At 40.9% G+C, this 576,716-nt stretch overlaps 3 protein-coding genes across 6 annotated transcripts; 2 read left to right on the top strand and 1 right to left on the bottom strand.

The window, feature by feature from the left end:
• Positions 1-18,140: 18,140 nt before the first annotated feature.
• On the bottom strand, positions 18,141-156,353 carry CPVL (carboxypeptidase vitellogenic like). Its single transcript, XM_073239996.1, is given in 16 exon segments — positions 18,141-18,586; positions 48,699-48,784; positions 48,787-48,880; positions 79,266-79,439; positions 80,997-81,095; positions 84,943-85,074; positions 85,629-85,751; positions 100,771-100,837; positions 105,710-105,789; positions 107,588-107,646; positions 108,054-108,058; positions 108,636-108,736; positions 123,510-123,628; positions 138,620-138,808; positions 155,475-155,941; positions 156,328-156,353. Coding segments are annotated over 16 exon segments (1,926 nt in total). The 3' UTR covers positions 18,141-18,481.
• Positions 156,354-194,308: 37,955 nt separating this feature from the next.
• On the top strand, positions 194,309-465,831 carry CHN2 (chimerin 2). 3 transcript variants are annotated; one of them, XM_017647280.3, is made up of 13 exons: positions 194,309-194,852; positions 334,724-334,762; positions 343,784-343,839; positions 366,499-366,530; positions 370,432-370,545; positions 372,317-372,602; positions 437,002-437,079; positions 449,779-449,863; positions 453,357-453,530; positions 456,987-457,064; positions 459,430-459,567; positions 461,152-461,257; positions 464,030-465,831. In XM_017647280.3, exons 1-13 carry the CDS (start codon positions 194,804-194,806, stop codon positions 464,199-464,201), a joined length of 1,407 nt encoding a protein of 468 aa, XP_017502769.1. In that variant the 5' UTR covers positions 194,309-194,803; the 3' UTR covers positions 464,202-465,831. The 3 variants fall into 3 exon arrangements, with proteins under 3 accessions (XP_017502769.1, XP_017502763.2, XP_017502777.2); XM_017647274.3 differs by lacking the exon at positions 194,309-194,852 and adding an exon at positions 281,676-281,775; XM_017647288.3 differs by lacking the exons at positions 194,309-194,852; positions 437,002-437,079 and adding an exon at positions 281,757-281,775.
• A 26,422-nt stretch (positions 465,832-492,253) lies between these two features.
• Positions 492,254-496,632, top strand: PRR15 (proline rich 15). 2 transcript variants are annotated; one of them, XM_036990583.2, is made up of 2 exons: positions 492,254-493,284; positions 495,473-496,632. In XM_036990583.2, exon 2 carries the CDS (start codon positions 495,613-495,615, stop codon positions 496,000-496,002), a length of 390 nt encoding a protein of 129 aa, XP_036846478.1. In that variant the 5' UTR covers positions 492,254-493,284; positions 495,473-495,612; the 3' UTR covers positions 496,003-496,632. The 2 variants fall into 2 exon arrangements, with proteins under 2 accessions (XP_036846478.1, XP_036846479.1); XM_036990584.2 differs by lacking the exon at positions 492,254-493,284 and adding an exon at positions 493,634-493,764.
• The last annotated feature ends 80,084 nt before the right edge of the window (positions 496,633-576,716 follow it).

Below are 576,716 nucleotides of genomic sequence, written 5' to 3'. Positions count from 1 at the left end.
ATATCTTTAAGGTTGGGAAATGAGAGGATTATAGTATCTGATGCTATCATGTGGCATAAGAGCTCGTTTTCAGAAGATTTGATTACACTAAGTATGTTTAATACATAAAAACTGAGAAAGGAATGCAGTCTGACTTGATGTTTCAGAAGGCAGTTGGAGGTCTTGTCATCCATCAAGATCATCAGTGCAGTCTGCATGTGAATGTGGGTCACGAAAGTACCAAGTAAGAGATTCCAAGCTGACAGACACCAAAGATGATGAATTTCCACGTTCCCTTTCCAAAAGTACCTAATGGGTATAGTTATTTATTTTTAAGCACTATTAATTTGAGAATGATTACGTTTAAAATCCCCTCTTAATTCAGTATAGGTACATTTTTCAGCTCCAACCTCAGGGGTAATTTCTGCTTCTGGAAGTTGGTTTTCTCTTTCTCATTTTCCTTTCCATTCCTACTTGGTAACTTTTTAATTGTTACTGATATGGTTAAATAGTTTGCTTAATTGTATCAAAATGACTTTTTGGTTTAGTTCATAGCATCCTTATATTCTGTCCAATAAACTGAAAATTAAAGGAAAAGATGCTAATCTATATTAAATACACATAGCTACAAAATCACCTTTAAATGAAGGGAGTCTCGATGATGTTTAGTATTTAAATCCCACTTCTCAAATGCTGAGGGTCGACAGTCATCTAATTAGTGATGCAATACAACCCAACAGGTTTTTTATTGGATGCCTATTATGTGCCAAACAGAAATATACTTTGAAACAAAAATCCTTCACATTGGGTATACTTAATGAGAATTATATTCCAGTATTGCAAATTGTCGAACAAAGGCCTTGCTGATTCAGTAAAAATCAATTTAAAAGGATTTTTTTCCCCAGTACCTTCCAAAACACCTAGAAGAAAATAGCACTTCTCTCTTAAATGTTACCTAAGAATATTTCCTTTGCATTAATTATGCACACAGAATTGTCAAATTTACTTTTTTCTTTTTGACAATGAATTTTTTATCTTTTTATTAATTTTTAATGAAAAATAGTAAATACACTTCTTTAATTCAAACACTGGAAATAAAGGACTATCTAATGGAAAGTTAAGTCCCATCTCTTGGAAATGTTCTATGTATGTATAAATATATGTTCTGTATATAACTGTATGTATCTTCTTATTCCCTGATTTTTTTTTTAACAGGTAGAAGCATACCATATACTCTTCTGTACCTTGATATTTTTCACCTAAGTAATTTTGGAGACTTTTCCAGGACAGAACAGGTAGATCAACCTTGTTTTCAATGCTACATAATATTCCAGGTATAGATTGAACTATCCACTGTGAATGGACATTTAAGTTTTTTCTAGGCTTTTGACATTATACACAGGGTTCTAATAAACAACATGTAGGTAGGTCTTTGTACATAGATGCTAGTATATCTGCAGATTAGAATCTTGGAGGTAAAAATGCTGTGTCCAAGAATATGTGCATCTCTGATTTTGATAATACATAATGCCAAATTTCCCTTCAGACAGCCTGAACCAGTGTACAGCACCGCCAGCAGGTTTGGGAGGGCTTGTTTGCCTAATGAGTTGCCCACACGTCCCATATGCCCTCCTCCAGGGTGCCTGCAGCAGGAAGCAGAGTATTTTAGCACACAGGGTTCTTTGATGATGGCTAATTGTTCATGGTGGTCCTAGGACCAAAATGGATGGGCAATCTGCTAAAAATTGCTTGATTTATGTAATTGGAAAACTTCTAGGTCTAATGAACTGAAACCTGAGCTGTTCAATGGAGGGTCATAGCCTGTCATCCAAGCCCCAGACCTGATTCAGTTCAAAGACACGGAAATCCTCAGATCACCAATTCTCAAACTGTGCCTAAGGAGTAGCAGCAGCCCCTGATATTGTTAGAAGTACAGATTTTCCGGCCCTTTCCCAGCCCTGCTGACACAAACAGTCTGGAGGTGGGGCCAGCAGACTTCATTTTAGCAAGCACTTCAGCTCTAGTGTGAGAACTCTAACCTTAGGTGAAGGAGGAGAGGCTGGAAAGTCTCGAGCAGGGACTCTGTAACACTGCCAAATATCTAGTAGAAATCTTCCTAAGTCTTTCCCCAAAGACCTGCAGCCACTCACTGTGCACTGGGGAAAAGCAAATACCCAGGTCTTTAGGGATTTCTGAACACTGGTTCTGAAGCATCGGTAATCTCCAGAGGCCCCAGATGCTTTGGGACTACTGGAGTCAGGGAGTCACTTGTGATAACAAGGTGATACATGAAAATTCTGGCCTGTGGCTGTCTCCCAGGGCTCCACTGGGCCATTCACTCACCCTGGTTGTCTTTCTGCTCCCAAATAAAGTTGTCATAGATACCTTCAACAACCAGAAGGACCCCCATATTAACTGCCTAGCCTGGATAGTGAGCCAAATTACAGCAGGCATGGCCATGCAGAAGCTTCCTAGCATTTTGCCTTCCTACATAAAGATTAACTGGAAGCAATACCATAGCCCTGGGGGAATCACAAGATAAGTATTTCCATCCAACATTTGAACAGTACAGCTGTTATTCTACTGTATCCTCATTTATCTTATCTGTTTGGCATTTGCAGCAATAAGATGGTTATTGGAGGATAATGGTGGGTTCCCGTAGAATGATTCAGGTACTAGACCAGACGTGGTCTCCTACTGGGTAATCCAGCAGAACTCCTGGCACTTTGTATGCAGCTGTGGATCTGGCAGGTGCTTTTTTCTTCAATACCAAATTAGCAAAGATCACCAGAAGGAACTTGCTTTCCACAACCAGAATCAGCAAAACACCCTCACTGCCTTACCACAGGCCTGTGGTGACTCTTCTGCTCTTTGACAAGATCTGGTCTGCAGGGCATTGATCATCTCAATATCCCCCAGAACATCATGCTGATAATTATGTTATTGACATGGTAAGCAGGAAGTAGCACATGCCCTATATGCCTTAATAAGACACATGGATGCCACAGGGCAGGGGAGATGAAAGTTAATGGAATAATATTGCAACCTGCCAGACTACTAAAAACTGACCTTTCAGAAATGAAGGTTCAAGTCATCCTTGAATCCCAAACTGAGGTGTTGGTTAAAGTCAAGGGAACATGGAATAGACATGGGAGAAGCTCATTATCAATTATTATTCAACTTTCAAATTCAACTATCAAAATCATTATTAATCAACTAGTTTTGTTACCAGTTACAAAAATAAGAACTGCAGCAGCTGTGCATCTCTTCTCTGCTTATATAACATTGATTTTGTCCATAGTTAACTTTACAATGTAGCTCTTACATTACAGAATATCCAAGGTCTGGTGGGACTGAAAGAGAAGGGAAATTCACCAGGGGTGAGTTCAGTGGCTGAAGTGGCCTCTTCACAGTGGCCTTCTTGGGGTTCCCCCTTTAGGGCAGACAGTGAGCCAGCATTCATGTCCCTGAGGAGCAGAGCTGTATTCTGTTGGGTGGAAGTGTCAACTTGTTGCAGAATGGGTAGAGGGGAATGTGCTGATCTGAGGAACAAAAGGGTTAATGTACCACATGTGTCTCCTGACTGTTGGGTTCAAATTCATCCTACTAGTTTCTCTCCATCCTTTTCCCGAGACTCACTCATTCAGCTGATTTCGTATTAGGTTCCTCCAGTGGGAGGCACTGGCAGTAGGTTCCAGTGTGGGAGGAGGAGATGAGACATTTCCCCGGCTGAGGGCTGAGCAGCTGGCTTGACCCCAGCCTGGGGTGGTCGCGGCAACATCAACAGGGAATATCCATTCACAGGATTGAGCCAGGGACAGGGGCAGCTGCCTTGTCTTTAGGTACAAGCCCCCTTTTTTCCTTCCTCCTCAGCCCTGCCAGCAGTTTTTTAACCAGTTCCCTAAATTGCCTCCTTCTCTGCTTGAAACATACAGTGGTTTCTACTTTCCCGTTTGGACACGGAGTGATACAGAGATCTTTCTGTATCAGCATAAAGTGAGCTCCCTCATTCTCTAGTTTAAAAAGAGAAAAAAAGGAATGCATCATATTTATATAAGAAGACCCAAATAGTGGATATTTAAGTCCTCAATCTTCTCTTTTAATCAGTAAGAACAATAAGGACACATCAATTTTAGGAAAGAATTGTCAAGGCATATATTTGACACTATGTCTTCCCCCATTTGGAATTAAACTTACCAAAGCTCTTATGTAGGGGTCTGAATGACTGAAATGGAGTTAAACTAGACTTTGGAATCCAGAATGTGTCTGTCTGCAGCTAGTTATTTATTGCTTAATAAGTATTTAAAATATTGTCCATGTATATGTCCTAGCCTTCTCTCTTCCAAAAGATTTGCAAGCACCTTGAGGCTTGATATTATGTCACCTTTTGAATATGTAAGTGTGGTTATGTATATGGGGGTGGAGGGTGGGAGGGTTGGGGGGTGGTTAATGTCATCTGAATGAGTGATCTGACTGCCAGTCTAGGAGGAGTCCTACATTCCTTCATGTGAATAGAGCTCAGATTTTCTCTTGAGAGAGAAGCCAATGACAGAGCCAACAGTGCCACATGGGGGAGTGGCTCAAATCAAGGTTCAGCTAATTATATTATTGGTCTTATTCCAAGTCCTTTTCATGGAGGCGGTGCTATTTCCCCTTAATCACAAAATATTTTAAGTGATTTGTGGACAGCACTCTTACTGAGCCTGTGCAGCTGGTCGGCCGGGTCCACCTTGGGCTGGAGGCCTGCCCGGGCCGGCACAATGCCTGGCCCCATGAGGCTGCCTCGGCCCCCAATCTCAGCCATCTGATGCACTACTTCCTCTGGACTGCAGAGTGAAGTCCTCTTCGGCTCTTTGCTAACACCATCCCACAACTCTGCTTTCTGATTTTATCTTCTCTAATTAATTAAACAGCGCTTTGCTATCTTCTCATTGTAGGTATTCTGGTAACCTACTTTCAGCTCCTAGACTCCTTTGAATTTTCTAAAATGAGAAAGGTTGGGTCCTGTTTACAGTTGCCATGCCAACTCCCAATGAGCCTTTTTCTTAGGAGGATTTTCTTTGGCTGTTCTATGCTGTCACAGCAACTTCAAGGGTGACAGGAATCCTCAAACATTTCCAAGTATCTTGGCCAATCAGGATATGGGGCTGCATTCCTAAAATGAATATCCAACCTTGTTCCAGGAGGTTTCCACTTTCATAATCCTCACCCTAATCCCTTTAAAGCACGAATCCCTGGCAAATCTGAGCTGCTATGGTACAAAAAATTCTAATTAAGGGCAAAAGCCAAAGCAGCTTTTTGGTGGTAATGCTGTTATACTGTCAACCTCATTTGTCAGCCAAATTAACACAATCCATTCCTAATAACCCAGCTAGTGCTGGTAAGAAATCAATAGCCAAATCCATTTAAATCTCAAGAGCTTAAATGCTGTTAAATCACATTTCCTGTTTGTGGGCTGAATCCTAGAGGATATGCATGGATTATATTTCCGAAGAGTTGAAGAAATGAGAAGGCATGACAAGGAAAACTTTTTTACTTTTTGTATTTCACTAATAGTCACTTCCAATACAGTTAGCAAAGTAGTTTATATCAAGCGTTTAACACATTAAACAGCAGTTATCTAAGATAAATGGTATACATTGATTTGTTCATTTGCTCGATAGCCACATCCACAGGTTAAGTCCACAACTGGATCATCCACCCATTTCAGGGTAATTGATTTTAAAACTATTGAAACAGGAGGAACATAGAAATGCCCCCCAGCCCCTGCAATCCTCAGTGGCACATTGGGGATCTCTAAAAGCATATGCTTTTCTTTCTGCTGGAATTCCCAAAGCAAGTTGTGAAGTGGAAGAAGGCACTATTAGAAGCTTGAGGTCTGACATCATCACAAAGTCCTTTTACCTCTTGCTGGTAACATGTCCCCTATGCTCAGGTTCAAAGAAAACTCTTAGGTCTCCATCCGAATTTCCATCAGAGGATTCAGTGCTGCCTCTCATTCCAGCCCAGTTTTACTGTTGGGAGCACCCCTAGCTTTCTCTTTATCTGTCAGCACACTGGCAACAGACTTTTCTTTCTGGGAAAAGGTTGTACAGCTGTCTAGGTTTCAGTTTATAATTTCCTTATCAGTAAGAGAGACTTTTAAAAAGTTGCTTAAGAATCACTGCACAGCTTTACCTGGGATTTGGACAACAGTTGTTGGAGCTCTATTGAATCAGCTGAAAAGCAGAGGTTGAAATTTTGTATTTTCTCAAATCCTCAAACCACTGGCTCAATTAGCTAAGGATGGTGAAGAATAAAACAATACAGAGTATTTTCAAAATTACACATTCACTTTTGCTTTGTTTACCTCAAAATGAAGGGGACTGAGGAAATTTTAGCTTAGTGTATCTAATTTGAAGTACATCCTTTTTACCAGAGTCCTGAATCCTCTTCTCAGGCATATTGTAAAGGCAACAGTCTGTTCTTGCTGGCAGGGCTTAGCTTGTAGCTGACAGAAGAGTACTGCTATGACACAGAATAGAAGTTTTACTTGCAATGGCAGAAGAGATTGACTTTCTAAATACCTCGTGGTAGTTTGCAACTTTAAAGTATACGAGATAAAAATCTATTTTAAGAGCCTCACTGCTTCCTAAGAGTGAAACTAGGTCAGAATTTTTCTTCTTAACTCCAAGATAGATAAATGCATCTGTTTGACACAAAATACCACAACATTCAAAAGATGGTCAAAACTTTCAGTTTCCCACTAGAGAATACCTTAGGCATTCAACAATAAATATTAATGAACACTTATGAAGAGCCAGGTACTTTACTAGGAGCTGTGAATACTGGATCGAACACACTAGACAAAAGTCCCTGTCTTTGTAGAGCTCATGTAGCTTCTCTTAAGGGCTTCTGGATTGAGTCAAAACATGAACAAAACACTCATATGAACAAACTAATAATGTTTTTCAGTAAATGGGTGAAGTCACAAAAGTGATCAAAGCTATAAATAAAAAAATACGACACAAAGAACTTCTGTGACATTCTTTTTCCTTTACGCAGCACCAAGGTCCCTGAATTTCTTCACTGTTGTGCTGATTGCAATGAAAGAACATTTAGATTCATTTGTCCTATGGAAAGCGTTGTTCTCTGGAAACCATCTTACCCAAGAAAAAAATATCTTTTCTGGGGAGATTCAGACATGGAGCTGTAAATGATTCTGGCAGGATGAGAGCTGAAGGGAGAGGATGCCAGCAATTGGAAAATGGCTTTGCTGCCAGGGGCTACATACAATGGCATTAGAAGCCACGTGATAGAATTAGATTGAGTATACTTGTAGGTCTGGTTAAGCTCAAAGCCTCTAATGACCCACCAATGTACTGCCTGTAGGACGGCCATCGAGGCAGCCGAATGCACCTTTTATCATCTCTGGCATGGGAGTGTTATTCTGAAATTCAGAGTTTGGGGAGAGTGTCGAGGAATCAGGACTGTGCTGCTGGCTGCTTTGCTGCACCGCATCCCCCTTACTCCTCAGGCTCCACCCAGCCCCCGTGCAAAGCCTTTTCATTTAGAAACTTCCAACCTAGAACATCGCTGTTACTACAGGGAATGAGGAAAGAATAAGCAAGAGGAGGACATGGAGGAAGAAAGAAAATACCTGTCTGCTTTGCATGCAAGTGATTTGAAGGTTTTGGACCTTGCTGGCTAAGGCACAGCAGCTTCTGTCCTTCGACTGCGCGCACCGACCCCCCCCACCCCTCCACCCCCAGTCTGGGCACCTGGGCTCCCTCCTCCGTCTGGCTTTAATCATTTCTGCCAAACTCAGGGTGGTATTTTGGTGGCAGTGGGTTTTCTTTCTTAAATTCCCCATTTATTTTGTCCTGCTGTGCTTTGTTTTCCTTTAAGTAATGCGAATCTTGAATAAATTCTTGTTGCTCATGGGCAAAAGCAGCTCTGACAATCAGCCCAAAATACCTTCTGGCTGTAATACTGTTGGTTCACCTGTGAAACCTCACATTTACTCCAAAAACACACTGGAGCCTTCCCTTTTGGCCATGAACATGCCCTTCTATTTCTCTGGGGACTAAGAAGCCACCTCAGTAGGGGCTCCACAGCTTTATCAGAAAGAGCCAATCCTACAAGTGCATGGAAGGACAGGAGGCCACATCAAAGCACTTAGGCTCACTGCCTGATTTCTATTAAGTCCTTTCTGACTTTTTTTTAACCCAGGCATACATTTGTTTTTATAATTGAAGAGTTTATAATTCTGGACATTGGAAATAAATACAGTTCATGTTTTCTAATTTACGATTGTGCTCTTAGGTGGTTTTACTTGATTTGAGCTGTGTTTCATTATGCTGCAAAATGGCCCGGCTCCTTTAAGAAGCCACAAGTTGTAGATGCTGAATCGAACTGAATCACTCACCCAGAGTGAATTAGGAACAACTGAGGGCAACCACTATCAGTAAATGCTGAGACCCCAGAGGAACAAAATGCCTCTCTAGGGAATGTTCCAGTGCCTCAAGCCCAAATAGAGAGGGGAAAATTTCATAGGCACCATCTTGCTAAATACTGACAAACCCCTGTGTGCTGTGAAGCAAGGACATTCACTGTGTTAGACAGCAGACTTAGACTCCTGCAGCCAGAGGCCACAGGCCAGCATGTTGTTAACCTGTATTATAGGGAAGGAACTCCGTTGGGAGACTCGGAAGTGAGAGTGAAAACAAAGTCAAGAAAGCAAAGTCAGTTTTACTGCACCCTGTAATAGAGTAACAGAGTGGGCCTGCCTAGGGTGAGACAGGCAGGCTAGTAGAGAGCATGATCACACAGCTGCAGTCCTGTCCTGGTCACCTGGCGATAGGACCTTGCAAGCCCAAATCAGAGATCTCAGTAGCCCCTCCCTACTTGTTGCAAGTAGGACAGAGAGAGTGAAGCCTTATGCTTAGGTTTAGAAAATAGAATGAAAAGCAAAGTAACAAAGACTTACTTCCAGCTTACCACTGGAAGAGTGCAGAGATATAACACAGTAAGATGAACAGTAAGAAGTCTTTATTTAAGGCAAAAAGTACACACTTGAAGAAAGGGGAGTATGGGCAATCAGGTTTGGAGTTTTATAGGGCCTTTTGGGTAGGGGTCAGCATAAGGCATGATGCATACAGGTGATTCATAATTCCTTTGAAGTTTTGTCTTAAGAATAGGGTTATTTAGGTGGCTGTTGGTACGGATCCCAGCCTTCTTTATTCATACAGATTCATTTACACTTTGGAGGTCTATTGCCTGTTCTGGTTACAAAGTTACTTAATTGATTAAGGGGCTGGAAGAAGAGGAAGAACAGCATATAGGTTAAGTCAAAGAATAAGCCGGGCCTTTCTTACAGGGTAAGTAGATTTTACAGTGGCATGACCCTTGTCCCATTTCCCTGCCCTACCTCATGAGTAGGGCATGAGGTAGGGCAGGGAAATCAAGGACAGAGAAGGCCTTGACAACCTTTGGCCTTGGAGGCCTGACCTAATTAGTACAATGGAGACATGGGCTAGGCTCTGATGTTTTCCTTTATCCGGGGAATTGTTTTTCATCTGGGGAATATCCGGATGTTCCAAGTCATTCCTGGCCTTTGAAACTTCAACTAATTAACTAATTAACTCTGTGAAGTCCTTTCTGATTCTCTACTTTTATCTGGCTAATTCTTTGAGTCCCTTTTAGTGGGCTTTCCTGACTTGATTCTCTCTCCACTCTGTTCTGGTCTGTCTTTCTGCTTGTCAGTCCACAGGGTTTGGTGGCCCATGGACTGCCCTCCTCGGCTCCCCTGGGGCTTTGCCTCAAAGCCCTTCACCCCACCTCTCTGGGGTCTTGCCCCAACATGGCCCCTGCCAGGAAACAGAGCCTGCAGAATTTTTCCTGCCCTGCAACTTGGGGAGTTTCCTTCTAGTTTAGTGTTTCTCATCTGTATTTTTAAGCCACTAAGCTTTTCTCAAACACTATCCTCCCCTTGGGCTCTGGCTTTTAGAAAACAAAAGCCAGAATCCTTCTGCTTCTCATCCTGCCACTTACCTCCCTGAAGCAAAGGGATGCAGGGTCTGCTACTTTCTCAAATGGAGAATGGAAAGGCAAACGTCAAACAACTCTGACACCAGGCAGAAATGTGTGTGACAGGAATGAGACAGACAATGTGGAGAAGAAAGTGATTCTATCGAGGGAGGGGTGGGAAGAGAGAAACCGAGGCAAGAGGATGGCTTAATGCTTCTGGCACTGTCGGGTGAGCCTTGAGGCCTGGGCAGTATTTCATTGCATAGAGTGCGACCGATAGAAAGAGAGACTTGATCAGGGAGAAAATAAAGATGGTGTATAACCGAGGGCAGATAATCTCATCCGACTGGATATGTTTGGGTAGTAAAAAAAGCAGGCCCCAAAATGGAGGTTGGAGTTAGTTTGCAACAGACCTTCAAAGCCAGGGCATTTTGACATTAACTTGCAAGCGCTTGGCAGCCTTTAGGTCATAGAGTGAGTAGACTGGAGTTGTGCATTAGAAAGCGAAGTGCGAGCACCGTCTAGAGGGGTTACTGGTCGGGGCTGTGATGGGGAGGCTGGAAGCAGGGAGAACTCTCCTGTGCACTAGTCTAGAGACACGAAGGGAAAGGAGAAGGGAGATGCAAATGATGTGGAAACAGAGCAAACAGGATTTGAGTACCTGCTGAATATGAGAGAAAGACAAGAGAAGGATGAGTGAGCCAGAATGGGGGTGTTCTCTGCAGACCAGGGAAAACCAAGAGGAGCTGCTGGTTTGGGGGGAAGATGGTCAGACTGATGCTGAGCCTGAGTTTCCATCAGGAGCGCTGGGGCTGCGGCACAGAGAGCGGAGGAGAGGGCCTGACCCCGCGATAGGAGGGCGATGTGGTGGTGCTGCGGCTGCGGCTGCGGCAGGATGCTGGGAGGTGGGGGCCCTGCGTCAGGCTGCTGGCTGGTCTCTGTGAAGTAGGAGGCAAGGCCTCTTGCTGAGAGTAAAGGAGCCGTCCTGGGTCATGCTGGAACTTGAGAGTTTGAAACAGCTGCCCTGGTGATGATCAGAGAGCCGGTTTCTGAGGACCTAGAGAGCACACCTGTGCCACCTCAGGTTTTCCCTCCAGGAAATACAGAATCCTTCTTTGACGGTTTTAGGAAATGTGTCCAGGCAGACATGAGAAGAACTAACCTTTATGCCGTATAGTTTGAGCCCTATGTTAATGTATCATTCTGTTTTCTGCTAGACAAATCTCTCTTCCTTACACACTGTTACGCCATTCATTAGGAATTTGTTCCTTAGAAATTTATTAAGATGCCAGAATCCCTCAACATAATAAACATGGAATTGTGACAGCTATTCATTGCCAACATTCCCAGCTCCCATACTGTCTTTCCCGGTGTTGAACTTAAGTCCCCAGAAAAGCTTATCCTCACCTGCTCTGTATTCCTAATGCCAAGTTGTTTTCTTTACTTGATGGCCCCATGTAAATGGAGAGAAATAGCTCACCACAAAGCCCAGTTGCACTTGTGGCTTCCGGGCCACTGTGGCATCTATGACTGGGGAAAGGGGGAGCCTCAAATCCATCTCCCTCTCTGGGGTGGGCACAGCACACTCTGGGGTTCAGGACCCTTCTCTCTTTACCTGCTTTTGGTCTTTTCCAAGGTTTCCCTCACCCCCCTTGTCTCTCTGGAGCTGATCTCTTTTGTTGGACAGTACCTCTATGGGAAATTCAGGGGTGTTTGCAGTGAGAAGCTGGAGAATTCTCAGCGTTACCAGTACTGTCATCACTAAAACACAATAGCATGGGAATAATTGACACCATTATTTTTAAACCATCCTATTTCAGATTTCATAACCGGGCATATCTTACTAACACAGTTATTGAATTATTTTTATTGTCTTTGTAATGTCTCCACATTGAAAATGAGACTATCAACTTTTTGTACCCTCCAGAAAAAAATTTCCACTGAAATGTTAGAAATGACAGGAAATTTGGAACTGGGTTCAAGATCGTATATTTCCTGGGCTGGTGCAGCTATCTCACCTCTGGCTACTCATCAGAGGAAGAAAACGATCTAGAAGCAAAGCTATGTGGAACTCAATTTACTTATGAGGACAAAGGAGAATTCTATTTCTTATTACATAAGAAACCAGAACTCTTAAAGACTTGTTCTTAGGTTTTGGCCTAGGAAGTACCATGACTTCTCTGGGGCAGCAGGGGCTCATCAGAGGAGCTGGGTCTTAGTGGGGACCCCGTTTGCTTTGTCCCTCACAGCCCTACCCAGGGAAGTACATGCTGGTGAAACCTCACCATGGACAAGCCACCGCATCTGACTAAACAAATCCTTCTCCACTCTTCCCCTAACCCTGTCCAAGATCAGCTTCAATTTTCCAGTGCAGTATCACTCCAAGCCTTTTTTTCAATAGAATCAGTATATTTTTTCACGTTTGTTTATTTTTGCCCCAAAGCCTTTGGCATTTCCCTCCAGTGAGTCATACAATGGGACTAGGTCATTTTGACCTCCTTACAGGATGTTTCTCTTCCCAGGAGAGATGGGAAATTGGTAAATGATGGCTTGTCCCAATATGTTACTGTATAGCGTGTGGAGATTTTAATAAAGAAATGACATTTCACATGCCACCAAAGCCCTTTGATGGAACTTATAGGGAAGATGCCTTCTAGATCTTTCCCCAACTTTACAGAGACAAGCTGCTGAGTATCCAGGCCCATTTTCTTCTAGTAATAACACCCTGTTTTTTTTTTTTTGGTGAGGAGAATTAATTGTTTCCCCACATTGAGTACAATCTTAGTGGTACTGAGTTCAAGGTAGCCCACCATCTCCTAGCCTGGGATGAGTTATCAGTGATCACCTTTAGGTATGATGTGGGACTTGGATGGGTATGCAGGATGTTTTTATTTAACTTTTGCAGTGAACAGTTTGAAAATTAAAGACTTACAAAAAAGATTCATCTTTACCCAAAAGGTCTAGGTAGATGCCACAAATTTTCCTGTTAAATCCATTTGAACAGCAACCACAGGCCTGGTCTCTTCTAGGAAGTGCACAGACCCTGGGGGGATGCAGACAGCCTCACACCACACTCCTGAAATTGCCAAAAATCCTTTAAAATGATCGAACAGATGTCTTTCCTTGGGGTTGAGCGGATGTACATTGCAGCAGCCTGCTTTCAATTCCTAGGCTCAGTGTCTTAGGGGCAACAAAATCAATCACTTTCAGGTTTGTTTTCTGAATGTTTTTTAAATCTTCAGGATTATAATTGCAGTAACCATTACAGTTTGCAAGAAAAAGTAAACACATCTGTGCAGATAGCTGCATTTCAGCCCAGGATACAAGCTTCCTGTGTGATGGTAAAGTTGATCATCCTCCACTGGTCATCTCTGTAGCCAGTGTCATTGCCCAGAGGGCAGCCCTGCCAGGGCTCGGCATGAGGAATGAAATTGTTTCTGATCTTAAACCAAAGGTTTAAAATAGCCATAAAGACCAACACAGCCGTGGCCCATATGTCATCAGCAGTAAACGTGGGGGGTCTTGTCATTCACAAGAAGAAAGGAAGAGAACACTGGACTTCCTAAAAGTATATCAGGGCTCAAGTCAGGAAGTGTGCCACAGGATCTGTCCATAGTTTCTGGCCTTATTGCTCATGGTTTTGGTGGCACGAGAAAGTACAACTGAAGAACTTCACATAAATAAATAACTGAAACTTAGTATTTTCCAGAGAATCACAACTCAAATTTAAATTACTTCCACTTGGGTGGAGCAGATACTGCATCTAAAAGTCCACAAGAATCGGGTTTACGCAACTTGCAAAATAAAGTTTTTAATGATGGTACCCAGCCTTACCCCAAATGAGGTCACTGATATTTACCCATTGATGTCATTAGGTGAGAAAGAGGCAGTGTACTTCCACCGGGGAAGGAGTTTGGTGTTTAAGGAGAGACACTCGGGTTTGAATTGGGACTGGCTCTGCCACTGCTGTAGAAACTCAGGCAAGTCTCTTTGTATCCGTGGAGTTCCCTGCCCTGACAGGTGAAACAGGAAAACCATCCACCTGGTAGTGTCTTTGTGAACATCTGGTGCATCTTAGGGGCTTAAAAAGGATAGCTGTTACTGTTACCTCTGATGTCACAGAATGTATCTACAGCTTAAATGAACCCTGAGGGAAGGCCTGTTCCGCCATGTGGGAACAGTCTCTCCAGAGGTCAAGGTGGGTTTTCCATACCTGCTCCCAGGGCCTCGCAATACACAAACCCACCACAACAGAGGTGCTTTTCTGTCTCTTTACAATTGCAACCCAAAGGCCAAATCAACTCACTGCAACCCCTCCCCTGACTCCCAGCACAGGGCAACAATGGCCCGCAGCAAGCCTCTCTCTGCTTTCTGCCTATTAGGGTGCCGGGGGAAGCAGGACATTGCTCCTAATTCCAAACTGCAGAATTCTAAATTTCTCTGGTCTCGTCCAACATGTGGCTAGTGTTCCTCTTTTGCCTCCTCTAACCCCTCCTTTTCTCGAATTTTCAGCACCCTCACCTCTCAGTTGTCAGCCTGCCCAGGGAACCCCTACATTTATCTGGCATTCTGCTGAGCAGATTTGGCCCATTAGGGCCTATCCAGGGCTCTGCTTCCCCTGCAAAATGACCCAAAGAGCAATATTTTCTCTGAAATTCTGGGACAAGGTTTATATATATATGTATCATAAGCACAAAACCATGTAAAAATCAAAATGTGCTTCAAAAATTAAGTTTCCCACCCACCCATGCCCAGCAACACCCTGGCTTCCTCTCCTGCTGTTACAAGTTTATTTATCTTTGCAGAGGCGCTTGCTCTTCACAAAACTTCTGTGTGTCTCCCTCCCTCCCTCCCTTCCTTATAAATGAAAACATACTTTATTATTAGTTACCATTTTTAACTTAGCAAAATCAGTACAGAGTTTAAGTCCACTGTCAAATTTAGACTTTTTCTGTCCTTTCAAACAGCACTCTCCAAACCTTTACTATGTCACCCCATCACTAAAAAATCACTGAGCACATACCAAAAATATATACAATTATTCATTCATTTATATAGTCATGCCACTACTGTACTAATAACAATTTACATTATGAAATATTAAAGTAGAAACTTCCAAATGATAAAATGAAGATGAAATTTTAAATTCTGTTTTAAAAAGTTTGATTTGAGTTTTAGTAGCACAAAATATTTTTGCTTTCTAAAATACTGGTGTTAATAGTTATAATAGGATCAATGTGTTGAATATGCTTTGTCACATTTGATAAATCTTGGGTTATCCTTTTGTGATATAGTGATTCAAACATCTAGCTATATGTTCAGTTTATTTTGACATTTAGTTTCAAAGTTCATCAGCACTGAAAAAGATGCCTTATGGAGATATAGATACAAATGGAAGAAATACCTCATTAGATGAACTTTCTTAAATCCCCAAACTCATTTTTCAATCCCATCTAACTTCTACGCAAAAATGTTTGTTGAAATTTTCCCTGATTTAAGGGTGTTTTTTTTTTTTTGTAATGTACTCACACTAAATCGAAACATTTCCAAACGTGTTTTCAAAGTGCTCTTGCCATAGATTGAATTTCTTTGGAAAAGAAATTACTTTCTCCCTAATTGTTAAAGTATCACTTCCACCTTGAAAGGACAGATTGTATGATTGCTTTGTTAAAAGTATCTGCTGTATGACATATTCATGGCCACTTGCCAGAACCGAAAATGACAGCTCGCCTGCAACCCTGGCCTTTTTGTCAAAGAACGAATGCATGACTCATTCTTAGGTTCTACAACTCCTTTAAATACACTTCCATGAGATAACTAGTGTGGTACAAGAGACCTACCTGGCCATTCTCTATGGCATGGCAAAGTGTTATAAAGATCCTACTATTTGAAGGCTTTGTTTTTTAAAATGAATCACACTGATTAACATTCCTATCGGCGTGTAAATCACAATTGTTGGCAATATGCTGGATCCAAAATCATAAAAACATGCCTCACCTCTCCTCATTGCAACTCCCTCTCAGCAGTTGTATGAGACATCTATCTCATGTCTGGGCCAAGGGAGGCACTTGAATGGATCACCTTAAGTATCCCATGGAGGGAGTGTACCTACTTGAAGATTTTCTGCACAGAGGATTTTCTTCATCTAAATCAAAAAACTTCTTTTTCTTCTGTGAACTACCCTGCCCTCCCTTCTTTTAAAGTAAAATACGTGCCAGATCCAGTCTCCATAGGACTGTGCCCTCGAGGGAGCTGGCTAGTTTTGCTTTGGGAAGGCCTGGCACACTGCTCCCTGCAATACCCCCTCAGTGTTCTAGAAGTGCCTGTGGCAGGATGGTGATAAAGTTAACACCTACAACTATAATGTATTGAATTGTTATTGTGTTGGTCCCTGTTTAAAGTGTTCTATTAATATAGCCAATTCTCTTTGCTGTAGTTATTTTCTATAACATTTCCCCAGATGCTACACTAGTGAATTTTGAATCATTGCTCCTAGGGGAAATAATAGAATTTGGTTCCTACTAGCCTCTGGTCCTAATATTTTTGTTGACCAATCAATACGTAACCTTGTTTTATATGTGCTGTTTAAGGAAACACATAAAATTTAATATCTATTGTGGTTTCATTAACTTTGAACTCATGGTCAACAGCACTATAACTCATGCCCCAATGATGAGTATCTAATAGATGGATTTTCTCTGTAAGGCACATCACAGCCCTCTTGCACTTAGGAACACTAGACAGCACTTTGGCACTACACCTAGCAGCCCTTTCAAACAGCAAAATCACTAATAAAAAGCAAAAAATATAACAAATATGGTACTAAATAGACTGCAAAAAGGACACTTGTTTACAGTGGGAAAGCTGGAAAAAGAAGGCAGAATGTTGCTTCCTTTGACCTCAGCTGAGAATGTGCACATTGGGTGACTCACATGTTTTGTCATTGCATATGTTCATGAACTACCACAAAAATAAGCAAGTATTGATTTGGGGATTACAAATAAATTTTGGTGAGTAGGAGATATAAATATGGAACCATGAATAATGAAGACTGACCATATCATCTCATGGTACACTTGTGAACAGGTACTACTACTGTGAACTGGAAGCAACCTCAGAAATCTCTTCTGACCACCTTGTTTGAGATTTTGGGGGTTTAGTACAGTGAGTGACTTACCCAAAAACATCCAGGGCCTGTGTGACCCACATGGAACCAAATCCCAGGTCTCTCAGCCACAACTGGTGTCCTTTCCACTACATATTTATAGGATCAAAACAACCATTTTAATTTGCAGGTGGGGCTATATGCAAAACTTTTTGCACACTGCCCCCAGTTTATCCTGTATGATAATTAAAATCTGCTTTTGATCAGAATGTTTGATTTGCTGACTTGTAGTATTTGGGCACAATGAACAATATAAGAAATGAGGACCACAAACCTGAATGAAATCAGGCACAAAATGAAAAATTAAAGAACTGAATAAAATATTTGAAGCAAGAAAAGGCTGCAGCTTTTTAAATTTAGTTCTCCAGTGATCCAAGTCATAGGTGGGTTATATGGGAGGGAAATGATGTGGAAGAGGCCAAATGTGCTGTAGAATTTCAGGTGTGAGCTGTACAATTTCAGAGATGACATGTAATTGGGAAAGATGTGCCAAGATATGGTATTTTAGGTGGAAAATTACTAACATATGCATTATTTCAAATTTTTTTGTTAGTCTTAAGAATTATACAAAACTAGGTCATTCTTCATTTGGCTAAAAGAGGTACAGAATTTAAAACCCCAATTAAAAATGGCTCAAAACTAATGTGGTCTGTAGGCTGTTTGATAAATGTGTGTATACTTCAAATGAACCAACAAACTAAAAAAACAGCAATGACAAAGAAAGAAAAGGCTAAGATTCAGTATGTTCAGAATAAGAGCCTCTGCTTCTCATCATCTGGTATATTATTACTTATATATATGAGATTTCAATTTCAAAGAATTTTAAGCTACCTTTCTTGCTAGGACTTCCTACATTCCAGTCTCTTCCCCACCACTAGTATTATCACTTCACCTGTTCCTTTGGAGGGATAGTATTTACCAGACACTACCACATGCATGGATGACAAACTCTTCTGTGTTTACAGGGCAAGATGTCTTTACAACTTTATTCGTTTATTGCCCTTTTCACATACTCTTTAAAATTCCCATTCAAGATCCCAACCTCTCATTTATCCGTTTCTATCAAATCTCAGAATCCATCCATTCTTTCCATCCTTTAAGTTAAATGATGTAATTCTTGCTCACACACAGCATTTTCTTATAGTTTATTTTGTAAAAAGCTATCTCTCCCCCAAAATAGAACCTCATTTGTTTTAAGGATAATTTTATTGATGAGGGATGTTTAGCACATATAAAAAGAAAATTTCTAATTAATATAATATTCCCTGTTTTGAAAATTTTCAAAGACTAAAACTCCTGACATTCTCTTTTAGGGAAGTAGCTTATCCATCAATAAGGATCCCATCCTCTCTCAAAAATGAATCAATTAATCATGTCAAAAGATCTCAGAGGCTGGTCAGAGGGTAAAATGTGTCCTCCACCTTGAATAATTACCTTAAAGAAGAAAAGAAAAATAGAAATTTAGAGAAATCAATATTCTACATAAGTGGAAAATTTTAATTCATATTATTCTTCAAGCATACATGAAATACAGAACATATTCTATCAATTCACGCCTTTGGACCTGCTGCCTTGCTTTTAATAACTTTACTAATAGGTACCTTAAGGTAGGAAAGTTTTTAAATTGAGTTAATTGACTTTACACAAAGTTGTGTTCATCTTTCACATGTGTAAAACTTGAAAATTGTCTTTTTCCTCCAGGGAGACAGTGTTGCTCCCCCACACTGTGCTGTAATTCTTGCCTGGGTAGGCCCCTGGCAGGGAGGACCTGCTCCAGCCAGCTCCGCCTGCACCTGGGTGGAGGAAGCTACCCAAGGCCACCCTGCAGTCAGCGGGCCCACTCGGCCCTCACACCGAGCTATACCTTCTGTCCTAGTCTTTACCATTAATAAAGGGTATATTTTCATTCTCCAAAAAATTAAAACAATAACAACAAATGAGAAATCCTTGACACCTGAAATTTTTAAAGGCCATTTTTTGTTTTTAGCATGGAGTTAGAACATTCTTTCTTCCCAACATTTTATTATGAAAACATTTCAAACATACAGAAAGTTTGAAAGAATTTCATACACTCACCATTTAGATTCTCTCATTAACACCAGCTTTACTCATTTTCTTATGAATCCCACTCTGTGCATCTATAAATCCATATTATCTTTTTAACACATTTCAGAGTAAAATAGGGATATCAGTATACTCTTCCCCCACCCCATTTTATGGAAAATTAACATACAGTGAAATGCGCTAGTCTAGGTACAGACTTAAGGAGTTTGGATAACAGTGGACACCTGTGTCGCCTACTAGGCTGCATAAAGCATTCCTAAAGCATCTATAATTGAGGCAAGTCCACACTAGGGCCTACATCCTTGTGCTAGTCGCCACACTGATAAAAAGGGGACTGGTCTCTGCACTCGGAAAGCCTCTGGTTTCAGCAAATACCCCAAGTGGAGGACATGAGGCTGTCCTGACTCAATACCAGGAGGGGTAGAATGTGTGTTGGGAGGCCACAGGCAGGAAAGACCCTGGCCTAGAGATGTCCTATGGCACATGTGGAGAATGGACAGGAGTTAGTATAGATGAAGTGAGTGAACACATGCAGTAACAGGACCCCATTCACTAACTTCCAGCTGCTGAGTCACAATCAGCAATTAAAGACCACTCTGATAAGGCTCTGAATTAGAGGCTGGGCTTGTTTATCTGCCTCAATCTGAAGGGAGCTGAGGCAGAAAAAAATATAAATATATTTGAAGAGCGCATTTATTATATTAAAATCCCCCCACCCTGACCCCCAACAACACCCAGCATCTTACAGCCTTACTGTGAGCTAACTGGAATCAACATTAGTAGGTTCATTTTACTTTGCAGCTCACAGCTGTACAAGCTGTGCACTGCACAACTGCAGAGGGCACCATTCAAATCAGCTTCAGGATGACTGAGCTGTATGGAGCTGTTAGGTAGCTTGTCCAAGTCACAATAGTAAGTAGGAGAACTAGCTAGAACCCTGGATTCTGATGCAAACACCAGTGGTTTTAATCAAATCATAGTGTTTGCACAATACTTCTTTACATTTGAACCAAGCTTTACAGCTTAGTCACAGCACATTTGACCCATCTCTCAACAGCCCTCTGAGGTAGGTGAGGGCAGTAGACCACCATTACAGGTGTGAAATTGTACTTAACCCTCACATGCAATTGCAAACACCTGCTTTATGCTACACTCCATCAATGGTGCTGCAATGACAGTAGAGTCTATCTACCATTTATGTTCAAGCTCACATCTAGAAACTCCACACATTCCACTTTTTGTCACAAACTGAAAGTAAACATATCTGTGACAAAGCCACAGCATGTGACTCTAGAGGAAAACTGCTGCTGCCCCCACAATCCCAGGCTAGAATTCTCTTCTTGTAGATTCCCATCCTTGGCAGAATCTCCAGCTTGTCAAATCTCCAGCCTTGGCAGAAATCTGATGAGTGAGAGTTGGGCCACTTCAGCTCAGCTGAGGACACTTAACAAAGTCATTTGTGACAAAATCCAGCTGCTTCAACTGGAATTGAGTTTGGCAGCAATGGTCCAGAACATCAATAAACTGAATACTCAAGAGCTAAAGGTCATCCTGCCTCCAGGACCAGAGCTGCAGCAAATAGTAGCTTTAGTACTTTATGGCCTAAGCTTGGGAGTCAGAGTGTGGGGACATGAATCAGGCAGAGCAAGCTGTGTGACCTTGGGAAATCAGCTTAACCTCTCTGAGCCTCAGAATCCTTAACAATAGAGAAAGAAGTATTGCCTCTTGAGACAGTTGAGAGTTGTATGAGCAATTAATGGAACAATGTCCACAGAACACCTAGCACAGTGCCTAGCCTGAGATGGTACTCAATAAATATTAGCCATTGTCATTATTCTTCCAATATTTATCCCTATTTGAAATCCAGGATCCAAATGTTTGTATCAACCTAACTACTCTAGAACATCATGTTCCTACGTCAGCAGCAAAATATCTTGGTTTAGGGGAGTTGTTTAAAATAGTGGTTCTGAATGTGCAATTCAATACTTGAGCTTGTGAAAACAGACTTGTCAGTTTTGAAGGTCTGGGATAGGGCTTAAAATTTTTTCAATTCTAGTAATTCCAATGTAACGTGGATGCTGTTATTGCAAAGACTGCTCTTTGAGAACCACTGCTTATAACAACTTTTTCTATTTTGTGAGAAGCCGGCAATTATTTACATCAAGTGAGAATACTAATAGGAATTTGTTTAACACCTACTCATGGCCTCAACTTAGTGTATTTCTTCCTGATTATCCACTCTCCTGGTATTTACACACACACAGTCACTCATATACCCATACTTATTTTCTATGTCCATGATAATCAAGTGGTGAGGAAGAGAGGATGGGGCTGAGTGTTATAATTCTTATTCTCAGTGACCCTCATGACCTCCTGTCCAGTTCTGAGCTGCCACATGTAATGACCAAATGACATCATAAATGGTGTCATTAAGATTGGAAAGAAAAGTTAATTTAGGAACAACGTCTTTCACATGCCACAAAATTCTCTAAGTATGTACTCTAACAGATTCCTATAGAGTGTTTTACCTGTGTTAACCTCCAAAATAAATTTATGAATGCTGAAAAATAAACCACTCTTGTTGTTTGTAGCCAAGCCACTCACCACTCACAAATCAAGGACACAAACTACTCCACCGTTTTTAGAAGTGTGCAACAAAATGTGACAGGGCTGTGATTACATATTTAAATGTGACACAATTAATCACAAGGCTCCCTGGCTAGAAATGGTCTCACCACCAGAAACTGTATATTTTGGGTGTTTCCACACCAGGGCTGAAACCTCTAAACTTATGTGTTCCAGATGTTCTTGGGGGTCACAAATGTGTCAAGAATTTTAAAAGGGTTATACAAATGCTTTAAAGCTTCATTCCAATTTATTTTTTAGTAAATGATACCATTCTTTCTGGAATTAGAAACATGGACCTGGCAGTAAAGGTTTCCCAGTTGTGCCTTTTAAGGTGACATAATCCAGAGGGCAATTTACAGTGGGAGTACTGATGGAGATGTGTCACAGAGTCTTCAGGAGGGTCTAGGAGGAGGGGATCACTGGACAGACAACGGCGTAGGGGGAGGATGCACAAAGGCAGCCATGCCTGCAAGAGCAGAAGAGCATGAGGCTGCATGGCACGCATAGTGACCTGTACGTGGTTCCCTTTGTGAAGAGTTAGAGGGAAACAGAAGGGAGAGTTGAACAGAAAATACTGGAGTAATGTGTGATACCCCATACCATACGCTGCTGGGATTTGTGTGTGTGTGTGGTACAATACACATAACATAAAATTACCATTCTAACCATTTTAAAGGTGAACAGCAGCATTTAGTATATTTACAATGTTGTGCATGCATCACCACTTCCTAGGTGGAGACTGTTCTCTTCATCCCGAAAGGAAACCCATCACCCCAAAGAAATAACCTCAAAGTGATCAGTGCTCACTTCCCATTCTCCTCTCCTCACCAGCCCCTGGCAGTCACAACTCTGCTTTCTGTTGCTATGAATTTACCTCTTCTGGATATATCCTAGAGGGTTTTAAGCGGGGTAGTGATTTGCATTATAGAAAGATGACTTATTGTATTATGGGGGAGAGCTGATATGGAAGAAAGTGATACTGTGGCAAGAAGGTAAAACAGGAGACCAGCTTTTCAGGTGAGAGATGATGTAGGCTCATAGGGGAGATCACAAGAAGGGAAAGGAGAGATGGGCTGTGCGGGTGGAACCAGTAAAATCAGAGATCAATCAGAGGTGAAGGTCAAGTGATTGTACCCCCCTCCCAACACACACAAACATCCCCATTTCACGCTTCTGACATGCATCTTTGCAAGGGTTTGTGCTTTTAACCAAGAAAGAAGAAAACAGGCCAATGGGAGAAGCAGGCTGGGAGGTGGGTGATACAGGATGGATTTATAGTTCTTGTTTTGCATGACAGAATCGAGCAGACACTGAAAAGAAGCTTGCTTGTTCTGGTGTTTGATTTATATTAACATTCTTTTATTATTTCTCTTCCATTCCACATTAATAAAATCTTACCTTTTAGCTGTTGGACACTAACCAAGTCTAAATAAAGTAAATATGCACTCAAATAAATAAAAAATACACTAAAAAGAAAAGGTACCTGGAAATGAGAATTAAAAACAAGCCAAAACTATTATGATTAGCATGTATAGTGCGTGGGGGACACGGGGAGGGCTGTACCACACAGAGAAGACAAGTAGTGATTTTACAGCATCTTACTACGCAGATGGACAGTGACTGTGAAGGGGGGAACCTTGTAAACATAATGTTCTTTCTGTAATTGTAGATTAATGATACCAAAAAAAAAAAAAAACAAGCCAAAACTTGTTGTTAGCAGCCACCTCAGAACATAGAATGAGGTAAGCCATTTAAAAAAAACAAAGCAGAGGTCAAGGCTGAGAACTGCTCCTACAGTATTTAGGATACTGTAGTATCCTAATACAAGATGCAGTATCTCAGTATGTCCCTGAGAAATACTCAGGGAAAACTCCCTGAGATTTAGCACTGTACACAATTAATAAGCAAGTGATTATTGAGTAGGAGGGGAAAGGGCTTTAAGTGATCTAAATACCACAATGGCACACATTCCTAGAGTAGTCACCACACAGCATTGGTGCGAGTTTACAGTTCCCAGGGGGCTCCCTAGATACACCATCTTACCTAATCATAATTTAGGATTTCCACATTTGCCCATAATACAATAGCATTTACCTAACCAACCCCATTCCATAAGAACAACAATAAAAGCTGAACTAAAAAGGAAAGCAACCAGGACTGGAGAGGCCAAGATCATGTAGAAAAGAGAACTGCAGAGCAGTGAGCCTGACATTCCATGCTGCTTTTCTCTTTGGGAAACTCACCCATTTCTAAGCTTCTCCGACCCAGAAGCCAAGCAAAAAGTCACAGATAAAAAGATGAAAAGCTAAGTAGAATTTATGGTGCTTGGAGACCAAAAATAGGAACAAAGAAAACCCCCAAAGAAACAAAAGACAAAATTTGGAATTTCAGGCTTGTCAAGGAGGCACGGCTCTGGTATATACCACAGGGTTTCTGATGGACCCGTGAAAGACAAGGTCCTAGAAGTAAAGAAAACCAGAAACAGGAGAGCCCGCACCACACCTGAAATGCAATGCCAAGTCCTCTCAACCCCAGACTTCAGCAACTTGATCTGCTCCTACTCTCTCTGCCTTCCAGAAAAAATTAATTCCTTTTTGGAGGAAGATTACATCATTTTTTTTTTCAAACATTCTGTCCAACATCCAATAAAATTTAGCAGGCCAAAATGCCAACAGACAAGATGAAATGACTAAAAACCAGGGGAAAAGAGCAGACAACAGAAAGTGACTACAGAGATCCAGATATGGAGTTATTGGGTATAGATTTTTTAATAACTGTGAACTTTTAAGAAATTATGGAAAACACAGAAAAGAGAAAAGACATGAGATGACATTTAACTTATGTTTAACTGGAGTCCTAGACTAAAATGATAAGGGAGGAATATACAAAAGAAATAACGGAATTTAGAAATACAGACTAAAAAGTTTCCAAAAGTGACAAAAGTCATCAAGTCAGGTCTGAGAAGCTCTATGGACTGAAGTAGGAAAAATACACGGAAAACTAACCACATCTAAGCATTTCATAATATACCACTAACACTGAAGACAAAGAGAAAATCTTACTGTCAGAGAAAAAGAAATGGCTTTAAAGAAGGAAGCTAATGAACAGAAACAATGGGAGCTAGAAGACACAAATACTAAAGTTCTGAAAGAAAATAACTGTAACCTAGATATCTACATAAATGACTTCATAAAGAGGTTTTCAAGGAACCAAAAAACCAAAAAAGTTACTGCCAACAGACCTGCAGTAAAGGCAATATTAAAAGGTCACCGTTCTTGGGAAAGAAGGAAAATTATCCCTAATGGAGACATGAAAATATGAAGGAGAATGTACCCATGTAGGCAACTGAGAATATACCCATGTAGGTAAAAATAAATGAATATCAATAATAATAATGTGTTGTGGAGTTTGAACCATGCAGAATTTGAAAAAAAATAAGACAACTGTTGCACAAAAGGTGGCATAAACTGAGTTAAAATGTCAAACTTGCGTATCTGGAAAATGAAAATTGTACCAATTCAAAGTCAACTTTCTTAAGTCAGGATATATCCTCTTATCTCTAGGTAAGCACTGAAAGAATAGATAATAAAATAATGCATTATTAACAAGCTATTAATGGTTTTTAAAAAGGCATTATAACTCCAAAAGAATAGATGTGATGAAAGGATGAGAATAAATGGAAGAGACATTTCTGGGTAACATGAAAAACAGACTTGTGACTATCAGGAAACGTGTAAGTTAGTAAAAATCTGGTGATCAAGTAATATACCCCTTCTTTTTAGAGAGGTACAAAATGAATGCCTGAGAGGTGAAGGCCCGTCAATCAAATCTCTTAGCTTCATCTCATCAAATCAGTTAGATATTTCAATGTGCTTTGAATGTGTCTAATTTCAAAAAAATGGGAAAGTCATGAAAATTTTCTCTAATTCAACCACAAGAATCTCTATTATTTCAGCTATACTGATATGAATAAAGTGAGAGCCTTTTCTTTCCTTGATCATTACAGTCAGTGGAAACCTAAAAGCACGGTACAGTGTACTAGGAAGATTCAGCATGGTGGTTAAAGGCATGAACACACGATTGAACAGATCTGGACGTGAACCCAGCTCTGTAGCTTTGGCACAGTAACTTAACTGATTCTATTTTCTCATCTCTAAAATGAAGATAAGAATTAGGGTGACCAGTTGTCCCAGTTTGCCCTGGACAGAGGGGTTTCTGGTAACATAGGACTTCATATGCTGAAATTGAAGACGTGCCAGGCAATTTAGGATGGTTTGTCACTCCAAGTTTGTAGCCGATTAGAAAAGATAATTTACACGTCACATGGCACTTAGTTCACAAATATGAGTTAAGCTTGCACCATGTGCCGAATACACAAACAATAAGCACTCAAGCAATGGTCATCCTACTACTGTTATCTGAATTCTGATGACCAAAGGATGGTTTTTTCCCTTTAAGAGTGAAGAAAGGGTAGAAGTTACAATAATAAATATTCAATTTATTACTATACTTTTTCAGAAAGGATTATAATATATTCTTCAGGAAGGAGAATAGTTCTCTCCCAGGCATCTCTTATTTCCATGCTCTGAGGCCTTCTTCCCACTGGGAGAGGCCCCATTTAAAGTAAGAAAGCAGTTTGAATATGAGATCAAACCTCTATAGATATACTCAACTGTCTAGAGTGAATTTTATCCTTTATGCCTGTCAATGCCATGATCCATCCCATTCTTTCCCTCCATCCTCTTTCACCACATGCAATGGCAAACATCCTCTTCTCCCCACACAGAAATGTCAAGCAAGACCTTACTTGTCTGAGCAGAATGGCAAAAAACTGTTCTGCCTTTTTTCCCTTTTAAGAACCCACTTTACAACACAGCGTTTGATGCAATTAAAAAGTAATAGAAACTTGATGTCCTCCACGTTTTTATATTTGAAATTCACAAGAGGATGAGAAGCAAAATCCAGTTCATTAATTACCCATACTCAAAATCTAGACTTGTGATCTACATTTGTGGTTTTCTTTGGGAAGAGAGGATGAGAGTGGGGGAGGAGAGGGCAGAGGTTAGAGGAGCAAACACCGCCTGCTGGGAGTGCTGTGAGGACTTAGATCCTGACTCACTGTCTCCTGGGTAACATGGAAACAAGAGCCTGCCAACCTGCTAAAGTCTTACCTCCTGCAAATAGCACAGGATGGTGCTGGCAGTGGCTGGAGCTTTTGCACTGGTTCAGGAGAGCTAATTGCACCCATTGCCACCCAACTCCAGTCAGTGACATTGTGTTGGCAACTTGAAGTCAGCCATGGTGGGAGTCTTTACACCATGGAAACTGGCAAACCCTGTAGATCGGGGTCTCTCTTCCCTCCCAAGTGACCTTATACTCAGACCACTGGTTCTCTGACATGTTGGCTGTCCCTCAGAAAAATGAAATGTTTGGGCATTCTTCTTCTTTCCCAAAATAAATCAAAGAAACTTCTTTCAGATGGGTACATTTTAAGGTCCAAAACTTCTCTAAAGAAGGAGGAGCCAAGATGGCGGCATGAGTAGGGCAGCAGAAATCTCCTCCCAAAATCATATATTTTTGAAAATACAACAAATACAACTACTCCTAAAAGAAAGACCAGAAGAGACAGTACAAAAGCCAGGCTACATCTACAGCTGCAAGAACTCAGCATCTCATGAAGAGGTGATCTTTGACTGGACCAGATCAAAGCTGAGGCAGAGAGAGATACAAGCCGCAACCCAGTGGGACCCAAGAACTCCCCCCACCCCAGCTCACTGGTGGGAGGAAAAGAATTGGAGTGGGGAGGGAGTGGAAACACAGGACTGCTAATTAACCAGCCCTTGTAATGTGCACCGGGAGCACAGACACACATTGTATGGTGTGCTGGAGATTAGAGAAACGGAAAAGTAAAATCTGCGAGCGGGTCCACACAGCCGGCTCCCCTGGGACAAAAGAAAGGCGAGTGCTTTTTGAAAGTCTTAAAGAGACAGGGGCTTAACAGCTGGATGGAATTGTCCCAGCACACTCAGCCCAGCAGGCTGGGAATCCTGAGGAACTTCAGGCACCCTAACCCCCTGGGTGGCAATGCAGCTCTGAAGCCCCTCACAGTGATAAGCAGCCTGCCATTCATTGCCCTGGCTGACTCTGCCCCAGTGGCAGAGCAGCCAGAGAGTGGCCCCACCCACAGCAACTGCCCAGAGTCTCCTTCCAGCCACCCAGGCTAGACTCAGAGGCTGCTGCACACAGCTGCCCAGCACAGACAGAGGAAGCCAGGGCAAAGCACAAAGGGGCACCGTTCTCGCAGGAGAACACGCCTGGCATGCCTGCCACTCCCTGCAGAGCACTGGGCTACCCTGAGGGTGCCCCGCCCATGACAGTTTAGGGGATTAACCCGGACACTGATCCTGGTGTGTGGGTAACCAGCACAGGCAGCGGAGAAGGGCAAGGCAATCAGCAAGCAGGAAGGCACTTTCTTCTCCCAGCTGACACATGCGCCACCTGCCTACAAACACCTCTATCACCGTGAAAATGCAGAAGAATTTGGTCCAGTCAAGAAGCACCCAGACAACCCCTGAGAGAGGGCCTGGGGAGATAGATATAACCAATATTCCTGAAAAATAATTCAAAATAAAGGTCACAGCCATCCTGACGGACCTGCAGAGAAATATGCAAGAGCTAAGGGATGAAGTCAGGAGGGAGATTACAGAAATGAAACAATCTCTGGAAGGATTTAAGAGCAGACTGGATGAGGTGCAAGAGACTGTTAATGGAATAGAAATCAGAGAACAGGAATACAGAGAAGCTGAGGCAGAGAGAGGTAAAAGGATCTCCAGGAATAAAACAATATTAAGAGAACTGTGTGACCAATCCAAATGGAACAATATTCGCATTATAGGGGTACAAGAAGAAGAAGAGAGAGAGAAAGAGATAGAAAGTGCCTTTGAAGAAATAATTGTTGAAAACTTCCCCAAGCTGGGGAAGGAAATAGTCTCTCAGACCATGGAAGCCCACAGATTTCCCAACACAAGGGACACAAGGAGGACAACACCAAGACATTTAATAATTAAAATGGCAAAAGATCAAGGACAAGAACATAGTATTAAAGGCATCCAGAGAGAGAAAAAAGATCACCTACAAAGGAAAAACCCATCAGGCTATTATCAGACTTCTCAACAGAAACCTTACAGGCCAGAAGTGAATGGCATGATATGCTTAATGCAATGAAACAGAAGGGCCTGGAACCAAGAATACTGTATCCAGCACAATTATCATTTAAATTTGGAGGGATTAAACAATTCCTAGACAAGCAGAAGTTGAGGGAATTTGCCTCCCACAACCACTTCTACAGGGTATTTTAAAGGGACTGCTTTAGATGGAAGCACTCTTAAGGCTAAATAGATGTCACCAGAGAAAATAAAACCACACCAAAGGAAGCAGACCAACCAAATACTAACTAAAGGCAAAAAATAAAATCAACTATTCACAAAAGCAGTCAAAGGAAAGACAAGAGTACAGAATAAAACACCGAACATATAAAGAATGGAGGAGGAGGAATAAGAAGGGAGAGAAATAAAGAATCATCAGACTGTGTTAATAATAGCTTAATAAGTGAGTTAAGTTAGATGGTTAGATAGCAAAGAAGTTACCCTTGAACCTTTGGTAACCACGAATCTAAAGCCTGCAATGGCAATAAGTACATATCTTTCAATAATCACCCTAAATGTAAATGGACTGAATGCACCAATCAAAAGACACAGAGTAATAGAATGGATAAAAAAGCAAGACCCATCTATATGCTGCATACAAGAGACTCACCTCAAACCCAAAGACATACACAGACTAAAAGTCAAGGGATGGAAAAAGATATTTCATGCAAACAATAGGGAGAAAAAAGCAGGTGTTGTAGTATTAGTATCAGATAAAATAAACTTCAAAACAATGGAAGTAACAAGAGATAAAGAAGGACATTACATAAAGATAAAGGGGTCAGTCCAACAAGAGGATATAACCATTATAAATATCTATGCACCCAACACAGGTGCACCAACATAAGTGAAACAAATACTAACAGAATTAGAGGAGGAAATAGAATGCAATGCATTCATTCTAGGAGACTTCAACACACCACTCACTCCAAAGGACAAATCCACCAGGCAGAAAATAAGTAAGGACACAGAGGCACTGAACAACACACTAGAAAAGATGGACCTAAGAGACATCTACAGAACTCTACACCCAAAAGCAGCAGGATACACATTCTTATCAAGTGCACATGGCACATTTTCCTGAATAGACCACATACTAGGCCACAAAAAGAGTCTCAGTAAATTCAAAAAGATTGAAATTCTACCAACCAACTTCTCAGACCACAAAGGTATGAAACTAGAAATTAATTGTACAAAGAAAACAAAAAGGCTCACAAACACATGGAGGCTTAACAACATGCTCCTAAATAATCAGTGGATCAATGACCAAATTAAAATGGAGATCCAGCAATATATGGAAACAAATGACAACAACAACACAAAGACCCAACTTCTGTGGGACGCAGCAAAAGCAGTCTTAAGAGGAAAGTATATAGCAATCCAGGCATATTTAAAGAAGGAAGAACAATCCCAAATGAATAGTCTAATGTCACAATTATCGAAATTGGAAAAAGAGGAACAAATGAGGCCTAAGGTCAGCAGACGGAGGGACATAATAAAGATCAGAGAAGAAATAAATAAAACTGAGAAGAATAAAACAATAGAAAAAAATCAATGAAACCAAGAGCTGGTTCTTTGAGAAAATAAACAAAATAGATAAGCTCCTAGCCAGACTTATTAAGAGAAAAAGAGAATCTACACACATAAACAGAATCAGAAGTGAGAAAGGAAAAATCACAATGGACCCACATAAATACAAAGAATTATTAGAGAATACTATGAAAATCTATATGCTAACAAGCTGGAAAAACTAGAAGAAATGGACAACTTCCTAGAAAAATGCAACCTTCCAAGACTGACCAAGGAAGAAACACAAAATCTAAACAGACCAATTACCAGAAATGAAATTGAATCAGTAATCAAAAAACTACCCAAGATCAAAACCCCTGGGCCAGATGGATTCACCACTGAATTTTATCAGACATATAGAGAAGACATAATACACATTGTCCTAAAGTTTTCCAAAAATTAGAAGAGGAGGGAATACTTCCAAACTCATCTATGAAGCCAACATCACTCTAATAACAAAACCAGCAAAGACCGCACCAAAAAAGAAAACTACAGACCAATATCCCTGATGAACGTAGATGCAAAAATACTCAACAAAATATTAGCAAACCGAATTAAAAAATACATCAAGAGGATCATACTTCATCTCAGGGATGTAAGGATGGTAAAACATTAGAAAATGCATCAACATCATCCACCACATAAACAAAAAGAGGGACAAAAACCACATGATCATCTCCATAGACGCTGGAAAAGCATTCGACAAAATTCAACACCCATTCATGATAAAAATTCTCAACAAAATGGGTATAGAGGGCAAACACCTCAACATAATAAAGGCCATATATGACAAACCCACAGCCAACATCATACTTAACAGCGAGAAGCTGAAAGCTTTTCCTCTGAGATCGGGAACAAGACAGGGATGCCCACTCTCCCCACTGTTATTCAACATAGTACTGGAGGTCCTAGCCATGGCAATCAGACAAAACAAAGAAATACAAGGCATCCGGATTGGTAAAGATGAAGTCAAACTGTCCCTGTTTGCAGATGACATGATATTGTACATAAAAAACCCTGAAGACTCCACTCCAAAACTACTAGAACTAATATCAGAATTCAGCAAAGTTGCAGGATACAAAGTTAATACACAGAAATCTGTTGCTTTCCTATACACTAACGATGAACTAACAGAAAGAAAATTCAGGGAAACAATCCCATTCACAGTTGCATCAAAAAGAATAAAATACCTAGGAATAAACCTAACCAAGGAAGTGAAAGACCTCTACCCTGAAAACTATAAGACACTCTTAAGAGAAATTAAAGAGGACACTAACAAATGGAAACTCATTCCATGCTCTTGGCTAGGAAGAATTAATATTGTCAAAATGGCCATCATGCCTAAAGCAATCTATAGATTCAATGCAGTTCCTATCAAAATACCAACAGCATTCTTCAATGAACTGGAACAAATAGTTTTAAAATTCATATGGAATCACAAAAGACTGAATAACCAAAGCAATCCTGAAAAGGAAGAATAAAGCAGGGGGCATCTTGCTTCCCAACTTCAAGCTCTACAACAAAGCCACAGTAATCAAGACAATTTGGTACTGGCACAAGAACAGACTCATAGACCAATGGAAGAGAATAGAGAGTCCAAATATTAACCCACAAATATATGGCCAATTAATATACGATAAAGGAGCCATGGACATACAATGGTGAAATGACAGCCTCTTCAACAGCTGGTGTTGGCAAAACTGGACAGCTACATGTAAGAGAATGAAACTGGATTGTTGTCTAACCCCATACACAAAAGTAAATTAGAAATGGATCGAAGACCTGAATGTGAGTCATGAAACCATAAAACTCTTAGAAAAAAACATAGGCAAAAATCTTTTGGACATAAACATGAGCAACTTCTTCATGAACATATCTCTCTGGGCAAGGGAAACAAAAGCAAAAATGAACAAGTGGGACTATATCAAGCTAAAAACCTTCTGTAGAGCAAAGGACACCATCCATAGAACAAAAAGGTACCCTACAGTATGGGAGAATATATTCATAAATAACAGATCTGATAAAGTGTTGACATCCAAAATATATAAAGAACTCATGCACCTCAGCAAACCAAAAGCAAATAATCCAATTAAAAAATGGGCAGAGGAGCTAAACAGACAGTTCTTCAAAGAAGAAATTCAGATGACCAACAGACACATGAAAAGATGCTCCACATTGCTAGTCATCAGAGAAATGCAAATTAAAACCACAATGAGATATCACCTCACACCAGTAAGGATCACTACTATCCAAAATACAAAGAACAACAAATGTTGGTAAGGTTGTGGAGAAAGGGGAACGAACCCTCCTACACTGCTGGTGGAAATGTAAATTAGTTCAACCATTGTGGAAAGCAGTATGGAGGTTCCTCAAAAAACTAAAAATAGAAATACCATTTGACCCAGGAATTCCACTCCTAGGAATTTACCCTAAGAATGCAGCAGCCCAGTTTGAAAAAGACATATGCACCCCTATGTTTATCACAGCACTATTTACAATAGCCAAGAAACGGAAGCAACCTAAGTGTCCATCAGTAAATGAATGGATAAAGAAGATGTGGTACATATACACAATGGAATTTTATTCAGCCATAAGAAGAAAACAAATCCTACCATTTGCAACAACGTGGTTGGAGCTTCAGGGTATTAGACTTAGTGAAATAATCCAGGCAGAAAAAGACAAGTATCAAATGATTTCACTTATATGTGGAGTATAACAACAAAGAAAAAAACTGAAGGAACAAAACAGCAGCAGACTCACAGAACCCAAGAATGGACTAACAGTTACCAAAGGGAAAGGGACTGGGAAGGATGAGTGGGAAAGGAGGGATAAGGGGAAATAAAGGGGCAATACTATTAGCAGACATAATGTAGGAGGGGGGGTACAGGGAGGGCTGTGCAACACAGAGAAAACAAGTAATGATTCTATAATTCTATAGCATCTTACTACGCTGATGGACAGTGACTGTAATGGGGTATGTCGGGGAGACTTGACGATGGGGAGAGTCTAGTAAACACAATGTTCCACATGTAATTGTAGATTAATGATACCAAAATAAAAAAATAATAATAAAATAAATTAAAAAGTAAGGTGAAAAAAAAAACTTCTCTGAAACCTTGACTCCAAAAATCAGATGGGCCAGGTTTCAAATCTTTGCAGAAAGATGACATGGTCCTGTTGCTTTCTTCCATTCCCGCCTACCCCCACTGAGTTCTGGTATAATTGGCAATAATAGTTTCAAGACCTTACCACCACATTCACAGGACCCTTCTGTTTATATCAAAGCCCTGAAGACACTTCAAAGCTGGTATGTTTGGGACAACTCCTGACCAGGGAGGGTATCTAGATTCAACTGTGCTCCTGACCCACAGTTATGGGGACCCCAGGCCTACAAATATCCCCAGGTTTCAGGAATTTAGGATACAAAACATGCCAAACATACAACATTTCCATGAGGTCATTTGTTGAAATAAAGCAAGACATAGTTTTACTAACAACCCAAAGACTGTTAAGGCAAAAACGGTGCCCATAGTCCAGTTAACAATGTGACAATATCTTAATTTGATTTTGTTCCTTCACACCACCCCTCTCTCTACCCCACTACACCCCACCTTGTTTATTTTTTGGCCTGTTTAACACTTCCCCAGGCAATTTTGTGAATCTGGTTACACTTCAAACAACAAAAAGTTACTGTTTAAAAAGCAAACCCCAATTCCCTCTTTGTTCCTCAAATATCATTAATTTTTAAAATCCATTCTCCATGTGTAGATAATACTTTAAATGTTAGTCTTCTTAGTATTTATTTACTTTCCATAATGAAGTGGTTCTCTGTTAAATTTCAATGGATTATTAAAAACCACTCAACAGCTAAGAGAAAATTATGCATCATTGCCTAGCTGTTATACCTCAGTAAATAGATCTGCTATCCAATTTATATTTTAAATAATACAATAAATTAGCTCCCTGAGTATTAACTAAGTGCATATTTGGGTAGCTTAATTTAGCAGCATTCTTTTTATGCTAATCAGTCCTCTCTAATGAAATAGAACCACATGAACTAAGAGGACTCTTGGCAAATAATCAGAGGAAAATTGGGAGTTGCTATTGTTTATTTCCTTTGTTTTCAGGAAGCAAGCTGTGTGTGTGTGTTTTTTTAAGAAACAATAAAAAATACGAAAAATTCCATTTTTTTTTAAAGGAGAGGATACTCTAGTCAGCCACTGAGATAATGAAACTCTACAGCTCCTTCCATAAATTTGCTTCCCATAATATTTCTCCTTTTTTGTACCATGTAACACAGAAAGGAAACAGTCTGCTACTGCTATAAACAATGCATCCTTTAGTTTGAAGGGAATTGTTTGAAACTATTGATTATCTCAGCACATCCAGTCTATTTCCTAGGAGACTTTTAGATGTGTACAAGGGTGAGCAACCATAGAACTCCTAGAGAATTGAAGTTTTCAAACACACACACATATTTACACACAAGATGGACATGATGTAGCGGACTATCTGATTTTACTTCACTGAACGTTAACTGAGTACCAGGAACTGTACCAAAGGGTTTGGTACAGAGATAAATGAAACATCATTCCTTTTCTCAAGAAGCTCCATGTCAATTAGGGGGTAGGCACTGAGAGAGTTAAATGAACCCCCAGGAAGGTACATGCAATAGCAGATGTACTTTGAAAGAAGGAGATGCAGAGAAGGAGGCATTCTGGGAGAAGAGTTTCCTAGAAGTGATGCTGAAGCCAAGCTTTGAAAGGCAAATGGGGGTTTTCCAGGCAGTCAGAGGATTGGAAGGGCCTTGCAAGGGAAGGGAGGGAATCTCATGGGAATTGCTGGCTGACAAACAGCAAAGTATGTTTGGGGAATTAAAAGGTATTTTGTTTTTTCAGAATTCTAATTGACATGGAGGGAGAGTGAGAGTCCAGTTTGGGGAAGGAAGCAGAGGCCTCATCGAACACCTTTATTCTACATAAAGTACCATCTGTATTCTGCAGGTAGCTGGGAGTCAGCGAGAGAATTTAAACAAGGGCAGAACTGGATCAGGCTTGTATTTTGGAAAAAGCACAGAGTAGACTGCAGAGGAGGGAGGCTAATTAAGACCAGCTAAAAAGTTTAAACAACTTAAAACATGTATTCAGAGTGTTCTTGAATAGCATCTTTTAAAGCTTTTGCCTTTTCTTAAAATCCCACAAGGCAAGAACTGTTTCATTTTAGAACTTACATAGGGTAGCCATAGTTTTTTTTTGTAATGTCCCCAAAATGCTGTATGTTTTTATTGGTTTATATAAAGTCAGTGTTTTTCTTTTTAAGTAGTGCTTTGTGGTTTCTGTGTCAAGCACTAGGAAATGAATAAAATCAGGCTGGTGAGAAGGATACCCTAAAGCAGATGTCAGAAATGCCAGCCACAGAACTGGGTGAATAATATTTACCAATTACTATTCCTCTGAATTTTCTGGTAAGACAGCAAAGCAACAACTGGTCAATTCACTTTGCTTTTTGTTCTTTAAATTGAGAAATGATAGAAGTGAGGGGCCTTTTGCTATGCTGTGAAAAGATTCATGCTCTTCTTCCAGTGGGCTAGGGCTTGCTTGCAAATCAAGGCATAAGTTGAAATCTGTCTATTTTGTTCATTGCTTCTTCTACTGAACTGGTGTTGGTGAGCTGAAATGGAAAGATGCTGAAAGAATAAAGTTTTGACATTTTTTAGCTGGATATTTTATCCTCAGCACAGGACATCCAGAAAGAAGAATGCACCTGTACAACCAGTGCAAGATAGGACTTGGATATGACATGCCCACTCCACCCTTTCACTGTGTGTGGATGCTACAGTCTTTAAGTTGGGTGATAGCCAGAGAAGACAAAAAAGATGGTGAGAGAAAAAGAAACCCATGCATGTCAGACTGGGGAAAAGACATTCAGTCCTCATTCAATTTAATAAGTCCAGGGGAAAGATGACTAGAGACAAGTCCAAGAGTTGGCTAGATAGAGGAATAAGCAGAACTCTTGTACATTATTGGAAAGAAAACAATCAGTCTGGAAGACAGCTTGGCATTACCTGAGGAAACTGAAGATGCTCAAACCCTGTGAACTCATTGATTTCACTCTAGGACTTATTCCTAGAAATACTCTTGCACACAGGTACAAGGAGATGTGCACAAGAATGTTCACAGCAGCAATACCTGTAGTAACAAAAAGACAGAACCAACCCAAATGTTCATCAGCAGGTAGAATGGATAAATGATATAAGCATCCAATGGAATACTATGCAGCAAAGAAAAAGAATGAACCACAGCTGAACTTTGCCAACATGGATGAATTCCACACGTATTGAATAATGAAAGTATGTTATTGCAAAATAAAACATTAAAAGTAAAAACTTGTTTATGGAGATACAGATCTGTAGTAAAACTAATAATTTAAGAAAAAGAAGAAGGATGATAAGAAAAAATAAGGACGATTTACCTACAGGGGCAAGGAGGGAGAGGGATGGGACTGGGAGGACAAGCTTCCAGTAACATTGCATTCTTAAACTGGTTGGTAAGTTTATTAACAAGGGTGTTCATTTATCATTGTTTGTTTTATCTTGTACAAGTATTATGCATTCTTTGGTTATTATTTAATTTTTAATTCAGAAAAAAAACATGTACTGATGCTGCCAAACTCACAAAAATGAATCCTTCAGAAATTTAACATGCTCTCTGTTGTGCTTTTTATTTCTGCCCAACACAAAGATTATAAGATGGGCCATACATCTAAAAACAGTAAATGGAGAGGATATGGAGAAGCAATCAAACAGAAACAAAAGCAAAAGTGGTACGTCTCCCTCTGGTATGTAGTTTTAAGAAGACAAAGCTGGTGCCAGAATCTAAACCTTGGGATTCTGGTTGCTGTATAAAAAAATAAATATTAGGAACAAAAATAAACACCCACATCTCCATGCTGGACAGCAGAAGAGCAAGAAGTTGCCAAATATTTGGGGGTTTTGTTTTGCTAGATTGTTTTTTCTTCTCCAAATCTAAACTCCTGTTGTCCTCTTTTCCCGATTCCATATGTTAGAAACTCAGTACAAATGGAAAAAAAAAAAAGACAAAAACAAAAAGGTCTGGATACTTCATTTATTGTCAACAGTGATGTTTCAGATTATTGTTAAACTAAAAGAGACTCCATGTGTCGGAAACATCTCATTACTCAATTGAGCTGCTTCTATTTTCTGTCATGAGACTGCCATGTAGCAAAATGTGGAAGCCCTCCTCAGCCCCCTCTACATCTACCTCTCATGAAAGTTTACTTGTTATAGTGAGGTTAAAAGTGGCTACAACTGCATTAGTTCCAGGCCTGCCTCATAAATAATAATTAGCCCACTTCATTATCTGAGCTTTTAAAACACAGTATCTATTGAGGACTCTCTTAGGTAGGGGGAGAGCTTCCGACCCTGTGAAAACAGATCAGTGCTAGGAGAAGTCAATAAAGGCAGTAGGCATAAATATTTATTACATGCTTACTAATGCCAGGTAGAGTGTCAAGTAATGTATAAGCATGATCTCAATTAATCCAATAATCTTTCCATGAGAGAGGTAGGTATTAATACTGTCCCCACTTCACAGGAAGCTCTTGGATAGGGTAAGTAACTAGCCCAGGGTTACACAGACAGTAAGCGGTAGAGCAGGAGCTCATCCAGATCTACAGTGTCCAGTCTTTTTATATTCTGTCGTTGTTTGAGTATGGTGATAATAGAAGTAAGGTAGAATTTCCAAGGTAGTAAACTAGAAAGAAAATTCAAGTCTACTTCAAGGATAAGCACATAACCTCTCAATCTGGGTCACTAAAGGTGGTCTGTGGTTTGGGTTGAAGAGGGTCTATAAATTATCTCCAGCAATTCAAACAATCTAATGCATGGGTCCATTTTGATGCCATGGACCCCTGTAAGCTGTCTAGTGCAGCCTATGGACACTTGTTAGAATGTTTTTATTTTTAATTATTTTTAATTAAAAAATTTTTTAAATTGAAATACTGTTGATATGCAATATTATATTCATTTCAGATGTACATCTAGTGATTCCACAATTATATACATTACTAAATGCTCACCATGATAAGTGTAGTTATCATGTGTCAACATACAAAGAAATTATAATATTACTGACTATATTCCCTATATTTTTGCTCTTTATTGGTGACAGAGTCAGAGGTACTGCTAAGGCAGCTGTGGTTTGTCGCCTATGTTCATAATGGGAGGAAATACTAGATTTCACAATTCATAATGGAAGGAAATGCTGTTTCAGTTAGAGGTTAGTGAGAATAACAACACCCTTTTCTCCCCTGTAAGTTCACTGACCCCTTGAATCCTAACCACAGACCCTTACTCCAAATTAAGAATGCTTATTAAATAACCTAACAGTCACCTAATGGAAATGCTGAATTTAATCCTGATAAGCCTTCCATCTAAATCATTGCATTTTTATTTTTGTTTTGACCTGGAGTTAACTGTATCAATCCATTATAATATTTGATCAATAATTAATATTCAGAAACAAATTCCCTGTGACTGGTAGAGAACACCTTTGCTGAGAACCACTCTGCATGATGTTTACCCTGCTTGGTCTAGTTGTATCTCTGTTGAAAGTAGCAAAGACACACTACTACCTAATGACTGCACATGAGGTCCACATCATTTCAGGACAGCACCAAACTGTTGGGAAAAGGAAGCTAATGTTTTGAATAAATAAAATAGTTTTCTATGAGTCTAAATTACCAATGGTCTATCAGTGTTTTGAGAGAACAAAGACTACTTGTAAACCTACAATGCACTACAATGAACTCTAAAATTTAGCTTAAGGTTTTGACTGAGGATTTCAGAGAACAAGAGCAACACCAGTGGGTACAGTTGACTAGAGGATATTTTTCTAAATGTGATGCTTCAGATCAATGGCTAGTTTGTTAAGAGTAAAACTATGTTCTCAGGTTTCTGGCTGGCCCATAAGAAAGTAGAATAGGTCAGGATTTAGACATCAGAATGGAAATTTATCTAAACATGAGTCACTGGGGATCCTGCAGATTTCAGAATCAATGAAGGGACAAAAAAACATTCACAGTTTAGGGTTCTCCCAAACTGGCTGCATATTAGAATTTCCTAACAAGGTTACATATTGATGCTCAGGTCCTATCCCAGACCAATAAAATCAGAATATCTGGAGAGAGGGCCTTAGAATCTATATTTGCAAGGGATGAGTGAGACACACTTAGGAAAATGTAGTGGATTATCAAACAATAGTCTTAAATTCTTTGCCATTCTTGCCATTAAAAAGAATCTGGCTTTGCTCTGTGATACGCTTTGACCAACAAAATGCAATGGAAATAATATTCTGTCACTTTTGAACCCTGGCCTTAGGTGAACTAGCATCTTCTGCTTCCCAATTTGGGAGACCGGCTGCCAGGCTGTGAAGCGCAGGCCAGGACACTGCCTGTTTAAGGTTATGTGGAGAAAGCACTGGAGGAGAGGAGGCCACCTGGATGTCCCAGCTTTAGTCAACCACCTAGCTGAATGCAGTTCCATGGTTGCCTCAGCCTACCACATGTATGTCAGAAGAACCACCCACCTGAGCTTATTCCACTCAAATGGTGAGAAATATGGCTTAAACTGTTGTTAAGTCACTAAGTTTTTGGAGTGATTTGTTATTCCATAATAAATAACTGAAAAAAGGGAAATGTTCACTGACAATTATTAATTTTTTTCTCAAAAGCTCTCTTGTTCCTATTTTGTAATCTTGATATGACTTGAAAAGCGAGGTTAGGTCCATCTTTCTAATGCAGATAGGAGAAATAATTACACTGAGAGGTTATGCAAAAACTTTCTTGACACAAAGAAAGAAAGACCAATGTCCCACGCAGTCTTAGGTGTATCGCCAGCTTCTGCTGTGATCCTTCCCCTCTCCACTAACCCTGAGAGCTTGCAACTACATTCCCCAGGTGGCTTTGTGGCAGACATAGAGATGCACCATCAGACATCTCTTCAAAAATGGGCTTGCTGCCCAGCTGCAGGGAGCCCAGTCTGCAGGCAGCCTCCAGCGGTCATTTCCATCAACATCAGCCGCAGCTGCAGAGAGCAACCTTTCCCCAGGTGATGCCCTTCCTGGGGCAGTCCACGTTTGGTCACTGAGAGAGGTAAGGCCTGTTCATTTTGGCTGATGTTGGACACTCTGATGGAAATAGTCTCTTCAGAGCTCCCTGCCAAGCTGGACAGTGTTTATCAGGCCTGTATCACAGTTTGATTTCCTCCTCTGCCATCTGCATCCTCCCCAACTCTCTGATGGGTGTTGATCCCTAACAAACATCTTGAACCCAAAACTTGGCCTCAATGCCTTCTTCTGGAGAACCCAATCTGTGACTGCCAGGAAAGTCTCCGATGATAGTGTGTCTTATTGGGTTGAGGAGTGTATGGTTTGATTGCTGTGTTCTGGTTTTCTGCCCACAGGCCCATAAGTAGACAGAAGAACTTTCCCCAGGTCTAGAAGGTAGAGACAGTGATTCACGATGTCCATGAATCAGGGCATCACTCCTTGCAGAAAGTGACAGAGCTGGGAGAGAGATGAAGACTCTATTTAACAATTTCTGTATCAAAGCCAAAACATTTTCCCAGGGAGTTAGCTACATTTGGTAATCATTATCTCAAATCTGTTTAACAGTTACTTTCTTCCATTAAATATTGTTTTAACTTCTCATCCCCTCTCAAGTAGTCCAAATGTGAAAGTCACATTTATTACTCTTTTCTTACTCTAATTTTGTCAGTGCAACCAAGGAACCAATGACTTGCTGAAGACTTTTCTGGAACTGTTAGTTCCTTCAGAAATAGTTCATAATGCCCCCTAAACTGTTCAAAATTCTAGAAAGAGAGAGAGAGAGAGAGAGAGAGAGAGAGAGAGAGAGAGAGAGAGAGGGAGAGGGAGAGAGAGAGGGAGGGAGGAAGGGAGGAAGGGAAGGAAGAAAAGGGAAAGAAAGAATTGTCACTAGGAAGTCCAGGAGAGGCAGGTGGCCAGCTCTCTGTCATTCCCTCTCTGGATTATCTGTGGAAATATTCAAATCCTGGCTTGACCTTCCCTTCGGCTCAAAGGACTGTGGTTATTCTTTTCTCCAATTTTTGTTGTGTGTAGTCAAAGAAACCAAATAAAGTTGACATCAGTTTCAGGAAAGCATGATCAGGAAGCTGTGGTTGTTGACCGCGTTCCGCATGCGCACCGTGCTCTTCCACCCTCCTCCTTCTGGTGTGCGCTCTGCTTTCCCTTTAAGACACAAACTGTTTTGTATGGACTGGGCATGCCGCCCACACTGGCCACCACCACCAGGCCACTCCCACCTTTGTGACCACCACCACATATACACCCCAGAGGCAGACAGGTAGTCTAGGTCTGGCCAACTGGCACATTCCATCCCTTGCCACCCCACTGCCCTCTGGGGCACTGTGGTGCAGGGGAAAGATCGAGATTTGGGTTGTCCGATCTCAGGTGATACTACTATTTGAAGCCTTAAGCAAGGTTCTCAGGTGGAACTTCTGTTTCCTCATTTATAAGTTAGTAAATATAATCATATAATTTACAGGGGAGCTACTAGTATTCCATAAAATTGTGGATAAAAAAACTATGTGGCAGACCACAGGCCTGAGGGTATGAAATGCTCAAGAATTGGAAGCCATCACCGGCATCTCCTTTGACTTTCCTGACACCCCTGTGAAATAACTCAGAGTTTTTAAACCAGGAACCAGCTGACAGCTTATAAGTGGCAAAGCCGAAACCCGCACCACATTTGTCTGACTCCACAGTCTCCTCCTTCCTCTCACTACCCAGGACTGCCTCTCATGGGTCATGACTCTCCAGAACAGTCAAGTTTTAGGGGTGGTGGGTGATTGAAAAAACAAACCTTCAATGGTCCCCCACTGCTTAAACAGTGGAACATTCACCCCTTTGCCTATCATCAAGGCCCCCTGCTCCCTGTCCAGTTTCTCTCCCAGTTTTTATTCTCCCGGCTCTAGACTAGAAACCAGACTGTGCACACTGCCTGTGCCTCGCCCTGTTATGCATTTACTCTGAGGCTCTGTTCACCATGTTTTCTCTGCTCATTTTAACCAATTTCAGCATCTGGTCATTTATTATTATCAGAAGTTCCCAGATAAAGCCATACTTTTCCTTAACATTGGATGAACCTGGCCTCACCACCTACTGAGCTTTAGTATCTTTAAAAAATCTCTGACACTCCATCTATAGGAGGTAGGCACATGCATGTGACTTCAGAGCTAAGACTAGATGTGAAATACATTATTTCTTAGTCTGGCTTAGTTATGGCAGTAACGGTTGCAGGCTCCAATTTTAACTGTACCAATCCATCATTCCAGAGATGGGTACACTTGTGCAGTAGAAAAACCACTGGGCTGGAAGCCAGGAGGTATCTAATCTCAGCTCAGACATGAAATGAGTAGGAGACTTGGGGCAGTCACTTAACCTCTGGGCTTCAGCGTCTCCACCTGGAAAACGAGAGCTAAAGTTTTTCCAGCTGTAAAATGCTACCTAGCTGAAATAATCCATCCTAAAATTATTGAATAACCTGAATTGATATTGATAATGAAAACATAAAATAAAAATAACAATGACTCAAACTATAATCATGAGAAGTAGATTTGTTGGAAATTACACAAAACTCATGATAACAAGAACTTACCCTCAGTAAGACTGGATAAGAATGAAAATGACCAGTGACATGGAAAATAATTAGTCTCAATAAGAATATTTTCAGGAAATAAAGGTAGAAAAAATGAAATTACTTCAGTGGTTTCTTCAGAAAATGGAGCTTAGTGAAGTTTATTCTAGAAAAATGTTCTTAAAAGAAATTCATCAGGGTTGTTATTATTCTGATCAAAAAACTTTATATTTCTAAATGTGGAGTCAAAACTTCCTGGGGATTGAAATAATAATTCAGTGATGTAAGAACAAAATGTCTTGCATTTCAAAAGCAGTGACAACATGAACACAGCTCATGAACAGCAACTGGGATGTTTGGAGAAGGGCAGAGAAAGACCCCAAGAGGGGCAGCAGGGGGGCCGACAGTGATTGCAATGGAGAAAGAGGATTAGACCTTTGACCTACACTATAACGTGACTAAGTGTGTACACACACATACACATATTTACATGTGTACATGCACACACACATATATAATATATATGCACACACACACACTGAATACTATTTTATATTGTTATGAACTGAGACCCTCTGAGCATTAAGGAAAAAATAGATATTTCAGACCCTTCTTAGAAGATATCTCAGAGATAACTCAGTCCAAACCTTGCATTTTTCAGATGAACAAACTGCTGCTCAGAAAAGGCTGCTGCCCTAGATGACAGACTAGAAGGTGCAGTTTGGAAAATGGTGCAGATACCAAAGGCTTCCTGCCTTCTAGGCCAGAACCAACAAAGCAGCAAAGGGCATTCATTCTTCACCTGTCTCTGAAGCTGGCTGAAGCTGCCTTTGATTTTCCCAGGCATTGCTTGATCGAGGTGGGAACAGGTGGGGAAGATTGCTCCCTCGCCCAGTACCCTGCTGCTCCTCTGGGAGAGCTGTCATTCCTTTGAATGGACGTTTTAAGTAACCATCAGGATTTGGTTTCGATTTTTAAGCTAAGAGCTGTGGAGTCTGGCAGACAGTGAGGTTTCCTTTTGGCAGCCACATACACGTGCTTCTGTTTTGTGTGTCTGATGCTGAAAAGCAAGTCCATGGCTAAGGTCCATTTTTTTCATTATCAGACGCTTAACATTTGTACAGGATTCTGAATCCCAGCCTCACAGAGGATGGCTTGTTAATACTGGAGCTCTTTGCCCTCCTTCACTCCCCCTCATCTCCACCCACTGCCCCCAGTCCTACACTGAGGCATAAGGGGGCAGGAGTTCCTCCAACATTCTTAAACCCCCTATAGAAAATGCAGACCTTTGCAGAGTGGTAAAGCACTCCCTATCACAAACATATGTAGGCCTTGCTTCTTTTGTTACCCTTTTTTTGGTGGCCAGAGGAGTGCCATTTCATCTCTAAATGTGTTTTGCATTCACGGAAGGGTCAGTGGGCTCAGTGTGGCATTTGTCACAAGGTTCTGAGTGGCGGCCCATCCCTTTTCCCACCTCTGTGACACAGGCTGCCCTGCAGCCACGATCTGGCCTCCCAAGCTGGGTGTCCTATGCACACTGCAGAGCAGGACATGCAATGCCAGGCACTGGAGTGTTGCACAAGGCTGGTCCCAGGACATAAAATAACAGGTGGCAGGGACAGCCATCAAAGGATTAGGAGGACACACTGAGTGTGCCTGGTGGGATTCTCATTGTAAAGCAGGGCAGCAGAGAACAAGGGACATACCCATCGCTCCTGGGAAGCTCAACATTCCTGTTTGCCCTTAATGGCCTGAATATTAATATTTCAACTTTCCCAAGGGTCCGTTTTCAATCAAATATTTTCCCTGATCTTGACTTTACTTATAATTTTCCTTTTGTTATGTATATTCTTATAGTGATCCAAGGTCATAATAACAATAATAATAATAGCAAACATTTGTTAAGAGTCAGGTACTGCTCTAAGCTTATTAGCTGGTTGAATCCCCTCAACACGCTGATGAGGATACCATAGACTGTTGTTCTCAAACAACAGAAATTATTTTTTACAGTTCTGGAACTGAGAAGTCCAAGACCAAGGTGCTGGCTGATCTGGTTTCTGGGGGGAGCTCTTCCTGTCTTGCAGAAGGCTGCCTTCATGTGGGTCTTTCACATGGCAGGGAGAGCAAGCAAGCTCTCTGGGGTCTTTTTTTATCAGGATGCTAATACCACAGAATCAGGACTCTGTCCTTACAACTTCATTTAACTGTAGTTATTTCTTTACAGGTCCTATCCCCAAATACAGTCACATCATACAGTAGGCTTCAAAGTATGAATTTGGAGGACACACAATTCAGTTCATAGCAAGTAGGTATTGTTACTATCCCTATTTTTAGGAGATGAAATTGGGGCATAGAGAGGTAAGACATTTACCCAAGGTCATTGAAATATTAAATAGATGATTCAGAATGCAAGTCATGGTTTTCCTGATTCAAATACTCAGGTCTCTAACCACTACATTATGTTGTTTCTATGTGTTATAGATATATGCATGTATAGAAATACACACACGTGCAAACATACACATGCATATGTAACCAAATATTGTACACAGTTCAATTCAGTAACAATTCTCATTCCTCCACTAGTCAGTCATTGAGATAAAAAGTTCTCCCAACAGAAAAGATGTTGACAACAAAGAAATTTTTTCCTTGTGGGAGACAAGATCCTACCCTAAGGGGTTGTGTGTTGAGGATCATGACACCAAAGAGGATAGCATGAATATACTCAGAATTTGACCTGGAAGGGATCCTGAACCAGAATAAGAAGTCAGGGCTTCTAGTTCAGAGCTCTATCTACTGGCTGAGGTTTAATGAAGTTCCAGAAAACAGACAGATATACATACACATATACACATACATACATGATGTGATTAGATCTCTGGATCCAAAGTCTACCCTGACTCACAACGTCCCACATGATGTGGCCACAGCCAGTGCTCCAGCTTTATCTGGGCTTCCCTTTTCCTCATCACAGCCAACACCCTCCAGCCCGCCTTCCTTTCCTCAGATCTTTACAGCTTGTTTCTGCTTCTTGGTGCTTACTATAAAATAAGTAAGTCGTGGGGATGAAAATTAGAGCATAGGGAATATAGTCAATAATTTGAAGCATCTTTGTACGATGACAGAGGGTAATTATGCCTCTGCAGTAAGCATCTCATAATGTAGATTGTATTTAATGTATATAACTAAAATTACTATGTTGTACACCTAAAACCAATGTAATACTATATATCAACTATACTTCAATAAAAAAGGTAATAAAGAATTAGAATGAAAAAATAAACTGTGGTATGTATTATATATGCAGTTATATATAATTGTATATACAATTATATACTTAATATAATTATGCATTATATATGTTTGTATATAATAATTTTGTGATATATTACATATTATAATACATGAGAATACTACACAGCAATGAAAACTAACTAATAACTACCATATGCAAGAGAATAAATAAATCTCATGAACCTGAAGTTCAGCAAAAATGCCACACAGTAAAGCGGACATACTGAATGTGCTCAGTTATAAAAATTCAAAAACTAGCAAAAATAATCTAGGATATTAGAAGTCAAGACAGAGAAAGAGGGGAAGGAGTGACTACAAGGTGCGGCATCAGTCTTATTCTATTTCTTCATCTAGGTGGCACTTACATGGTATGTTCACTTAGTGAAAATTCACTTACCTGTGCATTTGTGATTTGCGAATTTTTCTATATTATGTTATAACTCAATACATACATTTACTTTTAAAAAGTAGAAATAATCTTACATTACACTGTTAAAATTATGTAAAAACTTGTACCTGTGCACATAGGAATCAATTAAAATGCATTTTCAGATGTTGAAATTGATTTTCCCCATTCTCTTTTAAAAAATATTTGAATTGCTACATAACTTGCATAATTTAAAAACATAAACAAACACCAAAAATTAAGTCCAGATTATCTTCTGCAATTAGAGAGCCTCCAGTTGTCCAGGAATTCCAATATTTTGGAATCAATCTTCAGAATTCACTATTTGTGGCTCCCACATGAACACCAAATTCAAGATTGCTTGTGCTCCAGTTTACATAAGCAGAAAGGGGCTGAAACAACACTTCCCATCTTCTCTCCAGATCCTCTCTGTGTGTAAGCAGACACTTCTTTATGTCCTTTCCAGTCTGATTTTCAGACCATATATATATATTATATAATATTTTCAGACCATATATAATATTATATATATATATACTGCCAGAATTGTTTCTGCTCTGAGTCATTTAGTCACTCTAGTTCTTTAGTAAAATTTATCTCAACTTAGAAACTACAATGTTTTAATTTTTCCAACATAGAGTTTCCCCTCACTTGAGCCCCAAAATATGTCTTTCAACTGTTTCTTTTGTCCAAGGTGGTTAACACAAGCAATATTTGATTTCTTACGTGTTATTAAATGGTTAGAATTGGTCGGGTGGGGAAGGCAAGGGCACCTTTTTACAGTAGAATGCTCATAATTTCTTCTTGATCTGTCATTACTCCTAACATAAGTAAGTAACGCATATTGTAATCCAGTGACCCCTTATGAAATAAATTGTGAACTCCCATTTACTATGCTAAAACAGAGAACTTTTAAAAGGTAAAATGCCTCTGAGATTAACTTCTATTTGGAGCATGGACTGGCCTAATGGAAAACTCAAGCATTTTAACAGCTCAAATTCCAACACTCAGAGGTACAGAATTGAGGTCCTAACGGTTCTGCAAATAAAAAATTGGAGGAAAAAATCAAGTCCAGAAGATTTAAATGTATCCTCTTGACTAACTAAGCAAAAGTGTACCAAGGGACTTCCTTAATTTCTCCAAAACTTCCTGGAGATTAACAGTGCAATCATCATGTAATTATCAAAGAAGTCCTGTTTGTCCTTGTGGAGCCAAGTCCTATAAACTGGAGGCTCAGTGGGCAGCCTTGGCCAGGAGTAATGCCTGAAAGTGGAGGTCACACTAGGGGCATCAGATAGATTTTGTGCTGGGGCTCCATGTATAATATACACATGTGATCACAGATTTGCCAGAATTGCACTGAATCTTCCACATGAAATTTGTTCAAGCTCCCTTTTGTTCCCAAATAGACTAATTCTCTTAATAATGATTCACCTTTTGGGATGCCTTTTTGATTGTCACCTTACCTCTTGAACAATACCTAAACTTTTGTCCTGTTTTACATCAAATCCTATGTACTTTAATGTGAACTCAGACCACTCTTGTCTGTGGAAAGCAGGGCTGCAGAAGACCCATCTTGGCTGCTCTGTGACTGCATCAAGATCAGCCATGCCTCATTGGTATTTAGGCTTTACTTTCAATCCCACAATCCCACTCCCACAACCCACATTCACCAAGTATTTCCCACCTGACAGAAATTATTCACTTGCCACACATAACCAGCCACATCATCATTGGATTTAAAGATCTTCCAAACTTTCCTTTTTGCCTTCTGTGTTCCTGGGATCCTTTCCAGTTCACAGCCATCAAGGAGTGCTCTGTCAGGGGAGCTGCCACGATGATGTCCAGTTGGCCATTGTAGATCAGAATCTGAAATGAAATCAAGCCATGGGCAAAAGCAGAATTCAGCAGGTGTAGCCAGTGAATCCATCTAGGTATAGACAGTGCACTTGTAAGAGAAAAGGTAACATGAGGTTCTCTGATACAGTGCTCAGAGAGGTCAGCCCAGAAGATCGGAGGGGACAGTTTTCTTTCAGTTATCTGCTAATACCAACAATCTGACTCAAGCCTTGTCTTAACCATTGCATTCTGCATTCTTCTGAAAGTTTAATTCCTCATAGGCATCTGTATAGGGCTGCTCTCAGTTGCAAAAGCATTTGTGTGTATTATCCAGTGATATTGCTCATCTCTATGGCCATGTTAAAGAAGAAGATTGTGGTTACATTTTAGTGTAACTGAGGAATACTGAACCCAAGGATTTTCATGAAGCCTGCATTTCATTAACTTTCCTTTCAGGCTCTGCAATAGGTGACAAACTCGGGGGGGTTGCTAGTCCATATTGCTCTCTGCTCCCACAAGGATTTCACATTGATTTTACAGTGGCAACTACAATTTTTTGAGGCAGAAAAACAGATGCAGATTTGTTTCTTTCTGTGGTCAACTATGTCTGCCGTGCCACTTCCAAGACCTTCTTTTCTTAAGTATGATGGCCACTTGCCAGCAGTAAGAAATGTCCTTTCTTCTTAGAACACATTTTTTTTTTGCCAAGTTGATGGATATTATAAAAGAAATGATGGTGAGGCAACTTTCATCTTTTCTCCCCCAAATAAGTTCAATTTGCTTGGAAATGATTTCAGGTAATACCCAATGCTGCTGAAGCTGTGAAACTCATGGAGATAGTGTAAAATGGTACTATTCTTCAGGAAATTAGTGATTCATTTTTAACGAAGAGATTGTAAAATGGTGAGACACTGTCCCAGTAAACCTAGTTTGTGGAATTAAGTCTATGAAAATAAGCCCAAAGAAATTAAGAAATCACATAACTATAGTCATTGAATCCTATTATAATGGAAAACTTGAACCCAATCTAAAAGTTCCATAATTAATGAGAGGTTAAATAAACAATGACACAGAAATTCTATGGGATAGTGCAAAGCCATTTAAAATGTTTGGCTGAACCATGGAGAAAAGTATAAAATGCTTATCATATAATGTTAAGTATGAAAACTTAAGTTGGATATGTATCACAGTTATGAATGTATAAAATAGACATATGTAAGTGGAATGAAAACTCTAAAAATTGAATACAGTTGATTAATTTGGGTGATAAGAATCTGAGTAATTTCCTTCTTTGTTTTCTACTGTTCTTAGCCTATTTTTATGCAACTAATGTGGTATTAATTCTCATAAGGTATTGCCACTAGACCCCTAACAAAGAGGTTTTCCCTAACTCCATGCCACTTTCATCTACTTGGAAGCTCTGGTTTGGCTCAAGTGAAGACCTTTGGTTGAATCTTCAAATTGGATATAAAATGTTTCACTGCATATGTTTCCGTCTCTGTCTTCCTGGTGTAGGCTTCTTAAAAGGCTTACACTTAATTAAAAAGCCCAAGATTTTTACACACTCCAAATCCTCAAGCAGCAGTGGGCCAGGATTCAGCCTAAGATGAAAGAGCCCAGGGCCTCTGTGGCAGGATCACGGGGTCTTTCATGTTACTCAGTCACCGTCACCACCTCCAATATCCTAAGCAGAAACCCAAAGGGAAAAATCCTGATCGATTTAAAGCCTCTTTAAAAAAACTCAGCTATAATAATAAAAATTCTCATTGTTTATAGAAAGAAATTGCCTCTAAGACCTTGAGTGCTTATGGCCCATACAAAACTCCGAGGCTGTTTTGCCAACAGTATGGAAACAATTACATATGATCTGTACCAGTGAACAAGACTTAAATACTTCACCATTCTAGGAAGGCCTGATTATAGCTGATTAGTGAAGATAATCATCTCTAAAGTAATTCCTTTTTGGGAACTCAACAAAAGGAAGCTGATTAACTAGCAAATACATAAGTCTATCTGGCCATTTCCTCCCATGACCACTAAATGAAGCTTGCATCTTTCTGAGTATCTCTCATAGCTACCTTACTATCATCAGTATATTTTGAAATCAATTCGAATTTTTCATCTTTCAGGGGTGAAAATCCACAGATCACAGCAAAAACAGGCTTATTCGTACAGGATTTGAGTACATGTCTGTTGAATTGAAATGAAGCCCACCCCTAGCTGTTTCCCTTGTTATTCAAGAGCCGTCATAAGCAAGAACACTAACTCTCTGGAATGAGGCAGGGAAGGGCTGAAGTGCCTGTGATGTGCAAACCTACTTTTGGAGGCAGATGGAAGCCCTTTCCTTGAAAAGTGAAGAAAACATTTTTTAACCTCTAAAGGGCACCCAAATGCAACCCAAAAAAGAAATCAGACTAATGATCAAGCCAAGTCATTTTCAGAGCTGGCATTTAAGGCTGTAAGCATTAAATGTAAGAATTTCAGGCTTTTATTTTTATCTAAATGTCACATTTACTCTTGTCACCTCAGCAGGACTATCCCAGTTGCCTCTGGTGCTGGGTGAGTGGGCGAGATATCCTCGGATCCAGTGACAGCGAGCTGAGAAGCCAGGTGGATATAGGAGTGGGTGGGCCTGAAGCCCAAAGGCACATGTTGGCTCCCACATCCTGACAGAGAAGTTCCAGGACAATACCTAAGTCCTGACAGGCTGGCAGATTATGAAGGATCTGCACACATTTGCCACTCTTCTTCCTGGTAAGGGACCAACTGCCCCCATTTGCCCTAGACAGAGGAGTTTCTCAGGATGCAGGACTTTCAAGCTAAAACTGGGCCAGTCTGGGGCAAACCTCCCTCTGAGGCTTGTTGGTAGTTTAAGCAACAAGAGCTAAAGGCAGACAGGAAACAGAAGTGAATGCAGCTCTTAGCTACACTTGCCTTGTTAGTAGTGACTTCAACAAAACAAGGTACAAGGACCAGACTGCTTGGAGTTTGTTTCTAGGGACACACCAGACAGTGCCCTGAATACTTGGGTGCCTCACTGTCCTTTCCGGTCAGCTGTGAGGCCTCCGTTAAACAGCAAGGGCATCCCTATTAGGGAATTTACTTTTCTTTTACTTCTTAGAGACCTGACTGGCTAGCTCATTGAAATTGATAGTTATGGGAAGAAATGGGAAAATACTTACTAAAAAATCAATGTAAAACAGTCCTCTATAATTACTACCTTTTAAAAAGGTGCTTCAAACTTGGAAAAAGAATACATCCAAACTCTAGCATTTAAGGTGGTCAAAGTATGAATGATTTGTTTTAATTTGAGTATTTCTAGCGGTTTTTTTTGGATAAATAGGTCATTGCTTTTATAATGAAAAAATAAAGTAAAAATAAAAATAACATTAGGAGGCTGGGAACCTCTGTTTGGCAAAAGATGGGTCTTTATTGAAGAATAATTTGTGCTAACTCAAAAACTGCCAGCTTTCAAGTTTTCTTAACAACTAGGTAAAAATATAACTTTAGTTTGTTTATAGGTGATCTTAAAAACTCACTCCAGAATTGAAGCATTTACAAGAAATAGCTTTAGATGATTTGGATGACTAGCATCTTTTATTATTTCTTTTGATGAAAGGCAGAGATGAGAAAAGCATTTTTATTATGTTCTTTACTTTTCAAAGTGCTTTCATGTATATATGGCTTTATTCTCATCCACTTCATGATGTTGGGACAAGAAGTATTACAACACCTGCCTCCATTTGACCGTTAAGGAAATTGTGACACAGCAAGGTGCCAGAGTGTGTCCTGGATCCCAGACTTCCAAGCTTCTACCTGGAAACTTAAGAAAGGAGCTAAATTCCTTCAACCCATAATCATTTGTTGACTCCCCACAAGTAAATGTTTAGTGCCATCAAAACCTCTGGAAACAGTTGGCCGAGCATGAGACATAGTTCCCTTCTCCAGTTCAGAAACAGTCTGGGTCTGTTTGTCCAGCTCCAGTGGCATCTCTCAGTCATTCCTCACTTTGGCTCTATGGACAAGGGTGTGCGCAAGGGTGTCATCCGGCTGGTGATAGATGCCTCACTGCGGTCATAGGGAGTGGCCTTCATTGAGCAGCTGTGGAATGGCTTGGGCACCTTGGGAATGGGGGCTCTGAGCACTCACTTCCATCCATAGCCCTTGCATGGCACCTGCACCCCAAATGCTTTATCAGCTCTTGCAGGCTACAGTCAGTTGCACTCTTTAAGGTCTGTCTGTATGTCTGTAATGTTGTCCAGTGATCATCTGCTGTTTGGATTTGCTCAGGAGAGAGGAGAGATCCACCTCCTCTCTCCTGATAACAGTGCTCCCTTCCCCTCCATGGACACGGCCCCAGCGGAGGCTACCAATCCCAGTGTCCTGTCTCCTCTGTGCAAGAGGTGAGCATATGACCTAAACGAGGGCACCCAAATACTCTTTCTCTAGAATTCGAGTTGTGGGCAGAGTTTGACTACACGGTTTCTCTGATGAGTCTACCCATTAGTTTTGCTATCTGGATCCCCATAATTTTCCCTGGTCTTTATCTTTCCTCACTCCAGTTCTTCAGTTTTTCCATAAACTCTGTGACCTACCATGTCTTCCAATCAATTGCTTTCATGTTTCAAGTAACCAGAGTTGTTTCTGTTGCTAAAAGCATGAAATCCAAAATTATATGCCCTCAGACCAGTGCCATGCACAGTCCAGCACATGGTACCCAGGAGCTCAGGACCCATGGCTTAACCTCCATGAGCTTTGGTTCTCTTTTCTGGACATGAAGATGCTAAGACCTATATCTCATTGTAGTGAGAATAAATGAGATAATCTGCACAGAGTTCCTAGCATAAGGCCTGACACAAATCGGGAGCTCAGTGTCAGTTCCTCCTCTTTCAGGTGGGTTGATTATGTGATAATGTCTAGAAAGACTCAGCAAAACACTTCTTCTACAATAACCCTTCAGGATTTGTGGAAGTTCTTTTCATGTCAAATGCTTGGTTGCTGATCTCACTCTTTCAGACAAAGGCCTGCAGTAGGAGGAAATCCAGCCAGGATAAACCTGAACTCTATGTATTCAAATGCTTGAAATAACATGCCTTTCACTAGCAATTTACACACACTGGGCATGGTAGCTCAGCAGTCTTTCCTTGGTAATCAGAGCCACAAATTAATAAATTATTCCTGTAAAGGAAATTTTAATTTTGAACCATAGGTTTCAACATTACAAGGAATTTCTCCATACTTAAATTCTAGAAAAGTATGGCAAAGAATATAGCATTTAAAAGGACATTTTTGAATAATAACAGAACTCTCTCATTCTCATGTTACAGAAACTGTGCTAAACATTTTCTCTCCCTGATTTCACAATACCCCCAGAAGGCAGGTGGTTTTTAAATTACATTTTTAAGAACAAGGAGACAAAGGTGCAGGTTGATAAGCCAACTGGTGCCAGAGATTCAAGTTCAGATCTGCCTGAGTCCAAAGAGTGTGCTTTGAACCCCTCTTCCCACACTGCCTCACTGCCTCGGTTACTACCCCAAAAAAGAACGCATTGTAATTCTACATGTGTAATTCCACATACAAGGAGCAAATGTAAAGGCAAGTATGACTCTTTGGAAAGAAGGATACATGTTTATAGTGAGGAGCACAGGCTGTCTGGTTGGGTTTGAATCCTAGCTCTGCCACTTACTGGGAAGATTGTTTCCATTATGTTACTCGGCCTGTCTAGAGCTCAGCTTCCTCATCTGTAAAATGCATAGAAGAGAAACATACGTGGAGAGTCACTGGAAGAATCACATAACATACTGCATGTAAAGAAAGCTCTCTGCATGCTAGGCACATAGTAAACTTTCAGCTCAACACAGCTATCCAATAACTCCACAATTTCCAAATGAGATGTTACCTATGACTTACGATTGTGAGTTAAGGCTGTAAGAGAATTCTAACACAACTCCACTAGGTCATCAATTTGACAAAACAAACAGCAGGAGCTTGCAAGAGTAGTGTGACATTTGCGGACAGAAGCCTTAAGGTCCATTGCTGCAGGCCTGTGCTTACTGAATGACCTTGGATATGTCTCCTCACTCTGAGCTTTCATTTTCTCCTCTCTGAAGTGAAATATCTATATCCTAAAGATGTTAGGAGGACCCAATGGGATATGAGATGTAAATATGTCCTGTAACCTGTTTTTGTTACTCTTTATCAAGAATAATTTGAAACATTAATGTCTACAGTGGAGTGTACAGGTTTGAAACTGGCTGCTTGAGCCTGGATTCAGCTGGCAAATAAATTAAATATTCATTTAGTCTACATGATATTGTTGTGATGGTTGTTTTTTGCAATTAGATACCAGCATTTAGATTTTGGGAGACCTGACCAGGCTGCCCCTGTATGTCCACTTGGCCACAAGGAGCTGACACTGTGCGGTAACTGTCCCCCTTAGACCCAGCCCCACCCGAGGTGCAAGGGCAACTGTCATTTAGTCAATGCTTATGCTATTGTTTATCTTAGAAGAGAAAAATATTTCTCTGTATCCATGTCTTTGTCATGGGTGAAAAAGAAAGATCAATAGGTCTTAATCCAACTCTGTTTATTTTACTTCCTTCCTGGATCCACAGGCAGCTGAGTCTCACTTCAGAGAAGGGCAAGGAAAGGGAAGCAACCTTTTGTGTGAGTCAGAGAAAAGAGTGCATGTTCATTTATATATATGGAGTGTGCTTTGTTTGTTTGTTTTATCTGCTCACATAACCTCACTACCCATCCTACAGTGAATATGGAGAGCCGGAGGACCGGGGCACCCAGGGAACAGATAGAAAAAGGTGTAACCTCTGCCACTCGAATGTCCAGAATTTTTTTTTAACTTTTCAAAACAACAAGCAATCATAAAAGGAAAGGCAAGTTTACTCTTTTATCCTCCAAATTTTCCCTAAAAGAGGTGTCAACAAAAGTCAGTTTCAATTAAATCTTTCTAAAAATCTAGTCATTTTAACATTTCCAACCATAAACTTTCCAGGTTCTAGATATATCCAAATTGATATATCCAAATTTCCCCCATGGATTTAACTCTCTCAGTAAGAAAACCTTTCCCTAGCAAAGACCTAATGAGCAGAGTGAAGAGATGATGATTAACCCTTATTTTACATAGTGTGTGCCTCTGAAAGATAAATATTTTCCCAGAAGATATAAAGCAAACAACTGTGTTAGCCAAGTAGACCAGGTCACCTGCAGGCTCCATCGAAAAGATCCTGTGCCCCTGCAACTCTGACCCTGACTTCAGTAAGTCAGGGGGCACCATGTGATGCTTGGAGGGGAAAGAAAGACACTGGAGCTTTTACTGGTGCCTGCACAATAATACTTGAAAGAAGGGATTTGGGGCAGAAATGTATATAAACACACATTTTGACATATTTTCATTGTTGCTAGTACAAAAGCCTAAGACTAAAAGTAAATCACGTGAGGCCACTTACTGATCTAAAAAGTTAACATCTTTAAAAATCCAAACTGAAACACACATGTTCCTGACAGAGAACACAAAGCTTTGCTTCTCTATTTCCCTGATTACTCCCTCACTTATTAGGAAAATTACTGAAATGGCATAGAAGGAGGCTCTGGTCTCTTGGCACAACAGGAAAGCAAACTGTGCTTTTCTGAGAAGGCTGGGTTTCTGTTGTTGCATTTTTAGATGAAAGATTTATGCTTATATTTTGGCCCATTTACAATCCAGCATAATACTTTGCAGACAAAGTTATGCTCTTTTCCCAATGATCTAGTGACCTTAATCTCTAACATTTTGTGGTTTCCTGTTTGGGGAAACGATTGAACAGCAGTCTAAGCTATTTCAGGCTGTGCAGCATTCCCAGTTGGCCACTATCTGTCTTACTTTTGAATGTTCTGTTCACTAATAAAAAAATTTTTTTTCTTTTTAAAAGACGCTCTCCCTACAGATGCTAAATCAATGAAACTCCTACAAAGCAGCCCTCCACACTTCCTCTTCTGGCTGCCTTACTTATCATTCTTCTATTACAAACTCCAACATTGCAGGGAGTTCCTCCTGCCTAAAGCAGTTAGCATGACCCACCAGTGCCTTTCTCCTGAACTGAAGAGAATTAATTTCACAAACATCCAGCTCAGCACAGGGTAATTCCCAAGGGTTTCCCAAATGCTCAGATGCAAATGAAAAACTGAATTTTAGTCGTGGAGTGTAACGGTCAAGCAGTGTTCCTAATGGGAGGTGGAGCTGCTGCCCCCGTCACCAACCATGACCTGGCCCCAGCCACCCATGGCTTGCACTTTTGGCTGCACTTCTTCCCAGAGACTTTGCAGGGATGTCGGGTGTAATGCTCAGGGACCCAAGTCCCCGGGGTCTGTCTGGAGAAGGGAGTGGTAGGAAAAATACATAACCACTGAATGCAACAGTAGTCACTTCTGCAACCAAGTTGTTCTCCAAAAGGGACATATTTTGCTTCCAAGTTTAAGGAAAAGGGAGGACAAAGAAAGAGGGGAAATGAACTTAGAATAAATACCCCCATGTGCCTGCCATTCCCCTACCAGCTGGTTTTGCCAAGATGAGTAAAGAAAGATGAGAGTAAAGCAACAAGTTTGAATGAATGTCCAGAGATTATACAAATAATGTCTTTCAGCCAAAGAAAATTATTCCTGCTTTCTTGCAAGTTAACTCTAAATAATTTAGTTGCTTTTAGAGGGGAACAAGAAGCAAAGCCAACTTGAAAAGGAACCAGCAAGCCATCCCAGCAACCCAGGGATCTTTGGGAAAAAACAAAATGTTTAGCTACCTAGAACAACAATAATGACCCAGAATAATATCTTTTTCCTTCAGTTAGAATAGAAAAATTCTGGGGGGCCACTCTAGGGGGTCCTTCGGTCTGCTTTTGGTTTTGTAGTCTGCTCTCATAGCCCTTTCCTGATCCCTTCACTTCTTAAGAGTCTCCTCTGACTGTTGTCAATAACTGGGTTAATGTGCAAGTGCAAGTGCTCCAGACACAGGCTCACCCACCCCCAGACAGGCCCCTCCAGAAAGGAATGTCCTCCCTGCTTGTCAGAACATCAGCTTCAAGGTCACACCAAGGGTAATCTCCAAAGACTGCCACATGCTTGCCATGGTTATTACCCTGCTAAATGGTGCACCAAGGAGCCAATTTCTTTCTCTTTCCACCTTGTTAAATGGACTTAATTAACAAGTATACATTTGTACACACCCAACCAACAAGAAATAGTCCTATGAGGCAAACAAAAATTGCTGCAATTTGTAATAGTTATTCCTATAGCTATTGACCCCCACAAAATACAGTAGGCATTAGCCACATTTGGCTAGTAAGCACATGAAATGTGGCTAGTCCAAACTGAGATATGCTGTAAGCCTCAGATATACTAGATTGTGAATTTAGTACAAGGAGAGAATTTAAACAATCTCAACAATTTTTTTAGTATTAATTGTATGTTGATATGACAACATATACCAGCTTAAGGAAAATGTTATTGAAATTAATATCACCTATTTCTCTTTATATTTTTAATGTGCCTCAAAAATTTTAAATTATTTATATATGTGGCTTACATTATATTTCTATTGGACAGCAGCCTTATGCCTTGGGTTTGATATAAGCTACAAAGAGAATTGGTACCTTTGTCAACCACTGCCATATGACAGACTTAACTTACAAGGACAGCCACTCTTAGAAGAGCAATTTGCAGTTCATGAAGCTGGATTAAGGAAACTGAAAACATTTCATGTGGAGGAGTGTAAGGTGTTCCTACAGCCTCAATTACAGGCCTATCTCCTTTTATTGTGCTTTGCTTTATTGCATTTTTTTTTACAAATTGTTAGGTTTGTGCAACCCTGCATTGAACAAGTCTACCAGCCCCATTTTTCCAACAGCATTTGCTTACTTCATGTCTCTGTGTCACATTTTACTAATTCTTGCAACACTTCAAACTTATATTATTATTATAATGATGACCTGTGATCATCTATCCTTGGTGTTACTATTGTAATTATTTTGGTGAGTTACAAACTGTGCCCATAGAAGATGGCAAACTTCATAAATGTGGTGTATGATCTGACTACTCCATTGACCAGCTGTTCCCCCATCTCTCCCCTTCTCCTTGGGACTCTCTGTTCCCTGAGACACAGCAATACTGAAATTAGTCCAATTAATAACCCTATAATGGCCTCTAAGTATTTGAGTGAAAGAAAGGGTCACACATCTCTCACTTTACATCAAAATCTATGAATGATTAAGCTTAGTGGGGAAGATAGGCCACAAGGTAGGTCTCTTGCACCAGTTAGCCAAGGTGTAAATGAAAAGGAAAAGTTATTGAAGTAAATTAAAAGTGCTGATCCAGTGAACCCATGAATGATAGGAAAGTGAAATAGCCTTATTGCTGGTATGGAGAAGGTTTTAGTGGTCTAGACAGAAGATCAAACCAGCCAGAGCATTCCCTTAAGCCAAAGCCTAATTCAGAGCAAGACTCTAACTCTCTTCAACTCTGTGAAGGCTGAGAAAGCCAAGAAAGTTAGGGAAGAAAAGTTTGAAGCTAGCAGTGGTTGGTTTATGAGGGTTAAGGAAAGAAGCCATCTTCACAACATAAAAGTACAAGGTGAAGCAGTAACTGCTGATATAAAAGCTGCAGCAACTTATCCAGATCTAGCTAAGAACATTAATGAAGGTGTTTAAAGAACAGGTTTTCATATAGATGAAACAGCCCTCTATTGGAAGACACATCATTTGGGTTTTCATAGCTGGAGAGAAGTCAATGCCTAGCTTCAAAGCTTCAAAGGATGGGCTGGCATCTCTTATTAGGGGCCAATGTAGCTGGTGACCTTAAGTTGAGCCAATACTCATTTACCATTCCAAAATTCCTAGAGCCCTTAAGAATTATGCTAAATCTACTCTGCCTGTCCTGAGTAGACCAACAAAGTCTGGATAATAGCACATCTGTTTACAACATGGTTTACTTTACATTTTAGGCTCACTGTTGAGACCTACAGCAGAGAGAAAAAAGATTCCTTTCAAATACTACTGCTCTTGACAATACATCTGATCACCCAAGAGCTCTGATGGGGATGTACAAGATTAATGTTGTTTTCATGCCTGCTAACACAAAATCCATTCTGCAGCCCATGGATCAAGGAGCAATTTTGACTTTCAAGTCAAGAAATACATTTGGTAAGGCTTTAGCTGTCCTAAATAGCAATTATTTTGTTGGATCATGGCAAAGTAAGTCGAAAACTTTCTGGAAAGGATTTGCCATTCTAGATGCCATTCAGGACATTCATGATTCATAGAGAGAGGTTAAGGTATCAACATTAACAGTTTGGAAGAAGTTGATTATAACCCTTGTGGATGACTTTTGAGGAGTTTAAGACTTCAGTGGAGGAAGTACCACTGATGTGGTGGAAATAGTGAGAGAACTAGATTTAGAAGAGGAGCCTGAAGATGTGACTGAATTGCTGCAATCTCATGGTAAAACTTAAATGAGTGAGGAGTTGCTTCAATGGATGAGCAGAGAAAATGGTTTCTTGAGATGGAATCTACTTCAGGTGAAGATGCTATGAAGATTGTTGAAATTAGCACAAGGATTTAGAATATTACATAAATTTAGTACATCAGGCAGCAGGAGGGTTTAGAGGATTGATTCTAATTTTGAGAGAAGTTTTATTGTGTGTAGAACGCTATGAAACAGTATCACATGCTATAGAGAAATTGTTTGTGAAAGGAAGAGTCAGTCAATGTTCTCAGCTTCATTGTCTTATTTTAAGAAATATCCAAAGCCATCCCAAACTTCAGCAACCACCACCCTGATCAGTCAGCAGCCATCACTGTAAGGCAAAACCCTCAATCCACAAAACGATCATGACTCACTGAAAGCTCAGATGATGTTTAGCATTTCTTGGCAAAAAAGTATTTTTTAATTAATGTATGTGCATTGCTTTCTCACACAGAATGCCTTTGCACACTTAGTAGACTATGATATAGTGGAAACGTAACTGTTATGTTTACTGGGAAATGAGAAATTCACTTGACTCATTTTATCGTGCTATCACTTTATTGAGGAGGTCTGGAACAGCACCCACAGTATCTTCAGGGTCTGCCTGCACCACAGAAATACATAGGAGCTGTAGGAAAACCTCTTGCCATTAAATCTCCTTGCCAGAAACCTGCTCCCTGACATTAGCACCATCATTCAAGTTAAAAAAATAATAGCATTGCCATAAAATTGAGTGGATTCACCAAGGATTTTGAGGGAAAAAACAGTAAAGCTGAGTCTCTGCCATATGCAGTGTTACTGCTGCCCTACCATCCCTTCTGCCCAGGCAGGATGGGGAAATGACCCAGAGGGCCAGCAGAGAGCAGAGTGGCCTTCTTACACAAGAGATGCTGGAAACCTGCACAAGGCATCAACTTAGAGGTGCTTGGAAGCTCCCAAAGGAATAGGCACAGTGGAAAGGGAGGCCCTAGAGTGTCCAGTGAGTAGAGCATTGAGCAAAATGTAGTCCACTTTGGATTCTGGCTGGCCTTTGAGATGTGTTGACCCATTGGCATCCACTTCTGTAATAGCTTGCATTCCAGCTTGAGAAATCTCTATTTATCTGTGAATGAGGGTTACTTTGCCTTTCTCTTAGGAGAGGACTGAAAATGACAGTAAGTAGGCACGTACCCAAAGAGCTAGGAAAGCCATGTTTACAAGTCTGATTCTACCTGCTGTTATCAGTCCCCAGGGGAGTAGCAAAGTTAGAGGTTTCCACTAGGCTGATGTCTTCAGGAAAGAAGGCAAGTATCTGGTTGTAAAGCTATTTTTCCTTACCAAATTGAAAAAAAAAAAAGAAGTCTGATCAACGCTCTGTGCTCTTTATGTTTTCATCTACACGGGAAAACCTGGTGTCAGTCAGGTGCAAGATTTTGTCCCCCATACTGTCAATAGTGATACTTATCAAAGCCACCCCATTAGCTTGCAATTAGTTGTTTTGGTGCTTTTTTCCTTCCCAAAACACAAATCCCCCTTGTTTGGTAAAGTAAAGAATGCTTTTACCTTTTCTTTCCAGAGAATGTCAAATAGGCTCAAAAGCATTGTGCAAATCACTGTAACAAATAAGGGGCCTGTCAGGAGGTTGAAGAAAGAAACATGAATATTCAGTGTGAAAAGAGCAGAAGGAGACAAGAAAATCAAGACAGAGGAGGTTAGGGCTCCTGCTCAAAGCTTTTTTTTTCTTTCAGAAAACTTGGTTGCAGGTTCTGGCTTTTATTCAGCCACATATCATTCAGCACAGGGTTCCCTTCTGGATGCAATGTTGACTGTCACCCAATGCAGCCAGGCAAGTCCAGTGAAGAAAAGCCCATAGGAAGAGCCCAAGACGTTGCAACTGTGGCTTCCTAAGGCAGTGGGAAGTGTGTGAATGCTCATCTTCCTTTTGGACTAATAGACCAGGGCCAACTGCCACTAAATTCAGGCATCCATACTCTGATGCAAGAAGAAACTGCAGTGGAAAGAGCACCAGACTTGCAGTCAGACCCTGTAGCAAAGGACTCAAATGATGATGACAATGATTAGAAAAACCAAAACCAAAACCAAACACTGGCTTGGCATTGTCTCTATCACATCTGATATGTGACTAACACACAGACCACATAAGCGCCACAGTACCAATCCATCTATCAAACATTAGAAAAGCTTAATTTTTATATTTCTTTTTTTAAAATAAAAATGTAAAGCTTTACTATTTTCCTCCCACACTCCAAGGGTCCCACACTTCCACAGTCCAGTCTTTTGAACATTTGTGTCACTGTTTTGCATCTCCTGTTACACCACAGTGCGAGGGATAAAGACTGAGAAGCTCCTGCAGCAGGGGGCATTTACTGTTCAAGAAATATTCCTTAATACATCCAGAAAGGAATACTCCCCACCACTCTTTCCTTATTTATCTTTCCAAAGTCAAGTCAAGGATGCAATGGCTTGTGCTTCAGGACAGTTGAATTTCAGAGCAATGGATTTAAACATGCATTGCTTAGCTAACTGATTTTGGTGTTGCCACTTATCTTTCTCCTCATACCACCCTCATGCTGCCACATTTGGGGGAGTCCAGATTAAATTCTATTGTTGCCATCAATCACAAATGTACCTTCTAATGTTTTGAGCATGAGGTACCTTCAAACAAGAAAATAAGGCCCTTGTAAAATAATGATGATGCTCACCAAGCACAGCAAATTAAAACAAGCCAGTTCATAAAGCAGAATATATTAGCCAATGGCTTAAAGGACTAAATAAGAGAAAATAAAAATACACACTGGCTCTCATTTGAACATTTCATCCCAACATAAATTTAAAGGACAAACAAGGTGACAAAAGCACACAAGTGTGGGTGAAATCAAAGTCTGTTCCATGATTTATGAGCATCCTCTTTTCAATTTATTCACTGAAATTCTTAAATATATAAGAAGCCAAGGAATAGGCTTCATTTTTTAAAAATGATGTTACTCTTGCACTTGGATAACTGAAGCAGATAAAATGAATTCACAAGGAACTCTATAGTATGAATTGGTATTCAGATGTATACTACATTTATTTGCCTGTAAAGTGGCAGTTGCTTATCTATAGGCTATGACTGCAGAAAACAGATGTCCCAGGATTAGCTTCTCTCCTCAGTTATGCTTCAGTGGGAGCTCCTGCCTCCTCCTGGAGTTTTTTTCATAGAATGGCTCTAGCATTCCCTTCATCCTTCAAAGTGTTTGGAGGGAAAGTGATCGCCTCAGCTTAGAGTCAGCAGTGCCAGCCTTTTCCCATCATGGTTTGATGGAAGCTTAGAATCCAAGTAAGCAGTTGAAGAATTAGACCCATTTAAGTGTTAAATTTTTCTTGGTATTTTAGACACTTATCACGTCTAGTTTCCTGGACACTATTACCATTGACATTTTGCCATCAGAAGATGTTATTAAGGAAAATGTCACAAGCAATTAAAATGACTGTTAAAATAAGTTAGATTTACTAGAAATATTTACCTTTCAAACTTCTAAATCACATCCATTAATCAAGAACTTCCCATTTCTAAATGAAGATCTTTTTGATAGCCTAGGATAAGTAAATAAAACTCAAACGACCACGGTGTTAAGATTTCAGTCTGGTGGTGAAGCTGGGGAACATTAAGATCCTGAATTCTGAAGATGCAATTAGTTGAAATTTAATGAGCTGCAGAATGATAAGTGACAGGGAAATGTAACTTTATACTTACAATTTCCTGACTAGATGAACTTTTATACACAGCAAACTAAGCTCTACCCCAGGGCAATTTAACGTTTAAAAAGCACAAGCAAGTGAAAGTAATAATAGGCATTTGGAGACGGTACCTCCTAAAACTGCAGTGGCCTCCAGATAACTTAGCCACAGCAGTGACCTTAAATCCAAGGACAAAGTCTTGCTTTGGATCCAAATGGCCTCTATGTATGGATGTATGGAGCTGTAGCTCATATTTGTTGAAGTAATGGTTTTACACAGGAAATACATTACACACACACACACACACACACACACACACACACACACACACATACACACACTCACATTCTCTCTTATGTACACTTAAGTCTTTGAAAATATAGCTGGTATATTTTTCAGAAGGCAAAAATGATAATGAGACAGAGAAAGGGAAGTTGAAAACATATTCAGAATCTTTAACAAGAACCATTACAAGAGCATAACTCTGTATCAGAGAGGACTAAGGATCAGGGGACCTCTATAAAGAGTTGGGATTCAAAGCCAATAGCTCTTATGGATATGGGCTGCATTTCTTAGATCCTAGAGATGCGCTGTCCATCCCCTACACATTTTATTATTTTCAAAAATCAGGATACATGTTACATCAATCAATGTATGAGCATGTTTGTTGTTTTTTTAAAAAGCTGCTTAAAGGAGAGGGGTACATGATATACATACACAATATACATCACTCACAGAGTGGTGAATTATTTGCACTTAATAAAATTGAATATAAGTTTATTGTGAAAGCAGTTTATGGTATAAATGAATAAACCATTTCTCTTTCTGCCATCCTGCCCTTCTTTCCTTCCTCTCCCCTCCCTTCCTTCCAAGTTTATTGCACACTACTATGTGCTAGTTGCTGTGCTAGGCAATTAAATCCAAACCTTTGGTGGAATGGGCCATGACTAGGTATGTTTTAAAAGCTCTAATGAACATGAGCAATGTGGACCACAGCTGAAGTGGAAGGGCAGTTTCAGCATGGGAGAAAAAGGGAAAATTAAAGTAAGCAAAATGTATTAAGCAAAACCTACTCTCTGTCAAAATTTTTATCATTTCCTTTGTTCCCATGACAATTCTTTCATGATTAAAGCTTATTGGATGCCTATTATGTGCCAGGCACTGTACTAGGCCCTGAGTATGAAATGGTGAACACAAATGCCCTTACAAAGCTTACTGTCTATGAGATAGATGGAATTTTACAGATGAGGAAGTAAACAGGAAGATTCAAATTCCAGGCAGCTTGGTTTCTGGCTCTGAACACACTTGAACACTACTGTCAGGGAGGTAAATTTGCTGTTCACCAATGGGAATATACAGCCAGGTAGAAAAAGATCATTTTAACTACCTGCTATTTTGGGTTATGTAATCAATATCTACCAGTGAGGAAAATTGATGGACTTCTCTGTGAAAGTACATCAGAGTCTTTGCCTCCACCATAATGCCTCATAATTCTCTGTAGTATGCTCAGGGACTTGAAAGGCATGGCCAAACTAAGCTCATGGTCTGTGAAACCTCTGCAAAGCACCAATCACAGTCGGCCTCCTTCAAATTTACTATTACACTGCACCTATGAAAAACAGAATTGTAACATAACTACAGGTTAGAAAACATACTAATAACAAGACATCCACAAATGCATCAGCCACCTTAAGAGCTAGTATGTTATGAGTATCACTGAAACTATGCAGTGTTTCTGGGACTACCCTGTCCCAGTCCTCCATCAACTCCCCCACAGAGAGAACTACTATCTTGGAGATTAGGTTTAGAATTTCCTTGCTTTTGAAAAAAGTTTAACACATTTGCATATACCTTAAAATAATGTTATTTATTTCTACTTGTTTTCATGCTTTATTCAGTATGCATTCTCATGTAACATGCTTTTTTCACTCAACACTATCTTTCTAAGAGTCTATGTTGTTGTATCTACCTATAGTTTATTAATATCTATTAATGACAAGTAAGAGCTAAAACTAGAAAACTCAAAAGAAAATCTAGGACATCTTTGTTACCTTGAGTTAGGCAATGATTTCTTAGATATGACACTGAAAGCATAAATGACAAAAGTAAATACAAACAAGACTTCATCAAAATTTAAAACTTTTGAACTTCAGTTGATACCATGAAGAAAATGAAGAAATAGCCCACAGAATGAGAAAATGTATTGAAATCATATATTTGATGAAAGACTTACATTCCAAATACATAAAGAACTCTCAAACTCAACAATAAAAAGACAAATAATTGAACTAATAAATGGGTAAAGGACTTAAATAGACATTTCTTGAAAGAAGACACAAAAATGAACAATGAAAAAAGCACATGGAAAGATGTCAAACATCATTAGTCATTTGAGAATACCAATCAAAACCACTATGTTACAGCAGTGCACACTCAATAGGCTGGCTAGAATCAATATGCCAGACAATAGTAAGTGTTGACAAGGATGTGGAGAAAGTGTAACTCTCATCCATTGTTGGTGGAACTGTAATATGGAGCAGCTGCTTTAGAAAACAATTTGGCAATTCTTCAAAATGTTAAATATAGAGTTACCACATGATCCAGCAATTCTACTCCTAGGTATTTATTTACCCAAGGTAACTAAAAACATATGTCCACCCAAAAATTTGCACATGAATGTTTACAGCAGCATTATTCAAAATAGCCAAAAAATGAAACAGCTGATGAGTGGGTAAATAAAAAGTGCTATATCCATACAATGGAATATTATGTGGCAATAAAAGAATGAAGTACTGACACATGCTACTTGGATGAACCCATGCTAAGTGGAAGAAGCCAGTCACAAAAGGCCACATATTATATGATTCCATTTATATATACAATATACAAAAGAGGCAAATCCATAAAAAGTGTAGATTAGTAGTTGCCAGGAGTTGGAAGGAGGGAGAAATTAAGAGTTACTGCAAAAGAATAAGGGATTTTTGAGGACATGACAAAAGTGTTCTGAAATTAACTAGTGGTGATGATTGCAAAAATTTGTCAATTTCCTAAAAACCATGGACTTTAAGATCTTAAATCAGTGAATTTTGTAGCATATGAGTTATATTGTCAATAAAGCTGTTAAATAGTACAAAGAATTCTGTGTACCCTTTATGTAGCTTTCAAAATATTAACATCTTATGTAAGTACCATGCAATCATCAAAACCAGAAAATTAATATTGATATAATCTATTCTACAAATTTCATTAAAAATTTTCAATATCCTTTACTAATAACTTTTATCTGATTCTGGATCTGAAAAAAAGGTTACACATTACATATATTTTGCTGTCAAATCTCCTTAGTACCTGTCTTTTAATTTTTTATTTTTTTTGTCTTTCATGACCTTTTGACAAGTACTGGCCAGTTATTTTGGGGATATCTCCAATTTGAGTTTGTCTGGTATTTCCTCATGATCAAATTCATGTTATACATTTTTGGCAAGATTATCACATTAGTGTTGTGTCATTCTCAGTACAACAAATCAGGAGAGGCACATAAGGTTGATTCATCCCATTACTGGTGATGTTAACTTAGATCATTTGGTTCCTATAATGCCAGGTTTCTTCACTGTGAACTTACTTTTTCCTCTTCATCATAAATATTTTGAAGGTGGATTCTTTGAGACTATAGAAATATCCTCACCATACTTTCACTCACTAATATTCATATTCATTGACGATTCTTGCCTGCCTGGAACAACTATTACGGTTTATTTGTCAAATAACAATTTTATATTCTATTATTCCTTATACATTAATTGGAATTCCCCCATTTAGTTTTAAATGTATTTTCTTCCATTATGAACTCTGATTTGAGAAAGAATGTGTGTTACATTTTACAAAACAGAATAATGCTTACTATTGTAGGCTTTCGGTAGATTTTTATCAGGTCAAAAAAGCCCCATACTATCTTTGGTAGGCTCCCATGGATATCCTGGACCAGTCCCTGAAACGTGTGAATGTTACCTTACATAATAAAAACACACACATGCATACATACTTTGTAGATGTAATTAAGTTAAGCATCTTGAGATGGGCAGATGATCCTGGATTACCTAGAGGGTCCCTAATGCAATCACATATATTCTTAGAAGAGGAAAGCAGAGGATATTTAACCCAAGAAGAAGAGAAGACAACGTGACCACAGCGACAGAGATGGGAATGACACGGCCACAAGCCAAGGAGCGTCAAGAGCAACCGGAAGCAGGGAGCGACGAGGAATCATGGAACCTCCAGAGATGGTGACCCTGCTGACTCCTCAGTGTCAGCTCAGTAAGCATGACTTTGTATTTCTAATCTCGAGAACTGTGAGAAAATACATTTCTGCAGTTTATGTCATCAAGTTGGTGGTAAATTCTTGTCCCAGCCATCGGAAACTAAGAGAGATACTATTCCTAGTTTGCTAAAAACTTAATCCTAAATGGGTTTTAATTTTATCAAATCTTCTTTCTTTTATCTATTAAGATGAAAAAAATTTTTTTTTCTTTTTAACATTTAGCGGTACATTTCTTACAACCAACTGATGAACCTACATTGGCTGACACATCATTATCACTCAAAGTGCATAGCTTACATTAGGGTTCACTCTTGGTTTTGCAGTCAGTGGGCTTTGACGAGTATGTAATGACATGCATTCACCATTGTAGTATGCAAATGTCCTAAAAATCCTCTGTGCTCTACCTATTCACCCCTCCCTCCTCCCTAACCCCTGGCAACCAGTGAATTTTTTACTGTCTCTATAGTTTTGCCTTTTCAAGAACATCATATAGCTGAAAACATACAATACATGGCTTTTGAGACTGGCTTCTTTCTCTTAAATTTCCTCCATGTCTTTTCATGGCTTAATAACTCTTTTCTTTTTAGTGCTGAATAATATTCCATGGTCTGTACTAGAGTTTATTTATCCACTCACCTACTTAAGGACATCTTGGTTGCTCCCAAGTTTTGGCTATTATGAATAAAGCTCCCATAAACATCTATGTGAAGGTTTTTGTGTAGACATAAGTTTTCAGTTCATTTGGGTAAATACCAAGGTGTGTGATTACTGGACCACATGGTAGGAATTGTTAGTTATGTTTTTAAAAACTGCCACACTGTCTTCCACAGTGGCTGCACCACTTTGCATTCTTACCAGCAATAAATAAAAGTTTCTGTTGCTCCACATCCTCACCAGTATTAGGCGTTGTCAGTGTTTTGGATTTTGGCTATTCTAACAGGTACACAGTAATATCTCATTGCTGTTTAAATTTGCAATTCCCTAATGATACATGATATTGAACATCTTTGTATATGCTTACCTGCCATCTGAATAACTTCTTGAGTAAGATTAAGGTCTTAAGGCTTAGATCCATTAAGGTCTTTGGCCATTTTTTAATCAGGTTGTTCATTTTCTTATTGTAAAAAATCACCATTCAGGTTTTCTTATCCTGGCACTGGTTCTGTGGCACTTTCTACTCATGGGTTTGTGCTCAGATTAGCTGTGATTCTCTGTATCTGCCTGTCTATTTCTCCAGTTTATGGAGAAGTGGTTTTCCCTGTGATCTCACTTCTCTTGCAGATCTAAGAAGAATTGATTTTTCTGTTTGTTTTCTTTTTACTTGTTAGGATGGAGTGGTAACTTCAAAGCTCCTTACATACCAGATAGAAAAACAAAAGTCTGTCAAATCTTTTCCATTTTTGTGTTTTCCAAGGTGTCTTCTTTAACCTTTGTATATAGCAGACGCTTAGGGACTTTTGTTAAAATTTCTTGAACATTCTTAGTAATAGCTTATGTTTTCAAGTACTTTAATCACTTGTCACTATTCTAGGTGGTTTTCATGCACAATCTATTTAAACCTCACAAGAACTCACCCATAAGTACTATTATTATTCCAGTTTTACAGATGAGAAAGCTGAGCACAGAGAGCTGAAGTATCCTGCCACAAAGGAACACAGCCTATGAATGGTGGAACTGGAATCCAAATTCAAAACATCTGACTTGAGAATTCATGCTTATAACCACCAGGCACTATGACCCAGTTGACTCCTGAAAATCTTGTAATACCATGACCTAATTTAATCATAAAGAATTCCAACAATCCAACAGGTTATTTCTTCTCCTAGTTATTTTGTAAACTGCTAATATGATATTTCAGTTTACCACCCAAACATTTGAAATTACTAAAAAGAGAATGACTTTGCATATGCATCCCCTAATAGGTCTTTACAAGAAAAGGATTATATTCCACATAATCTACACAGAAACTGTTGTACTCAGGACTTCTGTTCATTCCCAGACACTGATGAAGGTCTTCCTTAGAGATGCTCTACCTTGGCTAAAATGCATCTAGTACTGGAAAAAGACTTCCATGTTCTTATGAACAGAAACATGCGCATTATTTTCTATGACAAATTAGCACTGAATCTTATGTAAATATAACTTTGAGGGCACTAATGTTTTAAGCCAGCTGATGTTGTTCTGATTCCATTGCATATACATTGAGGTTCACCACTATTAACCAACAAGCCAAAGATAATCACTGCCCTGTGGGCTATGCCAGCTTTGGCAATGAATGTGCAGTCTGTTTTAGCGGCAGCCACTTTTGGATCTGCACTCAAATTGACTGCACACTTGATCTCTTTTTTTTTTTTATACGATGTGGTTTATCTGTACCACTAATCTGTTCTCTTTTTCTGTCAACTGATTCAGAGTTTGAAAGTTTAGAAAATATTCTGATTTCACTTGAATTCATACTGGTAGGTTTAGGATACATGGAAACAGAGACAGATGTTTAAATAACAAATGCAAGACCAGCTTTAATCAATTATTCTTCTTTTTCAATCAAATGGGCACTCTAAGTGATTAGCCAATATCAGGAGAATTTGTTTCATGAGGTGAGCTGTCTGTCCCACCCTATCCTCACTTGGCTGAGAAAGGACTCATATTCTAGTTAAACATATATAGTGAGAAGACGTATTTCCCAAGGGCACAAAAAATGTACATGAGAGGTTCCTTATCTGCTCTCCACTAAAAAAAAATTCACTTTGCATTTTTAAATTTATAACACATGGTTTATGTCCTGAAAATGCAAATGCTAAGCTCTTTTTGGTTTAACAAGTCTGTGGATAATAAATATCTAAGGGGTTGTAGACAAGTTTATTAGATATTTTTTGATGCAGTGTTAATTTATAGACCTGATTTTTCATTCATTTGTTTGTTACTGAGATTTGCTCCAGGCTGTTGCTAGAACTGACAGCCCATGATGGCAGTACAGTGTGCTGGGTACAGTACAGGGCCAGAGTGGTGGAGACAACATGGTCTAAGAACTCAGCAAAAAGGACACCAGCAGTGCTTCATGAAGATGCTCAGGGAAGGCTCTAAGCAGGCAAGCTCTAAGGGCCATGACATTTTCCCAACTGAACCAACACATGGATGGTTGGAATGCTGGCCTCATCTAGTTGGACCCTTTCTTTCCTAGAAAGTAAGTATATCAAGTTCTGCAGATTTATAAAATGACTTTGTAGGCTCTGTATGCTACTGGCCTTAGATCATTTCCAAAAGGAGTTGTATGTCTAAGGGACTCAAACTGTGTACCAGAGGCAGGAAAACAGGGCAGGGCCTTCTAGGTCTGGTATATTCCAAAGCACAATTTAGTAAGTGTGCCTTTGGTCAGGTACTCTCCGGACAGTACTGAAGGTTGTACACTGAATGATCTCAAGGGACAATATTCCTAATGTAGACATTGTAGAAATGGTAGTAAAATGTCTGGTCCAAATAAAAGCAGTATATTAGGACAATTTATTGACAGATGGAAATAAAGTATCTTGAGGAGTGGTTGCCTTTTTTCTAATTCATACAAAGGTGTGTTGGTTACTGGCTGCCTTGTTTTTTGTTCAGCCCAAAGATTACCTTTGCTTCTGCCAGGAAATAGGGAGGAAGTGGATCACCTCAAGTAGAGGTCTACTCATCATCAGCGCACTCCTCCTGCAGAACTGCCCTGCAGACAGTGCTCAGGACAGAGGAGAAGCCCTGGAGGGTCAGAGGAGGAGGTGAGAAGACTAGGAGCAGGGAATATGTCCCAGGATGACTTCCCCTGCATCACTTGCTCTCGGTCCTCCCTTTATAGAGAGTTCTAGGGTCTATGGCTCCTTTTCCCAAACCTTCAGGGCTTCCTTTCCATACCTCCACTACCCTTTAGTACCTTCAGTGGCAAATCAGGTGGAACGTTTCAGATAACATAGTGTCTGACTTTTTACACTTAAAACAGGGACTCTTTCTCATTCATCATTTCAACCTGACAGCCTAACACAGTGTCCAACCTAAAGCAGATACTGAACAAATTGTCATTGAGCAACATGGATGAATACAATTATTAGGCAAAATGTTTTTCTGGAATAACCAGTTGATTTCCTTTATCCCTGTCTTTGTTGGGATTAATATTATGGAGGAAACAATAAGGGAAAATAAGTTTACAGAAGGCCAATTATCTTCTCAGCTCTGTTATACTTCTTTTCTGGAGAAATGATGAGAGGTGGCATGTTCCAAAGAGAATTTCATTTTAGAGAACTATCAGGGGAAAGTGATTTAATTAGAATAGAAAAAAACAAAACTTTTAGTTCAAAAAAATCAAACAATAAAGGAGTTATTATAAATATTTGTAAAATATCATACAAGTAAAAAATGCAGGATCACGGGAAGATGGCAGCATGAGTAGTTCAGAGGAAATCTCCTCCCCAAAACATATATATTTACGAAAATACAATAAATACAACTATTCCTAAAAGAGACACCAGTGGATGCAGTACAACAGCCAGGATACATCTACATCTGTAAGAACTCAACATCACATGAATGGGGTAAGATACAAGCCACGGCCAGGCGGGACCCGAACGCTCCCCCACCCCAGAACCCGGTAGGAAGAAAGGAGTTGAAACGGGACAGAGTGAAAGCCCAGGACTGCTAAACAACCAGCTCTAGAAATCCGCACCCAGAGCGCAGACACAAGGTGCACAGGGTGCTGGATATTAGAGAAACAGAAAAGCAAAACCTGTGAGCAGGTCCCCGCAACCAGCACCCCCAAGACAAAAGAAAAGCAAGTGCTTTCTGCAAGTCTTAAAGAGACAGGGACCCCATCGCTGGATGAAGTCGTCCCAGCACACTTAGCCAGCAACTGGGAATCCTGGGGAACCTTAGGCGCCCTAAACCCTGGGGAGGCAGCACAGCTCTGAAGCCCCTCACAGCACTAGGCAGCCTGCCAGTCATTCCTCCAACTGGTGTGGACTCCGACACACCAGCCCAGTAGTGGGAGAGTGGCAGCGCATGCCAGGGGCGGCAGCGCCAGAAGGGACCGTGAGCAGATCACATGCGCCAATAGCACCAGAGGGGACTAGGAGAGGCTTGTGTGAGCCCGCAGCAGCAGAGACCAAACAGCCCGGGTGCGGCTTGCGTGCACCGGTGGCAGTGGAGCCAGAGGAGCCTGGTAGAGGCCCGTGTGGGAGAGCCACGCACGCACCTGCAGTGGAGCCAGAGGGAGCAGGTACGCTCCCAGCAGCTGACCAGAATCCCAGCCCAATGCACACCCACCCGGGCCAGACCCAAAGGCTGCTGCTGGCACACAGCTGCATGGCAGGGGGGCTGCTATCATGGAGGAGCGCACCTGGCATGCCTGTCACTCCCCGCAGGGCTCCGCGCTGCTCTGATGGAAACCCTGCCCACAGCAGCTTAGGGGACTAAGCTGGTGGCTGCTCCAGGAGTGCGGGTAACCGACACAGGCAGCGGAGAAGGGCAAGGCATCCATCAAGCAGGAAAGGACTTTCTTCTTCCAGCTGACATACTCACAACCTGCCTACAGCAACCACTATCACCATGAAAAGGCAAAAAAATTTAGTCCAGTCCAAGATAGTTCAGACAACACCTGAGAGAGGATCTGCAGAGACAGACCTAACCAGTCTGCCTGAAAAATAATTCAAAATAAAAATCATAAACATGCTGACAGAGCTGCAGAGAAATATGCAAGAGCTAAGGGATGAAGTCTGGAGGGATATTACAGATGTCCGGAGGGAGATTACAGAAGTGAAACAAACTCTGGAAGGATTTATAAACAGAATGGATAAGATGCAAGAGGCCATTGATGGAATAGAAACCAGAGAACAGGAACGCATAGAAGCTGACGCAGAGAGAGATAAAAGGATCTCCAGGAATGAAACAATATTAAGAGAACAGTGTGACCAATCCAAAAGGAACAATATCCGTATTATAGGGGTACCAGAAGAAGAAGAGAGAGAAAAAGAAATAGAAAGTGTCTTGAAGAAATAATTGCTGAGAACTTCCCCAAACTGGGGGAGGAAATAGTTGCTCAGACTACAGAGTACAGAGTACAGACTACAGTGTACAGAGGCACACAGAACTCCCGAGAGAAGGAAACCAAAGAGGAAAACACCAAGGCACATAATAATTAAAATGGCAAAGATCAAGGACAAGGACAGAGTATTAAAGGCAGCCAGAGAGAGAAAAAAGGTCACCTACAAAGGAAAATCCATCAGGCTATCATCAGACTTCTCAACAGAAACCTTACACGCCAGAAGAGAATGGCATGATATATTTAATGCAATAAAACAGAAGGGCCTTGAACCAAGGATACTGTATCCAGCACTATTATCATTTAAATATGAAGGAGGGATTAAACAATTCCCAGACAAGCAAAAGTTGAGGGAATTTGCCTCCCACAAACCACCTCTATAGGGTATCTTAGAGGGACTGCTCTAGACAGGAGCACTCCTAAAAAGAGCACAGAACACAATACCCAACATACAAATAATGGAGGAGGAGGAATAAGAAAGGAGACAAATAATCATCAGACTGTGTTTATAATAGCTCAATAAGCGAGTTAAGTTAGACAGTAAGGTAGTAAACAAGCTAACCTTGAACCTTTGGTAACCACGAATCTAAAGCCTGCAATGGCAATAAGTACATATCTTTCAATAATCACCCTGAATGTAAATGGACTGAATGTACCAATCAAAAGACACAGAGTAATAGAATGGATAAAAAAGCAAGATCCATCTATATGCTGCTTACAATAGACTCACCTCAGACCCAAAGACATGCACAGATTAAAAGTCAAGGGATGGAAACAGATATTTCATGCAAACAACAGAGAGAAAAAAGCAGGGGTTGCAATACTAGTATCGGACAAAATAGACTTCAAAACAAAGAAAGTAACAAGAGATAAAGGACATTACATAATGATAAAGGGCTCAGTCCAGCAAGAGGATATAACCATTATAAACATATATGTACCCAATACAGGAGCACCAATATATGTGAAACAAATATTAACAGAATTAAAGGAGGAAATAGAATGCAATGCATTCATTTCGGGAGACTTAAACACACCACTCACTCCAAAGGACAGATCCATCTGACAGAAAATAAGTAAGGACACAGAGGCACTGAACAACACACTAGAACAGATGGACCTAATAGACATTTATAGAACTCTACATCCAAAAGCAGCAGGATACACATTCTTCTCAAGTGCACATGGAACATTCTCCAGAATAGACCACATACTAAGCCACACAAAGGGCCTCAGTAAATTCAAAAAGATTGAAATCCTACCAACCAACTTTTCAGACCACAAAAGTATAAAAATAGAAACAAATTGTACAAAGAAAACAAAAAGGCTCACAAACACATGAAGGCTTAACAACATGCTCCTAAATAATCAATGGATCAATGACCAAATTAAAATGGAGATCCAGCAATATATGGAAACAAATGACAACAACAACACAAAGACCCAACGTCTGTGGGACGCAGCAAAAGCAGTCTTAAGAGGAAAGTATATAGCAATCCAGGCATATTTAAAGAAGGAAGAACAATCCCAAATGAATAGTCCAATGTCACAATTATCGAAATTGGAAAAAGAAAAACAAATGAGGCCTAAGGTCAGCAGACAGAGGGAAATAATAAAGATCAGAGAAGAAATAAATAAAATTGAGAGGAATAAAACAATAGAAAAAAATCAATGAAACTAAGAGCTGGTTCTTCAAGAAAATAAACAAAATAGATAAGCCTCTAGCTAGACTTATTAAGAGAAAAAGAGAGTCAACACACATCAACAGAATCAGAAACAAGAAAGGAAAAATCACAACGGACCCCACAGAAATACAAAGAATTATTAGAGAATACTATGAAAACCTATATGCTAACAAGCTGGAAAACCTAAGAGAAATGGACAACTTCCTAGAAAAATGCAGCCTCCCAAGACTGACCAAGGAAGAAACACAAAATCTAAACAGACTAATTACCAGCAATGAAATTGAATCAGTAATCATAAAACTACCCAAGAACAAAACCCCCAGGCCAGATGGATTTGCCTTGGAATTTTATCAGACATACAGAGAAGACATAATAACCATTCCCCTTCAAGTTTTCCAAAAAATAGAAGAGGAGGGAATAATCCCAAACTCATTCTATGAAGCCAACATCACCCTAATACCAAAACCAGGCAAAGACCCCACCAAAAAAGAAAATTACAGACCAATATCCCTGATGAATGTAGATGCAAAAATACTCAACAAAATATTAGCAAACCGAATTCAAAAAAACAAGTGGGATTCATCCCAGGGATGCAAGGATGGTACAACATTCGAAAATCCATCAACATCATCCACCACATCAACAAAAAGAAAGACAAAAACCACATGATCATCTCCATAGATGCTGAAAAAGCATTCGACAAAATTCAACATCCATTCATGATAAAAACTCTGAACAAAATGGGCATAGAGGGCAAGTACCTCAACATGATAAAGGCAATATATGATAAACCCACAGCTAACATCATACTTAACAGTGAGAAGCTGAAAGCTTTTCCTCTGAGTTCAGGAACAAGGCAGGGATGCCCACTCTCCCCACTGTTATTCAACGTGGTACTGGAGGTCCTAGCCATGGCAATCAGACAAAACCAAGAAATACAAGGAATCCAGATTGGTAAAGAAGAAGTCAAACTGTCACTATTTGCAGATGACACTATATTGTACATAAAAAACCCTAAAGACTCCACTGTAAAACTACTAGAACTAATATCGGAATTCAGCAAAGTTGTAGGATACAAAATTAACACACAAAAATCTGTAGCTTTCCTATACACTAATAATGAACTAATAGAAAGAGAAATCAGGAAAACAATTCCATTCACCATTGCATCAAAAAGAATAAAATACCTAGGAATAAACCTAACCAAGGAAGTGAAAGACCTGTACCCTGAAAACTACAAGATACTCTTAAGAGAAATTAAGGAGGTCACTAACAAATGGAAACTCATCCCATGCTCATGGCTAGGAAGAATTGATATCATCAAAACGGCCATCCTGCCCAAAGCAATATACAGATTCAATGCAATCCCTATCCAATTACCAACAGCATTCTTCAATGAACTGGAACAAATAGTTCAAAAATTCATATGGAACCACCAAAGATCCCGAATAGCCGAAGCAATCCTGAGAAGGAAGAATAAAGTGAGGGGATCTCGCTCCCCAACTTCAAGCTCTACTACAAAGCCACAGTAATCAAGACAATTTGGTACTGGCACAAGAACAGAGCCACAGACCAGTGGAACAGATTAGAGACTCCAGACATTAACCCAAACATATATGGCCAATTAATATATGATAAAGGAGCCATGGACATACAATGGGGAAATGACAGTCTCTTCAACAGATGGTGTTGGCAAAACTGGACAGCTACATGTAAGAGAATGAAACTGGATCACTGTCTAACCCCATACACAAAAGTAAATTTGAAAGACCTGAATGTAAGTCAGGAAACCATAAAACTCTTAGAAAAAAACATAGGCAAAAATCTCATGGACATAAACATGAGTGACTTCTTCATGAACATATCTCCCCAGGCAAGGGAAACAAAGGCAAAGATGAACAAGTGGGACTATATCAAGCTGAAAAGCTTCTGTAAAGCAAAGAACACCATCAATAGAACAAAAAGGTATCCTACACTATGGGAGAATATATTCATAATTGACAGATCCAATAAAGGATTGACATCCAAAATATATAAAGAGCTCACACACCTCAACAAACAAAAAGCAAATAATCCAATTAAAAAATGGGCAGAGGAGCTGAAAAGACAGTTCTCTAAAGAAGAAATCCAGATGGCCAACAGGCACATGAAGAGATGCTCCACATCACTAATCATCAGAGAAATGCAAATTAAAACCACAATGAGATATCACCTCACACCAGTAAGGATTGCCATCATCGAAAAGACAAACAACAACAAATGTTGGCGAGGTTGTGGAGAAAGGGTAACACTCCTACACTGCTGGTGGGAATGTAAATTAGTTCAATCACTGTGGAAAGCAGTACGGAGGTTCCTCAGAATGCTCAAAATAGAAATACCATTTGACCCAGGAATTCCACTTCTAGGAATTTACCCTAAGAATGCAGCACTCCAGTTTGAAAAAGACAGATGCACCCCTATGTTTATCGCTGCACTATTTACAATAGCAACCCAAATGTCCATCAGTAGATGAATGGATAAAGAAGATGTGGTACATATGCACAATGGAATATTATTCAGCCATAAGAAGAAAACAAATCCTACCATTCGCAACAACATGGATGAAGCTAGAGGGTATTATGCTCAGTGAAATAAGCCAGGTGGAGAAAGACAAGTACCAAATGATTTCACTCATATGTGGAGTATAAGAACAAAGGAAAACTGAAGGAACAAAACAACAGCAGAATCACAGAACCCAAGAATGGGCTAACAGTTACCAAAGGGAAAAGGACTGGGGAGGATGGGTGGGAAGGGAGGGATAAGGGCGGGGAAAAAGAAAGAGGGCATTACGATTAGCATGTATAGTGCGTGGGGGGCATGGGGAAGGCTGTGCAACACAGAGAAGACAAGTAGTGACTTTACAGCATCTTACTATGCAGATGGACAGTGACTGTGAAGAGGTATGTGGGGGGGACTTGGTGAAGGGGGGAGCCTAGTAAACATAATATTCTTCATGTAATTGTAGATTAATGATACCAAAATTTTAAAAAATGCTAGGAGACAAATTACAAATAAAAGAAAGACACCTCTGTTCTGGGTAATCTGAAAAGTTCCTAAACTGGACAGTAACTGAAATAACTCCCTTACCTTGTAAGTGTTCATAATTTCAGTTAACCGTGGCTTAACTGACTTTACTGTGTCTTCCCGCATGTTCTTTTCAACTTCGGATCCATCATTAAAAGTCCGGTTTCCCATATGGGTGGCTTGTCTCACTTGTGGGAGGGACAAATACTTCACATAGTAACTTTGGTCTGCAGGTTCCTGGCAGAAGGGAGCATCAGAAAGGCATTAGGGAACATCACTGGATGTATTCCTAACTGTATGTTCCTAACATCATCAGGAACAGCATGCCGGGAAACACTTCAAATTCCCCATAATACATACCACAATGAATGAGATGAGACATGACTATTAACTTGTCCCCACCCTGGAATTTTTAACTTGGGGGTTTGTTTTGAGATACTTTAAATATTACTAACAACAAATCTGGATGACCTGATACTCTTGGAGCCAATACTGAACTTGCAAACACTGGATTTTCCTTTTTGGAAACGAATCTTTTGCAATCTGTAACTCCAATTAACAACTCCATTCAAGGCAAAGAGAGAAAAAACAGATGAGTGAGATCAGCCAAACCTACTTGCTCCTTGTTGAAGATTGCATGGAAACAAGGACAAATTGGGGGCCAAGGTGGTAGCATTAAAAACTGAGGCTTTATTTTCCATGTTTTGCTGTTTATTAAACCACAAACAAAAAGCAATCAGCTAACCATAATTGAAGGGCAAAATATATCAAGTGTAAAAAATAGGTGATACTTTATAAAGGATGTGAGATCAAAAAATAAAGTTGTCCAGGCGCCTTATTTTTTAAAAATTTATACTGCATGAAAGTCTCTGTAAATATTCATTATACTAACAGAAAAAAGGAGGTGATGTTTTTAAAAAGTTACAAAAGGATAAAAAAAGTTAGCATTTAGATCAATAATTTTGTGCATCATTGAAAATTTTTCTGTGAAGACATTACTTTGTAAAGAAAAAAATGAGGTCACAAATTTTGTTTCTCTCTTGCCTACCCTTTGTTCTTGTCTTAGAATCTAAATCCAAAAGCCCAGGGTTGGCAAATTCCATTGAAAGTAATTTTATATTTTATTTACAAATAGTTCACAATTAAGGCAATTTTAAGAGCAGAATGCATTGTCATATGCACTAGCAGAGATCATTCAAACCCAAATCCCCCACTTCGGCTCCCTTTGTCTTATTTGTTCAATTCTACACAAAAGACATCAATTTTGGCCTGCTTTTTCAAAAGAAACTACTTGAATACTTTGAGAAATATTCCAGAGGGCTTTACGTAAGGGCCATACTAACCACATAAAACATCTTAAGTTAAAAGGAAGACAAAGAAAATATTTTCATAAAGGCTTTGGCAGTTTTGATTTTCCAAGCTTTCTTCAGTACAAACCAAATAATCTGGGCATTTTCAAGAAACTCGCTAAAGGCCTGGTATTCTGGGACCTATCACCTGAACTGCAATTTTGACCTCTATCCTTGACAAAAGAACTTCTGTATAACAAGCTCTACTGGGGGAAGTTGTGTTAATCTGAGATTGTTTTGAGTTATCTAGAATATTATACATTCTCAATGGTCAGGTTAGAATGTATACAACATTGGTGGAGAAAAAAATCCTAATAATGCAATACCATTTGGACATATTTATCTAGTGTAAAGTCAGCTATAATATTTGTCAAATAGAAAGAAGTTTGGTTTTGCCGAAAGTTTTAAGCAAACACTATTATGGTTTTTTAAATGATGTCCTTACCACACACTGTAAAATATTATAGTAATTAGTACGTCCTGTAACCTTCTGGAAGTAAGAGGGGTTGTTTATTAAGTCACCATCTAGTAGTTTATCCAGTACCTAGGTCAGGAGTTGGGGGGAGGAAAAGAAGGAAAACATCAGAGTGGGTAAAAATATACAGTCATTTGTCATTTCATTTATTCAATAACTTTCTCATTCCTGCACTTTCATTCAACAGCCAATTTTTGCACATCTCTGTGCTAGATGCTGCCCTAGCTGCACTGGGGAAACAGCAGTGAACAAGACGGACCAAAAGTCCTTCCTTGTGGAATTACATTCTAGAAGGGAACAGTAACTAAGCATGAACAGGTAAAGTATGCAGTATTTAAAAGAGGGCTAAGAGCCAAGGGGAAAACTGAATAGAAGGACTAGGAAGTGTCATGAGTGCACATGGGCAGGTGTGTGCAGAAATGCAAGGGGCATTGCAGAGAGGAAACAGGTCTCACTGAGAAGGTGGCATTTGAGTAAAGACCTGTGAGAAGGGAGGAAGCAAGCCATGCAGACATATAGGAAAAGGATATTCCAGCAGAGGAAGCAGTGAGCTCACAGCTCCTGTGTGCAGGAGTGAGCATTGCAGGAGGACTTGCCATCATGTGGATTGTTGACCACTCACCCACAGTACAAGGCGAGAGGACAGAGGATGTGGACATAGGTGCAGGTGCTTGGATCTGGTGGAAGTTATCTTTGGACCTTTGACTTGAAAAACCCAGTCATCTGCTGAGAGTGAGAGCAGTCAGCATGCTTGTGTGCATTTCTCTGGCCATGTGCTGCTGCAAGGAGGCAGGTATGGCATGATAGAGAGGTGCCTCTGGCCAGGACTGTGGTTTGGCCAAATGAGTTGGAGGAAGGGTTGAAAGGAGCATAGGTTGGGAATGCATATAATGACTAAGCTTGGGTTTAAGTAGGGTGATTAGATAAATTAAACCTTAAGAGGGTTAGGGAACACCAAGAGATAGTAGGATCAATGGCTGAAAGACATGGGGTTGCAGGACTGTCATTCAAGCTGGCACATTTGTAGAACTGAGCTGGCAGGATGGGAAGTGGTGGATAGAGGAACATGTCTGAATCTGGGATTGTGGAGTGATGGCCATTTTTTTTCCTTGCTAAAGGGAATGAGCAGCTGAAGAAAAGAGGAGAACAAGATCACTAAAGAGAGAGAAAGAGGAGACTAAGTAAAACCAAGGGACCAAAATACTAAAGGGTCATCAGTGTGGATGCTGCCATCGCCAGAAATGCTGGAAAGTGACAGTGAGGCAGGAGCTCAAAGGTGCAGAGGATGAGAAGGAGCAGCCTGGGTTGGCAGACAGCTACAAGAAGCAGTGAGTGCTGTCATGTGGGAACATGAGATTCAAAGCTCAGTGCTTTAGGATGAAGGACACATTACCTGGAAATAGCTGTGAAGAGCAAGGAGAACACTTACTCTACCTATGAACTGAGTGATACAAATCAAGGAAGGGAAGAAACAGCCCACACTGGAGAGGGCTGCAGGGGAAGCAGCATCAGGGGAGCAGGTGGTTTGGGGTAGAGCAAGAATATGGAGAGAGCAGTCTAGGAGAGATCGAGAACAGTGGGAGATTTTGGGATGAGGACACTGAGATGTAAGGGTCTCTTGTTAAAAGGATCTTAAGAAATGAATTCAGCACATTTTCAAAACCATCCATCAAGTATGCATTTAAGTCTCTTACGAGGTAAGATAGTAGCCTCCTAATATTTCAGGTGAGGAAACTGACCCTCACCAAGGCTAAGGCACTTGCTAAGGACACCTCCCTAAAAACGTCAGAGGTGAGAGTCGAACCCGAGCCATGCCTTGGCAGCCTGCACACTCACTCACACACACACCAGCTCCCCAACATGCTGACCACAGTGCTTCCTGGTCTTCAGTTTTTTCTGGCCAGGCTTTCACACTTAATATAAAATTTCATGATTTTATTAGGTTAGTTTTCTTTGTCAAACATGAAGCAACCTAACTTATCCAAGTTACTATGGGCATGTGATTAGGGACCAAGTATCAAAGAACCATCACTGTGGAAGGTGTGTGTGTGTGTGTGTGTTTGTGTAATAAGTATGATTTAGCAGTGTGACAGTTGCTCAGGGCCAGTGTGTCTGGCTATGCAGACTGTGCACTCCATGGGGATACCTGGCTGAGGGATGAGAATGGGCAGAGAACCAGTCAGAATTCTGCTTGTCAAGCTGGATAACCTGGCAGAGGGCTGAGTTTGGAGAACTGGCCATCTTTATCCTCACACAATGGACACAGCTACTTGTGAAGCCCTGAGTGCGCAGGACCACGTCAGTACAGTGAGCTGTCTTTTTCGAATCTTTCTACCCAGAGGGGACACTGTAGGCTATCAGTAGTCTTGAATGCAGGATTTTTGGAATTCATCTTTAGAAATTATCTTCAACACCAATGGGAATATAAGTTCAGCCTTTAAGAATGGATTTTATTTCAGAAAGAGTCAAAAATCATTTGCTGTCAAACAGTTGCCCTAATCCTGTGGGCACTCAGGTGGCTGCATCCTTACCACAGACAGCTTTCTGCTTCCTTTCTCCCTGTGGACTTGTCAGATGGTCCTGCTCCTGACATTGCTTAGTCCCCGTATGCTTCTTAAAAAACACATCAAATGTCTCACATGCAGACTGGTGTCATGTGATGTAAAATGTGATATGAATTCTGGATTCTGAAGATGTAGTCCTGTTGGCCCTTTCTGCCTACCACAGCAGATAGCATAAAACCAGTCTTGAATATGCTGTCATTGCAAGCTGAAGAATGATCCCCACATGTCCCCGGCAAGATCCCTCTTCCCTCACATTTGCAATTGCACAAAAAATTCTGAATCCACACTCTGTAGCCACATCATGTGTCCTGACACAGAGAAAGGGGAGACTGTTCACATCCTGCGGAGTGGCTCAGGACTCATCAGGATCCATAGCAAGGGCCGTCACTAACTTGGGGATTTCAGGTAGTGTGCTGGCACCCTACTTGTTGAATGGAGCATGACTTTCTGTCACCTCCCCCCTGCAAGTTCATATGTCTCCTCTCTTGATCAAAATTGTCTGACCTGCAGTGACTACAAGACTATCAACATCAAGCCCCAGACTTAATAACAATAGTGCCTTTACATAAACTATTACAAGATGTGCTCCAATAACAAAATGATTAAAGTCCTCAAAATTCAATCCTTCCTCATTTACTAATGTGTGAAACATGATGGCTCTACCACAAAGGTGGCAGAAGCCCCAGTAAGGAAGATGATTTACATGTGACCTTTGACTGCATTGGCAAAAACAAAAGCAAACCAAACCCAGCTTCCTGTAGCCTGGTATTTACTATAGTCTTACATTTTAAATAACAACAAAGAAAGGATAAAGAAGATAACCCCATTGTTCAGTTCTCAAATAATTCAATTTTAGGATAACAGTGTGATAATACTTAAAAACACCAATGGCTCTTTGTAAAAGTTTCAAATTACTACACTTCTTCTTAGTTTCTGACACACAGGAACATGTGGCATTTGTTACACACTGGTCACTTCTCCAGCTGAAGCCCTGGGTGTGGATATTACCCCTTTGAAGGGTTTCGAGCATATGTTGAAGCATATGCATCCACTTTCTCGGTTGCCTGTCTTCTGATTTCCTTATGATAGGGTAGGCACAGCATTTGAAGAAATCAAAACAGTTAATGAAAAACACAGTTAGTTAAACACCCCGAGGTGATTGCCAGTTTAAAATACAGCTGAAGTAAATTCAAAGAAACCTGGACAGTCCTTTCCTTCATTACGAACCCACTCATCTCGCCTCCTGATCTTGGGCAGCATTAACAGATACACCTTCTCTAACAATAACAAAAGCCCGGGCACAGCTAGGCCCTCCTCAGATGGTGCTCATTTCTCCAGGGCCCTGAACTCACTTCAAAGGCTTGAAGTCACTTCTCCTCCTGGATGTATTTCACGCACGCATCGCCCTGCTTCTGGAAGTACTTTCACTGCTTCTCATCCAACAAGCCAGTCCGGTACAGGAATGCTGCATAGCCTTCTGTGAGCTGAGGAGGAAGACAAGCATACATGCCACACGGAGAGAAAGGGAGAAGTTAGGGAAGCCTGTTTGCTTGGTGATACAACCCTTTGAAATTTGTCTATCTTGTGGAATTAGTCGAGCAAGGTGATTATTTACACACACACACCACATGTGACACACAAATACACATCACACACAAAAACATACAACATACAAGACATACCACACAACACACACAGACGCACAGCATATACACAAAAGAGACATGCAATGCATGCATAAACCACACACACACATAAAACATACACACAACACATATAACACACAACATACAAACATAAAAAATACACACAACCCCCCCAATACACACACCCCTACAGTTGTTCTCACAGCAATTTAGGCTAACACAGTAAGTTAACACCTTAAAACATTTGGTAAAAATTAGAAAATTTAATCATTGGAAAGTCAACTGGGCAACAGTATTTCCCTTTATTAAGTTAGGAAAGAGGAGCCTCCATTTGGGTAAAGGGTATTTGATCTCCTTAAAAGGCAAAGTGGAAAGAAAAAGGAGACACCTACTGATTCAGGATCAGAATACGCATCTCCAATAGCAATTCCTTTTAGGCTGATCTTCATCGACATCACGGGGTTGAGTACGCGGATATAGTGAGCAATGGCTGGCACATATTTTCCTGCATAAGACTGAGAAGGTAGATGTTAAAACCACCACAAATTGATGCTAATAAAATTGTGTTTAGGCTAATTAAAATATCACTAGGACAGCAGTATTTCCCTATGAGACATACCAACTATTTCCGAACCTCACATGGTAAATTCCAAAATAGCAAAGAGCTCTGTCTCTCACTTTCATCATCAAGTAACATGAAAGTCATAGCTGAGGTACACAAAAAATAATAATTCCCTTCCAAAATAAAATAACATGGGCCAGTGAACACAAATTCCATTAAAAGCTTTAAGAGAGACAAAAAAAAGCTCAAGGCCAAAATTAAGATTCCAAAATCTGCATGATATACAAATTTTGAAATCACCATGTATTAAAGGAAGAAGAAAAAGAAAATAATATTTATTGGGCACTAAAAGTCACTTAGACTTATCCTTGTTTTCAACCTTTTCCAGTGCAGGGTTCTTTTTCAATTTCAAAATATTTTGTGAACACAAACATAATAATTCTGCCTTTAGATTATGCTGAGAAAAGCTACTATTGGTTCAATAATATTTAAAAACCAGTTTTGTATTTTTTCCATTAAAAGGTTTCCTCCTGTCATGTTCACTGACATGTCTATTGTTAAACTTCACATGTTCAAAATGAAGCTCCAATCCCCATGCCCTCTTGGCAGCCTTGCTTTTGATTAATGTTAATTCTGTTCTTCTAACTGCTTAGGCCAAAAACACTGATGCCATTATTTCTCTTTCTCTCCCACCCCACAGAAGCCCATCAGTGAATCCTACCAAGCTAGGTTGCTGAATCCAGTGTCTTCCCGCATCCCCAACCTCATCGCCTTGCTTCAGGGGCCGTCACTGTTACCTGGACTAAGGCGGTGGCCTAACTGGCCCCTGCTTTTGCCCTTACCTCATCCAGTCTATGTTCAGGACAGTGGTATGTGAAAACAGAAATCAGACCATGCCATTCCTCTGTTTAAACCCTGTAAGAACTTCTCATCTCCCTCAGTGTAAGTGCTTTTTCTGGGGCATAAGGATTGATAGGACCTAGTCACTTCACTGACATTGCTCCTACTGCCATCTCACTCGTTCCTCCCTAGCCCCTCCTGAACCACAGTCATAACTGCGATCCATAGGGCTCCTGTCACCAGGTCCTCTGCATGAGCTGTTCCCACCCCCTGGAATGCTCTTTCCCCCAGACAGCCATAAGGTTGACTCCTTCACTTCCTTAAGTGAGGCTGTCCCAGGGGTGCCTTCCCAAGCCATCCTATCTAAAATTTTAACACCCCTTTTTTTCCTCTCTCCATTTTCATCTTAACCCTCATCACTCTCCTATACACTTTTACTTATTTATCTTGTGTATTGTTCTTCCCCCACCCCACTAGAACAGAAGATCCATGAACACAGACAGGGATGCCTGTCTGTCTGTTTTGTTTATTAGTATATCCCCTGTGCCTGAGGCTGTTTATTTGTTAATGCTCAACCAATTGTTGTTGAATGAATCTTGAATTAACCTAAATGTATTTGAAAAACAGCAATGCATATATATTCAAAATAGATTAGAGGCACTATGTGGGTACATATGAGTCTACAGACCGTACACAGTATTTCCAAGGCTCTCCAGAGGTTTGTAGTTCAAAGACTGAGAACCCCTGAAAACTTTCATTTATTCCATACCATAATCATATGCTGGAGATATCATTAAGCCAATTGCCGTATGAAGACATTAGGGCTCAGAGAGGCTAAGTGGTAGAGTCAGAATTAAACCTGGTCTAAACTCTTTCCAAGTCATGATAAAAGAATGTAACATGTAATTTATATAAGGGCTCCACAGTACAGCTCTCTTGTGCAATAGTTATTTAGACACAATACTGAATCAAAGCAGTTTACCCATTCATACTCAGGACCCCATTTTATCTTCCTTGTGGTAATATAAAGATGTTTTTACATGTTTGAAATTGGCTTATTGCATCAATGTGCTGTGTTCTCTTGTTAAAGACATTAACTAAACATTTATTGAATAAAATTTCTGTAAAATGACCAAAAGAAAACTTCCTTGAGTAACATTTCACTGGTAAAGGCATATTGTACAGCCTTCATTTAATGATGCTTTATTGGGCAATTAACTTTTGTCAAAGGCATTATGGTGGATACTTGAGGAAACACAAGAAAATGAATAAAGCACAAAACTTGCAAAGTTCACAATTTCTTTTGAACACACATAATGGAAAACTTGGCTCAAGTATGGTAAAACAAAGTTTGCTATTTCATGGATTATTATTCCCACAATGTGCACATTGCCCAGCATATAGCAGGTACATAAAAATATATTGGTGAATGAAAGATTTATCTGATTTTACTCCTAAACATTTTTCTCTATTGGAAATTAGTGCAAACACTAAAAAGCCTATCTTCCAGTGATATTATCACTCAAGCCATTGTGTTGTAAAGTCTGGCAATAAAACACCTCTCTTGACTCTTTCTGAGAAGGGAGGCTATGTACTTTAAATTGCTGTATAGATAGTGATGACAAATTAAGGCTAAGAGAGCCACAATTTTATGGCACCTTCCCCCTTGTGACCATCATGTGTATCTGGGATATATCCAGGCAGAAAATTAAGGAACACCCGCTCAATTTCTGACCATCTACTATGAATCTGTGAGCAGGGCATTTCACCTACATTAATTTGAGTCAACTTAAAGTGAACATTATCTTCCTATATTTTAAAAAGGGTCTGAATATTTCAATCACATGACTAGCTGGAATTCTAGCTGGTGAGATTGACTGACTCCATACCTCTCATTTCTCATGTCAAATAACAGTTCAGTCAATGGTCCTGGCATGAACTATGACTCTCTGGTACCCTAAGCTGGGGCCTAACCTTGGGTTTTTCTTCAGTAAAGGCTTGCTGAGCTGACCATTTATGAAAACAGAGTGAGATGCATAGTTCTGTAACCATGTTCAAAACATACTCCTCCATGTTTAGCCCACATCTGCTTATCTAACAATGATTATGTTTCTCTCTTTTTTTTTTTTTGCTTTCTAATAATTATCACACACTTCCTTGCCCCATGTCAGTGTGATAGATCCTTCACTGAATTTTCATTAATCATTCCATTGGTTGACGGACTCAGGCTGTCACTCAGTAGACAATTATAGGATTAATTTATGGTAAACAGACACCAAAACTTTATAATGAAATTTCAGTTTATTTTTGCTCTTCTTGACATATTTTTTTTTTGCAAGATCAGATGTGTTTATTCTTCCTGAATCATTTATTTCTCAATCAAATGATTCTCTGACCACCACAAGTGCTTTAAAACGCAACTAGACAATAAATCAAGTATATCTTATTTTACCCATTTTCCCTTTCCTGGATGTATTTTAAATAGACTAAAGCCCCATATTATGAGGAGAGAATTTAGGTGTATCTATCTGATGGATTAGAAATGAACTATATGGCCCCTTCAGACTTATAATTGTGATCCTGTAATTTTATGGGCTCAGCTCCTTTTGTTCTGAGTTCTGCTGGTAACAACAACGAAAGAAACAATCACCACAACTATCTGCCCTGTGGTTGCTCTGATCTCTTGCTGGTGTTCACCAATGTGGGTAGCAGCTGGCCAAGGAAGCGCCTCAAGTCTGTGAATGAACGGTAACTATCATCAGATCAGACCCGGGCCTCATAAAAGCTCGGAACAGCATCAAAGCCATTATAAAAGTAAAGAGGAAAAGCATGACCAGAAACTATCTCAACACATATTTTTTTTAGATTTCAGCAATGACCTTCACATGAGGAGCTCAGTCAGATAAACATATTTATCTGACACAATAACTCAAACTAGATCAGCAATCAACACACCAGGAGGTTAGCTGGGCCTTATTATTCCTTCCCAATATTTAAAGAAGCTTCAAGCTGCAATTTCCAGCAATGTTCTTGTACAGTTCATTTTTCCCATGGTGGCCATATTTTGAGCTCACCTCTGACATGAAGGCCCAGAGATATGAGGGTGTGTTTGTATATGCTTGTATTTTCTGGAGCTTAAAAGAGGCAATAAACCTCCAGTTTTCCTTTTACATCAGAAGGATTTAAGTATTCAGCTCTCAATCTTTTATATCCCCCATGAGAGGAGAAGGTCTCAACATCACAGTTCAATAGTGGTTTTGAATCTCGGTCTGTAATCTTTGAGTTCTTAAATGATGTTTGGAACAGCCTAATGGAAATCATGTTAACAGCATATTGTACTTGTAAAAATAGTCTAGAGAGAATGTAATGCTTGGTTAATTATCCAGATGTGTAAAAGCACAATGAAATTGGACTTAAAGAAACTTGTAATTGTGTATTCTGTCTGGATCTCTCCCTTCTTACATGTTTCAACAACATTCATAGCAGACTTACTGTACCCTTGCCACCCGGTTAGTTTCAAGGGAAGAAAAAAGATTTCATATCTAAAATCAAGCTTCAATCAGTTCCTCCAGAAGAAAAAAAATTGTGTCAGAAAATAATACTATAATGGAAACAATGTCTTCCAACAGAAATTTCACATATGTTAGCAGTTATTATTGTTTAAGCTACTCTCTACATGTCTTTCAAAGTTTGGTTTAAAAAAAAAAGATGCAATTATATTCATTCTCTGCCTCGTTTCTAGGTATACATTTTATGGTAAAATATACAGAACCTTTACTGGTGATAATGAGCAATGATCTTTGAAATGAGACACACCTGAACCTGGACACAAAGTGTCACTAGTTCCTAATCTCTGCCTGGCAAGTAGAAAAAGGAGTGACTGTTAGCCTCAGCAACGGGATGCTGAGGATGGTCAAGGTCATTCTGCACCCCTTCTCTGGTCTTCACCCACTCCAGATGGAATGACAGTCTCCTTGAAGAACTCACTTTGGAGCTGGTAAGAACTCCGTGTCCCTGAAAGGAACCAAGGTGGGCTGCTCTTCTGAGTCATACCAAGGCTATGTCCTCTAGCTGGCCCCATCACAGACCATGGTAGAGACACCCTCATTTATGGAGGCAACTAGAGGAAATCAGGGGATATACTTTGAAGAGAATTTTATACACATATCGAAAAACTATAAAACCTGGTGAAAAGTCTAAGTTTAATGGAACATCACACAGTGCAGCAGCCAAGGGGACAGAATTAAACTGGGCGAACTTGACTTCATCTGGCCACAGGACAGAATCTTACTTTACTTTGGCTCCATTATTTAAGGAAAGATGGGGTGTGGCCCTAAAATGGCCAGTTCAGAAAATTAATGAATGGGGAAAGCTGGGACTTCAGTACTATAGTCATCTCTACAACTTCCTAGACATTTCTAGACCATATGTCATTTAATTTCAAGACCACACTGCTGCAGTTATAAAAAAAAAGGCTTCTAAAAAGAATATGACTTTAACTGAACATCTATTTTTCTTGAATACAAGCTTAAAAAGAAACACAATCTATAGGCATAGACATATAAGACTAACATTTTGATCTGTATCTAACTTTTAGTGACATAAACTTATGCAAAGGTATGTGCTTCCTTTCAATGACATTTTCTTATTTTGTACTAAGAGGGTGCTTCCTTAAAAAAAAAGAACAAAGAAAGAAAGAAACTCAGTACAGCCACTAGGGAAAACACTATGGAGATCCTAAAAAATTGAAGATTAAACTACCATGTAATCCAACAATTCTACTTCTGGGAATATATCCAAATAAAAACACTAACTAAAAAAATATCTGCACCCCCATATTTGTTGCAGCATTATTTACAATAGGCAAGACATAGAAACAATCTAAGTGTTCACTGATGGATGAATTGATAAAGAAAAAGAAGTTTTGGTGTATATATATATGTGTGTGTGTGTGTGTGTGTGTGTGTGTATTTTTATATTTGTATATATTTATATATGTGTATATATACTAGAATATTATTCAGCCATAAAAAATAAGGAACCCCTACCATTTGTAACCACATGCTGGACCTTAAAGGTATGCTAAGTGATATAAGTCAGACAGAGAAAGACAAATATTATGATGTCACCTGTGGAATCAAAAACAAACAAACCAAACTCATCAAAAGAGATCAGCCTTGTGGTTACAGGGGAGGAGGGTGGGTGGAGAGGGAATTGGAGGAAGGTGATCAAAAGGTACAAACTTCCAGTTATGAGGTGAATAGGTAGTGGGGATGTGCTGTGCAACACTGTGACTATCGCTGACACTGCTGTGTGATACGTAGGAAGGTGGTTATGTGAGTAAAGCCTTAGAGCTCTCATCACCAGGGGAAAATTTTCCTTTTTTTCTTGCTTTTCTTTTTATTGTATCTACATGAGTAGACGGCTGTTAGCTGAGCCGTTGTGGTGATCATTTCACACTATATTAAAACAAACCATCATGCTGTACGTCTTAAATGTATACAGCGACATATGTCAACTATTTCTCAATATAACTGGAGGAGAAATTCCACTAGTGACAAGCATAGGTAAAAAAGATGCCTTCTCCTTTCCCCTAACACCGACCTCAACTCCAATTTTAGAGAAACCTAGCTTGAAGCCAGGTGACTCAACCAGGTGAATAAATCCTTTTGTTTAAAGAGACTACAATTAATTTGACTTTTAAATAAAGAGTGTTAGCATGCTGGGTCACAATCAACAAACTGGGTCCTTTGTATGCTCATGGCAGATAGAATTCAGAAGGTTGAAGCTGTACAGTAGATTTAACTTAGCATTTCCTGTCTCCAACCTAGATGTCTCATCTAATCAGGTGCAGTTTGTGTCACCTTGCTGCTTGGTCCAGCATGGTAGCTCACTTCAGAGAGCGTATAACAGACTTTCAATTTGCTCATATTCTTTGCCATGCAAACTGAAGAATCAGTAAGCATGTATTGATTTGACTTAGATATGCTATCCAAGAGCCCAAGGCCCAATCTGAAAACACTTGCATAAGCGCCTGTTCAATTCTTCTGGTAGCAGCTTAAACCTTGAGTTTTCTAATATTAAATTCATTAAATAGTCACAAATCCGTTTTCAATTCTTGAAGAAAACATTGACAAGTCAGATGAACATAACTGAAAATAGACATTTGTCATAAACTCAAGGGTTAAAGCAGCTTGAATGTTATCTAATAAAATTCAGCAAGTTCCAAGCCTTGAGAAATAATTGCATTCCAAGGACTTCAAGCCTTTATATTACTTGAAACTTCCATTTACTCCATAAAACTTTATGATCAAAGCCAAGTCTTTATGATTAAAACTTAGTCTTGGCCAGAAAGACAGAAACATCCAAGAAACTCAGGAATGTCTTTTCTGTTTGAATAAGGTTGATGACCCTTAGAGATTCTGCACAAAATATGGAACGGATGTTTGACTCCCTTTTGTGGACAATGAATCTGTTCTGTGAGAAGAGGCAGGTCTTGGAGACAATGCAGTTTTGAGGAGAGAGCAGCCAGGTTCCAGACAGCAGTTCCACAAGTGCAGATACAGTCCTTAGCTAGTTCCTTGACTACCACCTTTGGGCTCTGAAAGTCCAGCTGCTTAGTTTCCAGTCCTGGCTAGGTGACCTTGGTAAGGCCTCCTAACCTCACTAATCCTTAGTCATGTCATCTGGGCAATGGGGGTGATAGTGCCAGCTTTTTAAGGCAGCTATGAGAATTAAACAAGGTAATGTATAATCAGTGCTTAACAGTGCCTGTCAATGATCCATCTTGATAAATATTCTCAAATAAGATCTACAAATAAAGCAAGGGAACTGGGTACTTGAAATCCCCTGCCTAGTTACAAAAGTCAATGTTCAGAAGCCTGGGCTCATAGGATAATGGTGTAGGCTTTCAGAAAGTGAGGATAGGCCTACTGCTAGGATAGTTTCCCTACCCCATGTTAGATGTTACTCCTCTAATTGTGTATCATTACTTGAAATTCCCCTAACAAGTATCTTTCTATGTCTTAGACTCTGTCCTCTAGTCAAATACAAGTATGTTGGCAGTATGTTTAATTTGTCAGATTCTTTCTAATGGGCAGTAAGCTGGGAAGTCAGGAACAGAGGAGAGATCAGAACAACCAGGATGGGAACAGAGGCAGCATGGAAAAACAGGAACTAAGCACAACCATATAGCCAAGAAAAGGAAAGGTGAGGATGGGAGGGAGTGGAAAAGAGAGTTCCCAGGCCTGGGACACGTTGCAGGGAGAGATGGGCCATGGAGAGGAAAAAAAGCTGAGGAGGACTATTAGTAATATTTTTATTTTATCTAGCAGCAGATGTGCATGAAGCCACCCTACAGCGTTCATGAAACACTGTGCTTAGTATTGTATGAAACAAATTAAGCAAACACAGCTCTGGCTTCCTGGGAGCCTGCCACCCAAGCCCAGTGGACCATGATGATTTCAGTAATGGCTGTCAGAATCTGTGATCCCAGCAGGACTTCACTCATGCAGATGAAGATAAAGTGTCCTATTGAGCTCACTTATCTTTAAATAGTCTCCAAATTTTGCCTTTATTCAGCTCTCAAGTTAACCACTGTTGCAAAACTGCTTCTAAGGAAAGGAAGGCCTTGCTGCTAGTCAAGGAGAGAGGCCCTGTTGTACCTATGTGCCCTGTCATTTCAGAGGCCCTCCCATACCTTGCCACAAGCCCCACAAGCCCCAAATCTTTCCCAGGAGTGGACAAAATGCCACCTACTCAGGGAACATGGAGGGACCTCCTTCTTCCCGTCTTCCCGCTTTCCAGGGAGGGCCATTTTGCTTGAAGTTCTCTCTGGACCTACGTATGCTCACGAGGATTCTAAAGTGTGTCTATACCTCAAGAACAAGAGCAATCTCACTAATAGTTACTGGCTCAGAAAGGCTGACACTTAAAAAGAAAGTTAATTATGTGAATTAAACGCAGCTTGTTTCGCTTTTTGAAGTACATTTTTTTCATGCCTTGAGGAGGGTGATTTACAGACACATTTGTCTCTCTTTAGAGAAAATTAATTCCAGTTGGTGTTCTGGGCGGACATGGAAAGAGGAAAGAAAGGAGACAAAGCGGTCCTTCCTTGTCCATCGCACAGACTGCAGGCCCACGTGCGTGGCTGTCGGCTAGCCGTGGCCCACACAGCAGTGGTGAGGAGCCTGGGGTTGGTCCCCACACCTGCTGCTGCTGTCCAGACTAATACCAGCTTCTAAGATCCACCCTCATCTTTTAGATGAAGCAAACTACTACTTTTAAAGATTATTTCAAAATACAAGAGACAATGTCACATCCCTAAACAAGGGAGCAGTCAGTCTACATGCATTAGGCCATATGCTTTGGAGCCATAAAATGTTAACCCAGCTTTTCACCATGAATGGTAATAACAGTCATCCTGTGTTGCTCACTCACCATAGCCAGTAACTCCAATCAATATTTGAGGAGGATTATCTAATTAAACACTCAAAACAACCCTAGGCAATAGGCACAGTTATTACTTCCAGACCCACTTACACCAAAGTCAGGGTGCTAAACAGCTGCTTCAGACCCTTTGAGCATTAGGCTACCCTCATTCGTAGCACACAAATGTGAAGGATATTAAGGGTTCATACATGTGCCCTGAAAAGCAGAAAACCATTTTTGAGTTTATGCATTTATTTTTCAAAGATGATTCTACAAATTGAACAGTGTTATTTGTTTGGTCGTCTTAAGAGAAAAAGGAAATTAAGAGTTCACAAGAGAAAGGATTTCCCTTCATTAAAAAATCTATTATGATTTTTTTGGGCGGGGGAGGGGATGGTGGAAACAGTGAGGGTGGGTTGGTATTACGTTAAAATTGCAATGGTATACAGGTGCTTTATGGTCACATCTAGGTAACTACAGTTGAACACACAAAAAAACAAAATATCCCTAGAGGTGGTCAAATTTAAAATCCATCCACTCTGATTGTAAGATGAAAAGCAGATTTCGAACTTAGTTGGAGTCATCCAGAGATAGGCAAAGCCATCAATGAATCTCAGGTCCCCTAATTATTAATCCAGAACTCCCTGCATTTCTCCAATCTGCTTCCTATCCTTAAAACAGAAGAGCAGATGGAACAAACTAGACTGGAGAAACAGTATTCTACTAATAATAAGCCATCAAGGCATTATTATTTAGTGCTCTCCCTGTAGAAAGGGATAGACACCCAGATTTAAGGTGGCCTGTATGGAACTTAACGAAGACAATGTTGCCTGGCAACAGCATTTTTATCCCAGGTCCTGCCCTCATTCACATCTTCCTTCGTCACTTGGAAGGCACAGGTTTCCTTACAGGTATTCATCCTGGCAGCAAAGAATGTAAAAAGAAAATTGTCCTTTCCTACACACAGGTGGATATTATATGCATAAAACCACCAGGCAGACATGAGATAGACAAGTTAAATTTTTCATCCAGAATTTGGCAGCTTTGCTGAAAGTTCAATATCATTGTTAACAACATTGCCACATTATTTGCAAGTCAAGGAATTACACACTAAGCAGACCCCTCTTCTGTTGGAGGTAGAGACTGAGCATTTTCCAAAGTTGCTACCAAAACAATGGGAGTGTCGCTTCCCACCCCTTGGCCCAACCCACCTCTGAAGTGGGTTAAAAGACAAGGAACAGCAGGGAACTGTCAGTAGAGATCGTAAAAATTTCTGACTGGATAATTGGCGTTAAAAAGATTTAAGTGCAACGTGCTAAACAGTCAGCATATCCTTTCCAAACAGTTTAGAAAGAAGAAAGCAGGCATAAGAGAAGGAAGTTCTAGTTTTGTGGTTCCCTTGGAAACACTAATTTTTACTTTAACCCTTTTATCTGTGGTTTGTGCTTGCCTGACATCCTTCTAATCCTTCTTCTGGTATCGTCACTTGGATCTTCCTCTGGAGACCCACTCATCTCCTACTCCTGGGCCTTATGGTTCTGAGGGTAAGGTGCACACTATGATCCTTCCCTTCCCCACCTCAGGCACCATTATGGCCCATCTGCATAGTCCATCTCCCTGACCCCAGTTATTAGTTCTAGAATGGGCATGGGATCATATGAGATTCAAGAATATGGATGGAATCACCAGTAAAGAGAATCGAGCTAGTAGGCTCTACCCAGAGCTCTGGAGTGGATGGGCAAGGGCATGGGTGAAAAGAACTTAGCTAAGAATGAAACCAATTAGATGAAAGTTAAATGAATATATAGATCAAGAGGGAATGAGAGACTAAACCCAGAAGATAGTGTTGGATCACCCAGATCCAGCCATGCCTGATGCCAAACAATTGATCTCATTTTACTTACGCTGCTTTGAATAGGGTTTCTGTCACTTGCAAGCCAGAGCCTTGACTAATATACCCTTATTCAATCTTCAAAATCCAGTTCAGTTGTTGCCTCCTCTGGCCTTTCCTGAAAATCCATATTGAGAGGTAGCTATTTGCACTCTCTTTGTACTATTTGTCTTTATAGCTACTTTTCATTCTGTATTATACTTATTGTTAGATTTGCAGATTTAGGGTAGAGTCAATGTCTTTTTAATCATTGAATTTCCAATACTTCACCAGTGACTCTGATAGAAGACACTCAATAATGCATTGAATTAAATAGAATGTGATTCTAACTACTCTCTCATTGAACGCACTCTTCAATGACTTGCCATTACATTTAAAATAAAGTCCAAACCCTACCATGGGCAACAGGATCTGCCTGCTTCTCCCATCTCAGCAACTTACTACAGTGGCTCCACGCTTCTCTGTGCTGTCCTCACCTCAGAATCAATTTTTTTTTCTTAGTTTCAAGGATACAGCACAGTGCACAGTGGTTCAACATTTACCCAGATTATGAAATATTCACCCCAACTAGTGCAGTTACTATTTGTCAACATAGAAAGATATTACAGAACCATTGGCTATATTCTCCATGCTGTACTACCATGCCCATGACCAACTTATATTATGATTCACACTTTTTGTGCCCCTTTACCCACCTCACCATTCCCACCCACCCACCCCAATCCCTCCCCCATGGTAATCAGCATTCACTTCTCAGTGTCTATGAGTCTATTGCTATTTTGCTCACTTTGTTTTGTTTTGTTTTCAGATTCCACAAATAAGTGAAAGCATATGGCAATTGTCTTTCTCTGCCTGGCTTATGTCACTTAGCATAATACCTAGGTCCATCCATGTTGTTGCAAATGGTAGGATTTCTTTTTTTTTTTTTTTTGGCTGAATAATGTTTCATTGTGTATATGTACCACCTCTTTTTTATGCATTCATGTATTGATGGACACTTTGGTTGCCTCCATATCTTGGCTATTGTAAATAATGTGTCAATAAACATAGGGATGCATACACTTTTGAATCATGGATTTTGTTTTCTTTGGGTAAAGACAAAGAAGTAGAATTACTGAGTTATATGGTATTTCCATTTTTAGTTTTTTGAGAAATCTCCATATTACTTTCCACAGTGGCTGCACCAATTTATATTCCCACCAACACAATAGGAAGGTTCCCTTTTCTCCACATTCTTGTCCAAACTTGTTATTTCTTGTATTTTGGATAGTGCCCATTCTAACTGGGATGAGGTTGTATCTCATTGTAGTTTTTATTTGCATTTCCAATTAGCAATGTGGTATATCTTTTCATGTGCCTGTTGGCCATCTGTATTTCTTCTTTGGAAAAATGTCTGTCTTTTAAAAAGTGTCCATTTTTTTAATCAAGTTTTTTTGTTGTTGTTGAGATATATGAGTTCTTTATATATTTTGGATGTTAAAACCTTATCAGATAAATTGTTTATGAATATATTCTCCCACACTGTAGAATGCCTTTGTATTCTGTGATAGTGCCCTCTGCTGTACAGAAGCTTTCTAGTTTGATACAGTCCCACTTACTCATTTTTTATTTTATTTCCCTTTCCCACAGAGATGTGCCCAGAAAAAATTGCTCATGCTTATGTTCAAGAGATTTTTGCCTGTTTTCTTCTAAGAGTTTTATGGTTTCATGTCTTATATTTAGGTATTTAATCCACTTTGAGTTTGCTTTTCTGTATGAAGTTAGACAGTAATCCAATTTCATTCTCTTGCATGTAGCTGTCTGGTTTTCCCAAAACTAATTATTGAAGAGACTGTCTTTTCCCCATTGTATATTCATGGCTCCTGTATTTTAATTGACCATACATGTGTGGGTTTATATCTGGGCTCTCTATTCTGTTCCATTGATCTATGGGTCTGTTCTTGTGCCAGTACCATACTGCTTTGATTAATGTAGCTTTATAGTATAGCTTGAACTCAGGGAGCATAATGCCCCAGCTTTGTTCTTCTCTTTCAGTATGCTTTGGCTATTCAGGGTCAGAATCTTTGTATTTGCTGTTCCTTCTTCTAGGAAAGCTCTTCTCCCAAACACTGTAACTATTGCTCCACTACATCACTCAGGGCTCTTCTCAATCTCTCCTTAACAGAGAGGTTTTCTCTGGCAATTTTATGCAAAATAGCACCTCCATCACTCTTCAAACCTCACCCTGCTTTATCCTTTTCATAATACTTACCTTGCCTGACTCCATAGAAATATTTATATCTTTCCTTATCATGTCTTCACCTCTAGAATGTACCAAGGCAAGGAATTTTTCTGTTTTGTTCATTGTATTCCTAGCACCTAGGAATTTTTGTGTTCTCAAAATAATGGCTGTAATATATTTTCTAAATAACCTTAGTTTAAATGGATGAGAAAAAGTGAACCCTAAAGTTGAAATCAACATATGGAAGTAAACCTAACTGCATATTAAATTGTAACATAATCACCCTGGCAAGAAAATAGAATTGATTCTTACAACTTTTAAACTTTTAAATTGTAGGACTGAGCAAATGAGTAAATACACTAATGCTGTTGGGAACCCTGGCCCTCAATGGCAGAAAGGGGGGTATACAAATATGGAATGGGAAGGGAAGAAGAACCTTGTGATGCTGAATTAGAATTATGTATCAGTGTGAAGTCATTTTGTTTTGTAGCTAAGCCTATAGACAAAGTCTAAAAGAAATGGCATCCCAGTAGTATTGAGCACACTTAGTACTCCAGTCTTGGTCTTTAAATACCACTCCCCATTAAAAGGAACCAGGGATCCTTGAAGAAATTACCAATTCCAGGGCTAGGGCAGGGAAAGTAGAAGATAATGGTATAACATATATTTGGACCCAAAAGCCAGGCAATGCTCAAAGACTAATGAAGACCTGTAAAAAGGTCACAGGAGCCAGACTGAAGGGGCTCCCATTGACCAAATATGGAACCACATGAGCATCAAAACAATAATCATATCAGTAAATTTTAACCCAGGAAACAGAAAAACAACCCATGAATCCACTAATGTTTTTAAAAGTAAAAAGGAAAGAAGAGGAGGAAGGAAAGATCTTCTTTATCAAAGAATACCATATGGTATCTATCAGAAGATAGAACAGAAAAATCTATTCTATAGTCTCCCAGTATAATAATTGATTCAGACAGGAATCATCAATGGCTGCTAAAATTATTCGGTGACAGATTCAGGGGAAAGAGATGTTCACATGATCTTTGATTATTTATTAATTTAAAAAGGAAAAAGGTACCTTTTCAATGAGATCTGACAGATACCACTTTGACCAAGTGACCAAGTTTTACATTGCTGGTAATGGGACAAATGGACATGATGTGCCTCTTGATGGGATACAATAGAAAGTACACAACATCATCTACATAGTGTTCTTGCCAAGATGTTGTCACTGAACCTAAGCACTGGGGAAAGAGTCAGATAAATGCAGAGTGGGACATTCTACAGAGGGCCTGGCCTTAACACATCATCACCATGAATGATAACAACAACAAAACAACAACAAAAAAGGCAGGGGACTGAGACAGGACAACCATTTATGACCTACAGATCTTTATTGAGCCCTGAATTTTAAAAAAAATTATGTTATGGAGGACATTTGAGGGATATCAGAGAATTCTGAATATGGGCTCAATTAATATTAGTGTGTGTGTGTGCATATGTGTAATGAATGAGCAAACAAGTGTCATCCTATAGTTTAGTACTCATAATATTAGAAGTACACATGAAAGCATGACTTCAACTTACCTCCCCAGTGGCATAAAAGTCATTTTCTTTATATTCAAGAAACAACTGGAAAAACTGAACTAGTGCACTGCAAAAAGAATAAAAATCACATGGAATTCAAATAGCTTCATGCTACTGCTACCAGTTCCAAGCCTGACAACAGGTTTCAAATCTGAAATAAGATACCATTATGCTATGAGCTCCTGTAGGCATAGTTTTCAAAGTCTCATGTACATGACATTCCATACTCTGTGGATGGTTAGAAAATACTTGTGGGCTTACTTTGTGATACTAAGTAGTTGAGACAAGTGGACATCAACCCGCTGGGCAGATTTCCAAATCTCTGGGTTACCATCATGGATCATGTAGCTGTTGAGCAGACCCTTGAGCAAAGTGCTACAGGCTTCCACCTAATTTAGCAATTCTTGGAAGCAGTTCTACAAACCTATGACCCCATTAACCCAGGTTTGTGGTGAGATAATGAGAACCTTAGTTGCTTACCAACCTCTCCCTGTGGGGAACCCTGAACATTTCTAATGGGGATCCCAGAATTTCAGTTCTTTAATAACCAAAGAACAAAAGAGCTGTACAATTACTGTAGTCTAAAGGGAAACCACCAAATGCCCACAGATATGGAAGTAAATATACAGTGGCTCCTAGACTTGAAAAGAATCACATTTACTAAAGAATGCCAACAGCTGCTTCAGTGAGTTATACTGAAATAGATTTAAACAGACTCAATAAATTATCTCATAATAAGCAAGAAAAGAGTGGATTATTGAATGACGCTCTGCTTGACCAAAATCTTTCAAAGTGGAAACAAAAACTTGTGAAACTCAGAAACTCTGACTGAGTGTTTTAACCCAGATCATAATGCCTGAGAAGCTAGGCAGGGTTTTTTTTCCAGCTTCCTGCTGAGGGACTAAAAGCTATGAACCATCTAGTGAAGATGAAAGGCAAGGAGGCCATGGAAACCAGTAGGAGAAGAAAGTTCAAGGGTTACACAGAGGCAAAATTGGGTCATTACAATCACCACAATCCTGGCTATACTTAATTATCAAAGGCTCAATAGAAATCCACCATTAAACACTACTGCAGAGGTTTGGTGTATTTCTCTATTTATTATTTATAGTAACAAAAATCTTTGTAGCAGCTAAATTTGGGAAGCTGCATTACATAGCTTCCATGTTTGTACTGGCAATAAGCTGGCTTTAGAGCAGAGATAAAAATAGGAGTTTATTCTCCACCCTTCCCACTCCAACCTTCAGGCTAAAAACTACTTCTCTTTCTCCCTTACTGCTAGTTGAAATAGCAATAGACATTTTAATATAGTAAATCTCAATTAAGCCATATGCTTTAGCTTAAAGCCTATTTCCTTGGAGAATTTGTTAGAGAGTTGTTAAGGGTGGCCAGACTCAGCAAATAAATATGCAAGACATCCAATTAAGTTTCAATTGAAGATAAACAAGTAATGTTTTAATATAAGTATGTCCTAAATATTGCCTGGGACATACTTAGATTAAAAAAGTATTCATTTTTTTATCTGAAACTGAAATTTAACTGAGCATTCTATATTTTATCTGGCAATCTTAGTGAAAGGAGATCATCTCCCAGGTTGCTTCTAACTTGAAAATGCCAGGATTCTCTAGCTTAATTTTCCAAGGCAAGGTCTCAAGTAAGGAAGTTATAGAGATTTATTTTTATAGTAAGATCAGAGTAAAAATTCAACTAATAATAGTAAGCCCTCAGTCTTTCAAGGTCTTGGGAGTGAAGAATGAAAAAGGTAAATTTAGTAACTTAGATTTATGGGCCATTTGCTTGTTTCACTGTATTTTAGTCAAGGACTATTCTTATTACATGGTGAAGGTTTGCTTAAAAATAGTCCAAAATCATGTCTACATAAATTTCACATTTAGAAACAGACTTGCTAAAATGCATAAGACATAATGTATGTGCGTGTATATATAATGTATATTATATTAAATGCATAATACACATGTGTGTACTCCATGCATTGAGACACAAGAGCTATATGACGTAGGAATCATATCTCTTCCAGATGATTCCATTTGGCAACCTTGCTGGCATTGTGCCAAGGCCTTGCCTAGTAAGTTGAATTTTAGTTAATGGCTACCTGGTAGCAGAAAGTTACAATAAAGAACAATAGGAAGAAAGAGAGTTTGCAAGGGAGAATGATGAGATGAAAATTATTCCTCAGATAATTTTTTTTTTAAAGTAAAGCTGGTGGGTTGGAGGCAGAGAAGATATACAGAAATGACAATGCACTACAGACCCAACAGCAGCATTGGTATTTGGTCAGTTCTAATGTAGTCAGAAGCATAATGAATACAAGATATTCAAGAGAATCGAGGTTAAAATAATCAAGCAAAAGCTCCATACCAACAAAAGACAAACAAGGTGTAGCTTTAGTCACTGAGAGTTTGACTCAAATAAGCACAGCAGCAAGAACCTTGGCAGTTTTGTTCTCTTGCAGCCAACAGGGAAGCCATCCTCTGCATTCATTCCACATTTGCATGGCCGGGCCACGATTTTCTCTGCTCCATGTGAATCAAACAGTGTACTTACTTAATATATGAAACCTCTTTCATAGTTACATTGTCACGAAGCTTTGTTTACCTGTAGATATTATTTCCCATACAAACCACCATGTGGAATAGCATGACAGGAGCATAACCATTTGGCTGCTAAGAAGATAACTTCAGGCATGCTACTAGACTGTCAGCCCCAGGAGGACATGGCCTGTGGGCTTGTTTACTACAGCACCAGGAGCAGTGTCCAGCACATAGTAGGCAATCAACACACAGTGGCAGAAGGAGAGAGACACTAGCTACTAATCTCCAAATTGAAGCTAGAAAGTTATTATTCTTTAGTAGGGGTTGTGGCTCAACAGCACACTCCAAAAAGGAAAAAAAAAAAGAATAAACATCTTGTTAGTGACAGAGTTTTATTTCCAAACACAAAGAAAAGCAGACTAAATATGAATGCCAAATACTTCTTTAGGAGACTACTCCTTACAGCCATGCACTATTAATAGTCAAAAAGAATGGGTTTTTCAGAAAAAAAGAAAGATGGTTTTGAAAGGGAGAAAAAGAAACGTCTACTCTTTAAACCACCAGCAACCCATTTACAGGTTTCAAAGTGACCCTCTTATTCCAAACACCTATCTGCAGAGCTGGAGAGAAGAACAAGTCGCAAAAGGAAACAAATAGTGTAAACTATACAGGAAACAGCTGAAATCAGTTTTCTGCACTCCCCTTGATTAGCTATTTTCCAGTTTTAAGAGCCTAAAGCAAAAAGAACTAAAACATCTATAAACAATGGATGCTTTGAAATAGGTTTTCTTTACATGTCATGCAAGAGGAGTACCACATGTCAGCAGTAAATATCCACACAGAGGGTCAGCTGGAAGCTGCGACCACTTTGGGGGAGGGGAAGGAGAGACAGAAAAGACACGGCAGGGTTGCAATGCTGTGGCTGAGAGGGGATCGATGCATTTCTTTAATACAGACCCTCTGCCCAAGGACTCTTTGCTGATTAGACAAATGAGCTTGTTTGGATTTAAGCCAAGAGAGGATTGGGATGGGGGGGTAGGGGATAAAGGAAGAAGTAAGTTTCCCATCTGAAAAACTAGAGCACATAGTTGGTGCTAAATAAGAAAGATGGCTCTAGAGTAAACTTGTAGACACAGCCAACATGATTAGGTCTGTGGGTGCAAAGAGGAGGTGAGGGAGCTAGGGGGATGGGGACCCTGGGACGACTTGGCTAGTCTGTTCTCAGCACCCACTGCACCTGGAAGCAGAAGTGTGGGGTCTTAGACATCACCCCATAAAGTGAATGGAAGTGTTAAAATAATGGGACACGTGGCAAATGAAAGTGTAGAAGACAATAGCCATTCTGTTTCCTGGGTTAGCAAAAGAAGTGAGAGAAAATCTTGGGGAGAAAGGCCGGAAGTTCCTCTCTTACCCAGCCAACTGTCTTGGGGAGAAAGAATAAAAAGGAAAGCCTTTGCCAGAGTTCAAAAACTCTGGAGTCATCCTATTAGATTCACTTTCACGTTGGGGACTGGCTGGGTTGCTCACCAATTAGCAGAGGGAGTGGTCAGTGGAGCTAGTTAACTCTTTCTGGCCACTGGGGTTCCTTTAGTAAATTATTATAATGCATAAAATGATGCCCTAGTGATGTGAAAGAATTCAGGACTTGGTCTCTAAGAATAATTTACAGACTGGAAAAATGTGACCAAGTAAGAAAGGTCACTTACTTAAAAAAAAAAAAGTACTAAAAATAACTACAAAAATGTTGAGTAAGGAAAAGAAATTATATATACACTGTTCGATCAGGTTTGCAACTTTACATTTGCCTTTAATTTTATTTTTCAGTAAAAGAATAATTTCATATGATGAAGGGAAAGGTATGGAACTAACTAACAAGTTGAGCTTTCAGCTGGAAAAGTCATGGAGAAGCAAGACAGTGAAAAATTGCATCTGAAGGCCACAAAAGGAAGAGTCCTGGGGAAGAAAACAAACATCTGAGAAGGTGTTTCCTGGAAAATGCAAAGTTACATGTAATGCTGGAAAATAAGCAGAACCCTCTCAGGCACCTGGTCGAAAGGTCTGAAAATAATTTTTGGTTGTATAATTCTGCTCATTTCTATTGCTTCTTAAAGGATATTTTTATGACATTACAATCATACCTTAAAATTTCAGCTCTCTTGTTACTGGCTCTGCTGGCCACTTTCACAACTATCAGTGATAAGGTAACAAAGAGGAAAAATTGATTCTGAGTGTGTGTATGAACCCCTCAGCAGAAGTATTCTTAAAATGTCATTAGGAATTAGACTGTGAAGACCAACCAGTAATACTTCTACTACTGGGAGAATTTTCCCAATGAAATAGAAAAATGTTTGGTCTAAAGGTAGCCTAGAGTGAGCCAGGGCCTTTACCTGTATAAATCTTGTGCCACATCCTCCTCATTGACTGCATATCCCTGGGGGTCATTGGTAAAACTGAAGCCTGTGCCCACCTGAAGGCAAAATAAATAAGGCAGTATAAACACAGAGAAACACATGCCTGAGAGCCCTGCAGAGAGATGTCATACTGAAAGGAAATCGACCTTATTCCAAAGGCCAAGCCTCTGACCTCAGATTTTTGCCATCACCCTATGTGCGTTTAGCCACCCTCACAAGAGAGGAAATGCATTTCATCTATTTCCCTGTCTTGCCAATGGGTTTCACCCAGGCAAGTTCACTATGGATTCAGTAAGACCAAGGAATGACAATGGAACATTCTTGGGGTGAAAGGGTTTATTACCCGGCTAGTTCTACTGTGATAGGTCAAGCACTAGAATTACGTCTGCATCCAACAGTATGCAGGTCTGTAATCCTGCTTTGTCTCTGCAATCCTGCTTTGTCTCTGCCTCCGCCCAGAGCACTGGGCAGAGCTCTTTATATATATAGTGACTCAGTAATAGCTTATTGCCCACGAGTGTGGAAGCCGTAGTCTAGCAGCAGGCCAGTTACATCATCATAGTTTAGATTCAGGTGAGGATCCTGGCCATAGAAACCCCAACTTTCCCCACATCCCCTTCCCCTCTTCCAAGCCCCAATAAAATATCAGAACAGAGCCCTGCCCTAGGGTCAGGGACTGAGCTGTCCTGATTTCCAGAGTGAGGACCCTGTCAAGATGTTGATTTAAGATTGAGGAATTCACCTTTTCTGGCCCCTGCTACAGTATCAAAACACCCAAAGTCATCTCCTCTCTGAAATCTGGAGGGTGTATTGCTCTGTCCTGCCAGGAATGAAAACTCTCTAGACTGGAGATAAAAGTTGTATGTGTGTGGCCAGGGGTGGGGGTGGAAAGGTTCATTTATTTATTGGTGAGAAATATGGCTGTTAAGCCCTTTCACCTTCAGTAGATAAGGGGGTTTAAAATAAAGATTAGTTTTAAACTAATATTTCCTTATAACGAGTAGTTCATAGACAACTAAGCCGTAAATCAAAAGAAGAAGCTACCACTTCTTCTGCGTGAATAACTTGTGTAAGGAATCATCCCCCACCAAGCATAAATATTTTTGTTTTTGTTTTTTTTAAACACCAAAAGGGACAGGACATTTTGCCCAGCTTTTATTTGAATATGCAATTACAGACTAGGAAAGAGCATGGTTGACAGAATGTTGTGGGGGGAGGGAGAAACAAGAATGCTGGATTTTTTTCTCCCTATGTATCTGCTTTCTCTTTGAACCATCTGGGACATGAGAGAAGGTAGACAAATAAGCTAGGGTGCAAAGACAACCCCAACCTGCAGACACATACCCTAAAGTGACTCTCCTATTTCTCAGTTTATTAGATTCGATTTCAGCTGACTTCCCAAGGAGTTCCACTTTTTGTTTCGAGATGAGGCACTTCACTGTGGTAAGTGAAGGAGACCAGTTTTCATTTTTTATACCTTTTTTTAACTCTATTTGATAGATTAGGAGTTCTGACACTATAAAATACCCTATGATATGGAGAAGCCATACAGTCAGTGGGAAGAAACCAATCCCTTATCCTGGATGATATAATTCAGTGAGCAGGACATTTCATAAGACTAAAAATGAGGGAAGGAGAGAAAGCAGCAAGTAAAATTCCCAAACTCAGATATAATGATGATGCTAAAAAAATTATATCTCAAATGGGTTTTTAACTGATTAAATTCTATATTAAGGCAAAAAAAATCTGAATCTCTGTTTTTCTTTTTCCCCCTTTTTCTTAAACATACTTAATAAGAAGAACAAAGACAAGATAGGCTAATATTGGCCTTTCATAGGACCACTGGGTACTCACTGAATTATCAAAGTAAAGCACTGAGAATGTAGTAATCCAGGGAAAATCTCTGGCATGCACTAGTAAAACAGAGAAGAGGATTGAGATTGGGTCATTAACAAAACATCCCACCTGAGGCCTATGTCTGGTCGGGACCCTAACACACCCACCTGTCCTCAGCACATCTGTGAATGGCGGCGGCCCTCTGCTATTGCTCTATACTCTCACAGTGGGGAACAGATCCCAGCACCTTCTCTTCCTCCTCTCCTTTCCTTTACCCTTCCCAGACCCACACGGTTTCCACATCTCAGGGGAAGTCTGGAAAACAAAACCCCATGCAACTGGTTCATGTGGAAATACTCATCAACCACCTACACAATAAAACCATGTATCTCATACACTGAATCTCCTTAATGGCCAATCCTTCTGAATCCTCTTCCATCCTTCCATCCAATGCTGAAGAGAGTAACTTCAGTAGAATTGGCACATGTGCTTTTATACTGAGTCTCAAACTGATTCACCTCCAAATTCTGGTCCAGGGAAAGTAAACAATCTCCTCCCACCAACACGCTGAGGTGGAGATAAGGCTGGCTGACAGCCAGATGTGGCTCCTCGGCTCCTCTCCATTCCTTCCTTGACCCTGCCCCCAGCCACAGTACCTGGCTTCCAAGATCCCCAATCGTTTCTGTGACTGAACCGTGCAGTGTTCAGTTTGTGTGAATGATTAGGGATATAATCCCACCCTCTCTTCCAAAGCAAAAGCACTCACCCAAATAGTAATAAATACCAACTGTTTTCATGACCCAGATTGCTTGAGTCAGCAGCAGCCTGAGAGAAAATAGCTTAGAACCTTTCACCCAAATTTTCAAGGGAAAAAGCAGCTCAGCTGGGACACTCCCTCTGGTGGCTCCTCCTTCTTGGGCAGACTTTGTCAGAAAGCTATGTTTTTATAACCTGAACTGTTACTGTTAAGCTAGTCCTAGTGGTTCAGTGCACACTCTCCATTATTTCCGGAGCAGACAGAAGGCTCAGATGAAGGATTCTCCACAGGGAAATAGAATCCAAGCACTACTTTCTTGTGACAACATGTTCCATAAAGAGTCCAAACATGGATGGACCTCCTGGCCCACCCTGCAGCCAGACAACTAGTGGAGCCTCTGAAGTCTTTACCTAAGGGGACGAAGATACCACTGAGTACACAGAGCACCAAGGCTGAAGAACACACCCAAGCAAACTTACCAAATCCTTTGCCTACCATGGCCTTGTTAAATCCCATAAAGCCTTCCCAGCCCCCAGTGACTGCTCTCTGCTACAAGCAAAGTACTGGTCATCACTTGTTTTCATTAGCATTTGCCTCATATGCTGGCATCTTTTGTGTGCAGTTACATCTTACAAATAACCAGAAAACCTGTTGAATGTAGCTTAGCCTTTACATGTCCCTAGGCATCCAATGTACGTGGTCTTGGGCACAGTTGCCTTTTTCAGCTGTTCAAACTTTTGGGGACTCTTCCATTTGACCTACATATTCCCAAAGAGACATAACAAAGCACCCATTCTCCTCCGTGACAGCCCCTTCACCAAAGGCCCAAACTGCCTTTCTGATTTTATTACTAAGAAGGTGTTCACAGGGAACACCAACTTCACTCAACATGGGGGAAATTAAGAAGAAGCGGACCAGCCTAAAGTCATTTACCTGATGCAGCAAAACCCTTAAAAAAGGTGCAGACTGATTTAGGAGATGTTGGAGATGTAAAAAAGAAAAGGTCATTGGCAGGGTTAGGATGCTGGAAATGAGCTACTGGTATTAGAGCCAATACCATGAGCCTCAGTAGCAGAGTATTCTTTACTCATTCAATCCATATTTATTCAGCACCTAATATGGGCCTGGCACCATGCTGATTGGTAGGTATCCAGCGGGGCAGTGAGTGAAAAAGAAAACTCCTTGTCTTCAAGCTCACATTTTCATAGGATAGTAAGTAAACAAAGGAATAAATACGATGATTAAAGGGTGTGAAAGAAATAAGGATGGTGTGAAGAGAGTGAGTGAGGGCTGAGAAGGAGTGGCGCTTCCTTTCGGCACAGTGACCAGGGAAGGGTTCAATGAGACCCAGAGTTGAACTGAGATCTGAAGGCAGAGAAGGATCCAGCCACAAGCCCCAGGGAATGATGCTGCAGAGACAGGGAAATAGAGGGGAAATCCTGAAGGCAGCAAAGAACTGGTGTGAGAGCAGTGAGTGCTGAGGCCACTGGCCCTAGTGAACCCTGCAGAGCAATCTGTAAGAGGGTCCACTTGGCCTCCAGGAGGCTCCCTGCAGGACAGGACTGTGAGCCCTCATTTGATGTCATGGCTCACTGGTGTTCAGTCAGCCAGGTTCGGCAAGCAAGGATCTGATTGCTTCAGCCCAGACATCCTGCAACCTCTTATAGCCCAGTCATACAGAGACAGATTAGTGTTTCATGAGCAGGTCTGCGTGAGTGAGTCTGTCTCCATCTACCTGGACGATGTGAGAAGGCTTTGGGCAGAAGGCAAACTAACTCACGGGGAGGTGATCTCACCCGCCACAGCCAAGAACCAGGAAGGAGAGCTGATCGTACAGGGTCTAACCATGAGGACAGAAGGGAAGGAGGCACTTCTCCAGTCACAGAAGTCTGACACAGAGCATCTTTGGAGGGGCCAAGGGGTCTTTGCTGAAAGAGAGGTGGTGGCAAGAAGATTCACCAACAGGAGAGCCTCCCTGTGAGCAGCTGCTTCTGGGGCCCACTCTCCAGCATTAAGAAATTAAATGAGATAATATTTGTAAAACCCTTGGAACAATGTCTAAAGGGTGATAAAAGCACAATAAGGGTATACAATTATTATAATACGGGAAACACCAAGAAAAGGAAGAGTCCACAGCCAGACTGGGAACTCTGATTGGCGGGGCTGTGGCTCCAAGAGTCAGCACAGTATAATGGGTAAGTCTGTGAGTTGTTGCCACAAACCGGATTCAAACTGGGCTGTACTATCCACTAGCTGTGTGACTTTAGGCAAGTTGCCTCAGCTCTCTGGTCCTCAGTTTTCCCACCTGTAAAATGAGAATCAATAATAGTACCTATGCCATGTGGTTTTTGAGGACTAAAGGAATTAATTTTCATAAAGCCCATGGCATATAGCATGTGTTCTACAAATGTTAGCTATTTCTGTAACAGATGAATGCTAGAAATGTATAAATGGATTTAACATAAACCATCTATAAATGAAAGAATCAGAAAAGCAGGTTGTTTAGCATTTCCCATGCTCCTTTGGCAGATGTCTTCCTGGTCAGTTTTTCACTAGGTAGTCCTCTTTTTCTGGTGTCACAAGCATGCATAAAGAATTGAAGAGAACTAGCGACTTATAAGTTGAAGCAGGAGAAATGAAAATCAAAGACAGCCTTTTAAAGCTGCTGCAGGGAAACAGAGTGAGCTCTGAAATGGTAGCCAGGCAGGTTCTGGTTTTACTTGGTCAGATAATGGCTGTGTGATCCTGGCACTCAGATTCTTTGAGGCCTCAGTTTCCTCATTTCATCAAATCACAAGAATGCCCACCTCGCAGGCTTACCTGAAGGCCCTGATGAGAAAATGGATCACAAAATGATACTGCGAACTCTACCATGCTGAATAAATATAACCAGCTCTGCCTTAACCTGCCTGGCCCTGACTGTGTGTATTTTATTTGAATAAGTGATTTTTATCTCCCCTCAGATCCTCTAACTTGCTGTTCAACACCACTCACGAGAACCACCTTCCACTTGCATTCACTCAACAGTAGGGGCCTATTAGAGCAGGAGGAACAATGGAATCTGGATAGAGGTAGTTTCAGCCTCCCCAGGAATGTGCAATATTGTGAGTCCACCCATTCTAGTGAACATCCAGCCCCCCACTTCCTTCCTAATGTGCACATGAGTTTCTAGAAGTCACTGTGTGCTACATGTGAGCCAGTGGTTCTCAACCTCAGCCGTCCATTACCAAAACTTGGAGAGATTGTTTTTAGAAACTAGTGCCTAGGCCCAAACACAAAGATTCCAGTTCAGTCAGTCTGGGGTGAGGCAGGCATCAGTCTTTTTTAAAAGCTTGCAGGTGCTCTAACATGTAGGCAGGACTGAGAATCTGTGAGGGTGCCAGACAGTTTGCCCTCTCTGACGCCCCAGGCCCTCTGGTCCCCACTCTATCCTCCCCTCACCTTTCATGTCCCTTCCTGTGACCTGGCATAATGATGGGACCTCTGGACTCCAGAAAAATAGCCTGACCCTGAGAGGCTACACTACAAAGTCAAGTCAAACACCTTGGTGCCAAACATTTTTATTATGCAACTCTGAAGCACGGGATACTGCATTCTTGGAATGCTTAAATAAGAAGAGATCTGCATACACATTTCCAACCTCAGCTAACCTTGCTCCTCAGCTTTGCTTCCCTGAAGGAGGAGAATGAGTTCAACCACCTTGAAGAAGCCCATTTGTAAAGAAAATTCCACATGCACATCTTGCTCCTGTGATAAGCCAACCAGCCTATGAGCTAATACTGCCTTTATCCAGAATGAAATGCAAAAGTCAGATGCTGGAAAATAAAGGTGTATGTACATGTTCAATGCTAAGAGTTATATCACAGCATGCAGACTTTTGTAATATGACAGCACAATGTCATGATCATATAATAATAAGTACATCAATGACAATGGCTGAAGTTATTATGTGATAATTCCTAGGGTGATATATTTAGCTCTCAAGTTTTGAAAATGCAGCCTTTCTCCCACTTTCTACCCCCCACTTAGGAAAAAACAAAAGTAAATGAAGATACCCTGAACAAAAACCACATTGCAAAACTTAGGATCAGATGAAGTAAGGAACAACCACTTCAATTCGTTTATAGTCTTGCAAAATATAGAACTTTTAGAGAATTGGTCTTTTTGAGGCTATAATTCAAGAGTGTATGAAACAAGAGAGAAATAGTGCATTTATTTTTGCCAAAACTTTTACAAATTGTCCTTAAACTTTTTTTTTTAACAAGTACTTCTTAACTAAATTTTTTTGAAGAAGCTATAAAAAAATAACCCTTGTTTCACCAATCCTATTCCCTAGCGATGATCATGGAGATATTTAGCCTTCTGGTTTGTCTCTATGCACCCCCCCTACAGTCATATACATATATACATATCTTATAGATGTTACATATGCTATATACATAAATATGTACTTTTTTTGCAAAAACAGGATCAGGCTATACATAATGCTCTGTATTTGCTGAATTTACTTAACAACACATGTGGAAATCTCTTTGTGTCAGTACTTTCATCACTCTGCTTAATAGTATGACACTGAATTAATCACAATGTATTAATTCACTTAACATACAACACTAACCAGTATTGTTTTAGGGCTGGGGACATGAACCAGGTCCCACTCAAGGAGAGGTAGGCAAATGATTTCCCTCATTTGTGGAGTATAACAACAAAGCAAAACTGAAGGAACAAAATAGCAGCAGATTCACAGAACCCAAGAATGGACTGATAGTTACCAAAGGGGAGGGGGTGGGCAGAGGGAGGGAGGGAGAAGTGGATTGAGGGGTATTAGTAGTAGTACACATGGTGTGGGGGGATCATGGAGAAGACAGTGTTGCAGAGAAGACAAGTAGTGACTCTGTGGCATCTTACTACACTGATGGACAGTGACTGCAATGGGGTATGGGTGGGACTGATAATATGGGTAAATGTAGTAGCCCCATTGTTTTCCTTGTGAAACCTTCATAAGAGTATATATCAATGGCACCTTAATAAAAAAAGAATAGGATACTTAATGGTTAAGACCATAGGTTTTGGCATCAGGCTGCTAATTGTCTGAACTCCAAGTAAGCTATTTTTACAGCTGATGACCTTGGGCAGGTTGCTTAACTTCTTGTGTCTCACTGTCCTCACTGTTTGAAAATAAGAATAATAATGACATATGTTATTGGTTGTTGTGCAGGTTCAAAGAGTTAATATATGCACAACACTTAGGACAGTGCCTGGCACATCTATTTTAAACATTAGCTCTGATCATTTTTCTGGTGAGATGGGAAGGCAAGTAATAAGTAATTAAATAGATGGGTGATAGGTGAGAGTAATGGAAGAACATTAGATTAAATATTTAAAGAAGGCCTCTGGTGATGTGACAACATTTGAGCTGAGCCCTGAAAGATGAGTAATCCCCTACAGATAAGCATTTATACATTTAATTGAAAGAAAATAAAATCTCTATAAGGCATATAGGTCAGAGTAGTTTAGCAAGAACTGTTCAAAAAGAAGGGACAAAACAGTCCTAAACATTTAAGTGAGGAATCTGTCTAGCAAAAAAAGGGTGTGGGCACACAGGTCCCACAAACCTGCACCTTTTATGGGTGAGCAAGAAACTATGGCTCTGGCTTAGAGGCTCTTTCAGTTCTTCTGGTGACCCCTGGTGGCCAATTCATGAACTTGGACACTCCTTTCCAGGGTTTGTTCTAGAATGACAGCCCAGGAGGCAGGTTATCTATTCAGTTTTTTAGAATCTTTACAGAAAGAAATTCCACAATTTCTCACATTAGCTCCTCCAATTATTTATTCACAATGATGCTGAAAAAATATACCCTATGTATTAATTGTCATTTGAAGCAAGTGAAACTCATTTATTTTGTTTAACCTTGTGTTCATGAAAAGATTCTTAGAAACCCCAGTTTCTTCCTTTCTCCTTGCTTCTAAGTGAACATACAGGAGATTCTATAGGGACCACTAATGCAGCTCAACTGGTACCAAACACTTTTACCCTATTGCTCTCCACATGGACATGTCTTCCATGGTTCCCTTATGCTCAGAGTCTTCCTTCTCATGCCGATCAAACATACCCATCTTCTCTTCCATCCTCCCAGGCCTTCCTCTACATTACATGGTAGAGGTCACCTACTCAGGCCTTACACATATCACTGAAGTAGTAAGTTCACATGTTAGGGGGAAGAGGGCTCAAAGGCTTACTCATCTCAGTATTCTGAAGTAATATGATTGTATTTTATGCAGAGGACTTACTGGAGTGACTCTGGAATCTTAGGTATCTCAACAAGCATTAGGGCAACATTTTCTGCCAATGTCCAGGGTTAGGTACATACTCTAGCCAACCCCTACATCTCATCCCCCCAATAAAGAACAACACACTTTGTGAGAGAAAACAGCAACTAAACCACTAACAGACCCAAATCAATGATGAGAAGTGCAATTAGTAAATTAATTAAGGTTCCCTTCACACTTCCATATGCAGAGGCTGATCATTTGCTTGGTTTAAGTAATGTGTTCTATCTTAATTGAAGTCATTAGTACCCAAAGTAAATGTCTTAAAATTCCCCCTAGTATGTTTGAATGGACTCCCACTTTGCCACACAGATCCCAGTTCAGCTGATACTTAAGCTGCTACACTAATGGTATTAATCATGGCAGATTTTTTTATTTAAAGTGACTGGTTTTGTGACTAGAATTGTTAACTGGATACCTAGTAACATTTTAATTCCACACACACACTCCCAACACAAACACCTTGCTGAAGACTGTGCTTTTCAGAGGAATTTTACATCCAGTGGTTGGCACTGACTTCTCACTAAATTTTCCTCTACCATGATTGTTGCCGCTGCACCATCAAATGGAAAATAAATTTATTCAAAGTTCTGTTCTGAGGCTCCCTCACATAACTCCTAAGCTCCCACTAACTCTCATCAAGCTCTGAATTGTCTCATCAATTTGAGCCAGCTTACACCCCACTAGAATCCTCATTCCTTCATGAGATAGTTGTGGCTTCTCTGTGCCTCCCGCCAGAAAGCTAGACTCTAGAAAGACTAGGGGAAGGGTGGTGGAGAAAAGGCCTGACTTCCCCTTCTTGATGCAAAGAAAGAAATAGCTGAAAAAGTTAGTTACTTTCTTCTCCGTGTTAAATTTTAATTTCCCAAAGGGAATCAGGCACACAAAGGTTTCTGCAGAGTTCGAATATTCCTATGGATGGAATGATCTATAATTTATTATTTTTATATACCTTCTTGTTTTGTCTCACCAACTTTCTATTCTGCCAGCACTTAATAATTTCATAAATATATATAGCAAAGAGAAGATAAACAGTGAAAGTTTGAAGAAGACAAATGTTTGTGACATCCAAATCTTTGCTGTATTATTAGTGGATTTTTAGACATATTATAAGAGGTCTGTCCAGACCACAGTCCGTTCTCCAAGAACTGCCTTTCCATTGACCAACAGAAAGGACTCATTTGCCATGTTTATATTACATGAATCTACACCCTCAGCCTTAGCTGACTGGACCAAGAAAGAATACCTGACCCACACAGGGCCGAGCCTATTCTGTCCCAGGTGAAGCACTAGCTAGTCTCTATAGATTTCATAGTCCAAGGACAGGTAAACTTAGAAACCATAGGGTAGCCATCTTCTACCAAATGCCTGGAGAAACAAAACATGTTGATATGTCAAGAGAGAAGAATGGATGAGTGATCCTGGAGCCTTGGACAGAACAGGGCTGAGACGGAGACTGGCTGCCCTGGCTCCTGACACCTTCCCAGCTCCTGGTTCCTTAGGCCAGACCATACTTTTTGCTCTTGGTGTCTCTGGGCAACAGGGAAAGGATTCAAATAGGGTGGTTGTATCAGTTGGAGCCCAATCAGAGGACAGAAATGATACAATAATTTTAATTTTTGAATTTTTTTTAATTATTATTTTTTTATATGGAAACACTGACCTTTCATTCTGTTACAAGTTCCAGTATTTTCTCTGACCTCCATCAGCCATGGGTACCATATCCACCCTGGGCAAAACTGGGGATGGAAGGTCAGTGGGTCTACTTCCCCATGAGCCACATCCTCAGTGTTGACCAAATACCATCATGCTGGGTAGGCTTCCTGTGTCTACCAAGAAACAGGGGAATTTTAATATAAAAAGTTATTCATTGTATTGGGGGAATGACTATAAAGAATGGAGAACTCTAAAGAATCCCCCAGGCTCAGAGAGAGTATCCATGCATGGACAGACCCTTCCCAAGGCTGCATCCAGACCTCATTGGAGAAGGTGTGATTGCACGCACTGGGTGGCTGAGGAGTTCACCAGGATGCACAGCTCAGTGCTGGCCAACAGTCTATGGGCAAGTAAGAGAGACAGAGGAAGTCAAGACATTTGGGAGCCCCCTTGCTTGATGGGTGGCACAACCTGGAGTGCATAGTGCCCATGTTCAGAGGACTGCAGGAAACGACCCTTGGCATGCAGGTGGTCAAGGCTGGTGAGAGGGCTGGTGAGAGGGCTGCACGCGAGTCCTGGGATGTGTGGTGTCCATGTTGAGGGTGCCACAGAGGGGTGGTGACTGGGGCAGAGCCAGGACTATAGGCTTCTGAGGGTCTTCATGGCCTGGGTGACCAGCTAAGTCAGAGCACCACTGTCCCAAAAGTACACACTGACTTCTGACAGACTGGGCAGCAGGGCCAAGAGAAAGCAAAACTCAGGACGGGAACAGGAAGAGAAGCCAAACTTCCTCTTGCAATGTCCCTCCAGCACCCTCTACTGACAAAGCTTAATATTGTGCTCACTGCACAGGAAAAGCGTTTATTGTTGTGTTACCATGGAGCAGGTTAAAAGGGTAGAATTGGAGCTGGGAGGCATTAAATAGATAAATGAGAGGCATTAAATAAATAAATAACTAGCATAGAAGTCACCACTCTGAAGGTTTTAGTTATCTCAAGATAGCACATTCATAGCCCTAAAGTACATGTCAAGAGGCTGTATTAGTTATCTAACACTGCATAACTTGTCTCCAAAACTTAGGGGCTTGAGGCAGTAATAATTTGTTATCTCTCATGCTTTCTGTGGGTCAGGAATTCAGGGATGTCTGGATAGACAGTTCTGGCTCAGGGTCTCTCATGAAGCCTTCAGTCAATATATCAGCCAGGGCTGCCATCACCTGAAGGCTTGACTCGGGCTAGATGAATGTCATCCAGGTTGGTGTTGTCTGGAGGGTGGAGGCCTCACTGTCTCTCCACACGGGATGCCCATATGGCTGCTTTAGGATCCTCTCAGCATGGCATCCAGCTTCCCTCAGAGAGACGATCCAAGAGACCAAAGCAGAAACAGTATTGCCCTTGATAGTGTGGCCTTGAAAGTCACACAGCATCTTTTCTGCTACAGTGCATTGGTAACAAAGGCCAGTCTTGACCCACTACGGAAGGGCCTATACAGGAGCACATATGCCAAGAGCAAAAATCACGTCTGAAGGCTGGTGACCACAGGGGATACAGATTCCAAGGCTCATTCACTCAACCCGGACCGTGATTTGCATTTCCTGGGTGTTTTTTTACCTTAGGTTGCACATTTAGGCATGACTTTTTGGCAAGCCAACTACAACTAGAGAGCCATAGTATGGGAAAGGACCTTAGAAATCGAATAGGTTTAACATCTTCACTTCTATATGAGAAAACTGAGAGCTGGCGAGTATAAATGCCCTGTCCCAAGTTATATAGCCAGGAGCTGCAGACCTGGAACTGGAGTCCCAGTATCCTGACCTCTAATTCTCTCTTACAAAATACAAGACCACTGACTAACTGCATTGGGATCACTGGTGCTTCTTAGAAATACCAGTCCCTGGGCTCTCTCCAGATCTACTGGGTCAGAGTCCCTGCTGGGATAGCTGCACACTGAGTTGAGTAAGATGTCATATTTGTAAAACTACCCAGGTATTTCCAATGAGCAGCAGCAAGTCCGGGAGCCACCATCCTCTACCCACGCTTAATTGTTACTGAAGAAGTTCTGACACCTGGACCTGGAGGAGGGTGTAAACCTAGCACATGCTGAGGCCCAGTAAAGCCAGATTCTGTGCCTTCACTACCAAGGTAACCTGTCCTGCTGGCTTCCAGGCACCCCTGTCACTGGGGACCAGCTCTTCTACTCACCTTCTGCTTTGGCCCAGGAGCACTAGAGGGGCTCATTGCCCTTGTCCTGGGTTGTAGATTTGTGGGCTGTGTTAACTTAATCCCATGCTCCTTTGATTTTCCTGGTGCCTGATTAAGCAAGGTCAGCACCTGCATGACCCTGAGGAGGAGGGAGCTCAAATGTTGCCTCTAGGTGCCTCCCATGCCTCATCCTATCCCAGCCTCCTCAGTGTGATATTGACTTTCTCAGTCACCAGGAATCCCTGCCATTCCTCTTGGCAAATGATTTCACTCATTTGTGGAGTTTAACAACAAAGCAAAACTGAAGGAACAAAATAGCAGCAGACTCACAGAACCCAAGAATGGACTAATAGTTACCAAAGGGGAGGGGAAGCAACATGAGGCCCTTAGTAAAGGGGTCCAGACCTGACTCTGAATGTCTATTTGGGGCTCCACAACATTTGAGGCAATGAATCTGCAGGTTTGGGCTAGATGCACCCAACAAGTCAACTACATTCCTGTATTGAAAAGATAAAATCAAATGCTGGGTATCTTTTTTCCAATAAAAAGGATGCTAATTTAAAAAGTAATAATCTCTATGCCTTTTTGCCTTTTTAAGCATGACAAATCCCAATTTCACTTTGTGATTCTCTTACCAATTAGCAATTAATCTACATTCTTGGCTGGCATTCAGCTCCTTCCAATTTGGAATCACCCTCTATTTCCTGTCTTCTTGAATCTCCCAAATTGGGACTGGTTTAGTTCTGTACATTATTTGTGTTAATAAATAGGAAAACTAATAATGATGATGAGGATGATTAATAACAACTCTAGTTATTATTTATCAGGCACCAATCTAAGGGCCTTCTCACATTATCTCATTTGTCTCAAAACCATTATCGAGCAGGTAGTTTGATGCTCATTTTGAAACAAGGAAACCAATGTTCATAGAAGTTAAGAAATGGGCCTGCAGTCACATGTGGCAAAAGTAGTGGAGCCAAAATTATATGCAGGCTTGACTAACTCAAGGGCCATACTTTTAACAATCATTGTCTAGTGCCTTCCATGACCAGTTTTCTTAGGATCAACATAGAATGAGCAAGAGCAAAGATTTCTCCACTGCAAGATCTACTTTTAAATTCCAGTTCTGCCAATTTCTAGTTGGGCAATTTAGGGTTAACTATTTAATCTCTGTAATCCTCTTCATCTATAAAACACGGCTAATAATTCCTTGCCCATGTGGTTATTATAAGGATTAAATAAGAAAATGAACAGTGCTTAGCACATAGTCAGTGTTCAATTAATAATAGCTATTTTAATTGTTACATTTTAATTGTCTTCATTATACTTTTCATCCCATGCAAAATGCCTATTCATTTCTCCTACAGATTGTTTCCCCACTGCACACCAATTTCAAGTTCTGGGATCCATTATGCACCGATTTATATACAATGACAGGGGAATCTCACAGAAATAACAGGAAAACAAAACTAATTTGAGAAATAGCGTCCCCAGAAAACCCTCAGAGGATATTACAAATGTGGCATCCTTCCTGGATCTCTTATTTTCTCTACCTTCAGTTCTTGTAAGGGGTCATTTCTTTCCTGATTACAGCTGCTTTCCTGTGACAGGCAATGAACTAATGTTTCTGCCAAATGAAAGAAATTCTCCCCCATCTCAGTGACCAACACTTCTGCTTCTCACGTGCGTTATCTCCTTCACTCAAACTGGTCCATTCCATAATTTACAGCCTGACCGATCTGGCAGGAAGGGTTGCCTTAGGGCCTCAGATATTGTCTCTGTGGGTGGGCAAAGTGGTCCTGGAATAGTCTATCCTGGCTGCCACATGGTAACCCCTGTCAGTGGTCCCTGCCTCTTTCTCCCCTGAACCTTAGTCCATCAGTTTCAATAGAACATTCTGTGCTTATGCATCTTTCCTGTTGTGGCCTCATGCTTACATCTTTTGGTATCATCTTAGAATATGTTTCAGGCTATATAGTATTGGGCCCAGAAGAACCAATACCTGGTCAGGGGATGATGCACAGCTAGGTCTCCATTTAAGGTTGGGGGAGACCCCAACAGCCCAGCCAATGTTTAATGTAGCAGGGATTCACTCAGTCTGGCAACCAGGAGAGGGTAGAGAATCTGAGCCCATTTTCCTGACCAGCTTTGCAGTCCCAGCCCATCACCTATATTCTAGACAAAGCTGTAACCTTCTCAGAGACAACCTAAGAAAGAAATAACTGTGTCTTCACTTTGCTTTCATTTGATCACTTCCCTCGCCGATAATTGCTTTTTTCACAAATCTGGATTGTAACTGTGGAAGAGTTAACATGCACAGTCAACAGGGAAGTTACTGGTATCATAAACAGTCACCAAGGAGAAGAGGAAGTAAAGAATCTGTTTCTTCGGGGATGGGATGGTGGGGGGTGGAGTGCAGAGAGCTCACTGGGGGTCAAACCCTCCCTGCCAGATCAGGTCAGGCCTGACAGGACTAGTGAATAGGATTAGGAAAGCAGACCCCCGCAGCCTAAACATGCCTCTTCAGTCTCCAGTTCTAGCCCTCATCCCTGGTGGGTGCATGGGACAACATACCAGCTCCATCTGGGGCTGGCCACACAAGGTGTTTCTTTCAGGCAAAAGGAGTGTGGGTTACTTAGTGGGGCCCAGACCACTGAGAACAGGGTGGGGACCCGTAGGCTGGAGCAACTGTTCCTCAAACACAATCTACCTGGTAATTCTACAACTTACTGGCCACTCCCAATCTATGAGTCACAACCTCTGGGGGAACTGGGAGATAATTTTTAAATACAATAAAATGTGAGAATCACCGAGAAAGAACATATGGAGAACACAAATCTAGGCCAATTTTTCTTTCAAGTATCCATTTTGCACAGAATAATGGCCTCCAAAGAAACCCATGTCCAAATCCCCAGATCTTGTAAAAAGGCTAAGCTACATGGTGTAGGGAAATTAAGGTTGCAGATGCAACTAGGGTTGCTAATCAACTGACCTTAAAATTAGGGAGATGATCCTGGATTACCCAGATGGGCCCAGTTTAACCACAAGGGTCCTTAAACACAGAAGAGGGTAGCAGCGGACGGGAGTCAGAAAAGGCAATGTGGCTATGGAGTCAGCCCAAGCGATGCAATGTGAGAGAACTTCAACCCGCTGATCAGGCTTTGACGATAGAGGAAGGAGCCAAGTGGCAAGGACTGTGAGCAGCCTCTAGAAAGCCAAAGGCAAGGAAACAGAGTCCCTGCCAGAGATGATGGAAGGACCACAGCCCTGCCAACACCTGATTTTTAGCCCAGTGAGACCTGCAACAGACTGCTGACCTATAGAACTGTGAATAAAATTTGTGCTCTTTAAACCATGAGGTTTGTGGTAGTTTGTACAGCAGCAATAGGAACCTAGAATTTTGGATAGATGTGCTATCCACAATGCACTGTAAAGTATGGCTTCTCAAAGCCATCAAGTGTAAGAGACTCGAACGAACACAGAAGAATTTCCATCTGTCCGAATTAGGTCCTATTTCTAGACTTGATGTGTATCAGTCCTCCTCAAGATAGTTGTGCTGAGTATGTGGGTGTTTTCCTGATTGCTTCTGAAGATCCATTTTCTACTGTGCTCTGTGCCCTGGTAGGCAGACCTCTATGTACTACACTCCCTCGTCCTCTGGTTTCCAGATGAGTTCCATCAATGGGACGTACCAGCAGGAGTCCGGAGGGGGCTCAGGTGCCAACGCTGTGCTTGTTGACCCCGACAGTGAGTCTTTCTTTAAATTGTGGGCTCTAGGCACCTCGCTTGCTCACTCAACAGTAATACCAAGGAAGATAGGAAACTCTCTAGAGTCCAGGAAAGGCTTCTCAGAGTAGGTGACAGCCTGAAGGCTACTCGGAGCCCAACTAAAAAAGATCTGGAATTCTCTCCATTTCTTATGTACCTCCACCCACGCACAACTATGTGGCGACCTGTCAGAGGCCATGGGTGAGAAAGTAAAAACAAGAAGTCAAGAAAACACAATCCAACAGTAAAACAGAAGCAATTTACTTTGAAAACTGCCCTGGCTGAAGCAATTTACCCAGTCATTATATATGCAACACTGCTATATGCAAATCACATGCAAATATAAATACCACCCTCTGTGGATAGCCTTTTCTTTGTTTTCTCTAGCTTCTAAAGCAAATCTAATTTGGCAAATAAAAACAGAAAATTACCCTGTAGTGAGATATAATTTGTTTATGCATCTCAGCTCCTCCACCAATACCCTCCCCTCTCCCACCAACCACAACACTAACTAAAAGCCAAAAGTGATATGCTCGTGCTGAAAACTGTGTGACCTTGCAGTACACTAAATAGGATTATTATGGCATAAAATATACACACTTATGTGTATATGGACCTGGAAAAATAAGTGGCCCCTCTTCCACGGAGCCATCCTAGATCACCAGTCCTCTCCATCCCTCTCCCAAAGGCTCACAGAGTAAGTTTAGCTCCCTCTCCTCTGTGTCCCTGCACAGTATTAATGGGTACTGATTACATGAAGCAATTCGTAAAAGAGTAATTGGCACAGCAAAATCACAGACAGAGCAGCCATTCAAGACCACCATCTAAACACAGACGTGCTTAAATGTGCATTACCTATGAACTGCAGGAATCGCCCTGTCTCTTCCTTTGGCTCCTCACCACCTATCCCCATGGCAGGTATTTTTAGAAGAAAACAATAACAAAAAGCTAGGAAGATGACCATGGCAGGAAGAAGGTAGTAGTATTAATATTCTGAATAAGGCTGAAAGGAATTCAAAAGTTGGTCCTTTCCTGCGAACATTTGTTTCCTGCATATAAACAGGAACATCTTACAGAGTCATCGGCACTTATTATTAGAAAACAAAATCTAAAAGATTAACAAACAACACCAAACCATAGGCTTGTTTGTAGGCCAACACTTCCAGCTGGGGCAGCAAAGTCAGCTCTTGAGGGTCAGGGTCCTGTGAGGATGCTGTCACAGGCCTACCTGAGCAGGGAAGAACCAGAAGAAAAGGTTACTGTTGTAAGTCTTATTCACAGTGAGGTAGCCAGTGAAACTCTTCCTGTTCCATCCCGGGAAAAGAGCAACCAGGCTCAGGTGTTTTCCTAGTGGGGGAAAAATTTACCCAAGGATTAGAGAAATAACGCAGCATTAGCCATCTCTATCCCGGCCAGACTTCTCCCAGGGGCCAGGTCTGAGATGGAGTGATCAAAGAGGCTGCAAAGTGACTGGCATGAGAGCACTTATGCAGCAAATTCCAGCCTGCCTGGTCAATTCCATGTATTCAACATTTACAACTTAGCCAAAAACAAGTGACATTTTTAAGCTTTTTTTTTTTTTTTTGCTTCAGTCCCCAAATATAGTTTATGTGCTATAGAATAAGAATTTTTTTAAGAAGAAAATCACCTATCCTCAGCTCCACCCTAAAAGGTAAACCAAGGTGTTCACATTGAGCCACGTGGCAGGCCAGGGCAGGATAAAGCAGTGAGTAGGAAAGAAATGGAGAAGGAACAGCAAATAAGGAGCAGGGAGTGGTGGGGAAGTAGAAAGAGAATCTGGACGAAGAAGAGTCTGTTAGCGGTGACAAAGCAAGTGTCCCCAATCAAAGCTACTCATTCAAGAAAAGTTATTTAATTCTGAGACATAGTAAGTTGGAGACTGGTAGAGAAAAGTAGGTGAGGAAGCTTGATCCATCACACATGTCACTAACTAAAGATGCCTTCAGTGGGGTGCCGAAGCCCACAGTCTGGAGTGGGTGCCGATTGCTAGCATCTGCTCCCAACGTGGCATTCCTCAACATCACTGAGAGGGTGCTGTAAGCCACGATGAGAACATTTACAGTCAGGGAGCAGTGCTACAAATCAGGCCCTGATCCCCAGAGCTGCTTGCTCACCTATTACCAGCACACCACTGCTTTGGGACTACATGCTCCCCTTCTAAAATGAATCTCCCCAAAGGGAAAGCACGGATCCTTTTCCCTAGTACTTTGTTGATCCTAGTGCTATTTCTGTGAAGCTTTGAGAAGTCATTTCATCCCTCTGTGCCTCAGTTTCTCATCTACAAAAGGTGGGCAACCTTCTGGATCAACAGGAATAAGAGTCTGCTTGTGAAACCCATAGAAAAGAAGCTGGCTTGTAGGGAGCATAGCTATGGTTACCTGCAAATGATTAGGTGCAGGGGAACCTGGGAGTGGAGGAGGTGGCGGGGACAAAGGAAAGGTCTCAGTGGGCAGTTTCCAGGTGGGTGCTGCTAGGCTAGCACAACAGGAAGAGCACGGGTTTCCAGACAGGGCAGACCTGGGTTTGCAATCCTGACAAGGCTCCCTAGCAAGTTCATCTCTCTGAGCCTCTATTCCTTTTGTGCAAATGGGGATACTGATCCCCCCTCCTGGGGCTCTGTGTCAGGATCAAATGAAAAAATGCATATGAGCCCTTAGCATTAGGGCCAGACAGAAAGCAGAGGGCTCAGACAGAGGGAGGCATGATCAGCATTAGCTCCTGAGCCACCCCCTGTGCGGCCCAGCAAACTGCCTTTTCCCTGCTCAGTGCAGCTCCCCCAGGGAGGATTGCTTATCTGAGCCAACTCCTCTAGCTCCTGCCTCTCTCTACCCAGTGAGACCCAGGCCTCTCCACCAGAAAAAGGCAAAGGAAAAAGAGAGAAAGGAAAAGGGAGATGTTTCAGGGGAAGTGGTGTGTGCCAGCCCTCCTGCCACCCACACACTGCCCTCCAACAGGCACTGTTGCTTCCTTCTCCCCTTCTTTGCTTCTGCTTTCAATTAGCGCAAAGAAGGGCCACCCTCCAGAGTTGAGAAGCCTTTAAAACACTTTGCGGGGGCCATTTGAGATATAATAGGCATATAACATTATATTGGTTTAGTACATCAGTACATGATTCGATATTTATATATATATTAGGAAATGGTCACCCCAATAAGTCCAGTTAACATCCATTACCACAGAGTTACAGAATATTTTTCTTGTGATAAGAACTTTGAAAATCTATTTTCTTAGCAGCTTTCAAAGATGCAATAGCGTGTTAACCAGAGTCACCATTCTGTACATTACCTCTGCATGACTTACTTCCTTTATAACTGGAAGTTTGTACCTACAACACTTTTGAAGTATTCTTCACAAAAATATTAATCTTCTCAAAATCAGAGATTCCTCCCTCCCCGCAAAAAAGGAGAGTAGTGAGCTGAAGATGGAGGGGTTGGGAATGAGGGAAATGTAAATCACAGAGAAGTGAGTGGGCAGTAGAGGGTTCGAGAAAGAAGTCAGAGGAAAATGAGAAAGGCCAAAAGAGAATGAGAAAAAGATAAACTATAATAGAAAGGAGCTGGAGGGAATGGAATATAGGAGGGGAATGATTGGATCAATCTATCTCGCAGAGACCGACCACAGGGTCTGCTGGCCTGCTTTGAACACATCTCAGATGTTCACCCAGGGCAACTTTCTGAGGATTCCAAAGTACTTTCTTGGCTACCTTGTACTCACTCAGGTCCATTTTCTACCTTCCCTTCTAGATCAGGAGCTACTGGAAAGCAGAGAATTTATCTTGTTTATCTTTGTACCCAACAGGACATGGCAGGCTGATTTTCACACATACTTAAAGACATTTCATACATACTTTTTGATGAATGAATGTTAATGAATGGATAAATGAATGAATCAACTAAAACCTGGCACACTGACAATGCACTGGGATTAGTTTCTTTCTACAAAAACCTGCTAAGGAAAGTAGGCCTCATCAACATCTTAAGAAATTTCGATGATCTTTTCTCTGGCCCGCAAAAACATGTTTCTCCCTGTTTCAAATGTTTAATTTCCTTTAATCAAGTCTCAGAAAAATAATTAGAAGTTCTTTCAACTAAAATGACTTTTTAATATTTTCAAATGTTGTGTTCATCCTTCTAGAACCTATTAATGGAATGTGTGGAAAACAAACTCCCAAGATGTAGGAGTTTCTTTCTTCCTGGAACCATGACTCACAATATAAATGTTCAAAACAGCTAAGAAAAGGAAAACCGTTTTCTTTGAAGTGACTTCACTTCCTCCTCATTATTTACTGTGGTTGTGATATTAACACTTTCCAAAAGATTGGAGGGTGACCAAAGAGGGCCTTGAGCCAGCTAGTCAGGGTGCACTTGAGATTTGCAAAGACTCAGGTCATCATCAGTAACAAGGAACTACCAGACCATAAGGAATCATAAATTAAGCCCTTTGGAAAATTATTCTTTAAAGTTTGTAAAAATGCAGTATTTGTAAACATGTTAAATTTTGCCTCCTGTATTAATTTTGTTTCAGAGCAGAAGGGTTTATTCCAGCTGCAGAAAAAGTAGACATGCAGTTACATAAAACCAAGCCAGCTAATTAGGGATTAAAAAAACTAAAATTTCCCTTGTCTTTCTGTGAATTACTGTTGATCTCAAAAATGTTCCGTTGTGATATTAAGACCCACATTCCTAAGGTTTTGACAGACTCAGTAAACAAAAGGGACTTAGGAGAACAAGCTGACCATCTGTCCAGAGCTTCCTGAACTTTCAGTAAAGCGGATGAATACAATTATCCTTAATTATGTTATCAGGGCCGCATTTGAATACCCAGATGTACCAGATTTTGGTTCAGCCACTTAAAATTCCATTCAAAGATTTTGTGTAACAAAACTTTAGGAAATGACATTATATCACATTTACTATTTTAAATGTTGTCACTCATGAGACGGTGATCTATCAGACTTCGCACAGAAGGACAGAGGATGAAACTACCTCCCAGAGAATCTTTCTTTGCTACTGCTGATGATTGTCACAGGGATATGCTCATGGGCAACACATACAGGAATGGGAGGGATGGGGACAACCTCTGAGATGAATTTCTCCATATTCTTTTTCACTTGGTTCTACCAGATGTATGATAGAGACATACTATTGTCACTTTCACTTAATGCCTTTGTTTAAGCTGTTTTCCTCCCTCAGTACACATAGGTCCTTTTCTATTTACCCAAATCTTACCCAACACCCTCAAGTCTAGAGCTGGTCTCATAGCACAGTGATTCACACCTTTGGCTCTGGAGTCAGCAGAGACAGGTTTTAAATGGCCCTGGGCAAAATATGTAATTTCTCTGGGCGTCAGTTTTTCTCATCTGTAAAATGGAATAATAATCATGCTCTGAAGATCAAATGAGCTAATGTGTGTGTAAAACACAATGCCTGGTACAAAATTTAAATTCTACAAACATTTGTTGAGTGCCTATTACATACAGACCACTAGGTACTGGGGATGTAATTATAAATATTAGCTATTTGTTATTTTTACTACTACTGCTATTATTACTATTTTCTTCCTAGACTATGCCAACCAATGGAATAGCTATCTTCTCAAAATTTCCAGTATGTCTACCTCAAATGTAATACTTTAGTATTTTAGTAGACACTACCTTATTCCTTTGCTTGCTGTGTGTGCATCTGGTCATTCCAAAAGAGCACAAGCCTCTTAAACAAAGGAAAATAAATTATAGCAGGCATATCCAGAGCAGAAGTCAGGAAATTTGACCCCTAAATGCATCTCTGCTTCAGTTAACTGGCAACTCATGTAAGGTATTTGCATCTTAAATTTCTCATCTGTGGATTGGCAGGGTTGCTTCTGAGTATTTAGCTCCTTTTCAGGTCTATATTAAATGATTTCTTTTGATGTATTGTTAATGAACATAACCTAAGCCACCAGTAACCACTTAGTGAGAAAGCCCAAATGAATGCATGTGATCCATTTTGTAGAATTTGAATCAACGATATTGTGCCTCATTTGTGTCTAGGGATATAAGCTTGTACCATTGGGCTACCATCTTTTCATGACATTCCTACGTCAAGTACAAATGAGTATCTTTTTTAAAAAAAGAATAACTACATTCTCTGAGTACATTATCACTGACTCCATCATCAAATGTATACTACAAATGTACTGACCACATTATCAAAGCTTTTCATCTTTTTTTTGGAAAGAAACGGTGAAACATGGAGGCATTGTATATTTCAGAAAAAGACATATATCACCAGGACTCACATACCCCCTTAAGATATGAGAGCATTTTAGAATTTAAGCCAAACAAACAAAAACAAAAATGATGGGGGGGCGGAGCCAGGATGTCGGCGTGAGTAGAGCAGTGGAAATCTCCTCCCAAAAACACATAGAGCTATGAAAATATACCAAAGAAAAATCTTCCTAAAATAGAGACCACAGGACACAGGACAACATCCAGACCACATCCACACCTGCAAGAACCCAGCGCCTTGCGAAGGGGGTAAGATACAAGCCCTGGCCCGGAGGGACCCGAGCGCCCCTCCCCCCGGCTCTCCGCGGGCGGAAAGAAACTGGTGCGGTTTTTTTTTTGGCAAGTGCTTTTTGGAAGCCTTAAAGGGACGGGTTCCCGTTGCTAGGGAGGCAGGGTGGCGGGACCGGTGAGCAGGTGCCTGGGACCGGCACCTGAGGACAAAGAATATCCCGCGTTTCTCCCTGCGGGACCGGCGGGCGGTTGCCTGAGACCGGCGCCTGAGGACAGAGGAAATCGCGCGTTTTTCCCCTTTTTTTTTCTCTTTTTGGCGAGCACTTTTTGGAAGCCTTAAAGGGACAGGAACCCCAGTGCTAGGGAGGGAGGGTGGCGGGACTGGTGAGCGGGTGCCTGGGACCAGCGCCTGAGGACAAAGAATATCCCACGTTTTTCCCTGCAGGAACGGGGGGCGGGTGCCTGAGACCAGCACCTGAGGACGGAGGAAATCGCGTGTTTTTCCCCGTTTTTTCTCTCTTTTTGGCGAGTGCTTTTTGGAAGCCTTAAAGGGACAGGGACCCCGGTGCTAGGGCGGCAGGGTGGCGGGACTGGTGAGCGGGTGCCTGGGACCAGCGCCTGAGGACAAAGAATATCGAGCGTTCCTTCCCTGCGGGACCGGTGTGTGGGTGCTTTTTGGAAGCCTTGAAAGGACAGGGACCCTGGTGCTAGGGAGACAGGGCAGCAGGACCAGTGAGCGGGTGCCTGGGACCGGCACCTGAGGACAAAAAAAAAAAAAAAAAATCGCGTGTTTTTTCCTTTTTTTTTTCCTTTCTGTTCCCTCTCTCATTGTTGCTGTTGTTGTTTTGGTTTGGAGAGTGCTTTTTGGAAGTCTTAAAGGGGCAGGACAGGTCACTTAGACCAGAGGCAGGGAATCTGGGGATCTCTGGGCACTCTAACCCCCTGGGCAGCAGGGAGTACAGAGGCCCCTTACGGAGATAAATAGCCTCCCGGCCGCTCCCCCTCCAACGGGGCTCCACCATTTTGGAGGAACAGCCCCAGCCAGGCCAAGCCCACAGCAACAGCGGAGATAAACCCCAAAGCAACTGGGCAGGAAGCAGAAGCCCTGTCTGCGCACAGCTGCCCAGCACAAGCCACTAGAGGTCGCTATTCTCCCAGGAAAAGGCCACAAACCAACAAGAAGGGAAGCTCTTCCAGCGGTCACTTGTACCAGCTCTGCAAACTATCTCTATCACCATGAAAAGGCAAAACTACAGGCAGACAAAGATCACAGAGACAACACCTGAGAGGGAGACAGACCTAACTAGTCCTCCTGAAAAAGAATTCAAAATAAAAATCATGAACATGCTGACAGAGATGCAGAGAAAAATGCAAGAGCAATGGGATGAGATGCAGAGAAAAATGCAAGAGCAGTGGGATGAGATGCAGAGAAAAATGCAAGAGCAGTGGGATGAAGTCCGGAAGGAGATCACAGAGGTCAGGAAGGAGATCACAGAAGCGAAACAATCCCTGGAAGGATTTATAAGCAGAATGGATAAGATGCAAGAGGCCATTGAAGGAATAGAAGCCAGAGAACAGGAACGTATAGAAGCTGACATAGAGAGAGATAAAAGGATCTCCAGGAATGAAACAACACTAAGAGAAATATGTGACCAATACAAAAGGAATAATATTCGTATTATAGGGATACCAGAAGAGGAAGAAAGAGGAAAAGGGATAGAAAGTCTCTTTGAAGAAATAATTGCTGAAAACTTCCCCAAACTGGGGGAGGAAATAATCGAACAGACCATGGAATTACACAGAACTCCCAACAGAAAGGATCCGAGGAGGACAACACCAAGACACATAGTAATTAAAATGGCAAGGATCAAGGACAAGGAAAGAGTTTTAAAGGCAGCTAGAGAGAAAAAGGTCACCTATAAAGGAAAACCCATCAGGCTAACATCAGACTTCTCGACAGAAACCCTACAGGCCAGAAGAGAATGGCATGATATACTTAATGCAATGAAACAGAAGGGCCTTGAACCAAGGATACTGTATCCAGCACGACTATCATTTAAATATGATGGCGGGATTAAACAATTCCCAGACAAGCAAAAGCTGAGGGAATTTGCTTCCCACAAACCACCTCTACAGGGCATCCTACAGGGACTGCTCTAGAAGGGAGCACCCCTAAAAAGAGCACAGAACAAAACACACAACATATGAAGAATGGAGGAGGAGGAATAAGAAGGGAGAGAAGAAAAGAATCTCCAGACAGTGTATATAACAGCTCAGTAAGCGAGCTAAGTTAGGCAGTAAGATACTAAAGAAGCTAACCTTGAACCTTTGGTAACCACGAATCTAAAGCCTGCAATGGCAATAAGTACATATCTCTCAATAGTCACCCTAAATGTAAATGGCCTTAATGCACCAATCAAAAGACATAGAGTAATAGAATGGATAAAAAAGCAAGACCCATCTATATGCTGCTTACAAGAAACTCACCTTAAACCCAAAGATAAGCATAGACTAAAAGTCAAGGGATGGAAAAACATATTTCAGGCAAACAACAGTGAGAAGAAAGCAGGGGTTGCAGTACTAATATCAGACAAAATAGACTTCAAAACAAAGAAAGTAACAAGAGATAAAGAAGGATACTACATAATGATAAAGGGCTCAGTCCAACAAGAGGATATAACCATTCTAAATATATATGCACCCAATAAAGGAGCACCAGCATATGTGAAGCAAATACTAACAGAACTAAAGAGGGAAATAGACTGCAATGCATTCATTGTAGGAGACTTCAACACACCACTCACCCCAAAGGATAGATCCACCGGGCAGAAAATAAGTAAAGACACACAGGCACTGAACAACACACTAGAACAGATGGACCTAATAGACATCTATAGAACTCTACATCCAAAAGCAACAGGATATACATTCTTCTCAAGTGCACATGGAACATTCTCCAGAATAGACCACATACTAGCTCACAAGAAGAGCCTCAGTAAATTCCAAAATATTGAAATTCTACCAACCAATTTTTCAGACCACAAAGGTATGAAAGTAGAAATAAATTCTACAAAGAAAACAAAAAGGCTCACAAACACATGGAGGCTTAACAACATGCTACTAAATAATCAATGGATCAATGAACAAATCAAAATAGAGATCAAGGAACATATAGAAACAAATGACAACAACAACACTAAGCCCCAACTTCTGTGGGATGCAGCGAAAGCAGTCTTAAGAGGAAAGTATATAGCAATCCAGGCACACTTGAAGAAGAAAGAACAATCCCAAATGAATAGTCTAACATCACAATTATTAAAACTGGAAAAAGAAGAACAAATGAGGCCTAAAGTCAGCAGAAGGAGGGACATAATAAAGATCAGAGAAGAAATAAACAAAATTGAGAAGAATAAAACAATAGCAAAAATCAACGAAACCAAGAGCTGGTTCTTTGAGAAAATAAACAAAATAGATAAGCCTCTAGGCCAACTTATTTAGAGAAAAAGAGAGTCAACACAAATCAACATAATCAGAAATGAGAATGGAAAAATCACGACAGACTCCACAGAAATACAAAGAATTATTAAAGACTACTATGAAAACCTATATGCCAACAAGCTGGAAAACCTAGAAGAAATGGACAACTTCCTAGAAAAATACAACCTCCCAAGACTGACCAAGGAAGAAACACAAAAGTTAAACAAACCAATTACAAGCAAAGAAATTGAAACAGTAATCAAAAAACTACCCAAGAACAAAACCCCGGGGCCGGACGGATTTACCTCGGAATTTTATCAGACACACAGAGAAGACATAATACCCATTCTCCTTAAAGTGTTCCACAAAATAGAAGAAGAGGGAATACTCCCAAACTCATTCTATAAAGCCAACATCACCCTAATACCAAAACCAGGAAAAGACCCCACCAAAAAAGAAAATTAAAGACCAATATCCCTGATGAATGTAGATGCAAAAATACTCAATAAAATATTAGCAAACAGAATTCAACAGTATATCAAAAGGATCATACACCATGACCAAGTGGGGTTCATCCCAGGGATGCAAGGATGGTACAACATTCGAAAATCCATCAACATCATCCACCACATCAACAAAAAGAAAGACAAAAACCACATGATCATCTCCATAGATGCTGAAAAAGCATTTGACAAAATTCAACATCCATTCATGATAAAAACTCTCAGCAAAATGGGAATAGAGGGCAAGTACCTCAACATAATAAAGGCCATATATGATAAACCCACAGCCAGCATTATACTGAACAGCGAGAAGCTGAAAGCATTTCCACTGAGATCGGGAACCAGACAGGGATGCCCACTCTCCCCACTGTTATTTAACATAGTACTGGAGGTCCTAGCCACGGCAATCAGACAAAACAAAGAAATACAAGGAATCCAGATTGGTAAAGAAGAAGTTAAACTGTCACTATTTGCAGATGATATGATACTGTACATAAAAAACCCTAAAGACTCCACTCCAAAACTACTAGAACTGATATCGGAATACAGCAAAGTTGCAGGATACAAAATTAACACACAGAAATCTGTAGCTTTCCTATACACTAACAACGAATCAATAGAAAGAGAAATCAGGAAAACAATTCCATTCACCATTGCATCAAAAAGAATAAAATACCTAGGAATAAACCTAACCAAAGAAGTGAAAGACTTATACTCTGAAAACTACAAGTCACTCTTAAGAGAAATTAAAGGGGACACTAATAAATGGAAACTCATCCCATGCTCATGGCTAGGAAGAATTAATATCGTCAAAATGGCCATCCTGCCCAAAGCAATATACAGATTTGATGCAATCCCTCTCAAATTACCAGCAACATTCTTCAATGAATTGGAACAAATAATTCAAAAATTCATATGGAAACACCAAAGATCCCGAATAGCCAAAGCAATCCTGAAAAAGAAGAATAAAGTAGGGGGGTTCTCACTCCCCAGCTTCAAGCTCTACTACAAAGCCATAGTAATCAAGACAATTTGCTACTGGCACAAGAACAGAGCCATAGACCAGTGGAACAGATTAGAGACCCCAGAAATTAACCCAAACATATATGGTCAATTAATATTTGATAAAGGAGCCATGGACATACAATGGCAAAATGACAGTCTCTTCAACAGATGGTGCAGGCAAAACTGGACAGCTACATGTAGGAGAATGAAACTGGACCATTGTCTAACCCCATATACAAAGGTAAACTCAAAATGGATCAAAGACCTTAATGTAAGTCATGAAACCATTAAACTCTTGGAAAAAAACATAGGCAAAAACCTCTTAGACATAAACATGAGTGATCTCTTCTTGAACATATCTCCCCGGGCAAGGAAAACAACAGCAAAAATGAGCAAGTGGGACTACATTAAGCTGAAAAGCTTCTGTACAGCGAAAGACACCATCAATAGAACAAAAAGGAACCCTACAGTATGGGAGAATATATTTGAAAATGACAGATCCGATAAAGGCTTGATGTCTAGAATATATAAAGAGCTCACACGCCTCAACAAACAAAAAACAAATAACCCAATTAAAAAATGGGCAGTGGAACTGAACAGACAGTTCTCCAAAAAAGAAATACAGATGGCCAAGAGACACATGAAAAGATGCTCCACATCGCTAATTATCAGAGAAATGCAAATTAAAACTACAATGAGGTATCACCTCACACCAGTAAGGATGGCTGCCATCCAAAAGACAAACAACAACAAATGTTGGCGAGGCTGTGGAGAAAGGGGAACCCTCCTACACTGCTGGTGGGAATGTAAATTAGTTCAACCATTGTGGAAAGCAGTATGGAGGTGCATCAAAATGCTCAAAACAGACCTACCATTTGACCCAGGAATTCCACTCCACTCCTAGGAATTTACCCTAAGAACGCAGCAATCAAGTTTGAGAAAGACAGATGCACTCCTATGTTTATCGCAGCACTATTTACAATAGCCAAGAATTGGAAGCAACCTAAATGTCCATCGGTAGATGAATGGATAAAGAAGATGTGGTACATATACACAATGGAATACTACTCAGCCATAAGAAGTGGAAAAATCCAACCATTTGCAGCAACATGGATGGAGCTGGAGAGTATTATGCTCAGTGAAATAAGCCAAGCGGAGAAAGAGAAATAGCAAATGATTTCACTCATCTGAGGAGTATAGGAACAAAGGAAAAACTGAAGGAACAAAAACAGCAGTGGAATTACAGAACCCAAAAATGGACTAACAGGTACCAAAGGGAAAGGAACTGGGGAGGATGGGTGGGCCGGGAGGGATAAGGGGGGGGAAGAAGAAGGGGGGTATTAAGATTAGCATGCATGGGGGGGAAGGAGAAAGGGGAGGGTGGGCTGCACAACACAGAGAGGACAAGTAGTTACTCTACAACATTTTGCTAAGCTGATGGACAGTAACCGTAATGTGGTTGTTAGGGGGGACCTGATATAGGGGAGAGCATAGTAAACATAGTATTCTTCATGTAAGTGTAGATTAAAAATTTAAAAAAAAAAAAAAAAAGAAAGAAAGAAAGAAAAGGGGGATTACTCCTTAACAGGATAAAACTATTGGTAAATCAAAGATCAATGCATGCTTTAAATATCCTTAATGTTGATCACTTAAAGGGTGTCAGATGATCAGCTATGGAGGTACTCTTTTCTGATAATATTCCTTTCTCTTAATTAAAAAAAAAAAAAAAAAAAAAGCAGTTACTGTGTGCTGACCTCCAATGAGTTCTGCACAGTGGTATAGAGGGCATGTCAAAGTGTGGGCAAAGGGTCTGTTTGTTTCTATGCAGAAGATCAAGGCCTAGCTTGGATACCCAGAAAATGAACTAAGATACAATATGAGGAGGAGCTTCCGGCATCAGCACTCTCTGGAGGACTTGTGCCAGGGGATGATCATCAAAAAGCCTCCACAGGGATCCGGACGATGCTGCGGTTGTGGCTGCATCCAGCCCACCATCTCCTGGACTTGCCATAGGAATGAGGAGGGAGATGTCTAGGCTGGCATGTGCATACAGTGAGACAACGAATTTGACCGGATCTGTACTGTTGGAACTCAACCAGGAGTTGGGAGGGGTGCAAGTTTTAGCACTCCAAAATCTCATGACTATAGACTATCTATGGTTAAAAGAACATATGGGATGTGAACAGATCCCAGAAATGGGCTGCTTTAATTTGTCTGATGGTTCAAGTACAGTTGGACAATACCCATCATATCATAGAAAATTTTTCACAAATGCCTAGGGTGCCTAAATGGTTTTCTTGGCTTCACTGGAGATGGATGGTAATTATAGATTTGCTTTGTTTATGTCACCGTATTCCTATTATGTTAATATGTGTGTGCAAATTAGTTAGTAGTTTAAAACCTATACATACTTAAGGTACTATACAAGAAGATATGTCAAAGAAATAATCAATCCTCCCATGTTTCCTTCATATGCTACATCTATAGCTTTTCTTCTTCCTTCCTAATTACAACCCTTAAATAGAATTCGTGCCTCATATCGAATTTACCGAGTATCATAATTCCTCCAGGTGGTAAAGATACCTTGAGACAAGTGCTGGGCATAGAAGCCACAGGGCATAAATCTGCAAAGAAGTAAAAAACTAACCTTTGCAAACAATATGGCTTCTCTCTCACTTACCAACTTTACATTTCCCTGTATGGCCCCGGAAGATGACTGGTTAGCCAGAGACGGGTAAGATTCCTCAAGGGAGGAACAACCTAAGACAGGCACAGTCGCAGGGGGACCATCAGGTGAGAATTTGGGGATCAACAGAGGTGAGGCTCAGAACCTCACCCCCCTGCTTTGTGAGAAATCTTCTGCATCCGTGGATGTCTTGCTGCCCTTGTCTATCCTGGATTAATACTTAGTCCATAGGCACACACCTGATCATCTGATCATCTACATTTGCCTTCTTACAGCACTAAACTATGTTTTCTACCTTTATCTTGCATCTACCTACCACTTCAGCATTTTATTAAAAATAAAAATAATAATAATAATAGGAGAAATGTGGGATCAACATATAAATCAAGTACAAAAATCAAATGAATATTCATATTTGACCTGATTGTTTATAGGTCATAATGCATGATCAAAACCGAAAGTTTCTGTGATGAATGCTCTTGTACGGTTCACCATGTAAGAATTTATTCACTATGTAAGAATTCGTTCACCATGTAAGAACTTGTTTGTTATGCTTCAGAATATTTGAGACTGACGAGAATTAGGCTTGAGATGGATTAATGATTGTACATTGAGCGTTGTCCCCCCTATACTGAATTTTATTGTTGTTAACAACCATTTGATCAATAAATATGGGAGATGCCCTCTTAAAAAAAAAAAAAAAAAAAAAGCGTGACCTTGAGGGAAAATCTCATAAATTTTATTTAAAATTTCAGTAACTAGCTAGATGAGTGTGTATTCAATAAAAAACACAGAAACATAAAAAAAAATGATGACACTTTCCTGGCATGAGAACATTTCAGGTAAAGAAATGTTGCTTCAATTTAAATTTCCATAGAGTGTATATTGATTTATTTTTGATCTTTAAAATGATCATTTTCCTGAAATTTCCAGTATCACTTCCACTGTCATCACTTCCATGACATCTACCAACCTACTGAGATCTATTTAACTCGACTTCCCACTTGTGAATAAGGATAAACTTTGGTGCTCTGAAGCAAGCACCAATGCTTCCCTCTATGTGCCAGATTCTGTGCCTCTCACCTACTTAAACAAAGTGCTCTTGAAATAGTTGCCCCCACCCCAGTCAACTTTACTTTCCCCTCCACTGATGGATCATAACATTGAGCAAACACTTTATCTCTTATCCTCTTAAAGACCCTTCTTGACCCCATAGTTCTCTCTAGCTGCCACACCATTGCTCAGCTTCCTTTACGAAGAGCTCCTCAGAAAAACTGACTATATAGTATTTTATAGTTCAGGAGCCTACTGAGGTCCAGGATGATTAAGCAATTTATCTACATGGTGATTTACCTAAGCATGAAGAAGCATTCAGAGCAGAGGCAGGTCATAAATTTTGCCTCCGATGACATCAAATGACAACTTTTTCCCATTAATACTAATAATAGAAAAGCCCCACCATCTCTAAATAAAAGCCATTTGCAAACAAAAAAAAACATTCCAAGAGCAATTTACAGGCTATAAAGAGTTTTCACGTGCATTTTCTCATCTGAGTCTTATAACATCCCTGTGACTTCGGTAAGTTGTTTTATCTCCATCTTACTAATGAGGAAAAGGAGGCCTAAAAGTTTTGGGCAACTTGTGGGAGAAGGGGGTCTAGCACAGCGGCTGTGAGCATAGACCCTGGAGTGAGGCTGTCCGGGTGTTGACTCCTGCATCTACCAGCTGATATCTGTGTGACTCTGGCAAGTAACTTAATCTTTTTCTGCTTTAGTTTTTCTTGTGTGTAAAATGGATACACCTCCCTTGGTTGAGATGCTTAAATGAGTTTATGTAGACTGCCTGGGACCATACCTGACACAGAGGAAGTTCTAAGGTTAGTATTAACTGTGCTAAGTGCCCCGTTGTGGGCAGGCACAATATTAGTTTTATAAGCAGAGGTACAGGGGCTCCACCACTAGACAATCTGTGCCTGATGAACTCTCATTTTAGCTCAAAACCTCTGATAATACATGACATCAAATCATTAATAGTTGAAATAAAACAATTGAGTAAAAATACCAGAATATATTTTGGATCCTGTAAGATAATTGCTTAAAAAAAAAAAACTGTTGAAAGTATTCCAGTGGTTTTCTGATTTAATTACTTACCTTTTGCAGAGTTCCCAGCTTCAATATAGTGAATAAGAAACAATGGCTGTCCTACATCCCCCTTATGTGGTTTGGAAGTCTGGTTATGTTTGTACATGGAGCAAAATAACCCTTCACCACCAGGGCTGGGCATCAATAGGAGCAGCAAAACAGTCACCTTCCACCTGGCACCAACCAGTCCCTCTAGGCCTAGGATGGAAACAGTAACATTCCACAAGTGAATCAAAAGAGTAAATATTTACCTATCTCTTTTACATACAACACATTCACTTTTGCACTAAGAAAAAAAAAATGTGTAAAGGCCCTTTGCTGAGCACCTTGGATACCACCTGAATAAGACAGACCTAACCCCTGCTCCCCTGAAGTTACAAGTCCAGGGGGAGGCCATGTTCAAGGGATTGACAATGTCACTGGAGAAGCAATTTTTATTTCTAAAATGGTGGTCTGGAAAGTAAATCTAATGCACGCTTAGATAAAGCCTCAAGACAACAAGGACCCTGTGACTGATCACCACAGGAGTGGTACGGACAGTGAGCCACACAGGAGGGCAGAGGCCTGAAAACAGTCTCAGGCTGAGAGAGCCTAGGAAGGTCCTTCCCATGGTCAGAGGCGGGTAAAAGGTGGGTGGGACTCAGAAAACCAAGTGAAACAGGAAAGGCATCCTGGTGGGTGGGGTAGTTTGAGCAAAAGTGAGGCCTCAGTTGTCCAGTGGGCACTTTGCAGGGAAGCTTAAAACAAAATGGATTTCTGGTTAACCACCTCTCTCTCACAAATCACTAAACTGCATCCAAGAACAAAACAGAAGAGAGGGATGGTCCTACAGCTATGTTCAGGTCTCTGCCCCTATGGCTAGCTAACAAATTAAGAATTAGGCCTCAAACTTTATAAACACAAAGCCCTCCAAGGATCTTCCGATCTGTTGTTTGCTTCGAGTATTCATCTAGGCTGATAATACTAATGGCTTATAATTGTATGTTTTCCCTAAATTTGTAAATAAACATGCAAATTGTATTTATAATGGGCCTTCCTATGTTATTTAGCTGTTTTGAATATCCTAATAACTTAGCCAGGAAAATAAGGATTGCTATCACTAATTTTAGATAATGAAAACTCGACTCAAAGGACTGCCTTATCCGTTAGAACATAGCTGCACTTGGTCAGGGCCAGGACTGGGGTAATGTGAGCCAGATGCAGACATAGGATCAGATCACATCTTTCTCTAAATTTTGATGTTTCATTCATCATGGATTTTTTTTGCCTGAATTTTGATTTTTTTTTTAAGTATTGCACTGAAGTACTATTTATCTTGATTATTGCAGTTTTTTTTTTCTTTTTGGCACTCTCTTATGTTTTACACCGAAGGCAGGAGCTTTGCTTGCTTCACCTCAGTCCTGACCCTTGGCATATGGTACTTACATCTGTGCTATTACACTATTCTGAGCTACTGCTATTTAAGAATGATCCACATTCCTAACTTTGGAGTCAAAGTAAACTACGTGAAATGAGTAAATACTCTGCTCACTCAGATTTTTGGATGCAAAAAGACATACACAATTATGCAAATATAATGCTTTTGATTGTTCAGTGCTTTAAAATACCAAGCCATTAAAACATCTTAAAAACACAAATGTGTAAAATTCTATTAACCACAAGCCTAACACAACCCAATTTGAGATAATATTCAAATACCAGTTGTAGCAAATTTAAAAAGCTTTTCAGGCATATTTCCCCAATAAGACAAAAGTTTATCATTACAGTTTGATTGAATATATAATACTTGTCACTTCATTCATGGTAAACTTAATAAAATTCCCCATTCTTCATGTAAAGCCCAGCCAAACACAGAATGTACCTAAAAAAATGCTTTTGCCTGCCTGAAGTGTTCTCTTCTCCCCCACATTCCCAACACCACTGTAAAGCAAGCGCAAATCTGAAGAAAAAGAAAAAAAATGCTTGTGCCTAAAATAAGGAACAAAATACATTTAGGAGCTGAAATTAGGTCCAGGAACCATGATGGCATGCATCAACATTTTCTTTTAATTATGTGAACCTGTTATGCTGATGTTTTACTCATACTACTTTCAAGGAATACTAGAAATCAATAATCTTACTCTCTCACTGATTCAGGAAAAAAAAAAACTGTGGTATTAAAAAAATACTGGATGAAGCTCTTTCCGTAAGAAGTTCTTTCCTGGAGGCAAGACAAAACTAACCATGGCAACTAATTTTCACTCTTCCTGCAGCAGCCTCCAGCCCCCTTTAATGGATGTCATTAATATTTAAGTAACCAGGGTAGTTACAGCACTTCCTTTGTAAGCAGATGTTGACTCTAAGATGTTAAAGAGAGAAAGAGGTAAAACTGGTCTTGTTTTAATTGATGTAAGTCTAACAACATAAAAGTAAGAGTTGGGTCAATTTTGCAGACCTCATTAACATTTAATCAAGTAACTGTTAGCGTCGTGGTTTCCCATGTTGGTGAATGAGAGCAACGCCTTACTTCATTTCAGTTTACATTTAGTGGTCAGAATTCCCGTACTGTGCTTAGCTGTCATCTCTCCTAATGAAAATGAAAGTGATTCTCATAAATGGAGAAGTGTGTTTTTTCTTAACATCCTTCTTAAATGTTTTTGCTTATCCTAAATCTGTCTGAATATTTTTATTGATTAAATATTTGTAGAGTACTTTCTAAACAAAAAACTCTGCGCCAGAAGCTATTGCCCACAGAAAGTAAATTTTATTTATTTTATTTACCATAAATTTTATCATATGACTATTTGAAAAAAAATGAAAACATTGGTGCTATTTCCAGTTCAAATATATCATACTGAAGGGTTGGCAAACAGTTCCTCTTAATAAACGTTTAGAAACAGAACAAAATCTAGGAAAATATATTCCAAGCAATATTGACAGAATCAAATAAGCTAAAGGTCAAAAGTATATGATTTTCTGAAATTGTCTTCCTAAATTTTAAATATTACAGTTGGAAATCATGTGTCCAATGTACAATTTTTTGATTAACAAAACTATTTATCACTGTGTTCTTTAGAATATAAAAACTGTCAACAACGTAAACAATTTAACATATGCAGATCACTATACACCAAAAAGACAGACTTATATACAATCAATTAAAATGTCTCTACTGAGAATGTTTTAGAAATTATACTAAAATATTAGGTAAGTCAAAGCAGGCTATTAAATCAGATATATGATACTTTTTCCATCTTTAATACTTTAAAGAACTTCTAAATTCTCTATAATAGCTATTCTTATAATCAGAAAAAAAAGCTTTTGGTTTTGCTTTTTTTAAGGCAAAGTGAAGCAGCTGATAGGGCAAAAAAACGCTTCTTCCTTACTCTTCCTTACTACCTGGTTATGATCTCCTGTGTTTCCTAAGAGTAAGGTTCTGTTTGTTCTTTTGGAATAGGTTCTTCTTCCTCTAACATTCTGTGAAGATGTGTCCAGATCTCCTAAAGAGAACTTCAGAGACCCAAGGTAAATTTTCTCTTTGGTACATTAGGAGACCCTGAGTAAATGTGAGATGTCGCTTTAATAATAATTACTCTTATCATATTTGTATTTAATACTGCCTAGAGTAGAGTCCATAACAAATGTGTATATAATTGGTATTAAAAAAAGTGTTGAACTGATGGGTCTAAATAATAAATCATGATATTTTGGACATACATGATATATTAGGTGTTTATGTGGCCCAATTCCTTGATCTTACAGACTAGAAAACTGGAGCCAGAGAAGTAAATGAGTGACTAATTTAAGATTATATCACTGTTGAGCAGTAGGCCAAGGCACAAAGCCAGGATTCATTTAAGGTTCTAAATTGAATCCACTTTCCACTCTCCCATCTTTGGTTACAATTATATTTGGATATTCTAACTTACTGTTTCAAAAGAAAATAACAGCCTATAAAAAAAAAGAAAAGAAAGAAAATAACAGCCTATAATAGTCCTAAACCACTTTCACAGCTTTTTCGAGCATTTAGTAAAAAGATAATATATAAATGAATGAACAGAAACATTATTAAGTAAACTTTTCTAGAGAAATTTAGTTCTTAGGAACTCTTTGCACTAAGCTATGTCCTGCCATAACTCATTCAATGAACCTTGGGCAACACAAGAATTTTTCTGGATTCTAGTTGATGTGTTAAAATCAATTATTAGTGGATATACAATGGGGAAATGACAGCCTCTTCAACAACTGGTATTGGCAAAACTGTACAGCTACATGTAAGAGAATGAACTTGGATTATTGTTTAACCTCATACACAAAAGTAAAGTCGAAATGGATTAAAAACTTGAATGTAAGTCATGAAACCATAAAACTCTTAGAAGACAACATAGGCAAACATCTCCTGAATATAAGCATGAGCAACTTCTTCCTGAACGCATCTCTTTGAGCAAGGGGAACAAAAGCAAAAATGAACTTATAGGACTACATCAAACTGAAAAATTTCTGTACGGCAAAGGACACCATCAACAGAACAAAAAGGCATCCTACGGTATGGGAGAATATATTTGTAAATGACATATCCGACAAGGGATTAATATCCAAAATATATAAAGAATTTACACGCCTCAACACCCAAAAAAGCAAATAATCCCATTAACAAATGGGCAGAGGATATGAAGAGACAGTTCTCCAAAGAAGAAATTCAGATGGCCAACAGACACATGAAAAGATGCTCCACATCACTAATCATCAGGGAAATGCAAATTAAAACCACAATGAGATATCACCTCACACCAGTAAGGATGGCCAGCATCGAAAAGACTAAGAACAACAAATGCTGGTGAGGATGTGGAAAAAGGGAACCCTCCTACACTGCTGGTGGGAATGTAAACTAGTTCAACCATTGTGGAAAGCAATATGGTGGTTCCTCAAAAAACTAAAAATAGAAATACCATTTGACCAGGGAATCCCACTCCTTGGAATTTACCCAAAGAATACAACTTCTCAGATTCAAAAAGACATATGCACCCCTATGTTTATCGCAGCACTTTTTACAATTGCAAGTTATGAAAGCAACCTAAGTGTCCATCAGTAGATGAATGGATAAAGAACAGTTGGTACATATATATAATGGAATACTATTCGGCCATAAGAAAGGAACAAATCCTACCATTTGCAACAACATGGATGGAGCTGGAGGACATTATGCTCAGTGAAATAAGCCAGGCAGAGAAAGACAAGTATCATATGATTTCCCTCATTTGTGGAGTATAACAATGAAGCAAAACTGAAGGAACAAAATAGCAGCAGACTCAGAGACTACAAGAATGGACTAGTGGTTACCAAGAGGATGGGTGTGGGAGGGTGGGTGGGGAGGGAGGGAGAAGGGGATTGAGGGGTATTATGTTTAGTACACATGGTGTGAGGGATCACAGAGAGAACAGTGTAGCACAGAGAAGGCACATAGTGGATCTCACTACACTGATGGATAGTGAATGCATTGGGGTATGGGTGGAGACTTGATAATATGGGTAAATGTTGTAACCACACTGTTTTTTCATGTGAAACATTCATAAGAGTGTATATCAATCATACCTTAATAAAAAAAATCAATTATTAGATTTCCAGGAACTTCGAAAGCCAGTTGTTAAAATATAGCTATTGTTAAAAATTAAACTATAAAAACTTGCCATTAAATAAGTTATATTAAAAAAACATAAGTAATAAATACTCAAAACTTGTCACTTCCTAAGTATCCTACATTTTATTATCATCTGTGCTCTGGAGTTAAGGTTTTTGTGATTGTTTGGTGGACAGATTATATAATGCATTTCTTCCCATCTCTGTTCAGTAACATCTTGTTAGTAGCTTGAAATCAGCCATGGTGGGAGTATTTGCATCACAGAAATCAGCAAACACCACACATCAGGACTTTTCCTACCCTCTGAGAGCCAGTTGTTAAACATTTACCTGTGCATTTGGTCTCATGTTCCATATTTGAAAGATGAGCTAGAAGCTACTTTCCATCAACTCATATTCAATTCCAATTGACATGATCAGCAGAAGAGAAACAAGGGAAAATCCTGCCATTTGTCATCTGTGTGTGGAAGCAACCAAAAACATGTCCAGATGTGCAAGGCCTCAGGACAAGAAAACTGAAAAAGCCACTGGAAGGTGTTATGTCCTACCAATGAAAAAAGAATCAAAAACAAAATCCAGAATGAGGACAAAGAAACAAAGAACAAATGTTTCAAGTTGCTCCATTGTCCTTCTCTCTCCTTCCCATGTCTCCATTTTATATTAAAGATTATTCCAATTAAAAGATAAAAATCATTCATGTAATAAATGCCATAGTTGCAATTAAAATATTTTGAGTCTTTTCATATTTAATAGTTTAAATATTCCCCTCAAAAAACAAACAAAACAGGGCAACTGGGAGCAGACATTTCCATGAAATCTGCAATAAAAGAAAGGTATCAGAAAGTGGTTCTATTTTTAAAAGATTCAATCACCTCTTGAGATTCCTCAAGCATATCCAGAGCATTTGAATCCTGTAATAAAGGCCTGTTATGCAGCCCTAGAATTAAATACCAACCCAAATCCCAAATCTAGCTATTTTGCTAGAGGATTTCCAAGCAAACAAATGGTCAAAGAAAACCTTTATTTTGAGGGATTCATAATTTATTTTCCTTAAGACATCATTTTAATTTCTAAAATTGATATTTGAAGCATTCTTTACCCAGAGAGGACATAATACATGACACACAAGGTAATGGGCAACATTTTGCTGAGGTGAGTGAGAATTACTTGCCTATGTCCCTTCACAGGCCACCCCTCTGGCATCAGACAGTGGGGTCCAATCTTGCTAATGAATTAGCCCTCCGCATCTCTGCCACCATGTGCTTGGACTCATAGAAGAGGAGACAAACTCAAGTGATGTGACAGGTAGAGAACAGAAGGAATCAGGAAGGGGAAAAAATATTATCTGACACTGCAGAGGGAGCTTTACCTTGAAATCTCACTCCAACCAGAAGGAAAATTTGAGTGGGGGTAGGAAGTAAAAGTAGACATGTCCCAAAATGTTAATAACAGTTTTGAAAGAGACTATCCACATGATCAAAGGCATCATCGTGATAATGACACCAGTAATGACTACCAATTAGTGGGTGCTCTCTATGGATGAGGAACTGTGCTAATTGCTTTCTATTTTTATTTCTAATCTTTATGGGGTAGGTACCATTATCAGCTCATTTTACAGATGACAAACTGACCCTCAGAGACTTTAAGTTACTTGTCCAGCTTCACACTGCTAGTAAGTGACAAAGCAAGGCGATGAAGCCAATCTAATCAATCTCCAAAGACCATCCTATAGTCCAAGTACCAGCATCTCCAAAATGTTCTGTGTGGGACAAGGGTCCTCCTTCTTATTCAGGTAAACTGGGAATTAATAACATTCTTATATCCCTGCAGAATTAAATACTTATGTTGTGGAGAAGGTCTTCTGTAAATAAATCTGATAAAACTTTAGCCAGTATTTCCCAAACCAACAATTTTTGATCAGGAAAACTTTTTTAATTCTTGTATAATATCTAAAAATTTTATGAAACACTGTGAGCTTTATTCATTCAACAAAACATGGTGGAAGAACACCTCCAACTTAGGCCTTTCCACCTCCATTTGCCCTCAGAGAAGTATGTGGGCTAACACTTCAGTTAGTGGTCAGAAAAATCTTCTCTGGGTGGAGCCAACTTGGAAGGAAAGTGGAAAGGCCCTGAGGTGCAAATGAGTTTTGTTTGTTGTTGGTTGATGGGAGCACAACGAAGGAAGGAAGTAGTCTGTGATGAGTTTGGAAGGTGGTCAGGGCCAAAACACTAGTCGTACCTGTATTCATTTGTATTAGCATTTTATTCAAATTGCAGTGGGAGACCCACTGGAGACATTTAAGTAAGAAAGTAATACAGTCTAATCAGAATTGTGAAATATGAAAGATTCCTCTGGTTGTTATCTAGCCAGTGGACTTTAGGAGAATAAGGGTGCAACCAGGATACTGATTAGGTAGCAAAAATCCTGGGAAACAATAAAGGCTGGGGCCAGGGAACAGAAGTGGCAGTGATAAGAAGTAATCAGCTACATTTTGTAGTCAAACCCATATATTTGTATTCAAATATGAAGTATTTGTTCATAGACTGGATATAATGGCAGAGGAAAAAAGAAGAAGAAAGGATGACTCCTAAGTTTTTTGCCCATAGTGAATTGCACAGATTGTTACGGGTAAAATTGTATCCCCCAAAAAGATATGTTGAAGTCCTAACCCCCAGCACTTCAGAATGTGACCTTATCTGGAAATAGTGTCTTTGCAGATGTAATCAGTTAAATCAGAATGAGGCCATACTGGATTAGTGCAGGCCTTTAATGCAATATAACTGGCCCAATATAACTGGTGCCCTTATAAAAAGAGAGAAACACAGAGAGGAGAGGGCATGCAGACAGACATACAGGGAGAGGATGGCCATGTGACAATAGGGACAGAGATTAGAGGGATGCCTCTACAAGCCAAGAATTGTCAAGGATTGCTGGCAAACACCAAAGCTAGCAGAAGCAGGAAGGATTCTTCCCTATAGATTTCAGATGGAACATGGCCCTGCCAACATTTTGATTTTGGACTTCGAGCCTGCTGAACCAGGAGACACTAAGTTTCTGATGTTTTAGGCCATCCAGTACATGGCACTTTGTTATAGCCACACTGGGAGACTAATAATACACAGACAGCAGGACCATGCCACAGGTGGGGAAGACATGGAAGGAGTCAGGATGGAGGGGATAAAGGCACAAAATCCCAAAAGTTCTACTTTAAGTTTAGGCATCCAAGTAAAACTTTTAGTTGTCAACAAAAAATGGCAAAGGGAAGCTAAATGAATTTCTTATTATTAAGATATTTCTGGCATTAGTGTAAACCAGGATTCCCTCTATGAAACACTAGTCAGCAAGTTATTAATAGAGTTTATAGGGACAAAAGTTTAAGAAACTCTGTGTTAAAGAAATTTAAATAGGCTTCTTCTTTACAGAACATCTCAGAACCTTTCACTTTTTAATGGGCAACATATTTTCATTTGACTATGACACTATTCTTTGAAAAGTCCTAAGCCTAGAAGATTCTATAAGACATCCAGATGAGAAAACTAAGTCCTAGGTTGGTTGAATAGTTTCTCAAATCCTGGGTTAATTTTCTCAAGGCCCTACTTAGCCTTTAAATAGGAAAGCTGGAATTTAATGCTACATCTAGATGATTCCAAAGTCCATGTATTTTCCACATATCACTCTATACATGGCATAATATAACAAAATCTGCTTTCATGCAACTTTTGATAAAAGCAGAACTCTGGGTAAACTGGATTATCTTGCAAACCATTTGAAAAAGTTATAGGTGCTAAAATTGCAAGTGATTTAAGTCCATGTTTATCGGCAAAGAAGTGAAAACCACATGCCCAGAAAGTTCTTCATACTGGATAGTGTACTTCCTTCAGTTTTTGGGGTTTTTTTGTTTATTTTGACAAGTTTAATATGCAGAAACATTCACAGAACAATCAATATCCACTGCCTAGAATTCAAGCTTCCTTCAGTTTTGAAAATAATTTTTGGGGGGTGACTGAAGACCTCAAACCTTTAAGATTCATGGCAAAAGTAGCATTTCCCAGTGAGAATTTTTTTATTTTTGCTGAAGTCAATGAAGCCTATTCTTTTTAGAATCAACCTCCTCTTTGCTACCTACTTTGACTAAATTTTTCAAATAAAAAATTAGGGAACACAGTGAGGTAAATACAAGGGTAAGACTGGGACCAGTGGGTGAGATCCCAGGAAGAGTCTGTATTGTTATCATCCTAATCGTCACTCCCTGAGGTGACAGAAACTTCTTGATTATAAAATAGTATCTATTTTGTGCATAAATGCCGTGGAATACTCCCTGAGATGATTCTAGTATTTTCTTCATCTCTTTTCCACATTGCATCTCATTTGATCTTCACCACTATTCTTGAAAGGAGTTATTTCAGCTCTTCAACAGAGCAACTTCCCAAGTAATGTCGGTGGCAGAGCTAGTACAGACTCCAAGTTCCCTGAACCACCCACTCATTCAGCAAACAAATATATTTTTAGCTCTTGCCATGTGCCAGACTCCAATGTAGGCACAGAGAACAAAAGATACAAAATGTCTGCCTTCAAGAAACTTACCATGTAATGGGGAAGAGAGAGAAATGAAAGCTATTAAAATTAAAGCAGGGTGAAGAGACAGTACTGGGGTTGAGGAGTGGTATTTTAGATCAGAGGGTCAGTGAGGGAATTTGTGTTTTATCTTAAGTGTAATAGGCTGGAATTTTTTCCCACTGCACCCCACTATCTTTATTATCCCACAGACATTTCATCACATATGTGATTGCTGAAAGTCCTGACTAATCGTATCAGCCTCACCCACATATCCAGCATTTGAAGTCTCACACAGTCAGGCTTGCCCCTACCATCCTGAAAAGTCATGAGAGCTGATTATGAGAAATTATTTCTAAAATCAAACCAACCAAAATACCTTCACACAGCTAATCAAAGGGCAACAAAGTCCCAATCAGACTATGTAGCAGGAACAAAAGAAATGTGGAACTGAATCTTTTCCTTGAAAATTTAAACATCAAATGTGCATAGTTCCCAAAAAGCCCACAGACTTGTTCATGTGGTTCTGGAGCCATGAAAACACCATCTATTATTTCTGTCAGCAGTTTCTGAAAGCAAAAAACGATTTTCACTCTCTGACTTGCTTCATTCTGACTTCTGTCCATACCATCCTGCCAAAATCATTAATGATCTCCATGTTACTACATGGAAACGTCTTTATCTTAATTGACTTCTCTGACATGTTGACTTCTCTGACACATGGACATTAGCCCTTTGGTAAATTTATCATTGCCTTGCCTCTGTAATCTGTGCTTTCACAGGTCTTCTAGAATGTTTTCCTTCATGGTTTCCCCTTCCTCTGCCTTCCGTTTAAATATTGGGTTTCCCAGGAGTCTGTCCCTGGTCCACAGTTTATCTCATTCCACACACATTCTCCAGAGGCTCATCACTTCTACTGACTCTTCTCACAATCATAGCTCTTCTCAAAGACTTCACACTCATCTATCCAAATGCCTTGTGAATATGTTCACTTGAGGTCCCACGTGTATATTCAATTCAACTTGTCAAAACGGAACCTAATCCTTCTGCTAAAACTAAGTGAATTGAACACATTTGTGTCTTTCTGTTCCCTCCTGAAACCCTAAAAACTGAAAGTAAAGATATTTTTAAAAGGTATAAATCCCCTGGCCCAAGAAAATTGGAAAGACATCAGCAAATAAGGCACATCAAATTATTTGTTATTGTTACATGGAAAGTGAACAGTTTGCAGAGAATGAAAGCAGAATATGAATGAGAAACAAGCTAATTCACATTACAAACCCACAGAAAGGGTCAAAATGCTAAGTACTAGATACTGCGGAAGGCTAAGGTGAGGCGCCGGGCTGGAAACAGAGGGCTTGGTGGAATTCTGTACTGGCAGGTGAAGCCTCAGGTCCCCTCCCCAAAGCTGACAGAGTAAGGTTGAGACTTACTCTGTGGAAAAATTTATTCTTTGAAAAATTAAACCAGAGAAACTCTAGATGTGAGTATACGAAATACAGTAAAAGCTGGGGAGGAAGCATCCAATTGAAAACTACGAGAAAATCTACACACGGCCATGCTTCTGGCCCCTTGAACACTTGGCTCCCAGAAAGCTGGCAGCAAGCACCACCTGCCTCTGTCTCTCACCCTGGGCAGGAGACTGAAGGACTCTTCTCTGGAATAATTGAATCCACTTAGAGAAAGGAACCTGTACATCCTGACTCGTGGAGTCCTCCAGTGGCCTTGGGTACTGCAGTCACCTCCACACAGTGGAGCTTCCAACCAGTAACTCAGCTTCTCAAACTTAATATATAACCATACTGAGAGGAACCACTGGACATTGGAAGAAAGCCACTGATTTGAAAAACAAAAACAAAAGACAAAAAAACCAACCACTTGAAAAAAAAAACCTCAGAAAAGATATCGAGGCACAATAACTCTTTGAAAAAAAAAAAAATTTAAGGAGATAATAGAAGACATGACATTCATTAAACAACAGAAGAACAAGAACATGCTTCTGAAAATTAAAAATAGGGTACTATTTTTTGTACAAAATTTTAAAATTTTGATAAAAGACAGGGACAATAAAGTCACAGAAATCCCCCTAAAAAATATAACTAAAAGAGAAAAGAGCTTTAACAAATAGGAGGAAAAATGATAGGAAAATAGGGAGATTGGTTCTGGAAGACCAACATCTGACTAAGGAGAGTTCTAGAAAAAGAAAGCAGATAAAATTTGTGGGAGGAAATTATCAAAGAAATAATACAAAAACATTTAGCAGAGGTATAGACATGGTTTGCAGATATAAAGAGACCACTAATTTCTCAGATCAAGGAATGAAAAGACACAGAACAGATTCCAGAAATAAAGAGACTATCATAAACTTTTCCGAGAAAGAGAGCGTGAAAGAAAAAGAGAGAAATATTACAAAAGAGAATCAAGAACCAAAATGGCATTGGATTTTTCAATAGTAGGAATAGCAGCTAAAAGATACTGGAGAAAAATGACTTCAAAATTCTAACAGGAAAGTGATTTTCAAATTATAATTGTATATTCAGCCAAACCATCAAACAAGAGTGAGGATATATTCAGATATAGATATAAGGTTTCAATAAATTGATTTTTACATACCACTTCTCAGGGAGCTACCAGCAGATGTGTTCCACCAAAACAAACAGGAGAATCGAGAAAGAGAAAGACATGGGACCCCACTAACAGGGGAGCTAATGCAGGAGACAGGCACCAGGTTGACAGCTGTGGCTAAACAGCTACCAGTGCAGGCTGGAGCAGTAGAACAGGCAGTCCACAGAGAAGATCCTCAATACATATAAATGACTAATAACTGAGTTTTGTAAAAAAAATCACATCCATGTGGATACTTCAGTTCTGTCAGCAAGTTTGGACAGAAGTCCTGATAGTGGCACAGAAAACTAAGCAATCTAAAAAGAGGCAATTATTAACTTGATGAAGAATATAAAACTGTACAAGAAAGGCACTGCAATTAGAGTATATGACTTGGCTCAGCACTGAGCAATACTTACATGATAAAGTAAGTATTAGATATGGATTTAGAGACAACAAAAGCCCTTTGGACAGAAATGGAGGGTAAAAAAGTTGGAACATAAGGTATGTAAGAACGCTAAGTTTTCACCTGTTTAATAGGAAGTAGGTAGAAAAGATCTCAAATTGAAAAAGAGTATAACTCTAAAACCAATAGATCAATAAATTGATTAGACAGATTATTTGGAAATTTGGAAGAAACAGATAAAAGAGTAAGGGAAGGAGACCTGAGAGATAAGAGAATGGTGGGAGAAGAGGACTAAACTTTTTTATTATGAGAATTGTGATATGACTTGGACTTTTTACATCTGGATGTGAATTGGGTCAACAAAAACCAAAAATAATTAAGAAGAACTCAAAAACTAAACTTACTGTCTTCTTCCCTAAACTTGTTCCTCCTTCTCTATTTTCTGTCTTGGTTAGAAACACTCTCAAAGTGCTGAAGTTACAAAGCCCTGATTTGTTCCTGACTTACCTGCGTTCCTCTTGCTGCCTCTTCACAGCCAGTCAACCACCAGTTGAATCTCTTGGGTGTTTTTCCAATTCACCCTCTCCTCTCAAACCTTACTTCAGGTCTTTATCATTACTTGCCTGAACCATTGCAAATCTCCAAGCTAATTTCTAACCCTGACCTTAACTCCTATTTATTAATTTCTCCACTTTTCATTTGCTATTGTCTCTTCTGTTTACTTGGGCCATGGATTTTATACCTTTTCAAATGCTGCTGCACAGCAGTAGGTAACCAACACATAGGCAAGATATAGTCTTAATAGAGAACAAATTGCAGAAAGCCTTATAGATGTGCTCAAGACTCTTTGTCCTGTAATGACTAGGAAGTACAGAGGGCTTTATAATTTGAAAAAGAAAATACTATGGCTATAGTGTGAGGATTTAAACTGAAAAGATGGAAGGCAGGGAGACCAGTTTAGAGGCTTTTACAATAATCCAGAATAAAGATGATGGAGCCTAAAACAGGGCAGTGCAACTCTAAAACCAATAGGTCAATAAAACCAATAGTAATGCAATGGACAGGGCAGACTTGAAAATAATTAGAAGATAAGATCAGAAGGACCTTTTGAGTGGAGAAGTATTATATGCTGAAATAAAATTTAGGTCAACTCCCGGATATGACTTAGATGGCTGAGTCGGTCATAGTACTGTGAACAAATTTCTCCCACTATGTGATTTTGCCATGAATTTAACTAGCTTTAGTGCATTAGTGTGTGTATGTATGTGTATGTGCATAAGAGAGAGAAAGAGAGAATCCAATCCAAAAAAAAGGGAAAATCAGTTCTCCTGGTGATCACATTGCTGTGTTCCCAGCAGAACACTAACAATGTTTCTACATACCCAAGGCCACACTGCAGCTGCAAAAGGAATGACAATCATTTCTTCTGAGCAGTTACTGCTTTCTTACCAATGGACCTCAGACCCACTTTTTTCTCCTACCTCCTGAATAAAGACTGCTGAGATTCAGTTGTTGACTGTCATGGCTGCTTGACAGTAGCCAGTCCAATGGGCTACCTCCTCTCTGATGTCCCTTTGACTCAGCACAAGACCAAATCTTTTAGAGGCCTCTTCCTATGTCCCCAAGTCCTTGGGTATATGTCCTCCTTTGCTGCAGGTAGAACTGCCAACTAATACAACTACCTTTGTGTCATAGTGTCAAGTGTATTCCTGGTGGTCTTTCGTCAATGGGCTTTAACATCCCATTTGAAAGGGGACATCCCATTAGGCCCGGGAGAAAAGTTAGGGAGACCATAAAATATAAAGAAGAGACAATAAAGCCAGAACATAGAGTGCAGTGAGGGCACTGTTTGACAGTGAAACTAGCAAAAAAGCCTTTGCCATAATTTCTGAATGCACAATGTTTGACTACGAAAATTTTTCAATCATTCAGAAAAGTTGAAAGAATTTTACACTGTATACCCCCACCTAATTCTAGTATCATCCAACTGATAGTGACTTACTGCTAACTTTTTGCCTGGAGCTAGGCTTACCTGTAAAGACATGGAAGCGAAGAATCAAGTTAAGGAACAAGGAAGTGTTTGATTTGGCTGGAGCATAGTTTGTGAAGGGATCATGTGACTTTGATCTGGAAAGTTAAGTTGGTGTCACACTGTAGAAGACATTGAATTTCATGGCAGGAAGTTTATACGTTATCCTGGTTGCAGTTGGGAGCCATTGAAGCATTTGAAGAGGAAAGCGTTTTGTGCTTTAGGAAGCTCATGTTGGGCTGAATTAGAGTGGAGAAGACCTGAAGTCTGAGTCTTTTATTACTTAAATCTTTGAACTTGCAAATACAGAGCATGAAAGTTCAAACTCCATGGCTGGTTTTGACCAGGAAAGTTCTTAGCTTTCTGAGCAGCTTACCCCTCTCTCAAGTTAATATAGATATTAATGAGCTTTACAATGAAATCTCTTCCCATTAAGAATGGGTTTCTATTTACCTTGCATATTTGGGTGCTAATAAACAAGTATCTGACATTATCTGAGACAGTAACTAATTTCTTCCTCTCTCCTCATCTTAGTTCCATGCATACTAGGGCAGTAGTCAACATTCAGTTTTCCCTCTGACAAATCATACGTTTTCCAAGACAAAAATAAACTCATTAACAAAACAAACAGTCGTGCTGTTTCCTTTGGGCTTTTTTTTTTCAAGAGGAGTGGACTGGTAAGCCCAGCAAACTGGCTTAACACTCTTCTAAGTCATTTGAATTGCCTGTCAGTCAAAGCCCACTTAAATTGAACCCTTATTGAACCCTAGCAGAACCCCACTGTAAATTGGTTTATAAGCTGGATTCATACATATTGTGGGGCCAATTATGCACCTCCAAAACAGCTAACATCTATAAAAGGAGAATAAAATAGCTTGTTGTTAAGAACATTTGCATTACATTTTAAAGAGTTTCCACTGTAGATTGGCCTTGGGCACCAATCTAGAAGGTCCAATCAGCTAAAGAGTCTTAACAACTGTACAGGATTTCATATGCCAAGAAAGCCAGTGCGGCATTCTTTCCCAGAAGTGTTCCAATCTTATTTTGAATAACTTTCTTAAAAGTTTTTTTTTAAGTTAGTAAAATGCATTTTCATTGGATTTTTTTTTTTTTTTTTTGCTCCTTACTTCTTGTTCTTACTCATCCCACACCAAAAAAGTAAAAAGTAGTTGGGCATTTAAGGGGAGTGGAAAAACAAAGTGTCTTTCAAATGGAGAGACTAAGCCTTAGTAAGCTTAAATAACTTGCTCAAAGTCACTACCTAGCAAAAGGCAGAACTGGGATTCGAATGCATAAATAGGCCAAAGCCCATTTTTTTCCTTGACCACCAGCTGAGCTGAAGGACACTGGATTCTCCCGTTTCACACTCGTCTCTAGGCCCCCCACTGGCTGCTACGAACTCCGCTGCAAGGACCAAATCCACCTGGCAAAGAGCTGCTTCCAGCGGTCGCGTGCCCCTGGCTTTCTTCCAGTCCTATATTCCAGGAATAATCGTCTTTCTGGTGTGCTTTCCTTACTTCGCTCAAGTTAAGTCTCCCTTTGTGGGGCGCGCTCCCGTCGAAGGCATTTTCCGCTTCCACTCGGCGCCCACGAAATCCAAACAGCCCAAAGACACGTGCTTTGGGAGGGAGGGCTGAGCCCCCGCCTCACACCAGGAGTGATGAAGGACCCCACAGCCTCGCACGCCCGCTGGGCTCGGGAACTAGGAGGCGCCTGCTGGCCTGGAAGGAGCCCTGGCGTGACCGCCTCGGGCTGTGCCAGGAGGCTCCGGGAGCGTTCCCCGGGGCCGGGCGCAGCCAGGGCCGTGGGCCAAGCATCCAGTACGCCACCATGGACCCTCCAAGACGGCCACAACCACCCAACCCGCCTTAGCGCATAGTGCCTTCTCCCTCCTTGGTATCTACAGAGGGCTCCTGAGGCCACCCGCCCTTGCTCCCGCGGCGGTCCGGGTGACAAGGCGAGGACCACCACCCCCGCGGCGGCCTCCTGACCCCCGCGGCCCCGCGCGCTCGCGCCCGGCAGTCGGCGCTCCTCCCGGCCCCGCGGGGCGCGCAGACCCGAGCCCGCCCCGCGCTGCGGTTCCCGGGAGCGGGAGGAGTGAGGTAGCCTTGCTCCTCGCCTTCCCAGTCACGAGTACCCTGCAGGACGCGAGATTTCAAGCACTCTCCTTAGGGACTTGCTTGACCTAGACCTGTAAAACCAAAGGTGTGTCCCCACCTGCTCCTCTCCACCACCTGCCACTCCCAGTCAGCGCTTCCACCGTGGAAGAAGCAAGGAGTACCAGATGGAATCTTAAAAATCGGCAGAGAAAGGATCGGCTGAGGTGCATCTCCGGTTGGTTCGTTTGTTTGTGTGTTTTGATTTTCTTTCCCACTTCTTTAAAAGCTACTATCTCAGAATTTCAACACTGTGTTTTGAAATTATTTCCCCGTGCTGATGCTTGCAAGCCCGGTGTTTGCATCTGGAAACAGGTGGTATTTCATTCCCACTGTTTAAAAAACCCACATGGGTTCTTCATCGAGAGTCCGCATTCCTGTCACACTAACAGTGAGAGCACACTGAGCGCCAGCATTGCTGGGTATTTTCTCTGCATTATTGCATTGGAATCTTATAGCAGCCTAATGTGTTCTGTACTATAATTATCCCAATTTTATAGGTGGAAAACTAAACCTTAGAGAGGTTAAATATCCCATTCAGGGTCACATCTATTGTAAGGAACCTGAGTGCGTATTACCACCAGTTTTGGGGCCCCGAGCCACATTCTAGGGGAAGACCGAGACTTGAAATGGTAAGGAGTTCGGAAAGAGCAAGGAGAGAAGACAAAATGCAAGAATGTTATCATTCCTATATCTAATTCTCCCAAATGCTGTTCAGAGATAGCACAGTTATGTAGAGCACCCTCGTCAGGCCATCTGACTTTAAATACTGGCTCTGCTACTTAGCAACTAGCTCTGAGCCATTGTTTTCAAAGATGACCAAAACAGGGCCATCACTATCTTTTTTGCAAGGCAACTTGGCAGCTCCTTCCATCAAGAAATGGAGTCTCCCCTTGAATCGGAACTGGCTTTGTGACTTGTTTTGACCATTGACTGTGGGCAAGTGCCAGTTCCATCCCAGGGATCAAAAGGCCTTTCACCTTCTGCTTTGAGATGCCGGCCCTGCAACCACCACGCCAAGCAGTCGGTGTGGATCCTGGAGAATGTGAGGTCACGTGCGGGAGAGCTAAGGCTCTCCAGAGGCAGGAGCACCACCTGCAAAACTGGTGAGAGAAGCCTTCGGGACCCTCCAGTTCAGCCTTCACTCGAGCTGAGCGCAACTACGGGAGCAAGCCCAGGCCAAACCAGCAGGAGGAAAACTGCCCAGCCAGCCCAAAGACTAGGGAAGAAACCCCAAATCGTTGTTTCAGTCACCTTCAGTTTAGAGTAGTTTGTTATGCAACTAAGGTTAACGGTAACATTAATGCTATGACCTGGAACATATCACTGAATGTCACTGAGATACATTTTTCTCACAAGTGTCTACTTTACTGGGTCTTGGTGAGGACTACATGAGAAGCTACTTGTAAATCACATGGTGCAGTGTGCCGAATGGAGGCAACCACAACTATTTGCCATCATGTATTATGCATGCAAGTATGTCCTGCCCACTATATCTTTATGAAGAAAATTTTGTTGGTGGGAAAAAAAATCCTTTAAGACCAAGCCCACCCTTAACAAACTTAAATAAAATAAGGTTGAACCTACCTTGGTAAATAAACCTTTGTAATGACCTGAAAGGCCAGGTTCAAACTCCTTGACCTGTGCCTAATTGTGGTGGTGTAGTGAGGGCTGATTTCCAGCCCCTGGTCTGCAGCCACCTCCTCTTTTCCCACTAAGCTCCAGCCCCAATGTGGAAGCTCAGCCCAGCTCCCCAGAAGCAACCATGTTCGTGACCACTTCTTGGGCCTAGGAGTCTGCATGCCAGCTACAGTGTTGTCCATCATGGGAGTACAGACACTGGCACACAACGTTGCTATTGGGGTGCAGGCCCTTGAAGCCAGTTCACCGCCACCTGGGAAGGTAATCTGGAGGTCCCAGATACTCAAAACAAGGTTTGGGAAGCTACAGATTTGGGAGCAGAGGGGCACAAAAGACTTAGCCCTGTGGACACCTCATCCTAAGGAGAAGATAGCCAGTTAAGGGCTTAAGTGGGGCCTTCTAAAACATGGGCCCTAGGCAAGGGTCTCTTTGGCCTAAGGGACAAGGACAGTTACTGGTCAAGGAATACCTGTCCCCAAAATGGAAACACTTAAATGAAAACCAAAGTGGATTTTACAGTAAATAGTAAATGAATCATACTTTAGCATACTTATTCAAAAATAGTGTCACAAAATTCTTACTCCAATTTAAATAAATTCAGAGGTATAAGTGTTGCAACTTATCAAAAACATCATTTGAAAGTTTAAGTAAATATCTTTTATACTTATTTAGTTTTGTGAATTTTGAGTAACATGTTTTTTACTTTAGTTTTTGGTTTCAGTTCCCCTGAGTGAAAAATGGCACAGACTAAAAGAAAAAAAATTACACATTTATTAAAATAATTAAAACTTAAACTCAAAGAAGTAAGCTTTCAAACAGCAGTTTTGTAAGTTTGTAGAATACGTACTTCTGAGGTTATTAGAGCTTAAAACTGCACTAATGTATTTGGGACACCCTGCATTTGAGTTTCTGATGTGGTCAGGTTTTATATTAGGCACTGAAGCTTAGATTTTAAAAAAGAAAAAAGAAACCAGTCTTCTTTAAGAAACTTGAAGTTTAGTTGGGCATCAAGGGGGACACTTGAATTGATCCCATAATATAATATGATAAGTGCTGTAATTAGAGCCCTATAAAAAGTGCTATTGGAACAGACAGCAGGGACCCAGTGACTCTGCCTAAGGGGCCAGGGGAATCACCACAGAAGAGACGTCATGAAGCTGAGCATGAAAAATGAATAGATTTTGAGGGAAAAGTGTACAGCACAAGCAAAGAGCATACTGCGTGAGAATTGATGCTGTGTTCCAGGGATGAGCTGTTTAGGGCTCCTGTATACATTCAGGCTCGGTCGGGTTTGGCCAAAACAGAGGTTAGAAAATTTGAGTGGGAAAAACTTGAATGTTGAGCTATGAAGATATGTTATTCAGAATTAGTACATTGGGAAATCAATTTTCTTAATGAAATAGGATAGAATAGAATGGGTGTGTTAGTTCCCTAGGACTGATACAAGTACCAATGACTGAGTGGCTATGAAGAAAAGAAATTCATTGTCACACAGGTTTGGAGGCTGGAAGTCTGAAATTAAGATGTCTGCAAGGTGATGTTTTATCTGAAACCTGTAGGAGAAGGATCCTTTTTTACCTCTTCCAGCTTCTGGTAGCTCCAGGCACTCTGATTTTTGTCAGCGTAATTTCAATCTCTTCACAGGATGTTCTCTTTATGTCTCTTCACAACGTCTTTCCTTTATGTGTGTCTATCTCTGTGTCTCAATTTCCCTTTTTATAGGGACACCAGTCATACTGGATTAGAACCCAGCTAATGACCTCATTTTACACATGATTAGCTCTGTGAAGACCCTATTTCCAAATAAGGCCACATTCTTCAATAACCGGGGCAAGGACTTCAACACATCTGTTTTTGGAGACACAATTCAATCCATGGAAATAGGAAAGAAAATATCAGAGTTAATCATGTCTTGGTAAACTTTCTGTGTCAAGGTACATTTATGTGTGTTAGGTCATTGTGTTAGTTTCCTATTGCTGCTGGAACAAATCGCCACAAGTGTAGTGGCTGAAAAGAGTACAAATGTATTCTCTTATAGTCCTGAAATCAGAAATCTGAAGTCAGGGTTTCAGCTGGGCTGCTTTCCTACTGGAGGCTTCAGGGGGCAATCTGATCCTTGCCTTTTCATCTTGTAGAAGCTGCCCACATTCTTTGTCTCATAGCCTTTTCCTCCAGCCTCTTGGGTCTATTCTAACATCTCTTACTATTCATTCTGATCCTCCAATCTCTCTAAAAAGGGTCTTTGTGATCTCATTGGGCCTACCAGATAATCCAGATGACCTCATCATCTCAAAACCCTTAGTCACATCTGCAAAATCCCTTTTGCTAGGCAAGGCAACATATTCACAAGTTCTGGGGGTTAGGACACGGACATCTTTGGGGGCCATTATTGAGCCTATACTATAGTCATAATACAAACCATATTTGTTGCCATGAGATGTGGTCAGAATAGCTTAAAAGCCACTTCATTGGAAGTCTGAATTTTTGGAGTAAGATATATTGCTTATTTATTTTTATTATGAGGCTAATACCTGATCATTATGGAAATACAAAAATACACAAAAAGATCAGAAAAAAGTCCTATTGTGACTCCTCAGAGATAACCAAATGATGTATTTTTGTCTAATCTTTTGTCTGTATAAACATGTTTAAAGCAAAATTAGACCCATAGATGGAGTTATTTATTCTGCTTTAGCAGTTAGCATTATATCCCAATTATTTTCACACATTGGTAATCCAAAAACATAACATTGATGGCTGCATAATGTTCATTCACATGAATGTACCATAATTTACTCAACCATTTTCCAACATTTGGTCATTTGCATTGCTTCCAATTTTTCCTTATTATTCATCCACTAAGAAATATTCTCAAATAAAAAAATTATGTGTATCTGATTATTTCCTTAGGAAAAAAATCTGGAAATCAAAGTTACTGAGTCAGAGGGTCTTTGGAAGCCTATCCAGGTTCAAAGAAGAGAATTCTGTTGGCAAAGTAAAATATACTGCAGGGTAGGGTGGGGGTGGAGATGGCACCTTTGGGAGAAACCAGGTCAGGAAAAGATAGTAAAAATAATCTCTGTAAAAAAATGATGAAAGCTTGGGCCAAACTGTGTGATCGTCCCTGTATTGGTTTCCTAGAACTGCCATAACAAATTACCATAAACTGGATGGCTTAAAACAACAGAAATCTAATCTCTCGCATCTCTGGAGAAGTCTGAAATCATGGTTTTGGCAGTGCTTCTCCCCCTCCTGGGGCTTTGGGAGAGAATCCTTCCTCATCTCCTCCAGTCCCCACAATCCTTGACATTCCTTGCCTGGTAGCTGCACCTCTCCAATCTGCCACCACCTTCACCTGGCTTCTTCCTGTGTATATTTTTGCTCCTCTCCTTTTCCCGTGAGAGCTCATCTTAACTAGTTACATCTGCAAAGATTCTATTTCCAAATAAGGTCACATTTTGAGATTCTGGTGGACATGAATTTTGAGGGGGACAGTATTAGCTATAGTTCCTATGGAAAGGAAGGTACAACTTTGAGGTATATTTAGACACATTGTGAGGATTTGCAGACAGCTAAACATGGGATGGACAAAAAGGATGAGTCTGTATATTTTTATTAAATAATATTTGTTCTTTCTTAACATCCATTCTCCAATGGACATAACTTCTAAAGAGCCACATCTGGTGAGCCTATGTGCAAATTCTGTTTGGAAACTGCCGGGAGCCATGCTACTCAAGCTGTGTAGCAAAGCTCAGGCTGGATGAAGACCCCCACAAATCAGGGGCCTTTGCAGCTGGCTCCCTCTATTACCCACCTTGATTTTGTTATTCTCCATTATACTATTAGCTTTCTTTTTACTTGCATTGTTGCCAAAGACTAAGCTAACCTTTGCTAAGCAGCATGGAAAAGATGAGAACATACACTTCCCAAAAGCTTTTCAGGACACAGTGCTCCTGAAGAATAGAACACGCAGGGGCCAAATGGCGATCTTAGCATAAAGTACTGAAACCTGCTGTTAGTCAAACATTGACCACCCCATTTCCACTGAGAATGTCCCCCTTGTTTACAATGCTAGTGAAACTAGTGATGGAAAGTTTTATAGAAATAGAGTCATGAGAAACTATTGAATAGAATAACCCTGTGGACAATTAAACATCTCATGTTTTCTTCCCTCTACTACTTCTATAGTTTGTTTTTCTTCTTTCTTAATTACGGCCCTTTACTAGAATTTGTGCCTCATACGTGAAATTACCAAGTACCATAATTTTCCAGGAAGTAAAGATACCTCAAAACAAGTGTTGGGCATAGAAGCCATGGAGCATAAATCTGCAAAGAAGTGAAAAACTAACTTTTTCAAAGAATACTACGTCTCTCTTACTTACCAGCTTTACATTTCCCTGTATGGCCCCGGAAGATGACTGGTTAGCCAGAGACGGCTAAGATTCCTCAAGGGAGGAACAACCTAAGACAGGCACAGTCACAGGGGGTCCATCAGGTGAGAAAAAGGGGGCCAACAGAGGTGAGGCTTAGAACCTCACCCCCCCAGTTTTGAGAGAAATCTTCTACACCTGTGGATGTTTTGTTGCCCTTGTTCAGCTTGGATTAAGACCTGGTCTGTAGGCACAAACCTGATCATCTACACCTGCCTTCTTACAGTTCTAAATCATGCTTTCTATCTATATCTTGCATTTACCTACTACATTAACATTTTATTAGATTCACATATAAAGTATAAAAATCAAATGAATAATCATACATCATATTTGACTTGATTGTTTATAGTTTAATGTTTATAGTTAAAACAGAAACAGTTTCTATAATATGAATGCCCTTGCATTGTTCACCATGTAAGAACTTGTTTAGTCCCTGCAGTAGTGGAGTCATAGAGACCTGTGTAGCATATGTCAGGGAGATTTTGGTATCTACACAGAAGAAAGAGAAATGTAGATAAGAAGGAGAAATTTAGTTTGCTGCCTACTGTGCCCTATAAAGGAGTATAAAGTGAAGATATGAGTTTATGATTTTAGATTGATTATAAATTTATTAAAGCCTCTAAGAAAATTTTTGTGGGAAAGAATCCTAGCTAACTGTGGCACTAGGTGACCTGTATTTCACCCTGAGCTGATAGACTCCATAGTCGCTGCTACATATTGCACGTTCCTACGGTCACATGCACTACTTAGAAACTGTGTTGCATAGAAACGTAAAACACAATAGAGTATATGTTATAAGAAAAGTTTCAGTCAAAGAACAGAAAAACAATCACCTGTCTAACGCTTGACCAACCATGAATAGATTAGAAAGTAAAAGAAAGAAAAAAGCTTGCCTATACTTATTAACCAACTGCCTATACTAATTAATCATCCGAATAATAAAAAATAATCATATCCTTGTGCAAAATAGTATAAATAAAGCTGTCATTGACACTTTGTCGAGAGACCACCTCCATCTGACTCTGTGTCCTGTCTCTCCACACACCGACTCCGTCTCATCCTTTTGGGCTTCACACCCCCCTGCTGGAGCTGGACTCTGGCAGGAAACCACACTGCAATGGAAGAGATCATCTTCAGGGCATGCTTCCAGCCAGAATGCAGGTATGATGGGCAGCCACATGGGAGAAAGGATTTTGGTGCATGTCTTTCTTTAGAGACGGATGTATTCCTTCTGTACATGACTCACTAGCATCTTTGGGTATGGTTAGCCAAACATTTCTATTACTTTAAAAAGACTGTTTCTTTACATTTCTCCCCAAATGACCCAACTGCAACCAACTTAACACTTGAAGAATCAAAATATATAACTGGCAGAGGAGAATCAAACTGCTGGAAATAGTATTATTAGCCCCTTTCCGGTACTGAGAGTAAGCAAATATGGGCAAAATAATGGCTTTGCAAAAAGAGATTGGTGAAACCTTTTTCTTTGATGGGCTCTTCTGAAAGCAAAGATTTAAAATTGTCGGGTTGATCAGTTCAGATGATTTCAGGGTTCGCCAAGCCTTTGTTTTCTTTTCACCTACATATTCTTAGAAGATTATGGTTTATTAAGCCCTCATGGTTCAGAATATGAACTGGACCCAGGTTCAGCTCTAGATCCTGCCATTTGGTGACCTCAAGCAAGTTACATAACCTCAATTTTCTCATCCATATATGGTAAAAATAATATTAGATACCTCACAGTGTTACTAAGAGGATGGAATGAGATAGTGTACATAAAGTACTTGTCATACAGAATGGGTTCAATAAATGGTAGCTGAAACTGTAATAATGGCAATCATGACAATCTGTAGGACTCCAGGCCTGTGACTATCATTCTTTTCAGCTATTTCACCCGGGACACTGAATTGCATCCTCTCTCCAAGGGCTCTCCATTGAATCTGGACACCACAGGAAGCATGCTCCACATGCATACAGCCGGAACCTTGCAGTATGCTTGTAATTAGGAAGACACAGATAATAGCTTGTTCACACATCTCAAGCAGGTAAATAGAATTCCAATCATCTGTGTTTGGAGCTTTAATTTCACATTTGTAGCTGCTGCCACCAAGATAAATGTGGACCTGGACTGAGAACAGGGGGAATTGATTAATCTTGTAGAGGGCCATGCCCACCTTGGAAGTGTCTGTGTCTCTCCCTGCACTTACGCCACTGCTCCTTTTAAGTGTTGTTGCGTATCTTCAATGGGTGCCTCGCAGCTTGAAAACACAGCTCAGAGGCACACCAAAAAGAGGAATGTCACAGCCTGCCCAGTGTGGCAACTTGCTCAATAAAAGAAGCCAGGTGTGTCACACTGAGGTACTTGCAAAAAGTTATTGTGCTATTTAGAGGAGAGAGACTGGATCCAGCTGAAGCACCCCCACAGCTGTTCTGCACGCTGGCAGTTAAGCTTTGAGGAGTAGCCCAGATGGCAGTGACCCCACCGTAAGACACAGAAGCATGCCCTCATAAACCTATGGAAACACTCCAGGTTCCTCACACTTAGTAAGGAAGGGCTACCTCCTAAGATTAGCCTCAGGCTACAAGCTCAGGGAAGTTGTGGATAATTATTTATAATAAGTGCTTCCACTCTCAGCATGATTATCTTTCCCTGGGTTGCTTTCTTCCATCTGCCTGGTTTATGTAGGAAAACAGTGTCCAAATTAATCTAAGTCTTGTAAGAGAATCTATTCTCTGATGATCCAGCACCCTTGCAGTAGGTGTTAAGCTCTTCTTACAAAAGGCATATTTCCAATTTCCCTTTGGCTATAGAGAAAGCCAGGCAAACAAGATTTTGGTGGATTAAGGATGAATTACGGGATTAATACAGACTTGATCACTAAGGACAACAGAGCTAGTCCTGTGTTAAACCATGAGAAATAATCACAGCAAACCTTTGTAGGGTTTTGTGGTCTGCAGAACACTTCATATATATCATCTCTTTAGTTTGCACACCAGCCCTGCAAGGGATATATTGATATTATGATGAACCTGCCAGTGTGCTCAGTACAATATCTGATTAAGGGCACAGCACGGCTTTAGGAATAGACTGATGGGAATTTGAATCCCAGTTCAGCCACTCATTAGCTGTGTGACCTTTGCTATGTTAATTAACCTCTCTAAGCCTTAGCCTTCTCATATATAGAAAGAGGACAGCCCTACAGGGCTGATGTAAAGATTTAATGAAATTACTCATAGAGATGTTCGCACAGTGCCTGACCGGTAACAAGCAGGTCATTCATTTGTCGAAAGCAAGAAGTTTACAAATGAGAAACTTTTTTTTTTCTCTGTTTTTCTTTTATTCAGGTTTTATTTCATTTTCCTCTAATGCAAATAGTGGTTAGTCCAGGTGCTCTACTTACTAATAAAATATTGTGCACATGACTAACTATGTGATTCAAAGCAGAGTTGGCCTAGAAAAGTAACTGCTTTTCTTGTTAGTCTATAGCCCCTTGAGGGATTTCAAGATCTCAAGAATTCAGTCATACCACCAAATAAAGGGATACAATTAAAACAGGTGAAGGATAGTCCTTCAAGAATGCTCAAGCAATTACATAAAACCATTTGTTGCTTTTTATTTGTGGCTGTTCAGGCTAACCTCCTCAGAACCTCCTGCTTGGCTGACTTCTATAGATTTAAAGGATTTTTCTTTGTTTTTTGAGATGGTTGTACCCTAGGAGTACAGGACAGTTGGAAAGCAAAGACCAGTCCTGAGATCCCTTCCTTCTCTATTTTCTGCCCCTGGCTATAGCCTTTCTCTCAGCCTTGGTTTCCTCATCTGAAAACAGGTTGTAACAACTCTACTCCATCCACCCTGCCTAACCTCCTCACCCAAGAGGGTGGCGATAGCTGTGAAAATTAGTAAAAGGAACCCTGGTTTAAAATGGAGTCAGGAGGCCAGTAGGTGGAGTGCTCATGCCCTATCATTCCTTGTCACTTGCAGACCCTACAGGAGGAGAGGTACCTTGCAAGTGTACAGTACCTTACTACCCCAGCAGGAGGGAGAAAATTTTCTCCTCCCCCATCAACAGCCCAACCAATGAGAGACTGTCCCAACTCAGCCAATGAAAAGCCACTACACTTTTAACTGCCAGCTTATTCCAATGGACTTTTGTTTATAACAGTCCTTCCAACTCCCCCCTCACTTTTACAAGGCAGGGTCCCTCTCCTCTCTTCCTCAGACTTGCCTATGGTTTTGCTGTAGCTTGCTTGTACTGAATTGCAATTCTCTGCTATTCCCAAATAAACCCATTTTTGCTGATAAAATAACTGATAGTTTTATTTTTAAAGTTAACATGCCTACACAAGCTGAGGGATATGAATGCATTAGGCAGATTACACAGTGCACATCGCCAGTGATAGTGATCACCAAGATATAAATTGCCTGTGCCTAGTTTTGCTCCCCCTACCCAGAGATCTGTAAGTAAAAAATTAGAAAAAGAATGATGCCTTCCCCTTCTCAGACAAACTTAGCACTCTTAGCCAAAGCCATGCTAAATGTATCACACACCTCACCTCACTTAGACCTCACTATAACCCTAAATGGTAGATATTATATTCTCCATTCTATAACGGAGGTATCTGAAGAACAGATATTCAAGATTTGTCCAAAGTCAAACAGGTTCTAAGTGTCAGAATCAAGATTCAAACTTAGGTGTGTCTGATAACAAAGCCCCTCTTCTTTCCACATCTATGTCTAGCAGCCTCCACTCCAAAGCTTAAATTTAAAAAATAGACTATTAACATCACTGTTTTGTTTCTCTGTTTACAAATCCTGACCCGTTAGCAAGGTCAACAGTGGATAGCCCTCCCTCATCTGGGAGGGGAGGCTGCCTGGAGGGGGCCTGTTGACAAAGCTTATCTTTGTGGTGGATTTTTTATAAGGTGCAGGGCAACTGAAGAGGTCACTTCTCAAATACCCTCTGTCTGTGTCCAGACAGTATTAGGATGTCCTGTCAGGGCCTGAGAGCTGGGTGATAAGCCCTGAGCTGATGGCTCCTGAGAAACCCCCATGCTCCTATGGAGCAGAGTAAGCATTCAGCTATTGGTTAGAAAACTTACTTTCGCATTCAACCTTGTTTTTTCACCCCTTAAATCTAAAGAGGACCAATGGGTGCAACAGCAAAGCATGATGAGAAGGAAGAAAGTTTAGATAATATGTACAAGGTTATTCCTAGACCTCAGAGAGAGGTAATTTGAAAATTATGGATTTACTTTGAGATTTTTGACATTGAAGGCTTTCCTATCTTCCCTTCCCCTGAAAGACTAGTCCAGGTTCTCCTCTGTTTATAAATTCTTGGAGGCAGCGTGTCACCTTCCTTGAGAATCTCTGGCAAAGTAATCACATCTCAGTATTAGGTTCCATGTTCTAAAAATGTCAAAACAAATCTCTATGATTAAATGTTATGGATTAAACTTGATACTTCTCTAAAATTGATATGAAGGATACATTTTAATTAGAAAATTATAAATCTAATCTGTACCACTAAGCCACCTTTAAAATCTGTATAAATCTCTAACTCTGAAAACAAAAAGTTAAATTCTTTCTAAAGACAATGATCTTGTTAAACAGCCAGCCACATCTCATTTTGTTTCATCTGGGTTGAAATTCTGCCCCAGACATCTGAGAGTAAGACATTTGTAATAAAGGTCATCTATAAGAGAACCTTGGATTGTTTCTCTTTAGATGTCTGTAAACTCTAAATATACATTTATTGACTAGGAAGGTTTTCATTAGTATGGAAGTGACTATTAATCTCTGGCATCACTAAATTTTCAGATTTTTCTGTTCTGCATAGCTAAAGATGAAGTCCAAGAAGTCATAATTCTTTATCAAAAGTGACAATTGTTTTTTGCTTTTGGAGATTTGTCTAGACAACACTGCCCTGCATTCCCAAAGTTAAAATCCTGTGGCTGCCAGTAGCTGATACATCTAATTTTAACACAAGTAGGAATATCTAGCAAACATAAAAACAAAAGGTATCCTTTGAGGTTAATTTTCTTTTTCTCACATTTGGCCACCTTACCCCTTCTTGATGTCAGTAGGAAGTAATCTCACCTATGGAAACAAAGCCAACATCCTAACAGTGCTCACAAACTGTAGGGAAATGAAAAAGTTGGTGATTGCTGAATTTATCCCTTTTTATTTCCAAAAGAATAAAAACAAAGAGCTTTGTTTTCTCCCACTTAACATCCTAATCAACCATACCTGCAGTTTTCACCAAAGCTACCCATGCCACTGAAAGTGAAGGAAGAGATGAGACTCAGATGAGACCCCCTCCCTCCACCCTGCCTTACCCATGGGAGCCTGTCGCTAGTGCATCCTTAATCTCCAAAATTGCTGGGGGACTGTACAGTCCTTGTCCATTCAATGCCCAGTCCCTACTGGTTCAGGGAGCTCCACAGTTTGTGGTAAATTGTGATCCATTATTCCTCTATATTTAGAACTTCTCTAGAGAAATGGCATTCTCAGTCACTAAGCTGAAAGCTGCTTATAGTTAGTTTTTCCCAGTTGTTTTTTCAGTCTGCTTTCATGCATCCTTCATTCACCTTGCTTTAAAAAAAGTCAGACTAATGCACAACTACAGAAATGCAAACTATTGAAATAGCACCTCATAGGAAATTGACTATGATTTGCATTTTGCTAATGTTGGAGTAGGTCGAAATGTTATTTCTCTGTTCTCAATAATGTTCCATTGAAGGTAAATTCTTCTTCCTTCTACCAGTGAAAAGCCACTCAATGACCTGAATAAGATGTGGTGATAGAAAACATATTTTCAGTAATACTGAACTCATTTTTCTGCCAGAACAAATTAGCCAGTAGCTATTGAGTATGTCACAGAGGTTTTCAAGAGGCACTTAGGAGGATGTTAAAAAAAAAACTCTTCTATGTAGATTATTGGAAATGTCATGTTGCTAATGATAAACTGCTGTGGTAATCTTTCTGTTTTACTCTTTCCTATGAAAATGCTGTTTGTTGTTTGCAATTCTGCTCCTAAAAGAGAAAATGTCTTTTGGAAGTGGTTGTGAACAGAACCAGAAAAGAAGTTTTATAATTTAACTGGGAAAAGGCAAGATGGAGGGGTAATCAGATAATGGAAGCAAAGACACAGTTAAGCTCATCACTTCTCTGAGTTCCCATTTCCACTGAAAACTGAGTAAGAAAAGGAATGTTAGGCTGGATTTATAGGAAGCTTCCCTTAGAACTGAGTATGTTAAATATAGGATGAGTTCCTGAATAAATGAGTGTAAAAATGAATGAATGTATAAGTGATGAATGAAAAAAAGGCTATGATCAAGAACTGTCTTCCTTCAGTGTTCTTTGGCATTTGAAGGAAAAACAGTTTAGAGCACACACAATAACCTCTTGGAACCCCAGTTTCCAACACTGTATATTTGAGCAAACAATTGCTACTTTTCTGAGCTGTTGCAAAGATTAAATAAGACAATGTGAATAAAGTATCTGATGTGATGTCTGATCCATAATCATAGAAAATTAAAGGACTGTGAGAGACTGTGATGCATGTGTGTAGGCATGGGGAAAACTGAGTCCTGAAAATTCAGGCAGGAAGGCTTGCTTTATTTTATTGTGTAGCCTGTTCTTCATGTGACAGCATTACTATGAAAGTGGAAGAAGGCGCTCTTCAGTATCTCCTACATGACCCATTTTCTCATGCGTAGAGTTGAATGTGTGCTTGTATGGACAATTTATGCATTTCCTTCAACTCTGTTAAAATTTAATATTAAATATGACCATAGGGTTAACACTTGAATATCAAAGTGTTCCTCAGGAATTTGTTCCTTTTGGCTTTTATCTGAATTTAAAAGAGATTAGTAGTAGTAGTGTTTGTGATTTCACTGTTCTAAATATTTACAGATGCTTAACTCTTAGAGAGGTGCTTTGACATTCCAACAGATTTAAACTCTAAGTATAAGTATATTCCTTGGGGGCTTTTATTTTGTTCGGATAGTACAGTACTGAGGAATGTGACTTACACCTGAGTTCCAAATGAGATATCCTTCATCAGCTGAAATATCCTATGAGCTTATTATACCACTGGCAAGTACAGTTCACCCCAGGGAATGTGCTGTAAGAGACAGTGAAAACCTAGCTGCCCATATTAAAGCCCATTAAATCATTAGGAGGCTCTTCAGTATTTGTGAGTGTCATTCCCTTTCTGGGTTGCAGTGTGTAAGGAGCCCTCCCAGAGCTGGTAAGAAGAGCGTCTTGCAAGCAGATTTCTTTTTCCAAGAATCACAGAATTCAGCCTTGAGGCAGACCTGGGGTGTCATTCTTTTCAGCTCCCTCAATTTGCAGAAGAGGAAACTGAGCACAGAAGAGGTGAAGTGTTTTTCCCAAGATCTACAGCTGGTTAGAGGAAGAGTCAGAGTTAAACCCCAGACCTGTACAGTACCCTGAAATCACAGAGCCCACCTGGTCCTCAAGGTGGGGGGAATTATGCCAGACCACCCTGCTTTGGAGGGTTGAATTCAAAAACTGTCTGGGTTGCTAGTTACTTTAGATGGAATAAAAACTGGTTCTTTTAAAAATAATAGAGCTAAAACCACAATGAGATACCACCTCACACCAGTTAGGATGGCCAACACCTAAAAGACAAGCAACAACAAATGCTGGTGAGGATGCAGAGAAAGAGGAACCCTCCTACACTGTTGGTGGGAATGTAAATTAGTTCAACCATTGTGGAAAGCAATGTGGAAGTTCCTCAAAAAACTAAAAAGAGAAATACCATTTGACCCAGGAATTCCACTTCTAGAAATTTATCCTAAGAAAACAGGATCACAGATTCAAAAAGACATATGCACCCCTATGTTTATCACAGCACTATTTACAATAGCCAAGAAATGGAAGCAACCTAAGTGTCCACCAGTAGATGAATGGATAAAGAAGATGTGGTACATATACACAATGAAATATTATTCAGCCATAAGAAGAAAAAAAACCCCTACCATTTGCAGCAACATGGATGGAGCTAGAGGATATTATGCTCAGTGAAATAAGCCAGGCAGAGAAAGACAAGTACCAAATGATTTCACTCATCTGTGGAGTATAAGAACAAAGGAAAACTGAAGGAACAAAACAGCAGCAGACTCACAGAACCCAAGAATGGACTAACGGTTACCAAAGGGAAAGGGGTTGGGAGGGTGGGTAGGAAGGGAGGGGTGAGGGGATTAAGGGGTATTATGATTAGCACACATAATTAGCACACATGGCACGGGGAAGGATGTATAGCACAGAGAAGACAAGTATTGACTCTATAGCACCTTACTATGCTGATGGACAGTGACTGTAATTGAGTATGTGGTGGGGACTTGATAACAGAGGGGAATGTAGTAACCACTATGTTGCTCATATGAAACCTGAGCATCAGATTGTATATCAATAATAACTTAATAAAAAATAAATAAATAATAGAGCAATTACAGTGTGTTGTATTTTGTAACATATTATGTACTATCATTGAACCTAGGTTCCATGGTGTTGTGATATGCATTTGATCTGCCTTTTACATAAACAAACTACTAGTGATCACTACTTTAAGGCTAACAGTTTGGAAAGCAAGGTTATTCAAAATTGTTGCAACTCTTTTGAAAATGCAATTTGACCACAATTAATGTATCCTTCAAAGAAGTAAAAAGTGGAATTTGTGCATAGTTTGAAGAAACTAATTATTACAGCCGAAAGATCTTGGAGCTGGAAGGATCTTGCATATCAGCCAACCCAGCCCTTTATTTTATAGAAACGGAAACTGAGGCCCATTGAGTGTACCTGAAGTAACACAAACCAGTAAGTGACACAACTGGGACGCATAGAACTCTAAAAGAGACTGTTCTCCTTTCCTGTATAATTGAAAAATCTCACTTAAAAGAGACCATCAGGTAGAATCATGACTTCATAAATATTTTCTGAATTTTCATTGAATGTATAACCTACAGTCTTAAGCACAGAATATTGATTCAGCTCACTTGTGAAGGACTGATCATTCCTGAGGCATTGTTTAGATTACATTTCTAGGCTGGAGAAATAGATTGCTGATGCAAGCTCCTCCCTGGTTCTCTTCCCCTGGAAAAGAGACCTACAACATCCAGGAGGTGACTGCTGTGTTCCCTGGGGAGCATGAACGACTTTGACAAATGGCCTCCCAACTGATCTACAAGGAGCCTTCAGTGTGAGTGAGAAGCAACACTGTTGGTAGAAGATTCTTGGGTGTGGTAACCAAGACTACACTGGTGTATAGAGTATCTTATTGTTGTTATAATATGCATTTTACTCCTTACTTAATGAGACTAAACATCTTTTGTCATTTTACTCGCCATTTGTTGTTCTTCAGATATTGCCCATTATGGCTTTTATCCATTTATAAGTTTTTTTTCTTTATTTTAATTGATTTACACTTGTTAAAACATTTGGATTCTCATCTTTTGTCAATTTCCTTTTTAAATTTCTTTCCACAATTTTTGGTTTTCCTTTTAATCCTATGGCTCTTAAAAAATATTTTGTTTTAGAAAGTTTCAAACATACAAAAATGAAGAGAATAATATAACAAACCCCTAATGTAGCTATAACCCAGCTTCAACAGTTATTGACTCACAGTCTTGTTTCATCTGTAGTTCCTATTCGTTCCCCTCACCCATGGGTTACTTTGAAGAAAATGCCAGACATGTAATTTCATCTATGTATCTCTGAAGATAAGAACTCTGCTATTTGGGGATTCAGCTTTGTGTGAACTTTGTTCCAGTCTCCCAACCTGTATAGGCTGGAGACTTTTCCTCCTCCCTCTCAAACCTAAGTGTAGGCTTCTAAGAAGCATTTGTGTCCCAGCTACCCAGATGGCTAAAGACATTTTTAAATTCCTTTCCACTACACTGTGTGAAATGCACTGGAAATAATTTAGTTTGCTATACACTCATGTTGCTTAGATATTTACTAGTAGCTGTGTTTTATGCTTGTATGTTTTTACATGTATATGTGGTTTTTGCCACCACCCATTTTAATCTCTAAGCTTCTAAAATGTATGAATTGTTCTTATTTGCCTTCTTTGAAATAATATTCAGCCCAAGGTGATTCAGAGGTAAGTATATAATAACTTTTATTTGATGAAAATGAAAGTCCTGGTGTTAGTTAGGACATCAGGAGGAAAAAAAACTCCAGCTATGCTTTGAATTTCAAAGGTAATTCTAGTGGCTATAAGAAGAAATTTATCTCATATGAAATTAAATGTGGGACTTTTCCTGTTCTCATTTCAACTTTCTTTCTTTCATAACCATTCTGGGTAGTCTACGCATTTTTGTTCAGCACTGTTGCTTAAAGTTTCTTAACTTAAAATATATAGTTGTACTATGGATAAAGACATACAGTGATATTTCCTGTACAAAAGAATCTGAAAAGAGCATTCTATCATTCAGTTCTTCAAATGCATCGTCCAGTTGCTTCCTTTAAATTATTTATGTATGATGTACTCTGTCTTTCAGAGTTTAGCAATCTATTTGCATATGCCTCCAAAAGGTGTTTTTAATTATTTTAAGCAAGACTTCATTAGTGATTTCTGTCCTATATTGTTTCCATATCAATCTCTAAATACAATGCTTTTCTGTTAATTAAAAAATAAATACAACTTTTATTATTGTTATATTATCTTTCACTTAAAAAGGAGGAAGAAAAGTTTAAGTAGCTGACAGTGGATGAAAAAGTAACTGAAAAGACCAACACATGACCACTGGATTTTATGTCTCTTCTCCTTTGCTTTCTGCCTGTTCATGTCCTTTGTAGGACTGTCAGTGTTTGTAATTCTTGTCTTTTGCTCAGAGCTTGCTTGACACATTTGACCCGGAAAAACTCCTCCCTTCCCTGTGACCACTGCTTGCCTGGTTGGTTTGCCTATAGCTCTCCTTTAGCTTATTCTATGGTTGTCTGGCAGGAAGAAGAATTGTATGTTCCTTTAATATTTGTATTTGAAGTTCCTGATTAATCTAACACCCCCAGACTTCCAACTGAAGGCCATTCCCTGGAGTTGTGCTGCAAGAAATCTTGTAGATCTGTTAACCTGAAAATAAAGAGCTGCAGTGAGAGGCAAATGAGCATGTATTTGGCATCAAAGAATTGCAGTTTGGGGAGCACAGATTCAGGTAGAAACCCAAATAGTTTCTGCTTGCAGGGTGAAAGCAAGGGGATTTTTATGATTAAAAAGGAAAGGGGGGGTAATTACATGAGTCAAAGAAAAGAAAAAATAAGTTTTCTATGGGTGTTAACAAGCTAGGCCAGTCTGGGTTATGCACTAATTGACTACTAATTCTATCTTCACGAAAGCCATAACCGTCAGTCCTGTGATCAGGAAATTCATCCTCCCACTGACTTCTCAAGCAACTGCTTCAAACAACTGCTGTTTTGCCCAGTTCAAACAAAGACAAGCCAGGCTGTTTCTCTGCAGTGCCTCCTCTGGCTCTATTTTATAATGACTACAGTCATGTCAATTTTTCACAGAGCAGAGGGACTTCTCTAAGCTCTTGAACCTTGTTCTAGCATGCTTTCTCGGCAACTTCCTTTATTTTTGGCAACTGATGGCTGGGGATACTAATGAAAGTCTTCTTTGTTTTAACCTTATAAAATCTGACACATTTCTTTCCAATTTTCTTCACCACAGCAACTCTAGGGAAAAAGAAATCTTCAAACACAAGATTTTAATATTATTTACTATGTCAGGGTACTCCAATAGGATATGTGTATGTGTATGTATGTATTTACAAAAGGAGACTTATTAGGAAGAACTGGCTCACACAGTTATGGAGGCTGAGAAGTCCCATGATCTGCAATCTGCAAGTTGTACATGTGAGGAAAGCCAGTGGTTATAATTCAGTCTGAGTTCAAAGGTCTGAGAACCAGAGGAGCTGATGGCATAAATCCCAGTCCAAAGGCAGGAGAAGATGAGATGAGATGCCCCCATTCATCTGTTAGGCAGGAAAAAAGGGCCAAATTCCTCCTTCCTTCACCTTGTGTTCTGTTCTAGGCCCTCAGTGGATTAGGTAACACCTACCCATACTTGGGAGAGCAACCTGTTTTACTGAGTCTACTGATAAAAATGCTCATCTCATCCAGAAACACCAACACCAAACACACCCAGAAACAATGTTTAATCTGGACATGCCCTGGTCCACCCAGATTGATACATAAATTAACCATTACACCTTCCCACATGCCAATGCTCCTTTTATCTTTGCTCCTATGAAAACATTCGTTCTGTTTGATCCCAGAGATTTGCCCTTCCTTTAATTAATTTTGGGAACCATAAATGTTTGTTCCCTTTTCCCTACCACATCATTCATATTTTCTCTAACTGTTCATTTGATGGCTCATTTAAGTAACTTATACCTATTTTCACTTCATAATGGCTTTTGCATTAGTGACTATTTTGAAGACTGAGCATTACATGACAAATGTATGCCTTCTAGTATCTTTGTTCCCAAGCTCCATGGAATGCTTCTGAGAGACTTTCCGTAGTATCTAATCTCAGGCAAAATTTATGCTGCTCTGTGACTCAGCTGATCCATATCTCTGATGGACACAAACCCCATTTCCTTATATGGAAAATGACAATTTCTGAGGTGTGTCAATCAACACAAAAGGAGCTAAACATAATGAATTGCTGTTTTGGTTCCCAATCCTGACTACTGCTTAACATATGTACTGCTCCATCGTGTGAAATAACAGGCTCTGACATCACCTTATAAGCTTCCCACTATGTTCTTTCTGTCACACTCCTGGAAACCGAAAGCCCTTAGGTGCCCCCAGGGGATTTCACAGGTTTATAAGGAGTACAACCCATAAATTGGGTTTGCTTATCATCCAGCATAATACATGCATAATGGAATAACATACAGCATTAGTCAGTTCGGAGCCCTCAGGGTGAGCTTGCCAGAAGAAAGAATACCCCACCCTGAATAAGTGAATAAGGTGAGGGAGGTGAATTTACCCAGAATCCTCTTCAGTTCAGCACTGAGGTTTTTATCAAGGGTCTTCTCTATACAGAGTGTTAGGTTAAGGACTTCTAATATTTCTCTTGCATGTGGGCAGGGAAGACAAACTTTAAAACCTTTAAAGATGCTATTTAATCAAATTCCACAAACTAAATATCTGGTAAGAGACAAATGAGAGCATAGAGCTTGTGGCAGCAGAATCCAGACATGTGACATAATTAAGAAAACTATCAGTGTCTCCAAATAATGTGTTTTCATTTTTTCTGTATAAACAGAAGCCAAAAAGGACCAGGCTGATATCAAGTTAGAGTGCTAATATTGCAGTTTTAAATATAGTTATGTCTTGATTTGGAAAATAAAAATACAGTTCTCTGTCTTATATGGCCATTGTTTCGAGTGTATGTAGCATGACAAATAGACAGGAAAACAAGTAGGTTCTGCAAACATATAGTTCCTAAAAATAGAAGATGAGAGCTGATCTGGAGGGGAGGCCACTAATTCTTATATCCTTGACTGTAAGGAATAATCAGCTCTATCTGAAAAGGTTGTTCTCAGCTGAATACTCAGGTGGCTGTGCAAAGGAGAAAATTCATGGAATGATGAAGGAGGAAAGAGACAACCACCTAATCAACCAGACTAGCCAAATCAGATGCATGTCAGCTGGATAACAGTAACATACTTGAATAGTTCCACCTAACTGGAACACAAGAAGGATGTAGGCTTTTTCTGGGGAATTCCTGCAATGATCCCATCCTTTAATGAAACATGTTGTTTAGGAGCATTAAAACTCAGCATCCATCACCTTCTCTCCAGGATCTAGTCCCAATTCAGTCTTAACACAGGCGCTACAGGCATGCTAGCTGATTGGTTACATCATCTAGTTATCAACTTTCTGGCCCTGGAATACTCTGACTTCCAAACTTTGTCTCACTTTTGGTTCTGATATGATAGTTATGATTACCTTAGTATACTACAACAGCAATCTATTGATCTATTTGTCTATCTACATATCATCTATCTATCATCATATAACCATCCACTCATCATTTGTCAAAACTTTTTTTAAATAACTAAGCTTTTGGATCCAGCAAAACCCTCAAAATCAATTTTATTTCTTTTGCATGTGGAAAATGAACTTTAAATTATTTATGTTAACACCCTCCTGATAAATTGAACTTTCAGAGTATTTAAGAGTGTTTTAAAAAGCTTAGTAAAGTCAATCTTTCACACCCATGGATTCAAATTTTAAAATAACAACTCCACATTAACCATTGCTTTTTGGCTTATGTACCCATTTAATCAACAATCTCTAGAATTATTAATCTTAATAAGGAAAAAGTAAACTATTAAAATGTTAACATTATAAAACATTTTTTCAACTTTTGATCCTGGCTATATGCCTCACAAGATATCTGGGCTCCTCCTTTACATATCACCTAAAAAATGCTGGCTAAGATATTTTTCTAAAAAACATCTTTGTAAATGCATGCCTGAGCTTATGGAAAATAAGGGAAATCCTCTCAGATCAAGCAAAATAAGACAACAGGAGTCCAGAAAGACGGTGAACCCCGTATCTGACATTGCCTTGAAGGCATCTGCCGGGTGCTCAGGGCTTTGAACTTGGGCCTCCCTTTTGGTGCCCATGTAAATTTATCCTTCAAACCAGAGTGTTTGTGAAGTAAAAGATGGTGCTATTAATAATACACTGGGAATTCTGCTTCTGCTTGGGATGTATAAAGCTCCGATGTCGCTCCCATCCTAACAAGAAAGTGCTGAACAGCATACAAAATCACAATCACGACTTTCCTGAACCCATCAGAGGGCTGCGGTCACATGGCAACCAGGAAACTGAATTTCAAAGAGTAAAAAGTCCCCCAAGGAGAGTCAGGACCCATGAATTGTTTTATCTTTGACAGCCCACGGGAAGAGGAGACAGTTGCCAGAGAATGGGGGAGGAGTGTGTACCCAGTTCAAGCTCCTCTCCTTGGTCTCCACTGTGCGCCCCTAAGACAGATTCGGGGAGGGGGCAGAGGGCTGCGAGAGCCCCTCCAGTGGCACAGCCTGCAGCAGGAGGCCACTGCTCTCATGGGAAGCAGAAGCCTTGCGTGGCTGAGGAGGAAGCAGCACCCCTGGCCTCCAGCGCTGCTGAGGAAGGGTCAAAGCAAAGCCATCTGCCTCTGGAGGAAGACTCACGCCCAGTCTTCTCGTATTCAGATAGTCAGGAAAAGATTTACTGTTCTGAGGAAAGGATGGAAGCAAAAGCCTTCTGACCCTGGGGAGAGACAATGAAGCCCTCTTGAATACTGCACCACTAGGAATCAAAGTCTGCTAGTGCCAGGGGTGGCCAGAGAGCCGGAACCTCCTGGACAGGGGAGCCCGTCCCTGTAGTGCAGCTGATCAGCCCCTCAGTGCACAGTGCAGGGTGTAGCAGGGTGGAGAGTACATTTGGAAGGGGCAGTAAGAAAATACATAGCACAGTGACTGAAGAATGTAGGAAAGAATCAAAAGTATAAGGGAACAAAAGGCTGTAAAAAAACCCAATAGGCTTGAAAAAATAACAAATGAAACTATAAAAATTTAAATTTAAAAATTGAAGTTATGTATTCATTTCACTTGATAAACAGCAGATTAGATAAATTGATATTTTGTTGATAAATAACCAGGAGAAAAGAACATTAGTGAAGTGAAAGATAAGTTACCCATACTACAGCACAGAGAAATGAATGGAGAATGTGAAAGAACAGTTAAGAGGCATTAAATGAGGAGGTCTAGTGTATGTCTAAATCACTGAGGTTTTTGAATAAGTAATATTCAAAGAGATAATAGCTATTTTCCGGAATTGAAAAAAGACATGGCCTCAGATTCAGGAAGGTCAGTGAATCCTGAGTGGGATAAATAAAGTCACACTTAGGGACACTGTAGGAAAACTTCAGAACCTCTGATTAGAGAAAAAAAAATTCTTAAAAGCAATAAAAAAGGAACAGTAATTAGGTTAATAGTGGACTTCTTATTGGCAAGAACACCTGTCAGAACACCATGGAGTATTATCTTCAAAGTACCAAAAAAAACATTGTCAGCTGATATTCCCTACAAACCTAAATTTTTATTTAAAAGGAAGGACAGAATGAAGACATTTACAGACAAAAAATGGAAAGGTACTATTACCAAGAAATCCCCTTAATCAAACTTAAAAAGAATATGCTTTAGGAAGAAGGAAAAAGAGCACAAAAGGAAGGTCTAAATCACAACAAAGAATTTTGAGCAAAGAAAATGGAAAAGTTCTGTTTAACCTGAAACAGTGACAGCAACAATAATGTCTAACTCCCAGAGTTTAAAAAACAAGGTTGAGGCTAAAATACTGGAAGGAAGAGCAAAACACAAGAAACCGAGTAACTAGAGTTAAAGCAACCCCATGCCCTGTTATTGTAGGTCTATACAGGAAGGACACAGATTAGGCTTTGTCCACTATGTATGTAAAAGTGACTACAGTAATTTTTAAGCAAACAGAAACAGTTCGTAACTTCTAAATGAATAGAGAGAAAAGTAGAATGAGAAAAATTAATGCAAAAGCAAGCATGCAAGAAAAATGCACAAAAATAAAAGACAAATATAAAATAATTAGCTCCTTAAGGTAATTTATTTTTAGTTTAGTGAACACTGCCTTCCATCACAGAGACACCAAGTAATGTATTCAGTGGGTTATTTATTCCTTTCTAATCTTCAACTTGCTTAAAGTTATTCATTCCCATTTAAGGAGATCTTACTCTTTTTTTAATTTACTGATCTTTCCTTTTGCCTCTTTTCCTTTCTCTCCCGACTTCATCTATCATCTAGTTATCATTTATCTATCATCTTTCTATCCATCAATCCAATTCTCCCTCTATACCTCCAACCCTCTTTTCCTCTAAGTATCTCTCCAACTAATTATGCACCCATCTATCTATCCATCCATGTCACCTATCCATCTTTATAACCAAAATATCTACCTCTCCCTGAGTACCACAACTTAGCATCTCCTTAGAGGTTTCACAGGCACTTCAAACTTCACATGTCCCAAACACAACCCCTGCTTTCACTCCCCTACCAAGTCCATTGCTCCTTCAGCCTCCACCATCACAGCTAATGGCATCACTAACCATTGAGCAGATCAGCCACAAACCCGGGGGTCATCTTGACGATTCTTTCCCTCCCCTCTCACATCCCACCCATCAACAAATGTTGGCAGCTCCACCTTCAAATTATGTCTTAAGTATGACAGTATTTCCCCATCTCCACTGCAACCATCTATTCACATCATCAACCTCTTTATTCTAAGCTAGTGAAATAGCCTTCCCACCACCTCTCCTCTTGAGCTTCTTACTATCCTTTCTCCACAGCACTGAGAGTGAGCTTTTCAAAGTGAGAATCAGAGCATGTACCTTCTTAAAAGCCTCTGTGGTGTCCCACTGTGTCTAGAAATAAACAGAAAATCTCCACTATGGCTTCAATGGCTCTCAGGGGTTGGCACCTGCTCAGCCCCTTGACCCAACATTCCTGGGCTCCCCATTTCATTCATTTTGCTCCAGCTCCACTGGCCTTTTTCTGTTCCTCCTACACCCATGCTGGGATCTGATTCGGGACTGTAGATTTATTGCTCCCTTTATCAGACTTGTAAGATCAGGTCTCTTCTGAAATGTCACAACTTCAGAGTTGCCTGGGTACTTTGTTTTGTCTTCATCTGAACATTTATTTTTCCAAATTCTAAGTCATCCTTTTTCAAGTTAATTGTATCTCCTACTAAACATTAACTTTCTGAGGGCAGGGACTTTGTCCACTATTATGTCCTCAGGGTCTATAATTATGCCTGGCATATTATATGTATAATGACATATATATGTATGTGTCTATCATTTGCCAAATAGGAGGGGCTCAGTTATTATTTAGTGAATGACTATTTGACATTAATTCCACAACTTGGGGTAAAAAGTAGTTACATTATTTTATTTTAATATATCAAATAATCTGGCTGGGACCCCACCTACTATAGCTAACAAGAATTTCTACTAGCTTGGTCATGGTTAAGTGGTCTCCTAACTCCTCTGGGCAGTAGAGGACTCAGGGGTCTCTCATGGCATCAGGAAATAGGAGACCATCCACTCATCTTATGCAGATGCACCAACAATCCCCATGGTTCCTTTGAAAGCAGGACTTCCATTTTCTTTTCACCAAGCCTGGGCATGAGCCTTATTTGTATCAGGTTACACTGCTATCTGGAAGAATCCTTCAGAAGGTTCTACACCCTCAAGGAGAACTGCATGACAATTGCAAGGATTGCCATCCTTAAAGAACCACCAACCCTACCCCAAGACTTGAGTCTGCTCTCTTCACTCCCTAGAAAGATCAGTTGTGCCTTCCCCACAACCAGCATGAGCCCTTCAGTCAGCCTTGATGGAGAAAGGACTACTGAAGAATATGTGCATAAACTTCAGTCTGAAGTTTTGTCATATAAGGGTTGTTTGACTACCCTCGGATGCTAGGGGACCAAGGCATCCAGACACAATGGCAAGACTTCTTGGAGTGGGAAGGAAAAATTCTTCTCACCATTGTCGTAAGTATTGAGCAACAAGACCAACACACACATTATCTAAATATATGTGTGTGTGTGTGTGTGTATATATATATAATTTGCCAAATAGAATTATTATGATATATGTAAGTACTACTTTCCTTTTCTAAGTAGAGGAACCAGAAATAATTATTATGCACTCATTTCTCAAATTACAAAATACGAAACATGTAATGGCTACTCTACATCATATAAATGCAAAGCACGGTTAAGAACTGGACACTTGGTGGGGCTGTTTCATGCTCACTATGTTGATTTTTTTAAATACTTGTAAGACCTTCCATGAGTTATTGCACATGAGGATTTATTTATTATTTCTGGTAATTAACTTAGAAATTACAAACTTAATCTAATCACTTTTATCTTTGAAAATATAATAATTTACATTGCTAAGCATTTCATTGATCTTCTGTTATTTGTCTTATATTTTCAATTTATTATTTTCCCCTGCAGGGGGTGGAAACACTGCTGAGAATCAAGATGTCCCTTCATTAATGATGTAGATTATTTAATTTCCAAATATTCATGTATTGTGGTTACATGTGTTCCAGTCTTAGTATTCCAAAGTCAGTCTTTTCTATAGTTTTCTAAGTTAGAAAGGAAAGTATCGTTTCACATCAAGCATTTTAATAATACCATGAAATGAATTTAAATATTTTAAAAATGTGCCAGAGGGCTAATATCATAAACATACAAAGAAGTCCTGTTAGGTGGTACAAAGATATAAATCTATAGTATTTCAAGTAAAATAATTTCATGGCATATAATAAGCCATGAAAAATACCTTTGCCACAAGTTTGACCAAAGTTTATTATAATTACCATATAAATAGTAACTACCAACTAATAAGTACATTGACATACCAATGAAGGAACGCTATAATCCAGTGATAGGGAGCTCAGGTTAGAGTTAGAGCTGGGCTCAAATTCAAGTCCTATCACTTGATGTGGGACCTTGGGATCCTTAACTTCCATACACCTCTTAGAGTTCTAATTTGTCATACCGAGATTCTAAACGTGACTGCTTATAGTATAATCAAGACGAGAAAATAGTATCATGCATGTACAATTCTTAATGCAATTACTGACTCAGTACTTGTTATTTTGGCAAAAGATGTGAATAGACAATTTGCAAAAGAAGAAATACAAATGATTAATAGACATAAGCAAAAATTTTAATGTCACTTTTATTCAAATAGATACAAATTAGAAAAGCAATGACATATCACTTTTTCCTAGGAAAGCTGAATTTTAAGAAGTGTTGTAATTCTCAAATTTGATACATGTGTTGATTCCTGGAATGAATATAAACAGACAATTTTTCCAGAGTGCAATTTGGCAATTTGAACATTTTCATAGCCTTTGACCACACTCAACCATTTCTCTACTCCCAGTGACACCACTCACATTTGAATTTGCACCATTTATGTAGAATACACTGTGTCTCGTGCTCTCTAGGGTTGAGCTGCTGGTGGCTCTCCCATTGACATATTCCACTTACAGTTATCAAGCCTAAGGCAATAAACAGGAAGGCACCTACATATTATGTGCAAGGACTTTTAACCCAAAGTAATTCACAAAAAGCAAAAACTGTGGAACAATTTAAATTTCAATCAATAGAGGAATAATGAATGAAGTTTCTGTAGAGTTCTACAAAGGAATTTTGGAGAGCCATTAAAATTATATTAAGAATATGTAATGACATGGGAAAATATTCATACTTCATTACAAAATGAAGGTAGCTTTCTTATAAAAAGTATAATACAATCATTAAAAACTTACACAATACAGAAAAATTAAAGTAGTCATAACAATTTCAACATATAAAGATAGCCACTTTTGATATAGGTTCTAAAAAAAACTTTTTCCACATGTAATTCTCATATTCCTAAGTAACATAAATTGCCAAAAGCAGACTGCTAGACTTCTAATCCCCACAGGGAGAGAAATACAACAGGAATATTAAGATACTTATTCATGCTGGTGGGACTATGGATGATTTTTTTTTCTTTTACTTATCTCCTTTTTTTACTTCTAACATGTCTAAGTTAGCATTATTACTTCATAAGAAAAACTTAAATAACATAAGTGCTGCAAATGATTTGATATTAAGCTAACTTATGGCTATTTCTTTCAGCACTTTGAATACAGAATATAAAAAATAGACATATTCCTTCTGCAAAATGAGAAATAACACTCATTAATCACTTTGCTGTCTTCCTCTTAATGAAGACATGCAAATGCATATGCAAACAGGCTGAACTTCTATTATAAGACTCTGACAGTATGATCTGCAAAAAAAAACACGTAATAATAGAGCTTGAAAAATAGGGCAGAGGAAGGTTAGCAGTGGTGGAAGATCTCTATTCTGAATTGCCTTAAAAGAATTGTATGAACCTGATAGTTCTGTCTAACAATAATAAAAAAGCATCACAAACACAATTAAGAAATGAAAGCTAGTCATGGTGGTACGACATAGTGTAACAGAATGAGGATACTCAGATCAAATTGAAAATGTGGGAAGTTGCAACAATATTGTTCAAACTTCTCTCTAGGTCTTGCAGGATCATCTTATTCAACTACTCGGAAAGCTTGGTCAGTGTTTGCCATGTTACCCTAGGATAGTTTTATACAATATCACACATTTGGTTCAAAATGGAAAAAATCATTTCAACATTCCAATGTTTTGCCTGCACAATTCCATACATTCACATGTATAGAAATACAAACTGAGTAAACTCAGTGTCCTTCATGGGTCACTAGTGGTCAATAGAAAAAGCTTTAATGTCACAAGAGGATAAGAAACGTTAAGGTTTTCGATATAACTGTTCCAAAGAGAACTGGAGCTAGGCTTACAGAAAATTAAATTCCTTGGACAGGGCAGAAGACACTATCAGACAGCATCCTGTTGTGTTAATTCTGTTCCTGCCCTTTTGTGTGGAAAATCAGGATGGCCTGCTGCCTTTAAATGGATTGAGAAACCAGAACAAAGATAAACACTCAGTTGGATTCTACAAACATTTTCAAATTCTCTGATAGGATTTATAATAGAATTGGTTAGGGAAGAGAGATACAAAAATGACAAGACATGATCGCTGCCCTCCATAATCTTCCCATTGCATGAGAGAACCAGGTAGAAAAAAACAACTGAAAATGTGGCAGAATTTTTTGAAGGGCTGAATTGGGGGTGTAAACACAGGAAGAGGAGAATAAGGGAACACTAGAAAGGGCTGATTGCTACGGCAGTGACCACAGAGCTCACCATGCAGAGCAGGGCTTGTGGTACCATCACTGGGGAACTGAGAGAGAGGCCGACACTCAGCCCCTACCCCCAGCCCCTGTGCCAGAATCTCTGAGGGTGGGACCCAGTTTTAACAGCTTTCTGGGTAATATGGATAGTTCTAAAGTTTGGGAAGTGGCATTGCTGTGAAGTACAGACACTTCTGATGTAAGAGGACATGACCCTTCCTGTTGTTCATGGCATAACATAGTTTTAAAGTCAATGATTATACATACTCATTATAGAAAAATTAGGAAATCTGATGGAATACAAAAAGTGAAAAAAAATTACTTTTATGAATTATTGTCATGGTTCTCCAGTGAAACAGAACCATTAGGAGGTATTCATGCCAATATATATTGGCTCATTCCAATTCCTTTATATATGGAGGCTTATACTTACAAAGCTTGTTAAGTCCCAGATCTGCAGAGTGATTCAGTGAGCTAGAGATCTGGTTTATTTCCAGTCCTAAAGCCAATAGGCTTGAGGCCCAAGAAGAACCAATGTTTCAGGTCAAGTCCAAAGGCAGGAAAAAGAGCTGATGACCTAGTCTGAAGGCTGTCAGGAAAAATACTCTTTAACTCAAGGAAGAGTCAGCCTTTTTGTTCCAGTCAGGCCTTCATCTGATTGGATAGGGCCCACCCACATTAAGGAGGGCAATCTGTTTTACTCACTCTACTGATTTCAATGTTGATCTCATCCCCAAACACCCAGATTTATAGTTGATCAAATATCTAGGTACCCTATGGCACAGTCAAGTTGACACATAAAATTAATGATCATATCTGAATTAACTGCTGTAAATATTTTGATTTATTTTACTTACCACCTTTTTGGTTTCAGCCCTGAGAAATGGGACTGTATGTGGTTGAGGATAAATTCTTTGGATATAAGGAATCAGCTAAAATACTTTTTGCATCTCTGCTGCTGCCACCATTGGAAGTGCAAGGCAGGCACATCCACCTATGATGCCACCTCTTCGGTCCAAGTGAGGATTTCATTTTCATATATTCATAACACATAAGAGGGTGAAGGTTTTTCCCCAAAAGCAATTTTTCTAGCTGTGGCGTGAAGTATTTCTCTGGCATAAACATCACCCTTCAACCTCATCTGAGCTGAAAATCCCATATCTAATCTTCTTTCTGATTGAGAAATGATAGAGTGGATTTGCCAGGAAACATCTGCCTCACTGACAGCAGGCTGCTCTCATGGGATTGGCCCTCAAGTAAGTGCATAGTGTTTATGCTTATTCATCAAGATATATATTTTTAAAATCATAATGGGGACTAAAATTTGAAGAGGAATCACCCCATATTGCCTGAGAAGTTTTTATCATAACATTAGATTATATTCTCACATCAGATGGCTCTGATTACAGTCTTGAAAAGGTCTTAACAAGAATTTGATTCTCTCTTCTTCCTTAATGAGCAGAGACAGTCCTAGCAAAATTATGGAGCAACATTAGCTCTTGCCACTCCCAGTTGACCCCTTGACAGGATAATCTCTCTTCTAAACCTCATCTTGCTCATCAGTGGTTCCAAACTTAAACTCCCTGGAATCACCTGGGAGTTTTCAAAAATACTGATGCTTGGTTCTCACCTGCAGAGGTGCTGATTTGCTTGTTCTGGGATGCAATCTGGGCATTAGGATTCCTAAAAGCCTGCTGGGTGATGCTGATGTACAGCCAGAGTTGCAAACCACTGCCCCAGGAACTTTGTTCTTCAAAGTATGGTGATGCAACATCAGCCTCACCTGGGAGCTTGGTAGAAATGCAGATTGGGGGCCTCCTCCATGCCTACTGAATCTGAATCTTCATTTTAATAATATTCCAGGTGATCTGTAGATACGTTAAAGGTTGCATAGCCCTGTCCTGTGTTTTGATTTTCTCCTTGGGATTAGAATCAGCTTTTGGGACAGGGAAACTCAGTCAAATGAAAATGGTTATTAGGTTTAATGTCTTAGGTCCTCCTGAAGAGACTGAATTATAACAGGTGATCACAGCACTTGTTTAAGTCAAAGAAGTAAAATAACTTAATTACGGAATCTTCAGCATCTGGAAGCTGGATAGGAGGGTGTTTTTGATCAGGGAGCATTCTTGTTTCCTTGAAATTCCCTCACTTGGGCAAAAATACCCCTTTCATCTCCCTCACAGTATGCTTGGTCCTTTCCAGGCCCTCAGAGTCGGAGCACGAGTCTTGTGATTTCTCCAGAGTCTGACCTGCCCAGAGATTTGTTTTAGGCCAAGAAAATGACAGGATCCTTCCTTCTAGGTTCACATAGAAAAACATTAGTGCTGAAAGCAAAGAAGATACCTATGTAAACACTTCATTTCTCACCTGAGTAAAGGCTCAAACAGGAAAATATTTACCAAAAAAGTAGAAACAAACTTCAAACAAAAACTAAAGCATAAGTTTTCTTTTGGTGTGTTCTAAAAAGAACCACCCAAAGCTGGGTTCAAAGTGACAGCTATAATCTTGATAAATTATTTACCTTCTCTCATTTTTGGTTTTCTTAACCAAATAAAGTGGGGACGATAATACCTATGACTAAGATTGTCATGCATTTTAAGATGTAACATGAGGTTTTTAGCCTCAGTTACTCAGATTGAAAAGTGGAGATCATGATTCTCACTTAAGGGTTGTTGTAAATACATGACAATGTATACAAAGTGCTGAGCATGGTTCAGGCACAGAGTAAATTATTAGTATGTGGAAGGTTATTTTTCTACATCACTTGTGGCAGGGGTACTAAGTGTAACAGCAGTAGTAATCACTGAATGTTGGTGTGGATAAAGTGAAGGTTTCTATGGCCAGGATTCTTACCTGGCCTTCGTCAGCTTGCTCATTACACATGTGTGGACAGTATGTTACTGTTGACTATATAAAGAGCTCTGATCAGTGCTCTGGGTGACCCAGTGGCACAGCAGCACAATTGCAGGGCTGCAAGAGAGCAGAGACTGGAGTGGTGGCAGCTCAGGGGACAGAGAGACCCAGAGGCAGAGACTGACTTCCTGCATGCAGACTTGCTCTGAGTGGAGGGATTCTAGTGATTGACCTGCCACCATGGGAATAAAGTTGGCTATAAACCCTTTCACCCCAAGAACTTTTCATTGTCATTTTTTGGTCTCATTGAATCAATAGTGAACTTACTCAGGGCTAAAACCCAGACAGTTGGTTTTCTCCCCTTTATCTTATAGGGGTCAAATCTGGCAGAGAGACTAAGTAAACTACTTTCAAATTCTACTAGGATTCTTACTGAAGGAGGCTGGGGGAAATATCCCAATGTGAGTCATTACTATCGTGTGTGTGTGTGTGTGTGTGTGTGTGTGTGTGTGTGTGTGTGTGTGTGTGTGTGTGTGTGAGAGAGAGAGAGAGAGAGAGAGAGAGAGAGAGAGAGAGAGAGAGAGAGAGAGAGAGGGAACTTTACGTACTTTCTATATTCTACATGCTACTCCCTGAAGACTCTGAAACACTCTCCATAGTGATATCCACTCTCCTCCCAGGATATTCAACAGTTAAAAAGTACTTGCTATACATAAATATTGAGTACACTGATACCATTGTCTTTTACATAAAAATGAGGTATTATTATCACCATCTTAACAGATAAGAAGATCAAGAATGAGAAAAGTCCTTGTCCAAGGTCACCAGATGATATACATCAGAATCAGGATTTGAACTGGGTTTTATCTCCAAAGCTCAGGTCTCCTTATATGTCTTCATATAGTCTCATAAAGGTGATGTAATTACTTTTGCATCAGATCATTAGTCTTCCGAACTTCTCTGAAAAGCAGGTGTAAGCACACTATACTTTTATCTAAGGAATAGACACTCAGAACTCAACAGGGATTCCATGTAATAGACACTGTATTACATCCCTGATTTCATTTGGTCTTCACAAACTGTGGAATAGGTATTATTAAACACATTTTAAAAATCGGGGAGCTAAGATTAAACAACTTGCTAATAAATGATGAACTAGGATTGAATCAGGTCTGTCTGACTCCATAGATACATGTTAAACTTTTCTGAAATACTTCTTTATGCCTTGTTTTACAAACAAATCTGAAATATTTGCAAAGGGCTAAAATACATTTTCTATGTCAGAATATTGGCCCAGATAGTACGTCTGTTAGCTTTCCTCCAATGACCATTTACTCTCCTTAAAACAATTTCAAAAAATATTTTTTCTCTTTTGTTGAATCTATAGCTGCCACAGGGAAAGAAAAATATTGATTCAGAATTTTTTCTGGGAAGTGAAGGCACAGGATGTTCAGAGTATCTGCTTGATTATCTGAGCTGACATGCTAAAACTGTGGCTAAGGAAATGCCAGTTATCTAGAAACAGACTTTGAGGCTTGATTTTGGAAGTTTTGTTTAAAAATCTGCTGAAAAGAAAAGCCAAAACCAGCATGGACAATACCTGTAATTCCTATTTAGAGATCATTTCTGTAGCTTAAAGCCTTGTCCCAGCTGAAATGTAAATGTCCCAGAAAGGGATTGAGGGGACCATGATATAGGTAGGATGCCCTGGGCAAAGATGAAGTTTTCCACATATTCTTCCCGGGGCTTAATATACACCCTGACACATAGTGAATACTCAGTAAACATTACTTAGTGAATTAATGAATGTGAAAATGAATGAACAGTTAGCAGAAAATAAATCCACCGGATACCTCTATGAAAGCAAATTTTGACAGTAAGAGCGTGGAGCTATAGGTGCCCCAGAAAACACAAAAAAACCACCTCACTGCACACTTCTGCCCAGAGCAGGCTTAGAGTTCTCTTCACTTTAGTTTATCCTAGATTTCCCCTAGGACATCTGAAGGCAGAAAATGTTTTCTGTAATTTAAAATGCCAGGGAACAAAGTCAGAAGACACAACATGCAGAGGAAAGTATATTCAATAAGTTTCTGAACTGATATTTTTTTCTTCAGAAAGAAAGAAAAGCTCTTATTTCCCTCCCTCTCTGGGTGTCTTTTTGAGTCAAAGAGGTTGTAGTGTGTGCATGTGGGTGTCTGATCCTCCCAAGGTAAGTGGACCAAGAGGAAATTTAGGGCCAACCCCCTGGACCTTTTCTGCACGGGCCTCCGCCAGGAGATTCAGAACACCTGTGCTTGCGGCGTGTCTGGCCACTAGGGGTCCCCAGCAGCAGGCGATGTGAACTGGGAGTTCCGGGGCTGAGGCGGCCCCCGTGTGTCTGCCCCCAGGTGTGAACTCCCTTTGTTTGGAGGCAGGCCTGCTGCTGCTGCGTCTGAGCGGCCGCCCAGTAGCCCCACCCTGGGCTGCCTGCACACCTCTCCTGAGGAAATGGAGTGTTTCTCAGCTTCTGCCTCTAGTTAAGCCTGTCATTACCCTTGAGGAGACGATGTTTTCTCTTTAACAGGACTAGCAATCTTTGTATGAGAAACACAGCTTAAACTACAAAGGGAAATATTTCTCTCTACAACATAGTGTATATCGATGTTGAGAAATTGATGGCAAAAGGACCAATTTTCAGGGTACAGTAGAGTATTTGCCATAAAATATTTACAGCTACTTGACAAATAGCCCCACTATTCTCCAGTGAATGCTGGCCACTGGATTAATCTTGAAAGTAAGGAATATTTCATCCTGTTTAGCCGAGGAAAGGAATGACCTTCACAAAAGAGACACCCCAGAGTGCCTGAAACATCAAGCCTAGTTTCAAGCACAAGAGCCATGTTCACTCAGCGGTGTTTTCATGTCTGCTTTTAAACTTCAGAGGAACAGTAAGGCAAAAATAAACAAATTACAGTAACATAGGAGCTACTCTGTAAACAATAAATTACATGACTCGTAACAGCCCATGACGGGGTGGGGATTGCAAACATTTGCTCCATCAAAATTTTATTATGTTTTCACCATTTCAGTTTTTCTTGTTCACAGGAAAATAGTATTGAGACACACCCATTATGCTCCAGATGTGTTATCCATCATCTTATTGCTTAGTGGTCATGGCTAATGATTTGAAAAGTAATTGGTGTACATGAGAACTATTTATAGATTTATTAGTTCCTTAGTTTACTCACTTACTGAACAAACATCTACTGAGTACCTATTGTGTGCAAAGCATGGTAGAGAATACAAAGGCTGACCAGACAAGGATCCTGCCCCCAGGAAGCTTTTAATGGAGTATGGAGATAAAATGTGTTCCAAAATTACCATTAAAACAAGACAAAGCATCTGCCAATTGAGAGTCACAGGGGAAAGACTGGAGGAATTCCACAGGAGAGATGGTTTCTGGCTTGGGGATTAGGGAAGACTCGCCCAGAAGGTACATTCTACTTGAACTTTTACAATATGTACAATGCCCAAAAGGGAGGGCATGGGAAAAGACTGGTGCTGCCAGCCCCAGTTGGTACTGTGCAGGGCACGGTAAGAAAGGGTTGCATTTGTGAAGGGGAGAAATATGTTTGGAAAGGGAAGGTGGGAAGGCTAAATTAGCTGAAAACTATGATAAAACAAAAAGGTAACTTTTAATCCTAAATAGATCTATTATCAACAACTCCTTTCATCCCTTAGGTCTTTTACTACCTGAAGAAAGAAGGTAGAAATACCTTAAAAAATTCTAGTTTTCAAATAGACCTAAGATCTTTATGGCACCAATATTTCCATTTCTATTGGCAAACTGGCATACATGAATGAATAAAATATATGAACTAATTTTCTTATTGTTTCGTTTGGAGAAATGCTTTGGGAGGTCCACAAACAGGTTCCTGAGCATACCGAGGAGGAGGTCAGCCTCTTATTTCGGCCACTTCCTGCTATTTTACTGATATTAAACATTTTTTGCAAGGAGCAACAAGCCTTTAGCCCTCTGAATCACAAAAAAATGATAGTGAGAAATCATGCCCGCTCAGTTTTGTCCACTGGTTGTGGCTTTAACAATCTACATTATTGATCAACTTTCAGATTTTAGTTTCAAACGCAGAGCTTTCAATTTTTCCTTCAAAATATTAGGTCTCAGAGTTATCAACCATCCATCTCCTACCAACAACTAAGCCTCTCCAGTGATCATGTTGCTATTCAGCACACATGCTTGCTGGCCTTGCATCCTTCTCATGGCCTCTGAACCCAGAGGGGGAAAAAAAATCAGTCTCTGACTTATTCTACTTCTGTACAGCACAGAGTGGCTTTGGGGAGATGCCTCCCAGCAAGTGCCCTTCTGTCCCTTCACCTGCCTATTTGGGGATAATAAAAGTAATCTGCCACACTTTACTTTCTCTAATGACTGCAAAGCTCTATGAAGTTAAATATTCTCCAACTGCAGAAATAGAATTTACTATCCTTTTGTGAGACATCAGAGGTGAATAATGAATCCTGTTACATATTGCTTGATTTGGGACAAGAAAGACATAAACCTTGGGTGAAAGATAGACATTTCTCCTGGTAGAACAAGTCACCTGCTGATTAGTTATCTACAGAAGCAATGGGGAAAGCAAAAGCTGCTCAAATCATAGATTCTATCTTTCAAGTACACAATTAACAATCACTTACGGAGCATGAATTTGATGTCAGGTACACTGTACCTTACACATTTCATCTTATTTAATCTTCGCAACATCAAATGTTATCAGGATTTTGGTTGTAGTTGGAGAAACTGAGGCTCCACAAGTGTCAGTAATTTGCTTAAGGTCACATAGCTAATAAGTGGCAGAACTGGAGGAACCAGAGTTTGAATCCAGGTGTTGTCTTCAAAGCCCAGATGGTGACAACTTGGCTGCGTGACATAGCCAAGTCAGACAGTTCACCACCAAAAGATCTGGAGGAATACACAGATTACTGGTCAGTCAAGAAGATGTTACTGTTGATCAGAAGAACTCTGGGAAAACAGAAAGTTCAATTCTGATGGAGAGGTCAGGTTGTGATGGGCCATATGTTCCCGAAGGGCTCTCTCTAGATTAGGCTGCATCAAGGCTGCATTACACAAGAAGAAAAATGAAGCGTGTGGGGATACTTGGGTCTCCTTTCACCAGGCAAGGGTGTTTCAAATTCCATGTAGATGAGGGTCCAAAAGACTCAGTGTGACTGGAGAGAGCTCATGAGCCCTCAATTATTCAGAAAGCTGCACTTTTTAAAACTGAGCCTTATTGGAAAGACACACTGAGATGGCATCCTGGAGGGAATTTTTAAAAAATAGTTTAAATCAACTAGAAAATGTGACATGGGTGCATACTGTGATTATTCAACATTTATTATTCACCACATGTTGGGCATTTGGTTGACATGGACCCCCTAGGACTGACCACTATTCCTGCATCATTTCTGATAATTTTTAAATTGAGTATGTCCTTTTAACCATGTTTTTGAAAACTGAACTACCCAATGTGAACACTTCCCTCTTTGCTACATAATGAGAGTACTTTCACTCCTTTAATGTTTGCTTTTTCCTTTGATCTAACAATTTCTGTTCAAATTTCACAGTTTTCTGTTGCTTCAGGATTAAAGAACCGATTACCCTGCTGGGAGTGTGAAACACACTTTAAAAAAATCTGCGTGGTATTTCCTCCAGTGAAATTAATTTGGGTTTAAATGCTGGGGACAGGTACACACACCTTGTGCTCCAGTCTCCTTTTGCACACCTAAGCAGTTCCTTATCCTGCAAGGGCACAGTCGGACCTGCTGCCAAGTCTTTTGTGAGGATCCTTTGCAAGACAAAGTCAGAGAACCTCTTTCTCTTTGACACCCGGCTTTGTGTGGGCCTGATAACATATTTGGAACGTCTCTATTTTTTTTAAGGCCACCTTCAAAAGCCCAATGGACCCCTCGGGCACTGTGTGTGGCTGGCGTACTTAAGTGCAGCTGAATTTGGCTTGCTGGGTGCTTTGGGGGTGTTTTAGGAAACGCACCTTCTTGCAGGGCAGGGACCATTAGCTCCAGAGCAACAAAGGACAATTTAGAGGGGAGGGGAAAAAGCTGTCCACAGCCGCTCTGGTATCCCAGGCCCCCTTCTACCTAACCGCGTGTCCTTGGTGACCCCGCCTTCTCCCTCTGGATCCCCCACCCCGGCTGTCTCGCTGCTCCTTATCCTGGCCGGGCGCAACGAGCCCCACCACCTTTCTCCCACTCCCCTCTCCCGCAGCCTTCAAACCCTCTGAGCAGCGCAGAGCACGGCAGCCGCTCCCGCCCCGCGCCCCGCGGCCGCCCCCCCTCCCCCGCACCTCTGGGTCCCGCTCTCCGGTACAACGCCCCCACCCCGCCCTGCAGTCCTCAGACTCCGGCTCCAGCCCCCGTCGCAGGAGCTGTCGAGCCCGCGGCAGCTGAACCAGCCCCTGAGCTCCCGCGTCTCTGCTCCTTCCTTTGTGTGCGCGCGAGCCGAGTTGGGGCGGAGGGAGAAGGGGGAGGTCGCTCTGTCTGTCTGTCTCCCGCCGCCCTTGCCCGGGCGGCTCGAAGTGCCGCCGGGGAGGCGGGAGCCCAGCGGAGGGTGCAGGGAGCTGGAGGGGCGGCTGCGGGCCGCCCGGGCGCCGAGGTCCCAGCCGCGCGCCGGGGAGCGCAGACCGCAGCTGGGGCTCCGCTGGCAGCAGATTAGCTCGCTCCGGCCGCCCCTCGGTCTCCCTCCGCTCCCACCTACCCCGACACCAGAGAAAAGCGTGCAAAGCGCCGAGAGGGACGGAAACCACAAATAAATAGCGGCGGCAGCAGCGCGTCATCTGGTGGAGCAGGAAGTGCAGGCAGAGTCCGGAGGCCGGTGCTTTCTGCGTGTCCCCAGGACTTTGCCATGGGCTGGGGGCCGCGGAGGCTGCGAGCGGCCGGGCGAGGGCAGCGGCGGCGGCCACCGCACCGGGGCTGAGCGAGCAACGACGCGCGGGACGCGCGGAGATGGCAGCGTCCAGCAACTCAAGCCTGTCCGGCTCCTCGGTGTCCTCCGGTGAGTTTAGTCCGTCGGGGGCTACTGCCACACCGGGTCCCTCGCCGCCTGCCCTCAGCCCGCAGCCTGGGAGGCGCACAGCCTACCTGTGGCCGCCCTGCCCGCTGTCCCGGACGGCGAGCAGGCGTCCGGTGGGACACTTGTTTGCTTTGCCACCACCCTGGGTGCCCAGGGCACCTCCGCGCCGGCCGTCCAGCAGAGCGGAAGAGCGGTGGCGCCCTGGTGTGCGAACCCGAGTATTATGGGGACTTGGGAGCAGCAGGCGAGAAGCAAAAGGAGCTGGGCAGGCTCGCACTTTCTGGCGCAGCTGGAACCGGGGCTGGCGGGGCGGAGAAGGTTAGGGCGATGCTGGGCGCCCCAACTCGCGGACGCGGCAGCGCTGGCCACGCTGGTTGCCCAAATCCACGGCGCGAGGAGAAAACACTCGCTCCCCTCACACTTGATTTTCTTTGTTTGTTTCAGAAATTAGCTCCATGGAGACACACGCTTGGAGCGTGGGTTTGAGACAGAAGTAGTGAAGGGACTCTGTCTTTCTGTCCTGACTGAAGCGAGTTAGGGGAAGGGAAGGGAGTCGCGCCCAGCCTCTGACAGTCTGCCCATTTCCGTGTGTGTGCGTGTGTGTGCGTGTGTGTGTGTGTATAGTTTACCTATGTGGCCGGCCTCTTGGACTTTTCTTATAATACTCCGTAATTTTACTTTCCAGGCATACATTTTGTTTTCAGGAATGTCTGAGCAAAGGGAGGGCTCCTTTCAGCTTTTCTGTTGTTGATGAGTAGGTCTAATTGAAGATAAAAAATTGCTAATGAATCTGAAGGAGTAGGAATCAATAGAAGCAGACTCACTGGTTTCTGAGTATGACAGGTTTCTAATCAGAATGATGCATTAGGTAGAATTCTTCTACCTCTCTGGTCGTTGAAAACTAATGACAAACCCTATGGGGATAGCTAATAAGACATTTAGTGTAGTATAGTAAATGTATACAGGGGTCAAGAAGGTCTTGAAGTCTTAATGAAACTATTCAATATATTAATAGTGTATTAATTCCTATTGTGTATTTTTTAAATTATTACCAAAAAATTAAACTCAAAGAAAGAAACACCTTGTTGGAGGCACTGGATCACATCTATGGATGCATAACTAATTTAATCATAAATGCAAGGTGAATTTGCCTAAAGTGCAACTGTGATGTGTCACAAGGTGATCTCTTGAAAGCCATCTGTTATCTTTTCTGTCAGGTTTAGTTCCAGGGAAGTGGCACTTCCTTTCTTGATCACTGACAAATAATCAAAAGCACAGTGTTGTTAAGCATACGCTATAGTTTTAAGTTTCTGGTCATAGCAGCCAATGGGGCAGAACAGTCATATCTTATTAAGAACAGCAACAAGTTGACCGCCTGTGGTTTTAATTCTGAGAACTCAGCAAATGCTACCTCTGGTTTTTAGTATCCCCAAGCCACTGCTGCTGCTTTTTTGATTCATTTTGGTCGGCTAACATTGAATTTAAAATACAGGGATGTTGGTTCACGATTAGCATATGGTTGTCCCTCTCAGAAAGCTGCCCACTAGAAAACGAATTGGTAGGGGAGAGGTGGCAAATGGAAAGGAGAATGGAGAAAGGCCAAGAAGCAGTCTTATCACATGATATACCAATGGCCTAAATTACAGATGTTGTGGCAGCTGAATTTCAGATCTTGCTGTAGCCTATGAAACCTGATTGAAAAACCAAACTCAGCCTTAGGAAGAATCCATGGGTTTGAAGCATTGCAGTATCAGCTTTAAATGACGGTAATTGCTTTTCAGATAGGATAGAGGTGCTTATGATGGTTCCCTTTTCTGCTTTAGTTACCATTATTTTAAATCCTAACAGAAACTGAGAAATTATGTGAAAGCTGAAATTTTTTAAAAAATGGCATGGATATATTATTTGATGTGAATCAATCTGGGCCATGGGCTTATATTGCCTAATTCACCAATTAATCAGGCACTTTGTCTTGAAAAATACAAGAACCCATAGTTCTCTTTTTAAGGACACTTACCATTGTGAGGATCATGAATAATTCAGATGACACAAGCAATTCACACCTGCTAGAGGTGTTGGGCAGGAAAGAATAGAGGCTGTTTGTGCTGGCAGCTGGGTTCTCCAAGGCAAAGGGAAGAGTCTGAGAAAATAGAATACTCCCTCAATCTCTTACTCACCATTTTTACATTGGACCTACTGTGTGTCAGGCAGTAAATTATAAGCCTCAGCTTCAAGGAAGTTAATGTAAGGAAGATAATTTTAAGATACCTTTGAGCTCTGGCTCCACCACTGACCAGCTGGGTAACTTGGGGCGAGTTTCTTAACTTCTGCAAGCCTCAATTTCCTCATCTATAAATGAGGCTAATGCTAATATGTTGTACTGATTAAATGAGATAATGCGTGTAGAGCATTTAACAATGGTGTGGCACATGTAATAACAGTGAATAAATTTTGCTCCTTTGAGCGATGAAAAGGAAGGCACTTAATGGCTCAGACTTCAGTGCAGAAGTAAGTCCAACACACATAAAAGCTGCCTCTTACACTGCATGTTAAATTTGATCTTGATGTTTGAGCTCCAGTAAACAAGCACTTATAAGTGTTTACCAGGTTTCAGGCATTGTCCTAGCATTTAGAATAGAAAGATGAATCAAGAGCTTTTCTTTCACCCTCCAGCAGCAGAGGTGGACAAGCGAATAGTAATCTATAATCCAGTTGGGTGAAAGGAATCATGTGGAGGAGAATCGCAGGGAAGGGAGTGATTACTTTGGTGTAGATGGGTCAGTAGAGGTGACCTAAGAGTTGGGCCTTGAAAGATGAGTAGGATTTTTCCAGAAAGCAGAAAGAGAGAAAGGCATTTCAAAAAGAAGGAAGAGCTTGGCAAAAAGGCCTGGAGATAGAGAAGTTCTTCACATGATGTTTAAGGTCCTTTCTTAGGGCTGTTAATCCGTTTTCTAGGTGGTTCTTCATCTCTGGACAGTTATGCTTCTAGGCCCCTAAGCAACATCGTGCCCAGAGCTGCCAGATCATATTGCTGCTGCTGATGTAGGAGGGTTTCTTTCTGTTTAGGTAGCAGTGGGTTTGATGAAACAGCTCTGGAAGCCTTAGGACATAGTTGGGCAACTGAGCACTAAAAAAAAGGACTGTCAACTCCACAGGGTACAGTATATGGAGAGGTGAACTTGAATAACATGGGTTACACCTCTCTTAGTGGATGTGGGAGATTTAGGTTTGGTTGTGTTTGCACAGAGAGTAAAGATCTACTTACTTACCCAGTATTAAACTCAAAGTCGTCTGATTTTCCTGAGAGTATGTTCTCACTTGCTGGTGTTAAACCACATCACCCAAGTGTGTCATTTATTCTACATTGCCAACTGAGATATAACAAATGAAATAATCAGGTTAAAACTAATTTTTAAATACATTTTCTGAGAACTCTTCAGAAATTTTTTTCTGGAATATTCAATTATGTGTAAAAGAAATTGCTTTGCCTTTGTTTTAATGATAACTGCTAGTAATTAAATTTCACAATCACCTAGATTAGCAGGAAGGTTTGATTACCTTTATTATTTTAAATGAAAAAAAATCACTATCTGTAAGCTTTTAATCTAGCCTTTGGTTCTTGATTATGCTGGTATAAACAATGGTTGATTTGCAAAATAGTTTTCTTAATAATCATGGGTTATATTTGCTTTTATAATTGAAATAAGAACTTTATGCGTATTAGTTATATGATTGCCAAATGGATAATTTCACTGAGAAAGAAAAAAATCAACACAAGTAAAGTAATAAATAAAGAAGTATGAGATGTTTTCCAGTACCTAAACAAGGTACGAAATTAAATATTAAAGGGACCTCCAGGATAAGAAGTTGTTAATATTTTGAGAACATAAACACACTGTTACAGAAATGAAATCTACATAGACTTTTTAAATTAAAATGCAAATGGAAAAGGTAAAAATCAGCATTATGTACGGAGTCATTAAAACTTTAATTGGGAAAAGAACATTCTTGAATGGAGGGAGGGATTTATTTCTCCAGATTCCATGCAATAGTAATGTGGGCCAGGTAAATACTGTTATTTTCTGTTATTGCACTGGTGTTGATCTTAGGAATGATAACTAGGCATTGTCATCCGTCATTGTTGGACTGTCACAACCAGTGACATATACAAATCTTTCATATTCCTAGATGCAGAAGGCAAAATGGAACTATAATAATGCTGCCAAGACTTATATATGTGTAATTAGAAATCGCATGAGTCTAGTACTACAAAACAGTGTATCTTTGTTGGAAGACATTTGACACTGAGAAGTCTTCTTTTGGGCCTTCAGATTCTTCAGAAATATTCATATATGTGTAAAAAAAATTTATTTACTTTTGTTTTAGTGACAACTGCTGCTAATTTAATTTGATAATCACCAAGAGTAGTAGAAAGATTTGATTACCTTTGGTATGTAAAGCCACAAAAAATTTTGCGATGTCAAAAAAATTGCAAAAAAAAATTGCAGAGCTAAAATAACCCCCCTGAGAGAAATCATTCACTCAAATGAGGAGTAGCGTTTCTTGCTGTTTTTCTGATGACCTTTCCACACCTCATTCTAACTTATTAGCTTGTCACTGTTCATTTGTGGTAACCCAGATGAACCCAGAGTATGAGAGGAAAGAGGCCCTTCTTAAACAGGACTTCATGTTTGCAGGGTTTGACAAAGGGCCCACTGACTTGTGTACTTTTGCTAACATGCCAGATCCCTTCACTCCCACAAACCTTATGAAGTGTTTTGAATGACTCTGTTCAACTTTTGAGGGGATGCGAACACCAGGTATTTACCGAGGTATGTTTGTGTGGGGTTTCACTGGACTGTAGTTTCTCCAAGCTGCCACCTGGCGCTTGGCCTGAGTGTCAGTCCTGCTGAGGCCCGTCTGCTGCTCTGCAGGGTCTCTTGTTTTTGTGCAGTGGTGAAAATAACCGGACATTGGGTTTGAAAAACCTATACATGAGCAGTGTCACATTGGAATGTTTTGGAAAAGAGTTTTCTGCCAGAAGATCAAGATTCTTACCAACATAGTTAGAAACAGAGAAAGAGAAATGGATCTAGTGACAGACATATGATTAATAGCATCCATCTATCACCCACCAGTCATTTATCTTTTATGAATATATTCACATTTCATGGCTCCTGAAATATGTCATTTAATTTTCAAAATGAATGGCTTTCTTTTTTTTTTCTCTTGCCCCCTCCCTTTTGTTTTTTTCACCTGTTGCTATGTTGGTCAGATTTCTATTTAGATATTTTTTTCTCCCCAAAAATCCTGCATTTGGTCTACTTTACTTAATAGTAGTAATTAATAGTTTTCAGATCCTCTAAGCACCTTCCTGCTCTGTCTCCATTTGCTCAGAGGAAAAGGAAACTGGTATTCTGTTTCTCCTGTGGATTCTGGTCAGAGGGTGGGCCCCTGTATCTCCTGTGCAGGCTGGTTGGTGTGGTAGAACACGTTCATGTGTCTCAAAGTTACTAACAAAAGTGGAGGTTTATTTAAAGTCTCCATGGCTAGAGGAAAACCCAGTGAGGAATGTGCTGGTCCCACATGCAGTCTGCTCTGCCCCGGGCCCCATGTGGCTGTCCCCTGGAACCTGATGCTGAAGACCTGACGTGTGGGCTTTGCCAAGTGGCAATAAAACTTTTCTAGTGCTGCACCCAGGGAGAGCCATTCACCAGCTGCTGGTCCACATAACTTGCTTTTTACCACATTTATTATTAATCAAACACCTTTGTGGAAGCCAGTTTTGAATATAGTCTTTACAGTATGGTCTAATTACAGCATTGCCTTACTTCAGCAGTTTGGCCTGTCAACAATTGGATGATTACCCAATCTCAGTTGTATAAAGGTTGTTTTAAGCCATCCAATGTCTTAGTTCCCATAGATATTCTCTAATAAAGATGTCCAATGAATAGCCTTATCTGAAATGATAAAATCACTTCAGGTCAGAGGCTACATTGATTAGATTCTTGGAGTTGAGATATCACCTGTGTAAGTTTAGGGTGCAGGCTGTCAGTCACCGCTTGCCTTGGTGGGCCCACTGGGGAGAGCACTTTTTTCAAGAAGAAGGTTGGATGCTAGATGCCTGGCAGAATCAACAGGATCTGAAGAAGCAGTCTGCTTCCTTGAGCTGGTGAGAGATCCCATGGCCTGAAAGGTGTCTTTATTCGATGTAGTAAAAAAAGCTCTAAACCTGGAGTCAGAAGATCTAGACACTGAAACCTTTAACCATGGCATTTAAACCCTTAGATAGGGCACCTAAATTCTTAACCAAGGCCCTTCAACCCTCGTTCAGAACCCTTAAGCCCTTAACTAGGACCCTTAAACATTTTGGGGCCTTTGAACCCTTAATCAAGGCTTCTAAGCATTTAATATAGGCACTTAAGTCAGAAAGTTAATCAAACCCTGCAAGTAGGTAGTTATGTGGCCTTTGGTGATGTTAGTCTCTCTGAGCCTTAAATACCTCACTGCAAACTGTGAATGTGACAGCTTGTTTCCCAGAGTTGATATGAGCATTAACAGAAGTGGAGAAGCATCACCTCCCGTAGACTGGGCCATCGTCCCTACTCATCAGATGCTAATTCCCTCCCTTCCCTCTCTCCTTCACTTAAGGTCTCAGCTTCAGTCTCTTGGCAGTAAACCAGAAATAGTGGTGTCTGATGAATTTATTGCATAGGGTTGTCATTCCTGAAGTACCATTTGGGAAAACGTTTCAGTGAACCATGAAAGCAACTAACAATACTGGAGTGCCACTATGTGTCATTCTGTTTGTATTATCTCATGTAATTCTCACAGTATTCTCTGAGGTAGACATTATATCCCATTTTGCAAATGAAGAAATAGGTTCAGAAAAGGCACAGGGCTTGGATTTGAGGTGCTAGGATGGGGACAAAGTCTTCCTAATTTCAAAGATCATGTGTTTCCCTCTTGAAACATAAGGGGTTGGTTTGTTTCTATCTCTGTTTAAAAAGTTTCTGATATTAATGTTTAAGGCTGAAATACATGCTCATTGTTAACAGAGAAATACAGTTGTGCTTTATTTTGTTGCCCTAGGAAGTTATCCTGACCTTCATTCAGCCTGACCAATGCTTATTCTCACTAACGTTATGAACTAGGAGGTATTACTAAGTCATTATTCTCTAGAGAGAACACCTAGGGAATATTGGACTTGAGGTATCTGCACTTAAGATTAGTCTTGCAAGGTGAAGGGTGTATAGGTATTCATTGGACTATTCTTGCAACTTTGCTTAAGGTTGGAAAGTTTTCTAAGTGAAAGAAATATAATTGAGCTTAAAAAAGAATACTACTACTTTGCATTCAGTAGATTTTCTTCACTGGAATTTTAAAAGCATTCCATTTTGTGTGAGCATATCCAGTCTTATTACTGCCACATGAAAGTCCCAGATGCTGAATCCCCAGGTGGCAGAATATATATTTATTAGCTTATATCTTAAGTGAAAAAGTAAACCTGAAATGACAGAAGGAGTTCAGGTAGATCCCACACAACAATACCTACCTGAGAGTGTTTTCTCTCCCAAGCTGATTGACTTCCCATTTCTTTGTAGGTTTAGAGGGAGGAGGAACCTTGGAGATTGTTTAACAGTTTCCAACATTGTATAAGTATAAGTAAGAGAATCAGGGTGCAAGGAGCTCCAGGAAGAGCCCAGTCCTGCTCATTTAGTTGGTAGTGGAGCTAGAGCTCTGTCATCCAGGATCCATGTACTCAGAATATTAATTCTCCATCCCCCTTCCAGACTAATCCTAAAGAGTGTATCATCCTCAGAGAATTTCTTGCAGACTTTTTTTTTTTCTGGCTGGCTTCATAGATGCTGTTCTACTTAATTATTTAATATTTTTAAAATACAAGTCATAAAGTGCTTTGTATTTTAAATGGGCCTTAGATCTCAAGGCTGTTGTGCCAAGAGGGGTACAAAGACCGTGACTGAGTGTCTACCCTAACTGTATAAAGCTATGCTATCCAATAGGGTAGCCACTAGCACATGTACCCATTTAAATTTAAATTTTAAAAAATTCAGTTCCTCAGTTGCACAAGGCATATTTCAAGTGCTCAACAGTACATGTGGCTAGTGGCTACCATATTGGGCCACATAAAAATAGAACATTTCCGTCATTCTGCAGAAGATTCTGGTGGGCAGCATTGGTATGCTGGGTTGGTAGTATGAAGGCAAGGATCTTACTAATGTAAAATTATAAGCAAAGGACAGAAAACTTGATAAGAATGCTCTCCCTTTCCTGTGTCAGCTACTTATGCTGCTTAGGTTATATTTCACTAATTTTGAAAATAGGATTTTTTTAAAAAAGAAAATTTTTCCTAACTTTGAGGAAAACAGGAAGATGATTTGGAAAGAGTAATTAAAATGTTTATGTAAATTCCTTGTCCTAAAGTTTGATCAAAACTTAAAAAAAAGAAGGTGTCCTAGTTTCCCTAGTGGCAACTCCATTTCTTTTTAAAATAAACCCACAGGGAATTATAAATTCACCTTCAAAGTGAGAAAATATGCCCCTATCCAGAAGAAGTTTGGATCTGTAATTGTATCTTCCAAAACACCACAAAGAAAATGGGAAAAATTTGAATATGTGGACTGAGGTTGCTAATGGTATATCCGAGTGGTGCTACTTAAGAGAGATTTTCTACCAGTGTGGCTATCAGCAAACCATTTACCTAGAAGTATTTTGTCTCTGCAAAAGGCCCACATATGGGGCAAAGCAAATAGTTTTTAGAAAATAAAGTTGGCTTTTGGAATTTTTGGTACATTTAATTGGAGGGAAATGCATGCAAATAAGATGCAGGAACATGACAGTTCCTAAGTAAAGGAAGCTGCCCTCCTCCTTGAACTTCTGTTAACTATCTTCAAGTACAACAAAAAAAGGGAAAGGTAAGAGGTGTCTTTACCATGTCAAGCAACTGTCAAAGAAGAGGTGGGTTTTGAAGCCATTGGACTCAGAATTCGTAATAGCCAGAGGACTGTGATATGCATGGCTTATTCTTTATTGACATAACTCAGACCATAAATTTATGCCAGTATGAATCACAGAATCCCTTAGGTGACAACCTTATGCAAGCCTCTTCTCATCTGAGGGCCAGAATCCAGGTTTCCTTCTGCCCCATCTTATGCTTGTGTCCTCAGTGCTGGCCTAGGATCTCCTTCAAGGAATGAAACCTAGCACTGCTTATTATATCACATAAGGTCACACTAACAAAATAGGGTGCTTTCTCTTAAACAACTTTGCTTCCAAGGAACAAATCTGAGAGAGCAGCGTTGGGACAGCAAAGAAACAGGAAGTGGGGATATGGTTTTGGGGGCATCTGTTAGGGTGGCGGGACTGCAACACTGACCTATAAAGGTCTGATTATTGAGACCTAGACCTGCGCTGACCTTTGCGGCACCCCATGGGCTATTTAGCCCTTGAAATGTGGCTAGTTTTGATTTATATGTTTTGTAAGTGTGAAATACACACCAGCGTTTGAAGACTTAGTACAAAACAAAAAGAATGTAAAATACCTTGTAAATAGCTTTGTTATATTGGTTACATGTTGAAATGATATCGTATTGTGGATGTTTGTTTAAAATATATCTAAAACATTTTCATTTGTTTATTTCTAAATGTTGAATGTTGCTACTAGAGTATTTAACATTGCATATGTGGCTCGTACTATATCTGTATTGGCCAGCCACAGGTCTGGATGACTCCAATGAGAGTGCGCTAGCCTTTATTATAGAACCTGCCTTACAGATCCACCATTCACTGCTCAGTGGCTCCCACAGCTGTAGCCCTGTTCACTTTCCAAGCAAAACATGTACCTTCCCTCCACTAAGGTTCAGCCCTATTCTAAGGTCCCTGTTTGTTTTCCTCCTAGACACTGAGAGATGTCCTTCAATTTTCTGGGCCTGTACAGTAATTTTGAAATGGAATACTACAGAGAGAGACAGGTTGGGACTTTCACCAGATTCTTGCTAATACAGGTTTTGTGCTTGGTTCTTTGCTTTGCTATAATTCTAGACTTTACCTATTGTTAGATTTATATAAACCCCTCCTTCCAAAGAAAGTCTACAATGCTATGAAGTTGGGGAGAGAAATTGAGAGAACAAGGGACACATTTTTCTCTCAACCTATGTAGAAAATTTTTACCTGATCGTCTTTGTATTGAGGCTTCTTGCCATGAATATGGATATGTGTATACACATGTACATGTATGGTACACATCAGTACATGTATGTGTGTATATGTGTGTTTGTGTGTATGTATATACAGAAAGCAGAAGTGGGTTAGGCTTCAAACAAAAGTTATTTCCAACCAAATAGGCGATATATAAGTTGATATCAAGGGAAATGAAAAGTCAAGCCTAGCATTACTTTTAGTAATGAAAAAATTCACTTGGGATTTTGCTAATGATGTGTAGATATTAATAGTCATAATTTGGCTGCCTAATACTGATTTAAGTTGCTCATTCAAATTCACTTTATTATAGAAAAATTAGCCATTTTGTTTTACAGTGTTTGTCCTTGCAGATAGGGAGACCATGAAACTGTTTATTGGGTAAATAATACTATTTTGCTGACTTTCGTATGGAAAGAGAGTATTATGTCTCCTTCAGGAAGTGCCCAGTGAGTTAGTTTCTGAGCTGGGGCCTGGTCTGTTCAAGGCAGGTGTCCTCTCTGTCATCTCCCTCGTGATCAACATCCGGGGTCAAAGGTATCCTCAGTGGCCAGAGCACAGAAGTTTTTTCTTCTATGTGACCTTAATATGCAGGAAGGTTGCACTTTGTCCACATGAGAGGTGTATGCTTATTTTAAGTGGTGAAACTAACTCACATGCCTTTTTTCCCCAAATATGAATTATTCTTCAGAGGAGAAAGCAATTAACAGGGGCTTTGTAACCTCTCTTGAAATAATATCAGATTAAGATTGGGAACATAACAACAGCAAATCCTAGGCAATCACAATGGGAAGACATGGTTTGGAATTAGACAATGTAATTTGTCTTGAGAAAATAGTAATTGCCACAGTACTTATTTGGTTCTCTATTCTAACCCCAGTGATAGGCTAGAGGGTATTTTGTAAAAATGCACAGCAACCTTTCAGGGAAGAGATGCCCTGTAGGCATCCTGTTTTTCATAAATAGTTGCGTGTGAATCTGTCATCCAGGAATTCATGTAAATATATTTCTGAAAGTATAGAAGTATTTCTATGAGAAATAAGTTTCAGCTTGTGTTCCTCTTATAGTAATGAGTTCCATCCATTTTCTATGCCTAGAGAAGACTGGGTTTTTTTTTTAATTGCTTTAAATGTAACTCTCTGAAACTGTATTTCTGACATCCATTCTTGGGTTTTATAAATAGGTGTGGGTTCATTTAAACACTGGATTCCAAGAGTGATGTGTGATCAGTGCTGGGATGTTGGGGATCTGGCCAAAACACTAGCAACCAACTGGCTGTGTTAACTTGTAAATCTTTGAATTTCCATTTTCTCATCCACAAAATTGGCCAATAATATTTGCTGTGGTAATCAAATGGGATAATGCTTGTGAAAGCAACTTGAAACTTGAAAATTTATGAACAAAACAAAAATCTTTGATCTCACAAAGTACCCATTCTAACATAGATGCTCCATAGGTTCCTTTCCTGGATAATAAATGGAAACATTTATCCTAGAGGATAAATGTTCATGGTCATCTAATATAATTGGAAAAATCTCCCCTAAGTATATTACCTTACTCTTCTTCAACACCCTTTCAAAATCTTGAAGTAGAATTCCACCAGTTTAGAATTTCTCTGCTCAGTGGAAGACTTCACTGTGAATCGTCATTCCCATAATCATTTTAAGTTAGCTTGGACAAATCTGTTATCCAAAAGCACACCACTATTTATACTTGCCCATCCAGAGAAGTGGCTCTTTTTTAAATTAACTTTGTTGTACTATCCAATATATGCAAATGAATATCTGTAAGAGACATGCAGATTACAAAGCACAGCAACGTAACTCTCAAAAGAAAAGCCACTGCCCCATTTAGGAACACCACCTACCCTTGTATCTTCATGGGTACTTTTCTCCCTCCTCTCTTCCCTCCCTCGTCTCCTTTCATTCCCTCCCTCCAAAAGTAACCACTACTTTGAATTACCCTCTTATTATTCCCTTAGTTTCCCTTTAAGTACTTTTATCACATATCACTAAAATACATGCTCCATAAAGGCAGATATTTTTGTTTTGTTCACTGTCAATTCCCAGGGCCCAGGGCAGGGCCTGGCATGCACAGGGCACTCAGTGACTAGCTGTTGAGTTGAATTAAATATGTCTGTATCCCAGGCACTCAACCCTAAGAATGCCACTATAGCCCTTCCCTTACCTCTTGTATGTAAATCAATTCTGAAAGGACTTATCAGTGGTTCACGTTAGCCTCATGCCTTTAATGATTTCTTAATTAGTTTTTTTAGACCCATAAAAGGATTATTTGCACTTAGTTGCAATAGGAGAATCCCAACAAAATCACATGGACTTTTCTGAACCAAGACATATTAAAGCTGATCTGTACTTCACAGGCACTTTTCAAGAATGAGTAGGAAACATTCATGGAACATAAGTAATAAAACTAGAATTCAACAGGGACAGCTACAGAGAAATTTATTAAAAGTGATATAGTACACATGCTACAACAGGGATGAATCTTGAAAACATTATGCTAAGTGAAAGAAGCCGGTTACAAAAGACCATATAAGGTATAATTCCACTTATATGAAATGTCCAGAGTAGGCAAATCAGAGAGACAGAAAGTAAATTAGTTATTTCCTAGGGTTGGCTGGAGGGAAACCGGAGTGACTGCTGATGGATATGGGTTTCTTTTTGGGGTGATGGCATTGTTCTAAGTTAACTGTGGTGACGGTAGCACATATCCGTAAATATGCTAAAAGTTATTGCATTGTATTCTTAACAGGTAAATTGTAGGATATGTGAATTAAATCTCAATAAAACTTATTTAAAAGAGGAAAAAAATGGATAGAGTGGGAATGTGGAGGTGTAAAGGTCATAAAGTGAGCAGACAGGAAAAAAACCCATAGATCAAGTCCTTCCTGGACAGAATGCTTGTAATCAGATAGGAGACATCCATTCCATATGCACTGACATCTTTATCAACACATGGGATTACCCCTACTCTCTCCATTTTAATTTCCACATTCGTCCTTTACTGCCACCAGTCCCCAGCCTCCTCAGAAGGTTCCGCAGAGGTGTGTTTTGTGGCTGCTTTGCAGGGCCAGCTGGGCCTGCGCTGGATGAATGCCTCTGTCCCCAGTGTCCCTAAAAGCCATGGCGTCCTCGCTCTGACTGAGGAATGAGGGACTGCAGCAGATCTCCTCTGCTGATGCTGGACAAAGCAATTAATGCATTTCTCAGGACCAGTTAATTAGGTTTTTATGCAGCTCTTCAAGCTCTGGGCACAACTCTCATGCCCTCTAAGTGGGACATGAGTCATGCTGGAATCAAGTTTCCCACTGTGTACCTGGTGCTGCTGAGTGTTGTCACTACAGCAGTGCTCCTGTTGTTGCCTCTGTGTGCCTCCACCAGATGGATACATGCACAGACGTTTCCAAGGGTATCAGCTGCTGGCTCTTTTGTTGTTTCTAATCAAAGAGTTGGCATGCTTTGATCATGTCGGATCATAGTATTGTACTGTAAATACCGTTAGAAAGACTGAAATATTACACAGGTACAGCTGTTTCAGATGTCCTGATAGTGTTTATTTGTGCTCTGAACACAGAAAGAAAAATGCATTTGATCAGATCTAAAATATGAATGTTACAAATATGGAATTTTCTAGAACCACATATAGTTCACTGTCATAAATCCAATCAATACACATTTTGAAAATACCTGCTGAGTGCCAGGTAGTTGTGGAAGTCCTCCTCACTCCCAAGTTTAGAGACTCCTAAGATACACTCTCCATTTGTCAGAGGAAGATCTGGCTCTGGTAGGGAGCTAATGAGGATAAAGCCTGGCATCTTTAGGGAACAGAGTTCTTGGGTGGCCACTTGAATGTGTAGGCTTTAATCTTCAGCTGTCTGTGTGTTTATAGGATGGCTGGCTCCCCTTTAAACTGCTAATGGCCTGACCTTTGTCTCCATGGGACAACAGAGCTAGGCACCCACACAAAGTGAGTATCCACCAGTGGGAGTGTGAGGGCAAAGCAAGTGCTGAAACATCTTCCTGAGTTCTCTCCTTAGACCCCATTCGGAGGGTTTTCCTGGCACCTAGAGGAGGAGGTGGGTATGCACTACAGTGGATTTGTTGTTCCGAGTCCCCCCCCCTGGGGAAAGCTGGCTGCCCCAGGGCCCTGGTGACAACAGCACATGCAGACATGGTGTTGTGCCTTGTGCCAGCCTCTGCTGCTGCCCTGACATCTCACTCCAGGTGTGGCTTTTATACCTTAGTTCTCCTGCTGTCTCATGTCACAAGTCAACCTTTCCCTAACAAAAGACACACTGTCCCTGAGACCTGCTATTCATGCAGCTTTTCTCATGCTGACACCAACAAGCATAACGCACTCACACCTCCTCCCTTCCTGACCAGAACATGGCCAGATGCAGGTATGGGTTAGGATGTTTCTGCTGCACATACAGAAACCCTGAGAGGAAGTCGGAGATGGACGCCGTGCCCTGTGGCATCCAGCTCTTGGCTTCCGTACAGTTCCTAGGCTCTGCCCTCCAGGGGATGGGCTCTGTCCTCAGCCTCAGTCTCCTTTTGGCATCAAGATAACAACACTCCCTGGCATCACATTTAGAAAACAGGGAACCTCGGTGGAACATGAGGGAATCTTTTGCAGAAGCACCCCTCCATGCAGCAGACTTCCCTGGCTGCATTGACCACCGTTTTGTCACATGCTTATGTGTGAGCCAGTCACTGGCAAGGAGAATAGGATTCCCATGATGCCCTCAGTCCAGTCAGGACCCCCTTCCTGGAATGCAGATGAGGCCAGGCTCTCCTGAGGGACTGAGGACACCTCAACGGAACAGGGGCCTGCGGAGGAGGAAGGAGGAACCCAGAGTGTTGGCCACACTATGTCACAAATGTCCTCAGCCCTTGGAATCTGTAAGGCCACCACAGAAATACTGAGAGTTCTGAGAAGCCTGGCTTCTCCCAAAAGACTTGCTATAGTCTAGTGGAGAACCACACAATTAATGAACCTATTCACTTTGTAATAATACTCACTTCCTGACAAAAATGTTTCTGCTTCCTTCCAAATTTAGGTGACAGCTTTTACTGGTGCATTGTTTTCACTTGCTAGTGCCTTATGGTGTGAAGGATTTGTTTTATGATTATGGAAAATTATAGGGCATTCATTAAAAAATGGATAGATTCTTTAGCTCTAATGAATAGCAGGACAATGAGGGTTGAAGATTTTGATTCTTGACTGACTTTAACATCCCTGGGCCTGAAGTGTAAGTTGGAATTGTTATATTAGAAATTCAGGGAATAATAGTAGATGATTCAACCACTCCTGGTTGCTATGGCAAGGACTTTTTAAAGCTTTGATTTATAAGAAATTGTGATCATTAGCAGCTCTTTGTTTTTAAAACAGAGAGCCTTGCAAATTGTCAAGGCTTGAGTGGAATAGATGATTGGCACCTACTTGGAAAAAGCATCTCAGGTTATTTCCAGAGAAAAGAGCACAGGCAGGCTTTTGGAGCGCAGGTCCCTGTCTCTCATTTTTATGGCAGGCCAGAGAGTATAAAAATCATTGGACAAGGCATCAAATGACCCAGGTCTATGCTAAATCTATTTTGGCATTAGCTTTTCGTATGACCTGGGGCAAATTACATTATCATTTTGTAACTTTTTGATGCTTATCTGCAGAATTATGAGAGCGGACCAGATCATCTCTGAGGGGCTTGAAAATTTTATGACTTTCTGACTCTGCCTATTGCTTCTAGTCAATTTATAATACCTTGGTGGTATCCCCAAGGGAATAACCCTCCTGCCCCACATACATACTTCACATAGCAATTACCAGTGGCATCGTTTGTTCCAAGCACGCTGTCTTTAAGATGCACAGAACTTGGACTGGGTATCAGATGTCCATGCTGCACTCACGTTTCAGTCCTCACTCTAGGTAAGCCTCGAGATATTCCAAGAGTGCTCCAGGGCAGTATTACACAAGGCTTTTGGAATGTGACTCTCACTAAGAAGTATATTTTATATCCCAACCCAGCACACACATACCATGCACATGTGCATAATGCAGGGTATATGTATTGATTATCGTGTTCTCAGTGTAAGAGATGTTATTGCAGTGAACAGGGCAGACAAAATTCTGGTCCTTGGGGAGTTTGTAAATAGAGACAATGAACACATATTTTAATATGTCAAATATTATGAATACAAAATATATCTAATCTATATGATATGTATCATTGTAGACAATTATAATGTATATAATTTAAAGTTTATATAGTATTTTAGAAGGTGATAAGTTTTATGGAGGAAAAATAAAGCAAGAAGGCAGATAATGAAATGCTGGGAGTGGGGAGAGGGTATCTGAATATTACATTATGTGGTCAGGAAAGGCCTTACTGAAAAGATGACATGTGATGGTGAGAGAGCCAGCGTGCAGCTATTTGGAAGAAGAGCATTCTGGACAAGGGGAACAGCAATTACAGATGCCCTGGTGACGGGGAGTGCCTGGTGTGTTCCAGGAACAGAAAGAAGGTTAGTAAGCTGGGGTGAGGAGGGGTAAATAGGACTGAGAAGAAAGGGGCTGGGGCAGATCACTGAGGGCCTTGTAGGCCATTATAAGGATTTCGGATTTTACACTGAATGAAATAGTTTGTCCCTGATGGGTTCTAGAAGAGTGATATGATCTGACTTGAGTTTTTTCAAAATTGTTCTGGCTATTATACTGAGAGAAGACTAAACACAAATACTCCATATGCACACACGCAAATACACACACACACGTGCAGAGACACAAGCTCCTCACACAGTGCTTACCCCTTCATGTGGGATTTGCCCTGATCCTTTCTTTTCTGTTGCATCCTAATTCATTCATCTAAAAACTGGTCGAGGGCCACAAATCAATTTCAGGATCTGCTATAGGGTGGCAACTGCCAGTTTGAAAAACAGACTATAAATTGATCTAGAACCCCAAAAACGTAATAGTTTCCTTGGTCAGGGCCTGGTTGTGGTATATGCGGTACCCTGCGGAGGCCTCATATTCATGCTTAATGGTAGTTTCCAAGGAGCTTTTTGTTTATTTCTTAGCTTGTATTCTACAGCACTATTTAAATGATCATTAAAAGTTTCTTCTTTTCCTATACATTCACAGGCTTTTATTACCAATTCATACTTTAAGTGACACTTTTTAGAATATTTCAAATATATTTAAAGTAAAGAGAAAGTAAAATGAACACCCATCAATGAACTTAAACAATAATCCACTCATGGGCTGGCGTCATCTAAACTTCACCAATTCATGTGGATTATTTGAAGCAAATCCCAGGCTTGGTATCATTTTATATGTAAATATTTCAGTTGGTATCTTAAAGGATAGGGACTCTTTTTTAAAATATACACCACATTACTATGCCCTGGCAGGCACTCACACATAGGCAATAATTCTCCCTTTGGGTCTGATGAGCAGTGTCTCTGTTCATTAGTTGGAGGAGGAAAATAAAGTGATTTTAATGAGGTGAAGCTGTGGTCATGCTTTCTCACTCCCAATTCTGAAGATTGGTTTTCTGGATGCTGCCAAAGCCCCCTTTGTAGAATAACTTTCTTACTTTCAAAAAGGAGTCAGTTCAATCCTATTTCCCCTTTGTACTTTCTCTTCTACTTACATAGGGCCTCCTTTTCTGGGGCTCTTGACTAATCGGTGGTGAGTGCTGTGAGAGAAGGTCCCGGCTCTTGTCATCTTTGTACCACCCAGGGGCTTACCCTGCTTCCCTGCTCACTGCAGCCCTCCCACTTCTGTTAGTGTTTCACTTCCTTTTCTAAGTGAAGGACTGGAGTAACCTCTCCTGGGTCCTCTCTCACTCTCTTGGCCATACGACGCAAGCTCATTAAAGCCTGACTTTTCTAGGAAGGCTCATCTCTATCAGGATGGAAAGCTTTCTCGATCAGTATCGACTCTTTGACAGGAGCCTTCAGTTAATTTTGATTCTTACAGAGCAATTTCAGTCCCTTCTATTCCGTGAGCTGGTTATCCTCAGTCAGCAGGGTGTGGTGTTTGTCCTCCTGTGGGAACTGCCCTGATCTCTACCAGTTTATTGACCAGAGACTCATTTGATATGGGCTACATTACTAAAAACACTGTCATTTCTCAATATATTTAATGGTCATAATGTCAGATGGAGCTAAGTAAATATTTTTATGTTTAGTATATGGTATATATTAGTCCAAGTGTTGAGTATCCCTTATTTACCTAAATAGTCATCCCTGTAGTTTATTTTTAAGATTGGTAAGGAAGGTAGCAATACTCTGAGGCTTATTCTTCTCATCCTTGCCTTCTCCTTCCTTTTTCCCTTCTCTTTTGCATAAAAGTTGAGCCACAAACTACCACTATGTCCCTGGTGACATAAAGAAATGAGAAGCAGCCTCCTTGTATCTTCTTATTCAGATCTATCCCCAGTGAATTGTCACTTCATAAAGGCAGAGTCACCAGCTACTAGCAGAGGGGCTGCTCCATTACATCTTCTTAAAAACATTTTTTGGATGAATAAATGAATGAATGAATGAATGGAGATAGGAACCTCACCACAGAGGATTTTACAGTCCAAGGTTTGGTAGTGAATGTGGTCTTTGGGGAACCTTGTACAACTTGTAAGTCCTTATCAGTTATAAATATTTGTAGTTCAAAACTCTTGAGTTGCTACCACTGTATCCTCTTAAAAGATGCCAGAAGTTCTACATGGGGATCCTTACAAACAGTGGCAAAAGGCATGGCATCTGGTCTGAAAACAAGAAGATGTAAAACAGAGTCTGTCCACTTCTTTCACTGTCTACATCGTCTGCCTGTGTAGTTCTAGCTAGATGAGGCACTCCCAATTTCTCATTCTTTTTGGTTCTGCAAATGTCACAGTTTAAGGATGCCTCCTGGTTGTCCTGATTAAGGGTCTTGTTGAGCCTGGAGGCAGTCCCGTAGTTGTAACTCCTTATCATGTGGAAAGCATTTTTAAAACCAGCACGCGTATCTAAGTCTGTTTCCCAAGGTTTTTCTTCTGAGTTACTATTTTCTGTTTATGCTCTGCCAGGGGACATTTAATACTGGTTAAACAGGAATTAAAAATGCTTGTTGCTATGTCATTCTAAGGCAAAGGTTTGCTCTGATGGAAAGTAATGTTTTCAGTCTGTGTGTGAATTTTACAGTCCAAGGCTTGGTAGTGAATGTGGTCTTTGGGGAACCTTGTACAACTTGTAAGTCCTTATCAGTTATAAATATTTGTAATAAGTTATAAATATTTATAGTTCAAAACTCTTGAGTTGCTACCACTGTCTTCTGAATTTTTTGTACCCTCTTAAAAGATGCCAGAAGTTCTGTGTGTGAATGTCTGTGATTATACATAAGCCAGGGTGTGTCTGTGAGCTTTGTGTGTGCACGTGTGTGTGTGTCAGCATGTCAGTGTATATGTATGTCTTTGTGGGATGTGGGACATGTGTGTGGTCTTTGTGTCATAAAGCAGATTCAATTCCCAAGGAAAAGAAAACTTTCAGAGGGCCATAACTAATGAGAGAGGTTTTTAACTACCCTGTTTTCTTTTAGTTATTTACTCCTCCTTAAGTGACTGATTTTGAAAATGATAGAGCTCCTTTAGAGAGTGGAAATATCATTTAACCTTTTAGTGGTTATATATAATTAACCTTATTATGTAAACTAATTGTTTTTAATCCCCAGGTAGAGTTTGTAACTAAGCCTAAGTAATTCTCCAGGTATAATAGATGACAAACCATAGAGTCAAAATGACAGAGAAGCAGTTATTTTGGGTGGTTGGAACATCTTTTTTTTTTTTTTAATAGACATCTTAGTTGCTGAAAGAGTCCTTGTAGATTTCCCTCAAAATTAAAAAAGCAAGAGATAGAGGAAATTACACTTAATAGTCTTAAAATTCCAATTAATCTCTCAAGTAGTGATTAATTTCCAGAGACACAGAGACTCTGCAGTATATCTGAGAAAAAGGAAAAGACAATTAGGATTGGGGAAATTGGTAGAGGACACTCGAGTAGGTGGAAATCCCACCAGAATTGAAAATTGTGAGAAGACCGAGATAATTGACAAGGTTGGAAGCCTGCCAAACACTGTTACCTACACTGGCTTTTCTTAATGGGATAAATGTGCCCATTTTGAATTCCACTGACCATGTTTCCTAAAACTGTCTATTGCCTCTTTATGGAAATCCTCAAATAATATCTGTTACCAAATTAGAGTGCTTTCTCTGTCACTTTTTAGCTCAACATTTGGCTGAGATTTTGGCCCCTGCCCTGCTTCGTGCCCACGGCATGCTCAGGGCTTTCCTCTCCTTCACAGTCAACATCTAGCTACCTGGTTCAAGTCTGTGTTGGTTTAAGATAGTGGATGCTTCAGATTTCTGAGACTGCTTATGTAGCCTGGAAATCACAAGGTCCAATAGATACATCACTGTTTTCCTTTACAAAAGCAAAATAGCACCAATGCAATTTTTGTGTGTGTGCAGATTATTGAGAACAGAATAAACTGGAAAAAAGGGACAATTAGCATGTTCTCATAGAGCTGTATACTTATGAAAATAACACTTATTTAACATGCAAATACTAAGTTTGAATTACTGAGTGGATTCCAGTTAAGTCTTTGGAACTTATTTGTATGTACCTGATGTTTTAATTACATGGTAGTGTGAAGATGGTGTTAAACTTGCACGGTAGCATAGCTTTTGATCTGCTCTTTCTCCCCAGTCTACCAACAGTCCTTATAAGGGGGAAAAACTCTCCAGAGAATGAGGAATATACGTCACAGTCCCTTGAACTTCTAAATATATGCAGCACTCTACAGAAATAATGTAACTGAACTAACCATTTGTGGTCAGTTGGAAAACTTAACTTTCAGAGGGATTTGACCAGCTATTCTGACCTAGAAAACTAAATAAGCAGTTTGGAAAATCTGGTTTGTGTGTGTAATTATTTTTATATTACCTCAGGCTGTGCCTTGCAAAGAGCAAACCACAGTAGTTATCTGACCTATTGCTCTGCCCTTGCCTTTTCTTCCACATGGTAATTATGTAAGACTCAGCATGTTTTTCACTACTGTGCATATGGGACATCCCTTAACTTCAGCAGCCCTCTATCTGAGGCTGCCCAAGTGCTCTGTATTAATCTCTCAGTCTGAATGGAAACTTTAAATCAGGACCGGTGGTAGCATTTATAGACTAGGAGCACCATCGGGAAAGTAAAAGCATTTGTCACTTTTATCAGCTGAAAATGTCTTGGAAGTTGTGATGTATCAGATAGTTTTAATTAAAGTAGAAAAGTAATCTTCAAGATGAAAGAGTCCTAACAATGCTTTTCATTTGAATATAAATATTTAGTTGGGTTGTAGATTACAGGATATCTTTAAGGCCCTAAGGTCCTTTGGGTTTACTGGTTTTAATTCTGGTTCTTCCTTTAGCTGCTTGGAGCAAGTAGGAATGATTTTCTTTTGATTCTGTGTATGCTTCTAAGAATATTTTAACAGAAGATACATTTCTGATAATTTGCCATCTCAGCTTCATCCCTGGGGCAGCAGGTGGGATTGCAGTAATTTAGCCTGAATGCGAATGAATGCATTTGTGCAAGATGGGGTGTGTCTTTTCTTGGATTTGAGGGAACTGGCAGTAAAGCAGTTTAATTGGGATACTCTGGATAGCTTATCATCCTGATTAGTTAGCACTGCAATTAGAAGACATTTAACTTTTGTTTAAAACATGAAAGTGATGAGTGAAGTTCAGATATTAATAAAACTAGGCTTAGTCTATAGTTCTAAACCTTTAATCTTATGTTTTAAACAAAGACAGTTCAACGGAAACAATGAATTGGAATGAATTACAAAGCTGTGAAGACCCTGGGTGATTTTAGTCTTAACTGGGACTGTGCCATCCCACTCACCACCAGCCCTCACCCCCGGGGCACACAGCATGTTCGTTCTCAGCTCTGGACTCCTTTTTCTGCATAAGTTTGTGCTGTAACCATAGTGCTGGACATTAACATCATGTTTAATGAAGATAGACATGAGGAGTGGTGGAATCACATACTACTGGTGCTAAAGGTTATGCCCTAGTAAAGTATGTTTCTTAAAGTTAGGTATTAATATAGACAGAGTGTTTTGGTTGTTTTCCACGGGACAGGCTGTGTCAGAGACTGATCCAGTGGTTCTTAATCCTGATTCACCAGGGATTATTTTTGAAATTACAGTGGCCTGGGCCACATGCCAGACCTAAAGAATTAGAATCTCCTAGAGGTAAGGCTGAGTGATACTTGTGCAGTCAAAGTAATGAAACATGCCTTGTTCCCAACATTGTGAATGACGTCATCTAGATAGAGCCTTGAGCAAAGGATAGTCCTGATGCTAGCTGGACTGTTAACCTTGTTAACCACTTAGAAGCCTGTTAGAATTGCAGGATCTCATGCCCACCCCACACATATTGAAGAAAAATTGGAGCCAAAGAGCACCAAATTATTTTTATGTACATTTAAAGTTGAAGAAGCACTTACTAAAAGCCCTTAAATAAATGAGAGGGAAACAGGGTTAAAAACACAGGCAATTAAAAAAAAAAAAAGGAAAACACAGATAATTTGGACCATGGTTAAGTGAGGAGAAACATATCCATGCAATGAAATCTTGCTAACTTAAAATGAAGTTTGGGAAGAGTTTTTGAAGACTTAGGAAATGTTTACATTAGAGAGCTTAAGTGAAAAATAGAAAGAGAACTGTTATCTATTGCACAGCATTATTTGTACTTAAACAGTAAAGAAAGAAATTCCACTTTTGAAGTCCTGGCATGATAACTGGTATTAGACTTAGCTTCCTATTATGAAGTTACAAAAGCTGGATAATATATAAGCAGACTCTTACAGACATTGGACAACAGCCAATAAGAAAAAGAATTGTTGAGGGAGAGGTACAGGAATTTTCTAGGAGATCCCACATGAACACTGGCTTTCTCCCTGATGGCATTTTTCCAGATCAAGGTGCAGAAAAATAGAACCCAGAGAGAGAATTTCCATCTCCCTAGGCAGAGAAAACAGAGATCAGCATTTGAGGGCACTAAGGATTTGAGGGTCAGAGTTCAAGAGAGGAAGGGGCTATAAAGAAGGAACCTCAAGCCTGGCATAAAAATTCCTTTCAGATCTTTGGCTAACTTTTAAGCTGTGTAGGTGCAGAGTGAGAAGTGGGAAGGCCTAGCAGAGAGAAGACTGGAGATTTCAGACATGGTACTGTAGCGATGTAACAGTTTAGGTTCAGTGAGTGTGGCCTGACTAGGATGAACATTGAGCATTCATGTGAGAATTTAGAAAGCTACAGTGGGTCTTCAGGAACAAGGATTTCACCCACACCTTGACAGGATCAAGGTCATCCACAGGTAATTTAACATTTGAACAAAACAAAACTTAATCCTCTGTAGAGAAAAATAACATAATGCAGCATTTGTGTAATATCTGCAGTGTACATCACAAAATTGAAATTGTTTCATTTGTGAAGAAGCAGAAAAAGAACCCAATAATCAAGAGATAAGGCAGGCATAAAAATAGACCTCAAGATGATTCATATTTGGAGTTACTATAAATGGACCCCAAAATAATTAAGATTTGTATGTTAAAAAAAAATGAAAGACCTGTATTTAGGCAATTTCTTTAGGCAGAAGGCAAATTGTCTAAAATGAAAAACATAATTGCAGGAAGGAATGAAGACTTCCAGAAATGGTAAATAGGTGGATAAGTAGAGACAAATATTGATTGTTTAAAACAACAAGTTTTGTTGTTAATACTTTTAAAAGTTAAGTACATAACAATAATAGAATAAAAAATGGCAAGGGTAGATGGAATTAAACATAAGGTTCCTGCTTTGTTTAGGAAGAGATAAAATTAGTAATTTAAAGAGGACTGAAATCAATTAATGTTGCATTTAAAAATCTTTAGAATAACCATTAAAATAATAATGAAAAGTGCTAACAAGGGAGAAAAATAACCATTGGACAAATTTAAAATGAAGTGAAAAAGAATAAATACAGGAACAAAAAACAAATGAAACACTGATCTTGTTGTTATATACCACCAACCCCAAAATTAGTTGCTATTCTGACTTTCTTGTCATAGATTGTTTGTCTGTTTTTTTTAAATTTTATATGCATAGCATCATACAATATGTATTTATATGCTCTTTTGTGTCCAGATTCTTTCACTCAGCATTATGTCTAGAGATTGATCCATATACTATGTCTCTCCATTGTTATTTTTCAGTGTTGTAGAATATTCCAATTTCTATATAGTTATCTCTATATACTTATGTATTCTGTTATTGATGGATTCTTGGGTTATTTCTGATTTGTATCTACAACAAAAATTCTATAAGTATTCATGTATGTACACTATCTATCTGTAATGTACTTTTAAGTGAAGTTGTTAGGTCCTGGAGTGTGTATATATTCAGCTCTACAAGATACTGCCAAACAGTTTTTTAAAGTGGTATTACCAGTTTAAAAGTGCTATCCACCAATAGTGTATGAAAAGTTGAGTTATGACATATCTGCACCACTCCCTGCCCCATTTCTTGTTGGCTTGAACTGTCTACTTGGTTTTCTAAAACTCAACAGGCAGTAAAATCCAACTCTTTTCCATTACAAAATCAGAAAGCTTTTCATCAAAGGGATTGGTAATCACATTTGATCAGAATGTCAAAGCCACTGCAGTCATGGAAGCAGCAAACAAACAGGAGAGACAGCCCCAGCAGACATTCTGAAGTCAAATCATTGGAAGGGCCACTTGGCAGAAGAAGCTCATTGTGGTGAAATTGCTAAACCAGTTAAGAAGCCTTTACTTTTCTTTTTTTTAATTTTATTTTGGTATCATTAATCTACAATTACATGAAAGACATTATGTTTACTAGGCTCCCCCCTTCACCAAGTCCCCCCCACATCCCTGTTCACAGTCACTGTCCATCAACATAGTAAGATGCTGTAAAATCACTACTTGTCTTCTCTGTGTTGCACAGCCCTCCCTGTGCCCCGCCCCACACACACTATACATGCTAATCGTAATGCCCCCTTTCTTTTTTTCCCACCCTTATCCCTCCCTTCCCACCCATCCTCCCCAGTCCCTTTCCCTTTGGTAACTATTAGTCCATTCTTGGGTTCTGTGCTTCTGCTGCTGTTTTGTTCCTTCAGTTTTCTTTTGTTCTTATACTCCACATATGAGTGAAATCATTTGGTACTTGTCTTTCTCCGCCTGAAGAAGCCTTTACTTTTTAATCATTAACTTAATTCTCTTTTTCCCTAGAAATGTTCCAACTAGAAAAACTTAAGAAAAACAATCCCTGATTAAATGATACTACATATGAACACATATGTAACTGGAAAAAAAATAGTTTTAGGCCATACATACATAGCTAAGTTATGATGAGAAGAAATCACACAATACAGATATTTTTTTCTGTGTATTTCTAAAACCCTGTGTTGCTTAAGGAGAGAACATAGGACAGAAAGTCAGAGCCCTTTCTGCCATTAGTGTGTGACTCTGGTTATTTAGTATCTTTGTCTCAGAGTATCTGCAAAAGCTGTGGAAACATTGTATCCTCTCTGTTTACCAAAAAATATTATGAGAAGCATTTGGAATGCCTGTAACACCTAATACATATGGAGATTTAAAGTCAACAAAGCATTTTCCATAAATTTTCATTTCTATATTTAAAATAACCTTATAGTTGGTTAGGGCTATTCAAATGCAAGGTATGTTTTTTCCAGATGATAATCTTATTTGATATATATCTTATGTCATGAGCAGAACCCAGTGTAACGCGATGCAGTCTATAGGTACATATTGTTCATTCTCCTTGCCTTAGTGGAAAGGAATGGAGAGGATGATTCATAATGAGTAAAACACATATCATCTCCTGGAGATAGAAAATAAGGATAAAAGCAGATTTCCATTCAGGAGAATTTATTTGGGCTTTGGAAAGTAATTTAAAATGGCTATTCCCTCTGTTGGCAATTTGTAGCCTGCTTGAGTTGACACCACCATTTCAATCACAGCAAGATTGCTTTTAGTCATAGGGAATTGCTAAAGCCATAGCTCTGGATCTCTGAAATGGAATCCTTTTCAAATTCTTTGTAGATTTAGAGCAGAAGGAATAAGAATGTGATCGTCTTTCCTAATTTTCATCAAATACATCACAAATTATTTAAATTAACCCCAAATAGGTCTAAATCAAGAAGAGGAAAGTAGGGCCTAAGAAACATTGCCCTGTTATATATCTAGGCTTGTCAAATTAGCCCAGAAAAATCATTAGCTATCAAATATGCAAACTTTATTGTGAAGTAGTAGTTGTTGGACTTTGATACACCTATGAGATCTAAAAGACAATATTAGATATTGTGCTTAAGTTCCCAGATCAGTCAACCAATGCCAGTATATGAAAAACTGTGTGTGTATGTGTGTGTTTATGTGTGCCTTCTGACTGTCCACACAGTCAAAAATATGTATGGATGGATGGAGATATGTATGTATATGCTTGGAGCAAAATCTCCAAAGATTCTCTTTGTAAAACTGAATTAAATTCTAGGACATTAGTGCTTTAGTTTAGTATCTCTCTTGATTTCCTATCCTGATTTCCACGAGATGTAAAATCTCATCCAGAAGTACAGCAGAGCTGGTATCCTCGCTAGTCTCTAAGGCAGAAGGAGGCAGAAGCTGATCGACTCCTGTGAGCTTTCTGAGACCCACATTGAGAAGTCACCACTACTCACACTGGAAAAGTCGTCTCACCTCACATGGAGGACAGTTATAATTATTGAGTGCGTGTTACAGTCACCGAGCTTTACTCTAGTTAAAACATTATTCTGAGACATGTCCTACCAGCCATGAGATTAGGCCTTTATTAATAAAACTCCCCAAATGGTATTTGCAATGTGTCATTCCACTTGAGAAGATAAATAGGATGGAATTAAACTAACACAGAAAGATTACTTATCTTATAATTAAGGACATTGTACAAGAATGAATTTTGAATTTATAACAGTTTCTGGGTTGGCCAAGAAGACATATTAAATAACCTTCCTCTTTAAAAAAATATCTTTTGAGACATAAATTCTCTGTGGGGAGAAAACATAGAACAATGAGCCGTCTTTTTGCAATTGATTGCCTGTAGCATTAGAAATGCTTTGAAAAATGAAGGGAAATTTAACATTTTAAAATGATCTTTCAGAAATCTATTATGAGCAGGGAAAAATGAACTGAAGTCCTAAAGTATTTAGACTTTCTGGAAAGTTTCATGATGTAAGCTAGGTAAGTCAAGGATATGCCAGCCCACGGAGTGTGGTGGCATAAAATGCAAATATGAGTCACTGATTTTTATAGTCAACTAGAAAAGCAGCACATTTATGTGATTTTTAAAAAAGAAAAATAGACATTATTTCCTGATGTGAAGACAGTTACTCTCTTATCTTTTCCTTGGAAACTTCACAGAGCTTTATCCTGTTTATCTACTGTGCTCCGTGACGCTGAGCCTCAGCTTGAGTCTGTGTATTTTAAGACTTGGCTAAAATGTCATGTTCTTAAGGAAGGCAAAGTAGAGAGTTGATCACCCAATTTATAACATTAAAGTAAAATAATCAATTTATAAAAATCAGAATCAAATTCATACCAATTTACTAATGGTAGGAATTGTCATATTTTCTCTGTAATTATCCTGGAGCTCTTAATTTTACTTTTAACTTTCTCAATGTATGCTTAAAATAACTAATGTGAAGGAGATAATTTTTTAAAAATTTTTTATTAAGGTATGATTGATATACACTTTTATGAAGGTTTCACATGAAAAAAGTGTGGTTACTACATTTACCCATATTATCAAGTCCCCACCCATACCCCAATGCAGTCACTGTCCATCAGTGCAAGTTGCCAGAGATCCACTATGTCCCTTCTCTGTGCTACACTGTTCTCCCCGTGATCGCCCACACCATGTGTACTAAACATAAAACCCCTCAGTCCCCTTCTCCCTCCCTCCCTACCCACCCTCCCACACCCCTCCCCCCTGGTAACCACTAGTTCATTCTTGGAGTCGCTGACTCTGCTGTCATTTTGTTCCTTCAGTTTACGTCATTGTTATACTCCACAAATGAGAGAAATCACTTGGCATTTGTCTTTCTCCGCCTGGCTTATTTCACTGAGCATAATATCCTCCAGCTCCATCCATGTTGTTGCAAATGGGAGGATTTGTTTCTTTCTTATGGCTAAATAGTATTCCATTGTGTATATGTACCACCTCTTCTTAAGGAGGTATATATGTATATATGTATATATGTATACATATATATATATACATTCATCTACTGATGCACACTTAGGTTGCTTCCATATCTTGGCTATTGTAAAAAGTGCTGCAATGAACATAGGGGTGCATATGTCTTTTTGAATCTGAGAAGTTGTATTCTTTGGGTATATTCCAAGAAGTGGGATTCCGGGGTCAAATGGTATTTCTATTTTTAGTTTTTTGAGGGACGTCCATATTGCTTTCCACAATGGTTGAACTAGTTTACATTCCCACCAGCAGTGTAGGAGGGTTCCCCTTTCTGTGAAGAAGATAATTTTATTAGAAGGATGGAAAAGAGATTTTGATGTCCCATGGTTTTTCTCTGTTACCCTTAAAATGAATTTGTGAAAGTGGTCTTTACTTCTCCCACCTACAAAATGGAGAATGTAAAAGGCTGCCTGTAGCTTGAAATATGTAGAGGGCATTCATGTTTTCAGAAGCAAGTTGTAATACATACAACACAATTCCTATTACTCTGTGCTCGTGAAAGCAGTACTGAGAGTTCCCTGATCTCTAGTCATCAGATCCGTGGTGAGATATGACATGAGGTTGCATTTTGTTAGGCTATTTGAGGACTGTAGGTCACCTACTTCAGTGTTTCAGGTAGCACTGCCACGACTGTAACCACTTTAGCAGAGTTAGTGGGTTTCATTTTCTCATGGCCCCCTTTGTAACAGCAGCCCACTGGTAGCAGGAGGCACTTGAGGTGATGTCTGCAAGCCTTGCAGGGCACTGTAGCCCACATCAGTCCATCAGCTTCTCCATTTTCATACTTTCCTGATTTAGAGTCCCTTTCCCAACACTCAGTGATCCCTTTTCTGCCATTGGCCACCTGCAAGTCATTAAGTTGTTTTTGGTTCCATAGAGATGGAGGCATTGAGTTCCTTGATGAGGGTTGTCCAGCACTACTCCCCCTTCTTGTGGTCACAGCCCCCACTTTTTTGATGCATGCCCACTTGTTCCTAGCACTTGGAGTGCAGACACGTCTGTAGCTTCTGAGGGTGGCTTATGACTCCAGCTTCACTAGAAGAGCTCTAGGGAATGGGCCAGTGAGGACTTGTGACCCTCCTGGAACCATTAGCCATTTGCCCTGGCTTTTGCTTGCTGGATTTAAACTGTAGTCATCTTGCCATCATCCACCTGGGATTTAGCTAGCCTGCATCCCTGTGGGGACAAAGCTGAGAGATGGAGAACTGAGTCCCATTCATGGTCTCTGCACCTGACTCTAGTAGTGGCTGAAGTTCTACCCTGGCCACCTGGAGACCACAGCTTTTTTTTTTTTCCTTAGCTTAAACCAGTTGGAAATATAGGCTTCTCTCGTCTGTCATTTGCAATAGAAAAAGCCCTAACTGATTTAAGCCTGGTAGTTTAGTCCAAGTTCAAAAGAAGTTCACTCCTTTGTTTTATCCTGGGTATTCCTACTAGTATATCAAGGCTGGAAAACCTTTCTTAACCCATGGACCCCAACAAACTGGCACCCAACAAACTCTCATTGAATTTGAAGCCTCAGATTGTATAACAAACAAGTTCTCAGCCTTTAATATTTTTTAACTGCTAAACATGGGATCAGTCAAACTCTCATTGAATTTGAAGCCTCAGATTGTATAAGAAATAAGTTCTCAGCCTTAAATATTTTTTAACTGCTAAACATGGGATCAGTTTGTTTAAAATCAGTGTACCTACAAGTCATTGCTTCTAATTCAGAGAAGTTACCTCAAAAAAAGTCATATATATATATATATACATACACACACACACACAAAAGTACATATATAGATGTGTATGTGTGTGTGTGTTAGACCTTTAGAATGACTAGGCCAACAATATTTGGTTAATTTCACTTGTTAGATTGGAAAAGAAAAACTTTCCATTGGGCATTATCAGGAAATAAACACACCAAAGTACAGGATTTAATGTGATCAAAGTCCAGGATGATTTGGCTGCAGGCACAGTGGTAAGCGGTGTTGTTTGTCTCCTGTGACCCCAGGTTTCAGGGAGGCAAATCCACCCACACACCTCAGGGAAGGGCGCCAGATAAATGAGCTTCTGGCACTAGCACCGCATTCTCCTTCCTGAATCTGGTTTCACACCCACTCTTCCTTTTGCTCCCACTCTGTTTCAGTTTGGCCTGATTTCCAAGCATACTGACGTGCTTTCCTTTCTGGCCCTTGGACTCAAGGATGGCATCAATATTCCACTTTTACACTTAAAGCTCCCACGCCCCATAGCCTAGTCTGACTAGCTCCAGTCCTATTCACTCTTGACTTCCTCCTAGGGGTCAGTCTGTTACAGTTTCAGTCTTCTTTGCAAAAGTAAGGTGGGGTGAGAAAGAAGGTTGAGGTGAAAGACTAACAGAAAGAGGACAGAGGTTGTATCTTGCTGTACAAGTCTTTACCTTATCTAAAAATACTTCCTACTGGCAGAAAGGATGAAAAAGCCAAGCATATGGCATATGCTTCTTCGTGCACCAGATTGTAATATTATACACTTGGAGTACAAAGTCTGGATATCACAGCAGTAAACATACGTAAACATTTATATGTTTTGCTAAAAAAGAAACAATCACATCCTAATGCATCATCCTAATGAGCTGATTACAAAGATCAATTAATTATATTCCCTAGATCTAGACAGAAAGAATGGCACCCACTCCAGTGACATGGGAATTGTATTGTCTCATTGTATTCCAACTCTTACTAGCCAAAAATTCTTTGTAAAAATAACTTGCCTAAATCCTTCATGATACATGTAAGCCCAATTCCTCTTTTTTTATCTTTAGTTTTGTTGTTTTGTGTTAGCTGCTTAATTAAAGCTTTTGGCATAATTAAAGACTACCAAATGGCTTGGTTTTTGTCTTTTTTCCAATACAGGATAAAAATCGATTCTTTTTAACATTCCCAGAACTTGAAGCATTTTTTGTGACTTATCTGCAAAGCCTTTTCCATGCTCTGTAATGATATTTCTTTATTTTACCAAGAACTGGACATTGTGCTCGGCAAAAATTTTCCTTTTACAAAGTGCATCCAGGTGAGTAATCAGTTTGCATCTCAAAATACCTTGTGAGGCCGGCCAGTGTTTTTACTATGCCCATTTTTTTGCAGTTAAGCAGCAATGAGGCTCAGCAAGGTTAAATATCTGGCCTGTGATTACCCAGCCAGGAATTGATAAACTAAACTATGTATAAATATGTACTATATAAACTCTATAGCCTACTATACTGCCAATTGCTTTGTAAAGAGACTGACAGAAGGACATGTGACAGTCCCAAGCTATCTTGTATGTGTTTGGCATAATACTGTGCTTGCTTTGGGGAGAAATAGTCTGTCCTTCATTGAATATCTACTGGCTCAACTTCAGTTCAAAAGTGGTTGCACATGGGGCATGTGAAGAGGGTCCTCAGCCCACTATTTAAATAGTTGTCACTGTATTCTGTGGCCACAGCAAACAGGTTGCTTTTCAGCAGAAGAACTGGAGGACAATGGGGTTAGATTGGCAAAAATCCATTTCCAGAGGAGAAAAGGTGTATGCTTTGGGAAGAGGAACATGTTCAACAGTGTCCTCTTCCTATATGAAGGGTGATGTTACCTACATAGTTTTTCTGCATAACTCTTTCTGCATTTCCTCTTCTGATGCACTGAATTCCGTTGTCTAATTTGCCAAACTTCCTCTGGTTTTGGAGTCTATCTTTGAAGATATTCTCTGCTGTCCTCTTTTCTCATTGCCATTTGGTATAAAATGAAATTCTTCTCTTGAGTCATTAGTGATAATGTTAAGCAATAGAGACAAAGAGCTATCTCCGTAGTAATAATATATTGTTCTCAGCAAAGCACACAGATAGTGTAGGGGCACTGCTATGGAAATATGAACAAGCAATCATTACTGCACTTTTGGGGGTGTATGTTTTCCAATTTATTTATTTTAGGCTTTTACATGTTTCTTTGGGGACCAAATTATAGCTCTGATACTATCATTAGTACTTTAGATTATTGGTTACAGTGTATAAGGGAGATATGTAAGCTGCTTCTGGAATGCTCTGTATTTTTAGTTAAATTTAACAGTGTTTCCTTTGTTGGTTTATGTTGCTTGTTCACCTTTTGTCATGCATATGGTCATGATTCCTGTCTGCACGGATCATTTTACTAATTGAGTATCTCCTTGCATATCTTCAGATTATTGCTGTTTAAGTGTTTATTTTTATTACTAATAATACTAGTCAATAATTTGAAGCATAAACCACTTTTCCTTACACAAACAGCAGCAATTTTTCCCTCAAATGTCTTTGTTTCTGAAGCATCTAATCCCTGGTGATAATTATGTAAGGAACAGAGAGGGCAAACTTTGACCGCTGAGATCCTGAGCTGTGGTTGAGAGAGACCCGTGAGGAGGTGCACCTTTGGATTTGTAAACACATTGGTAAACCCAGGGCATTTTATGAGGACATCATTATGAGAGAATAGATTCTGGACCTTACTGTCATTTTTATAGTCAGAATTAGAGTGAGATGAAACAGGAATTCCTCTTCTTACCCTTTCTTCCAGTCTTGAAATGCTACTTTAAAAAAAGTTCCTTTGTATTTCCTTAACCTTTTCTCTAGTTTAGTGGTCAGCTCTTATTCTTATCTCATCAGATTTCTTCTCATCCTTTTATGTGTACAGCCAGGAAGCCTTCCTAAATCACTCTCTCAGCCTCACAGCTGCCTTCTCCCTTTGAGAAACAATATATTGTAGCTTCCCTTTTTTTTCTTATAGAGTTACATTCAGCAAATAACAATTTCCATGTCTAAGAAGCAGTCACCCTTAAATTTTGCAGACTAAATTTCATTCCAGTAGCTTCAAATCTGCACACAGCACAAGCAAGCTCATAGTTATTTCCATTTGAGAACAGAGGTGCATCTTTTCACAGTGCTGGGGTTTGGCTGAGGCCATCTCTTTCTGTCGGGGCTGAGCGCACATCCCCTCCTTGTGCACTCACATGTTTTAGAGTTGTCAAATGTCCGTTGAATGCAGAATGCCATTAAATTTTGTAGGCTGCTTTCTAAACTGTTATTTATATACCCTATGAAAACTGGTTATTTTTATGACAGACATTATTTTAAAGGAACAATGGTGACTGACTATTCATTGATTATTTTCATTGAATCGTCCTCATGTCTATATTACAGTCTAGTCTTTTACAGTCCTTGTTAGGACTTGTTTATCTTAATTTCCATTGTCCTTTTTTTGCTTGAACGTTTTCATTATTTCTACAATTTCTATTTATGTTTACCCAGTTAATTTCCTTTTTTCTTTATTTTTCTCAATGTTTTACTAAAGAACAAACTAATCCTGGAGGTTCAGAGCTTGGGCTCCCGAGTCTGATTGCCTACATTTAAATTCCATCCTGCCACCCAGCTAGTTGTGTGACCACAGCAAAAAACAGTTTCTTTGTGCCTCTTTTTCCTTTTCTCTAAACGGTGGTAATACAATTACCTAAATCCCATAGTGGCTGCAAGCTTAAATGCATTTAAGTCATATGCTGTGTTTAGAAAGGAGCCTGGTACACAGTAAAGGTCCATCAGCAGCTATTATTAGCACCATCTTTATTGTTGTCTCCTGAAGAGTAAGGACAATGTCAAACACAGTTTATCTGCAAAATCCCTTTCAAAACCTCATAGTAGAAGTGGGTGATCAAGGAATGTATGTAACGGTGGTAGGCAGAATAACGGCCTCCTAAGATTCTAATGGCTGGAACCCATGCATATGTTATATCACACAGTAAGGGGACTTATGGTTGCAGATGGAAGTAAGGCTGCTGGCTGCTGACTTTGGGATGGAGAGATTATCCTGGATCTTCTACGTGAGCCCAATGTATTCACAAGGGTCCCTACCATGTGGAAAAGGGAGGCAAAGGAGTCAGTGTCAGAGGGAACTGATGGAAGAAATTCTCAACAGGCTATTGTTGGTCTTGAAGATGGAAGGGGATCATTAGCAAAGAACTGCTGGCTGCCTCTCAAAGCTGGAAAGGCAAGAAAATGGGTTCTCATTTCACTAAGGCCTCCAGAATTAACACATCCTTGCCATCACCTTGATTTTAGTCCACTGAGACACATTTCAGGCATCTGACATCTAAATTTGTTATATGACCCAAGCTGTGATATAATAAATTTGTATTACTTTGAGCAATTGAGTATGTGTTAATTTGTTAGTGTAGCAATAGGACACTAATACAGCGATTACCTGCTAGGATGAAAAGATTATTTGTTAAGACAGTGACACCAGAAGACACCAATGAAAAAACTTTTAACAAGACACGATGGCTGGAGCCATTTACTAAAGCAGTGGATTCTAAACCTTCCTTGGTCAGACTCATTTCTTTAAAACAGCTCACATGCACATAAACATAAAATTTTGCATAAATGGGAATGGAGCCCACAGACTGCACTGAAGCCCTCCATTGAGTCCAGGTTATAACCCTAGGTTTGCACAGGGTTTGTTAAGACTCAGCCAATGATAAGGTTTTAATGAAGAGCCTAGGGACATTTCCTACTGGGCTGTCAGAGTGGTCTGGTGCTTTGAGGTTCTTCTGAGCAGCCGCAGGCCTGTGAATATTCACCAAAGCTGTAAGGTAATTTGGAGGTTTGGGCTCCCTTTACAGTCAAATTGGAAGTCTAGAACCTTATTCTCTGTTTTTTCAGTCTACTGTGGCAGTGGTATGTCCCAAGTCACATGACCCTTCTGTACTCATAGACTCAATTATAGGATAGATTTATCATCACTAGAGTAATTAAATTGGTGTTTTAAAAAGTGATTTGCAAGGTACAGCACAGAGAAGACAAGTAATGACTCTATAGCATCCTATTACACTGACAGACAGTGACTGCAGTGGGCTGGGTGGGGGGACTTGATCATAGGGGTGACTGTTGAAACCACAATGTTGCTTATGTGAAACCTTCATAAGACTGTATATCAGTGATACCTTAATTAAAAAGAAAAAGTGATTTGCAAGCTAAGGTAATGTTAGAGTGATGGTCACCTTTAGTACGCCTTGTTTCCAAGGCCTTGTTTGTTTAGAGCAGGGATGACAACAAGTTATATCCCCATATCATAGAATATATTTATAGGAGATAGCATAGGTATTCTGTCTACTGAAATGATTTCATTCATTCATTCAGTAAGTTTTGATCCAAGACCCACTAAATTCCAGGCATAGTAATAGGGATGAGGGATGCCAATGATAAAAAAGCTGGAGGTAGACCCTGCTCTTGAGCTTACAATGTTATTCTGATCTTTGTTAAAAAGTAAACACCCCTCAGAGGTATAGTTTAAATGTTGCAGCCATTGTGCATTTTTCAGTGAATGAGTTTATTGGATCTTGTCTTGAAAATAAGCTTTCTCTAGAGGAGGCTGGGGGCTAGAAGTCTCATGAGAACCTGAGGGAGAAGAATAGAGTTTCTGTAGAAGATTAGAAAGGATGATAAAAGCATCATGGACCCAGTGAATAATACCTTCACTCATCTTGGATTTCTCTTCCAGGGGATCCAGGCTATTCTTTATGAGCCCCACAAGGAGTATGTAAGTGACAGAGAGGGTGTTGGATGGCCACAGGTGATCTTTGTGACCTGCTCACACCTGCTTTAAAGCCCATCTTTGGGACCCACTGAGAACATGAGCTGCATTGGTGTCTGTCTTGTATCCCGGCCTCTGCTGGAGCCAGCCAGGGCTCTTGGGAAGGCTGCTCCTTGGCAAATTATTAAGAGCTGCCACCAATGAACTGTGATTTCACAAACAACTTCAAAATCCAGGTTACTGTAACACCTAGGACACTGTCCAGAAAAGTTTGCTGAAGGACTGGATACGGGAATGAGAGAAGAGACACATTGCACTTTCCCGTTGCTGCTGTCACGAATTAACACAGATCTGGGGACGTAAAGCAGCCCAAACTTACTACCTTACAGTTCCAGAGGGTCATAATTCTAAAATAGGTTGGCAGAGCTGCATTCCTGCTGAAGGCTGTAGGGGAGCATCAGTTTCCTTGCCCAGCCCTTTCCTCAGGGCCCTGCATCACTCTGGGGTCTGCTACCATTCGCACATCCCCTCTCTCTCACCCTCCTGCCTCCCTCTTATAAGGACTCTTGCAATTATTTTCTCATGATTATTTTGGACCATCCCATGATCTAGGATAATCTGCCCTTTTGATAACAGCACCAAAGCAGCAGCGTGCTTTGCTGAAGGCCTGCAAATTGCCACCTCAGCCCCATCCAGTTTTGGAGCCAGATAAACTTTTATAACCCCAGGATGGTCCATTTTCCATTATAATGTATGTAATATAAAGGATTTTCTTGTGAGTAGAAGTAGCAATGTCTTATCTCACATTTAGCTTAGTGGCAAAATCGGTGGAAAAACCAGCAGCTTTCCAGGTTCTGTGCCTTGTCTTTGCAGGTCTGAAAATTCCTCATCAGATTCCTGACTGTTTCAGTAACACCTCACCCCATTGCCTCTTAGAGTCTACTTCACACTGCATTTTTGGACAGACATGACATACCTCTCAACGTGTGTTTTTCTAAAGCTGTTACGAAGATTGCAACTTTATGCTCTCATAGTTCAGTGTCATCATGAAGCTTTGTATTTTTTTCCAGATAACTTCAAAAGTCTGGTGGAAAAGAGGAAGGGGGAGAAGAACATCTCAATGAAGCAAGGGCCTTTGCCAGAACCTTTCCTGGGTTCCTTCCTGTCTAATATCTACCCTCTAGGTTAACGCAGAGGGGAAAGTAGGTCCCAAGGCCAAGCCTGGAGGCAGGAGATCAGCTGTGAGCCAGAACATGAAGCAATGGGGCTGGAAGCCTCAGGACCAGACAAGCAGAAGTTTCAAAGCCAGAGAAACAAAAGATGCAGAAAGGAGGCCAGTGGAACAGAGCAGGGGCTGACTGAAGTGTGGTGCAGAGTGAACACATCTTGTACATGAACAATTCTAGCCATGGTGTCTTATGAATATGATATAGGGGAACAGGCAATAACTGGTCTTTTTACTGCCCAGCACAGCACTGTGTATGTGATTTTGTAAGTCACTGTCATGCCATCATTTGAATGTCTGTCTACTCGCTTGCACTTTGACAGCCACCCTTTTTATAATGAAAGCTTTGGGCCTGATATGTGTATTATCCTCAAATTTAATATTGTCAGGTAGACTACTAAACATTGTTTTCATTGGGAATGATCCTATGTAAGTAGAATCTTAAAAATATAGACTATATAGAAGTTGATTTATTTAACAAATATTTATTGATCACCCAATATTTATTGGACTATGTGCCAAGGATTCTTCTAGGCACTGAAGATAGAGTATTTGACAAAACACACTGAAGCCCTGTCTTTGAGGAGCTTACATTCTAGCTATAAGTGACAGAAAACAACCAAAAACAGGTAAAATTTGGAGAATGGGGATGAAAGGGGAGGGTTGGATTTGAGATAGGGTGATCAGGGAGGTACTTTCTGGGATGAAGACATTTTAGTAAAGTCTAGAAGAAATGAAAGGGATGGTTAGTAGAGATGGGGGAGAGAGAACACCCTAGACAGGGGACAGCAAGTACAAAGGCTCTGAGGTGGGACTATGCTGCAGCATTCAAAGAACAGCAAGAAGGCCCATATGGCTGTAGTAGAGTGAGTGAGGCAGGGAAGGGCAGAAGGAGATGAAGGTGGAGGGTGGTTCACAGGTCGTGGGAGATCTTGTAGATCTCAGCAGGGCTCTGTCACTCTGAATGAATGGGAAATCATTGGAGGGTACTGAGCTGGGCAGTGTACTGAGCTGGGCAGTGATGTGACCTGACTTTTATTTTCACAGGATTGTTCTGGCCTCTGTGTTGAGAATAGGCAGCAGTGTGCACAGAAGAATAATTAGGGGCAGCACTTAGGGGCAATTCCAGTAATCCAGAAGAGAGATCATGGATTGGACCAGAGAGATGGCAGTGGGGCTCATGATACAGGGTTGAATTCTGGGGATACTTTGAGGGTAGAATTAGAGTAGGATTTGCTGATGGACTAGGCGTGGGAATGAAAGAATGTGGAATCAAGGGTGACATCAAAGTCATTGGCCTGAGCAACTGGGAAAATGAATGGAGGTATGGTACATTAACTGCGATGATAAAGATGGCAGGAAGAGCAGGTCTGGGGGTGACTGTCAGTGGTTCAGTTTGGACATATTTGATTTGATGTATGTATTAGTCATGTCAAGTGTGCTGTTGGATATATGGGTCTGGAATTCAGAAGAAAGGTCCTGGCTGGAGATAGGAATTTGTATTTATCTATATATATATACCTAGACCATAAAGCTACCAGCGCTGGTCTCTACCCTCACACTTCCTAAAAACCATTAATTCTATCCTTCACTTGTCGCTACTCTTCTCAGCACCCCGTCACCTTGCTTGGCCTAAGTAATATAGTTCTTAGAAAAAGCTCTTATCCTCTTGGTTCTGGGCTTCTTTGCATATTCTGGTCTGATCCCCCCAGTTCCCATCTCCTTCCATCGATTCTTGGATTCTCAAGCCCCAAGGTTGCAAACTCAGTTGCCAGGAAGTTAAAGTAATTTGAGTGAAGTGGGCAGGGTGGTGAACAGCAGAGCATACGCCCCACTTACAGAGGGCAGCGTGCTTTGGCCCCCACTGGATGCCCCTGATGGGGAGGAGCACCCGCTGTTGGCAGTTCTTCTAAGAATTGAGCCAGAAATCTAGATTTTTAAAATGTGCAGTCTCCTAATTTTTAAACATTGGCAGCTAACTCACACATTTTTCAAGACTGTGAGCCAAACAAAATATATCTGGGGACCAAATGCAGCCCACAGGCAGCCAGTCTTTTACCACCGAGGAGCCTGTTGGACAGGCCACTTAGCTGGGCTTGGGGTTTGGCCCCTGGACAGAACCCTTGCATCGTCCACATTGGTTTCCCCCCAGGGCAGGCAGGGGGTGCGGGGAGGTTCCCAAGGATCACTGTTCCTTGAGTCTGGCTCCTAGGGGCCCCACTTTTCTGGAAATGATGATAAGACGTCTTCCCTAGGCCTTCTCTGAAGAGCATTTTGTGCCCTATTCTCTTTCACTCCCTTCCCTCCTGATATTGTATCTCACTTCAAAAGCAGAATGGATATTGATCCCATCGTGTAGGTGAGACAGGTAGAGACTATTGAATTAGCACCTCTGTCTTAAATGCTTGATGGTAAAAAAAATTGCAAAATAGTAGCTGAATGACAATCTAAGGGAGAAAGTTAGTCTCAGGGCAGGTAGAAGAAGCTATATATTTTTCCAGCAATTATATATTGAATACTTGCTACATGCCAGTTCTTCCACTGTGTGCTGTGTGTACAGAAAAGGGATGAAGCACAGTCTGCTCCTTAGAGAGTCACAGCCCAGTAGAGGAGACAGATATGAAAAGAAACAAATTGTGGAAAGAGCAGCAGGATAGGGATGCCACAGCCAAGACCAGGGGTGGAGGGAGGGTCAAAAAAAGGCTTTTTGGAGGCAGTGATAGCTGGGCCAAGTTTTGAAAAATGAAGAGAAGTCTACCTGGTAGACTCTCAGGGGGAAGCATTCTAGAAAAATGAATAGCATATGCAAGGTGTCAGTGGTATGAAGCAACATGGAGTAGTTAAGGAACTCTAGTCACTGAAAGAGCTTGAAGTGTGAAGGAAAAGGCAAAGCCAGGCCTTAGGGGACAGGATAGGAGAGACTGGCAGGGACCAGATCCTGAAAGCCTTGTCAGAGAGGAGGAAAGAAGGACCACTCTTTTTTCATCTTCACAAAAGGGCTGCTGTGGCAAACATAATCTTGGTTGAGAGGCAAACAAACAAACAGAAGTCCTATTTCTTCTTCCAAAATTTTTACCAAGAGAAGATTCACCATCAGTCTGGAGCCACTTCATTAATTCCCTTGAATATCCTTCAGTAATTCTCTTGAGACCTCGTGCTATTCATGTAAGACAAGGAACATAATAACAATATCAAGCACTTACATGGTGTTTACTCTGCAAGACATTGTCCAAAGGACTCTCTTTATGAGTACATTCACATAACTCATATACAACTTGGTTCACATCACTCATTGAATTCTCAAAACCACCCCATAATGTTGCTGGCTGTGGTGAAGTTAAGTGACTTGTCCAAGGTCATACAGCTCATAAGCGACAGAGCAGGCATGGCGCCTAGGCAGGCTGTTTTTCTATAGTCCTTGCTTTCGGCTGTATTTTTACAATGCTTCTGTCTGCCACATTGTGGTCTTTCTACCTGAGGCTTTGGAAGGCAGATAGCAAATGTCCAGCAGCCAGAGATAGGGCAGTTATGTTTGTATAAAACCATTCCTTTGGCAGTGTTGGGAATAACAATTATAAATGCAAATGGTCAAGGACCCAGCCTTAATTCAAAGGGCGATGGGAGCTGCACATTTAATTATGTCACCCCTGCACACTGCTGGCTTTGATATCACTACCATGTTTATATGAAATAGTACAACCTGTAACCACAGCTTTTAAGGCAGTTAAAGATGAGTCTTGGTGGAAACAGAACAGGTCTCAGTAGTTTAGATGATTTTCATTAAGAACGCTGGAAAGCTGGGTTTAGGTGGGTAGACACTTTAAATAAAATGAGTATCCATTTTGCTCAGAAAGCATTGTGATTTCTCTTTAATAGTTACCTGTATTAAGAGTCATTTCAAATAAAGGAAGGCACAGGTTTAAATGCTAAAATCCTGAAGTGAGATTCTCTGGTTATTTAGAAAAATCTGCAGCACTGACTTTTCCTCTTAAAAAAAAAAAAAAAGGAAAATAAAGAAAAAAAAATCAGGTGGCATTTCTATGAGGAAAGCAGTAACGTGTCCTCAGGGTGAATACTTGTCTTTTTACAGCATAACAAAGTTTTTGGGGGGAATGAATTTCAAACCTTCCACACATGGTAAAAATATTCCCACATGCAGGGAAACAAATTCATGTTCATTAATACCTTCATTGTTTATATAATCAACAAATAAGCATGAAAAATAAATATCCCCATGAGAGAGGTATTTGTACAAAATTTTAAGTAGGCATATTTTGTGTCTTCTATGAGGTAGCTTAGTTATTTTTGAATTCCATTGTAATGTAGTCAGTTAATTACTACATTTTAAAAATATGGTAAGGGAAGGAAATTACTTTTCAGAAAAGGGAAGTTTTTTTTTAATACTATGGAGAAACACAACAAAAAGCAACCTTTAAAAAATATGCTACTTCTGTTATTAAGTCTTATTTTTCATAGAATAAATACCATTTCTGGCATTTTCACCAACTTGAGACAGATGTAAGTCTACCTAATTAATGTAGGTGTACTTCATTTTGTCTCACAGGTATAAGTAATCCTGAAAAGTCATATATAAATTAGAGTTTCCTAAATGCGCTCATATAAAAAGAATTCCTCATTTGAAAGGGATTCTACAGGGAGTCATTTTGAAAATGAATAAAACATTTTATATGAAAATATCTCAATTTTCCTATTTTTTAAAAGTCAGATTTCAATATGCCAGCCTACCATTAGGTAGGTATGTTTGTATTTATAAGTGACATAACTTTACATACTTCTGTGTATGTTATACAGATTGTGAACTAGAGGTACTCCAGAAATGTGCTTGCAAAATATGTGTAGGTAGGTGTTATCACTTGTTGGGATGGAACAAATTACAGCAGAGAGTCAAGAAGAATTTGCCAAGCCTCAAGGCTATCGAGAGAAGAGAATCCAAAATTCCCACATTCATTACTAGTGTGTTTGCCAGTATATCCTTTCAATCTAAAATTACGTAATTTAAATAAGTCTGAAGTTAATTGCAGTTCACTGCTTTCACACATCTATTTTTAGGCACCCAAGTGGAACTACCAGTCAGGGTCCAGCAGGATCTGAACATTCAGTGCCTCCTTTTTAGAAAAGTTGCCCTGAGTAACCACACACTGGATTGTTCTATTGTTAACACTAAGGAGGGAACTTCCTGATTTTTTTTCTTCATTTTTATTTAGTGGTTTCTAAACTAAAAGGAAACATCGAGTGGCGTTTAATTTCCAGTCTATGGGTTAATATACTATTTGCTTTCCCCACACCCACTTTCCCCTTTTCCCTGCCGTATTGTAAGCGGCGTGTTTACTTATTTATGCTCTTGTGCTCTTACTTCCGAGTCTGGGATTTCCCCTTCTCCTTCTTGGTTGTAATTTTGATGTAGAAGAGGTACTGCTGGGGAGAGAAGGGGCCTAGGGAGCAGAGGTGGCCCTGCTCAGCCGCTGTACTTGGTTGGGGATGCGACCTTTGAGACTGTGAAGGGCGCAACTCACCTCCCACGCAGAGGGATGCGCTAGCCAAGGACTCTGCTGACGGAATCCTCCTCAGTCCCCATTACTCTCTGTAAGAATTTCAAAGCAAGCATCCTTGCATTAAGGCAGCAGGGCTGAATGGACCCTGATGGCCCATGGGTTTCCCCTTCTGGAGCAGCATGGCCTGCTGTCAGAGACTGCCAGGCTGCCCACGGTGAGGCGGGGTCTGGACTCAGCAGAAAAGTGCCCCAACCTATTAGGAGCGTCTGCCTTGGTGAGGGGCAAGCAGGTGGTGTATATGCCAAATACTGTCAGCTCCCTGTGATGCCCCTGTCTAGCTCCTGACTGATAATCAGAAAACCAGCATTTTGATCCCAATTCTGTCCCTAATGAGCAAAAGTAACTTCCCTTGGCCTTGCTTTCTTGGTCTTGGATGGCAGTGGACAGTACAAACCTTCCAGGCCTTGAATCCTGTGACCCCAGCCCAGGTCGTGCATGGCTGTCCATCATTCATGTGACAAGTACTGAACCTTCACCTTGGCCCTTGAGGCCTCTGTCTGACCTTATACTCCCTCTCAGACCATGTCTTCAATTCCCTATACAAATTGGCCAGGCCAGATACCCCTGGTTTCCTTAACGTGCTCCAAACTTTGCTCTCTTGATTTCTTCTTTTCTTCAGTAAGCTCTCTAAATGGAGTGCCTTTGCCTTCTCCTCATCCCTGGTAATTCATTCCTACTCGTCTTTTTTTTCAGACTCTCAGCCCCATAGCCTTTCTCCCCCGTGGAACTCCTGATACTCAGCACGCCCTTCCAGCTGGCTGAGGCTTCGCCGGGGTGCCCACAGGTTCCGCCCTAAGTCATGGCGGCCAGGGTCTGGGTTTCAGTCAGTCACTGTCTGTAGACTCTCTTCAGTCCGATCAGGCTGACACAGTGTAGGAAACATTTCTTTAAGGAGAAAAACAAAAATCAAGGCACAATGATAGAAATAAAGTAGCAAGGGGATTCATATCAATCAATACACACTAGTACCTTCAAATTTGGGCAAAACAGAATGGCAGTGCTTTGGTGCAGACAAGTAAGAGTACGAAGTTTTCTCCGTCTTCAAGGAGCTGATGGCCTCATTATCATAACCATATCTTCCATTTATTTAATAAATGTAACACTTTACATATATCCTAAGTTCTTAGAACAACCTGCCAGGTATTATCACTAAGCTGAGGCTCATAGAGTTTAAGGGACTTGTTCAAAACCACATACTGGTAAGGGGATGACAGGCTTCAGAACCTGTGCTGATTCTAGTACATGCCATTGCCTCCCTCGAGGGGAGCATGTGATGAGGATGGGCAGTTTCCCCAGCATGTCCTCTTTCTCATCTTCAGATCTCTGTGCATGCTCTTCAGGCCACGTGGAACACTTTCTCCTTCCACACCTTTCAGCTGTGGAAATGCTTTCCATGCTTCAAATATAGCTATCTTCTTGAAGCTTCTCCTGCCTCCCTCTTCTGGTGGGCCCCTGGTAACGTGAGTTTCTCTACACATACGTAAAATGAATGCGTTAATGCCAGTTTCCTCCTTTTTTTTTCATTATGAAGCTTCTAAGGGTGAAGTAAGAACATTTAATGAAAAGAGACCAGAGAATTCAGATTCATTCAAGAAATATCTACTGAGCACTCGGCAGACGTTGGGAACATGCAGCGGAAGATTCTCCCAGTGTTAGAACGACTGTTCTCTGCTTTATAGGAGAAGAGGCTGTGTTGACACCCACAATGAGGTCATCATCTGAGATTTATGTTGCATGGACAGAATTACTTCTTGCCCTGGGCAGACACAGAGAGGTTCCCAGAGTTCTCTTGCCCTCCTGGGTCTGGTCCATGCAGCCCAGAAGGAGAGAGGGAGATAGGCATTGAAGTGGAATGGGCACAGTCTTAGAAGGAACTTATTTGCTGGTAGTTGCAAAACCAGGATAGGTTTCTGGAAGAGTGTCAGAACTTATTCCCTCAGGGAAGGGTCAAAGCAAGGCCACTACTGCCATAATCTGTATTCACTGATCTTCCTATGAGTGGTGAGGTGGGTGTCTGGGCTCTGCGTCTTCTGCAGGGGCCACTGAGCCACTGCTTGCATGTGCTATGGATTCAGAGGTAAATAAGGAACAACTGTAGCCAAAAAGTAACTCATGTAACTTAGGTACAGTGCCACTCACCATGTGTGGGTCATAATGGCAGTGTGCACCAGCTGCTAGAGCCCACAGGAAGGAACGGTCTGCCATGCCTAGGAGTGTCAGAGGACATTCCACAGAAGTGGTGCCATCTTTGCCTGGACTTGAAAGATGAATGGGATTTCGCTAGGCTAAGAAGGAGTGGCTGGAAACTCCAGGAAGAGGGAACAACAAGCATATTTTAGAGACAACAGTCTGGCATGGCTGGAGCCTGGGGAGTGCAGGTCTGAGGTCCAGGAAGAACTACAAATTTTGGGTTTTCTGTTTCCAATATTGCTGATATTTATGCATGTAACAGATTCACCCAAAGATGCCAAGCAGGCATCTCCCCCATGCTCCAGTCACACAGACCTGCTCTCGGTGCTGCCTTCCTCCCCTCTTCACCATTTATGATAGTGGCTGCCCAGCACCCTCTGGAGAACAAGTGCCCATTTGTCCTGTGGCCACATGCTTCCCCAGCCTTCTGCCCATGGCCGCCTGCCCTACTTCCTGTGCTTAGCTTGCCAGAAGGATACAGGCTGCCCCATGTGCAACTGCAGGGGGCATCATGCACACAGACACCGCCTCCCCCACCCCCCGCCCCAGTGCCCCAGCGCCCTGGCACTGTGCAGTGCTTCTACAATGAACTAGAAGGGGCCAGACCTTGTTTGTTTTGTCCCCTTACAAAGATTGCCAGCCCCCTGGTTTCAGAAAACAAAACAGAACATACAAAAGCATTATACCCCTGATGATGCATTACAAATCCTGAGTTTTTACTAGCTAGTTTTGACCACCATCCTATCGCAGCCTGATCCACTGAGACTGGAGCGTTGATACTGTTCTGTTCTTTCATCTGCCAGCTTTCCCTTCTGTGGATTTGCTTTCCAGTTAAAAACAAAACAAAGGAAAACAAAAATCAAACAAACCCCAAATCCTTCCCAACTTTTAATCCTCAGGTGGTCAATGTTACACTGTTTTTATTTTGTTTGTTTATTTCTGCTACTGTTGTTTTTAGTGGAGGCATTGTTTTTGTAGGAAAAGCATTATTATATGTGAAGCCATGTGTTTTCTCTGCCTTGTTCAGGCATCTGTACATGAGAGGAACCAATGCACCATGCCTGTGAGAGCAGAGCTCAGAGACTAGCCAGCTCTGAGGGTTGGATGGGTGCTGGACGGAGCCTGGGGCTTGGAAAGCAGACACACTGCCCACTGCAGGGACATGCAGTCATTGGCTCTGACTTTGTTGCGGATGATGGAGGCAAGGCTGGGCCTCTGGAGGGGGAGGCCCAGAGGGTCTGGAGAGGCAGTAGTAGAGCAGGCAGTGGTGATATGGGCAGGAAGCATCATCTCATCTCCAAACAGTGACCTGAGTGCTAGACCAGGCACCTGGAACAGTAGGCTTCGCAGTCACACCAGCCTCAGACTGCTCACCTGCCAACGTGTACCTCTATTCTGCCTCCAGCTCATTAACTACAGCTTCCCTAGTTGTCTCTAGCATCCCTTTCTTCTTCTTCACTTTTGCTGCTGTGACCTTAGTGCAGGCCCTTCATTTCCTCAGATTATCAACACTGGCCTAGTGCTGAGTTCCCTGACTGGAGTCTCGCCCCATCACATCTGCCTTTTGGACCACTGCCAGATGTGTTTACCTGAAACATGGCTCTGACCACATTATGCCCCTATCCACAGATTGATGGATCACTCTTCAGCCTGGTGTTTCTAGGCCTGAGGTAGTCTGTGTTGCCTTTCAGACCACTGACTATCTGATTCTCTGTGAGGAATGTGATTGTCTCTTCTGCCCTGAATACCCAGTAGATTCTGAGTCTCAGCTCTGTGCCAGTGAACCTAATGGGGAGATTATTAAACATAGAGTTTCTCAGGCTCCACCGTGAGGGACATAAGCCAGTAAACTGGGGGCTGGAATCTGGATACTTCATGTTTAAAACTCTGGCCCTGTGATTCTGTGGATGAGCCAGGTTCAGGAACCAGCACCTTTTTCATACCGTCCTGTGTACTGGCCCATCACTGGGATGCTCTCTGCTCTTCAGTGTCCAGATCAGATGTTACCGTCTCCTTGAAGAGCTCCATCACCCCAGCAGTCATAATGATTTCCTTTTCCACCCTGAAGATCGGTCCTGTGGCCTTTCTATTTGAAGCCATTCATCTTTCCCCTGTTTGATTTTAAGTTCTTCAAATGTAGGGTGTATATTTTGCTCATCCAAGTGTATCTTGCTGCTTCCACGAACTTATATTTAATAGCCACTCCAACGTGAAAGATATTATACAATCATATAATCAAGTAAAAATAGACAAATGTTACATTTACTTATGTGAGATATTACATCTACAGGAAGAAAAAGGAAGCTGTATTAGGGGTGACAGTGGCACGAATAACTATAAACTTTATTTTTTTCTAAATTTTGAAGAGTGAATTTAAACAAATAGGACTTTGAGTTGTTTAACCATATGGTATATTAAACCACAAGAATTCTTTTCTTCCATTGTCTTGCCTACTGAAGAGAGGGTAGGCCTTCTGAACATGCCTGTATTGCCAAGACTTTACTGATGCAACCTCATATAACATAGGTTTATGAGCTTATGCTCATTTGCAACCATTTTTTCTGTTATATTTGCTTTTATTCACCAGCAGAAACACCGAGTAGCTCAGGTTTCTGTTAACAGGCATAGTTTTATGGCATTCTCTAGGATGAAAGGAAGATAGCAGCAGTCAGCTGTTTATAGCTTTTATAGCAACATCTTTATTGATACATTCCCAATTTTAATATCCTTTTATCTGCATTTCAAAAATGAAATTATATATCCATTACCGAAATTAGATAGGAGATTTATTGGATTAGAAGGACCAAAAGGTTCTTCTTTGACAATTCTATAAGAGAGTTAAAATTCCATTTTATTTTAAAATGTTACAGATAAGAGATTAGCCTGGTTATATTTCACCACTGTAATGAGTGCATGTCTTAGGGAACCAGGCAAAGCCAACAAAGGTTTCTGGTTTAGGAATGTGCAGAAGACATGAGACTTGCATGCATTATAGCATGACTCATTAAAAGATAAAAATACTTTACAAGTAATTAAATATTTCAGACCGTGAATTCTGAATTCCTGTTTAACTTACAACATGCCCTGCTATGAAGATTCTCCCCTTTTTAGCATGCCTGAAACTTCTTTACAGTTTAGTAATATTTCTACTACATATTAATCATAGGCAAGGATGGTAAAATTGAATGAAAATAGTAAAAATAATAAATACTTGTGTCTGCTGTGCAGGATACTTTACAAGAGATTGTGACTTAAAATACTTGCCTCTGATAAGACCACTTTTAGGAGGTGTTGTAGGAATGAACTGTATAACCAGGCAGTGAGCACAATAGTGCTGATTAAATGCTCAGTGCATTTAAAGGGAACTTTGTGTAACATGCAGAATTTCAGAGAGAATGAATTAAGACAATCCAGACATATTAGTAATGTTAGGATAAACAGAGAGTTTACACTTTCCCCACATAGTGTTCTAAGATTCAAATGGAGAGAAATGTGTCAGTGTGTAAATTGTAAATGTTTATTTTCAACCATGAAAGTGAAACCAAATTTGGAACTAGTAAGGTTTTCATTATGAAAAGAGAATCTAATTAAAATAATTCAGGACCATGTGAGACTTGCTGCATGGCACTCACTTTAAAGATTCAAGCAATTAAAATTGGGTGACAATGGTTTGTTTTATTAGCGTTTTGAAGGTGTGTTAAATTTTATATCTCTCTCAAGAATCTTACATGCTGTGTATACAGGTAGAGACACAAACTCATCATCTTTAGCCCCCAGACAGCTGCAGAAAAGCCCTTAGCAAAGGTTCTGCCTCTGTGGTGGGTTGCATAGTTGCCCACACCACCAACCCCCACACAAAACTCACGTCCACCTGGAACCCCAGAATATGACTTTATTTGGAAATAGGGTCTTTGAAGATGTAGTTAGTAAGAAGAGATCATCCTGATCTGTGTGGTTCCTTAATCCAATATTACTGATGTTCTTAGAAGAAGAGACAGAGTCAGAGAGGAAGGAAACCTATGTGAAGACGGAGGCAGCTATTGTGGGACGCTGCCACATAGATTTGGGGGAGCTAGTTAGCAGAGCCAGCCATAAAAGGGATTCTGGAATACATAGGAGACTGGACCAAATGAGTCATTCCAGCTGTGGGATTCAAAGATGCAGTTAACAGATCATTCCCTACCCTCAGAGCATTTACATGCTATACTGGAGGCAGGTTCTTGAATCAGCAATGTGGGTTTGAATCCCAGTTCTAACCCTCATTAGTTGTATAATCTAAATTATGGGCAAGTTACTTATCCTCTCTAAGCCTTAGTTCCTTCATCTGTAAAATAGGGATGGTAATATCCACTTAATACTGTTATTGTGAAGATCATATGGGCTAGATAGACTGTTAATTATAGGGTCTGGCACTAGTAGATAAATAAATATTGCTATTCTTTTCCCACTAGATGGTGAGCTTTATGAAGGCAGAAATTGTGTCTGACATGTTCACTATGTAGCTCAATGCCTAGTATGTAGTTACCCTTTAACAGATGTTTGTTAAGCGAATGAATGGATGAGATCACCAGTGCAAATGTTGAGCAAAATAACAGATTTGTCATTTCTTAAGTGAGATTTGGTGCATGTATCTGAAACACCTTCTGGGTGAGGTGGGGATGCTACATTAAGGGAAAAGAATAAAGACATAAAAATAAAAAGTTGTTTTGACCAGTGGTGCTAGTTGCAGACAACAGAAGTTACTCTAACAAATTTAAGTAGAAAATATTAAGAATCTTAAAGAACCAAGACTGTTTTAGTAGTAATTCCCTTGTCATTACCACTCATACTCATCTTTGGTGTTACTGGAAGTGGACGTGAGAATCTCTGCCACAGCTACACCAGACAAATCCCACACACCAGGACTATATGAAGAGCCAGTCTCCCTGCATAGCCACTGCTCTACACCTGCTCCTGCCAAATTTCATGTGTTGTGTCGGCTTGATTAAGAGTCTAGGTCACACGTAGACCTACAGCTCCAAGGGAGACTGGGAAAGGTAGTTTTTAGCTTTCCAACCTCTGCAGTCCAAGCAGGTTTCCTAAAAGGGGATTGGAAAGAGTGCTTACCTAGCTAATGCACAGTGTCTAGCACAGAAGTCGTTTTGAACAGCTGCATGCAGTTGTCCTACCAAGATGGCCTGCAAGTTACAGAGGGGAGGAGCCATTGGGAGGAGGCACTGGCAGGCCAGAGGAACGTGGTAAAGAGTTCAGGCCCACATACCCCAGGAGCCTGCAGAACAGGCACCCAAGAATGGACAATAGGTTGATGGGGGGATAGAGAGTCAGGGCAGGATAAGAGGTGGAAGTGGTTGTCCCCAGGTACGCAAGGGTGAATTATGCACAGAGGGGGACCTGCTTCTGCCTTTCCCTTTGCCTGGGCACCATCCCCACTGCTCACCTAAAGACAGAGGTTAGGCTCCAGGCAGAGCCAGCAAGCTCACCTCACTGCCCAGCCAGCCCAACAAAACCGGGATGATAAAGGGGGACTCATGTGGCAGCTGTGCAAGGCAGCTCCTGTGGCCTGGCCTGTGTGACCAGCCAGCCAGTCCTGGAATGGAGGCTGTGGGAAAGAATAATCAGAAGGCACGGGAGAGTAGGCTAGCCCTCCCTGCTGAAGAACCTTTTGTTAGTACCTCCTAGGCGTAGGGCTGGAAGATGCTGATCTTTAAAAACAAAACCAAAAAACTTGGTTGGATATGTGCTTTTCTTCTCCCTTTTCTTCCTTTTTGTCTTAATTTCCAGTTTAAGTTGTGTTTTACACACTGTGTGATCTAGGCAGTGGGACAGCTGAGCAATTAGTTGGAGTTGACCCTGTCGACAGTCAATGTGGCAGCTAGATGATTCAAGTTCAGAAAGAATCTTTTATAGAAACAAAACAAAAACCTAGCCATGAGTTATTTCCTACCCCTCCAGCACCACCCCACTTTATTTTTTGTTTTTTGTAGGCCCTGTGGAGGATTTGACTGATTCACTGATATTTCTTCTTTTGCACACAGTGTCCATCTCAGCCCTTTATCCAGGTATACCTTCTGTAAGGATGAATCTATAAATGCGACTTGTAGTGTGCAAAAACCATTTTCTAGAAACTGATTCCATTTAATGCCATTAAGTGTAATCATAAGTTACCAAGATCTTACTGGAACTGTCTTCCAAATGTAACCTAATCCGATTTACCTTTCCTTTGGTAGTTAAGCTCCTGACAGCTGGAGCAGACATTTCTCAGACAGAGCAGTTTGGCTTATAACAAACAGGTGCCTTTTTCCCTCCTTTCTTTTTCTAAGCTTATTTCCTGTTAACATCTTTTTTTTTAAAGGTATCATTGATATACACTCTTATGAAGGTTTCACATGAAAAAACAATGTGGTTAGTACATTTACCCATATTTATCAAGTCCCCACCCATACCCCAATGCAGGCACTGTCCATCAGTGTAGTAAGATGTCACAGATTCACTATGTCCCTTCTCTGTGCTACACTGTCTTCCCCGTGATCCCCCACACCATACTTCCTGTTAACATCTTGATGTGATGTTACAGTGAGCATTAACCACTGGTTTATGGTGAGTTCTAGATACAGACATGCTGCCATATCAAAACCGATCACTTGATTTCAGTGTCATGGGTGTGTCAGATGTCTGTTCGGTGAGTGCCTGAGACAGAGTCCTATGCTCAGGCCTCAGGCGACTCCTCACAGTCTATCAGTCACAGAATCATGTGCTCATGTGAGAACACTTTATCTCTAATAAACCTGTAGTTCAATGACTCATTCCCTCATGATTTTAGTGTTTCTTTTTCAGTTGAAATGTTCTTTTTTAAGAAGAAACTGTTTGCACATGAACATTCACAAGGAGGGAAAGAGCCATTTCTCTCTTTCAGCTTGAATACAATTACAGTGCTTTAACTTTCACCTTACAGCTTTCAATTTATGCAGAGCAGCCTGCCTCTAGGTGATCTAATGATCTGCCTGCGATCTCATTGTAAAGAAGTGATGTAAGCCTAGGGAAAAGCTGCTCCTTCCCGAGTATCTTCCGCTAGGAAGCTGCTGCTCGTGGATCGTTTGTTCAAGGCATTATTTTAAAACCCATTTTCTAGTCAGCATGAATTACAGCTGCATCAGGCCAGTCTGGCAAGGATGCTCCTTGATAGTGTTTTGAAACCTAGTCACATGAGCTCCAAGGAGGGGGACCCCGCATAGTGCAGGAGCCATACCCATGGGGTCTGAGGAAGAGCTGACATCCCCCCAGCCCAGATCGACCTGAGGACCCTCCATTAACCAAAGACCTTTAATAGTAAGGATTATGGGCTGCATAACCTTTTGCCACTGGGCAAACAACCCAAAAGGATAGACATGGTATTTTCTTGGAGGCAAAGCCATCCAGGTATAGGCATGAGATTTCCTCAAGTACATTCCTAGTGAAAGCAATAGATTTCCGTCTGAGCCTTTGGTGATGAAGACTGGGACAATCAACTGGCTTTGCCATTAAAAACCTACCCTGCTTGCCTAGGTTGTCTGGCCTGAAACTCAGACCCCCAACCTTTGTTTGCTCACCTGTGGTCTTTGCACCCATCTTCTTTGACCAGACCTGAGCACCGAGAGTGAGTGACCACCGTCTCTCATCGAGGTCGTTTGCCAGATGTCTCTGAGTGTGGTCCAGCCCAGGCCTGGCTTCCATTTGGCTTTGTTACATCACTATGTCCTCTTATATGTGTCTTTAAATCACCACTTCCATGGCCTGCTGTCATCTCAAATACAGTGTAAACTGACCTCATGGACTGTCTCACAACTCAGCTCTACAGTCTGTACACCTTTTACATGTTAGTGGCAACAATTCAGCTCTGCTCATCAATTATGTTCAGCTGCTCTGACTGTTCCCAGCCTTCACCACCCCTTCATCTTTTCCTTGTTTCCACTCTTTCACATATCCCTGATCCTAGATTGTAGCAATAACCTCCTTGACCCTGGAGTATTAAACTAAAAGGGCCTTTTTGCAACTAATCCAGTATCTTCAGTTTACAAATGAGGGATTGGAAATAAATTTTTCTGTTTCCAACTAGTTGTCACAGAGTCAGTCTTAGCATCTGTGGATAAAGTGAAGGTTCCTATGGCCAGGATTCTCATCTGGCCCCAGGTCCGCTTGCCCAGGGCACACATGTGGGCAATACATTGTTATTGACTCTGTATAAAGAGCTCCACCCAGTGCTCTGGGCTGCATGGCTGCAGGAGAGCACAGGCTGGAGGGGTGGCAGTGCTGAGGACAGAGACTGAGACGGCTGCAGGGGCAGAGAGGCCCAGAGGCAGAGACCGGCTTGCTGCATGCAGACTCTCTCTGAGTGGACGGGATTCTACTGATTGACCTGCCACCATGGAAATAAAGTTGGATATAAACCCTTTCACCCCAAGAACGTTCCATTGTCATTTTTCAGTCTCACTGAATCCATAGTGAACTTGCCTGTGGCTGAACCCATTGACAAGGCAGAATCCTTCCTCCTGGTGCCATATTCTTGCTGCCCTGCCAGGTGATATCCTGTCTCCCTGCCTTCAGCCTGTTGCCCTTCATCCATTCTGTGTATTCAGTACTCACATTCATTTGCTGAAATGTTTCTTTTATCATCTTTCTTGTCCACAAATTTTTGGTGGTCCTTATTGTTAGGATGACTGACTATATAATTTACCATCCAAATGAGTCTCTTGAGAGCAGACAGCAGACATAACCCAGGACAGTTCTGGGCAAACCAGGACGTAGAGTCATACTTCATATAGCCTAAGCCATAAACACCAGGCTTGCTCCCTTGGAATTCAAGATTTCCCGCAGCTAGGCCCCAGTTGCATTTCTAAGCTCTGTCCTCATTGATGTACCCAGCATTTTGCCCCGGCCACCTTACTCGTCCTTCTTGGCACACGTTTTGTATATTTCCTCTGTGGAAGTTGAACTGTTTTGTTTTTGTTTTTCTGCTTACCTAGCTTCTCTGTTTCTTCAAGGGGCTAGGCGAGTCCCTATTCTTCCATAAAATCTAAGTCAGTTGCATCACCTGAGGAGGTCTAGCTCCTCCAAAGTCATGCACTTGCTTTCTGTACTACTAATTTGGTGTTTTGATTTTTTTTCCTGTGTGAAGTGAGAATGTAATCTCTGATCAGCCTATCTATAAATATGTCTGCTACAAAAGAGACCCACAAAATAGCACAGAAGGAAAACATTAAAGTGACTAAAACATTCAAACTGGAGATCAGAACTTTATTTTACTGAGTGTGAAAAAGAGTACAACCTCTACACAGGGGAATCTGGCATTGCCCAGCAGGAGAAATGCAGTCCCACTTCTCCTGCACAGCTGTGAAGTAGCGTATGTGTAAGGTTATTGCTTGTGGCATTCCTGTAATTTCAAAGGTTGGAAACAACCTAGTGTCCAGCAAGAGGGACATAAATAGTTGAATAGACTTTGATAGAGCAAACAGTGGAGTGACATGTAGCTGTAAAAGAAAGAAAGATCTCTGTGTATGGCTATGGAGAGATCTACAGGATAAAACAAAGGGAAATGCGAGGTGCATGCAAATGCATATTGTATGTTATTGCTCACGTACATTCAATTTAAATTCTTTTAACACTTAAGTACTTTGTTTTATGAAAATTCTTTCTCTTATAAAGTAGTATACAGTGTGACTGATGTTGCTTTCCCTCACTGGCAATATTTTGATGCTTGAATTCGTGGAACTGAGGAACCATCCAGGGAGGGACATCAGGTACACTCTGGAAAGCTCTTTCTGCCTTGAGTGCAGGTGCAGTGGAGTGAGGAGGAGCCTGGAGAAGGGGTGACCCCCCGGGTGGGATCAGCACCGGGGCTCCTTACAAGAAACTTAGCCATTTGCTGGCTCCATAGTCTCAGGCTTTCCCTCTCATTGCCCTTGGCCTTCAAGGGTTTGGAGTTTCGTTTTCAGGTGAACATTTTATCCGGTAGTGTGACTTCCAGTCTAGTAATTTTGGACACCAGACTTGTTTTATTTGGTGATGTCAGTGGTGGTAGGAAGAAAAGGAAACGGATCCTTTGTTCCACTCACTGAATTTCACTCTGACAAATGTAACTCACAGCTCTTTAAGAATGTCATTTAGAAATAATCCCCAATTAATAAACCACTTTGCAATTACATTCTGTTTTCCTACTAACACTCTGACTCATGTGGAGGGAAAAAAGTTAGAACACAATTTTTTAGTGCAGACATCTGGGTGAGCCATTCTAAGAGAAACTCGAGGAGAACTCTGTTGGCAATGATGATTCCTCTCTCCCACCCCCCACATCCAACCAGCTATCAATCATAATAATAGATGTCCTTGGTGAAGTGTCTTCAGGAATCTCTATCTGGCTGGCTTTTTACTTTTCTTATATTTTTTATGTCATCTCATATTATTCTCCCAACAATTCTTTTATGGAGAAGGAAACTGAAGCCCAGAGAGGTATAGTGACTTGCTCAAGGCCACACAGCTTACTTAAAGACAGGTCTGGGTTTGAACTCAGATCCTTCAGGCTGTCAAGCTGCTGTTTGCATAATATTCACTGCCTCCCTAACTAGGCCAAACTCTGTCACTTCTACCTTTGCTAGTACCTTTCACATAGTTTCCAAATCCACTGAGAGCATTTATGAACATCATGACTTCTCTCCTGGAGCACTGTGATTTCCTTCCAGCAGGACTGTGTCTCCAGGTTGTGCCTCTTATAACCTGGAGATCTTAACTTACCGCCTTGAGCTCAGTCTCCCTAAAGGAGCGCAAGTACCATTTCTCCACTCTGTACACATTTTCCAGGTATCTATGCAAAGATATGGTCATTATTCTTTTTCTCAAAAAATTATTCCTCAGACCATAAGCGTTTGTTTTACATTTGAGCCCTTACAAAGTCTTTTGCTCTTAACTACAACTATAATCCAGTTATTTACTCTGAACCACACACACTGCTTGGGCAGGACACATTAGGGTGAAATTACTGAAGATAAATACCAGCATTGGATGTTCATAGAGGTCATCTAATGGAATGACTTTTAAAAGAAATCAAATTTGTACAGCTTTAGTGATTATTTATGGGCTCACCCGTGTAGAAGTGCACATTAGATAATCATCATTTACAAGCCTTTCTCAGATTATTTTAAAAACAATAAAGTGATGATCACTTTTTTCATGGTGATGATGAATACACATCTACACACAATCAAATAAAAAATGGTCTCATGTTATATGAATGCACCACTGTCGCTGGGTTAAAATTTCTAGTGACAGCATCATACACAGCTTTCAAAGTCCTTTATCTCAAGCTATGTAAGTGAATGTGTAGAGGGTGCACTCCAGAAATCTGCTACATGATTCAAAAAGTGAATCACAAACAATCACTAACATGCTGTTGACAAAGCTGTGTGTTATGAGTGTAATAAAATTGTTTCATAAAATGTGGGAATAAAAAAGAGCAATATGTCCACATGTATTATCTTGCATGACATGTGACTATGAATGTGCAAGTATAACTTAAATATTGTAAGTGGAAAATTAACTATTTCATCCGTAGCCTTAATATATAAACTGACCAAAAGGCCTTTTTTCTTCATCTTCTCACTGAGAAAACCTACAGTTGCTTTATTTTCAGGGTCACCTTATGCTCATGTCTGAATACTATACTCCTCACAGAAAATCAAGTATAGACTCTGCCCTCAAGATACTAACAACCCAGGAGAGAAGTGTTACAGCCACTGTTGCTGCCAAACCTCAAATTTACTGGCATAAAGCAATAATCATCTTATCAAGTTCATGGATCCTGTGGATCAGGAATTACAGAAAGGGACAGAGAGGACAACTTTGTTGTACTCCATGATGTTTGGGCCCTCCGCTGAAATCCTTCAGGGATGTCTTCACTCACTGGCACTGGGCTTCCTCACAGTGTGGCAGCCATACACAGTCAGGCTTCTTACAGGGTAGATCAAGGCTCCAAACATGAACATTCCATCGAACATGGTAGAAGGTATATTGCCTTCTTCTGATGTGGTCTTTTTCTGCTGATGGCTACTGTTATCCTGCCACAGTCTTTTTGGTTATAACCAAGTCAGAAGTCTATATAGATACAGGGGAGGGGAGCTAGACCCCAGCTTTTGTGCATAGAGTGTCAGTGTCACATCATAGGAGATCATGTGGGATGGGCATCATTGTTGTGACCATTTGGGGAAAATATAATCTTGTGACCAAAGGAACTTTGGCAGGTCCACCTATAACAGTAAGAGAAGACACAAAGCATACTGGGGGTGCTATGGAGTTAAAGAAGAGTTATTTATGGATGAGGCTTGTGTGAGAGGAAGGGTAGGATATGAAAATTTGGAAAAGTAGTAATAGGAGCTCAACCAGATGTGGAATCAATGAGAAATAGACAACCGGATGAAGATGTGGATTAGGGAGGGAGATGGCTAGGTGTTTTGGAGGCTGGCTGTCAGGAAAGAAGGTGTCACTCAGGTGGGAAAGGTAAGAAAGGGAATAGGTGTGTGCAGGAAAGAGGAGGATAAGATCCAGGGAAGGAGGTCCAGGAGCTGTTCATGCTAGCACTTAGAGGGTCCCAAGCCCCATATCCTAAATTCAGCCCTCAGCCTCCTGGCCTCTGCCCTCTGACTCCTCTTTGTGGTTAACCCTGATGGCTGTTTCCATTGGGCTTTCTGCCCTTCCTCCTATACTTCTCCTCTAGCATCTGCCCCCACCAGCCTGTCTCTGGCAGAGCATGCTTTGCTCACTGTTTCCACAGGTCCTGCTGCTCTACTCTCAAACCATCTCCAACTCCATTATTTGATCCATTCATAGCATTTGACTCTGTACTACCCCCTTTTCTTGAAACTCTCCCATTTCTTGGCTTCGGTTGATTCTCCTTCCAGCTCTCTGGCTATACCGTCTCATCTCCTACGCTGGCTCCTTTTTCTCAACTGGCTCATTATTTGTTGGTGTTCCCCAGGGTTGTGGTCCCTGCTTATTCTGCACTCAGCATGCAAAGGTGGTCTTCTTGTGGACCATGGTCCCCTGTAGTGGGATGTAACTTTTGTGAGCATGTGTGAGTAGACATGTATTTCTAGATGATCCATAGCTTCATCACATTCTCAAAGTGGTCTCTGAATTTAAAAAAAAGAACCCAAAATGCTAAGACCCACTGCTTTCTGCATATATACTTCATGACTTCAAATGGATATTTAGCCCATATTGCTACCTTGAAGTTCAGCATCCCTCCTTGGCTACACATCAGACTTTTCACAGAAGCTTAAAGAAATGCTGATGAGCAGGGCCTTACCTCAGACCAGCTGAATCCGAATCCTGGGCATGGGGTCCACTGGTGTGATACATTTCAAAGAAAGTGTTAACCTTGCTTTTGTCAATCACAAAGATAACCCCCATGGTTAATACTTTAAACTATTTCTCTTTACTAGGATAAAAAAAGTTACACCACCTTAAAAAGAGTTCAGTTGAGTTAGACTGTCAAATTAGATAACAAAGATTTGAATGTTTTTTCATATCAATATAGAGAACAGATTGAATGTAATTGTTTCCTTGGGTTGATTTGAATCAGCTTCCTCATTCCTTTCTTCTTCATCTAATTATTTCCTTTATTTTTGTCTATTAAAGTGAACTTTTCTTATTAAAAAGGAAGTAGTTTTAAAGGGTATAGTTGTTTGCAGTTTTGCAAAATGAAACAAGTTCTGGAGATGGATGCTGACAATGTTGCACAAGAATGTGAATGTGCTTAATGTCACTGAGATGTACACTTAAATATGGTTCAGATAGTACAACTTAAGACACATGTATTTGACTACAATTTTTAAAAATAATAACAAAAATTGTTAAATAAGACAATTGTTAACAGAAAAAAAATCAATTAGTTCTAGATGGGATAAATCATTGGCCTTTTTAAAAATTTGTTGTTTCTCAGAAAAAAATTCAATCTACTGAAAAGTTATATCAAAACTATTTCAAATCACTGTGAAATCATGAGGGTGGAAAGTAGCTATTCTGGAGAATTCCTCAAACTGAGGCAAAAAGTCGTAGAAAACCTCTGTCTCTGCCTAATTCACTTAGTAGTAACTAGACCATGGCTTTCCTTTTTCCTCCTTTAATGTTCATTTCTACATTTAAAAAAATTAAAAATCACATATTTGGAAAAGCTATCATTTAAGGACCAGCATAAGTCCTGAAGATACTTTCAGCTGCGGAGGGTATATTTTTAAAAAATGATGAAGAAATTACCCAGAGGACTGTATTCCCTGTGGTTTGTGTGGTGTAGTGGTTGAACTAACAGAGTCGGAGCCAGAATGCCTGGGCTTGAGTCCAAACTCCACTCTGATGACCAGTGTGATCTGGGGCAGTCAGCTCACCTGTTCGTGCTTCAGGTTCCTCACCTGTCTACCAGTCTCGTAGAATAAAATGAGCTATAATACATGTAAAGCACTTAGGACAGAGCCCAGAGCTTTTATTATTTCCCCATCACACTGAATTTTAGGGGGTTCTTATTCAGTCAGCATTTCCTGTGTGTTGTCTGTACTGTGCTGCAGAGTCACAAAACAAACCACGAAACACACTGACTCTCCTTTGAGAATCAGAAGGAACAGCCCTTCTCCACCCCCACCCGCCCACCCCACAGGCACTAAATCCTCGCTCTTTGTGCCCTATCCTGTCCCTTCTTCCCCATAAGCAGTGATGGCTAATTTGCCTGCACAGTCCCTGATACAGCCCCTGTTCCTTCAGCTTCTTCTGACTGCACAGAACATTCACCCATTTACTGAGCTACAAGTTTTCTGAGGGCTCCAGGTTGCCTCCTGACTGTGTAGCCCCCCTGCTTCCTCTGGGCGAGGGGCTCTTGTCTCCGCACTGGCTTCCTTTCTGTGCTGGCTTGGGAGGCTGCCCTGCTTTGGAGCCCTAAATTTCCTTTGAGCCTCATTTTCACAGAACATGTTAGTGTTCATCCTGCTGAATGAGTTTTTGAGTCTTAAGAGTTTCTGACTGAAGTTGGTTGTACCTCTTTCATCCACTGATGGTTTGAGATAAAGTTTATAAATAAAGGATGGCTGTAAATTAAGATAACACGGAAAGGGTTGACAGAGTAACACTGCTCTTACAAAAGTGCGTCTCAGAAACTAATTGCTATTTTATTTCCACAAAAGAGAGCAAAAATAAAAGAGGCTGTGAAGTGAATACGACACAAGATAAGAATGAAAACCACCTTGTTTCATCCAGGGAAGGGGAGGCATCAGGCAGAGAGGTGGAACCAGATTGACAATCTGATGCCAAAGAAAAGGGCACACTTTCACTTGCTCCTCTAAACCAGTTGCACCAAACCCTGTCCTGAGACCTCTTGAAATCTTGGTCTGTCCTGAGAATTACTTCTCCCTCCTTAAGGGTCCTGGCTGTGAAGCTCAGCAGACTGTTAATTAACTGACAGAGCTTTGTAAACTGCTTAAGAGATGTGGGTAGGCAACAGGGACTCCTAGAGGAAAGATGAGATGATTAAATAAAAATTTTCTCTGATTAGGGGAGGTGTTCATGCCTTGTCACTTCCTGGATCCAGAGGACCTTACTGGAGAGCAGAAGAGGCCTGGAGAGAGAGATGAGGCAAGGGGGTCTCTGTGGTCAGGGAGAGCAGCAGGTCAGTGCCTCCCCTGGCACTGCAGGGAGGAGAACCCTGCAGCCTGGGCAGTGAGTTACAGCCAAGGGATAAAGAATTTTGGTGCCAACTAGTCTAAGCATCAAAGACATCCTCTGTCATGGTGGATGAGTATAATGAGAATGAAAAGGCTTACATTTTGAGGGAATTCATAAAGTTTGTTTTAAATGGTAAAAACTTGACTGCCACATATGTAAAGGTTCACCTCAAAAAGACCCAATTCAGATATTATGCATGCCATTAGCTGTGTGGCATATTGCCCAAACAGCTGCCAGTTATGTATGTCTTCTACAAAGCCAACTGCTGATACACTTACAGTATGACATCTCTGAGCAGAGTTTCCTAGGAAACTGCGCCACCAGTAGGCCTTTCTTACTGAACACTCACCAGAGGGGGAGACTCAGAAAATACTTCCTTTCATTCAGCTTCTCTTCCCAGGCCTCTGTCCTATCACTCACAACCTCCCCATCAAAAATGTCTAAAGAATGGGTAACCAAGAGATATTAAACAGGCAGTATTATTACCTTCTAATAGAAATAACGTATTTGCTAAATCACACATTGCCCATATTGCCTGTCAGATGCACCAACAAGACAAGAATTCTGAAATTATGCATTTTTCTGGAGAAATTCAGTCGTGGATTTCTCAGCAGCAACATTCTTCAAACCAAGCCTGGGCCTCAATGATTGTCTTTTGGAAAATTGCAAATTGACTGTATTGGCCCTTCTCTGTTTAAGATGAGAAGCTGAAGTTTTTTTCTGTTTGAAGTCCTGCCCACCTTTAATGGAAGGACTTCATATGGGTCGAATCCTTTTCCCCTTGATACTCCCCTACCTGGCTTGAGCACCCCCTACCCCTCAACTCCAATAGCACTTGGAACTTTTGTATTCCTCTGGCCTTCTGACCCTGACCCTGCCTGTATTCTCCCCAGCGGGCATGTCATAAGGATGTACCTCTCTGCTTCTCTCTGGGACAACCAGGACCTTCTCAGAGTAGGCACTAAATGTATACTTGTCAGCAGCTTATTAAAGGACACAAAGAACAAACTACTCTTCTCCAGGGAGGATGCTGAGGAGTGTGGATCCTAGCACCAGAATGAGGCACTGGTATCCTTTTGAATTTTCTCTAGTTTTCCATGACTTGGGAGACCAGTGTGTCCCTGTGCTGGGAATCTGGTATTCATCACCTGCATGTTTAAGTTCAAGTTTAGTGTAAGTTGAGTCTGGTCACAGAATCCTCCCCAAACCACTGGACAGCATGTTCCTCCTGCAGGTGCCAGTATCCTCACACATGTGCTCTGGCTGATCCGCTATTTGGATGACTCTCCTTGAAGCACAACAGCCAAATCAGCTTCCTGCTGATAACGGTAATCAGATTTTATAGCAAAGTCCCCAGTTAGGCAGGGCAAACAGGGAGGCAGCCCGAGTTACTGATTTGTCCTATGGAAGGTTCCTTTCTAGAGAAGGCTGAACATTTTGTCCTGAAACCTCTCTCTGCCCTGTATCCACTATACTTCTTCTACCCATGTTATGGGACAGAAGTCCCGTTGAGTATCTTCTTTATAAATTATCCGTATTTACTGTATACAGTTGGGCTTAAAAGTGTCATCCATTTTAGATAACATGGAAGGAAGTGCACATTTTTTGATAGTATATCAGCCATTTTCAGTGGTGTTTTCATGTCTTTGGTATTTCATGCCATTTTAAAATAGTGTCTCCCTGGATACCAGCAATGGCTATAGAATATGGTTTCTTTAAATAAAAATTGCTAACTGTGCTGTGCATTTTCAACTTAATCTTTGCATTTAGGAGGTAATACTCTCTAGGAAGCTTTGAAGATAAAAGCAGAGGTGAGAATGCACAGATATTTGTGCACCAATTCCCTAGGAAGGCTTTTCCAGATGTGGCATGCCATGGGGGGTTTATCTGGCTTGGATAATTGACAGCTGCCAGCCTGTAATCTGTGCTAAATTGGGGCTGGAACCACAGAAGGCAACCCAGCAGCTGGGCTGCTGGGAGTCCAGTCCCTTCACGTGGCACAGCTCTCTTCACTACAGCCACCTCCTGAAGCAGGCCCCGGAGGGGAAAGGAGCCTGTAGCTTCTGCCTGGTAAGCTGGAGGACACACTGAGATTCACTCAGCTGGGCCCCAGTTGGATAATCAGGGCTTAGATTTTCATTGCACTGACTTTGACATTTTACTCTTAAATTCTTTAGAGACCAGTTCTTAAGATGAGGCAGGACCGTAACTGAAAGGACTGAGGATACCAGCCAAACAGAGAAAGCAGTCCCCCTTCAGGGCCTTGAATGGTGTGGCTCTGCTCTAGTCCCTGATTTTCACTTAACAACTGCTAAACCTGACACCATCTGAACAGCTTTTGGGCCCTGCCTCATGTCCTGGTTCTTCAAAAGGGGTAATATCACCTTCCTACCCGCTTTACAAGCTTGCTCTGGGCATTAGGGGAGTTGATGTAAGTGCTCTGTCCACTGCTGAACCAATTTAAAAAGACTGGGCAGACTAGTAACAGTCTCTGGTATGTATGGTCCTGGTCCTTCTAATTCTCTTCCTCTTCTGAATTATGGACCCAATAGTGAATACTTCCTGATAATAATAATAGCTATGATTTTATGAGTCCTTTTTATGTACCAGGCATTGAGTTAAATACTTGACCGGAATTATTTTATTTAATCCTCACAATAACCTTGCTGTTTGGTAACTCTTCCTGCTTCCGTTTACATGAGCACCTGGTTCTGAATCCATTGTGGTCTTTTAGGAAAGCCTATGCCATTCCCTTTAAGCTGCTTTCTCAGTGATGGAGCTATATTCTTCATTTTCAATTTTGAAACACTTTTAAAGTGATTTGAAATTTTATCAATTGTTGAATCATTTTTTAATGTCTGATTACATCATAAGGCCAGAAAGCATGGCATGCAGTTGTGGTGACTGAGCAGAGAAAGAGCAAGAAAGAGAAAGAGACAATGACAGAGAGAGAGAAAGCAGAGAGAGAGAACTCTGGAAAGAGAGAAGTAGAAAATAGGAGAGGAAGGGAGAAAGAAAGATTGTACGACAGAGAGAAAAAGATGTAATTTTTGTGTGGGACAGGAATAGTGATTTTCTAACATTTTACATTCAGATAATCCTTAAAAGCATATACTTAATTAGCGAATGGGCTTTTCATGCTCAAGTGCAAGAGATTTGGAAGTGCATGATCTTGATAATCTTCATAAAAGACTAGAAGATTCTTAAAGGGAGACAATTCTCAGGATTTCAAAACCTTGCTGAACAGAAATAATTAAAATTGAGGTGGGGTGGGACAGGTGAAAGAAAGCAGAGTGGGGAGGAAAGAAGACTGGTGAGCCGGGTATGGAGTATGCTTTCATGAAGAATGCCCTTTGTAGTCACCTTCCTCATCTCCTGCATCAAGTGCATTTTAACCTGGGCCGTGGCAGGTCCCTGTCTGACTCCAACAGCAAGTAGACCAGTTCAAAGCCACTGGTTGTTGTTTGCATTTAATGAAAGCCCTCTGGTTGTTTGCTTCTGGCCGTGTTAAGTAAACAAGTAATAATTAGCCCATTTTAACATAGAACTTTATGATTCTCGAGCTTACTCTAAAGGTTAAGTGTTTTGCAATTCAAAAATGTTCCGAGTATGTTTCCATTTTTCAGATGCCCTCTGGGCTGGGTGTCCCTTTGGCCAGATGCCTGAAGAGCCTCTTATGTGAATCCTGCTTGGGAACCTGAGTATAACTGGTCAGATGTGGGAGTTTTTAGTTGGGTAGGAAATCAGGTTCTTTTTGTCCAGACCAACAACTGAATTTGACGGTAAGAAATAACGTTTATAAAGAAGAAACAGAGCAGCTTCTTTTGCAGAATCAGTTCTTTTATTTCTGATGTTGATTATCCAGTCTTGTGCATTATTTAGGGCTTTTGTTTCTCTGCTTTCTTTAGTGGCTTTGCTTTTTCATGTTGCACACTTCCATTCTCTCTAGAAAACAGGCAAGGTAAGAGAGATGAGTTAAAACTCCAGTTTGAGCATCTTGTTGCTAATAAGCAGCTCCACGAAAGGTTTTTCCCTGCCCCTGGGGGACAGAGGGAGCATTTCTTATTAATCTTTGCATTTCTCCTGACCAGCACTTTACACAGGTGTCTAGGAGGAGCTCAGGGGTTGTTGATAGGCAGATAAGATTGAAGTGAATATGTTATTGTGACTTGCAGGAGGTGGAAGCAGGGCTCCAGCTATGTTTGTAATGAGGAGTTCTGAGGTCCCTGGAACCTGCAGGCACAGTGGCTCTGCTGGTGACTTTGCTGTCAGTCATAGTGTTTTTCACACATGGAGAGCACTTGTAGAGGGGAACACTATCTATATGGTCCTGCCTGCCCACTCAGTGACCGGCTGGCATCTTCTGCCCATCATCCCAGGCATGGGGCTTCCTCCCAGTCTCTGTAACTGAGATTCAGTGTTGTCTCTGATCCCTGGGTCCTAACGCAGCTTCCTTTCATTGTCAGCCCATAAGTGCATCTTTCTGCACAGTCCCCAGCACGGCATTGACTGATGGTCCAGGCAGAAGTGGTGGTCCTCATATGTATGTGAACTTGGCCTGACTGAGAACTGAGGGGCTGAGGAAAGCCAGTCTCTCCCCTGCCAAGGAGAATGAATAACTGTGAACCTCTTGAACCCATGTCATGGGCAGAACAAAGACGACTTAGTAGTAAGGATTTGGGGCAAGGCAGGTAATACGCCTACAAAGGAGTGAACCTTGCCCCTGAGCCCAGGAACACGGTGAGCCTGAAGCAGGAGGGTGCATGCTGCTGAGCTGGACAGAGAGGAGTGCTTCCACTGGGAGAAAATAAAGTTCTCAGATTCTTGTAGATCAGTGGTTCTAATACTTTTTGGACTCAGGATCTTGTTATTCTCTGAAAAATTATTGAGGACCCCACATATACTTTTCTGTGGGTTGTATCAATCAATATTCACCATATTAGAAATTAAAACTGTTAAAATGAGAAAACAATCTATCACTTTATTTCAAACAATATGCCAATTGTATGTTACCATAAACATACCATTGTTTATGTTTTAATAAAAAAAGATATTTTTTTAATTCAAGAAACTATGTTTTCCAGAAATAATTAGGAAGAATAGTATCATTGGTTTAGTTTGCTGCAAATCTCTTTAGGTTCCAGCTTAATGGGAGATGGTTAGATTCTCTTATCTGCTTATGCATCCAATCTGTTGCCATATCACGTCATGTATCTTCAAGAAAATTCTGTACACTTGAGAAAGAAAGAGTGAACAAGTCAAATAATCTCTTAGTATTTTTATGAAAATAGTTTTGACCTCTCAGATCCCAGTGGGTCTCAGGGACTCCTAGGATTCCCCAGAGCATCCTTTGTGAACTGCTTCCCTAGAAACTCCCAGAAACTTGCCTCTGCTTGTATTTAACATGTGGTTGTCTTGTGCAATGACATCTCTGCATTCGCTCAAAGTGAGTAATGGTGAGCCAAGCAGATAATCCTTTTTTAAAGCTTTTGCCATTTGAACAGCACATGTGAACCTTCCACACGGCATCACAGAAACAATCTAGAATAAGATTGACATTGAATGTCTGTTGGGCAGTCTGGCCAAGTTCTTGCTCAGTGACTGGCAAACAAGATAATCCACAACATGAGATAGTCTCCTTTCTACCTTCTCAAAATGTGAACCTCCAATTATACATGCTTCACTTAGCCTAACATAAGTTTTTCTTCTCCACAATTACAGAAAGTTTTAAAAGAGAAGAGCAGCTGCTCCATGGCCTCTCAGAGCTTCGCATTGCCAGGGCCCCAGGGCAATTTAAATCTGCTTTCCAAGTGACCAATAACTGGGCAGTTTACAGACCCATTTGGTATTTCCTGGACAGCACAGATTCATCTCAGTTAATCATAACTCCCTTTTTCCTGAACTAATCAAGACAGTGACAGCGCTGTGACACTAGCAAGATGAGCATGAATGGAAAGTGATGATTTGTAAGAATTGTGACCTAGCTTTGCTCAGGTCCAGACTCAGCGCTCTAGCAAAGGGTGATGGATACAGCCAGTCTGCAGCCGAAGCACTGACCAAAGGAAGGCTGGGGAAAGACAACAAAACCCATTTTTATGTTGCTTGAAAGCAGAGATATCATTTTTAATGTGGATAGGAAAATATTCAGTGTCTTTCTCTATCCCTTGAGAGAACTCCTGCAGTGCTCCTCTTACCCATGGCTTTGCTCTCCAAGGTCTCAGTGACTGGGGCTCACCTGTGGTCTGGAGGTGGATGATCCTCCTCCTGACGAACCTCAGAAGGTTGACAGTCACCTAATGCTGTGTCACACTGCCTAGGTCATGCTCCCCACTTCACTGCATCACTCAGGCATTGTATCATCCCACGTCATCACAAGAAGGGGGAGGAAGTACAAGATACTTTGAGAGAGAGAGAGAGAGACCACATTCACATAACTTTAGCAGAGGCACACCTCATTTTATTGCACTTCACTTTATTGTGTTCTGCAGACACCATGTTTTTTAATGGAAGTTTTGTGGCAACTCTGTATCGAGCAGGTCGATTGGTGCCATTTTTCCAACAGCATTTGCTCACTGTGTATCTCTGTGTCACATTTTGGTAATTCTTGCAATATTTCAAACTTTTCATTGTTATTATATGTGTTATGCTGACCTGTGACCAGCGATTATGACTCAGATTATGGTTAGCATTTTTTACCAATTCGGTATTTTTAATTAAGGTATGCACATTATTTGTAGACAGTGCTATTCTATAACAGACTACACTTTAGTATAAACAATAGAGTGTATATGACCTAGGAAACAAAAAAATTCATTTGACTTGCCTGATATTGATATTTATTTTATTGGGGTGGTCTGAACTGAACCTGTAATCTCTCTGAGGTCTGCCTGTATATTGTTATAATTGTTCTATTTTATCATTAGTTATCATTGTTAATCTCTGACTAAGCCTAATTTATAAATTTAAAAATTAAAATTAATATATATATGGAAAAACATATATATGGTTCAGTACTACAGTTTTAGGCATGCACTGGGGGTCTTGGAACATATCTCCCACAGATAAGGGGGGACTACTCTACGTGCATCAGTGTCCTGGCCTCTCTAAAACTGGCAGAGGGACAGCCTCTGTAGATCCAGTTCCAATCATAGACTTTTATAGTCAGAGGAGAGTTAGAGATCACCCAGTGTGGAGGGAAGGGTATGTGTTATGTGCGGTGTGTGTATAAAATACATAGAAAAACAAAATAAATGTTAGTCATCATTTTATCTTTGCTATGATGACGACTACTACTTGACATATCTGAAACTCAGTTTCCTCATCTGCAGAGCAAAGTTTCCAGGTTGGCTTGGGGATTAAGTTAGAGAATATGCAGTCAAATCTTGGAGAAAATGTCAAGTGCCATTAAAAGTAATGCACTACATTTTGGGGGCAAGTAGACAGAACTAGTCAATTTTTGTACCAGGGTGTTTTTCCATGTGTAATACTCCAGTCCTTACGCAATAACACATGATTTTCTGCAGGTTTTTGAAAGCAGGGCTATCCTAATAGCCACCAAGTGGGACAGTGTAAGGAGAGGTCTGAAACAGAAATCCACAAGGAGTTTCTGAAGGGACTCAAGACCTTAGAAAAAGGCACACAGGGTCTAACCCAGTGGAGAGCCCAGGCGTTAAGTAGAACCTTCAATGGTAGAGAAGCACTTTTTTTCTAGAGCTCACTGGAGGCTCTCTCATTGGGCGTAGATATTATTTCCATGTCTCTGTCCAATGCTATTTGGCAGAACAAGATTATGCTACAGCAGAAGCATAGCTCTTTCTGGTGAGGCTGTATAATTTAGTAATACAGTTCTTTCACTTAAAAGCTGTGTGGCTGTACAAGTACTTAATTCTCCACGTCTTCATAGGATGGTTGTAAGGATTAAGTAAGAAACTGTGTGCAAATAAATCTCTTAGCACTTTGTAAGCCCACAGTTAATGGAAGCCATTAGTACCACTGTTACCATTACAGTGAGAACTTCCCACTGGCTGGTTCCTGGACTTTCCAGTTGTGTTAAGGGCTATCTCTTAACCATAGCTTAAGCCCCAGCTATGTTAGATCATCATATGTGACATCACTTTTAGTACAGGAACCCATGGGCAAGGAGCCTAGTACAGTGCTGAGCCTCCCTTCCCTTACATGTGTATTACGTTCAGGATTGTACTGGCCAGGCTTTTCTGGAACTGGCCACTCAGCCTATTCTGGCCAAGCTTAAACCAATATGCAGGAAGAGACAGCCTACGGCAGAGTCAGCCCCTGGCTCAGCTGATGAAGGTTATGGTTTACCATTTCCTGATTTGGTGTGACACCAAACCCTGTCAGCATCCCTAAGAACTCTGTTCATGCATTTGAGGGGCCACCCATCCTTACACCAATGAGACACATAACTAATTCTGAACAAGACCTGTCTATGAAATGCAGGGCCCACCTTCCCAGGCCCACGCAGGCCATTAGCTGAGCAAGGAGCCCTGAGAATCTTGCAGCATGCACACCCTTTCCTCGTTAGTTGGATGGTTGAGGCAGGTATTCTAGGAGCATCTCTAGGGGCCAGACTGTCCATCAAAGGGGAAGTTCTTTGTGTCCAGTGAACCAGAGCCCTGATTGTGTTACCTGGTTTCAAGTTTGGCAGACTGGCAGACTGAGGTCATACCCAGACTGGCACGGAGGCTGAGCAAAAGTGGGCAGGAAGCAGACATCTGCAAGGCAGGTATCAGGCTCCTACAAATGCTGCACAGCCCAGGTGTGACCCAGGGCAGCAGCACTCGGGGCTCAGTATTGAGGTGCCTAACCAGCATTCACCTGGAGCTACCGGAGCCTTGCAAGGAGATAAATTGCTGGCATGCAGAATGTGAACCTGGGCCAAAAACAGAGAGGCTTAGGCGTAGGGGGGATGTGGGCCAAGTTCAGCCATGTGGCAGCCCCCGAGCTCTCCTGGACCGTTCACCTGCCTGCCCAGGCTGGCTGTTTGGCCATTGTACCTGCACATGGCTTTTACCAACAGCATCTTCAAAGCATCGCCCAGCTTCTGACATGAATATCTTTCTTCAGGCACAACACGTGGAAGCCCTGAGAGTTTTTCCTCTTCTTCCAGCTGCTTGCTCTAAGCCAGCTTACATCTAAGCCAGGATCCAGTCGGCCTCTCAGCTCAACTCTTGCCTGTCCCCTGTGTTAGCTACCTTTTTGCAAGTACAGCCTTATGCTGAGAGTTCTACGAGCATTATTCTCTTTAATCCTCCCACACCTGTGAGGTAGGTATTGTTACTCTGCCATTTTATAGATGGAGAAACTGAGGCATTGAGGGGTCAAGTTGTTTAGGTCAGACAGCTAGTAAGTGACACAGTGAGCATGCAAATTAGCCCTTTCTTTCCCCAAAGCCCAAGCACTGAACCACCCTTCTTGTGACTTATTCAGCTGAAACAGAATCTTATTCTATGACTTACTCAGCTACAATGGAATCTTACTCTGACCTGTTCAACTGCTTCTCCGAGTTGCCGCATCAGGCTCACCAGTGGTTTGCACACTCGGCTGCACATTGCAGTCACTTGGGATGCTTTCATGAGTATGCATACCTGGATCTTGTGCCACAGATTCTGATTTCAGTTGGTCTGAGGTGCAACCCGGACATTTTCTGGACCAGAGGTTGACAGAGGTTTTCTGTAAAGGGCCAGATAATACACATTTTAGGTCTTGCAGGGCCATATGGGTCTCTGTCACTCAACTCTGCCTTCCTAAAGCAAGAGCAGCCATGGGCAATGGGTAGACAAATGAGCAAGGCTGTGTTCCAGTAAAACTTTATGTACAAAATCAGGTGGCTGGTTTGCCAGCGACTTATCAAATCAGTCAGTTCATTAGTACATTCTACCCGTCCATCACCAGTGAGATTAGAATTTATCTTGCTTCTATGGATCTGGTATTCTGGTGTCTCAGGAGAGGCCTCCCCCCACCCTCCACTCCACCACCTTCCTGCAGGCTTGGTTGTGTTGGCCAGCTCTCTGTAACTGAGCTTCCATTGTGGCCTCTTTTTTGTTGAGAACCCTACTTCCCCCCAGGTCTGAAATCCTGCCATGAACCATCACCTGTTTGTCAGGCGCCCTTTCTGGCTTGCTAGCCCTTTTCTGTGAGGGGTTAAAATTGCCCCCCTTGGTCTTGGCTGACAGCCAAGTCCTCTGTAATTAGAAAGATTAGCCGGACCTGGGCAGCTGCCACCTGTCTGATAGGACTGCCCTGCATGGGCACGCCTCCCCTTGCTGGCTGTATGCCACCACCCCCACCCCCACCCCCGCCACCATTTGTTTCCCTCCTGAGCCAGTCCCCAGGAAGATCTGGGCTCCACCCCCTCTTCTACCAGAGCCCCTCTTCCTTCCCTTTCCAGTTGACCTTCCATGTCTGCCTTGTGCTTGAAACCATGAGTAATAGCATAATTTTCGCCTGAGGAATTCAGTATATCAATTAATTTTCTTTTATGGAATATTAATGTAGTATTCCTGAAATTGTAGGTTGTGATTATTTACAAAGTCCTCAAAAGGACAGCAGGAAAATAAAGCTGCTGAACTGCTCACAGTTGCAATTATGCTCCAACCCCCTAAAAATATAGAAACCAAAGCATGTTTTCCTTATTTTCCTTCATATGTCAACTGTCCTTGGTAATGGGGTATAGAGACACTACAAAAATGCCAGACTGCAAGAAAATAATTAATATAGGTGGCACCTAAGCTATTAACAGTTCATGGACACAGAGTGCCTATAAACTAGTTGTTCACACATTGGAATGCATTTGTTGAACAAACATTTACTGAGACCCTAATTTGTTCCACATGTCAGGGATATAAGCTAAGGCTCCCATCCTCACTAGAGACCATCATATAAACACATACACACAAAACCATAGCAGAGGAGCTGTAGTCTCTGCTGTAGCATGTACGCAGCTCTGTGGGTGTGAGAGGTTGGATGGAGGTCTGAGGATTCAGGCAGGGCTTCTCCCAAGGGGTGAGAGGTGAGTTGGCTACAAGTAGTTCCCCACCTGGAAAACAAGAGGAAAGGCATTCTTGGGGAAAAGGACCAGCGTGTCAAAGGCAGGAATGGTTGTGGGACTGAAGTGTGTGGTGCACAGGGAGAGTGCTGGGAGTTGCATCTGGAAAGTGGCAAAGGGATGTGTCTGGAATTACTGGCTGTGTGTGTGTGTGTGTGTGTGTGTGTGTGTGTGTGTGTGTGTGTGTGTGTGTGTGTGTGTGTGTGTGTGTGTGTGTTCTCCTTTGCAATGTAAAACTGCAGTAAGAGTCCCCAGCATGTGTGTTGAATGAATTAATGAAACCATTCCTGAAGATCCTCTTGTTTCATACATTAATTCTGTGTCCTCTGTGAGTTTTTCTTGGTCTCTCACGCTGTAAAGTCTCATCGCATCTTGTTGGTGATCCTGGGCTGCAGGAATGTTTCTGAGTGAAGCGCTGTGATGCTGTATGTGTGGGGACTTTGCAGGGCTTTTCTCTGGGGGGGTTGAATGTGAGCTGTCCCTTTCATTGTGTGACCTTGCATGTCGAGATTTGAAGAAGTTTTCTCTGGGGTTATTTTACTTGATAGGAGAGAACACTGTTAGTATTTTAACAGAAGGTTTTCTAATAGAGGAGTAATACAACCCAGTTTCCGTTTTAGAAAGTTGTTCTGGTAGCAATGGGGATCCTGAATGGTCTGAGGGATAAGGAAGCAGGGGCCTTCTTAGGAAACTGTTATGAAAATAAAGAGGTCCTCTACTAAGAACACGGAAGCCAGGATGGAAAGGAACAGGAGGTATGATTACTCTTAGGAGACAGAACTGATTGGGTAATGAGTGAGTGCAGAGGAGTTCTCTGATTGAAACTGCAGAAGGAGTGGTGCATTAGAGGGGCAAGGGAGTGAATGGACTGGGTTTGGGGCCTGTTAGGTTTGAGGAGTCTAAGGACCATCAGAGCTGGAGTTTCCCGCTAGTCTGTGGGTGATACGGGCTGGAACTCAAGAGGGAGGATTGGAGGTAAAAATGGTACACAGGTGGTAATTAAATCCATGGGAGTGAGTTAACTAAGGAGCATGTGAGAGAGAAAAGAAGGGAAGGGAAAAGAACAGATTTACAGCAGGAACCCAGGGAGCGGCAGCATTTAAGGAACTAGGAGGAGGAAGAGCCTGTGGAGCAGACAGGCTCTGGGCAGATCCGTTGGGGATGGGGCAGCGCTGCTTAGGAGTGCAGGGAATTGTTTATACCTGGGCCTGAAATGAGATGTACCACCAGGGGAGCTATGATGTGTTTTGAATACCCTGAGCACCTTGCCATTACTGCCACCATTCAGGATATGAGACTCCATTCATTTGTTCCTTCATTAATTAATTAAACAAATATTCTATTGAGTTGTAAGAGACTCTACCAGGCATTGGGTGTAGATGTGGTTCCTAAGCTCTGTTGCTTACAGCTTAGCAGAGAGGACAGATGTTGGGCAATAAATTTGGAAACAGATGTGTTCATGAAAACAGTGACAGTTACGCATACAGGGTGACCCCTCAGAGCTCTGTGCAGCCAGAGGCTCTAAGGGATATTAACAGTGGGATGTTTTGATGTGGGGTATGCCTCGGGGTCCCAATCTACCCTTAAGAGCAGGTGGCCTTGGGGCCAGCTCTGCTTCCTGGGCGTCAGCTCTGGGAACACATAGCGTGCTCTGCATGAGTATGTTGAATATCAGAGGGGCACCAGCTGACAGCTTCTGCTGCTGGGCCTCTGGAGGTGTCGGGGTTGTAGGGACGCTCCAGACTCCCTCCCAGGTCCCACGTAAGCAGCACTGGAGAGACAGTGTGTGCCTCTCAGTGGCGTGACGGAACAGGTCAGGATGGGAGCTATGACCTCACCTGGTTTTCAGCGAGCACTAAAGATGTAACTGATAACGCATGTCAGCTCATCTTCCATACAAGCCACATGCGTAGGACTGTGCTCATCACTACTGGTTCTTCTGTTTGTCTTGAAAACTCCATTTCACATTGGAGTTAGGTGCTAGCAGTAAGAACATGTAGATCAAGTAGATCATGTACTGTCGCTTACTGAGACAGCTCCTCAATTCAGTTCAACAGATTGTTACTGAGACCACTCCTCAATTCAACACAAGAAATTTCTACTGAGTACCCACTATGTGAGGGGCATAGGGCTGAAGCGTATTGTGGCTGACATACTGCTGATGGGCACAGCCCTGTTGCATGTTCATATTGACTTTGACATTGCTTTGCCTTTTTCCTTTGTTAGCCTCTCATTACAGTTTTCATTGGCAGATGAGATTGCAAATAAGGAGTGATTCACTGTGTGAAATAGAAGGGTTTCTGAAAATTTTTTTTTGAAAATGAATTGTTTGAAAAGGAATAATGTTTTAACTGTACTAGGGGATTTTTCTGTTAAAAGGGAATTCTGATGCTCAATTGTTTTGAAAGGTGAAACATTACTATCCGATTTATCTGTTTGATAAGGGAAAATAAGTGAAAATTTAATCACTTCAGGAATCAGAAACAATATCAAACAAAAAAATATTTTTAAGATCTTATAAGTAGTAAATGCTAACAAAAGGAACCAGTGTTATGAAAATCTCATGACAGAGTGTTAGCTGATCTGAAGGAAAGACACAGTCTTATTTGCTGCACTAATAATAGCAAATCTTGCTAGTGTAAAGAGTGAGAATAATGGGACAAGCAACAGAGAAATAAGAAAAAGACTGAAGAAAAAAAAAATACCCAGGAAAGGAAGGATGATAGCAGGTGATGGACACCTGCAGTGGCAGAAGAGATTAAAGCCAAGTAGTGAAGTGGCAGCAAAAAGGATAGCTGGCCAGGAGGACAGAAAACAGAAGCCACTCCATGAAGCTGCATATCTGACCCACTTTCACAGCTCCTGCCTGAAAGCACATGGACCGTAAGGCTGTCTGATCGCCACTGGATTCAGTCATTCCCAAGGACACCATGTATTCCTGCCCAACAATACCTATAACTCTCATTGTGCACTTACCTGGTGCCAGGTTATGTTCTAATGCTCTGGATATTAACTCATTTAACCCTCCTAGCAACCCCTTGAGGAATTATTGTCCCTGCTTTATGGAGGAAGTAACTGAGTTACAGGGAGGCCGAGCAGCATGCCTGAGGTCAGAATCTATGACTGGAAAAGCTATATGTGATTGGCAGAATTCTACAATGTCCCCGACAATCCTGCCCTCCCTTAGTGTATATACTCTAAAGAATTTTCCCCCCTTCAGCATGGACAGGACTCACAAAGATGAGGGAATTTCACTTTATTGATTAGATTATGTTATATGGCAAGGAGGAGGGGGTTTTGAAAATATAAGTAAGGCCCCTCATCTGTTGATACTGAGTATATCAAAAGGGAAATTTGCCTGGGTGGGCCTGACCTGATCAGGCAAGACCTCTAAAAGAGGGTCCAGGCCTTCCCTGGAGAGAGAATCAGAGCAACAAATTCTTCTGCTGACCTTGAAGAAGCCAACAGCCATGTTTTGAAGGCCTGTGGAGGGGGTCACATGACAAGAACCAGAGAGTGGCATTAGGTGCTAAGAGTGGTCCCTGGCCAACAGCTAGTAAGGAAATGAGGAGCTCAGTCATCAGCCTCAGGGAAATGAATTCTGCCAGTTTGGAAGAGGACCCTGAGCTCAAAAAAGGAACACAATCCAGCTGATACCTTGATTTCAGCCTTGTGAGACCCTGAGCAAAATTCTCAGTTAAGCCCTACCTGGACATCTGCCCTACAGAAACTGTGAGCTAGTAAGAGTGTGTTACTTTAGGCCACTAAGTTGGTGTTAATATATTACACAGCAATAGAAAACTGATATAGCTTACTGAACCTTATGATTCTGGCTGCAGAACTTACGTATGTCTGCACTACTTCAGTCTGCCTCTTAGGGAAGTCAGCTCATAATGCCTGGAACTTCAAGGTTAAACAGGAACCTTAGAGATATATAGTCCAGTAACTTAAAACTTTCCTTCACAGCAGAAACCCATTGTATCAACAGGTCAGGGGGGCTGCTCTGCTTAAAATGGGTGGAGAGGCAGGAAGCTTCTGTACCTTGTACTACCTCCTTGAGGTGCCTCTGAGGAACACAGTTTGAGAACCACTGGTCTGCCCCAGCAATTCATTTTATCTTTGTATTTTCCTCTATAACATCTCTGCAATCTCCTGACCTCGGTCTGAATGCCTCCTAAACTTGTCTTTCATTTTGGGGACCATTCCTTTGGAAAGTCTTCTGTTACATTAACATCTGTTTCCCTATAATTCCCTGTTGGTCGAGGTCCAGCCGTAGGTGATACACAGAACAAATGGAACTCTTCTTTCACAGGACAACTATTATACCATTAAAGATGGTTCTCCTGTTTCACATAAGCCTTCTAGTTTCCAGGCAAAACATCTCTGTGCCCTCAAAGGAGTTTCCAGTCCCTTCACCATACGGTCACTCCTCTCCTGCTGGCCGTACGGTTGCTTGTTGCTCGTGTTTCTGTTAGAGTAAGGTTAAGAACTAAGCACAGACGCTCAGTGTGGTCTGCGTCACGTCAGATACAGTGCCTCATGCAAGCCACAGTCTTAAGTGTTCTGTTCCTGTCAGGGCAGCCTTAGACCACACTAGCTTTTTGGCAGCCACAGTGCAGTATTGACTCATACTGTAAGTAGAATCAACCAAAACTCCTTTTTCACGCATATGGCTGAGAAGGTGTGTCTCCACAATCATGGACTCGTGTGTGTTTACTTTGCCCTGAATGCAGGCTTAACTTTCATCACTGTGCTGTCTCGTCTGGGATCTGGTGCATATCTTGCTTGATCCTAATGATGTCATCCAACAATATTGCTCTTCTTCAACTCAGCATCACCTCCACTCTTCATTTGATCAGTATGCCATAAATATCCTCATCGGGGTTATTGACAGAATTTTGGAACTGGACAGGGTTGAGGTCAGAGCCCTTTGGCACCATATTGATGGCTTACTTCCAGTGTTTGGGTCCTTCAAACAATCATAAATCCAACTAATTATATCATCTACTGGCAGTTATCCAACTCATAAAGGTACCCCCAGAAATGTAAGGAAGAGTTCCCTGGAGTCCTGGTACGGGCTGTTGAGCTCGTTCCGTGTCCTCCCAGCCAGGAGGAGAGAGCTCCTAGGGAATGCTCACAATCACTTTGTAGTGTCTTTTGCAGGTTGTGCATCACACCCACCCATTTTATAGTTTGGTCCCCCTCAGATAAACAACATTTCCTCCTACAACTCCATTCTCCATTATCTTTTTAGTTTCCACCCAAATTCCCAAGGGAGAAAGTAAAGCCTGTTTAGAGGATGACAGTGAATCTCGGCATGCCTAAAAGATGGAGGGCTTCAGAGAAGGGGCTGATCCTGAGGGTTTTGTAAGAAGCAGTGGAGGGCCTCTGGTGTGAGAATCAGGACAGTTGGAGGTGTGCAGTTAAAGGCACTGTCTGTGTGTGGGTGTGGGCGGTAAGGAAGATGGGGGCGCAGGGCTGCGGTGGGTCTGCGGTTCCCTGGGGTGGAGGTAAATGCAGGTGCCTTGCAGCATCGCCCTTTCTTCCGCCTGTCCTTTGGCTCTTTCTCCCCCAGCCGTACCTCACAGGAGAGCAGGGCAAAGTGAGAACTAGACCTGCCTTGCAAAGTGGAAGGCCTGGTCTTCCGCAGCACTGCTCCGTGTGGGATCTTGGGGTGGATGAGCTCCAACGCCCACCCTTAAGTGAAAATTCTCTGATTCCACTATTCTGTTCACAGAGGAACCATAAAGCTGAGGTGAATGGGCTTGCTAGAGGGAGTCCGTGATTATTAATAAGTCAGGATTGTCTTACCTTGGTTCAATTTTCATATACCTTTCTCCTTTATAAAAATGAAAGTTGCCACAAGTTTTATGGGATACCTATACTTGAAGACCAAGAGCTTCTACTGGATCATTGAGTAAGTATTTTAATTACTGTGGTGCAACTTAACAATGGATGGTTCACCAGTTGTTTTTACAACCCAGTATTCATTCTACCATCTCTGAAAACTATTCCAGTTCCTCTGGGGGTTGTAGGTGGGGAGATTTACTCACCTCCTCTACGTTTCCGCCCACGTGTTTCTGGCAGAGTTGCCTCTATATTCTGCTCCATGGTTTGGCCAATCAGAACGTTAGCATTGACCATGTTTAGCTCAAGCCAATAAGAGGCAGAGAGATTTTTTGCTGGTACCTCTGCAAAATAAACCTTTGATCTCTTTTGCTGGATTTGAAATTATCAGGTTCTGAGGCTCAGGCTGTTTCAGCTCTCTTGCTTCCAGGAGGGGAGAATCTCAAAGAGAATGGAACCACAGACGAGATGGAGATGAAAGAGCAAAACTGAATTCTGGTGATGCATGGAGGTGATGATTAAAATCCAGACTATGGGGCCAAATGGCTTGGGTTTAAATTGCTCTGTCATTTACTAGTGGGGTCACACTCAGAGCCAGTTAGTCTCTGTGCTCCAATTTCCTCATTTGTAAAATGGGAATTGTTGTAATATCCACTCAAAGAGCTGTTGTGAGGATTAGGTGGGTGATGGGAAATGCTGAGAACAGTCCCAGCACTGGGTATTAGCCATACATGTATTAGTTGCCATTTCAGCTCTGTGTCAAGCCATGCCTAAAATGAGACCCACCTTCTGATTTTTTCAGTTCTTAGAACAATGTATGTTCTTTTGCATTAGCTAACTTGGGTTATGTTTTTTGTCACTTGACCCAGAGTCCTAACTAGTAGACTCAGTGAAATCAAATTCATATTTAGTTTTAGGTTTTGTTCCCTAACTGAGACTAAGATAAAAATATCCCTAAGTCGTATATTCTTTTCCTGACTGTTATCTAGTGGTGAATATGATCTTGGAACAGCTACTTCTTTCTCCTTCCCACCTCTTGGTTGCATTTGTCTGAAATTTACTTTTCAGAATTTCTTTAAAAACTAATGCATGCCCTTATTTTCTAAGAATACTCAGAAAATTGTAACTAGATTTCCATAGCAAGCGTATAGCTTTATCTCCTTTATCCCCAATTCGTGCAATATTTCAAAATGTTGATATAATAGGAAACACTGAATGGGGGAGGGAGTAGTTGGCTGCGGCTATGGCTGAGAATGGGGAGCAAATCAGAAAACCTGATGATCTATCTCCCCTGGCCCCAGCAACTCCCTCACTCTGTGGTCTTAGACGAGTCATTCTCCTTGGTTTCCTTCTTACTGGTTTTGAAATGTATGAAAGCTTTCTTAAGCACCTTAGATCACATATGTAATTTTCTCTGTGGTTGAAATGATGGAAAGAAAATTAGAAAAATCATAAATCTTAATAAGACACATCTGTATTTTGTGATTCTCTGGGATCTGTACTGTCTGGTGTAAGGTTACTCCTGTCTTCCTTCTGTATCTGAAGGGTTTTGTTCTGTCTTGCCTTTTTTTTTCTTTTCCTGTTTTCTTCTCTCTAAAATCCATGTAGTCTTCTCCCTGAGTCCTCACAGTCCTTAGTAATCAACAAGGATCTTGGCCATTTAAGCTGAGGATTGCAGCAGAGGCCCTGGGCCTCTAGTCAGCTTTAATTAGCAGGCAGCATGCAGAGAGGAACAATAAGTAACCAGAATAGGAAACGAATAGTAAAACTAAAGAAAAGGGAGACAAAGAGATGGAGACAAAGCAAATGACTAGAATTAGCTCAGGGATCTGAGAAGAGGGAAGGCAGAACTAGGTTATGCTTCCTTTTTCTTAGACTGTGAAGCCAGGCCTGTAGTGGGCACCCAGTGGATGCCTGGGGAGTGAGGAAGCGAGGAGGTGAGTGATGAATAGATGCAAGTAAGCATTTGGCTGTGTGTGGACACACTTGATCTTGCCAACTCAACTAGCCCAGGGACCGTGGAGGAAGGAAATAACAAAAGAAGAGTCAGGATACCAATGTACCAATGCAAAACGCATTTTTCACTGCAGAAGTGAAAATATCCAAGGCATTGAATGAGGAACAATACGACAGTTGAGAAAACTAATAAGTTGCCTACTAACCAAAACCAATACAATAGTTTTTGAAATGTGGTGCTTCTTTGCAAGTAAGTATTCATTTCATGCCTCACTATTTGGCTTTTAGGTCGGACTTAATTAAAAAAGCTGTAGCATCTTTGAGTCCAATTTCCTCTTTTCACATAGCATCTGTCCCTGACAGCTTGTGTGAGGCTTGGCCACTTGTTGAGGCCGAGGCTAGAGGAGGAAATGACAGGGGAGAGGCGAGGTGGACAGACGCCTCTTGTTGGAGGTGGCACATTCTGATTCCGCACGGCCCAGTCACGTGCTTAGGAGGCTTCTTGGTTTAAGCAAGGCAACAGATGTCTCCAAGAGGGGGTGCTGGCAGCCTCACAAAGGCCAGCATGACTGTGGGTAGGCAGGAGAGAGCTAATGGGGGAGCAAGGCCCACATGCTCTTGCCCTCTGCTCAGAACAGAAAAAGAGGCCAAAATCAGATACGAGCAAATTCTGTAACTGAGCACAGGGTAATGACAGAGAGAAAATCCTTACTTGTAATAAACATTTTTCTTGGGGGTTGGGGTTGGGGGCCTAACTATTTCCAAAGACAAAATGCCCTAGTGCTTTCTATATTCAAATAGATGGCACAAAAGGCAAAAGTCAATACTGGGGTTAGCTTTACCTATAGATAACGACCCTGTTTTGCTTTGCAAAGCATAGATAGCTACCCATTTATGCATTTACCTGGAGGTTTGGTTTTGAGTGTGACCCAGAGAGAGAGCTGAAGCTTTCTCCCCTTAGATCTGTCATTCTCATTTATCAGGATAAGCCTATCAGGAAATCCAAACAAACCTGTTATCTCATTTTGGAACATGTAATTGCGTTTGTGGTAAGCAAGCCCTTCCAGATGAAGCAGGCACTTAATATACCTTGCCGTCTGATGTTTTCACTGTTGTTTTTAAAACAGTTTGTTTGAAGTTCAAGGTATTAGGATTCAGTTCTTTGGGGACTTCATTCTTAATTTAAAGCAATCTTTGGTAATTGCTTGGGTCCTTATACTAGATGTTGTTCCTGAGATTACCTGGAATTTCCCTAACTATGCTGTGCTGTTTTACAGCTCAAGGCCCATCCAAGCAAATCTGTTCGGGTTCCTGTTCTCTTTCTTGGGCTTGGCTGGTCTCCCTTCTGTGTCCCCACACTCTAACCCCCATAGGTGTTCTGGCTGTGTTTTGTTGCTGGACCATCCCTGTTGCTTTGATGCAAAGGAAACCAACATTATGACACATCCCACTTGAAGCTTATAGTTAAGGCCTTGTTCTTTGTGGTTCTGTGGGTGTTTGAGTATCTGCTGCTGTTCCCATTTCCTTGCATTTGATGGCTGACTGTGAGCAGACTGTCACAGATGCATGGAAGGCCATATCTGGGCCACATTAGGGCTTAAACACTAACAGCCACATGTCTAGAAAGCAAGAAAGGTCAGGAGCCACAGGGGAGCATTTGGCTAGGCAGTCTTCTTGTGAGACTTGAGTGCCACCACGACTACTGCTCAATAACTTTTACTATAATTTTCCAATTACACAAGCAATGAAAGGATGCTCATGGAGAAGTCAGGACAAAGTGCCAGTGAGCAAGAAGGATAACCTCCCAGAAAATCCTACATTTACAAATAACCACATAAATCTTTTGATGTTTATACTTCTAATTTCCTTCTAGATACATATACATATACATGTAAATACATATCTTTTTTTCCCAAATATGTGGTGAGGCCATTCATATTAATTTTATTAAAAAATCCACTGTGAATATATTTCCACATCTTTAAGTAGTTGACATCATTTTTAATGGCTTTGCATGGTTCATTTGCATGGATGGAACTGAGTGTTTTAATCAGTCACTTATTGTTGGACATTTAGGTTGATTTCAATTTTTCTTTCTAATAAGCCATGCTGTGATGAACATTCTTATAGCTAACTCTTTATGTATTTTTAATTTAAATTTCTTTAGCATTAATTTAAGTTTCTTTAGCATTAAATTCCAAAAGTCTAGTTGCTTGATTGAAAACCACCATGTTCTTATAGAAATCTCTGTCTTATATGCTCTAAGATGTCACAGAACATCTGGGAGACAAAAAATTAGCAGCTAGTGCTTCTCAAGCCTGAGCTTAGGAAAGGAGAAAGGGCTTTCTGCCCTTTACTTTCTGGAAAGTTTTGTACATATTATTCCCTGTTATAAAGTAGAAGAGAAGGACTGGACTTCTCCTATATTTGGGGCATCCCAACACTTAAGTGTTATATTAAATTTTAAAGTGGGCCTCATGAATGACCAGGCCTGGGAACTTTTTTATAATGACACTTTTACCATCCCGTATGAATGTGCACATCCCTACTTTCTCTGTGAGAATCTCTGTAACTGGTTCTGGGTGGCAGAGGAGGGAAAGGAAGGGCAGGCCTCTTAGATCTCTGTGTTAAATAGAGCTACGTGTTTTGAAATGCCGAAGGCAGTTACTGTAAAATGCGAACTAATAGTGTTTCACTGGAGAATAGGAAATACTTAGCCACGATGAAGTGCTTTGAACAACCTTTCAATCCATTTATCAAAATAGCTTATAATGGAACTCAGATTTTAAGGGAGGTCAAACACTAATAAATATTGAGAAAAGAAAGTTAAAAGGACATCAAGTTAATATTTTACTATCCATTCTTTGATCTTCAGAAGCTTGAAGTATTTTCCACACTAATTTTGTGATTTATTGATTCATTCCTGACAACTGGCTTATTGGAACAGGCACAGATGCCTTGCTTTTAACTACAGCTTCAATTCCTCTAATGCTTTACAATGCCAACAGATTTTTATGTGTCAGTAGCATCACTTATTGATATTGCCACAGTTCTGAAATAGTTTTTGCTACTTAAAAACTGGCTGTTGTCAGTAAAAGCAGCTGAAATGTTATTGATTTTTTATTTCAATGCTGTAATGATATCTTGTGGTTTTATTGTATTCGTTTGGGGGTGGAAACAATAAAATACCCTGTACTTCACTGACTCTTCCATTCCTACTATATTCAAATTATATTCAGAATCTGCTAATTTCTCTACTCCATTGGTACTTTGCTACCACTTTGAAAACAAAACAAAACCCACAAACATCTCATCTCCATCCTGATTATTATAAGAACCTCCTAATTGGCTGCTGTGTTTCTATCTTTGCCTCCCTTTACTTTTTTCTGAACTCAGAAGCCAGCGGAAACTTCTGAAAGGTAAGTCAGATCATCTCACACCTCCTCCTCACTCACAGTCAGCTCCTCAGCCCCTGCGTGACTGCCCCTGTCTTCCTCTCCTACCACGTACCCCCTTGCTGTTGCACTGAGAAGGTGATGCATCTGTTGGAAGCCCATCTCTGGTACCTGCTGGCACTTTGCATCCCAACCTCGGTGAACACACGTTTTGTCTTTTCTTCTTTGCAACCATGAACTGTCCCTACTGCTGCCTAAGCTAACCCCATTCACTTGCCCACTAGGTTCCCTGCTTGTTCTGACAATTCTCCCTTCTCTCTCCAGCATCCTCAGTATCTCCTTCTGTTGGACCCATTCCTAACAGCCTACTAACAGGCTATTATTTCTCTCATTCAAAAAACAGTACAAAACAAAAACAATCCATCAAACAAAAGGAACATCTTCCTCCCTCCCTTCCTTCCTTCCTTCCTTTCTCCCCAGCTTTACTGAGATTTAATTGACAACGTTGTGTGGGTTTAAGGTATGCAGATGATGATTGGATATACATATATAATGTGAAATGGTTACTGCAATTCAATTAGTTAACACGTTCATCATCTCACATAGTTACCTTCTGTGTGTGTGTGTGGTGACAGCATGGAAGATCTGCTCTCTTAGCAATTTCAGGTACACAATACAGTATTATAACTGCAGTCATCATCCTGTACATGTTTCTATGAGTTTGGCTTTTATATATTCCACATAGAAATGAGACCTTGCAGTATGTTTATTTGTCTGTCTGATTTATTTCACTGAGCATAATGCCTTCAAGATTCATCCTTGTTGTGGAGAATGGCAGGATTTCCCTTTTAATGGTTGAATAATATTCTGTTATATATTTATATTTATTTATATTTATATATTAGTCTCAGAAGTGGGAATGCTAGATCTTGTGGTAGTTCTATTTTTCATTTTTTTGAGGACCCTCCATACTGCTTTCCACAGTGACTGTACCAGTTTGCAGCCCCGCCACCAGTGCACAGGGCTCCCCGTTCTCCACATCCTCACGAACACTTCTTCTCTTATCATTTGATTACAGCCATTGAAACAGGTGTGAAGTGCCGTCTCACTGTGGTTTTGATTTGCGTTTCCCTGTTGATTAGTGATGTGGAGCACCTTTTAATGTACCTGTTGGCCATTTGCATGTCTTCTTTGGAAAATGTCTATTCAGATCTTTTACTCATTTTAAAATCAGATGATTTGCCTTTGTTTTCAGTTTTATGAGTTCCTTTTATAAAAACAACCTTTCCTGATAACATTTCCTCCTCTACTGATGACTCCATTTCTCTGCTCCCTTTCAACAGAACACTTTATTGTCCATTTTTTTCCTCCCACTCTTCCTGGAATTCCTTGAGGTCAGGCTTTTGCCCCATCGTTCCACCTTCCACCTCTTAGGTAAGGTCACCAACAACTGCCACAGCACTAACCTCAAGAGCCCATTCTCAGTCCTCACCTTGCTTAACCTCTCAGGTGTATTTGCTAAAATTGTTCATTCACTTCCTTCCACATGAGACATTTTCTTCTTATTTCCACAGTCTGTGCTCTACTAATTGTTGTCCTGCTCCATATTCCTGATCACTGCTACTTCTCTATCTTTACATCTTACTTACTCTCCCCTTCCCTCACTCAGCTCCAGGCATACTGGCCTCCTTGTGATTCCTCAAACATGTCAGGTATGTCTCAAGGCCTTTGCATTTGCTGTTTCTTCTGCCACAAATGCTCTTCTCCTAGGTATCTGTATAAATCCCCACCCCTCTCTTTCAAGTATTGACTCAGATGTCACTAGTGTGATATGTCCTTTCCCTGCCCTTTTTCTTCATAATACATCTCATCATCTGGCTTACTATTTTACTTGTTTCATTTATTGTCAGCCATTCCATTATTAGACTGTATGCTCCCTTGGGGTGGGGGCATTATCTATTGTGTTTTTTGTCATGTCCCCAGTGCCTAGAATGGTGCCTGGTACATGACAGGTGATCAGTAAATATTTGTTGAATAAGTGAATGATACATATTCTGAAAGTGTTCATAATGTACTTAGAGAAATACTTTGGTAGAACCACTTTAGTCTCATACCTTGTAGGAGTTTGAGAGATTCATAGTATTGTTATAGTTATGTGACCTGGGAAAAACAAGGCTGTCTGGGGAGGTGAAATTCCTTTCTTATTTTGCCAGCCTTTCTGCATACACAGAAACACTTCCTCAATACTCCAAATTCTGAGCATAACCATTTAGAATTGTCTTGTAAGCACAAAAAGGTGCCTTTTTTGTGCCAGACTTAATGGGAAGTGCAGAATCAGAGAAGCAGCTGAGAGCTTGCCTAATGTGGCTCATTTTGATTCAGAAGCACTGGAAGTACAGATTGAGAGACTCTACTGAAAACATAGTGAATCCCTCCTGCCTGTTTTTGGTATCTCCTACCCCAGGTAGAGACCTCCCAGGTTACCAGTTCATGCTCCCCACGCACATCTGCACATTGGTGTACATGGTATAGCCTTCTCTCCAAGATACTTTTCTTTCTTCAAAAATCCCTTCTCCTCTATTTCTGGTTGCTGAAGTTCCATTCCTGTCAAGGCCCAGAACAAACGCAGACTTGGCTGTGAAACCAGTCCAGATCCTTCCCCGTCACCACGGCCTCCCCCTGTGGACTCTGTTCCTTAGAATAGCAAGCTGCATTTAGATTTAGCTGTGAACACAGACACACAGACACAGACACATGGAGACATACATACACACACACACACACACACACACACACACACACACACACACACACACAGAAACATAGGCACCCCCACACACATATAAGCACATTGAGGGGCCAGGTTTGCATTTTACTTTTCTGGTGTTTTCAACACATGAAAAAAAAAATGCCTTGGATGAGGAAGGCCCTGAATATAATTAGAATTGTGATAAAAGGGCACAAACCCTTTTTCATGAGATAAAAGGCCATTTTTATAAAGTCCCCTCCTCCTGGCTATTTCCCTTTTCCTCCTGTTATTTGCCTACTTAGACATTCTGGAGAGAAACTACTTTGAACCCACCAAAGTCTACTACTTAATGCAGAGCGTGATGGTGCCCCTTTCTGGCCCTGTGCACCATCCAGCTGCCCTCGAATGTGTCTGCGTGCAGGCTGAGGGGGGTCATCCTATTCTTGTTTGGCAGAGGAGGATACAGGTTGAGCACCTTGCACCACTGAACTGGATCCCAGCCTCTGCTTTCCCGAAATGCTCATGTGGGGGTCTAGATATGTTACTGCATCCGACCATGCCAGTTCCTTTTCTTTATCAGAAATTCCATAAATGTAAATCTCAGGAGTCAAGAAAGATAGATAAAACCACAGAGCCATCCATTCACAGTTATGGAGGCTTTTCCTACCAATGTTTTCCGCTGGTAGCATGGTTGAATCACTGCTGGTGAGCCTGCTTACCCATCTCTTTTCAAGGTATTTGTCAGTAAGACCAGGAGCAGTGTGCACCTGAGAAGCAGATGACTGGCTGAGGCGGATCTGGCCTGGGTGCCATTGGGCCTTTGCCTGCAGAGAGGATTAGGCAGACTAGCAAAGGGCCTTGAGCCAGCAGGCCTTATGGGAGGCCTCACTGATTTCCGAGACATTGGGCCTTAGGTCCCAGAGGAGGGCAAGTTGGTATGATCTTGGCTGAGCTGTCCATGGGCACCACATGCTGGAAATAGGCCATGCTGAGGAAACACGTGCTGAGAAGCCCATGGCTAGGAGTACTCCAGAAGGGGAAGGGTCTGCTCAAAGTGAGTCTTTTGAAAAATCTAGTTATATAAAATGTGTTTTATTACCTTATGCTAAAATGCTCCATCTGTAAGGATTTCCAGTGATGTTGGGCCAATAACATGTATTTTGCCAACTGCTGTGGAATAAAACAACAAACAGAGAGCTGTCAGGCACTCCGGGAGGGATGGAAGGTACCTCCCAGTGACTATTTGCCTAACAGACTCTGCTAGCTCCCACCTGCAGGTATTAGCAGGCCACAGGCCGACTTCCTTTCCATGGTATACTTTGAAAAGTTGCTTCTCTAATGGCTTATGTGTATTCCATTGAAAAAGTGTGGGACGAAAGACAGAAAGTGCTCTAAATCTATCTAGCAGGCCAAAGAGGCATAATGAAAGTTAGCTCTTCAATGAACTAATGAACTGTCTTGCAGGGATGCAGGGTGAATACTTACAACAGCTAAATACTCCCTGGGATACTTTGCCATGAGCCTGGTTCTGTGCACAGAGTCCCCTCTGTGACAGGATGCTGGGTGCAGGTGAGATTTGTGCTGGGGAGCAAGGCAAGTACAGGAGTGCCCCACGAATGGCTCCTCTGGATTAAGAAGGGACTCTGTCCTAAAGAACATTACTGGTAGGGATCCGTGCTGATTTCTGTTGTCATGAGAGAACACACTCTTTTAGTTCCTCGAAAGTCTGATTTATCACATGTGTTTGTGATGATCTACATATACATATATCAAGTGAGTTCGTTGGTGGTTGTCTGGAGCCCACAGCCAAGGTGTAAAGGCAGGTTAAGCTCCATTTTTGTGAATGTTTTGTTTTTTTGCCACTTTCAGAAATTCCTGTTCACTCAGTACAGCAATACTGGCTTTGCCTCTTGCTAGCTCTTTGCTTCATTTTGATCATATGGCAAGTGAGGATAAGGATGTCACCTTTTCCAGAAGTCTTGAGATAACAGACCTGAAAAGCCCATTTTCATGTATTATTTTATTGTTATTGCACATAACTCAAAACTCTGACTTTATGTAAGGATAACACAATTATGAAACAAGGTTACTGATACTGCTTGATATCCCATGATCATTCCTGTATTCTCATTGGGATTCTCTTAGGTAATAGGTGTGGGGGACTGAGGGTGTAAACACAAGTAACTGGTACGTAGGGTAGAAAGTGACAAGCATTTTAAGGGATAAATCAGTAACTCCATGAGACTACAGATGACAGCCTGAGGGTCCATGAAGGAGAAACAGGAAAGAGGAAAAATAGCATGGCCGGGGACACGGAAGCATGAACCCAGAGGGAACTGGATGCAGGTTTCATTAGATCCCAGGGCACGTGAGGGACAAAAGCTCAAGACAGATGAGGAAAAGAGATTAGGGTTGGATTATGGAAGGCCTTGCATGTCAAGCCAAGGAGTGTGCACTGTAGAGCAGAGGCAGTGGTGAGCAGAGATGAGAGAGACAGGAGGCGAGACACCAAACAAAGTCGATGATGTCTTGAACTAGGGCATTTCAGAAAGAGGACGGGGAGGCAAGAAATACCCTAAAAGAAGACACAGGACCTGGCCATTAATGAAATGTGAGAAACAAAGAGGCGCTGGGAAAGGACAGAGGGAGAAGAGTCAGAAGGTTCTTCAGGACGTCAGGTGTCTCCCTGGGCCTTTGTCACTGGCCTTCTGAGTGGACAGTTTGGGGAAAATATTGCTCCTTTACGTTCTTTCTCAGGATGAGTGATGCTATTTTCTACTTCTGGTGTGCTCAAAAGAGCCAAAGATGCAGCATAATACTCTGAGCCACAAAATAATAAGATGAGTCAAATTGATAGAGTTTTTTTAAAAAAAAGAAAGTGGTGATTCAGTTTTCAGACCTGAAGAGTTTCTTCTTTTCAAAAAGTGCCAAAACATGAAATTAGAAGTAAATAAATTAGCAAGTGATTATTTGAACAACAAAAAGGATCTTTTCCAAAGCTTTTCTTTTAGGGATTCTTTAAATAATAAGGGTAGGGACTCTTTAAGTAATAAGGGCCTTGTCTTCATCCATTTAAAATGTGATTTATTTGTGGGCATTTGATAAAACACAGGAACAAGGTTATCACCTAAAGCATGATATTCTTTAGAGCTACATGTTTAGATATTTTTTATCATTGTTTGTGTATGTATGAAGTAGCCCTAACAATGATATTCTAAGAAATTGAATGAGTTCATTTTCATTTTCTGTCAATTTTGAGAATTAAAGCTGCAATTTTTTAAATTAAATGTATAAATGACAAGTGTGAAATTTACTAATTATTTTGGTTATTGTCATTTGTATAGTCCCCAACTAAATACAGAGTCTAGAAAGTTCTTTATCATTTTTTCTTAAAAAGCTTGTAATAAGAAAATCTTTTATAATATCAGTTCTGAAAACCCTAACAATGGCTTCCTCTTCAGATCTTTAAAAGAGGTAAATTTAATTACATTAGGGTTTTCTAGAGTTCCTAGTTTTCTTCTATAGAGTGCTTTTAAAAATTACTCACTGCTACTGAAGAGAATTGAAAGGAAGGACTTTTACAGATATCTGTACACCCATGTTCATAGCAGCATTATTCATAGCAGCCAAAAGGTGGAAGCAGCCCAAGTTCAGTGGATGAATGGATTAGCAGACTGTAGTATATCCATACAGTGGAATATTATTCAGCTTTAAAAAGGAAGGAAATTCTGACCAAAGCTATAACATGGATGAACCTTGAAGACATAATGCTAAGTGAAATAAGCCAACCATAAAAAGACAAACGCTGTATAATTCCCTTTATATGAGTACCTAGAGTAGTCAAATTTATAGAGATAGAAAGTAGAATGGTGTTTGGCCAGGGCTGGAGGGAGAGAGGGAATGGGGAGTTCTTGCTTAATGGGCACAGAATTTCAGTGTGCATGATGAGAAAGTTCTGGAGACGGAGGGTGGTGATGGTTGCACAACATTAATGTGCTTAATATCACTGAACATACACTTAAAAATGGTTAAAATGGTGAATGTATGTTTTACCCAAATTTAAAAATTACTCTTTGCTGAACTGTAGTTCTGTAGATAACTCTCTTTGAAAAGGACAGTGGCCAGTTTGGAATAGGTCAGGTGTCTTGCACTTGCAGCCGTCCAGCTATGACCCTCAGCCCTCCCTCAGGGCACCTCTGGCTTTGCTCCTGTGCCCTCAGAGGAAGCAGGTCTCGCAAACCTCCAGTACCTCAGGTGGATACCATGGTGTTTCACCCTCCAGCCCTCAAAGTGGCCTGCTCCAGTTAGCTAGGGTTGCCAGATAGTTTCAATAAAGATATTGGACATTTTTAAGTTGGGGTTTTTACCAATTTGTGTCCTAAATAGAAAACTAAAATGTGGGGCCTTACTTAAAGAGGCTGGGGGAGAAAAACCTGTAGCCATGATAACAGTAATCACTTCTTTCTGTACTACGCGGTAAAACTCAGTGTTCTCATGCTATTGCAACCCTTCGAGATTAAGTAGAGCAAGTTGTATCATTCACATACCAAAGATGATGTGAGATGAGAACAGCGCTCTCAAGCCAGCTGCCCAAGGTGTCCAGCCTGCCAGGGTTCAGTTCTAAGTCCAGATCTGCAGCCTTGTTCAGTGTGTCCCACTCTCCTTCCAGAGAGAGAATGTGGGGAGCCCTGGGCAGGATGCCACATGAAGGCCGGGAGCCCCTGAGAGCCTCTCCCGGAACCGAGCACCCTCCTTAGTGGAGCACTTAGGTCTACATGAACCTGAGACCAGATCTCCTTCTGAAAGCAGAGTTCCAGATGGACCTCAGAACTGATGAGGCTCCAGTCAGATGAGAGTTCTGGGTATCCAGGGGGCTCTCGGCTTCCCCTTACCTGGATGGGACCCTTTGGGCCCTGACTGCTTTGACTCTTGGTCCCTGTGGAGAGGCAGCTTAAGGGTTATGTGCATTCCCTAGGCTGCTGTCAACCAACTGCAACGGGGGGCTTAAAACAACAAAATTCATTCCGTCACAGTTCTGGAGGCTGGAAGTCTGAGGGTACCCCTCCGAAGATGCTAAGGAAGAAGACTTCCTTGACTCTTTCCTAGTGACTAGCAGCTCCCAGTGATCCATGGCATTCCTTGGCTTGTAGCTGCATCACTCCAATCTCTGCCCTCAAATTCACAGGCATCTTTACGTGTGTGTCTCTGTGTCTCTGCTTTCTTTTATTATAAGGACACCAGTCACTGGATTTAGAGCCCACGCTAATCCAGTATGACCTCATCTAAACTAACTACATCTGCAAAGACCCTATTTCTAAATAGCGTCACATTCTGAGATTCCAGGTGGACATGAATTTGGAGGCAGGTGGGGGGGGGGGGCACTATTCAACCCACTACAGGGATCTCATATAGGCTCAGGGGCCAGTGGGCTTAGATCCCTGCTCCATCCCTCTCCTGGCTCTGTACAGGTTCAGGGGAGGCTCAGTACCCCTCACAGGGGACAGCAGGCTGACTTCCCCTTGCCATCATGTGCTGATGCTAGCCTCTGTTTCCTGGTCCCTAGTCACCCATTCCTTGGAGTCATTGCAGTGTGGGCCCATATTCCTCACAGCAGGACACCTTAAGACTTGCCTCTCTGTGAGTTATTTTCATGATATACTTGATTCATAGAGGTCGTTCTTTCTAGAGGGAAATTTGTCAGGCTGCATAAGGCTTGTCTCTACTTACAGCTATCTGTGAGGTTAACAGAAATCACTTACCTGTTCTTACGACGTGGTCAGGCATTAGGGTCCATCTCGGGCTGCCTCAGTCACAGCACACAGACATCTCACTCTGGCATCTCCCCCTCCTACCTCAACTCGACCAGGACAGGCAGGTACAATGCCTTCATATTCCCTAGTTCTACCTGAAGGTTCCTTTATCCACTGCTCTCAGGGATCTGCCTGGGGGTGGGTGGAGTTTGGGGCCACTTCTCTGGGACCCCCAGCCTCTACCTTTCCACCACCCTCCACTGGTCTCCAGCTTCCTCCAGCCTATGCGTCTTTAAGTAGAGCCTTTGCTTACTTAATAGCTGTGCTTCCAAATCTTTAGCTCATATGAAGGCCCAAAAATTTGAAACAGAAAGGAACTGATTTCTTTGTTTTCTGCCCTTGTGCTGCATCATCCCTTCTCTCTAGAGTAATGAGAGCAGTAGTTCTAGCTGGTTGAATGGGCAGGGTCCCTGGGGGTAGGGATAAAACACAAAACAAACACACTAAAAGCCACTGGGGTTAGTACTTAAAAATATCGTCCTAACTCTAATGCTTCAACTCCACAGTTTAATAGAAATTCAGGGAGAGAGTAAAGGACATAAATTAGTGAACCAAACCAAATTTGCAGATGTCTAAAACCTGATCCTGGGGCATCCCCAGGAGATTTATATGATGTGGGGTATAGCTGAGAGTTAAGAAACCAAATATGACTGAAGGGAACAAATAAAAACCATACTCAGGGAGGCTTAGCCAACCTGAAATTGTAGAAAGAGGTGATACCTCATAACCAGACAGCATGAAAAATTATAAAATGTGGTCAAGGGAACAACAATTGCCATGATTCATCTGCTTTGGAAATCTATATGTTCACATTTTAGGATAAACTGGAATATTCTTATAGAATATTATATGAAAATGGGACTATTTTAAAGTCAGTGTTGGCTGAGTGAGCACCCAACATAGTAAATGTGCCATTTCAGAATTAGGGAAGGACACCGTGCAGGAGAGAAAAAGGCATGGACACAAACTGGTTTTGTGACTTTGACCCCTCACCCACATTGAGGGTATAACAAGGTGGAGATTGAGAATTCTGGAGCAAACTGTGCACTATTTTCTAAATCTAGCTCTTTCTAAAAAAGGGAGGGAGGCTTTACTGAGAGAGATCTGCCTCTTTCCTCAAGTGTAGGGGGAGGGCTTCCCAGACCTCTTGGAGGGTTTAAGCGTCCCCTGCATTTTGGAGGATGCCAGGGACTGGAGCCTGACTCACCCCAGTAAATCTAAAGGGCAGGTTGCTCTCACACTGTCACCTTAGGGTCACTGGGCATCTAGAATTGGTCAAGGCAGAGAAGTAACTTTCCCATGAAGCAGATGTGGGCTGGGCCCCAGGGGCAGCTAGCATAGAATCAACTTATAACCTGTCTAGGACAGCCACTGGGAGAGTAAGCTGACACCAGAAGGGTGAGCCTCCAGATTTCCAGTGATTCAGGAAGGAGCCCCCAAGCAACTGGCAGTTGCTTGCATTAAGGAGACCACAGGTGAGAGACCCCAGTGATTTCAGGGGAACCCACAAAATTTCTGCAGAAAGAGAAGAGTACACTTTAAATAGTTGCCATGAGAACCCCAGTTCATCTTCTCACAGTACTAATCGAGGAAGACCTTTCCCAGTCCTCTCCCCTCTCCCCTGAGCCAGAGGAACCTGAAAGGTAGTTGGCAAACTGGAGGAGGAAGGATAAAAGGGCAGCGGAGGGGAGAGGCCTGGGGCAAGTGGCCGGAAGCACGCTGAGCCCGAAGTGGGGAAGCTGTAACTCTGACCCTGATTAAAAGTATTACTACACCAGACTGAAATACTAGTTACTGTACTTCATGTTTTGTGAGTTGAGTTGCTGATAAACTTCATATTATCTATAATCAGAAAGATGTCAGATTTTTCCTAAATTTCTTTCAGGGCAGGGGTGGAGTAACCTAACAGAATAAATAAAGGGGCAGTGGGAGACAAAAATAAAGTTGCTGATAGCCCATGAATATTGCTTGTTCAAATAGTAGCTATATATATTAAAGTTTCAGAGATATAAAACATCTGTATCCAATAAATATTTTTGAGATCTTACTGTGTCAGGCAATCTTGTTTTTGGTGCTAGAGATAGAAATGCCACAGAAAGAACATGCCTTTATCTGCTGTTCATATTCAACATACTTAAACTCATAAAATAATTACTCTGCACCCAGCATTTTAATAGGGACCATCTCATCTATGACAAAGATACAGTTTGTTTTTAGCTTAAAACAAACAGTTTTAAGATAGTTTTGTCATTTGCTCTGATTTATCACAAAGCTTGTGATTTGTAAGAAAAATTTGCATTTGTTAAATCTTAAAAGCTTGATAAAACAGAAAGTCGAGTCAATAGTTGGATAATTTTTAGAGCCCAAGTAATCAAAGCAATTGTACAGTTAGTTAGCTATTTGGTTTGCATTGTAGAGAATAAAAAGTCTGATAAAGTTTACTTGTATAGAGAGCCAGATGGACTACTCAGAAAGTAACTCCTCAGGCCCATATTTTATTCTTTCGAGTAAGCAAGCACATCCACCTATAGATCTCTTGACTTCCCTCCATCTTCCTCCTCTTATTCTAATCCTCCTCTCCTCTTCTTCCTTCCTTTCTCTCTCCTCTCCCTCTTCTTCTGCACCCCTGCCCCACCAAACCTTTTTAGACACATACTTGAATCTTATTTGTGTTATTAGATTTCTGTGTCCTATTTCTAGAATGCTCACTTCTGGGTGGGCAAAATGCAGAATCAGGATGTTTCTAGTACTGTGATTTGCTTTCAGTCACATTGTGAGTTAGGCCACCTTTATGATTTGGTACAGAAACTAGGATGAGAATATTCACTGATTTAGTCAGTAGCACACAGTGTGAGCCAATAAATCTTTAGTGGGTCTGAAAGCAGATATGAAGGCATCAAATTGCTTTGTCAGTTTCCTGGGATGGTGTTTCAAGCTTGAAAACTGTAGTAAATGTAAGCATTTCCTGGGAACTTAATTATTAGTATCTCCTGAAAATGGAAGTATTGTCATCATGTAAAAGAAAGGCAAATTCTCTGATTAAGTAATTTGTTTAATAAACAATAAAGAGGATCCACAAAGCAAAACATATAGAAGGAGGGATAGTGATGGGAAGGCAAAGTCCCTCTGCAATGTGTCACTAAAAAGAGTGCTGATTGCTAAGAAGATTGAGTATAAACTCAGGGATACAGTAGGAGATCCTGGTGTTAAAAGGAAGAGCAAAACAGCAGAGCAGATGCTGCATGAGGTGTTGTATTCACCCTCTGAGAACAAATGTCCTGGAACTCTTGTGTCCAAGGTGATTTTTCAAGCGTTTTGTTCATTATTTAAATATTGTGGCAGACCACTTAATCCAGTATAATTGATGTGTAAGAATTGTTACAAACTCCCTCCTGTCCCAGTAGCTTTGTTAGCATCTGTGAGGGACAGCATGGGAATGTAATCAGGTGAGCTGAGTGATGGCTTTGGGTGATTTGCATTCTGTGGAGTTGCCTGATTCCTGTCCTCTAACACAGTAATGAGCATTTCCCTCCAGAGGTGTGAAGCGTGTATAATAATTAGTCCTCTGTGTTTTAGAAGTGATTGCCTATGTCCAAGCCTCCTTACTATTAAGAATACCATTTGATTGTGGTGAAACTTTCAAGGGAGCAGCCCCAAATCCCCATTCTGGGGTCAACAGGAGGGGGCTGTACCTAGATCTATCCTATCACTATTCATTCAGCTAAATCTTTTGACCATAACTGGGAAGTGGAGATTTGAGAAGCCCAGTTTTCTTTAAGTCTAATGGCTCCCAATCCAGGATCACTTCAAATACCTTTTAGGGGCCTGCAACCTCTTTTACACCTTTTGGGAGCCTAATAAAAAAGTCTAAATACTCCTAGGAATTTACCCTAAGAACGCAGCAATCAAGTTGGAGAAAGACAGATGCACCCCTATGTTTATCGCAGCACTATTTACAATAGCCAAGAATTGGAAGCAACCTAAATGTCCATTTGTAGATGAATGGATAAAGAAGATGTGGTACATATACTCAATGGAATACTACTCAGCCATAAGAAGAGGGCAAATCCTACCATTTTTAGCAACATGGATGGAGCTGGAGGGTATTATGCTCAGTGAAATAAGCCAAGCGGAGAAAGAGAAATACCAAATGATTTCACTCATCTGTGGAGTATAAGAACAAAGGAAAAACTGAAGGAACAAAACAGCAGCGGAATCACAGAACCCAAGAATGGACTAACAGGTACCAAAGGGAAAAGGACTGGGGAGGATGGGTGGGTAGGGAGGGATAAGCGGGTGGGGGGGAGAAGAAGGGGAGTATTAAGACTAGCATGCATATGGGGGGGTGGGAGAAAGGGGAGGGCTGTACAGCACAGAGAAGACAAGTAGTGATTCTACAACATTTTGCTATGCTGATGGACAGTGACTGTAAAGAGGTTTAGAGGGGGGACCTGGTATAGGGGAGAGCCTAGTAAACATAATATTCTTCATGTAAGTGTAGATTAAAAATAACAAAAAAAAATGGAAAGAAAGAAAAGGGGGATTACTCCCTGATAGGATGAAACTAACTGTAAATCAACGATTAATGCATGCTTTAAATATTCTTGATCTTGATCACTTAAAGGGTGTCAGATGATCAACTATGGAGGTACACTTTTCTGATAATATTCCTTTCTCTTAAAAAAAAAAAAGCAGTTCCTGGGTGGTGACCTCCAATGAGTTCTACACAATGGTATAAAGGGCATATCAAAGTGTGGGCAAAGGGTCTGTTTGTGTTTATACAGAGGATCAAACCCTAATTTGGCTACCCAGAAAATGAACTAAGATATGATATGAAGAAGAACTTCCAACATCAGCACTCTCTGGAAGAGTCATACCAGAAGATGATCATCAAAAAACCTCAACAAAGATCCAGGTGATGCTGCAGTTGTAGCTGCATTCATCCCACCAGTTCCTGGACTTGCCATTGGAATGCAGAAGGAGATATCTAAGCTGGCCTGTGCATACAGTAAAACAACAAATTTGACTGGATCTATACTGTTGGAACTCAACCAAGAATTAGGAGAAGTGTAAGTTGTAGCACTCCAAAATCTTACAACTACAGACTATCTACTGTTAAAAGAACATATGGGATGTGAACAGTCCCCAGGAATGGGTTGTTTTAATTTGTCTGATTTCTCTCAGACTGTTCAAGTACAGTTGGACAATATCCACCATATCATAGACAAATTTTCACAAATGCCTAGGGTGCCTAACTGGTTTTCTTGGCTCCACTGGAGATGGCTGGTAATTATAGGTATGCTTTGGTTATGTAGTATTCCTATTATGTTAATGTGTGTGCACAATTTAATTAGTAGTTTAAAACCTATACATGCTTAAGTTACTCTACAAGAAGATACGTCAGAGAAACAATCAATCTTCCCATGTTTTCTTCCGTCTGCTACCTCTATAGCTTTTCTTCTTCCTTCCTAATTACAACCCTTAAATAGAATTCATGCCTCATATTGAATTCACCGAGTATCATAATTCCTCCAAGTGGTAAAGATACCTCAAGACAAATGCTGGGCATAGAAGCCACAGGGCATAAATCTGCAAAGAAGTAAAAAGCTAACCTTTTCAAACAATATGGCTTCTCTCTCACTTACCAACTTTATATTTCCCTGTATGGCCCCGGAAGATGACTGGTTAGCCAGAGACAGGTAAGATTCCTCAAGGGAGGAACAACCTAAGACAGGCACAGTCACAGGGGGGCCATCAGGTGAGAAATTGGAGATCAACAGAGGTGAGGCTTAGAACCTCACCCCCGCTGTTTTGAGAGAAATCTTCTGCATCCATGGATGTTTTATTGCCCTTGTCTAGCTTGGATTAATACATAGTCTACAGGCACACACCTGATCATCTACATTTGCTCTTTTACAACACTAAACTATGTTTTCTACCTTTATCTTGTATCTATCTACCACTTCAGCATTTTATTTAAAAAAATAGTAATAATAAAGGGAGAAATGTGGGATTCACATATAAATCAAGTATAAAAATCAAACAAATATTCATATTTGACCTGATTGTTTATAGTTCATAATGCGTGATCAAAACTGAAAGTTTTTGTGATGACTGCCCTTGTACTGTTAACCATGTAAGAACTTATTCACTATGTAATAATTTGTTCACCATATAAGAACTTGTTCGTTATGCTTCAGAAGATTGGAGACTGACGAGAATTAGGCTTGGGGTGGATTAATGATTGTGCATTGAGCATTGACCCCCCTATACAGAATTTTATTGTTGGTAACAACCATTTGATCAATAAATATGAGAGATGCCCTCTCAAAAAAAAAAAAAAGTCTAAATAGTAATCACTCCCTGAAAGTAATACATAATAACTTCAATTTGCTTTAGAAATCAGATCTTTCACAACATTCAGTTTGGAGGAAAATAGTGAAAGGAGTCTATGAGTTATGAGGTTGGTAACTATGGTTTAGTTGAGCTTAGTTTGCAGCTAATGGCATTCCTAGTGTGGTGGGCAGAAAATCTCCCCAAAGATGTCCTCGTCCTACCCCCTAGAACCTGTGAATATATTGTGACATGGCCACAGGGAAGTAAAGTTGCAGATGGAATGAAGGCTACTAGTCAGCTGAGCTAGAGATGTGACTGTCTCCTGGATTTCCTGGGTGGGCCCAGTGTAATTACAAGAGCCCTTTGAAGTGAAAGATGGAAGCAGGGGAGGCAGAGTCAGAGAGATTTGGGGTGTCACGCTATTGGCTTTGAAAATACTGGGAGGGACCAGGACCCAAGAAATGCAGACAACTCTTCTAGAATCTGTTAAATGCAAGAAAGCAGATTCTTCCATCGAGCCTCCAGAAAGACCCCAGGCCTGCTGACACCTTGAATTTAGGTCAGTGGGATGCATTTTTGAACTTGTGATCTCCAGAACTGTAAGGTAATAAGTTTGTGTTATTTTAAACGATTAGGTTTGTGGTAATTTGTTATAGCAGCAATAGGAAACTAATACACTAAGTGTTTCATCTTTCTGGGTTTTGTTCATTTAAAATAAATCAGTGAATAGTGTCTCCTGGGTGCCCTGGCATACAAATAACTATACAGGTGGAGGAAGTAGAATAAGTAGAATACCCCACCTACAAGTATCTGCATTCCTGCCCTCCGGTCACACCAGCTTTACCTCCTGTTCCTTTTCCACTCCCCTGCCTCCAACCACCCCAGCTTTCTGTCAGGTCCTCAAACTTCCTGCCCTGGCCCTTGTCCATGTTGCTTCCCCATCTTGAATGGCCTTGTTCCAGATCTCCCAACAGCTGACATTTTCAAGCCTTAGTATAGCTTTTCCTCCTCTGTTATTCAGAAGAGTATCACAACTCCAAATCTTGGTGGTTTAAGATAACAAAATGTATTTGCCCCTCAGGTCACAACGCAGTAATGTTGGTGTGTGTGTGTGAACCAGAAATAAGAATGGGGACTCCCCTGTGCACCCCACCTCAACCAAGCCATTCTAGCGCCTGACCCCTCAAGCCCCTTGGCCTTTTCAGAATCCTTAACGGGGTCATCTGCTTTCACCTGGTGAGAAATAAGGAGGATCGTTTAGGTCAGTAGGAAGCTGGAAGTATCCCTGGCGCCCATCTTCCGCATGACCTCACCTGGGTGCAAGGGGCTCGGCAGGTGGTCTTCCTGTGTGCCCAGAAGGAAAAGTCACTGACTGGGTGACCGTAGGCCTTTTGTGCCCCTTCCTAGAGATGCCTCCTTTGACCCCCTAAGCAGGGCTGCCATGATGGTACCTTATTTATTCCCTCCATAGCACTTTATCCTTAATAATTTATTTACCTCTGTTAAATGTGTGAATTGTGTCACACAAGCTAAGAGCTGCGTGAGGACAGGGATCCCTTTTGCTCATGACATATACACAATAAATGGCAAGGCCATGCCTGCACAGAGTAGGTTACCAATCAGTAAAGCTAATCAGTGTATGGTGACTGTATGAGCCAAGGATCCAGCAAATGAATGATTAGAAAACAGAGACCTTATATAGAGGGTATCCACTATTATAGCTAAGACACAGCTAACGGCTCGTGGTCTTTCACAAAAGTAAATTTTAAGAGGCGACCAAAATCTTTCATTGAGATAAAAATAAATGACCTTGTATTAGGCTTCAAAAAGGGTTTTAGCCCCACTTAACTTCAGTTCTCCAGATGAGCAGACTGGGGAGGAGCAGTACTCTTTTCTTATTTGCATTGATTAATTCTACTTTCGTATTTCAGAGCGGGGTGCAGACCCCTTCAGACTCCCTCCTGATTCATCTGCTCCCCTCACTCCAGCCCACAGAGGCCAGACCATTTGCTCCTGCCCTCCTCTCTTCCATCAGCGTACGTACAGTGGTCCAGGGGATGGCAGCCTGTCACCTCAGATGACTGAGTTTCCTTATCTTTTTCCTCCTTTTCCTTCCCATGGTCACTGTTCTTTCTTGGCTTAGTGTGTGCCAGTGGTTAAACTGTGTGTGGCAGTTTGAGAGGCAGAATGCCCAGCCAGGGTTTTCCCTCCCTCTACCTGTGTAGGACTATATGGAGGGATGCCACGGGCACTCTGCTGCTTTGCTGTAAAGGCTGGGCTCTTGCCTGTCTCAGAGAAGGAGACACAGAGGAGGCCCACCTGACCTGGCCCACGGGCTGCGCCTTGGGAGGTCGCAGAGTGAGGTGCTAAGGGCACATTCCTAGAATCACTGGCCAGGCAGGATGCCCCTACCACCAATAGGTCTCTTCCACACCATTTCATATCCCACAGGACAGGCACATTTGGGTCACTTAAAATAAATAAATGACCAGTGTAATTCCTATGAAAAGTACAATCAGCTACTTTACATTTACCTCACTTTCCTTCCCTCACTTTGATGAAATACATTAAATGGAACACTAAAATCAGGGATGTGTGCAAAAATGTATCAACAGGAATGTTCAGTAATAGAAAAAAATGGGAACAACTTAAATGTTCACATAAGGGAGTAGATAAAAATAAGTTATGATACATCCATATAATGAAATACTTGAAAGTCATTAAAATTGATCATGTAGAATATTAAATGATATGTAATCATGTTCACATTTAATTTTTAAAACTCAGACTATAAAATGGTGGATACCATATCCTATTTTGGCAATTATTTTAAATATATGATATATAAACAATAAAAAGGATTAAGAACAAAATGAGGTGTCTACGTGGTAAATGGGATGGTAGGTGAATTTCATTTTTATTCTTAGTGCCCAGTGATGTTTTTAAAATTTTTCTGTAATGAACACATATTTCTTTTGAAAAGGGGCATAAAAATCTAAGATGTTATTTTACAAATTAGATGATTAAATTCCAGAATAAATACTTGTTTATGAAGATGATTGTTGACAGAAGACTTAGAAAACAAGTCATTGAAGTGCAATAAAAAAAGCACAACAGCCTGCTTTTCTGTCGCTGTTTCTTAACACCTCCTAGACCCTTGCCCTACTGCCCTCTCCCCCGTCTCCACACAGGACAAGCAACTGAGCCTCTTCAGTATCCAGGGTGACTTCAGCCTCCTTGGCTTCCCGGGTCTCTGTGCCCTCCATCACATTCCTGCCGTTGCCTTAGCTCAGCCCTTGGTCATCTTCTGATGGGACTTCTTGCCTCCAGGCCTTTGTTCACACTGATCTTGATTGTGCTACCCTGTCCTCCTGACAGCCTGGCAAATGGGGGCCCATGTCAGGAGACTCAGCTCAAAGGTTGAATGTTCTCTTGGACTCTGTCCTGACAGTGGCCATTGCTGTTTGGAGAATCACCCTTTTTTACACTTCTTTCTTTGTTCTGAAGCTTTAAATCTCTATTGCACTTCCTTCTTTCCTTTAAACCAGTTGATAGAGGTATGATTGACATGTAAAAAGCTGCACATGTTCAATGCATGCAACTCAGTGAGTTTGGGGTGAGTACACGCCCGTGAAGTCGTCACCACAGTCAAGGCCATGGTTCTATCTGTCACCTTTCCTCCTGCCCTCTTCATCATTATTTTTTTTCTGTTGTACTTCTGGGCACTTACTTTGTGTCAGGTCCTCCACACTTCCCACATAGCAATTCATGCAGTCCTTGCAACATGCTTATGAGGGTTCTAGCCCTAATTCACAAATGAGAGAACCGAGGCACAGAGAATTTAAGTAACTTGTCCAAGATATCACAGGTAGAAACTGGGCAAGACTAGGATCAGCCAAGGTCGGGTGGCTCCAGCATTTCTATATGTAACTTATTTATGTGCTGCTGTTTCTCATATTTATATGGCCTTTCACATGCCTCACTCCCCCTACCACACTGTAGAGGAGGGATCATATTTAAAATGTATTTTTAAATACATATTTTAAATGTATCTTTATTTCTTTGATGCCAAGTCTGGGGCTGGCATATAGAAATCTCATAAATATTGACTGAGAGATGATTTGTACAAGAAGTGTTTATTGACAATCTGCCATATGCTAGGCATTGTTTTAAGCACCTGAAATACATAAATAACAGAATAGATCAAGATGTCTGCTCTCAGTGGGGATGGAGGGGTAACAGATTCTAGTGAAAATGTCAGGAGCAAGTTGAGTAAATGATTCAGGTATTATTTACCTGACATTTTTACTGCTTCTGTATCCATGCTTCACTAGATTACATTTTAAACTTTGGATGTAATTTGAATTCACCACAGGGCTAGAAATTACTACAAATTCCTCATTTGTCATAACAGAACTCTGCAACTCATCAAATGTAACTGATCTGCCAGTGGTCAAACCATGACTACTTCTTGATGCTTTGAAACGTATTTTTTGAAACTTCAGTGTATATCCAAAAATGACACCTTTCTCTCATTTCATTTCTCATTTCTGCTTTTCTCCTGTGAAGCCATCTCAGGGCCCCCTGCTGCTTCCTCCCTCACACTCTGCCTCCCTTTCTAACTTTCCTTTTCCCTCTACCTTGTCAAATTTGTATTTCTGAAAAGTTGACCAAAACTCATAAAGAAAATATGATTTTCTCATTCAACCTCTAGGATAAACATGGCAAAGAATTAATCTGACCAAAATTTGTGTCATCAAAGGCTGTAGATTTCATTTGGGGACAGAAGAAAGAAAAGAGGCTAGCTTTAGAGGTCAGAGCAACCTCATAACATAGAGATTATTTCTGTTTTATGAATAACAAGGCAGAGATTCAAAAGAATTAGTTGTCCAAAGTCAATTTATTACCTAACTAATACAGAACATATTATTGTACATGCTGCTTACCACCTTATATAGAGGGGAGTTCTAAAAAACTTTGCTTCTCCCACGTGAAAAATACATTTTTCTGGGATCTCATTTATTCAAATGAAATTGAGGTATTCAGAAACTAAGGCATTCCCAAATAATAGCATTATTTTAAAACAAATGGAGTCTTACAGGAATACATAGTATAATAAGGAAGTAACTTATTATACTTGCAAAGCACTAGCTTAAAAATGTACTAGAATATGCTATTTCTTCATTTTTCCCTCCCCATGGTCCAATCTCCATGAGTGGCAATTACTCTTTCTTTAGTTCCTACCTCAAATTCTAATGGCCATAGTGTGACCATAGAAAGCCTCTGCATTTATCAATAGTTTCCCTGTATCTCGAGCGATCAGACAGCCCAGAGTTTCAGAACATTATCTTTTGTAGATGTTCTTTTTGTCAAACTCTGCTCCAAAAATACAGTGTGTGTTCCTGTATCTCTGTTAGTCTACTCAGTTCTTTAACCCTCCGCAGTCGGACTTGAGCCCGGCTAAGTGAGCTCACGAGTCACCAGTGACTTGTTCACTGCCCAGGCCGAGGCTCTCCCTCCACCCGAGTGCTCCTCAGCCTTTCCGAGCTATATGCAGTTGCTGATTTGGTGCTTACATTCAGGTTCTTCCCCAGGAACGAATTGTCACATTTTAAGAAGGATTGGAGGAGAATACCTGAGGTCGCAGTCTCTAAGTTAGTGACTGTGAACCCAAGCCCCGAGGAGTCCCATGAAATAGAGGGACCAGGGGAGAGTGAGAAACTCTTTACAAGGCAGATGGGCAGAGGATTTTCTGGTTGAGCAACAGAGGTGTCAGCTGGCTCTCGGAAAACGCAGGTGTGTCCTGGCCCCCTGAGACCTCCTCGCTCCCGGTGGCACCCACTGGGCACGTTACTGACTGCTAAGGCAGGAGGCCCTCCTGAGGGGGGCTGCTGCACTCTGGGGGAGCAGAGCACTTAGCAAAGTGCTGTCCTCAGGACCATGGTACTTGGCCAAGCCAGGAAGCAAAGACTAAGCTCCCTCAACACAAGTCATTCATTCCTCCCATGCTCCACTTGGGAAAATTTCTCCCAGAAACTCTTATTGATACCTTGATTTGTGATCTCTGCCTCCTCTCTCCTCAGACTCTTCATATCCATGCCTTTATTTCCTCTAGGAAAGTGTGGAGTCTTAAGGTAGTGCATGAGACACAACTCACTGTGGGTGTTTATCATTTTTATATATTGTACACATTGCAAGAATGCTTCAGAGTCACAGACTCAACATTCTGTCCAGGGGCTGCCATTCCCTGTTTAATCAGAGTCATTCCATCCAGGGTCTTCTTGACATCCCCCCATTTCATCACCTAACACTAGGTGCTTGTCAGTATATAAACTGATGTTAAGACTAGCTTGGACACCATGATCCAGCAAGTCCACTTCTGAGCATGTATCCAAAAGAATCAGCAGCAGAATCTCAAGGCGATATTTGCACACCCATATTCATAACAGCATTATACACAGTAGCCAAAAGGTGGAAGCAACCCAAGCGTTCATGGATAGATGAAGTGATAAACAAAAGGTGTTATGACCATAAAATGGACTATTATTCAGCCTTAAAAAGGAAGGAAATCCTGTCATATGCTACAACATGGGTGAACCTCAAGGGCATTATGCTAAGTGAAACAAGCCAGTCATAAAAGACAAATACTATAGGATTCCACTCATATGTGGAACCTAGATATTCAAATTCACAGAGACAGAAAGTAAAATGGTGGTTGCTATGGGCTGGGGCAAGGGGAAAATGGGGTATTGTTGTTTAATGGGTATAGAGTTTTTACAAGATGGGATGAATTCTGGAGATAGGTTGCACAACAGTGTGAATGCACTTAACACTACTGAAGTGTACACTGGGAAATGGTTGAGATGATGAAATTCAGGTTACATGTGTTTTCACCCAATTAAAAATTTTCAACCTGGGAAGAGGAATTGGAAAGTTATACCATCAACAACAACAAAACAAATTCAAATAAATCACTATCAACAAATGTTTCTCAGTGATTACTATATGCAGTACATCTGAACTGAGCCGAGAAGGCTAAAAAAGGTACATGCAGCATGGTTCTTGTCCCTGGGAGATGCCAGTGTGGCTGGGGAGATACGACATGCACAGAATATTAACTAAATGAAAATTCCAAGAAGCACAAGTTCATGTTAGGTGGGAGCTAGAGCATTTGAGATGACCATTTAAGGTGAACTCAGAAGGATAAGTAGAAATTGAAAGCCAAATAGAAGTTATTTTTTTAATGACCTGCACTTGCACTGAAGGATAAATAATTAAGACTGTATATTCCCCTTTATTTTTCTGGATTCTTATAAACTATTCTGGGATAGAATAATTCCAGACATCCCCTCCATAAAGTGTCACCTGATTAAATCAACATTGATTTAATCTGAACCCCACAGAGCTGATTCCAGTTTTAAACCCCAGCATTCTCAATATAGAAGAGTCAACTTTATTGTAATTGTGATAGCACTGTACAAGTTCTTGAATTATGATGAAATTATGATTTTTATCATATTCTTGGAAAGCAATGCCGTATATTTACTTCTTTTTAGATTACCTCCCAAATAAGCCTAGTAGCTGAGATAGCTGATGTCATGTAGACTTCCAGTTCAAGACTATTCCCACAGTTAGAAAGTGCTTCACATTGTGCTGGGTGTTTCTGACAGAAAAAATCTATCAAAATTGCATGGCAAAGTATGCTTATTTTGATCTACTCCATCTTTCTTGGCTTTGGCAAGGCCAGCACAAAAATGGCAATTTCCCTGCTGTATGATCCTCAGAAGCAGATTGCTGAATCGTAAGAGTCCTAACTTCAGGCTGAAGGTGAAAATAATTCCTTCAGAGAGTAATATCTATGGACAGTCTACAGAATTAAGCTGCTCAGCGATGGCATTGCAGTAGGAGGTTGCAACAATAGAATCACCTTAAATTAAGCTCCCTGAATGAATAAAATAAACCTATTACTCTAAGGTTCACCTCAGCCTGGTAAAATGCCTGGCCCATCAGAGATTCTGGAAAATCATCAAATACATGACAGAAAAATGGAAGTGTTCTGATAATGTAGTTATCATATAATGCCGGTTATCATATATGACTCACTTATTTCTTATTCAACAAGTATTTATTGACTTCTTAATTTGTGCTAAACAGTTCTAGGTGACATAGCAGTGAATAAAATAAACACTCCCTGTCCTTAGGAATCTTACCTTCAAATGGGAAGACAGATGAATTTAGAGAAAAAAAAGAAAGAAAGAAAAGGAAAACAATTGTGAGAATGCCAAAAAGAAGAGATAAAGTGGGAAGGGACTGCTGAAAAATCATGGTGTGTGTTTAAACTGCAGATAGGATGGATCATACAGGAATTGTGAAATACTAAGAATTTGAACACACGAAAGATTATGATATTTAACACTATTCAGTCAGTACAGTACAAAGGCCATTTGTGGGGGTATGAGGAAAACTGGATTTTAGGGCCTGCTTTGCCATTCACTCACTGGGCAAGTTATTTTGTTCTCTGGATTCAGTGCACAACTGTCAGATGTGCACACTAGGCCACATGAGCTCCAAGTTGTACCACATGAAAAAGTTCAGCTCTAAAATTCTGTAAGAATTAATGTCTTTGATGATTTAGAAGACTGTTCAGAACCTTTCAGCTCCCAGAGTTCTCAGTATGAAAACCAGTTACTATTGAAGAAATCTTATTTGAGCTTTCTGGTCATTGAGATGTTGGGTAAATATGGATTTCTGCCATATGTATTTTATGCATAATGAATCAGGTTGCTCTGGTCTGAATGTGTTCCTCCCGTATTCACGTTTGAATCCTAAGACCAATATGATGGTATTAGGAGGTGGGTTTTTAAAGTAATTAGGTCATGAGTGTGGAACCCTCATGAATGGGATTGATGCCCTTGAAAAACATCCCACAGAGCTCCCTAATCCCCTTCTGCTGTGTGAGGAAACAACGAGAAATGTGCAGTCCTCACCGGACCATGCTGGCTCCCTCTGGTCTGGTACTTCCAGCTTCCAGAACTGTGAAAAATTAATTTCTGTTGTTTATAAGCCACCTGGTCTATAGTATTTTGATATAGCTGCCTGAACAGACTAGACACAAGTATTTTAAGTTGTTTAATAGTTATACAACTGCCATACTTTTGTAATCATTTTCTTCTATAATTTCAGGAGTTGCAATTTTCTCTTCATTGGAAATAAATACGGGAGAGAGCAATTTATATAGTATCAGTTGATTACAGTGCATTTTATTACAATTTAGTGATGAAAAAACCTAGTTAGAGTCACATATTCACTATGACACCTATTTTCTGACACAATTCAGTATCGTTGGAAATTATCAGAGGAGATGTAATATCCAAAATGCTGAGATTATTTGGTGTAAACTAGCCTACATGTTATGGATCTGTGGTATCTTTGTATTAAAAGTCAGTTTCTAAGCAAAGTTATATGTAATCAGAGCTGCTATCCCTAATGTGATACCTAACTTTCTGAACTCACACAAAGAAATATGATTTTTGCCACAATACTGGAGTTATACTTTAAACTTGCCAAAACAAACAGCTAGGCTTTCATGGAGCATAAAGTTGTTCTAGATCATTTTGGTATATTCTTCTTTTCAGCAGGGGAGGCAAAAGAGGTTATGTGTTGGGGGGGCGGACAATCATTTGGTCCCTGGAGTTCTGTAAGCAATTATTTGCCCTGCTGAAAAAAAAGTGTTTTGTTGCTATAAAAAGGGGTGTAGGTAGACAGAAAATAGGTTTCGATTTGATCATTGTACTAGAGTTCTGGAAAAACAGACTGTTCTTTTGAATTTCTAAACAATAATAATGTGTTTAAGACATTTGCGCAATCATGATAAGTAACACATCATGATAAGAAAGCCTTGCATTGGCATAGTATCTGTACAAAGGCCACTATATGGATAATGAGCACAGTTACATTTAAATTAAGTGGGCACCTGGGAATAGGAGTAAATAGGGAAGGAGGAGGCGCCTGAAGCAGCAGATAGTGTGCAAATAGAAATGGAAATGTGTGTAAACTCTGCAAATTTAAGAGTCATCTGGTGCCATATACTATTTTATTACTTTCTCTAGAGCTTTGAATAGGTGCAAGTAATGATTTAATGAAATGATGGTCATTTCATTAAATAAATAAATCAAAATTGGGGAAGAGGTCTCTTTGTATATGCCACTTTGTGACCAAAGAACATTTCCCAGATTCTTGCTATTCAAAGTGTGGTCCGTGGACCTACTGAATCAGATTCTGCAGAACAAATTCTCCTGGTGATCTATATGCATATTGAAGTTTAAGAAGCACTGCGTAGAGTTGTTGTAACAGTTTGCTCATTCATTCATTCAATAAACATTTTAGACCCCCTCCCATGTGCCAGACATAGATTAGACAATAGAAGGGAGAGATAGTTATAAACGTGAGTAAGATACAGTGCTTGCATTCCAGGAACACATAACTGGAGTGGGATATACGAGATATATGAAAAGTTACAATTAATAGGATTTGTGCTTGACTGTGGGGCGCCAGGAGAATGTGGATGATGCCCCGGGGTTAGCCCAGGCACGTGAGTGCTGGTGGTATGTTTACAGCTGACTGGCGGTAAAGAGAATGTGTCTAGCTTTGAGATATTGAGTTTTGAGGCAGCTGTGGCATGTGCAGGTGGAAGTATCTAATAGTCAGTGTCAAGGGCAGGGGTTGGCAAACTATGGCAGTACAGACTCGCCTTTTGTTTTTACAAATGAAGTTTTACTGGAACACAGCCATACTCATCGGTTTACTTATTGTCTGTGGCTGCTTTCACACTGTAAGGACAGAGTGGAGTAGATGCATCAGAGAACGGACATCGTGTGGCCCACAAAACCTATAATATTTTCTCTCCAGCCTTTTATAGGAAAAGTTTGCTGACTCCGGTCCTAGAGCATAGTGGAGTGCTGTGCATTAGAGAGAGAGAGCCATGTGGAAGTCATAGCAGCTGCGGGGTGGGTGAGACTCTCCCGGTAGGATGGACAGTGAGAAGAGATGTAAGAGGGCAAGGTCAGAGACTGAGAGAGACACTACTTTACAGGCTTTTTGTGCCTGGGATATATAATTCCACTCTGGCTATTCAAATTCTTTATTTTTTTTCCTAATAACTTTTGTGGCAGGTTTTTGTTTGTTTGCTTATTTTTGTTTTTTTGTCTTGGTACTTGCAAATTTATTAAGCCAAGACATGGCACTAGTTCAGTGAACCATCCTGTATGTGATATATAATCCTAATAATTTTGCAGATTTGTATAGTAACAACTATTATTTTTCAATGAAAGCTGGAAGTAACATAATAGTTTGGGCCTACTAACAGAGAAGAATCTCATCTTGTGAAATAGAAAGGAAGAATGTCGTTTCATTGTAAATTTGTTTTGCCTGACTCCTGTGGCTGACAGGGCAGTGCAGAGATGCGTGCAGTTCATGCAGAACCCCAGTCCCCCTACTCTGGTCCCAAAGCCTTGCCAGCCACATGCTGCTATGTTCTCAGGGTTTTGCCCAGTTGTGAGCCTGCTGTTCTCCTTAGATACATGGAAAAGTTAGACAGCAGAGATCTGAGAGGGGATGGAAGCAGGGTGCTCCTGGAGCAGGAAATAGTTCAGGACATAAAAAGGAAATTGTGTTTGTGTGAAATCTGCAAATTTAAAGGCCCTTCAGTGCTATAAACACTTGTGTCCTTCTCAGGAGTTATATGCATAGGTCTTTGTGCATAAAACGTTTTAATGGAATCACCACAAAAAGACAAGGATTTAGGTGTAAGTTTCAGCCTGTCTTTATTAAATAAAAGAGGCAGATAGTGTTCAGGACTGGACTCTGAGGTGAGGTTGAGTGGTCTGTACATGCTGAAGTGAAAAAGGGTACAGGTAGCAGTCAGCTCAGCCCCTTCCCAACTGGTGCAAAAATTTAACTATCACCTCGTTTTTATGCTAGTACTAAGGTGCTCTTTGTATTCTCTGATGCCAGACATGGTGAACGGTGCCTTCACAGACACCCTCTAGTTCAACATCCTTGTGGACACAATTCAGATATAACAGAGCTGCCAAAATTGTTGATTTCAGTGATGTAAGGTGCTTACTATTGAGAAACTCCAGGAGTTCTTTTGATAAACCTAAAAGATAGCTCGATGTTGGTATGCGATGGCAGTCCCAGGTTAGAGGCTGAGTCTGCCCCCATTTCTACGAAATGCCTGCATTTCTTTCCAGTCCCTATGAGTACTGGAAGCTGTCTGTTCACAATATGGCAGTGTTGGGCTCTCTGACAGGGCCCTGGCTCATCTGGGCATTTGTTTACTCTGGAACTGAGTGGCACCAAATCCTTTGTCACATCCTGCTTTTTCAGGGTCAATGAACCAGTGTTGCAATGTCCGGTGCCTTTGTGCAACCTGCCCCCATCCGCTCGCTGGCCTCCTATTTCTGCACTTCTGTGATTCTCCACTAGAGGGTAAAGTAGAGGACTGATAAGCAAGGTGATTGACCCTCAGTATTTGGTAAGGAACTGGAAGGGCACTTTTTGCTCAAGAGCTCACTGAACCCTCCCAGTCCCCTGGGGGCAGGTCCTATGGATTTCTCTGTTAAAGAGGTAGTAGCGGAGGTTTGCCCCAAGGGTTACAGCCAGAAAGTGATAGAGCTGCTTTAGAAACAGATGTGGGGTTCTTCACCACCATGCCTGTCAGCAACACAAACTTTACACCCTGGAGATTTGAGTCCTGGAGTCACCAAACTGTGGCTTCTGAGTTTGCACATTCCTCGCCCAGGGAGGATATCCACATGTCACTCCCCTCCTCTGTGGTTTAGACACACTGCTGACCAGGGTTGGCAGAACCCTGTGGCTCTGAACAAGGGCATCCTCACCAAGACTGCCAAGGTGGCTTTGACTGGCATCCCCAAAGATTTGTGACTGTACATTTTCTGCAACTTTATTGCAAGACACTCTCTTTATGAAGAGAGCAAAAGCCAAGTAAATATTAAAGAAACATCAAAGCCAATGAGCAACTTCCAGACCTTGGCAAATTTCCTCACTAACATCCAACAGGCAGTTGGACCGCAGACCCTAATTGGAACAGTAATATTAACGACAGTTTCCAGATTTTAGCTTGTTGCCAAAACTGTCTTGCCATACCTAGATGTCATTTCCCTGGGGCTCTGTCCTTCTCAAAGGCTCCCTTTCACTTTCTTCCAGTGCCCTCTGAATTGTTCCTTCTGGCCGAGGAAGATCTTGTCCTGTTGGGTGTTGGTCACCTGGAACTCTCCCTCCAGCCTCTATGCTTACTTTCTTCCTTCCCCTCACATCCTATTTGCAGGGGTGCATCTGCTGCAAGCACAGAGACCATAGCATTCCCATCTCTTCTCATTCTTGAACACCAGAATCTGAATCACTTAAAATTAGACCCAGTGCTGGAAGCAATTAGGTAAATGTCTCCTTCCTGAGAGTAAGTAGCTGATTTTAAAATACTTTAGAATAGCATTTCTTTGAAACACCGTTATCTTTTCTACAAAACAGACAGCCTAGGGAAGATCTTTAACAGATCATTAGCAGTTATGGTGCAAAGCTTCATTGGTGGAAAATAGTGGAAATATTTTGCAGAAATTAGATTTCTGGGTTATCTGTGCATTTCATTTATGCATGCTTTCCTAATATTGCCCTCTGGTGTGGACAGCCCAAGATCTTACAGCTTGGGCTGTGAATAGAGAGTAGGTTGATTTTGACCGCCAGGGTGAAGGCTTGTCATGCTCTGTATTATACAGACAGTACAATAATAATGGAAGCACATACCATGGGTCAGGCACTCATAGATTAGCTGATCTATTCTGCACAGCTCTCCTGTGAGGGAGGACGTTCTCTTACAACGCTCATTTTATAGATAAGAAAACCAGGCACAGAGCAGTTGACTGACTTGCCCAAAGTCATACAGCTTATAGGCAGTATAGATGGAATTTGAACCCAGGCAGTCTAGTTTCAGAGACTGTGCTCACACTCCCTCTTCTCTACCTCCGGACATAAGGACAAGGAAGGTTTAATACTTTTTTTACAGATCTTATGATTAGTCAGAGAGATGTTTGGCAACCTAATTTAAGGCATACTGTGTTAAATACCACAGTAGAAACATAAAACTGGATGCTCTTAAGACCTGAATATTTCCATGTGATGTAGAAAGCTATTTTTGGAACTGCCTTCCATCCCAGAGAATTATCAGCCCCTCATGTAATTGAGGAAAATGAGATAGAGTGAGGAGAAGGGTTCTATTGAAGCCATTTTTTCCTTACAACTCACTGCTAATAAGGGTCAAATAGCTCTTCTCATGCTGCTTCCTAACAGCTTGCTTGTCCCAGCCAGTGTTTCCTGCTTTTCCTGAAACCAAGTTCTAAGTAAGTCCCTGATTACTGTGGTGCAAATGCTTTGTAACAGGGACAGTGTCCTGCAGAAAGGTGAAATATAGCTTTTACCCATTAAACAGAAGTTGGTAAAGAATGAGATTCCAGATTCCAGGTTCTCATCACAGTGGAATAGCCTTTGTCAAATCTCCTCAAGCTTCCACAAAATAGGTAAAATAAACCTTGCTTCCTCCTCCTCCTCACCTGGTGGGAGTCCTGTGAAGATAAAAGGCATTAATTGGTGTGAAAATGCTCTGAGCTTCATAGATGAAAGCTCTGTATAATCCCAACATATCATTAAACTAGCTTTATTGGGATTCTGACAGAGGTCTGCAGCTCATAGAAGTAGGCCTTTCACCTGGTAATATGAAGTCTCAAGGCTTTATTCCAAAAAAACCCCACAAAACAGTATTTACTGCATATAGGCAAGTTAACACTATCCAAGTCAGGGACAGCCTAGAGTTAGAGGATGGACAGATCCCCATTTGGAACACTGTCTGCTGTGCTTGAAAGTCTCCTGTGATGGAGAACTCACTACCTCCTGAAACAGTGACTGGACACTGTTAGGAAGCGCTTCCCTGGATTGGCACTAATTCTGTTTCTCTCCAATTCCGAACCATGCAGAACACAACCACATCTGACCCTTCAGCTGTTTGAAGACATGTAGCATGCTCACTCAGAGACATCGCTCACCCAGCTTCCTTCAACCACATCTTACATAATGAGGTTTTGCATCTTCTCATTGCACTCATGCTCCTCCACACCTATTCCAGTCGTTCCCTAGTACTGCAGAGTGTGGCTTCCAAAACCACACAGAACACTGAGATGGTCTGACCAAAGCAGATGACCACCTTATCATTCTTTTAGCACAGTCTAAGATCGGAGTCTTCTGGTAGCTCTGTTACAGCAGCCCTGAAGTTACACTGAATGACAGTCTCTACATCCGTATCATATGTGCCTCTGCTAGGTTGTGTCTCCCCAACATGGGTAGTTTTTTTTTAATTCTTGGCAAAAAATTACATGTATCACTGTTAAATTTTATTGTATTTGGTGCCAGGCTATTCATATCTTTTTAAATCCACATTTTGTCATCTAATACATTATCTTCCCCTCCAGGTGGTAATCCAAGCTCCTAGATCCTTATTTGAGAAAGGGCAAAGGGCATATTTCTTACAAATATAGTGACATTTAATTAGATCTCCTGATCCTGGACAGTTTTTATAAGAATGCTCTAGGTTTTTCTTAAACCATTAATAAAAATACTGTCTAGGATAAGGCTAAGAAATTTTTTTTTACCAACTATTTCATGCTCCTTGTAATTGTCAGTCATCATGTTATTAACCTGCCTAAACATATTTGTGTCTCTCCTGTGCTTTGTAAACTTGTCCAAAATGCTTTGCAGTAGTCCCTCTTCTTTTGCTTTACTTTCTCTGATATCCCAATCTTATGACTTTATTCTGGAAAGAAATGATTGGTATTACTATGATTAGAGGTGTTTTTAGTAAGCCTGATTGGTTTCTATGGCAACACCATTAGTGAGTTCGCTTACAATTCATCCCATTTATACTTTTCTGGATCAGTGTCTGGAATTAGCCCAACCACCAAATTTTGGAGCATTTTCCTTTTCTCCCGTTTGCAGATCTCTGAGCCCACAAGGCAGTTTGTGTAGTATGAGATTTGAATTCATTTGGAGCACTTAGAGGTTCACTTCCTATCCAATGCATCACACCTTGGGTTCTGTATCCCTTTTGCAATGTTTGTTTTGTCCTCTGTGATCTACTTGCAGGGAAGCCATTGGCAACTGGGAAAGGAATTGTGCCTCTTTTTGACCATGTATCACACTATGGATGCCAGGCAGTTGAGTCAGGCCTTCCTCAACATTTCTCTGGTTCTGAGCCTCACCAAATTCTTTTAAATGCCACTCCAGTCTTTAAGTGACTCCTATTAAAATGCAAATATCTCTGAGAAAAGTTGTTAAGCTAACTCAGCCCCTGCAGTTTCAGGGGTGAGAGTGGGTTTTAAGAGAAGAAACCATTGACTGCTCACTTACATCTGGGCAGAAGCATTCAACTCTGCTGGTAACACTGAATGGAGAAAAGCCAAATCCTGCTTCATTTTGGGGGATGCTCCGTTCCTGGAGTATGGTTTGCAGGAACTAAAGAGAGAAGGCCTGCAGCAGAAAAAGACCTTGGCCATATTCCCATGATCTACTTCTAAATAGGCTCAGAGACCTCTGTATCCTTAACAATACCATGGGAAAGTTGGATCAAATTAAACTTACCTGTAAAGTCATTCCCAGAATGATGCTGTCATACTTTATCCTAATCCAATCCCATCTTTTCCATAGTAGTTGACTCTGAGTCCTATAATACAAGTTGTGCCACTTCTCTGGGTCTTAGTTTCCTCAGTTTTAAGGGGAGAGGAACAACTGGTTCCTCTTAAATAAGCAGGGCTCACAGAAGCCTGGGGAGAAGCAGGATCAGGGTGTTGAAGAGGGACTTCTTGTCTTCCTCCCTCCCTGTTCAACCAGAATGACTCAATATTTACCTATCAGTGTTCAGCGTAAACTTCCATTCAGAGCATTGATGTTGCTTTGTTTTGTTTTTGCTTACTAATAGGCTGCATTTTAGTACATGTCCATGTAGTATAATACCATGGATGATTCTGAAGCTCCCATCTAGCTCAAATGTTCAATACTAAGTTCCTTGAGATCAGGGGTAGGGTGCTTGATGTTGTTATATTGCCATTACACTTCATAGAGCCTAAAGGAGAGGAGATGTTCAACAAATGCTTACTGGATAAATACATAGTGATAGTAATGATCTTTCTTAATGAGAACTTATTTCATGCCAGGCTTTCAGTGTTTAGTGGGTAATTAACCCTTAAATGAAACTCATGGTGTAGGTATTATTTTTGTTCCCATTTACAGATGCAGCAATGGAAATACTAAGACTTGAGTTGAATGGAGGCATTCTGCCCCATATCAGAACAAGGCTCTTACCTTGTTGCATGACTTTGCTTCTATCTGTGGGATATACTGAGTTAGACTGGGAATGAAGAAGCTGAAAAGCAAGGCCAAAAGGAGGGGAAGTGTCAATCTGAAGATAATACCTGGATAGAGGGTGGGGGTGGGGAGAAAGAGATGATTCAAGGTACGTGAGCAAGGGCTTAGACATGAGGTGGAAGGTCAATTACGTAGAAGTGAGCTCCCCAGACCACCAGCATCAGCTCACCCCAAAACTTTTCAGAAGTACAAATTCTTGGGCCCCATCCCAGAACGTCTGAATGCAAAACCCTGGAGGTGAGTCCCAGAAGTCTGCGTGTTGATAGCCCTCCAGGGGCTGCTGGGGCACGCTGACATTTGAGAGCCACTGCTGTGGACCAGCTCCACTGGCTTTGGCTTTGCTTCTGAACGGGGCAAAGCTTCTGGTTTTTTCACTGTTGGAATAAAAATTCTACATCTATACCAATATTTACCATTTTGGTATTTTTAAGATACCAAAGGCTGGACAAGATGTTTCCTTGGACTGAGAGATTCTAAGTGTCAGATTCCTTTTCTACCTTCTGTGTAGTCTGCAACCCGAGGCCCATCATTTAACTCCTGATTCTTTGCCTGTAAAATGTGGTTAATGAGGCCTTGCTCTCCGATTGGGATAGCCAGCGAAATGTGTAATTAGTGGTTCTGAGGCACCTGGAGCCTAAAGCACCATATAAATACTGCAGGATGATAACCAGCTTATGGCCTTAAATGCCACCTACAGCTTGACACATTTAAAATTTCTTCCCTGAATTGTAAAGTTTAAAGTAAATTTAACAGTTTTGTATTATTTTACTCATTCTTTAGCCCAAAATTGTTTTTTTGTGTGTGTGTATGTGTGTACGTGCACGTGCATGTGCACACATTTTCTTCATCCTTCCAGAGAAAGTGGGTAAGAAAAATTTAAGAAATAGGGCCTTATGAAAAAACAACTTCTCTAAAGCATAATGTCTGAGTGATTGTCAGATATGGATTCTACAGAGTTTTGAACAGAAAGGTGAGAGAGGCCGCAGGCCCAGAGATCATTGGTGCCTATGGAAATGTAGTTCTTTGAGATTCCAAGCTGCAACTATTTAAGTCCAGTTCATTTCTGCTCATGTTTCCAACAGTAACTCTCCTATTCCTATTTGGAATCCCGAGAAGTCTGAATAATATTTTCTACTTGGTCATTCTCATGCAACTTAGGCAAATACTTCCTTTTTAAGGCAAGACTTCTTGTACTATGTATACACTCAGTTCAGATTGGATATACAAGAGTATAGGCTAGTTTGTTTTACTCCAGTACAGTCTTTTTTCCCCTTAATCTTATGCAGATGAATGGCCAAAAACGATCCAGATGGAGACACAGCACAACCATTACTTTTGAGAGTTTGACTAAGGGTGAATTAGTATATGGAGGCTACAAATGTGGGTAAATAAGCAAAGGCAGGTGTATAGAAGAGGCATTTATGCCATCAGTGCGGTATGAAGAAACAATTTAAAAATGCTAACTAACTGTGGTTTTTATTTTGCATATTATAACTTTAATGCTGCAGTATAATTACTGAGCAGGGGAAAAGCCTCCACCCTTTTATTACCATTTCCTGGCATTTTAAATTATACATTATTACTGAACCAAAAAAAAAAAAAAAAAGAACAGCAGACAGCAGTGTTTGGACCCTGAATTAACTCACTAATTTCTAAACTAAGCCTCAAGTAAACAGGTTGTCTTTCCTCGTGCCTTATGCTGGAGGTCAAATGCTTACAATAGCCTAAAATAACAAGTTGAGACATGTTTTCATAATTGGAAATAAGAAAGAAATCCGGCCATCTGCTAATGGAAAGGGAAGTTTTGGAGTAAAGCTAACAGCTGCTGTCATTTCTGAAGAAACATCTCTAATTCTTCAGAAGAGAGTAATGGTGCTTATCACAACTAAAAATCATTCAGAGGTCATTAACTAATTATGAATTACCTGGGAAATCATGTTTGCACTTAGAAGGGCCAATCAGAATCCTTTTAGGAGTTGGTCTGACTTTACAACTATCTGGGGTTATTCACAGCAGACTGAAGTGTTTCCATTTCAAGTCCAAATAAGTCGAAATGAATTAGGACTACTGACTCCCTGTAAGGGGAAAAGAGACTGGGCCCTACCTTTCCTTGAAAAGCAACTGGTTGAACCCAAGAATGGCTTTTCTTTCCACCAAGCTTAATGGAAATTTGCTGAGCACTACGGTGAAAGGAATAGCATGTCTGGCAAATTGTGAGGGTTGATGGCAAACAGAAAGGAAGAGTTTACCTCCTCGTCATCGTCCACACTGGCATTAAGCCTTCAGATAAGGTAAGAAACATGGTCAGCTGTAGGGACGGCCTACTCCTCATAATAGAAGATGATCTGGCGAAAGATATTTTCTCATTTTTCTGATCACCTGTCTTCTTGAGGCCTGTCTTTTCTTATCGGGTGTAAATTATTTGTTTGCAACATTTCTGAAATTGCTCAAAGAAGATCAGTAGAAATGTGGTGAGGAAAGAGAATATCATTTCATTTCCCTCTCTTCTCTGAGCTGGCTATTCTTGCATTGTGTATACTTCCTGCCAGCTCGGTAATACTATTAATGTGTAATGTATATTTAATCTGCAGAAGCTTATCAAGAAATTAGTGCATTTAATCATTGTTTGGATGATTCTAAAGCATTTTAATATTACACTGTTTAGTTGGCAAACCTCTGCAATAAAGAAAACATGTTGTTTGACTCAATTAGGTGATTTAAAAAAGAATAGGAAATTCCAAAACAGCAACTGCTGTTTTTCAGAAAAGAAATACAGCTTTTGAGAAATCTAGATGGCAGTTTTCACTGGAGTCTCTCCTTTTTGAACTTCTAGAACTCTTACTGTCTGGACTGTTCATTTCTTATTTTTCAGTATCTCTTTCTGTTAATTCTCTTTTTGTCCTAACATGACTGGACTATAAGCCCCTTGAAGGTAAGTATCATTGTCTAAGCTTCATTATTTCTCAAACTGCCTGCATCAGTAGCTTGTCAGGCTGTTGTAACAAGATTTTATGTATTTAGTCACATTTAATAATCTGACGTATTTCTTATCAAAATAGTGAGTTCCAGGCAATTCCCTGTTGATATCATAAAGTCATCCTGTAATGTAGTAGGTTGGCTGGTCTTTTCTAAAATGGCCTGGCCTTATTCAGCATGGTTTGTGGTAAAGTTCTCCCATCATGAACTCTGGAGGTATAAGACAGTCTGCATATAACGGTTAGTAAGCCTGATTTGAATGAACCGGGGTTACTGGACTCAATTGAGCTTTATCCTAGTGCATGGGGTCAGATTGGGTAGTTTCTGTGTGTCACTGGGAATCGTTACCACTCTGAGAATCTTCCATGACTAGATAACAGAAGAAAGAAAGAGTGTCCCTCTTAGATGGATATTTATTTATTTAGTTATTACAATTAATAAGGGATTAATGACATTGACCTTTCTGAAATTTGTTTTTGGAATTTAATTTTGCTCACTAGTTGACCTTCAAGAGACAAACTCATGTTCTTGGATGTTTATATGTGGGTGTGCATTTGTGTATGAAAAACAAAGGAATCAATTTAGTATGGAGGACTGTATCATTTAAATTCTTAGAAACCCCATAATTGCAGGTTTGTGGCATGCATACTATATGGCACAAAGAGAAATCGCCCACTAAATTTTGAGGCCTTCTTATACTCAGAACACATCACAGAAGAGTAAAGGAGGGCAAGTGCTGGCAATGTTACCATTTTTATTTTTAGAAAAAACCAAGAGCTCAGATGAGAGCTTCCTTACATTGAGTCAATTTAGAAGTGGTGTATGGTATAGCATGGGAGGTTTATTACAGATGTGAAATTATCCAGTACATATCAAGGGTGAATGTTTATTCATATTCTAAATTTAACCCACGAAGATTTGCATATTGCAGTTGGAAGTGAATTTGCTATTTTGGCTGCTGGGCTTGAAATCCTCCCGACATTGCCCTGGGGGACAGAGGCAGACCTATGGAAATGGCAGGGATGTCCAAGCTCCCTCCCCACCTTGAGACACCATATTTGACTCCACTTTATACAAAGTGAGGCAAGAGTCCCTACAAAAATAAATGACCTTAGTCCTGTTCGGGTCTTGTTTCAGGGAGTTTTAGCCTTTCCTGTGGTCTAGGAGGCAGACGCTAAAGAATATCAGTCAGGGTTCTGGCCGGGAATGGACGCCACACTCCTCTGAGATGTTGAAGAGAAGCTAATGAAGGGACTTACCTACAGAGGTGTAGGCAGGCCAAGAGAACCCCAGGATTGTGAAGGTTGCCAGCAGCGGAGAGCCATGACAGCCTCTGAAGGGGAAACCATGTTCCCGGAGCCTGGGGACAGCGGGAGGCACCGGACAGGAGCTGGTAGTCGTGGAGGGTCACATCTGCCGCCTACACTACAGCACCAGAGCAGGGAGGAACAGGAAGACAACCCCACTAGCTCTCTCCTCCCTCGGTCCGGCTCCTGCCCAAGCCTCCCATTGGCTGAGCCTGATTGGAAGCCAGAGGCAAAGGAGCCTAAATAATGCAGTTCTTAAAAGTTAACCTCCCCCTACATGCACACGCACGCACTGAGGAAGACCCCAGGAGACCCAGAGGCCACTCCTGTCAGAGTCAGTTCTTCTCATCAATATCGGGGCACCAACACAGGGAATTTTCACTGGATTGGCTGGAGGATAGGGAGTGCAAGGGATGGTTTAAAGAAGAGAAGTGAAATGTCCCCCCAAGAAATCAGAATTGGTATGGAGGGTTGGCTTGTATGATCTTAAAAGATTATGAGTAGCACAGTATGACTGATAACAACCAGCCACAGGGAGTAGTGGTTAGGTACACATGCACTTGAGTGAGGCTGTCCAGGTGTGAGCCCAGCTTGGCCTCTTACCAGCTGGGCCATCTAGGGCAAATTTCTCTCTGAGGCTCTATTTGCATATTTTTAAAGTAGGGATAATGATCATGCCTGTCCCCTGGGGTTCTTGGGAGGCTTAAATGAAAAGATCATTGTAAAGTTCTTGGCCTGGGACATAGTCAGCACTCAGGAAATATAGCTGCTGGCTGCTAATCCAAATTGCAGAGAGGAAGGCTCAATCTTGGCTTGTGACCCTGTCCCGGAAGATGCTCTTCCTTTTGCGCCAGGAGTCAGAACGTGGGTGAGGATAAGGGCATGAGGTATTTATATTTCTTCGAAGGGAGCATGGGCTACAATTGGCTGAGAAACACCCATTCTCCCTTCCCTTCCTAGAGCTGAGTAAGGGGTTGGTAGCCTATGGGGCTGGGAAGAAGGAAGCAGATAAAGTAAAGAAGACTGTATGCTAGGTTATGACCAAGACAGGCCAGGCCTGGGGTGCACAGAAAGTGGGGGAGCCACACCCTGGCTGTGTGTCCACATTCTTTGCTGCCATCCCACACTGGGTCCTGACCCTCCTTAGCTTCTGGGCTGCTGTTGAAATGCATCACAGGGCCCTGCTCAGAATCTTATTCTGAGAAAATAAACACTCTTGGGAGAAGAGATGACACACTCTTGGGAGAGAGAGAGGTAGTTAAGACCACATCAAGAAGAAATTGGGATAGCTTGAGAAAAAAAGGCTGCAATGAAAGAATCTAAGGATGGAGATGAATCTTCTAAGTTAGCTGGCTCTGTATTGCATTTGTGTAGTTTTTAGAATAAAAACTGGAAGCGAGTTGAATGAACATCATGGCACTAGCAGACTTTGGGAATTAGGGGCAGGATTCTGCTCTAAATTCATGATATCATGGCACAGTTTCATACTGAACATGTTCTGTTTCTACCACTAGCATTTTCCTGGCTGATTTCTTCTCCAGCCCTAAACTTCTTTCTGGTTTTCCAGTTTACACCCCCGGCCTCACCAACCCTCTGACAAGCCAGCAGCTGCAGGAATGTAACAGTAAGCTCCGGGTTTTCGGCAGGAATGGATAAGAGTCAGGGAGGAGATGAGGGTGTGTGAGCTAGTGAGAGAGGATGAGACAGTGCCCTGGGGCCGGCAGTCTTCAACATTTTGAAGATTACATTTGACAATCAGTAGATTTACCCACTCTGCTCTAAAAAAGGATTAAAACACATTTAGAAAGCTATGTGATAAAACCACTCAATGTCATTGTATTTCACCACACAAGAGGAGTGTAGAAAATTACTCATCAAGTTGTGGCAATTTGACATCACAAAGCTACGTTGGTGAGGAATTAAAAACATTCTTTTGGAAAGAAATAGTTTTAGAAAATGTCCATCAGAATTCATGCTTGTCACATCTCTGTCCCCAAAGAGTAAATATCAGAATCAAAGGATCAGAGTGGAGTAAGAAAGTCGAATGCAGAAATATCCCTCCATATGTATTCAGGAAGCTCCTGTGTGGGGGTAACTGTATACATATTGTTTGCATTGTCCCTTAGGGCAGTATTAATACCTTGAGTCATTTACTACATTTGAGAGATGTTATCTTAATCAGTGGATACCTTTAGCAAACTTTGAGTGTAATAGCTTTCAAAGTATTGGTGATATAAAATGCACCTAGAAATGTATCTAAAGTTGGTAAAACCCTCAGTGATGGTCAAGATCAGAGTATGCCTTCTTTCTGGAACCATCTATTCTACTGTGGTATTCATAGGAATGGAACAGTGGAGTCTCTCTGTGTCACTATGGTGGGCACACTATTAAAATGTAACAAGTGAATTCTGAAAATAGCATAAATTCCTAAAAAACCAAAGGTTGCATATGAAAAGCTTGCAAACAGCTCCTGCTGAAGGCTGAGCCTCTTGACCGGCAATTACTAGCTTGGCATAAGTGACCTGTTAGAGCCCAGAGGAACACCTGCTTCCTGCCAGAGGACACAAAGAGGATCCTGCCTAGACATGGGAAGCTCCCACCAAGTGCTTAGACCTGGACACTGGAGATAAAGGACCTTTCACTGTGTTAATCTAATCATTTCTGGCTGCTTTCTTTGCTTCTTCCTTTTTTAGTTTTTGAGTTCTGACAGCCAAATCCTAGCCACACTAGTGAGTGATCTGTATCAGAGCTTGCATATGTCAGGTAATGTGCTGTGCAAATCCTGTCCTGGGAGGAGACGTCCAATATGCTCAATTATTCTTTTCCTTTTTAATTCCTTCAACCACCGCGTGACTGGTCACATGGACACTGTGAACAGTGAAGATGATTTGCCTCTCTTGAACCTCGCCCTGAAAACACAGTACTAATTACCAGAATAGACATCCTTAAGGAGATTTTCATTTTTTTCCTCTACTTTTCTAGTTGTCACTGAGTTGGTCAATGAAACAAGCATTATCAAGCACCTGGTGGCTATAAAACTTTACTTTGGGAGATGGTGAAGAGAATGAGGCCTCGGGGAACGCTTGGGCTAGGGGGTCACTAGGGAGTCACACCTTGCCTTCATTCCCCTGAAAGCCAGAGGACACTCACTGGGAGTGATCATGTGCAGCTCTCTGCCATGAGCATCAAGTGTTAATAGGCCACCTGCCTGGAAGAGAAGGTGAAACAGCGGGTTGCCTTTAAAGAATTTCCCTGTGACCCTCTCCTTGCCCCTTGAGAGATTGCAAGCAGTCCTTCCATTCAAAGTCTGCCAGTCTCTCTTGTGTTTGTGCATTCCAGGCAGGAAAAGATGGCTTTTGTTAAGCACAGACTCCCAGTGGAAATGATTAACTAACTTTTGTGAGAAAACACCCCTTTGTCAGAAATCCTCAAAGTACAAACCAAGAAGTCTCCTTCCTTCTCAGAATGCTCAAGTGAAACCTCCTTCCCAATCCTTCCCGTTTACCTCCTCCTCACTCCCCTTCTCCATTACACAGAGCCTAGCAGTCTCCTACTCATCCTTCACTGCCCAGCTCCAATGTCATCTTCTCTGTGAAGTCTTCCTCTTCACCTTCCCACACTCACCCCTGCTGGGGGCAGAGCTCCTGCCACTGGAGGCTGATGGCACTTGCACATCCCTCCCCAACACCATTCAATCATATTCCCTCTAGAAGTGGGAACAGTTTGAGGGAAAGAACTTTGTCTCACTGATCCACGTGTACCAAGCACCTAACTTGGACTCAGGAACAGAGTGAAGGGTAAATATTTATTATATGGACAAATTAGGAAATTGACAAATAACCTTTTATAAAGACACAGTGTGTAAATATACTACTCCTCCTTATGATAATGCCGCTGAAAGATAAACAGAATTTACAAGTATAAACAGTCTCAGGAAGGTAATACTAAGGAAGGATTTGTTTTAATATTTGGTTTCTGACTCTAATAGTGGAAGCAGGAACTTTCACATACTGTGATTAGGAAGACAAAGGTACCACTGTGCAAACAGTCAGAGGATATGACTTTCCCGCCAGCACGCAGTACAGCTGTCCCAAGTGCTGTGAAGACACGCAACACTGAGATAACAGGGGCCAGGATCGGGGGTGGGGGGCCAGCTCGTCTTCTTCTTCTGTTATGTAATATAAATATTCTCAGAAATCATTGTGACTGCTTGTTTGCGTTACTCTTAACCCTTTAATTATAGACTTGCTGATGCTGTCGCCCACCTAGCCATAGCAGTGACAGATGTATTCCTTCCTGCATGCATTTGTTCAAGCATTTGGCAAAAAAGTGATAAATACATGCTAATGTGGAGTTTAATGTTGAGCTTTAAATCAGCATCTTGCAGGTCGGGAAGGTTTGGTGTGCCAGCCAATTCTTCCCTCTTGTTCCTCCTGCTTGCACGTCGCAGCTGCGCTCCCCAGGCTGTTTGCGTTGCTTTGTGGTATAGCTGGTGAGATGTCTGAAGTGCTGCTGCTGTGTATTTGTGATCTTTAGAAATATTGTCTCTGTAAGAAGTTATTTTAAAGCAAATGATAAGAAACCACAGAGCACTGTAGCCAAGGATAAAAGCAAAACCTGAGGCTCGGTTTCTCCAGAGGCTTCTGTTATCAGAGGCAACTGCAGCCCCACAAAACAGCCTGCCTGGGTCTCATCTCTTTCACTTGGCCAACAGTAATAGGTAAGGTTTCCACTGGTTATAGATGAAGACACTCTAATCTTGGATCCAAGTAAAACAGGTTGAACATTGTGAAGCAATTCTTGTGATAAAATATGATAAGTCAGTCTCCCAAGATGACCGTTCATAGTATTATTTTTATGTGGTACAAATGGGTTGGCCAACTTTGGGCAAAAGACAGCCCTCTTTGGTCCCCAGGTTCCATACTTTAAAATGGGAAAACACCACCCACATCACAGGGCTGTTTGGAGATCCTGTGTAATATTATATATGAAGGCCTACCATGTAGCAGGTCTCAATAGGAAAGACAGGACTTCATAATGGAAAAAGCATGACTTTCAGAGCTGGACAGACCTAGATGTGACTAGCAACTCCACTACTTACTCTGGGCAACTTTACTTGTACTCAGTTTATTCACCTGTATAATGGGACTAATAACACCTATTTTACAAGCTTGGCATGAATATTAAATAATACTACATGTGAAATACCTAAGAACATAATATAATGAAAGCCTATCAATAGAGGTTTAACTATCTGTATCTATGAACATTAGCAGGAGAAATTTTTTTCTGGATATGTCTCCCTGGGCAAGGAAAACAAAAGCAAAAATAAACAAGTGGGCTACATCAAACTAAAAAACTTCTGCACAGCAAAGGAAACCCTCAAGAACACAAAAAGGCAACCTACAGTACGGAAGAATATATTTGTAAATGATATATCTGGCAGGGAGCTAATATCCAAAATATGTAAAGAACTCATACAACTCAACAACAAAAAGTCAATAATCCAATTAAAAAATGGGCAGAAGTGCTGAACATTTTTTCCAAAGATGGCTCACAGATGGCCAACAGACACAAGAAAAGATGTCCAACATCAGTAATCATTAGGGAAAAAATGCAAATCAAAGCCTCAATGAAGAATCATCTCATACCAAGACAAGAAATAACAAGTGTTGGCGAGGATGTGGAGGAAAGGGAAACTTCCTACACTGTTGGTGGGAATGTAAATTGGTGCAGCCACTGTAGAAAGCAGTATGGAGGTTCCTCATAAAAATAAAAATAAAAATACCATAAGACACAGCAATTCCACTTCTGGGACTTTAATCAAAGAAAACAAAGTCACTAATTCAAAAAGATACATTCACACCTGTGTTCATTGCAGCATTATTTACAATAGCCAAGATATGGAACCAACCTAAGTATCTAATGATAGATGAATAGATAAAGCAAATATGGTACATATATATAGTGGAATATTATTCAGTCATAAAGAAAGAAATCCTGCCATTTGTAATAACATGGATTGTCCTAGAGGGTATTATGCTAACTGAAATAAGCCACGCAGGGAAAGACAAATACCATATGATTTCACTTATATGTGGAATCTAAAAAACAAAAAAAGAAATAGGCCCACAAATATAGACAAGAGACTGTTGGTCACCATAGGGAAGGGGGTAGGAGAGATGGGTGAAATAGGTGAAGAGATAAAGAGGTACAAACTACAAACTGTAAAAGAAGTCACACATAGGAATGAAAGTACAAATAGAGAATTTAACCAATAATATATAGTATCTTTGTATGATAATCGGGTAACTATAGTTACTGTGTATCAAGCATCTAGTAATGTGTACAATTACTGAGTCACTATGTTGTACATGTGAAAGCAATGTAATATTGTATATCAACTTTATTGCAATAAAAATAAACTAAATAAAAGTAAAATATCTGTATCTATATTTGAGATATATGCCCAAAATTATTTTTCAGAAAGGGTGGTATCATCTTGAATTTTTTTTGTACAAAATCTCTCATATTGTTGGGTTTCTCTCTCAATTACTTTATTTTGTCCCATCTCCACCCCCCCACGCATCTACTTTCTGGAAAAGACACACTAGATCTGAAATTAATTTAATTAATGATTATTTTGCACCCTTGTAGAGGTCACTTGATGGAATCCTCTTTAAAAAGGAGTCTAAGAAATTTAATGCAGATATAGTCACAATGGACAAGTGTTAAATGTAAATTGAAAATAAACCTTTTTGAAATCTTATTTCTCTATTTAATTCAAATGATAGAAAGGGTGTACAGGAAACACTAAGTCTCCCTGCCTCTCCTGCCCCTCAGCAGCCAGCTCCCCTCCTCGGACAGATACAACTTCAACTTCTGACAATTTCTTCCAGAGCCCTTTTGGGTTCTGCAAACACTGCGCTGGCTGCACCGCACTTTCAAAATGTAACATCTTAAGAGAGCTTTCCACCTCAGTCACCTCATTCCTTTTAGCATCTCATAGTTTTCCATAAACTGCCTTTTCAAAGTTCATTTGAAAAGCAGTAGAGCCCGTGGTTAACGTTGTGGAGACTGCCTACAGGATGACAGAAAAGCCTGCTGCTCTCAGGCTATGTGAGCTTGCCGGCGGGGGCAGGCGCAGAGGCTCAGGGGCAGCGTCGTACGTGGACTTGTCCATTTTTGCTCTGGAAAGGCGAAGGAAGAAGCATGATGTGCTTAGTGGAACAAAAAGTGTCAGCTAAGTGTCAAAAAGTGTCAGAGATACACAGAATTTAAATAGTTCTTCCATGAAATGTGAACTGATGAAATGTGAATTAAATCTAAATTTGTGTATTATTTTCTACTTGATTTTAAGTGTTCATGTATAACTGAATTAATGAATTAAATATTAGGAGTAGGTATCTGGCAATTTCATTGATATCTCTATAAGAAGTTTATATATTCAGAAAGTTTTGGGGGGATCTTCTCAGGAAAATGGAGGCTACTGGGGGTTGCTTAGGGTCCCCCAGAATTTAGTAGTCTTATTCTAAACAAACAAATCAAATAAAGTAAAGCAGATGTAGGTTAGAATGTCACCTTTATTACTAAGGGTGGACAGAGGGTTGTTAGCTAGGTAGGCTTGCTAACCACTGAACCCCAGAATTAAGCAGGCTTACCTGTCTCCAGGCACTGCAGATCAAACCTCCAGGAAGGCAGCCTCCATCTGCAGGGCAGTGCTCCCAAGGGCTGGCACAAAACCAAGAGGCAAATCACGTCCATCTCCCAAGGGACACAACATAAGTCCAGATAGAGGACACTCACTCACTGAGTGTCCTTCACAGGCCAAGAGTGGAGAAGGAGCCTTCCCCACTAACACAGTGTACTGGGGCATAAAGCATACACTCCTTTGGACTAATCCTCCCCACAGATACGAGGCAAGTAGGTTATTCCAAGGCACAGGAAGGATCCACTTCTGCCCTCCGGGCAGGAAGGACAGCTTCAGCAAACTGCTGGTGTTAGCAAGCCTTGTAACCTCTAGGCCACAGTGAACAGCCCTGATCACGGAATCCGGGAGTGGGGGAAATGGATTCCTTCTGATAACTTAAGGAATCCTGAAACTGTCCACCTGGAGAGCTCTCAGAGGGCACCTAGCCCCAATCCCTGTCCTTACAGGTGAGAAAACTAAGGTCCACCTGGGGTGGGGTTGGGAGAGTAGCTGAAAATCACCCAGTAAACTGTAAGTGGGGGACTAGGGCAAGAACCCCCAGGGTCATTAATGAAAGCATAGTTTTCTACTCTTGCTTGAGATGCCCATCTTGAGAATTGTCCAAATTTTCCATTTACTCAGATTAGTTCCATCTTTCATGGGTAGAGGTATAGCCAGTGGCCCTCAGAAAGGCAAGTTCAACTGCAGCTGGTTCTGTTTTCAGCCTGTAAGACCAATAATGAGCCACAAACATGGGCCAGGGTGAGTATCTGCTCATGTCTGTTCTCAAAACCAATCACACAGTTATGTGAACCATGCTGGCTGTTACAAATGGCACCACTTGTGAGGAATGGCTGTGCTAAACCAGAGCGGTCCTTTGTTGCCCGACTGGTGTCTGGTTGATAAGCAGGCCTAGGATGGGTGGAATATTTCTATTGATCATGAAATTTAGGGAAGAGTCCACATAGCCCCTGGGACATAGAGGGCCCTGGAGGGAGGGCAGGGCTGGGTAGGTGGGGGGAGGGAGGAGAGGAAGGACAGAGAAAGGGCATTTCCGTTTGTGAGATTTCACATTTTTTGTTCCAAAAAAAATGGCAGAATATTGAATAATGTCAGATGTTTTCCTACTTGTCCAGTGCTATTTTCTACAATAGTTGAGTCATGTTGTATCATTGAAGCAGACTAGAAATAAGAGCTGAAAATCTCACATTAGTTTCTGCACTGTGGGTTCCTCTATGGGACTAAGGCCATGGGGGGAAAAATCAATTGGCTCTGAAGCAAAATAGATCTGAATTTGAATTCTGCTTTTCCTCTGTGTGACCTTGGGCAGATGACTTAACCTTTTTTGAGTTTCAGTTTCCTCACCACTGAAAAAATACTTGCCATATTACAGGACCTTTGCTGTATGCTTCCTTAGCGCCTTGAACTTTGTCTGACAAACACTTTTCATAGTTTATTGGAATTAATTTTTTAATGTTTATTTGCTGTCTTTGCTAGACTGAAGGTAACTTGAAAGCAGAAACTGGGTTTGCTTTGCTCTTGCCAGCTGTCTTTATCATGTAGCACACACAGTACCTGGCATGTCAGTACTTGCTAAGAGGATGGATGGGTGGGTGGGTGGATGAAGGGATAGATGGATAGATGGATGATCGGTGGATAGATGGGTGAATGTGTGGAGAGACGATTCAGGGAAATTGTTAATGATTAGAGATAATGCATGTAAGGGGCCCACCCCAGAATCTGAAATGTACCAGGCACATAGAGTCCTTTTCACTTTTGCTAGGAGACCTCACTTTTTCTTCTATCTCTGCACTGGGACTTCTGTATTTGACTCTGAATGTAACATGGACAAAAAATCTTTCTTGCCCTGCCAGTGGCAACATTGCCAGGGCCATGATTTATGAGCTGCTTTCATGCGAATTTAGTCCATCACTGCCACAACCACTGAATATCTGGAGAGACACAAATGCCCATAGTGAAGTCAAGACGCACAGAAAGCTATTACCCTGGGCTCTTGAACAGCATAGGTTTGAACTGCATGGGTCCCAGTTATATGCAGGTTTTTTTCAATATATATATTGGAAAAAAAATTCAGAGATTTGCAACAATTTGAAAAAAAAAGTCTTTTTCTCTACCTTAGTTTACTACAAGAATACAGTGTTTAATGAATAGAACACACAATATGTGTTAATCAGGTGTGTTTTTAGTAAGGCTTCTGGTCAGCAGTAGGCTATTAGTCACTACATTTTGGGGAAGTCAAAAGTTATATGTGGATCTTCAACAGTGTGGGAGATCACCCTCATTCAAAGGTCAACCATGTTGTAATAGGAGAAGAAAGTGGCTCTTCTAAATGGCAAGAATAGAGAGCTGGCTGCAGGTACATCTAAATTGTCTTCTCAAAGGAAGAAGACATGTCCTTTTTCAGGAAGGAGATGAATAAAAGCATAATTGCCAATAAATAATTGAATAAAATAATCTCTTTCCTCTCCATTCCAACAGCAATTTCTGGTCCAACCTGGTTATATAACATGCCACTTTCTACTCTGTGCCTTGATTACGTGCACATGTGGCCAGGAGCCAACTGCCCAGCAAGCAGTGAGTGAGTGTTTGTTGAATGAATGAATGAGTTGATGTCTTTATTTCATCTCCTGACTGATTCCTTGTGTTTAGATTCTGCATCTTGCCTTTATATCTACACCAGTGTCTTGTGCAATACGCTGTAAGCTCTAGGTAAATATTTGTTGGATGAATAAATGGATGCCCAAAAGGGCTTCTGGAGGAAAGCCAGGGAGACATTTCTCTGATGAAAAGAATTTGTAAAGAGGCAGGTAAATGCTGGGAATATGAGGGTGGGAGGAAGAGACGCCTCTAGGCTGAATGGGGGGAGAGGAGCTGGGCTCGTCTCTAAAGAAATAGCAGAGGAAGCAGTGTGTGAATGAGAAAGGAGGAAATTATCCACCAGGAAAGCAGCTCTGTCATGCCTGCAGGAATCTGTAAATCGTAGAAACTCAGGATCAGGAAGTAAAGAGGGTCCCAGGAGAGGAGACCAGGGATGAAGCAAGCGGCTTGGCAGGCGTGATGATATCACCCAGATCAGAGCTCCTGGGATTTGTCTCAGCCTTTGTTTCTCTTTATTGGAAAGTGGTGTTCGCCTCCGTGTTGTTGCCACACTTCCCAAAAGAGTTGTTTACACTCACAAATTCTACTTTACCCCTTGTGGTCACTCTTGAAATCACCTAACTGTGGCTTCTACCAACACTCCATTGCAAGGCCACCCAAAACCTGCTTTTGCTGAAGCAGTGGTCCTCCCCACGCTTATCTCACTCAAATGACTTCTGATGACCACTTTTCTCTTTTTAAATGTCTCTAGCCTTGCCTTTCATGTTACCCCATCTCATGGTTTCTTGCTTATCTCTCTGGTATCTACTCATTTTCCTCCTCCTCTCATCCCTTACATGCTGGTGCTCCTAAGGGTTTGGCCAAGGTCTTGTTTCCTTCCTCTAAATATTCATCCTAGGTCATGACACCTATTCTGGTGGTTACAGTGACCACCTGTATGTTGGAGCTTCCATTTCTAGATCTCCAGCACAGATCTCTCTTCTGGATGCCACTCCTCTTAGATATGTTCACGTCGCTGTCCAATAGATGTCTCTTTCCAAGAGGGAAAAGCCGAATGTATCACCATGTGCCAAACCTGCTTCTCCTCTGGTCTGCTCTCTTTCTGTGAATGGCATCACTACCCAGTTATTTATGCCAAAAGTCATTCATTTTCTTCTACCCAAGCCCAGAGTAACTTTCCCTCCTTCCCTTCTCTGTTCCTACCCAATTCATCAAGGCCTGTAGATTCTATCTTCCCAACATCTCCCAACTTCATCCCATTTCCTCCGTCTCCACTACTACTGTCTGAGTTCATACCAGGAGGGCCACCTGCCTACCTTGCTGCCCAGCAACCTAATCGATCTCCCTACCTCTTACCCTCCCTGCCTCCCATCTTCTCTTCCTCCAGCTCAGTTTCACACTGCAACCAGAGTGATCCTTCCAAAATACAAAGTGGATGCTACGTTCTCCCTGCTTACATTTCTTCTTTATAGAACAAAGGTAAGCCCTTAGCATGGCTTTAAAAGCCCTAATTTTCTGGCCCCTACTTATGGCTTTAATTCCTAGCCACTCTGAAACCTACCTACATACACCATAGTCTCTCTATTTCAGCTAGTAGGCTAAACCATGTCTGGTTCTCAATGCCATGTTCTGTCTTAATTCTGTCCTTCCAGGCCATACCTTGGTCTTTGAGTCATACTCCATGAGCCCATTTGTCCACAAAGCCACTTCTTAACATGGGCTGCTGCTGTAGATGTCTGCGTGATAGAGTACCTCTTTGACTAGGCTTAATGTGCTATGATACCAGAAGTTACTTATGCTTCTCTCAGGCTTTGGGAACCATAGGCCGTGATGTCAGACTCCACTCCTCTGGGACTACACTTGAAGGTGCTGTTAAGGCCAGAGGTAGCTGGCCATGGCATGGGGAAGGGCCTAACTGCCCTAGGCCCACCAACCTTCCAAAGGCTGGGAAGTTCCGCCAGAGAAACTCTTATACATCATCCTGCTGAACAATTGCCTCCTTATTTTTTTCCTAAATAGAATGCAAGCTTTGAGTCAGGAAACTATTTCTGCCTTTCATTTATTCACTCCTTATTGAGCACATACTATACCCTCAGATAGAAGAGTCAGGGCCATTCCTGTTGTGCCATTTGTACCCAACTAAGGGGCTGAAATGGGGGCTAAAGCCAGCCTGAACTCCTCTCACTGGGCCTTGGACTCTGGCTCTGGGCTCTGCCTCCCAGAGGAGCATCTTCTTTGTACCCAGGTGCTGTCCAGGCAGCCATGCACCTGCCCCAAAGCGATGCCTTTTTCTAATCCATAAAAGGTATTCAATAGGCTAACGGCAACCCAGACATCAGAGAATAAGAAAGCTTGTGCTTTCATAGTGTTGTCTGTATAACCTGGGGAGACAAACTATAAACAAATAAAGAAGTACATAATAAAAAAAATTTAGATCATGAAAAATTTGCAAAAAATTACAGAGAGGAAGCAGCTTTGGATCGGATGGTCCAGGCCACTGCCTCTCAGAAGCCAGAACATTTAAACTGAGATCCAGATAATAATGAGGTCAGCCTTGTAGAAGTCAGAGGGAAGAGAATGTATAAGATCTCTAAGACTGGAATGATAGTCTTATGATAGTAGCTGAAGTATAGTGGGCAAGAGGAGAGACAAATGAGATGACCAGGGACCAGATCACCCAGAGCTTCATAAGCTTTCCTGCCTCATTCACTGTGGTGCACCCAGGGCCTAGCTCACTGTTTACTCAATAAACACCTGCCAAGTGGGAGAATCTCATGCTTCTGCATACACAATGAGTGACCCAGAACCGAAGCTCCATGTGACCCCAGTGCCCTCTAGTGACAACAGATTCCAGCCTAGGGCCGCTAATGGCTTTATCATCCTCAGAAAATCTCAGCTTAGCCTTGTTCTTGGGGCCTACCCAAGTTTTTGGAATTTGTCTTATTAATTTATTAGTCTCTGGACTTATTATCTATTCTCTGCAAGCAGGACTAAATCAGTTACAAAATCTTGATATATGGCTCAGTCAGATGCATAGCAGGCCTATATTCTTTACCCAAGCAGCAGTTTCCAAAGAGAATACATGGATGTCTAATTTCCCAGGGGAACACAGGGACCTGTATAGGTGACAAGCATTAGAGCACATTTCTCTATCCTTAGCCTGTTTTGTCACAGCGTTGTAACACTCATATCTCAATTTGTGGCAATCAGAATGATCTTTAGTCATCTCCCAGCTCAGACGTGACACCGTTTGGCTGGAATGGCCTGATAAGACCATAGCCACAGGCCATACACTCTGGCCCCTCACATACTTCTGAAGACCCAAGCTTGGGCATAATGTGTATGTCAAGGCATATTGCAGTTGTGTACAAACTTAACATGCTACTCATGCTGTCATTATTTGCTTTCGTTTGGATCCCAATCTGATCTGGGTCCATTAAGCTGATCGCCCACCACATACTGAAAGGTTATCTCATTGTGAGGCTGTCCCATGTCTGATTGAAAAACCTGTTTCCACTCAACTTCCCTGGAAAAAGCCCAACTGCAGCCTGTTTGCAAATATGTACATCAGTCGATCAAAAGTGACAGCAGAGCCCAAGCTCTCCTGGGAGAGGGGATGGCAGAGGGAGGAACCCACTCCTTCTACCCTTTGTTTCCCAACTGATCCCCCTGATGCAATATGTGCAGATTTGTTTGAAATAGTCTTAAGAATAGGTCATCTCCAACTTCCTTGGTAGATCATTCTCTAAACTGGTGAATCTTCCACTCCTCTCATTTTCCAAAGCCCCTGCATGTGTTTGTCTGTTCATCTCGTCATACTCCACTGAGCCAAATGAAGGAATCTGGTGCTCCTTGGTGTTTACAGGTATTTCCTCTTTAGTTGTCACTTACCCAAGCGCAACACATGGCGTTCTCTAATTTTTCTTCATTAATCAGTCCCAAAATTCCTTTACACTTGCTCCTCAGGTGATTCCATCAAATCAACATATTTCTGGAGCTGAAAATGCTTGGAAGAATATAGCCTTCCAGCTGCAGCCACCAAAAGAAGTGGGATTCGTGTGTTGCCGCCTCACTCCATGGCCATATGTTTCCACAGGTTCACTCCCCTGGTGTGTTCTGAGCCTCCATTTGTTTCCCTGCAAATGTATACTTAGTCTCATCTGTGCATTTTCTAATTGAGTCTTAAAGGCACCAAAAATTAGAATGTATATCGACCATAGCTAGTGTTGGTGAGGGTGTGGTAAACAGGCATTCTTTCACATTCTGCTGAGAGGTCCAGTTGATACAACTTAAGTTATCATTAAGTTAAGGTTAATCATTGCATCATTGCTTATAGTAGCAAAAAATTGAAAATAATCTAAATGCTTGTCAATTGGAAACAATCACATAAATGAATTAAATACATTTTGGTATACTCACAATGGAAGACCAAACCACAGTTAAAAAGAAAAAGTATAACACAGATCCATGTGTAATAACATGGAAAGGAACCTAAGAAATATCATTAAGTTCAAGAGCAAATTGCAGAACAGTATGTGATATGAGTCCATTTTTATAAATTTTTATTCTAGTCATTAATAGGACAAAATATGGAATGATTCATACAAATCTATTAATGGTGCTTCTTTCTGAGGTAGGGGTGTTTCTAAGATACACACTTGTAAATTGTTGGATTTTTTCTGTTTTACAACATTTAGTGACTTTAGCACCTAAGGTATACTCAAGATTGCTTCCTCCTTTCATCAGCTTTTCTTTGCCTTGCTTTTTATTTAATATGTTCAGATTAGTTATAGATTATTTCATCTGAGTGGTCTTACTACTTGTTTTGGAGAGGTTTTGATCATCTTGTAAACATTTATATCCTTTTTCCCTTTCCTTCCTTTCTTTAATAAGAGGGAAATACTTGCTTCCCAACCTGCTTTGAGTTACTCATTAACATTTATTTCCCAGAATTTTTAAAAGAGGGCCAGGGACCTTTTGCCATAGAAACCCTTGCCTCTTTTCTTTTGTCTGCCCTCTTAGCTTTTCTTGCACTAATGCTGTATGCACCACATGTGTTATTATAAGATTTATTTTTGTTGGGTCTTTTTACTTCTACTTTATTTTCAAGGTGGTGATTTATTTAGACAGCATGCTTAAAAAGAGAAACTACCTAGCACTCCCATGAATTTATTTCTCATTCACTTTAATTTTTATACAAGAAAATTAGAAAATGCAGGTGAGCAAAAGAAGAGAAAAATAGAAATCACCTCTATTTTCACTATTACATAGTAACTGTTACTAATTGGATTTATAGCCTTGGAGATAACTTGTATTTTTAAATATTTATCTTTTCTTATAGATGGGGTCATATTTAATAAATTGGTAAACCAATTTGTTTAATACTAAATGTGGCATGAATATTTTTCTATGTCACTACATATAAGTAATAATAAGAGCAAACATAGTTTACTATATGCCAGTACATAGTAGTGGCATATACTACCATGCCACATAGTTTTATACATATTAACTGTTTTATGTTTTATTCATATTAACCAATCTTGCCCTCACAGCATGCTACATTTTGGGTAGCATTAATATTCTCATTTTATAAATTAAAAGGGCTAATGCACAGAGATGAGATAACTTGCCTAAGGTCGCACAGCTAGTAAGTAAGAGAGCCGGGTTTGGGACCTAGATAGTCTAGCTCCAGAGGTCATGCTCTGGGCCACACAGCTCTGACCTACACCATCATATTCATGGCTATAGTGTATGATAACTTATTTAAGCCTTCCTTCCTTTCTGGGCTGGTAGATTCACTGTTACGCACAAAGCAGGAATGAACACGTTGCTCATACAGTCATCTTTGTAGAGCTGTTACTCTAGGCTGAATTCTCATGAATGGAATTGTAGAGTCAGAATCTATACTTTTTTTAAAAGTGTGGATATGGATAGAGATTAGCCAACATCTTTAAGCAATGTATTTTCTAAGCCCCTTTGACCCTTACAATTCATTGTTCCTATCCAAAAATGTGCAACTGTCTTCTGGCTTCAATGATAGTTTTTTCTTAGAACATGGAGTTTTTTTCTGTTGTTCTTCCTCTCTGTTTCTTCTGCATTATACCCATTTCTCTAAAACATCTAACAATATAACTCACTTTCTAAAAGCATTATGCCTTACCTGGTCAGTACTTCTGGTGTCTTGAATCTCCTGGATTTTACCAGATGGGTTATGTGCACAGATGAAATATTGCCCTACCATTTGAATTGATGTCAATTTTTGGTACTGTGAATCTTCCTTCTTTTCTCTATTGTTCCTTCCAGGCTTCACAAGAGTTGAAGTAACAAATCCGCTATATAATAATTTTTTTTCTTGGTTTCAATGTATGCAAATGGGGCTGGACTGCCCGGCAAGGATGACTGATGTGTCGGAGGCTGGGAGGCAAGGCTCCCTGCTCTAATCCCACCTCTGCCTCTCACTTGTTTTATGACCTTGAGAAAGCCACTTAATTGTTCTGCATTTCATTTTCCTCATTTGCCAAATGAAGAGGGTGAACTAAATGACCTAGAAAACCTATTCCAGATTTAAAAAAAAAGTCACCCTAGCCAAGAGTAAATTTCAAAGTATATCTTTGACAAATATGTGAAAATTAGGGCAAATGTGCACATTGGTGAGGTAGTATTGGAGGCAGGTAAAGATTTGCTTCAACATATTAAAAATATTTTGTGCCTTATTGCTTGACCAAGGCCTACTACCAGTGTGCTTTAGTGGTCTGTGAAACATGTCTCTAAGACCAAGGTAATTATAGTTGTTCCACTGAAGCATGACAAATGGCCTCTCACTTTGAATTCTTTTATGGGAAAGAAAAACCTTCCATGACAACAGCACTGGAACTTAATTACAGGCTCCCAATCTGGGGGCAAGAATAGAGGTAGTCATGGCTGTGGTCAAGGAAGACAGAGCATGGGCTCACCTGGAAAGAACCAGGACAGGGCGATGCCACAATGGCAACAACACACTGACAGCATTGGTGGGGGCAGGTGCTATCCCAAGGACTTCATGCAGTATCTCATTTAATTCCCACACTTGCCTTAAGAGATAAGTTAGGAGGTAGGTACTACAAAGGTGTTGTACAAAGGTGAATATTGACAGACCTGTTTCAAGTCATTCAGCCAGTGGTTGTCAGAGGTAAGATTTTGAGCCCTGAGAGTTCATTTATTTAGCACATATTTTTTGAATGTCTGTTATATTCCAGGGACCCTTCTCAGGGCTGGTGACACACATGTGACTCAGGCAGAATTCTTGCTCATATGGCGTTTAGCTGAGAGTGAGAACACCCCAGTAAGAAGGGGCCAGCAAATCAGTAACTATTCTAGACAGCAAGCAGTGCTATGCAGGAGAGTGCCTGGCTGGAGGCCTTTACCATAGGCTCTTAGGGAAGGGCCCCGGGAGCTGACATCTGGGCTGAGCCCTGCATGATGGAACAAACCCACCACACAAAGATCTAGCGAAGAGCGTTTTACATGCAGGTCCACAAGAGCAAAGGCTGTGGCTCAGAAGAGCTTAGTTTATTCCAGAAACTGAGAGAAGGCCAACACTGTTGGATAAATGCAAAGAGGGGGAACATCCACAGTAGAGTGAAAGAGGCGGGCAGGAACCAGATGATACAGGACCTTCTAGGCCACAGTAAGAGATTTGTATTTTGTTCCAAGTGCAGAGGCAAGACACTGGAAGATTTTAAGCAAGGGAGCATTATGATCTCCAGTCTGTATAAGAAGCCTTCTTTATCCCTTGTGATATTGCCAACAAGGAGCAACAGAAAGGGATAAATTGCTTATCTAGCATGCAGGGCAGCCTAAAGGAAAGTTAAAAAGTCAGGCCAGTTTTTCAGAGGAAATGAAACTCAAGGTTATTCACAAAACAAGACTGTAATGGACAGTGGAAGGTCCTCCAATCTAAACTTCTGAGTTTAGGTAAGACTTGAGAAGATCCAAATTGAGCATCTGAACTCTATTTTTAAAACCAGTTTTCTCCTTGAGTCCATCTCTCCTTATGTAAAAAGTTGCACTCCAGGTACTGAACATTCTTGACCACTTCTTGGTCTGGGGATTGCACTTGCCTCATAGAATAAATCTCATCCAAGATAATAAGATATTACGTTTTTGTGTAGATGACATCTCAGGGATATACATTTCTGTGCAATCTCGTATATGTGTATATGTGTGTGTATGTTGATCTTTATGTTTGAAAAATATTTTTGAAAGTGCCATCAACATTTTAACCTACAGGACCTAGCTCTTCTGGTAATGTGGCATTATATGGATGGTTCTAGAATTTTGTTGTAAACTTGGCAACTTGATTTATTGTATTTGAATGCTCTTTATAAACAAGCACTCATGTTAACCCATTAAAATCAGTTTATGTCACATATAGGATGAAATTATTGCTTGTTTAGGTTAAAAGCCCACTATTACAAGATATTCTACTTTGAATAACAACATAAACCATTATTAATGCACTGTATTTGTGTGCGTGTGCCTATGTGGCTAATTATCTGTTGGTAAGTTCCTGACAATAGAGGCCTAACAACACAGATATATTTGTATAAAACTACCTTTGGAGGCATTTAATTGCTTCTGTGATAAGGTGAGTCCCAGAGAGCAAGACGTTAATTGTAAAAGAGTTTAATTTAAGCTACACCACTGTAATTGTGTAGGATTTAGGGATGGTCACTACTCGAGTTAGTTTTTATTATAAATAGTGTATTTGTTTCTCAGGAGGGAAAAAAATCTAAAACTATCTTTCTGCATGGGGTTAGAGAAGTTCCAGCCCTTTGCAGGAAAGCAGTCTGTAGTGCAAGGACAAGGGCATGTCGGGATGGCTGTGGGAGGGCTGCCATGGGACAGCAGGATGGTCCACAGAGCTTCCTGTCTGAAGGTGCTGAGCTAGAGAGCTCACAGGGATCCCCCCAGCTGAACATTCTGTGATTGGAGGTAAAGGATTTTCCCTCCGGCTGTTTAAACTAGAGTATGTTTTACCAAGGCCTTATCTGTAAGCTCAGGAGGATTCTAATAACTCCACCAGAATTATAAATTCAGCTGTCAGCACTGGGACTATTGAGTTGACTGAACAAGCAGATTTTCTCCCATTGTCTGTTTTGTAGATTAATGAATAACCATTTCATCCTCTCCATTTTGTGATAACTCTTTCACTCTGGCACTTCTGATTGCTGAGAGGTCTTCCAGAAATTTCCTAAGTCACACGGAGTAAATTCAAGGAGATAATGCGATTGCAACTGACTCATCAGTGTCTCTGCTGTCAGACCTAGTATTTTAGGATTTCAGTTGGTTGACTGGTACAACTTCCCGATTTAGTATTACATACTTGCCACTTTACATCTTGCGCAAGTCTTAATAAATGAGCTAAAGGTCTGATAGGAAACTGTGAGATAAATTATGTTTATTATGCCAAGTTAAGTAAATACTATTTGAAAGGATTACTGGAGGGTCCAATCAAGTTAATTAGTTTAAAAATCTTTTTTGATTTACTGGGCTCAATGAAAATGGTTAAGCAACTGATTCTGTCATGATAAGCGATCTGAAGAGAGTGGGTTGAATCCATAAGGGTTGCCATGCACGTTTCCTGCTTCATGCCTGGAACTGTCCCATAAATGAGCAGAGAGGCTCCCTGGGACCAGAATGCAAGTCCTGCTGACAGACTGTTGTTCCTCCAAAGAAGACACATGTTGACAGTTTGACGTTCAAGCTGACAGATTGATTTCTTTCTTTTTATTCTAGATGCTGAAGAATACCAACCTCCAATATGGAAATCATACTGTGAGTATCTGAAATGAGAATCTCTTCAAAAGTCTTTAGCAGGCCTGCTTTTTGAACGATAATTGCTGTTGATTTAATGCAGGCAAGCATCCCACATCATGGCACTGAAAGCCCAAATCTTTTACCACTAAAGAGAGATATTAACCGGAGAGGACGGCACAGCAGTCCCCTGGCCAGGACCCTCAAAGCCAGTGGCCTGCGACCCACTTCAGCAATGCTTTGAAGGAAGAGATGTACATTCTGACTTGGGGTTTTCTTCTTCCCTTTTCTTTTTTGTAGAGTTGGTCGGCAAGGATGTATGAATTATACATGAATTATATTCTTGGCCGATCATCCTAAAGCTGTAATATCATATGACATTTACCACAAAAAAAAATATTAACAGCAAAGAGCAATGTTTGTTCACTAAGGGAAACTCCTTAGAAACAGATCCCATCTCATCATCAGTCAACAAAATTCAGCTCCTCTCATGAAGGCAGGCAGTTGTCATCACCTCAAGCTCATTTCCTCTTTCCCCAGTATCACCTGCCTGATCCCATAATTCTCCAGAGGAAAGGTGTGTGGTAGGTTGAAAACCCACAGTGCTGAGAGGCAGGGAATGCACGTTCTTGGCCAGGCTCTGCTTCGAGGCAGCAATAATCATAGTTATACTATCGTTACTGGGGTCACTGCTGAGACCTGCCCTGTGCCAGCAATGTGCCTGAACTCTCAGATTATCACCACAGCTCTAAGCAATGGCTGCCATTATTATCCCCATTTCACATACAAGGAAACCACAATTCAGAGAAGTTCAGAAACTGGGCAAAAGTTTTACAAAATGCACTGGAGTAGCATTCCGAGTGGAACCCAGAAGTAAGCCTGACCCACTACCTGCAAGTTCCCAAAACTTTTTTCTTTCTATTTAAAGTCTTATGCATAAATATATATTTATATATGCATGCACACACACATATATACAAATACCTATGTAGGTACATATTTGTTACAAAAGCAATACAAAGCTACATAAAGGACAGGTATGACAGCAATACAAAAAGGTGAAAGTAGAATTTCCCATAATCCACCCCCACCCCATATTCCACTTCTCTTTCCTGCTTCCTCCTTGATGACCTCTCTCAGTTTGGAAGGCATATCCTTCACAGTGTTTAAAATACACATGCCTAGTTTTAGGCATTTTGGTTGTCATTGCCTTTTGTAAAAATGGGTTTATGCCACACTTGGTGTCCTTTGACTTTCTTTTTCACTTTACAAATACCTGGCTTTTATTTTTCCATGTCAGCATATACAGAGGCACTTCGTTCTTTATTACATGAGTCTGTTCTTCCATCTGTGAAATAAAAGGGTTATGCTGGGTCTCTAAAGGCCCTTCCAATCTAATGTTCTGCATTCTGGTCTTCTATTTTAAAAGGCAGGGCTAATGACTTAGTAATTGGATGTTTTTGTTTGTTTGTTTCCTAATGGAGTGTGAAGTGCTCTGACAGTAAATCAACAGAATATCTGTAGTGAGAGGTATTGTGTGTTCTATGACTTAACAATGCTTTGCACACTACCTTGCACACAGCCTTGCATACATTAACTACCCAATAAATATTTGCTGAGTGAATGCCACCACAGAGAGCTTTACTGAAGCAAAAAAATGGCATTGGCTCAAATTCATTTTGCCTTTTGCTAAGAGACCTTGGGCCATTGAATACATCTCTTAAAAGCACTTCTATGCAGAAAACATATTCCTAACTACATGCTCACAACATGGATTTTACTCTACTGTTTTGGTTTTAAGTCTAATTTTGAGGTCTAACCAAGTTGCATTTTTTTAAAAAAAGATTTGCTCTAGAGTCATAAAACTTTGGATACAGAAGGGATGGGAGGCCATTTAAAACAGATATAATGGTATATATGAAATATCTCTTTATTACACCTAACTGATAGTTACCCAGCTCTCCACGAAGGCGTCTAGTGATGTGTAACTATAATACTATTGGAAGTTTTCCATCAGCAGTGCCACCCATGGCATCAAAAACACATTGACCAAAGTCCTCTGGAACACTACTGAGAAAGAACTCTCTTTTGGTTGTCCTGGATCCATGAATTGTGTGAATTTGGGTGTTCAGCCACTTATAAACTCATCTGACAATACTATTCCCAAGCTCAGGCTAATCCATCTTATTCCCACAATTATCATCTACTCATTTGGTCTTTAAGCAACATACAGTGAACACCTTCTGAATGTCAGAGGATAACTATTAGAAATTAAAAATGAATAAAGTGGTCTCTACTTTCTTCCATCATAAGTATAGTAAGGGAGACAGATGTAATCAATTGACTTAAAATGCAAATAGATTTTAGTAATAATATACTACTCTTTGACCTCTGGATTAGAGAAGACTTTATGGATGAGGTTTCATTTGCATATGGGTCTTGAAGGATGAATAGGAGAAGGAATCTTAGGGCCTTTCAGAACCTCATGAGCACTTTTTAAAATTCAAATATGCTAAAATTGTAGCATTTGTCTGATCTGAAAGTCCAACAAATTTCAGAATCTGAAACCTGTTTTGTTTTAAACAATCTGTTGGTAAACCCATTCTCAATCTCAGGAATTACCAAGCCCTTTTCTTTGGAATACTCACAAACCATCCTTTGAGACATATCACTTATGAAATCAACATTTTTCCATCATACATTTTTCTTAACTCTAGTGTACTTTGAAATCTCTCATATATTTACTGGATGCATATTTTCCATATTATAGGACATGGTTGAAAAAAATCATGATTTACAATTATTATAGAAGTGTGTAAGTATATCTTTGCTGTCATTGCTTATGTTGGCCATAACTTTGACTTACTTGATATCATATTCTTACAAAGCGTTAGTCCCAATTATGACATTATTCCTAAAATAAAATCAGTCTACTTCATACTGATCCACTTTAAGAAGCTGTTTCTAAGTTTTAGTGCCAATTGCAATGCTCTTGGTTGCAAGTAACAGAATATTCCACTCAACTGCATTGATTGACTTATACAAGCAGTTCAGAGGCACTGACTTCAGGCATGATTTGTTAAAGTAACTCAAACGACATTATCAGAACCCAGTATTCATCTCTTCTTTTCTTGGCTCTACTTTCTAGGTTTGGCTCCATTATTAGTAGCCTCTTCCTTTCTGATCCTCAGATAGCCACCAAAAGTACCAGGGCCACCAATTCCTATTCAAGAGCAGCAGGCAGAGAAACAGTTTACTTTCCTGATCAAACAGTCTTAGAACTGAGTCTCAGTCATGATTGACCTGTCTTACCCATTCCTGTGGTCAGAGAGTTGGAATTTGTTAGCTGCCCTGAGCCAATCAGGGACCACCCCGGGACTCGGGGAGTGACCAATCCTATGTAATCCACATGACTAGAAAATTTGGAAGATGGAAAAGGATGCTGGCAAGGCAACCATGAATATCTGACTTAGAAATTTAGAAGAGCAAGGAACCTTAGAAATTAGCTCTCTCAATATATTACATAAACTAGATTGTTTATTCATTCATTCATCCATTCATTCATTCACTCAAATGCATATTAAGTCTTTGCTTTAAGCCAGACAGTGTGTAAGTGGAGCTGTGGGGCCACAAGGATGGATTAGACTGGGTCTTGACTCAAAGAACCATTGGATGTCACTTGATATCCCTTAAGTACCTGACACCTTCTCTTCCTTTCCCTTTCTTAGATGCTAATGATAATGCTATCACTATCACTTACTGAGCTATTTCATAAGAACATTCTTGTCCCAAAGTATATATCTGTAGCTAGTCCTTAATACTCAAGACCAAACCCAAACACTGATGAAGTTACTGAGAAAGATTTGGTTTCAATTTCCTAAAAGAAAAGCTATTTTCAAGTTCATTTTTAAGTTCACATTCTAAACCTTAAGCCAGAACTGTATAAGCTGTATGCCCTAAGCAGACAAGTTCAGAAGTCAACCACCATGGGTATACTGTGAAATATTTTATTTTTTTAAGAGGCCAAGTGCCAGTTAGATGGCAGATGCTGCTGCTGACAGTTTTCCCAGGAGCCTTTCCCAGACAGCATAGCCTGTGCCTGTTTTTCTAAACAGGAGTTTAGAGCCTCAAAACCCACATCCACAGACCCCCTGAATCAGAATCACCTGGAGGGAATATGTATAAAACTATTCATTGGCCTTACAGCAAATTCTGAATTGGAAGAGTGGGGCGGATCTGCAATTTATCACACCCTGTAGGTTTTTCTTATACACACTTACACCTGAGACCCCCTGTTTGAGGTTCTATGGCCTCAACCTTAGGTTTTTCACAGTGCCATTAGGCAAGAGAACTCAGTTCCCGTTAAGACTGGACATTGTGTTAGCAAAAAGGCAAGGCCTTCACACCGCAGGTTGGAAGTAGGGTTGAGCCAAGAAGACATTTAAAATGCCTACTATTTCTTACTCACCCCCATGAATTTTGTTCTGGAAAGAAACTGGAAAGATCTGGGCAGTGAGCAGGTTGGTGCTGGCTCAGTGACACAGCCAAGTGGCTGAATTCGGCTCCTGGGTCTGCATGCTTTCTTTAGAAAGAAGTGGCTGTTAGAGACCATTCCTGCAGAGTCTCAGGAGCCAGTGGATCTGGGCTTGCGGCTGCATCACCGCGGCATCCACAGGGAGGCGGCTGGCTGTGTAGCCAGAGGAGGGCGAGTTGAGTTTCCTCCCGGAAGACAAAGTAAAATATTTTTCTCAGTGACCTCTGAAATTCTCAGTTCTGCTTCAGGTTTTTTGGGGGGCAGGAATCTCTTTTCCACTTCCACATTCTCCAGTGACCGCCCCCAACCTCACCCAACAGCTTATTCCCGTGCTAAGGTTTCTTTCCTGTGCTGGGGAGGGCCAGGGGCTGGGGAGTGCCTGGAGTGCATTTGTTTGGAAGATGGCTGTAGAAGCCGATTCCATCATATCACCTTTAGCCCACATAACCACCCAAGAAATGGCATATGTTATTGCATTTTGCTGGTGAAATGTGTTTGTTGAACAAAGAAAATTCAAGGAACAACACTTTCAGATAATGTGATGTGTCTAATAATATCAAACGTGCCTCAAGAGATTCTTCTCACAGATGTTTGCTTTGTTATGACTAACTGGGGCTCTCACTCAATGCTAAGATAAGGTTTAGGGCCCCATTCTTTGTATGGCTACTATTGCAGTTGGTTGTTATCTCATTATCTTTATAGAGACTCTTAATCAAGATGCCAAACAGGCTTCTATGCCTATTTACCAACTTCTGTTGCTTGGAACGGCACCAAGCAGATTGCGGATCTCAGGTCTGCTCAGTAAGAAATAGTTACCTGTTAGTGACGTATGTTGTCCAGGGACCAGGAAGTGGGGGTTGGGCAGGCATCCCTGACTTGAGTGGTTTGGAGGGACCCCCTCAAAGTCACCCCTGGCTCAGACTTGAGAGACCAGTGAACTACTGCATTTCACTTTACTAAACCTCAGTGGGTCTGTAGAGATCAGAGCTACGGGCCATAGCCTGTTGAACAGGAGAGGAACTGTCCAGACTGTTCCTTTACCTGTATCTTCTGTGATTGTTAATGGTATCTCCATTCCTCAGTCTTTCAAGGTGTTTTCCTCTTTCAGTTTGTACTCAAGCCCTGCCAGTCCTCCTCTGCAATCAGCTCACCTTTCACCTGCATTTCCACCAGTGTTGCCTTAACTCACATTTTGATGAGCTCCTTCATGTACTAAAGCACTGTTCTCTCTTGCTTCCCTGCTACCAAAGCTCCCCCTCTGATCCTTCTTTCAGGAGACAAAGGTCAGTGGCCTCACTCCTGGCTCTGCACTGGAATCTCCCAAAGAGCTTTAAAAAGAACAGATTTCAGGGCCCCTTGCCAGACTGGTAGAGTGAGCATCACCAGGGAGGACAGAGCCTGGGAATCTGTATTTTATAACAGCTTCTCAGAGATTCTAATGCAAGCAGCCCCCATAAAACCTCTCCACCATCTGCTTTAGGGGACCACTGGTAAGGCTGAAAAATACAAACCTTGGGATCTGGGAATCAGGCTTTAAATCTTGGTTTCATCCTATTCTTTTTGTGACTGAGCTTCAAAACTTAGCATCTCCCCAATTATATCAGTGAGGGTGACTAACAGTTACCTTGGAAGTCCATTGGGAAGATTAAAGGGGATGCAGATAAAGTGTCTGGCACATACAGGTATCCAGAAATGGTAGTTCCTATTATTCTGAATAGGCTTCTCCTTATTTTCCTCACTCTGAAAAAGACCAGATCATGTCTCTTCCCTGCTCAAAGCATGTCACTGTCTCCCCAGAGCAGACAGAACATCTCTGTTGCTTAGCAGACCTTCAAGGTTCAGCTCTGTGTGACCTCCTCCCATATCTGCCCATTCTGGTGCATCAGCCAACACTGGACCCTCATGGACTGATCAGCAGGTCATTCCCTTTTCCTCCTGGGCCCTTTCCTCCACCCACAACCCTCTGTCGCTTCCCTACCTGCAGAAATGCCTCTAATCCTTCCAGGAGAGCATCATAACACCTGAGTTAAAAGGAGTGCTTCCCCTTCTCCCCCTCATAAAGCCTTTGGCCCAGCCTGGTTTGTTTCTCCACACAAGTCTCCCTCCCTGAAACAGAGTCTCCTTGAAGGTGTGGGTTGTGACCCATGAGTCTTATGGGTATCATCCATTTGTTCACCAGATGTACATTAAGCATGTATTATGTGCCAAGCACTGTTCTAGGTCTGGGGGGTGCCACAGTGGACAGAACCAAAGCCCCTGCCATCAAAGAACTCACACTTCAGTCAAGGGAGAAAGTACACAGAATAAACAAGTAGAGTGTGTTCATGGTAATGAGAACTGTGAAGAATCATAAAATGGTGTAAGAGAGCAGAGTGATGGGATGCAATTTTTTTCCAAGACAGGCAAGTCAGGGAAGACTTGAATGAAGTGAGAGAGAGAATCATATGGGTATTTTGGGAAAGAGCAATCCAGGTGAAGGTAATAGCAAGTGCAAAGGGCCTGAGGCATAGAAAAATAAACCAGGGCTTTGGAATCAAAAGGATACATTTTAGCTGCATGTCCTGGAGCAAATATTTAATTTCTCTGGGCTTGAGACCTCACCTAAAAAATACAAATGATAATGATAGAAAGTTCTTTTTTCTGAGTTCTTGTGAAGGTGCAATAAAATATTATTCCTGGTACATGACAGGTTCTCAGTATGCCCCTTCCTCCTCTTCTCCTTTTCTCTCCATTCATCCTCAAAGCCAGCACATAATGCTGACTATGGTATTTAGCCTATAGCAGATGTTTGAATATTTAATAATATGAATTGCAAAGGTGTGCTTAGTTAAAAATGTTTCTCTTGTAACAGTTGTACTTCCTTTGTCACCTCCAAGGGAGGCATTAAAAATGGTGTTCACAAAGCCATTCCATCTGTGCCCCTCACATATAACTGTTGGTTTCAAGAGGCATTGACAATGGGGAGAGAAGAGGGGACAGGATTCCCTGGGTGTGGATTCTGCAATTCCCCTTAGCTCTCAAGCTCTGTGGCCCCTTTGCTTCCCATTATACTCATTAATAGCAACATGCATATCAAAAGCAGTGAGGAGGTCTTGGGGCTCCTGAAGAGGAATAAAGGGTTCCATGCTGCTCTTAGGATTTAAGGAGAGCATGGACACCACTGGGCTAGTCAGTGGAACATCCACAATTATTTCTCTGTCTTTGGCCAGTTCTTCCTCACGTTTCCTTTTTGACAAGAAGCTTTTTCCCTCTCCCCAGCATGGGTACAGTTTTATTCAAGTGACACAGGCATCATCATTAGTAGGCAACCTAACCTTAGAAACATGACACATTAAAACAGCTATAGAATGATTAGATTGGTTTCTTCTCTGTGCTAAATCTGGGGCGTCTACACTTAATTGTGTAAGAAAACAGCCACGTGGAGTTGAAGGCATTGGGGAGCCATAATTATGAAATATATCCCATCTTTTTCATCACTGTTCCTCTATGACCATCTGCATTTCAATTAAAATTTCCTTTTTATAAAAAGAATTCTTAGACCTAAGAATAAAGCAGAAATTTTTGCTTATCATATTACATTTTCTAGAAAGATTTTGTATGGTCACATTTTTAACTTTTCTTAGATTTATTCCATCTAAATTTAAGTCTTCCTTCAAGATTCTGAAGATAACATCAATTAGGTTTGTTTCCAACCTCTATTTTCATAGAGGCAGAACCCATAGGTACCTGCATAGGGTAGCTTTCCCTCTCAGAGAAATAACCAGACTACTGAATAGCAGAAAATCACACGTTATAGTCTGAAAATCACAAATAATAACTTGATAAATTTTATTTTTGTATATAATTACCTGCTTTCATCCATGCTCATGCCTGAAATTCTGTCTTTAAAGCAGGATATAAAACAGTTATCATTATTTAAGATATTAAAGACCCCAAGAAAGAGGAATGACAGTGGGTGGGAAATAGTCAAGTAGATGAGAATCTATGGTGATAGGCAGGGCAAAAATGGAGCTCATGAAAAGGAAAGATCTTGGGCTCATTCACTCACAAAATCAGTTGTCTTTGTACATAACCGTAACATTCTTCTAATGCCAGCCCTTCCTTCCCTGGCATGGCAGGAGACATCAGCATTTAAATGCAGGAATCCTATTATATGATCTTACTGCGTAGGCACTCACAAGCAGAATTTCATCTTTAAAACAGTCAGAAGAATTTCACTTGTATCTAGTCTTTGAAAAAAGCCATAGAATGAACAATGCTGGTAACAATGATGAAACTAAATTTGCCTTAAAAGAACTTGAAAATTCAATTTTGCCAGTGTACATTCATGGTGACTAATTTCCATATAAATGATCTTTTGATTCAGCCTAAAAATGTGCCTGTATCTTCTTTGTTTTTGTTTGAAATATTTGCAGTTCTTGAGATGTAGTTATGTGGAACTATTTGAAAGCATATTGATATGTGTTGCAGTTTGCTAATAATAATTTCTTTTTTTTTATTTTTGGCAGTATATCAGCTACAGCAAGAGGCCCCTCGTCCCAAGAGGATTATTTGTCCTGGGGAGGTCAGTACTTAACTATTTTCAATATACCTTGTTAAATATGGTGAATTGTCAGCACTACACTGATATTGGAGGCTTTCAGGTTTCCTGGAAGTCTATTCTATTAACATTTGTGAGCATATCACCAAGTTTAACATCATAATAATTTATATTTTGAAATCTAGTGCTATTTTTTAAATATTAACAAATTAACTTGGAATCATAAGTCTCATGGTTTTATCCATTAGAGAGGTAAATTAAGTATTCTTTATAACCTCCATTCCCCCACCCCAAAACATGTATTTTGTCTTTTTCCTTATTCCTACTGTTTGGATTCTTTTATCATTTTTTTATTGTGGAAGGCTTCCAATGGAGAAAACATGGAGAACAATAAATATCTGTGTTCTCTCAACACCCGTATTTAGCAAAGCTTTATGCTTTGTCACATGCACTTCACATTAAAAAAACTCCCTGCAAGAAAAGTGACTGTGTTTTCATTCTTGGAGACAAGCTTAAAAAATACATCGACTCATAAAAATGCTCACTAGCACACAGAACTGTCCCTAGCCGCTCTTCACTAATCAGCTCTCTTACTGGTTGGGATACCAGCAAGCCCTGAAAGGGAGGACTCAAGTTCTGTTTTCTAGTTTCATACTAACAACTTTCTTTAATAGCCGAACTAATATCCTTCAAACAAAGGTCCATGGGCCCTTGCTTATTTTTGTTATGGACTTTGATGAAATATAGAATAGCAGATAGCTTTTAAAGTGTCACATCTTCCATATCAGGGGGAAAAAGCTCCAATTCCAATACCCTTGAGATTCATCCTTGAACATCAGTACTTTTTGGCAGACTGACTGGATCTAGTTTTGAACCTGTATCAAAGACTTAGCTATATACATACCCCCACCCAGAACCAAAACACACTATTTAATAAATGGTTGTACAACTTGTGTTAAAAGGCATTGAAATTCATCAAGCAATCTGAGTTTTAATACAGGGAGGTTAACAGTGTGGCTTGAGAGAAAATATTTGATCTTTAAGAAAAAATTCAGGATGCAGTCAAATTTCTTTTTGGTAATCTGAACCTGTCCTGTCACTGACCATGCTGACAGTTGGCCTTTGGCTGGTCAATAATATCCAAATAAGAGAAGAATAGGATAAATACAAAATTTTTAATGAGATGCCTTAAATAGGGTATTTGGAGTGAGAATTAAGAAACAGGCTGTTAAAAATTCCTTCACTCTTACTTTACATTTAATATTTCTCCATCAGAGAAAATACGGCAATGTGCAGGAAGCTAGAGGAGTATAAATGTCTCTGTGATTAAAGGATGTTTGTAAAATTCTAATACAACCAAGGACTCTTCCTGTGGGTATTCATGAAAAGTGTGTAGGCAAACTGGGCACCAACTTACTAACTCCTTAAAACCCAAGGAGAGAGTAAATATTCATTTGTTCATTTATTCAACAAATCTTTTTGGAGAGCCTTTTGAGGTAGAGGTTGGGAATACATCATAGAACTTGGCTATTGGTACCTGGGTGTCATATTAAAAGAGAACAAAATCATGATGCGTGTAATCATAGATTTAAGATTTTACCTGTGTGTGGGGGGAAGGGGGGTGTAAAAGAGAAAGAGAGAGAGTATGCGTGCACTGCTTTGTTTCCCAAAATCCTTAGAACCATGTCAGTTGTCCTCTAAGTCAGGGGGGGTGTTAGGAGTGGAGATGAGTGGTACTGATGAAGTTCATTAAAGCCCTTCCTAAGGTTCAGCTGAAATTCTTCAGACAGCCAGCAAGCTGAGGACCACAGCATCTCTCTTTAGCATTGCACTTGCCCTGGAAGGAACACCACAGACACCTTAGCAAAGCAGAGCTGTGAGCCACAAGCCACCACCATGTGCCATAACCAAGGGACACAATGCACGGTCAGGGTTTTTTAACCTCTTGCCTATCTTTTAAATCAAACTTTTCATCTCTTGACCTTTATCAATTTGATTCATTAATAAGTTATGCCTTGCTGATATTGGATTCATAGATAGCTTGCTTCTAGAGATCCCATATCCCATATCTGCCATGGAACCTAGCCTGAAATGGATATTCATCAGTCCCATTTCCTCAGCAGGCAGCTTGGGGCCCATTCAGCCAGGCAGGTGTCAGGCGATAAAGGGTTGCGTGTGCTGGAAGAACAGGTGCTGTTGAGATGAGTGCCAGTGGTAGCTTCAGCTCCCTTTGTCTTCCTGTACGACATTAACTGCAGATAATTCCTGCCCAATTTGCTCAGGCTTCCAGGACTTGGCTTCCTTCAAGCAAATGCATGGCCTCCTCTTGGACGCTGGTGAAACCGCTGCTCCTCTGCAGACAGTGTCAGAGCAAACACCTCTTTGCCTTGTAACACACCTGCATGCTCAGAGGACGTGCCTAATGAAGACAGAAAGCCTTTCAGCTTGAGTGTGTGGTCAGAGAGATGGGAGCTTTATTAATACATTTACATAAAGCCAGAAAGGCTATTTCTACTGAACAATGAGTTACCATTTTTTTCTATATCTTTGCCATATTACCCCTTAGCTAACTATTCAGAATACACGTTTCTCTTTTACACACAGTCCTGCTTCCCTCCTTAGTCTACAGCCCCTCTCCTCTTAGCCTCTTGGCCCTGGCAAGCCTGCCCAGATGCAGTAATCTAACACACACCATCTCTTGTTTCTCTGAAGATTAATAAGCTCCTAGGCTGTGGGCCCCCTCTCAGGTTAGGGTCCTCCCATTCAACGTGATAAATACTTGTGTTAGACCATCCAGTGAGAAAGCGGTTGCAGAGATATGGAACACTGTCACTCAAGCGTGCATTACAGACACGGACCAACCTGACTTCACTGTCCAGTGGCTATGAACAGATAGGCACCAATGGACTTTGCTGGGAAACTGGGACAGTTAACACTACAGACTGATTCAGCAAGCAAAATCCCCTGAGCTTTGCAAACCCAGGCAAGGGAGCCCAGCTAGAGTCAGCTGTCCTTGTTTTGAAATCTTGCTCTACCACTTTCTAGCTACCTGATTTACTCTCTCAGGGAGATTAAGGTCTCCTCTCCCCTGAGGGCAAATACCTACTTTGCAGGGTGTTTTAAATAGGATGTATGTGTCAAGTGTCTAGAATAGTGCCTGGCATATAATAGATATTTAATGTTCATGACTCATGGCAGATTCTGAAACGTATGCAGAGCAGGTTCTGAGACAGTCATTGGGGACAGAGTCAGAGCAAAGACAGTATTTTCTGAATGTGAGGGCAAAAAGGCAATGATCAAGAACAAAGCAAGATGTCTGAGTTGGGAATTAAACCACCAGGAGAAAAGACACTGAGGATGAGGAACAGAGAGTACAGGCAGCTGAACGGTAGCTCTTGCCAGTTAAGCCAGGTAGGGTCGGTTTCTGAAATAACAGTTCATTGCTTTCTTGAGATTCATGGCTGTAAATTATTATTTATTGAGCAGCCGTAGCATCTGGCGCTCTACTGGCATTTCCTGAGTGCTCCTTGCCAAGAGATTCAAAACATCTTCCAGTATGCAAAATTCTCATTGCCCTTTCTGTTAATTATCAATAATTTTATAAGCATTTATTAAATACCAAATGTGTTCCTGTGTGGTCTGCCAGGAACTGCAGAATAGGAACTCCCAGATTTGTAGTTCTTGCTAAGACCTCTCCCCTGGACTCCAAACACCTCATTCCATCTGTCTTCTGACCTCTTCAAGTAGATGTCCCTCTGGCCATCTTTAGTTTAATGTTAAAAATAGAACAGACCCCACTCCATTTGATGGCACCTGACTTCAGAAACCTGGACTCTTCTCTTTCCCACCCTCACCCTTTTCTCTTACCAATCATCTACTTCCAAGTATATCTTGCCTTTGTCCCCTTATCACCATCTCTATGACTATCATGTGGGTTGGGCCATGACCATTTCTTGCCTGGATTATTACAGGTCAATGGTCTCCTGCCTGATCTCCCTACTTTCCACATTTATACACACACACACACTCTATTCACCAAACAGGAGCCCAAATAATCATCATTGTTAAATATAAATCCAACAGCTTCCCATTGCTCCTAAAATAAAAGCATGCTTATGCCTGTGAGCTGTGATGTGGTCCCTGGCCTGCCTGTCCCATTCTTCTCAGGAAGCACTGCCTTGCAGCCCCTATAGCCTCTGTTCCATTCAAAACAAACCACAGTGTTGCTACTAGAGGGCCTTTGAACTTGCCATTTGCCTGGAATTCTCCTCCTCAGGTTCTCAGCACACCCAGGTTTCAGACCAAAGTCCACCTAATAATGGAAGTTCAGCCTGAAGGCCATAAAAATTAGCACCCCGCACACATCAGATATTCTCTGCCGTATCACCCTGTTAGTTTTGTCCATAGTACTTAATACACTTTCTAATATACTTTCTCAAGTATTTAATTGTTTACTTGTTGCTGATGTATCTCCCTCAGGAGGATATAAGCTCCAGAGATATCATTAGTCTTAATCATAGGTACCTCCCTAGCACTGAGCAGAGCTCCAAGTAGCAGTGGGCAATTGGTAAAAACACGGTAAAATGATGAAACACAGGAGAGAGACCACTAACATGAGGAATTTAGAGTTCTCAAACCATTAACTAATAGCATATCAGATTTACTCAAAGCTGTTATTAGGGTAGTGAGTGGAACTTTTGGCAGTTATTAAGGTTCTTACTTAAAAACAAATTAATATTTTTTCCTAGAATGTTCTAAATTTCCACTTGGCCTTTCCAAAAAGCCACTAACATCAAGTTCCACTAGAACTACCTAAAGAATACACAAGTAAAAATTCTTTTGTGATGGTAAATGATTTGATATCATTTGTCTTTTTTTGAAATTGCTGTAGTGAATATGGAATTATAAAAAGCAGCTTCAAAAAAAGGGAAATAAAATTACATACTGTTATTCAAAATTGTTCTCCCTTTTATGCAACATCCCTTCCCCTCTCCCTTGTCATAGAATAATCTGTTTAGGAAGGGCTTCTTTTTTAAATGCCAACATAAATTGTAGAACTGAGGTTTCTAGCATTCATGATCAGAACCAGCTTATTTTTCATTGATTGTCAGAGGTTCTGCCTAGTGCAGATGACAGTGGCCCAGCTTAAATTGTAGTAATACTTTGTTTTACCTCCTAGTGAATTCTATTCACCATTTAAGTACCACTTTAATGTCCCCCCTTTTCTATGCATTTTCTCTGGTTTTTGGTGTCCCTAAATACCTGCCCATTTCATTCTCTTCTACCTTTATTTCTAAAAACTGCTTTTTTAAGCCTGTGAAAGCATTTTACTTTACCATTATGCTTTTTAAGTTTTGATTCACTATAACTAGATGTCACTGAATTGTATAGTCTTGTAATTTGAAGCATTATGTCATAGCCATGTCTGGAAGATCTTAAGCCACATTGGTTGAGCATATCAGTCTCAACTAATCCAGTACACTTCAATACAGATTTAAAGTAAACTCTGAGTGTTTTTCTACTATTCCACAATCTACCCCCTTTTCTATTTTGATTCATTGAAAATAAATGTTTTTAAACAAATGTGCTTTTGGGGCAACATGAGAACTCTGATTCAAGACAGCTAGACAAAATATGTCTCTAAAGTAATGAGATTGATTCTGCAAGCCACAAACAAAAATCAATCCCATTACCTTTTAATTGGCTTAATGTGCAGTAATCAGAAGGCTATTTCTTCTCTAGTAAGAAATATTTCTTTTTTTCATCCTAGACTTTCTCTACCAGTCTCTTTTTTTCCCCCTTGACATGGACACAACCTAGAATAAAAGGCTTTTCCCATCATTATTCTTCCCAGGCTTTCATCTCACTCCCTAATGCAGTCAGGCTTTTTTCTTGATGTGATTTCGTCCTGAGGTAGACCTGCCTTGGTTGTAGACCCTACTGCAGTAAAGGGAAAAACATTCTAGTAAAACCAATGTTAGAAAAACATTTAGACATAAATATTTTATCTTTTTCTAAAGATAGAACCAAATGTTTTATGCTTTTTAAAATAAAAACTTTACTTCTTACTGACAAGTGCTGTGATCTGCAAAAATACATGACCCTCCAAAAAGGATTCCCTCTTTAGAATACCTTGAGCTTTTTCTAATGCAGTGCAGATCCTGCACATTCGCATCTAAGAAGTATTTAGCCATTTCCAAGGTGCTCCCATGCACCTTGGATAGGGGCTCTTGGGGACAAGCTGCCTCAGAATTCCAAGACTCAGGGGCTCTGAGCCAGGGGGACAGGTGGGCTGAGCTGGGGGGGCAACCAAAGAAGAGTATATATGCCAAAGCATAAGTTGAGGTAAAGTGGATGGTTTCTTCTTAGATCAGAATGAGGAAAGCGAAGGGGGAGATTATGGCAATTGATAAAACACAAAATTTCTTGAGAAGCTTTCTTAGTATCTCGGGATGATTCTTAGTTCTTAAAACTTTATTTGAAAATGTGTATTCCTTTATCTAATTACTAGAGATGAAATGCTACATTGTGTGGCTAGCTGTTTTAGAACATCTCAAAGTATGATCCCAGGACCAGCTGATAGTATCACAGATTACAGTGCATGCTCTGCGATCCTTAGTGCTGTGGCAGCCATGACCCAAGACACCAGCACTCACTGGTGGGGGCAGTGGGGGTTCAGCTGCAGCACAGTGGTTATGAGGAGATGCCGACTTGTGGAAGGCCGACCTTCAGATCCAAGCAGACAGCACATGCCTCACCTTCACTGCAGGTGCTATCTAGAGCAGCCCACAGGATGTCTGCTGTGGACTCAGAGGCCAGGTACAACAAAATTTTGGGTGTGGTGAAAGGGAGCAGGTGCATAGCACTGAGCACACTAGTGAGGTTTTAAAGATTTACTTCTCCGGTTTCACTCACTTGGTTAAATATTAACTGAAAAATAGTGCTGATAAAGGCAAATTACACTTTGCCCCAGGCAAGCTTTGTCTCCTCCAGTAGTATGGCCTGGCTAACCAAGCAGTGAGATGTGTGAAAACAGACTAGTAGCCTAGATTGTACTTTCCATCTGAAAAATGTGGATGGTGCACTTTCAGACCATCCCAATTTTAATATGACTATCCTAAATGATTTTGCCTAATTACTTACTTGTTAGCAGTCTTTTAATAACAGTGAGGGTGACACATAGGGAGAACTTACTGTGCCCCAAACACTGGATTAAGAGTTTTACGTCTGTCATTCCTTACCACAGTCCCATGGAGATTGTTATCCCTCTCCTTTTACAAGACAAAATGAGGCCAATAGCCCAGGATGGGCAGAGCCCTAGTCAAACCCAGACCAAATCTAGGACTGGGCTTCTAACCCAGTGATTCTCAAAGTATGATCCCAGGACCAGCCGCTATGGCATCACCTGAGAACTTGGAAGAAGTGCAGATTCTCTGGCGTACCCCAGACCTGCTGAGTCACAAGCTAGGAGATGGGCCCAGCAACCCAGGTTTTAACAGGCCCTGCAGGTCATCCTGACGCCCAGTCAAGAGTGAGGCCACTGTTGTAACCACTGCCCTCTCTCTATCCGTGTTCTATTTCATGTTCCCTTCCCTGTGCCCTAGGATGGAAGCACCAAGATGCTTCATCTCCTGGTTATTAGCCTAGCACCATGCTCGACTTTTCACAGACTTCAAAGGAGAAGCCCAGTCATTCCATAGCCCTCTTTATTTGCTGGATATACTTCCTCCTAGATGTTATTTCCACGCTTTAAGAAAATTTTGACTTCATCTTTCTTCTACGCTATGTCTAGCTTTCCCACACCCTTGTATGTTGCAGAGGCCATATATGAATCCTTGCACAACTATAGTCAGTGCTTAATTTAGCCTGATTTCCTACTCCCACCCCCTAGTTTGTTATACTTCTTCATGCTACGTTTACATTACTAATTAAGAAGAATATTCAAATTCAGTTCTAAGATGAATGCATACTCATGTTCATTCATATTCAGTATATACTATTAAGAACTCCAGCTCTTTTTAGATGTTTTCCTTATCTCATGACTATACACAAATCCTTGCTAATTTATTCCTGCTTTTAATGGATGTTTGCATTAATAAAACTACCAAATTCATCATCATTGTGTCAGGAATACTTTGATTCTATTTCTGTACTCCAAGTGTTTAGTCCCTTCACTCAGCGGATCATCTGTGTGCTTAATGACCATTTGTCAGTTCCGGATTGTAGGTGACTACTTAGCTAAGAAAAGCCAGTTGGGCGCTCGTGCTCTCCTGGCTCTGCCCTCTTGCCTCAGTCTACCACTCCCCTCATCATCTCCAGGCTGACATTGACTGAGCCATTGGTAATCAATCACCTTTGGCTGTGTCCTTTAACAAATCATAGTCTCACTTGACATTAGCTCTGAGTACACCGTGTCTCCGTCTTGTTGGACAGAATAGCAAGCTTTGCTTTAGCGATAGTATCTCCTTCTTCCTCCTTATTTACATGAGCAGTGTCATCTCCCCATCTACTGTAGAAGGAAATTAAATAGCCTTGGCACAGCCCTACAAAGGCATATTGGTTGCCATCCAGCACCGTGTGTCCTTCCAGGTAATTACACATCGATTGTTTGATGAATTGTTCTTGTATCTCCCTGGGTACTTCTATCAGGTGTCTGTAATTATACTTTTCTGGTTGTCCCTTTGCTCTGTTGGGGTCCTGAGGGTTCCATGACTTCTCAAAGTGATTTTGCAGCAATACCTTTCAATTCAAGCAGGCAGAACAGATCCTTAGTGTTTCAGTATTCTGTTATTTACAGTATAATCCAACCATTATCTGCTTTAGTTTATTTTGATTTTTTAAGTTGGCATCAGTTTCCCACATATTAAAAATTAATGATTCTCTCCTTCCAGTACAGTAAGAGATGGGAGGGTGTGAACACCAAGATGATTTGACCCACTATTTAATAAAAAAGGCCTTTGAGGCATTGGCAAGCTCTGAGTTTTGAGCTATGTGATGTCCTGTTAATGATTTTAGAGAATGGACTTTAACACTTATTAGTCTAGCATAGGCATTGGCAAACTCTAGCCTGCCAACTGTTTTTGTAAACACAAGTTTTATTAGAACACTACAATGACCATTCCTGTATGTATTGTCTGTGCTTGCTTTCTTGTTCCACCCTAGCAAGTTGAGTACTTGACACAGAGACTGTATGGCCCTCAAAGCCTGATGTATTTACTATCTCACCTTTGCCAAAGTTTACCAACCTCTAGTCTTGCACTAAATGTAAATTTGAAGAGTGAGTTAATACATGTAAGTGTTTAGAATAGTGCCTGGCATTTATATTTATATGGGAAATATTGGTCTTTAATTTCTAGCATCTCCCAAGCACTATACAAATGTCACAAAAAGGAGGAGTTTTAGTCCTGCAACTTGGGGTGAACTTGTACCAATACATTTTAAGAAGCATTTGGGCCTTCATATTTAGCATATGTACATTAGTTAAAGAGGCCAAGGCAGTTACAATAAGCAGGTTTTCTTTTACTTGCTTTCTCGTAGCCACTGACTCCCCACTAAGAAATGTAACCTGCTAGAAAAGGTGGCCCAGTATTCCCTAAGTAGAATATTCAAGAGGTGTGTGGAATCTGTTTCACTGGGAACACCACCTAAACATGTAAACCAAACTTACTTTCTTTAATCTCAGGAACAAAGCTCGGGTTATCCCCCTCTGACATCTGTAGGTTATTGAATTCTGATTAGTGGTTTGCAGGCTGAAGCGTTTGAGGGAAAGAGTGCTATATCTGCAACTTACTATGAAATACATTTTTAAAAAGGTAGATTAACAGATGGATAGAGGGATGAATAAATAGTTATGCCATAAAACAAGTATAGTAAATGTTAGAGAATCTAGGTACTGTGTATATGGGCATTTGCTGTAAAAGCATTTCAATTTTTCTGTATGTATGAAATTTTTCATGGTAAAAGGTCAAGAAGAAAAAAACCAAGATTGTGCAAAAAGAGAAATGGCAGGATGTGCACTGGCCCAGGGAACAAAACAATCTCCTGTGAGCACAGCCCTGAATGGTAGAAGGGTATCTTGGTGTCAGAGTTGCTGGAAGCACCATAGGGCTAGCATAGGAATTTTTAACATGGAATAACTTATCAGATAAAGAATTTGAAAGCAATGTCAATCATTAATCAGGTACTTTCATTGTTATTTATTACTATACTGGGAATTATTTGGTGGGGAGTGCCTGTTTCAGAAATACTAAACTAGGTAATGTTTTTAAATAATAGAGAACAGACCTCTGGATTGTATGGCATCACCACCACCTAGAGAAATGAGTACTGGACCTGAAATCAGGAACTGGGTTTCAACCCTGAATGTACTGCTAGCTCTGGTTAGGACTGTGAGAAAATTAATTTACCACTCTGAACTGCAGCCTTATTGTCTATAAGAAGGAGGTAAAGATACATATCCCACCTTCCTGGTGGAAGAATAAATTGAAAAGTATTCTGACCACCACAGTGATCTCACCAGAGCTCTCAATGGGGATGATATTTACCTAAAAGGGAGGGAAAGCTGGTTCTTGAGGGGGCACACAAAATACCTCACAGGCTGAAGCATTTGGGAGAAAGAGTGCTATATTGCAACTTACTATGAAGTACATTTTTAAAAAGGTAGATTAACCCATGGGCAGAAGGATGAATACATAGATATGCCATAAAGCAATTAGAGTAAATGTTAGAGAATCTAGGTAGTGTGTATATGGGAGTTTGCTGTAAAAGTATTTCAATTCTTTAATGTATATTTCAATTATTTTAATGTATAAATCAGTTACACATATAGAACATAAGAAGATATACAGTCTATGTATAGCATTACAATTTCATTTGGGAGAGATGATTAGGGAGAAAAAAGCATGAAAAAAGGCCCCAAAGGAAGGTTATAAATGGAAAAGAAAAGATTGAGAACATTTCACTAGACAGTCTTTAATTTCTATGATCTCCCAAGTTCTCTCCCTCTTTCTTTTTCTTTAGATGGATTAATTTGAACTCGTACAGTTGAATACTTACATTGAACACTTACATTTGAATACTCTTAACATTTCTAGGAGGGAGAAAAAAAAACCTCTGGGGAGAACAATGAGAATGATGGATGCCCTTTGCACTTTCCAAAGTACATACAGTGCCACTTAACCCAAATGCCATTAAGCTTTGAGGGAAGGAATTTACTAACAAGAATAAGGAATTAAATGAGTGTACTCACCCAATCTTTTTTTCCCTGTAGAAGTTTTAACAGCAGCATTAGTTTTCCCTTGATATGATTCAATTCTGTTGGGTACTTGAAACTCTTTGAGCCTAAGAGGAATGTGGAGAATTTTAAGAGAGTTCCAGGAGGAATAATGAAGGTGAATTAAGGATCGAAAAACAGGATCTATTAGAAAAGGTTAAAAGAACAAGGGTTATTTAGTGTGAGGAAAAACAGGCAATCAGGGGGCACCGAGATGGCTTGTAAGAGTGGGAACCTTACCCTATAGAAAATAGTCTCAGGCTCTCATCTGCCTGAGGACCAAAAGAAGGGGAAAAGTGTATTTTGAAGCAAGAGGGATATGAGCTTAGATATTAAGATAAGTGTTTTGTCTATGATTAAATCCTGGATTCTGATTCTCCTTTATGGGATTTTTTTTAAAAGATGCTTATCTATAGAAAGCATCCAAAGGACTGACAGGTGAACCCACCATGCTTGATTCTCTCATCCTGGTGGGAAGCCAGCCAGCGAGGCTGGCCAGTATGGCCGGCCTCTGTGGGACTTGGCTTGATGGGAGGAAAGAGCCAGTTCACCTGTAACTGTGGCTTCAGGATGCCAGAGGACGAGTCCAAAGACCCGGCCAGGTCAGAGCCAGAGCAGTTCACTTATTTGGGTTGTCCACACAAGGGGACCTGGGGGGCATGTTGGGAGCCAACATGTGGAGCCAAGGAATCAGTGCCAGGGAAGATGTAGCAAGGAAGATGGGTCTAAATGGGCTGTCGGGAAGATGACCTGGGCCATCTGGAGAGCTGAGTGCTGCCCATGGCTAGGCTTTTGGGTCTTCCTGGGAGCCTGCTGTGAAAGCAGTATCACAATCCACATAGGCTGGACCAAAGTCCAGGTAGAGGTCTTAGGAAGTCATCCCAGGCTTCCAGAAAGGCATTCTTGTCTCTGTGTTTTGAAGCTACTGCCCAGAGCCATAGTCTCCTGGGTGCGTGTCGGAATCCCCTACAGAGTAAGGCCAACCTTACAACCACCAGGCACCAGCTTTAGAAATTGAGGTTTAATGGAAATATCACTTAGGATTCTGCTGTGAGCAACAGAAACCAATTCTGGCTAAATTTAAAAGGAAAAATATGGCAGAGTACAGATGGTAGTTGGAAGGATATGAAGAATTCTCTGAATGGAAAGAAAAGCTGAACAAAGGGCTTTGGGAAGGATATGTGAAGCAGGACGTCTCCAGGGACCCAGTGGCAGGACTGATGCACCTCTGGGCTGTGGAGTGTGAGAGGGGCCTAAGCTCTAAGGTAATGCCACTCACTTTTGCACTATGTTTCTCTGTGCCTCAGTTCCTTCTTCAGGAATGGGTATAATAGATCTTACCTATGGATACTTAAGAGGTCTGAATGGGTTATTATCTGTAAAGAAAGTGCTTACAATAATGCCTGGCACATAGACAGCTGCTGATAACTATTAGAAGTTACTACTGTTGTTATTAGGCTCTGCTATACATGTGAATCAACTGTAAGAGAGCTGGCTTCCTAACAAAGAATTACTCCCATTGAAGCAGAGCTCTGTACAAGATACACTGTTGGCTGCTGGGACAACAGAGGTAGGAAGACAGGAGACCTTCCCTCAAGGCGCTTGCATCTAGAGGTCATAAAGGCCAATATTCTCAATTCTAGTAGATGATGGCCATAACTCAGGCCTTTATAAGTTCAGAGGTAGGATAGAAATAATAGAAATAGTGATAGAAATAATACCTAAGCTGGTCTGAGGCAACCAGAAAATATTTTCCAAAACTGGCAACATTTTACCTCTTATTTTTAAGATTAGTGACATTCTGCCAGGTTAAGACAAATGGACATAGATGGGTTGAAGAGCAAGTATTAGAATTCCAGGCAGAGGAAATGCTTTGTCCAAAGAATGGCCAAAATGTATGAACAACCAGAGTGTGTTTCAAAAACTAAAAGGAAGATAAATAATGAGGGAATAAGGATGTGGTGGGGCAAACCTGTGTGTGCTGGTAGGGATATATTCTGCATCCACAAAATGGAGCCTGTATGCTATTCATTTATTCATTCAAAAAATATTTATTGAGCACAAACTATGTATCAGCTTTGTTCTAAGCTCTGTAGATACACCAGTAAGCAAAACATAGAAATTTCTGCCCCTGGTGTAGTTTCCATTTGAATGGGAAAGATTGGCCAAAAAAAAAAAAATACAATAGATAGGATTTCAGATGATGATAAATGTCATGAAAAAAATTAACAGAGAAGAGAGATAAAGTATGCCAAGGAAGGCTCCCTCCACTAAATTGTGTAGGTTTGACTACATAGTAATGGGGAGCCAATGAAAAGTTTTGAGCAGAGAACAACACGGTGAGATTTGCATTTTCTGGCCTCAGCGTGAAAGGTAGTTTGGAGGGTGCTAAATGCACAGGCAGGAAAACCTGTAAAAAGACCATATCAATGTCCAGATGAGTAGATAGCAGCACAGCAGACACGGAGAGGAAGAGACCATTTCAAGTGCAGTAGGATTTGCATAATGGATAGGACTTAGTGACAGATGGCAAGAGGAGCTGGGAGAAAGAAAGGAATCTGGGGTGACACTTTCTAGCTTGGGTACTGGGTGTTTGATGCCTTGGGTGGTACCATTCACAGGGATAAAGAGTAAAGGATGTTGCCCATCAGATGTGATGGACAGATCAGCCTGTAACAGCCTGCCCCAGTCTCCAGAAAGGGCACTTTTAAGGGTTTAACAGTGCAGGGGTCAACCTATTTATTTATTACAGCAGAATCAGTGTTTTCCATGAATGTATCATCTCTGTTATCCCCTGGACAATTTCCCTTCCTCTTGGTGTAAGAAAAGTATACGGGCTTTGGCATCCATCAGATATTGATTTGGATCTCATCTCCATGCTTCTGCATGATCACGTAATGTGACTTTATGGGCCTTGCTCTCCTCATCTGTGAAGTGGGAATGGCTGGAGTGTGACTTGCCTATTGGGAGGACTGAAGCACACACTGAAGGCACCTGTAAGGTGTTGCCTAGTGCTATGCTTCACGGGGGCTCTGGGTCAGGGTCAGTAAGTCTGAACTTGGGAAAAAAACAGTGTGTCTGTGTGTCGTGACCCTTCCCTTACTACCCAAATCCAAATATAAGTAATTTGAGCAATTCATCTTCCTCTATTATGATATGCATTTTGTATGGTTGCTTATATAATGAAGCTTAGAAAATCAGGACATCACTGAGGTACTGGAAAGCCATTCAGACAATGCCTCAGCTCCATGTGTCCTCTGTAGCCCAGGACAAAGTGGTGGAAGTGGTTAGTGGTGGAACTTTTTGTTTCCAAACCAGTGATCAGAACAAAGTTTCAGAGCAACGTGAAGTGAGGCATGGAATCCCATAGCAGTAAGGGATTTAAATATTCGTTCACTTGTATGCATATCATGCATGATTACTCCCAAAAATAACTTACATTTTTCCTTTAGTGTTTTTGATACTTTAGATTGGTTCCCATTTTTCCAAGGTGGGGAGGGAGTTCCCTGATTAATCTTACTGAGATGTTAGTCTGCTCAGCTGTGTATTTACCTGAGCTACTTCCCTGAGCAGCTGGGGGTATGTCGTTTCTTAAAAGCTACTTTTATAAATTACCAGTGCTATCTAAAACAAATCTTTCTTTGACTGCATTTTACTTTGTATATCTACAGTATCTGTTGCTTGTTTGTATTTTGGTTTAAAATCTTTTTTAAAAGCGACCTTCTTTGGGGATACTCAAGAGTCCAAAGTTCTTTCAGTGTAAAGCAAGCTTTCTCAGCCTCAGCACTACAGACATTGTGGGTGGGATGAATCTTTGTTGCGTGTGGGTGAGGATGGTTGTATTGTCCATTAGGATGTTGACTAACATCCCTGGACTCTACCAGCAGATGCCAATAGCACCCTCCATCCCCAGTCATGACAACAAAACTGTCCCCAGACGTTACCAAATACCCCTTGGGGAACAAACACCCCTCCCCCCAACCCCCAGCTGAGAATCACTGGTCTAAAGAAGCTTTTTTCCTTTTAATTTTTTCTAATATTATTACTGATTTTTAAATTGTAATTCCTGGAAAAATCAGAATTAAAAACCAAGAAGACAGAAAACCAACCAAATGAATGAGGACTGCTTTGGTCCTGAGCCCGCCTTGCCTGATGTATTATGTACAGCTATAGTATAGCAGCATGTTTACACCAGGCAACTCAAGTGCCTGACTTGTGTGTACTGACAGAACTTTGCAAAGCCACTGGTCACCTTTTAAGGAGGTTTATTACAGAAAAACTGGTCAGTGGACTTTTTTTAATAATACATTCCAATCAAGATAAGAAGGAATTCACCTCATCAGTGTCTCACCAGAATTCTGAAAGCCTTAAAGTAATGCCATGAGGAAAACTAAAGCTTTATTTCTGGATGAAAAGTAACAGGAGATTTTAAAGTTTACTCAATTTTCATTCTGCAGGATACCCTTTGACTACCAGATGTTAGTTTCAGTTTGCATTTTCTTTCTCTCCTTTTCAATAGAGAACTTTGGTTTCTAATTAGAAAGGAATTATCCATATTTATTTTTTTCTGGATGAAATTGCCCCATATCGCCAATACTAATCCCCCCATATAAAGCCTTTTCTTCTGAACTTGATCTGTATCTCAGAAAATCCAGCAGTCTAACTGCCCTGTGTAGGAGGTTGCTAAATTGGGTTTTTAAATTATTTCTATTAAGTAAAAACTTAACATAGACCAGCTGCTGAGGGATTATAAAAGCTTTGTTTTTCAATAATTGGAAACCTTGTTTACAGAAGACTCACAATATTCTATAAATGTCTTTGTGTTGAATATGAAAGAACTCGTGTTTATCTAGGCAATGATAATCTGACTATAAAGCAAACTCATTTAAGGATTATGCTTCCTGTCTCTCACTACACAGCTGTCACCCTCGTGTTCTTTCAAGCTTTGCAGAATGCTGAGAATTCTTCCTTAAAATTGGAAGAATAAATTGGAAAATAAACCAGGTATCTTGGAACACGTATAATTCTGAATTACAGAGAAATCAATGACAGACCCAAAATATTACATCTGGGCAAATTTATCCCAAGTTCTTATTTGTTAACTCACTGACGGAATTTAGTTAATTCAAAAGAGGTTTTAAGTGTTCAATCCTGGCAAAGAAAAATTAAGAACAATTCAGAACATCTAATATTTAACCAAAGCATAGAACTGTGTGATAGCCAATAAAGGCATCAACATTGATTGGCATCTACTCTGAAACCAGGAAGCACAGCAGTTAAAGGTGTATGTCCTGGGTCTGAAACCACTTACTAGCTCTGTGACCTCAAGCTAGTTATTCAGTGGCCTCTGCACTCACTTACCTCATAGGCTTAAATGAGATAAGCACGGGAAACCCTAAAGATAGTTCCTGGCACAAAGTAGCCGCTCAGTAAATGCTAAGCTATTACCACATTGTTCCAAGCCCCAGTTTTTTGCATCCATTATTTCATCTAGTCTCTAAACATCCTTATTAAAATAGTAGGTTGTTAACAGCTCCAGTTTTTTTGAAAACTGAGGAAAATGAGATGCAAAAAAGTGAAATAACTCAGGGTCACATAGCAATTGAAGTGACAGCGGGGCTGTGCATTCATCGTCTTTGCCTCAATCTGCAAATATTTAATGAACACAGGCACACTTCACTCTCTGAGCACTCACTATCTGGGTATTTGCTCTAACAACTTCCAAAGGGTTTCAGCCAAAAAGCATTTTCCCAGTTAAAAACCTGCTATAACAAGTTCTCATGTGCGTGGCAGCTTTTCAAACTTTAATGTGTATTATGACTCCCCTTTGCAATGCAGACTGACTTTCTAACAAGGTCCAAGTCGATGCCACTGCTGCTGGTCCCCAGATGATACTTTGAGGAGCGGAAGCTAGGGGCTTCTCTTGTATTTGTGTTTTCCTGATCAGCCTCATGTTTAAGTGGATCGCATATTATATCCATAATTTTGCGCACTTTTTCTCTGAGGGTTTAGCCCCTCAGTACTTGTTTAGACCAAGGACCTGGGGGCACTTTCAACTCAGTTCCAATTTAGATACTATCTCTCAAATATGTGGCAATATTATTTCATTGTTTATTTTTATTCTGGTACATGCTCAGTGTAGGAGGACAATGACATTCTTATTCTACTCAGCAGTAGACTGCATACAGACATACCTGGTACTTACTCCATTGTGTTAAACAATTATGTAACTGGTGTTTCAATATTTATATTTTGCAGAAATTCTTACCAGTTGTTATAGAGTTACTTAAAAGCATTTGAGTAGTATTTGGGAAACTGATATTTTTGAGTGCTCTAAGAATATGAATTATTATCTTTTTCTATTTCATATAATGGAATATAGGCTCTTGGTATTTGAAACTTTGCTGCCCAACACATTTTTAGGAGAGGATTAGGTTCAAATAACGAGTGCCTGCATTCACTCCATGCCGGACATTAGGCAAAATTCTGAGAATACAGTGAGAATAAGGGTAAAAAGTGCTGCTTTGAAAAACTTAAGAGTAGTTAAATAAGAAATGGACAAGTAAATATTTTAAATATAGTGAGATGGTAAATTTTCTTACAGAGGGATATTAAAGGAGCTCTAAGGGCACAGAAAAGAATAGAGAGGTGGCCCTTTCTGGATACTGTTAATAGCTAATACTCATTGAACCTGAGTGCTCTAGGCACCACTGTGAGCATGCTACATGTATTCATTCGTTTAATTATTACAACAACTCAGTGAGGCAGGCACTTTTAGTATCATCCCCATTTTAAAGATGAAGAAACTGAGGAACAGAGAGATTAGTAACTTGCTTACAGATGCACAGCTTTGGCCTCAAAGCCAGCAGTCTGAGTCTAAAACCTACCCTTTCAACCATCACATGATCTGCTCCTATTTATTAAAAGAGTTCAGGATCTTAAAATAAGAACATATGAAAAACTATAGACATATTGGAGGGGGCAAATCTCAGAACTGCCAGTAGTTAGTGGGATTGGAGCACAGGATGAATATGGAGTGTTGAGACCATAACGTGGGAAACAGCATCTGTATTGGCTGCACATACATAGGAACCCAGCACGTGGATCGTGTGGACAGGACTAGACAGGACTCAAACCACCTTTGATGTCACAGTACTGGCAATGATTATACTTGAGATGTGATTATAAAGTCATGAGATAGATTTTACTTTAACACATATATTACATGAGTGCGGTCCCTTTCCAATCAGTCATTTTGGGAATCTGTGCTCTTATTTCTGCCAAGTTCCCTTTTCTCAGAGTGTGTTGGGAACATCTCTTCTAAAATACCTTTGGAACAAGACATAGTGCAAATCTTATTATCTTAGGATCATGCCTCATTTTTGTCTCAACTGTATTTCCTAGTTGGATCACTTATCCTATTTACTGAATTCAGCTCTGAATAACTTCTGCCTGTTTGCCAAAATAACATCCACTTTCAGAACCATTCTCAAAACCAAATGTTTCCGTATAGCAGTGATTCTGAAACTTTAATGTATGCTTAATCTCATGGGCTTGATTAAATAACAAACAAACCCACCCTCAGTAATTCTGGTTCATTTGGTCTGAGATGTAGGGATCTATAACCTTTAACAAGCAGCTTAAAGGTTCTGTTTTGAATGACCAGACCACACTTTGAGAAATGCAGCTGTTAGGATATTCAAGAGAGGGTAGCAAGTCTTAACACAGTTCCAAAAGAGGAATTTCAAAAGTGGTTTTATGATCAACAGTGACATCAGTGGCATGTATTGCCTTCCTTGGGCCACTCTTTAAAAAGAATTAGCTACCTTTACTGCATGGTCACACCACATACACCTAATTCACCTCTGCCTTGGGAAGACCCATTTCATGTCTGCTTGTTCACTGATCTCCTGCTCAGTGTTCATCTGTAAGGAGAAATGTTCCCTTCTGAACCAGGGGGATCAGCTAAGGATCTGGTATTGGAGGCATACAGTAATATGGCTACAAATTATTAGATTTTTTTCCCTTAAGAAGAGTGGGCTTCTTTCCCTTCGTGGAGTTGGAGCTCCAAATTCTCAGAGCAAGTATTGCAGATCCAACTTGTGTTAGTCATGTCCAGGACGGCCACGTTCCCCCAGGTGGCAGGTTGTCCGGCTCCAGCTGCTGTTCCACGAGTGGCAGGGAAACTCCAGAACCAACCTTTTTTCATGTTGGGAGGCATCACATTTTTATCCCTTCCTGAATCCACATGATTGTATAAATTAAGGTCTCCATTTTTTGATCAAGTGCTTAATTTTAGCACACATAATTCTCAAGGAAGATTTGGGAACTTCTGAGCTGCCTTACTTTTTATTTATCAACTGCCCTCTGTCTCACTCACTGAAGAGAATTTCATACAATTGGAAGCTGAAATTCAGTGCTACAGGTTCTTTAATAAAGTATCTTCATTTCACACGTGGGTCCTGATTCCACTGGTGACTGACCTAGAGCTACACTGGGAACTGAGTCAGGCTTTGTTAGGACATTCCCAGGCCACCACGTAGGGATTACTAGTCTCTCTAGTCAGGTTCCTTGGCCTTAGGAGCCCTGACCACCTGGTTGACTGAGTTTTATGTGGATCTGAGGATCCAGTATTATCCACCTTGAAAAAAATGTGGATGTTCTATGTTTTTCTAGGGTCATTTAACCTAAGTTAAGCTCTTGACTAGTTAGAAGCTTAGTGAAGTGTGGAGAAAGACTATGTTTAGTCTTTTGTGAGCAAAATGTTTAGAAAAAGAAAGTTATTTGTTTGTTTGTTTTTTATCCCAGCCATTCTCTCTCTCTTTTTAACATTAAGAAGGACAGCTGTATTTTCTTTAAGACTTATAGAGACAGCAAAGGGAAGGGAGACGGAGTGTGACTGCTATCAAAACAGCCCCCGACCAGGGGAGCTGATCAGCAAGGCCCAGCCTCTCTGCCTCTCTCTCTCTTACTTCCACCTTCCCTCCCCGATTGTGGGGTGGACAGAGTTAGAACAAAAGAAATAAAAACAGGATACCTGGTTAGGTGTGGGTTTCAGATAAATAAAAAGCAATGTTTTAGTGTACATCTCATGTAATATTTGGGAGCTATTTCATGGCTCTGTTTCATGTGTAGCTTGTCCCACACAATTCAGTGCTCTGGTGTTATTTCCTCTTGGTTTCCACGTAGATTTGCCCCTGTATTAGATCTTGTTTTCTCTCTCAAGGCACTGTAAATAGTGACTTCCCTCTTTGGGGTGCATATGTTAGATTTCCCAAGTGTTTCTTCCTGCTGCAAGTACAGAACACCCCTGAGCTCCTTATGCCTTTTCCTCTCTGCATCGTTGAGGTCATCACATCATGACAATAACAGGGTTGATCACAGAGCCCTAAGCATAATAACTGTGCTATATAGTATTATGATTGATGGACTGAAAGCAATTTTTTGTCTTCTTGAGTCTCAGTTAAATTCAGTGTTCCTTAACTACTTACCTGCATGCCAGGAGTTAGTAGTAGGCTCTGTCTACCAGGCTGCCCACCTGGAAAGCTAATGAATTACTTTTACTTTTGGGGAGATAAGAGGCCAGGGGAGGAGAATGGGATTGGGAATTACACCCAGATTAGCAAAAATGTGTTATGATGCAGCCACAAAGATGGAAATAAAATTGTCCTTATATACAGGGAATCATTTCAAAATTTGGAATATTGATTCTCAAAGAATAGAGAGAGATCTTACCCATTATATATTATTTACTTTCATTAGCTTTTCTAGTTCTAAATTTCTTCTATGGCATGTTGGTGTTGCAGTTACACATCTACAGTATCATGAAAGTAAGAACTTTGAAAGCTAATAGAATGATATAAATAACAAAATGTTTAATTCCTATTAAAAATCTTACCAGCATGTAGAGTAATGGTACACATTAGATAACAAGGTGCCTTTTTACACACTTTGTGCTTCTATTAATGGTATTATTTAGATCTTCCTTTGTAATGATTCTGAGCAGGCTTCAAACCTTGAAGAGCAGAATTATGAATGTCCCCTCTTGGTTCAGTGCATTTCAAGTGAAAATGCACAGAAGAGTGAACACATATTGAGAAGCGTCTAGATGATTAGTTTTATGCCAGTGAGGCTTATCCAGGGCAGGCTTGTGAAAGTGGTCCTCTGAGTCCCGATTCCCCCTTTCTGAACCTTTTTCTCTCGTCCAGAGCTCCCTGCTGCCGTCAGATCCTCTGAATCCTTTGGAGGATGGAGGTAGGCAGGCAAACTGCCTAGTACCTTGAAATCCACTGCTGTGCCTGTGAGTCCTGCTCAGAAAACTGCCCACGTGACTGTAGACAGAAATGACTATAAATTAAATAGCTGCCAGGCTGTCTACTCTAGTAAATAAACATAAACTTGCCTTCATAACCATCAATGAAAATCCATAACTTAATGTGGCTCTACTATATTTTCAGTGTCCCTGGAGTTAGACTAGAAGAAACAAAAGTGGAACATGAGAATTCATGTTAATTTCTTGCCAAACTCTAATGCCATGAACAGAAGAAAAGAAAGTTCTTGTAGAAGTAGATTATCATATATATGTGATAAAAACCCAGTGTGATCACCCCAAGACTCAAGCTGTGATTGAAAAATCTTTCCTGGTATGCTTGTGATTTTTAGTCAGGTCATAAACTGTGTCCTTTATATCTTGTGCCTTTTGTGTCAAGTGAATTTCAGACCATTAGCCATTTGTTTAAAAAATATGATTTTGTCTGGAAAGAGACCAAATGATTATAAATACATAATGAAACAATTAGATGAAGATTGAAATAAATGCTTATTTACGATTAACATGTATAGTGTTGGGGGGGCACGGGGAGGGCTGTGCTACACAGAAGACAAGTAGTGATTTTACAGCATCATACTATGTTGATGGACAGTGACTGTGAATGGGTATGTGGGGGGGACTTGGTGAAGGGGGGAGCCTAGTAAACATAATGTCCTTCACGTAATTGTAGATTAATGATACCAAAATAAAACTAAAAAAAAAAAAAAAGAAATGCTTATGTTTTATTCAGGCTAAAAATATTCATTTTATCCTTCAGGATGAAGCCTTCTAATATCTTTATAAATTCCTTAATATTAAAATAAGCATCATTTTGTTTCCTTTGAAGATTCTTTTATTGGGTGATTGGGTTTGGGTGGGAAATGAACCTAATGATTAGAGAAGTATGGTGATTCTAGATCATTCCTACCCAAGGTAGTAGAATGTGCTGTTAAAGCTATAGTTTCATGGACCTCTGATTTGGGGAATAAAAACTATAATAAAATTACTACCAGAACTCTAACTCTGTTTATTTGAACAGTATTTTTAACTATGTGATTTGAGTTCAAATGCATTATTAATATTTTTCTTCTTTTTAATATAGGTGGAAAACAGACCAAAATATTATGGAAGAGAGTATGTATTATACCATTCTTTGTTTTAATAATGTAGTAAGTAGCCACTTCGTATGTCATTTAAATATTACAATTTTTCTAATGTATGGTCCCCAGCAAATGACCATTGTGCCAGAGTTTAATAGTAAGGATTAATGCAATCAGACCCCCTTGTATTGAATTTTCTTTGTAATACTCAGGTGCTTGGCTTCCATTAATATGAGAGGGAGAGCATGTCCTGCTACAGCTCTCTCCACAAAAGCAGCCACTGACTGCCTGGAAGGTATTTAAAACATAATGCAGCATTTTCCATAACTGAAGACCTGTTAGTAGTTTATTTCACTTTCTACCTTGATGCCATACAAACATTTAGGGGGTCAAATATTGTAAACTGCCTAGCTGAATTACTTACTTTCATGTACCTCAATAAATACAATGCAGGTAAGTCATCTCATCTCCCTGCAGTCTCATAAATCCAAAATGATGATTTCTCTTGACTTGAATACATTAGGCAAATTGCCTTAATACCGTGATTATCCACCCCACCCCGACTCCGAGACCATTTTCCTCTTAATTTCAACTCTTGTTTTGCTTTGCTTTCTCAGAAGCCTACTGCAAAGCAAATATGCATTGCCATAAAAATAATTTGCAGTCTCAGGCTGTGGCGTGTAGAACAGCTTACAGGGGGCAAAGGCACAAATCAGTTTTCTTCCCACAGCCAACCTGGAGGCATTATGAGGCAAAGTCTCTTCCAAGTCCACCTTCTACGCTATCCTGGCCAATCCAAAACCTTCTTCCTCTATTCCCTTACCCATCAATGCCTCCTCCTCGTGATTAATGACCCTCTTATTTGTCTCAGCCCAGCAGTCACTTCCTAATTGCCGTGACTGCATTTCTGAATCTTCCTTCCCAGCCTTGGGAATTCAGCCAGCGCCTCTGGACTACCTGCCGGGAGACGCTGGCCTCCGCTGTCATCCATCCCCCATCCCAAACATCTAACCTAGTTAGCTGCAGTGTGAATTGTTTTCCCTTCAGTATACTGATTTGGATTTTGCTCACAGCACAATTAATAAAAAGAAGAGAAAATAGAAACCTATTATATACCACTCAAATGGAAAACTTTTGTACATGAATTTCAAAAAAACTTTTTATATATTGTACATTTTCTTTTTTGCATGAAAATTTTGTTGAATAGCCTAGTTTATCTTCCCACCCCCAATCCATGTAAACTAAATAGTGAGAGGAGACCAAGGAAACAGTGTCTTTACTACAAAAAAGGAACATTTTGGATAAGAGAAATAAGCTTAAAAACCTCAGTTTCTAAGTTTCCCTTTCTTTCTCAAAAATGAAAGCTTTTTGGTTCCATTCAAAAATTAATACATGCTCTATTCAGGACACACAAATGCACATTTTTTCATAGATGGAATCACAAGACATTGTTGACTGTATACCTTTAGGGACAGAGTTTTTTTTTACTCTGTGCTGTTTGCATTTTTACTTCTTTTGTGCTTTAATTCCCGAATTTTCCCATTGTGCATAGGTATTACTTCTATTTTTAAAACATTAATAAATGAATACCTGCTAATTTAGGAAAATTAGAAAACATAGGAGTATAAAGGTGGAAAGTGTCCATAGCCCCACCATGCAAGAGATGATTGTTAACCTACCCCCTTCATCTCTTTGTGTGTGTGTGCAGGCTTTCTTTTTACAAAGAGGGATCATAAGATAGATACATCATGGATATTTAAAAATCTATGCACAAAGGGATGATAAGCCACAGACTGGGTCTTCAGAGCCACAAAACTGTAGCTTTTATTTATTTATTTTTTTTTAGGAGAGCAAGTGAGAGGCTTTTATTTAGAGAGAAAAGGAGAGGCCAGAGCTCCCAGCTAATGCCAGGAGGGGACAAGAGAGCCCCTGTAGCTTTTATTTCTTGAACGATCGAATGTAACTTGGTTCTTGACATTCTGTGTCTGCTGCTGGCCATCACTGACATGTGTCAGTTCAAGGGTGTTGAAACTTCACTGCTTTCAGGCTAACTTCCTGTTTAGGTTCCTCCTCCTCCCTTGAGAAGGTGTCAGGCCCCCAAGCCCTCCACTATGTGTGCCTCATCCTGCTGGGGTCATCCCCCTGCCACACCCTGGCCCGCAGTCAAGTGGCATCCTGGATGTCACTGCTTCAAAGCTCATGTGGCACCAGCATTTGTCCTTTCTGACTCAAGTGTGGGGAACTTTGCAATGCCCAGTGCCCCTTTTAGCAGCCCCTTGCACACACACACACACACACACTCTCACCCACTCCGGGTCTGCAAGTCTGCCCTCAGGCCTCTTTGCCCAGGCATCCATCCTGCCCTCTCCAGCCCCAGTTCATGCTTCCCACAGGTCCACAGGATCTAGTAGCCACCATGCTTACAATCAAAGCCCCAAACCCTGTTCCTCAGCTCCAGGATCCCCATAAACTGACTACCAGTTCCAACCCCACACATGCTGTGTGGGGCCTACTTGGTCCCTCTGACCCAGCCGGGCTCTGCCCGAATCCCCACAGGAGCTGGGGACACTGGCCCCTCTGGGCAGGAGGGTTCTCTATGGCACAGCACACTCATCCTCACTTCTGAAAACCACTGATCCACGCTCTCATGCATTGGCTCTTAGGATCTAAAACCAAAATTTAGGAAGCCAGAAAGCCCCTTTCTCGGAGCTTAGACTTTCGAGAGCCCATTCTGGAACGCCAAGCCACAGCTTCTTCAGGCCTCTCTCCCCTAGGACAAAAGCTTATTTTGAATAGAAGAGAATTAGGAAATAAGTATCATGATAGGCATTTTCCCCCAAAATATTATCCCACTACATTGGACCTCTCACTTATTCTTTGTATTCCTGGGGGGGGGAGAAAACAAAACTTGCTGTCTAGCCAACTTCCCTCTCTCCCCTCCCCCTTACAGGAAAGTAAGAAAGGGATTCTCTGTCCAAAAAATTTCTTCTCTAACTTGTTCCCCAAAGTTCCTCAAGTTTGGGTAATCCTAGCGAGTGTTGTTTCCTCTCCCGAGAGCCCAGGAGCCCAGGAGCCCTACGTGCCTTGACACTGGCCTCACGCCCAACCCAGCTCCCCCATCTCCCTCTGAAACACGGATTGGATTGATCGAATCTCCGAGAAGCTGGTATATTTGTTCAAAGACAAGTGGGAGAGCGGGCTGGCTGCCGGCCCCTAGTCCCTAGTTCCCACCACGCAGTCTCACCAGCCTCTCACTGGCCTCAGGCATCTGCCTCCAGACTACAGCAGGCAGTGATGAGCCTAATCCCTCTGGATTTGCCACGTTTTCCCCTTGCCTGTGTGTTACTGTCAAAATTGCAGGAAAAAAAAATAGTTATCTATAAAAAAAGAAAAATAGGTACATTTTTTCAAACATATTTCTAAGCAACTGCTCTCAAAATTTGAAGACATAGAAGAATGTTGATCGCTGGCTATTCTTTCTTGAGAATGAGCCTCTAAAATTAACAACACCCAGTACCTGAAGTAAGCAGATTGCTAATCAATAAGTATTCATTTGCAATCAAGATGATACATAAAATCTCTGTGTTTGAGCTAACTGCTAAATTGGTCATTGCTCTTTTGGTATTCCCTGTGGTTAGAGAAGGAGCCATTACCTGGCTTTTTGTTTGGACCTTAATTTTCAGCTTGAGAGCGAAGACAATAACAGAAAGCCAGGTGGAGTGTGTGTTTCACCTGTTTGAATACCTGTCAGCTGTTGGGATGCATGCTGATGGTTCCAGGTCCACCGTTAAGATATTCAGTAGCCACTCTCCTCTTCATCCAAGTTGGGGGCCGCAGATTCTGGGTGGCCCTGCCATCATTTTTAGCCTGGCTCTTTGTGGTCTGTACTTTGTACGTGGCTCGTCCAGAACAGGGATGGTGTTGTCTCTCCTCAGGTTTCATGGAATCATCTCCCGGGAGCAGGCAGACGAGCTTCTCGGAGGCGTGGAGGGCGCCTACATTCTTAGAGAAAGCCAGCGCCAGCCCGGGTGCTACACGTTGGCTCTCAGGTGAGCTTGATTTCACCCATTATTGCATTGGCTTTACAAGTGATGACTATCTTTTCCCATTTTTTTTATTACTATAAACTATGCATAACATAAATTTTTGCATTTTATCCATTTGGAAGTGTACAACTCAGCAGCATTAAGTACATGCTGCATGTCGTGTAACCATCTCCATCATTTCCAGAACTGCTCACCATCCCAGACAGAAACTGTACCCGTTAACTGATCACTCCCTGTTCTCCTGAACTTATTTTTTATTTTCGCTTTGTTTACAAAAACCAGTAGATATTCAAGGTTTATACATTTCCCTGGCCACAGATATTATCAGTGGGGTGGACACTAAGGCTCTCTTTAGGCATACAGAGTAAAGCGGAGAATTATCTGGAAGTTAGTGCACCTATAGTCACTTCTGCCTGAAACATGGAGCCAGCCGAGGGAAAGTGCTTCTGCCTTGGTTAGTCCCCGGCAGCCCGGCAGGAGTCTTAGCTCCCACTGAGTGTGTGTGCCTGAACTGACAGGCATTGTCCTCGGGGTCCCCACAGGGATCATTCCCACCAGCAGTCATGGTGCTCCATGCTAGTGAGCCACAGGAGCAGAGTTCTCGCGTGTGTACACCACAAAGTCACAAGAACTGAGAATCACAGGCATTGCACAAAAGGCATTGCATACTGCGCTTCCCTAAACTTGATCAAATATTTTATATCATTTGATTCTCATGGCAATCCTGTAAGGTTTGGGGAACATATCTAATTTCAGAATTGGATTGTATTCCAAAAGTTCATTTATGGGAAGTTCAAAATTGGGAAGACTTTTCTCCATAGAAGGAATTGTATCAATGGAAACGCTTCCCAGGGCAGCCCACAGAGACGTGTTCAGGGCACCATCTCAGTGTTGTGACTGTAGAATGATACTTTCCAAGTGGTACCTTGGGATGGCTTGAACACACCTTAAATGATGTGGTAGTACTTCAAAGCCAGTAAGTGCTGTGTGTATGCAAAGTATTTTCCTAGCATCCCAGCACCCCCATAGCAGGAGCTGGCAGTCCCAGTGAGGAACCAAGCAGGAGCTGTGAGATAAAGGACTGTGGCCAAGAAGGGACAGCCAGTGTAAAGGAGGAGGGCTTTATAGGTTAGTCACTGGGATGCTGGCAAAGGCAGCTCAAGCAGGGAGCTTTCCTCAGCTCCCCTCGGCTCCCTTCTGCCTCCCTAACTGGGATGGGAGACATGAGGTGCTCTACCAGTGGTGGTCAAAGATGTAGTGATAAGGAGACATCAGGACCAGTAGCTTCCCTTGCAGAGGTAATTGCCAGGTACAGGGTGGAAGGGCATAGCTTGTTCCTGTTAAGGAAGCTTAAAAGTAAGATATTTGTAAATCAGGTGCTATGCTACCCTCTGACTTTTACAAATGAGAATAAGGGCCTTGGTGATTTCTAGGATCAAGTGATGCTGTATGATTGCCGGGTGTTAAATCCCACCTCTGCCTCTTCCTAGCATATAACCTCATAGAGGTACCCCATTTCTTCACATCTCAGTTTCCTCAGCCATAAGGCAGAGATATAATTGTACCTGTTTCACAGGCTTTCTAGGATAATTAAATGGGAAAAAAAACCAATCATGTCAAGTGCTTAGTCTGGTGCCTGGTCTACAGTATGTGCTCAATAAATAAATAAATAAATAAATAAATATTAAAAGACTTTTAAAAAATGTTAGCTGCTATTGTTTTTCACTGGTATTATTTCTAACACTGTTGTGACTTCTCATTCTCTCGTGGACAGGTTTGGAAACCAGACTTTAAACTACAGGCTCTTCTATGATGGAAAACACTTTGTGGGCGAGAAGAGGTTTGAATCGATTCATGATCTGGTCACAGATGGCTTGATAACCCTGTACATAGAGACAAAAGCTTCAGAATACATATCTAAAATGACAACAAATCCCATTTATGAACACATTGGATATGCCACTTTACTGAGAGAAAAGGTTTCCAGGAGGCTGAGCAGGTCTAAAAATGAATCAAGAAAAACCAGCGTCACAAATGAAGAACACACGACCGTTGAAAAGGTAAGCTATGTGTGTGATGGAAACTGTCTCTGTTTTTAATCTATGCTGAAAACTATATATGTGATTTGCCACAATGATGGAGGAGACTTATCCCTATGCAAAGAACTATAAAATTTTAGTGCAAAAGGGACCTTAGAAATCTTCCACTTCAACTCCCTCATTTTACAGGGGAGGAAACTGAGGCCCGGAAATGTGAAATGATTTGCCCAAACTCATACAGTCAGAGCCAGGACCTCCACACGTAATTATCTGGGAGTTTATTTAGAATTTGAAAAAAAAACTTCACTAATGTTTTATGATGAAAATAGTCCGTGTTTTTAATTATCATTTAATTATCATTACTAGCTCTGTCTCTAGTTCCACCCAATTAGCCAAATATATGGTATTTGATTTGCTTCTCTTAGGGCTGGTGTTCGTATGGGATCTGCAGGTCAGCTGTCTCTTGAAGGTGGTCCGACGTAAATAACAGATTTTACCGACAGAGGTGGAAGCATTTTCAGTGATGATGTCCATCTCTGGGAGGCTTAGAAAGACAGGCTGTCCCTTGCCCCAAAGGGAGAGTTATGCCGTGCCAAGGATTAGAAACTCCGAAATGAGTGATGTTCAAGCTAGATGGGTTGTGGCAGGATGTGGTGAGGAAGATCTGATTTTCCTCTCCAATAAGCTGCTGTTTATTTGAAAGACACCACCCCTCTGTGCTAGCAGATTCTTTGGATGTGCCCCTTTAGGAACCATCTGCTTTGCCTGGTCCTATGTGTTTTCCACTGAAAGAAAGTGACAGCCAGCCATGCTGGTCAGCCCCCACTGCGTCTGTGCCGAGCCCAGCTTCGAAGGCAAGTTTAGGCTGGGACAGATATGATAAGCATGGCAGAACGGTGAGCACCACTCCTTCTGGGGACTGCTCATCTTTCATTAAACCGGACTCACTCCTCCACCCTTCCCGGTTGCCCAGGGTTAGCAAAAAGCAAAGGGCCCTCAGGCTGACTGGCTGCTTTGGCTCAGGTGACACACCGCACCAGAAAGCACTGAGATGGGGGAGAGCAGAGAGGCGGCGCAGCCCTGTTGGCAGAGACAGGGATTATCTTAATTGATTTGCTGATTGAGTTTTAGAGCCTAGGAGAGCCTTCCCCAGAATCACATCAGTTGAGCAGCTGGCCCATGAAAAAATCATTTGCCATTTTCTTTTTTATAACTCCAGTGTCTCCAAAGCACCTGTTTATTCTTTTACAAATAATTGGTTTGGGAAATGGTGGTGTTTCTGATTGTTTACATTTTAACAAGAAAGACACTTGAGCCCCAACTTTCTGAGTTCGTTCCAGTGCAGGTGAAAGCCATTCCTTAGTCTGTTTGCAGAATCTGTTCAAAAGTAATTTAGAATAGAAAATTTAGAAGCTGACCTTCATGGCCGTGACAAATCAGAAGATGAATTAGGAAATAAATCTCTGAAGCAGGGTTTGTATTTCTGAATCAGAGAGCAATGCCACCAAGAAGGCAGTCTCTTACAACTGCAGGCTGCCCACAAGGACAGTTCCAAGAAAAGAGGTGAGTAGGTAGAGGACTCTTGTGTGGTTGCGGTAAGAGTTTAGGTCCTGGGTGTTGGAACTGATATTTCTAGAAGATACTCCCATAAGGAAACCTGTGCAACAAAATATATCCTTTCGTAGATCATTTTGTATTTATTAATTAGGATTAAATTTTGCAGCCAGTTAATAATCAGATGAATAATCACTTTGAATGAGCTGCCCAATACATTTTTAGGAAAAGGTAAATAAATGAAGGAAGAAGTCTAAACTCAGTGATGGACAGGTGTCAGTGGTGTGGATTTCTTCAAACTCTAATGATGCATTGTCTGCCTTTCCTGGGGGCCACTCTGAACCCTGGGTCTGGGCACTTGCTGGGGGTCACTCATTTTGTTAGTGGGTTTGTTAAGTTATTTGGTATGAATTCATCTATTTCTCTCAGACCTGTATTGACAAGTGGAATTATTATATATCTCAGTCTTGCCAGCAATTCTATTTCCCTTAAGCACAGGTCAGGGGACTGTTGCCATGGAGGCAGTGACTAGAAAAGGGGTAGCAGAAACTTGAATGGCTCGACTGAGATGTGCCTGGGGCATCTGTCTACTTTGGTAATTGCATGTCTTAAAGGTTTTAATGAGTAAAATGGGTAGTTTTCCTAATATTTCTCAAATCCAGACAGCCCAGCATTTCATTTTTCAGAGTACTTAAATGCTGTTCACCCATTTATTTTGTTGATCATTTCCAAATGAATCCAGAGAGACTATACCACCTGTAAATCCAAGAATATTAGCAGTGTTAATTGGCAAAAATATATTACCTATCCCATCAGATTTGAGTGGTTTCCAGATTTATCTCCTGTCAAGGTGGTTAGCAGTGAACTTGATTTTAGTAATGGCAGATAAAGCGGGGAGGTAGAGAGGGTGAAAAAAAAAGTTGCAGTAGTTAGCCAGTAGCGATCTTAGAGGGAGAGAGAAGGCACAGCCAACCCTCTGGACCCACACTGTTTTTCTTATTCCTTCTTGCTGGCTCTTTCCCCATCCTGAGAGCTCCCTTTTTCATTCATTTCAACCTTGGTTGGTTAATGAAGGATCTGTGTTTAGCAGCCTTTAACTAGAGGTTGTGGCCAGAAGAGGGGAATTATAACACAGGACCAAAATTGCCAAATGAAGAATGAGATCAGGCTACCCTGGAAATGAGCTGGCTGTCACTTCCTCCCCGTATAGCCTCCTCCGCACTATAAATCTTCAGCTGTGCTGCCCTGGGACCCTCCCCAGCCCTCTCCCATTCTCCGTGCCCCTCTACCCACACCTTCTTTCCTCTCTAGCTGCCGCAGGCCAACTCCCAGATCCCTCTGGCTTTCCCACAGCAGCAAGGAAACCCCCTTGGTTTCTGGTTGCTTTACTATAACCAGGAGAGTGAGTGGCCTTCTCCAGACTGAAGGGCTTTGAGCCTGATTAGAATGTCCTCTTTACAGATGAACTGACTCACAGAGGGATATCTCCCCACCAACTCAACCCACCATTTTTTTTTCTTTTGGAAACAATTATTTTCTGTACATCCAGGTGATCCTTTCATTGTTTATTTCACCATTTCCACCACATAAACAACTGACCTGCCAGAGATCTATTCCTAGTCATGATAGTACATTTTCCTCCATTGTCCTGGAGCAGGAGGGAGTGAGATACCATGCTAGGGAGTGAATCTCCAGGCCTTACTTACCAATAGAAGTCTTAGCATTGGGCTGAGCTTAGACTCAGTGGTTCTCCCCTGAGTCCCATGATGGCCCCTGATGGCTGGTGGCCCTTGGTGACTTTTCATTCATCAGAGTGTCACTCTTTCTATTGTTTTCCTCTTGGAAATGTTCTGATTTGGTTTGTCTACAGGGCAAAGCCCAAATTCCTCAGCAGGACATTTGCAGCCTAAGTCTGGGCTCCCTTGGAAGCAGAGCCTGAGACAAGGGCTTGGTGCCTTGGTAATTTGGGAAGGCATCCCAGGGAGCAGGAGAGAGAGGTCTGGAGAGTGAAACAGACAAGGAGAGAAATCAGTAGAAATACACATTATTGAGTTGGGCACCTCTGAAGAGCCATGTAAATTTGCTCCCAAGAGGAATTGCTGTCAGGGAGAGGGCTATCTACCTCCTCCTGTCCTCTGCTGGCTCAGGGGTGCCTTTGAACTGTGAAGTGCCTCATACACTAGGCTGTGCATGCAGAGGTAGGTGGGTGCCCACAGGGTGTCAGAGAAGCCCTGAGCAGAGAGTGAGAGACACAGGGGAGGGCAGGTGCTTTAGGGCTGCCCAGAGTGGAGGCAAGCACTTCAGCAATGCCTGAGGAAGAAGGTGGGCCCGCAGGTGGTGAGGAGCCCTCAAAAGGTGGTGGGAACGCCCCTTACAAGCCTGGCCCCCCCTTTCCCGGCCTCTTCTACTGCTGGCCTCCCTCGCCAGCCTGTGATCCACAGAGGTGTTTTGCTTCCCCTCCTGTGATCTGCCGGTTCCTGTTCTCCCTTTAGAGTCCCACGCAGCCTCTTCAGTTAAACCTGCTGGGCTTACCTTCCCTCACACTCTCGAAAGGAATTGCTCCCATTTCACAAATACCTTAGTGTTTTGCACATCATCTTTATGATAATTGAACACACTGCATCCTAAGTGATCATTCTCAAAGTGGTTCTCAAAGTGTGGTCCTTGGGGACCACAGCATCGCATCACCCAGGAGACAGGAGACTGATTAGAAATGCACCTTCTTGAGCAACCCCAGCATGGCTGGATCAGGGACCCTGGGGTGGCACCTGCACCCACACGCACCCAAATTTGAGAAGCATGGTTTGGGAGCCTATCCTCCCCTGGAAGCTGACCAGTCAGAGACTCAGGTCACTCCTCGGTTTACCCACCTCTAGCACCCAGACTATGAAAGGCTCAGCAGAGTGAACACTGTCCAATGAACAGCAGACAGATAACTTTAAAAATGGAACAGATTGCCTCACATTCACCCTGTACAACAGTGTATCTCAAATACACCAAGATGGTGTGCCAGCAGCCCCGCCGCCTTCTCTCTGTGTGGTCTCCTTCCTCCCCGGGGGTAAAATCTGACTCTCTGAGGCCCCTGAGAAGCTGGAGCCTGGAGGAGCAGGAGGACGGGCGTGGAGGCCACTTTGTGAGTCCCTTTGTTTTAAATGGCAGGAAACTGAGGCACTCAGCGCCTTAGGAGTATTCAGAGACCTCTAGAGGTCACAGAGGCTTGGACAGAAAAGAAAAAAAACTTTAAAGTAACCTGCAACTTAGAAGTTCTCCAAGTTAGGATCTCTGAGGAACACGAGCTATTACCTACAGGACTCCTGCAGGAATGATTGCAAAGTGAAAAATGGGTTCAGATGGCAGTTAGCCTAGAAGGTGTCCCAGCAGTCAGAGCCCAGCAGGAAATGGAAGACACAGTCACTAGGATTTTGAAGAGAATTTGATTAACGGGATTTTCCCAGGGATTGGCAATAGCGGGAAGTAGTTACCTCCCCAGTCCTGAGAGGACCTGGAGAAGGCACCAGGGTTGCTGGAGTCTGACGGCTTTAGTGGGGGCTCTCACAGGAGGGGGGCTCCTGCATGACTGGGGCCCCCACAGGACGGGTGCCTGCAGGAGGGGATGGTCCCACAGGAGGGGGTGCCTGCAGGAGGGGGGCTCCCACAGGAGGGGGTGGTATCACAGGAGGGAGTTCCCACAGAGGGGTGCCTGCAGGAGGGGTCATGCACAGAAGGGGGGCTCCCACAGAAGTGGTCAGCCATGCCCCCACAGAACTGCTGCACTATGCAAAGAGGGGGCAGGGGAAGAAATACCCCCAACTTCTTTCTCCTCCCACCCCTTGATCTCCTACCTGTACCTCCCAGGGACAAACCCAACTGGAAGCCAGAGGGCAGAGGAGCCAGCGATGTAGTCCATAGGAAGCATTCTCCCCACAGTGGCTGAGAGCAGGACAGAATGAATTTGGGAGGTGGGGGAATATGGCAGAGAATAACCAATGCAAGGAATGAACTGTCTACAACTGTCACATTCTGGAAGGGCTCTTGGTCCTGGAGGGTGGAAAGGCTTTTTGACTTTACTAAGGACAGTTGATCCAAACAGTGTATTGCCCATTGCCCTTCACCAAGCAGAGGTGCTGCATTTGTTTGCCAAAGAAAGGGCCTGAACTGTTGATGTAGAAAGCATTCACTGAGAAAGATCTCATATTACAGGATTGGGGAAAACCAGTACATTTGCTCTGCAGGAGGCCCCTTGGAAATAATATGTAGCTGATAAAGCCAGTCTTTCCTCAGGAGTCGGGGATAAATGAAGAAGAGCATAACTTAGCTAGTGAAAGTGACAGGTACAGTAATGACTCTGATCATCTGTCCTCCTACTCACAGAGAGACACGTAAGATGGAATGGGATATAATGCTATAAGAATGGATTTGAACTTAGGTGACATTTTCTCATGAAACCAGGCTTTACCAAGCATTAGATTAAATCAGAATCCCCTAATGGCATGGGATTTATCCTGCAGTCTGAAAAATAGTTGATTTGGTTAAGTCAGTAGTTCTCCAACTAACTGAAGGTTAGAATCAACCTGGGAACTTTTTGAAAAATACCCATGTTCACTCCCTCACTGAATCAAAGCCCCCACTGGTGAAGTTCAGGCATCTCTATTTTTACGGTTCCCCAGGTGATTCTAAAGTTCTCAACCACTGGTGAAATCACTGGTCAGACAGGGAAGTAAAGGTTATCAGGTACTTGGGAGGGCATTTTCTTTTAAGGACACCTGTTCCATCTCCTCAAATGCCTCTTATTTTTCTGAGACTCTTCTATGTCCTAATTTAGACTGTACTATCCTTCCCCCACCTCTACATACACAAGAAAGTCCTCCATGAAAGCATTATTAAGATCATAAACTGATGGTTCTGGTTACCTGATCTGGTTAAGAGGTTTGCTTTGCTCTTTTTTTCCTGGATCCTTTTTCCCAGATAAAATTTAAAAGGTGGGAGAAAATTAACTATAGTAGGATTGAGAGAATTTGGTGAAGAGACAAGGAAAAATTAGTCTCTCTTCCTTAGGGGTCAGCTGGTGGTTTCTTAATGGCAAGTTTATATACAACAGTGATTCTCAACCTTGGCTGCCCACTGGAATCTACTGCGGAGTTTTCAAAAGTACCAGTGCCTGGGCCACAATCCCAGAAAATCAGATTTAACTACTTGGGATAAGGCCTGGGCATCTGGATTTTAGATGCTCCTGGTGATTCTGCTATTCAGCTAAAGCTTAGAAGTCTGTCTATAGAAGAATAACTAAAAATGATCAGATCATTCTGGCCACTGGATTTGTCTTTTATCAGAAAGCTCTTTTTACCAATCTCTCCATCAGTGGGAGTCTCAAGATTACACTTTTTCAGGAACAAAAAGTAATGTTATATTAATACATTTAGTGTATATTAGAATAATAAGAAAAGATGGGCCAAACCTCTTTATTCATCTCTATCCAAAATCTCTCTAGAAAATAACTAATTCAGAGATGCAGCTCTTGCTGAAGTATTTTCTATGCAAGAAGTGCCATCTAGGGGCTGAGAGGAAGATTACACGTTGGCAACAATCTCAAAGGACCACACTTAACAGACGGTGGAGTAATGAGCAAGAACAAATTTTCGGCAATGAATCCATTGAATCGTCCCCACTTCCCTGGGTTTTATGGTACAGATCAGGCTATGCAATAGCTAGGGGATGTCTGTTTTGTAGTTCGTGCTCATTCTCTGCATAAGCAGGTGGGCAGCTCCGCCAACCAGGGACACATACTTGGAAAAATGGCCCCAATGATCTGATTCACTGGGATTCTGGTCCAGAGTTGCCCAAACTTCTTGGCCCCAGGGCCCTGTTATATTCTTTAAAATTACCGAGGACCCGAAAGAGCTTCTATTTATGTGAGTTACGGTTATTGGTATTTACTGTATTAGAAAATAAAACTGAGAAAAATTTTAAATATTTATTCTTTTAAACATAACAGCAATAAGTCCATTATGTGCTCATGTAAGTAACATGTTTTTGTGAAAAATAACCCTGTTTTCCAAAATGAAAAAAAATTAGAATGTTGGCACTGTCTTACATTTTTATAAATCTCTTTAGTGTCTGGTTTAGTAGACAACAGCTGGGGTCTCACATCTGCTTCTGTGTTCTATCCGTGGATTTTTTTTTTGTTTGTTTGAAGTACAGGAAGAAATTCTGACCTCACACAGATATGTTATGGAAAAAGGCAACATTCTTATAGCCTTTTTTAGGTAAATATGAAAGTTATTTAATTTTTTACAATAGACCAAAATTTAACAAGTGGTGGCTTCTTAAAGGCTAGTTGCAAAGTCACTCAGTGGACCAGGCAGTTAATAAAAATAATTTTGACATCATGGACTCTCTAAAAGGATCTTAGGGTCTCCCAAACATTGGTGGACCACACTTTGAGAACTGCTCCTCTGGGTAGATACTTGATGGATGAAAAGTACACTTTTTTAGAGAAGTTTTTATTTGTATGTCTCCATAGAGGTGTTTGAGAGGAACTATTATGTGACTTTCACCACCTCTGACTATGGGAGGTAAATATTCTGTCCCTTAGGACCACTGGCCTACTGTAGAGATGGAAGTGTTTGCCCCAATTAGGACCTCAGAGCCCTTCCCAATAGCTCTCACTGTGCGTGGGCAACAGAACTGACCTTGGGGCCTGTGTCCTTTGCAAACAACTTTCCAGAGAATTCTGATGTTTACTCACAATAAAGAACCACCCCCCGGTCTTACTTTCAGTACAGGTAGGAAACTGAGACCCAAAGCTCAAGGTGACATAGTGACAATGAACACTGCTGGGATGAGACAGTTTTAGGAAATCCCAGGATTGTCTTCCTTGGCCTAGCACAAGGTATCACCCTCTTTCTTACTCCCCCAGTGCTTCTCCTTCCACCATCTCTGTCTCTATCTAATCAGGACCTGTTAGTCTTCCCACCTCCACCCCCATGGTGAGTAGCTGTCCTTTTTGTCACCTAGAACTTATACACCCTCTTCTGGAAATTGCATCCAGAGCTTCCTCCCCTCCCACTTTCAGTGTATGTGCCTCTGGTAGAGTCAAATCTAGCCCCTGATCTCAGAGGTGGACTTGTGATATATGCCTGCACAGAGGATGACATTTCCCTGGCCCCCGTGTTTAGCTCAAGGGTGGGCCTACTGTCAAGTCAGAGCGAATGGAACCAATAGAGTTTTACTGTGAGTTCCTGGCTCTGAAGAAGTGTGTTTTTGTGGACCTCTGAATAATTACATGCACTTACATGTTAGAGAGTCCTAGTGAACTCTGATAAACCAGATTTTTGTCTACTCATGATATTGTCAGGGAATGTTGTGTGTGTGTGGTTTAAAACATTGCAAACTTATTATCTTACAGTACTGTAGGATAGATGTCCAGCATGAATCTCAATGGTATCTGCAGGGCTATGGTCCTTTTTGGAGGCTCCAGGGAAGAATCCTGTTCTTTGCCTTTTGCAGAGGAGGCCACCCACATGGCTCATGGCCCCCTTCATCCATCTTCAGAGCCAGCAGCATTGCATCTTTCTGACCATTCTTTTTTAGTCACATCTTCCTCTGACTACAGGTAGGAAAGGTTCTCTGCTTTTAAGGACCCGTATGATTAGAATGAGCCTGCCTGGATAATCCAGAATAATCTCTATCAAGGTCCTTAATTTAACCACATCTGCAAAGTCCCTTTTGCCATATAAGGCAACAGTATTTTTAAACTATCACATATATAACATAACAGGTTCCAGGGATTAGAATATGGAACTCCTTGGGGGACGATTATTCTCTCTACCACAGATACTTCTTTTATTAAGGTATCACTGATATACAATCTCATGAAGGTTTCACATGAGCAACATTGTGGTTGCTACATTCACCCCTATTATTAAGTACCCCCCCCCACATACCCCATAACAGTCACTGCCCATCAGCATAGTACAATTCCACAGAGTCACTACTTGTCTTCTCTGTGCTATACTGCCTTTGCCGTGTCCCCCCTACATTATGTGTGCTCCTCATAATACCACTTAATCCTCTTCTCCCTACCTTCTCGCCCATCCTCCCCACCACCTTTTCCCTTTGGTAACCACTAGTCCCTTCTTGGGGTCTGTGAGTCTGCTGCTGTTTTGTTTCTTCAGTTTTTACACTGTTGTTATACTCCACAAATGAGTGAAATCATTTGGTACTTGTCTTTCTCTGCCTGGCTTATTTCACTGAGCATACTACCCTCTAGCTCCATCCATGTTGTTGCAAATGGTAGGAATTTTTTTCTTCTTATGGCTGAATATTATTCCATTGTATATATGTACCACCTCTTCTTTATCCATTCATCTACTGATGGACACTTAGGTTGCTTCCCTTTCTTGGCTATTGTAAATAGTGCTGCAGTTAACATAGGGATGCATATGTCTTTTTGAATCTGTGATCTTGTTTTCTTTGGGTAAATTCCTAGGAGTGGAATTCCTGGGTCAAATGGTATTTCTATTTTTAGATTTTTGAGGAGCCTCCATATTGCTTTCCACAATGGTAGAACGAATTTTACATTCCCACCAACAGTGTTTCTGTTTCCCCCTTTCTCCACATCCTCACCAGCATTTGTTATTCCTTGTCTTTTGGATGTTGGCCATCCTAACTGGTGTGAGGTGATATCTCATTGTGGTTTTAATTTGCATTTCCCTGGTGATTAGTAATATGGAGCATCTTTTCATGTGCCTGCTGGCCATCTGAATTTCTCCTTTGGCGAAGGTCTGTTCAGATCCTCTACCCATTTTTTAATCAGGTTATTTGCTTTTTGGGTGTTGAGGTGTGTGAGCTCTTTATATGTTTTGGAGGTTAACCCCTTATCAGATATGTCACTTATGAATATATTCTCCCATACTGTAGGATCCCTTTTTGCTCTGCTGATAGTGTCCTTTGCTGTACAGAAGCTTTTTAGTTTGATGTAGTCCCATTTGTTCATTTTTGCTTTTGTTTCCCTTGTCCAAGGAGATGTGTTCAGGAAAAAGTTATTCATATTTATATTTAAGAGATTTTTGTCTATGTTTTCTTCTTAGAGTTTTAAGGTTTCATGATTTACATTCAGGTCTATTATCCATTTCAAGTTTACTTTTGTGTATGAAGTTAGACAGTAATCCAGTTTCATTCTTTTACATGTAGCTGTCCAGTTTTGCCAACACCAGCTGTTGAAGAGGCTGTCATTTCCCCATTGTATATTCATGGCTCCTTTATCATATATTAATTGGCCATATATTGTGGGTTTATATCTAGACTCTAATCTGTCCCATTGATCTATGGGTCTGTTCTTGTGCCAGTACCAAATTGTTTTGATTACTGTGGCTTTGTAGTAGAGCTTAAAGTTGGGGAACTTAATTGCCCCTGCTTTATTCTTCCTTCTCAGGATTGCTTTGGTTATTCCGTGTCTTTTGTGGTTCCATATGTATTTTAGAACAATTTGTTCTAGTTAACTAAAGAATACTGTCGGTATTTTGATAAGGATTGCATTGAATCTGTAGGTTGCTTTAGGCAGAATCCATTTTGACAATATTAATCCCTCCTATCCATGAGCATGGGATGTATTTCATTTATTGATGTTTCCTTTAATTTCTCTCAAGAGTGTCTTTAGTTTTCCAGTTATAGGTCTTTCACCCCCTTGGTTAGGTTTATTCCCAGGTATAGGAAATTTTTTAATAAAGTGAAAAAAATATATAGTCCCATCTGCTGTGTTGTATTTGGCCAAAAGGAGCCACTGTTGAACATGAGATCATCCAGGTTATCAGCGAAACAGATGATGTAAGTTAGAAACCTGCAGACCCTGAAGAATGAAAGTCAAAATTCCATCTTCAGTCTTTATGAATTAAAAGCTTTCTCTATAAAAATTTATGGGACTTTTCCCAGGTGCACTGTAGGGAAGAGGACAGGTTTTGTTTCCTGAGTAATTTCCATTGACTTCAATGGAAATGAGATGATCCAGGCTACATCTTCAGTTATTTGTTTTCATTGCCTCTAGAGCAGGCTGCAGAACTGGCCTTCCTCGTGTTTCAATCATGAAATGTCTGGCTGGGTTTTATGACACTAATTTATAAATGTCCTGATTTGTTTTGTCTGTGCTGTTACATAATCACTTTGAAGTTTCCAGAAAGTTAATATTTCACTTTGTACCTAGTCCCTATTTATGAATCTAATGAAGTCCAACCCTCAAAAGACTAAGTTCAAGTTTACAAATGCAACTTTTACTGTTCTAATGTGATTTGGAGGATGATAAAATTATTAAGAAGTCAAATCACTGTCAATTGCAACAGATCCTTCTTTAATACTCAGGTCAAGAGTCAGAAGAATGACACAGAACTGTGTCATTCCCAACATGCCTTGAACAGAGTAAAGGCGATTATATTTTATCACAGATTAAATTCCATGTAAAATAATTCATTGTATAAAGGATTCTATTATTTTTAATCCTGAATGAGTTTAGAAAGTTATAATTACAAAAAAATCCAACTGTTCATTTATCAATAATGGCATAGTTTTTCAGCCATTATTTCATTCAGCTTCATAACCATCTTTAAGTTTAGGCATCTTACTCTGTATCATCAAAGAAGCAAGAAAATTGAGGCTTGCGGAGGGCCAGTGGTTTTCCCAGGGTCATAGAACTAGTAACTTGCTAGTCCTATAACTAGTAACTAGAACATGGCTTTGACCACACAGCTGCTGCCCTTCCCACTCTACAACACTGGCAAAGTAAATTCATGTAGGGAAGCCTATGATTGTCTTCCTCGGGCTAGCACAGGGTGTCACTCACCCTCTTTCCTAATCCTCTTCAAGAGCTCTCAGCTACCTACACTGAACTCCTTGGGGTGGCATGCAAGGCCTTTTATGACCTTGTCCCTTTGTCCCTTCACCCTGCACACATTCATTGCCCTCATTCATTTCTTCTCCCCAGGTATGTCCAAGGGTTTTGAGGTGCAAGGGGAAAACTGGAAGCCCATTGCTGTACTTTCCTTCTCTTTCCACCATCTCTTTTACACAAAGTGCTTATCCTTCACCATCTCTTTTACGCAAAGTAAAACTCATTTACTTTGTGCCTAATTTTAAAGCTTCTAAACAAAGGATTATATTGGGAATTGTTCCCTCTTCAAATATCAATACTCTAGTCTTTCAAGCATAATTCTAATCATCTTCTGCTTTTGACTCATTTGTTTCTATGAAGAAATATGTATGGCTAAGGGAGTTCCTTAAGAATACAACTGTTCATTTCAGACAAATATGCCTACCTCTGTGATTTCTAAAAGAAAATCCCTGTGTGCATCTTTAGCCTGGAGCTATAGAGTTTAAAAAGGATTTGGCCATATTTTATAAAGCTCTTATACCTTCCCTAAATCCCAAAGTGATGGGTATGAAATGCATGTCTTCAGCAGCAAGCGTACATTTCACTTCTTCTAATCATGATGGAATAAATTGGGATGAGAGGAAATTGAAGCCATAGTTCCCCTCATGAATGTAGGAAGTAGTGCGTGACCCAGTTCCCCTTATGGTGGCTTTGAAACACAGGCTGAAGCCTGAATTGTAAAACGATATACGTAGAGTTTTTTAATTCACTGAATTTTATTTTCCCTCTAGCAAGTTAAATGTAAAACTCAACAGGGTTTCTAGGAAAGGAGCAGACACTTTCACACATCAAGCGTCCCTCAGGCACCTGGGGCTGTAGTGGATACTTTCAGTTTGTCAAATTTTGTCCTCACACCAGCACTGGGAGGGAGGAATTGGAACAGCTGTAGTAACTTATTCATGACCCTCAGAAGTAAGTGTGCTGGAACTCCTTGGCCCCTTTCTGACTTGAAATCCGCTTCAAGAGCTCTCGGCTACCTACACTGAATTCCTTGGGGTAGCATGCAAGGCCTTTATGACCTTGTCCCTTTGTCCCATCACCCTGCACACATCTCTTTGCCCTCATTCATTTTCTTCTCCCCAGCTGTGTCCAAGAGTTTTGGGGTGCAAGGGGAAAACTAGAGGCCCATTGCTGTACTTTCATGCATAAATTGGGCCCAACAGAGATACATTCGCCAAAAGGCTTATCTGCTCATGACCTTGTATCCCCCAAAGCCCACTATCTACATCCCTCAAATGTACACCCCAAATAAGCATTTGTTAAATGAATTTGTGTATTTGTATTCTTCCCTCATCCCATCCTCCACCAGCAAAGGAAGAAATAGAATGCATGCCTTTCTTAGAAAAGCTCTGGACCTTAAAAATAATCAATACTGAATTTGGTAATAAAATAAAAACACTATTAACCTGGACTTCACAAATCCTAACCTTTAATACCTACAAAATATTTGCCAGCTAATTAAATAGTTTAGAGGATATTAAAATGGAAATGGTTATTACTTAGAAGAGCAAAGGTTTTCTTGCAATTCAGTGAGCGTACACAGCTAAAAATGGAGTAAGAAGAGGTCAGTTTTCTGAGTCCAGTGATTCTCAAATTTCAGTGCACGTAAGGATCCCCTGGAAGCTTGCTAATACACAGATTTCCAGGCCCCACCTCCATCATTGCTGACGCAGTAAGTCTGGACTGGGGCCTGGCTTTCCAGGAGACGTGGAGGCTGCTGGTCCAGGGACCACACTCTGAAACTACTGGTGTACTCAGTAGACCAGAACTATTATGAACTTAATAAGGTCACTATGGAACCAGGACAAATGATAGTTGATTAATAATGGATATATAGTTATTATTATATCTATTTATCTATATAATATACATATAGATATATATATAATTATATATCTATGCAATTATATATCCATTCTTAGATGTAATTATATATTAGAAATAATTAGATCTCTCTTATCAACTGTCATTCTGCCTGGGTCCCAGAATTATTAATAGACATAATTATTACAATTATTTATATATGCTATATAAATATCATATGAATACTATATTAATACTATGTAATAAAATTAATAAAATAAAAATACATAAATAGTATGTAATATGTAAAATAATGTATGAAGGGTATATTAACATGATATATAGCAATTACATGTATTATTAAGCAACTATTATTTGCCCTAGTTCCAGAGGGACATATATCATAAATACATATAATTATTATACATTATGTTATGATATATAATGATATATATCAATTTATATTGTGTAATTTATATTTGTGTAAAATTTATATTGTGTAATTGTTGAATATTATAATCTGTAGCATGTATATAATTACATGTCTATATGTGTGTATACATATGTGCATATATATATATTGCCAGCATTTTTTATACCAACTCTCCTAGAATAGAAGTGGTATTCTCTAAACATTCATTGCTTCTGTGAGGCAATCACACAGGGAGGCTGTGTGCATGACTAATACGGGGAGCAGTACCTGGCACATAATGCGTCATGTAGGGCCAGCCTTGAGCTTCTCCCTTCACCATCACCCCCAAACACACCGTATACTTTCCAACCACCGTGCAGTGCTGACAGTAAGCACCTCAGCCAGAAATGCTCTCTATGCTCCCACCCTCCTGCAGTCCCCCTGTCATCTCTGGGACCCTAGGCTTCCCTCATCCCTCTGACACTGCCCAATGCTCAGCAAGCAAGCCCTCAGTCGAGGTTGGAATTGCCGAGCTCTCCTCTGGGGCTTTCTCCAGCCCTCCTTCCCTTCATTGCAACCCCGTTAGCCTCGTACCTGGGTCTTCCTCAGAGCCTGCTGTACTTTGCAGCCGTCTCCTCTGCTAGGTATCAACCTCTCAAGTCCAGGACCGCACCTTTCTCAATCCTGAGACCTTGCAGGACTTACTCAGCTAATGGACTTTTGTACTTACATGGCACTTAATGTTTGTTGAGGGAAAAAGAGAAGAGAAGGAAAGAAAAATGAGGGAATATTCCCAAGTTGCTTGTTGTCTGTCACATTTTTACTGTAATTTTTGAAACTAAAGGACAATTCATTATGTAGAATACCTGGAAATAATTTAGTTGGACTGCATGAAACTGCTGATGTTTGATAGTTTGTTACCTACAGAAAGGCAATTTCATGTGGTTCAAACCAATTTATATTTGATATGTGTGATTTTGAATCCTGATAAGTGGTCAACATGTCCTCACTTCACTATGAATATTCATTAGAAAGTCTACAACATGGATGCTGATGAACCAAAATCCTGGCTTCCGAAGGACTAGGCAGGATGACAGTAATAGTTTATGTAAAGCACTAGGTGGCAGCTCTTTATAAATTTTCTAAGAACTGACAATACATTCGTGTGTGTGTGTGTGTGTGTGTGTGTGTGTGTGTGTGTTGCCTGTAGAGAACCCAGAATCAGCTTTCAGGGGCAGACTCCTCGAAGGTTTGTTTGTTAATTGGTTGGCTACATAGTTAAAAATACTCACCCCCATTCTATGTCCAGCACAGCATTCTGAACCTACTCCCAGATTACAATTCAATCTAGAGAAGCAGAGGGGACCCAACACCTTTCTTGTACTTTCGGCGAAGGTCAGCTCGGGTTCATTTCTCTTGCACAGTAATCATTGCTCTGCCACAGTCCCTAGAGGCTGACCCACGGCGGAGTCACACTACTGGGCTGCTCAGGAGATCTTCCGTTTATTCAAGGCAGACTCCCCATGTTGTAACTTACCCCAGCCTTCCTGCCTTTGGGCTATTTTGCTGCCATGTAGAAATGTCACCAGAGAAAATCTGGATAAAGTGAAATTCAAGGCACAGCTGGTAAAAGGTTTTGTGCATAGAGGAAGTTGAGGTCACCAGTGAAAGTCATTGGGTTTCAAGTGGCTGCTCCTGCCGCCCTGACCACATAAGAGAAGTGACCACGGGGACTACCAGCGTTCACTGGTGACCATGCCTTCTCCAGCTTTATATCCCCATATCCAAAGTGAAGGGTCACACAGTAACTTGTTTTGGCAGGAACATTCTAACTCAGAGAAAGTGAACTAAAAATTGAAAATAGCTGTTGTGGAGAAAAACAAAGGGAGAAGAACTCAGAAAAGTGTGTGGACAGAGGGTATGCAAACATCTACAATGCTGGGAGAGGCCACTCTCGGGGTGAGCCCAGCCTCTGGTCCATGATTTGTATGCAAGCAACCCTCGTCCTTGCCGTGCCACATTAAGAAAATGGCTGTTTGAAAACCAGCCAGTATTCTGATCTTTTCCTTCAGAGAAGACCTTCAGGAAAGCAGGCAGCATTTTCTACCGAAGTGCGGCCAGACAAGCAGAACACTGAAGTCAAATATTTGTTTACTGTCACATGGAGACTATTGAATAGCAGTATATGTTTTGCACCACGTATGATGTAAAATTCCCTACTGGAATAGAGAAAGGCGTGGAGTTCTTCCTTGAAATATTTTAACTCAGTTTTGTTTAAATCAGCAATTATTAAAGGTCAGAGTTCACAGGCTATTTGTATTCATTTCCCAAGTGAGGATTCTTTTAAGTGGCTTTCCCTTCAGGGGGTACGTTTGCAAATTTTATGTTAGTAATGATTTCAGTGCTTCCTTGTTGCTATTGATCTATTTTGAAAAGAAGGATGTGATGTGAAGGTTAGGGATAGGGGCTGTGGTGAAGAACAAGGACTGAGGAACCAGACTGCACAGACACATCTGTGCCTTCCGTCTGCATCAGCCTTGGGTACGTCATTTAACCTCTCAGCCTGAGCATGCCCTTGAGTGACACCATGTATGTGCTGTACGTTCATATGCAGCAGCTGGTACCTACGAGGTGTACTATAACTTCCAGCCTCTGGCATCCTGCTAGTTTAGAAAGCAGGTCCAGAAAGTACAAAATGAATTCACTAACTAAGAGATATTTCCTATGTGGTTAAAGTCAAATTTGAAAGTCATTTCCATATCCAACAGATGGCCTGGCTCTCTGGCTCTTGCTATAATGTAACTGACTCTTCATTGCTACAGAAACAGCCAGAGCTGAGATTTTCCTCCAGGAATTAAAAAAAAAATACTGAGGGGAGCAGGATGCTTCACAGAGTTACTGATGTTTTCACAAAGGAGTGTTTACTTAGAAAAACACAACAAATTTGTAAACTTCTTGCTTTATGCATATAAATGCTTAGGAATCATGTAGTGTTTCCATGCAACCTGTGGTCAAATCTGTACTTTACAAACACAAAAATGTGCAGGACCTCTCAGTAGGGTCAAGCACGTGGAATCTGCAGGCAGGATTAGCATGTGACTAGTACCCATCCTTATTCGCCCAGAGAACCCTTTCAGTGCTGAGCATCTGTTCAAGACTGCCATCTGGAGAACAGGCTTTGGGGAAAGTGGGACCAAAGGAAATGAAAATCAGAGGAAACATTCCCACGTTCATGGATCTGCCTTGTAACTTACACTGTTTGGGTTCCTTTTTACATATTTGCCTTGTGGATTCCCCTTCCTCTTCAGTCTGCTGCAGGCCTGTGCATACCTGTTATATGAAATATTATGGAAAAGATCTTGCTACTGAAATAGGAGCACCAAAGGAATGCCTCAAGTGCCCAGAGCCGTAGAACTTCAGGATGCAGAGTGGAGAGAAGGCAATGACATGGCACTTATTTCATGCTTATCATGTACCAACCCAGAGATAGCCACACTGTACAAAGTCCTGTCACTTGGTAATTGCTGGGTGCTGTATCAGCCGCCCGCATGCCCCATCAGGACTGAAGGGCTGTGGGTCTGCTGTGCCCAGCTGTGGGCCTGCTGCCAGCCGAAGTCCTCTCTGAAGAAAGGGGCTTTGCCCAGAGCCACACCTCCCTTCTCAGGGTGGCTCCCATCCAATGACAGGGTAACATGGAGATGTCAAAGCTCAGTTCCCTTGCTCCAGTCCAGGGCACCTCTGAAGGTCCAGCCCCACTTCACAGCTCCCTGGGCCAGCTGAGGCCTTTTCTGAGACCACATCCTGGCAGCGACCATCCCACACCCAGGCCCGCTTCCTTCCCTTCGCCACAGGAGCTTATCTGAGAGTGCGCCCCAGCAAACTGCCTGCCTTCCACCCACCTCAGAGTCCTCTGCCTGAGAAACCTGACCCTCCACAGTCCTACAGGGAGCATGAAATCTCCAGCTACAGACTGGAGGTGGAAAATAATGACTCCATCTTCTTTTTAATTGAATTTCATTTCCACATCAAAATTTGCTTCTGCTAATAGCGTTGCCTTAATCTTTGCAGGTTCAGGGCTTCCCTCTCCTCCCTGTTTCCTGGGGTGACATCTCCTTTCCAGGGACCTTGGGAGTTGTCTTCTCTCTGTGCCCACCAGCATCCACTGAGATGCCTCACATCCCATCTGCTCACTGGCTGGTGGCCCATGCCCCATCTGCAGCTACCTGCTTGCTGGCTCAACCACCAGGTCCCTCTCGGCCAACCCCTCTCAGTGCCACATCCTTGCCATTTGCAGTGGCGTGGCAAAGGCCAGTCTGCTGCCTCCCACCCGTGCTGGGTTACTTGAGGAGAACATGAGGCTGCTGGATTTGCTATTATAGAAATCATTTTTAAAGGGCCAAAAAAAAAAATGCCTTGTGGCTATTGTTTGCACAATAGTGAAAGTTCTATTCACAGTGAGCAATTTAGAGTTGTTCAGAATGTCCTGAAAAAGCATTATTTTTTGGTGTCTCTGGAGGAAAAAAGGCCATCACACATGTTCTCTTCTGAAGAAATAGGTTTTAAATTAGTTCCTTGCAACCTCCCACATCCTTTAACATATACTTAAGAGCATTTTCAAGATTCTGGTCCTCCTTCAAGATTCTGGGGACACAGTGGTAAACAAACGCAGGCAAGGCCCCTGGTCTCCTGCAGTTTAGAATCTCCTTCCTTAGAGTTCTCATGGTAGGTGCCTGACTCCTATAAAACCAGGACATCTTCAGCAGTGATTTCAGCATGGAGGCCACCCACGAGATGGCATTTGCCCGTCATCTCCCCTGTCCTGGTTGTCTTGAGATCTCATGTTCAGTAGCCGTCTCCCAGAAGAACATCAGCACTCCCCTCTGCTCAGCTGATTGTCACGACCAGTGACTGTAAGTAGTCAGCAACATAGAACTTCTCCAGGAATTGGCCATCCCCAGGCTACGTCTTGCTGACAGATGTGTTTTGACTGGTTTGCAAGTATTTTTTGTAAGATTTCTGTTTTGTAAAACATCTTTCATTGTTTTTGAAAGTATTTTAATTTTGGAGATTTTACAAACCTGGATTTCCAATTTCTCTTTTTAAAATAATCAGAAAATCTAGTAATCCAAGATTTACAGCCCCCCAGATTAATCTATTAGTGATGATAAATCTATTGAAAGTTACTATCCCCCTGCCCCCTTCAGATGGGACAGACACTTTGCAGTAATACAGTTCCATCAGCCAGCCAGCTGCCCTCGCCTACTTCACCTCCTTGGCCCCTGGAGGCCAGAAACCAAGACTCCTTATAGCCTTTGCCTCTGTCTTTCTCTAAATCAGTGGGTCTCAAAGTATGATCCAAGAGTCCTTCAGTCCCTGATCCCTTCTAGACTATCTCCACAAGCCCTCCACCCCTTTTCCAACTGTTCATCTGTGAAGATGTGGATTTTTTCATAGTCTTCAACCAAAACAACATAACAGATGGAATATAGAAGCCCACATGAGAATTCAACTGTCTTCTCTTAAGTTAGACATTAAAGAGACTGCCACTTCTGCCACTAGATATTTTTGGTTTTGTTTTGGCACTGGGGTTAATTTTCATTAAAACATTATTTATATCAACATATAGGATTTGTTTGGTTTATGTTAATTTTTTTATGTTTTAATTAATTAAGATTCTAAAATTTTCTTGGTAAGTCTCAATACACATAGCTGATAGAAATAAAAGCTTGTTGTGATTCTAAATAAATGTTAAGAGTGCCAAGGAGTTCTGAGACCAAAAGTTGGAGATCCAGTAATGTAGATCCTGGGAGGCTCTTCCCTTCCAGCTGACAAAATGAGCCCCGAGGAGCATGCTGGGAGGTTTCTGTGGGTCAGTCCTGGAAGCAGCACATTATCTCTGCTCATGTGTCATTAGCTGGGCCTCAGGCACATGGCTGCACCAAACTGAAGGGAGGCTGGGGAATGTGGCCAGCTGTTACTCAAGGGAAAGCGGAAGTGGATTTGCTCACCATCTCACAGTCTTTACCGTATTTGACTGTTACTAAGTGTTTGTTGAATCTTTCCCTACATACCTATTACAAGTATCTTGTTTAGTGTTTTCCAAGAGCAATAATACTTTGCTAAACATTCTCAGACAACTTACAAAAATGTTAGAATTGTAACATGAACCTAGTAGTGTAGAAGTTGGCGGAGACTTATCTGAAATAGCAATGCATTTAGCCAAAGAAGTAAAAGAAGAGATATCAGTCTGTTTAGAGCCACACCCCATTAGGTGATTAAACAGTAAGAGTGAAAAGTTCTATAAACATTTCTAATCCCTTCTGAAACCAACAAAGATACCGGGAGCCGGATTGAGAGGCTCTTTTGGTTTATTTTGTTTTTGCTTTGACAGACATCTTACATCGTTCATACAAGATCTACTTTCTAAGTTGAGAAATACTGACCTTTGACAACCCAAATCATGGGTCAACCATCTTACACTTTTTGGAGTGTAAGTGTGAGTTGTACACACACACAGAGACACCCTTGTTTCAGGGTTCAGCTGCCTTGCCTATGTGATTGACTTATATAGCACTAAAACTTGACAGCAAGTCTTGGGTGGGTACAAGTATAGGCTTACACACATTGTAAGGTGGAGATTTGATTTTTAAATTTGTGGTGACTGGATTAAATTTAGATGTTTATTTTACATATAAATTTGGAAATGTATATGTACCAGTATGGCACACTTTGGCACTATCTGTGATCTTTATCATATAGTGGAGGCCCTTGCCTAATTAGCATGTTGTGCAGTGATTTGTAGCTGTGCCTGTGTTTTCATCTGTTGCTTGTGCTATAATTTATTGGAGATATACGACCTTGGTAAGGAACATAAGCAAGCTGCTCCTGGGAGGAAGCAAACCCACTTGAGGACTCTCCCCTTTGTGAAATTACTTCTACTGTGTTTAAAAAGAAGCCAACATTGTATAGGATGTATAGCTTAGTATTTCCTTGGCATTTACAGGTAACAAGTCTTTTAGGTAACAAAGCCCAGGTCACAGATCTAAACTTTCAGGACACTTATTTTTTCCTTAACAGAAAGGGCAAGGTAGCGGTTTCAGGCTGGGTAGGGACCAGGGGTTTCATCATGAGCCCAGGCTCTTTTTACTCCCCCTCTGCCCACCTCACCACATGGCCTTCCTCTTAATTTGGGCAATGAGTATACAATAAGATCACTATTCCATCGCAGGCATCACATGACAGTGTTCAAAGCAGAGGGCAAGGAAGGGGATCGCAAAGAGGGGCTTCTCCATTCCTCCCTTCCCAGGAGGAAACCTCTCCCAGCAGACTTTCATCATGTTTCATGGACTAGTGTGGGTCCCAGCTCCCCCGTAGACCAGTGCTGACAGAAGGGGACAAGGAGCCATTGCTGGCTTGCGTCAGTCTTGATCAAGGATCTGGATCTCGATCTGGATCCAGACACATTGCTGCCCGAACCAAGTCAGGGTCTTGTTGGCAGGAGAGAAGAAGGGAAGAAGCTGTGGACCAGAGAATCAAGGGGGTCTGCCCCAAAGCGTAACCAGTGTGAGTGTGCCTCATGTGGAACAAGCACGGTTCACAGATTATCAAAGTGCAACTGCCTGGTTAAAATCACTACACTTGGGGAAGTTTTTGGCTGCTGCTGGGATTATTCTGTCATGCTCCCTGACTCTTGTAGCCACCTGTAGCTAACAGAAAGCCCTACCATTACTTTCAATCTGAAAACACAGTCTTGTTTTGATAACTAGAATTCCAAGACTTGAATAATTGTAGAAAAGCCAGTGATATAGAGTGAAGTCTTCTCCACTACCTTCCGGCTGTTACTCAAGGGAAAGCAGAAGTGGGTTTGCTCTCAGTCTTTACCATATTTACCACTGACTAACAGAGAGGGTGCCTGCTGTTGGACAAAGGGTTGTGATCAGCTTCTCTCTTTCTCTGTTCTTATTCCCAAGCTCACTACCCATAGGGGAGGGATGCAGAGACAGGTGACAGCTCTTACTTGACTGGTACATTGAAAAAGGATTCACACTCATTGGGTCTGGTAGGTGCACCTGTGGGTTCTGAGGAGGTTGCCCCCTGGGCTCCCCACCTGCAGTTATTGAGCATGTGCAGTGCATAGCTGACAATGTAACTCATCTTGCAAAGGACAGTGAAAGTGAGAGCAAGTGGGGTGGGAGCACAGGAATATTCATAATTTTTCAGGGCCAACAGTCAAGAACTGGGAACATCAGCTCTCTGGGTGGTCAGGGAGAATGGTCAAAGGGTCACTGCAGCAAAGTGCATGTGCCTCCAGCAGCCACTCCCCATCAGCCCGTCTTTCCAGCTGCCCCCTTCACAAAGGACTCTCTTCAAGTTCCCTTAACCTCCCCTATGATCTGACGGCCAGAACTTGAAAAACTCTGCTGTGCAACCCACTTCTGGTCTGCAGGTTACATGGCCTTTTGTTTGCCCTGAGTTAGGTGGAAATGCTGTTTCTTCCTAGATGCCGCCTCTGATCTCACCCTGTGGGCCCACAGCCACAGAATCTCACCTTGAAATTTCTCAGGTTGTATTAGCATCAAATACCCCTCTATTTCTGCAGGCTTCAGGGGTGTGGGGTGCACAGCTGAGCTGGCCAGAAAGAATCTCCTCATGAATCCTTTCCCAGAGCTCAGCAGCCTTCTGTGTCCTTATCCTGCTGGTATGAGTGTGGGGGTCTGAGAGCCGTGAACCGGTTTTCACTTGGTCCCTTTGACTCTCTGCCTTTAGGTGGTGCGTCGCTTTGAAATGCCACACCTGATCCTGAGGAGAAACAATCAGTGACATTATCCTGACCCAGAAGCTTGGATTCATGTTGTGTTCTGCTCTAACACTCTTACATCCCAAAAGGCTACTGGAGTTGGATCCAAGCTCTCTCAATGAAATGCCCCAGGCCACAGGCTCCCTCAGTGAAATGCCCCAGGCTTAAAAGTTTTCTAGGCTTAGTGTTTGCTCGTTGTTTCTCATCAACAGCTGTGAAGATCAACCACCATTGCTTTCTCCCCAGAAATTCATTGTCTCTAGTCTGCTGGCCAAGGCAACCCAGAAAGTAATGAAGCCTGTTAAGGTTAGCCATTTAAAAGATCCTAACTCCAAAATCTACATTTTACTCACCCACTAAGTTGGAAGTACAGTGTATCTCATTCCTCAGAGCTGTCACCTCCTGCTTTTCCCTTTGTGCCCTGGATACGTGAAGTTGTTTGAACTCTAGTACCAGAGATCTGAGGCATAATACAGCATGATACCTTACCCACAATGCAAATAGGTCAGCAAGAGTTTTGCTCAGATCCTTGTATATACAAACAGGCATTGATTCATTCCTTCTCTTCTTTCATTGGGGTGCCTAGAAGAGGGAATAGGAGGGCTCTCTGTGGGTCTGGAGGCATGGGTATGTGTCTATGCTGGAAGGAACCAACATTATTAGTAAATACATATGGAAATATGATAGATTTATTTGTACCTGTCAATCAACCAGACCAATATTTAATATTCTTAAACTGGAGGACACAGACAAAAAATACATATATATATACATATATATATATATATGTATATATATATAAGATCAATTTATAATAGTCCCAGGAATATTTTGTATTACCTATGTATCATGTGTAATCCTCATTATCTCTCGTTGCTGTTGTCTTATTCATAGTAAAAGTATTTTCAGCAACTATCCCTGGCTTTCTGGAATATAATTATGTTTTTCTCTTGAGCTATAATTTGGCCGCAAGAACCAGAAGAAAAAGACTGGTGTGGAATCAGAGCTGACAGCCAGGAGGCTACAGATCTGACACTCTTGGCTGACAGTTCTGTAACTCCTGGTATATAAAAAGACATTCCAGAAAGTGGTCACCAAAAAGAACTGCAGCTCTTGCTGCAGGTAGAGTTTTTCCTTCAGAGGAATCATCTCTTACTGGCAGATGTGTTTTATTTAGTGCTATTTCTTTTATTCAGTGTGCAAGTCAACAAATACTTTTTATGCCCCTCTAGGGCTGAAGGCATGGTACCACCTGCTGTAGAGGTGGATTTTTTGAAGTACACTTTGATTGGCAAAAAGTGATGTGTACACAAACAAGTAAAAAGGAAAACTCAATGTCTGGTTGACTTATGCTCTGTGGTGATACTGTCTGGAAACCTGAGAAGATGGAGGTATCACAGGAAGTCTTGTGAGTGAAATGAGATCTGAAAGGCAGGAATTGGAAAAGACAGGGCTGAAGGGAGTTGGCAGGAACCAGAGTCATGGCAGTGGGGAAACACCAGGTCATCTCATGTTGACCATAACTGATCCTTTACACTAGGGTGGCTATTTAATATACTCAGACTTTCCAGAGTGAAATGAGACATAATTTACAGTAGTAGACCAGAAGTATCCCAGACAAACCTAGGTGTAGGGTCATCTGCTTCAGAAGGAACCTTACAGTTCTCTGTTAACCTCAACCACCAAAAGAGATAAACTAAATAACCCATCCAGTATGTGCAGAAGCACTGATTCACTGAGAATATCCCCACTTGTTTGTCTTTTCTTTTTCAAATCTGGTACTCATTTTCCTGGTAGAATAAAGTATACCAAGGTAAATTAAGTGGTTAGAGTTTTGAACCTCACTAGAAAAGTCTGTGCAGTTTAACTTTCCTTTGTGAATATCTTCATTCTCTGCCCTCCACCACCACTCTGGTCAGCTGTGTGGTTCTAGTTAGCTTGGTGACCTGTCTACATCCCAGACAGTTAATGACCATCTGTAACCCATATTCTCTGCCCTGGGAAATGAAAAGGCCTATGTAAGTTTCCTAAGGATAACATAACAAAGTACCATGAACTGAGTGGCTTCGAACAATAGAAATTTATTTCTCGGTTCTGGAGGATGGAAGTCTTTTGGGGGAGACACAGTTCCACCTACAGCAAGCCTAAAGACATAGTCCTTGCCCTCAGGAAACTTGCCACTTACAGTATTTGGAAAAGATGTAAACAGACCATATGACAGAATAAACAATAGAAACCAGTTAAGTATATCCATCCGCTCATCCATCTACCCAATCAGTTTTTTTTAAGGGCCCAGTAGAGAAACCAAACAGAATGCTCTAGAAGAGAGTGAATTCCATTGTGCAGTCCAAGGACCAACAGTATTAGCATAGCCTGGGAACCTGTTAGCAATGCAGACATTCTGGCTGCACCCCAGACCCACTTGATCAGAAATTCTAGGAGTGGGGCCCAGAATTCCACATCTTAAGCCATCCAGGTGACTCTAATGCAGGCAAAGTTTAAGAACCACTGGTCCAAGAAGTCACCCTCCTCGAAGCTGGAACAGATAGGACATCATGCAGCACCCAGGAAGTCATTAAGCTGAGAGAGAATTCATGCACTTCTCTAAATTCTACTGGAAGATTCTACATTTTTCATGTTTTGGATCATGGTGAGGGGTGAAAAGTGGACAGGTCAATTCTAGGAGAGAGTTGATCAGGCCAGCAGACTGACGACGGGTGGAAGGAAGTGGTCCCCTCTCATTAGGTTCTGCTTGCCTTAAAGGTGTAGCCTGCGTACTGCAAGAGCAGATGCAGAAGACTAGAGCAGTGCCCCCAAGCATTCGTATTCCCACCAGTCCTGGGATCTCCTGAAAGGGCAGATTCTGACCTGGTGGTTCTGTGCTGGAGTCCATGAGTTTGCATTTTTAACCACCTCCAAGTGATGCCAAAGCTATTAGGTCCAGGACTGCCCCCGACTATACTGCGTAATTGAGCAGTAAGGCTACACAGCATGTGAGGGACCCACTATTTATCCACACTTTTTTAAGTGAGTAAATGAGCTTTTATAGCTAACCTTTTCAAACAATATTGCTTCTCTCTCACTTACCAACTTTACATTTCCCTGTACGGCCCCGGAAGATGACTGGTTAGCCAGAGACGGGTAAGATTCCTCAAGGGAGAAACAACCTAAGACAGGCACAGTCGCAGGGGGGCCATCAGGTGAGAAATTGGGGATCAACAGAGGTGAGGCTTAGAACCTCAGCCCCCCCTGTTTTGAGAGAAATCTTCTGCATCGGTGGATGTTTTGTTGCCCTTGTCTAGCTTGGATTAATACTTAGTCTACAGGCACACACCTGATCATCTACATTTGCCCTCTTTCAGCACTAAACTATGTTTTCTACCTTTATCTTGCATCTACCTACCACTTCAGCATTTTATTTAAAAATTTTAATAATAATAATAATAAGGGAGAAATGTGGGATTCACATATAAATCAAGTATAAAAATCAAACAAATATTCATAATTGACCTGATTGTTTATAGTTCATGATGCGTGATCAAAACCGAAAGTTTCTGTGATGACTGCCCTTGCACTCTTCACCATATAAGAACTTATTCACTATGTAAGAACTTGTTCACCATGTAAAAACTTGTTCGTTATGCTTCAGAAGATTGGAGACTGTTGAGAATTAGGCTTGGGGTTGATTAATGGTTGTGCATTGAGTCCCCTATACAGAATGTTATTGTTGTTAACAACCATATGATCAATAAATATGAGAGATGCCCTCTCAAAAAAAAATTAGCTTTTATATGCCCTACTTGTATTTAAATATTTAAATATTGACTATTTAAACTTTATGATTGAACATTGATGGGAAAAAGCCCTTCATTTTTAAACACTCAACAGCATTTGTGAAGGTAGAGTTTGACCTCAGAGTTTTATTGCAGCCAAATGCCGAGTCAGTGAGTCCCCAGTGTCCCCTACCTGGCTCTGTGAAGAGGAAGCTGACCCTGGGGTATATAGAGGCGGCCCTGCCTTCTGGATTCGATGGCATCTGGTCTCAGAAGGGTTATGCCTGGTGACACATCATGTGAGATACCCCCAGAGGAATATTCAAATTCTCCAGAGGGAAACTGTGGAGAACAATGTTTGTCCCTAAAGTTTCCAAACCAATTACATCAGTACAACCCAACTCCTAAGGCTTATGATTCTCTATTCAGGAGCATATTTAAATAAGCAACTTTATTTCAAGTGGGTTTGCAGTGAAATAGGTTCCTATGTATTGGTATCTCTATATATGCTCAGAGTATATTCCCAGGGTTGCAGACATTTCTATCCCAATCCTAACTTTGTTTTTTTTTTTAGTAAAAAGCTCTTTTAATCTAAACTTCAATTGCAGATACTTTTTGTAAAAGTCATTAATAATAATAAAGCATACTCTTGATCCTGTTGTTATGTAATAGTTGCTCACTGGATAATAAGTAGGAGATACAGAGAAGCAAAGATGATGATAAGCTTTTTTATAACCCACCACATGGAGATACTGTTTCTTTTCAACATTGACATTTATAGAAACATGTATTTGCTCTATCTTTTAAAATTTATTTAAATTTAAATTTAAATGTTTTTCTTACAAAATAAACATTTCATTTTCATTGTATCCAAATTAGGAAATATAGATTTTAAAAACATTGGTTGAGTAGCTATACCTGACCTTGCTCAGATATCTACTGTTTCTATCCACCCTCAGTCATGCTATTTAAAACCACAAAAGACTGCAGGGGTTTCTTCCTGCTGAGGAGCTTAGCATGATTTCTCTCCTGAGTAGATAAACCTTTGTTTAGGAAAATACCTTGCCAGATCACTTACAGAAAGGGAAAGCTCTCAGAGAATGGCTAGAAAAGAAAAAGGGTAAAATAGAAAGTTATTATTCTACTTTTTCTTATGTTTTTTAAAGTTTCATATATATAATTGTTTTGAATCATTGTGTGTATAAGAGCGTGAGCACCTGGATTGTTGTAGGGGTAAGAGTGCAGCAAGAGGCTAAAGTTGCATATGGGTGTCAAGGCCAATGAGAGTGCCTCAGAATTTCAAAGATCACAGTTGTCTACTATATAATTGTGGGTGCTTTGCTAGGTGGTGCTTTAAAAATTCTCCCCACCCCCCACCATCCCTTATCCCCTAATCTTCAGTAAAATCTGCTCCACATAGTTTTTTAGAGGGGAACATGTAGGGAATGAAGACATTGTGATGGTATCTAATGTGGGACAATGGGGGGTCAGGAAAAGGACAACTGATGAAGATACAGAGCAGGATGCAACCCCAGCAAAATCAGGGGTATGGATCCTGGGTGGTGGGGACATATACCTCACAACAAGCCCCAGAGCCCAGAAATACTGGAATAGCCGCTGAATTTCCCACTGGTTGAAATAAATACTATTCAGATTCATGAGACATGCAGTTTTACTTCAGTCTTTACAGTTAAGTGAACCTAAGTAAATAACTCAATGTCTGCTTTTTCTCTCTTAGCAATTTATTATGAGCAGTTTTCTATATTACTAAGTAATCCCTAATAAAATAATTTTTAATGGCTGCATAGCAATCCATTGAATGGATGCACTATAATTAATTTAACTACCCCCTATGGTTAAATGTTTAAGTTCATTTTTCTTCCATTTAGAAACAACTTTGCAGTGAACATCCTTGTAGCTAAATCTATGCAAATGGGTTGAACCATTTTCTTAAATTAAATCTGAGGTAACTACTTTACACTTTCACACTCCTATTAAAATGTATAGTCAGTATAACATTATTTTGCACTGTTTTTGGAAACTTCTTCCCTCTCCTATTATCCCATCAAGATCATGTTGTTCTGTTCTGTCTTGTTTTGTTTAGTTTTCAGGAAATATCCCTTCATATTTTGCATCTAATCTCCCTTTAGAACATTCTGTTTTAGATGACCATTACTAGTTGATTAAACCACCTTTGTTGGAAGTAATATTAGCAACAGACATTGTCGAAATGATTGTGTAGAACCATTCAAGAAATCTATTGAATTGGGCCACTCAACTATTGGGGAGGAACAGATAATGTTTCACTATAATTGCAGTTTCATTAATTCACTGATGACCTAATTGCCACTGATGCTATTTACCTGATATCAGTGAGCTAATGAATGTGGCATTTGTCTCACTCCTTTATTACTGGTGATAAAAAACTGTATCTTGAGAGCCTGCTATGTACCAGATGTGTTAAGAAGTCTTGTCTTGAGGTATTGAATTTCAGTGGATGAAGGAAACTTTTTTAGAAACTAAATAGCAAGTAAGTCTTGTGTCATGAGATTGTCATCGTGAGTATCTACACATATGTAAGTGCACTGTAATAGTACACTTGCATATGGAATGTTGGGTATGAAACAACAAATGGGTGGAAAACCACACGCTAAACAACTTTGTAATGACAGGGATTTCATCTTTCTTGGCTTGATATTCTGGGTACTTAGAATGGATATTTGCCTGGTAGGTAGCAGCCATTCAATAAAATTGTTGAACTGAATTTAATTGGTTACTGCCATGCCCACACCCACCTTGCACCTTGCATGTTATGTCTGACTTTCTCTCTGTCCCCAGATCTTACAAATGTCAGCTCCAGTGGCACCCCCTTCAAGGAAAGTCTTGCCCAGCTGACCACCCTTACCCAGGCCCTCTTTATTCATACCCCCTGTATGACTCTTTACAATCTGGCATGATCATCTTGGGTCATTTGCTTGCTTGTTTATTTCCTGCCTCTGCTCAGTAGAAGATTGAGGTTCTTGTCTCTTCTTCATGGCTTTATCCCTAATGGTGTCTGGGACATCCTCAGAAATATTTCTTAATTGAGTAAATGACTTAAATATAATATAAAACAACTTCTCTGCAAAGTGGCTCCAAGGCATCTGAAGTCTTACAACATCTCTTCTGCCGTATTCTATTGGCAAAGCCAGTCAGGGGACCAGTCCAGATTTACAGGCAAGGACCCTAGACTCTACCTCTCAAAAGGAGGAGCAGTTCACACATACACAGACAGGAGAAATTTTTAGTAGCCATCAGTGCAAAGTGCCTACCACACTGGCTTGCCCACCCTCAGCCTGAGACTTGATAGTATTTATGGTACCATGTCTGTTTCATACATTTTTGGGGTCATTAGTTTTTAGTGAGTCACTCCAGGACTTGGACAACTTTGAAGACATTTTGGAGGCCGAGAGAGCTGACCAGAATTAGGAAACAGAGACAGAATGCTACCCAAAACTCTCCTGTGATCCTATCCTGCTGGCCTCCAAGGACGTGGTTCGTCATCCTTCTCTCCAGCTTTCCTTCCTGAGTAGGAAGTAGCATAGATATGGAGGGAAACGCTAACAGTACACAGAAAGAGGTAGCCTAGTGTGGGAGCCCCAACTCCTAGAGTAAGTAAGAGTTTCAGCTGGATTCTCACTGGAAACATTGAGAACCCTGCCTTCCAACTAGATTCAAGGGAACTGAGGCCCCAAAGAGGCCCACCCCATCCCAAACTCAGGTTTCCTGTTAATGGGGATAAGTTCTGAACTCATTTAATATGTTTTCAGTGTGAGACTCTGAAAAATCATGAAACTAACTCATCTGGTCACCAATCATGTACTGATATGTATAGCTTTTTTTTACCACTATTTGAATAAATTATGCAAAATCTGGCTCTTTCATATACCCTTAATGCATAATAGTTCTCTTAGTTGGCTGTTAACCAATTAAACAGTGAATGATTTATCATAATAAATACAACACTGGATAAGCATCCTTAAGACCAGTCTGGAAAGAAATCATTTTTAAGTGTAAATGTTTAACCCATTATTGTTTTTAGTGTCTTATTATAGTCACTGCTATAGTCAACACAGGTTTGTTTTTTCTTTGGGGATTTTTTTAACCAAACGGTAAATATTTATTGAGCCCAAAGAGCTAGAGTGAACTGATGAAATTCTATTGCTTTTACTTAACAAATTAAATAAAGCGATTATGAAATGTAAAGTATTGATTTCAATTAGTCATAGTAGTACCAAAAGGCAAAGATATTTAGGTCCCCAATTACAGACTTCCTGGTTCGGAAGGTCCCTCAAGATTCTTGTCTTACTCTCGATCTGAAAGTGACAGCCTGCTGGTTCCCAATCTTGGAGGCACGGCGACATCACCTAGGAGTTTTAAAAAACCCTAATGCCAAGGCCATACCCCAGACCAATTACATCAGAATCTTCAGGTACAGAAGTCTGAAAGCTGCCCAGATAATTTCACTGTACACCCAAGGGTTAAGATTCAGTATTCTAGACTAACTTTTCTGGCCAAGATAGAATAATAAGGATCAGATTTACCTTCATACCTAGAACAAACATGATGATAGATAGATAGGTGATAGATAGGTAGATGAGAGATAATAGATAGATAGATGACAGAGAGATATAGAGAAACACAGATGATAGATGAACAGTTTTTAAGACACTGGACATCAGACAACAAAGGACAGTGTCTGGAAACAGATGAGGTGAGCCCTGCGATTGTCCCAGATTACTGCCTGAAGAGAGTTGCCAGGCCGTGGTGCAAGGAGGAGATGCTCAGGCAGTGTCCAGAGACTCTCTGAGATGAGGAGATGGAGCTGAGAGTCCAGTGAGACCGATGCAGCTAGAGTTCCCAGGACCAAGAAAGGGAGCGGGCGAGTGCACACAGAGAGAGAGCCGGCTCGCTGGGCCCCTGGCACAGGCCCCTGGAGTGTTCAGCAGGTCAGTGCAGCACTCTCAGCAGTACCAGGGCGTGCCGGTGAGGACACCGCGAGGCCAGGAAAAGCACCAAGCAAAAGGACTGAAGGAAACAGCGTGAATGCTCACACTGGACCTGGAGTAGTGGCTCTTACCACCAGCTGGACTGGTACATCTCATAATTCATGGGGCATTGGGTTGAGTACCCAGAGTTCCTGCTTAAGGAGCAGGGCATTATTGGCCCTAGACTGAGCCTTAGGCCAGATCCAACTAGCAAATCATAAAAACAAGATACAAAAGGATCAAACTGCTTCCAAGTAACTTAACTGCATCCAAGAACAAAATCGAAGAACATTATAGGGATACTAAATACCCAGTCTCAGCAAGATAAAATTCAGAATGTCTGTCATCCAGTGGAAAATTGCAGATATGGGAAAAGGAAGGAAAACATGACCCTATAATGAGGAAATTTATCAGTCCAGAGCTAACAGAGATGTTAAAGTGAGCAGACAAGGACATTAAAATGGGCATTTAAACTGTATTCCATATATTCAAAAAGTTAAGTAGCTTGAAAGGACCTGCAATCTTGGAGGCACAGATAAACAAGTCTCAAATTGAACTCTTAGAGATGAACACCACAACGCTTGAGATGAACAATGCACTAGATGGTGTTATTGGCAGACTAAAAACTATAGAAGAAAAAATTAAATAAATTAAAAACAGAAATATAAACTGTCCTTAAAACTTCTTTTTAAATGGAAAAAGCATCAGTGATGTATGTGTAATCAGAGCTTCTTCAGGTAAGAGAGAAAGGGAGAACAGACAAAAATCTTTGGAAAAATCATAGCCAGAAATTTTTCAAATTTAATGATCTGGGTTTACAGGGATCTCAACAAACCCAAGCACCAAAGTCTACACTGAGACACATTATAACCTAATTACTGAAAACCAGTGGTAGCTGGGAGGGAGTACCAAGGGACACAGGAAACTTTTAGGGGTGAGGGATATATTCATTTTCTTAAGGATAATGATTGTGGTACTTTCCCAGGAGTGTGTGTGTGTGAGAGAGAGAGAAAGTGAGAGAGAACATATATATATATATATATATTTCATATGTGATATGTAATAAGTGAAAACAACTCAATCTTGGCTGCATTTTTTAATCACTTGGGGAACTTTGTAAAAATCTGAGGCTCCATCCTCAGAGATTCTGGTTAGTGAGTCTGGGATGGGGCCCAAGATCCATATTTCTCCAAGCTTGGCAGACAGTTCTTATTGACAAGATTTTTTGAGGGTCATTGCAAGCAGAAAATTTTAAAAACTTCTCCCATTAACCTTATCCAGGGGCTTATGACCTTTATTCTGCATAAGAAGCTTTTATATTTTAGGAATGTGGCCACTTGATACACAACGTTAATATCTGGAGTTCTGTGTTTCCTGAGTCTAGACTTTGTACTTATAGGCGGATGATACCATATTTTATTAAAGGATGGGATTCTGAAACGTTTTTCCTTATTTTCTAAACTTTCTGGGGTTTTTCCCCTCCCTCTCAGAACAATTAACAGCTCCTGATATTCCTAGGACTTCATAATACCATGCTCAAACTGGGCCCTTTGATTTTTTAGCTCTAAGAAGTGATTACTTAGAAGCATATTGTTACTGTTACAGGTCAGAAATAGTCCAGGGCAAGCCACTCACTCGCCTTAAGGAAGCATATGGGAGCTTTATCTTAATTCTTTTATTAGTTTGTACCTTAGCATTTAGACATCCTACCAGATTCCTTCACTGCTTAAAGTCCTTCTTCACTGGCTTCCCCACTCCAAACTTCTAGGTATAATTCCGTTTCCCAGATATATTCTAGAAGATTCTACATGATCTGATATGTGATCTGATCTGCCACATTCCCTTACCTTCTAATTTCTAGCCGTACTCATGTGGTGGGTCACTCTCTAACTCACCTCTAAGTCTTGGCAAATTCTGTTCCCTTTGCCTGGACTTGTTCTCCCTGACTGGCTGCTCCTCATCCTTGAGGTCTCAAATGAGCCATCACTTGTTCTGGGGAGTCAGGGAAGGCTCTGTGCTCCCAAAGCACACTACACCTCCCCCACCATAACAGTTATTATAATTATTGTAAATAATATATGATTAACTATATATAATTATAATATATGAAATAATTTATATTAATATTAGTATATTACTTGTATAATATATAAATTTAATTCTATTATAATTGCCTGCTGACTTATATTGTCACCAATTTCCTATCCTTAAGGATAGGGACCAGCCCTAACTTCCGAAAGCATAGGACCTGGACTGGTAATTTGTAGATAGGAAATGCTGGGTTTGATAAAGTGTTGGGTAGCACCATTTTTTCCAAGTGCATTTCTGACTTGCAAATCCCCAGTCTAGTCTAGAAGTTACCACTGAAATTCAGCCATAGGGCTTCATACTACAAGAGAGAATTGATAAGTTTTTCAAAAATAACATTTTTCTAGTAACTTAAGCTTAATAGAGTAAACCCAGAGGGGAAAACTGAAATTTCATTTTCATTTCCCCATTGTTTCACACAGAGAGAGAAGCTGGCAACTTGAGGATTATAGGAAAAATGGGAGTCTCTAAAAAATTGTTTTATTAGAATTACATAAACCCAGTGAGTGTCTGAAAAATAGTCTATGTGTCAAGGAACCAGTTTGGGAGATAATAATGGACAGCAGATCTGAAATTGTCCTTAAATCCACAGAAATGGTTAAACTTCTTGTGGCAGGGAGTAAGTCAGAACCTGTTCTTTGGGCCTAGAACAGAGATAAATAAACTTTGTTTCGTAAATAAAGTTTTATTGGAACATAGCCATGCCCATTTGTACAAACTAATTTCATATAGACTATGGCTGTTTTTTTCTTACAATGGCAGAGTTGGGTAATCCAAAAGGACCCAGATCATATGGCCTGCAAATCCTAAAATATTTACTGTTGACACTTTACAGTGGCTGGATCTTGGCCTACGAATGAATGAGACTACTTACATAAATTCTGAATCACTATGGAACTCTTTGATGTGGTGAACACAGTGCCTGGCATATAGGTAACCTAAATAGACATTGGCTATGATTGACAGGATGGTGGTTAGCACGGATGAAGCCACACTGGGCTGCAGGTAGAGCTTCAGCTTTACTACAGAAGGCAGGAACACAGATGTTCATGGCGTGTGGGACAGTTTGAGCCAAGGCCATCTAAAGAGGTGAGTGGTAACTTAGTGTTACTCTATTCTGAATAAAACCACTCTGGGGGAACATTTATATCTCTTCCTTTTCTACCTCCAGAGAAAACAACCGAGGGCCAAGCTCAATTTGTGGTTACTTAGTATTTCCCTCTGAGTTTCATGAAATGCCTTCCAGGATCTTCCCCAGTGGATGTGGTAGAGGTTTAAGAAATCCAAAGTGTGTATTTTAATTTTTACTTGACGAATATGTCTAAGGCAAATAGGAAGGCTGGTTTCATCTGTTTGCAGTGCATATGTCTGTTTGTATGTGAGCACAAAGCATGAGTCTCCTCACTAAGCACCCAGTTTCCCAAGAAGAAACACTGCAGAAGGTGAGAGAAGCTGTTAAGGACTTGTGGTAGGTGGAATAATGGCCCCAGAATATCAGGTCCTAATCTGCAGGATCCGTAAATGTTGCCTATTTCGGAAAAAGGGTTTTCACAGATGTGATTAAATTAAGGATCTTGAGATTATCCAGATGGGCCCAAAACACCACCACAGTGTCTCAAGAAGAGAAGGGCAGGAGGGAATTTCACAGACAGGCTCAGAGAAGTCAACGTGAAGATGGAGCACAGAGAGAGTTGAAAAGGCTGGAGAGATGCTGTCACAGCTGAGGAATGTCAGTGTAGCTCCGGGGCAAGGGTGTTCCCCACCCGGGACAAGTTTGCTGTGGATCTGGTGAAACTCCGAGTGAAAACTTCCATTTACCCTACAGTCAGAAACCAGAAAAGGCAAGGAAAGCTTCTCTCTTAGAGGCTCCTAAGGGAGCACAGCCTGGATTTCAGCCCCGAGAAACTGATTTCAGACTTCCATCTACCAGAACTCAGAGAGAATAAATTTGCAGTATTTTAAGGTACCAAGTTTGTAGTCATTTGTTACAGCAGCCACAGAAAACTAATACAGATGCATTCATCAGAGGAGTAGTGTGTGCATTACTGCATCACTTTGTGTACGATCATAAATGAAGAGAGAGAGAAGCAGCAGGCCCCCACTTTTCCTTTATCCATACAAGCAGGGGCAGATGATAAATAGTACAAGTTACTGAAATGGGGTGGCATGGGGAACCTGATGGAGGGAGAGTCAGTCAGCAGAATGAGAGCTGGAGGAGTGGAACCCAAGGAACTTACTGAAGCCTCAGACAACTGGACAGAGATTGGTGGCTCAGCCAGTTTCCTCTCTGCCTTACTTTTCAACAGACCCCATAGCCTCTATTGCCTTTATTCACTAATTTGTTTAACATCTGTCTCTCCCTACTTGAGGATGTAAGCTCTATAAATGTAGAGGGTTTTGTCTGTTATGCTATGTTCCCAATACTGAGAACAGTGCCTCCGACATAATAGGTGCTTAGTAAATAGTTACTCAGTATATTAATGAACTCAAGGCAGATAAAGTTCTGGATTACTTGTAAGTGTATCATTGTATTAATTCCCTGATTAAAGTGTGATATGCAGACAAGTGTCTCGTTGAGAACTGTTTGTTACCAGTACTTGGTAAGATAAGTGCATAGTACAGAAACCTCCAAAATACATCTTAGTGCTCTTCAAAAAAAATCCACAGATTGAAAAAATAACATAGTTGATAAAAAGCTACTGTAAATTTGATGTTTTTCAATGAATTTATATTTTTATTGGTCACAACATATTTGCCTCCTTTTAAACTGGTCATATAAATAAGGAAGAGACAAATAATCTGTCAAGGGACTATATTTATTCCAAATATAGATAATTCTGAAATCACTGAGAACAAGGATGAACAAGGAATCCTGACCATGAGGGCCATACCCCCCAGTGGAGGCCCACAGAGCAGTTAGGATCTGTCTGGGCACAGGGCTAGCTTTGTGAGACCTGTGCAGCCTCACAGAGCCTGTGCTTGGAAGCCCTCACTTGACTTAATGCTCTGTTATTGCCTTCCTGAAATTCTTTTTTTTCTTTTTTTCTCCTCACTTCCTTTTCTTCCTCCTCCATTCTTTATATATTAGGTATCATATTCTGTACTCTGTGTATCCCTTGACTGACTTTGGAGGTAGTTGATATAATTTTGCATTTGCTTAGTAATTCATTGGTCTACTTCCTTTACTGTGGTTTTATTTTCTCTGGTGACAACTATTTAGCCTTAGGAACACTTCCATTTATAGCAGTCCCTCCAAAATACACTGCAGAGATGGTTTATGGAAGGTAAGTTCTGTCAACTTTTGCTTATCTGGAAGTTGTTCAATCTCTCCTTCAAATTTAAATAATAATCTTTCTGGCTAGAGTGTTCTTGGTTCGAGGCCTTTCTGTTTCATTGCACTGAATATATCATGCCACTCCCTTCTGGCCTGTAAGGTTTCTGCTGAGAAGTCTGATGATAGCCTGATGGGTTTTCCTTTGTGTGTGATCTTTTTTCTCTCTCTGGCTGCTTTTAATACTCTGTCTTTATCCTTGATCTTTGCCATTTTAATTATTATATCTTGGTGTTGTCTTCCTTGGGTCCCTTGTGTTGGGAGATCTGTGCACTTCCATAGCCTGAGAGACTTTCTCCTTCCCCAGATTGGGGAAGTTTTCAGCAATTACCTCCTCAAAGACAGTTTCTATCCCTTTTTGTCTCTTCTTCTTCTTCTGGTACCCCTTTATAATGTGAATATTTTTCCATTTGGATTGGTCACACAGTTCTCTCAATATTCTTTCATTCCTAGGGATCCTTTTTTCTCTCTGTGCCTCGGCTTCTTTGTATTCCTGTTCTCCAATTTCTATTTCACTTACTGTGTCCTCTACATCATCTAATCTACTTTTAAATCCCTCCATTGTATATTTCATTTCAGATACTGTATTTTTCAGTTTCTATCTCTTCCTTGAATTCCTCCCTAATGTCTTGGATATTTTTCTGTAGCTCTGTGAGCATGTTTATGATTTTTATCTTGAAATCTCTTTCAGGAAAATTGGTGAGTTCAGTTTCCCTTGGCCCTCTTTCTGATGTTTGTGGGATTTTGGTTTGAACCAGGTTCCTTTGACATTTAATATTTGTAGGGGGTACCCTCTAGTGCCCAGAAGCTCTACTCTCTGGAGCTGCTCAGTGATGGCGGGGGTTGCAGATGAACAGTGCTGGTGGCTGCCTGGAGGCAAGAGCTCTTTCCTGCTTCCTGGCTGCAGTGCATACCTCCTTTGCTAGGGCCAGAGGGCTGAGCATGCAGGGAAGAGCCTCTGTGCTACACCCTGTAACCACTGTTGGTGGGGCCATCCTTTGGCTGGCCTAGTGCAATGGCAGGGGCAACAGGTTTGCAAGCAGGTGCTGGCTGGGAGGAAGGAGCAGCAGGCTGTTTATCATGGTGGGAGGCCTTGTAGCTGTGTTGCCAGCCAGGGGGATGGAGCACCTGAAGCTTTTGAAAGTTCCCAACATGCTGGGCTGAGTGTACTGGGACAATTTTGTCCACTGGCCCTTTCTCTTGAGCAGCAAGCTCGTGCAATCCTTGCCCTTTTAGCAGCCCTCTCACTGTTGGGAAGCCTCTCAGAGTCCCCACCTTTCTTTTGTGCCAGAGCAGCCAGTTGTGGGTGCTTATTCTCCACAAGTGGCTGGAATCTCAGTCTCTCCAGGTATTCCACTTGTCTTTCTTTCCAACCACACTAATCTCCAGAGCACCATGTAATGTAGGTTCATGCTCCCAGAGAAGATCTCCAGGGCTGGGTGTTCAGTCCTAGGCCTCCACCCACTCCCCGCTCTGTTTCTCTTCCTCCTGCCAGTGAGCTGGGGTGGTGGAAGGGCTTGGGTCCTGCCAGAGAGCAGCTTTGGTACTTTATCTTTTCTGTGAGGTCTGCTCTTTTCCCTAGATGTAGGCAGTCTGTCACAGCATTCTTTTCTGTTGCTCTTTCGGGATTAGTTGTATTTGCTATATTTTCATAGTATATGTGGTTTGGAAAGGAGGTTTCTGTCTCACCTCTCACACTGCCGTATTTAAGCCAGTCCAGAAGCTAGGAATCTGATAGCTTTCTTGAGCTGTACTGACAGTCCACTTCAGATTTTTTATCCAATCTCAAGTTCTCTTGTAATATTCAGTGTCATGGAGATGCATGGAAAAACTAGATGAGGGGTAAGGCAGTTGGGCACACCGGCTGCAGTGGCAGCAGGCGTGCAGTACTATCAGCACCAGGCAGAAGATGGGGGGCTGCAGGCATCTGTTGGGACCGAGCACATCTGCCTTCTTGAAATTCTTAATAATTATTGAAAAGGTGGCACACATTTGCATTTTGTACTGACCTACAAATAATGTAGCCAGTCTTTCTTTATTGCTCCCCAGGATCTGACAGGCCATTAGCTCTGAGATGAGGAGACGTGGTAAACTAAGGATGGAACTGGGTGAGGCAAGGGAAGGGCCTAGAATTCAAAATTCAAGGAGGTGCTCACTATGGGGGTTGTGTGAATACAGGGTCAGCCCCTGAGATGAAGTGCCCCTTAGATTTTGCACCTCACTTGCCTCACCCTGCTCCCACTCTGGAGCACGCCTGTATTACACCTGCACTATACCTGCAGGATACTGTCTTCTCTTGCTTTCTATGTCTGTGGAAATGAGTGTGTGCCTCTGTGGTCACTGAATTTTCATCAGCTAGATCAGGTGACACATAAAGACCCACCCTTTCTCTTAGATTTTTCTGAAAGTTCTTTATTTGTTCAGTCTTTGTTGAGGGAGAAATCTATTTCCTCTTTCTCTGCAAGACTAGCCATGGCTGGCTGGTACCTGCTCTACTGTGTAAATGTAATTTGATATAAAACTGAATTGTCAATGAAGCAGTTTACAGGAAGAATGAAAGAGTAGATGGCACTGGTGGCCACTTTCATTGTGTTGCCAGAGAACAAGAGAAGTATGGGGTGAAGTCAGAAAACCTTGGTTCTCGTCCTGAGTATACTGTTTATTTATTGTATGACCTGGACAATGCTTTGTGCCCTCTCAGCCTCAATTTCCCCACCTAATAATAAAGCTATCTCCAGCTCACATGATTATGTGAGAAAAATGAATTGATAGATGCATCTGAACATGCTTTGCAAATTATAAAATGTTAGCTGGCTATTGACATTATTCAATTTTTTGAGGGCAATTATTTTGCAAGATGGGTCTATTCTGAATTGCAAACTGTCATCCTCCAAGATTCAGGGTGAATTCCAAAACATTGCATGGTATAAGCTAGCCCTTGGAATAGGCTTTTTTGAGGAAAAGAAGAAACTGCCGAAGCCAGGGTCAACCAGATAAGAGAAGATGGAAGGCCTGCTGAGGCTGTGTACCCTGTGGGATGGATTTGTGTTCAGGGAGGAACCTCCCCCTATTCTGCTATCTCCCTTTTCATGGGGCAAGTGTGAGAGCAATTTTGTCAGTAGGGAGATAATGAAACTACTTTGGTACCAGGCAGTCTGGATGTGCCTGCTGTTTACAGGAATTATCTGAGAATGTAAACTCTCAGCACCTGGGGACTCAGAACCAAAAAAATGTTACCCTGGAGGGAGGACACCACTTGATCCCATAGGAAGAGGAACTGTGCACAGTCTTTCCAGCTGCAAGGGGGAGTTAGGGCCCTACCCCCATGACTCTTAAACTAGATAATCGAGGGTGAGCACCCTGGGGATATTGTCAGACCCTCCTGCACCTTCTCTCACAGGAACACCATCACACTTTGGGAAACAGAGGCCAACATACTAACTCCAATATTAAAACCTGACTAGGTCATGTCAGGGTTTATTGGTTGGTTCAGATTTGATAAAGAGATCAGGGCCTACCCATGCTAAATCTAGATCCATCCAATAATGAGCTATTTTAAGAGGATTCTATAATGTTCAAATTCCCTTGGACCTTTCAGTCCAAAATGCCATCACAGTTTATTCCTTTAACCAGCCTTGTTCCTATTTGTTCCTTGATCATCCAAAATGCTGCCTTTTCTCACCCTTTTCTCCCTGGCCTGAAATCCCACCATCTATGAATACTATAGCAGGTCATATTCCAGTTGTGGTGACAGAATGAGGGAGCCACAGAAGTAGACAAATAATAATAGCACAATATAAAGTTTGCAACAAAATGCTCTGGGAGCTTAGTAGTGGAACAGTTAATTTCATCAGAGAGAGGGTCAGGGACACTTCCAAAAGATGACATTTGAACTGTATCTTAAAGGGTAAGTAAAATGTTACAGGACAAAGAAAGGGAAATTGTCATACTATGTAGGGAAAGCAGGGAGCAAAAACGTGGTACTTCAGGAGAAAAGCTCACTACGGAGTGTTGAGAACAGCATGTGGCATGAAGAAGGTGCTCAGGAAGTGGTGGTGGTAGCAGTGGTTTCAAATGCCCAGAGTGGCTAGAATGCAGGAGGGGAGGTCTGGAAATGAAACTGTAGTCTGAGATCCTTGTTGTAAAGGGCTTTGAACAGTATACTAAGGGAGTTAGCTTTTCTTATTTGCAGAACATTTTAGCCAACTAATCCACCTGCTTTGTAATTCATTGGCAATCATCATTGTCAGTGGGGATAATCTAAGGATATGTTAACAAACAACCGCACAGGTCAGTGCCTTAAAGCATCAGACATTTATTTCTTCCCCATGTTCCACACCCATCACAGTATTTGCCCAGGACCATCCTCTTCCTAGGGTCCTGCTGCTTCCAGCCTCTGACAGAAAGTAATGCCAACACTACTTCCATTTCATTGGCCAAAGGAAGTACCAGAACAGGGCAGGGCAGTCCTGCCATCTGGTGATGGCACACATGACTTGTTAAAACTCACAGAACTGTATACTTAAAATGAGTGAATTTTACTGCATGTAAATTCTGTATCAACAGCTCTGCCTTTAAAAGACATTTCTAGGCATTTTTTAAACAGCAAGCTTTAAAAAATTGTTAGTCATGACCCAAACAGCCACTTTAAATATTTGATTACTAAAGTATAATTTCATGGATCTTTTTAGACACATCACAACCTGTGTTGTGCTGCTAAATATTTAACAACAGGAATGTTTTCCCTCTGTATGAGCGGAGGGAATCCTGATACTTACCTGTCTCCATGGTATAAGTACTCCTACCATGACTGGTACTAAGCTACCAATGTGATCACTGAATTGAGCTAGGAAGAGACGCACACATCTTGAGCCATCACACAACTAAAAATAGTTAAATATGCTACAATTAAATTATAACATAATAAGACATTATAATGAGCAGCAAGATAATAACTGTCTTCATGATGTTCCAGTACTGCTTTGTACAAATTCCCAGTTTGCTAGTAAAGCAGAATTAAGTAATAATAACAGTGATAATACCGCCAATCAGATACTACAGTTTTGAAAAATAATCTGCTAGAATCATAAATTCAAAGCTAGATGGGGCCTTAGAGATTATCTAGTCACCTCACAGTTAAGGACACTCAGAAAGGTAAAAGATGTGCCCAAATCATCCAGCTGGCTAGTGACAAAACTGGAATGCAAACCCAGGTTTTATATTTAATATAGTTATTGAATATCTATGTGTGGTGTTCCCCACCAGTGTAGAAACTGTGGGGTTCCAGTGTTTGAATGGGTACCATTGTCCCTAGGCCACTTTCTGATATCCATCTTACAAGTATTATTTTTAAAAGGTCAAAACATTCAACTAAACCATGCCTGTGGTGGACAAGAGGCAGAGACCAGGGGGTGGGAGGAGGGTCAGGTGTAACATTATAGTCACTGTATCTAAACAACACCATGCACAGAGCAGAGGATAACCTGACACCTGTCTGAGGGCTGGGATTCACCCCCACCCCACCTGGGAACCAGTTTTCAGGAGCTCCCCTGGCTGTATGGTACCACAGCCTTTCTCTGCCCACCCCACATTAAGAGCAGCAGTAGCAGCGATGTGCTCAAAACAAGACCACTAAGCATTTTCCCATGTCAAACAAACTTTGGGGTAACTGAGAAAGGTTTTTGGAAAAATGAATCCCATCTACAGGTCTCAGGGTAGAGTAACAATAGTCATAATAATAATGACTATTTGGGGGCCAAGCCAGACTTGCCTCTGAATATATTTTAAAACTTGTATGGCTCTCTGGCTTATATTTTAAATGCCTTTTTCTTCTTTCTCATTCTAACAAATTCTTACTCATCCTTCAAGTCCTGTTCCAGTGTCACTACTTGTTTGGAAATTTTTCTGGCATTGACCTTGGAGTACCTTCCGCCCCTCTCTGCAGGTATTGCTTCTGCCCTGCTCCCAGGACACTTTGCACGTCCCTGTACTACAGCATTTATCAGTGTTTAAGATTATTTGTTCAGATGTCTGTCTCTTCAACTAACATGAGTATTTGCTCCTTGAAGTCAAGGCCATGTCTTACTCATCTTTAGTTTCCTGCACCCTCATAGTGACTGACCTAGACCATAGCAGACACTGAAGAGAGAGCATGAGAGATGGAGGAGTAGAGAGAGAGGGGGAAAGAACCATTCTGGACTGAAAAGCACACTCCTTGGGATAAGTGAGATTTCCCCTTGTCATTCATGCCCTGAGGCACCAAATGACGCGTATGTTCTAGGGTGACAAATCTGAACCTTACTGGCAAGAACGTCATCATGAGGCATATTTGTTTAAAAGGTAGATTCCTGCCTCCTCTCCCCAACCTGTATTCTGACTTATAGGTCTGAGAGAGGGGCCAGAAATCTGTGATTTTACCAGCATCCCAGGTGATATTCTTTCCGGGTGGTCTGTAGGACACTTCTGTGAAGCTCTGATCAGATGCTCCCAGGAATATAGGCAAGGTAGGGGTGCAGGCCCAAGTCCAGTGTACCTACCATGCTGTAGAGGATGCTGCACGGCTTCCCCTGTTTCTCCAAAATCACCTGGACCTGAAAGATCTATGGGAGTAGCCCATGACCCAAGCAGGCTCAGTGGGGCCTCTTGCCCCAGAATATTGGGCAGACTTCTGACACGTTAAGGGCACATCTGAACATTTTCAATTCTTGTCCATGGTTTGATTATTCTGGGCTGTGAAATAGCCACACAGGGTCCTAATACTAGTGCTTGTCTGGCCCAGGGCCACTGCTGGAGCATTCACTGGGCTGACCTCAGGCCGCCTGCAGGCTGGCCCTCCTGCCCGGCCCCAGCAATAACCGCCCAGCATCCTCTAGTCAAGCCAGGCATGCCTTGAAGCTGTCACCTGCCAGGGCCTATAGCTGCCTCTGTCTTCCCGGCTGCGTACAAACAGGGTGTCACTTCCTTGCAAATGGCCGGGTCCCAGCATCCTCAGCATTCGAGGCTTTCACTAAGCCCTCCACTCCTGCGCGGGCCCCACCGAAGCAGATCTCAGAGCCGAACTCCACAAACAATCTGACAAGTGTTGGGCAGTGCATGTCACACTCACTCACATCACAAAGTATATTTGCTTCCAAGAAGATGATCATTTTACATCCCCACTCATTAAGTTACTATAATTATACCTGCATGAGGTCTAACTCATTTTAATTTTCACTCTGAGCCAGCTCCAGGTTACAACCATGGGTCTCTTGCCTTGGAGAACTCTCTCCCTTTATTTAGCATTTAAATGAGTATCAGGAGGGAAAACGCAAGAAGTAATTATGAGGAGAAACCAAGTGTTGAAAAGGGCCTGGACATTCTGACATGGGCGGTGCCTGGTTCCGGCTCAGTAGGGGAGGCAGCTGGCAGCCCTGGGGGGCAAGATGCCCTGACATTGATGAATTGTACGGCTGTGCTGGGGACCCAGCCTTTCGCTCAGTCCTGGAGTTATTCTAATGACGTGCTTGCCCAGGACTCAGTAGCCTGTTTATGAACTAGCGTGTATTTTTAAATCTTACATATTACTCTACCTAAAGTTTACCAACAAATGGTAGCAATTCTACAATTTCCATTGCCCACTCTTTTTCTTTTAAACGGTTTTAGTGTGTTATATTCATAGATCCTCTGTTAACCTTTCAGAGTTTAGGCCTCCATTGTTAGATGTTACAAAAGGCAGCGATGTGTTTTCCATTCATGCTTAATTTTCAGACTTCCCCAGTGGAAAGCAGATACAATGAGTGGTTGTTTTCACATGACTAGGGGTGTTACTCGTAATAACTGAAACATAAATTTCCATTTACTTTTTAGATGGTAATGACCCTAGAAGCAGTGGGATATATTGGTTCTATTTAAGTCTCTAAACTCTGAGGCAAGTTACACAACTAAACAATTCGTTTACTAAGAGAATGCCACTGTAGCTGATGGCATATCATTCACACCCCCACACAGTGCAAAGAGACACAGGATTCTGATGTTAGCTGTACCACCTCTGGTCTCCCACGGCTCCAATATCATATAATCATCCGGTTACTTGTCTCACCCCCACCCTGAGCTTTTAACTTCTCAAGGGCATCCATAGTCCTAGGGCCTGGAGTTAATGTTTATTGAACATTTGAAGATGGAAAGTGGTCTTGGCTAAGACCTTATTTTGGAAGTAAGGAAATTGAGACCCTCAGGCATCAAATTGCTTGGCAAAGATTACAGCAGACAGGACAAAAAAAAAATGCATGTGTAACAAGCAGGATACTTTTCAACCAAATCAAAATGTTTATCAAATGCTCCCTATCACAATTCTTAGTTTCCATCAGTCACTTGGATGTGCAAAAGGGAGTGCTTTTAGTATCACAAATACACCCAAGAAGGTAAGTCATCTTGCCTCGGCCTTCCCCTTGGCCTGTCTCATCTGCAAAGTTCTTTGTGTGATGACCCGAGGGTGTGATGCAATATCAGAATTCAGGAATGGGTGGGTATGATGATGCCTGGCAGTCACATAGGTGAAATCCAACCATTTAAGAACACTGTTGTCTTGAATTTGACAGCGATTCTTTCACAGAAACATCTCCCCTGCTTTTGGCTTAAGTTACACTAAATTGGGAGACAGGTTCCTTGTTCCCCTTTATGTCGTCTCAGGTTCTCTCAGGAATTCTTTAGTCTCTCCCAAAGCCATCTCCTTGCCAGGAAGGAGGTCAGATTCTCCTACTCTGAAAGGGCCAGGTCCAAAGATTTTAATTTTTTTAAATTTATTCTCAAATGTCTTTTCAAAGACTTGTAGTTTGTTTGGAAGAAATGTCTTTTCTTCCCTCATGCATTTTTATCCTCACTTCCTTTTCCTTTGGCCCTTTTCTCTCTCTCACTGTACTTCTCCCTTCTCCAGTTTCCCATGTAATTTGGAATTTCTGTTTCTTTTTTCCACTGAAAGGGAAATCAGGGCAAAGTGATCCTAGTTCCTCCTTCTCCCCACACAGATCAAACTTTTCCATCTCAGTTCCTTTCCCCTCTAGTTTCTTTATAACGTAAGACCTCCATGGATAAGCCAGAAAGGCCCCAGTTACCTCAGGACACAATAATACATCTGGATCATTGTGCAGTGGGAGAAGGAGCAAAGAATTCCTTTCTGAGGTCAATCAGCCAATTCCTGGAGCTGACCCAAGCTCACAAGGCAGCCCTCAGCAGCAGGAGGGTGCCTCTGCCGGGGCAGCTGGGTACACCCACTAGCCAGGTGTGACATCAGCCAGTGGCCCAGGAAGTACAGAGAACCACAAAAGCAAGAACAAACCTCAGCTAACCCACACATGGCACAGGAGAAGCCTCTGGAAGCGTGTGATCCTGCATTCGGAAGTCTTTAGATTTCACTGCTTCTAGTAGAAACCAACAGCTGATGAGGCCATGGCAAGAGGAAAAGGCCAGGAACAGAGGGAAGAGGAGGGGGCGGGAGAGGAACCATAGACACAACAGAATGCAATCAGCAAATCAAATTTGTATCCCACATGTCCACATCTGTCCTCTGTGTCCTCCCTCCCTGTCACTAAGACAAATCAGGCACAGTTTCCCCTTTTCCATGCCAGCAGCCACAATCTCACTGGGACACTTAGTGTTTTTTTAAAGCATATTTCCCTTAGCACATGCACATTAGAATCACCTGGGCATCTTTTAAAAATATCAGTGCTTGGCTTCTGCCCCCAGACATTCTGATTTAGTTGACCTGGGGTGGCAAGTAGACATCTGCATTTTTAAAGCTCCCCAGGTGATTCTAATGTGCAACGAAGTTTGGGAACCACCGCATTATTGGCCCGTGCCTCACACACCCTCCAAACGAATCTTGGTGACAGGCTCCACGTACTCCGGGGGATCCATCACCCTTTCACAACAATAGAAACTTGGGTGCAAATTCAAAGCCAGCCAATATTTATTGAGCACTTATTATGTGTCATGCCTTGTGCTGTCAATTTCTTATGCTTTATCTTTAATCCGGAAGGGGGATTCTTGGCAAGGGCCTGTTCAAAAGGCAAAAAGCTTTTTGGGATTTAAATTTAACTCTCTGATCTTTATGATCTGTGGTTCCCTGCTTTCAAGAAGCTCCTCAGACAGGGTGACTTGCTGGTGCCACTGTGTTCACATATAAGAGATGAAGACTTTCCAGGGCCAGAAGTCATGGGAGAGGGTGAGGAGAAGCAAAAATGAGAGGGGCTTTTCCCAACCACACTGAATTAAAACAAGTATACAAAGTTTGAAGTGGCTAATTGTAACTCCGGGGAAAGGAAATCCTAGGGCAAAATATCTCTAAAACCAAAATCAGTCAAAGGGAGAAATGAAGTTTAAAACCCATTTATTGCCTACAAACTGCAGTCTGGGGTCATTTCTCTTTCTTGCTCCAGCAGAAGCAAGCCAGCCCTCCCCCTAAACCTCTCAGGTTCAGATAAGTCCTTGGTCACCAGGTAACTACCCATTGATATGGAGATAAACTACCTCTGCCCACCCCTGAGAAATGCCTCTTGATATGCAGATGCACTAAAGCAGGCAAGATTTTCTGGAAATATTACAATTTTACCCACACTAATATTTAATGAAAAGGACAAAAATCATGTAAGGGTGAAAGACATGGGCATACAAGCCAGACTGATCTTGGTCCCAAAAGCCAGCTCTGTCCCTCAGTTAACTGTAGGATTGAATCAATTGCCTAATCCTCCCAAGCCTGTTTCCCCATTTTGATATCTACCTGGGGTAATGAAGTCATGTGTGTAAAGTACAAAGCATGGTGTCATGATAAGTATAATCTTTTATTATCATTAGCATCATCCTTAGTATCATGGTGCATAGCTTAAGGAAGTAAATGTGAACAATGGTCATCAGCTTCTCAGCCTTATGAACAGGCACATGTGCCTTTTTCTATAATTCCTATGTTTACTCTCACATACATTATAAGTTTTTGCTAATTAGTATCAATGATTCTTTTAATTATGACCATTCTTTTCAATACATAGAGAAATCATACAGCTCGGTGTTTTAGCCCAGCCAAGAGTTTGCATCCAAGCTGTGTCCCCTGGGGAAGCACTGGAAATGTTAACTTGGACCAGAATTTCTGGGAAATGTCAAGTTTGTGAGACACTCTTATTATTCTCCTTTTGCTATTTTCAAGTCTAAGGGCAATAATCTGAATCTCTGGGGAAATGTTCGGTAGCTCCAAATGTCACAGTTTGATTTATTTTTTCAGGGTTGATAATCATTTATTTAAAATCATCTTGACTTCCGGACTTTTTGTTAGAGCATCAGTAATTCTTAGATTCCAAAACCTTTCAGGCGTGGCTTCTTTGGGCACGGTCATCCCCTGACAATGAAAGGAGCAAACGGCTGCTAATGGCAAGGGCATAAAGCAGAAGGAAGTGTAGATTGGGATTCCAGAAGCCTTGTTAGATAGCTCTACTTTGCTGCCAACTTGTTTGGGGACCTGGGACAAACTACTCCCTTGCTCTGGCCCTCAGTTTCCTCATCTATGAGATGAGGGGGTTGCACAGATAGCCTCTCACCAGGAACAGTAATTGATCTTATCCCACAGTTGGGGACAGCATTGTTCCATCTCATGATAATGACTTCCTCTACTTTGTGCTATAGAAAGAAGTATTATTTGGTTCTATTCTCATATAGAGTAACTAAAACCATACTACTCCCTCTCTATTCTTGGCCAAAGTAATAAATTGCAAGGAAACCATATTTTAAGCAGCCTATCAAGTATGTATTTCCTAAGAACCTGCCCTTAGTGTACTCACTGAACTATTTATTAATTCAGAAATATTTATTGAATGCTACACAGATGGGCAATGTGCTAAAGACAGGGATATGATGATGAGCAAGACAGAGATGGCCATGTAGACCTTAGGTCCAAATAGAGCCAAAAGGAAAACAATTACATAAAGAATGGTTTGGGCTAGGATAGACTCAAAGGAAAACTTCCTGGAGAAAGTGATGGGAGGTCCAGGGGACCCTGGAAGGATGAGGAGTTAACAAGGTGAGTAAAGGAGGATGGGGTCTGATGGGATGGAGTATATTCAAAAGGGATCCAGGTTTACAGCTGTGGCCCCAGTTTACTGGAATTTTATGCATATATTATACATATATAAAATCAAATCTTAATTTATATACTGAGCAGAAGAATGCATTTATTTTTAGGTAATAAAGGTTTGCATTCTCAGGACGATGCCAAGTATGGAGATTAATCAAGACTAGCAAATAAGTCTAGAGGAAGAGAGGTATGATACACAGCAGTGATGAACAGCAAGGCCCTGCACATGTCAGACTTCCTCGGCTCTAAATATTTCTAGTCCATGAACTGCCTTAAGTGAGAACAGGACTGGAACTTAGTTGACTTTGAATGCCCAGATCCCAGCACAGGGCCTAACGTGTAGGAGGTGTTCACTTAATGTTGGTTGATTGCTGGACTTGTTTGTTGATTAACTGGTTAGTTGATTGGCTGGGTGCATGGATGAATGGATGGATAAGAGATGGAAGGAAGAATGGACCAAAGGATAAATAGTTAGATGTATGGTTGGCTGGCTGACTAGGTGGCTAGATAGGAAGTGGGTGGGTGGTTGGATGGGAGAGAAGGGATGTAAAATGTCTGGAGTAATGTCTGATACATACATATATAAATTGTAATTATACATTTCTATTGTCCTACAGCACAGAAATATAGTTTACCCTTGAGCAACATGGGTTGGAACTGAGCAGGTCTACTTATGCATGGCTTTTTTTCAATATATTGCAAAATTTTTTAGAAATTTGTGACAATTTAAGAAAACATTTTCTTTTCTCTAGCTTACTTTATTGTAAGAACACAATGAATAATGCATATAACATACAAGATATGTGTTAACTTTTTATGTTATCGGTAAGACTTCTGGTCAATAGTAGGCTATAACAAGTTAAGTTTTGGGGGAGTCAAAAGTTGTACAGAGAATTTTGACTGTGCAGAGGGTCCACACCCCTAACCCCTACATTGTTCAAGAGTCAACTGTACCTAATTTTTCATATGCACTAAAACATTTGTGTCTATAAATTCCACTAATTTAACCTACTTTAATGATGTACTTGAAACAGTGTTTTTCTCATAATGAAAAAAAATATACCTGATATTTCACATTTTATTTGTACAGAGAAGCTAAAATACAAACGCATTATGCATAAAACCTACTGCCATATGTAACACTGCCTGCAGCCAAGCAAGCCCCAAGCAGTGATACCCACCAGCTTCCACCTGCCCCACACAGGTGCTCCTTCTCCTCAGGATCTGGGAAGTTGATTTTGAGCTTTTTCCAAGGTGCAACAGTTTTCTGGAAGGACTCAGGGCAACAGGCAAGTGGACAGTTTCCTGTGGATTCACATTGTTTAAGACATGTCATTTGGGCTAAAAGACTGTTTCTTATCCATCAGGAGGTTTTAGAAAACAAAGTGGGTGGATGCCAGGGCCTTGTGTCATGGCCCAGAGATCTTGGGACTTCAGACTAACTGGCACCAAGGAACTGAGAGGTCAAGATGTGGGGCACAGAGATTTAGATGACACTGAGGCTCTTCCCAGTGAGACGTCATAACCCCTCTGAGGGACCCACAAGAACCAGCATGGTGTCAGAGCTCTGCTGGCATATAAACCTGGGAACAAGCGCCCAGACGCATGCGTCCTGCCCTGCCTGCCTGGAACCAGTGTCATGACGTGCACTTTAGGCCATCTGCTGTGGCCGGTCAGGCTCTGTTGCCTCATCCACTGGCCCTGAAGGATGCATGTGGAAGAGAAAGGACATGTTAATAGTCATTTCCGCTCCCCACAATGTCACCCAGGGCCCGTTGGCAGAACCAGTACCAGTTCTTCTTATGTGTGTGTCTTTCAGGAGACAGAAGGACCATTAGCTAAGCTTATTTAAAGAGTAAGTGCTATTCATAACAATCGTAGCTAACTTCTATTGAAACCCTTGTGTTTTGGTTGCTGAAGACTCTGCCGATAATCTGTTTAAATACTCAGAACAATCCTGAGTTTAGGTGTCATGTATTAGTTTCCCAAACACTAGTTACTCCCAGATACTCATCTGCCATATTGTTACAGGTAACTCTGGAAAATGATGACACTTTTAGCAGTAATGTAAACAGTAATCTCCAAGAAAGAGAGATGTGTAGAAATTTCTACTTATTTAATCATAGAACAGCCAGCAGTAACTGATATTTTAAGAGACATAGTTTGAAAGCTGACTGAATGGTATAGAAGTGGGTCAGCCAAAATATGCTTTGTTTCCTATGAGTGATCTAAGGGCCACTGGGAAATAGGTACACGTCTAAGCCATCATAGCTGGATTTGGTGTAACTGTCTTTGAAATGTTGCTCATGATACACCAAGGAGGGCCTGGTGACTCCTGAAAGTAGCTGATGGTTTGTTTTTAGAAATGTGGCATGTGCTCCAAACTCAAAAAAAAAAGTCTGCTATAGTACAGGAGCAGGGAGCACCATCTGTTGCCAAAACCGTCAAATGTGCAAGGTGAGGAAGTTGCGAGTGAAGCTTTTGAGTCCATTTAGATGTTCACAGGCTGCCCTGCCACTGCTCACCACATTCCCCAGGAGTCTAGAAGGCTCCCTCCTGCCTACACTGCCAGAGCCCAGGACCAAAGCTAGGAGCCATATTTTCATCCGAGGACCAACATAATCTCTAATTTCTTACTTTATTCTGTTTATTTTTTATGCATTCACATCCTAGAATACACCCTTCTTACCTTTTTTCCTTCTGATGCCATGAAAATGTTTCAGGAGACAAGCCTGCTATTGCAGCATTCACATATCTCATTGCAACCTCATATTTGCTACACCATATGCCTCTGAAGAAATGCCATTTGTGATTAAAATACCTCCAGCTTATGCTAAGCTCTTTGGTAATTCCAATCAAATTTAAATGATCATATGTGTTTTAACTATGGCAGGTCAGAAAATAATTTTTTTTCCATAAAGTAGTCTTAGTTGCATTTACTAACACCTTCCTAAATTCTCAACACCTCCCTAAGCTTAGGCCTTACTTTGAAAGCATCACCTGCATAATCATTGAAGTTAATTTTTTCATGAATTACATATGCATACATACATATAAAATGATGCTAGGCATGGATCTGAGCAATTTATAACATCTAACATAAATTGCACATTTCATCGTCTCGGAGACACCTCCTATTATGATCCATATTTCACATTTGAGGAAATGAGACCCAAAGAAGTCACTTGGCATTAAGGTCACCCAGCTGGAAAGTCACAGCAGGAATTTGAACTCAGACAGCCTAGGTCCAGAGTCTTTACTCTTAACAAAGAATTATAGAAAACAAACACCATTCACCATTTTGGAGTTCAATCACCATTTTTATGACCATGAGATTTGAAAAGCACAGAGCATTTTCAGCTGAGATAGCACTCCGCCAGTGACAGTGTCCACTTCTTACCAACTCTTCAGGACATTCCCAGGCACCTTTTAAATGGAGCCATATGTTACTCTTCTTATTGTAAGACTAAAGTAAAAAAAAAAAAAACTTAAACTCTGAACTTTTGAAATTTTTTAAAAATGAGCGCTCCCCTGTCCCAAATCATCACTGAAATATTACAAAATCTAAATTCTCATACCTATATTATACATGTTAAGATGTAATTTTCTGGGTCTGAATATATTTATTTAGAGAAAATCTGTTTTACAAATATGATATTTATTCTTTATTCTTTTGTCTCCTAACTCTTCAAAATAATTATATATGATAGGAACAGTATTTGTATTTCAGAACTTTTATTTCTCTTGGCTTAAGGTCAAATTCTCTTCAGAGACTTAACCTAAGCTGTGTTTTTACATGAAACAGTGTCTTCTCTTGCATTTGGTAAGGTTTTAATTTATATCAATGAAATGGCATGTTTTAGGCTCAACAGAGAGTGAATCCTTCCTTAATACCTGCTAGATTAGGAGTTTTCATTTCTGGTAATGTTACTTAAGCACTTGTTTTACACATCTGAAAGTTTCTTTAAAATTTTATAGCTGTGAGATCCAGCCCACAGAAGACTCTAATTCTTTAAATTTATCCAGCTTTTAGTTATTGTTAAAGCTTACCTAATTTTTCAACCGAGGTAAAGACTTCCTGGCACAAATAGAATTGATGCAAACTGGGGGAAAAAAATTCATTTTCCTTTTTTTCTCCTTCCAGTTATAAAGGTAAATAAACTTATAGGAATGAGAAAGAAAATATAGACACTGGTCCATTTTCTTACAGTGATTTCCTATGCATTGGGATTTTTAAATATATTTGTAAGCACATTACGTTTATAATTTTGTATCCTACTTTTTCCATGTTGCTTAACTACTGCCATGTTACTGTATACCTTTCACAAACATCATTTTTTGTTGTTGCATAAGTGTCATATTTATTTAGCAATTTCCTAATATTAGGACATGCACAACATATTCCATTTTTAATATTAGAAATAATGCTGCTATGAATGCCTTTCTGTATGGGGATCATTTCCTTAGGAGAGAGTCTTAGAAATTGAATTACAGAATCTTAAAGGATATTAATATTTTGAAACTCTTGATACCCATTACCAGATTACTTTCTGAGATGATTTTAACAATGTACATTGTCTGGCAATTTCCTGCCTGTTTGATATGCGTTTTGATGTGTGTGTGTGTGTGTGTTGGTGGGGGCGGCTTATTGAACTTGTGCAGCCTGGGAAAGCATGGATAGTGTTGCAGAGTGCAAAATGCAGTCTCACCTGCAGTCCAAGGGTCTGGCTTTTTGTCCTAGCTCTACAACTAACTGGCTGTGAGAACTTGCACGATGAACTATCTGCTCTTTGCAAAATGGGGAGATTGGGCCAGACCAGACACATTCATTTATGTATAAACCTTTGAGGGAAGGAGGGAGGGAGGGAGGGAGGAAGGAAGGAAGGAAGGAGGGAAGGAAGGAAGGAGTTTGAAACATGTCCAAGAATAATGTTATTGCATTAAAACAGCTGAGGTCAAACTGAACTGGACCTACTGAACTATCTCTCTGGAATACACATGGTCAAACATTAATATGACAGTCTTTCTTCCTAGAGCAGGCAGTGGCCGGTAGAAGTGTCTACATTATCACACATACCCTGATAATCCATCTGGGAAGGTCCATCCATATACTTGGCAGAAGCCTGGTTTTCCCAGTACACACATATGAGGTCCACTTGTAGAATTTGGAAATCACAGTCAACAGTCACACAGGAGACCAGAAATAAACTTAGATTCACACTTGGAATATGCAACATTCATATTTCAGAACTACTGAGTTTGTAAATATCCCCAAGAACTATATTGGGTGTATCATCTGCACAGCTATGAATAGTGCCAAGGACTATTTTGTTTGGGTGATTATTCACTGTAAAAAGCACAGGAGATTGGAGACACTTTTTGGTGAAATTTTCAAAAATCGTTTAATAAGTGTCTGTCATTTGCAGTGTGGGACAGTTTGCATGCAGAAAATAGCTAGTTAATTTGATGTTTTCCTTTCAGTAAAGGTGTACCTACCAAATTACAACTACTGACCAAAGAACCTGGCAGAAAAGCAGCCTTGAGGGTCTGTTTGGTGCATTTGCCCTGCAGATTGCCATACTATAGTATGACAAGGAAATGTAACTCAGCGAATTTATAATCTCTAGCAGAGATTTCTCAGGCTTACTGAGTGTGTGACAGTGGCAGGGAGGAGTAAGAGAGAAATACACATGGATTCTACTATATAGTTGGGTTCCATAAGCCAGAAATTGAGCATCTTTGGTCTTTATAATATGACCCATAAGTTGATCATTTGGGGCACCCAGAAATTGAGTGTCTTTGGTCTTTATAATAAGACCCATAAGTTGATCATTTGGGGCACCTACTTCTTTGGCCAGAGGTGAGAAGGTACAAGACAGCAAGGAAAATGCAGACAGAGAAGACCTCAGAATAGGAGGAGAGGGCAAGAGGGAGAACAGCAGCTGGGAACCTGGCAATAGCTGCTGCTTCCTTCAAATTTGCACTGTTTGCTTAGGTCTTAGTTTTACAAAAGGTTACCTGAAGTAGTGTAAAGCAATTGAAAGCAACTTGACTTGACAAATGCTCCATTCGCTCGAAAATAACCCTGCCATACTTTTTTAAACTCAGCATTTAAGAAATTTGACTAAGAGTTTTAAATTTCTTAAGTAAGTGGGTTATTACATTCTGATGGTAAGCCCTTTTTTTCTCTTTCAAAAACTACACACAAAAACAAAACAGCTACAAGTTGAACTGTGAGGTGCTTAACGCACCCTAAAAAAGTATTTCTCTATAACATAGAGTATCTTTTGTTTCTAGTCTATGAGTAGCATCAGCAATTAGCCAAAATTGTTGACATCAGCCTCAATAAAATGTCTGGAGAAATGATAAGGGAAGGACAGTGATTTATAACTTTATGCAATCAACCAACCCAAGAAGCATCAGATTATTTATTTGCTTCCAAAAAAGTCTGGTTCATTTCAGAGACCACACAGGCCCTTGAGTCGGGGGTAACCGCTGGCTGCTAGGGGTGAAGGGAGATGAGTCATAAGAACGGCGTGAGATCTGCCCTCTAGCCCTTTGTGTCTCTGATACTGAGAGTGACCATCTGTCCCCGGAGCACACTTGGAGCAGCAGCTGGGCATGTTGTGGATCACAGACAGAGCACAGCAGGTTTGCAGGTTCCCAGGAGTTTTGGGAGTCAGCCAGGTCAGCCTGGACACCTGATGCCTTGATGGACTCAAAGCCAGGAGTATTCCACTTTAGCTGGTATGATGACAGGAAGGACGGCAGCTCGCACCCGAGTCTCTCATTTCTTCAGCAGTCGTGGGAACAAGTTTTCAGTTTAGTCAGACCCTTTTGTTGGCTTCCTCCTCTTTCAGGACTGAAAACCCCAAGCAATGAATATGGAGAACATTAACAGGGCAGTTCTCAGGAAGAGCTAGAAAGGTGTATCTGGCAGTATAAGGAAGTGTTGCAGGGTGCACAGGACCAAACAGGCTGGACTTAGGAGTGCAGATAAAAGAAACCCACCCCTCTGATTATCATTCAGCAATCTGGGCTTATGCTAACAGCACAGATCCAGGCCTGGAACTCTACAGCAAAGAGCACAATGAAAATCTCCCTGCCTCCTTGTCTACCAGTGTCCTTGGAGGCCCTCATTCTCTCTTCCTTAGACAGATAGATAGACAGACATAGATATACAAGTATATGTATGTGTTTTAGACACTGAAATAATAAGCAGTGGGCCTGCACTCAGTATATCTATATCTGGCCATTAAAGTATTTAAGTGTGGCCCACAGAGAGTGAAAATAAAAGGAAAAAAACAGATTTCCCACTACTGTTTTGAGCTGAATGAATGCCTGCAGCATTTTACTAAGTGTCTCTGGGCAGGGTTTCATGTCTTGTGGCTTTGGGGAAATACTGTGCAGCCCAGACCCCTCACCCAACCTGAGATGTATGTGTGGGAAATGAACCAAGACTCTAAGAACAAGAGCATGATGACCATTTTTAAAATTAGAAGTCATTCTGATGGCCAGGAAAATAGAAAGACCACAAAAAAGCAGGTACATTTATTTTGGGAGGGCAACAAAACTTTAGTGAGTGCCAAGCTGGCATTGGCCTCGTGCTGGTTGCTGGAGATACAGTTAATTGAAGAACTATGGTGAAGGCCCCATTTGAAAGGGTTCCAAAAAGTCCCCTAGGAAAATAGGAGGAATGAGTCCTCCTGTCAGTAGGCTTTTAGTGGCCACCGGTGCTGATCTGCTAAAGCAGGGGCTTTCCATGGAAACAAATCAAAAGACCTGATCCTATAACGGGGACACGCCAGTTAGAACCTCAGTTTCTTTATCTGCAAAATGAGAACAATGACACCTATTCTACCTTCCTTAGAGATGAAAGACACCATACAATGGAATGTACTTCACAAATTTATGATGCCATTTTTAATATTATTCTAGTCTCTAACTTGGCCATGTCCCTTAGGGCCTGACCCTGAAGGGTCCCCTATTTCCAGTGCCCCATCTTGTGAGGCCAGAAACCTGGTAGTTTGGTCAAAAGGAATCCCCAAAGGGCATGGGGTTTGGATTTTATATCAGAGACTCACAAGAGAAAAGTGACTGGATAAATAGGTAATGATGATAAGAAGCTTCTAAAGAGGTCCTCTGACTTAAAGATATTTGATAGCCATGAACTTTCTTTTATTCATTCAGCAAGATTTAGTAGCACCTGTTTTGTGCCAGACCCAAGGTATGACCCTGGAATCTTAGTTGTGATGAAAGCTTATATATTACCTGCTCTCATAATAGCAGTCCAGTGAGGATAACAGACACTCACTTACAAATATACTAATAGGTCATGGTTTTAAATTCTCAAAGTGACAGGAAGAAAGGGATGGGAGTCAAGGCTGGAAAGGTAAAAGGGGCTGGGCTTCACAGGCTGCTGTAGACTAACATATGGATTTTTGCTTTTAGCTTAAGAATCTATGGAGGTTTTCAGTGGTATGATGGGAGGTAGGCATGGGGTAGCTTGACTAGAAACATGATCACATTTTGTGTTTGAGAAGGTATGGATTCCTTTGCTGGGGTGGGAGCGGTTCAATAGGATTTACATGTCCTTGCTTCTGTTTCCTCTGATGACCCCCCTGAATTGAAGCACTTGAGGTCAGCGCCATGGCTGTCGGTGCTGGGTGTAAGGTGTAGGTTAGAATCCCCTCCAGGATTTGTTTTTCAAGTCCCGAGCCCATCCGCAGAAATTTGAATCTAATTGGTCTGAGTTGGAGCTTAAGCACAGTTTATTTTATTTCTTCCCCAGGTGATTCTAACAGTTACCAAGATTGAGACCCACAGTTTCAGCGGAAAGCACAAAACAGGGATCCTCAGAGTATGGTCCCCACATCACAGTCACCGGGGAAAGCGTTAGACATACAGATTCTTGGGTCCAATCTCCCACTGACTGAGTGGAAAACGTTGGGGCTGGGGCCCAGCAGCCTGAGTTCCGACAAGCCTTCCAGGGGTCCTGAGACTGGCCCCAGGAGCACCGGCTGTAGAGGGTTACAGGCACGAGAACCCCGAGTCTGGATCTGCTTCTAGACCTACTTGTAGAATAACCCTGTGATTTGGCAGCCAGGCAGTGGGGCGGTGGGGAGCCAGGGGCTGAGAGGTGAGGGCTGCAACTCACTGTACTTCTTTGACCCTTGGGGCTTATGATGCTAGGTTTCTACAATCAGTATAGAGCGAAGGGTTTTCTTCTTTCTTCCACCACCCTTTTCCCTGGGCACTTCACAGGCACACGAGCACCCCAGCAAGCTTTGTTTTCCCGTCTCCTGCCCACTGACTCGTCCTTGCCTACTTCACCCGACAAGCTCCACTGCCGTCTCCTTACCTGATTCCTTCTTGGATTCAGGATCCTAATCATAGACAGAACAGTGAGAGGCCATGGAAAATAGAATCCCAATCCTTATTTATAGAAAAGGAAAAGGAAGTGGTGAGCTTATTTTACCATTTATTTATAGCCCCACCTACTTGCAGAACTATCTTAAGTAGTGCCTGCTTTGAAAGAGGCCTCAGGAAAACAAGCCTCCTCTTTAAAAACCAGCCCAGGGAACATAGGTCCTGTGAGTTAACAGGTTAACGAAGGGAAGAGACTAATTCTGGCATTTCACCCCTGGATATTTTTTAATGTGAACATTATATTTGGATGAAAGACAGTTTGGAGGGTGTTTAAACGCATAGATTTAGTGTAGACCCAAAAGACCTAAAACAGGTGTTCAAACAAAAACTTAAGAATGTCCTTAGTAGCACTGTTCACAATAGCCCAAAGGTGAAAACAACCCAAGTACACATCAACTGGTGGACGGGTTAACAAAGTATATTATAGCCACACAGTGGGGTATTTCCCAGCAATGAGAAAGCACGAAGCACTGATGCATGCTACAGCATGGGTGGACCTTCTCAGCGAAAGAAGCCAGACACAAAAGGCCATATAATATGATTCCATTTAAATGAAATATCCAGAAGAGACAAATCCATAGAGATAGAAGCAGATTGGTGTTTACCAGGGCTGGAGGGAGAGAGGAATGGGGAGTGACTACTTAGTGGATATGGGGTTTCATTTTGGGTGATGGAAATATTCTGGAACTAGATAGTGGTGATGATTGCAGAACACCACAAATGTACTTAATGCCACTGAAATGATGAATTGTATGCTTGAAACTGGTTAATTTCATGTGATATGTATTTTACCATTAAAAAAGAAAAACATACTTAGAAGCAAATGACAAAAAGCATTGCCCTCGTTAGTAGGTTTCTGATCTCAGCTGTATCACTTATCAGCTGGGTGACCTTGGGCACTACTTAAACTCTTAGTTCCCACTTCCTCATCTGTAAAGAGTAGTTCATTGCGACAGTACCTGCCTCCTAGGGTTGTAAATCTTAAATGAGTCAATATATACAAAGCGTTTAGTACCATACCTGGCGCACAGGGAGCATGCTGTGAATATCTGTGCTATTAGTCTAACCCAGGTGCTTTCAAGTGGGGATAATTTTGCCTCAGAGGAGATATTTGGCAAGGTCTGGAGATGCCACTAAACATCTTACGATGTATAGATGAGAGTAAGTCAGACAGAAATTTTTGTTAGAAAAAGACTGTCAGCAAAAGTGTCGAATGTCCAGCAAGTACAGAGAACGTGCATCGTGGGGGATACAAAGGAAACCAAAGTGCTGTCCTGAAGAAGCTCGTGAAGAGGAGCTCTGTGTGATGGAGTTACTTAAGAGGGAAGTTTTTCACCAAGAGATATTTGCAATCATTTTTCCTTTAGTAAGAGGGTGATTCGGGGTCACCCATAGTCCTCTCAGTAATGCTCACTCAAATGCCAGCCAGCCCTTCTGCTTCCCTGGAAAGATGCATCTTAAGGGAACAGTGTGTAGCTCCTTCACATATCTGAATGTGTCTTGTGTTTGGGTAAATTCTATTGAACAAAATATCTGAAAAAGGAATCACTGTCACAAATAGAAATAAAAATTGCTTGTTATAAAACACAGATGCAGAGAATATATTAAATCTCCTTGTATTCAACCCCCCATATACCAAAAGGAAAAGGAGCCCCTTTTTGTCCACTTACCAGTTAAAGAGTTATTTTATCATAAACAACTAAATTTGGACTTTTTTTTAATACCCCTGCTGTATTGAAACTCATTGTGGCATGCTTTATGTCTAATTCACTTGTTTTTTAACTTGCTTTTTTAAATCATTTTAATTAACTTTAAAATGATTATTGCTCATCTGTAAGGGTTAATATTACATTCATTAAAAACCATTCAATACAAAATAGACTTGTTCCTCCCAAGTTGCTCTCCACATGCTCCCTCTGATGCCTGGCATTTTACCAGTATCCTTTGTTACGTGGCTTGACAGAGATGCAGCCCTCCCCTATCATTCCTATGGACACAGTAGTGGATATGGGGGCAGGCCAGTGGGCGGCAGGATAGGGCCCCTCCCCTCCAGCGAAGCTGAGGGGATGGGTACCACTGTTGGCCAGGTTACTTCTCCTAAAGGATGTAGTATTCTGACTGGCTCATTAAAATGCCTTAGGAAAAAGGGCTGAACTGTTAGCATCTACACAGGAGAAAGCATGGTCACACCTACAAGGAGTGGGAAGGGGCTGCATGAGGAGAAACAGAAGAGGAAAAGGAAAAACATTTCAGCAAGAACACAGTCCCCCACTCAGAAGCTGCAGGGAGAACACGTTCCTTTCTTATATTCCTGTTTTGCCCGTCTGTCTCTCTGAGCAATGACAATAGAGAAATGGAATTTTCTAGTACCTGGCACTAATGCCTGACCCAACTTTGAAGAATCACAAACTAGCATAAGTTGGGGTGTTGTTTATCTGAAACCATGTGTCCATGTACTTAGCCTAGCTCAGATCACAAAGTCCATTCTTACATAGAGTGGCTCACCATCAAAAGGTCTCTGCTGATTTGTGAGCAGCGAAGGTTGGGGAAAGGACCCTGTTTCTCTTCTCTGTCTTTTTGCCTTCAGGCTAAGGATTAGAAGCCTTTCAAAGGTAGGCCAGGCCTTCACTCACCTCTGTGAGTGGCAGATGGCCCTTAGGATTGGACAGGCAGAAGGAGGGCTAAGGAGTTGGATGGAGCCCATCAGGATGGCAGACCCTGGAGCTCATGTCCTTGGAAGCTAAGGCCTGGCGGTGGGTGACCACAGGATGCTGCAGGAGCCCCTGTCCCATGCCATCACCTTCGCACGCCTCCCTCCACAGCTCTGGCTTCTACAGTGCCGCTTCACTCTGGCAGTTGATATTTATCCAGTGCCTAATGTGGCAGGAATTCCGTGGGACAGTCTTGTAGGGGAAATAAAGTGAATTAGACATAGAGACTGTCACAGTGGATTTCAATGGGGCAGGGGTATGAGATCTGTTATAAATCACTCTAACATATGGTAGAAAGTGATAAGTGCAGTAAGAAAATCTTGGGGAAATGCTATGGGATTTTGGGAGAGCATTTGCTTGCAGTGGGGAGTTTGGAGAAGTCTTCTGGGAGAGGGTGGCTCTGGAGTTAGAATGTGAATGTGTGTGGAAATGCAGACATGTTGATATGATGCTGTAATATGCTAAAGTGCAGAGCCAGCTACTGAGGTGAGAAGTGGAGTCTGTCAGAGAAGAGGGTTTTGTAGGCTTTGAGGAGGGGACCATGGAGAAATAGATGAGCTGGATGGTCTGGGACAAGCTTGTGCAAGCCTGCCATGCCAGGGCACAAGTTAGCCATGGAGAATCACTGATGTTTTCAAAGTGAATGTGGACTAGGGAGATGTTGTGCATCTGTGGATAAGGCAGGCTGCAGAGCTATTGAGGGTCTGAGTTACTGTGGGGCAAAAATGGTAAGGTGGGGCCAGACTTGGCCAATATTTATAGAAAGCATTTGCAGGACACAGTGGCAGGAGGTGGCTCAGGAGCACCGGTGCCAGACAGAGAGGTTTGGGGGTCTAGTCCTGGCTGTGCTGTGTGAGCCAAACAGCATGTCCTTAGACAAATCACTTCACCTTTCATTGGTGTCTCAATCTCTTCACTCAAAAAATGGGAATGAAAGTCTTGTTCCTCACACACATAAGCTGATGAGTGCGTGAGTGAGTGCAGTTAACACATTCAGAATATTGTCTGGCACTACCTCAATTATTGTGATTGGCTGTTATTATTATTATTGAAGGTAGCAAGAGAATGAAGTGGGAGGATGCACTTCTGAACCAAGTTGGAATGACAGCAGTGGACAGGTATAAAGAATTACACAAGAATGAGATGGGCCTTTCTTTACTCTGCCCATAGCTACTTGGAGAGGCTGGAACACAGGCCACATCTCAGTACATGGAATTTGCGTATGTGTTGTCCATCTACATCATGGTCCAGTTATCTGTGTTCTCCTTGCTTTCTATCCCAAGAGCATTAATTTTGCTCTCTGGCATTAGCTGCATTCACCTATGCCATCAGGTCAGGAGTACTTCCAAGACATAAGGATTTCCTCACTTCTATTAATGGGGAGACCTGGAACTAAAACCCGTGGTCCCAAGGGAGACCATCAAAGACACGGTATTTTTAAGAGCAAGGAAGGCATTAGGCTTGGCCAGTGAAGAATGAACACCGAAGATTTTTTTTAAAGAAAAGCAACTATGATGTTTTGGTTTTAGTTAAAGAACATTGTCTTGTCTCAGTGGGTTAGGGAGTTGTTTGTAGTTGTGGGGAGAAGAGAGACCAGAAAGTATCCTAGAGCAAGATATCCACATCTTGTTTTGAAACTTTGGCTATAGAATCCAGAACTGAAATGTCATTCTCTTCTTCCATGCCCCATTTTGGTGCATAGACTGCTCTGTTTAATCCGTGCATACGAATAAAAATTAGGCTTTCAAGTGCTGGGGCAGATTAAAAACAAGAAAAAAAAAAGCCCTGGCTTTATCCATGTAAGATTAAACAATCATCAGGGCTTAAAGGTCTAATCTGCTGGAGTTCAGCCCAGGATGGGGTTCAGAGCCCCAGAATAATCGGATGCAGCCTGAGACTTTGAACCTCCCTTAGTTGGTGTGTGTGTGTGAAATGTGCTAGCAAGTAGGAGAGGTCTCTCCTTGGTGTGCACTGTGGCAGGAGGAATAAAGCTGCCAGCCCCTGCTTCCTCCACTGATTCCTCAGTGGTGACTGGATACAGCTTCTGGGGGTTGCTGTGCACATGAATGTTTGCTATTGTTCCAGACACACGTCGGCCTTAAGAAATAGCACAAAGCAGGCCTGTCCTTACTCAGAGGCAGAGCCCCCTCCATCACTCAAACCAGCCCTTCCAGGTCACATGCCGGAGGCCTCTGCAGACAGGACACAGCTGCCTCAAATCTGCTGCCTTACATTAGCCGCAGTTCGAAAACCTGACAGCACTGAGCTTCCGAGGCTCCATGGGGGAAGCTAGAAAGATCTGGGATCCAGGCATGATGTTCTCTGAGGAGCTGTGGCTAGAAAATGAGAAAAAGTGTGCTATTGTTCGGAAGCCTAAGCAAGGCAGGAAACGCCAGGAGCTGCTGGCCATGGCCTTGGGGGTGAAGGTGGGAGTCAAAGGCGGCTTTCTTTGGCCCCCTCTCAAACTCTTTGCCTGTTCACAGATTTCCTCCCTGGTCCGAAGGGCCGCCCTCACTCACAATGACAACCACTTCAACTATGAGAAGACACACAACTTTAAGGTAAGCAAGCCTCGGCATTCTTTCTTCTGTTACAAAAGGGCAGGCGGAAGGGTACAGTTCACGATTTCCATCTGGTCTTTGATTGTAAAGTAATGAGAGAGTGAATTCCTTTGCGTTCCACATTTAGCTACATGCGTAACATAACACGGTTGCTTTGTATCAAATCAAACCAGAGCCCTCAGAAAGCGGCTTGCTTGGCACTGATGCCTAGAAACACCCATATGTATGGTAACTTAGTTCTGGAGAATTGGACCCATTTCCTCTTCATAGTCCCATGGCCGATGAAGGGAAAGCAGCATGCCTGATGTGTGGCATTTAGAGATCTCCTGGTGAATGGCAAGCAGTACTTTTCCACTCAGAGTGGCAGCAAGGAATATTGCTATCTCTGAGCAAGTGAGAACAGGCGCCCAATTCACATTCTGTGTTTTGTCTTTTGTTTTCAGGGACGCTAACTCCTTTGGTTTATGTGTAGACAGCTGTGAAAGCAAATGACGACAGGAGATACCATCCAGGGGCTTTTCTTTGTGCTCTGGGCACAAGGGGGGGTCACCCTGGCAGCCTTGCCAAGCTTCCTCCGGTCACAGCCTTGATCCCGCTCACCAGACCAAACAAAAAGATATGGAAAACTAGTGGGAGTTGAAGTGTATTTTCCCATGTGTATTTATAAACTGGAAATACTGCTGTCTTCATTCAGACTAGCACTTGTAGAAACAGCCTGCCATCAGAAAATTACAGTCTAAGTGTTTCCTTTGCCCTAATGTGTTTTCCAAGAAGGGCTGGGGGGAGATTTGATGCCAAATTGCCTGGCTTGGGATGCTGTTGAGTGGAGGAGAGACAGGGTGGACTTAGAAGTTTATCCCAGCGAATGGGCTGACAATTAGGAAGTAGGAGGAGTGGCAGAAGAAGAGGAGTTAAGGACAGTGAATTGTGAATTGCCTTCCTTTTTACGCTTTTGTTTTCTTTAGGGCCAAAAGTCCGAGCCCTTTGTCAGAGCTGACCAGGGAAATCTATTTTATTCTGTTACTTTCTGATCCTTCATAAGGACAAATGTGTGTTTATTAAATATACCTTCATATTACTTTGGTCTGTTTGCCCTGCTTCTGCTTTCAGAAGGCAAGTGGCTCGGGCATTTGTGTGCTGTAACTGCACTGAGCCAGGGAACTATTCAGCCTTCCATATTTAGCATGAGGATGACGAGGTGAATTATATAGGTCTTCGTCTTTGCCAAGGCTCCTGACATTTCTCCCATCACAGCATAGAGACAGGTCTGATTTGGAACCTAAAAGGCCTTTCTGTTTTTCTCTCTCCTGTTTTCTATCTTTATGCTCAATACTTTTTTTTTTTTTTGCCCCAAGAAAGGGTTTTTCTGACTTTTGGCAGAAATCCTGATTCTTTGCATTCTAGGGATGCACTGCCATGCAAGGAGAGTCTTCTTGGACTTGGAAATTCTTTTCCTTCCTCTTGAAAGTTCTAGTTCTTCTGACTTTAAGATACAGTTGGAATTATGCCCTACTTCCATATGTGTTTGCGCAGGTAGCTTCCTTCTGTGTATACAGAACTTGTGTGAAATGCACACAAGTGTATTTAGTTGATTGATACTTTCAAAATTAATTTCATTTTTTTAGTCTTAGATCTCTGAAGAGGAAATAAGACACTTAAAAGATTGTTGAATTTTATTTTCTTAAATAGTAGTTGCTAACACATTGTATATTCATTATTTATCATTGAGAAATACCAACAGCTTTTTAAATGTTTGCTTTAAAAGTCAGTATCTGGTGTGATCTCTTCTAATTTACAGCTCTTTCGGGAAGAAAAGGCAGAGAACAGACCAGTGGCGAGAGGAGAATCCACAAGCTAGACAGGGGAGTTTCTCTTCCATGTCTTAAATGGACATCTTTGTGACATAGCGGACCCTGAGTCGCTATGTCAGTTGACTGTGGCTTTCAATGGTACTACGCGTGTCACTGTCCTTAAGTATAAGTGGCAGAGCAGGAGCAGGCAGGCTCACTGTCATTCCTCACCCCCTCTATCCTCCTTCAGCCCTCTCCTCACCCCCAACTAAGAACTCTGTGTGGTCTTTGGGGGAACACTCTAAAGTCCCTCTTATCAAAGCCCCTGCCATCTGCTTGGAGTTAGTGTGAAATTAAGACAAAACACAAATTTTTCATTTATGTTGACGTTTAATAGGCTTTTTTCTGAAACTCTCTTGATTTGTAATTTAGGTTATTATTTGAAGGTATTATGTGCATGGGATAAAGTGTCCAATAAGATGAACAAATAATCACATTTTTATGTTTATCAGCAAATTAGCCTTGCTAAGCCCTAACTGCCTTGTTGTCTAGAGACCGCCTACCAGAGACTTGAATCTGCCAGCAGATCTTAAAGCTTCAGCCAAAAACAAGATTTTTTGCCCCAGTCAGGACTATTTGCCCAGGTAAAAAGTCCCCTCTGACTCTCCCCCAAGGAACTTCATCAAGAGGAATGAAGAGAAACTCCCAATGCTGTGCAAGCTGAGACCTCTCCTCCATTCTTTCAGAAAGCTCCAGAGCCCTGCTCCTGAGTGCATACCCACTGCCCTTGCATTCCGTACAAAGCTCGACTAGGAAAAGCCAAAATTCCACTCTGGGAATAAAAGCTCTTGGAAGCAAATTAAAGTTGCACCTCATTTCATGGATAGTTACATACTTTCAACATGTACCCAATTGTTGCTAATTTAAATCCTAAATCCTCTGGGGTTACTTGTACATCCTAGGCACTAAGAGGTACTTGTTGAAGGAATGATGAAATTAACAGACTCCCCTCTAAAATGAAAAGTCTTTGATAAACAGAAAAACCACTCCATCGTTTAACTCATTTTACATCTTCATCTCTGTTTATCTAGGTGACTTAGAGAGGTGCTCTCCTGTAGGCAGAATAGCTCTTTTAGATGGTCTACCTAAATAATCTTGTGGCTGAGCAAACCCCAGAGCCACGGCGATCTGGAATACTGTCCCTCCTTCCCCACTCACACATTTAGGAGGTCACTGTGGCCAGCTTGGAACTCCTGGCTACAACTTAACCTTTGCAAAGAGCATAGTTCCCTCAGCCTCAGTTTCCTTATCAGTAAAATGGGAGTGCTGTAAGGCTTAAAGAATACATGTAAATCACTTAGTGTCTCTGGCAATCAAGCCTTTAAAGTTGGCTTATCTCATTTTATCAATCTTTCTGTGTCCCTCATTTGTCTTGTGTTTTTTGTGTTTAGCTTTCTTTGTCTCTGCATTTCTTATTTTCTACTCTCACTTATTTATGCCATCTTTCTTTTTTCTATAATCACTTTCTTCCTCTCTCACCAACTAGATGTAATAGAAAAATGAAGGTGCATTCTGGGCAATGCAAACGACATAATGAGCCAAGAGTGGCGAGGGTGCAGGGAAGAAGAGTGCACTGGGGAGGGAGCTGCTCCCCTCCTGCCCAGCCGATCAGCAGGGGTGGCCAGACTGTAGCAAACTGACGGCTCAGGGGCTTTTCCTCCCCTGCCTGCTCCCATTCTCTGCCTTCCCAGTCCACATGTGTGTGTCCATCACTCTCTCCTTCTACTGAATTCTTTCACTGCACCAGCAATTCAGGGACACCCTTCTCTCCCTATATGGAATATGGATGGAGAGTAGAGGTCCAGAAAGTTCTAAAGGTTGAAGAGGCAACCACTCTACCCCCACCTTATCTCGATGTTACCCATCATACTGTCAATCCCCCTCCCATCCCCCTTCCCTTCCCACTGTCCATCCCTCCATCCGTCCCCTTACAGACCCCCTGCCAGCTTTACTTTTCTCTGTAGCATGATCCCCAGCTGGCATTATGCGTATTTACTTGTGTGTCTGCCTTCCCTTTATCAGAAGGACTCTAGCCCTGAGTGGGCAGGGGGCAGCAATGTTGCACAGGTGTGTTTCACTTCTGCAGAAACAGACGAGGCCTGGCCCAAAGCTGCCGGGGCACTTTGGTTGAAAGCATGTGTAGCAGGTGCCATGGCCTGTGTGCCTGAGACTGCACATGGCCCTCACTCCCCACCCAGCTTCGCCCCCACCCAGGTGGCACTGGTGCTGGGTGTGCCTGAACCCCTTCAGATAGCGGGCCCTTGCCAGGTCACCAGCCTGCCAGAGAGGCGGAGGGTGTGTCATGGCATGTGCAGCCAGCCGTTCCCTGTTTCGCCAGACGGGGTGTCTCATCTACACAGGATCTTCATTTGGCCAGTGTCTCATCTATACCAGGATGTTAGGGGAGATACGTGCCCTGACCTACTCCTATTATCCCAGCTTCTGGTGTGGTGACTCTCAAAAGTGGCCCAGTCCAGGCCCAGGTTAAACGGTTGCCCCACTGTCTGTACCCAGTTTGCTCCCCTAGCACCAGTTTCCATGGTACTCCATGTGTGTATTATGCAGCCTGCTCCTCCTAAATATGCAGCCCACCCCAGAAACCCTGCGGCCTGGGACTGGAAGTTCAGAAGGCTGAGAATGGGTCCCAGTGCTCTGCTAAGACACCTGTCAGACTATGGCAGCGCCTCAGCCTCCTGGGTTGCACTTTGTGGCCCTTTAGGATTCTAGGCCCATCGCTGATTTGTGCATTCTTCTTAGTCTAGTGGTCATTTGCTTTTGCACGAGCCATTCTTGCTCCCCATATTGCAAACCCTCTCTTTTCCTCCTCTTTCCAGACCTCATGAGACTGTGTTGCCCTTCATCCCCAGCACTGTGCCTGCCCTGCCTTCATCACCCTTTCCTGCCCATCCTGATTCCACTCTGCGCACCTGGGGACAGGGGTGGACAGTAGACGGTACTGCACCTGCACTTGGGCACAGGCAGAAATCGGCTTCAGAAACAGTCATGGGTTTTATGTAGAATGGTGGTGGGTCTTACTTTGTGTCTTTTGTTTGATAATCAGAAAAGACTGTTTTGGCAGAAACAAGTCTGGAAGGAACAACCCAAAGAGAAGACAAACTTCATCACCTTGAATATAAAATGAGGGACTCAAAGTGAGACTGGACCAAATTGGCTTGGAACTACTGGGCTTTGTGAAGAAAATAAGGATTCTGCTCCCAAAGCACTGTGAAGAACCATTTTTATATACCTCTTACTACAGCCTGGCTCCACCACTATATTTATTAGGCAGTCTTTAGTTTCAAGTAACAGAAGTCTAAGAAACTGTCCTAAGTTAAATAAGAGTCTGTTATTCCAAGGGGTCTCATAGAGCCCCCAGGGGCTGCTCAGAGTTCAGGCAGGAGAGGCAGAGGGGCCGGGAACACAGCCGGGCTGCTGTCTCCTTCTCTCCCCCCCTTGCTCTCCCCCCTCCCTCTTTTTCTCATATTCCCTCCCTCTCTCCTCCCATTTCATTCCCCTCTGCTCTCTAGTCATCGGCCTCATTACTCTCTCCCTTCACAAAACTGTCTTAATCCATATGGTCTGCAGATTGGCTGATGATAGCTCCCTGGTTTATATATTACAAGACTAACCACGAAATCCCAATTCCAAATTTTCAGAGAATTCCAATAGCCTGACTTGGGCCATGAGTCTGCCATGCTCAGGTAACTGACGATGCAGCCCCCCTGTAAACATGTGGGCGGGGCCCTAGGAGTGCTGGGAGGATGGACAGGGCCCAGGGTGTGTGTAAGAGAAGGGTTCTGGGGTGGATAGCCTGGAGGTGTCAGCTATAATCCTTTCCTCAGTGTTCTTAAGAATTCCCCTTAAAGTTCCACATCAAAGCTCATTCCCCTGGGCTCTGCTTGAAGTAAATCATGAAGCTACCTTGAGTCTAGATAGGATTACTAAGAGTAACATTTGCAAGGCTAGGCATTCTGTAACACAAGTTAGTCTCATATCCATCTGGGTATAAGGAGCAGTCTCTATTCTTTCAGTTCCATCTTCACAAAGTGTACCCATCTCTGTTGTACCATTTTGGAGTCCAGACTAGCCCTCAACAACACCAGGAAGTTGATGAGATTTGTCACTGGCAAATCTGGATTGTTTCTCTTGACCCACTCCCATCAATCCTGTCTGCCTGTTTACTCCATCAAACCATCCCGCTAAGACCTGCCAGCCCTAATTTCTAGATTTTAGCTTCTCCTTATCCTTTTCATTACTAGAGGCTTTGCATTCTGCTGATAGGCTACACACTATGGCTAATTTGAACTACCACCTGTTTCCTGACAAACCAACCTGGTAACCTGGTAAGGTGCTCAAAACCCTTTCTTCTGTGACTCACCAAGATTTACTATTGCTCCACAGATAGTACATCGTCAATTTAAAAAGGGCTTGTTCACAAAAATGATAGCTGAATTCATAGGCAGGGATCTCAGGCAACTGACGAAAAACAAGTTTTGGACAAGGTTCTCACGCAGGTGAATGCCTTCTCGACCTGCCAGGGTCTGACTTACAGCTTATCTTATACGTCCTTCATGTGTTTTTATGTAACTATTGGGACATGGTGATTATAAATCTTTTACAAACCGGCAAAGCCTGGCAAAAAGGGAATAGGCTTTGACAGCAAACCCAACAGGGACTCCTTGCCCAGGCCACCCAGCAGGAAAGCAGCTTGGCCAAGCCTTTCCACAAATTAAATCATCTACTAATGAGTCTCACCCATATCAAGTGCTTTGCTGTTATTAATTTTATATTGAGTTCATTTTATTCCAAAGAACTTTTAATTCAAAGGGACTATTCTAAATGACTAAATGACTGATTCTGGCATTTTAAGTCCAGAGAAATACTCCTTTTGTGTTTTGTGGGGAGAAAAGAAACACCAATGATGGCTGTACATATTAGTTGGGAATTTTTGAAAGTTCTAAGAAAAGGAAAGCATTCATTTTTTTATTCAGCAAATATGGGCTGAGGACTGATGACGTGCCAGGCACTGCCAGAAACAAGAAAGAAAGTGGTAACAGAAAATGTGAATTCCTGCTGCACTCAGTGGTTGAGTGTGGTTTTGCTGTCCAGGGAACATTTGGCAGTATCTGTAGACATTTCTGATTCTCATAACTGGGGTATGCTAATAGCATCTAGTAGAGGCCAGGGGTTCTGCCAAACTTCTACAATACCCAGGACAGGACCCATCACAAAGAGTTATCGGCCCCCGTGTCAATAGTGCCAAGGTTGAGGAAACTTGCATTAGAAAATGAGGGGCCACTGGTTTTGAGCAGGGAACTGTCAAAGGAATGTTGTTGCTGATGGCCTCATAAACCCAAGAGCAAGTTGGCTAGCACAAGAATATGTCTTAAAAATTAAATCCTATTTAAATGTACTAGAGCAACTGTGAATAGACAAATCTGGGGGTCAGTGGTGCCACAGCTGAGGAACCCATCTCTCCTGCCATATCTGCTCAACAGGCCTCTCAGGGAAACCCAGAATCTTCTGTGGCAGACTAATTCCTCTTGGCTATTTTTCTTACATCAGAAAAGGTTCACTTCAAGGTCAGTATTTCCTCTGATCTTGCAAGGGGAAAAAGTTCAAAGTTAATATCACACATGAGTGTAGTGTCACATGATTATGGGAAATGCAGTAGATTACAGGAGAAACCTTTGGCTGAGATCAGGAGGCCAAGTGCTGCTGACCCTCTGGGTGACTGTGGACAAGCCACCTGCCCTCCAGCCCCTCAGGTAACTCTGGGCAAAAGCTAGTCCAGATGACCAGTGACTTGTAGACCGAAGTCACTTAGCACCTCCAGCCCACTCTTCTATACATATGTAGCAGCCAGAAAACATTGCTTTGGTCCCAAAAGGTCCTTTTCAAACCAAAATAAAAGAGTAAAGTTCTCATTTTTAATAAAAATCAGGAAAAGGACAAACTGTGGTGATAGGCTCTACCGGGGTTACTTTGCCCCCTGAGGCACAGTGTCTGCAGACATCTGTGGCTGTTCTGGCTGACAGGTGCTACTGGCATCTAGTGGGGAGAGTCCCGGGGTGCTGCTCAGCCATGTGCAAAGATTTGTCCAGCCCAAAATGTTATTAGTGCCAAGGCTGAGAAACCCTGATATATGGTGATAAAGAAAAGCAAAATTTCTCAACTACAGCACATCATAAATAGCGCTTACTGTTTCTTACAGTCTAGAACCTGGGCTGATTATACACTTGGGCGGTGTCTCCACTGACCCATCAAAACATACTTGTTATGCAACTACCAGGGAATATTGCTTTCCAGATTCAGCAGATGTGAGACAAATAACATCCTGCTCCCTTAGAAAGAGTCAAGTCGGGGATGCACACTAAACGCCGGAGATTTTTCTTGACAACTCTTCTTGCCCTTGTTTTTTATTAAGTGGCCATTCCTGGGCTATTTGTCAAATATACCTTATCTCCTATAATATCATCTTTTTCTGTTTGGTGTGGTTTTTGAATTCCAGGCAGACATGCCCAGCATAATATAGTCTTGGACAGACATTCTTCCTGTCTGGGGTATTTTCTTCCTGTCTGGGGTATTTTAGTTACTGCCTTCCAGTTTGCAAAAGGTTCTTTTTTCTGAAAAGATATTCTTGAAAATCAATAAACTTCAGAGACTGGAAAAAGCTGATCAGTGACTTTTCAAGATATGGGGTATTTCACTGGGAGAGTAGACATAATAAGTCAGCCCCAAATGAAATGTGTTCAGAGAGTGACCTCATCATTTACATAGAGTCAGTCTACTGTCTAGAGATTGTCCTTGTGGACCCAAATGAAAATTGAACAATATATAAGCCATGAAAATAAACAGTGGCCCATCACAAAGAGGAAATTAGGCAGTGGGCCTAAGATAATGTTTAACTAACTTTACGTTCCCTTTTGTCCCCATTTTTTTCTGTGGGAATGTGTATTTGTGGGGACACTCAGAGTTATTTGTTTTTCAAAAATGTCTGCCTGCCCTTGTTTGGCTGAAGTCAGAAGCTGGAGGCATATATACATTGATGGGAAAGAACGTTGGTGAATATGGGCAGGACTACTAAGCATTAAATGCAATTTTGATATGCTTAATTTTTTTTAATATAGGCAAAAGGAAATTTCTGAAAATCTCTGATAAACGTATCTTTTGTCTCATGAAACATTCAATAGGTCAATTTCTGTTTTGTCAATGTGTAGTAAACAGTGTAGTTACTCTCCTAATTTCTAAACATTGCATTTTCATTTTTACCTTAAGGTACAAAGGTATTTCCCATGTGATTTCCTTATTGACTTATGTTCTTATGTTCCAAAGAATTTTGTCACTCCTTTTTTTCCATGACCTACAAAAAAAGAATGCCTTTCAAAAGCCAAGCCCACCTTCTCTGGCTTTTGGCTGTGCTTTTTCTTCTTTTTGGAATGTTCTCCCCAAAGCATCAGCCTCCCCAGTCAACACCATCCCTTCCCCATCAGCCTGATCCTTCCCAGTCTGGTGAACTTTTATCCACCCTTCAAAACTCAGTTCAAATATCACTCTCTCCAGCCTTCTTAGGAAGACTTTATTATAATCTCCATTATACTGCTATAGTGTAATTACTTATGTTGCCTGTTTATTCTTAGAGATGAATGAGATCTTGAAGGCAGGCAGGTCTGTGCTCCTCAGATATTTTGACTTGGTATACCTAAGGACTAGTACATGCCAGGTTCAAAGTAAGCAGTCAGCATATAAGTGCTGAATAAATGGATGAATAATGAGTGGATAAATAAGTGGATTAAATGGGAAATAATTCATTCTCTGACATCTTTCCCCTGCTAATTTGTAACACCACTTCTGAGATATACAAGCTCTCCATATATGTGTGATTTGGTTTCTGACCTGGCCACTCTGCGCTCCATCCTGCATGGTGTTTTGCTTTCCTACAACTATAAAAGTCTTGATATATGGTCAGGTGTGTTTTCCTACATTTTTCTTACTCAGAATTATTGTGGCTATTCATTTCTGCTCTACCATATGGATCTTAGGGTCATCTCATCAAGTTTTATGAAAAGCACCATGGAGATTTTGATTGAAATTACATTGAATTTACAATTCATTTGGAGAAAATTGACATATTATAATAAAGAACATCTCTCTTCTTATTTATGTCCTTAATGTCATTTACTTAATTATTTTGAAAGTATTTTTTTATTTTTGCTGTTGTGAAGGTAGTCTTTTTTTATTTTTTAATAAAATGGGTTACTGCTTCTGTATAACACTGTTACTGATTTTTTCCCATTGCTCTTATATTAAGCAAACTTGATGGCCTTGCTTCTTCTTCCAATCATGTATTGTGTTTTCTTTTGTTCCATTATGCTGACTAAATTCTGCAAGATAGTGCTCAAGAGAAGTATTCATACCAGACAAACTTATCTTTTTGCTGACCTTAAAGGAAATTATTCTGTTTCATTTTTAAATGTAATGTTTATTATGCATGTATCATAGATACTTTTAGTGAACTATTTTTAGGACAGTTCCCTCTTTTCCTAGTATACTAAATACTATTACTATGAAGAGATGTTGCATTTTATTGATTCTTGGTATTCTAGTTTTTGAAATGATTATGTGGTTTCTCTCTCATGTTATTGTGGTCAATTCTAGTAATGTGTTAACCACCTTAAATTCCTAAAATAAACCCTCCCTGGTCATGAAAATTTATTTCTTATAAATTACAAGTAGTGATTTTACAGCGTCTTACTACGCTGATGGACAGTGACTGTGAAGGGGTATGTGGGGGGGACTTGGTGAAGGGGGGAGCCTAGTAATCATAATGTTCTTCATGTAATTGTAGATTAATGATACCAAAATAAAAATAATAAAAAATAAAAATAAAAAAAGAGAAAATATATATATATATATATAATGCTACATTCAGTGGGATCTTTTTTTAAGGATACCTACATTTATGTTCATAATTGAAATTGACCTACAATTTTACTTTTGTTTACTGTGCTCTTACAGTTTTTGAGTGAAGGTTATATTAATTTCATAAGGTGAATTGTGGAGCTCTTCTTTTTTTTTTTTTTCACTTCTGCTCCAAATAGTCTGTATTGGTTAGAGATGATTGGTTTCTTAAAGATATGACAAAACTTGATCAAATATTTTGGGATCAGTGACTATATAAGGATGTTTTACTGCAGATTCAACTTTCAATAGGACCCTTTACTGAGTAATTCTTTCAGTGCCAAGTTTAATCTGAGTGGGCCTCTAAATGAATCGTGGCATTTTGGCCTGTGAGAACATAAGCGCTCCCTGGGATGGATTCTCTTCATTCCTACAAGGATGCTTTGTCTTATGTTAGTGTCATTTCCTTGCAGCACAATTCTCTATTCTAGTAAAAATGATTCTGAGAGTTTTCTTTTTTTCATCGTTTTTTTCAAAAACAGAAATAGTATAATGGACAGTTTACATGTGATAAACTGAGATACCAAAAGACTATTATAGCTCAGTTTTGTTGTGTAAAAACCATGGTCATCACTTGCCATTTTTTTAACTTGATTTTTTAAATTTTCCCTGCCTTTACAAATCTGTGAGTTCCATTAGGAGGGAATCAAGAGTGTTTCATTTGCCACTTTACATATACTCAATTACTAGTGTATGTACATAAATGAGGATCTCAAAGCAATGCTGATTTTTTTTTTTTAAGTAGAGCTCTGATGACATCTTGCATATTGTGACCATTGTTGCCATACTGATTTTTTTGTTAAATGAAAGTAGTATACTGGCCTCCTACCATGTTAAAAGATAATATTATCTGTATTTCTTTTATTCGTTAGTAGAGATTTAAAACTTTAAAAGTGCTTCTGTAATATCAAAAGATGTTAAAGTTCAAAACCTTTTCCCACAGATCTGTATGTCCACAAACAGACTGCCTGTGGTGGTTTAGGCTTACCATGGCCACATTTGCTTTCAAGGAATCCCCTAAATCTGCTTTTTGAAGGTCATTGGTACTAAAGAACATGTATTTTTGTGTTATGTTGGTTTGGTTTGGGTTGGGTTGGGTTTGGTTTTGGTTTTAAATCATGACTAGTACATGGTCCTGTATAGGAGGATCTGAATAATTAGAAGACCATCCTTACTTCATGATATTCAAAATATTTAACAACTAACGGGCCTCGAGCAATGAGACTGACACCTTGGCCAGCCAGAAGGCACTTGCAGCTCGCACACCTGTGGGCCACACCGGGGCCTGCTGGACGCAGACCCTCTGGGAGGAAAGCAATTCAGTACACCCTGTTGGTAGCCTTTGTTTTCAGCCAACTCCCTCACTTTTGTTTGATGCCTTGTTTTTAGAAGTGACTCAAAGCCTTGAAACCTTTTAATTATCTCATAATCATGTCTTATTTATACCTGCCTGGATATTCTACAGATAGGGCAACTTCGTCAAAAGGACACAGTAATTGAGTTCTGCCTTCCAGAACTTGCTGAGCTAAATGCTGGTTATAGTGACCAGCTCAGCTATCTTGGATTTTCCCACACAGCGTCTTGTTTGCAGTGGTGAGAGTCTCATTCCTTAGCCAATGGCATGGCCTTATAACTTAACAGTTTCCCCGCATTCCTTTCTGACTCTGGCCTGGAGCATGGTGGATCAGTGGATGATTTTCAAAGATCAAAGCACCTCTGTTTTCTCTGGGTATGTTTGCAGCTCTGCCTCTGGAAAGAAAAGGCCCAGTGAGTGGTGCTCCTCCCACTGAGGCCTTTGTGTCTTAACTTCATCTGTTTGTTTTTCACATCTGAGGCCACCTGCCTCCAAATGACTGAATTTTATAACATTTTTCTTTTTGGATCACAGGTCCATACATTCCGAGGCCCGCACTGGTGTGAATACTGTGCCAACTTCATGTGGGGCCTCATTGCCCAAGGGGTCCGGTGCTCAGGTACATACAGAACTTTCTTTAGCCTTTCCATTTGTATAAAATGTTGAGCTGGAAGGCATTTCTCCAGAGCTGGAAAAGAGGCCCAGATTAGCTAAGGAAAAAAAAAAAAGTCTAGCTTTCTGAAAGGTTCAAGACAGCCCTGTGCCTATTGCAGAAACTGTTCTAGGTATTGGCTGGAATGAGAAGGATTATCTCATGTTTATGCCAGAAAAGAAAAAATAATCCAAGCAACTACATTTCCTTAGTTGCCTACTGAAGGAAAAGAAGAAACCAATTCCAATGGAATTGTATAGATACAAAAGTCATTTTCTTCCCCATCCCACTTAACTGCAAAAGCCAGGGCATACAAATAATAATAGTGGTGAAGAGTTACCAAATACCAGGCACTGAGTTAAGCACTTTCTATTCATCATGCCATTTAGCTTCACCCACAGATGTTGGAAGAGATGCAGTTTTTCTCCCCATTAAATAGATGAAGAAACTGAGGCTCAAAGATACTTGTTCATTGCACTTGGCCACATAGTAATTGGTGGAACATTGATTCAATTTCAGAGTCCATGCTCAGTGTTTTTTGCCATCACATTAGGAATGAACCTATATACCTTGATTTAATATCACATATTTTCAAAGTACTTTGAAACCCTAAGTTTTTCTACCTAGAACTGGATGCACACACCCATTGCTAATGGTGCAGAACGTATCTGAAGATACATCTAACAAAACAGCAAAGAACTGCCAAATTAATGTGTCACTGGGCTTCCTAATTCATCTTGCCATATTTTTCTGGCAAGCAGTTCTGGCCAGGAGCAAGAACAGCTTCCTGTGATAAATTGATCAGGTTTTCACCACCACCATGACTGATTTTCACCTTGGTAGAGTATGATTTTTTAAAAATAACTCTTATAAAGTATTTAAAATAAATTAATCTAATTATACTACATTAAGATGATCTGTTTCACCATACTGCCCATTTTGGTTCACAGGATTGTGGGACGAAGGGGCTATCTTAGGTTTTACTGTGTGGATATAGCAATCATCAGTGCCTGAACAGTTCAAGTAGTGCTCATGTGTGTCTGCTAAGTCTTCCTGCCATCTGCTCCCATTCCAGAAGCAAAGACAAGAAGTAAACATAAGCTTGGAGGCATCCTCTCCAGAAATGTTCCAAATACACCAATTAGCACAAAAGACTTCCTTACCAAGAGTCACAAAGTATCTCACACCTCAAACATTGAGCAAAGTTGTAGAATAGCTGAATTACCCAGTGGTCATTAATTCAGCCTGTCCAGATTATAACCACCAAAAATACTCCTAATTGCTTATATTGTCCAATTTCAGCAGGAAATTGGCCCAAAGGCAATATTATGAGAACAAAATTATGGAATTCAGATTAGCTGTGAACAGCAACTTTCTCCAGGATGAAATGGTTTTGTTTTTTTCTGGTTCTGTAGTTTTTCTTTTTTAAATAAAACATATTCTAAGGCTATGATGTTAGTGTTCCTCAGTGGCCACTGTTTAGCCTCATATTTCCTCTGAGCAACAGGAAAACTGAAAACTGACCATTAAAGGTAGGCAGAGCCACATTGCCTTTCAACTCTTCACATTTTAAATTTTTTTAAATATTTTTAAATGAACTAGACTCTATTTATAGCATATGGAATTGTATTCATTTGCAAAACTGAGTATTTTTATAGTTGTTATAAAACATCTTTATTTTAATAAAATACCATTATTTAACTCTACATAAATGTACTATTACTCCAGATCTTAAAATGAAGTTTATAAGGAAGTTAAAAACAGAATTATCATATAATCCAGCAATTCCACCTCTGGGTATATGCCCAAAAGAACTGAAAGCAGGCACTTGGACAGATATTTGTACACCCATGTTTATGGTAGCATTATGCTCAATAGCTAAAAGGTGGAAGCAACCCAAGTATCTGTCAATGGATGAATAAACAAATGTGGTATATCCATACAATGGAATATTATTTGCCTTAAAAATGAAGGAATCCTGTCATATGCTATAATATGAATAAACTTAAGGACATCATGCCAAGTGAAATAAGCCAGTCACAAAAGGGCAAATACTGTATGATTCCACTTATACGAGGTATCTAGAGTAGCTAACTTTATAGAGACATAGACTTTAAATATATTAACTTTTTTAAGCCTCACGATAACCCTAGGAGTAGGTGCTAATTTTATCCACATTTTACAAAAGAGACTCCAAACAAGAAAACCAAGCAATTATATTCAGTTCAGTTTGCCAAAATTTACATTCGCTAAATAGATCTATCAAAATATTATTGAAGTTTCTCATGCTGATAAAGTTAAGATGAATTAGAACTATTTTTCTGTTTGAAAGGAAGGTAAAGAGTAAGTATTACATGAAAGTCATGTAATGATTTTCAAAAATCATATTACAAAAGTTTAAATCCTCTCAAATCCTTGGTGTGGTTAAGTGCTTTTATATAAAACAGCTGGTTACAATATTCATTATAATGTGTGTTTTATATATATATATATATACACACACACACACACACACACATATACACAATAGAATATATATATTATTATTCTTTACCTCTAGAAAAATAATCAGTATTAGAAGGTACTTTGAATAGACAGCACATTAGCTTTGAACAACTTTGGCACTAAATTTTTATTTTCCAGAATATAGACTGTGCTGTATTATTGTTAGGGAAATTCCGTGAGTGGATACCAACTGCTAACAAGGCTTTTAATGTGTTCATTGAACTTAACGGCACCTTTTCAGTCTTGGATCTTGATATGAGCTTTATAAATAATTACTCTAATCATCACATTACAAGACATTGTTCTAAATTGCAAACTCTCAGGTACTCCCACTGGTGTCCAGTTAGACACTGTTTCCACTCACAGGTGTCAAAATAAGGCAAGCAGGAAGGGAAGTGGCCTACCCCAACTGCCCAACAAGGAGGAAGGGAGTGGAAACGATGGGCAACCCTCCAAGAAAGGGGAAGAAGATGTCAGCCTATATAAAGATGAGAGATTCCTACGGAGTGTATAGTCATGTCTTCCACTAAAGGAGCACCAAGGGCTTAAGGGGAACAACCTAGCAAAACACTACGTGATATGCCCATTATAAGTCATGACCGGCTCTGGGAAGCCAAACCCAAAAGCCTACTTGTGGACCCACATGTGCCAGTCCCAAAAGAAAAAAGACATGCGAACAGCCTGGCTGATTACAAGAACTATCTCAGTGAGATGTTCTGTTTTTGTGGCCCAGCAACAGAGAAGGCTTAATGAGAAAAATGGAAATACAAAAAGAGTTTCATGAATAAAGGTGGATTTCATACTCAACGAGAGTATCACCTCTAAATGGAATGGATATTCCAGAGAGATATAGCAACCCCTTGGGTGTTTTCATTTTTATTTTTGGTCACATGTCATTTATGTTGGGCTTTGACAGAAAGGCTGGCCAAGGCTGATGTGGCTTCTTTGTTTGCAGACTGTGGATTGAACGTACACAAACAGTGTTCCAAGCACGTTCCTAACGACTGCCAACCTGATCTCAAGAGGATCAAGAAGGTGTACTGTTGTGACCTCACAACACTTGTGAAAGCTCACAACACTCAGAGACCCATGGTGGTAGATATATGCATTCGAGAAATTGAAGCAAGAGGTTTGGAAAACCCTTATTACAGAGATTTTATTTTTGCTGTTTATTTTTACTGTTTCAAGGAAACTTTCCTGTAATTGTTAACTTGACTCTCTCTCCACTATGGACGGTGGGAAAACGGTCTGCCCAGGCACATGCATGCACATTCCCCCACACACAAATAAACTAAACCCAACCAACTACATCAATTTCTGTTTCTTACATAAGCCATGTGTGTATTTATTCAATATGCTTGCTAAGCATTTATTATATGCTACACACTGAGGATATAAAAGTCACAGTCTCACCTTCAGTAACTCAAAGTACAGTATGCAGAACCAGAAGGACAAATAAATAAATATTGTGGGTGGATGTATGCAAAGTACCATGTCCTATAGGAAGACATTTTAATCTAATGTGAGAATAATTCAGAAAGGGTTTATGGCAGAGGTGAGATTCCAATAGGGTCTTTAAAAGTGCTGCTATTAAATAAGTGAAGAAATTGTTGATCAACAAATATATTTCCTACCATATCAAAGTTCAATCCTAGTATTGTTTCTGTTTATTTCAAAGAGAAGAGTTAAAATATTAGAAAAAAATCTATGCAATGAAAAAAAATCAAGCAGGCAAGGAAGATAGAAATGTTTCAAAGAAGTTTCTTTATATTATGCATGAGTCATCTTTCTTTTATTTGTACTTTTTTTGGCCACTCTTCAGTATCAAAACGTTCAGTGATATGGTTGGGTGAGTCTGCCTGGGGAGAGCTTGGATTGCTGGAGGTAACTTGGGTAACTGGACCATGTATAAAGCCCACAGACTTTAGCCATTTCTTCCCTGTCTGCACTGTGCTCTAGTAGGTATCCATTACTGTGTCTACATTGGCTTAATACATTCTACTGGTATTTCTGGTTGTCATTGCCAACTATCCCATTCTTTCCAAAACATAACAAAAGAAGACATGTCTGCCTTATAGCTTGTTATCCCAAGCCTTTTAGAGATAGGAAATTACTCCCTTTTCCCCACAGGATGAAAACTATAGCTATTCTGTTCCCTTAAGACTCACTCATTTAATCTCAGATTGTAAGAATCCCTTCTGCCTTTTGACTCCTGTGGCTGTCAGAGTTTAATGGGTGCTTTGGGATCTGGTGAAGGCCCTGGTGCAGGGGCTAAGCTGGGGAAGAGTTGAGGAGGGGCACCCTGACTCTGGACAAGTGGCTGGGAAAAGTGACCCTGGGTCCTGATGCTTAGAGGCCTCTACAGTTTAGAGTCAGATCACTAGCATCTCCAGAGCCAGCAATGAGGACTTGTGCTTCTCTGAAGAAGCTCATCCCGCAGTGATGCTCAGCAGAGATGACTGATAATCTGGACAAAGTTACCACCACACCTGATGTCTGGTGTGTCCACAGGGAACACAATACATAAGCCTAGTATACGAGCTAGAATAATACAAAATTAGGAATGTATGCCAGGGGCTCACAGCAAAGGGACTGGAGCTACAGGCAATAGGGGCCTGCAGATGTGAATAGAAACAGAGAATGGGCTGGAAAGGAGTTCAGGTGACCCTTCCATTCCCAGCTCCAGTGCCACCACCACCACCATCTTACCCATCTTCCATTCATAGCAAATTTCTTACTGTTCTCCAAAAGCTCTTCATGGCTATTTGTTTCTGCATGATGTGGCAGTGAAAAGATCGTGGACTTGAAGTTAGATCCCAGACCTGTCTCATATCAGCTATAGTATGACCCTGCAAGTTATTTACTCTGTTTGAATATCTGTTTCCTCACCTAGAGTGAAACAGAATCAGTTGTACCTCATAAGGTGGTTGTGAGAATGAAAATGAGTGACCCGTGTAAGTGAACTAGAACAGAGCCCATCCTGCAGGACCCACCCTGTGTGATTTCTTTTCTGCCTTTTGTGGGATGACCATTCCCCTAACTCCACCTCCAAATCTGTCTGACCAGTCTCCATAACCCGTGTGATTCAGTGCTGTCATAGATCCCAAATAATAGTGTCTTCAACAAGATGTCAGTTTGTTTCTCTTTCCAGTAAAGTCTGGGTACTGGGAGCAGTCAAGCACTCCCTGGGGGCAGGAATCCGGGCTCTGCAGCTTGCTCTGCCACCCTGAGTGCTGCCCTCACCTGCCTGACCTCGGATGGCCACCACCACCACATCTGCACTCCAGTCAAGCAAAAGGGCACACTCTTTCTCTTCAAGGGCAAAACCCAGCCACTGTACACATCACTTCTGCTCTCTTCACACTGACCAGAATTTAATGGACCCTGCAATGGATGTTGTTCTGAAAATCAAAGGTCCCATTACAACAGAGAAATAGTAGAACTAATACGGAAGGAGAGCTGGCAGCCTCTGCTGCTCTGGCAAACTCTAACCCATCTTTCATGACATCCTTCAAAGACAGGTCCTCAGTAAGGCTTGCATGCACCACTGACTAGAATAGGATGACACCCTGTCTCACCTTGTGGGGCAACTCGATTGATCAGTAGTAGCAACCTGGACAACTGAACTAAGACAGATTCCGAGTCTGAGTGTGGCTCAGTGGGAGAAAGCACCGAGGTCAATGAAGAATGTCTCTGATGGTTACAGGAGAGAGGAGGGGCATGGGCAGTATTTATGCCATGCATTTGTTGTCTCTGATGCAGGCCTAATGCACACCCTTATAAATGGCAGATAGTACACACTTGGTAAATGTTGCCAAAAACAGGAATGTATGTTAGTCATCAAGAGTTGACAGTATAACTACAGAGCAGTAGAAGCTACTTGTTTATTTTTTCTGTAGCTATAGATTGATAACAGCTAGTTTTTGACATACACAGTCTGAAATCTGGTCTTCTGTCCTTTCTGGATTGGCCTTATGATATATCTTATCAAAGTAATAAGCTGTAGGAACAGAAACCACATCTTTTTCTTAGCCTAAATATACAACAATCAAGATTCCAGAACTATTCATTAGAATTTTATTTTCCTACATCTGTTTGTATGATCATTTACTTGAGGGTATAACAACTAAATAATTATATTTAACTAAACATTTAATGTTGTGTTTTGGTTAAGCATAAAAGGCTATAAAAAGTGTGCCATCTCAATAAAATCAGGAAAGTATGTGTGTGTGCATCAAACAGTGCTACACGCAATAAAGTGGTGCTGGGGAGGAGGTAGGTTCCTGCACAAAGCAGTAAGATCTCATCCAGCAGTCTGATGAACAAAGGATGAGACCATGGTTGATGAGAATCTTAAACACAGGCTCACTTTACAAAGCCAGGCAGGAAGAAGGCCAGATCACTGAGGTCTCTACTGCCGCATGAGCAGATGGAGATAGGCTTTCAAGGAAATGGAAGCTCTGATGTGGCAATGTGTAATATATGAGAGCTCTGTTACCTCATTTTCTGCTAGCATGGTATAGATGTGAAATTCGAGTCCTTTTTAGATGTTGCAGAAGTTAAAATCTGTCTCTTTTTTTAACAGGACTAAAGTCCGAAGGCCTTTACAGAGTCTCTGGGTTCACTGAACATATCGAAGATGTCAAAATGGCATTTGACAGAGGTAGGTTTGTGCTTTCTTGAACACCAAAAAACATCTTCAGCACCCTCATTTTTGGAACCAGATTGTATTCATAGTGGGAACGGAGTTTCAACGCTACTGAGAGCTGTTCTTCAAGAAGCCAAGGAATAATGGCTTACAAATCTTACGATTCTCTACCTCTCAGGTGGAAGTGTTTCCTTAAAAGTTGTGGACAGATGATCAGATAAGGAAGTGAGTTTAAAAGACTGTTTGAAAGGGCAGCCAGCATTTGGTGCTATTAAGGTTCTTGACTTGGTTATTCAACACATGGTCAGGTCATATAGCACTGGGGTACCCTTCTGCATCCCCCATCTTAGGATCCCATTGACTTCTCCCAAGACTCCAAAGAAAAGAGAATGGGGGAAGCCAGTGGAAATTTAGAGAGTTACTCCTATTCTTTGTCACTGTGACATACATTCTCTAGGCCACAGTATCTCTTAGGTCAGATATCATAAGCCAACTTGGGGACATCGTCAAATACATATCACCAAAGCCCACCCTGAGGACTCATTCAGAAAGCTGGGTGAGCCCAAGAATCTGTATTTTTTTTATTTTAATTTATTTAAAAAAAAATAGTTCATCCATTTTTCCTACCCTTCACCCCCCAGCACTTGCAACCACCAATATGTTCTCTGTATCTATGAGTTTTGTTTTTTGTTCATGGTGGTTTTTAGTCCTTTCTTTTAGATTCCACATGTAAGAGAGAGCCTATGACATTTGTCTTCCTCTGGATCACTTATTTCACTTAAGGACATGGATGTCCTTAAGGTCCATCCATGTTGTCAAAAATGACAAGATTTCATTCTTTTTTGTGACTGAATAATATTTTGTTGTGTACTATGTATGTATATGTATCACAATTTCTTTATCCATTCATCCATATCTTAGATTGTTTCCATATCTTGGCTTTTGTAAATAATGATGCAATAAGCATGGGGGTGCATATATCTTTTCAACTTAATCTTTCTATTCTGTATTTTTGTTGAACAATCCAAATAACTCTGGTGCAGCCAATCAAGGGATAGAACCCACAGCCTAACAGAGAGAAGCTCCACCCTAGAAGCGTAGACAGAGTCACTGGTGACCTGGCTGCCTATCTGTGAAGGTTCCTGGCCAGTTCTCCCTCCCTGGATACTTTACATTCCAGCAATACAGAAATACACCTTACCTGTTTTCATGAACAAGCACCTCAGCTCACACTGCTCTCCCCATCTAGAATGTGTTCATAACTCAGCCTATTAACACTTACCTATCAATCAGGTGTCAGCTCCTGTCTGTCCTCATTCATGAATCCTCCCTGAGCACCGCAAGCTGACCTAAGAGTTCATTTTTCTTTCCTATATCCTCCCTCATTTCTAGCATAGCAGTCTTCCCATTTCCTTGTAATTTTTGAGTTGCATGCCTGATGAGAGCTATTTAAAGTGTGTATGTCCTTGTTTCATTCACCAGGGCTTAACAGTGTCTAGTACATGGTAGATTCTCAACAGATATTTGTTAAATATGTAAATAATGGGATCATATGGATTATCTGCCACACTCTTACTATGGTCTTACATCAACAGATTTTTAATCCTCAGAACCAAATTTGTTATGACCTTTGTTCTTTCTTTCAATTCTGTATAGAAAGAAAATGCTAATAGTCCCTATATGATTGAAACTTTTTTAAAACCAAGAAACTGTATAGTCTGTGACAGTTAAATCAGACTGATATTTACTATGGTAAGAAGAAGTCAGAAATGTCTTTAGAGTGTTTGCAAAAATAGCAGTAATGTAACATTACCTATGATTGAGGGAAGTCCTAGATTAAAGCCCCAGGAAATATAACATTACCTATATATTAGGAAGTTTCCCAGATTAAAGTCCTAGGAATGGGAGAATGAAGAATCAGGTTAAAAGAAACTTCAGTGAGCCTAAAAGAGACAATAGAAACTGAAGACATTAAAAAATTATTTTTTGTACGTGATCTTCAAATCCAAGTCTAAAGAATACAGCTATATAAGAGTTCTTGATTTTCTTTTATATCACATTAGATTGTTATCCCATTATGAACCTTTATTTCTGGAGTATGAATTACTGTGCTAAAATTTCTATTTAGCAAACTACCAGGGGCTGGAACCCAAAGAACTCTTTTAAGTCTACTTCCTTACCCTTTGGTTAAACTTACCCTCAGATCCAGAATCACTCTCACCAAACTTCTTTTTGTTACTTCCTGCATCTCAATGTCATTAGAAGCCAAAGTAGATTTGTTGGGATCATTCATTGTTGCCTCTTTTTTGTCTTTCTGGGCATGCTTTAATTTGGCAAAATAAGGTCCGAATTAGGAATTGGATCATTGATTGTTTTTCAGATGGTGAAAAGGCAGATATATCAGCCAACATCTACCCAGACATAAACATCATCACTGGAGCCCTTAAACTGTATTTCAGAGACTTACCCATTCCTGTTATCACCTATGATACCTATTCCAAATTTATAGAAGCAGCAAGTAAGTATTGAGGACTATTTTTTTATTTGTACCCAATGTTTAAGTACAATACTTTTGAGTTCAAGAAAATTAAATGTCAGAACCATTTAAATGATTGCATGAGCTCTTGCTTTGCCAAGTAAGGGAACAATGATGCAGTTAATAGAAAACCAGGCATAGTTCACCAGCAGAACTGAACCAGCACCAAGCCAGCCTGCTCAGCTGAAGCCAGGTACCAGGCAGTTCTGTCTCCCCACTCTTCCTTCCGTGCTGGGAAGCAGCCTGGTCAGACCTACCCTGTTAGACGTTTAAAGCAAGAATGTTCCTGTAGTAAAAAAAGTCAGATGTTCTTCAATGAGGACTCTATAGATTAACTATTTTCATCCATTAGGTGGAGCCCCATTGCTAATTGATTAACTCTGCACCCCAAGTTTTTCCCATTGATGCTGTTCAAAATTAATAATACATCAAGAATCTACTGTGTCAATTGCTATACTAGGAACTCTCACCAATATCCTGTAGTTTAATCTTTTCTATGATGAAACAAGTGTTATGATGCCATTTTACAGAGCAGGGAAGCCAGGCTTAGAGAGCTGAGCTCATAGGTCTAGGAATGGAACATCGATGGTGTTCCATCAGCTAATGGTTGTTCATTCAGTGTTTGTACAGGGCTGCTGCTGTCAGGAGAGAGGGCTAGTGGGGGGTGGATAGACATTTCAGGGCTGCACTTTGCCCAGGAGTATAGTGTGGAAGGGGAGATTCAGATGCTAGAATGCATGACATGAAGTCAAGCACACTTTGAGGGAGTTTTTATTTTATAAATATATAATCTTCAAAGGAATTTGCGCTAAATAAAATGAGATGCCTGATGGGGACATATGTGGGCAGGCAGGGATTAGTGCAAGATGCACTTTCCAGATGAGCTGTGGCACTACTCTCTGCTAAAGCATTTTTTCTTGGGCCCTGGTTGTCCTGGGCAGACCCTGTCCTTTTGAGGAATGACAGGGGAACTCCCTTTCAGTAGCTGCCAACACCTGTCAGAGATCTAAAAAGCAGAAGTATTCCTGCTTCTTCCCATTGCTGACGTGCCCTCGTATCTACCTCTTAACTGGATGGTACAGTGGGGTTAACTTGCCAACCCTTTGGTGAAAAGTGCATTAATGCAGGCTGAGCTGGCTGGCTTATCTGTCAAGGCCCTTGCCTTATAACGTGTATTTGGTTATGGAAGCCTGCTGGGGAAGACTTACTGGACAACTTTAAGAGAATGCTACTAAGTGTGGTCCAGTTTACATTAAGGCTTGAGATAGTGAGACTTCTAGCAAATCTAGCCTTCAGAAGGCAGGCAAAGCACAGTCCTACAGGACTACAGATTCCTGGGGGCAAGGACCATGTCCGGCATCCTGCCACCCACCCAGCAGGCGGCCAGTATGCATATGGTTCCCAGCCTCAACCCCTTCTGGAATAAAACAAGGCATAACCAGGTCGGTTGCTTGAAGTGAAATATTACCTGAAATTGCTTGAACTCAGTTCAAACCGAGCTTGTTGCTTCTCTGGGAGCGATCATTCTAGAGCCCCACACTGACGCACGTTCATGTGACCTTGCAGAAATCACCGGTGCAGATGAGCGGCTGGAAGCTGTCCACGATGTGCTGATGATGCTGCCTCCTGCCCATTACGAGACCCTCCGATACCTGATGATTCACCTCAAGAAGTAGGCTGGCACCTCCTTGGCATCTTGGCAAGCCTTGTCTGCCCTGGGACAGCTAATGCCTCAGGGAAAGCTCACACAGCCTTCATCCCCAGCCCGCGGAGAGGACAGAAAGTCCTTTAAAGTGAACCGTGCTGCCTTCTCCAGGCCAACCCCATTCATGAGTGCTACAGCGTCGGTACCAGAACACCACACACATGCTTTCTCTTGTGGCCTGGGTGCCCGTAGGGGCCTCATGTTAAAGAATGGGCTGCTGAGGCTTAGGGAGGTGGAGTAGCTGATGGGAAGAGGTGAAGTGAAGCCAAGGTTGAAACCCAGGCAGTCTGAGCCAGAGCCACACTTTGTCTAAACCATTTGTCTACACTGCCTCCATATTCTGTATCTTCTTCCTGTATAAACCTTGTACTTTGTTCTGTTCTTCCTCCTTGGACCCCCTCCAGTCCCAGACTCTTGAGCCTGCCTTCATTTTGAGCAAGCACATTCGCACCCTGATTTCTTGTTTTTCTTGATGTGTTAGTTCTCCATCACCAAGCAACAAATTGTCCCAAATCTTGTGGCTTAAAACAACAAAGATTACCTCATTGTCTCTTTAATCCAGAACCCAGGTGTAGCTTATCTGGGTGTCTCTGGGTCAAGGTCTATAATGAGGTTGCAGTCAAACTGACAGCTGAGCTGCAGTCTCATTCAAAGGCTCAACTGGGGGAGCGTCCACTTCCGAGCTCACTCACATGAGTGCTGGCAAGATTCAGTTCCTCAGAGGCTGTAGGACTGGAGGCCTCACTTTCTTGCTAACTGTTCTCTGGAGGCCACCCTCAGTTCCCAGCCACGTAGGTCTCCCCATAGGCCCCTCAAAAAATGATAGCTGGCTTCCCTCAGAGCAAGCAAGCAAGAGCACCCATAGATGAAAGTCATAGTCATTCTGTAACCTAATCTCAGAAGTGATATTACATTGCTTTTGCTACATGCTATTTCTTAGAAGCAATTCACTAGGTTCAGCCCATACTCTAGAGCAAGGAACTACACAAGGGTATGAATTCTAGGAGGCAGGGATTACAGGGTGCCATCTAAGAGGGTGCATGACACAGAGGGCTCCCCACTGGGTTATCTGTGTGAGAGCATGTGAGACAGATGAGAGTGTTTACAAGACTCTGGAATTTCCTCTGATTCCAGATTTTTCTACCTAAACTGTGGATGTCTTTCCTTCATCATACACATATAGTGAGGCCCGTGAGTTGGTCTTTGAGATATTGGAGGGATCAGGGCACTTCCGTGTGCCTTCCTCCCTGTCTTTGGACAGTACATGGCAGCAGCCCATTCTTCGATAAAATGAACCAAAAATTGTCTATATTGACCAATTTACAGATCCATTCACTAAGTGAAAGGAAGTTGAGAATACTGTATAAACACATGTGTTGAGGTTTTTATTTTTCTACCTATTAAACATGTAGAAATTGTTGATCATATTCAAAGTGATCAGAAGTGTAACATTTAGTTCAGAAGATTCCCATTTTGATTAATTTATTGAATTCAAGAGTACAAGTAATTTTTGAATAAGAAATAGAAAATGTCAGCCTGGCTTTTAATTAGGTATAAATTATTTCTTTAAATTTCCAACTGTTATAGTTTGGAAGGCAAAGTATAATTATCAGAAAGTGCTGACATATCCCAGGTGAATCTTAAATACCAGTAAGTTAGTATTTTAGCATGGAGGCTTTGCTAGCCATCTTGATTGGCCACATGTGGTGCCTGACTTAATGGGGAGATATGAGCAATTTGATAGCAAAGAATGTCCTCTTTCCTACCTGTTTCTTAGCTTTACAAAATGAAAATAATGCAAGCTGTATCAACCTTCCTAAAATAATGCTAAATGGCTAATCTTAATCTACCTCTGAGAAAACAGACACAAAGGGATGGCCTTCTGTGTAAAACCTAAAGATGTTTTATCACATTTTGCTCTTCTTTGGAGAACCTACTCCCTTTTGGATCTGTTATGAACATCCTAAAACCTAAATTCCTTAAAGCAAGAATCTGGGGAGTTGTCATTTTATTCCACTAGGACGTTATTAAGCCCACTTTGGAATTTGAATTTCATTCTTAAGGGCTTTGCTGTTCTTATCTGGATGTTGAAATGATCATTTTCAATTCCAACAATAATTGCTGCAGACTTCATCGTGTGGGAACTAGAAATAATGTCCAACTGCTTTCCCATTTGGCCGCATTCCAGCCATTCCCCTGCCCCATGTGATACTGATCTGGCTATTCCCAAACTCATGGTACCCCCATCCTACAAGTAGCCTTTCTCCTCTGGTTCTAGCCCTGCCAGCAGATAGGGAATGTGCCTCCGCTTCTCTGCTTCCCAGCATACAGACCAGTAGGGAAGCAACAAGAGGGAAAAAGGACTTCCATGCAGCCTAGACTGAAATCTGTATGTATTATGGGCCAGCTAACAATCTGCTGCCCCTTCAAGCCAATAGTCTCTAAGTGACATTTCCACATTTAATTAGGAAGGGCTGACATTCTAATTTTAAACATTGTGTCTGTACCAGATTCACTTAGTAATTCACTTCTGGCTGAAGGCAATGTCAACAATCTGCAAAGAGAAAAAAAAAAATCAGAAAATTACATTTTTAAAAATAATTTTCTGCAGTTCTTGTTCTCCATTTTCCTTTGCAATTTCCCAAACCAGAGAAGTTCTTGGGGGGCATCTGTACATAAGCAGTATGTAAATTCTCTACAGGTCTATCTAATGTCTCTGCATATATGTTTGTTTTTCAGGGTGACTATGAATGAAAAGGACAATTTCATGAATGCTGAAAATCTGGGGATCGTGTTTGGGCCCACCCTGATGAGGTCCCCTGAGGACAGCACCCTCACCACCCTCCATGACATGCGGTACCAAAAGCTGATTGTGCAGATTTTAATAGAAAATGAAGATGTTTTGTTTTAATCCACCAGGAAAATGAGCTGAATGGCCCCAGTCCCATCTACATTGATAAGGCTAAAGGAATAAAAACATTTCTTACACTTGACGTGTTTTCCAAGCAAGTGACAGAATTTCCTGGACCGCTGCGGATCGCCAAGTGCACTACTGTGTCTCGTAGACACTGGCCTCCTTCATGTGAGAAGAGCAAGGATGAGAGAGTGAGAAAGGCTCATCTGAAAACTGGAGCGTTGGGGCTCTGCCGTGCCTCCCGTGTGTGTCTGTTTTGTTGAAAGAGTGATGAATAAATCTTTAACTTATTAAAAAAACAATGTAGACCTTTAAACTTCAGTCTTATCAGTAATAAAAGGGAACTTAATCCATAGAGGTACTTAATATAGTTCTACATTTTCCACTTACAAAAAAAGACAATTCTCTATGTTAAATGTTAAATGGAACTTATATTGTAAAATGTATTTTATTTTAGCTGCAAGAATGTTCCTTTATTTTAGCAAATAGAACTCAATGCAGTGCATTGATTATCTCCCTGTGTCCTTGTCCTGCCTTCTTGCTGTGACCCCTGAAAAAGTTGACCATGAATGCAGTATTATCTTGACATGCCTCTGTCCTTATCAGTGCTTTGCGATGAAATGTCACCTACTACCTGGGTCCCTGCTTTGGATAGTTTTTGCTGTTAAGCACTGGCATTTGGCTGTCATACAGTATATGTTTATAGCAATTGTAGAATGGTCTGAAATATCCACAAATTTTCTTTCCATAAAAAGTTTTGAAATCCCAAGTTATGTTTTGGAATTATGGTCATAGTCTTTCCATATCATGTGTGTATATCCCAGAATGTGTAGAATGTGATTGTTTTTCAGAAAATGATTTGGAAATACTTGTACCTGGGCCATGTAAAAAGTTGGCACTTTTCCTCTTTGCCTTTGAGGTAGGAACTCTGAACCCACCCACAAGTTGTATTTTTGCCACATTTTTGTATTTAGGAAAAATGAATCTGCAGAATAATTGTTGATTTTTTTTCCATTTTTGTTTCACAAACAAGCCTGCTTTTAAAAGAAAGAATGACCAAGATTAGTTTTTACAAATATTTGTTCCTCCTTGATAAAAGCATCTCTGTATGGATAATAATTTAATATGATTTTATTGCCATAGTTCCATTTTATTGGTTATGTTTATCTTAGCATGAGCTTTTCACACCAAGATTTCTATATTTTGTAACATAGATAAACTATTTAAAACATCAAACACTGTAAATCTAGATTTTTCTTCTTAAATCCACCTATGATGTCTTTTCCTCTGATTGTCTGAATGATTCATGTAATTTTTCACTAGTCTTGTGTTGGAGTGACTGGAAGAGAATGACTGTGTGGTAAGTGGGCAGAAAGGAAGAGGACAGTGCAGTTGCTGTCCCAGAAAGTTCCGAAGGCCACTCGATGGACTCCACTGACACACACGGGTCAAAACGGTTCTGCTGTTAGCATTCCTCCCAACTGTACAGATGGGTTTGTTGTAGCTTATGTACTTCTTGATACTGTCAAAAAATTATCTGGAAATGGTTTTATTTTGTGAAGTGAATCATACTTTGTAATTTATGATAGTGTAAATGGAAGAAAAAGCATTAAATGTATTAAATTCCTCTGTCTATCATATTGGAATAGGTGAAGGAATTTGGTGGTGGGGAGTGGAGGGCGGGGATATTCAAAATGTTGTTCCCAGATGGATTTGGGCAATAAGGTTTCTGTCATCACCAAAACACAGTGAAGAAACCAGAAACATCCCACCAAGTCCCCATCTGCTTCTCCACACCCCCCTCCAGCTTCCTCCTGCAGAGCCCGCTTGAGATTAGGATTCTAATGCTCCACCTTCACATTCTATGAGACCCGTTGCATTTATGTGCTTCAGAGCCAGAAAGACTCAAGTCAAATCCCAGATCTGCCTGTTATCAGCTGTATTGACCGTTGGGAATGAGTTTGCTCATCTGAAAACTGGAGAAAATATTCTGATCATGATTATCTTTGATGAAATGATGATCCAAGCAGTTATTTCTTATTATCATTATTATTTTAAGAGTGATGACTTAGAAAGGGAAAGGATATGCCATGGGGGTGGGAAGGAAGATTCATGAGAAGAAATGGGTTTGTCCCAGGTTAAATCCAAGTCCAGGGAATAATAAGGGCTATTGTAACAGCACTCTGTAATGCGTAGTGAGTTTCACTTGACTCCTTTTCTCAAATGTGATCCCAACACTTGATCCCCCCGACCTTGCATTAGTCTGAAGCCTGCTCACCCATGCCTGCTCCCCCACCATCTGGTAGCCTGATATGGCTCCTCTTACCTGGCTTGAAATGCCTGCCATTGGAATAACTCTAATAGTAAGGCCTGAAAGGAAGCAGCATTGTTTCCAGAAACCCCATGATTAATTGGATTGCAGGAGTGGGACAGAGGCAGGGTGAGTGGGAGAAGACAGTTGTGAGCACAGGAGGAGACCCCTTTTCTTTCTCCTTTCACATAAATGGGCACCTGGTCTCCACAGCTGGGAGGGAGGCTGGTGCAGAATGCCCAGGACTACAGCCTGGAAGGGCAGGTGGAGGGACGACAAGGAGAGCATAAGAAAGCAACATACCAAATAGTTAAAGTACTGCCTGGGCCTGTCCTGATTCCTATGAAAATCCAACCCAGTTCACTTACAAATTCCCAGGACCTATCAATCCCCAAATTTATAGTCGGTGTTTTGATTTTAAAAATGTAATGTTCATTAATCTTCAACAAATAGTTATCAAGAATTTATCAATGGAACAGACACTGGGAGTACTTAGAGGCAAGGAAGAAGCTTACCTCGTGGAAAGAATTAAATTTAGTCTGGCTGGAGAGAGAACGCTGGCCATGTTAAGGATTTTGGACTCTAACATCAGGGGAATGAGTGCCACTCATTTTTTTAAATAAACTCCATTTTGAAATAGTTTTATATTTATAGAAAAGTTGCAAAGATGCTCCAGAGAATTTCCATGTACTCCTCACCCACTTTCCCCTAATGTTAACATCTTATATAACCATGGTACATTAATCAGAACTTTAGGTTTCATGGGTTTGCCACTAATATCTTTTTCAGTTCTGGGATACAATCCAGAACAGCACCCTGCATTTAGCATGAATGGGTTTTAAGGAAACGATGACACAATCTAGCCTGCATTTCTTAAAAGATGTACGAGACTGTGAGTGCTTCAGAGAACATGTGGGTATGAAGGTAGTTGGAGTACAGGCAGGGAGTCGGTTAGGTGTTCACATTCTCACACACTGAGGTGATGTCGCCTGGATCAGGCGGTAGCCAGGCAGAGATCAACAGACAGCACTGACTTATATTTAGGAGGCAAAGTTGGAAAAACTTTGGTTCTAGATTAAAAAGTCAAGGATGACTCCCAGGTTGGTTAATGGGACAATTGGATATTTACTGAAATAAACACAAAAAAAGCAGCTAAGCATTCTTGAGGAGGGATGGAAAAAGTAAAAGATGATGAGGTCCATTTGGACATGATGAATTGAAAATATGTGTTAAGTTTCCAAGCGGAGATGTTTCATGAGTAATTGCATTAACAGACCAACCTGAAGATACAGATTCGGAAGTGACCTACCAGAGGTAAAAACTGAAACCATGGGATTGACTAAGAGTACCCAGGGACAGAGATCAGAGAAATGCAGGAGAGCCCCGAGTCAGAGTTCTCGGAAGCACCAACATTCCAGAGAGGGAAAGACAGGCAAGGGCAAGTGAGATGGGTTTTAATGTAAGAAAACATAGAGGGTCTCATGTGTATGTTCAGAAAGACTCTTTCCCCTGCTTTCAGATTTGTTTCACAATGTTTCAGTCCATTTCTTCGTTCCACATAGATTTATTTTGTTACATGCAAGGCCCCATGTTAGATAGACCCTGTGCCTTGGAGGAGTTTGCTTAGTTAGATGCTTTGCAAATAAACCAGTGTCATTTTTCTTTTCTGAGTTGAAAAGATGTTATCATACTCAAGGACCTCCTTCCCTGCCTTCCTACTGCAGCGTGTACATACTTGTAAGCCAGGAGTTACCACAAGTACCGCGATTATGTATACATCTGGCTCCCACGGAAGTACGAACTCCTTGAGAGCAAGAACCATGGGACCATGGGGGGTCGGGCACACTCCTGCTCATCCCGCAAGTCTCAACTCAAGGTTTGCCTCCCTGATGAGACGTTCCTTGGCTTCCCCAGGCAGAGAACACAGTAGGTGGCCGCTGCGGTTCAAACTCTCAGAGGCTGCACAGAACCTCAGACCAAGGTCCCCATGGGCCTTTCTCCCACAATCACAGAACCAACTCTATCTTTAATATAATATTGTCTAAACTGTAAGCTTCATGCGGGCAGGAATCTGGTCTGCTCTGTTGACAGCTCCACCCCAGTCCCTAGCTGGCACTGTGCCTAGCATACAATAGGTACTCAAACCTTTCCTAAAGTAATGGTATAATCCTACATATACTCCAATGTTGTGTAATATTTTGGTGCTGTGGAGGAGGGGGAGGTTCTAGAAGAAGGAGAATCTGAAAAAGCATACTGTCTCTTGTCCACCATGTGGAGTTCTACCCAGGACTGAAAGCCTGCAGTTACTCAAGCTTCCTTGGAACTAGTTATCTGTAACTCACTTTAGCTTCACCGTAGTCTTTGTCCTCCTATTTTGTAGGAATAATGAAGCCTCAAAATAATTCAGTTTGGAGAATCTGAAGATCTACATCTCTAATTCAGCTGCAGGTCACACAGCAAGCGGTGGCTTTCTCTGAAGGATCCAGGGCAGTGTGATCATGAGGAAGTCAGGAGCTGAGTGCCAACAATCTCCTTGTTTGAATCTGGGTTCTAGCATTTTCCTGAAAGTGTAAGTTAGAAAAAATTACTTCTTAAGCCTCAGTTGAACTAATATCAGTACCTATTCCACGAAGTTAGTGTAAGGCTTAAGACAATCTACATGTTGTGCTCTGCTCCGCGTAGTATTTGGGACACAGAGTAAGCATGCAAATGCTTGTCTAAAAACTCAGCAGCATAGGGAAACTTAGGAGAATGCTTAGAACATTAGTGTCCTTCCTTCACAGTTATAAGGCATCCTGACTTACTGCTGCCTAGCAAATTAGAGAGTTATGGTAATTTCAGAAGTTTACTGCCTGGTGAGTTCTTGAACCCCAGCCATACCTGTCCCAGGATGTGATTTGGTGCAAAGGCAGCAGGTAGCCCTACAAAAGCACCAGGTTCTCAGACACGCGACCTGGCTTGGTCACAGCTCAAGGCTTTTAACATTTCTGAGCTTCAAGTTTCTCTCCTTTGAAAAGTGAAAATTAATGCCTGCCTCCCTTCTCGACCCACCAACCTCATGGCGTTATCGCGGAGGCTGGGTGGCGTGGGAGCAGGTGGGCAGGGGCTGTCACACGCCACCACACCCACTCCAGCTTCTGCCTCCTGCTCCCCAAGTGCTCTCCCCGGAGCCCCGCCCGGCTCCCCACAGCTTCTGCTTGCTGGGCTTCTCACTTGCCGGCCCAGTGCACCACTCCTTTCTTCTTAAACCCCTCTTTTCCTTGGCTGCTGGGACCCCACCCTCTGACTCGCCCTCCACCGCTGGGGCTCGCCCTACTTTCTCCGCGGGCAATCACATCCACTCTGGCACCAAATGCTATCTGTCAGCAGCTCCAGATGAACCCTAAGATTGAGTAAGCTCCCCAGTGCCCTGTAACAGATCCCTTCTGCTTAAACCAGTTAGCATGTGATCTCTTGCCCACAGCCAAGGACCCTGATGAGTATACCTATGACTCCACCACTCAGCTCTTTAAACTGTTCTGTCATATTTACATTACATCAAAACAATTTAAAAATTCAGAATAAGTTAAAGGCCTTGACCCCACCCTCCTTTCTTCTTTCCACATTTCTTCTCACTTTTTATGCTCTATATATGAGCACTATATATGTTCAATATATACCATGTTTCATAAAAATGTATCATACTCTACATTATCACTATCAACTTAATTTTTCTGGATATAGTATTTTTGAAAGGTGTCCATATGGACACATATAGAACCTCATCCATTTTAACTTCATTTTAACTGTTCTGAAAAATTATATATTAAGTTATTTGTCACTTCAACCAGTGGCAGATATTTAGATTGTTTACTTCTTTTCAGTAGAAAACAGCATTTCCATGAACATGTTAAAGTCTGCACATGCTAGAAGTGGAATTGCCTTATCATGAACAACACACACCATCAGCTTTGCTAGATAGTTTCCAAAGTGGCTACCAATTGGCACTCTAATCAGCAGTGTTTGAAAGTTCCTGTTTCTGCATATCTTTGTCAACACTTGTCATTACCTAACAAATGTTTTTGCTAATCTATTGGTGTAATAATATCATATCTTTTTGTTTTAACTTGTATTTCCTTGATTACCATTATGTGTTCATGGCCATTTAATTGTCTCTTTTATGAACTGGTCATTCATAATTTTTACAATTTCTTTACTGAGTTCTTTCTCTACGTCAATTGATTTGTTGAAGTTCTTTACGAATTACAAACTATTTCCTTATCAGTCATGTGTTCCATATATATCTCTTCTCCCAGTATAATTGAACAATCTTTTCCCTTATAGTTTGTGTTTTATATATAACTTATTTACAAAATTCATCCTAACGTCCAAAACATACAGATATTTTATTTTATGTAAAAATATCCAAGTTACACTTTTCACAGTAACGTCTGGAATTATGGTGCAAGTTAGGAATTTTTTTTTCCATATAAGTAACAAATTATCCTAGCACTGTTTTTTGACTCGAGCTGTGCTGTCCAATATGATGGCCACTAACCTTCCAAAGGACCAGCCCCGACTTCTGTCTGTGTTCAAATCACCCAACCCAGGTTGGGTCCTTTGAACGTCTAAGCCATCCTGGGGTCCCACTCAACCCTCAGTAATGCTGTACCTCTTCTATGCCATTGGTGGAGAGCAGCTCATTCCCAACACAGCCCACTCCATTTACCTTTAACATGAATCAGGTATCTTTCTCCAAGTCTCCAAACTCTAGAGGACACACATCAAACTCTCACAAGGGTTCTGTGAAACCCCCCAAGCTTTGGCTTCTCTTCATCAAAGAGCACTGCCACAGTACTTAGAAAATTCTCTCTCTAAAAAGAAATCCTGTCAAGGTTCTGGCTCACTCCTCTATTTCCCCTTATATATACCCTCAAGGTGGGTTGTAAACTAAGGATCAAAAACATTGCTTTCATACTCTCTTAGCATTCTGTGCACAGTTGGGCTATCATCTATTGTTCTCAGTATTTGAGGCCTTGGCTGAAACTTGGTGACAAGGAGTAAAGTCTAATACAAAATTCTGTTACATTTATTTTTAAAAATAGGCTATATTACTTTACATATATATGTGTGTGTGTGTAAGCAATGTAATATATAATATATACATTATTTTAAATATAATGAGAAAAAAGTAGGGTTTTGAACATAAATATTTAGGTGTTCAAAATAGACTAGCTACAGGAAATGAGCAGAAGTGTAAATTCACCTGATTATTAACTGTTGATGAAGGCTATCAGATCACTCAATTTGTTCCAAAATTCACCATTTCAGAAAAACTGAAAAATAATATAATGCCTGTCATAGTGGATTTGTTGAATCATTCACACTACTGCCACATAATTGATATTATTCAATCATTAAAATGATTGTTTTTATATTTACTGATTTGGAAATAGCTCACAATGTGTTGACTTGGAAATGTTTCTTAATATTGAATAATGACAGAATGTGCTGATTGTATCCCTATACTTATTTTTAAAAGCACTATCCAGTGTTTCTAGTTCATGCAACATGAAGGATTAGGCTAACACTGTCATCCTTGACTCCTCCATTTATCTTACACACCGCCAGCAGAATATCAACAAAGTTTATTGTCTTTACTTCAGAATATATTCACAAACTTACCACTTTCATGAACTCCACCGCTACCACCCTGATCCAAGTCGCTGTTGTTTCTCACTGAATGCCTGTAACAGCCTCCTAAATCAGCTCCTTCCTTCTGCCCTTGCCTGATCCCTGAGATATAATGAGCCATAAGAAATACACATTTGGTCACTCAGTTGACCAAGTAACTATTTCCCAGGTATATTTGGTCTTCATCCACAGTTTCTGAAAATACTTCAGAGCCTTAAAGGTGAAGTGTTGTCTTTTCATGTTAATGAGAGAATTTTGGCCCCCACCCAAGGGTGGGGCTTAGAGGTTGAATAAGCCAATGCCCAATAATTTAACCAATCATGACTATGCAATGAAGCCCTCACAAAAAAACATGAGAACAGCATCTCTCTCTCATGCATCCTTCTTCTGTGCTGGAGAGAGCTTCCACACTTGGGCACCAGAAAGCTTCCATGTGACACCAAGTCAGGCTCCAAGTTCCATGAGGATAGAAGTTCCTTCATTTGCGACTTTGTCCTATGTATCTCTTCATCTGGCTGTAACCTGTATTCTTTACAGTATCCTTTATTAAGCTGGTAAATGTAAGTGTTTTCCTGAATTCTGTGAGCTGCTCCAGCAAATTAATCGAACCTAAGGGGGAGGTTATGGGAACCTCCAATCTATAGCCAGTTAGTCAGAAGCACAGGTAACAGCCTAGGGCTTACAACTGGTGTCTGGAGTTGGGAGTAGAGGGCAGTCTTATAGGACAGAGCCCTTAACCTGGGAAATCTGATGTTGTCTCCAGGCAGACATCATCAAAATTGAGTTGAGTTCTTGCACATCTTACTAGTTTTTCGAGAATCGCTTGGTGTTGTGTGTTCCCTTCCATACACACAGACATACATTGGAAGTGGATCTGGGAATCTGAAAGAATTTATATTACTGCTGTGTAATAAAAAACACATCTGGTGTCAGAAGTAGGATTTGATGGGCAAGCTGAGGCTGATGGAAATATGTAGTTTTTGAAGAGAAAGAAGATAGGAGATAAGGTACATCTGATGCCTGAATGGCTACCTAGTCACCCCTGGTATGAAGCAGCAGCTGTGCTACAATCAGTTACTAAAGATAAAAGTTACTAGTGGAATTTAGAAATGGCAGTGGATACAACTCCTATAGAAATGGCAGTGGATACAACTCCCAAGAAATTGGCTCATTAGATATGTAAGGAAGTACAAAAAAAATAAAAAGCAGGCTAAATATACCTTGGTTATTGTTATCTGTAAGAGCCAAGATGAAAATAAAAGAAAGCACAGGTCAGGGCTTGATGCAGAACCAAGCTTGGATTTGGGTTAATCTGAGCTTCAGCCATTGGCCTCAAAGCCACCAAGAAAGGGAAAATTTTTGCCAGAACAACAGGAAGTACCTCTAAGACCTCTGGTCACCAAGAAGACAGTTAATGTATGGGGAGATAAATACCAGGAAATGACTTAAACTGGGGATATAGTGTAAAGGAATTGGCTCGTTCTGTGGATCAGTATCACCAACTTCCTGAAGAACCTTTACTAAAAGGGATTGTGAGAGTAACCACTTTAGGTACTGTGTCTGTTAATGAATGCTTCAGAGTGCAAGAACATGTTTGGGCTGATGCAGGACCCACAGCTCACTACTGAATAATCACAGATAGCTATACATGACTCAGACACAAGGGAAGTTATTCTTGAAGGAACAGCCAACTGCAATGTCTGTTTATCCTGACCAGCTGCCCCTATAAATGCCAAGGGGAACACCCTAGATGAAGCAGCTGATATGCTTCGTATGCAAGCTATGTGGGATTGGCTTTATGATGACTGAGATATTCACCCACTGAATATTCCTGTTACACAGGTTATAGTGAATACTGTGATTAAGGGGGCCCCCATTACATGGGCACCCCATGTAACTTAACTACTACAAAATCAAACAACAGTTCAAGGAGCCTGATCAGATTTGTTATCTCAGCTTCCCCAAATGGGTCTTATTAATACCAAGAACATAAAAGTAATTAAGAAAATAGGGAAGGGCAAAGTAAAGAGTCAAGGAATTCAACCCAGCAGAATGGAAGTCTTAAGATGGTTACTGAAAAATGGGATGAATAAAGCAGACATTGATGGGGTTGAAACAAAGGTGTTAATACAGCATTACCAGAGATGGGTGGGCCAATGGGACCACTTGTGGTTCCTCCAACATTACAGAGACCCAAACAAGTCTTCTCTATTTACCCCAGTTTGGAGTAATTTAAAAAGTCTGAAGGCTAAGATCACAATGAGAAACCTGACCAGGAACCCTGGGACAGTAGTCAGGCAGGTTAATCAAGTAGAAGATTGAAGATTGACAAAAGAGCCTGGATCTTCTGGCCATGCCCCCAGCCAGGGACCTAAGGCCACTTGCCCATATATGGGTAAAATGGCCAGAGGGAGGAGAAGAAACATTCCTGAACACCTTGATACGGGAGACCAATGCACTGTGATTCCAAAACCTGTTGGCAAAGTCTCAACTGGGGCTAAGGTTAGATTGGAAGGATACGGAGAGGCAAGTGTTGATGGGATTAAGGTGAAAGTTTGGATGAAAATCGGGGTATTTGAATAGATTTTGTATGAGATGGTTGCATCTCCTTTACCTTAATGTATTATTGGAATGGATATTATGTCTGACTGGCAATTGCTTTCTCTACCTAATGCGTAAGTCCACCCTCAGGCTGGTTTTAATTGGGCATGCTAAATGGGAATTGCTAGAACTGCCCAGGTCTACACAGGTGGCTAACTTGAAGCAATATAGAACACCTGGTGGACAAAAAGAGATTACCACTTTAATTAGTGACATACTGGGAGCTAGAGTGCTGGGGCCCAAAAATTCTCTGTATGATAGTCCTATGTGGCCTGTGAAAAAGGTGATGGCTCATGGAGACTAACAGTTCTATCGGGGCTTAAATAAAGTTGTACTGCCCACAGCCTTAGCAGTTTCAGACATGTCTCAACCATACAGGAAATACAGCAGGCTGAAGGAGGCTGCCAATCAGTGACTGACCTTGAAAATGCTTTTTTCCTTTCTTCTCTGGCTTGATTTCTGAAAAAAACCAACCCCAGTTTTCCTTCACATGGGAAGGCTCCCAGTTTACTTTTACTGGGCTGCCACAGGGTTATCTGAACTCACCAGCTTATTGTCACCACTTGATCAGGAGACATTTGGACTTGATGAAAGTCTCAGTGTAATAATACACTATATTGACAGTATGATAATATCAGGAACAGAAGAGCAGGCTGGGACTGATTTAAACATGATAGTGACACTCATGACCAACCAGGGCTGGTTAATAAATCCAGCCAAGGTCCAAGGGCTGCTCACACAGTGAGATTCTTAGGAATAACATGGGCAGTAGTCACCCGGGATATTCCACAAGTGACTAAAAATTAACAGCTATCACTTACCCACCCCTAGAACAAAACAAGCACAGCATTTGATTGGTCTATTTGGATTCCAGAGAATGCATAGTCCGCACCTGGGTATATTGCTAGCTCCCATTTATAAGACTACACAAAAGAAAGCTATATTTGAGTGAAGACCTCAAAGAGCAAGTCACATCTGAATTACAAGACAGTAGTGCGCTTAACACCTCAGACATGATTTTGGAAGTGTCTGCCATCTGTACCCATGCAGACTGGAGCTTGTGACAAAAGTCCATGCGTGTTGGGATTTTGGACTAGAAAACTCCCAGATGCTGCTGCCCAGTACACATCATTTGAGAGACAATTATCAGCATGTTATTAGGCATTAACTAAGACAGGCTCAATAACTGAAGGACATAAAATAATCTTGAAACCTGAGAATCCATAATGCCATGGGGGATTTCAGAGAAGCACTCTAATAAGGAAGGCAGTGCCCAGAAGAGTTCTACAATAAATGGAAATGGTCCATACAGGAGCAGGCTGTGAGGGAAGGCAAGGAGGTCCACACTATATCCACGAGCAGGTAGCCTCTTTTCCTCCAGGACCAACCCTGGAGCCCCCGGTGAGCTGCCAGAGCTGAATGCCACATGGGCTGTGCCCTAGGAACAGCTCTCAGCTGAACAACAAAGAGCTGCTTGGTTCACAAATGAAAGTTCCAAGGTGAATGGACAGCATCCTGTTTGGAAAGCTGCTATGTTAAGACCAGTAGATGGCAAGACTCTGGCTAAAGACGGTAAGAACAAATCAGCTCAGCAGGCTGACCTGCATGGAATTGAACAATGATAAAAGTCCCTATGTTTGGATTTTACTGACTTGTAGGCTGTAGTCTGGCTGTATGGTCAGGTATGTGGGCAATGGAAAGCTGGACTATTAAAGGGATGCCCATGTGGGGCATAGGCCTATGGAAATCACTCTGGGAATTTAAGGAGCACATTAAATTAGGAAATGTCAATGCCCATCAGAAAAAAAACCCTTCCAGGGTCAGAAAGGGATCAGAATCACCAAGTGGACCTCTTGGTGCATTCCCTTCAAGTGGCCACATGGGTCCATGAAATGAATGGACGTCGGGCTGGTCATGCAGCAATGGCACAGGTGGTTTAAATCTAGACATATTCCTCTTGCACTCTTTGAGGCACAGAATGCCAACAAGAACTGTTCCATGTGTCAGCAAGAGAGACAAAGACTGTAGTTACCTATGGGGAAAATTCCCTGGGGGAAGCACATAGCTGGCGAGTAGATTACATTGGACCAATGCGAGTAGCCCCTGGAGGCTATAAATGTGTCCTAACTGAAATAGACATTTACTCTGGACTAGGCTTTGCATACCCAGTGGTACAGGCAAATACTCGAAATACCATTAAAAGACTGGAACAGAAGATACTCTACCAATTTGGACCACCAAGTTACATCTCTTCAGACCAAGGGACACACTTTACAGCCCATGGTGTCCACCAGTGGGCCAGGAGACCTTACATCAGATGGACACACCATGTTGCATATCATCCTCAAAGCAATGGTTTAATAGAAAATTGGAATGGGCGGTTGAAACATTTGCTGTCTAAAACAGGGGAAGATGAAGGCATAGTGGGCTGACTTACACACCTTCAAGAGTGCGTGCTTACACTTAACATGGGGGTCTAAGGGAGAGTCCCCATTGGATAGATTCCTCCACTTTTCCAGGGGATGTGGGGAAAAGGGGGTGGGGGAGGATGCTAGTGTGGCTATACAGTTCTTCCCTACATCACCACAACTTTCTTTCTTCCTACCCAATGCAATGGTCCCAGGACCTGGTGCATCTGCGGGTGCCAGGAGGGAAGATTACTAAGCAAGAAACTGTAACCTTACCCTTAAACCTTTATGTCAGAATTCCTAAGGGCCTGAGGGGGTGGATTGTGCCTTCACCCTGTCTCACCAAGTTGGGCTTACAGGGAACACAGTTATGCTGCCTAGAGATCAGGACAGCCGGCTAGCTCCGCACCTGTGTAACCCTACCTTACGTGAGTGGGAGTGGACTGAAGGGAGGCACTTGCTAGACCAGTATTGCTGCCAGCAATCTGGACCAGCACAGTAGCCAAACCTGATGTCCCTTCCACAGGGGAAAAAGTCTGGCTAAAGATAAATGACAAATGGAGAGAAGGAGAAATTATAGCTGAGGGTAAAGAGATGAGTAAGTGTGTTATGCAACAAGGAAAATCTAACATGTTACTAATACGAGAGAGGCTCAGAGTAAGAGAGCATTATTATCTCTTAACAAAAGCAGACCAGATGCCCAGGACAGTGAAACTACATGTTTGCCAAGACCACCTCTGCTTTCAGAAACTGACACAGCTGAATGGCAGCCTGCAAACCAGAGTTACATCACTCTGGGAGAAACTCCTATCATAAGATACATTGTTGAATTAGACCAACTGTTAATGACTAAATGGCACTCAGCCAATGTGCCAGTTTGTTTTAACTCCTATTTTCAGGCTACATCTACTACAAAGGATACCATCTGGGGAGGGATTTCCAGGAAGAGTTTCCTGCTGGGACTTCAAATTGTGTGGTGTATGCTTCCAAGCAGGCTGACCACTGTGTAACTATAAATCTTGATGATCAAATGCTTAGAAAGGTCTCTGGCTCTAATGGGCAAAATACAATGGCAGCATGCCCCATGTGCCACAGCGTGCTATGCACATCCATCACCCTTGTTTGTGTGGATGCAGACCTATTAGGCAAAATAAGGGAAAACAGCAGATCCCTAATGGGATTAAAGCAGTGGATATCACATGGTGGATCTTAGTTCCCCTGGGGAACAGCCCCACCCTGAGACAAGTGAGGCTGTGGGAACCCTTGCAGCATACCCAAACTAAATTGCATCTAAGTATAATCACTACTCATCTAAAGCTTGTATCGGGGACCAACATTCTGGGGTACATAACATGTATCTTAACTGTACCCAGGCCATTAATACACAATGGTGACAACATGCATTGAGGACTAAACAACACTAGCCCAGGAGACAGAAAAGGGCCTTAAGGGATATAGGTGCTGGTCTAGGTGTCCTAGGCCATGCTGAATTGGTTTTAATGAAGAGTGGCATTCAGAAGAAGACATTTATTAACTGGAATAGGCAGATTAGAGGGAGTTCTCTTTCAGGAAGAAGGCAAAGGATGGGAATCAGCCTGGAAAGATAACAAGGCTTTAGCAAAGTGGATCAGGCAGACTCAACAAAGAATGCTGGGTAATGCTGGAGTCCCGTTTTGGGACAGAGTCTGCACTCTGATCCAACAGGGCCTTTTGACTACCTTCATACAAATAGAAGCTGAAGTGGCCGTGGGACAGTGGCCCTCAAGCCTAGCTGCTGAGGCTCAAGGAACACACCTATGGGAATTTATGGCCCTCCAAGCTTATGGAAGCTCTCCAGGGGCACATGTAATTTACCTGGATGTACTACCACTGCTCTCACACCCAGAATAGCTAGAAATAAAACATATCCTGTATAGTTAGTAGGGATAGGAATGATTCTGAATACTACCCATGTCCTCCGCATAAGAGGGAGGCAGGCCCTGATACATAACAACACGCAAGGACACCAACCTCAGTGCAAGCTTGTGAGCTGGGGTGGAGTGGCTGGCTTTGTCCCCAGTTATGCGGAACCCAGAATTAACTGAATCATGGCCACTTGTAAAACCCCTGTCCTTAATAATATATTGTATATGTGTGGGGGTAGATTCTGTTGGGAAGGCAAAGTGAACAGCTCTGTGATTCTCACTGGTTTCTTCTGTAGCCACACTGAGTTGCACCACTACTAGACTTTGTGTGATACATTGTAACATTGGCTTCCTGGGTAAGATGCAACTACCTCATTGTGGGTAAAATTGTAATATTTTCAGAATATCTCACCTGGCTTTAGTACATCTGCATATCAACAGGCATTTTTCAGGGGTGGAGAGAAGTTCATCTCCATATCAATGGGTAATTACCTGACAATCCAGGGCTTATCTGAACCTGAGAGGTGTGGGGGAGGTTCTGGCTTCCTTCTGTCACAGTAGGAGAAAGAGATGACCCGACTCCAGTTTGTGAGCAGTAAAAGGGATTTAAACTTTATTTCTCCCTTTGACTGATTTTGGTTTTGGAGGTATTTTGCCCTGGGATTTTCTCTCCCCGACTTAACAGTCTTACGATAATACTGATATTGATGATCAAATGTATTGGGAGATTAAGTTAAAGCCTCCTCCAGATGTAATACCTGTGGAAAAGGACTGGCCTGAGAGGGACCTGGATCTAGCTACCAGCTGATTTCTGTGCTCAACAATTCTGCATAAGTCTACTACAAGGTACAAGTAGCAGTTGATGAAGGGAGAAAAAGGATAATCAAACTGGTAGAAGAATATAAAAATGTTTGTAATGGCTTTATAGGACAAATGAGTTGTCTTTTTAAATCTGCCCCCACCCCACACTGGCTTCTCCAAATGTTAAGCTTATTTGCAGTGGTCTTAATGTTCTATCTATTGTATAAATGCCATACCAGATGTTAAGTGCTGTGATGGGTATGATCCTTTTGCTGTAAGGAATTCATGTTTAAAGACCAGGGGTGGCCTGCAATATAATGAGTTATAAGAAATACATATTGGTCATTCAGATGACCAAATATGTGTTTTCCAGGTATACTGGGTTTTCATCCAGTTTCTGAGAACACTGCAGAGTCTTAACGGTGAAACCGTGTCTTGTCATGTTAATGAGAGACTTTTGAACCCCACTCAAGGGCAGGGGCTGGAGGCTGAATCAGCCAATGGCCAATAATTCAGTCAATCATAACTGTGCAATGAGCCCTCACAAAAGCCCTGAGAAGAGCACCTCTCCCCCTCACCTCCCCCTTCTTCCCTTCATCCTTCCCCCACCCCCACAGTCTCTCTCTCCCTCTCCCCCTTCTTCTCTGCCAGAGAAAGCTTCTGCCCTTGGGGAACCAGAATGCCTCCATGTGTCACTGAGCCAGGCCCCAAGCTCCAGGAGGATAGAAGCTCCTTTATTTGGGACCTTGCCTTGTGTCTCTCTCCATCTGGCTGTTAATTTGTATCTTTACAGTGTCCTTTATTAAACTGGTAAATGTGTTTTCCTGAGTTCTGTGAGCAGCTCTAGCAAATTAATCAAACCTAAGGGGGAGGTGGTGGGAACCTCCAATCTGTAGCCAGTAGGTCAGAAGCACAGGCAACAGCCTGGGGCTTGTGATTGGTGTCTGGAGTAGGGGTGGAGGGCAGTTTTGTAGGACAGAGCCCTTACCTGGGAAATCTGGTGCTGTCTCGGAGCAGGTAGTCAGAATTGGGTTCTCAGACACCCTGCTGGTGTTGGAGAATGGCTTGGTGTTGTACAAGGAAAAGACCCCCACCACACATACACACACACTAGAATTGGGTCCAAGAACCCGAAAAGAGTTACATTACTGCTATGTAAGAAAAAGCATATACCCCCACCCCCATTCTACTCCAAGAGTCTATCACAACACAGCAAGCAGAGGGATCCTGTGAAAATATAAATGAAACCTTGTCACCACATTACCCAGAATCATCCACTGGTTTCCCATCTCAGAATAAAAGCCAGGCTTTATAGTGGCTCATGAGGCTTACATTCATGACTTCTCTGGATCCCCATAAGTTCTCCAATCTCCTCTCCTACTACTACTGCCCACACTCACTGAGTTTCAGACTCAGACATTCTAGGCAGAGTCCTGCCTTGAAGAGTCTTGGTAAAGACTCTTCCTTCTGCCCCATCTATCCGCAAGGCTGCTCCCTTTGTGCCTTCAGACCTGGTTGATCAAAGGGCTTGGGCACACACCAACGTGCATCCCCTGGAACAGGCTGGAACTCAAGGCGAGGATTAACAGGAACAGAGTCTCCTTCCCTGGGCACCCACTGGAGAGGCATCTTGACCAGAGGTCCAGATGGACACACTTCTGGGGATGGGCTACATGATTCCTTACAGGGAAAAGGTGAAAGTGGCCTTGCACAAGAGGAATAAAAATTTTAGATTCAGGTTCCAGCTTGCTCAGCATGCGGACTTCTTGGAGGCTCCTGGGCCAGTGAGAAGTTGAGTTCAGGTCCCTCCCACTGCGGGGAGAGAGGGAGCCCTGAAGCCAGCACCAGACAGTCCTGCTTTTTACTCCTGTAGGCGTTGGGTGATTTTAATTTTTCATTTTGAAATAATTAGAAGTTGAGGGGAAAAAAGTACAGAATCCAGAGAACCATTCACCCTGCTTCCCCAGTGGTGACATCTTACATAACTATAATGCATTAACAAAACCAGGTAATTAATTGATCAATTTACAAGACTGCAGTTAACCCATGAACAACATGGGTTTGAACTGTGTGCATCCAGCTATGTGTGGATATTTTTCAATAAATATATGGTAAATTTTTTGGAGATCTGTGACAATTTGAAAAACTATTTTCCCCAGCTTATTTTAATGTAAGAATACAGTATATAATACAAACAGAATACAAAATATGTTGTCCATAAGGCTTCCAGTCAGCAGTAGGCTATTAGTAGTTAAGTTTTGGAGGAATCAAAAGTTATATGTGGATTTCAATGGCATTGGAAGTCAGCGCCCCAAACCCTACACTGTTCAAGGGTCAACTGTATAATCTATCACCACAAAGGAAATCCTCCTACTGTCTCTTTGTACCACCACAACCCCCTACCTCCATCCCCTTCCTTGTCCCCTACAAGTATCTGTTCTCGAGATCTATAATTTTGTCATTTTGAGACCGTTATATAAATGGAATCAGTGCAGTTGGTTGGTGCTGGCAACTTTTGAGGATCAGATCTTTTCACTCAGCATAATTTTCTGGAGATTCATCTAAGTGGTTGTGTGTATCAGGAGTTTGTTCCTTTTTTATTGCTGGCTATGCCATGGCTATGCCATGGCTAGAGCCACTCACAGAACTCAGGAAAACACATTTACCAGTTTAATAAAACAGTTTGTTTTACCATTCATTCACTGAAGACATCTGAATTGTATCCAGCTGGGGGCTATTGTGAACAAAGCTATATGAATATTCATATACAGGTTTGTGTGTTTGTGTGTGAATGTGTTTTCAATTCTCTGGGATAAATGCCCAGGAGTGCAATTTCTGAATCATATCTGCATGTTTCATTTTTTAAGAAACTACCAACCAAACTGTTTTCCAGAGCAGCTGTACCATTCTACACTCCCACCAGCAATATAAGGAATTCTATTTCTCCACATCCTCACCAGCATTTGGTGATGTCTTTATTTTCTATTTTAGCCAATTTGGTAAGTGTACCTTGATATCTCACATGGTTCTAATTTGCATTTTGCTAATGGTTAGTCTGATGTTGAACACCTTTTCATGTGTTTATTAGTGATCTGTATCTCCATTTGAGTGAAACAACCATTCATGTCTTTTACCCACTTTATAATTAGGTTATTTTTATTGCTTTTTTTTACTGTTAAATTTTGAGAGTTCTTTGTATATTCTGGGTATAAGGCGTTTGTCAGATATGTGGCAAATACTTCCTCCTAGTCTGTAGCTTGCCTTTACATGTTCTAAATGAGTCTTTTCAGAGCAAATGTTTTTTAGTTTTGATGAAATCTGAGTGTCTTGCCAATGGGTTTCAGCCCCAGGCAAATTCGCTATGGATTCCATGTGACCAAAGAAATTGACAGCAAAACGTTCTTTGAGGTGAAAGGGTTTATTACCCAGCTTGTTCTCCCAGCGGCAGGTCGAGCACTAGCGTCTCTGCCTCTGCCCAGAGCACTGGGCCAAACTCTCTATGTGGTGCAACAATAGCTTATTGCCTAAAGGTGTGGAAGTGATAGCCTAGCAACAGGCCAGTTACATCATCAGGTGGTTTAAGTTCAGTGAGGATCCTGGCCATAGGAACCCCAACTTTGCCACATTTGATTCCTCCAGGATTCTTGCCTTACAATCTACACGCTTTTAATCTTCCACAATGGTCCCTGTGTGAGAAAGCTGGAGCACTGTGACGAGATTCCACAATAGCAACAGAGGATAACAACAACTTAGAGATAATAACAAAAATTAAGATACAACAAGATTGTGATTCAGGTAACAAAAATTATAATAATCCTCAAGCCAGAGGAAGTTCCCAATCCACAAAGACTTTAGGGGCAATAAGACACATGTTTTAATGACATGAACATAGGCAAATCTTGTCCATCAGATAGGATGCATGGAAGAGAGTGGTCCTGTGATAGGACTGTAGCAGGAAAGGGGTCCCTTCCAGGTCTAGTATACCATACTTTTACTCCTTTCCATGTGGGGGTTACTGAAGGGTCTATAATATATTGCTATTGGAGGTGCATGCACTGGCCATAATGATAAAACAAAACTCCCCGGTAAGATGCTCCTACCTTCTGGCCATTCAGGATATACTACTGTGATCTTTGGTGGCCACTCTGCTGTTATTCCAGGAATACACAGGAGACCAGCTTCCAGGCCTTGTCCCCAAGGTGCCAAGAGAGCCAGCCATCGTGGGTCCATGTGTCAAAAGGTCCAAGACCACGTCCACTCAATGGAGTCTCCAGGGTTAAGAGCAGTTGGTGCTGGCAGCAAGATGTTATTCTGGTGGCTGAACCTTGGCTTCAGTGATTCTTCCTTGGTTTGTACTTGCAGTTGTATAGGGGAGGCAGCCATATGTGTTAACATGTCTACAGGGCTCAGGGCTCCCTTTCAGGGTCTCTCATTCAAATGCCATAGCACGGTCCATAAGCAGACTGACCACCCCTGCAGACTATTGGTATCTGACTTTAGTCTGGATTTTAACAAGCCATTGTGCCTCTCTACATTGCCTGCTGCAGTAGGATTGTATGGCACATGAAATTTCTATTTGATTTCCAGCTGTCGCATCCATTCTTGCAGTGCCTGTCCAGTAAAATGGGTGCCCTAACCACTCTCAATTACCTGTGGTTGGTCATAGGCAGCAAAGAGACACTCCAGGCCTCTTTTGGTCACCTGCTGGTCTGCACAATGGGTAGGAAAAGCAACCAGAAGTCCAGTAGCTGTGTCCACACAAGTCATTGCATACCAATATCCTTTTGACACAGGTAGAGGCCCAATATAGTCTATCTGCCACCTGACGAAGGATATAAGCCCCTTATCTATTGTCTCATGTTGTTGTGGAACTCGGTGTAAGTTCCTTTTGGAGCACACAACACACTCCTGCCGGGCTCTACTAACTTCTTCTAAGGTCAAAGGCAAGCCCCACTAACAGGCTACAGCCTACATTGTCTTTTGCCCCACATGTAACAAACACTGATGTAACCATTGGGGTACATCAGAGGTAGGCTTTCCTTCTAACCAATGTATCTGGGCCAATTTATCTGCTTCATCATTTCCTGGGGATGCCAGTGACAAATGACCTGTCACATGGTATACTGTAATTATTTTAGTCTGACCACAGGCCCATAAGTCTTGCCACAATTCTTGCCCCCAAAGGGGTCAGTTACCAACCAGCCAGTTGGTATGGTACCAGATTGGTAGCCACAGGGTCAAACCCAATAGACAGCCCAGCTGTCAGTGCAGACAACTATAGGGGAGGGCACCTGGCTGATCACAAGCCACACAGCCCGCAACTCTGCCCATTGGCTACTCTTCCCCTCACCATCTTCCATCCATATTGTCTCAGTCTTCAGAGGCTCTCTTACCTTCACCTCAATGCTTTGCAGCTGGCATTCTGTGCCACCTCCACCTGTGCTTCCCTCAGGAGTACTTCTTTTTCCTTGATGGCCTTTTCCTAGTTCAGAGCAACTGGCAGCACTGCCATCTCGTTCTGTAAAGAATTTTTTACCTCTCCAATGGCACCTTTCTGCTGGCGTTCTCGTGCTGCCTCCTCTCACATCAATGCCATTTCCTTCTTCAGGAAATCCACAGCAGTTTGCAGCTCATGTTCTCGTGCCACCATTTCTTGGGTCCTTTTCAGGAGCATGTCCTTCTCTTCTGTAGACTTTTTTAATACTGTAAGAAGCAGCCAACCCGCTGCCTCATGGGCACTCTGTCTCTCAAAAGACCTACTTACTATACCAAGGGCTACCCCTTCTGCCCCAGGTATCACCTCCACTTGCCTCCAGTCCTGGGGTGGGGCCCAGTCCTCTAGGAGGCAAGCCACCTCAGACCACATACCTACTGGAGGACAATCCACTGTCTCCCCATTCACAGGGGCAGCCTGCTGAAGCACCCCTCCCATAAGGGCAGCCTGTCTTTTTCTTTGGTCAACAATGAACTCTGCCGACTATGCCAATTGTCTTGCCAATGGGTTTCAGCCCTGGGCAAGTTCACTATGGATTCTATGTGACCAAAGATATTGACAGCAAAACGCTCTTTGAGGTGAAAGGGTTTATGACCCAGCTTGTTCTCCTGGCGGTAGGTCAAGCACTAGCATCTCTGCCTCCACCCAGAGCACTGGGCCGAGCTCTCTATATAGCGCAATCATAGCTTATTGCCTAAAAGTGTGGAAGCGGTAGCCCAGCAACAGGCCAGTTACATCATCACGTGGTTTAAGTTCAATGAGGATCCTGGCCATTGGTACCCCAACTGTCCCACACCAAGTCATGTTTTTTTTTAATGGGTGGTGCTTTTGGCCATGGCTGAGAACCCTTTGCTTAGTCCTAGGTATCTAAGATGTTCTGTATTTTATACTAAAACTTTATAGTTTTACACTTAAAATCCACAGTCCATTTGGGATTAATTATAGTATATTGTGTAATGTTTAGGTCAATATAAGGGTAAAAGGAGATTCTGGGAAGATAGCTGTGTGCTAGGTGTGGGGGATAAATGTCCACACTGGAACTCCGCAACTAAAGAGACAGCTGCAGTGAGGGCTGCCGTGACCATGCCTCGTGCTGTCACGCCACCTGATGATGTGTTCCACCATAGTGAGTGAGTTCACCGGGCAAGAAAGAGACTCAAAATTCAGGAAATGGGGAACCCCACTCAGGGCAGTCCCAGGAGGAGTCTGTGCAGCAGGCCGCAGAGAGATCAGTCCATAGGGAGGGAGAAGGAGGTGTCCAGGAGTGGTATTTGTTGGAAAAACAATAGAATACATATAAATTGATATGACTGAACTTCTAGAAAAGTGTACCAAGAAGACATTGGAAGGCATAGAAAGAATGAGAAATAGGACCAAAGGTAAACAAATTGAAAGGAATCGGGGAACATTATTAAATTGGGGAAAAGACAAAAAGCAAGAAAGCAAATATAACTGTACACTATAATGCTTAGCTAGAACAGCATTACACAGGCTCAGTAACATAAACACGGACTAGTCAATTAAACAAAGGCTGTAATATGACTCCAGTGGGATCATGGGAGAGGGTAAGTAGAAGGCATGGTGGTAAAGAGAACTAAATCCTCAAATATCATAATAGGAAAGTAATAGAGAATGTCTAATATTTATAAATCAAAAGAGAGCATAATACACATATTATCTGGAAATATAGAGATGTGTAAATGCCAGGAGTGAAAAGCCAAAATTGCTGGAAGTGGTTGGGGAAGAGGACAAAGGAAAGAGTGAGGTAAAAAACCCCACAAAAGTATAATTTTCTATAAGCTGTTTAATAAAATTTGATTTTAAATCATGTGTGTACATATTACTTTAATAAAATAAAAGCTAATTTTTTTAAACAAGGTCTGGTGTCCTGTTGTCTGACAGCAGAGACATGATGCTCCTGCTCTTTCCCTCCTTCAGGCAGGATTCAGTGCTGCAGGTTACATATTAAGATGCCAGGAACTAATGGGGCGGTAAATATTAAACATATTGCTCGTCTTGTGCCTTAGCCTCAGTCCACTAGTGACCTCACTTCTAAGGATTTTGTCTTATGACTTGTTATCCTTTTCTGGTAACATTGCTTTCAAGCTTAACTGAGCACACTTCCTCCTTTAACTGCAGGTAAGGTGGTCTTGGTCCTAAAAGGATGAGAGCCTACCTGAGTCACATGCAGAAAACCTCTGCTTGATTTCATTTAGTCATTAAATGTGCTCCTGAAAAAAGTTAGATTCACAGCAAATTGTTGTATATTAAATACTCTCCAATAAATTTTAACATTACATTCTTGGAGGGAAAAACTGATCCCAACCAATAATGGCAGTGAACTTTCAGACTCCCTACCATCACTTTCAATAAGGCACTTCACTTGGAGAAGTTTGCTCACATACTTTTCCCACACAGCCAGTGAAAGGAATTAATCAAGGAGAAACTGACATTTACTAAATCCCTTTTATGTGTCAGGCACTGTGCTAGGGACTCTAATAAATGTACCATCCACTTTAATCTTGGCAACCACCCAGAGAAGTAGAGACTATTATCCCCACTTCACATTTAAGGAAACTGGAGCCTAAAGATATTAAGTAATTTTCCCAAAGCCACATAGCTAGTAATTCAAACCAGCCATCAAGTCTTTTCATAAGAAATATATATAATTACAAATCCCAGTGTTAATTTGAGCTTTGAGTGCTCTGTGATTCCACAGGGCTTTAATATTTAAGCAGCCACATATGATTTAGCATTGTTTTAACTGGGAAACTTAGAAGACAATAACCTAATTAGAATTTTTAAAGCATGACGATCTCTTTTGATGTAATATACTTGATACCAACAAACATTTATTGATCCAGTAATTAATTAATTGGCAATATGAGATGCAAATAACAATATTAGAAGAACACTGTATTAGGAACAGAGTAACTCAAACCAAGTCTAAATGACTCTACTCTTACAGTCCTGTAACCTTGAGCAAATTGCTTCAACTTTCTAAGATAAAACAGTAGGACTTTAGTATCTGTCTCTCAGGGTTGCTCTGTCATTAAAAAAGGGGAAAGAACACTGTGTATTTTGGATACGCCCAGAGTAAAGTGAAAAGCTCACAGTAAGAATTTTAAGTTTGCCATCATTATAAAAGGTTTATAGCTGCAACCAAAGTAGTTTCTCTCATATACAAATAAATTACATCAAATGGATAAACCTGGCTATTCACTAAGTCAGAGAGTACAGTGTGAGACTTCCTTGTGTTAGCATGGAGCAGAGCTGAACCCCAAAACTTTGGTGCCCCAACCCTGACAGCCTGTGACAGGAAAGCAGTGGTTTCTTATGGATTTCTAACTATGTAAGTGTGACATTGGACTTGATGCAGGTGAGGAAACCAGAAGATTCACTTTCTGCACCAAGTTACTTTTCCATCAGATATCCACCTTCTACACAGGTGATGTAATGAGTTGACACACTGACAAACCACAAATGAGAAAATACAACCCAACAAACAGAGCATAACCAAATCAACCCTTTGAAAAGGAAAATTAACAACAGCAGATGGCAGGTCACCTTTAAAGGAGCTAGTTTACCCCATCCCTGACCTGGCACCAGGTGATTGGTTAGAGAGCATTACCTTAGATGGTAATGCATTACTTTAATTTACACCAATGATTTTCTAACAAACAACAAACTTGAATTATCTTTGTTTCCTAAGAGAGACAGGATGTGCTGTGAAGCCTTGTTCTGAGATGGCATGTCCTCTAATTCATTCATTTATCCCTTCAGTACAATATTTAATACTATCTCAGCAGACATCCTCTGGTTATTATATCATTTTTACCCTATCTGTATCTTACCACCTAACTCCACCTCCTTCAAAGGGTATTGCAATATGATAGTGTTCTTCCCATTTTACAAAAACAGAAATTCAACAGATAATTTGGTCCACCTTTGTACTCACATCTCAGAATTGAAGAAAATCAGGCTATTATAGGTAATGATGGATTGAAATTTTATTTCATTGCTAATTTTATTGCATTTCTTTTTGCAAACAAGTTGTATTATAATCAACAAAGCATTTCTGCTTATGCATTCGAGGATCACTCATTCAACAATATTAAGAATTATTATTGCCGGGCAGCATGCCAAGTCCTAAAGATTCATTAGTGACATGCATGTCCTAGCACTCATGGAGGGACACAGCCCATTAACTAGTTAGGTCCCTGGACTCTGCAGCCAGTTTCTCCAGGCCTCTGGATACTTACCAGCTGGGTAAACTTGGGCAAGTCACTTAAGTTCTGAGTGTCTCAATCACCTCATCTATACTCATAATAAAACAATTAGAACTGTACCTGGTACAGAGGAAATGTTATGTAAATAATCATTAAATAAAATGGAACTCATTTTCTAGTGAGGGAGTCAGACAATAAACAAACAAATACAAGTATAGTATATGGGGACAAACACCAGGTAAACAATTCACAATATAGTTAAGACACACCCATTCCTGTCAGTGGCTAGGTTGGTTATTTGGATGAATTTCCCTGCTGAAAACAATCGGGTACCAAAACAATTTCTCTTTTGATAGCCTCTTGGAGCAAAAGGGACAAAATTATAAGCTTAGTGCTCATTTAGAGAAGAGCAATCAAAAGGAGTTCCTTCCTTTGTTAAGTGTAGCCCCAAAGAGCCACACCCTCAGAGTCTGGGCAGCTCAGGAATAAAACATACCCATGTCTCCCACCCAGTTCTACATGGACAATTAAGTTACTTTGGAACAGAAAAAAAGCTGGGGGTAGAGAGGGAAATAACAAATGGATATGCCCCAGATCAGTGTGACTATGTGCTGGTGCTCACACAGATTTCTTGTTTTCATTGTCCAAAAATCCCAAAGCCATAAACTTAGTGTAAAGTGGTCCTATCTGGTAGTCCCTTTAAGCTCTTGAATATCCTTTCTAGAGTAAGTCACCTTTGTCTTAGGCTTTAAATTTTCCTACAAATACTTGTGGAAAGAAAATTAGGCATATACAGTGATACCCAAGAATACCAAGACCCAAGACTCTCAATGGGAGTAGGAGTGGGGAGTCAGGAACAGTTAGCTGGTGTTCACTGAACATCAGAGACAGTCTGCATGGACCACATCAGCCTTGCTTAAGTCAAGTAAAAAACTGGAATGATTAGTATTATTTTGTGACTATAACTTCTGTGCTTCCAGATGTGCATTCACATTAACCCGATGGGGTACAGGATGAAATGCTATAAACGTGGATTCCAACTTCAGGCACGGATGCAAGTTATGAACTAAATCCAACAACACTAATGGGAACACACAGAAAGGAGAAAAGCAATATTAAACTGCCAAACACTGATGACTACAAAGGAAAGGGTTGTAGGAGATACATATCAAATTTTCAAAGAATGGAAGAATCCATAGGAGAAAGGAATGAAGGAAGGGAGGGAAGGAGAATAAGAAAGGTAAGGAGTAAAAGAAGAAAAATGAAAATAGGGACAAAAAGAATAAAAGGACTAACACCCAAACATTTACCACGGTTATCCCTGATGAAAACATATAAACAATCTTTATTTGCTTCATTTTTGATGAGCAATATTTCTTAACTTTTTTTCATTGTGTGTTTTCCTTTGCCCAATTCCCGCCACAAATGCTTTAAAAGGTGATCATCAGTTTTCCATGCAGTGCCAGGTGTGCTAGGATTGCAAATACCAGGTTTGACCTCTGCAGTTCTCACTTTAATTTCTAGTATGCAAATCTTGCCCCGTATGAATTCATTCTCTATTGTCTTTTGAGTGTAAACATTGGTTGTGCTTAAAGGTTCACCTGAGAAAGAAGCAATTTAATAAAAAGAAAAAGAAATAAAGTGTCCTAACTCAAACCATTAACACATTGCTGAAAAACAAAAAATGACAAGATAAAATATTATTAAGAAATGTAAGCATTGCCCAGTCTAAACACATTTAAATTCTGTAACATTAAAAGTCATCTACATTCACTGGATAGATAGTTCAACTTCTAAATGCATCTACACTGGATGACGTCCAGCTTACCAACACAAAAGTGTAGGACCAGCCTATGTCCCAGCTATAGGATTCCCTAGATCAATAGTCACAGAAGACAACTATATTTGACTAACCTTTGCATGAGGATTTTGGGGCTTTAATGGCTTTTTTTTCTTGCATGGAAGTGGTTATGAAAACCTCTATGGATTAAAGTAGTTCCAGATTCAAAACATGGACAAAAATGAATCTTAATAGTTTTGATTTAAAACTCTGTCTTTGAAAGTTAAATTACTATAAAGTTTCAGATAATCTGATGATCCTCACCTCTTGGATTTACCCCAGCTTTTCAACCATGCACTATATACTTAGCTTTATCTAGTCATTCCCTCAACTACAAGGCATATCAGTGAAAGTTCCTTTTACAGATGCATCCCCTGCCTCCAAAAACTTTCCCATCACTTAAACATCAAACTAAAACCCTTCTGTGAAGAACTTTTCAGATTGGTCAGAAAAAAAATGTGACAACATTGCCTTTTTTTCCTTTTGAACATCATTTTTTTTTTCTATAACTCTAACAGATTGTATCAAGGAGGAATGTTTTAGGTTGCAAATAATAGAAAACTGTTTAAATCTGTGGTTAAATCATAAGCATATGTATTATCTCTCAGAAGTAGCTGTTTAGAGATAGGTGTTTCCAGCATTCTTTCAAATACACACTGCTGAGAATATCCTTTAAAAACCCAAGAATGCCAAACTAACAGTTTAATGATATAAAGTATTCATATTTTATATTTCATGCATTGAAGCACTCTATCAATAAATTTCTCTGTACAAATTTTATATTTTAAGTTATTTGAGGTAGGCACCATATCTTTCACTATTTTATGCTTCTGAAAGTTCTCAGAAAGATGTTCCGATGTGAATCCCTCCACCCCCGGTCTTTCAGAGTTTATCCTTGAGCTGAAGGAACATCAAAATAATTCTTTGAAAAAGAAGAGCATCCTGGAGGATGAGGCAGGCTGCACCCCTGCCTTTAGCGAAAATGCCCTATATCAATGCCCTTCTAATTCATCAAAAGCACCTATATGCTCCCGGGAGCAAAACACCTCCTGAACCTTGATGCAATCCGCTGGCTCACTTCCTGCTCTCGGCTGGACCTGTACTCCCCGGGCGAGGCGGCTGTCTACTGGACTTTCAGGCCCGAGAGAAGGAAATCCACATCCACACGTAGTCGAGTAAGAAGGCTGGCAGGCTGCGTATAAACGTGCTGGATAAGACCACGATCCGGATCTGCAACCATTTAACCTTTCAGCACCAGGGTCTCCCCGCCTGTCAAGGGGAATAATAATACCTGCCTCCTACGGTTGTTGTGAGGGGTAAATGAGTCAGTCCACACAAAGCGCTTGGAACAGCGCCTGGCTGGCAAACAGCGAACTTAATACATTACAACCTTTTAACTAAGGGCACCTGCAACGTTGCAATATTTTGCCTGGGAATGAAACAGCTACAAAACTTGGGATCCCGGGAGCTGGGGCTATGGGTGGAGACCTGGAGAGGCAGGGTAAAAAGATACCCGGTTAGGATCAAAGGAATACACCGAACGCCACCGACAGCCTCCGTTTCTGGCCTCGGGTCTCCTCCACGGTTCCTTCTTGAAGGAGTCGGAGCGGGGAGCGGCGCAGCACAGCCTTTCTCCAATCAGACACCCCAAGGCTGGCGCCACGTATGCGACCTGATCCAATCTCATGCCTCGGAGGGCGGGAACGCAGAGTGCCTACCTGCACCTGTGGCAGCTGTGGCCGCCTGCGGGTTTTTGTTTTCTTTCTTCCCGCTGCCCCGGGGTTCTGGTTTCTCACATCACTTGGCGAATAACCAGCAGGTAGGCAGATGTCTTTCCCCTCGCCGAAGACGGATGCGTAGAAAGGTTCAATGCATCAGACTGAGCAGCCGAGGTTCCGTCTCCCGGCGGCTCCCGGGTGTTGCTAGCGGGGAAACGGGACGCTCCTGAGAATGAAATGCTAAACCGGGGAGCCTGCCAGGGCATTCACCGGGCGCAGTGAGCCTGGCACCCACTGGCGGCGGCGCCCTCCGGCCAGAGCAGACCACGCTGAGAGCCTGGGGCTGGCGCTGTCGAGGCAGCGACCAGAAGTTGGAGGCGCCAGGGGAGACCAGTAGCAGCAATCGGCTTAGCTGGACTGTGGAGATTTCCGCTGGCACACCTAGAAAGAAGCCCAACCTCCACAAGACCGCCCGGTGGGACGGCAGCATCCCGGCTTCCAGGTTGCCCCAAGCACACCTCCTCTGTGCTCTAGGCAGAGAGCGCGGCGCAGAGCCGCGGGATCTTGGGAAGCCCGAACAGGTGAGCGACCTGGGTGATTCTGCGTCCGCCAAGACAGAGCCCATTTTGGGGTGTCACTCTGAGGTGCAACCCCGGCGCCCTAGGAGAAGTTGTGAACAGCGGGCGCTCTGCGTACGTTTGCAGAATTTGCAATCTTTCCCTTGCGCAATTAGTGCAAAGCCCTTCGGTGCATAAATTGATTGTGGAGAATAAAGTGTAGGGCGGAAGGCAGAAGTAACATCAGGAACCCTAACCCCAAACCCCGCCACCATCAGTGGATGACGTGTGTGTGTGGGGGGGGTGCTCCCCGTAAAGTAGAGGGAGCAGGATGTTTGTAACTCAACTGCAAACTGTGCCTGAGGGTGTGGATGCCTTTTGTACGCAAAGAACTTTTGGCCTTTTTTTTTTTTTCTGTTGTTTTCAAGTCTCATCCCGAGTGCGCCCTCGGGGCCTCCCGGGGAAGAACGGGAGCCAAGGGCTCTGCAGCCAGAGGCCGCCGCGCCGCCTCGCGTCGGCGCCCAGACTCTCTCCCGGGGATCTGGAAGAACCTCCAGCAACAAACACCGCTGAAGTTTCGCTCTGGAGCGCGAAGGCGAGTCCAGGGGCGCTGGGCGTGTGGGATGGGAAGTAGCCCAGCCGCGGCGCAAGCGAATCGTGCACATTCGTGGAGCTATTGCCAGAAGAATCCAGCACGGAAAGCCGGCAGAGGAGTATTGCTTCCGATATTAGCCCCTTAAATACTAATACACAGCTTTTCCCTCCGCAGAGCGCTGTTTTCAAAGCTAGAAATAAGCATGTTGGTGTGGAGTTGCTGGTTGCGCGCGCTCTCTTTTGGAGGAGGGAATTACGCAAGGAACAAGCCTTTAGTTTGTAACTAAAAATCTCTTAGTGTTGGGCTACTTAGTACAAACGGATTCGGTGCATATTTTAATATGCCGCTAAGGGAAGAGGGCATTTGCGGCTTGGCTTCCCATCTCAGTCATCACCGGGAATCGCTTTAAAGAGGCGCAGGCTTGGTCTTTGGGGAAGATAAGTATGGCAGTTTCAAGAAAAGTTAAATCTAGACGTGCTTTTCTGTAAGTGACAAGGTAGAAGTTATATCAAAAGCGAAAATTTAAAAACAACACCATGAACTTGTCCCTCGCTCTTACTCGTATGTAAGTTTTCCTGAAGAATCACATCGAAAAGTATCCTGGGAGCAAAAACCTTTGATAGAAATGTCGTAACTGTTTGACAGGGGCAAATGTTCCCTGTTCACCTACAGCGGGGCCGCGCTAGCTTCTGGGCGCTCTCCTCCCAGATGCTTCATCCAAGGGGAGCTCGTTCTGGGCTGGATGGGTCACCTTTGGGAGTCTGTCTACAGTCAAGCAGAGGGACAGGACAGGACAGGCCGTGTTCCTTCTCCGGCCGGGTTAAGACGCCCACGAACAGCCGCCCTCTTCCCCTCGGGTGCCCCTGGCGCTCTGACCGCCGCCCCTCCCCCGGCGGCCAGGCAAAGCTGGAGCGTGGGGCCGCCGAGACCGTCTCGGGACCCGACGGCGGCGCCCGGGAGGCCACTCGCTCGCCGGCGCCTTGGGGGTCGCGTCGGTGACCTCTGAGGGCTGCCGTCTCCGGGCTTTCAGACCCCGGCCGCCCCAGGGAGGGGCAGGGCGAAAGGGAGGAGATAGGATTGGGGGCACGTGACTGTGATAACCCCGGTAACCAAGCATTGCTTTCTTCCCCGGCACAGGCCTCGGCTCCCGCCCCGCAACGCGCTTGCGGGAGGCCGGCGAACCGGCGGAGTGGAATCCGGAGGCCACGGGGAGAGGGCGGCCGCTGCCGCCGAGGCCCTTTCCCACCGGCGGCACCGCGGGCCCGCGGCCGGCTGGCATGGCCGACAGCGGCGACACGGGCAGCTCGGGCCCCTGGTGGAAATCGCTAGCCAACAGCAGGAAGAAAAGCAAGGAAGCCTCGGTTGGAGCGCAGCCTCCCTCCCAGCCTGCCCTGGGGGAGCCCGCGCCGCCTGCGCCGTCCAGCCCGGACTGGACTAGCAGCTCCCAGGAGAATCAACACCCCAATCTCCTCGGGGGCTCTGGGGATCCCCACAAGCCAGACAAGCTGTGCGGGGAGAAATCCGGCAACAGCCGCCGCAGTTTGAAGATCTCGCGCTCCGGCCGTTTTAAGGAAAAGAGGAAAGTGCGAGCCACTCTTCTCCCTGAGGGAGCCAGGTCCCCAGAGGAGGCGGGCTTCCCCGGTGACCCCCACGATGACAAGCAGTAGCTGAAGCCCTCGAGGACTGCCTCTCTTCCCACCACTGCCCTCCATTCCCCATCTAAACCCGAGAATCCTGGCCTGCCCCTGTACTTGGTGTCTCATCCCACCAAATTCAGAATATTCACACAAGCCCTCCACTATTTTATATTCCTGGAAACTCACATGTCAATTGAGTTTTCAATAGTTCATAACTCAAGGATGCATTAAATAGTTGTGATCAGAGAAAACACCTTCCGCAGAGGAAATTGGCATAATTTTTTTCCCCAAAAAGCCATTCTGGGGCCTCAACCCCTTGTGTCACCTGGGGAGTGACAAGAGTCCTTTTCTAAGAGATGGTGGCTTAAGTGGACCTGCACAGCTCCTCAAATGAGGAATCCCTGCTCTGATTCTGGACTCGCTATTGTAAAGCAAATCACAGTGCTGTTTTAAATGCCCAAGAAATGCACTTTAGAAGTACTTCTGTAGACTTACACCCTAAGTGAAGGGACAGGAGAAACAGGAAGCATTCTTAAGTAGAAGCATTTTAAGTAAGGCAAAATTGCTTTCAATGTTGATCTACAAAACTGTGCTGTCTATTTTAGTGTGGATTATTAAAATTGTTGTACTGTAAGGCTGAAGGTGACTTTTGTATTTTTTCCATTGCAAGACTGAAGCCCATCCTATTTAAAAGCAGGCATGCAAAACCCAAGGTGACAGAGTTAATCATTTGCCATCAACCTAACAGCTACTCTTGGAAAGCTTCAGGAGGAGACCATTTCTAGAAACTAGCAACACCCAGACTGGAACCAGTTACCTGGATATCCCTATTTACTAAACAAATTTGAGGAAGAGAGGGGAGGTACTAATTCATTATTCCTAAATTCTCTTTTACTTCAGTGCACCTTCATACAGGTAGAGTAAGTCACAGTGCTAGTAATTTTCAGTATCCATTGTTAACCTTATTGACTAACAATTGTTTGAAAATACTCAGACAGATAGAACATGAACTCTTAGTTTGTGCAAAGCCACTTTTTTCCCCACCCCTTTGCTTCAAAGGCTTATTTCTTTAGTCTGACTTGTGCATTTATCTAGTTTCAAAGTCTTTAAATCTACCAACCTGAAGATTCTTAACAAAATTCTACCTGTTATGAACTTCAAGGAAAAGAATAAATGAATACCACTTGCTTTCAGCAGACTTTACAAGAGAGTGCTTTTAGTTGTTAAGAGTAACTGGGATCTTTTCCCACCACACTTTAATTCACTTATAAATATCCAGAAATACATAGCAGGGAAATTATAATGATCAAAGTACACACACACACACACACACACACACACACACTTTGTATATAAAACTATGCATGTATACATATACATACATATGGGGTCTTTTAAATACAATCAAGAACTTGATTGGCACTTCTAAATTTGATATATATAGAAAAGAAGTTTTTTATTTCCTCAAATCAGTAATTTATAAAATAGCAAAGCATGTGATTGTCTAAAGAGATTTAATAAACAGACTTTATGAAAATGGCTTAAAGGGATTTAAATTAGTGAATCAAACTTGGGTACCAGCAGAAGAATAAAGTTTAGCATTTAATGCATGAATAATAAAGACTTACTCCAAAGGAAATTGTTTATATAGGGATTATGAACACCTTACATTAAAAGAAAGTATGTGAGTTTTTCTTTTTTAATCATGAAAAAGCTTATTTTAGAACTGGGAAGCACATGACCAAAGACTCATCAGGGTAAACTTCCAGGATGAGGAAGATTTTGCATCAAGTGTGATTGACCCTACCAGCTCTAGGCTGTGTTGAAGAAGAGAGAAAGGAGAACTTGGACTCGCCAAGCAGTTCATGGTAAGGGACAGGACTGAGGGCTGGCAGAGCTCTGTGAGAAATGGAGCAAAATCTGTCCAGTAAGACTTGGAAAACCTTCATATAAGTATTTTAATTTCACTCGATAGAAAATAATCAAAATTAGAGTGGATTACTATCCAAAATACATTTCCTCTCCCAGGAAGACCAATAAATGATGACTGTACCATTTGTAAAATTAATCCTGCACTTGCGTAATTTTAAAATCTTACACTAATTCTTTCATCCATAGTTTTATTGTTTAAAAGAACTCTTTTTGTCCTAAAAACTCCTTTAGATTCACAAAACATTGGCATTTTCCCACGTTCTGTATCTTGTTTTGGATCCCATCCAAATATGTAATTGCTGCAGATAATCAATAGCAAACATACTGCAGTGGAACTTACTAACATGACGTCTTTACCTCACTGTTCTGAAAGAATTTAAAACCATGCTAATGGCAGTTATGACAGTGGGTGCAATTCACAATTTGCACTTGAGGTTTGTAATTACATAGTTTTAAAGCAGTCCTAATTATGCAGTGGGAGGAATGCACTGATTTAATCCCAACTCAGTGAAACCAGAAACCACGCAAAATTGGTGGGATAAAAAGATCATAAGTAAGATGAGCTAATTTGACAAAGTATCTTGTTAGGATTTATACTCTTTACAGATGATTAATTACATTCCCATAACATGTATATAGATTTACATTTTTTAAACGTCAAGATAATTTACAAATAAAGGGAAAACGTTGAATCAAATTAGATGACAGACTTTTGATTTTCTTTAAATCCCCTTACATATGAAATTTCAGCCACATGTTTGGAAACCATTAAAGAGATTTTAATATTGCTTCCCAATGATATGAAAACAGGGGCAAAAATCTAGTGGTGTATTTGCAAAATACTTTCATAACCTCCATAATTATATATACACAAGTTAGTTTTTGCTACAGTGACTCTCCTTGCAAACCTGGTAGCTAAGCAGTGACTCACAGGTCAGCTGAACATCCCTTTGTGTTGGTGCTTCTATTGTTCATCTGACTTGTGTTTCAAGATATGCATTAAGACATTTTGCTTCAGTTTAACACTGGGCAATATTTTTCTGCTTTGAAACAATGTGAACTCAGCAACATTGACCTTGTCAGCTCCTTAGAATGGAACTATACACCTGATGAACAGTTGCATTGGCTAGAGCTTTGTCAAAAGCAGTTCTCCTGAGATGCTTGGAAGTAAATGCTGGTGCCCTGAAATAAGTAAATAATAAAAATGAACAGAAAGAATTTCAAATAAAAGATAAACTGGACAGGAATAAATTTTAAAATTGGACAATAATACCCAGTGACCACAAAGGACCTTTAATGAAAAAAAGAGAGACTATTATTTTCCCTGGCTGTGTAAGTCAGACTAGAAGCAAATACACAAAAAGCTGGTTTGATGTATGTAGTAAGGGAAAGTGATCTTTTAAAAATCTGTTTTACTTATGGAGCATTTTATTATACTTACACAGAAATTTAGGAGATTCTTTCTTGGGATAAGCTTAGGTTTATCTCCATGGCAAGTAGAAAGTGGGGCCAGGGGTATTTTATACCATTGGGTGTCAACATACAAGTACCTGAAACTAGAAACAAGTGTGCAGCCCAGGGCAAACTTTGTCATTGATAAGCTGGCTGTCCCATTACAGCATCGTTCTTCTCACCTGTTCTCTGTGCTCCCTCCTCCCTTCTCATCTTGCCTCCAAGCCATTGCACATGCGTTCCCATTAGGTTCATAACCTCCTAGATCTTACTGGAATTTATATTTATTCCCAGTGAGGAAGAATGGGGAAAGGGTAGCATCAGCCTAAAATGACTGAGGCCTGGTGACTTTGTCCCTTTGGAGACCAAACCCTAAGACACCTTGGTGTAGCACTTAACCTTGTTGACAGGTCTCTTCTACCTGCAGACTTCCCATTAGTGTCTGTAATTCCGCCTGCTTCTGAACTCTCCCTCCTCTCTCACTCATCTTCCTTCAGTGATCACAATCGCTCAAGCCAGAAACCTGGACTGGGACTTTTAAAAAAGCAAGATTTTGAAACTTTTTTAAAATGGAAAGCTAAACCAAACCTCTCCTTCCCCTTTTTAACACCTTCTGATGAGAAAAGACCCTCAAGATAAATCTGAAGTCTTGAAAGCACTCTAAGGGCCCGGCTAGGTCCAGCCTTTGCCTGTTTCTCCAGCTCTGTCTCTCCCAGCCATTCCTGCAGACACTCTCCCTTCCAGCCACAGCAGGCCTGTTTGGGTTCACTGAGCACCTTTCCTTCTTCTCTCCCCAGGTCTTGGCACATGTTCTCCCCTCTGCCTGGAATGCCTTCTGGGGATCAGGTTTTCCAAGGGCCCAACAGCTTGATGAACGTCTTTAGAGATGCCCCTTCTTTACAGACTTGCGGTGCTCTGGGGAGCCCTACTGCTGCTTGAGCAACCACACCAAGCGGGATGTTAGCGGAGCTCTCTTCCCTCTGCGGCTATTTGCCTTGTGAGTATATGGAAGTGACAACACCACTTCTTGGTGTTTTTGTGTGAACTAAGTGCACATGAAAGCATATCTCTTGGAGGTAAACTGCATGGCCCATGGAAAGCCCTCAGTAATATGAGTTGTTTTTATTCTTACTCCTGAGTAATGGCTTGAGATCGGCCTGAAGAAATTATTTCAGTCTTTTTCTTTAAAAACTGTCTGGAATGTAGGGGTTCCATTCCCTAAGGGAACCCCAAGAGGTCTGCATTTTAGAAAACCGGTTATGACCTAGTTGTTCCCAAAGCTTAAGGACAGGTAGACATGGGGAAAAGGTCTAGGAAATGGAGAAAAAGGGAGAACCATAGATTCGAGTCCTGGGGCGGGGAGTCTGTACTATCATCTTTACATTTAAGAATGTACCCTGAACTTGAGATTATTTACTGAATGCCTTTAAAATGTTGCCAGATCCCCCAAAATGAGAGGTAAAGTCTGGAAGTGAAGAGGCAACTATCTTGGTGGGGAGATGCAATGGTAAGTTTCAGGGATGTCTAGGTATGGCTTAGGGTACTGATGGAGACACCAGCAAAAAACATCTCCAAAGCCATAGGGGTGACCATTCCCTCTGCATTTCTGATCTCAGAGATAGGTGAAAGATGAGGAACAACTTAATCCTCATAAATGACAAGGTTTCCTCAAGCTGTCCACTGCTGTATTAATGCAGGTGGGGACATTATGTAGGACAACTTTTGCAGAGGTGATGATGGTAGGAATTTAAGGCAGGCCTCAGGTGACTCACTGGCTGTTCCCTGCAGTGTCTGAACAGCTCTGAGTGTTTGCAGACCATCCTTTGTGGGAAGTCTGTCTCAGTCTGATTTTGTAGGAGGGTGTGTTTTTATTGAAGGCACCTGCTCACATCTTCACCCTTGGACATATTTTAAATTTCTTTTACACTCAGAACAATTATCAGGAATTACATAGAGAGATTAAGGCAGAGGGAGCATAGGCAGCCACAAAGAAGGATATGTAGACTGAAAAGGGTCCCAACAGGTATAAGAGTTCTGGAAAGAAGTGCCCTGTCATCCCCTGGTTGGTTGTAATGAGAACAAAAGGGCTGTAGCCACCCTTACCCTAGCACAGTCAAGATAGCAGGCACCAGGCAGTATTTGGAGGGAAGAGGCAGTTCTTTTCAGTCTACAGGGGCACAGAGCTAAAACTTTTCAGGAATGAAGAGTAGAACTTTATCCATTGTACCCGTTAATTGTGGGGACACATTACCTGTCTTGTATTCACAATGCAATTATTTGATTTGGAGATGCTGTAACTTCAGTGAAAATCAACTATTTACTGAGCTTTTAGTATATTTAAACTCCTGTTGGGCCTTGGGATAAAAAATGAAGAAGACACAGATATTTTTTAGTGCTTCACACACTTCATAAATTTAATCCCTGGCTGTGTCCTTTATTTATTTATTTGTTCACTCAGTGTTTATTGATTTTACTCATTCTTTTATTTATTCAATGTGCCCATTAGGTACCATGCAATGAACTAAACTGCACATGCAGGGGAAAACAGCATCTTAGTCTGTACTTATCATATTACTGCAGTACAGTATAATAGCAACAGTGAAAGTTTGGAGGTGGCTGTTGGGTCATTCAGGAACCATTCAGGATAATTAGAGGAATTAATCACATCTCAGGTATTGTGAATGATTTGAAGGTGTTAATCATGCTTCAAATCCTGAGCAACTCACCCCTTTTGCTTCTGGACCAACATACCTGATGCTTGAGCCAACATGTAGGAGAGACCACCAGCAGAGTATGATTTTCTGCTTCTTACCTCCTCAAGCATGCAGAGCTCAAGAGATGTCACAAAGTCTGAAACAGCCCTTGAGGGGAGGGAGAATCTCCCTGGGGAGTCTAGAGTCATGTCAAAATGGGGATCCTTCTCTTCAGCAAGTCCCATCCCTTACCCTCAATATCCCCTTCTCAAGGAACACAGACTCACTTCCAGGGCACCAGTGTACCTCCACCCCATGTCTGCTCTTGCCAAAGAATGATGAAATGTGCTATGTTATAAAGTTTAACTTGTTCTCAGTTGGAGCAGAAATACCAACTGGCCAGACAATCTATTCCAACAGAATTGGCTCTCTTTATCACGATTGTTAGAGGGCTTCTGCTTGTACTTATGTGCTAGGACAGGAGAGGATGAGGGACATACAATGTGCTCTTCCCCTGGCAGTCAGTCTGCTGTGGGGGAAGACTCGTGAACCCAGACACAGCCTTGAGGACTCGTGGGCAACTCTTTCAATGGAAAAGAGTCTGATGCAATATCACAAATCTGCCTGCCCAGGAATCTGGCTCTTTGACTCAGCGATCTCCTTTTTTCCTTGGTCTCTCAAGGAAGTGGTGAACGTGGATGACAAAATTCACTAAATCCAACCTGATTTGCAACCTTTCTTTCTACTATTCATCCAGTCATCAAAATTCCTGTCCCTGAACTCACTGAATGGGGTATTCATTCAAATATTTATTTTCAGGCTTTTCAAGCTATGAAAATGCTACCTTGTTGTCCTAAACCAGTACTCCCTCTCTGGTTAGTTGTAAGAATTATAGGACTTCATACATTAGGCAATGACTTCTATTAACTCCCCCCAGAAAAATGCCCTAGGTAGGTAACTACATCAACTAGGAGTTAGGAAATATCCCAAATGCTGCAGAGCAGGACAAAATGTTGCTGAGAATCAACATTTACACAGGACTTTGCAATTAAGGAAGTGCTTTCATATCCATAATTTCATGTGATCCATACAAAATTTGTGCTCAGAAGATGTTTTAGATTATTATTCCTATCTCCATGCCTCTGATACGTGACTGCAGCTCCTCCCATCAAGATGTGAAGTCTATTTCCCAACCCTTTGTCTTTGACCAGTGGAAGGTGGTAGAAGTGATATTATGTCAACTCCAAGTGTACTATTCTGTTTGGGCATCAGAGCAAAATACCATAGACTGACCGCTTTAACAACAGAAATTTACTTTCTCACAGTCTGGAAGCTTGAAGTCCAAGGTCAAGTGCCATCAGGGTTTCTGGTCATGCCTCTCTTCTTAGCTTGCAGACAGCTGTCTTCCCACTATGACCCCAGATGGCCTTTTCTCTGTGCTCATATAAAGAGAGAGGTCTCTAGTGTATTCTCCTCTTCTTATAAAGACACCAGTCCTGGAGGATTAAGGCCCCACCTTCATTACCTCATTTAATCTTTATTATTTTCTTACAGGTTCTATCTCCAAATACAGTCACATTGGGGATTAGGGCTTTAACATATGAATTGGGGGCTGTGGGGCAAAGAGGGGCCACAATTCAGTCCACAGCACCAGTCTTGGCCTCAAGGAGCCTCGTGAACTTCACTCTTTCTGGGGACCTGCCTCCAACTTGAAACATGTCTGGCCTACGCTGCTAGAGGAGAGAGACTACAGAGAGCAGAGACAAGCTGTCCCGTTGAGGCCACTGAGACCAGCCAGCCTCCAGCCAACCTGGCCACTGACTGCAGATACAGGAGGAAACCTAGATGAAGCCAGAACTACCCTGCTGACCTCAGTCTAAAGTTGTAACCTATAGAATTATGCACAAAATGAATCATTAGTATTTTAAGCTACTCAGTTTTAGGGTAGCTTGTTGGCCAGCAAATGCTTACTAATTGGGCAGATATTACTTTTACTCCCGATTTGTTGAAGAAAAATAGAATCACAGAAAAGTTAAGTGACCACTTTAGTATGTGCTAAAGAGCTGAATCTTCTGAATCAAATCGTATGCTTTCTCCAGTGTTTTGTGATTCTGCCCCAGGAAAGATGGACTGAGTCTGGAAACACAAATACATTGATGTGGGGCAATGCATGATGAGGCCTTTCCTAGTGAATCGATTCCTAATGGGCTAGACTTCACAGTAAGTGAGTGGGTATGTGAATTTGTGTATGTGGTGGGGGGGGGATTGGAGGCAGGGTGTGCACATGTACCTATATTTCCCCTGAAGGGGACAGACCCAGGGTTTATCAGACTTTTTTATCCCAAACAAATAGTTTCATTGGCTGTGATGGATCCAGGCCCTGCATGTTTATGTCAGCCTGACCACAACAGCCTCCAGGTGAAAGTGGACATGTGGTTCATGTGCTTCTCAGGTATGCACTCAGAGTGTTTTTCATCCCTTTCCATAGAGACTGTTGTAGAAACCAAGATTAGGAAGAGGGCAGGCTGCAGAGAAACACTGGGACCGAAGATGTTGCTGTTTGAGAAGAAAAATGGACAAGTCCATGAAGGGGTGACAAGAGTCCTGGGACCCCCAAGAGGACTTTCTTGATACTGAGCTCTCACCCTTCATTAACAGTCACATTTCCCCACATTCTATTGTGAAGTCTTTGGTTTATGTCCAATATTTTCTCTTTATAACAGTGCAATAAAGGACAATTTGAACATAGGTTTTGCACTTGTAAAAATCTTTCCATAAAATAAAATCCCAGAAGTAGGCATGCTGGGTCAAAGAATGTCTACTTCACCATTTTTTACAGACAAATTTTATAGATGTTGTCAAATTGCCACTATAAGGGTTCTACCACTTTACACTTCAACAGTAAGGTGTAAAAAATGACTGTCCATGCCTCACCAAGAGAATATTATCAAACTTTTGGATTTTAGCTATGTAGTAGGTAAGAAATGGTATAGCTTTAGTTTTAAGTAGTTTTAGTTTGAATTTCTCTTATGAGTAAGCTGAAACATCTTCTGAAACATTTAATTTCTATATTGTTTAAGACAATTCTCTGTATCCTTTGTCCATTTTTCTATCATGTCATTGTTCAGTTGTTCTTTAATCAAGAGAGACTTTAGTCTTGTTTCTCCAACTAGATTATTTTTAATTACATTTTTGCATGACATTATCAAACTCTTACATTCTTTCACTTTCTTGTGATATGTTAGGTTTCTTTTTTTTTGAGGATTTATTGTAAATCTCCAATCAGACTATCAATTTCTTAAGTACAGGACTCACAGATTGCATTTACTTCTTACTTGTTCTAGTATGAGGCTAAATTATAGTTCATCAACAGTAACCATTTGTCTTTATCGAATGAGTGAGAACAAAAGACCTAAACATTGTCTGGAGGTTGGGATCTCAGTTGTCATGGGTTGAAAAAAAGCATATCCTAACTCTCAGAGCTTATGAATATGACTTTATCTGGAAAAATTATCTTTGCTGATTCAAAAGTTAGGATTCTTAAAATGAGATCATCCCGGATTATCCGGGTGGGCCCTAAATCCAATAGCATCCTTGTAAGAGACACATGAGGAAAGAGAAGGCCATGAGGAGAGAGAGACAGAGATTGGAGTTAGGTACTCCCAACCCAAAAACTGCATGGAGCCACCAGAAGCTGGAAGAGGCAAGGAAGGCTTCTCCCCTAGAGATCTTGGAGGAAGTCCAGCCTGCCAATAGTTCGATTTCAGCCTTTTGGCTTCCAGAACTTGTGTTGTTTTAAGCCACCAAGTTGTGGGGATTTGTTACGGCAGCCCCAGGAAACCAATCCATCCTCCTTCACTGCTTCGCTCTCCTCTCCACCACATGCAGTGACTACGTGTTATCCAGCTGACTGGTTGTAAGAGGAATGAAGAGACAGGAACGCACAGGACAGGAGGGAATATGCAAGATTGGGGGTGGGGTTGAGAATGAGAAGAGAAGAGAGACAGAGAGAGAAAGATGAGGTGAGGATGGACTGGCATCTGCTCAGACACTTGCCCTTTTCTTCATCCTGGTCTTTCTCCAGTCTCTCCTCCTACTCTCTCCCTCAGCCGATCCCGCCCTCCCGGGCATCCCGCACCACTAAGCAAGCTGTTCCGATTTTCTGTCCCATCCCACGTTTCCAACTCCAATCCACAGGCACCAGTGAGAGGGTTAGAAAGCTTAGCCATGCCCACCCAGAAAGCTCCCGCTCCACCTTTCCACATTTCCCCTACGGAGAGATCTGGGGCTCTCCCCACCCGGGCAGGGCCCTCTAAACCTAGGAGGCCTCAAGCACACGCTTGGAATGCTTCTGCGGTCACATCGGCCCACTCCATCTTCCTCCCAAACACGAGTGAAACAAAAGAAATAACCCAGAATTGCAAAGTGTGCTCTCTGAAGGAAATTCCAAAGGCAGGAGGGAGGTTGTGATTTTTGCTGTTTATCTTCTGGGTTTGGCAGAAGGGCTTTAGGCGTCTCTGTGCTGCCTCTAGTGGTTGCCAGCGGTAGTGTTCCCCTAAAGGATCTCATTGCAAATTCTCACCCACTTTTTGAAAATTTCTGTTTTCTTTTAGGAATTTTAGTTAGGATTATTTTTACATAGAGAAGATTTTAAAGAGCTTTTAGAATAAATTTCATTTTTTTGTGATCCCCATTATTTTTTAAATTTTAATTTACATATAGTAAGTTTCTCCTTTTTTGGTGTACAGTTATATGAGTTTTGACAAATGATAGCATGCTTTGACAACCATCACAGTTAGGATATAGTCCCTTCACTACAAACATTAAACCAAATTTCAACTTGGTAGTCAAAACTGTTCTTTCATGCTTAAGCCATAATAACAAACTTTAATCTTATTTCTATTCCTGCAGTGTGGTTTCTTCCAGAATTTCTTACAATGGAATCATAATAATTTTAGGCTTTGCTCTTTCACTTAGAAAAATACGTATTTTATTAGCATAATGTATCCATGTTATTGAGAATATCAATAATTTATTTTTTTAGTATCTGAGTAGTATTCATTTGATGTTCTTTGCTCTTTTTTATTCCTACATTGCTTTCTTTTGGATGATTGAATATTTTTAACAAACCATTTTACCTCTTCTATTGGCTGTTGTTTCTTTTTCTGTGGCTGCTGTAGGGATTAAAACATGCATCCTTGCAATATCCCAGTCTACTCTGAGTCAACACTAAAGCACTTTGTGTATAATATAAACACCTGAAAACAGTATCCTCTCATTTTCTTGTGCAATACTTCTGTATGTATTACAGTATTCATATATACCCAATATGTTTTTCATTAGTTGTGAAAGAATTTAATAATTGTTTTTAAGTATATTATTTTGTATTTGTATTGCATATATTTACCTTTTTCAATGCTTTTCATTCTTTTTGTAGGCCTTATTTTTCACATGGTATCATTCCCTTCAGCCCCACACTAACAAAAAGTGTAACTGGAATCCTAGAAGGAGCAAAAAAAAAAAAGAGAAAGGAACAGCTTTTCAACATCATTATTTCACCCTTGAAGGGGAGAAGAATAGGCTGCCCCAAGATGTGCTACTTTGGCCTGTGGATTGTTTTGAGCTGAGAGTAATCAAGACCAGCAGGTTCAAGAAAAACTTTTATCTCTCCCTTATCTAGAAGAATTCAGATACAGGGCCTGGCCCAGAAAGAGAGCTATTATCACAGATAACCTATCATCTGAATGGCCATAGAGCAGAAAATATCTAGGTAGCAGGCTTCTGTTCTTATCATCCTGCACATTATCTTCCACTTGGACACCCCAAGCCCCTATTCCACTCCTTAGCTCAGGATGGCATACGAACTTCAATTACCCAACTTGGCCTTGAGTCTCATATTTTTGAGCTCCCATACAAATATAATTAATTGTTATTCTCCTGTTAATCTGTTTTATGTCAATTTAATTTTAGACCAACCAAAAAACATAGAAGAGAAGAAAGGAAAGCTTTTCACTCCTACACCATCATTTGAGAATATTCTCACTCACTATATTCTAAAGTCCAGTGTTTGGGGGTTTTTGTGGCTGTTGTTGTTTTTTACCTTTCGGTATTTAAACATGCCATTCCATTATATGCTGGCTTACTTCTCCAAAAATTACTTACTTTTTAAAATTGTGGTAATGTACCATTTTAACCATTTTAAAGTGTAGAGTTCAGTGGCATTAAGTACTTTCTTGTGGTGCAAGCACCACCACCATCCATTTCCAACCTTTTCTCATCTTCCAAAACTGAAATGCTATACCCATGAAACGCTAACCCTCCATCCCCCCTCCACCCCCGTCCCCATGTAACCATCCTTTTACCTTCCATCTCTATGAATCTGACTACTCTAAGTACTTCAGATGAGTGGAAGCAAAGAATTTGTCCTTTTGTGACTGGCATGTTTCACTTAGCATAAACATATTTTTCTTCTGAACTGTTAATAATCATTTTTTATCACTGTTCCCTGTATATATGCCTCCTTTTTTCCCCTAGCTGATTAGTTTTCAGCAGTTTGACTACGATATACTACTTGGGGTTCAATTGAGATTCTGGAATCTGTAGGTTGATGGTTCTCATCAAATTTGGAAACATCTAACTACTGTTCCTTCGATTTATTTTTCTGTTCTTTTCCTTTTCTCCTACTGGCACTTCAATTTCACTTTTGTTAGACTTCTTAATACCACAGAACACTAATAGTGTATACTTACTAAAAAATCTTTTTTTTCTCTCCACTATTTTAATTAACCTATTTTCAAGCTCACTAATTCTTTCTTCAGTGTGCAATTTTATGTCAATCCCATTGAATTTTTATTTCAGATATCTGTAGTTTTCAAGTTCTAGAATTCCTATTTGCTTCTCTTTTAGAGTTTCCATTTCTTTCTCTTAAAATAACCCAATTCTTCACCTGTTAAATCCACATTGTCCTTTAAATTCTTTGCCGTTCATTATAGTAGTTTTACATTCTTTATCTACTAATTCCAGTAGCTGAGTCATCCATTCATCTGCTTCTATTAACCGTGGTTTTCTCTTGATTATGGGTCACATTTTCTTGCTTCTCCACATCTCATAATTTTTATTGCATTCTAGATATTGTGTGTATTAGAACAATGAAGACTGAAGCTTAATATTGTTTGTTTTATTTTGCTCCAAGAGTACCATCCTTTCCTTTAGTAGTTAAGGTGAGTGGCTGATCATTCTGATTCCCACTAGAACTGAGTTGACCTGGGAAGCTGCTGTGGTTATCTGCTTATTTATAAAATTTTCATTTCTCTCTAGAATTTAGTTCACCAAGGATTCCTTAACCAATAACTCTTCACTAACCCTACAGAAAAATACTATTTTAATTTTGTCTAGGTTTTTTTGTGACTACTATGAGATTGAAAATCTTTTTCATCCTTCTACATTCTAACTGGAAGTGGAAGTCTCTGTTCTTTATATTTAATAACCCTCTTTTTGAAATCTGTGACACTTCCGGTTAAAATGTCAAATTAAGCTATCAGTTTTACTTCCCATCTCTTCCAAAATCATACCATTTTGACTGTAAAGCAGTACAAGATGGAATAAATTCAGACTAGTGGTAAGAAGGGAAGAAAAGATGTATTTGTCAGCAGAACTGACAACCATCTGATATTCTTGTTCACCCTTTAGTTTATTTTCTGTGCCTCCCCAACAGAATGAGAGTGTACAAATACAGGGCTTTGTCCCATTCACTGCTGTATCCTGAGTGTCTAGTAGGATTCGGTAAATGTATGTTGAGTGAAAAAAAGCAGAGCAAGAAAACAAGCAAAAACACTATCCTCTTGTAAATTTAAGGAAGTTGATTTATGTCAGAATTTTGAAATATCTTGAAGCATATAAAGGAATTTGAGATCACCTGGTCTAGGCATTACCAATCTTTCTTTCTGAGCATACCTGAAGGGTACAGCACAAGCCACGGCTGTGAGTCTCAGCTGAAGGGGATGCACTTACTGGGGAAATATCAGAATGGGGAGGGAGGAGAAGGACTTAAATTAAGAGTTAATGGTTTTAAAAAGAAAAGAAATCCTGCCATTTGCAACAACATGGAAGGATTTGGAGGGTATTATGCTCAGTGAAATAAGCCAGGTGGAGAAAGACAAATACCAAATTATTTCACTCATTTGTGGAATATAAAAATAAAGCAAAACAGAAGGAGCAAAATAACAGTAGACTCATAGACATTGAGAAGGGACTAGTGGTTATCCAAGGGGAGGGGAGGGGGAGGGAGAAAGGAATTAAGGGGCACTATAATTTACAATCACAATATAGGTAGGTCACTGGGATGGTAGTAAAGCATGGAGAATACAATTAATGACTGTAACATCTTGCTACACAATGGAGGAGGTGAGGACTTAATAGTATGGGTGAATATTGAACCACTGTGTTGTGTATTTGAAACCATCATAAGATTGTGTATCAATGATACTTTAATTTTAAAGAAGGAATTTATGGTTTGAGAAATCCTTCCAGGTGATAAACCTCTGTAGTGTCAGTATCCTGACACTGTCCTGTAGGATCAAATAAGAAGCAATGAGAGCACAAATTGCCAAGATCCATGTTTCTAGGGAAGAGTTCTGCACAAAGATTGAAGAAGGAGTATAGTGTAGTAGTTAAAAGTAAGAAATTTGGAGCCAGATCAGCCTGGGCTCAAATCCTGGCCATGTAACCGTAAACAAGTTATTACCCTCCCTAATTTTTATCTCCTCATACGTAAGTTCTGAATTTACTTGATTATCCAATGACTGCCTATAACTGAGTGCATCAAAACTAAACAATCTATTTTCCCTCATCCCAAAACCTGTTCTTTCTCCTCTGTTCCCAATTTCATTAAATACCAACCTCATCTCTTCCTCAAGTCCCAATTTCATTAAACACCAAGCCAGGTACTTGGCAATACTTTTCTTCATCATAGCCCTTTAATCAACACCAAGGCCTTACCACATCTACATCCTAAATGTCTCTCAAATCAAGTCACATTTTATCCATTCCCATTGTCACTCCCCTAGTGCCAGGCTATCATTTTTTGCCAAGTGACTGCAAGTTTCCTACCCTGTTTTGTGCCAATGGTCTGACCCCCTTGCATTTTTTATCTGCACAGTAGCAATGTAATCTTTCTAATATACATGTCTGACAATGACACTATCCTCTCTGATCCCAAGTTTCAGCTCCTCAGCTGTGAGCAATTTAAATTTTCCTTCCAAACTTGTGTTTCACTATTTTAGTGTTTATGCTTTCTCCTCCTACCATACTGGAAATTTCCAGTCCTCTGAAACTGTCATACATATTTTACCCTCTGGGTATTTCTTCATGCTTATTGTTCTTCTGGGAATACTCTTGGCCTTCCTTTGGTGACCAGCTCATCTTTGTACATGTTTTGATATCAGTTATCCAGGGAGCCTCATGTAACACGCACCTTCTCCTTATGCCTCCAGTAAAATCTGGGTCAGACATCCCTCCATACATCCACATACACGCTTCTGTAGCACCCATACTTCTCCCAATTCATCCTGTACCACACTGTGTCATAGCTGCTCATATGTCTACACCTTGTTGCTAATCTTAATCTCTACAAGGATGAGGACTGTGCCTCATATGTTCACAATTTTATCTCAGGTTCCTAGCATGTGCCAGGTGCATAATGACTACTTAACAAACGTTAGCTCAGCTTATTATCATCATCATTATGATTGAATAAATTCATGGTTTACATAAAATGCTAAACATGGAATTAATATTTTTATTGAAGGATAACTGATATACAATATTATTAGTTTCAAGTACACAGTGATTTGGCAATTACATACATGATATGTATATAAGTGTAGTTACCAGCTGTTACCATAAATTCTTCCTCTTTTTTTCAGCAGAATATTTCTGTGCACATATATTATAATAGAACTCAAAGCAAAACTCTTGTATTTTATCATAGAATAACAAATAATAAAAACATAAAATACCTAGCATCCACATGTACATATGGACTTTCTAATAATATTTTCTCCTCAAATTCACTAATGTTCTTGAGAAGAAGCAAAAAAAAAAAAATTACTGGAAGTTTCCCTTGCACTGTGTTGACTCAATATAGTAAAGGCCAAAGATTACTCTATGTGTTTTAAAAATTCGTGCTATGAACAAATCATTTTAACTTTCAACCACACCTTAACTACCCCAAGAACAGATACAATCTTTGTTGATGAACAGCTTGTAAAGGCATCCTTATCTTTCCTAATTCTCTAACTTTGAACACAGTATGGCAAAGGTCTTATTATAAGAATCACTCTTCTATAAAGTGGGAGAGGTAAGTTAATTATGAATTTTAAGATAATACACGATCACACTAAGGAACTCAATTTAAAAGGTTGACTTTCTGGAGCAGAAAAAAAAATCAGCTAAATCATGTAGCAAAATCTTATTTTCTGTAGATTAATTCTAGAAATATACTTAAGACAGATAAATTTCTTTCTTTGGGGGATAGAAAAGTAAAGGAACTATTAATTTTCCCTCTAGAAAATTTTCCCTTTCCCTACAATTTCCCAAAATTATAGATTTTGGATTCACAGTGAAAGCCACTGTGGGTTTTTTCCTAACTAGCAAAATCAATTGATGAAAATATGTCACAAAATGCACTATGTCTGTATAAAACTCATTTATTTCATAAGAAAAATATAACATATATTAAATATTAAGAGAAAATTTTTTTTATTAATTCAATTCCATGAAGTAAGATTACATAGATATGTGCTCTTGCTCTCCCTACCTGGCATTCTAAGTAATTAAAATATTTCTACGGTGAGATCTTAACCTCTCTATTTCAAGATTCCCAGGAAGCAGTACTTATCAAAGTCATGTATTTATAGATATGTTCCAATATAATAAACTCTAAGTTAAGAAATGTCTGAGTGTGCAGATGACATAGGGACAGAAATTATTTTTTATTATCAAAATAATCTACAAAAGATTTGCCAGAAATATTCTTGAATTTAGAGCTACCGTAGTATTTGCAGGTATAGAGAAGATGAAGGAGAGAAGTTCCCACAGTAATAATAATAAGATCCCAAATTGAAGATAAATTTATAAGCAAACAAAAATGGTTTAACTTCTTAATATAAGCTAATGGAAAATAAGATTTGCTTTGCCAAATATTGATTTATATAGGAGATTGTATAAAATCTAATAAAAGGAAATCAGCAGATTATATGTTCAGAAGATTTTGCCCACCCCTCCAAAAATAAAAATGAAAACTTTAGTCAGGGAAAAATATAAACAGATACTAGAAGACATTAGCTAAACTAGTACACAGAAATGTCATAATATTAATCAAGCTAATAGTTCATTTCTAGAGTATCTAATTTTGCAAAGAGTGATAAAAGGCTTATAAAAATAACAAAAATAATAAATAATTATTTAGACAACTCAGAGCAAAAGAAATCATAGTTTTATAGTAAGTTACTTAATAAACATTTTTTGATTTCACATAATAATTGATTACAAAGGGAAAAGAAAACGCTGTGATTTCCAGACAGAAGGTGCAGGCGTGGGCCAAGGGTAACTGCTTGAAAGGAGAGGTAACAGTTTTTATGGTCCCTAAAACGCCTCTAAATAACTAAAAAAATGCCAGTTAACTCAGCTTGCCACACACAATTTCTCATATGGTAAAATATAAATTAGTTCTATACCTTTGAGTTATATAGAAAAACATTTCTCTTTGGTGCTGACATTTCTTTCATTGCTTAAAATGTTGAGTGCATTTTAAAAGGATATAATTGAGTAGAATATTAAATTATTAATCTACTTTGAGCACCAAGTTATTATCAAACTCCAGGCACCCACATATCTTAGTTTAGATTAAGAATGGGTAACATATCTTGTTTTCTACATACATAGAAGACATAATCCTACAACATAATAGCACTTCAACATAATAGGGCCTAAACAATATTTTTTGAAGGCATGAATTAACAAACTAACAATACCTGGAGTCTCTGAAGATGATATGGAGGAAAACTAACATACTCTTCAGCCAACTAGGACCACATGGGATTATTGTCCAATTCAATATGATGTGTTAAATTTATTTATGCATTTTTCAGGGCTAAAGCACAATAGAAGTCTTTCTAAAGTCAAGATGATCTAGAAAGCCTCAAGAGGATCCTAACTATTCCAACCAGAAGCACAGGGTCTAGAAGTTTTTCACCTGAAAGGGACTTTAATGAATATTTTTTTCAACTTCAACCTTTGCAGATAAGGAAATTCAGGTCTAGTTGAGTCACTTGTCTAGCTGACATAGGTAACGTTATCAGTGGGACTAATGCCGTGTTTCCCAGACTAGGGCTCTTTCCACCATACAGGCTGTTTTTTATAATTTAATTATGGAGATAAGCAAATAAGAAATGATAACTTTGTCTTATTTTTTACTGCTTCTTTTTAGTTTCTGTCTTTCCCAAATTCAAGGTATATTGAAACTGGATCCGGGCAAACATGGGGAGCAGTGAGATGCTGGAAGCTCCAGAAAGGCATTACTATAGCAAGACAACCAAAACCCCACTCTCATGTGGCAGCTGGGAGGGGATGGATTCGGAAGGATGCAGGTCTGGCTTTCAGAAGGTAGTGTTCACCTTTGGCGGGATCTGACTCAGTCAGTTTGAGATGTGGTTTAAGGGTATTAGCTATGTTAACATAACCAAAGAGATTTGGACAGAACATAATGTCCAAAAGTCCATTTATCAACTAGATAACCAATGCTTGTACAGATTTCTGGAGTGAAAATGTTGCTTGGAATGTAGTCATATTCCAAGTAAGTGTTTTTGCAGTAACATTCACAAACTATTACAGCCCACATACACCCACTCTCTCAGGCAGTAGTTAAGCAACTTTATCATGCTGGTGTAATCAAATTATTGCTGATCAAAAATATTGCTAGTGAAACAAAAGATAAATTATAAGTCTTTAAGCCTTAATTAAGAAAAATGTATTTTATTGAATGGCAAGTTTTCTCCAAGTATTGTTTGTCATTGATTATATAAAATTACACAGAATTAAGTTTTCTGGGCCTCAGTGAACAGGATAAGGCACTACACAAATACACACACACACACATAAACACACATACCTATTATACATACAAACATGCAATGTGACTCATAGTAATTATGATCTATGAAGCCACCAAGAACACTGAATTAGCAAATATTGAACCATTGATTGTAGGAGAAATACAAGAGGAGATTCTTGTGTGCCTCTTATCACTACACATCCATCAGGTGATCAATACATAACCTTGTCTTCTGTGTGTTTCTTTTTAAAACACCTTATTTAACAAATAGTGTTGCTTCATTAACATTGAGCTCATGACCAAGAGCACTGAATGAAGAGACCTAATACACATATTGAAGACCTCCTGTGCTCAGGAAAACTTGACAGCTCTTTAGATACTTGGGGGCCATTCAAGCAGCAAAATTACCAATGAAAAGCACAAAAATATGAATACCGAAACACTAAACAGATCATGAGAGAGAAAGACACTTGTGTACAGTGTGAGAGCTGAAACAAGGAGGTAGTGTGTTGTCTTGCTCAGCCACAGCTGGAAAAATGCTCCTCAGCCACTCCAGCTCTCACTGCTGTGAAATGTCTGTGAATGACTACCAGAGAGCCAGGAGTATGCATTTGGGTGTTACATAAATTTTGGCAAGTATACAAATCTACAATGGATTCTGTGAATACTGAGGACCAACTAAACACATACACTGTGTGTATATGTGTATGTGTATATATATATATATATATATATATATTCATGTGGGCATTTCTCCAATGACTAGATATGTTTGGGCCAGTGTTGTTGGAAGTTGTGGCTATTTTCAGCTGCAATGTCATTTCAGCTAAAATGTAACAAGAGCACATGGTTTCTACACAGTAGTGATGCTGGGGTTCTTGTTCACAGAGCCAAAGAATGAACTTTGCAAACACTCAAAGTTGGAAAGCAAGGCAAAGGCTTTTATTTTGAGAGAAAGCAAGAAGACAGAGCTTCTGGCTCAAGCCAGGAGGGGACAAAAGAGCCCTGGGTGGTGCATTGTCTAGGGGTTTTATAGGCCCTTGAGAGAAAAAGGGCTAGGGATGTTGTACATCTGCTAAGTGGCCCCAAATACCTTTGAAGAAACACTAAGTTTCTTATTAGTCTTCCTGGTTATTTACAAGAATTTTACTGCTCTTATTTCCTCCCAGCATAGCAGCTTCTTGGTCTGGGAGCATATCACTCAAGACTGCCTGCTTTGCTCTCAAGGTGGGCTGAGTTATTGTCTGTTTGTTAAGAAACTTTTTTTAACTAATTGGGTTTTAAGATGGAATCCGTCCTGTTTTTACTATGTTGTTCTGGGCTTGCTTGCTACATTGCCTAAATTGCAACAAATCATGTTTAGGGCTGGAGGAAGAAAAGCAGCACTTGGATAAAGTTAGAAAAATTAACTGGGCCTCCCAGTAGTCCAAAGCAAATCTCACAATGGATTATCTCACTTTTGTTTTTTCCCAGAGGCCCTTACCCTACTGTCTAAGCCCATGGTCCCTGTCTCAGTAGGATGAACATGTAGGTACCACAGAGTTTTTTGGGTGCCTAGTCAGCTATCAAGTTTCCATTCTTCTTACTCCTGCAGAGCCTTAGAACTGCACCATTTCTTGAGGATTTCACCACCTATTTTTCCTTGAAATGAAACGATACTAAGGCTCCTATTTTTTGAGGTAGACGGAAATCTGAAAATTGAAAACCTCCTCCATCTTTTCTTTTCTAGAGGAGGGAAGACTGCAAGCCTCCAGTGGTGCCCTGATTAGGAGCAACCAGAGTTTTCTGAGTTACTTGGCATGAGTTCATATACAGAGGGAGAGGAATATAGGCTTTAGATATGTTTACTGCCTGGCTGTCTTTATTTCCTGTGTGATCTTCCGCTGTAAAATGAAAATAATAATGTCCTCCTCAAGGTAGTGTTGTGAGAAGTAGAAATGATTCATGTTAAGTATTTGCCATTTTGTTTTCATTATCATTAATAAGAGCAATAATAATCAGATTCATACTAAACTTGGAGAATGTAGCAAATTCAGCCCCCAAGGAACTCAAAGGCAATTTAACAAAACAAACATCTCACTCAGTCACACTGAATTTAGGTCTGTTGATTTGAAAGTACAGCATGCTGTCCTGTGTCCCCAGAGAAGCTTGTCATGATGAGCATGAGCCTGTGGCAAGACTACTGACACACACACTTGTGTGCCAATCACTCTGAGCTTTCAAAGCTGTCAGCTGTTCTAAGAGCACTGATTGGTGCCCCACCCCCTGCAGGGCTCTGGCATTCAAGGTTCATGTGAGTGATCCCACAGAAGAGAGCTGCTCCTAGTTCAGGGGAACAAGTTCTCAGTGTTATTGCAGCTTCTGCTATGCCCCTTCTGCCTGGCCTGCACACTCCTCGGTTTTGCTGCACTTCCGTATCCACCTTACCATTGCCTCACTAGGGATTCTCATTGGCTATTGCTAAAGCACAGGGAACAGAAACTTCTGAAGCTAACCGGTAAGATAGGAAAACAAGTTTGCCTGGAAAAAAGGGAGGAATCAGAACAGAAATGTATAAAATAGACATCTGTTAACATATATTATATGTCTGACATATGAATAATAAAGAGAGATCCAGACATTTGTTGCAAACATTTATCAGAAAGCAAAAGAAAAGTGAAACTACTTGAAGTCACATTTTCCCACACGAAAGTGTGAGGGATCCACAAACAGAATCTCCAGTAGCCCTGCATGATAATGAGTTTTCTATCACTTGAGATGAGATGGTCAGGGAAGCTCAGATGACAGCTTGTCCAGGATGCGGCAATGAGGGTTGGCTCATTCCCTCACCGAACCCATCACCAGTCACAGAGCATCTGTGCGTGGCAGTCACTGCCTGGAGCACTGTGGTCTGTGCTTTTGAGGAACTCATTATTTAGAGGCACCATTTAGGTGATTTCTTTAGAGACTGCCAATATCTCTTAAGTCGGGGATTCTATAATTCTGTGTCTGTACATTCAGGGCTGACACATAGCAGGTACACACTGGTAAGACACTACTGGCTATTAAAATAATTGAAATATTTCTCTACTGGTTGGTAAACAGCCACTGTAGACCCCACCACGTGCTCCTATCCCCCAAGAGCCCTGGGTGTCTCTAGGATCCAAAGAGTTAACATCTGCCCTTGGAGGGGAACTCTAGGACCTGACTCATCTTAACAGCCAGAGTCTTTCCAATTGATAGGTGCCCATGTTTTACCAATTGTTAAGTAATTTTAATATCACTTGTCCCTACATCAGTGTCCCTCAAACTTGTTAGACTTTGAAAAAGATTCCCTGCCCATCTAGACCATCTATTTTGGAAAGAAAATCAATGAAAACAATGGAATATTTTGTATAAACAAATGAGAGGGGCAACAATCATGTATATATCCATCTACTCTAACAATAGAGGGTTAGATGATGCTTATATGAAATGTAACACTGCTATCTCAAAAATCAAGTTATTGGAATGTTATAGATCCCAAATATTATGGATAAAAATATTGACCACTACTCTGTGTTGAGTTAATGAAACTATCCACAATAAAGTAAACCTGGAAGTTAGACTAATGTTAATAGACAATTAAAAAGAAAGAAAAAAGGTGTGGTACATATATACAGAAGAATATTACTCAGTCATAAAAAAAGAATGAAATCTTGCCACTTGTGACAACTTGGATGGACCTAGAGGGTATTATGCTAAGTGAAATTAAGTCAGAGAAGGACAAATACCCATATGACTTCACTTAGTTGTGGAATCTAAAAAAAAAACAAACAAAAATGAAATAGACTCAAATACAGAGAACAGACTGGTGGTTGCCATAGGAGAGGTGAGTGGGGTGAATGGTGAAATAGATGAAGGAGGGAGAAATTAGTAAGAATATCTGATACCTTGATCTGGGAGATGGTTACATGAGTGTATACATATATCAAAATTCATCAAGCTGTACTCTTAAGATTTGTGCATTTTATTGTATGTAATTCAATGTCAAAATTTGTTTTTTAAAGCAAAAACATCCATCAAAAATTACCATGAACTAAGACAGCATGACACTCACAGAGAACTGTCCCCAGCTGCTGGAGTCACAGTCACCTGCAATCTCACAACAGAAGCCCTTCACCCTTACAAGCACATGAGATGGCTTGAGAGGACCCAGTGAACTCTAGAGTAGGAGTTCCTAGAGTAGGAAAATCCCTACTGTTTTATAGACCCTTTGTTGTTTATGATCCTTACTTTAAGGGGGTAACTGAAAAATTCTTCTTCAGAAGAGATTTTTCTTTCTTAATGGGAGAATGTTTTCTGCTTATGCTTAATCAGGGCAGTAGTAGTTTGGACAGAGCAAGACTAAAATTTCTCTAGATAAAAAAGCTACCTGCATTGGGCAGAGACACACATTTGTTGTACTAAGGGCTCCTGGAGTAACAAGGCTGCACTGGGGACCAAGTGATGGGGACTCAGTGAGGAATGAAGATGGGAGAAAAGGATTTAATGGAAAGGCCAGCCTGGGCCAGCAGAGAGGCAGTTCCTGTGAAGGTCACATGGTGACAGTGACAGGTGGACACTCTGCTCCGTGCTGTCCAGTTTTCTCTCCTGCACTACAACGCCCCCTGCAAACCTCCCATCTGCAGTCCAGTCTGTTTTACCAGCAGCCTTGCTTGGCAATCCCTGGGGAGTCAGGAGGGGGCCAGGAGTGAAGTCTTCAGCCTGCAAAGTGATGCCAAGAAAAATCAGAGGAGACCCACGGAAAATCAGGGCCACAGAGCAAACAAGACAGGGTGGCAACTAGCAAGCTCTTGGGACAACCTTCAGAGCTGCAGGCTGAGCCCCTTTGCTTGGATTTGAAAGGTTGAAAAATGTGTGGAAACTTGAGGTACCCTACAAATAGTCCAATTTTCTTCATAAATATCAAATTGTAATAAACTTTAATAATTTATTTAGGAGGTTACCAGTGGTGCATAACTGAAGTCTTACATAAAAATAAACTCCTTGGAAATAAGTATCAGTCACCCACAAGTTACAAAACTGAAGGATTTGATTTTATGACCGGTCAGTGGGCAGCAGAGGACCTTTATGGACTGCCAGGTCAGCATGGACCACAGTGGGATGGACACGCAGGGACTGCCAGTGCCCTTTTTCTACTTACCCAGTCATCTTACAGACAGTTCCATCCTTATTTAAAAGGCCATTATGCTAATATATCTCAGCTGCTGACCACCAATGCCCTTGCGGAACAGAACAGTCCAAGTGTTAGAGGTCCAATATAATCACAAAACTGTAGCAGTTTTCTTCACTCTGACCATACAAGTAAATCTGCTTTGTAGTAATTTTGGAAAATATTAACATTTATGAAGAATGTTTTAACATTACCTATCATCTCATCTCATCTCATCCCAAATCACATTAAGATATGTTTGTATTTTCTTTCAGGCTTTTTTCTATGCATTTGAAAAAACAAAACCACTAAGATACAGTCTATCAATTTTATATTCTGTTTTATTTTCACTTACCATCTAATGAATGTTCTCATCACTAAAAATCCTTTAAAAATATAACTTTTTAATGACTGTATTTTATTGTGTGAAACTAATTCAGGGATATGGATTAAATAATAGCTGGGTATTGTGACCTAACCAAACTGACACATAAAATTAACCATCCATAATCCTTATAATTCAAAACACTTTTGCCATTATGGATTTGGTTTTCTTTCCAAATACGGCCTTCTTCTCTGCCTATGTGGAGAATTTTTCACATCAGAAGACTGATTTTTCAATTATATTGAATAATGTTTCTAGTCTCACTTAGAAACACCTGTAACTCCTGAATCAGATCTCCTCACACCAACCTCATGTTTATCACCAGACCTTGTGGCTTCATACCATTTTTCCTTTTTCTCTTCATTCTCAGAGCTGAAGTTTACTCTTTACATTACTGGTTTGATTTTCCATCTTTTCAATTCTGTCCATTGCTGCCTTAAAGAGAATTTTAATTTTTGTAAGTAATTTCTGCATGTCAGACAAAGACAAATACCATACGGTTTCACTTAAATGCAGAATCTGAAAAACAAAACAGAAACAGAATCCTAAATACAGAGAACTGACGTGGTTGCCAAAGGGAAGTGGAGTGAGGGAATGAGCAAAACAGGTGAAGAAGATAAATAGGTACAAAGTTCCAATTATAAAATAAATTAATCACAGGAATAAAATGCAGCATAAGAAATACAGTCAATAATATCTTGGTGTCTTCATATGACAACAAACAGTAACCACACTTACCATAGTGAACATTTAGTAATTTATAAAATTGTTGAATCACCATGTTATATACCTAAAACTGTTATAATATTGAATATCAACTATATTTCAATTAAAAAATATAAATTCTATCCAGCATTTTTTAATCACTAAAAAAACAACAAAATTGTTTCTAGTTCTTTCTTACCCTAACCAAATAAGCCTTTAATTTTTTCATTTCCTATCACTGGCTTTTCCTCTTGGCTCATTCATTTAGCATGTCTTTCCATATCTCTTTCATAGGGACCCTGTCAAGTAGTTATCTGGAATTTTCTCCTTCTTGTCATATGTTATGTTCAAGCCAAGCCATTTTAAAGAGTCGTCAGAAACTTGCCCCCTTTCCTTATGCAGCAATGTGTTTTCAGCGGTCCCAGTTTTCATGCTTATTTATCTTTGAACTATGAGAGGTCTGTTCAGGCCAAGTCTTTACCAGTGGTCAGGTGTAGAGATTATCTCTGGCCATGCTCCATGCCACTGTGGAAGCTGGTCCGTGCTCTTCGTTCCTGCCCAGTTTCTCAGACCTTGTATGAATTTTGCTCATGTAGTTCTCCTGGAGCTCTGGTTACCTAGATTTTCCTGACTCTTGCAGTTCATCTCGTAGAATAATGCCAGTAGAGAGATAGCTGCCTGAGTTTCTCGTTGATAAAGACTGGTTTCTGAGTTGGATACAGAGTAGGGTCCCACTTGCAGTGCTTTCCTGCTTCATTTTAGGCTTGCCAGTTTGCTCTTTCTGATAACACAGCTTCAAAAGCCTTAAGTTGTGCATATTTTGGTCATTCTGGCAATAGTGAGACTAGCAGGCTTAGATCTGGGTCATTTTCTAATGACCATTTTCTAAGGAGCAATGGGTAATGGAGTGAGACTGCCTCAAGGACGTCTAGGCATTTTAAATCATTCAGCTCTTTTCCTTTCATTCAACAGAAAATCGAATATCCTTTCCTCTGATTTTGTTATCTCTGTCCAGGGCCCCTTCAGCTGTTTCCGAGTGCCTTGGCATCCATGGATTGGGCTGCCACTGCTTAAATTATTAGTAGTTTCAGCTCTTCTTCAGTTATCCCAGTGGTACCGACACATAGAAAGCTGTCATTTTCTGGAGCACAATTTGAATTGTCTGCTGCCTGGCTGGTGTGTGGGAGCATGTAGCACAGACCTGGGAGAGACTGGGTAACTGCCCAGCACTCCCATTGCCCTGTGACTTTGTCATCTGCTACTTGCTAATGCATAGCCAGCATTTCTGAAGTTATTTTTTAAATGTGTTTCTTCATGGGAAAGGCAACTGCCATTGAGTGTGAGAGTAAATTTTAATGAGAGTTGAAATGGCCTGATCCAAAGTGCGCAAAGAGAAGGAAACATAGTGCATGAGAAAAAAGGAGCCTGCATAGACATCTGAGTACGTGCAAATTTAGGTATTAAAGACGATCTTAGGCCCAGATAAATACCAAGGGCCCACTGCACTCGGTTGCATAGATAAGTTAACTTCCTGATTAGTTATTTTGGGTGGAGGTTATGGGAGCTATAAATATTTCAAACCAGTTCTCTGACTGAGGACCCAAGGCTGCAGAAAATAACCTGTGAAATTAGCAGGTTTTACCCCTGCTTCTCATAGATGCCATTTACTGAGCCCTTGTGAAGTACCAGGTATGTGTTAAGGTCATTATGTATAATATATCACTTAATCCTCAAAATAAATCCATCAGATTTGTGTTATTACCGCCAGTCACAAATAAAGGAACAAAAGACTCAATATAAGTTCGGTATCTTTCCAAAGTCACCCAGCCTATAAGGAGCAGAGTGGGAATTTGAGCTGTTCTAACCATAACAGCTGGTGTGCAAACTAGGCTCCTTAAACTATACTCACACTACTGGAAAAAAAGTCTCTAATGGGGGCACCATTTTATCTTTTGGTCCAGTAAATGTACATTATAGTGCTTCTTAAGTTCTCCCTCTTCAGACTACTTTGCAATGAACCAACAGAACTAACTAGGCAACAATGGGTTGGAATAAGTACTGTACCTGCTGTTATTCACAGGGCAAAGTCCTTATTCCATTAGAGAATTGCACCCAGCTGTCAGCTCTCAAGACAGACAGAATTATAGAGCTGGGAGCAAATATAGAGCGCCTCAAATAGAGCCATTTCATTTTGTGGATGAGAAAATCCAGGGCCAGAAATATTAAGGAGCATGTCCAAGGCTGCAAAGTTGTTAGTGAAAGAGCTGAGACTAGAATCCAGGCCCTGCTGTACTCTCATCAGGGTTTCTAAATTCTCACCCCAGTTTATCCTACCATATCATGTTAGCAGTGATGGAAAACGACCTATTGCTTTATTCTACCTTTGACATTTTCATAAAATCTGCATGTCAAATTAGTTGTTAATTTGCTATTTGCTTAATTCCTGTTTGCTTTAGTTAGCAAGATTCTACCAGAACTACTTGCCGATCTTACAAAAAGTAAATGTACAGCAATATAAACTGAATGCACTATTTAAAACAAGATATGTGTAGAAGAAAAAGAAGTTCCTGTAAAGGAACACAGTGGACCTAAAGCACACAGGGTGAGTCAGAGGGTGTGGTGAAGGAACAGAAACAGAAAACTGATAATCACCGAGTAAACCAAACAAAGCAAATGCCATGGAATCTCCGTTCTTCTTGCTCAGGGACAAAAGCTAGCAGGCCTCTGGTGCTAAGGCTGGTATTTCATCCTCTGCAAGGAAGAGGTCAGGAACATGAGATCTAAGTGCACAGTGCTGAGGGCAAGTGCATATTGCCCTTGCACACTTTGCTGCCCTCCCCCCACCCCTTGGCCCTGCTCTAGGGGAGGCCTGGCTGTCTCTGGTCTGTACCACTGCAATAGCCTCAGAAATGGCTGCCCTGACCACAGCATAGCCTGCAGATAGGGATTTGTCAGATTAATGCCGATTTGCCTGGTCAAGCCAGGTGGTCAATATCTCCCTACATCTTACAGGGCAAAGGCCAAACTCTTTAGTCAGCACCTAATACCTGCAGTCATCCTTTAGCCAGCACCCAAGACAAGCCTCAGCCTGGCTGCTGATCTGCCATTTTCCTCTCCATGAGTTCTCATTCTATTGGCTGTGTCCCCAAGTATGTGTTGTACTCCCAACACCTGAAATTCCCATTCCTTTCTCTCCCTCTTCTCCATTTTTCTCTGCCCTCCGCAAACCCTCAGACCCTCCATTGAGCATGCTAGTGTACCGTGTTAGTGACTCCTGGAGCTGCTGCTGCTGGTGAAGAATGAGACCCACTGAGCACATGCCCTGTGCCAGGCACTGTGCCAAGGGCTTCCCCATAGAGGGTGTCATCAATCTGCACAACAGCCCTGTGTGGTAAGCATTGGTTTCTTGGTGGCTAGTGATAAAAACTCCAAGTCAAACTGGATTAACACGTGAATTAGGTTAGTTATTATCTAACCTAAATGAAAAGTCTAGAGAAAGAGAGTGCTCTGATGATGTCACCAGGAATCAGTCTTTCTTCGCGTCTTGGCTCAGCTTCCATAGAGTGGCTCCTTTCTAAGGCTCAGGAGGGGGATACATAATGCCAGGCAGGGACTAATCTCTGAACACCCAGTCCAGCAAAAGACAGTGGAAGTCTTCCCCAGAATCCGAGGAAAGTTATTCTGTCTCCATGCTATGAACAGGTGATCTGGCCATCTCTGAGTTATTCCTTACAGGCCAGAAGAATGACACTTGTGATTGGCTTCGCCCAGTTTCATGTTTTCTACCTTTGCCATCCCTTTCAAGCACACAGGCCAAAGTGGTGGAAGAAATGCCTCTGTAAAATGAAGTAGAGTTGCTCGAAAGCCAAAACCACACACACATGAAACATTTCGACAGTGAAAGGATTTCTGTACACTTAAAACAAAACGGGTCCTGCTTGTCTAGGCAGCATAAGGAATATCTTTATTAATAAATTTGAATGACAGATAACCACTTGGAGGTTGGCCACCAGTATTTTCTAACAAGTTCAGCTGGACCAGAAGATGAAAAATGTGAACTCAGCTTCCAAGTCAACTCACAGTGTTTTTCAAAATCTACTAAAATAAGATTATATTTTATTATGGGAACTAGTGCAAAAATGGACTTAAAATTGGTGCATTTTTTTTTCAATGAAGTATTAGACTGGTAACCTGAGTAGGTTTTCTATGATCTGTTGTGAATGATGCAGACATTGTGGTATCTGAGTGCCTACCGGACGTACATTTTTATGTGGAACATGCTTCCTTGCCATGTGGATAGTTGTAAACCAAATATCGTATGCCTTCGCTTTGCTGTTTACTCTTACCATGAGATATTCTTTCTTCTCTTTCTGTGCTTTAGCTTCCAACTAACTCAGCACTTTTGGAGTTCTTGAGCTATTTTTATCACACTATACAATTTCTTATCTCTACTTTGCAAATTGCCCTTGAAAATTGATAGTAAACTGACCTCTGCAAGAAAGCATGCAAATTAATTCATATGTTCATGGCCCGGTATATTCATTATAGCTTCTTTTGAAATATTTGAAATATTGCAGAAATGCTGAAGTTTTTCGACATTAAATTGTAATGCTAACAAGTCTGTGTCTGTCACTGGGTAAGTCTTTCATATTATCTCATCTACTTCTTACAGGTGCCCTATGAGACATAAAAATAACTTGACTCCACCTAACAGATGAAGGAACTTAGGTTTGGAGAGATTAAGTCAGTTACCCAAGGCCACTGGGCCAAGATTCAAACCCAGGCTGTTTGCCTTCAAGCTCCTTTGTGAAATGCTTCTAGAAAACACTTTATAGACAACTACGCAGGATTTTGCAACATGCAAAAAATAGTAACATCCATATAAAGATGAGGATCACAGTGAAGGCAAGAAGCACTTATATTATTCACGCACTTGCACAGTGAGGCCTGTTTCCTCCAATCTCGGGACAATATCGTGCTTCTTGCTCTTTGACTGAGTCAGCTGAAAATATTTAGTTAGATGGTTTTAACGGCCTCACATTCTCTGAGTGGCGAGTTCACAGGTTGGCTCCTTTCCCTCTCTGTCAACCAAAGTGCCCAACCCCTCCCCCCCTCTCCATGGTCAGCACAAAGGAGGGGAAATCTGTAGAATATTGGTGTTAGATGCAGGCATGTGCATATCTTGCTTTCACTGGCTGCTGCCTCTTTCCCCACACCCACCTTCAGCCGTGACTCAGACAGAAGGATGTGCTGAGAGGGTAAGGAAGTCAAGGAAGGCCGCCTGTCACAGCTAGTCCTGTTTTTTATGTTGTTGAGAAACAAAGCAGCATCAGAAAGGACTCTAAGGGTCACCTAGGAGACCCTCCTGTCAGTGCAGGACCCCACCCCACCCACAGCATCCTAACAGGTAGTCCTTTAACTTCAGCCCACCTCTGTCCAGGGACAGGCACCTCTTAGTCTTGAAGATGTAACCTTGAGCCTAAAAAGCCCTCCCATGAAGAGCTTCTCCCTCAGAATTATCAGAGTGAAACAGCGACGATGGGCACCTTCCCTTCTCCCAAGCCTCTCAGCAACCATGAGCTATGCCCTCAATTATTCTATGGCTGCAGCTCAGGGAGGAGATGCCATCTTTGACAGGCAAAAGGTGACTGGGTGTGGGGACAGTCTCTGCCCAGGTTTTGTGTATCTCTGGCATCCACAGGCTGGCAGTTAGGCACACTGGCCTGCTCCATGGCCACAGCCCTCAAAGCTTCTGGCATACAAAGGGAAGGAGCAGTCTCTTTTGTTGTCATAGCGTGTGAAACAAAAATAAAACCCTCCCCTTTTTAGTCAAATATTAACTCACCTGCCCTTTCCTTCTCCCAGGCCCCCTATTCTATCATCCACCCAAAACGCTCTCCGCACTGACCTTCTTCTGGCTTCTCTTTCACCCTCCTTCTGTCTCTTTCCTCTTCTTTCTGCCCCTCTGTTTCCAAGGACTAGATTCCATACTACTTAGCCTGCAGGTCCAGGTGAAATGTATGCCTTGCTAATAGAGTAATGTCAGCCCAAATAATTCATCCCTCAATGACTAGGCTTAAGCCAGGAGGAGCAGAATCCACAGACTGGATCGCCAACAATTAGGTAAACACTGAGGAGATGGGATGGTGGCAAATTCCAGCACGCTTTTAGATGGTGCACGGAGTCCCCAAATGAGCGCCATCTAGTGGTTTGCTGAGTCAGACCTGCAGCCCAGGTTTCTTCCCATAGCGCAAGGCTGAAGGGCGAAGGGAAGGGAAAGGTATGGCTCACTCACTGTGGGGCAGGCACTGTGCTGAGCAAGATGCTACTTGCCATTGTCCTGTGTAATCCAACAGCCGTGTGTTTGTAGGTGCTATAATCTCTCTGAGCGAGGCCCCAAGGGATATACTATGCACCGCGCGGGGCTGGGATCCCAACCCTCACCTGACACCCAGACCAAAACCCTTCCCCTAACACAGGCCAAGGAAACCAGAAAGCTTCAAGGATGTGCTTCACGGGATTTGGGCATCAGAATTTAGGAGTAGTGATCGTGGTTTTTTCACGATTTTGAGTAGATGTTTTAGTTAAGGATTTTTAGTTTTTTTTTAATTTAAACTTTAGATTTTTAGATTTAGTACATTTTTAGTTTAGAAGAGGAAGACTTCATAAATTAAAAGTTGAACAATAATACATGTCCTACCTACATGACTTCCTATTTCCATAGTTGAAGCCGGCAGAACTTAAAGGATCCCGTTCTGCTTCTAATAAAGACTGTACCTACTCTAACGATTCAGTTTTCAAGTGGGAAGAGTGTTTACATTTCCCATAATTATATTAAGCTTATTTTTCATCAATACTGAAAAAAATTCACTATCTCCACCATCATGTGTTTTGAGATTATTATACTCAATTAAATATTGACACAAACCACAAGATAACCAACTGAAAAACTAAGAAAGACTGGCTGTTGTGATGAAATCTCACTCAAGTTTATTACATTTAAACAGCAGACGCCTCTTGTGTAAATCTACACAAACAAAACTAGAGACCCTCTCAGACGGCCCTCACCCAGCTATGCTGGTGGAGCCCAAGGGCACATGGGTCACTGAACTAAACCTGAGGTTCACTGGTCGGGAGGACTGGCTTGAGCATCAGAGAAGTGTTGAGAATGGACACTCATCTTTCTGACTATCGTCAGGGTCTCCTGAGGGCCTTTTCCTGGAGGCCCTCTCTCTCTCTAACTGCGGAGAGGCAGCATTCTGTGTGGCTGCCAGAGCAAGGTGGTGCCTGCTGGCCCAGCATCACGGCCAGCCCAGCTGGGCCGCCGGGACTTATTTACTTATGACTGTCCCCATCCCACCGTGGGTGGGAGAGAAGTCTTCATCGTTGTGCTCGTGTCAAAGAAGCAGAGCACTGGTGGCTTTACATGGAAAAGAGTTCATTGTTGGCGTGTGGAAAAGTCCTTGTAGGTAAGCTTTTTTGAGGCCCTAAATTCTCTAGGACTCCCTGCCTGAGTAATGAAAAGGGCCTGAGAGAGAACTTTGGTATGTAATGAAATGAAGCTTACCAGGTAACTTTCTTTTTCCAAATCCCTGTGAAAGTCAGCAGCCCTGATTTAGTAAGATCTGCAATGCCTCACTTCAGATTAGCTGCAGTATTTGTAATGAAGTTCTCCAATTCCTCACTAGGGAATCAGACAGAGAGGGAGAAGGAATCCAAAGACAATGATCCAAGTGACTCGTCAAGTCCAGAAAAAAAGTCTGCAGGAATGAGCGTAAATAAAATGTCTCACACCTCCTCCAATCCTCCAGGCAACAGCCACCAAGTGTTTCTGCTGAGGGTTCACCGAGATGAGCAAGCATGTCTACCTGGACACCTGGTGCAGCAGCAGCTGGCTGGGAAGCCCTTGAGCAACTCCTGGGTAAACCCTCTACATCCCGAAGTGTCAGAGAGAAAGAGAGAAGAGCAGGTTAGACAGAGGCAGGAGGGGTGGGAGCAGAGGAGAACAGGTGAGCGAGTGGTCAGGGACAAGGAAGAACTGCAGGGAAAGAGCAGAGAAAAAGAAAGGCAAAAACATAAAACAGAAAAGAGGCAGGGAAAGAGGAGGGAGAGAGAGATTGTTGAGAAAGAAGACAAAGGAAAAGGAGAAACAAGGAGAGAGCTAAAAATCCACAGCATCCATCTTTCCAGACCCCTTGAAGAGAGGTGATCTCCCTGAGCAAATGTGTTTGCAGCAGCCCCGGCAGGGCCCCTGTGCCCTAGTTGCATAGTAATGAAGTCAGGGGGGCCAAGAGTCTCTGCGTAGACCGACTGCTGGGCTGGTCTCTGGTTTCACAGCCAGGCCGGCCAAGCCGCTGGGGGCCTCTGGGAGCACGCATATCACCTAGCACCTGCTGCCATGGCCTTCCCTTATTCACTCCTGTGCTGACACACCCTCCTAGGCTGCAGGGTGGACAGTCTGTGGGAAGGCAGTGAGAAAACCCCCCAGGAGTGGGACTTAGGTTTCCAGCTAAACTGTCAAGGTTGTGAGAACCTTGGTGGGAAGGTCAGGTATATCCCTTGGGAGGACAGCGAAGAGGGGGAACGCAATGAGAGGCTGGCTGAAGAGAAGTGTCTGTGCTTTGAAGTCTCTGTTTTCTTCCACTCAATGAGAATTCCTTTGCCCCTTTCATTTGCTTTGTCCGTGTCGAGGACAGATGCTGCTCCGTGGTGGTGTACATGGAAACAAGAGCATTTCATTTTTCTTTTTTTCCCATGCCCTCCTGCCAACAATTTACAAGAAAGGTTGACTCAAGTCTTTTCAAAGTTTATAGAAACTTGTGAATCAGAGACTAAACAGAAGATGTGTAAAAGGAGAGAGGATAATTAGAAGGAGAGAGATTTTTTTAATGGTTAGAAGACACAAGTTAATTTACATTTCAGGTGTTTTAGCCACAGACAATAAAGCAGGAATAGAAGAGGCAAATTTTCTCCCCCTAGGTCTCCTGTACACACTAAATCTCAAGCAACTATTGCATCAGAATCCTAAAATTCCCAAACTGGAAAACATCTCACAGATCATTTATTCAAATCTTCTCATTTTCAGGATCTAAAAATGAGGCCAGTAAATTAAAGCACTTGTCCCAGGCTGATCAGCTTCTCCCCGACGCTGACAGTTCAGTAGGACACTCCTAGAGTTGCACCGACCCACAGAGCTGAATGGGTCAGTGTGGCAGTGACAGTGGGGTGGAATTCCTACAGAAACCACTTTCAGCATTTCTACAGGCAAAAGGAAGAAGGGAGGGAATGGCTTATTCACCACAGGCTTTTCTATTGAATAACAGAACATCATGGGAATCTGCCCACATTTTTTTAGATAAATCGTATTATTTTATCCAACACCATATCGATTGCTAATGGAGGTACAAAAAGGAGAGAGGAGGCATGCTGGAGATCTCTCCGTGGCAAAGAATACTAGCACCGCTTTCCCCACCATCTGACATTGGGAAGCTGTCTAACATTCCTGGCCTGCTTCCTCCTCTGTAACATGCAGCTGTTGGAGTCCTACTTGGGCAATACACTTCTTTAAACTGATATTAATCCAGGTCCTGGCATTATACTTGCTGCATAAATACTAAACATTGATTCTTGGTGCCATCACATTTATGAGTGATCCTAGGCCTGTTTCAATTTCCTCTGGTCAACAAATGTTTGCTGAATGAAGGATGAATGAATTTGAAAATTCCTAAGGCCAAATTGTTCCCAATTGCAACCTATTGTTTGCTTTTAGTGACCTTGAATATAATTTGTATTTTTCTTTTAGTGTCTTCTCATAGGAAAATTTAGCATATGACAAAAATTCTTATAAAATGGGAAGGGGATAGAGATTTATTCAACCTCCACAGGCTTCTCACTGAGAATAAAAACTGAAGAAAGTCATGGCAACGACTTACAAGACCCCACAGGATCTGTGTGCCCCCACCCTGACCTCATCAGCTGCTTCTCTTGCCCTTCAATTACAACTGTTCAAGTCTCTCTGGCTCCCTGGGCACATCAAGCAGGCTTCCACCTCAGGGCCTTTGTACCTGCTGTTCCCTCTGCCAGGAATTCTGTTCCCCTGTGTACTCTTCTCCTTCTCCTTCAAATGTCACTATCTCCATAATGTTTCCCATAAACATCAGATTCAAAATGGTTTCATCTTATCCCTGCTCCCCGCACTTTATCTTCTGCTGCAAGTCTCATCTCTACTGCATACACTGTTTTTTCAGTTACTTATTTGGCCAGTTGTCCCTCCCACCCTCACCTCATTAGAGGACATGGTTTTGTCCATTTGTCACTGTCATTTCCCCAACACTCAGATCAGTGTTTAGCAGACAGTAGGCACTCAATATATAGTTGTGTAATTAATAAATCGCATAATTACATACAACTCTTTGTCTTACTCAAATCCTCGGGGACTTGGGTTGTTAAAAAAATAAATAGTTAATAGAGGCTCACATGTATTAAGCACTTCCTAGGTGCTAGTTCTAACTACCTTACATGTATGTGTTCATTAACCCCTTAAGACCTATGAATTAAGAGCAGTATGAATTAAGGTCTATTATTTCCCTCTCCTGGCTAGTCCTTCTAAACACTGGCAGGCCCTACATTAGTTTGAGCCTCCTATCTTCTGTAGCCATACTCTCTTCCTACGGGATCTCATTCAGTCTTGTAACCTCAAATATCTTCTATACCTTGACTGTTACTAAATATATAGCTCCCTCCGAAGGCTTGTTTATGCAACTGCCTACTTGTTATTTCTCTTTGGATGTCTTATAAGTATCTCAAATTTAACGTGTCTGAATTCCAATGCTTGAATTGCACATCCCCACCATGAAATCTTCTGCCTCTCTGAAAAGGACAAATCCATTCTTTTGGTATTTCAGGCAAATATTTGAGGGTAATGGAAGTATTTTTATCTTGTTAGTGGTATGGATTTATGTTTTGTAGAGCTGTATAGCAAAAAGTGTGGATTTTACAGTATGTAAATTAGACCTCCATAAGCTCGACTTTACAGGGCAGTTGCAGAAGGGGGACAAGCTATGGTTGAAATGTGTTATTTTGAAAAATTTACTCCTGTCTTACACCGATGGTATCTGTTGTCCTACAGAAGGGCATACCGTCTGTTTCCTCACTGATGTGGTAGGAGGGAGCTGTGATCAGGGCTGCATTAAGACTAGTGAGCCCTTTCATCCACTAAAATATGTTAAGCATGATATTTTATGACTGTGTTGATACAACTTTTTCCTTCAGATTCTAAAGAGGTTAAAACTCGTGCAACTTTTTCCTTCAGATTCTAAATAAATTAGAACTTGTGCCTAATTGAGAAATTAAAATAATTAGAATAGGAAACTTTTTAATTGTGCCCAGTGAAAAAGTCGACCATGAGTGTGACTCAAGCCTACCAGAAAGGAGAATCAGGCTAATCATTTCCTACAAGTGAACGACCAGGAGTAGAAATTATGCATTCAGTTCCTAGTGCTGTCATTGATTTTCCAATAGTTTCAAACAAACTCGTTAACCTCTCAGGGTCTCAGTTCCCCAAAGTGTGAAAAAGGAATAATAAATTCAGCATGCACTTAAAACCTACTCCTAGAGTCTTAAATTTTAAAAATTCACTCAACAACAATTTGTTCTGTACAAAGAACTATGTGGTAGATGGGGAAATCTGAGATAAATCCCAGATAAGGTTAGCAGCCCCTAATCTTAGCATGCTGCTGAATTTCCTTGAAAGAATACCTATTAAAAGTGCACAAAATAGAGAATTCTTGAAAAGGCACTTGCTTTTCCTTTGTCTGCTTTTTTAATGCTGTTCTTTCAAATATCAATCATCCTGCCTATATATCCAGAGAGAGGCTTATAACCACAAGGATTTAATTACAAATATAAATTCTGGAGAAATATAAAACATTTCCAGTGGGACATTTCTATCAACAATTCAAGCGTGATTTCCCACAATGTTATGTGTCTGTGAACTGCTTATGAATGTCTCCATAAATCAATGCCTGCCAATCCTAAATTTTCTGTGACTCTAATCTCTGAGTTGATGATGGCAGTGGTGGACATATATATTACAGGCTGATTAAAAGAAAGAGCCTTCACCAAGAAACATCTCCCTTACCAGTACTCTACCCATACCTGATGCCCTACTGCTTACTATTCTTTATTTTGTATTGAATGTTGCCTTTCCCCTCTAAGATCTCATTATATCTTCAAATACTCCCCCTACCTATTGACTCAAACAGTTTTCCACAGGGCAATGGAAACACTAAGAATCAGGTAGAGAAAGCAAGACTGAAAAGGAGGATGTGACCTGGAAGGCCGCTTCGAGACACTCTCCCACCCCACCCAACTTCCATTACAATTTCACTCTAGTCTTGGGGTACATTCTTTGTCAGTCAGGCAATAAATACTTATTGTGTAGCTCCTGTGCTGAAGGCCTGGGTTATGAGGTGAAATGTCCATGGCAGTCTCCATTAACACTGTTGTCTCCACATCATCGATAACAAACGACCTCCAATGTCATCCATAATGAGTTGCTCTGATTTTAGAAATGAACAATGTGTACATGTCTTTCCCCAGGTCTCTTCTGATTTTGTTCCAGCAACTATGGATTCAGATTGAAGAACACCACTCATTTTGCCCGATAATCAAGATCTGGAAAGGATTCATAGCTGACTCTTGCATTATCCTAATATTCTGTTAAATTATGTTTCCCTTGCTGATCCCTTTTAAACTAGTAACTTTGATACACCAATAACTTATTTAAAAATCATTCTGTTTCTCAGCTCACTAGCTCCTCCTTCCCTGATTTCTGGAGGTGAAACAGAATGTTGCAGATGCCCTCTGAGGGTTTTGTTACATGTTCCTTACACTCAGATTAAAGGTTGAAGCATTTACAAAATAATAATGAAGTAACTATCATCAAAAACGTTCTGTGACATTAATAACTGCAAAAGTGTACATTTAGCTCTTTCTCCTTGTTGTAATAATATAATGACTTTCTATAGGTCTCTATGCTCTTTGTGAACTTCAGGCATATGCATTGCTTTTACTTCTGTAACCTGAGTTTCCTGGGTCACAAGGACACAGCAGACAATGAAAGGGGTGTGACCTCCTCTTACAATAGCAACAATCCTTTCTGATTTTGAGCTTCTCTCCCCTTTCTCCGCCTCCACTAAAGAATCACTAGATACTTTAGCCCTTCTTCCTAAATCCGAATGGTCTCTGAGAAAGGTCTGGGGTGAGGTCTGCCTTTCATGGGCTGCCAGTGAAGGTCCTCTTTTGAAGGACTGGCTGCACCAATATTTGTCCTTGTGGTCCAACAGCTCTGGAGGTGAGAAATCAGGTGCTAGCAGCTGCTCTTGAGGGGCTCGTTGAATAAGACCAACATCTAAAGAGATAAGTGCAGCCAAAGTGGTAAGAGTCGTATCACACACCAGAAAAAAGCAGTGGTGTGAGCTGGGGTCAGTAAAGGAGATAAGAGCCTAGGAGACTCTGAAAGATTGAATAGAGGTGGTAAGAGCATTGAGTAGGCCCCAGCCCAAAGGATAAAGGAAAGGCCAGTCTAGGCCAGAAGTTCTCAACCATGGTTGAACATTAAAATCACCTGGGGAAGTTATTTTTTAGAAATACCAATGGAGGCAGGATCTGAAGAGTTTCTGATTTAATTGGACTGGGTTAGGACCCAGACAAGGGCATTTAAAAATGTTCCCTGTGGCACAGTCGCAGGGGGGCCATCAGGTGAGAAATCGGGGAACAACAGTGGTGAAGCTTAGAACCTCCCCCCCACCCCTGTTTTGAGAGAAAGCTTCTGCATCCATGGATGTTTTATTGCCCTTGTCTAGCTCGGATTAGCACATAGTCTACAGGCACACACCTGATCATCTACAATTGCTCTCTTACAACACTAAACTATGTTTTCTACCTTTATCTTGCATCTACCTACCACTTCAGCAGTTTATTAAAAATAATAATAATAATAATAATAAAGGGAGAAATGTGGGATCCACATATAAATCAAGTATAAAAATCAAACAAATATTCATATTTGACCTGATTGTTTATAGTTCATAATGCGTGATCAAAACCGAAAGTTTCTGTGATGAATGCCCTTGTACTGTTCACCATGTAAGAACTTATTCACTATGTAAGAATTCGTTCACCATGTAAGAACTTGTTCGTTATGCTTCAGAAGATTGGAGACTGATGAGAATTAGGCTTGAGATGGATTAATGATTGTGCATTGAGCATTGACCCTCCTATACAGAATTTTACTGTTGTTAACAACCATTTGATCAATAAATATGAGAGATGCCCTCTCAAAAAAAAAAAATGTTCCCTGTGGAAGGTTAGAATGAACTGTGGTGCTAGATTCTATTAGTATGAATTTATGTTTAATATGTATATAGATGGAAACAGAGAGAAATTTAGGTACGTATGTATTCTTGGGTTAGGAGGCCTGTATTTCCTAGTTCTTTCTGCTGAAAAGGCCTAGACGCAATGACATCCCAGTCATAATGAACCCACCTAACGTAGGATCTTAATTTTCATTCTCCAGTAAAAGGAAACAGGGCTCCCTGGAGAAATGATGAATTCCAAGACCTGAAGCATGGGAAATACAAGATGAACCTGGAGATCTTTGTATGACAGAATAAGAAGTGTTGTTCAAAAAAGAAGTGGCAGTATGGGTGAGGGAAACATATCAGGTCATAGGGACCAGACTGAAAGAGCTCCCAAGGGCCAAAGCTGGAATAATTTGAGTAACAGAATAACTAAGTTTAGTTAGTATTGGATTACAATCCAAAGCATAAAATAAATACCCATGAGTTTCTACTGATAAATACACACTTTAATAACTGCATAAATGGGAAGAAAGGGAGAATCTTCCTTACAGAAAGAATTCCAATTAATAAATGTAGAAGAAATGAAGGAAATACAGAAACACCTGTAAAACACCAGAGTAATAATGGCCATACGCAAGACCTACAGATGAATATTAAAATTAGTGGGTGAAACTTTAAGGAAAAATGAGTATGTGCATAGCCTCAAAGTATCTCCCTCAAAATATTATTAGTTACTGTGGTTGTTTGAACTCATGCCTACATTTTGTAATATACTTCTCCCTGCAAAAGGTGAGGCTTAATTCCTTCCTTGAATGTGGGGTGCACTTAATAACTCACTGACCACTACATACAGAAAGAGAAAAACAGTAACTTTGCAATGGAGATGTGCCATCATCAAGATTAACATCATCAGTAATAAGGCATGTTGATATCACAGATTCCCTGATTTGATGCAACAAGAAGGACACATAATCTCTGCGGTATTCTCCCCCCAAAACCATAAACCCAGTTTAATCACACGAAAACATCAGACAAACCCAAGGGACATTCTACAAAATACCTGTCTCATACTCTTTAAAAGTGTCAAGATCTGAAAAACGGAAAAACTGAGAAGTTTCCACAGATGGGAGGAGACAAAGGAGACATGTCAAGTAAATACAATATGATCCTTACTTTGGATCTTTGAACAGACAAAGACATTAGTGGGAAAACTGGTGAAATCCAAAGGAAGTCTGTAGTTGAGTTACTAATGCATCAATGTCAATTTCTTAGGTTTGATAAATATACCATGGTAGGTAATGTGAAATGTTAATATTAAGGGAAGCTGGTGATGGGTATATAGGAATTTTATGTACTATCTTTATTACTCTTCTATAAATCTAAAATCATCTACAAATTTTGAAATTTAAAATATAAATAAGTAAAAAATTTTTTTACATGTTTGCTGTTACATGATGTTAATGACCTTTACCTTTCTCTAGGCAAAGGCAGAAACTTGAGTGAGTCACGAAATGATAAAGTATCATGAGCCCTTTGCAGAAAATGGTGAGAAGCTGGTCATGGTAACATTTTTCTAAAGTGTACAAACAGAGGTGGAGGGAGACAAGAGATGAGAGTAGATGGTTTGGATTATAAATGGTCTTTTTACCACACAGGATGAGAGCTTGGTCTTTTATACTGCAAGTTTTGAGAAACCATTTTAACTTTTTAAGCAGAATAAAATAGGAAGTCATATTTGGCATTAGTTCTTAGGTAATTTTACTGTTACTTAAATACTTTTTAACAATAGCAATTACTTAAAAGCATCTTGTGTATTTGTTTTTTGAAGGATGTAGATTTATGTGTAGATGTTGTAAGAATGTGTTTGTTTAAATATTCATGTGCCCTCCTTTGTGCTTTTCTGCATTATGCCACATTCCCCCTAGAAAGGCATCCTGGCAGGACTGGGAAGAGTTAGGATCTTGAAAGCAGAAATGCAACAGGAAAGTAAGAGTTAAAGATAAGTTTCTAACATGCCAAGTAGGATTTTGCAGGAAGCAATTTGCAAGCTCCGCTGAGCCAACCCTGTTGCGATAAACCATGGAGTTTGTACTAAGGTAACTCCAGACCAGATAGGGAGACAAGGCAAGTTCAGCCTTCTAGCCCCAGGAGTGACCCATCAGTAGTTTTAAAGTTGTCTAGAAGGAAATCTTTATTAGAGGTGGGATCTTCCTCTGAGTCTTCAGGTCAGTGCTCCCCTGGAGACAGACAGCAGGATTGTCCAGCCAGTGGCCCCGTGTGTTCAATTGCCTGGAATGGGCTCACTGGGGCCAGGCAAACTCAGTTTCCCAAAGAACAAAGGCTCCTTCTCCTCTGGCAGCTTGACTACTCTTTCGAAGGGTTGCCAGAAGCTTATAGTTGGTGATATCAGACAACCCCTTGCACAGCTGGTGTGCCACCCAGAGTTCTTGGTGCCTATGTTCTGAGAACTTATTACTTGCATACAAGATGTTCTCATATTTGTCCCAAGAGAAAATAGACTAGCAGGTGGACAGAGGCTTTTCCCTAAAAAGAAACTCTCAGCATGTCCAGCTTTGTTTGCCCTGGACCTAATTGTTAAAAATATCCATCAATGGAAAACAGGGTAACTGAATTTTGGAAGAAATATGCAACAGCATGCTATGCAATCATGACAAATAATGACAGGATATATAATTTTGACTTGGAAAGATGTCTATAAATGTTTTGAATGAAAGGAAATAAGTGAACTTCAGCTTGAGTGTGCTGCAGTTCATGAAAATAATATTTTGTTAGTTTATGCATGAGAATGTGTGCCTAAATGTATACACAAAGAGTTATAGGGAATTATCACTAATTGAATCTTTTATCTCTCTGAGATGGTGTTCTGGCTTACTTATGTTTTTTAAATTTGGGCTTTCTGTATTGTTTTGTTTTTTTTATTTTAATTTTACATATTACTTTTATAATCAGAAAAATAAACTATTTAAATTTTTAAATAAAGTATATGTTACACCTCAAAAAGCTCATTGCTCTGAATATGTCTCATGTTGCTAATTACAATTTCAAATGACATTATCAATTTTTTAATTAAATTAAAAATAAATAATTATAAAATATCTATTTATGTAAGATACTCTATAGTAAGATTTCCTTCATATTGGGCATTGGGGTAATTAGAAACTTTGATAAATTAATGGGTAAATGCTGTGATATATAAATCCTTGCATTTCTGACCAGTTCATTGAAATATAGAGGAAATTTTACTGAAATAAAATTTCATAAATATGGTCAAATTGCTCTACCCAATGATTATAGAGTCTTTATCAAGTTATATTTGTATATTATCTTTTTTAAAAATCTTTGCCATTTGATAATTAAACAATCTTGTTTTTATTTAGATTTGTTTAGTTCCTAAAGAGCTGGACATTTTAATATACAATTTGCTGTATTCATAAAATGTTAAGTTTATGAATTGCCTTTTCATGTCCATTGTTCATTTTAATTTTATTTGGGGGGAGGGATTCTTGTTAATTAGGTGAATCTTTCTATAATAATAAGGCCACCAGCTCACCACTATAGTAATTTTGTAAATATTTACTCAATTTTATATTTTTATTTATTTTGTAGTGTTTTTTAAATATATATACAGAAGTAATATGTGTTTTATATGGTCCAATCTATTACTATTTTTTTCCATTGATTTTTATGCCTGACGAGTCCTTCCCCATCCCAAACTCAGATAATCAGTTACTTGTTCTTCTTTGTTTTATAGCTTAATCATTTACATCTAATTCTTTAGTTCATCTGGAATATATTTTGATGTATGATATGAGATGGGGATCTAAATTATTTTTTCTCCTTAGTGGTTAACCAACTATTGAGATACTAAATCATGACATCTACTATAAACTGCTGCCTAATTGTTGGGCCAGTTAGAAGGTTCTTTATTCCTTCGGTTGAAGAATTTTTGAAGCAGTTTGTAGTTCATTGCTAGCTAGAAATAGTATATAGAACTTAAAATGTCTAGCAACTATCAGTCCCCTCACCTTTCCTGGGCTTGCACTTGTATTACCTCCCTGCTCCCGGCTGCAGTGCAGTGCCGGAAAGCCTGTCCTCCCCCAGGAGCACTGCATTAGTTTATAAATTGCAGCCCTTAAAGTGAAGTACAGAGATTGGCAGTGGTCTGGGTGAAATGGCCTTGACTGCCTCATAGAGTTGTTCCTGTGCAATGGAGAAGTAGTTGGTGGTTGCTCATCTGTAAAAGTCCCACATCTCTGGAGCCTTGTGATGCATGGAAACTTCCTTATTTATACACATCCTGATCAGGAGCCTCTTAGTCACCTGGTTAATAAAACTTCTCCAGGAGTGGGACTGATAGTTGACTAATATGTTTAATCCCCATGGCAGTTGCAATTTACAGGCGATTTCATGAATCATTTTAGAAAGTGTGTGTATTATTAGGGAGGTGATAAATCAGGTATCTGGCTGCCTAGGAAATCTAGTAATTATTTCCACACTTAAATTATTTATTTCAATTGAATCAACCCCTTTACAGAGGACTTCACAGTTGCTGACCCTTTGATTATGTAGTAAATTTGTAATGCTTATAAAATATGCAAAGCATCTTACAGAGCTTTGCTTCACTATTTGAAAACTTGGGTTTTTTACCTGTTTTTTTTTTGCTTAAAAGATAAGTATGTTTTAATCCTTGTAGCCATTGTAACTTAAGGCTAATTATAGCAAGGGAAAAAAGAGGAGAGATTACAAACCAAAAGATAATATGCTTTCTTTCCCACAGCCCTCTTTTACCCAAAAAAACTCATCACCATAAACTTTCTCAAAACTTTACTTTTTGTGAAAACAACTGTGTGCTCTGTATTAATGCAGCTCTAATTCTTCAGGTGTCTTCAATGACTGCAACCCATTCCAGAATATGTTGTCCAAAATATCCCATTAGCAGTAGTGGCAGTATTGTCTCAGCAGGATTTTCTATACTATTTTTATTCTGAATAGCACAATCTCTCCTCAGTGAATTCATTTTTTCATAGCATTTCTTCCGAGTCTACTTAACAAAATAATCCCATGCAGCTCTAACCCACCCTCTGTGAGTAATTAGAGATAAGTATATTTTAATGCATTTCTAAATATTCTATTCTCATATGCTCTTCAGTCACAAATAAGAGACTGAATCAACCCTCCCTTGGAGCTGTTGAGTCCAGATCTAAAACCTCACATATAATTGTGTGCCACTAGATTCACCTGACAGTGCAGTGACTCAAATTTGCCTCCCAAAGGGGTAGAAAATAAAACAGCTAACAAGCTATCCTGACATCTCAGATCAATGGTGTGTTTCCTTCTTCCTACCACCAAATGTTAACTTACCTGAGTTAGCAAAGTTACTTTAGCTACTCACTCTGACAATATGTTCTATCTCCATGGCTCCTAATTAGGTAGGGTTCAGCTTGATTTTTTTCCTGCTCTGGCCCAACGTGCATCTCCATGACTCCATTCCCCTCACCACCTAAGCACATGTACCTCTGTTCCAAGGGTGGGTGTTCACCCACCCATGATAGTCTGGCTTATCCAAGATCAGTCCAAGCACTGCTAAAGAGGCCAGAAATGATGCTAACAGACATGCTTTCAAGACCACAGGCATGTTGGACCCAGATGAGGGTTTTTTTTAATAGATATGTTTATTTTTCATTATTTAGGAAAGAAAGAAAACTCAAAGCATTTCTCAAACAAAAAGTATATGCCAGTGTTGGCATTGAAAGTAGAACCCATAAAAAGTTGTAGAACTAGGCCTGGAAATTTTTCACTTTTTTGATCCATGGGAGTTTTGCACTAGATCCTGTTATTTTCGTTGTTGATAACCAGAAGAGCTAGTTGTATTCAGATTACATTTGGGATCATGGACATATTCCTAAGAAAGGCTTGGAGCAAGTCTGCTCAAAGTATGGTCCACAACTGTTGCTTGTCCCAGATGAGCTAAGTATAAGAATTGAGAGATGACACCCTCTGTGGGCAAGGATGTGGAACTTTCATACATTGCTGATGCGGATGCAGAATGGCACAGCCACTTTGGAAAACAGGATGGCAGTTCCTTATAAGGCTAAGAAATTTTGTATATTTACCATACAACCTAGCAATCCTACTCTGAGGTAGTTACTCAGGAGAAATAACAAGTATATATCCACACAAAGACATATATAGCAGCATCATTTATAATAGCCAGAAATTGGAAATAACCCAAATTTCTATCTGCCAGTAGGTAAATAAACAAGTTGAGGTATATACATAGTATGGAATATTATACAGCAAGAAAAATAAATGAAATAATATGTCAACTACATGGGTGAATACCAAAATGTTATTGTAGGTAAAAGAAGTCAAACACAAAAGACTACATTTTGGATGATTCCATTTATGTAAAATTCTACTAAAGGTAAAAATATAATGACAGAAAGCAGATTAGTGGTTGTCTGGGGCGAGGGATCAGGGAGGAGGGAATTACTGCAAAGGGACAAGGAGGAACTTTCTAGGGGGATGATACTGTTCTAGCTGATTTGGGTGGAGGTTACATGACTGTACACTATCATCAAAATTCATCGACTAGTACACTTAAAGTGGGTAAATTTTATTGAATATACATTATAACTCAATAAAATGAGAGGAGGAAAGAAGAAAAGAAAGAAAGAAAGAAAGAAAAAAAGAAAGAAAGAAAGAAAGAAAGAAAGAAAGAAAGAAAGAAAGAAAGAAAGAAAGAAAGAAAGAAAGAAAGAAAGAAAGAAAGAAAGAAAGAAAGAAAGAAAGAAAGAAAGGAAGAAAAAGAAAGGAAGGAAGGAAGAAAAAGGAAGGAAGGGAGGAAGAAGGGAGGAAGAAGGGAGGAAGAAGGGAGGAAGAAGGGAGGGAGAGAAGGACGAAGGACAAAAGGAAGAAATGAAAAAAAGAAAAAGAAAGGGAGAGAGAAATCAAGAGAGAAAGAAAGAAGAAAATGAAAAGAGAGGCCAAGATTAGAAAACCTTCATTCTGCAAGTAAATAAAATGGTTTGAAGGGATAAAATAAAATTTTACTCAGCCCCACAAAAGGGGACAATTTTAAGCCACAACAAGTAAGTCTGAAATGCAGGCATTTTTATGTTATGCTCATCACAATGAATTCTGAGATTCCTTTGTAAACTGGGTGCAGGGGAACAGGACTAACATCCACATTTCACTTCAGTCTTGCTACATCATGTCAGCCACTGAGTCAGGAAGCATCATCAGGCCTGGGGTATTTCCATTATTTGCAATAATGTGCTATATATACCTTCAGGTTTGCCTTCAGAGTGTGGTCTGCTTCCTCTAAAAACAAAATATCATTCTTACTATGACATTTATTTTGTGCTTTCCTTTTTACCATCACCTTAGAGAATACACCATCAACAGCTTAACGTTTACATCAATGAATCAAGGCTGTTTCCATAGCAACACCTCTAATTCTCCAGAACTGCAATTTTATGTCAATTTACTATTAATGCATGATGAAACAAAAGAAAGCAGACAGAACAGAAAAATCTTAGTGCCTGAGACTGACAAGCAGAACAAGGAGGAAAGCAAGTAAGTGCGTCATTTGCAAAGCTTTTAATACTTAGTGGGCTATGATATTATGCAGCAGTTAACTATTTCATGCTTAGGTTTGTATAATTTCATAGGACTATAGAGTCTTTGAGCTCAAATGGCCTTAAAAGCCATTTTAAAGTCTGGGAAACTCAGTCCTAGAAGAGGTAAGGGATTTAATGAAGGTCAGTTGTCTAGTAAGGGGCAAGGCCAAGACCAGAACCCAGGATTCAGAATTGAAGCCTGGGGCCCTTTTAATGCACAACATGATGTTGCCTCTTTGACCTCTTAGTTCCAGTAGCTGAGGCTCAGCTAAATACTTTTTTGTGGAATCTATTGTACTGAATACCAAGAATTTCACTCCCTGGCCTACCAGCAAGGAAAGTGAATTCATGAACTGTGGCCAGCAGGGCCGCTGCCTGTACTAAGAAATAAAATCAGATGCCCTGTGGCAAGTATGTATGAGTCAGAATTCAACTGCAGGAAGCAGAGACCACCCCAGAGATTTTATGCCAATGAGATTTAATATAAGGAATTTAGTGCTTTGGAAACTGGCCAAAGGACCAGAAGACTGGACTAGAGTTGAGGTCTCCAAGAATGATGCCCAAAACACTGTGGAAATGACCCACCAGTGAAGCTTTCGCATCTGGGGCAGTGGCACCACTCATGTCTATATTTAGACTGCCCAGATGGGTCAGGTGTGGGTGGACGGTCAAGATCTGCAATCAATGCATTTTAATATATAGCTTAGTACAGAATGCCCAGCAAATGCATCCTTTATTTTCTTGAGTCATTGCTACTATGGAATTGTTATAGAGAATTAATTTGTCTCTCCTCTCTCCTGCATACTACCATCCCCAGAAATAGCCAGCAAAGCTGGTTAAAGTCAGCACCTTTCCTTTTGCTGGGTGTTCTGAAATAAATAGAGCCATTTCCTCCTGCCCACAATGGTGAGCTATTCTTGATGGGATATTCATTACCTCTGACCTATGAATTTGGGCACCTCAAGAGGGATTTAGTTTCCTTAATTAAGAGTTTGGAAGACACGCTCCCAATTTTATACTGCATCATTATCCCATGTCACTGTTTCTCCATTTTATTATTATTGGTTAACACTGTAAGAATAAAATCAAATTGAAAAATGTAGCAACATGGTTTCAGAGAAAAATATTAAGGATACTTGAAGAGACAAAGGTGCTGTTTATTTAAATACAATTTTGTTTCTTAAATATATCTTTATTTTTTGTTATGGACACAACCAGATAGCCTAAGAGCCTGCATTATGTATTTTTCTTGGTATTGCCAGATGGAAAATCTATTTTGAATAAGCAGCAGCAGAGGGCACTCTTCTTACAGATTAGTTTCCATCAGAATTTTTCTTCTTAAAGGAAAATAGGTATTAGGATGTCTTTGTGTATGTTAATAACTTTGTGGCTCCTCCTAAATATGTACAAATAATTTTTATATAGTATTTATTTATTCATATAAATATATTTTATGTATTTATATAAATATAAATAAATGCATACTTATATATTTAAATTATTTATATATATTGGGGGGGAATTATGAATTTGTTAACATGCAAAATATAGATAGATATCATACAGATAGATAGAGATTACTCTGATGGTTTCTCCCTTATCCATTAATAGTGGCTATGTGATTATGTTCCCTTGAATAATTACCACTTTTTTTCTCCCCAAGTATGTTAACTTACTGTTACCATAGCGTACTGTATTGCCATGGAAACTTTTAACCTTGAGCTCAGAAAGTTTAGACTTTGGGGTACTGTCCTTCAGTCCTCTAGTTCATATGCCTTTTCTTGAAGTCCTTTCTGAAGAACCATAAGCATGTCCAAGCTTTTTGGGAGCATGTCCAGAAAAGAAGGGGGTAGATCAAGTTTCTAGTTCTAGGGACGGCTTTGGTTATGCTCTCTGCTGAGGATGACTACACACTGCTCCAATACTTCTCCCTTCCTCTTCTCTTGATCTCCCTTCCACTCCCATATCTCTGCTCCTCCAAACCTTTCTTCACTATTCCATACTTCTGTCATTCTCTTTCACTTCCAAAGTCAAGGACATCACTGCCTAAGCTACTGACTCGTGGTAGCTCATCTCCAAGACGACCCCACCAATGCCTGCCTCTTGTTTACAGTCCCTCAGAGTGCTCCTGCATCCAGCAGGGCCAATCCATGTAACCACTAGCAAACTGTGGGAAAGGCCACTTGTGACTGGTAAAGCTAAGGTTGCGAAAGATATGTAGCTTCCATTTTGCTCTCTCTTAGATCACTGGGCTAGCTGCCACGTTGTGAGGAGGCTCAAGTAGTCCTATGGAGGGTCCTTGTTTCAAGAAACTGAGCTCTCTTGCCAATAACCAGCCATGACTTATCAGCCACGTGAGTGAATCACCTTGGAAATAAATCCTCCGACCCTAATAAAGCCTTCAGATGCAACCCTGACAGATATCCTGACTATAGTCTCATAAGAAACCCCAACCAAAACCACACAATTAAGTCACTTCTAAATTCTTGACCTGCAGAACCTGTGAGATAATAATGTTTATTGTTTTAAGACACCGAGTTTGGGATAATTTGTTTTGCAGCAATAGAAACTAATACCCATCTCATCTTGCCTGATGCATGTTGAGCATTGCTGCCTTTGTGGATTCACACCCCTGGGACTTAAGCTCTCCAATAGTGCATCACTAATTTCAAGATAAAGTCCAAATCCCTTGATGTGTCATGAGAACTTTCATGATCTGATTGCCTCCCAGCCTCACTCAGCCCACTCTCCCTTTCCTCCCCGCATTGCTCCAGCTACACTGAAACACCTTCATCTCTCAGGTGTGAAGGAAACAATTGACAGATAAAGTATAGGATGTGCAATTTAGTTAGAATTTTAGATAAACAACAAATTATTTTTGTTGTTACACAATATTTGGGACATATACTATAAATATGGCATGGCATATACTTATTTGAAAAAATTTTGTTGTTTGTCTGAAATTCAATTAAATGGGGCATTCTGTACTTTTAGCTACTAAATCTGGCAACCCTATAGATGTGAAATGCTTCCTCTCAGCTCCTGATCTTCCCCCTGCTTGGATCATTGCAGCTCCCTGCTGGCTAACTTTCTGTCCTGCAAGACATCAGTGCTTCAGGAAAGCCTATGCTGACTGCCTCCACCACACACACACCTGCTACAGGTTAGATGTCCTTGCTGCAGGCTCCCACCTCACCCTGTCACACACACTACAATTATTAATTTGCCTGTCTCTGAACTTCTGGAGGAAGGAATAGACACTATTCCTAATAGATATCTGATATGAGAGTCTTAGGAATGTATTTTTCAAGTTTAATATATCCAGTGAGTATGTCTCCAAAGGAAATGGTTCTCAACTCTGGCCTCCCATTGGAATCATCCAAAGAAGCCTTATAAAAGCTCTGGTTCTACCTTCCAGAAGATCTAATTCATTTGGTCTGGGGAGGGACAGTGAATCAGCTTCCCAGGTAATTCTAACATGCAGCTAGAGTTGAGAACCACTGCTGCATATTACATCATAAGGATCTACTGGATGCATTGACCTAGTCCTATAGCAGAAGACTTGGGGGCATTAGGGACTGAGCCAGCTGGAGTATTTCCATACTGTAGTATAGAATTCAAAATCTATAACATCCTATAAGATAGCTGAAACAGGACATCTGTATTCCAGGTAAAGGTATATCCTGACTCTGCCACTTCCTTTATGGTAAAACAAGTACTTTGTAAATTTAAAAAGACTGTAAAGATTGAGTGTATTATTATAATTTACTTTCTAAGAAATGTGGGCTTGCATATCAGAGAGATTATACCTATCAGAGATTGCCTGCTACTGTATGTGCAGAAGCAGAGCAAGGGGGAAATGTAGACAGACTGTACCTTCAAGTGTAGCATTTATTTATGTTACCATCATGAATATCTTGTCAAGCATTTCAGATCAGACCATTTTTTAGCAGTTAGCCTTACACCAACAGAGAGTACAGCAAATAGCTAAGAGCATAGCTCTGGAGCTACACAGCCTGGGTTTAGACCCTGACCCTGTTATTTATTTGCTGTGACTTAAGGAAGATGCCTAACCTCTAGGCTCAATGTCTTTATCTGTATAATAGGGGTGATAATAAAATAGCACCAACCACATGGCTAAGGGCCAGGTTCTGAACAAAGCACTTTATACATATTATCTCTATATTTTCAGAACCTGACACATAGTAAGTGCTTGTGTTTGCTATCATCAGTATTCCATGGTTTCACAGTTCTTACTCATGGGAACAGCTTCTGAAAGATTTTAGCAAAGGGCCTATTCCCATTTAGAATGTTTAGGTCGGCTTCAGAGCAAGCCCTTTGCCCAGGTCACATAATGAGGTTCTCTGGGAGTGAAATATGGATTTGCATGATTGATCTTCCCTTCATTCTTGGCTCACTTTTTCAGCCCATCTGGCTTCCCTTCTTTAGCGGCAGAGCATGAAAATCCCCAAAGCTGAACCAAGATGATGGTTCACAACACAACTTGCTTATCCAACTCCCTCTACTGTGGTCCTTTCGTGATTTAGAAGTACAAGTATTCTGAGCTCACATGGATAGTCACCTCCTCATTGCATGGCCTGTATTTTTTCCCCAACTTCTTCAGCCACCTAGGTTGCCATATTCAGTGAATGAAAATAGAGAATACTCAGTTAAATTTGAATATCAGATGAACAGTGATTCGTTGTTATTTGCTATTTAACTGGAATTCAAATTTAACTAGGTGTCCTGTGTTTTATCTGGCACTCCTGTAACTACCCTCTATGAACTCAAGTACTGCTAGGCTTCCTAAATGGTGAGTAACAGCAGTTCTTTCTAGCCCCATGTAGGATCCAGGGTGTTAACAGGCTTGTTTCTGTTAGCCATATCTGCCAAGCCAAATACACAGTTCATTTCCTGGCAACATAAACCCCACAAGATGCTTGCAAATCAGAGATCTGTGCTCAAATAACTTTGAAAAACTGCATTCTTTTTAACTCCAAACACTTCCACCCAAGTTTACAGATTTTTCTTGTCTAATATTTTGGTTCTATCTTGTTTTATTATTTACATAATAATATTATTATACATAATATACATGTAATATTATACATAACAAAATATATGTAATGTTATCTATATGATAAATATACATTTCAAATATTCATTTTATACATAAAATTTTCTTTGACTTATCACCTTTTTAAACTAATTTCTGTTCACCATTCCTCTATACTTCTCAGACCTTTCTCCTGGCATCAGTATTCTCTTCCTAAAGGCCATCCTTTCTGGGAAAAAGAAGTAAGAGTTCCTTTTAGTGAAATTCTATTGGTGACAAACTCTCAGTTTTTGTGTGTCTGAAAATGTCTTTACTTCCCCTTTTTCTTGGCAGATAGTTTGATTGAGTATACAATTCTAAGTTGACAGTTATTTTCTTTCAGCATCCCAGTCAGCATTCCATTGTTTTCTAGCTTTGATGTTGTGGCTGAGAAGTTTGCTGTCATATTGTCAGTCTAACGGGCATTTCTCTGTATGTAATCTATCTTTTTTCTATGACAAGATAAAAGATCTTTTCTTTATCTTCATAATTTTATTATGATAGTTTTAGATGTGAATTTATTTTTATTAATCATGTTTAGCATTCACTGTGATTCCTAAACCTACAGAATTATGTCTTCCAAAATTCCATGCTATTTCCTGCCATTTATCTTCTGTGTATATATTACCACTTCTCTTTTTCTCTTTTCTCTCCCTCTGTAACTCCTATTGGACATAGTAACATCTGCACATTCTACCATTTCTTTTAGACTCTCCATATTTCTATCTTCCTGTGCTGCTATCTGAATAATTTCTTCAGATCTATCTTTTAGTTTACAAATTCTGTTTTTAGGAATATCTTATCTGCTAATTAATCTGAACATCGAATGTTAATTTCAATGATGATGTTTCTTATTTACAGAAATTCTACTTTCTTTTTCAATCTATCTGTTCTTTTTTTAAAAAAAGCATCTTTTTCCTCATTCATATTTTCTATTCCCTCTTTCCTTTCTTTAAATAATTTAAATACTTCTATTTTATATTTTATATCCAATAATGCCAATATTTGAAATCCTTAGAGATAAAATTCTGATGTTAATTTTTTCTAGAAACTCATGATAGTTTGTTTCTTTATGTGTTTTGTAAATTTGAATTTTGAACTCATGTTTAATGGACTCTATCTGTGGGAAAACTGAAAGGCTTAGGTGGATAATGAGCCCCTCTGGAAAGGATTTTTGTAATCTTGCTGCAGGCACTCTACAGCATCATAATCTGAAACTATATTAAGTTGACTTCTTATCTTGTGGTTGCTTAGATGATAAAGGTCATCTGTTATTATGAAATACAATGTGAGGCTTTTCCCCACATAAATAACAGCTCAAAATAGAAATACCCCTTACATCTCCCTTTTCTTTAATGGATTTTTTTTTCTAGTTTCCCCTTCTATCTAATAGAGAAGACATTTGAGAATCCAAGCTTAATGCAAGTATCTCAGTTTCAACTGCTATCTCTCATGCTATTAGTCTCTCACTATTAACACTCAAAGTGCTGGGTTTCCAGGATCAGAAAACACTCCCACCTCAGATGTGGCTTAAGTACTAGCTTACCGGTTTAGTTTCCTCCTTTTTACTTTTGCCCCTGGAGAACCTCTCTAATTTTGCACAACTATACATTTTAAATTATATATTTTATCTATAACTTCTAGGTGTTTTGTGAAGAGAAGGTTTTTTTTTAGAAAGGCTGATTCACTCTCTTACCAGAGAATGGAGCTCCAACCCATACTCTCCAGCTCACTCCTGGAGATTCACATTGCATACCATTCAGCACATTCGTCGGGCCTGAAATAAATAAACCAATGATGGCTTGTTTAAATCATGTTTCTTGATACTTCCTTTTGACCCTTAAACCTTTTGTTCCAATAACACCTATCCTTTAGAGCCAGTAATTCCTGGAACACTCTTAGGAAACAGTGGTCTAATGATTTGCACCATGATAATAAGCAAGAGAGTCTGTCTGCTAGGGGACAGAAGCCCTTCTTGATAAACCTGGGGAATGGCCAAGGAAAACTCTGCAAGCTAATTGTCTTAGCATTCCTAAGAGGGTTTTGGGGTTTTGTTTGTGGTCCCCTATGGAATCCAGAAACACTGGGCATATTTTCTCCCCTCCTTGCCAGCACCCAGAGCTAGTGTTATCTCTACTCACACACAGAAGGAAAGGAAGTGCTTTTCATTCTAGCTCTTGTTTTCAGGTCCAGAAGTTCCCATGGTATTATTCTGGATGTTGAAACTTTCCAAACACAGTGTCATGCAGTAAATTTGGTGGAACAGTTGTACAAAATCTGTTCTGCCGTTTTTGAATGAAGGAACTTATTCTGTTTATTTTTAGACCATAAAATATCTATTTTTTCTGACAACTCAGAAACAACCAATATTGAAAAAGAATTTCACTCTTGATTGAGGGAAAGAAGTTTAGGTAGCTCTCTAAAAATTGAAAAAAGTTTAAATGAGCTGCCTAAACAACATAATCTTACCTGATGTACAATTGAATCACAGTGAATTAAATGGACATGTCATAAAATTCTTTCACTCTGTAGTACAGATAGCTTATGTGTTTCTGGAACAAGATTTTTCCAAATCGTTGGAGTTGCATAGTTAGGGAACTTAATCTTGTGAATATTTTCAGGTACTAGGAGAGTAGGGAATTGTTATTAAAATTATAAAAATGCAATGATAGAATCCAATTTTATATAACAAACACATAAGAGAAATAAGAGTTCTTTAGGAAATATTTGTATTGTTTGATTACAGTAAAAAGTTATCAGAACACTGGGGTAAAGACCTGAGTCTCCTCCAGCCTTTCTCCAAAATTTAAGGTTTGCCTTTAAATTTTCTTCACTGCACTTACGGCTACAGATATACTATGTAGGCTTCCCAAACAAATAATCTAGAACAAACAATGGTTATCTTATTGGCTATATCTGGAAGATATTGTACTGTGCACTTTGGAGGGAAAATAGGATAAAATGCTGAAACCTGTGTCCTCGTCCTCCCCAGGGAATCCCTGATATTATGACCAGAGGCTGAGGATATTGCTCCTGCCATTGGTGTTTGGGGCCTCATGAAGGGTCATATGTAATGTCAGGGAACAGACCATATTAGGTCCAAGGAAATAGCAGGGATGGGCTTGCAAGAGAAATCAGGCTGGGGTCTCACAGTGCCAACCTGAGTTTGATTCAAGGTGACCCTCTGCATCAATTGGGCATTGACATCATCTGCCCAGGGAATAGGAGCATGGTTTATAGGGCCAAGGTAAGTACCATTGTTAGGTAGAATTGACTCCTTTATCATTATCTGAGAAAGAATAGTGATAAAATCCTTTGTGTCCAGCCCAAGTTAGGGTTGACATAGAGCTTTGCACAATGCCTCATTGCCTGAGAAACCCACAGAAGACTGTTCTTCCCTTCCTACCCATATCTGGAATGGGGCTGAGAAAGAAGCGTTTCACTCTCTAGTCACACATCTTCCTGGATCATGCTCACTTGCAACCCTTCTCTCAGTTTATCAAGACCATCTGAACTTTTTCCTCAGCAAAAACTCCACAGGGACAGGGAGGCAACAAAATTCTGCTACCTGGTTACTTTCACAGATCTACAGAGAAGACCTGCCACATAGCTCTACATCATACCCATGTCCACATCAGAGAAGAGCATGGTGGAAGGACAAAAAAATGAACACAAAGTGTCAGAATTGCCTGACTGGAGCAATAATCTTGAAATGATTTCACAGAGGCAGAAGTAATCCAAATTTATATCTGTGAACCTTTTCCAAAACCAGGCAACCCCAACTACCTGGCCACCCACAGGGATCAAGGTAGGCATGAAAAGAGGAAGAAAGTGATTAGTTTAAAGACTCCAGAATTCTAACATGCCCAGGGGAGTCTTCACACCTACACTGCTCCCTGTACCCAGCTCCTCTGAACTTTATCTGCCAGCTGTGGGCTGGTTTAATGTGCATGACATTATGCCACATTCATTTCAAGCTCCTGTGTAGGAGCTCATGGTGGATCCTGACTACCTGGGACATATTCTCGTGATATGCACTTCCTAATCCCCCTTCCGAGGTTGAGCGCACACAGACCATTAAGGTTTTAACTGTTACCTGTGTCATGTACTAGGATTTCTTACTCATATATATATATATATGAAGTTTCTGGGAGCAACAATATTTTTCCATGTGTCAAATGGATTTTTACTGGGTACCGCATCTTTCATGGTGATTTTCGTGACCATTTGGTGTTTGAGCATGGATTCAGCAGGCCACCATAGATAGGAAAAACACCTGGGTTTGATAATCTTTTCATCCAAAATGTTATTTAGGATGTGTTGTCTTCTTATGGACATGTGCAGAGATCAAGCCCATAGCTAAATTGTTGTATGTGTTACCACAGAGACATCCAGGTGTCTGTGCCCTTAACAGTTCAGTCCTGAGTGACCTAGTGGCCTGATGATACAGCAAGTCCTCTAAGAACAACTCATGAGCCTCTCTCTGTAGAGATATACTTCTGTCAGTCTCAGAACTGAAAGCTCTATGGCTAGGAACCTCACGTGACATTCCACCCATTTTTCCAAAGCAGCCATTTTCCATTTAGCTTTAACTTGTTTGCAGTTCTTCATTCATGAAGCTAATGTAATGATGTTTATTAAATTTTGTGAAGAAAAAACTCTGTTACCCCCAAATTTTATAGACAATCGACAGAAAGCCATTTTAAGAAGTACTTCAAATTCAACACAAGCAAATGGAATTCATCATTTCCCCTCAAAACCCCGCCCTTGTCTTGTTTTCTCCTCCAGTGACTGGCATCACCATCTATCTATTTTCCCAGATGAAAGATTAGAAAACACTTTTGCTTCCTAATCCTTCCTTATATCCCATATTCAAGTACTACGTCATTCCACTTCTTCATTCTAGCGAACCTATTCCTTTTTCTTTATGCTCAGTTCTTCTTCCCCAGTTCAGGCCACATCATCTCCCTGCTGGATCCTCACACAGAGTGCTAGGCTGTCTCCTTGATTCTGCCCTTGCTTTCCCTCCATCCATCTATCAATGCAATGAGGCTCTTTCCTTGCCACAAACTTTCCATGGCTCCCTAATAGTCATTAAGGAGTGTCTAGATACTCTTTCTTGGCTAATAGGCTCCGCAGGATCTAGCCCCTGCCTTCCTCTCTGGAGACTTCTCTTGCCCTTTGCCTCTCACACTCTGCATTCTGGCCAGACTATCTTTGAGTCTCCAGACACACCCTGCTCTCTCACATATTTGCACATAATTCTGGCTAGACCCTACTTAAATATTTATTTTTCTGAGGATGATTTTGTGAGCCTATAAGCCTAGTTAGATGGCACCCCATGTAATTCTATAGGACCCTGTACATCTATCACAGGCAGCATCTTTATTGCAGGTTATTGACCTATCTTTCACAAAGTGCTATATAGTCCCAATGTCTAGCAAAGTGTTTCCATATGCTGACTTAAACAAATATTTTGAATAAATAAATAAGTGTTCAACTGCTCATAAGATGTACCTCTCTTATATGCTTTTTGGAAAAAATAATGTGAAGACATACTCTAACTAAGTCAGTGATTAATAATATTAGCATAGCAAGCATGGGGAAATTGTATAGTTCACAAAGATAAGAGGATCTCCTCTTATTCAGATTGCATCCCAATGTCAGGAATCTGGTTGAATTATGTACTTCCAGATGGTTTCTGAAGTCTCAGGATAAAGTTTGACCTTGTGTTATTTCAATTAACCAGTCATCTTATTCCTCTCTTCCTTTCCAAGTATAATATTTCTTGAGCCATAATCTCCACCCAACAAATCAGATGGAATCTCTTGACTTGTTTGATGACTATTTAAAACAATCACTACTTTTGTTCTTCTAGAACTTGGTAACAATGGCTAAGATTTTACTCGATTGGAACACTTTGCTAGAAGAAATACTTAACAAAAAGTCTTTTTCCCCCTTTATAAAAGCAGAATTACAGAGAACAACATGATGGACATTTTTATGGCTGGACAATTTGAATAATGATATTTTGGATCTTTAAAGCTTATTTCAAATGATTTTATGGAGTCTTTTAAATTTGGAAAGTCTAATACACTACTCATCAGTGATATCATCTGTTACCAGCTCTCTCTTGATAATGTCAGGACCTGCTAACACTCCTGGGTTAACAACTGGACTTTAAAATACATGTAATATGATCTTGACAAAAGGCTCTTGACCATGCAACTATATAGGAAAAAACTATGATGAAATGTATTAAAATACATGGAGTTATTGTTTTATATATTAGCACTCTGGAAGATCTGAATTTTTTTTTCTGCCCTTCTATCTTTTTGAATGAACACTTTTTGTAATCATTAAAAGTGGACATTATTTTTACAAAAATCAGAATAATTTACATCCATAACATTAACTAATGGAAAGGAAATATATAAATAAAAAATGTCCAGAAGGAAGAATATAGGAATTTAACAGATTTCCTTTCTGCTTTCTGGCTTTTTATGTTTTCCAAATTTTTGATAATTAACAGAGCATATACTAATTTTTAACATTAAAAAAACCACTCTATTTTCTTAAATAAATGGTAAATGATTAATACAAGGCAGTAAATGCTTGTATTTATTTTGTGTGTGAAACACACAAAAAAAGTTTCAAAAGTAAGCAGATTACTGGGGGGAGGAAGTTCACTGTGGGCCATGTGTTAGGAATGGCCTAACGGCAGACAAAGCTTTTGCTGAACCTTCAAGTGTGGGCAGGTGTGACTGGGCAGAGAGGAAGGGGGAAGGCACTCTGGGCCAGGAATGTGGCCTGCTCACAGACCGCCATTCCTACTGGAACAGAGCTCACATGGGGCAGTAGTTGGTGATGAAGTTGAGCTCCACCCCACTGGGAAGAGCTGTGACTGTCCAGTCAAGTACTTTGAGGTTATCGTGCAAGCAAAACATTGGCAGTGTATACCATAAATGCCCATAGTGGCTTTTGCAATTACATCAAGGTAGTTATTTCCACAACCAATGGCCCAGTTTCAAAGTCAACAAGACTTTCATTGGTGCCATCCCATTTCACTCTGTGACCTGAATTCCACATCCTGCTGTCCTCTATTTAATACTCTTCTCCTTTACCCAAAGCTCTTGACTTCCTGACTTCACCCAAGGTTCCCCCTTCCCCTATAGTGAGTTGCCCACTCTACAAAACCATCCCAACGTCTTTCTCCCATTCACTCCCATCCAAGAACATTCCTCTTCCCTTAATGTTGTTGATGGCAGGTAAGAATTATCTTGCTATCATAATTCATAATAAAGGAGAAATAACTTAAAAATTTGATATTTACTTTCCAAGGGTGTTCCCATTTTAAAAGAGGTGCTTGTTAACTCACTTTATTTAGAACAATAGAGAGAGAGAGGTGCATTTTTTTAGTTATTTGCCTTACTCTCAAACAACAAAACCACCAATTCAACTTCCCAGAGCTAACAATTTGGGAAAACTTATCAATCCTTTTAAATTCAAGACTGAGAAGTGTAGGAAGCAGAATCCAAGTGATCCTCCAGTTCAGGTCAGTGCCAGGGAATGTTGGTGCTGGCGACAGATGATACTCTCCACTAACTACACAGCTGGTCAATGGAGATGAATGGTGATTTGACAAAAACATGCTTGCAGTCTCGGGGGCCCAGACAGAGCCAGGACTTCCTGTGACCCCTGGACTTGGGTCACATACTTTCCTGTTTATCCTACTGCCCACCTGCTCAGGGCACACTCAACCTGAGCCCACATCCACGGCCAGGAAGGAGGAGGGGGAAGGGGAGCTATATGTGGGAGGGCACTCTGTGAGCTGGGGGCAGGGGAGGTGATATGCAGAACAGATGCAAGGCTGGTTATTATTAGTGCCCTTGGTAAACAGGAGAGTTGCTTACACAGGGATGAAATCAGCTGTTTTTGTACTGGGGCAGGTTCCAGAAATGACTGCCTCTTCTGCCTTCCCAACTTGATCTGACTCCAAAATTTGGAAACTGCTTCTAGTTTTTCCACCCTGTGTACTGAAGCCAGATATACAATAATAACAACAACAACAATAATAATAAAATAACAACTATTGTAACTAACCCCCAATAAACAGTTCTAAAACTTCATATATGTAAACTCAGTTTTCCTTACAACCACCCTCTGATAGAGGTGCACTTATCACTAGTTTACAAATGATGATGCTGAAGCCCAAAGAATTGTTAAAAAACAAAATTCAACTGAGTGTATTTAAAGATCTAACTAACCTTATTCAGTGATTCATAATGCAGGCAGCATCCCATTTAGCAAAAAGAAGGGAGCTCCAAGGAGTGTACAAAATGGAAGGTTTTTAAAGGCAGAAAAGGGATGAGACAAGGAAGTCATAAAACAGAGAAAGGATTACTTCAAGCAGAATCACCTTCCTTTGGGGGAAGAGTGGGAGCCTGACATGCAGATTACCTCACTAGTGCTGATCATGTAATTCCAGATTGGTTAATGTTCACATCGCTGGAAGAGGCTGAAACTACAGGTAGGTTAGGTATTAAGTCTTGGTTTGCTGACATAGGGCTTAACATAAGTGACTTCATTTTGGACTTGTTTCTTCTTTAACAGAGTTGAAATCATTACCCAAGGCTTCCCAGCAGGTAAGTGTCAGGGCTGCAATTTGAACTTCTCCTAACCACTCTTCTGTACTGCCTTATTTATCTGTCAGCAGGTGCTATCTAATCATTTTGGTTGCTGGCTTCTTCCAGCAATGGCTCTTGGTGTCTCACTCTAACCCAAACTAACAGCCCCTTTGCCACCTGCCTGAGCATGCCCTGGGTCAGCACCTCTCAGCTTCAGATGGGTGTTTGAATCACTTGGGAGGAAATTCGCTGAGATAAAGATTCTGATGCACAGGTCTGGGTGGGGCCTGTGATTCTGCATTTTTAACAAGCTCCCAGGTACTGCCAGTGCTGCTGGTTCATGGACCAAACTTTGATAAGCAAACTCAATAACACCTGACTCAATATAACAGATACCAGCTCTGTGTCCCTCTCTGGCAGTGCTGCACACTTATGGAGCTGCCTCCAAGACAGGCTCCCTCCTAAATCTACCTTATACATTCCAGAAACCCTCTCATTTGCAAAACATCTACAATCCCAGTTGCTGCCTCTTACCTTCTCCTGCAGCTGTGTATCCCCCTCTTCCTCCCTCCTTTCCCCCACCCCTTTCCCCATTCCATTTCCCCTCTCTCTTATCCATAACAACTTCAGTTGGGTACCCTTCCCTATAGTTCATGTCATTGAGCTTCTATCTTAACAAATGCAGCATGTGTTTATCGCTACCCAGAGAGTCTGTAATTATAATAATAATGTCAACACACAATTTTTATCCAGACTAAAGGCACTCACTTCCGTGGGATGCATGTACAGCACAAAGAAGAGAAACATGTGGGAAGCAAATTAGAAAAAAGCTCAGAAGAACATTCTGTACTTTATATTTTATTTACAATGGGCCTTGATTATTGATTATGAGCATTATTATTCTTCCCTGTAATCACAAGAGAAAAGAAAGCATATTGTTGAAGTTAAGGTATAGCAACAGAGCACTGAAAAGCTTCTAGGGGATCACAAACAGCACAAACAGGAAGACTGTCATGTTCAAGAAGCCCAAGGAGCTGAGAATGGCACCAAATGCTCCCAGCACACCCAAGCTGGGCTGCCCACGCCTGTCAGTCAACAGGGCCACCTCGGGTTCCTCTTTCATCACCATACAACACTGATATTAAAACATTTTTATTTCATGGAACTTGTTAATAATTGGAATCATGAAAGGGAGGGCCTCTGTAACATAATCACATAAGCAAACATCATTTCCTTAAAATTTCAGGGGTTCACAAGCTTCCCAAAGGCAAGAAAAGGGAACCCGAGATTCAATACTACCCATCTGTTATGTACTGCATCTTTGTGAACCCTGCCCCCTGCAAAATTCAGATGCTGAAGCCATAACCCCTCGTGTGATGGTTTTTGGAGGCAGGCCTTTTAGGAGGTAGGCTTAGATGAAGTTATGGAGATGACCCTCTATAATGGACTGGTGCCCTTGAAGGAGATGAAACAGCTCTCTCTCACCCATGTGAGGATACAGAGAGAAGTGAGCTGTCTGCAACCTGGAAGATGGTTCTCACCAGAACCCAACTAAGCTGGTTCCCTAATCATGGGACTTCCAGCTTCCAGACTGTTTTGAGATTGTTTAAGCCAGCCAGTCTATGGTGTTCTGTTATAGCAGCCTGTACTGCTGAGACACCCATCTAAAAGAAGCATATTAAGAAAGATTAGTACCCAAGATATTGTAGAGAAATGATAGGTAGAACTGTTTAGTGCAAAGAACATTCACTATGGAGTTAGTAGGTCTGTGCAGCAAGGATTAAATGGACTAAAGCATGTGAAGTTACTTTCCAGGAAGCAGGCACACAGTAGATATTGGAGAACTGTACCGCTCTGCCTTGGAATGTGCTAGCGGTGTCTAAAAGGGATGGTTCTTTCTTAGAGTAAGAGAGCTCTATGTGTCTGGGTCCAAGTAAAAGAGGCCTAGCCTTGCCTGTTCCCCTGGCTGCTGACCAGTCGGTGAGGGGTGTCATCTGCTTTACCTGACAGGGCTGGATGGGCTGTGGCACAGCAGCACACCTACCATAACACTCCAGGAAAAACTCACTTGTAGTTAAACTGTCTGCTGGAGCATCAAGAAGCTGAAGAGGCTCAAGGAGCCAGAGACTTTGCTTACAAGCACTATTGAAGTCCTTAGTAAAAATGCAACCTAAGGACAACTGTATTTCTACAATGAAGGTTTTTTCTAAATACTTCACATTGAAAGGTCAAGGTTTCAAAAAGTACAAAGACTGGCTGTTTACCTCTGATACTTCTGTGAACATGTTCTAACCTCAAATTGTGGGTGGCAATGTGGGAAAGATGCTGTCCATGCACTAGTGTGAACCTTGAAACATGCCTAGAGAGCTTCTGAAACTGCCAAAAAGAAATAGACATAGCATCCCTTCAAATCTCAACTTGAAAACAACACTGTAAATCTTTGAATTAAAAAATTTCAGTATGTTTTATGTCATTTGACAGATACTAGAAAGAAAGCTTAAGGTGATTAAATAAGAAAAATTTATTTGAGGCAAATCACAGATTTAAATATGAAAGCAAAACCAATCAAGCTTCTAGAAGAAAATAGAGACTATTTTCCTAACCTTGGGGTAAACAAAGATTTCTTGAAAAGAGCATAAAGAGAGTTAATCATAAAAGAAAAAAGCAATAACAGCATTTCTCTTTAGTATTAAGAGTTTTCTGTCCATCAAAAGACATCACTAAGAGAGTTAAAAGGCAAACTATAAAGTAAGAGAAGATATTTACAATACATGTATATAACGAAGAACTCCTATTCCATGGTGATGGAAGACTCTTCCAATAATGTTTTAAAAGTCAAAACCAAAATTCTAAGTGATCAAGACTTGAGCAGGCACTTCATAAAGGAAAATACCCAAATGGCCCAAATACCAAATGTGTGTAAAGAGTTGCTTAATGTCATTAGTGATTAGGAACATGGAGCTTAAAAATCACAGTGATTTACCACTACTCACCCACTAGAATGGCTAAAATAAAAGACCAACAGTACCAAGTGCAGGAAAAGATATGGAGCAACTGGAACCCCCATGTCCTATTGGTGGGAAATGTAAATTAGTTCAAACATCTTCATGGGTGACCCCTATGAAGATGGAGAGTCCTGAGACAGAAGAAGATGCCTAGTGGCAGTTATAAAAATAAAGTGAGCTGGTTGGTGTCACTGGGGCCTCCTGTTGGCCTTATACAATCTTTCTCTCCTTGTTGCATGTTTCTTTCATTCCTGTGGTTTTAGATCTCTAAGTCTGGGACCATTGATCTGGTTCCACCATCAATACCACCACCCTAGTTCCAACAATTTTTATTCCTTCAAGGGTAAAAGCAAATAAATAGAGAGTAGTATTAAAAGATGTACTCCTTATTGCTGCAAAATGCATGCCTAAGTAGCCCCTTCTCATGCTGATACAGTTTTCTTTGTCAAAAGATGCTATAGACTGAAAGGTAGTCTTTTACTGTAATTATTCTTTATTAAGCATGAATGCTTGTGATTATCATCTAATTTAGTAAATTAACCTTGTTCCTTCTTTACATCCATTGCTTAGTTATTCTGTTGTGCTCCTGGTGCCTGATTCTTCCTCCCCCTCCTGACACCCAGCCTCCTGCTGTGGCCTTTACAGCTGAACAATGTGCACAGTTCCATGAATTCCTCATTGAGTCAATGGCATCATCTGCCAAGAACAATTTGGGAATACTGGATCACAGCCGCCTTTCACAGCCTGTCAACAATTCTATACTTGGAGTTAGTGGTACACTTTTAGTGAACAGATGTTTAAATCCATGCTAATCTTAATTTTCCTTAGATTTAGTGCACAGTGCACTGAAGGTCACATGGATTATTTTCCTGAGTGGAGCCTTATATTTGGGCCACTGAATGCTCCCATGTGTTTCAAAGGAAAGACATATTTGCATGCAAGACCATTTCTAGGAAATTGATCCCTGAGGTGCTCAGGGGATGCTTTTTTTCAAATAACATCTCCATCAGTAGTTGGAACTTGCAGTATAAAATGGAAGTTTCTTTTGTTCTAGTCATAATTATAGGGATTGGCTCTCCTTCTGTGGCAGATGCCACTTACTTCCTACTCAGTATAACAGGAATTGGGCTGTATTAAATGTGCGAGCTTATTAGGTCCTCAGATAACCCTGTGAAGCAGCTCTTAGCATCTCTATCTACAGATGAGGGATGGATTTGAAAGAAATTGAGGAAAAGGAAAATCCAAGATAAAATCCAGGCCTGACTACTCCAGTGTCCAAGCTCTTGTCACCCTACTATACTGGATACCAATTATTTATTGGGTAGAGCAGATGGAAGCCTGCCCTATTTTAGCCAAAATATGAGCCTTTGGGTAGTCTGGGGTAGAGACATCTGGTTGTGTTGCTGGTGTTTAGTTTTGCCTTTTTTGTTTAAAAAAAAAATTCTACAAAATGTTGGTCTGGGAAAGGTTTCCTATCATACCATTCTCTTGGTTTTATGTTGAGAAGTCAGGCAGTGAAATGTATGCCAATAAAAGTGGGCAAAGCTGTAGGCTTTCCACTTGAGGAAAAATAATACAATTGTCATTTTTGACTATTTGAAGGAATTCCCAGAGGAGAATGGAGGAGACCAGTTTAGTAAACATGAGTAGAACTAGTCCTCCTTTCCCACCCATTCCACGTAGGAAAAAGGTGGGAATTTTGAGGGCACAGCCCAGAAATCATCCCCACAGCCTGACATAGTCTCAAATGTTTACCATTAAAGCTACATATTGATGAGACAACAAAAACCCCAATTAGAAGAAGCACATCTTACTATAGGAACTTCCCCATTCTGACCCTGCTCTTAACATTGCCAATCAGTTAATCAGTTAGTAGTCTTGAACCCTAAAGTAAAAAGAAAGTGGGCAGGAAATAAGATGCGTTACAATGAACCAAAGCACGTGTGCCTAGAGTTGCAGAAGTAGGAGATGGAGTCAAAACTCTATTATTAATGCTTTCATTCATTCATTCATTCATTCAACAGACATTTCCCAGCACTATTCTAGGTGCTGAGTGCAGAGCTGTGCATAAGACAGAGAAGATCTGTCCTCTCATGCTCAGTCTTACAAAATAGGTGGTACTACTGTTATCAAGAGCAGAAATCCAGTTATGGAAAAGCTTGCCAAAGACTGGCTGCTATCTACCCACAGCATGAAACTGGGACTCATGATTCCAAGGCCCACTTTCTTTCCTTTGAGCCTATCCAGCAACAGAGTCCCTGGGGAGAGCTTTCAAACCCCTTCAGAAGCAGCTGTGCAAATCCAGGAAAGTAGAGCCCACTTTGTAAGTCTTTGTAGGGGTGTGGCTTCCCTAGGCCAGGTCACTAAGCTTCTCTACAGCTCCTTCCCTGGGCCATCTCAATGCCCTTTTCAGGAGAAAGGGAAGAGATTTTTTTCATGGACTAATGAGATGTTTATCTTCTCTCTAAATTTATTAAATCTGTAAAGCACTCAATTTTAGTGCAAAGATTGATTCTTTCCCATCCCTTTTCTCAGGCCTTTTTAAAAATCTGACATTACTTGACCACATAGAAAATATTCTCAAATGCGTTTGCTGTTAGGAGAGAGAGAACTGTTCAATTTCTGGGCTGGAGAAAGAATAGCTGCCAGCGAGAGTGCATTAAGGCCTCAGCCTCTGGTTATTTAACCTGTAATGATTTCTTTAAAAGCCCCTAGAAACCTGTGTGGTGGAAAATGGTAAATCCTGTCATTACTCAAACTGAAAATGAACCATGATTCCATCTTCTAAGGGCAGCCAGGCAGTAATATTAGCAAAATAAAGAAGGATGTCAGAGCTGGGAGCCTCTGGTAAGGTCCTCAGAGGGAGGAGGATCATAAGACACCCAGGAAAAAAGAAGGTCAGACTCTTTGTCTTCTTGTTTCTTTACACAAGATGCAGCAAGCAAGTCTTTGTGATCTTATGGGTCCATAGAAGGACATGAGGGCAGACTTCATACACAGATAGCGCAGTGAACGTTCCAATCTGAGGCATGGCCGACACCAAATTGGGCAGCACTTGAAGCTCAGTCTCTAAGGGAAATTTTCTTTTTCAAATCCATGTGGGGACACAATTTAGATTTTCATCCCCTGCCTCTATCTTTGTTTTTTTCCCAGATAATTTCAAAGAGAAAAAAATCTGATTCCCCCACAGAATGCAATGAGCTGATGTTCTGAGCTTGAATATTGCATTGTTTTGCTTTCCTGCCACCCCTCTATTCTGTATTTTGGGTTATATTAAACCTGACTCTCTCCAAGGGCTTTTGCATTCACTGAGTTTTAAACTTGGTGCTGTTTGTGGACAATTTCAGTAATGGGTCTGATAAATTTGTGTTGGACTTATCAGAATCCAGCCCACTGGACAACCCTGAAGGTGTGTTCTGTTGATCTTTTTTAATTCTCCTGCCTATTCCTTAAGAAAAGAGATAAAGAGTAATCCCAATGATTTACTGGGTTACATGCTGTATCTCCCCCTTCCACCAGTGACCTCAGAACCCAGGAACAGTCAAGCAGCTTTACAAATGTTCACTTGCTGCATTTGGCTCAACCAAGTAAAACCAAGTACTAAAGGCAGAGAGAGTGAGGAGCAGAGAAGACTTCTGGACTAAGTGACTTCCTAAAGCAGCCAAGCTTATGTGATTTCTGAATTATCATTTGCAAATTTACACCACCACCCCCAAAACAATCATAAGTTTGTTATTAGGATGGAAGCTTAGCAGTTTCTGTCTTAAGTGAGCATTTGGCCTTAGAAAAGGGGAAGGTAGGATTATTGGTTTGTCAGCTAATTGGCTGTTGCCTCCTCCCCTGCTTAGAATTTTCTCATTCCAATAATTTAATTACCTAATAACACAAAGACTGTATTGTTTGCATTCATATGATTTCTCTCATTTATCATAACTGCACATGAGCTAGCTTTATTATTACACTTATTTTCTAGATGGGGGAAACAAGGTTCAAGGAGGTACTACATATGAAGACAGAGACCAAATTTTAGCTTTTGATATTTAACTTCACATGCAGCTTATCCATTTCATGGTATCAGCCAGATGTGGTATTAAACTTGTCTTAGAATTATTTAATGAGACATATTTTTAAGCTTCTTTTTAAAAGTTTGAACTAATAGCATGAAGGTTGGTTTTATTCATTAGCAGGTAGAATTCTCTGAATTCTCTGATTGCAAGTCTACAAACTTAAATATTAAAGACAAAGAGAGAAGGAAGACTGTGGGGTTTATCCTACCCCGAAACTACAACAGCTAGTGATCTGTCAATATCCAATGAATGAATGGATGAATTTCTGGGTAGTTATTATCCAGAATAAAATTAATATGTTTAATTTATTTTGAAACATAGTTAGGATAAAGTTATATCCCAATTTCAAAGAATGTAAATATTAGCACATGCAAAAGGAAAATAATCCAGAAAAACATCTACCATATCTGTAATGTCTGACACAACATGATTAAAAAGGAGAAATGAATGAAAAATAAAACATATTACAGCATATTTGTTATATGCTATCGTTAGGAATAGAGCCAAACAGACCCATTTACAAATTACAGATCCTCCACTGTCCATGGTATGATTTAGGGAAGGTTATTTTTGTATCTCTTTTTTCTAAGTTGACAAATGGGGATAATAACAATGTGTGCTTCATAGTATTGCTGTAACAATTAAATGAGATATATAGTGCCTCATCTTCAATTAGCTTTTCTTACTATTATCATTCTTCATATCAGTTCCCCCAATGCATATTTCTGTGAGCTGAGAAGCACCATATCATGACCCACCTTCATCAGCAGATATAATGGAGACTTGGCTGCAATTGCAAACATCAATAGCATTAATCACATGGGATGTGAAACTAGAACTTTGTTTTCTCCATCATTCTCTCTTAGCCCACCAAAGAAAAAAGCAAAGGAATTGCTGAAACCATAGTTATAGGGAAGGAGAAAGAAGGCAACCTGCCTTCAACCCATCTAGCATGTGCCAATGGCAGATGAGGGATAGCACAAATGCCTTTTGCTGTGGGTCCCCATCCCTGTATATTTATTTTCTGGTTTATGTCTTTTGGAGGAGAAAAAATGTGTCTCGATTTTACATACCAAGTACACTCTGGGCATTTCATGTTAAATTATTCTTCACTAACTTCCATATCCAAATCAAGAAGGAGGGCAGTAACAAGATTTAATTTCTCTTTTTCTTAATAACCAAGAAAGCCAACCAGAAACATTTCAGCCTTGAGACAACAGGCTCCACAGAGGGTAGAAGAAAAGGGTGAAGGATTAAAAATTGCAGGATTATATGTACATCTTCATGCTGAACACCAAGATTACTTTCTGCTGCTCAGATCCCAAAATTTCCACAGCCAAGTTTTTAATATTCATACAGGAAGTTAGAATATCCTTCTTTGGAAAAACTCAATAAACTTAGAAATATCTTCAAATGATGACATCAGGGGAGTATCCTGTGAAAGGGCTGCCACCTTCCCGATCGCCTGCAAAGGAACACAAGAGTCAGCAAGCTGCACCATGAACATGAAACTTCCCATCAGGGATGAACTTCTTCAACACAATTTGAGAACTAAAAGGTCACCTGGTATTTGAGGAAAGCTTCTAACATAAATAAGAGAGATCCTAATAAACAAAAAGGAACTCAAAGATAAGAGAAACGGGGCCAGAAACAGAAGAAAACTTCCCCCAAAAAGTACAGAGATAAGAGAAGATATTGTATCCATGAAACAAGAACAATCATAGAACAAGAAAGGACTGTTGGAAATTATAAAAATGAAAGCCAAAACTTAAAAAACATTTTCAGGTGAGACTCTAAGAAGTAAGAGAAACAAGCAAGTAAGAGAAAAACAATATTAAAATTAAAGTATCAATCTAGAAGTTCTATGTCAGATAAGATCAGGTTTGGCTACATAGAGCAGAAAACTTAAAATAATAGTGGCTTAAAAGCACAAGGGTTTATTCTCTCTTAAATGGAGGTAGACATGGTAAGGTTGGTATGGCAACTCCAGAGAGACTTATCTTTTTATTCTGCCTTTTTAAGCATGTGGCTTCTAGCCTCAAATTCACAAGATGATCTAAAATAGCTGCTGGAGCTCTGGCCATCTTGTCTGCATCCAGAGTCAAAAGAAGAGGGCCAGAAAAGACAAAGGACACTCCTCCCAACTAAGTCAACTCTAAAAGCAGTTTTCAAAAAAATCCTATACCAACACTTCCACTTTTACCTCATTGGCCAGAACTTAGTAACTTGGTCCCATCTAGCTATGAAGGAGCCTGAAAGATGCATTCTTTTATCTAGGGACTTTACCATAACCAATAAGTGTTTTCCTACTAAGGAAGAAAAGGAGGATATGAAAATTTAGGTAGGCAACTAGCAGTCTTTAGTATAAGGTCCAACTTTTAATTAACAGAAGTCTATGAAGGGTGAAGAAAATGGATAGGAGGAATTACTTTGAACTAGTACAAAGAAATCATGTCTCCAAATTGATGGACTGCCAATTACCAAGAATAATGAATGAGAAAGGATCACCTCAAGGCCCATCCCTATAAGACTTCAGATTACTGGACATAAAAAAGAAGACCTAATGTAAATTCACAAACCAGGGAGCAGGGCTAAGAATAGCAATGAACTTGCTAACTGCACCATCATGAACTGCAGACCCGTGGATCAGTGCCATCAAAATTTTTAGGAATATAATTTTCATCCTAGAGTTCCTTACCTGTCAAAACTAACAATTGAGTAGTTAAAGTCTCAACTGCTGAAGAATGTGTTAGGGTAGAAACCAGGAAAGAAGAAAATGTGAATTCCAGGAGACAAGAGATCCAGCACTGGAGGAAGAGTGAGAGAATTCCCAGATGGCAGCTGTTTAGCAGACCAAGAAGCAACCAGCCCAGTTTGGAGTAGGAGAATAGAACAGGGAGATTATCGGAAATTTTTACTGAGAAACTATATGCAGAAGTGTAAGAAAAGTTAGCAATAGATAAAAAGAAACAAAACAGATTAAAAAGTGAAGCAATTACTTCTAAATCCTAATCTACTATGGTATGAGTTAGCAAATGTCTAAAGCAGATTGGTTGAGCAGGAGCACTTTATGCATATTCTTTAAAATATAGGCATAGATTAAAAAAGAAAAAGCTGAAAGACTTGAGAATGGTTACCTCTGCAGAGGAAGAAAGTGGAAATTAGAGTAAGGAAATTCCATTTTTCATATAAGCTTTTTAGCACTATTCTTAAACTTATATACAGTATCACTTTGATTTTAAAAATCAGTTTTTACAATATGAAAACAAATAGCCTTATCATTGTCTTTTTACTGAATTATGCAAACTACTTCAGTGGTGTCCTTCATTGAAATTATTGAGAAATAAAGTATTTCATGAACTAAACTGATAGATGAATATGGATTAGTTTTATCTTTATTAGAAATTCAATACCTCTATCAACTGATCCTATGGGTTCTAGAAATTAGAGTTTCTGTGTTCAAAGTCTCTGTCTCAATCTGTCCATGCATTCACTGTCATTTCTGTCCATGCTTCACTGATTCAATTTGAACCGATTGAACAATTCAATTCTTGCTTCAGAACAGAAGATCCACGGGAATGGTTTACCAAGTATCAGATTGTTAAATTCCTGAGTCCTTAGAAACCCGGTTTAACTGTTGATTTGAAAAAAAAAAAGCCAAGATGCATTGATGAGGTAAATTGTGGAGCGAAAGAATCTGTCCAACTGAATCAAGGAGATAGCTCACGTAACATAGCTCTGAAGATATGCATTATTTGAAAACTCACTGCGCAGATTTGTCACTAAGAACTCCAGCGACTCAAAGCATTTTCCTGGGCCGATAAAGACAAGAGGATGTGTGTGGGCTGTGTTATTTTGCATGAGCCAAAGGACCCAGAGTTCCCCCTTTGCTCTGTCTCTGAAAGAGATGCTGATTGAAGAGCCCCCGGAAGGTTTTCCCTCCTTGTATGTAACAACTGGAAGACAGTTAATGGGCCTTTAAAGTGTGTATGACAGAGGTGAGCAAAATAAGAGCCACATTAAACCCTTCTCCTTGATTCCACTGGCTAAGCTGGTGTTCCGTGCTGACCCCAAGCAGGAGAAAGAGCAAAGGGGGTTCAGCTCTGCAATACCTGAGCTCCATGCATCTCCTCTCTTTTGCTTACCTGGGGTTTAACCCCTAGTGAAGTGTCTTTTTATATTACAGGTCTGACTCTCCCCATACATTAGTGGCTACGAGTCTTCAATCTCATTCCAAATAAACACTAGATTTGGAAACTCACTTGCTATCAAGAGTCATGTCATGCCCATTAAATGAAGAGTGAACTGCAGCAAAGCTTCTCAAGCTTGAGTTCCTCCATTCTTACCATTAGACTATGAAATGACAAGGAAACTGGCTCATGATGTGTTAAGTGAAAAAAGCAAAACATGTATGTATACATACATTGTATGTATGGATGTGTTTCAGAGAAATACATTAAAATATTACCTGTGCTTATCTGTATTATAGAATAATTATGGGCTATTTGCAAATTTTCTTCTTTGCAATTTTTATGTTTTCCAAATTCTCTCCACAGGGAGTCAAGAACATATATGATTTTGTCATTAAAAACAAAATAAATGAAACCTTGAAGAGAACTTTTTACTTATTTTTTCTAATTAGAGCAAAAAAAGGCATAGCTCCCATGCTCCTGGGAAAGAGGGAGGAACTGAGGCTTGTTAATGGACTTACTTCTGTGTAGTCTTCCTGTGCCCTCACCTGGGCCATCTCTCTGAGTTCTGATCTCAGGGATAGTTTAGGGAGGTGACTAAGGGCAGAGGGCAGAGGGTGGAAGGCATTGTTATTGTGAGAATGAAATGAATTGACACAAGTGAAGTTCTTATGTTCTTGGCACATAGGTACAGAAGGTTTAATCAATGAGCACTATCATTACTATTACTATTACTACTAAATATTCTTATTATTGTTCAGAGATTTTGGCTTCCCACCACCCATCCAGTTCCTCTTCTCTCCAAGACAATGAACAATTATTTATTGTCCCAAGGGAACTTCTAGCATATTTTCTACTTCTTCACATCTTCTGTGATATAATGCTAATTTTGGATGTGTTGAGATACCCTGGGGTTACACTATGAAATGCCTATGCACTTTTTTTCTGGGCTGGATCACATGCCTTTGGTATCATAACTTGGCTTTGCTGCCAGGATTCCACTCCTCAGTAGATTCTTCAGCAACTTGCCTTCCCCCATCTACACTAAGTGCTTCCTCACTATTCACCTGAATAGCCAAGAAGAAGGATATATACTTTCAGCTGATTAAGATGTACTTTGATTTATGAGCATCTCTTTTCAAGGATACCCAAGACACAGTCATTCATTCTTTCTAAGCTGTAGAAAACTGGTAGGCAATGCCAGTAGACAAGAATGCTACTTTTTCTTTCCACATGATGCAGTGTCTTTCTTCAGCCTTAGATTGTCTCTTATCAAGAAACACCAACACTAGAAAAAACAACAGAGCACCAGTCTATTTAACCTTGGACTACTTTTTTGTTTAAACATTTGAAATGTGTGTGCTGTTGTTCAGAAGTTTATACCACTTTAAACAAAATAACAGAGCTACAAAGTTGAAATCTGACTCAGGAATTGCTCATGAACTCTATCTTATACTATCATACTGTTCCAACCTGCTCCCTGATTTCACACCAAGCACATTTAGCCAGAGTCCTTTCTCACCCAGAAACAAAGTATCCACTTTAGCTGACTTGTTACCTCTAAGCTGTGTTTTTCTAGAACAAAATTTTCCCTGGGCAGATGAGAAAAAAAGAGATGGACTTTTTTTTTGTTGTTGTTCTTTAATTAACCAATTATATATTTATTGAGTACTGACTTATTATATGACACCTAACATGTTAGGTGCTGGTGATACTAGGACAGTAACCCCATTTCTGCCTTGAAGGATATAGGCAAATAAACCAATAGCTGTGACACCAGCACTAAGTGCTGCAGTACAAAAAGAGGAGGAGGTGTTAAATATTCAGCAGAGGGGCCCCTGGTTTACCTTGAGGGTTCAGAAAGCTTTCCTAAAGTAAGTAGCATTGATATTTAAAGATGTGGAGGATTTCTCCAGGTAACAGGAGGGAAAAGGTATTCCAAGTCAAGGAAACAGCTTAGATGAAAGCAGAATCAGGAGAGAATATGGTGCGTCCAATGGGCTCCAAGTCTTTGGGGGATAGCTGGGTCACAGTGTAGGATGAGAGAAACAATGAGGGGTGGAAGATGCTGTGGTGGGCAAATAGGCAGTACTAAGTTATTTAGGCTTTATCTTGAGATCAAATGAGAGCAACTGAAGGATTTTAAGCAGGCGAGTTAGATGACTACATTTTCACTTTAGGAAGATCACTGTGGATACAGAGTAAGAACAGTTGGGAGAAGCAGATAGAACTCTGGAGCCAGACACCAGTGTGGAGATGATGGCAGGAGACCAGCCCTGAACTGAATCAGTGACAGCAGGGCGACCAGGAGAAGAGGGTGTCTGGGGGCAGAAGGCATGGGGCTTTGTGATGGTTCAAATAGTGGTGGGAGAAGTCAAGGGGAAGGTTAGGGTGACCCAAGTTTCTGGATTGAGAGAGTTGGTGTTAGTATCATTAACAGAAACAAGTAATCCAGAAGGAGGATAAATTCCATTTAAAAAGGCCTCCAGTATCATGCAATACATTTACCAGCATAAAGGTTGCATTGGGTACAAGGAGGCTGAGACAGTATTAAGTGGTTCACCTAGCTGTGTTTTCAGCTATGTGCTGAGTACCAGCCACTGTGCCAGCAGCAAGATGAGAATTCTGTGGCCTGGGACACATTTCCATTCACGATTCTATTACCAGCCCCGAGACTCAACGCAAGCCCATAACTCCTGAGCTTTCATTTCATCATCTCAAATATGTGACCAAGCCCTCCGTTTGTTAGGGTGATCATCATGATGACCCTGGGGAAGCTCTTGGTAGATTGTAGTCACTAGAGCCTGAATGATTATTTCAACAAAGAAGCTGAAAGCAGTTCACGTGTGTACAACAGACCATACTGGCTATGGGAGAGCCAAAAAAGGCCTGGTGGAGGACATAACACTTCTTAGAAGTGTGACAGACCTGGAGAAAAGTGAGGCAGGGACTCAGAAGGTCCCCCTTCTTCCTTCCCCACATTGAATGTCGCTTCTACCCAACTGTGTTAAGAAAGGTGGTGACCTTTCTGTGGATAAAGGGAAATACTCTGAAATAGTGTGAAGGAGTTTGTAAAGCTGAGAACAGTTATCAGTAACATTTCTCATTTTAAATAGTTTTCTCTTAGTGTTTCCAGTGAGAGCAGATCAGTTTAAAATATAATACAGTAAAACAGGTAAAGCTCCTCACATTTTTGTGCCCCTTAGGAGTAAAATGAAGTTCTTTCAATTTTATGAATTTCATAGAATTCACCTCTTGGTATTCTGATAATGACTCTGAATCATGGCAGAAATTATTGTAATCAATTTATAGATGAAAGAATTAAGATTTGAGGATCTAACAAGCTACTGAAACAGCAAACATCACATAGCTAGTTGCTTATAGCTTGAATCCACATCTTTTGTCTCCAAGATCAAGGTTTTTAATACTATTTTATGTTATTTATTCAGAAGGATCAAAGGTTTTGAGAACTTTGTGCAATATTGTTCAGTAAATCCCTTCTCAGTTTTGAAAAGAACAGATCTAAGAAGGTATGTCAGAGAATTCCTTGTCCATTTCTAACTCCCTTGCTTTCCAAAACCTTGAAACCCTTTCTCTACTGGTTCTTTTCTCTTAACCTATAACATGTTAGGGTCCCTACCCAACCTCGACACTTTCTCCTCTTCTAAATATGATCCTATCTCTCTCCTCCTCTTAGTCAAGGTTTTTGGAAAAAAAAATGCACAAAATTTTGTCCATACTCCCTTGGCTCTTTTCCATGTTTCAACCCACTAAAATCAGGCGTCTGCTTGGTCTACTGCACAGAATTTGCAATTACTAGGCTAAGTGGCTACCTCTAGTTGTCACCTTTTTTGGCACTTGAATGTGACCTCCTACAACATGACACATTTTCTCTCTCCTTGGTTTCTGTGCCCCACCTCTCCAGGTTTTCTCCTCTCTCTATTTCCCTTTCCTCCCACCTCCTCACAGGTGGACCCTATTTCTCTTCCTGCTGGGTAAAGTCCTGTGTTCTCCATAGGCCTTGACCTTCGTCTCACTCACTCTGCAAGGCAGACCTCAATTGTTTTGTGTTTGCAGCACACTTCGGAACAGAATTTTTGTAGGCAGCATGATGGTATTCAACTGCATCCACAGATAATGAGCTATCTCTTTGGCCACCCTTTGGCCACAGTGTTGCTGTTAAACAGAACTTCCTGCTCTCTTTATTTTATGTACTCTGCTCATGAACTTACTTCTTAACCATCCCAGGAACCTGCAGGAATCAGCCCCAGCCTGATGTTAAGTGAGGGAATGCCATGCCTCTTAAGTCTTACTCTCAGTAATATGGAGCCTCCTCAGTGGAGAAATTTGCACAGAAGTCTTGTGTCTGAATTCTGCCTGACAGGCAGCACCACCCCCAGCCTACTGTGGACTTGTGGAGAGTGGGGTGGGGAGGAGCCATTATTGTAGTTTGTATCTTTTTATTTTGTCATCATTGTGTTAAAATTTACTTTTTTAGGCATGGTAAAATGTACAATTTTGTGGCATTAAGTACATTCACAGTGTTGTATAATTATTACAACCATCTGGTTCCATAAAATTTTTATTCTCCCAAATGGGAATCCTGTACCCATTAAGCAGATACTCACTATTCCCCCATCTCCCCAGCACCTGGCAACCACTAATCTACTTTCTGTTTTTTTGGATTTTCCTTTCCTGGATAGTCCATATAAGCAGAAGCATAATATATGGCCTTTTGTGTCTGGCAGACATTCACTTAGCATAATGTTTTCAAGGTTCATCCATGTTGTAGAATCTCCCAGTACTATGTCCCTTTTAATTGTTGAATGATATTCCATTACATGGATATATCACATTGTTTTTACCCATTTACCTGCTGATGGACATTTGGGTTGTTTCTGCCTTTTGGCTGTTGAGAATAGTGCTATGAATATTCAGGAACCCTTTTGTTTGGACTCCTTTGGAAGTTTAATTCTTTGTGGACTCTGCCTAGAGCTGGAATTTCTTAGTCCTATGGTAATCCTATGTTTAATTCTTTGTGGAAACACCAAGCTGTTTTCTACAGCAACTGTGCCATTATACATCCTCACCAGCAATGTATAAGGATGCCAACTTCTCCACACCTTCACCAACATTTGTTGTTTTCTTTTTTATTGTTTTTTATTACAGTGATCCTAGTAGGTTTGAAGTAATCTCTTATTGTAGTTCCAAGGTTTTATCTTTCAATGATGATTCTTGAAACTAAATTCCTAAGTATTTACCTGAAATAAATAAAAACATTTATCTACAAAAGACTTAAACATAAATAAGCAGCTTTGTTTGTAACATCCAAAAACTCAAAATAACCCAAACATCTAGCAACAGGTGAATGGCAACAGCTACTAGCCAGTGGTAAAAAGCCAGCACATAACATCTGGATGAGACTCAAATACATTATACTGAACAGAAAAAGCTGGACACAACAGAGGACATCATGCATGTTCTATGTACAAAGTTCTAGAAAAGACAAAATTAGTCAATAGTAACAGATCTGTGGTTGCCTATAGCTGGGGATAGGGACTGGCTGCAAAGGGGGACAAGGAAACTTTTTTGGGTCATTGAAATAGTCTGTATGTTCATAAAAGTATTGGTTACATCAGAGTATACATCTGTTGGCATTCATTACACTGTGAAGTTAAAGAGTACATTTTATCATAAAAAATACTTATCAATAAAATTGATAGTTATAGTTTTAAAAATACATAGACTCTCAAACACATAGCTAGAGATTCCAATCCTCATTTATTCATTTCCTCTATAACTCAACAAATATGTATGGACACCTACAATGTGCTGGTCTCTGTGCTGTGAGATAAGGATACAATGGTGACAGGGATGGCTCCTGAGGTCACCGGTGCCATGCTCTAGTCAAATCATCAAATAGATAACAGCATCATTACAATTGTAATGGTGCCATAGAGTTACATGCGATTATGAGAGCTTATCACACAAGTGATGACTACATTTAGTTGAGATCTGAAAAATGAAAAGGAGCTCATCTGGGGGATGTTCTCTGCAAAGGTGGAAGAGCACATGCAAAGGCCTGTTCAAGGATCTGAAAACAGACCGGCGTGGCTGGAGTAAAGAGATCGAGAGAGAGGGTTAGCTAAGTTGTGCTGGAGACTGTGAGGGCCTTCAGACAAAGCCCAGGATCTTGGCTGTTATCATCAGAGCAAAGGGAAGTCACTGAACTACAGAAAATGGGAGTTAATAAGACCAGCTTTGGGTTTCAAGATGATTTCTCTGACCATGCTGTGAAGAAAGGTTTAGAATGGAAGAGCAGCATGTGATGTGGAGTGACCAGCTAAGAGGCTATGCAGGACAGAGGTGACAGGTGCTGGTATCAGGTGGCATTGATTCAGATGGGTAAAACTAGGTATAGCCAAGAGGCTAAATCCACTGCTCAGAGGAGTGATGAGGGCAAGAGAGCCGAGGAGGCTGCTGGTGCTCCAGAGGGATGTATGTGGGATGGGCAACCCGAGAATTGGACAGGTTAGGGAGGAAAACCATGAGTGTGGCTGCAGACACATGGAGCTTGAGGTTCCTGGACACCAAGTCCTTTCAGACTTTCTCTTCCCTGAGATGACACCTCTTCCCATTTCTGACAAGGGAAACTCGAGTTGATCCATCAAAGCCCAGCTCAGAAATTACCATCTCCCTCCTTCCCACACCAGACAGAGTTCAACATTTCTTCCCCTGTAATTCATCTCTATCCAGGACAAACTCCTCTCTGACATGGAACTGTAATAACTCTATTTACAAGCTTGTGTCCTCTACTAACTTGTTAGATCCCTGGAGGCAGGACTGTGAATTCATTTTTGCATTCACAGAACCAGTACATTATCACTATCTAACAGCTGCTCTACAAATACTTGAGAACTTGATGTGGGTATATGTATAAAACATTTTAAAATTTCTATAGTGCGTTTCTCCAAAGAGCTCAATAAATCACAGCAGATATTAATATATGTTTATGAGCAGAAGGTGTGAAAGGTGAGGTACCGCAGGCATTTGGTGAACAGTGGGAGAAGGAGAGATGTTTGCCCTTAATCAGGTCACTGTATCTGTTGGGAATACATCTGGCCACAAGGAATAGATTATTCAGTCTCAGTGGCTTAAACAAATAGGGGTTATTTTTCTCACATAACAAAAAGTTCAGAGGTGAGCTGTTGCTGGCTTTGGTTTGTATGACACTATTTTACACTCTGGCATCCTGATTGTATCGACACTTTGACCTCATGGTCACTGCCTCTTGGTTGTAACCTGGTTGCCGCATTGCTAGGCATCTCATTTGTGTTCAAGGCATAAAGAACACGGGAAATAGAAAGACAGTCCCAGCAAAACAATTCTCAGAAGCTCTCCATCCAACTCCCTCTTTCAACAAATAGGCCAGAACCAGGTCAATGACTTCCTTAGTGGCAAGAAGGGCTTAGAAATCAGGAATGGGATTGTCATGGAAGTCTTGGACCAATCATGAATCTCAGTTCAGTTAAGAGGGAAAAATGGTTTGGCTATTAGGAAGGTGACTTACAGTGTCTGCCACTAAATAAATGTCACTTACCTGGAATAAGCAGTGCTGTCCTGCAGTTACATACATGTGGTGGAGTTAGGTGGGAATGAATCCTCCGAAGTCCATAGAAACAAGACACTAATGACCAAGTTACTTCCCATGGATATGAGGTTTTGGGCACCTGAAGATTTCAGCCCCAAATGTCCCCACTCTCCAAACAGTTTCCTCACCCATCATTTTCTCATCCTTTCCATCCAGTAGCATTTTTCCACAAATTATTTGATCTAAGCCAGCACACATCAATCCCTTAAGATAACAGCCCTTCCATTCAACCAGCTCCTGCTCGGGTCACTTTTCTTCCTTTTTGAATTAGAACACTAGTAATTATACATTTAATGTGAATGAGCATTAGGGATTCAGAGAAGGAGAGTACCTGGTAATGTTTCAGATTTATTTTTTGGTAGTAATCATGTGTGCAAATTCACTTGTGAATTTTAGGTGGAGAACTGTTTTTCAGATTTCATTCCCATGATCATTTATGACGGTTCTGAAGGAGGCAAGGCAGGAAGAGCACAGGACAAACAGGTGAGAAGCAAGTATACCTCATTGGCTTCCACTGGCTACACACATGTCCTTCTTCCAGAATCAAATAGAAGCCCATGTTCTTGACCACACAAGAGTGAAAGACATCAGGAGTGAATTATTTATCCTTGCTGTAACTGAGAGCCTTCAGGCTGTCAGGCTATGAAGCATA

The sequence above is a fragment of the Manis javanica genome, chromosome 6, assembly GCF_040802235.1.
Source record: "Manis javanica isolate MJ-LG chromosome 6, MJ_LKY, whole genome shotgun sequence".
Classification (NCBI taxonomy): Eukaryota; Metazoa; Chordata; class Mammalia; order Pholidota; family Manidae; genus Manis; species Manis javanica.
This window is presented reverse-complemented; position numbering and strand designations above follow the sequence as displayed.

Bases quoted from the DNA above. Each gene is read 5' to 3' on its own strand.
- CHN2 (XM_017647274.3), top strand. From the start codon at position 281,691: ATGCTGGAAATAGGCCATGCTGAGGAAACACGTGCTGAGAAGCCCATG. The intron at 366,531-370,431 runs GTATGTATTATA...GTCTCTCCTCAG, and splicing joins CCAAAATATTATGGAAGAGA to GTTTCATGGAATCATCTCCC. The intron at 370,546-372,316 runs GTGAGCTTGATT...TCTCGTGGACAG, and splicing joins TGCTACACGTTGGCTCTCAG to GTTTGGAAACCAGACTTTAA.
- PRR15 (XM_036990583.2), top strand. From the start codon at position 495,613: ATGGCCGACAGCGGCGACACGGGCAGCTCGGGCCCCTGGTGGAAATCG.